The sequence below is a fragment of the Mastigoproctus giganteus genome, chromosome 7 (assembly GCF_048544385.1).
Source record: "Mastigoproctus giganteus isolate SK-2022 chromosome 7, ASM4854438v1, whole genome shotgun sequence".
Classification (NCBI taxonomy): Eukaryota; Metazoa; Arthropoda; class Arachnida; order Uropygi; family Thelyphonidae; genus Mastigoproctus; species Mastigoproctus giganteus.
In genome coordinates, this window is record NC_143581.1 from 35,600,841 (window position 1) to 36,177,556 (window position 576,716).

At 37.7% G+C, this 576,716-nt stretch overlaps 3 protein-coding genes across 4 annotated transcripts; 1 reads left to right on the forward strand and 2 right to left on the reverse strand.

Moving 5' to 3' along the window:
- Positions 1-64,627: 64,627 nt before the first annotated feature.
- LOC150082814 (coiled-coil domain-containing protein 22 homolog) lies at positions 64,628-66,724 on the reverse strand. The gene has a single exon (XM_090376835.1). It carries the CDS (start codon positions 66,618-66,620, stop codon positions 64,746-64,748), a length of 1,875 nt encoding a protein of 624 aa, XP_090232961.1. The 5' UTR covers positions 66,621-66,724; the 3' UTR covers positions 64,628-64,745.
- A 12,270-nt stretch (positions 66,725-78,994) lies between these two features.
- RanBPM (Ran-binding protein M) lies at positions 78,995-459,341 on the forward strand. Of its 2 annotated transcripts, none has more exons than XM_090377616.1 (11): positions 78,995-79,199; positions 108,908-109,025; positions 153,687-153,739; positions 162,172-162,362; positions 166,878-166,979; positions 181,758-181,840; positions 240,239-240,351; positions 272,356-273,000; positions 397,594-397,742; positions 424,953-425,064; positions 458,737-459,341. In XM_090377616.1, the coding sequence occupies exons 1-11, from the start codon at positions 79,007-79,009 to the stop codon at positions 458,865-458,867; spliced, it is 1,890 nt and encodes a 629-aa protein (XP_090233742.1). In that variant the 5' UTR covers positions 78,995-79,006; the 3' UTR covers positions 458,868-459,341. The 2 variants fall into 2 exon arrangements, with proteins under 2 accessions (XP_090233742.1, XP_090233743.1); XM_090377617.1 differs by having other exon boundaries at positions 108,908-109,019.
- A 94,401-nt stretch (positions 459,342-553,742) lies between these two features.
- Yip1d1 (Yip1 domain-containing 1) lies at positions 553,743-554,693 on the reverse strand. The gene has a single exon (XM_090376836.1). It carries the CDS (start codon positions 554,605-554,607, stop codon positions 553,822-553,824), a length of 786 nt encoding a protein of 261 aa, XP_090232962.1. The 5' UTR covers positions 554,608-554,693; the 3' UTR covers positions 553,743-553,821.
- Positions 554,694-576,716: the final 22,023 nt, after the last annotated feature.

Genomic DNA, 576,716 nt, shown 5'->3' on the forward strand with positions numbered 1-576,716 from the left:
GTGTGGTTAAAGCAAGAAATACAAATACTTCTTTTGTACTGCATTCCCTAAACTCTTTTCTAATCTGCCTTAGCCTACCTACCATCCTTTGTGACTTAATTATAGACTGATTTATATCTATGTTAGGCTTCTGTATCAGCTGATAATTTATATGCATCCCATGCATATAAACTTCTCTGCCACTTTCTCAATAGTTCATCTGACATGCGGCACTTCCGTAGCCAGGTGGGCAGGAGCAGCAGTGCATAGCACATGCTTCTTGATTAGACCGGGGTTCGAGCCCGTGACCACCAAATACGGAGAGGTCAGGGAATGACCACCACATATCCCTGGAGCAATATGGCCTTAGTTGCTAATGCTCCTAAAAACCAAATAACATCTGGCATGCATTAAGGTCTAACCCTTATATTAGCTATATGGAGAATATGACTTAGTATGTTAAAATATAAAGGTTAAACGTGTGGTTAAAGCAAGAAATACAAATACTTCTTTTGTACTGCATTCCCTAAACTCTTTTCAAAGTTTAGGAAGTACCAACAAAAAGTCAATACATGCTTGCCAAAACTATCTTCTGTACACTCTCAGCTATGAATATTTGAGAAGCATGCAAATTTTGAAAAACATGAAGAATACTAATGAAATATTGTATGAACTTCCTGAAGCATTTTTCTATCTCTTGCCACTTAGGAAACTTTGAATGAATGCTGAATTCCATATTAAATTTCAAATTTGAAAATAAACTAAATGTAAATCAAATATTATTAAAATTGGAGGGAGGTATGATAAAAAGGAGTGATGCAAGGAAGCAAAGCCTATTTAACATCTGCTTAAAAAAAAAAAAACCACTCTGCTGTTTCATAGTTTATTTACCCCTTCCAAGTATTTATTCGATCTCTCTAAAATCTACATAAGTTCTCTTACCTTATAAGACTTTGTGGTAACTTGTCCCAGTAACTGATTACTTATTCAATAAAGGCAAATTTTTTTACATCCAGTCTCCTTAATTTGAATTGACCTAGAAAGAAAAAAATAAGCCTACATCACCAGTCAGAGATCCTGGTAGATACCTAGTTTACAAACTTTGTAGCTTGCATAACTGGTGTCTTCCTATAAGAATATTGCTTTTGCTTCTACAATTATTTTTTCTTCCATCCTTTGAAACCTTTCAAGCAAGTCCCTCAATCATCCTCATCCCCCAAAGGGTTGGAGGGAAATGGTCTGAACAGTTGGTTCAGACTCATTGTTAAGAATCACAGGTGGCCCTGTTCATGAATCTTGTGGAGAGCAAATTTGTAGTTTACTGAGTGCTATCCATATTTTTCTGATCTTCAAGGGGATGTTGAAAAGTTTGTAGCTTCACATAAAGATAGTGACGATAAAACTGTGAATATAATCTTGTTTGGTTATTTGGTTCTTCATATGAACAAATAAAGAAATAAGTTCAAAATTTTGTTTTGCTTGAGAACCTACCAAATTAAGTGTTTTCTTTTTTTCAGATAATGAAAAAAATAAAACTTAAGGCTATGGAAAATTCCTGCTTGTCTCATAAACTCATTAATTCAAACATAACAGTGAGTGCAGCTTCTGTTTTGAGACCCTCTGGATGTGTAATGTAAAACAAATGCTTCTTGTATCATTGCATTGAAATGTAACTAATGTAAAATGTTATCACAAAAAATGCTTAAAAATAAAATAAATTTAAAAAATCATTCCATTACTAAAGAAAAAAATTTTAACCTAAATAAAACAAAAAAAAAAAACATCTGAAATTCAATCCCATTTGGACTCTTAAAATCTCCTTGTGTTGATTAAAACAAAAGGAACAAAGCCAATGAAACATTTCTTAGTAAACCTTATCTTAACCATTAAACCAAAGATGTCATCAATTGAAAAAGCTAGTGAACAGATGGAAAACTGACCTGAAGCATGATGAACACGTTTTGATAAACTTTTTCAAAGAGTAAAGAGAGATTCTCCATTGGGCATTCCATTATGTTACTTTAGCTGGGATGGGAATAATGGAGGGACTGAAGGCTAAATAGGTAAATAAAAAAAAAAAGAGGATAGGAGACTGTATTCACCAGATCTGGCCCCTTCTGACTCCTTTTTGTTTCCTGAACTTAAATTTCAGGTAAAATTATGTGGTTACATCAGCCACAAAAGCCCCTGGACTTGACAGATCATTCTACAAAAGTGAGATAACATTTCAGCATCACTGGAAAAAGTGTACAGGTGCAAGAAGACTATGTTGAAAAATAATAACCATGGTGTTATTCCATAATGAGGCTACAAACTTTTCGGTACCCCCTCATTAGACCGGGGTTCGAGCCCATGACCACCAAATACGGAAAGGTCAGGAAATGATCACCACATATCCCTGGAGCAATATGTCCTTAATTGCTAATGCTGTTAAAAACCAAATAAATAAATAAATACCCCCTCATAGACTGTAATTAATTCTCCCAATCTCTGAACTACTAGTAAATAATTTTTTGAAAAAATAACACTACACTGCATTATGTTTTTTTTGTGATTACTGCTTGAGGACCATATTGACCTGCCTGTGGAAGTGACAGAGCTTGGGCTTAGGAAATTCTTTACAGATAACTGTTTGTCAATGAAAAACACAAACAACCTGAAGTAACTAATATTGTTTTTAATCAAGTAACATTCTAGTAGGTGAATCTATTATTTGTTAAAAACTCAAAGGCATGTGTGGGACTATCTGATATTGTTTGATACTATCATCAGGCAACATCTAGCCTCAGTTAGCAACCTTATATCAAGTAGTGAATAAATATATTGAATTTAAACAAGCAGCCAGGCACTGTTCAGAAGAAAAACTTCCAACTGGAAACATAACTTTTGTTACATGTATAATAAAACTCCTATTAGTAGGCTGTGTTACCAATACAGCAATCAAGTAGACAAGCAGGGTACTGTTTCAGAACAGATATTAAAGCTGTTAGAGAATTAAACTCTAGTGTGTCTTTTTTCCCACAATTTTGAAGAATAGTATAAAAAAAAAACAAACTGTTCTGATATTGTTAAAAGCAAGACTAAACTTGTCTTGCTTTTTACTGAAATCTTTAAGGAGACACTGAAGATTCACCAGTATTTCAACTTTGGCTTCTTAGCTCTGACTGTCAAAAAGTTTTTCCAGTCACTACTCTACTGCCACAGTAAATTATCTTTTATTAACTGTGTACTATATATTAACAATTAAAATCAATATAAATAAAAATTTGTTTTTCATTTGTTTAGCTTTACTAATATATACACAGATAAAGTGACTGTTAAGTTGTTGAGGTATTATGTGTGGGTATGTGGGTATGAATGGCCTTGAAAAAAAAACTTTGACTTAATGGACATTTGGCAATATAGAACCACCCATCCCCATAATATTCCATCAAATTGAGGGTTTTACTATATGTATACAGTCAGATGAATGAATTTGTAAACTCTTCTGGCCTTGGCCATCTAGAGAATAAATCGGAATTTGTTTTTTATACATATTATCAAAAACTGATTTTGGTGTATTATAGCCTCAGTTGCTAATGCGCCAATAAAACCCAAAGCAAGCCAAACCAATTATCAAAAACAAAAAAATAGTAATAATAATAATAATAAATAAAAATTTATATATATATATATATATATATATACACTGTGCTGCCACTTTATTAGGTACACCCCTGCTGTCCACACAAATGGTTTATCCCACAACATTGCAAATCGCCTCTGTAGCCAGGTGGGAAGGAGCAGCAGTGCGTAGCACCTGCTTCTTGATTAGACTGGGGTTCGAGCCCATCACCACCAAATATGGAGGATGCGGAAAGGTCAGGGAATGGCCACTGCATATTCCCGGAGCAATATGGTCTTAGTTGCTAATGCTCCTAAAAACCAAATAACAAACAACATTGCAAGTCACATGACCACAGTTGTGGATATAAATGCAGCAGAACAACCTTTCTAGTATCAGTTAAGTGTACAAACCGTAGCAAGAATGGGGGAAAGGGGTGTCTAATGGATTTCGAACATGGCATGGTAGTAGGTGCAAGACGTGCTGGACAAAGCATCTCTGAAACAGCAGTTCTGAACTTTTAATGCACCACAGTTTCAAGGGTGTATCGAGCATGGTGCATGGTGTTGAGAGAATGTGCTCGATACATTCTCTCAACAGCACTCCTGTGGAAGAAAATCACTTGTTGATGAGAGAAGTCAGAGGAGGATGGCTAGAATTGTGCAAGCAAACAAATGGGCCACAATGTCGCACATCACATCAGAATACAACCTTGGTGTGCAGAACAAAATATCGCAACGGACCACTAGTCGCAATTTTGTCGCGAATGGACTACAATAGCCGTCGGCCACATCACATACCTTTGTTATCAATGAAGAACAAGAGAGCACAGTAACACCAGCACTGGATTATTGAGGATTGGAAAACAGTTTCTTGGTCTGATGAGTTGAAGTTCCTGGTGCATCATGTTGATAGAGGCTCAGAATTTGGTGAAAACAACATGAATCCATGGACCTATCGTGTCTGACGACTACTGTGCAGGATGGTGGGGGCAGTGTTATGGTGTGGGGAATGTTTTCTTGGCAAATGTTGGGTCATTGATACCCATAGATTCACATCTGAATGCCACATCATACCTAAACATCGTTGCTGACTAAATGCATCTGTTCATGTTGACACTTTATCCTCATCAGATGGTTACTTCCAGCAGGATAATGCACCTGTCCACAAAGCCCGAATCACTATGGAATGGGTCCAGGAACATGACAATGACTTTTCTTTGCTGCAATGGCCCACTCAATCTCCCGGATCTCAATCCTATTGAACATCTTTGGAATGAGCTGGAAAGGGCTGTTTGCTGCAGGATCCATCGAATCTCAAGGAACTGCGTGATACACTCATGTCTGCATGGTACTCCATTCCTGCACATTTTCAGTATCTTGTTCAATCCATGCCTAGATGAATTCAGGCTGTTTTGTTTTGAAGGAGGCTCAACGTGCTACTAGGTAGATGTACCTAATAAAGTGGCAGCACAGTGTATGTTGAATAGAACAACAAGAAAATGGAAATAAGAAGATGGAAAGATGAGAAAGTAGTCTATGCATATTATTACTACTGCTATTATGCATATTTTATTAATCTTCTATCATTCTCTATCTATCTCAATTTCCTTTCTTTTTTTTTTTTGCTTTATGTATATTAGGGCATGATTCTATTTAATTTTTGGGTTTGCACAAAGTAACAAAATAAAAAATTACACAAAGTAATTTTTTATTTTGTGTGGGAAGCATTACAAGCATTAAGGCCTATCAGACTATAGCAATTGGTGTGCCAGCAGTTGTCGGTTTGCTTATTGATCTATGTTGAAAAATTAATATGGAATAAAGTAAAGGAATATAAAAAGTAATTTTTAAAATGAATATAAAAGTTAGAAGAAATGGGAAAATTATTAAAGAATAAATATAAAGTTAGAGAAGTAGGAAGGGAAGTTAGAAATAAACTTAGGAAAAATTACATTCATTCACATGGCCATCTCTCTGCTATTTCTTCAGGGCCTTTAAGCAGACAGATAGCCATAATAAATGAATGTCTCATGCATACCCATTATGCATGAGACATTCATTTATTATTTTTATTTAATTTCTATTTTTATTCTTTATTATATATTTTTTTTATTTTTTAATAATTTTCCTATTTTTATCAAACTTTTATATTCATTTTAAAAATTACTTTTTATATTCCTTTATTCCATTTTAATTTTTCAACATAGATCAATAGGTAAACTGACAACTGCTAGCACACCAATTGCTAGACAATCTAGTAGGCTGTAATGCCTCGTATCCAAAATTAAAAATTACACCACAAAGGTAAACCCAAAAATTAAATAGAATCATGCCCTAATACTATTAATGTGCGTATAATGTTTAATTGATTATTATAATAGCATTAGTGCCACACAACTCTATAATAGCATTAGTGCCACATAACTATAACCACATTACAACTGAAAGTTTTTTTTTTTTTTTTTTTATGTGAACCCCAAACACGAGAGGTATTAGAACCTATAGTACTTAGTACCGTGCTTGGGTTGGAGGTTGAGAAGATGAAAGAAGATATATGTTGACATTGAAATTGAACTTCTGTAGATTGTAATTTTCAGGAAATACATATGAAGGAAGGTTGTTCCAGAAAACTGCAGTTGAATGAATAAATGAGGAAGATGAAAAGTTGGTTCTGTGGGTTTGAAGTTGGACAGTATATGGATGTTGGCTGGTGGCGGCACGTGTTCGGACTGTTTTGAAAGAGAGAGCAGGAATTATAGAAGCCAATTCAGAAGAACAGTGCCCATGGAAGTATCTGTAGAAGAGGCAGGCAGAAACAGTACGAAACAGCAGGCAGAAACAGAGACTCTGTTAGAGATCAATCATTAATTAACCTAACTGCCCTCTTCTGAATGGAATCAAGAAGTCTGAGAGAGGTTTTGGGGGCACCACCCCAAATGTGGGAACAATATTCCATGGCAGGGCGGATTTGCGATTTATACAGAGTGAGCAGCTGTTTGGAAGAAAAGTAACGTCGAGAGCGAAAGAGAAAACCAAGTTTTTTAGATGCAGAGGAAGCAATATTTGTAATGTGCTTGTGCCAAGACAGATTAGAAGTCAGGGTAATCCCCAAAAGAGATATATCATTTTGCCTAAAAATTGGAGTGTCACTAAAGATAAGCATAGGAGCAGAAGAATCCTTTTTGCGAGATATAAGGCAAGTTTGAGTTTTAGAAAGGTTGAAATCAACTAAGTTGTCTTTGCCCCACTGGAGAATTACCTGAAGATCGGCATTTAAGGAATTGGTAGCAGATTTTCGTGAAGTTGAAGCTGATTGAGCAGAACAAGGTTTCTCAAAATGGAAAGTAGAATGCAATGTGCTATCATCGGCAAAACTATGGATAGGATTTCCAGTTAATGGAAGAAGGTCATTAATGTACAAGAGGAAAAGAGTGGGGGAAAGAACTGAACCTTGGGGGACACAGGTGTTAATGGAGAAGTTGGAAGACAGAGAGCCATCTACCATCACCCTCAGTGAGCGATCAGAGAGAAAACTGGATAACCAATTACTAAAAATAGTTGGCAAACCATAAGTTGGAAGCTTGTTTAGAAGACCTTTATGCCAAACACGATCAAAGGCCTTTGAGATGTCAAGAGCAACTACTTGTGTTTCACCGAACCTTTCCATTGAATTAGTCCATAAATGGGTAACATAAGCCAGAATATCACCAGTGGATCGACACTGACGGTATCCATACTGGTGATCGTTGATCAGATGGAAGGTTTCTAGGTAGTTTAAGAGTTGATGGTTAATTGATTTCTCCATTACTTTAGAAAGAGTAGAAGTAATTGCAATGGGACGATAATTGGATGGGAGGGATTTGTCACCCTTTTTAGGAACTGGCTGGATATGAGCAAATTTCCAAGAAGGAAAAACACATTTGGAATAAGAAAGTGAAAAAAGGTGGCAAAGAATAGGAGTAAGTTCAGGAGCACAGGTTTTGAGAACAAGTGGAGAAATACCATCAGGACCTGGAGCTTTCTTAGCATCAAGATTCATTAAAATCCTTCTGATATCCTTTTGACGGAAGACCACAGGAGGCATTGAATGGAGCGTGTTGGGAATGGTGGGAGGTGTTTTACCAAGATCATTAATACATGAGCTGAAAGAAAAATGGGATGCTAGCAGGTCAGCTTTATCCTTGGCTGAAGTGACAACAGAACCATCTGGTTTCGACAGAGGTGGGAGCAGAGATGGGCAAAAGTTACGGCCAATAGCTTTGGCAAGAGACCAGAATGCTCAGCTACCATTAGGGCAAGAAGCAAGTTTTCTACTTTTAGCCCGTTCAAACTCTAGTTTGGACTGATTAATAACTGCTTTACAATTGTTGCGAGCTTTGGTGTAGGCAGAAAATGAAACTGAAGAATTAGAAACAAGCCAATTACGATATGCAACATTCTTCTCTTGAACAGCCTTAGCACATTTATTGGAAAACCAAGGTTTAGATAAAGGACGAGATTTTAAAGTGGAGTGTGGGATAAAGGATTCCATTCCTGCAAGAATAATTTCACTGACACGATCTGAACAAACGTTGACATCAGGAGTTTTGAAACAGTAATTCGACCAAGAAAAAGAAGTCTCGCAGGTCATCCCATTTTGCATTCTTGTAATGCCAAACAACACGAGGTTGGGAATAGCCATGAGATAAAGGTTCCATTGGAGAAGAGACAATCACCAAGTTGTGATCTGAAGTGCCTAAAGGACCTCTCACTTCAACCGTGTACTTAGAAGGGTTGTTTGTGAGAAAAAGATCAAGCGTATTGGCTGTATGATTAGGATTGTCCGGAATTCTTGTAGGTAAATGAGCAATCTGTGCTAGGTCATTAGTAATTGCAAAAGCCTCAGCATCTCGACCTGCTGGGTCGGTGTGACTAGAAAACGGAAGCCACCTGGAGTTGTGAACATTAAAATCACCAAGGAAAATTACCTCACTGTTAGGAAAGTTGGACTGGAGAAAGTCAAGTTGCAAAGAGAGGAAGTCAAAGAGCTCCAAGTGATTAGTGGAGTTGGGAGAACGGTAGAGACAACAGATGAATTTGGCACAATGAGGTAGAGAGATTTTAAGCCAGAGAAGATCAAAGAGAGGAGATTCCAAATTGCCAAGTCTCTGACAGGGAATATCAGAACGGACATATGCACAAGTACCACCTTTGAGGCGAAAGGAATCATACAGCGAATAATTTGGGCATCTGAGATGAGCAGTAGTTGAATCAACGGATAACTGAGATTCTGTCAGAAAAAGTACATGGGGTTTGGCAGACTGCAAGTGGAAATGGACATCATTGAGATTAGAATTGAGACCACGTATATTTGTGAAATGAATTAGGAAGTTTATTCATTATAGAGTATAAAACTTAAAATTAGTGATTATATATATACAGGGTGTCTCAGAAATATTGGTACAAACGTTTAGGGGAGATAGGTAACATCTAAAGGAATGTGAATCGCATAGGAACCCATAACCGGAAACGTCACAGGAAAGTAGTAGCAGAGGAACAAGAAGCAGAAATGACACAAGACAGTAATTAGTGGCAAACATTTATTTGACATAATATTAACAATGGAGTACGAGATGGGTGCATTTCATGATGTTACAACAGATGCTTGAAGGTTCCACCATGAGACACGATGCATGCGTGACACCGACGCAGCATGGATTGGCGGACACGGTCGAACACACCTGGAGTTTCTTTGACAGTAGCAGCAGTGCAGACGAATCTTGCCACGAGATCTATTTCCATCTCCACAGGCGATTCATACACGATAGATTTGAGGCCCCCCCCCACAGAAAGATGTTGTTGTTGTTGTTGTTTGGTTTTTAGGAGCATTAGCAACTAAGGCCATATTGCTCCGGTGCAGTGGTCATTCCCTGACCTTTCCGCATCCTCCGTATTTGGTGGTGACGGGCTCGAACCCCGGTCTAATCAAGAAGCGTGTGCTACGCACTGCTGCTCCTTCCCACCTGGCTACGGAGGCGCCTATCCCACAGAAAGAAATCAAGGCTCGATAAATCAGGTGAGCATGGGGGGCCAGGCAACGGGTTCACCACGGCCACTCCATCAACGCCCAAAATGCCTGTTCAAATGGTCGTGAACACACCTTCCATAATGGGCAGGCGCCCCGTCATGTTGAAACCAAACCATTTGCTGGAACATCGTCAAGTAACCCTGATAGAACTTGTTCAAGAAAAATCTGATATTTAGCGGAGTTCATGCGGGATGGTAACAGGTATATGGGCCGACTAAGCAGTCACCGACCATACCTGCCCACACATTTATTGCGAAGCGATGTGCCGCATGAGGTGCACACTCTGTGGGTTGTCGTGAGCCCACACGAGCATTGTGCTGATTGAAATAAGCCTCATCCGTGAACAAAACATAGGCTGGAAAATTCAAGTCTTGAACATTTTCTTGGAGAAACCACTGCACAAAAGCCACATGTGCAGGATGATCTTGGGGGAACAGTAACTGAACCCTTTGGAGATGAAAGGGGTGTAAGGAATCGTCGTGCCAGACATGCTGTACATTGCAACGAGACACTCCTAAGGCAGAGGTAACGGCACATGTGCTGGTAGCAGGATTATTCTGGACGGCATTCAACACACTTTTTTCCATGGCAGGAGTTCGCGTCGAACGTGGTCTGCCTGCACTACTCCTGTTACCTCTAAATGACCCATAATCGCACAAATTTTGATGCACACATGCAAACAAATGGTGGTCCGGTACATGTCTGTCTGGGAAGCGTTCTCCATAAATTCGTTGAGCGGCTCGTCCATTGTCCTCTGCTAATCCATACACTAGGTGCATGTCTGCCAGCTCACAGTTCGTATATCGATGCATGCTCTTCATGCGGTGACTACTGCTTGAATGAGTGAACCAGAAATTTTTCCTCTCACGATCTGATGAACAGCGCTGTCTACCGACTTACGGTGACGTTTCTGGTTATGGGTTCTTATGCAATTCACATTCCTTTAGATGTTACCTACCACCCCTAAACGTTTGTACCAATATTTTTGAGACACCCTGTGTGTGTATATATATATATATATATATATATATATATATATATATATACACACACACACGCACACAGGGTGTATTTAAATTGGTGTCAAATATTCTAGGGGCGTATTCCCATCGACCAAACATTAAAAAAAGTTCATATAAACATGGGTCTAGAAATGCTTAGTTTCTGAGGTAGGAGGAATTTTATTGTTTAACAATATCAAACAATAAGCAATCCAACAGAACAAGTAATGCAATTAAACAAGACAAAGTTTAAGAGAAACAAACAAAAACAAAGTAAACACAAGACAGAACATTTTGTTACAAAAATTGTTCAAAATGGTCTCCTGCTTCGATGCATCCTCTAAGCCTGTGTTTCATGCTTTGTCATACTCTGTTGAATACACCTGGAGTGTTACGTATTTGCTCACATCCATTTACAATACGCTCTCTTAAAATGTCAACATCAGGCACAAGAGTTGCATAAACAATGGACTTTAAATGTCCCCAGAGATCTATTGGGTTAAAATCTGTGATCGAGCAGGCCATTCAATGGATCCCCCACAACCAATCCATCTTTGAGGAAAATAGCTATCCAAATGCTAACGAACTCTCCGACTAAAGTGAGCCGGGGTGCCATCGTGCATGAACCACATTTGTCAGACGACGTTCAGAGGTACATCGTCCATTAAATGGTGCAATTCATTTTCAAGAAACTGCAGATAAATGTCTCCTGTCAGATGCGGAAGTAAAAAATAGGGTCCCTATCAAGTGATCATGCACAATTCCAACCCAAATGTTTAGACTGAACTTATGTTGATGTTTGTCCTGTCACACTGCATGAGGGTTGTCATCACTCCAGATGTGGTTGTTATGGTAGTTTAAAACCCCATCATGTGTAAAACCAGCCTCATCAGTGAACAAGATAAATGCCAAGAAATTCAGGACCATGGCACGCTTTTGTTGAATGCGTTGGCATAATGTTCTTCATGGCAGAAAGTCTGCTTCAGTAAGTCCTTGCACCCGTTGATAGGGGTACAGAAAGTTTTCATGGAGAATATTCCCAATAGTCATATGACTAACTCCTTCCCTTACTGCAATTCTTCTTGTACTATCTGATAGATTTCATCCACATTACAAGGAACTTGTTCCTCAAAGTCAGCATTTTGTACCTTCCTTGGTTTTCCAGTGTCAAATGAGCCCGTCTCTCTCAAATGTTGGTGGATTCATGTGAATATTCTTGGACAAGGTAAACGCCTGTCGGGGTACCTTTCTGAATAAAGTTCACATGAATCCACAACCAACTAACGTTTGTAAACAACAAAGCAAAAGGCAATCAGCAAAACAAAACTACTACCTGTTGCAGATATCTTTTCTGCTGAGCGGTGGAGTCTCTACTAGTATTGTGTTTACATGATTTGATAGAGGAAGAAACTAAGCATTTCTAGACCCATGTTTATATGAAGTTTTTTTAATGTTTGGTCGATGGGAATACGCCCCTAGAATATTTGACACCAATTTAAATACATCCTGTATATATATATTAACTTGTTTAATTAGATTTGCATTATTGATAAATGCATGAGTGAAACTACATGTGGCAAAAGATTACTGTACAAACAAAATCATGATGGTGTCTTCAGAATCCTCCTAGCGTTGTGACATGGAAGATAGAGGCTTTTAGTTAAGCAGTGGTATGCTGAGTTTTCTATGGCTAGTAACCCTCTGAGCATCTAGATAATTGGTTAACTGATCTGTGCTGTCTTTTTCTAGAGTTCCTGGTTGTCTAGTAAGTTTATCAAGTGGAAAAAATAATGCCTGACGGATATGACTCTAGAAAGATTACAGTACAATAGACTATAGCCCATTACATCTAGTGATAGCTTGTTTGAATATGTTCAGCAGTAGTTGTGGATTGTGGGGTTTCTCCTCCTGTATTTCTGCTGAACTGGTTATATAGTCAGTCTCTAGGATAAAGGCCTTCATGGATTCCTGCTTTTTAAGGTTTAAGTCCACTGCTAGGTTTATGGGTGTTATTAAGGTTGAAAGAATGGCCCTCATTAATAGCATAAAGCAATACATACTGGATGCCATGTCTCACCCACACCTGGTGTTGCCGTGCTCTTTCATTCTTTTATACAGGGTGTTTCAAAAGTGATGGTTAGTAATTTATTGGTGAACTGTACAGACTACAATATGCAAAAAAAAGCTTAGTAAACATGGGTTCTTAAGTGAATTGTTTCGAGATATTGCACATTTCTAGCTGGGATCCACCACTGACTTGTTTGTTTCAGTTAGGTTATGCTCATTCTCTCCCTTTCCCCTATCTCAGTGCTCTGAGATGTAGCAGGCGTACTAGTACTTGTCAAAGGATAGTCAACATGGAAAGAGGTTACGGCAACGAAGAGTATGCGGACATGCACTTCATGTATGGTAAAGCCAATGGCAGTGCACTCGAGGCTGCAAGTTTGTACCAAGAAGTATTTCCCCACCGAAGGCAGCTCAACAGGTGCACGTTCATCAGGGTACATCAATGCGTTAGAGAACGTAAGTGCTTCGCACATGGAGTACGAGCAGGTAGGCCCAGAAGCATAACACCTGATGTTGAGGAAAGGGTGTTAGAAAGAATATATTTTTTTTATTAAAACTGAAGGCGGCACCCAGAACATAAGTTCAAATCTGCCTAACAACTCTCAACTGAGTATCTTACATCTTTCATGAAATAAATACAACATTGTAAAAACATAAATATATAAATTAATTAAAAAAAACAACAACAATGCATAAAATTTACACTAGCAACTCATCCATATCTTAAACAATTGTGGCTATCAAGAACTCTAACATCCAAAACAGACTTAAACTCTAAGTATTGTCCAGATCTTCTTGGTGAAGAAAATCTTATTGTCCAATTTTATCTTCAGACTTGATTGATTTGGGGCAGAACTGGGTTCGCCCCCAGAATAAGCCTCTAACTTCAAGCAAAAGCTTTTGCAAAGGCCTGGAGTGCTGCAAGATTACTTGCTGTTTGAATTAGCTGTTCCACTGCAGTTGAAGAGAATCCCTGGATGTTATTCCTCAGCTTTTCTCTGGATTCATTATATATTGCACAGTGGAAGAGTATGTGGGACCAGTTCTCCTTTGCCCCACAGAAACAAAGCTCCGACTCTAAAAGTCTAAATTGAATTTCTCATTGAGGGCCTCATGTCCTGTGACTAGATAGGAGATTTCCATTGTGAGAGTAAACCATCCTGAAAGAGGCCTCTGAGGTCAGGAAAATTCATGTCTAGGAAATAAGTGGACTCATACACCAACCATTAAATGAATTTTACTGTAACTAAAATTTACAAATAAATATATGAAAAAACAAATTATATAGTTAACTATAATTTACAATAAACTGATGGCTGTATATTACGGAATACTAAAACTATAATAAAATCATTTACTATAAAATATGCTAAAATGTAAAAATTAAAAGCGCTAAAAAAACCTGAAGCTTTTGAGAGCATCAGCTCCCTTCTTCAACAGTAATAAGGCTTCCTGCAACATCTCCATTTCGTAATGAGTAAACCATTTCATAACAGATTTTGCCATTTCAAAGGTAACATCTGATATGAAGTTTTTCGTGACTAGTCCCTTCTTGGTTGTGTCCCATTGCATTGCCATATATGAACTAGCTCATTATAGCAGCGCAGCTTCTCTCTTTTCACGTCTGTCTAAGTTAAGGTGGATGCCTAGAATTGCTGTAAGAATCCTTCTACGTATTCTGTAGCATAGTTCCCTATAAACTACAAAGAGGTCCAGTGGAAGAACCCCTGCAATGACTTGTGTTGCTGCTCTGGAGACTGTTCTGCAGATCCGATGGGTGGCCAGGAGAAGTCCACCCTTTGGACAGAGTTCAGCTTCTCTTTAATTTTACACTTAATTGCCTGGTGAAACCATGCCCCTGCAGCGAACGTGACTATGGGGAGGAACACCGCCTTGTAGTAAAGGAGTATTGTCTGCTTGGAGAGCCCCCCAGTCACTCCTGGAGATTCTGACTATTGAGGCTGAGAAATTTCTTACTTTTATGTTGAGATTCTGAAGGTGAGGAAGAAAAGTAAGTCTATGGTCAATGATGACCCCTAGGACTTGGGTTTGGGTCACAAGAGGTAACTGTGTGCCTTGGATTTTAACTTGGGGAGGCCTTCGAAGGTCGAGTTTGGCTCCAATGATCATCATATTGGTTTTTGTTGGATTGATTCAGAGCTTATTGGTTTGAGTCCAATCGGCAAGGTCGCCAAGAACGTGGTTTGCAGTGGTCTCAAGAGCTCACCGAGAGTGGCCCAAGAAGATGATGCTGAGATCGTCTGTGAATGCAATGATCTTGGTACTGTCGAAGCTGCGGCAAAGCCAGTCCTGAAGAACCAGGTTCCAGATTAAGGGGGCCAATACAGAGCCCTGTAGGCATCCTCTGTAAATTGGTCATGTTAGTTGCCTATGTCAAGAGCTCTCACCATACCTGGTCAAAGTCTATAAAGATGGCCAGTTCGTATTTGGCCTTGGAGGTTTCCAGATGGAGTATTATTTCTGAGAGTGCATCCTCACAGGAGCGACCTTGTGAGAATTCATATTGCGAAGAAAGAATAGAACAAAATCCAGGAATTTCGACAAGGAGGGTTGCTCTGAAAGAGCGTGTACTGAGTCATAGCAGTGTGTGGTGAATTTTATATTGCCAATTACTGTACCCCTACCATATCCAGTGTGTACAAGGTCTCAGCAATATAGACTACCCTCCCAGAGTGCTCCCATAGTCAGTGGCAGATCTTAACAGAATATGTGCATTATCTCCAAAACCGTTCATTTGCGGCCTGATGTTCACTGGGACTTTTTTGCTTATTTTAGTTTGTACTTTTCACCTTTAAATTATTGACCATCATTTTTGAAATACCCTGTATAATCCCTGGTAAGAATGTCCTAAGTAGGATCTACTGCATTCACATCTTGGACTCAGGGGAGGTACCCATAGACTGGAAATGTGCAAATGTGACCCCAATTCACAAAGGAGGATCAAAGGCTGACACAAGTAATTATAGACCTGTGAGCTTAACTTCTGTTCCAGGAAAATTAATGGAGGCACTGGTTAAAGAAGCACTGCAGGATCATTTAGACAAGACTTCAGTTATAGCTCAGACACAGCATGGTTTTGTTAAGGGGAAGTCTTGCCTGACCAACTTGATTGGATACTATGATGCAGTCACAAAAGAACTGGATGCAGGGAATAACTTTGATATTATATACTTGGATCTTAGAAAGGCTTTTGATACTGTTGCACATGGAAGACTGCTACACAAATTGGAGCAGTGTGACATTGGAGGCAAATTGCTGCTATGGATAAAGGGGTGGTTGAGGGGGAGAAGACAGAGAGTGGTAATCAATGGACACTGCTCATCGTGGACTGATGTTATTAGTGGAGTCCCTCAGGGCTCAGTGTTGGGTCCATTATTGTTTTCTGTATTTATAAATGATATTGATGATGGTATATCGGGCTTAATGTCCAAGTTTGCAGACGATACAAAGGTTGGCAGGGTTGTCAAGGACACTACTGACACTATGCTGCTGCAACAGGATCTGGAAAGGTTGAGCAGATGGGCTGAGAGGTGGCAAATGAAGTTTAACATTGATAAATGTAAAGTACTACACATGGGAAACAGCAACCCCAGAGCAACGTATCAACTCTGTGGTACTACACTGACAGTGGTAGAGAATGAAAGGGACTTGGGGGTGGTTGTGCAGGCAGATATGAAGTTCTCTGAGCAGTGCAGCCGGGCTACAAGAGTAGCTCATGGAGTATTGTCAATGATATACAGGAATTTTTCCAGCAGGGATAAGGAGGTGATTATTCCATTGTATAAGGTGATGGTCAGGCCACACCTAGAGTACTGTATACAGGTCTGGAGACCTCATTTCAAGAAGGATGTAGAGCTGCTGGAACGAGTACAGAGAAGGGCAACAAGATTAGTGAATGGAACAAAGGGGTGCTCTTACGAAGAAAGGCTTAAGTTTTGCAAATTACAGTGTCTGGAGACTAGGCACCAGCGAGGTGATCTGATAGAGGTGTATAAAGCCTTGAATGGTTTAAGCATGCTCAATGCTGATGGGATTCTTCCTCTAGCTCAGAAAAATCACCTGAGAGGGCATAGATTCAAATTGGGGAAAGACAGATGTAGGATAGACGTGCGGAAATTTGCCTTTAGCCAGCGGGTGGTTGGTTGGTGGAACAGACTTCCATCCCTTGAATGAAGAGAGGGTTGAAGAGAGGGGTGAACTTCCATCACAGATTTTGAATGAACAGAGGGGTGAAGTGGAAGTGGGTTTTTTTTTTGGCTGATGCTGCATAAGCTTGCTTTCTTGCATCAAATGCCTCTACTAATGCTAATGCTAATGCTAATAATCAAATCAAAAATATTGCCTTCGTAAAATGTTGGTATAGAAGGCAGTTGACCAGCGAATCCAAAAACATTCCTGACCTTCTAGTCCACAATTTCCACTCATTATATGGAAAGTTAAAATTCCCCCGAAGGTAAGACATTCTGACTTGCCCACTCTATTTGTCTGCATAGTTGTTATTCTCTTCACAGTCATTTGGCCTAAAACACAATCTTACTCTCATTTTTATTTTTTCAATGTTTATGTAACACCAGACTGATTCAGTATTACAGTGATAACTTAAATTTATTACATGTACTGTTTTAGAATCTCTCTTAATCTTTCTGTACAGATTTTCCTCACTTACTTCAAATTCATCAAACATATTTACCGTTTGTAGCATTAGTGTATTAGCAAGTGTGTGCATGCCTATTTGTGCTCCTGGTAATGCTACCCAGAAGAACTTGTGGTAGGTCTTGTAATCCAACCCCTTGCTTTTTTAGGCTACTGCATATCCCAATAAAGGTAATGCAATAAATACAAGTTCTGCTTATGGCTGTTAAGCTGCTAACTTGCATAATCCCATCTCAAACTATCAGTTTTAGAAATCACATGCAAGGCAGTATTAACTGGTTTGAAAATGTATCTCATTTGGAAAAGTATGTCCCAGCTCTATAAAAACAAGCTCTTTTTTTAACAAATGCAGGCCATTCTGAGAAAAATTCTTCCCCATTAACCTAGCATAGACTCTCCAGAACTGAATTGATTAACAAACCTCTCATCATAAACTTCCTCCCTTGGCACAATTTCAAATGCTTAATTCATTTGTACTTAATATCATAGGCAACAATATTTTCTTCTGTGCTCCTATCAAACATATCAAATATACAACCTATCAAACATACAGGAATGGGATACACTTAAATAGAAAGGGTGCAAGAATGTTTGCTGATGCTATCGAGGCAGTGTTAGGTGGGTCGGAAAACTGCTAGATTGGGTGGATATAAGGACTAATAGATTAACAGTAGCCACTGGCAGAGGTGAAAGTGATTCTTGCACTGCTTCTATTGGAATGAGCAGCAGCTTGGAAAATAAGATGCAGGATATTTCAGAGACTGCTGGGAGTCATTGGAATACAAGTAAACACATGGGTTGTGTTAGGGTAGCTAAGAAAAAGAACAGGTGCATGTATACTTGCGTGTACACCAATGCTAGGAGATTGGTAAATAAATTTCATGAATTTGAGGTATTGCTCAAAGCATCAAAGGCAGATATTGTTGGGATATCAGAGACGTGGTGCCACACAGATATAAGTAATGCAGAACTGGAATTTGGGGAATACAATGTGTACAGAAAGGATAGATAGGATAGGAAGGGAGGAGGGGTTATGCTATTAGTTAAGAAACACATAAAATCCAAGGAAGTGAAGCCAGTCGACATCGCTGGACAGTGCAGTGTCGAGTCAGTTTGGTGTAACATAAGCATTGGGAGATCAAAATTAAGAGTAGCAGTATGCTATAGGCCTAATGAGTCTGATGAGTATAATAAGAAACTGTACAGGGAAATAGAGTGGGCCAGTAAATCAGAGAGTCTTATAATGGGGGATTTTAATTTCCCAGATATTGACTGGAATTTGTGGGTTGGTCACTCACACACTAGCAAGGCTTTTGTGGATTTATTGGATGATTGTTTTCTAAATCAGCATGTTCGGGAGGCAACTAGGGGGAGCAATACTCTTGATTTGATTATCAATAGTGATTCTTCATGCATTAAGAATCTGCAGATACAGGAACCACTAGGTGGCAGTGATCACAGTGTGCTGAAGTGGGATTTACTCAAGGATGTAACTACCATCATGGGAAAAGGGAAAGGTTATTGCTTTCGCAAAGGCGAATTTAAGTTCTATACAGTGGGACAAACTGATGATGTTACCAACAGCAAACTCAAAATGGGAAGCATTCAAAGAACTTATCTTGGAAGCTACTAGGCTTTACATACCAACTAAGAAATATTGTTCAAGGTTCAGGCCTAAATGGATATCAGATGAACTAATGAGACATATGGCAGAGAAGAAAAATGCATGGGATACATAAAAATTAACATGTGACACAGAAGCCTATGATAGATACAAGTTGATCTGTAACCAAGTTACAAAGGAGGTTAGGCAGGCGAAGGCAGATTACGAGAAATCTTTGGCAAGGGATGCAAAGAAAAACAGCAAGGAGTTCTTTACTTATGTAAACTCTAGAAGGAAGGAGGATCAATCAGATTGGTGCACTTGATATCGATGGTTCAACTGTTCATGATCCTGCTCAGGTAGCTAACGAACTAAATCAATATTTTGCATCTACATTCACACATGAGGAGTTATTCAGGAAGGGGAATGCCATAGATGAAGTAAACACTGGCAGTGAGCTAGATGATCTTGTAATAATTGAGAGTAAAGTGGAGGAGAAATTGTTGAAGATAAATACAAGAAAGGCACCTGGGGTGGATGGGATCTATCCAGTTATATTAAAGGAGGCAGCAAAGGAAGTAAGCAATAGGTTAGCCATAATTATGAGAGCTTCCTTGGACTCAGGGGAGGTACTCACAGACTGGAGATGTTCAGATGTAACCCCAATTCACAAAGGAGGATCAAAGGCTGACACAATTAATAATTATAGACCTGTGAGTTTAGCTTCTGTTCCAGGAAAATTAATGGAAGCACTGGTTAAAATAGCACTGCAGGATCATCTTGACAAGAATTCAGTTACAGCTCAGACACAGCATGGTTTTGTTAAGGGAAGGTCTTGCCTGACCAATTTGATTGGATACTATGATGTAGCCACAAAAGCATTGGATGCAGGGAATAACTTTGATATTATATATTTGGATCTTAGAAAGGCTTTTGATACTGTTGCACATGGAAGACTGCTGCACAAATTGGAGCAGTGTGGCATTGGTGGCAAATTGTTGCTATGGATAAAGGGATGGTTGAGTGTAAGAAGACAGAGAGTGGTAATTAATGGACACTGCTCATCATGGACTAATGTTATTAGTGGAGTCCCTCAGGGTTCAGTGTTGGGTCCATTGTTGTTTTCTGTATTTATAAATGATATTGATGATGGTATATCAGGCTTAATGTCCAAGTTTGCCGACGATACGAAGGTTGGCAGGGTTGTTAAGGACGCTACTGACGCTATGCTGCTGCAACAGGATCTGGAAAGGTTGAGCAGATGGGCTGAGAGGTGGCAAATGAAGTTTAACATTGACAAATGTAAAGTACTACATATGGGAAACAGCAACCCCACAACAACGTATCAACTCTGTGGTACTACACTGACAGTGGTAGAGAATGAAAAGGACCTGGGGGTAATTGTGCAGGCAGATATGAAGTTCTCTGAGCAGTGCAGAAGGGCTGCAAGAGTAGCTCATGGTGTCTTATCAATGATATACAGGAATTTTTCTAGCAGGGATAGGGAGGTGATTATTCTCTTGTATAAGACAATGGTCAGGTTGCACCTTGAATACTGTATACAGGTCTGGAGGCCTCATTTCAAGAAGGATGTAGAGCTGTTGGAACGAGTACAGAGAAGGGCAACAAGGTTAGTGATCGGAACGAAGGGTTGCTCTTACGAAGAAAAGCTTAAGTTTTGCAAATTACAGTGTCTGGAGACTAGGCACCGGCGAGGTGATCTCATAGAGGTATACAAAGCCTTGAATGGTTTGAGGATGCTCAATGCTGATGGGATACTGCCTCTTGCTCAGAATAATCACCCGAGAGGGCATAAATTCAAATTGAGGAAAGACAGATGTAGGATAGATGTGCGGAAATTTACCTTTAGCCAGCGGGTAGTTGGTTGGTGGAACAGACTTCCATCCCTTGTTGTGGAAGTTGATAGCCTAAATAAATTTAAGGCTCAGCTGGACAGGTATTTCGAACGAACAGAGGGGTGAAGTGGAAGTGGGTTTTTTTTTTTTTTTTTTGGCTGATGCTGCATAAGCTTGCTTTCTTGCATCATATGCTTCTACTAATGCTAATACCTGTTCTATTTCCCTTATCCTTATTGCATAAAATAATCCCTGTCTTCCCAAAAATGGTGTCCAAGAATAACTACCTCCTGTATAGGAATGGTGCCTTCTGCTACAGATGATTCCACTGCAGCCAGATGCATGAGGATAGGTTCTAGCTCTGATGTAACCAGCCAAATACTGGACGAATCCACTGATTTTATTCCTTCAAAGGTATTAATTTTTCAAATACATCAGAATGGAAAATTTCCATTAATTTCTTCAATCTATTTGCACCCAACACATAAAAAGACATTTGCTGTGGCACTTATGTTCAGCTGAAATCAACACTGCATACATACCATGAACAGCATTAGCATTAATGCTGTTCATGGTTCATTAATATAAGAAAGCAAGCATCAGCCAAAAAAAAAAAAAAAAAAAACCACTTCCCATTTCACCTATTCATTTCCTCCAACAGTTTGTTTAGTTCTTCCTTGAATTTAAACTATAAACTTCCACAACAATAGTTGGAAGTTTGTTCCAGCAATCAACCACTTGCTAGCTAAAGACAAACTTCCACACGTCTATTCTGCAACCATCCTAAGACTACCTTTGACAATTCACTTCTCCACCCCCCAATCTAAGGCATTCTCACACTGCTCTGAGCTGTATGGTTTGCTGCTCTTATCTGAGGCATAATATTGGTTAAAAAATTAAATGAAAACTACAGCACTATGCCTCATTACAATTATTAAAGCCACAAATTATCAGAGGCTGAAATGGAATATTTTGCAAAATGGAATGGCCATTAATAAAATATCTTATTTTTAATAGTTGAATATGTGCTGTCACAAATCATTCACTGGAATAGTGAATGGATTGTGTATTCTAGTCCATTCTGAGCCCCAAATGTTATACGCTGTTCAGCTGTTAGACTATTTTACTGTATTATTGTTAACTACAATACTGCAGTAAAATCTGAATAATTTGGACTTAATGTGGTCAGGGGTAGTCAGCATTTGTAAAAAAATCTAAATTACAGCACATGATGATATATAAATAATTTCAAGTCACAGTTTGGTTATAAAATCAACCAAATTTACTAACAATAGAAAAAGAATAACTAAAATGGTATTAAGACACAAATATGAGAAAAAGTATATAAATTTTATGAAAATGTTTATATTAGAGTTCAAATCAACATAACATGAATAATATGAATTTTTTAATCAATAAACTTTTTGTTAAATATTAATTAAAAATTTAATTAGATGTTAATGGTCACTATCATGTCTTTTTTTTGTATTAATCAGAAATTCTATGTTGAATTAAGGTCTGCCATATTATATTGTCATCTCTGAACTTCTTACCTGTTTTTTCATTTCTCTTAGGGCCATGCTACATGGGCATTCAAAATGCCACATGTAACATGCAGTGTCTTACTTGCTAGAATGTAACCAGCACATTTCTAGTAAGCAAGGGGTGGAAATCTCATGTTGGATGGCATTTTTGGCATGCATACATTATTATTATTATTATTATTATTATTATTATTATTAGCCATATGGTACAAGGAAGCCTGAGGCTTATGCTGCACCAGCCAAAAAAAAAAAAAAAAAAAAAAAAAAAAAATTCCCCGAGTTGCCCCCTGTGTGTGTGTGTGAGAGAGAGAGAGAGAAGTAGAAAGGCATCACCAAGAAAGAGAAGAATGATGATATCTAGCTCAGGACCCTGGGTTTGCCAAGCCCATACTCACCAGATGTGAGCCCCCGGGGTTAAATGGATAGAATGCTGACGTTCTGCCACACATGCTGGTACACATTTGAAACTGGATGGTCAACAAACTTTCCCAGACTATTAGAGTGCTGCTGTATCAACTGGTTTCAATATTTGATAATGAAAAATTCAAAAAATTTTAGTGTTTGCTTTTTTGCATGCAATTTATTTGATATTTCATCTAAATATTATTTTATGTTTAAAAATAAAAATACATAGAACTTAAAAATTTTGGTGAAAAGTGGCGAATCGTCAACGGATATTTATTGCATCAGAGGTTTTGAAACAGTAATCCAACCAAGGAAAAGGAAAAAAGAAATCTCGCAGGTCATCCCATTTTGCATTCTTGTAATGCCAAACAATATGAGTTTGGGAATAGCCATGAGATAAAGGCTCCATTGGAGAAGAGACAATCACCAAGTTGTGATCTGAGGTGCCTAAAGGACCACTCACTTCGACCATGTACTTAGAAGGGTTGTTTATGAGAAAAAAATCAAGCATGTTGGCTGTATGGTTAGGATTATCCAGTGTTCTTGTAGGTGAATGAACAATCTGTGCAAGGTCATTAGTGATTGCAAAAGCCTCAGCATCTAGACCAGCTGGGTCGGTGTGACTAGAAAACGCAAACCAGCTGGAGTTCTGAGCATTAAAATCAACAAAGAAAATTACCTCACTGTTAGAAAAGTTGGACTGGAGAAAGTCAAGTAGCAAAGAGAGGAAGCCAATGTCATTTATACATTAATACAATGATTTTATTCACTTAGAATAGCCAGATCTGAAATTGAAACTGAATGGCCAATACCAATACATGGGCGACGGCGGCGGTATTTATTTTTAGGACTAATACTTGATCTTAAACTGACTCTCACTGAACACATTAAACAGTTGAGGAGCAATAAACTTTGCCTTCACAATGACCATAAAGCAGTATATACGAGGTGTGACAATAAAGTTTTGAGAATAATTTTGTTTCCGTCAAAGTGGCCACACTGTAAACCGTTATGTCCTTCCGCTGTGTATCCTGAACACTCTTACTACAGTAATTGTACAAGTTGGTTCGTGTAAAGACGTGTTTCAGTTCTGTGTTATGTGAAAAATGGAACGCAATTTTGAGCAAAGAGTTGTGATAAAAATTTTGGTGAAAAATGGCAAATCGTCAATGGATATTTATTGACATCAGAGGTTTTGATACAGTAATCAGACCAAGGAAAAGAAGTCTCGCAGGTCATCCCATTTTGCATTCTTGTAATGCCAAACAATACAAGTTTGTGAATAGCCATGAGATAAAGGCTCCATTGGAGAAGAGACAATCACCAAGTTGTGATCTGAGGTGCCTAAAGGCCACTCACTTCGACCGTGTACTTAGAAGGGTTGTTTTTGAGAAAAAGATCAAGCGTGTTGGCTGTATGGTTAGGATTGTACAGTATTCTTGTAGGTGAATGAACAATCTGTGCAACGTCATTAGTAATTGCAAAAGCCTCAGCATCTCGTCCAGCTGGGTCACAACTCCAGCAAGCCACCTGGAGTTGTGAACATTAAAATCACCAAGAAAAATTACCTCACTGTTAGAAAAGTTGGACTGGAGAAAGTCAAGTTGCAAAGAGAGGAAGCCAAAGACCTCCAAGTGATTAGTGGAGTTGGGAGAACGGTAGAGACAACAGATGACACAATGAGGTAGAGAGATTTTAAGCCAGAGAAGATCGAAAAGGAGAGATTCCAAATTACCAAGTCTCTGACAGGGAATATTGGAAAGGACATATGCACAAGTACCACCTTTGAGGCAAAAGGAATCACACAGCGAATAATTTGGGCAATTGAGATGAGCAGTAGTTGACTCAACCAATAACTGAGATTCTGTCAGAAAAAGTACATGGGGTTTGGCAGGCTGCAAGTGGAAATGGACGTCATTGAGATTAGAATTGAGACCACGTATATTTGTGTTGTGAAATGAACTAGGAAGTGTTTGGGAGGTTTAGATATTTTTGCAGATAAGCTTACTCTATTAGTTTGACAATTCATGGTGTATTCAATAGTAAGAAAAAGTTGGGGGGGGGGGACATGCTGTATGAAGTAATGAAATTTTTGGATATGGCATACACATGGTAAGAATATACCTAGATCCTTGACATAATGTAGCCTTGACAATGCCCCCCCCCCACATACACACTACTCGGTCTCCCTCCAGTCACTATCTGGCAGAGTAGAGGTAGCAAAATCCACTAGCTGATCTGGAAGCCTCCTAAAGAGTTACCAATAGGTTTGGTCTGGTGTACTAACTAGCTGCCAACTTGCGAACACTGTTTTAGAGCTGTCCCCTCGAAATGTAAGGAAGATTGGATCTCGCCATACCAGTCATACTGGTATGTCATACCTCACCAGTCATACTGAATGATTGAAGAGATGGGGAAGAGTTGATCAGAACTTAGCTCTGGAGACTAAACATGGGTTCCACCACTTCAAGCTTCCAATAAGCGAAGTGGTGGTATTGCACTGGTTGATGAGAGTCATCTACCACCTAGTATTTCCTGGTAACACAAAGGAGCAGCATTCCTCCATGTGGTGTGGGTACCACACCTCGACCCCTGCTTATGTTGGTTCACACCTGGGTGGTCACCCACAATGTGCTTGTGCATGGAGGTTATACTCAGGTAATTATGGTAATTATGAAATATACGCAAATGGTAATTATGAACAGTTTTTCTGAATATTTTCTGTTCATTGAAATTTAAATGGGGAAAAAGTACTTAGAATATTGCTAAGCATTGGATAGATCTATAGATCTATCGAAGATGATTTCTCTTTTGCAGTTTTTATTTTTAAATAGATGTGCTGTTCTGACACACAGCTGATCTCAATGAAATCCATTTGAGACTGAAAAAAAACACCAGTGTAGCTTTGTACTTTGTATTACATGGCATGTTTCTGACTGTTTAGTTATTCACAATTCATATGAAATATGCAGTATATGTGCCATTTGGAATGCTTGTGTAGCATTCAAAATTCCCTCAGAGTTTGAAAATATTTTTCAAATTTCTTATCAGAATTAGCAAATTTTATTAATGAGAGTAACACAGCTGCTTCTTCCTTTGTGTAATTTAACCTTTTCTTTTCTTTACTCTTCTTCACTTCCTGCTTCACCTACAGATTTTTTCCCTTGAAATGTTACTATTTCTTTTTCCATCACTGTAATTCAGCCTCATCTTTAAGTTTTAGCCATATTTTTACATCCTTTAAATTTATATCCTTTTTTTTCCACTGTTGAACAACACATCCATCTAAACCAGTATTTCTCAAACTGTGAGACATGAACCCCTTCTAGGGAGTTGCAGGCATCTTATGGGGGGGGGTCACTGCAGGATATGGTTGAATGTGTAATGTATAAAAAATCATCTTTGTTTATAGTAAAAATGAGGGTTAAATCTAAGATAGGCTATAAACACACTTTGTTAACAAAATCCCAAGACCCTTTTCCCACTCACGTTATTTATGCTAATATGTTTTGTTTCTGCTTTTATTGTAGTGTTCGTAGATGTAGTTCTGGTAAAAAAATGTAAGGTTAATGAAGTTTTATGATGTCTGTTCATTAGTTACCCATATTTATATTTCTTACTACAGAATTCCAAATTTGATATTTTTTGTTTATTTCCAATAAAATATTAGCTATCAAAGTTATTGGGATATTTATTTATTGGCCCATTTTAACCTCAATGTAATCATTAGTTTTACTCATGGAGGTAGGGAGTGGGGGTCACACAAATTCATTTAGAATTTTAGAGGGTTGCAGTATCACAAAGTTTGAGAACCCCTGGGGTAAACCAATAAGAACATTGTTATCATTTAATAGTATTTTCCATACACTTACTATTCTGCTCTACTTTATTTCATTTCAACTTGAAGCCCAATTGTAAATTGCACTTTTTAATTTTATAATTTTTAACACTGCCCAGCATCTTTTCTCTTCTTGTATCCTGCTCATATATATAATGTTTTTTTTATCTATATAAATAGATATTTTTCATCTACATTCACACATGAGGAATTTTTTAGGGATGGGAATGCCAGAAGTGTATCAAACTCTGATAGGAAGCCAATGATTTTGTGATAATAGAGAGGAAAGTGGAAGAGACGTTTTTGAAGTAAAAATAAAAAAGGAACTCGGGATAGGTGGGATCTATCCAGTTATATTAAGGAAGGCAGCAAAAGAGGTGAAGAAACTTTTCACCATCATTATGAGAGAATCTTTGGATTCTGTAGAGGTCCTTATGTTCCTGAGATGTGCAAATGTATCCCCAATTTTGTTAAGGGATAATCTTAACAAATGCTCTTTGTGGACTAACGTATTGAGTGGAGCTCCACAGGTTTCAGCTCTTGGCCCTTACTGTTTCTAATATTCATTAATGATATTAATGCAGGTACTTCTAGTTTAATATCTAAGTTTGCTGATGATATAAAGGTGGACATGGTGGTTAATGATAACAGTTAGGCTATGCTACTTTAACAAGAGACTCTAGATAAATAATTTGGATAGGCTGAAAAGATATAACTGAGGTATACCACTGAAAAATGCAAGGTCTTATATCTGGATAGCAGTAATCCAACAGTTATTTACACTTGGGTGTCATCAAATTCAAGATGCTTGAAAATTAAAAGGACTAGTGGGTAACTATACATTCTGTTATAAAGTTCTCCAGACAGTATAGACAGCATAACAGCCCATTAGAGTTCTGTCAGTCATATATTAACTTTGCCAGGACAAACAAGAAGTGAAGCCACATCTTGAGCATTGCATACAGGTCTAGATGTCCCATTTTAGGAATGGTGTTTTGAGATATTTAAAACTAAAGCCTTAAAAACCTCAAAGCTGTTTGTTTAAGGTTGAGTAAACGAAACACTCTGGGTACATTATATTTAGTTCTGTGACATACACAAGAGGGGGGGGGCATAAATTTAAATTTAGCAGAGAAATAATTACAAGATTACATTCTCCCACTTAGTGTTGTCTAGTTTGCTAGTTTATATAAATGTAAGAAAGAAGTAGACAAATGCAATGAAAGCAGGTGACATTGGTTATACTCTATTTTTTTTTTTTTTTTTGGCTAGTGCAAGATAACATAAGTTTGCTTCCTTGCATCATTTTACCAATATTAATTTAATTTCAAATAACTCTTCTAAATGGATTTTAACTTCTACTCCAAACTCATGCTATGTTCACCTGTTTTAGTATTGGTAATATGATGCAAGGAAGCAAAGCTTATTCAGCACAAACAAAAAAAAAAAGTTTATTTGCTCATTCCATTCAATAATTTGTCCAACCTGGCCTTAAATTTATTCAAACTACCTATCTCCACACTAAACAGAAGTTTATTCCAGCAGTTGATCACTCTTTGGTTGAATGCAAGTTCAAGTTTCCACATGTCTATTCTGCAGTCATCCTTATCCAATTTGGATTTATGGCCCCTTTGTGTTTCACCTGAGAAAGAGTAAAGATGCCATCAGCATTTGGTTTACTTAACCCTTCTAAAGTCTAAACCACTTCAGTCACGTAAACAAGCAGATGGCTAGTTTCTAGTGACTGCAATTTATGGAACCTCCTTTCTTGGTAAGAATAATTTAAACTATTTGTAGTAACTAAAATAAAAGTTTATATTGCTGAGTAAACAAGAGCTACTTAATCCTCATTTAGTCTTCAAAAGCTGTTTCAGGGATTGTTTTTTCATATAGTTAACCTTAGGGCAGTGGAAGTAAAATTGTTGACTTGAGCCCTGCAATCCAGTTGAGAAAAAAATATTTTTTTTAGTTATTCAGCTTGTCAAATAGAAACCTGACCATGAAATATGCACAAAATAGTACAAGCTGGGATGGCTTACAGTACACTCAGTGTATTTCATTCATAGTTTAGTAAAGGAAATGCATTGTTACCATGGTCCATAAATTGTTGCTAATATGTGACTCCTAGAATTTTTCCTACTTTTCTCCTCACTGTAGAATTTAGGAAAGAAGGATTTCAAATTTAAAACATTTGGATGCAGTCGATGATGCTTCAAGAACAGGTTAACAACTTGACTATTTTGTCAAATGAAGATGGCCTTAACCAGTGAACTGGACAACAGTGAAATTTTAGATTTTGAATGAAGTAAAGCTTGCAAGATTTGTTTATAAGTTATTATAAACAAATATACAGTTTATAAGATATCAAATTAGAATATATACTATGCAGATTTTTATACCTTCCAATTTAAGTTTTAGATTATTGCTTAAAAGCTTTTGGGAATTAGTAATTCATTATTCTGCTGTGGCCCTTGGTTACTCCTAAAAATTAAATGTACTCACTCATTTTAAACCTTTTGTCAAAAAAAAAGTGAATAAACAGTCCTCCATTCTAATATTAAAAACAGCGAGGACCTCCACTTAAGCAATCCACTCCACCATCTGCTAGGCCAAGTGTCCTAGTGATGAAATCCAGAGGAGCCACTTCCCTGAAGACCACACATCCTGCAGAAATGAGATAAACCATACCTTTTGAGCCATTCTCAACTGCTACCCACAAAATGGCAATAGAATGTTGGTCCCTATGCTCTGGAGTAACGTGCTACTTGATGATGCCACTCAGCCAGGTGAGAGGGGAGGCAGGAGAAAAGGAAACCTGGTCCAGTCCCAGCTCCACATTCTCAAAAATTCCACAGGCGGTCCACAAGATAGATAAGTAGAAACAAAATAGTGCAGATAGATCGAGATTGCAACTTCCATATACAAACTATAAACTAGCTCACAAGTACAGTATATGTGATGTAGTTTTATAAACACCCCAATATATTCACAAAATTAATGTTACAGATGTTCTTCTGACTTTATTTTTAAAAAGGTACTGATAACCCTTTGTAAAATATCAATCATGCTTTTTTACTGAAGGAATAGTACTTTATACTTACATTTCATGAACTACCAAAAACCATCAGGAACAACTTCACATGTATTTCCTGAAAATTATAATCTACAGAAATTGAAGTCTAAAGTCAACAGGTATCTTCTTTCATCTTTTCAGCCCTCAAACCCATGCACATTACTAAGTACTACAGGGTTCTAATACCTCTCTCTAATGCTTGGAGTTTTCATTAAAAAAAAAATTTTAAAAATGGTAATGGTTTTTTAACATGAAATGTTTTTCATTCTTTTCATAAGTGCTTTTTTTTTTTTTTTTTTTGCCTTACTGTATTAAGCAGTTTCCATTTCTTATAAATAGTTATACAAATAAACTCATTTCACGTAATTTGTTTTTGTGTTTTGCTACCCCAATATACATGTGGCAATGAAGTTCTCAGACTGGTGCTGTTGCAGTCATGTTCAATGAGTTTAGAAATAAATTAAACTGGTATGTTATAGTTCAAACTTCCTCCAACAGATGGTGTTACAGAGATTGTCCAGTAGGCGGGCATGTTGCAAGTAACAACCAGTTTCATTAATAGCATTAACATTCCTCATTACAAGAGATAATTCAGTATAAGAGAAATGTATGAAATGTTAAAAACTGTTTGTAGTGGTGACATGTTAAGTCATACCAGTGTGTCTGAATGGTATAGGTGGTTCAAAGAGAGATTAGCATTAGTAGAGGCATATGATGCAAGAAAGCAAGCTTATACAGCATCAGCCAAAAAAAAAAAAAAAAAAAAAAAACCACTTCCATTTCATCCCTCCGTTCATTCGAAATACCTGTCCAGCTGAGCCTTAAATTTATTTAGGCTATCAGCTTTCACAACAAGGGATGGAAGTCTGTTCCACCAACCAACTACCCACTGGCTAAAGGCAAAAGATGTGAGGATGTTCATGATAACCCAAGGAATGGGTGTCCATCAGTTTCTGGAAATGAGGAGCGAGTTGCAAAATTTCAGGAAATTGAGGAAAGAGGTTATTGTTTGACCCTCGGAATAATGAGCAAAACTTATGGCTAATGCCTCACAGATAAGCAGAAGCAACAGAGTGTCATTATGCAAAAACTTCATCAAGACAATCCTAATTTCCTTGGCTGTATTTTCACTGGAGATGAGTGTTGGGTGTTTCAGTACAACCCAGCTGTGCATCAGAACATGCAGTGGACTTCAAAATCATCACTGAGGCCTGAAGAGTTTTGTTTACAGAAGAACAGGATCAAGATGATACTGATTGTGTTTTTCTTAACAGAGTGTGATTCCAAGAAATTTGTACCTGAAGGGAAGATAGTCAATGCTGCATTCTACGTACAAGTATTTCTAAGACTATTGAAGCCCAGATGAGGCTGCAATTTTGAGAGAAAGGCAACTGGTCCTTTTTACATGACTATTCCAGACTTGTTGTGAATATTTCTGTTAAAATATAGCACTGTATGAATCAACCATCCACCTGTACTCTCCCAGCCTAGCACCAGTGGACTTCTTCCTATTTCTGAAGGTGAAAACTGCCCTCAAAGGAAAGAGATTTCTGGATGTTGAGGACATCCAGGAAAAACATAACTGCCAAAATGAATATCATCTCTTTGGACACCTTCGCCTGACTCTTTTCATAAACTTTTAGAATGGTGTAATAAGTGTATGCTATCAGATGATGATTACTTTGAATAAAAATAAAATGGTTTTTGCAATCCTCTTTGTGTTCTTTTTATTGTACCAGTCCAGGAACTTTTTTTCCACACATCTTATTTGTCCTCCTTTGCAACTGTCTCCCTCCTGAAAAGGGCCAGCCCTTAAATCAAATAATTGGCAAATTTCCTATTTTACCTTAATTTATGCTACCCCAAGGGGTGGTTCCCAGGATTTTCTAAAGTGAGGGAGTAAGGCAGTGTTCAGAGGGAATCATTAACCTTTAATCATCAGGTAGCATTAAAAAGAAAAATGCACGGGACGCATATAAATTATCTTGTGATATAGGAGCATGTGGTAGATCTCAACTAGTCTGTAATAAGTTATACTGTAATAAAGAAGGTTAGGCAAGCTAAGGCAGATTACAAGAAGTCTCTGAAAAAGAATTCCAAGAAATTCAGCAAACATTTCTCTACTTATATTCACAGTAGAAGGAACGGCTTGAATCACATTGGTCCACTTGACTATGATAATTAAACTGTTGATGATCTTGTTAATTAAATGGAATTCTAGAAGTTCATCAGAATCTAACATGGAACTAAATGATTTTGAAAAATAACTGAGAGGAATTGTTGAAGCTCAACATAAAAAAGGCCCCTGAGGTGGATGGGATCTATTCAGTTATATTAAGGAAGGCAGCAAAGGTGGTAAGAAAACCTTTAGCCATAATTATGAGAGTATCTTTGGAGTCAGGAGAGGTTCCTAAGGACTGGAGATGTGTAAATGTATCCCCAATTCACAAAGGGGGGATCAAAGGGAGATGCAAGTAATTACAGACCTGTTAATTATAGACCCATTACAGACCTAATAATAGAGTCTCTGGTTAAAGAATTAACGCAGAACCATCTAGACAATAGTGTACTTATACTGCAATCACATCATGGATTTATTAATAGGCGATCTTGTTTAATTGATCTGATTGAATATTATAATCATTCCTGTTATATATCCCTATTATAATACATTCCTGTCTAGGATCATCTAGACAAGAATGCAATTATACTGCAATCAGAGCTAGGATTTGTTAAGGTGTAGTCTTGTCTGACCAATCATATTGGATACAATGAAGCAGTGATTGAGGAAATGGATGAAAAAATATAATTTTGATATCATATACTTGGATTTCAGGAAGGCCTTTGATACTGTTGTACATAAAAGACTGCTGTACCAACTGAACCAAAGTGGCATTAAGGGCAAGTTACTGCTCTGGATAAAGGGATGGTTAAATAGGAAAAGACAGAAGTAGTTATTAATGGACACTGCTCTTCATGGACTGATGTTATTAGTGTAGTCCCCCAGGTTTCAGTGCTGAGCCTACTGTTGTTTTCTGTATTTATTAATGATATTGATGGAAGTATATTAGGTTTAACGTCAAAGTTTGTAGATGTGCAAAGGTTGGCATGGTGATTAATGAGAGTTATCAGGGTGAGCTACTGCAACAAGATCCAGTAAATTTGACAAATGCAAGATACTGCATATGGAAAGCAGTAATTCCAGATTGAGGTACCAAACTCAGGGCAGTCAGTGAAGTTCTCTGAGTAATGCAGACAGGCCGCCAGGGCAGCTCGTGGGTTTTGTCAATGATATACAGGAATTTTGCTAGTAGGGATAAGGAGGTGATTATCCCTTTGTGTATTTGTACATCTTTGAGTACCACATATAGGTCTGGAGGTCTCATTTTAGGAAGGATGTAGATTTGCTGGAATGAGTGCAGAGAAGGGCATTGAGATTGGTGAAGTGAACAGAAGAGTGGTCTTTTACCAAGATAGGCTTTAGTTCTGCAAATTGTGGCATCTTGAGACCAGGCAACTGTGAGGTAATTTGATTAAGGCTTTCAATGCTGAAGGCATTCTTCCTCTGTGTAAGAGGAAGAATGCCTTCATGGTATAAGAATGCCTCTTATACCATGAAGGGGCATAAATTCAAATTGACGAAGGATGGTTACAGGATAGATGTAAGAAAGTTTGACTTCAGCTAGCAGGTGGTTGACTGTTGGAACAAACTTCCATCTGGTATTGTGAAGGTGGGCAAGTTTGAATAAATTCAAGGAAGCACTAGAGAAATTATTGGAGGGGTAGGCAAGTGAAGTAGGAGGTCCCCTCTTTTTGTTTTTTTTTGACTGATTCTTTATACACTTGCTTCCTTGCAGCATATGCCACTAATAATAATAATAAATCTGCATTGTTTTGATCATAATGGGAGGGTTACAGCCCCTTTAGCTACTAACTGGGACTGTCCCTGCCCACCCTCAATTTCTTGATGATGCCTATGGTGTGCATTATTTATGCAAACACTTAATTTCTTTTGAAAGGAAACCACTATTTCAGTAATGAATTATTCAAACAAGCCAACAAAGCTTTCTAAAATAGGTTATAATGCTCAACTAAACATTATGTTAAATACCATCAAAAGAACGTAGAGTGGCATGAGAGTAGCTGCTGAAGCGTTTAAAAGCATGGACCCATTTTTTAATTTAAATGTTCTTGTTTATACTCTGGCAAAACCACCAGTTCAGTGGTGTTTACAATAAATCATCAATATAAATGTTAATCGTATTTAGCAGTCAGGGGCTTGAACCCCAGTCCACTCAAAGAGTGTGTGTTACTACACTCACGCTCCAGACCACTCAACTACTAATTATTTATTTGTTACATCAATGTAGTCTGCAAAAACAGAAAAACTATTATAAACAAGCAAGTAATATTCCTCCATTTAGGAAAAGCACTACTGTTCTTGACTTTAGCTGTTATTTTAAGTAGAGCAAAGTTAATAATATATGGTAAAGCAGAAATTTCAACAATACAAAAATTATGGAAATTACCTTAGGGGATGAGAACTTCATGATATTTGTTACATTTAAATCAGAATCATGCAAAGTAGATATGGTTTTAACCATATTTGATGTGTATTCACTGTAAAAAGTTACAGAAAGCAACTGGAAACTTTATAAACTTTGGACCCCAACAAGAGATCCAAGAAAAAGAATGACAATAATAATATTGTACATTTTCAGTAAAGAAGCAAGATACATTTTCAACACAACTATTGAAATAGTTTGAGAAAATAAAGGAAACAGCAGTGGGGCAATAATTGAAAGGGATGAATTTGTCACTCTTTTTTGTAACTGGCTGAATGTGAGCAAATTTCCATGCTGAAAGAGAAATACAAGTAGAATAAGAAAGTAAAAAAAAAAAAAAAAATGTGAAAGAAAACAGGAGCACAACATATAAGAAATGCCATCGAGAGATGGCTTTCTTACTATCAAGATTGGTTGGAATTTTTCTCATAAACTATGGAAGGCATTGAATGGAAATATTTTCTTATGGTAAGAGATTATTTTCCAAGCTCAACAATGCAAGAGTTAGAAAAAAGCAGGATGCAATAAGTTAGATTTATTTTTGTCTGAAAATACAACAGAGATAGGAACAGAGGCAAAAGTATGGATTACAGCCAATAGATTCAGATAAAGACCAAAAGGATTGACTACATTTGGACAAGAAGCAAGTTTCCTGCTCTCAGCCTATTCAGAACCCAGTTTGGATTGGTTAATAACCTTTTTCTACAAGTATTGTGAAGCTATAACATAGGCAGAAAGTGAAAGTGAAGAAAATGAAGCTGAAAATTTGAATATAAGCCAATTGTGATATGCTATGTTCTTTTCTTGAATAGCCTTAGTACATTTATTGGAAAGCCAAGGTTTAAATAAAGGACACAATTTTAGAGCAAAATGAGAAATAAAAGATTTCATCTCCAAAAGAATAATTTCATTCACATGATCTTAAGCAAATATTGGGATTGAAAGATTTAAAACAGTAGTAGTAGTAGTGGCAAATTATAAAAGAAAGCAAGCTTATATAGCATGAGCAAAAAAAAAAAAAATCACCCATCCATACCCTCCAAGAATTTGTCTAGTTCTTCCTTGAATTTATTCAAACCACTCACTTCCACAACTGATGGAAGCCTGATCTAACAATCAACCACCTGCTGGCTGAAGGCAAACTGCCACACATCTATCCTAGAACCATTCTTCTTCAACTTGAATTTGTGCCCCCAGAGAGGTGTAGTCTCAGCAAGAGGAAGAATGCCATCAACATTTAGCTTACTCAATCCATTCAAGGCCTTAAATACCTAAATCAGATCTCCCTGAAAGTGCGCCTAGTTTTCAGACAATTTGCAGAGCTGAAGCTTTTTTTCATAAGAGCACTCTTTTGTTCCCTTCACCAATCCGGTTGCCCTTCTCTGTGCTCGTTCCAGCAGATCTACATCCTTCCTAAAGTGAGGTCTCCAGACTTGTATACGGTATTCAAGGTGTGGCCTAACCATGGCCTTGTACAAAGCAATAATCACCTCCTTATCTCAGATGCAAAGTTTCTATATATCATTGACAAAACTTCATGAGCTGTCGTGGCAGCCTGTCTGTGCTGTTCAGAGAATATCATATCAGGCCGCACAATTACCTCCCAAGGTCTTTTTCAGTTTCCACTACCCTGAGTGTAGTAAGTACCACATAGTTGATAAGCTATGGGAACACTGCTATCCATACCTTGCATTTGTCAATGTTAAACTTCGACTGCCATTTCTCAGCCCATTCACCTAATTTTTCTAGATCTTGTTGCAGTAGCTCACCCAAATTACTATCATTAACCACCCTGCCAACCTTTGTATCATCTGCAAACATCTTTCATCAATCTTGTTGCCTTCCTCTGCACATTTGTTCTGCACTTTCTCTACACAGATTTGTTACGTAGCAAAGTGGTTAGGAGCGAGAGTGCATAGCACACACCACTTTGAGTGAACCGGGGTTCAAGTGTCCCCACTGTAATAATATTCCATAGTAATAATAACACATTAATCAATACGATTAATGTTTGCATTGATGATTTATTGTAAACTCTACTGACCCTGGTGGTCGTGCCAGAGTATAAACAAGATTTTAAACCAGTCCAAATTTCATTTCAAAATTCAGACAAAATATAAATCTGGCAATTATTATATCTTCTTTAGTATGGAAAGGGTGCTTGGGGTGGATGGGATCTGTCCGGTTGTATTGGGGGGAGGCAGCTGGGGGGACCCCTTGGCCATAGCTTTGGGAGTTTCCTTGGACTCAGGGGGGGTGTCCTCGTGGGCTGGAGGTGTGCAAATGTATCACCGATTCACAAAGGGGGTTGAAGCAGGTAGCTGTATACATGTTGGTTCAGTTTGTGTTCCGGGGAAAGTGATGGAGTCGTTGGTTGGGGAGGCATTGCAGGGTAGTCTAGACAGGACTGCAGAGATGGTTAGGGCACAGCATGAGTTTGTTGGGGGAGGTCTTGTCTGGCAGTTTGATTGGGTACTGTGATGAGGTCGCAAAGGGGCCGAGTGCCGAGAATGGTTTTGATGTCATATGCTTGGATTTCAGGGGGGCTTTTTGATGCTGTTGCACATGGAGGACTGCTGTGCAGGTTGGAGGGGTGTGGCATTAGGGGTAGGTTGCTGCAATAGATGGGGGGATGACAGAGAGTGGCGATCGATGGACGCTGCTCTTCATGGATAGGTGTTACTGGTGGAGTTCCCCAGTGTTCGGTGTTGTGCATTTGTCAGTGGTGTTGATGAGGGTGTATCAGGTTTGGTGTCTGGGTTTGCAGATGATGCAGGGGTTGTTGACGACAGTGGGGACGGTGTGCTACTCCAACTGGATCTGGATGGGTTGGGCGGGTGGGCTGGGAGGTGGCAGCTGAGGTTTGGCATTGACAAGTGCGAAGTGCCGTGTATGGGTGGCGGTGGCCGGAGCGGAGCATGCCAGCTGTGTGGTGCTGCGCTGGGGGTTAGAGAGTGAGGGGGATCTGGGGATGGTTGTGCAGTCAAATGTGGGGTTTGTTGGATGGTGCAAACGGACTGCCGGGGCGGGTCATGAGGTCTTGTCGGTGATATGTGGGAGTTTTGCTGGTGGGGACAGGGAGGTGATTGTCCCGTTGTGTGTGGGAGTGGTCAGGCCGCCCCTGGAGTGCTGTGTGTGTGTGCAAGTCTGGAGGTCTTGTTTTGGGAGGGATGTGGGGTTGCTGGGGCAAGTGCAGGGAGGGGCAGCAGGGTTGGTGACAGGAACGAGGAGGGCTTGAGTTCTGCGGATTCCAGTGCCTGGGGAGTGGACACCTGCGAGGTGATCTGATTGAGGTATATAAAGCCTTGAATGGGTTGAGCGGGATGGATGCTGATGGGATTTCTGTTGCTCAGATTGGGAGCTTGAGGGGGCATGGATTCAGGTTGGGGAGGGACAGTTGTGGGGGTGGATGTGCGGAGGTTTGCTTTGGCCGGCGGGTGGTTAATTGGTGGAGCAGACTTCCGTCTTTTGTTGCGGGGGTTGATATTCGGATTAAATTTGGGGCTGATCTGAACAGGCATTTGGAGGGAATGGAGGGGTGGGTTGGGAGAATTTTTTGGCTGATGCTGCATAAGCTTGCTTTCTTGCATCATGTGCCTCTACTATGCTAAATGCTAAGTACATGTTCCAGCATATCTACATCTTATCTAATATGAGGCCTCAAGGCCTGTATGCAGTACTCAGTGCACTCAAACCATTGCCTTATATAATGGCATAATCACCTCCTTATCTCTGCTAATAAAGTTTCTGTATTCTCTATGGATACATCTCACATTCTCACATCAGCCATCCTAGCAGCTTGTCTGCATTTCTCAGAGAATTTCATATCCAGAACAATTACCCCCCAGGCATTTTCATTTTACACTACCCTGAATGTAATACCACACAGTTGGTATTTTAATCTGTAATTACTGCTACCCATAGGTGGCACCACACATTTCTCAATGCTAAACTTTAACTGCCATTTCTCAGCCCATCTATCCTAATTTTTTAGATCTTATTGCAGTAGCTTACTCTGATTACTGTCATTAACCACCCTGCCAATCTTTGTATCATCTACAAACTTTAAGCCTGATACACCTTCATCAATATCATTAATAAATATTGAAAACAACAATGGGCCCATCATCGAACCCTTGCACTCCACATCATTGTACTCCACTAATAACAGTCCCTGAAGAGCAGTGCCCATTGACAACCAGTCTCTGTCTTCTTCCACTTAACCATCCCTTTATCCATAGCAGTAACTTGCTCTTAATGCCACATTGCTCCTTTTTGTACAGGAGTCTTATGTGCAACAGTATCAAGAGCATTCTGAAATCTATGATATCAAAATTATTTTTTGCATCCAGTTCTTTGGTCACGTATCAGAGTAACCTAACAGAATGGTTAAACAAGACTGCCTTAACAATCCATGCTGTGACAGCAATATAATTGCATTCCTGTCTAGATGGTCCTGCATTACTTCTTTCACCAGTGACTCCATTATTTTCCCTGGAACAGGTGTTAAGCTAACAGATCTGCAATTACTTGTGTCATAATTTGATCCTCCTTTGTGATTTAGGGAAGCATTTACACATCTCCAGTCCATAGAGACCGTCCCTGAATCCAAGGATGCTCTCATAATTATGGCTAAGGGTTTTCTTACCTCCTTTGCTGCCTCCCTTAATATATAATCCCATCTACCCCAGGTGCCTTTTTTTATGTTAAACTGCAACAATTTCTCTTTCACTTTCTTCCTCTTGGTTAGCCAGTTGGGAAGGAGCAGCAGTGCGTAGCACACACTTCTTGATTGGACCGGGGTTCGAGCCCGTCACCACCAAATACGGAGGATGCGGAAAGGTCAGGGAGTGACCACCGCATATCCTGGAGCAATGTGGCCTTAGTTGCTAATGCTCCTAAAAAAAAAAAAAAAAAAAAAAACCCAAATAACCTCTCGGTTATCACAAAATCATTTAGCTTGCTGTTAGTGCTTGATAACCTTCTGGCATTCCCTTACAGAATTCCTCACATGTGAATGCAGATGAAATGCCTTTTCAGTTTGTCAACAACCTGAGCAGTCATCAATGGTTAAACCATTGACATCATGTGGTCCAAAGGGATTCAATCCCTTCCTTCTACTCTTAATATAATGAAAGAAGTCTTTACAGCTTTTCTTGGCATTCTTTGCTTGAGACTTCTAATAATCTGCTTTAGCTTGCCTAATATCCTTTGTCACTTGATTACAGACTAGTTTATATCTACCGTAGGCTTCTGTATCACCAGATAATTTAAATGCATTTTTTTTTCTTCTCTGCCGCACTCTCATCAGTTCATTTGACAGCCATTTAGGTCTATTAGCATTAGTAGAGGCATTTGATGCAAGAAAGCAAGCTTATGCAGCATCAGCCAAGAAAAAAAAAAATAATAATAATAATAAATAAATAAATAAAAAATAACCACTTCCACTTCACCCCTCTGTTTGTTCGAAATACCTGTCCAGCTGAGCCTTAAATTTATTTAGGCTATCAACTTCCACAACAAGGGATGGAAGTCTATTCCACCAACCAATCACCCGCTCGCTAGCTAGCTAAAGGCAAATTTCCTCACGTCTATCCTACATCTGTCTTTCCTCAAAAAATGCGCATTATAGCCTTAGTCGCTGATGCGCCAATAAAACTAAACTAAATCTTTCCTCAATTTGAATTTATGCCCTCTCAGGTGATTATTCTGAGCTAGAGGAAGAATCCCATCAGCATTGAGCATGCTCAAACCATTCAAGGCTTTACACATCTCTATCAGATCACCTCGCTGGTGCCTAGTCCCCAGACACTGTAATTTGCAAAACTTAAGCCTTTCTTCGTAAGAGCACCCCTTTATTCCATTCACTAATCTAGTTGCCCTTCTCTCTACTCGTTCCAGCAGCTCTACATCCTTCTTGAAATGAGGCCTCCAGACCTGTATACAGTACTCTAGGTGTGGCCTGACCATTGCCTTATACAAGGGAATAATCACCTCCTTATCCCTGCTAGAAAAATTCCTATATATCATCGACAATACACCATGAGCTACTCTTGCAACCCATCTGCACTGCTCAGAAAACTTCATATCTGCCTGCACAACCACCCCCAGGTCCCTTTCATTCTCTACCACTGTCAGTGTAGTACCACAGAGGTGATACATTGCTCTGGGGTTGCTGTTTCCCATATGCAGTACTTTACATTTGTCAATGTTAAACTTCATTTGCCACCTCTCAGCCCATCTGCTCAACCTTTCCAGATCCTGTTGCAGCAGCATAGTGTCAGTAGTGTCCTTGACAACCCTGCCAACCTTCGTATCGTCTGCAAACTTGGACATTAAGCTTGATATACCATCATCAATATCATTTATAAATACAGAAAAAAATAATGGACCCAATACTGAACCCTGAGGGACTCCACTAATAACATTAGTCCATGATGAGCAGTGTCCATTGATTACCACTCTCTGTCTTCTCCTCCTCAACCACCCCTTTATCCATAGCAGCAATTTGCCTCCAATGCCACACTGCTCCAATTTGTGCAGCAGTCTTCCATATGCAACAGTATCAAATGCCTTTCTAAGATCCAAGTATATAATATCAAAGTTATTCCCTGCATCCAGTTCTTTTGTGACTGCATCATAGTATCCAATCAAATTGGTCAGGCAAGACTCCCCCTTAACAAAACCATGCTGTGTCTGAGCTATAACTGAAGTCTTGTCTAGATGATCCTGCAGTGCTTCTTTAACCAGTGCCTCCATTAATTTTCCAGGAACAGAAGTTAAACTAACAGGTCTATAATTACTTGGTTGCCCTTTGATCCTCCTTTGTGAATTGGGGTCACATTTGCACATCTCCAGTCCATGGAGATGTGCAAATGTGAGTCCAAGGAAGCTCACATAATTATGGCTAAGGGTTTGCTTACTTCCTTTGCTGCCTCCTTTAATATAACTGGATAGATCCCATCCACCCCAGGTGCCTTTCTTGTATTTATCTTCAACAATTTCTCCTCCACTTTACTCTCAGTTATTACAAGATTCTCTAGCTTACTGCCAGAGTTGAATATACCTCTGGCATTCCCCTTGCTGAATAACTCCTCATGTGTGAATGTCGATGCAAAATATTCATTCAGTTTGTTAGCTACCTGAGCAGGATCATCAACAGTTGACCCATCGATATCATGTGGACCAATCTGATTCATCCCCTTCCTTCTACAGTTTACATAAGTAAAGAACTTTTTGCTGTTTTTCTTTGCATCCCTATGCTTGGAATGTTATTTCTTAGCCAGTATGAAAACTTAGATTACAAACGTAATATAATTAATAACATAACATAATTAATTATAATTAATTAATAAATTAATAGAATCATGACTCAGACCAGAGCAGCAAAGCAAAAGGCTCAAGCTAATGGAAGCGCTCTGGCTCAGAGCAGAACTGAGGGGGGCAGTTGTCCTCTGACTCACAGCCTTATAAAATGCACTGTTTGCAGAGCAATCGGGTACGGGACATGATACTGCCAAGGGGGATGTCTTTGTGTGTGCGCGATGCAAGGAGTGTATCGATATCAGGCAACAACTCGGCGTTCTTGTGGGCCTATATGAGAGCTTGAAGGACAGGGTGGATGCCCTCGAAGAAACTAAATTGAGGGGCCCATCAAGCTCTCAGCTGCCCACATCAACGCCAGAGCTTGCACTTGGGCATCGCGTGACACAAAGACAACCCCCAAGGCAGAATGCGCTGGTCCCGAAGGAACTAGTAGTTGTTGGTGACTCTATTGTCAGGGAAACGGGGGACATGCTTTGTAAAAAAGATAGGTGGAACAGGACCAGGGTATGTCTGCCAGGGGCAAAGGTTGATGACGTTGTAGAGCGAATATCATCTTTTAAGGGCACAAAAGGTGATATAGTTGTACACGTTGGCACTAATAATATTAAGAGTAGCAGACCGGCAGAATTACTTAACAAGTACAGGTCACTGTTGAACAAAAGCCGAGAATTAGGGTTGAATTTGAAAGTGTCTGCAATTCTGCCCAGACACGATAGGAGGGAGTATATGATGAGAGCCTTGTCGATCAATTCGGCCCTGGAAAGATTGTGCAAGGCTCAAGGGGTAGAATTTTTTTCAGCCTGGACTGTACTTGTTAACAGGAGAGATTGCTTCTACAGGGATGGGATACACTTAAATAGAAAGGGTGCAAGAATATTTGCTGATGCTATCGAGGCAGTGTTAGGTGGGTCGGAAAACTGCTAGCTTGGGGGGAGACAAAGACCAATAGATTGACAGTAGCCACTGGCAGAGGTGAAAGAGATTCTTGCACTGCTTCTATTAGAATGAGCAGAAGCCTGAAAAACAAGATGCATGGTATTTCAGCGACTGCTGGGAGCCATTGCGGTACAAATAAACACATGGGTTGTGTTAGGGTAGCTAAGAATAGAAACAGGTGCAAGTATACTTGCGTGTACACCAATGCTAGGAGTTTAGTAAATAAATTTGATGAATTTGAGGTATTGCTCAAAACATCAAAGGCAGATATTGTTGGGATATCAGAGACGTGGTGTCACACAGATATAAGGGATGCAGAACTGCAATTTGGGGAGTACAACGTCTACAGAAAGGATAGACAGGATAGGAAGGGGGGAGGGGTTATGCTATTAGTTAAGATACACATAAAAACCAAGGAAGTGAAGCCAGTCGACATCGCTGGACAGTGCAGTGTTGAGTCAGTTTGGTGTGACATAAGCATTGGGAGATCAAAATTGAGAGTAGGAGTGTGCTATAGGCCTAATGACTCTGATGAGTATAATAAGGAACTGTACAGGGAAATAGAGTGGGCTAGTAAATCAGAGAGTCTTATAATGGGAGATTTTAATTTCCCAGATATTGACTGGAATTTGGGGGCTGGTTACTCACACACTAGCAGGGCTTTTGTGGATTTATTGGATGATTGTTTTCTACATCAGCATGTTCAGGAGGCAACTAGAGGGAGTAATACTCTTGATTTGATTATCAGCAGTGATTCTTCATGCATTAAGAATCTGCAGATAAATGAACCACTAGGTGGCAGTGATCACAGTGTGCTGAAGTGGGATTTACTGAAAGAGGTAACTACCATTAGGGGTAAAGGGAAGGGTTATTGCTTCCGTAAAGGCGACTACGATGGACTGAGACAGTATTTAAATTCTATACAGTGGGACCAACTGATGATGTTACCAACAGCAAATTCAAAATGGGAAGCATTCAAAGAACATATCTTGGAAGCTACTAGGCTTTACATACCAACTAAGAAATATTGTTCAAGGTTTAGGCCAAAATGGATGTCAGATGAACTAATGAGGCATATGGCAGAGAAGAAAAATGCATGGGATACTTACAAATTAACACATGACACAGAAGCCTATGATAGATACAAGTTGATATGCAACCAAGTTACAAAGGAGGTTAGGCAGGCGAAGGCAGATTACGAGAAATCCTTGGCAAGGGATGCAAAGAAAAACAGCAAAGAGTTCTTTACTTATGTAAACTCTAGAAGGAAGGGGAAGAATCAGATTGGTCCACTTGATATTGATGGGTCAACTGTTGATGATCCTGCTCAGGTAGCTAACAAACTAAATGAATATTTTGCATCGACATTCACACATGAGGAGTTATTCAGCAAGGGGAATGCCAGAGGTGTATTCAACTCTAGCAGTAAGCTACAGAATCTTGAAATAACTGGGAGTAAAGTGGAGGAGAAACTGTTGAAGATAAACACAAGAAAGGCACCCGGGGTGGATGGGATCTATCCAGTTATATTAAAGGAGGCAGCAAAGGAAGTAAGCAAACCCTTAGCCATAATTATGAGAGCTTCCTTGGACTCAGGGGAGGTACCCATAGACTGGAAATGTGCAAATGTGACCCCAATTCACAAAGGAGGATCAAAGGCTGACACAAGTAATTATAGACCTGTGAGCTTAACTTCTGTTCCAGGAAAATTAATGGAGGCACTGGTTAAAGAAGCACTGCAGGATCATTTAGACAAGACTTCAGTTATAGCTCAGACACAGCATGGTTTTGTTAAGGGGAAGTCTTGCCTGACCAACTTGATTGTATACTATGATGCAGTCACAAAAGAACTGGATGCAGGGAATAACTTTGATATTATATACTTGGATCTTAGAAAGGCTTTTGATACTGTTGCACATGGAAGACTGCTACACAAATTGGAGCAGTGTGACATTGGAGGCAAATTGCTGCTATGGATAAAGGGGTGGTTGAGTGGGAGAAGACAGAGAGTGGTAATCAATGGACACTGCTCATCGTGGACTTATGTTATTAGTGGAGTCCCTCAGGGCTCAGTGTTGGGTCCATTATTGTTTTCTGTATTTATAAATGATATTGATGATGGTATATCAAGCTTAATGTCCAAGTTTGCAGATGATACAAAGGTTGGCAGGGTTGTCAAGGACACTACTGACACTACACTGCTGCAACAGGATCTGGAAAGGTTGAGCAGATGGGCTGAGAGGTGGCAAATGAAGTTTAACATTGACAAATGTAAAGTACTACACATGGGAAACAGCAACCCCAGAGCAACGTATCAACTCTGTGATACTACACTGACAGTGGTAGAGAATGAAAGGGACTTGGGGGTGATTGTGCAGGCAGATATGACGTTCTCTGAGCAGTGCAGACGGGCTGCAAGAGTAGCTCATGGAGTATTGTCAATGATATACAGGAATTTTTCCAGCAGGGATAAGGAGGTGATTATTCCATTGTACAAGGCAATGGTCAGGCCACACCTGGAGTACTGTATACAGGTCTGGAGGCCTCATTTCAAGAAGGATGTAGAGCTGCTGGAACGAGTACAGAGAAGGGCAACAAGATTAGTGAATGGAACAAAGGGGTGCTCTTACGAAGAAAGGCTTAAGTTTTGCAAATTACAGTGTCTGGAGACTAGGCACCAGCGAGGTGATCTGATAGAGGTGTATAAAGCCTTGAATGGTTTAAGCATGCTCAATGCTGATGGGATTCTTCCTCTAGCTCAGAAAAATCACCTGAGAGGGCATAAATTGAAATTGAGGAAAGACAGATGTAGGATAGACGTGCGGAAATTTGCCTTTAGCCAGCGGGTGGTTGGTTGGTGGAACAGACTGCCATCCCTTGTGGTGGAGGTTGATAGCCTAAATAAGTTTAAGGCTCAGCTGGACAGGTATTTTGAACGAACAGAGGGGTGAAGTGGAAGTGGGTTTTTTTTTTTTTTTTTTTTTTGGCTGATGCTGCATAAGCTTGCTTTCTTGCATCAAATGCCTCTACTAATGCTAAAATGCTAATGCTAATAGCCCAGTGGCTTCTACAATTACTTTCCTGAATGCTTCCCGTTTAGAATTTGCTGTTGGTAGCATCATCAGATGGGCCAACTGTATAGAATTATAATTGTCTGAGATCACTGTACTCGCCCTTATGATAGCAAAAGCCACTCCCTTTGCTCTTAACAGTAGTTATGTCTTTAAGTAAATACCACATTCTTCACACTGTGATCAGTGCCACTCAGAGGATCTTTTACCTGCAGGTTCTTAATGCATGAAGAATCACTGCTAATAATCATATCCTTAGTATTGCTTTCTGTTTTTGCCTCTCTAACTTGTGGCTGTAGATATGTCACGTGATAAATTTACAAAAGCCTTGCTAGTGTGTAGAAAGGGAGACAAAGTTAAATTGTTGAAAGAGAGATGATTTTGCCTGAGTAGTGATGCTTTGCTTCACTATTGGTTCATCTTTACCAGAGTCAATGCTATCCAAGAATTTGATTAAAATTATAAAATAATCTAAAAGGTCAAGTATATGATGAGGTCATAAGATCTGCAAAGAAAGTCTTTTCTTTCACAAAAACTTTAATCTTCTATTGCTTACTCATTTACTTTGATTTTTTTTTTTTTTAGTACAGTGGTTCCAAACTTTTTCCACTTCAAGTTAAAAGACACTATATTTATGGCACATCTGAAAAATTATTGAACTCGATGGAGCTTTCTTTAATCTTGTAGCACACAGTTTAGGTATCAATGTTTTAATGTATTACAGGTGCAAAAAAATTTTCTCTTAACTTGAGATTGATGTGCTTCTCTGGTCAGGTAACTCGCCAGTTTTCAACCTCATTGAGAATTTGTGATATTTCATGGGCAAAAAGTTTATGATAAAATAATTGAAAAAACAACAATATAAAACTCATTTCAGGGAAGCTGTTATATATATACTAAAGACTATTTATTGTTAAAACACCAAAGTAGACTGCAGTGATGGTAAAAGAAATTGCTACTACAAAATAATAATTGCAATTTTAAATTGATTTTTCACTGCTAAGGAACAGAAATCCTAAAGGTTTATTTAGGACTTGCACAGATGCGCACTTTATAGTTACACCAAGTATGAATTAGTATAAATGTCCTTAGATTTGGTAATCTGCATGAATTTCTAAATTGGCTACTTCCCTGCAAGTTGGTGAAAGAAAAACTATTAGCCTCAAAGAATACAATGACAAAATATCAGCAATGACAAAATATCAGTACCTGTTAATTGACAACATAAACTCAAACAACAGAAATCAGGTTGTCTGTATATTACTCAGCATTGTATTGGTTATGTTTTGTCAAAATTGAAGATATGCATATAATTCTGGGTGAAAATTAGGAAATTAAACTTCATCATAAAGGCTTCATGCCACTGGGCAATACATTTAGTTCAAGTGTGAATGGGTGACAGTCATCAGTGGATTTAAAAAAAATCTGAACAGGCAAAGCACAGATTTAAAAAAATAATAAAAACCTATAATGTAATATCTATGCTATGGTCTACAGGGTAATTCACTACCAGTGCGACAAACTTGCAGGTGGTGTAGGGGGCACAAAGACGAATCGGAATCACATAGCATTGCAGGGTTCGAAATGCCTTTGTCATGCGGTAGAGGACGTTGAATGGGAGGTCGCGTGAACAGCGATCCCACTGGAAGTCAGCATTTGCGAACCGTTTCTGTTGAAGAAACCAAGTAGCAAAAGTCCTCCGGAGTGGATAATCTGCAGGTTTCAATGATTGGACGCGTTGCAGATGGTATAAACTCATTTGGTTTGTTGACAGTATCCTCCATACAATGGATTGGAAAATACCCAACTGTTGACCTATCGCTCAAGTACTCATACTGCCTTCTGCAAGATGTAGGACATTCTCCTCATTGTTTGGCGTCCTCGTTGTTCGCTCTCGATTCATGGTACCTCTCGTGAAACAACCAGCCTCACGTAACCTTCTGTGCACACGTGCGAAAATCTTATGATGAGGAGCATGCCTGTGCAGGAAACGTTCCTGGTACAAGTGCAGAGCGGCGTGCCCATTACAGTCCACAGCTCCATATGCGAGGTGCATGTCAGCCAGTTCAACGTTTGAATACTCGTCCATCCTACTGCCTTAGGAACCGGTTTGCAAATGCTGACTTCCAGCAGGATCGCTGTTCACGCGACCTCACGTTCAACGTCCTCTACCGCATGACGAAGGCATTTCGGACCCTGCAATGCTATGTGATTCCGATTCGTCTTTGTGCCCCCTACACCTCCTGCAAGTTTGTCGCACTGGTAGTGAATCACCCTGTATACATTAGTGGGCAGAGGAGCTGGTACTAGCACACCTACTTAACTCCCAATACCGAACTCCCTATATGATTATTTTTGTTTGCTGAGACGGAAATGGAGCCACTTTAGGGCACTAAAAGCTGTCAGAGATCATTACAGCACTAAAAGCAATTGAAATGCACTGGAACACTTCCCTTGGAATGTACACATATGCACTGAAACATTGTTTCAATTCATCAAATGCATCAGTAATGTCATATATGTGTTAAATAAGTATCATATATATAACCGTGGCAAGCACAAGCAGACTATCAGATTTGGGGGGGGGGAGGACAAGGAGTACTATTATTCATGTGGGAACTAATGAAATTAAACACACACAAACTGATGATCTGTTAGATAAATATAGGACCATGCTGAAAAATGCCAGAAGATAAGTCAGGAAGTATGTGTTCAATTCTACCAAGGCATGACAGGGGAGACTACATACTAGAGACTATGAGTACAGGTGCACTACCAACCAGAAGATTGTGAAGAGTATAACAAGAGCCTCTACATGCAGATGGAATGTTCAATCAATTGTGAATGTCTTATTACTGTTCATTTCAATTTGTCCCTTATTGAATGGAGCAAATGGGAGGGAGACTTCACCAAGTGGGTCAAACTTTTTAAGTAAACTAGATGATTATTATTTCTAACAACATGTTAGAGAAAATACTAAGGTAAGAATATTCTAGACCTGGTTGTCATCCATGAACCAAATGATATAATAGAACTCACAGTATTGCAACCATTTTCTGAAGGTGATTACGCAATCCTTAGTTGAAAGATGAAGAAAGTAGTTAAAGGTAAAGGAATGTGAGTTAATTACCAGAATTACCGCTTTATTGACTTGTCATATTAATTTATTTTCTAGAAGTAGCTTATAGTATTAGTCATGCTCCTTAGTTTATTTTGAATTTCGATAGCGATTTTGTAAGTTAATACTTAGTGTGCGTAGAGCCTCCGTTCGTAACTTGCCACCATTGTATATCCGAACTTGATAGTGTAAAGTATAACGTAAAACTAGATAGCGTAAAACATAGCACTGTATTAGGAATCTGTTAGCTTAGTATAGTATTATCAATTATTCAATAAAATTTATTAATCTTATTAAATTTCTATGTTAATTAAATGGTACTTAAATGGAATCATGACCCAGACTGGAGCAGCAAAGCAATGGGCACAAAGTAGTGGGAGTGCTGTAGCTCAAGGGAGAACCGAAGGGGCGATTCCCTTCGGTTCTCCAGTGCATTACAGTCTAAAAAAATGTGAGAAATGTGAAATGTTTGCAGATCTTTCTGGAACAGGACATGATCTGGCTGAGGATGTCTTTGTGTGTGGTAGGTGCAGAGAGTGTGAAGAAATTATGTGCCAACTCTGCATTGTGATGGGCATCCACAAGAGTTTGCCTACCAAGGCAAACTCTCATGGATTCTTCATGCATTAAGAATCTGTAGATAAAGGAACCACTAGATGGCAGTGATCACAGTGTGCTGAAGTGGGATTTACTCAAAGAGGTAACTACCATCGGGGGTAAAGGGAAGGGTTTTTGCTTTTGTAAAGGGCGACTACGGTGGTCTGAGACAGTATTTAAATTCTATACAGTGGGACCAACTGATCATGTTACCAACAGCAAATTCAAAATGGGAAGCATTCAAAGAATCTTGGAAGCTACTTCTAGGATAAATCTAGGATAGATGTGTGGAAGTTTGCCTTTAGCCAGTGAGTAGTTAGTTGGTGGAACAGACTTCCATCCTTTGTTGTGGAAGTTGATAGCCTAAATAAATTTAAGGCTGGGCTGGACAGGTATTTGGAACGAATGGAGGGGTGAAATGGGAGAGTTTGTTTTTTTGGCTGATGCTGTATAAGCTTGCTTTCTTGCATCATGTGCCTCTACTAATGCTAATCTGTTGTCTGTTGCTGTGGAAGGTGATAGCTTAAAAGAATTTAAGGCTGAACTAGACAAAGATTTGGAGCGACCGGATGGGTAAAATGGGAAGGGGGTCTTTTTTTTTTTTTGGCTGATGCTGTATAAACTTGCTTTCTTGCATCATATGCCTCAAACAAGAAAGGCTAAAGTTCTGGAAGTTGCAGCATCTGGAGACTAGACACTTGTGAGGTGATTGAAGTGTATAAAGCCTTGAATGGTTTGAACCAACTCGATGCTGATGGGATTCTTCCACTTGCTCGGATTACAAATGTGAGGAGGCATAGATTCAAATTGAGGAAATACAGTTGCAGAATCGATTGCAGAATCGGTTGTGGAAATTTTCCTTTAGGAAAACTTCCGTACATATATTGATTCTGAAACTTCTGTGAAATTTATCACAGATTCTGTAATCTGTGATAAATTTAAGACTAAACTAGACAAAATTTTGGAGTGACCGGATGGGTGAAATGGGAAGGTTTTTTTTTTTTTTTTTTTTTTTTGCTGATGCTGTATAAACTTGCTTTCTTGCATCATATGCTAATGATCTCAGAAATACAGAAAACAACAGTATTTTGGGAAATCTCCCTGTAGAACAGTGAGTAATCGACTTACCTCAACCCTATGTTTGCAGATGATACAAAGATTGGAAGGTTGGTTAATGACAATAATGAGGGCAAGTTACTCTAACCATATCTAGGAAAATTAGGTTGATGGGATGAAAAATGGCAGTTGAAGTTTAACATTGACAAATGCAATGTACTGCATATGGATAGCAGTAATCCCAGATTAACATGCCAACTGTATGATACTACACTCAGGGAAGTGGAAAATGAAAATGACCTGGAAGTAACTGTGCAGTAAGATATGAAATTCTCTAAACAGTGCAGACATGCTGCCAGGACAGCTCATGGGGTCATTTTGTCAATGATATACAAAAACTTTTCTGGCTGGGATAAGGTGATTATCCTTTGGTACAAGGCTATGTTTAGGCTACATCTTGATTGCTGTGTATAGGTCTCAAGACCTCACTTTAGGAAGGATGTAGAACTGCTGGAACAGGTGCAGAGAAGGGTATCCAGATGGAGGAAACAAAATGGCACTCTTACCAAGGAAGGCTTCAGTTTGGCAAATTGCAGCATCTTGAGACCAAGCATCTGTGGAGATCTGATTGAGGTGTTTAAAGCCTTGAATGGATTGAGTAAGTTGAATGTTAATGATATTCTTTCACTTGCTGAGACTACACACATGGGGTGGGGGCATAAATTCAAGTTGAGGAAGGATGGTTGCAGGATAGATGTAAGTTTGCCTTCAGCCAATGGGTGGCTGATTGTTGGAACAGGCTTCAATCTGTTATTGTGGAAGTGGACGGGATAAATAAATTCAAGGAAGAGCTAAACAAATTCTTTTCTTGGATGGTATGGATAGATGAACTGTGTGGGATTTTTTTTTTGCTGATGCTATATAAGCTTGCTTTCTTGCATCATTACTACTACTACTACCTTCCATCAATTAGCATTACTAGAGGTACACGATGCAAGAAAGCATGCCTATGCAGCATCAGGCAAAAAAAAATGTCCCCATTTCACCCCTCCATTCATTCCAAATACCTGTCCAGCTCAGTCTTAAATTTATTTAGGCTATCAACTTCCACAACAAAAGATGGAAGTCTGTTCCACCAATCAACTACCCATTGGCTGAAGGCAAACTTCCACACATCTATCCTGCAACCATCCTTCCTCAACTTGAATTTATGCCATCTCAGGTGATTACTCAGAGCAAGAGGAAGAATCCCATCAGAAATGATTTGAGAATGCTCAAATCATTCAAGCCTTTATACACCTGATTCAGATCACCTCGCAGGTGCCTAGTCTCCAGACACTCTAATCTGCAAAACTTAAGTCTTTCTTCGTAAGAGCAACCCTTCGTTCCATTCACTAACCTTGTTGACCTTCTCTGTACTCATTCCAACAGCTCTACATCCTTCTAAATTAGGCTTCCAGACCTGTATACAGTACTCAAGGTGTGGGCTCCGACCATTGCCTTATAGAAAGGGATAATCACCTCCTTATCCCTGCTAGAAAAATTCCTGTATATCATTGACAAGACACCATGAGCTACTCTTGCAGACCGTCTGCACTGCTCAGAAAACTTCATATCTGCCTGCACAATTAAGCCCAGGTTCTCTTCATTCTCTACTGTCAGTGTAGTACCACAGAGTTGATACGTTACTCTGGGGTTGCTGTTTCCCATATGCAGTACTTTACATTTGTCAATGTTAAACTTCATTTGCCACCTCTCAGCCCATCTGCTCAACCTTTCCAGATCCTGTTGCAGCAGCATAGTGTCAGTAGTGTCCTTGACAACCCTGCTTACCTTTGTATCGTCTGCAAACTTCGACATTAAGCTTGATATACCATCATCAATATCATTTATAAATACAGAAAACAACAATGGACCCAACCCAGAACCCTGAGGGACTCCACTAATAACATTAGTCCACGAAGAGCAGTGTCCATTGATTACCACTCTGTCGTCTCCCACTCAACCATCCCTTTATTCATATCAGCAATTTGCCTCCAATACCACACTGTTCCAATTTGTGCAGCAGTCTTCCATGTGCAACAGTATCAAAAGCCTTTCTAAGATCCAGATATATGATATCAAAGTTATTCCCTGCATTCAGTTCCTTTGTGACCACATCATAGTATCCAATCAAATTGGTCAGACAAGACTTCCCCTTAACAAAACCATGCTGTGTTCGAGCCATAACTGAAGTCTTGTCTAGATGATCCTGCAGTGCTTCTTTTTACCAGTGCCTCCATGAATTTCCCTGGAACAGAAGTTAAAACTAACAGCAAGAGCAACACAAGTAATTACAGGTCTGTAATTACTTGTGTTGCTCTTTGGTCCTCCTTTGTGAATTGGGGTCACATTTGCACATCTCCAGTCCATGGGTACTTCCCCCGAGTCCAAGGAAGCTCTCATAATTATGGCTAAGGGTTTGCTTACTTCCTTTGCTGTCTCCTTTAATATAACTGGATAGATCCCATCCACTCCAGGTGCCTTTTTTATGGTTATCTTCAACAATTTCTCCTCCACTTTCCTCTCAGTTATTACACAGCTCTGCCTCACTGCCAGAGTTTAATTCACCTCTGGCATTCCCATCCCTGAATAGCTCCTCATGTGAATGTAGATGCAAAATACTCATTTAGTTTGTTAGCCACCTGAGCAGGATCATCAACAGTTGAACCATCAATATCTAACTTGATTACTAACTCGATCTCAAGGCCATTTGTTGTTTTGTCACTGTGGCCTATAATTTTAAATTTACTGTTGGTAAGGTATTACTCTTATTTTACATATCAGTATATTTTAGCAGTGGGTTTTTTTTTTTTTTTAAATTCAAGTTAGAGCTTATCAAGAAACTATGGCAGCAACAACTGACTAAAAAAACAGATTCAGCCTGAACTTCAAGTTAGCTAATGAAAATGCTCTGGGAGTTGAAGATCCACTTCTGACTTTTCCTGAAGCAGGCCAGCATTATCTGAATGAGTTTATGGCAATTGCAACAGTGGCAGAATTGCCATATATTCATTTGTGGAGGACATTAGCAATAAAACTGCCCAGAGTGTGAATTTTTAGGGTAATATATTTAATGATAACAATTAATACAATAACATGTATGTTGCATATTTTATATATAACATCAGATGAGATATGTTTTACTGAATAATAATATTAATATACACAAAATTTGTCTCTATACCATCAACATCAATATAAGAAGAACTCTTTATTGCATACAAAAGGCACACGCTGTACACAATTCCCTTCATGGCTATTAGCCAGGGGTTTACAGTAAAGGCTAATACAATGTAATAAACAAGGATGAGATAGGAGAAAAAAAACAATATTATTGCAATAAAATAACAATATTATTATCAAGTGTAGGTTTAATCACTGGAAAAAAATTGAAAAATTTACATATGAAAATATTTACACAACAGCATGTTATCAAGTTAAATTATTCTCCAGGGAGCAGTCCTTTTACAGTGCTGGAGTCATCTGAGCAGGTGCAGAAAGTTGGAACACTGTGGTGATGGATCCATTAACTGTGATGGACAGGTCCTTGGGAGCAGGTTCTAATGTCCTGTGATGCGGTGCTGAGAAGGAAGTCGATGGAGTAAGTTCTGCCTATATTTTTTATCCAATGCGAACTTATAGAGGTCGCCATCCAAGGAGTGTATGTACTGCAGCATTTGCGCAGGTAAGAACCGATCGGATAATTTAGTTATTGCTATCATTCTAGGATTAACTACTGTATATGGTTAGAAATTTGTAAAAAAATTTCTTTTAGAATTTAATAAACTATAATTTTACCATGTGGAAAAGTGCCTTTTTTAATTATATTTATAATTGTTGTACGTTTCAATACAATAATAAGGAATCACTTTTCTAATAGATGAACGCTATTTGAACTGAGAATTGTTTTCTGCATACCATGCATGTACTGCTCATTCATTCCTCCAATCAGTGTAGTGACATATAATGTACAACACTTTGGCTAATTATATACTGTTCAGTCAAAACATTATGCCTACCTAACAATGGGTATGCCTCCTGTTGTCAGTATTACCACCAAGCCATGGACTCTATAAGGCCTCTGAACATTACAGGAGGTATGTTGTATTATGTAACCAGGATTGCAACCCAGAGATATGTGATAGTCTATGGAGGAAGGTCCAAAAGCCAGATCTGTCAATCCACATAATCCCAGAGATGTTCTATGGGATTTATATCTGGTGAATTTGGCAGCCAAGGCAGCGCTTGGAAGTCAATTTCATATTTTGCAAACCACTCTTGAATACCAGAAACATGGCAGGACACTATTCTGCTGGAACATACCTGTGCCATCCAGAAAGACAGTCACCACAAAGGAGTGTACCTGGTCAACCACAAGGAATAAGTAGGTTATTTAGAGTGTAGTCAGATATGAGAGTTCCAAGAGATTCCTGCGAACTCATCCCCACAGCAAAACACTGATTTCAAGTGCCTGTTTCTCTTGGACCAGGCCATCACAATGATTCCAGCAGTTTGTCACCGTACCTTTCATCTAGCTTCCACATGGCATAATGGGAAACATGATTCATCGGAAGCCAACTATTTTCTAGTCACCAAAGACCCAATGATACCATTCAGATGCAAACTTTAGTTATCATTGGCAATGGATGGCCATAAGCATGGGTAGCTTAACTGGGCACTTACTCCAGAGACCCAACAGAGGGGGATTCTTGGATTGTGGTCTTGGAAATGACACTGGTCAAGTCCATGGTCAGCAGTTCCACTGCTTTCCATCTATTGGCCTACACAAGACAGACCATCCTATATCCACCACAACCATCGATTAGGTGGAAGTGCTAGCCATTGGCCTGGGGCCTGCTACTCTGTCCACTGTCCATCCACTCTTGTAACACCTTAACTACAGCACTCCATGAACAGTCCACAAGATTTGTAATTTCCATGATACTATCATGCCATCCTTCAGTCAGTACCTGACAATCACACCTTTTTCAAAGTCCATCAGATCAAAGCCCGTATCAATCAAGTACTTTGTATAGGCTGCACGTCACAAACCTGCAGTATCACATTTACTGATTCTTACAGTGAAACATGTGCTACCAGCGGGGGAGAAATAGCTGACTGCTAAAACACGTGGGGGGGAGGGGGTAATGGTTTAACTGGAGAGTGTACGTGTATAACCAAAATGTACATATGTACATGAAAAGAAAAAAAAATTGGATTTCTATCTGTCTGATTTTAATTAAATTTGGAATGTTTCAATGTTCTAAAAGAGCCAAATACAGTTGAGCTGCCATGCAGACAGACATCAGATGGATATTGTAAAACAGACAGATGATCTGCATATTTGAAAATGAAATAAAGAAAGATTAACAAACAAACTGAAAGCTTCATGTTTTGCAGCTCTCAACTAGGAGCTACTGACTACAGATACCAGCTACTGATGGCAGCTGGTATCTCCAAATAAACTCACTTTGAGCAGTAGGCACTCATAACATGCCCACTGCTCAAACTAAACAATCTATGGCATAACACAAGCTTCACAAATGATATGAAGAACTTCTAAACTGCAAGTTAGTTAATGCCAGTTGGATAGTGGGACAGGATAGTGGTTTCACCACGTCACTCACTTGAAGAAGTCTGAGTTCAAGTCCCACCCAGACATGTAGTAGTAATTTAACCAACTTGCATTTCAATAACTTAGAAGAATTTCTAAAGGACTCTTCAAGTGGATTTAATGGTAGATGGTGATTTCAGGCAGAGTGAGTTTGCCACACTGTGTGTCATTCCAGGTTTTACAACATGGAATAACATTCAGATCAGCCCATGAACTTGTACAGACATTATACACAGTAGCATAAATCTCTGTTACACATAAAACCCTATTTGCTGTACAATGATTCCAGCAGTTTGTCACCGTACCTTTCATCTAGCTTCCACATAGCATAATGGTACAATTCCTTTCACATCAAATGTGATACTTGTGCATACAAGGTGTGTCACTGGTGAAATAAAAAGAACACAAAGTGAAGGAGCTCAAAAACAGTTTTATTTTTATTCAAAGTAATCATCACCCTGATTGAATGCACTTATTACACCATTCTAAAAGTTTCTGAAGAGTCAGTGAAGGCATCCAAAGCGATGTTCAATTCGACAGTTGCATTTTTTTATAAAGTTCTCAACACCCTGAAATCTCTTTCCTTTGAGTGCAGTTTTAAACCTAAGGAAAGAGGAAGAAGTCCACTAGTGCTACATCGAGAGAATATGGTGGATGGTTGATCTGTACAATGCCATGTTCTGTCAGAGATGTCTTCACAAGTATAGAATGGGTGGGGCATTGTCATGGAACAAGCTGCCTTTCTCTAGAAATTGCAGCCTCACCCAGGAAATGCACTTCAATAGTCTTAGAAGCATCTGTACGTAGAATGCAACATGGACTCTCTCCTTTCAGGTATGAATTCCTTGTGAATCACACCCTGTTTATCAAGATTGTTTTGGACTTCTGTAAACAAAACCTTTTGGGCCATGGTGATGATTTTGACGCTTTGCCTTTGTAGCTTACCGAATCACCCAACACTCATCTCCAGTGACAATACAGTTGAGGAAATTAGGATTGTCTCGACAAACTTGGATGAAGCATTTGCATGATAAAACTCTTGCTTCCGCTCATCCACGAGGCTGTGCAACATAAATTTTTTAGACCTTCCTTGTCCCTAAATCTTCATGCAGAATTTGATGAATAGTCTCCTAATTCATATCCAACTTATAGGCCATCATTCAGAGGGTCAAATGACAATCTCTTGCCACAATCTCACAAATTTTTCCAACTCTATGCTCATTTCAAGAGGATGACAGATGCTTACTCCTTGGGTCATTATGAACATCCTCGCACCGTGTCTTTTGAACCACTTATACTATTCAAACACACTGGTACAACATAACATTTCATATGTTTCTGTTGCAGATTTTCCCTCTTTAAAGCAAAATTTGATATTCTATCTTTGTTCCACAACAAAATTGTGACACAGAACATTAACACTACTACTACTGCAATATCTTTATACCACCATCTGTATATGATTGTACTAGCACCAATGTGGGAACTTTACTGCCCCACCTCTTATGTCCAATCTGCTATTTCCCATCAAAGACTTACTAATTTGTAATCTCCAGTTTTTGACCTTCTCTAGTTTAAAATCTCTCAACCCCATTCTGTTAAACTCATCTGCTGCCTTTATTGTTATCTTAACTCCAATAATCATTTCCCATCTCTGACTTCATTTCTCTGAAACTACTTTTTCAAGTACAACTTTCTTATCAGTGAGGTAATTTAAAGGTTCATAACTACAGCTCGCTACAGTTTTATAGTCCAGTTGCACATGATGCTGAGGTTTTTGCAATTACTAAGAACTTCATACAGATTATTTATTTGCCTGCCAGAATACCAGATAATCTTAACCACACACACACCTAACATTCTTCGTCTTTGTCTGACAAACAACCCTTCAAAGTACACAGATAAGGTGAGTGGTTTTCTAGGCATCTGAGATTATTTCTTGATGATTGTCTGTTCTCCAATGGAGCCTTCCTCTTGTTGTCATTCTCAGACTCATGTTGTTTGGCATTACAAGAATGCAAAATGAGATGATCTGCAAGGTTTCTGTTCTTCTTTTCATTGGTTGGATTACTGTTTTAAATCTTCTGATGTCAATGTTTGCCAATTTCATGGGAAAACATTGACATGTTTGCCCATGAAATTACCTTGTAGGGATGAAATCGTTTAATTCTGCACTCCACCTTAAAATCTCATCCTTTATTTAAACCTTGGTTTCCTAATAACTGTGCTAAGGCTGTTCAAGGTACGAACGTCACATCCAAATCTCCAGGATCATTTTCTGCCTACACCAAAAGCTTGCAACAATTACAAACAACAGGCTAAAAGTAGAAAACTTGCTTCTTTGTCCAAATGATAGTTGAGCAGTTTTGCCAAAACTATTAGCCTCAACATTTGCCCATTTAAACTCCCACCTCTGTTAAAACTAACTGTTCTACTGCCTCATCAGCTAAAGATAAAGCCAACTTACTAGCATCCTACTTTTTTCCTAACTCTTGTATTAACAATCTTGATAAACCACCTCCTACTATTCCCTCAATGTCACTTGCAGTCTTCTTTCAAAAATATGGCAGAAGAATTTTGAACAATGCCAAGAAAGCTCCAGGTCCTGATGGCATTTCTCCACTTGTTCTCCAAACATGTCAAAAGAATGATTAAAACATCTATTTCTTTCTTAAATTACACATCTTTCTTATTCTATTTCCTGATAAACTGCACAACTATGCACTTTACACCAAAGAAATTTAATGCAAAATTTGTAGGAAACTACAGAAATAAAGTATAGCATGACAGTAAGAACTATCTTCAATCCCTTCCTTAGCGACAGAAATCAACTAAATCAATTTAACAGAGAAATTCACTGGACAATAACTTAATCTAAATTTACATCATACAGATATATACATTATTTATAGCCTATGCTAAAATTGTACTAGTGGGATGCTGATGACTGTCTGGGTCTGTGGCAAACATATGCAACTAAAAACAAAGCATTCCATGTTATCCAATACTAAGTTACCTGAAGTATTCTTAGTCAAGAACATTTCCTGAAATTATCTGAAGTATCCTCAGTCAAGAACATTTCCTGAAGTTACCTGAAGTATCCTCAGTCAAGAAAGGATGCAAAGAAAAACAGCAAAGAGTTCTTTACTTATGTAAACTCTAGAAGGAAGGAGGTGAATCAGATTGGTCCACTGGATATCGATGATTCAACTGTTGATGATCCTGCTCAGGTAGCTAACAAACTAAATAAGTATTTTGCATCTACATTCACACATGAGGAGTTATTCAGGAAGGGTAATGCCAGAGGTGAATTAAACTCTGGCAGAGAGCTAGATCATTTTGTAATAACTGAGAGGAAAATGGAGAAATTGAAGATAAACATAAGAAAGGCACCTGGGGTGGATGGGATCTATCCAGTTATATTAAAGGAGGCAGCAAAGGAAGTAAGCAAACCCTTAGCCATAATTATAAGAGCTTCCTTGGACCCAGGGGAGGTACCCATGGACTGGAGATGTGCAAATGTGACCCCAATTCACAAAGGAGGATCAAAGGGTGACACAAGTAATTACAGACCTCTTAGTTTAACTTCTGTTCCAGGGAAATTAATGGAGGCAAACTGGTTAAAGAAGCACTGCAGGATCATCTAGACAAGGCTTCACTTATAGCTCGGACACAGCATGGTTTTGTTAAGGGGAAGTCTTGTCTGACTAATTTCACTGGATACTATGATGTGGTCACAAAGCAACTGGATGCAGGGAATAACTTTGATATCATATATTTGGATCTTAGAAAGGCTTTTGATACTGTTGCATATGGAAGACTGCTACATAAATTGGAACAGTGTGGCATTGGAGGTAAATTGCTGCTATGGATAAAGGGATGGTTGAGTGGGAGAAGACAGAGTGGTAATCAATGGACACTGCTCTTCGTGGACTAATGTTACTAATGGAATTCCTCAGGGCAGTGTTGGGCCCATTGTTGTTTTCTGTATTTATTAATGACATTCATGATGGTATAACAGACTTAATGTCCAAGTTTGCAGACGATACGAAGGTTGGCAGGGTTGTTAATGACACTAATGACAGTACACTGCTGCAACAGGATCTAGAAAAGTTGAGTAGATGGGCTGAGAGAGAAACTGAAGTTTAACATTGACAATGTTAAACTAATGCTAGTTCACCTCAACGTGGTGCACCCTGGGTTATGCTAAATGAACTAGCGCTACTGGCAGCCAAAGTATCTATGATCTCCTGGCTTGGATTCTTGCTAAATCACTATCATACTGAGATGGATGTTTATTATAGGGAGATTGGACCAAAAATCCGTATCTGCCAGTTGAACATTGAAGGCATAAGCAGAGCAAAGTGCGCCAATGCCTATTAAAAATTTTAAAACAAAACGAAGTTGACTTGGTGCTTATCCAGGAAACCAGTGTTGCAGACAAGGAACAACTTACGATGAGATGTAAACTCCAAGGATGTAGTATAGTAGAGTGATTCTCCATAAGATGTATGGAATGATAACTTATTCAAGGGATAATACAGAGAATATATCCTTGATATCAACTAAGGAGAAAGGTGACGTTTACACTATTACTATAAAAATAAATGACATCACGATTGTAAATATTTATAAGCCTCCAAAAATCCAATGGTCAACGTATGTGCTATATGAACATCCAACAATTTATATGGGAGATTTCAATAGCTATCACAATGACTGGAAATATAAACAGAATGATTTAAATGGGGAAACCTTGACGAACTGGGCAGAAGATCAAAATAATTACCTCGTCTTTGATGCAAAGGACAGGGGTACATTTAAATCAGCACAATGGAAAAATGAATATAACCCAGACTTACGTTTTGTGACTAGGAGTAATAATGGCCAGCCTTTAATGGCTACACGAAAAGTACTTGAGGACTTTCCCCATAGTCAGCACAGTTCTGTTTTGCTGCAGATTGGGATGCAGGTCCCTTTGGTGACCTCATACCCGGTTCCTCGCTAGAACTTCAAGAAGTCAAAGTAGAAAGGTTTCTCTGATGACCTGGATAGGTGCATCAGATGGATCCCCCCCCCTGAGAGTGGGAGCTACAGGAGGTTTGTTGGTATGATGATTGCAATAGCAAAAAAGTATATACCAAAGGATACAGAAGGCAATATGTCCCAGGTTGGAGTGAAACAGTGAAAGACTATATCAAGAATTTTTAGAAAATAATAGTAAGGAAACAGCAGATGAATTGATAGACAGTTTAGATCAAAGTCGTAAAGAGAAATGGATGGAAACAGTGGAGAACTTGGATCTAAAACATTCTAGTAGAGCAGTGTGGTCACTGCTGAGGAAACTTGGTGGTGGTGCACCGATACTTAAGAGATAACTCCATGGTGACACCAAATAGAATAGCATCACACATTGTTTCAAAGTCACGTGCTCCAGGAGACAAGAAAAGTACTATTGATATTAGGAAGAGATATAAGATTCTGAAATTAAAAAAACTCCTAAAGACTCAGAATATTCATTCCCATTCACATTGGATGAGATTACAACTACAATATTTAGAATAAAGTGCAGGAAAGCTCCAGGATTCGATGGAATCCATCCAGAATTCTTGAGAAACTGTGGAATAAATATGTGAATGTGGCTCTCCAGATTTTTTTCTGATGATCTGAGAACGGGGGATTTCCCTCGAATTTTTAAACTTATGAAGGTCATTGCCTTATTAAAGCCAGGGGAGGCGGATGACAGACCATAGAACTACCAACCGATTGCCCTATTAAGTGTAAGCTATAAACTATTGGAACGTCTATTATTAAAAAGAATTGGCCAAAAGATTTTAGACCATATACCCGTTGAGCAAGCTGGATTCAGACCAGGTAGAGGCTGCACGGACCAAGTTCTCTCTTTAACAACTTATATAGAGGCTGGATTCCAGCGGAACCTTAAAACCTCGGTCGTGGTTATAGATCTCTCTGCAGCTTATGATACTGTGTGGCGAGAAGCAATAATTTACAAACTCTTACAAGTCATACTGTGTAGAACTGTTGCTCAGTTAATCAACAATATGCTGACTGATAGGCTGTTTAGAGTAGTTAGAGGAAGTTTAATCAGCAAATGGAGGAAGCTGAATAATGGTTTGCCTCAGGGCTCAGTACTGGCCCCTCTACTGTTTAGCTTATATATTGCAGATATGCCTATAACAAAGGTGAGAAAATTTGGATATGCTGATGACTGGGTCCTGCCTACGAGAATAACAAGATAAATCAAACAGAACAAATACTCACAGACAACTTGAAAATATTGAGTGAGTACTTTTGAAAATGGAGACTCCAACCTAATAAAAACAAGACTGAGGTGACTTGTTTTCACCTATGTAATAAAATAGTAACAACAAATATGAGTGTTCTTCGACAGAGTACTCCTAAAAAATAGTAAATACCCTAAATATTTGGGTGTTACTCTGGATAGAACCCTGTCATATAAACAGCATTTGGAAAAAACAGCAGCAAAGATAAGAACTCAGAATAACATTCTTCAGAAATTATGTGGTTTAACATGGGGATCCGGGGCAGAGACACTCTGCTGTACCGCAATAGGCTTAGTGTTCTCTGCTGCAGAATACTGCAGCCCTGTTTGGATAAACAGTTCACATGTCAAATCAATCGACACTCAATTAAACTATACTATGCGGCTGATTACTGGGATAATAAGATCGACCGACTTTTTGGCTACCAATTTTAAGCCACATACCTCCTCCACATCTACGAAGATCTGCAACTCTTCCCCGAGAATATAAAAGGATAATGGAGATCCCAAGTTTACCAATCCACAATGATTTTGCTGATACCATAATGGAAAGACTACCTTCTATGGAAAGGAAACCTTCAGTCAGAACAGCATTGATAAGTGCAAATTTTGATCTGATTACTGAATGGAAACAGGAATGGAATGCTTACCGATCACTAGATATGGCAGCCTTAATATGCATAACTAACTAACCTGATGGATTTGATCTCCCTAGAAGAATATGGTCAAAAGTGAATCAAATTAGGACTAAACATGGAAGATGTGCTGATGCATTGTATAAGTGGAAATGGATTGACGCCCCAGGATGTGATTGCGATGACGGAAGGCAGACCATCAAACAGGACTGCCTCCTTAGGGATTACCAAGGTGATTCAAGAGACTTCCTGGAATTAAAGCCCATGTAAATTGATTATATTAATAACTTGGACATAACTATAGTAGTCCATATATATTATATATAAATTTTGTACAAATGTTATACAGTTAATTTTTTAATAATTCTTTTAATACTATAAATATGACTAATTGTGAACTTAAACAGAATTGAGTAGATTCGTGTAGTTTGAGATGTGAGATATTATAATTTCTTCTTGATTGATGGAGTAATTGTGAGATGTAAGAATTGCCATACGATAAATAATAAACATTGACAAATGTAAGTACTGCATTTGGGAAGCAGTAACCCAGAGTAACGTATCAACTGTGTGGTAGAGAATGAAAAGGACCTGGGGGGGTAATTGTGCAGGCAGATATGAAGTTTTTTGAGCAGTGCAGATGGTCTGCAAGAGTAGCTCATAGTGTCTTGTCAATGATATACAGGAATTTTTCTAGCAGGGATAAAGAGGTGATTATCCCCTTGTATAATGGTCGGAGGCCACACCTTGAGTACTGTATACAGGTCTGGAGGCCTCATTTTAGGAAGGATGTAGAGCTGCTGGAACGAGTGCAGAGAAGGGCAACAAGATTAGTGAATGGAACAAAGGGTTGCTCTTCAAAGAAAGGCTTAAGTTTTGTAAATTACGGTGTCTGGAGACTATGCACCTGTGAGGTGATCTGATTGAGGTGTATAAAGCCTTGAATGGTTTGAGTATGCTCAATGCTGATAGGATTCTTCCTCTTGATCAGAATAATCGCCTGAGAGGGTTATAAATTCAAATTGAGGAAAGACAGTTGTAGGATAGATTGTTGGAACAAATTTCCATCTGTCATTGTAGAAGCTGATAGCTTAAATAGATTCAAGGCAGAACTAGATAAACATTTGGAGCAAGTGGATGGGTGAAATTAGAAGACTTGGGTTTTTTTTTTTTGCTGATGCTATATAAGCTTGCTTTCTTGCATCATGTGCCTTTACTAATGCTAATTTTGAATAAATAAGAAGCTTTATTCATATCATAATTTCCCTTGTGATTAGGTTGGGTCTTCCATTACAACTGCTTGCTTCCTTGCATCATTTTGCCAGAACTAATACTAGTTTTCATAGTAGTGATACAGTTGTCATCTTCTGCAGTAGCTTCTTCTTCTGCAGTAGCTTTTAAAGGAATGTGAAACTGTCTGTAAACTGAATGTGTATAGAAGTGTTTGCAGAGCAAAACAAAATAATAATAAGAAATAAAACTGAAATTAGTCTACCATAAAAAAAGCATTCATTGTATCATTTCAAGTTTTACATAATACTGTGAAAGTAAATAAACTGATTACAGATAACCAAATTTTTATTTTTAATGTACATATTAATTTTCATATCTTTTTTCTTTTTAATTAGCAGGGTCAGTGGCCTACAGCAGGCAGTTTAACATGTCAAAAATTAACATTATAAGAAATTACTTGTCAATATGAACAATGTCTTTTTTTTTTTGTTTTTTTACAATTATGCTACTTCTACAAAATAACCATATTTTTATATTATACTTTCAATTGAGCTATAAGAGTTGCATTTTCTTGTTGCATCTGCCTATAGTCAGATGTTATCCTTTCTAAAGTTGCAGCTACCTTCTTCTGGCTTTCTTGCTCAATCAGATCCTCAAGATCCCTAATTTCTCGCAATATAGTTCCAGTTTCTTCTACAGTATGTATCAACTGACTGCAGTTGTCATGTAGTGCAACAAGGTGTTTGTATGCTCGACGAACTGATTCATCTTTTTTGGCATCTTTAAAAATTAAGTTATCAGTGACATGAAATGTACGATCTAGTTTACCAAATAACAAGCCAATATCTTTCTGCACAACTCTAGTATCTAAAAGTACCTTTTCTATTTCTGCCTTCTGCTTTTTAATATTTCCTACAATTTCTAATATTCTACGTGTGTAAGCAGAATGGTTCACATCTTTAGTTAATCTTTCATACACTGCGATCAGCTGCTTATGAACTTCTTCTTTATTTCTAGCATCATCTCCAATTTCTCGAATCTTTTCCCTTAACCGTTTAATCTCTTCAAGTTTACATTGAGTTTCATTTAACCTCTGTGAACATGCTTCTTTTAACAATCGATATTCTTCTATAAGTGGTGATCGATGCTGTTCCCACTGATTCGCTAGGGACACTAAGCGTTGGGTACTTCCCTCAATTAAGGCATGCAATTTCTGAATATTATTTTCAGCATCAGGAAGCAAAGACAGTGTACATTTTTTAACTTTATATGTTTCATCTAATTCATTTATCTTTTTCTGTTCTTCTGAGAATAGTTCTTTCATTTGCTGAATTGAAGATGAAAGTTGTTTTGTTTGGATGTTCAGTTCTTCAAACTGATGTGAAACAGCACTAATTTTTGATTGCAAATCAATAAGCTCTTGTTCCCTCTTTGTTATTTCCTCCTGTGAATCTCCAGTTTTTCCTTGAGGCATTCCAGGAGGTATCAATACCTTGTCTTCTTCAGAAGTAAACTGCAATTGTCTCGTGTGGCAAAAGCGTGAACATTTCACACCTTTAGGTCCTAAAGAAACATTTTTTAAAATGTCAAAATCTGAAACCTTTATTAACCTTTCTAAATCTTTCTGGTGTAGTGCTTGAAGCAATTGTTCAGTAATTTTCTTTTGTATTTCACTTACTTTTTTAACTTTTCGCTCCTGATCACTCAATCTTGTTGTCAGGGTCTTTTGATTCCACTCATTTTCATGATAACGTGCTTCGGCAACAGCTAATGCATTAGTTTCAATGAGTGATGACACCATGTGACAATGATTTGTGGCTTGTTCTGTTATAGCTGGAAGCTGTGTATTATAATACCAATTAAGTTTCTGTTTAATATTAGGGTTATTCTGTTCATTATCTTCTGGTACCTTTAGTACATGTGTAGAAAATTGAAAACTATCACGATTAGAACGTGTCGGTTTATCAGAATTTGCACAATATACAGGAAGCCAGAAGGTATTCAAACATTCGGAAATCTTTTTACCAGAAGCTCTAAGTATTAATGCTACATTCCCTAACGGTTCGTCTAATGTCTTTTCACTCTCTTTCGGTAATTTCTCAATAAGAAAGATAAATACCTTTCTGATATCAGTTTCATTTGAATAAAGGAATGTCTGATACCCAATTTCACCAGCGTATCCCAATTCAACACATGAAGAAGCTAAAGCTGAACTCAAACGATAACGTGCTGACATACTCGGCGGTACATGATGAGGAAGTTCTAAAGTGGGCGAAATTAATCGAAGGCATCGAACTACTCCTTCTACGACTAATTCCGTTGAAAAGTTTCGCAAACTTGATATCTCTTCTTCTACTTCACACCCAAGCTGCCGTAGAGTATGGATCACAATCTGGTCTACTTCTTCCATCGAAACACCAATATTATATCATTAACTTAAAAACACATGACAACCAAGTGACAAAACATAGACTATAATACATCCTGTATACATCCGTAGGATACACCTCCTGGAAATCAGGCGATACTTGCGTCACCTAGTGTTACAAATATGACAATGAGGATATAAATAAATTGCATTCAGAGAAAATAGAACTGAGAGTACTGTACAGTAGTTTGAAAAAAAAAAAAAGGGGGGGAGAAGCTTGGACGCTGTTGGAGACAATAAGTGTATTATGTGCAAAAGCAACTAAAGCAATGAGGGGACTACATATTGTGATATGTAATTGCGTGTATGATTTGGGTTAGTTGCATTCCACCGTAGACCCATATTTCTGGCAGAAAAAACTAAGCAACCGTTGCTGAGCCTGATAACTCAGCTACGTTATGAAAAAGCCGATCAAAATTCCTTGCGTCATTGAGGAGATTCAATTTCAGGCTTTCACTGGGTGTGGAGAAGACATTATCACCACTGTCCACCAGCAGAGCTCATAGAGAAGAAAGAAAGTTATTTTTAGTAAATTTAACCCCAGCGGCTCACATCTGGTAAGTATGGGTTTGGCACACCCAGGGTACTGAGTTGAATATCATCATTCTTCTCTTTCTTGGCAACTCTCTCTTTCTCTCTCTCTCTTAGGTTATTTTTGGATTTTTTTTTTTTTTCTAACAGAAAAGATAATGAAATCACAACACATAGTACATTCCTCACTGCAAACAGAGATAGCACATTATCTGCATAGCAATTCTAATCTATTGTATCATTGAGTATCAAAAATTTTCTTATTAAGAATTTTAATTTGGAGCTAGAATAACTTCTCCTGAGCCTGAAATCTAAATTTAGCCAACAAGTTGTCTATTATATTCATTGTATGCCTATCTCCAAATCTATTTAATACCCTAGGGTGAGGCAAAACAATTGCTTTTGGGTTCCTTAAATTATGTGAGACATTTCTTTGCAGATTCAACTCTTCAAAAATAGTGTTAAGATTTTTCAAGATTAAATTTAACTTCAGTTTTTGAACTGGATAAAGTATTTTATATTTCAACAAAAATTGCCTTCTCTTATTCAGGTCATTCCAAAAGTTTGTCCCCATTAAAAGTCTCAAAATCCTGTTAATTAAGTTGTTTATTACCCTTATTTCAGTTATATTTGCTCGTGCCCATACATTTCCTAAATAATTGAGTTGGGAGTCCACTAATGCATAATATAAGGTAACTTTTGTTCTAAGATTTAACTTATTCTTAATTCTAAATAATAATAATAACAATAATAATACAATACAATTTATTTATCAAGAGAATAAATGAACTTGTTAAGAAAAGTGAATTTCTTGGCAACAAGTTGAAATTCTTCATTTACAACAGATTTGTATACAAATTCTTTTACTACCAGAAAAGACAACGAAGTCACTACTCATAGTACATTCCACACTGTAAACAGAAATAGTAATTTATCTGTATAGCAATTTTAATTAACTGTACCATTGAGTATCAAGAATTTTCTTATTAGGAATTTTAATTTGGAGATGGGATAACTTCTCCTGAGCCTGAACTCAACACTAGCCAGCAAGTTATTTATTATATTCATTGTGTGCCTATCTCCAAATCTATTTAGTACCCTAGGGTCAGCAAAGTAACTGCTTTGGGTTCATTAAATAATGTGTGCCATTTGCAGATTTGATTCTTCATAAATAGTGTTAAGATTTTTCAAGAATAAATTTAACTTTAGTTTTTGAACTGGATACAGTATTTTATATTTTAACAAAAATTGCCTTCTCTTATTCAGGTCATTCCAAGAGTCTGCCCCCATTAAAAGTTTCAAAATCCTGTTAATTAAGTTGTTTATTATCCTTATTTCTGTTACATTTGCTCGTGCCCATATATTTACTAAATAATTCAGTTGGGAGTCCACTAATGCATAATATAGGGTAACTTTTCTTCTAAGATTTAACTTATTCTTAATGTAGTAAAAAAAGTACACATAATATCTAATTTTTTTGTACAGATTTGTTATATGCATTGCCCAACTTAGACTGTAGTCAATCCATAACGCAAGGTAACAATGATTTGAAACTTCTTCCACAGTTAGACATTTGCAATTCTGGAAATCCTGATCATGTAGGCATTCATGTTTATGTAATTTAACAAGGGATGAATGTCCAAGGTTTGATGAGGAGGTCTAATTACCAAAAATTTTGTCCTTTCTAAGCTGAGTGCTAATTTATTATCATGCAACCAAGTTTGTAAATGTATTACATTCTGCTGTAAATCTTTTGCCATTTTTGTCAGGTTCTTTCCAATTGTATATAAGATTATATCATCTGCATAAATTTTTATAAAGGAATTCTTTATTACTTCGAATATGTCATTTATAAAGATGTTGAACATGATTGGCCCAGTATGAGTGCCCTGCGGTACTTCTCTCTTTATATTGTATGATTTTCCCTTTGTATTTTCTACTTCAACTGTTATTTTTCTATTGGTTAAATAACTTGCTAAGAGCTTCTTTTTTTTTCATGAAAACCCCAAACACGAAAGGTATCGAAACCTATAGTACTTAGTACCATGCATGGGTTGAAGGAGAAGTATGTGGGGGGGGGGGGGGGGGGATGCCGGAAACTTTGCTCTAGAGACTAAACATGGGTTTCACCACTTCAAGCCTCCAATAAGCAATTGATTGATTCTTCCCCTAATACCATATTTCTGTAATTTCTGTTGCAATATTGGGATATCAATTAAGTCATATGCTTTGGTCAAATCTAATCTATAAATAAAATCATTATGAAGTTATTGTTGTTTAAATGTAAGTTAAAAGAGTCTACTAAGTTCTCTAATAATGTCTCTGTGTTCTTGCCTTTCTAATATGAAAATAGAGAGTTGTTTAACAGCCGATATTGACGTAAGTTAATATGTGAAAATATATAATTTTCTATTATCTTGTTAATAACTGACTGTATTGTTATTGGTCTGTAATTGCAAAAGTCATCTAGTGGTCCCTTTTTATATATAGGAATTATCTTAAAAGAAAGTAAATTTATAGGATAGCTTCCCGACTCTAACATCCTGTATAAGCTCCACCAAGAGACAGAGAACTGCTCTTTGTTTCTCTTTACTTCGGCTACTGTAATATTGTCCAGTCCATAAGATGTCTTGTTTTTTAACTGTTCTGTTAATAATAATAATAATAATAATAATAATAATAATAATAATACACTGCACCAGGGAAAATTTGTTGTCCGAAACTACCAGCTGCTGGCTGGTAAAAAGATCGAAGCTATGACAGAAGGAGAGACCTACAAACACCTAGGGTTGAAGCAGGGTCAGCAGTTAGAACACAAGGAATTCAAGAAGTGCCTGACCGAAAAATATCATCAGAGACTCAGAAACCTGCTGAAATCGAAATAGAATGGAGGGAACACAGTTAAAGCCATAAACACCTGTGCAGCACCAGTATACACATTCATATACACATTCGTGGTCATATATTGGACAAACACCGAGCTAGAAGATATCATGCGAAAGACAAGGACAATAATGACCAAGAGTCGCCAACAACCCCCGAAGTCAGCAGTGGAGAGACTACCAATAACTCGGAAAGAGGGAGGAAGGGAATAATAGACCTGACAGAACAACAGAAAACAGCGATAGTTGATTCTCGAAGGAGTCCTACAGGATTACTTCGAGAACAACACAGTACCACTCCACCAGGCCATAAGGAAGATAGATAAGTGATATATCCCACTCAACCTAAATGAGGAACCTCCTCCTGCCCAGACGATACAAGAAACAAAATTAGAAATATGGGCAAAGAAGACACTCCACGACACACACTACAATGACCTCCATCAGATCACATCGATAACACTGCATTGGATGCATGGCTCACAAGCAGGACACTCTTCGCCGAGACTGAAGGATTCATGCTGGCCGTCCAAGACCAGGTAATCAACACCAGAAACTATAGAAAATACATCGCAAAGGAGCCCGGAATGCCAGATGACACATGTCGACGATGCGACCTAGCCTCAGAAACGGTCCAACACATCATCGCGGGTTGCAAGGTGATCACCCAGACTGAGTACACTCATAGACACGACCAGGTAGCCAGGATAATACTTCAGAAACTAGCGAGGAAATAGCAGTTGACCAAAGAAAGTGTACCATACTACAAGTACAAACCCCAGGCAGTACTAGAGACCCAAACCCACAAGATGTACTGGGACGTGCCATAATAACGAATAAGATCATCCCGCACAAGACACCGGACAAAACCCTTGTGGACAAGATGGAAAAGGCTACTTATCTGATTGAGACAGTGGTGCCCATCACTAGCAATGTCCAGAAAAGGCATGAGTTAAAAATTAAGAAGTACACGAACCTGAGACATGAAGTCAAGGAAATATGGCATATGCAAGAGGTCTCGACCATCCCGATCATCGTGTCAACAACCTGTATGGTGCTAAAGACTCTTCATAGCAGCCTAACAACAATAGGTCTCCCAGAGAACACCTAAAAGGAACTCCAGAAAGTTTCAATCCTGAACACCTGTAGGATAGTCAGAGATTTCCTCAACCAACAGTAACACCAGACATTACAACCACCCTGTGTACTTGGTAGCAGTACTCATCACGGAGTGGAATCCCGAATCAGGGAGAAATAATATAAGAGCAGCAATAATAATAATAATAATAATAATAATAATAATAATAATAATAATAATAATAAAACAGGTCCACCTCCAATAATGGATGATGTCGCAGAGAAATATTAATCATACTGCATCGTGTGTGTGGCGTAGGATAAAGGCACTTGCGTTCAGGAATTAGGCAGAGTGGTCGGTTCGAAAAATCAGAGACGCACTCCCGAGGAAGACAGTAGAGCGACTGACGCTGTCCCGCGTATGGCTGCCACAAGACAAGGGCAAGACCATCCAGACCCACCAACTGGAAGTGCTTCTTGCTCAACTGCGTTAGTGACCACCCAGGAAGGGAGAAAATGCCAACGCATGAAGTGGAGCATTGAAATGAATACGTACATCATCCAAGCATACGACGAAATAACAAAACTGGAGACCAATATGACAACTTACAGGGCGAGACTACATACCAAGTAGCTGGAACGATTCCCGGATATTCAGGTCACCGAACAGCGAATAGCGGACCAGAGAAGGACCATCGTCACGAAGAACCTAATAGCCCTTGCAATATTGGAAAAAATCAAGCAGGACGTGGGCGATCAATGGAACGTTTATCTCATGGCTATTCCCAACCTCATGCTGTTTGGCATTACAAGAATGCAAAATGGAATGACCTGCAAGACTTCTTTTCCTTGGTCGGATTTGTTCCACAGAGTTTTCCGTCATATTATGCGCTTGCCTATCAATGTACTCGTGAATCACTCGCTTCAGCAAGACCGCACAATATCATGTGAATCCAGAAAACCCTGGGTTTTAAATGATCTATTTAGCAGTTTAAATTAGGACAAAATCCTGCGCCCTCAAGTCTCACTCAACATGTCACAGTGAGCGAACTCCCAGCAACAAAATTGCGTTGTGTTCAAACTCAAAGGTTTTTTTGTGTATTGGCCTTTGAGCCCCCCATTTAATGGTTCTCCTACAAGTTTGTTCAGTGAATTGCATGTAATTAGAAAGAATGGTCATGAAGCAAAATACAACAAACAAACAAGATTTATTTAACATATATGTATACAAATGAGTACAATATAACTGGTACATAAGTTAGATTAATTGGTATGTAATTTTTAGATAAACTAACTGGATACAAGCAGTATCTTGCTTTAGCAATATTATAATTTTGTAATGTTCTTCATGGGCTTTTACATTAACTCTCTAGCAAGAACAAAATAATTTGTGTTCGTCATAACGTAACACTGTTCAAATACTAAAACAGGGAATTAAATTAACTTAATAGTTTAATTAGTATTTGACAATTAAATTAATAAGTCGCATTCTCTATTAAAACTGAATACTAAGAAAATAATACAATTGTCGGGGTATATTTATATATATGTGAGGAAAGATGTCTTATAAATGTATTAAAACGAATGCAGATGGTAGGTTCAGCTTTTGGGTAATTTAATACAGTTTGTTATTAAACAATAAGGGTTGACTCACCCGAAAATATTCTGCACCGCCTCGGTGTGTGTGTGTGGGGGGGGGGAAATCTGTATCACACATCAATATGGTTCTTTTCTCATCTTTTCCTAGTAATTATTATTTTACTTCTTCTTCACACAATGACAAAAATCGGCCAAAACTCTCACTGCTCTTCTCTTCCTGTCATGTTTCACTCATGAACTTCCTATCTTCCTTTCCCCTCTCCAATATATATATATACCTCTGCATCCCCTCTCTGAGCTCCCTAAGAATTGTTTTGTTCTCACGAGTCAACTACGGGGGGGGGGATTAAATGGATATTGTACCATGCACGGAGTGTCGAAGTGACAGCTAATATGTTTATAAAGGTCTCGTTACGCAAGACGTGCTGTGTCTTGTCCTGCTAATTTCTACTCATACATCAATCTACTCTGTTCTTAGGACCTTGCGTGATCAACTCTATTGTCCGCTCACAGGAGAACAGGTGACGACACTGTGGTGTCCTATTACCGCAACCGCACCCCTGGGGTGATTGAAAACGAAAGTAAAGGCTTAAGCTCCGTCAAGTGACGCTATCGCTATATCCTTTAGTTGTACAGGTCACAGAAAAATGTATTCGGCACTATGAGGCGAAATTACTTCTTGAAAGCAAGTAAAAGGGCTAAAAAAATGAAAATATTTGCCTTTTTACAGATTACTGTTTCAAAACTTCTGATGTCAACGTTTGCTCAGATCGTATCAGTGGATTTATTCTTGCAGGAATGGAATCCTTTATCCCACACTTCACTTTAAAATCTCGTCCTTTATCTAAACCTTGGTTTTCCAATAAATGTGCTAAGGCTGTTCAAGAGAAGAATGTTGCATATCGTAATCGGCTTGTTTCTAATTCTTCAGTGTCATTTTCTGCCTACACCAAAGCTCGCAACAATTGTAAAGCAGATATTAATCAGTCCAAACTAGAGTTTGAACAGGCTAAGGGTAGAAAACTTGCTTCTTGCCCTAATGGTAGCCGAGCATTCTGGTCTCTTGGCAAAGCTATTGGCCCCAACTTTTGCCCATCTCTGCTCCCACCTCTGTCCAAACCAGATGGTTCTGTTGTCACTTCAGCCAAGGATAAAGCTGACCTGCTAGCATCCCATTTTTATTCCAGCTCATGTATTAATGATCTTGGTAAAACACCTCCCACCATTCCGAACACACTCCATTCAATGCCTCCTGTGGTCTTCCATTAAAAGGATATCAAAAGGATTTTGATGAATCTTGATGCTAAGAAAACTCCAGGTCCTGATGGTATTTCTCCACTTGTTCTCAAAATCTGTGCTCCAGAACTTACTCCTATTCTTTGCCGCCTTTTTTCACTTTCTTATTCCAAAGGTGTTTTTCCTCTTGCTTGGAAATCTGTTCATATCCCGCCAGTTCCTAAAAAGGGTGACAAATCCCTCCCATCCAATTATCGTCCCATTACAATTACTTCTACTCTTTCTAAAGTAATGGAGAAATCAATTAACCGCCAACTCTTAAACTACCTAGAAACCTTCTGTCTGATCAACGATCGCCAGTATGGATACCGTCAGTGTCGATCCACTGGTGATAATCTGGCTTATGTTACCCATTTATGGACTAATTCAATGGAAAGGTTCAGTGAAACACAAATAGTTGCTCTTGACATCTCAAAGGCTTTTGATCGTGTTTGGCATAAAGGTCTTCTAAACAAGCTTCCATCTTATGGTTTGCCAACTGTTTTTAGTAATTGGTTATCCAGTTTTTTCTCTGATCGCTCACTGAGGGTGATGGTAGATGGCTCTCTGTCTTCTAAAGCAAGGCCTCCGTAGCCTAGTGGTCAGGAGTGCAGGTACATAAGTACATGTGCCTTGAGTGACCGGGGTTCAAGCCCGTGACTGCTGAATACGGTGCTGTTTCTTGTATTCTGTGTATCTTGTAAACTCCTCTGACCGTTTGGTCGTCCCGGAGTATAAACAGAAAATTTATTTTTTTTTTATAACTTCTCCATTAATGCCGGTGTTCCCCAAGGTTCAGTTCTTTCCCCCACTCTTTTCCTCTTGTATATTAATGACCTTCTACCATTGACTGGAAATCCTATCCATAGTTTTGCCGATGATAGATCATTGCATTCCACTTTCCATTTTGAGAAACCTTGTCCTGCTCAATCAGCTACAACTTCTCGAAAATCTGCTACCAATTCCTTAAATGCAGATCTTCAGGTATTCTCCAGTGGGGCAAAGACAATTTAGTTGATTTCAACCCTTCTAAAACTCAGTCTTGTCTTATATCTCGCAAAAAGGATTCTTCTGCTCCTATGCTTATCTTTAGTGACACACCGATTTCCAGGCAAAATGATATATCTCTTTTGGGGATTACTCTGACTTGTAATCTCTCTTGCCACAAGTACAATACAGATATTGCTTCCTCTGCATCTAAAAAACTTGGTTTTCTCTTTCGCTCTCGGCGTTACTTTTCTTCCAAACAGCTGCTTACTCTGTATAAATAGCAAATCCGCTCTGCCATGGAATATTGTTCCCACATCTGGGATGGTGCCTCCAAAGCCTCTCTCAGGCTGCTTCATTCCATTCAGAAGAGGGCAGTTAGGTTAATTAATGATTCATCTCTAACAGAGTCTCTGCACTCGTTTTTTCATAAACGTGCCGTTTCTTCTGCATGCCTCTTCTACAGATACTTCCGCGGGCACTGTTCTTCTGAATTGGCTTCTATAATTCCCGCTCTCGATCTTTCAAAAAAGTCCGAACACGTGCTGCCAACAACCAACATTCATTTACTGTCCAACTTCTAACCCACAGAACCAACTTTTCATCTTCCTCATTTATTCATTCAACTGCCGTTTTCTGGAACAACCTTCCTTCATACGTATTTCCTGAAAATAACAAACTACAGAAGTTCAAGCCCAATGTCAACAAATAACTTCTTTCGTCTTCTCAACCTCCAACCCAAGCACGGTACTAAGTACTATAGGTTCTAATACCTCTCGTGTTTGGGGTTCACATAAAAAAAGCAACTAAATAAACTCTTAGCCATAATTAGGAGAGCATCCTTGGACTCAGGGTAGGTCTCCACGGACTGGAGATGTGCAAATGTATCCCCAATTCACAAATGGGGATCGAAGGGTGCCACGAGTAATTACAGACCAGTTAGTTTAACATCTGTTCCGGGTAAAATAATGGAGTCACTGGTTAAAGATGCATTGCTAGTCATCTAGACAAGACTGCAGCAATAATTCAGATACAGCATGGATTTGTTAAGGGAAAGTCTTGTCTGACAAATTTGATAGGTTATTATGATGTGGTTACAAAGGAAGTGGATGCAAAAAATAATTTTGATATCATATATTTGGATTTCAGAAAAGCTTTTGACACTGTTTCTCTAATTAGAAGGCATTCATGGGTAGCACAGTTAGTATAATCACCGTCTTACTCACACCAGGTGTAAAAGACCTAAGTTGGAATCCTGCCAATGATTCGAGGAAATTTTATGGGCCTTTCTCACAACGTGGCTGAGTTGGTCGGTCTCAGTTGAGGGTGGCATAGTGTTTTCTCTAAGAAACTCAGATTTTTATTCAGCAAACTGACTACAGAACACAAAGAATTTACAGACATGTTATATACAGCACAATATGACCTCAATTGATGATGCACCTAAAATCCTACAACAACCAACCAACACCAACCCCAATCAGCAGTTTGCCTGTTCCTTTAAAGCTAATTTTCCATTCAAATTATCATTAGCCGTATGGTGCAAAGAAGCCTAAAGCGTTTGCTGCACCAGGCAAAAAAAAAAAAAAAAATTACAGTTACCTTGAGAGAGAGAGAGAGAGAGAGAGAGAGAGAGAGAGAGAGAGAGAGAGAGAGAGAGAGAGAGAGAGAGAGAGAGAGAGATAATCAAGAAAAGAAGAATGATGATGTTCAGCTCAGGACCCTGGGTGTGTCAAGCCCATACTCACCAAATGTGAGCCCCAAGGGTGGGCCAAATGAATTCTGTGTTCAGAAAACAAATTCCTTCTACTTTATGCAACATTTTTTCGATCTTATCTCGTCTGGTTAGAACATTTTCTCATCTGTTTTCATAACTTTGGAAATGAATTCTAAACGGTTAGAGCCGTTTTCCTAGATGTGTAAGATAGTCAAATTAAGCGTATGTACATGTTAGCATTAGCATTAGTAGAGGTACATGATGCAAGAAAGAAAGCTTATGCAGCATCAGCCAAAAAAAAAAAAAAAAAAACACGCTCCCATTTCACCCTTCCCTTCGTTCCAAGTACCTGTCCAGCTCAGCCTTAAATTTATTTAGGCTATCAACTTCCTCAACAAAGGATGGCAGTCTGTTCCACCGACCATCCATCCGCTGGCTAAAGGCAAATTTCCGCACATCTATCCTACATCTGTCTTTCCTGAATTTGAATTTATGCCCTCTCAAATGATTATTCTGAGCAAGAGGGAGAATTCCATCAGCATTGAGCTCTCAAGCCATTCAAGGTTTTATACACCTCAATGAGATCACTTCGCAGGTGCCTAGTCTCCAGACACTGTAATTTGCAAAATTAAAGCCTTTCTTCATAAGAGCAACCCTTTGTTCCATTCATTAGTCTTGTTGCCCTTCTCTGTACTCATTCCAACAGCTCTACATCCTTCTGAAAATGAGGCCTCCAGACCTGTATACAGTACTCAAGGTGTGGCCTAACCATTGCCTTATATGAGGGGATAATCACCACCTTATCCCTGCTAGAAACATTCCTGTATATCATTGACAAGACACTATGAGCTACTCATGCAGACCGTCTGCACTGCTCAGAAAACTTCATATCTGTCTTCACAATTACCCCCAGGTCCTTTTCGTTCTCTACCACTGTCAGTGTAGTACCACAGATTTGATGCGTCACTTTGGGGTTGCTGCTTCCCATATGTAGTACTTTACATTTGTCAATGTTAAACTTCATTTGCCTCCTCTCAGCCCATCTGCTCAACCTTTCCAGATCCTGTTGCAGCAGCATACTGTCATTAGTGTTCTTAACAACCCTGCCAACCTTCGTATCGTCTGAAAACTTGGACATTAAGCTTGATATACCATCATAAATATCATTTATAAATACAGAAAACAACAATGGACCCAACACTGAACCCTGAGGGACTTCACTAATAACATTAGTCCACGATGAGCAGTGTTCATTGATTGCCACACTCTGTCTTCTCCCACTCAACCATCCCTTTATCCATAGCAGCAATTTGCCTCCAATGCCACACTGCTCCAATTTGTGCAGCAGTCTTCCGTGTGCAACAGTATCAAAAGCCTTTCTAAGATCCAAATATATAATATCAAAGTTATTTCCTGCATCCTGTTCTTTTGTGACCACATCATAGTATCAAATCAAATTGATCAGGCAAAACTTTCCCTTAACAAAACTATGCTGTGTCCGAGCTATAATTGAAGTCTTGTCTAGATGATCCTGTAGTGCTTTTTTAACCAGTGTCTTCCTTAATTTTCCTGGAACAGAAGTTAAACTAACAGGTCTATAATTATTTGTGTTGCCCTTTGATCCTCCTTTGTGAATTGGGGTCACATTTGCACTTCTCCAGTCTATGAGTACCTCCCCCTGAGTCCATAGAAGCTCTCATAATTATGGCTAAGGGTTTGCTTACTTTCTTTGCTGTCTCCTTTAATATAACTGGATAGATCCCGTCCATCCCGGTGCCTTTTTTGTGTTTTGTATTTGTTCCTTAAAACAAATGAACGTTGAATTTTTTTTCAAACGTTTACATGAAGGGAAGTGTTATTTTTAACTTAAATTTTTGAAAAAACAAAAAACAAAAAACAAAAACCCAGTCCCTTTCCATTTTGTGTGACGGAGAAAGAGATTGAGAGTTGCGCTGTCGATTATAAAACTGACATAGGTTGTTTCGGAAGATTATATTTGTAATTAATCTGAGAAAATGGCCATGAAATGTTTTTTCTTTTTGTTTTTCCTTTAAATTTTTTAAAGTTTTTTTTTTTTTTTTTCAATTAAACTTTGCTATACTCTGTTAGCAAGTGGCATTATAACAAGAAAGCAGGACTTACGTTGTCACTCATTTTTATAGCCTTGGTTTAAGAATACAGTACTCATCGACTGTTTTTTTTTTTTTTTTTTTTCCTTAGTTGCTGTGGGTAGGTCAACGCGTCAGCTGTGACGCTTTTCCCTGTGTTCATTGGCATGACATCCGGGAAATTGAAGGCAAATGGCGACAATGGCTGAAGGCTCTGGATGGAATGATGCACAAAATTTCGTGAATTCTCAGCAAGTGGATCGTGTGAAATTACTTTATCCTATGGTAAATGAGAACGAGACACCTTTACCGAGATCCTGGAGTCCAAAAGATAAATTTACTTATATAGGTCTTTCTCAGACAAATCTTCGAGTTCACTACAAAGGTGAGTTTGATTACGGTATTCTTTCGTTTTGCTTCGGTGCAGTTGAACGTCTTGGAATAGTACTGAGGGTAAAGATTAAAGAATTTTGTGATCGTTGTATTTCTTGAGTGTATGACAGTCTCAGAATTTCTAAACACTGCCAAGAAACGTTGGATTCTGAATTTAAATAAACTGTGTCACACGCCAAACTGAATTAATAATCGGGAAAATGGAAGCTGTCAAATTACGCAAACGAAAATATTAATCAGATGGTTTCAAAATCCTTTGGTTAGATACTTTTGAAAGTATTTTCTGAAATTGAACTCGATCGTTTTTTGAGAACAAACAAACAAGAGAAGCAAGCGGCAGCGATCCAAGATGTTATTTAGATCTGACTGATTACATCTGTTAAATTTCATAATAATTAGCTTTGTTTCATATTTAAATTTTTGTAATGTAAACCTTAGAAGGGTTATGAAGGGTGCGATGATTTTTATAGAGTTGAAACTGGTTTAAACCATTAAGGTCAATTCTGTCATATCACACGAATAAATGTGTATTGAACCGAGATTATTAAAATTTTTTTTTGTCGAATAGTAGGTTGGCAATTAAATTAGTGGTATTGGTGAATCGAAATTGTGTGAGAAGAGTAAATTCAGAAATGCGATTCGAATGCAATTTCTGCTGTTACCATTTTGGCAGAATTTACCGTTGACATACTTTTGCTTCATGCATGATCCACAGCTGTCATAGAGTAAAAAATTTGTTTGTGCGTAAACGTTTTTTTTTTTTTTTTTTTTTTAATTAAAAATGTTTTCATGGAAATAAAGAATAAACAAAATCCATTTATTATTGTTATTCCTTTTTGTTATAAATTTCGGCCATAAATATTAAATGATTTATTTTAGATTTCGTTCACCCATCCACAGAAATTTTATATTTGCATAGCAAGAATATAGGGAATATAGAAGGATTAATAAAACAAATGAAGATGGAATTCTCACTGTTCTAAAGAATTCCAGAACTAGGGTTCATACATTCAAATTACAGGGCTTGAAGTTTAGATTAGATTGTAGGAAGTTTTCTTTTAACTAGTGAGTCGTTGATAGTGGGAACAAAATTTTCCTCGCAGGTAGTTGAGACTGACAGTGTAAATAAATTAAAAGGCCAACTGGATACTTACCTGTGTGAGGAGGAAAGCATATAATTTGTGTTTTCTTGTCTACTTGGTTTTTTTTTTTTTGCCACTATATGGCAAATACTATTACTATACGATCATTAGCAAGCTGATCTATTAAGACCTTTGCCCTTGTGCAAGCAGGAACTATGGGGGAGGGGTGAACTATAAACAGTGTCACCCAACTCATGTGCTTTGATGTGGTAATTTGCCCTAAAGTGAAGAATTATAGGTTCAAAAAATGAAATTTAGAGATACCTGCTCATGGAAGTTTTGGGATTAAAATTGAGAAATGGAGTCTGGTATATTGTTAGTAGTGTGTGAACTTTTTGTAAAGCTTTGAAAATGCAATCAAAACAAAAACAACATATTTTGTAACACATTAAAAATTGTTGTTTGCTTTGAATTGTGGACATTACTTATTTACAAAATTATAGATTTCTGATGGATGGTCCTCATCTCACGGAGGTTGCCACTATCTTAAGATTCTGCGTGAGGATTTGCACTTGAATATACGTGATTGTTTTAATTTATAGTTTCCTAAAATAGGTGGCACTAATTCCACTACCTAGAAAAAAAATTGTAATTTATTTGTTAGCTACATTTGGATTCATGTCTGAATCCTGTCTTTAGCCCAAGAAGTAGATGGTTAATTATTCAAAAATTAAAGGAAGTTTAATACATAATAACATTGAAAGACATTAATTTATACTCAAGAATAATTTTTTATTATTAAGTTTCTTTTTAATTTATGTTCAATATGACTAAGAAAAGTTTTGTGAAACTAATATATCTAGTATGATTTTGTTTTTGCCTTTTGCATTATCATGATTATTTATTACAATACTTTTCATCCTTTTACAATTTATTTTCTTAAATTAAATATATTGCAACAATGGGAAAATTTTTAGACACCTTTTATATTGGTTCTAAGAATAATGAATCCTAGAAGATACATACTAATAGTTGTGTTACTCTGCTCTCTGTAATATCTAACAGAATACTGAGAACAGTTTAACACAGACTGGAAGAAATGCTTAGTTTCTGTTCAGGCAGAAACCAAGCATTTCTTCCATTTAATGTTTAGACCTAAATGTATGTTAGATAAACTGATGAGATTAGTGGCACAGAAGAAAAATGCATGGGCTGATTATAAATTACTAGAGTACATAGAAGCTTACAGCAACTATAAATTAGTGTGAAATCAGTTACTATGGTGTTAAACCCGCTAAGGCTGATAGATTACAAGAGGTCTTTGGCTAAGAATGTGAAAAAAAAAAAGTAGCAAAATATTATATGTTAATACTAGTACTAGAAGGAGAGGAATGAATGGCATAGTGATTGATGATCCTGTTCAGGTTTCTGATGAACTGAATACATATCATACATCTACAGTGGTGGACAAAAAAACTGCTTCACGTATGAATTTTGCAAGTAATGTGTTTTCCGCTGCATTGTGGGTTGCAGAAATGTTCGAAATGCATTTGTTAGATGGGATATATGTCTGTGAATGAAATCAAATAAAAAGACTTTGTAGTAATGCAATAAAAATTCTTTGTAAAAAAAAAAATAATAAATAAATAAAACATTAACCTTTCAATGTTACTTTGCTTCAGCTCTTATTTGTATAAGCACCATACAGCTGCTGTGTAAACATTTCAGATTGAGTCTTTTTTTTTGATATCACAAAATTTGACGTTGGTATCACAAAATTTGACGAGTACATCTCACTGTTACGATGAGAAAAAACAGAATACAACACATCACTTTGCACACTAACATGAACTGTTACTGCCGGTCATCTGCCAACTTTTAAACATGTCTGAACTTACATACTACAGTGGCGGACAAAAACACAGCATCACTTGTGAATTTTGCAAATAATGTGTTTTGTGCTGCATTGTGAGTTGCAGAAATGTTTGAAATGCATTTTTAGATGGGATATATATCTCTGTGAATGAAATCCAATAAAAATACTCCACCTGATATATCTAACTGCCATAAATATCTTCCCAAAGGGTAAAATGCATAATTAATGGAAATATGAGAAATGGAAATATGCAAAGGTTAATAATGACAGAAACAAACATACATTTTATTGCGTTTACGTGTACAAACTGAAATGACAAGTTAACGTAATAGTATTATGTACTGTAAATCAACAAAATAAGTCCTCAATATTTTGTTGTTCCTCCTTGAGCTGCAATTATGGCCTTGCAATGATATGTGGCATAGAGTTAATCAACTTCTGCATATACGGTTGCCCAACTTCGTGGTACCATACACTTACAATGCTCTCCTGCAGCTGAATCTTACTTGTTGGCTTCATCTGAGCAATTTTAGACAACATTATGTGCCAACAATTTTCAATAGAGTTCAAATCTACACTGTTGCTGGTCCAGTCCAACACTGTAATGCCAACATTTCTGAGGTATGACTGCACCTTAAGGGAGAAAAGCCTTGTGAGACAAGAAGACAAACTCATCATTAAATCTCAATAGCATAAAACTTACCAATTTTGCTGTGTAGCAAGGTCCTGTTGAGTCCTGTTGAAAAATGCAGTTTTGGACATCTGGGTGTTGATCCCTAATAACTGGTTTCAGGCACTCCTCCAAGATAGTATTGTAGGTTTCTGCATTCACCGTTCCATTGATAAACTTAATTCACTACGTTACTTTTGCTTGTTATGCCTCCCCAGACTATCTGATCGGCGGGGAACTTTACAGTTGATATGCAGTCAGTATGCCTCCAATTTTTGTCTTCTGACATGTTGCTTCCCATCCGAGCCTTGAAGGTTGAATTTTGATTTGTCAGAAAAGATGACGGTGTCCCATTGCTCTTTTGTCCATGAAACATGCATTTTAGCCCAAGCAAGTCACTTCTTCCTAATTTGTTGGGTCAACAAAGGCTTCTTCTTGGGCTGATTGGCATGCAAATCACATTCCGAAAGCCATCTTTGGATAGTTCTTGCACTTGTTTTAACACCAGAGGCCATCTCAGTTTTAGATCAGAAGCACTAGCAGCATTCGTAGAAAGCCCTTCCTGGGACAGAGCAACAGTTACACTTTTTTTTCTTGGTGCAACTGAACATATGGAGCCATGCTTACACCTGTGCAAAACAGGATACTAATGAGCGTGTATACCCTTACAATGCCATATTTATAGAAATGGCTGATGCAATACCCTGCAATCACTGTCTGATGCAATATCCTGCAATTACTGTCTGATGCAATAACAGAATTATCTGACACAATACCTTTGCTTTGCAACAAACAAAATGATTGTAATCAACCAACTTATACATTTCACTACAAATGTTACTTTTTTTTAAGGTTATGCAGTTTTTTTTTGTCTACCACTGTGCATTCACACATGAAGTTTTCAGATTTGGGAATACCAGAAGAATACCTAATTCTAACTGGTAGAAAAATGATATCACAACAAAAGGAAGCCGAAAATAAGTTGTTGCACTTAAAAGTAAACAAAGCCCTTGGGTGCTGATTAAATATAAAGCAATTATATTAAAAAAAACAATAAAGAGCTAATGAAACATTTAGCTATGATAATGAGAGCATCCAGGGGTAGGCCTTATAGATTGGAAATGTGAAAATATTTTCTATTCACATTGGTGTAGTCACTGGGGACCTCTTAGCTTGGGAAAATTATAAGTCCATAGTTATAGAAGTAATGCAGGATTCCCTCAATAAGGAATGGGTTTATAAGGCAATCCAGCATGGATATGTTAAGGGAAAATAATACCTGACCAATCTGATTTACTGCTATAAGATAGCCACAAATGAACTGAATGCAAATAATAATTTTGATATCATATTCTCCATATGGACAATGCTGCACAAATTGGAGCAATGTGGCATTATGGATAAGGTATTGTTGCATATGTGGATAAAGGAATGGTTGATTGGCAGGACACAGAATGATTATTTGGCCATTGCAGTTCATGGTTTCACGTTATTTTATTTGAGACTTTCAGGGTGTGGTGTTGAACCTCTTACTGCTTTCATTATTTATTAACTATATTGAGGAAGGCTTCACAAGCTTAATGTCTGAGTTTGCTGATGACGCAAAGGTTAATAATGACAGAAATTAGTGTGTGCTACTCCAACATGACCTGGATAAATTAGGAAGTGGACTGAAAAGTGGCATTTGAGGTTTAATCTAGGTAAATTCAAGTTGCTGTATTTGGGTAGCAGTAATCCCACAATAACATACCAATTGGGTGTTACAACACAAAAGGTATTGGAGAATGAAGAAGACATAAAGGTAGTTGTAAATGCTGACATGAAGTTCTCTGACCACTGTAGACAGGCCACTAGGACAGCCCATGGTGTTCTATTGATAACAAAACAGAAACATGAAATAATTAATCTCTTGGAAGCATTATTGCACAAAATTTTTGATATTACTTCTGCACAACAAATTAATCCAATAATTATTAAAAAACTGAAATTAATTCCTTTCATTGAAAAAAAAATTTCTATTTACAAATGAAATGTGCCTGTGTATGTAATTATGAATCTTATAAACATGAAATAGTAGCATGAAATCATTCATATCCTTTTTCCCCAAGGTTCTTATGGCTCTTACTACATAAAAATTCTGCATGACTGAAATACAAAAATAGTGGCAATACAGGCAACCCCTGTATAACACAGTACTGGTACAACATGGTTTCGCTCTAACGCAAGTGATAAAGTGTGGAATCCTCACACAACACAGTATTTATATAACACAGTTTTGTTCTAACACAGTTAGAGAATTTTGGCAACCTCACATAACACTGTATTTTTGAGCTTTTGTGTGGGGAAAAACTGCTATTATGTTGGATGTAATTTTTCAATATTTCCATTCTTTTTTGTGAATCCCTGCTTTTGTTTCACTAATCATTATGCAAAAAAAAAAAAAATATTGGGAAATCCCCATGTTTGGATCTGTGCTATTGAACTTGTAGAAAAATCTAGATTTCAAAGTGTTATTACAATTGGATAGCGTGCTAGGCCATCCAAAAGAAATCATCCAAACGTTGAAGTAATGTTCCTACCACCTAGTACAACTTCTTTAATTAGATCAAGACATTATATCTACCTTTGAAACTCATTACATGGATTTGGGAAAACATTGATTCCGAATTGAATTGATGGGAAACTGAAGTGGTGGAGACATGGAAACATTTTTCAGTTGTGGACTGTATTGGAATCATAGTTTATCGCTCAAAGAAGTAAAACTGTCAACATTAAATGCGTGTTGGAAAAATGTATGGCCGGAGTCAGTTCATTCGGGAAATATGGTCGAACCGACAAAAAGGGAATCCATGAGGGAATAGAACTTGCTAAGTCAGTAGGAGGGGAAGGTTTTGATAATATGACTACTGAAGTCCTCGTGGGTAGCACAGTTGGTACAATCGCTGTCATTCCACCCAGGTGGAAAAGAGCTAAGTTCGAATCCTGTCGACGATGGGAGGAATTTTTATGGGTATTTTTTGCAACAGTTTTTACAACATAGCTGAGTTAGTTGACCTCAGGTGATGGTAGAATGTTTTTTCTCCAGGAAACTCGGGTTTTTGTCCAGAAAAGTAGAAAATCGACCTCAGAACACACACAATTTGAACAAAGAGTAACATAGCCTTAGTTGCTGATGCTCCTTAAAAAAAAATAAAATAAACAAATAAAAAAATTATTACTAAAGACATTCAAGAATTTCTGGTAGAAAAAGAGGCTGGTGAAGCAGATTTGGTGGAAATGGCATCGGAGGCAAATCAAATCAATTCAGAGGATGATGGCACAGATAAATTCTGAACTGCCAAATTTTACGCTAAAAAGTATAGGGAAAGGCAAAAAGTTAGCCGAGCAATTAGAATGCTATTTTTTGAATTCAGATTCTTCTATTGAAAGGAGCCCGAAGTTCAAAAGGGAGATTCAAAAATGCTTAGTTCCATATGATGAAATAACAAAGATCTATCAAGAAACAGACCCAAATTAATGATTTTTTAAAGCAAGCAGAAGATACATGAAATATAGAATGGTGGATTTTTGTTAGCTCTTGGAACATACCCCCCCCCCCCTTTTTGTACTTAGCATTAGCATTAGTAGAGGCATATGATGCAAGAAAGCAAGCTTATGCAGCATCAGCCAAAAAAAAAAAAAAAAAACCCACTTCCACTTCACCCCTCTGTTCGTTCGAAATACCTGTCCAGCTAAGCCTTAAATTTATTTAGGCTATCAACTTCCACAACAAGGGATGGAAGTCTGTTCCACCAACTAACTACCCGCTGGCTAAAGGGCAAATTTCCGCACATCTATCCTACATCTGTCTTTCCTCAATTTGAATTTATACTTAGTCCCGTAAAGCACTGATTCGCTCTACACGAGATTTTATAGGAACCTAACTACCATGTTATACGAAGGTTACCTGTACATCTCTTTGTATACCTATCTTTTATCATGATCATTTTTATTTTTCTTATGAATAGCCTTCTTTGCATGTTACTACCTTTATGCATGTTGTTTCTAAGAAATTTCACTTACAAATTTATGCTTGCTAAATTCATTAGGGAATTAAAAATCACAATAGACAAGCAAATATTAATTCAACTGATATTATACTTAGCACACAGCTTGTTCAACTATGTCAGTTCCCTTACCGTTTTGCAGATAATAATAATTTTAAACCTTTTGTAGAATTGCAAATTGTGACAATCATTGGAATTAACCTTCCATTATTTGCACCCTTAATTTAATAAAGGTGTAAGTGTGGCATTGTGAGACATCCATTTTTGTTTTAATTATAAAAAATTAATTTTTAGCCTTTTTGCTGAACTGAAAAAGGTAATACAATAATTCATCATCATCAGCAACTTTCCAGTTCCTTCTGTTTTGAGCACTGGCCATCCATTTACTACCCACAAACTCGTGAATTTCATCTAGCCATCTCCGCCTTTGTCTTCCAGGTTTTCTTTTAGCTCCTCTTGGATACCATTCTGTTATTTTCTTAGTCCATCTGTCATCATGTCTTCGAGCTATGTGTCCTGCCCAAAACCATTTTAGTTCTTTAGTTTTGATAAGAATGTCCTTTACTTGAGTTTGCTGCCTAATCCATGTGTTTGTCTTATCTAACAGTCTGATTCCCAATATGATTCGTTCCATTCTTCGCTGTGTAGTTCTCAGCTTCTCTTCCATTCTTTTGGTGAGTGCCCAAGTTTCACTTCCATAAGTCATGGTGGGGAGTATACATTGGTTCATTATTTTATGTTTCAGACAAACTGGGATATTGCTCTTCAGTATGTGACTATATTTCCTGAATGCTATCCATCCAAAATTTATTCTTCTCTTGACTTCCAGCCATTTATCATTATTACAGCTAATAACTTGTCCCAGATAAGTATACGACTCCACCTTTTCAATTACTGCTCCTTCAATCATTATTTCCCTTTCTGTGGCATACTTGTTCATCATTACTTTTGTTTTAGCCATATTCATCTTTAGTCCAAAATCCTTACTAGCTGTGCATAACTGATTAAGATTTTCCTCTAATTCTTTGGGATCGTGGCTTATGACCACAATGTCATCTGCAAATCGTAAATGGTTTAGGTACTCTCCGTTCACATTGACTCCTTTCTGCGACCAGTCTAATCTTTTGAAAGCTTCTTCAAGGGCAGCAGTAAACAGCTTCGGAGATATTGTGTCTCCTTTTCGAACTCATTTCTCAATTTTAAATTTCCTACTGTCTTTGTCTAGTCTAATAAAGGAGGTAGCACACTCATATATTTTCTTCAAAATCATAATATATGGGGTATCAAGGCCTTGTCTTTCCAGTGCCCGAAACATTGCCTTGTCTTTCCATTGCCCGAAACATTGCCTTATGCTGTATGGAGTCAAATGCCTTTTCATAATCCACAAATGCCAGGCATAATGGTATTTTATATTCATTTGCTTTCTCCATTAGCTGTGATATTACGTGAAGGTGATCCATAGTTGAGAATCCTGTCCTAAAGCCAGCTTGCTCTTTCAGTTGATTCTCATCAAGTATTCTTTCTAATCTGTTAGTAATGACCCTTGTGAACAACTTGTAGATGTGGGATAACAAGCTAATTAGTCTATAATTTCCAATTTCTGATTTATCTCCTTTCTTATGCAGCAAAACTATGATTGCATTATTCCACTTAGGCATCACACTTTTTCTAATGCACTTTGTGAAGAGCCTTGCCAGTTTTTGTGTTATGTCTCTTCCTCCCAATTTTAACAACTCTACAGTAACTTCATCTTCCCCCGGGGCTTTCTGATTCTTCATTTTCTTTGCATGTTCTACCTCATCAGGAAGAAAATCGGGTATGTCGTATGTGTTGCTACTTTGCAATCCATCTTCCCCACTGCTGGCATCATTCCCCTGCTCCTTGTATAATTCTCTATAGTAGTCTTCTGCTATTTGAATTATGCCTTCTCTGCTGTTTATAAGTACACCATCGCTATTCTTCAGTTTCAGTATCATTTGTCTTTCTGTATTACTGCTCATGGCTGCTGATTTAAATCCTTTGTTTTCCTTTAATGCTTGTTCTACTTTTCTTGTGTTAAATCTTATGTCCACTCTGAGTCTCTTTCTAATGGCTTTGCATAACTCAGTATACTCAGTTTTCTCCCTGTCAGTGTTTTTCTTGCTTTTCATTTGTCGTCTTCGGTTCATCACGACAAGTGTTTCTTGACTAATTTTTTCTTCTTTGGATTTCTTTTTCCCTATAGGTTTCTTGGGCTTTATCACTGTCAAAAAGTTGTAATATTCCTCATCAATATCTTGGTCCTGAGTAGTCTGCAGAAGCTCAAACTTGTTCTTAAGTTCCAGTACATACTGCTTTTTCTCCTCTTCTGTTATCTCAAAGACCTTTGTATTATTTACTCGAGTCAGTTTTTTCTTTTCCTTTCCTACATCTATATCAAGTGTACATCTTACCATTCTGTGATCACTTCCAAAATTTACCTTGTTCAGGACGGTAACATCATTCACAATATATCTTCTGTTAGTGAGGATGAAGTCGATTTCATTAGTAGTTAATCCATTCGGACTTTTCTGTGTCCACTTTCTGTTCACCCTTTTCTTGAAAAAAGTGTTCATTACTGACAGTCCTTGAGATTCTGCAAATTCCACAAGTCTTTCACCTCTTTCATTTCTTTCACCAATTCTAAAATTTCCAAAATTCCCCTTTCTGCGCTGTTTTGTCTTTTTCCAACCTTAGCATTGAAGTCTCCCATAACAATAGTGTAGTGGGTTTTCTGCTCATCTAGAAGACTCTCAATTTCGGTGTACATTTCTTCAACCTCTTTATCATCATGGCTCGATGTTGGTGCATAAATCATTATAATCCTTAGCTTGTACCTCTTAGAAATCTTGAGTATTAGTCTTGACACCCTTGGTGATGTACTTTTGAATTCCAAAATGTTGTTTTCAAAATCTTTATGGACCAGAAACCCAACTCCACCTTCTCCTTTCATTGTTTCCATTGGTGTACAGCAGATTTCCACTTGATAAACTTATAAGTGATTCATTCCTTCTTCTTGTTTCAGCCAAACCAATGATATTCCAATTAACATTTTCTAATTTCTTTTCCAGCTCTAATATCCTGTCTTCACCGATGAGTGATCTTACATTATAACAGGCCAGGTTCAGTTTCCGTGCATGGTAGCCTGGTCATACCCAGAGATTCTTAGCACCCTCTTCTTCCACTCTAATCCTCTCGCTGCCGTAAGAGGGAGAGTGAAAGCTGCTGGGGACTGAGGGCCATTTGTTTTGTCGTGCTGTCATATGCTGGAGGGTTTGGTCTTTTCCTCTTCAAGCTGACCAGGTGTCTTGAAGAGAACCGCTCTACACGCTCGTTGCCACGTAAGTGACGTAACGGGCGCCTCCGTAGCCAGGTGGGAAGGAGCAGCAGTGCGTAGCACACGCTTCTTGATTAGACCGGGGTTCGAGCCCGTCATCACCAAATATGGAGGATGCGGAAAGGTCAGGGAATGACCACCGCATATCCTGGAGCAATATGGCCTTAGTTGCTAATGCTCCTAAAAACCAAACAACAAACAAACAACAAGTGACGTAACAGGGCTTACTATCGAGAAGGTGTGCATGAGTGGATTTTAGGGAGGCAGGCCAACTGGACTTCTCCTAAATCTTCTGTAATAGAGAGATATTGGATCCATCAGTGTTTTAGGCTGAGTGTCTGATAACACACAGGATACCTGTTCCCCTCGCTGAGTGTCTGATAACACACAGGATACCTGTTCCCCTCTAATGATGTGTTAAACTCAGTTAAAAAATACTGAAAGAAATTTATGAGTGAATCCAAAAATAAAGTTTTTTCATATATTTTTAGAATTTATGGTCCCTCACTTCCCCCAACTGAAACCCGGGTGCAGGCATGGGAACTGGAACTAACTAGAAGAAAGATACATGCTTTTGCTCACCTGGAGTCTTTTAAAGCCCAAACAAAACTGATGCCTTGCAATTCATAGTATATTGAAATGAAAACAGAAAATACAGTATAATCAGTTAGGGAATATTGATGGGTCAGGGTACACAGAGGAATTTTATTTCATTTACAAATTAAAAAAAAAAAAACAACAGAAAAAGTTAAAAATGTGGTCTCAGTCTTATGCCATACTAGCAACAGAAAGTGGAATCTAACAGGAAATAATGCCAATTCCACAGGATATTAAAATTTTATTTTATTATTTCCTAAATTATGTGGTACAAATGATGGAAGGTTAATATCTTTTCCACAACACATTAGATCTAAGTACAGAAAATGCGACTGTTTGTGATGTGGCATATATACACGGAAGTGAAAGTAGAATAATTTCAGTGCTAATCTTTTGGTAATTTGATGCAGGGAAACAAAGATTATATAGCATCAGCCAAAAAAAACCCAAAAAAACTGCATTATTTTCTTGTTCCTTAGAATAATAATTCATCTCCAAACCTTCCTTAAATTAATTTAAACTATAGTCTCCACAATTTTAGGTGGAATTTTATTTCAATGATTGAGTACACTTCTGAATGCAAACATCTGTTCTGCAATCACCCTTTTGCAATTAAAATTGTCTTATACAATGGGATAATCACCTTTGTTCCTGCTGGCAAAGTTTCTATCTATCACTGAACCCCACGGGCTGTCCTACCATTTTGTATGATTTTATTGCATAATAAGTATTGTAAAAGAGCATTATTATTTATGGAGGCCGATGATATTAAATGCACATGAATTGATGATCTGTTAAGTAAATGGACCGTGCTGAAAAAAATTCCATGGTTTTGGTAAGAATGTATATTGGCTGCAATTCTACCCAGGCATGATGGTATGCACTGTATGCTAAAAGCCTTTTGGATTAACTTGATGTACTTTGCAGAGCTTTTAAGGATAAATTTTTATCAGTGGACAGCACTTGTAAGTAAAAGGAATTTGTTTTGTACAGACAAAATACATTTGAACAAAGGTGGTGAAAGGTTTTTTGCTAATATCATTGAGGCCACCTTAAAGGCTCAGTGAAACTTCTAGTTAGGAGGAAAGATAGAGATAATATAGATTACTTATTTATCTGATTGCACACATCTCAAAAGTTAATTTTTTGTTGCAGCAGCTGACATTTGTAAATTGTACCAAGGGTAGCAGTGTTTCAAACGAACTGGAAGCTAATGCTAGGCTAACAAGTTTAAATAACTTCAAAGAGTGTCAGCACAGTAAACTGTATAAGAACACTTAGTCTCAACTGTCCAGAGCAGTGGTTTTCAACCTTTTTTTTTAATAATGGCACCCCTAAGTGACTTATTTTATTTTACGGCACCCCTACTCAATTTTCTGCCTGTTAGATCTAATATAATATAATTATAAAAATTACATTTCATAATACAAATTATATGCAGTATATAATTTTATTCTTTATATAGAGGTAATAAGTAAACATCAATTATAGATCACCACAAAATTAAAAAGATACTGTACACCTTTTTATAATGAAATAAACATATAAATTAAAAATAATAATAAGTGTAAGTAACTTAAACCCAAATTACATGGCACCCCTGGAATGTTGTTGCGGCATCCTGGTTGAAAACCACTGGGCAAGTGTGTCGTCAATAACATGTAGGAATTACTGTAAAGATTCTAAGATGAATGCAGGGCAGAAGGCAGTGGGTTATTATTAATGGATATTCTTCAGATTGATGTAATGTCAGAAGATTCACCCCTCCCCCAAGGTCCAGTTCTTGTACTACAGTTGTTTCTGATTTTCATAAATGACATTCACAATGGGATAGAGAGGATGATGTTAAAATTTCCAGACAATGTAAAGATTGGTTGAGTTGTTAATCAGTGCAAAAAAAGTAGAGCTCCTTCAGGATGATTGAACAGGCTTCGAGAATGGTCAGAAAAGGCAGCTATGTTTGAATGCAACATAATTCAAGGTCTTACACTTACCAACTCCAAAATAACTTATACACATGGTGAAGTTTGAATTAAAAACTGTAGAGGAAGAAAGGGATCTTGGAGTTACAATACAGGCAGATGTGAAGTTCTCCTCAGAAAGTAAACAGGTAGCCAGAAAGGCCCATAGTTTCCTATCATTGATTTATTGAACTTGTTGAACCTGCAAATATAGATGGGTCATAATCCTTCATGCATTCGAAAATGATTATGAAGTATAAGGTAATTGTAAGATCACGATTGGAATACTGTGTCCAAGTATGGAGGATTCAGCTGAAAAAAAAAAAAAAAAGACATTGAGTTTCTTGAAAGAGTCCAAAGATAGGAAACCATATGAGGAATGACTTCGGTTATGTGGACTTACAGAGCTTGGCAACCAGCCACCTTAGTGGGGACCTAATTGAGGTATATAACTATGAGAGCAGTTAGTAAAATGAATGAAGGCAGAATTTTCACTTTTATATAGAATTTCAGAACTACGGGCCATAAATTGAAATTATAGGGAAACAGATTTAGACTAGATTGTGAGGAATTTTCATTTATCCAGCAAGTTGTTGATTGTTAGAAAAAGTTGTCCCCACAAAGCCTGTGGCTTCATTATACTATGTGGCTAATACAGGAACTCCCCTACTTTTGTAATACTTGACTTATGGAAATTTGACTTTACGTAAGTTTTTACCGGCCGGTGCAAAGTTGAAAAAATCGTGGAAGTGTATTTTGCATCCCGTAGGAATAAATGGAGGTATCGTGATAATATCGTAATGTGAACCCAGTAACACTTTTTTTTTTTTTTTTTTTTAATTTGTTCAAAGTCCTTGGAAGTTGAAAATTTCACTATATTACTAAGCTATTTATCTCTCTAAAAGGTCATATTTATAATGGAAATTGCACTACCCTTTCATCTTTATCATATGTTCTCGTTATAAGAATCAATTTTGAACCCCTTTGAGATGTTTTTCTAAAGCACGTTTCTAGAGGTCACGACCAAAAAACAATAAAAACAATTTGCACTTTTTCATGTGCACGTGCTTTAGAAAAACAAGATGTTTTTCTAAAGCACGTTTCTAGAGGTCGCGACCAAAAAACAATAAAAACAATTTGCACTTTCTGGTTTTTATTGGGCATTTTCTGTTAATGCAACCTTTTTATAAGCGGGTAGTAAACTCGATCTTATTGCATTTGTGAAAATTCTGATAATTGGAATTCTGTAGGTTTTTATGTTATGGTATTATGGTGAAATATGTTCCCCTTCACTGAAATCTTTAATCATATAAAAAACAAATTTTCAGAAACTTGTCTTCCCTCCTATTTACGTATTACTATGATGATGGGAAAGGGACCAATGGAAAGTGCAAGTGCTAGGAAACCAAAGAAAATTGATTTAGAAATGAAGATGAAAATGATTAAGAAGTACAAAGCAGGACAAAGTTTATCATCTATTGCAAGGCAATTAGGTCTCGCTGCTTCAACAGTGAATACTATTTTAAAGGATAGTGCACGTATAAAAGAACATGTCAAAGGATCAATGCACTTAAGATCAACAGTGATCACAAAACAGCATTCAGGTGCTATATCGAAGATGGAACATGTTAATAATGTGGATGAAATATCAGATTCAGAAGCGAGTGCCCCTGATTCTAATGACCATTCAAGCAAAAGCAACAAGTATTTATGAAGATATTAAGGATAAGTACGGTGAACCCCAAGCCAAGTTTGTGGCAAGCAATGGGTGGTTAAATAGGTTCAAGCATCGTGCTGGTTTCCACAATGTTATGTGGTGAAGTCGCCAGTGCCAATTCTGCAGCTGCAGAGAAATTTTGTGATGAATTGGAAAAAATTATTGATCAAGGCGGCTATTCAATGCAGCAAATTTTTAACGTTGACGAGACTGCTCTGTATTGGAAAAAAATGCCAGATTGAAGATACATTGCCAAAGAGGAAAAGACATTGCCAGGTTTCAAGGCTTCAAAAGATAGGGCAGTGTTCTTGCTTGGGGCTAATGCAGTGGGAGATTACAGATTAAAACCACTGCTTGTGTACCATTCTGGAAATTCTTGTTGCATTTAAGGGCATCAGTAAAGCCACCTTTACTTGCTGTGTCAATTGTTGTCAATATTCACAACAAGGGATAGGATTGAGTCTTTTCAATGTAAACTTGAATATTGGAAGAGGAAATGTAGAAAAAAGGCAGTATGAATCCAACTCTGAATGATTTTTGATAGAAACAGAATCTAGCCTGGAAGAAACTTTATAGTAGCATCATCCAATATTTAAATGGTTTGCAACAGGCATTCCAGAAATACTTCCCATCTTCTACTGATGACACTACCCAGATTTGAAAACCATTTTGTTTTTCAGAGAAACCGGATGGCATGTCTGTACAAAATTATGAGTGTTTGATAGATATTACACCTGATACTAGTTTGAAACAGAAATTCAGTGAGCTTTTTCTGGTTGAATTCTGATGCAGTTTTCAAGAATATCCACAAGTGTATAAATATGCAGAGATTAAACTTCTGTTTCCCACAACTTATATGTGCAAAGCTGGATTTTCAAGTTATATGGCAACAAAATCTAAATATTGTTACAGACTGGGTGTCACACCTGACACTCTAGAATTCAGTTGTCTATAATCACTCCCAACTTTAAAGGACTTTGTGTGACGAAGAAACAACACCATTCTTCATGCCAGTAGCCTATGAGGTATGATTGAATGTATACTTAAATAGTGGAAGTTTATTATAGGATTGTAGGGATTGGATTAACCGGGACATTTCAAGACTCCAAATTTAAAAAAAAAAAAAAAAAAACCCAGAAATCATAAAATTCAATTAATAACTAGAATTATTCAGTGATTTTTTTGTCAGTCTGAAAAGGTAGATTATAAACATATAATAAATCAGTTCTGAGATACAGTAAGACCCCCGTATCCGTGAGGGATACATTCCAAGACCTACTGTGGATGGCTGAAACCGCGGATTTAAGCGAACACCTGCCGACCCCATATGTAACATGATTTTCTTGTACATACGTATAATAAAGTTTAATCGATATACTAAACACACAGTAAGACATTACCAACATTAAATACGGTAATAATAAAGTACAGCAGACTCTTGGTTTACCGGGATTGGATTAACCGGGACATTTCAAGACTCCAAATTAAAAAAAAAAAAAAAACCACCAGAAATCATAAAATTCAAGTAATAACTAGAATAGGTATAAACAGATATTTTGCAAGTTGTAAATAAGCGACAAGAACCGGCGTTATAAGTCATCATTGGGGGATTAGTGTACCTATTATCTTGCAACCCCCCTGGTGTCTTCACACTTACCGCTCAAAACAAAAAAAAAGAGAGACCAAATGTTTAGTTTAATTTAGTGTGTTGCGTCGATTGTTGTGTTCCGTTGCACCACAAAAAGACAATTTTTATTTCGTTATTTATGTTAGGGATGTTGGAATTTTTTTTTTTTTGTTTAGAAATCGCGAAAATGATGGGCAAATGCAAGGGTTGTTCTTTCAAATTAAACAAAAACTTGAAATTATTAAAACGTTTGAAAACGGTACATCCGCTAAATCTCTAAAGAACCATTATAATGTTGGTGATCAAACAATATGCGACATTGTAAAAAATAAAGGGAAGCATCGTATTGGACATGCAAGTAGTATGTGTTAAGTTTTTCCATTTTTTTTCCATGGTTAACCGCGGGTAACTGAATCAGCGGATACGGGGCCACAACTGTATAAATTTTTAATTTTGGGTACCTATTATCTGGACACCCTCTATTTATGTGAACAACAGGGATATGTATTTATTTTTCAAAGCCAAAAGGGGATCCATCAGCAAAAAAAGTTTGGGAAACACCGAACTAGATGATTGTTATTTCCATCTAGACCTGTCATTACCGTCAAACTAGATGACATCATAGGGCATGGTACATCACCCATTAGTAAGAAGTGAACAGGCAATCGTCAGTTGGAACAGGAAGAAATAGATTGCAGTCGTTAAAGATGGGGGTTTAAATTCAGCAAAGGGTCTTATTAATTGGGCAGACAAAAGAGGGATGGTTAATATGTTAGAAGTATGGGACGCCCTTAAAGCCATAGTCATAGATGCCATGAGGTCATATATACTGTAAAAAATATAATGTGGGGAGGATGCCAAGATGGATGAATACAGAACTGTCAGTCTAATAGAGCGGAAAAAGAGGCATGCAACAGTTACAGCTTGATGAAAGGTGCTGAAGCCTGTGACAGCTACAAGTTGATCTGGAATAGGACCACAGGAAAAATGAGGTTGGCAATGGCTAAGTATAAGAAATCACTGTCTAAGTGAGCAAAGAATCGAGACAAGGAGGTTTTCATAAATGTGAATACAAAAAAGAAAACAACTCAATTGGCCTTTGCATAGTGGTATAGAAAAGTGTTAGGTAATCTGATATTGCTGATGAATTGAACAGTACTTCACATTGATCTTTTCAGACAAAAGACTTTTTATGAGTGAGGAGAGGTTGAGCAGTGTGAAACAAGCAATATTGAAATTTTAGATGATTGTTTATTAGAAAAAATTTTGATATATGCAATAAATTCCAGGGACCTTTCCTACCTAAAGGTGAGTAAGGTCCCCGGAGTTGATTGCATATATCCAGTAATCTTGCTGCAGGTGTATGAACCATTAGGATTAAGCATTAAGAAATCATTGTTATTGGGAGGGAGGGGAAGAATTACTTTCAACTGGCCCCTCGACTTGCACACCTGTACATGGTGAGGGTACCTCTCAGTGATGCTGCTGGTCCTCCAGATTAGCATCGGTGGGATCCAACATCCACAGCCTAGGTTCCATGATAACACCATAGGTGGTTGCTGTGTGCTGGGATCCAAGATCTCCCCTTATCCTGTAAACTTGGTAAGGGGTGGGGATCCTGGTTGTTTAGAGACCCAGCTTCAACACACCACTTTGGCTATTTGCTTCGACAAGGTGGGTGTCTAAGATCAGTCGGCTAGTGGGTTTGCCTGAAAGGGTCAATGCCATACCACTACCCTCATTGTCCGAGGGACAGGATTCTGGCTGGTGGCGGTGTGGGTATAGTATCTGGGTAGCTCTGACGTCCTGTTCCTGAGTGCATTTATTGCTTGCTGGGCAGTGGGCATTCCATTTGGGTTCAGTGGTGGTTGGGGAGCCCAGCACCGAACAAAAACAAAATACTTGTTAATTCTGATGAAGATATTTCTTCTGGGGTTCCAACATGGTCCCTATGTGAAAAATTTGAAGTTGACCCTGCTGATGTCACTTTAGCAAAATGACAGAAAACCGAAAGAATATCAGGTCCAACACCTCGTTACCTGATAATACACTCTACAAGTGAGAAAGCTATTAGAAAAATGTCACCCTTCTTTATCCAGAAGGGTTGGCAGGCCCTCCTAAATGGCTTCTTTCCTTAGGCGACATACTTAAAGAGACCAGAAGTGAGCGCCTCCGTAGCCAGGTGGGAAGGAGCAGCAGTGTGTAACACACACTTCTTGATTAGACCGGGGTTCGATCCCGTCACCACCAAATACATATGTCCCAAATCCGGAGGATGCGGAAAGGTCAGAGAATGACCACCGCATATTCCCGGAGCAATATGGCCTTAGTTGCTAATGCTCCTAAAAACCAAACAAACAAACAAACCAGAAGTGAAGACATTCAGAACAGCTCCAAGCTACATCTATTGGGAGAATGCTTATCACAGTTATCTCCACGAGACACTTTAACTCATCCCGTGCAATCATCGCTGAATGGAATCTTGAAGTGTCCAAAGAGGAAATCTGTTCTAAATTAAATCCTCACAAGTAGTGGCAGCTGGAAAATGAATATTCATGTGTAGGGATGGGAAACGTATTCCCACTAGAAACATCACCCTGATATTTAATTCATTGACGTCTCCTAATGAGATCAAAGCTGGTTATAGCAACTGTCTGGTGCATCCATATGTCCCAAATCCATTAAGGTGCTTTAAGTGCTAGAAATATGGACACTTGCAAATGGCCTGTCGTGGAGCCTTTGCATGCACTTTATGTGCTGCAAAGGACCACTAAACTACATCATGTTCGGCCACAAAACACACCTGTATTACAGTAAATCTCATTAATATACTCATTTTATACAAAGTATTTGTTTATATGAAGCACATATCATTCCTCTGTGAAAGGGTAGGCTTTTCTATGTAAATATATTCATTTATTACAAAATTCTGTTAATATGTATTACAGAGTTCTTTTTCATCCCGTGAGAAATAAATATTGTAATTTTTTTTTTTGTAAAATATAGAGATTGACTCATACCTTTTTATAGGAAGTTCTTTGGCCCGACGCTCACATCAAATTAATCTAATTAATATGTTATATAAAACTAAATTTATGACATGATATTATGGTTTAAAATTGTTAATATATAGGAGTTTCTTAAAAATAATCCTGTATTCAATTTCCATAATCTACTCACTGCCAAAAGGAAGGGCAAAGCAATGCCGATGCACATCAACCCACTAAAAACTAAACGACCCAGCAATAATGGACTGGAAATTGAAGACAATTGTCAAATTTACTAAAATATTGTAGACTAAACTTCTTAATAAGGGACAAAGTTATTTCGGGGTGGTCCATGCTCTTACAAATAGCGGATAAAGGGGACATTGTTGTCGTCTTAAATAGAAAGGATTATATTGAGAAATTAAATAATATATCCGATAACTCAACATATATCAACTGGTAAATAGAAGTACGTTTAACAAAATGAACTGATGCATGTTTTCTCGATAAACAATTCACACATTTAGCAGGAGAGTCCTTAGAAGGGCAATCCTTAAATTGATGGCCCATTACACCACAATGTCCACATAAAACAATACATTGACACTAACTGAATACAGGAAGAAAGACTATATTACAATGGCAACCCTAAAGAATCTAAAAGCTAGAACCAATAATGTACCTACCCTGTTTGGACAAATTAAGTTGCACAGAACGGGGTATCTGATTATACCTATTGTCTCCTTCAAAAATTCGGCCTTTGCATCTCTCGCATCATATTTATATGATATTATAAAACCTTTACGTCTTATTTTAAAATTCAGTATAAAAAATTCAGAGTCACTTTTTAATAAATTAAAAGACAAAAAGTTAGATAATGATGATAAATTGTTTTCCCTAGATGCTGTCTCATTATACACCAATGTAGATGTTAATTATTCACTTGATACACTATGGGATTTGATTTGATTCCATAATATTGAATAAAACCAAGTTACCAAAAACTGAAATATTTTATTTTATCAGATTTTTCATTCAAGCCAATTACATTGATTTTCAATCAAACATTTATAGACAAATTTTTGGACTCCTGATGGGACTTAACTTGATGAGTCACCTTGTCGAAGAAATTTACCTTAACAATATCGAACAATTACATTTAAATCCGTATATTTCAAGTTTACCATTTTATAGTAGATACCTTGACGATATCCTGGTCATTTCTCATAATTAATCATGATAATTTCTCATGATATTGTAATTTCTCATGATATTTTCTCATGATAATTTCTCATGATATTGTAATTAATCTTGTGGATTCATTTAACAAAATTCATACGAGACTTAAATTCACTTTAGAAGATGAAAAACGGGAGAGAAATCCATAAATTTTCTTAATTTTACGTTAACTATTGTCAACAATAACATATATTTTAAAATATGCCGCAAACCAACAAATACAGGAAAATTTTTACATTATTCAGGTTATCATCCTTTTATTTATAAAAGAAGTATCATTTTTAGCCAATTCTATAATGCTTACAGATATAGTTCTACACAGGAATCTCTTAATAATGAACTTAGGGAACTCTCTACAAGATTTTTGAACAAGGGAGAGAGTGCTGACTCTCTTTAAATATTACAGCTGTGAATTACAGGCTCCGAAAAAGTGATAAGTGTTTGCCTTTTTATTTACCTAATTGTTATTTTATAATGTACTGTATACGTAGTCTTATAGTTATAGTTACGCTGGTTATTTTTATTTTTAATTTAGATAAAGAGTTTTTGTAGATTACTACTTAATATACGTAAAACCGTTATTTCGTTTGAATCTTGCAGCCATTGTTTTTGTATAGAGTAGTAGGGAATTCAAAATTTTAATTGTGGTAACTAGATAGCTCTAACGTATAATTATATAGCGTAATACGCATCACTGCATTTAGGATTCTATTAGATAGTTTGCCGAACTCTCTGGAACAGAACATGATCTAGCCAAGGAGGATGTCTTTGTGTGTGCCAGGTGCAGAGAGTGTCTAGAAATTAGGCATCAACGCAGCGTTCTACTGGTCATCTATGAGAGCTTGAGGTGTACGGTAGATGCCCCCGAAGAAATTAATATGAGGACCCGTCACGCTCTCAGCTGCCCAACTCAACGCCAGAGCTCACTCCTGGGCATCAGGCAACACAGCGGCAATCTCCAAGGCAGACTGCATTGGTCCCAAAGGAACTAGTTATTGTTGGTGACTCTATTGTCAGGGAGACGGGGAATATATTGTGTAAAAAGGATAGATGGAACAGGACCAGGGTATGTCCACCAGGGGCAAAAGTTGATGACGTTGTAAAGCATATATCATCTTTTAAGGGCACGAAAGGTGATATTGTTGTACACGTTGGCACCAATGGCATTAAGGGTAGGAGATCTGCAGATTTACTTAACAAGTACAGGTTAATGTTGCAAAAGAGTCGTGAGTCAGGGTTAAATTTGAAAGTGTCTGCAATTCTGCCCAGACACAATAGGAGGGAGTACATAATAAGAGCCTTGTCAATCAATTCGGCCCTGGAGGGAATGTGCAAGGCTCAAGGGGTAGAATTTTTTTCAGCGTGGTCTGTGCTTGTTAACAGGAGAGACTGCTTCTACAGGGATGGGATTCACTTAAATAGAAAGGGCGCAAGAATATTTGTTGGTGCCATCGAGGCAGTGTTAGGTGGGTCGGAAAACTGCTAGCTTGGGGGGATTCACAGACTAAAAGGTTAAAAGTAGCTGCAGGCAGAGGTGAAGGTGATTCTTGCACAACTTCTATTAGAATAAGTACCGACATGGAGCGAGGGGTGCTGGGGGTTTCAGGGACTGATGGCAGTCATCGTGAAACAGGTGGGTATATGGGATGTGTCAGAGTAACTAGGAATAGGTGCATGTATGCCAGTGCTAGAAGTATAGTAAATAAATTTGATGAATTTGAAGTGTTGGTCAAGACATCAAAGGCGGATATTGTTGGGATATCAAAGATGTGGTGTAACACTGATATTAGGAATGCAGAATTGGAATTTGGGGAGTACAATGTGTATAGGAAGGGAGGAGGTGTCATGCTGTTAATTAAGAAAAACATAAAATCAAAAGAAGTGCATCCAGTTGATATAGATGAACAGTGTACTGTTGAGTCAGTCTGGTGTGACATAAGCACTGCGAAAGCAAAAATAAGTGTAGGAGTGTGTTATAGCCTAATGACTCGAATGAGTATAATGAACAATTGTAAAGAGAAATAGTGGGCTAATAAATCAGAATGTCTTATAATGGGGGATTTTAACTTCCCAGATATTGATTGGAACTTGTGGGTTGGTCATTCACACACTAGTAAGACTTTTGTGGATTTATTGGATACAACCAGAGAGGGTAATACTCTTGATCTGGTTATCAGCAGTGATCATTCGTGTATTAAGAATTTGCAGATAAAGGGACCACTAGGTGGCAGTGATCACAGTGTACTGATGTGGGAGTTACTTAAAGATATAATTACCATCAGGGGTAAAGGAAAGAGTTTTTGCTTCCGTAAAGATGAGTACAGTGGTCCCAGACAGTTTTTAAATTCTGTACAGTGGGATCAGCTGACAAAGTTACCAACAGTAAATTCTAAGTGGTAAGCATTCTAGGAATTAATCGTGGAAGCTACTAAAAGTTACTAATGAGACTCGTGACAGAGAAGAAAAATGCATGGGATGCATATAAATTATCAAGTGACTCAGACGCCTATGGCAGATATAAGCTAGTCTATAATCAGGTCACAAAGGAGGTTAGGCAGGTGAAGGCAGATTACGAGAAACCTTTGGCAAAGGATGCTAAGAAAAACAGCAAGGATTTCTTTACTTATATAAACTCTAAAAGGAAAGGGATGAATTTGATTGGTCCACTTGATATCGATGGTTCGACTGTTGATGATCCTGCTCAGATAGCAAACAAACTGAATGAGTACAGTAAACCCCCGCTATTCGCGGGGGTTACGTTCCTGAGAAATGCCGCGAATACTGAGTTATGGCTCCCATAGTAATAAAGGGGTTCCGTTCCAAAGTTTGAAATATATAAGAAAAACTAGTCTAAAATTTTGTCTGTGTAGGTATTATATGTACCTTCATAATATGACTATGTACATAGACAGTACGTAGTGAAATGCAAGCATATGGCATCGAAATGAAAATAAGAAATAATTTAATATTAAATGTAATATTTATTAGAAATTTCAAACAAATATTTCAAACCAGCGTCTTTGCTAGCTAAAAAACCTATCCCGCCAGTGCTATCACCAGTTTCGCTAAAGCGTTGATAAGGAGTTTTGCATTTTGAGTTTTCACGAATGATGAGTGAAGTTAACGGAATTTTATTTTGAGTTCGGTCTTCTACCCACAAATTTAAAGCCTTTTCCATTTTTTCTAATTTAACATCACGAGTTACAGAGCAAATTTTTGAAGCAATTAGCTCGTTTTCACGGACACTACGGTGGATTTTTTCTTCCGATTTCTTGATTGATCGTACCGTTGACTCATTGATTTTTATAATGTTTTGCCACTGAGGAGACACTTTCACCATTAGAAATTTTATCTAATAACTCAATTTTATTCGCTAATGTCATCACCTTCTTTGATATTTTCACATTTCTCTTGCTATTCGTAGTCATATTTTTGTAGGGGTTAGAAAGAACTTGTCCACAATAAAGTCACATTCTTCCGTTAACACACTCGAAAAAGTCTGTTTTACACTGCAAAACGGTAGATTTATTACTTTTGTAAGCATATCAATTTATAAATTTATTCAATCTATAAGCATATAAATTAAAAGCAAACGACGAAACCTTCCATAACAAGCGCATAACACATACTGAACAAGGATTAGCGAGAAACATTCACGCTCGCGATTTTGTCACCCCTCTTCCCCCACCCACTGAGCGCTGTTTTGACCGGGAAAGATAATTTTAGCCACGCCCATGTTTTTTTTTTTATGGCGCTTTAAAATCCACATTTTTTTTTTTTTTTTTTTAGGTTTCATTTTATATTAAATCGGCGATCGCGAATACGCGAAACCGCGAATACAGATACCGCGAATAGCGGGGGTTTACTGTATTTTGCATCTACACTCACACATGAGGAGTTAAAGTTTGAAAATAGCAGAAGGTTATCAAATTGTAGCAGGGTGCTTAATGATTTTGTAATAACTGAGAGCAATTTGTAATAACTGAGAACAAAGTGGAGGAGAAATTGTTGAAGTTAAGCATAGAAAGGCACCTGGGGTGGATGGGATCTATCCAGTTATATTAAAGGAGGCAGCCAAGGAAGTAAGCAAACCCATAATTATGAGAGCATCCTTAGACTTAGCGGAGGTCCTCACGGACTGGAGATGTGCAAATGTATCCCCAATTCACAAAGGGGGATCGAAGGGTTACAAGAGTAATTACAGACCAGTTAGTTTAACTTCCGTTCCGAGTAAAATAATGGAGTCACTGGTTAAAGATGCAATGCAGGATCATCTAGACAAGACTGCACACAGCATGGGTTAGTTAAGGGTAAGTCTTGTCTGACAAATTTGATAGGATATTATGATGTGGTTACAAAGGAACTGGATGCAAAAAATAATTTTGATATCACATATTTGGATTTCAGGAAAGCTTTTGACACTGTCGCGCATGGAAGACTATTGTACAAATTGGAGCAGAATGGTATTAAGGGTAAGTTGCTAGAATGGATAAAAGGATGGTTGAGTGGGAGAAGACAGAGGGTGGTAATCAGTTGGGTGCTGCTCTTCGTGGACTAATGTTATTAGTGGAGTCCCACAGGGTTTAGTGTTGGGTCCACTGTTGTTTTGTATATTTATCAATGATATTGGTGAAGGTATATCAGGCTTAGTGTCAAAGTTTGCAGATGATACAAAGGTTGGCAGGGTTGTTAATGACAGTGTGCTACTGCAACAGGATCTAGAAAATTTGGACAGATGGGCTAAGAAGTGGCAACTGAAGTTTAACCTTGACAAATGCAAAGTACTGCATATGGGTAGAAGTAACCCCAGAGAAACGTACCAACTGCGTGGTACTACACTTAAGGTGGTAGAAAATGAAAAAGACCTGGGAGTAATTGTGCAGTCAGATATGAAGTTTTCTGAGTAAAGCAGACAGGCTGCCAGGGCAATAAAACTTCATATCTGGGGTTTTGTCAATGATATAGGAATTTTGCTAGCAGGGAATAGGAAGTAATTGTATCTCTGTATAAGGCCACGCCTTGAGTAGTGGGTACAGGTCTGGAGGCCTCATTTTAGGAAGGATGTAGATTTGATTGAGCATACAGAGAAGGGACAACAAGATTGGTGAGGGGAATGAAGGGATCCTCTTACTAAGAGAGAGGCTTAAGTTCTGCAAATTGCAGTGGCTGGAGACTAGGCATCTGCACGGAGATCTGATTGAGGTGTATAAAGCCTTGAATGGGTTGAGCATGCTGAATTCTGATGGGATCATTCCACTTGTTCAGATTACGAACCTAAGGGGCATAAATTCAAATTAAGGAAAGACAGATGTAGAGTAGATGTGCGGAAATTTGCCTTTAGCCAGTGGGTGGTTAATTGCCGGAACAAACTTCCATGTGTCATTGTTGATAAGTTAAATTAATTTAAGGAGGAACTGGACAGGCATTTGAAGGGAATGGTTTGATTTTTTTTTTTTTTTTGGCTGATGCTGCATAAGCTCGTACACTTGCTTTCTTGCATCACATGCCACTACTACTACTGCATCAGGTACAATTGAGAATATTCAGCGACAGGCGAAACAAAAATCAGAATCTGTTTCACTTAATAATAAAAACATTACACAAAAATATTTTATTAACGTTCCATATGTACAACAATGGTAGAAACAATTCCTTAGTATTTTTAAAAATATGGAATTTAAAATTGTTGCGCAGCCCATAAGTAAACTCCACACAGTATTTGAAGATGAGGAAGAAAACTACGGTTGTTAATATGGAATGTACCAATGTAGTCTATAACATTGCATGTGGGGAAATGAACTCTTTTTATATTGGTTCTACCCAAAATTATCTTTCGATGCGAATACAACAACACCGGGCATCCGTGATGACAAAAAGTAGAAGTGTGTCTGAACTTTCCTTTCATGCCATCCATGAGACCCATATGTTTGTTTTGAATGAGGCAAGAGTAATTCATACACAATATGAATATACAAAACTCCTAATAGCCGAAACACTTGAAATTAAGTTAAACCCTAACACTATAAATGTACCTAGACCATACATGAGTTTGGACTCGTGGACCTTTACACACATGTGTAAATAACATTATTGTATTGGTTAATAAAAATAATCTTGTTGCGGTACTCTAAATTGAATCTTATTTTTAGTATAAAAGAGAGTGGAGATTAAGTGTCACTTTACTTCTTGTGAGCACGGACCACCCCGAAATAACTTTGTCTCTTATTAAGAAGTTTAGTCTATAATATTTTAGTAAATTTGAGCAGTGCAGACGGGCTACAAGAGTAGCTCATGGATTATTATTAATGATATATACAGGAATTTTTCTAGCAGGGATAAGGAGGTGATTATTCCCTTGTATAAGGCAATGGTCAGGCCACATCTAGAGTACTGTATACAGGTCTGGAGGCCTCATTTCAAGAAGGATGTAGAGCTGCTGGAACGAGTAGAGAGAAGGGCAACTAGATTAGTGAATGGAACAAAGGGGTGCTCTTACGAAGAAAGGCTTAAGTTTTGCATATTACAGTGTCTAGAGACTAGGCACCAGCGAGGTGATTGATAGAGGTGTATAAAGCCTTGAATGGTTTGAGCATGCTCAATGCTGATGGGATTCTTCCTCTTGCTCAGAATAATCACCTGAGAGGGCAAAAATTCAAATTGAGGAAAAAACAGATGTAGAATAGACGTGTGGAAATTTGCCTTTAGCCAGCGGGTAGTTGGTTGGTGGAACAGACTTCCACCCCCTTGTCGTGGAAGTTGATAGCCTAAATAAATTTAAGACTCAGCTGGACAGGCATTTCGAACGAACAGAGGGGTGAAGTGGAAGTGGTGTTTTTTTTTTTTTTTTTGGCTGATGCTGCATAAGCTTGCTTTCTTGCATCAAATGCCTCTACTAATGCTAAAATTTATTTACTAAACTCCCAGCATTGGTGTACATGCAAGTATACATGCACCTGTTCCTATTCTTAGCCACCCTAACACAACCCATGTGTTTACTTGTGCTGCAATGTCTCCCAGCAGTCGCTGAAGTACCCTGCATCTTGTTTTCCAGGCTGCTGCTCATTCCAATAGAAGCAGTGCAAGAATCACTTTCACCTCTGCCAGTGGCTACTGTTAATCTATTAGTTCTTGTATCCCCCCTCAAGCTAGCAGTTTCCAACCCACCTAACACTGCACTGCCTTGATAACATCAGCATTTATCACTTAATTTATCGCTAATAGTACCTTATTGGTATCTGTTCGGTGTAATGAATTTATCTTATGGACATTATTATTTCTCTATACATTAAAAAAAGTTTTCCTCCTAGTGATATTTATTTGAGCCAATGGGAGAAGAGGGCGAGGCAATTACATCACTACAAATGTCAATTAGTTATTGACAACTGCCTCCATAACGTTTACCAATCTCGTGCACGTGCTTTCCTGTCTAACATTTGATGTTCCTTTGTAATGTGTTTTGTATATTAATTAATATAGTATATTTGTAAATAGTTTAGTATTTTGTAATACAATTTAGATTTTAGCCAAAGACCTTTTTCAGTTAAATATTTTAGTCCAGCTCTTTTGGATGTAACAATATTCCTCATGCATTATGGAACCCGAAGCAAAAAGGCCTTTGCTAAAATTTATTATTTGGCTACCACTTCTCTCTGTGCAGTGGATGTGGTCATAGAATGTAGTGATTGCACAGTCGAGTTCAGTGGTTGGGTGATTATTGTGAATGCGTTTTGTTTCTGATTGTTTTGTGTTGTCGGGGGGGGGGTTGTTGTTGTTGTTATTTGGTTTTTAAGAGCATTAGCAACTAAGGCCATATTGCTCTGGGGATATGTGGTGGTCATTCCCTGACCTTTGCGCATCCTCCATATTTGGTGGTCACGGGCTCGAACCCCAGTCTAATCAAGAAGCGTGTGCTGCTCCTGCCCACCTGGCTACGGAGGCGCCGTCAGTGGGGGGGTTGCTTAGCTTAGGTAGGGTGTTTATCCCCTACATCCCGCTGTTTTAAAATCGGAAAACGAGTTCTTGATTTTAAAGTAGCTGCAAGGGGTGGGGATAACACCCTAGGCATGTCAACCAAGGAGGAAAGGGGCAGGTCTAAACAGTGAGTAGCACCTGGCACTCACTGCCTTCTTCCTGACTTTTAGTTGAAGTATGGAGTGGTACCCAAGATCTGAATTTGTACCAGGCCGTTTCCTAAATGACATATGTAAATGCAGGTAAATAATTACATTGTGATATTTATTTGACTTTGAGAATGCCGCTCACTACAAATGCATAGGTAAATAATTACATAGGTAATTTCCCGATTATAATCAATCAGTGCATTTCGACAGGTGTGTCTTTTACATAGAAAGAATTTGACTTGTGCCATCATGCCTCTGCATATTATGTAGAAAATTATGCACAGAGGTTGGCAAGCAAAGTGAGCAGGGGGAAGAGCCCTAGTTATTATTATTATAATAACTCAGTGACTGTATTAAGTTGTTTTAAAAAAAGTAGTTATTCATCATGCTGAATCATTTATAATGTCAATTAAATTCTTTTAGGAATTGGAAAAAACCACAAAGATGCCGCAAGTGTACGAGCTACTCATCCTATTCCTGCAGCATGTGGGCTATATTATTTTGAAGTAAAAATTATTAGCAAAGGAAGAGATGGGTATGTGTATGTATTTAAAAAAAAAAAAATAAAAATAATATATATATATATATATAATTTTTTTTTTAACCTGTTTCTTATTTTAAAGTAAAACTGTATTTTTCTTCTTTTTGTAAAATGAAAATAAATAATAATATAGAAATGTCTGCTAAACATATAGGTTGATATTGGGGAAAAAAAAATCAATAATTTAAAATTTTTTCAGTGTATTTTTACTCTGACTGCAGCTAAAAATTTTGGTTTTCCCTTCCCTTTATTAATTATTTTTTGATATTCATTGCAAAAATGAACATTAAATCTCTATTCAAAGCCTTTTAATGTTCTAAAACATTTAGAAGAAAAGTAGAGTGAAAGCGAGCCTAGTTTCTCAACTTCAGAGAGAGCGACCATTATTTGTGATATGTTTATGTCATGGAAAGGTTAAATTCAGGATTATTCTCAGTAAAGATACATGTACATGTTTAGAAATTAGAATGTTGTTGATGATTAGCATAAGAGAAGCAAACCTTTTTTTTATATGAGGAGAAAGACACATGCATGCACCCACACAGTAAGTAGTCAGAGGACACTAGCTTTATCAAGAGCAATTGCTGTTTCTCCAAACTTTTTCACAGAATTTGTCCACAGATGAGTAACATAAATCAAGATATCATTGATGGATTGGCACTAACAGAATCCATATTGGTGATTTCTAATTATTTAGAAGGGCTGTAATTAGTATAAAAGTTGGTGGTTGATGGATTCCTGTATTATTTTGGAAAGAGTTGAGTAGTATGATAATTGGAAAAAAGGCATTTGTCACTTATACTTTTTAGGAATTGGCTGGATGTATCCAAGTGGATCTAGATATATGCTCATATTCAAGCAGAAAGAGAAACCACTAGTGGAATATAAAAACTTTTAAATTGGCATAAAATAGGAGTTAACTCTGGAGCATTGGTTTTAAGAACAAATGGAGGCTTCTTGGCACCAGAATTATTCAGGATTCTTCTAATCCTTTTCTGTGAGAAAACCGAGGGAAGCATTTAGTGTTATGTATTTGGTATGGTACAAGGAGAGTTGCCAAAGTTGTCAGTGTTAGAATTGGAAAAATAAGATAGTAGTAAGTCACCTTTATTTTAAGATAAAAATAGCAGCTTCTGTTAATGGCTTTGGCAAGAGACCAGAAAGCTTGGCTACCATTTGGACAGAAGTTAGTTTCCTACTTTTGGACTTCTTAAAATCAAGTTTGACTTTACATTAAACCCTTGGTTTTATGGACCTTGATTTAATGGATATAAAAAATTTGACAGGCACTAGAATGTGTTCACGAAATCATGTGATCAGAAGGCACTGCAGTCGACAGCAGGCATCCTAGTCTGTTTATGGATATACTGCTGTCATGTCATTAAGTTCCCTGTTGTTTTGTTATTACCTTGCACACAATGTGCCTTCATGGCATCTAAGAAAACTGGTGAAAAGGGAAAGCATATTCATCTGAATGTTATGCAGAAATTAAAGCTGTTAGAGACATTAGGTTTTGGTATGTCTGTTTCCTGCATCTGCGAGAATATGGTGTGAAAAAGACAAACCATGTCAGGTGTTGGAAAAAGCAAGGCTGAGCTTAAGGAGTCTGACTCCGGAGACAACTATATCTTGACTTCTTCTTAGCTCCAACTCTGAATAAAGATTTCCCAGGAACTACTATATGGTCATGGTAAATTATCTTCTACTATGTGTCAACCAGCAAAGTCAAGGTAAATAAAAGTTTGTTTTTTATTGTTTTGCTTTATTTTAGTGTTTCTAATACATACATATAACTGTTTAAATATTGAATTATATTTGTTATAAATGGTCTGGAGGGAACACTTTCACTTAATGGACATTTTCCCCATTAGTCCATAAAATCAAAAATTTACTGTATTAATAATCCGTTTACAATTGTTGAGTGTCAGTATAGGCAGAAGAGAACCAATGATTTTTGATGCATGCCAATTGATATACTCTGAAAAACAGCATTGACACATTTCTGGAATACTCTAATTCAGATGAGGGCATTCCAACATCAGACTGCATTGTACCTTTGGTATCTACTTGCAGGCCATGTTATAAAGAATAATCATTAATTTATTTATTCCCTCCGATATACTGATGAAAATACCAGACAGCCACCATACAAGTATATCTGTTTAGAGCTGTGGAGCACAATCAAAGGTTAAAATGCAGCAAAATTTGTAAGGTATCTTCTGTGGGGGGAAAAGTATACAAAAACCAAAATTAGTTTTAAAAAACCACCAATCAGGGAAGGGTTGTGCTGTGAATAATTTAAATACTTCAGTCAACTTGCACATAAATGAGTGGAAGGCTTAACTTGTTGCAGATAAGGATGTTGTGTTAGGCATACATGTTTGTCATGTTACTAGAGCATGATTTGCATGAATGCCGAATATTCTGTATGTGACAGTATGGAAGTTAGTGTTGCATTCAGTTTTGTGGTTCTATCCATAACACCACCACAAGCACAGTTGCAAGTGGGCGATGCCCAAACTTAGCTGATATTTACCCTCAACTTTTTTTCACGGATGGATGTAGACCAAGCATGTTTTGGGAAATCCAAGACCATTTTGACTTGAATGGGACAGTGAACACCCAAAACTAGAACCATTGCCTGCATTGCACAGCACTACAGGAAATTCCTTTAAATGCACTTAAGATTACTATATGGTGTAGTTTCAAGGCTATCTCTTGATCTATTTTTTTTTTTTTGAAGAAAACTTTGAATTGATACAATTGCAGGTCCTGTGGAGCCTGTTATCTGCATGTACCTTAGATAGAGTGACGTTGTCATTCTATAACTGCAATAGCAAGGATGCCTGAAAACAACAGTTTGTATGCAAGACAGTACACCTTCACATATCAAGAAATTTGTACAGAAGCTGCTGCAACAGTATTTTAAAACTGAAAGGAAAAGGTAATAGTATTTGTTATATAGTACAAAGAAGCTACAGGCTATTGCTGCATTGGCAAAAAAAAAAAAAAAATCACAAGTAGATAAGAAAATGCAAATTATATGCTTCCCTCCACACACAGGTTCCTTTCCAGTTGACCTTGAATTTATTCAAACTGTCAGCTTTAACTACCTGCGAGGGCAGTATGTTCCAGTAATCAACAACTCACTAGCTAAAAGAAAAATTCCTACAATCTAATCTAAACCTCAAGCCCTGTAATTTGAATTTATGACCCCTAATTCTGGAATTCTTTATGTAAGTAAGAATTCCACCTTCATTCATCTTACTAAACCCTCTCAGAGCCTTATAAACCTCAATTAGGTCACCTCTGAGGTGCCTGGTTGCCAAGCTCTGTAGCACACGTAATCGGAGTCTTTCCTCATACCGATCTTTCTACCGATTTCACCATTTCAGTTACCTGTTTTGGACCCTTTCAAGAAGTTCAATGTCTTTTTAATGAGGTCTTCATACTTGAAAGTATTCCAAATGCAGTCTTACAATTGCTTTATATAGTGGAATTAAGATCTACCTATCTCTACATGATAATTCGATAAATCATTGATAGGACACCATGGTCTGTCTTGGCCCCCTCTTTACACTGTTCAGAAAACTTCATATCTGCCTGTATTGTAACTCTCAGATCCTTTTCCTCCTCCTCTGCTGTTTTTAATTCAACCCCACCAAATGTATAATTTATTTCTGGGTTGCTATTCCCCAAGTGTAAGACCTTGCATTTAGCAGCATTAAAACACAGCTGCCATTTCTCTGACCATCTTTGAAGTCTGTTCAAATCATCCTGAAGGAGCAGTGCTTGGCACTGATCATTAACAACTCTGTCAGTCTTTACGTCATCTGCAAATTTTGACATCACGCCTTCTGTCCCTTCATCGATGTCATTTATGAAAATGAGAAACAACTGTGGTCCAAGAACTGATCCTTGAGGGACTCCACTCCCGACATTACACCAATCTGAAGAACATCCATTAATTACAGCTCTCTGCCTTCTGCCCCACCCAGCAGTCTATCTTAGAATCTTACCAGTAATCCCAACCTGTTCAAGATTATATAGTAACCTCTCATGAGGGATCGAGTGTGACATCACACCCTCTATCCCTTCATTAAGTCATTAAGATTCAAACCAGTGATTGCTTCTATGGATTTGAATGCTGGCTTTGTGCTGTACATTACTTGGGGGGTGGAATGCTCTGATGATAAAGGTTTAGAACTTGGAGTTTCTGTCCTCCTTGGGCTGGAGAGTGTTTAATGATCCAGAGCAGCTGCTGACCTTTTCTTCTGTCCATGAGGAATTATATATTGATGTCACTATTGGCTCTGATATGGCAGTGTCACGTTTGAGTGACTTGTCACAAGGGTATCACATGATACCCTTGTGACAACTGACCACAGATGTATAACATATGAGCACTGTGTATAGAGACGACCTCGCATGTGGTTGGAGACCAGTAGATTCTCTGTAAAATCTGTTAATTGGGTATGTTTTGATGAAATTGTAGATCCTGTTTTGGCTGTTGTTGCGAATTGGGAACAATTAAGTGGAAATGATAGAGCTAGAGTACTTACTAAAATATTAAAGTCTACATGTTGATTAACTATAAGAAGAAAAACTGTAAATTGGTGGAACTCTGAGTTATCAACAATGAAACAACAAATAAAAGATTTCAAAGGTCCAGAATATTGAACTTCAGTGTTTTACAACATGATAACAGAATACATTGACCTCAGGAAGAGTTATTCATCAAAGATGAGATGATAAGAAATTGGAGATACATTAATCAGCAAGGAAATGTTGATCAAGGGATCTGTATATAGGGTTATAACAGATAAGATTTGTTTTGATAATGTATATACTGTTAATGACAGGAGCCAGTTAATGAGCCAGTTGATTCAGAAAGACAATCCTGACCTAATTAGTGACTTGTAGAATGTTATATTGGCTGAAAAATGAGGATTGTCTCTTCTGAGTTGGAGTCGCTCTTAAGAAGAGCTCAACTGTGCCATAAATCTTGTTAAAGGTGGCAGTGCTCCTGGGATTGATTTCTCAGAGACCCATGTTATCAAACACTTCTACTCTAGACATCCAGGTACATTGCTGAACATGTACATTTGTTTAGCTGAGGCTGTATTCCTTGTAGTTTGGAAGATGGTCATTCTGAGGATAATTCTAAAGTCTCCGGAGACCTTGAATGAGTCAATCTTACTGTTACCTTTCAAAAATACTTGGCAGAATTTTTGAAAGACTTGATCATTACTAGATTTAATGCAGTATAGTGTAGTTAGAATTAATGTGAAGTAAACAGTTTGAATTTAAAAAAGGAGGTTCAACTGAAGATGTGATTAAATATGTGACCAACATATGGTATGTGGACTTTAGAGGTCTATTTGATGCCCTGTGGTGGAGTAGAATCCTCTGCAGGGCTAGAATTTCCCTCTGTCCTGGAGACTTGTATAACATCTTGAAGGATTATTTCTTGGAGCAGAGAATTATGATATGGTCCAGCTTGATGGAGGAGGTCCAAGTAATCGAATGAGGATGTCTGCAGAGGTAATTTCTGTGGCGATACATATGGAGTATGGTCTTGGACAAGTTCCTTGAGCATTAAATGGAGATACTCAGGCTGTTGCATACACAGATGATTTGTTCTTTTTAATATGGGAAAATTCAAGAAAAGAATTTGAGGATAAGGCCAGTCTTATTTTAAAGGAATTGTTAGACTGGAATAGTCCATAAATTGCAAATACTAGAACAGAAGGTTGTTATTATGCTGATGAAAGGCAAGTTCAATCTGCTGAGACCACTGCTTGTTAAGCATGGGGATGTTTTTCTGAGTTGTGTGTAGATCAGGTACTTGGGCTTGTGCTTAGAACAGAGGCTTTTCTTCACTGAACATGTGAAGTGTTTGAAGCAAATGATTAAGATGTTGTCCAAGCTTCATAGAGTTTTACATGTTAGATGGGGAATAAAAGGTTGAATGTCATATGAATGCATTTTTATCCCCATCATTACTTATACTTCTGGAGCTTGGTTTACTAGAGCTAAAAATTCAATGATTAAAAAGCACTCATCAGCATTACCAGCAAATGGCAAGAGAGGTGGAACCATTCGGAGAAAGGGCGGGGGGGACTTTTGTCTTCTTGTCATTAGTTACTGCAGTTAATTTCAGAGCAAAGCCTTGGTTTCAGTTCTGTCTTAATGCTTGTTTCCTGCTGACTGGACATGGTCTAATGTCTAGGTTGAGCCAGTTTAACTTGGTAAGGTCAGGTTTATGTTTCTGTGGAGACTTTCCCTCCATGTCATGCTTGAGTGTCTTTATTATCTTAGTTTAAGATCTCACTTGAGAAGGAGATACTCTTTCTGGATTGGCATACTATTAAAAAACTATTTTATAATCAAAATTTTTTGTGAATCATTTCAAAACTTTTCAAAAGAAGGAATAGAGAGCTCCTAGATAGTTGTAGCCTGCCTCCTTATGGCAGGGATGGTAATTGAAGGCATTGAATGGCATAATGTGCCATTCCCTGCTGTGGGGCAAAGTGGAATAGCTCTCTTTGGTACTCACTTTTGAGTTAATGTTTATTAGTTTAATAATTTATTGTTGAAATTTACTTTTGGAAACATTAACCCCGAATAGTCAAAATTCAAATTTTGGATTTTAGTGCATATGGGTTTTGCCCCTGATGGCACTTCAGAAGTTCTCTTTCCTTGATATGAACATATCCCTTCATCAGTGTGATTAGAAAATCAGATACAACATTTATCTCAGAATTGAACTTTGGGGGACTTCTCTTCTAATGTTAGACAAATCTGAAAAGTAACCATTAATTACAAGCCTCTACCTTGTCCCCTGTAGCCATCTGTGATCCATCTTAGAATCTAGCCTATGATCCCATCATGTACCCAACTTCTCATGAAGGACTAAGTCAAATGCTTTGCTGAAATCAAAATAAAACAATGTCAAAATTTATTTATTTACATTCTTCTCACCCATGTGGCATGCAGATCCCTAAAACAGTGGTTCCCATACTAGGGGTCATACAAAAAATAATGTTTGTGTAGATGCTTGAGGATCACAGGATAGTCTTGGAGAAGAAATATTTTTGGTTAAAAATGGAAATCAGCAGTGAGTAGCAAGTAAAGTTGACTGGTCTATTATTCACCCACCTGAATTTGCCAAGTAAACTATATGGTGTGTTTATTCCTGATTTGTGAATAGTAAGTAAACTTTTCCATTAAACATGCCATTTAAAGAGGATAGTGGTTGGCGAGACCCTCTCCAATGTATGCACATTGTAGTCATTTGTCAGTTAGCTTTTTGTCATGTTTGTAATGTGTGCCATTAGTATTAGTCATGTAGTGCAAGGAAGCCACATGCTTTTGTTGCACTGGCCAAAAAAAAAAAAAAAAAGAGCAAAATGTAGATAAGAAAATACAAATTTTGCACTTCCTTCCTCGGGCAGGTAACTATCCAGTTGACCTTTGAATTTCTTCAAACTGTTAGTCTCAATTACCTGCAGAGCAACTTATTCCAGTAATTAGTAACTTTCTGGGTAAAAGAGAACTTCCTACAATCTAGTCTAAACCTTGACCCCCCCCCCAATAATTTGAATGGCCTCTTAGTTCTGAAATTCTGTATAACAGTGAAAATTCACTTACATTCATTTTACATACCCCTCTCAAAGTTTTATAATCCTCAATCAGGTCCCCTCTAAGGTGCCCAGTTTCCAAGCTCTATAGCCTACATAATTGAAGTCTTTCCTTGTACAAATGTCCTTTTGCCAAACTCACCATGTGAATTACCTGTCTTTTGAGATAACAGAAGAGGAGAAAAAGCAGTATGTACTGGAACTTAAGAACAAGTTTGAGCTTCCGCAGATGACTCAGGACAAAGTTATCGACGAGGATTATTACAAATTTCTGAAAGTGAAAAAGCCCAAGAAACCTATAGGTAAAAAGAAATCCAAAGAAGAAAAAATTAGTCAAGAAACACTTGTCATGATGAACCGAAGATGACAACTGAAGAGCAAGGATAAACATTGACAAGGACAAAATTGAGTATGCTGAGTTATGCAAAGCCATTAGAAAGAGACTCAGAGAGGACATAAGAAGATTTAAAACAAGAAAAGTAGAACAAGCATTAAGGGAAAACAAAGGACTTAAATCATCAGCCATGAGCAGTAATACAGAAAGACAAATGATACTGAAACAGAAGAATAGCGATGGCATACTTATAAATAGCAGAGAAGATATAATTCAAATAGCAGAAGACTACTATAGAGAATTATCCAAGAGCGAGGGAATGATGCCAGCAGTGGGGAAGATGGATCGCAAATTAGTAACACATACGACATACCTGATGAGGTAGAACATGCGTTGAAGAAAATGAAGAATCAGAAAGCTCCGGGGGAAGATGAAGTTACTGTAGAGTTGTCAAAATTGGGAGGAAGAGACATGACACAAAAACTGGCAAGACTCTTCACAAAATGCATTAAAAAAAGGTGTGATGCCTAAGAAGTGGAATAATGCAACCATAGTTTTGTTGCATAAGAAAGGAGATTAATCAGAAATTGGAAATTACCATAGTTTTGCTGCATAAGAAAGGAGATTAATCAGAAATTGGAAATTAAAGACCAATTAGCTTGTTATCCCACATCTACAATCTGTTCACAAGGATCATTACTAACAGATTAGAAAGAATACTTGATGAGAATCAACCGAAAGAGCAAGCTGGCTTTAGGACAGGATTATCAACTATGGATCACCTTCATGTAATGTCACAGCTAATGGAGAAAGCAAATGAATATAAAACACCATTATGCCTGTCCTTTGTGGATTATGAAAAGGCATTTGACTCCATACAGCATAAGGCAATGTTTCGAACACTGGAAAGACAAGACATAGATACCCCATGTATTATGATTTTGAAGAAAATATATGAGAACGCTACCTCCTTTATTAGACTAGACAAAGACAATAGCAAATTTAAAATTGAGAAAGGAGTTTAACAAGGAGACAAAATCTCCAAAGTTGTTTACTGCTGCCCTTGAGGAAGCTTTCAGAAGATTAGACTAGTCACAGAAATGAGTCAATGTGAATGGAGAGTACCTAAACCATTTATGATTTGCAGATGACATTGTGGTCATAAGCCACGATCCCAAAGAATTAGAGGAAAATCTTAATCAGTTATGCAGTGTTAGTAAGGATTTTGGACTAAAGATGAATATGGCTAAAATAAAAGTAATGATGAACAAGTATGCCAAAAGAAGGGATATAATAATTGAAGGAACAGTAATTGAAAAGGTGGAGTCATACTTATCTGGTACAAGTCATCAGCTGTAATAATGATAAATCGCTAGAAGTCAAGAGAAGAATAAATTTTGGATGGATAGCATTCAGGAAATATATTCACATACTGAGGAGCAATATCACAATTTGTCTGAAACATAAAATAATGAACCAATGTATACTACCCACCATTACTTATGGAAGTGAAACTTGGACACTTACCAAAAGAATGGAAGAGAAGCTGAAAACGACACAGCGAAGAATGGAACGAATTATATTGGGAATCAGACTGTTAGATAAGAAGAAAAACACATGGATTAGGCAGCAAATCAAGTAAAGAACATTCTTATCAAAACTAAAGAAGTAAAATGGTCTTGGACAGGACACATAGCTCAAAGACATGATGACAGATGGACTAAGAGAATAACAGAATGGTACCCAAAGAAGAAAACCTGGAAGACAACGACGGAGATGGACAGATGAAATTCATGAGTTTGTGTGTGGTAAATGGATGGCCATTGCACAAAATAGAAGGAACTGGAAAGTTGCTGGAGAGGCCTTCATCATGTAGTGGATTGATAATGGCTGATGATGATGATTCCCGAAGTGCGTAGTGTGCATAGTGATCGAGTCAGGTGCCATCAATGGTTTCCCACATCTGCACCATAAGTACTCCTTGTGAAGAATACAGTGCCAATGTAAAAGCCAGAAAAGTGTTGTGTGTAGCGTAGTGTTGGGTTCTGGATTTTAGCCACAGGGCCCCTGGTGGGGCCTCATTGCCTGCACACTGCTAGGAGGTAACCAGGCTGCCTATTATTTTGTGGTTGGTCTCCACCAGGGTTGCTTGAACTTCCTGAATGGAGACCAAGTTAAGAAAAAAGCAGACTGCAGAGGAAGTTCAGGGGTGTACACAAGAATAAGGTATAAGTAAGAGCGAGGGGATGTAAATGAAGGCAACCCCCAGTTATCAATGGAACATTAGTTCCACCAGGAGAAAAGGGCGAGGGTAACCTCGAGGAGGGAGAAGAAAGGACACCGAGCAAGGGTGTTGGGTGAGGTTGCCTGTCAATATTGGAGTGGTTTTAAGCCACTGAATCCTACCCAGTCCTAGGACTGGGTTAGCAAAACCGGTACAGTTTTGCAAACTGGTACCCAGGAAGTACCTGAATTTGCAGTCATCCTATTCATCATATGCAGGATGAGAGCCCCTACCTTGACAGGTGTCAGGGATTTCAATGCTACCCTGGGAGACCTAGGGTTAGCTGTGTTCAGTTGGTAATCCTACCCCACCATAGGTTAGATTAGCACGATTCTACCATCACGGGGAGTTAGCTGGTCATTCATGTGAGTTTTTTTGGTCAGATTAGAATCAGGTTTAGGTTGAGAGTCTTTAGTCAGGGCTGTCTGTTGTTGTTGAAGTCCAGGAAGTGAAATCAGGTGTAGGAAGTACTGTTATTTCCAGTGAGACAATCCAGGAAGAATAGTCTGTTCTAGTTTAGGACAGGTGCATGAAGTAGTAGAGATCTAAGTTGGGGGCATCAATATGTATGCCCAGGAAGGTCAGTGGAGAGAGCCTTTGAACTAGGATTCATTGGCTTCTAGTGACCCAGGACACAAGATTAGTGATCTTCTCCATATGAACAGACCCTGAGCAAATCATGAGAAGGCTTTGTAGTAGTTCTTGTTGTTTAAGAAGGGATGTTACTGCCTGCAGGGAATGTCCTGAATGGTGGTATACAGGATGGATCTTAGATCTTCATGCAAGGGACATTTATATGTGGTCCTAGTCCTCAATGTGACCTTACATTTCCTTATACAGTGGGATTATGACCTCCCTATATCTACCTGGCTGCGTGTTTACACTGCTCACAGAACTTCACGTCAGACTGTATCATAACTCCAAGGTCCCTTTCTTCCTTTAGCATTAGCATTAGTAGAGGCATATGATGCAAGAAAGCAAGCTTATTCAGCATCAGCCAAAAAAAAAAAAAAAAAACCCTCTCCCATTTCACCCCTCCGTTCGTTCGAAATACCTGTCCAGTTGAGCTTTAAATTTGTTTAGGCTATCAACTTCAACAACAAGTGATGGAAGTCGGTTCCACCAACCAACCACCCGCTGGCCAAAGGCAAATTTCCGCACATCTATCCGACATCCGTCCTTCCTCAATTTGAATTTATGCCCTCTGAGGTGATTATTCTGAGAAAGATGAAGAATCCCATTGGCATTGAGCATGCTCAAACCATTCAAAGCCTTATACACCTCTATCAGATCACCTCGCCGGTGCCTAGTCTCCAGACTCTGTAATTTGCAAAACTTAAGCCTTTCTTCGTAAGAGCAACCCTTTGTTCCATTTACTAATCTTGTTGCCCTTCTCTGTACCCGTTCCAGCAGCTCTACATCCTTCTTGAAATGAGGCCTCCAGACCTGTATACAGTACTCAAGATGTGGCCTAACCATTGCCTTATACAAGGGAATAATCACCTCCTTATCCCTGCTAGAAAAATTCCTGTATATCATTGACAAGACACCATGAGCTCCTCTTGCAGCTCGTCTGCACTGCTCAGAGAACTTCATATCTGCCTGCACAATTACCCCCAGGTCCTTTTCATTCTCCACCACTGTCAGTGTCTTTGTTTTTAATTTAGCACCACCAAGTATATAAGTTATTTTAGGGTTGCTATTTTCCAAGAGTAAGACCTAGATTTTACTGCATAAAAACATAGCTGCCACTTTTCTGACCATTCTTGAATCCTGTTCATGTCACTCTGAAGGGGGTGCTGCTTGACATTGATCATTGCCTTCTTTTTCCCAGTCTTTACATCATCTGCAAATCTGGACGTTGTACCCTCTGTCCCTTCACCAATGTTTTTCATGAAAATCAGAAACAACAATGATCCAAGAACTGATTCTTGGGGAACCTCACTCATGACCTTACACCAATCTACAGAATACATTAATCACAGCTCTCTGCCTTCTGCCCTGTGGTCAACCTGCAATCCATCTTAGAATCTTCCAGCATGTTCCAGCTTATATAGTAACTTCTCCAGTTTATATAGTAATCTCTCATGAGAGACAGTCAGATGCCTTGCTAAAATCCAAATAATTTTAAGTTGATGTCATTCCTTACATACAGCTCATGAGTAACTCCGTCAGAATAGCTCACCAGGTTAGTTAAACATGATTTCCCTTAACAAAACCATTGTATCTTCTTCAGATTGCCATTTCTATCTTAATCTTAATTATGCTCTTAATGATTGCCTCCAAGATTTTCCCTACCACTAAAGCTAGAGTAACCAGTCTGTGGTTACTGACTTCACTTTTAAAATTACCTTTATGTATTGCTGATATGTTGGCACCTCACCAATCCAAAGGAATGTCTCCAGAGTCCAGTGATGCCCTCATAACTAACCTCAGTGGCTCAATACACTCTCTTGCTGACTCCATCAAAATTACTGGGTATATGCATTGAATTCCAATATCCTTATTTGCTTTAGGCTCAAGTTTTTCTAATAAACAGTCATCTGTAATTTTGAAATCATTAATTTCACACGTCTCAGCCTCGGTCACATATCCTCTTTTCTTGAAGGGTATTTTATCAGTGAAGAATGATGTGAAGTACTTGTTCAATTCATCTGCAAAATCAGGTGGGTTATCAAAACTTTTCCACATCCATTATGTAGTGTTGCAATATAATTTGTTTTCTTAAGGTGGTAGTTGACTCTCATCAACCTGTGCAATACCACCAATTTGCTTATTAAAGGCTTGTGGTGAAACCCATGTTTAGTCTCGCAAAGCAAAGTTTTGACAATCCCCCCCCCCCTCTCTTCCATCCTGCAGTGTGATTGTTATCATTGGAGGTTATGATGGGCATCATGGTGAGATCCAATCTTCCTTACATTTTGAGGATATACAGATCTAAAATGTTCCTTGCACTCTGGCTGGTAGGTAGTTCACTGGGCTGAACCTCTTGATAACTGTCTAGGTGGCATCCAGATCAGCTGGTATATTGTCTCATAATCTCTACTCTGCCAGTTAGTGACTGGAGGAAATCTAAGCAGTGTGCATGTGGGAGGTATTGTTGGGGCTGCATTGTGTCAAGGAGCTGGGTATATCCTTGCCTTATGTATGACACATCCAAAAATTTCATTACTTCATGCAACATGTTCTGCCCACTTTTTCTTACTACTGAATATAACAGGAATAGTCAAACTAATAGAACACTTATCTGCAAGAAAGATGTAAACCTCCCAAACACTTCCTCCTTCATTTCTCAACTATACTTGGTCTCAATTCCAATCTCAGTAATATCCATTTCCACTTACAGTCTGCCAATCCCCACTTACTTTTTGACAGAATCTCAATTATCAGTTGGTTCAACCACTGCTCATCTGAGCTGTCTTAATATTCTGCGTATGAATCCTTTTGCTTCAAAGGTGGTATTTGTATATATGCCTGCTCTGATATTCTCTGTCAGAGATTTAGTAGCTTTGAATCTCCTCTTTTTGATCTTCTTTGGTTTAAAATATCTCCACTCCCATTCTATCAAATTTGTGCATTGCCTCTATTGATTTTACAATTCTACTAATCACTTAGAACTCTTTGACTTCCTTTCTTTGAAACTGCAATTTCTCCATTCAATTTTCCTAACAGTGAGATGATTTTCTCTGGCAATTTTAATGTCATAACTCCAGTTAGCTTCTGTTTTGTAGTCACACAGATCTAGCTGGTCAAGATGCTGAGGCTTTTGTAGTTACTAATGACCTCACTCAGATTGTTCATTTACCTACTAGACAATCCTAACCACATAGCCTGTACTCTTGATCTTTTTCTTATGAACAACTCTTCTAAGTACATTATCGAGGTGAGCGTTCCTCAAAGCACCTCAGATTACAGCTTGGTGATGGTCTCATCTCCGATGGAGTTTTTCTCTTGTGGTCATTCTCAGCTTTGTGTTGTTTGTTTTTTTCTTGGTGGTTGGATTACAGTTCTAACCATCATATGCCATTACTATTGCTAATGTTTTTTGGTCTCTTTTGGTTATGTTCAGAATTCTGTGATCCCCAGTCTGTGTAAAGCTTTGGCATTCAGTGTCCATATTTCACGAGAATATGTTAAGACAGGGAGGATACGTGATTAAAAATTTGTTGCTTGTGACAGAGTGGCAAGTTTGTTTCAAAGACTATATTAAGTTTTCTAAATGTTTACCATCCCAATTTTATGCACCATTCAATTACCATCTCTTGAAATTTCTTGTCTGAGGTAAACATACCCTTGTCCATTGGCCATGATTTTCTTTGGTCTGGTAAATTGTTGAACATAACCTGTGTTTTCTTGATATTCATCTTCAAACCAAACTTCTTGCTTTCATGCTGCAGTTCTTCTGGATCATTGGCAAAGAGAATGATATCATCTGCAAATTGTAAGTGCTACAGGTAATCTCTAATTATCTTGAGTTCTCAATGGTCCCAATTTAGCTTGGAAATAATTTTTTCTAAACAGGCAGAAAATAGTTTTGGAGAGACTGTCTCCCCTTGTCGGACACCTTTTTCTATTTTGTGCTGCTGTTTGGATGTGATCCATTGTACCAAAGCCACTTCTGAAACCTGCTGTTCTTTGGGGTGTGCTGCATCAAGTATTGTATTTATTCTTCTTGAAAGTATCTTTGTGAAAACCTTGTAGACAAGTGGCAGTGTAGTTATGCTGCCAGGACAGCTCATGGGGTTTTGAAAATGATATGCAGGTATTTTGCTAGCAGGGATAAGGAGATAATTATCCCATTGTATATTGCATCTTGAGGAAGATGTGGCCTGATCAGGATGTAAAGCTGTTGGAATGGATGCAGAGAAAATCAATGACTGTTGGGAGGAGAGAAAAGAAGTTCTCTTACCAAGAAAGGCTTCATATCTGGAAATTGTAGGATCTGGAGACTAGTCACCTGAAAGTTGATCTGATTGAAGTGTTTAAAGTTTTGAATAGCTTGAGCAAACTCAGTACTGATGGAATTCACCTCCTGCTCAGACCATTAGCATTACTACTGGTGCAGGATGCAAGAAAGCAAGTTTATATAGCAACAGCAAAAAAAAAAAAAAAAAACACACTTCCCATTTTACTTGTCCATTCACTTCAAAATTTTTTCCAGTTCATCCTTGAATTCATTTAAGCTGTCAAGAGATGGAAGTTTGTTCCAGCAAACAACCATTTGCTGGCTAAAGGCAAATTTCTGTACATCTATTCTGTAACTGCTTTCTTCAACTTGAATTTATGCCACTTGAAGTGCATAATCTGAGCAAGAGGACAGAACCTTATCAGCAGTGAGCTTGCTCAAACCATTCAAAGCCTTGTGCACCTCAATCAGTTTACCTCACAGCAGAATTCCTGTATGTTGTTGAAAAGACCCCTATGAGCTGCTATGGCAACCTCTCTGCACTGCTCAGAAAACTTCATATCTGACTGCACAGTTACCCCTGGTCTTTTTCATTCTCCACTGCCCTGAGTATAACACTAGCTGTTGGAATATTACTCTGGGGTTATTGCTACTCAAATGCAGTACTTTGCATTTATCAATGTTAAACTCCAGTTGCCACCTCTCAGTCCAACTGTTCTAGATCCTGTTGCAGTACTGTACTATCATTAACAACTTTGCCAACCTTTGTTATCATCTGCGATCTTAGACATTAAGCCTGGTGTGCCTTCATCAATATCATTGATAAATATAGGAAGCGACAATGGGCCTAACCGAACCCTGGGGGACTCCACTAAAAACATTAGTCAATGAAGAGCAGTCTCCTTTGATTACCACTTTCTTCATCCACTCAACCATCCCTTTATCTATAGTCGAACTAGCCCTTAATGCTATACTTCTCCAATTTATATAGCAGTCTTTCATGTGCAACAGCATTAGAGCTTTCCTGAAATCCAATATCAAAATTAATTTTTGCATCCAATTCCTTTGTGGCCATATTGTAGTATCCAATCAATTTGGTCAGACAAGACTTCCTCTTAACAGACGCCCATATTGTATCTGAACTATAACTCTGCAGTCTTAGATAGTCAATGCAGGATCTGGATGATCCTGCACTGATTACATCTGTAATCAGTCGTGTCAATCTTTGATCCCACCCTTTGTGAAATGGAGATATATTTTCACATCTCCAGTCCGTGGGGACTTTCCTTGAATCAAAAGATGCTCTCGTAATTATGGCTAAAGGCTTGTTTACTTCCTCTGCTGCATCCCTTAATATAATTGAATGGATCCCAGGTGCCTCTTTTATGTTTAGCTTCAACAATTGCTCTTCCACTTTACTGTCAGTTATTCCAAAATCATTTAGCTCCTTGTTAGAGTTTGATAAACTTCTGGCCTCTATGTCAGTACAGAATTTCTCGTTTGAATGTATATGCAAAATACTGATTCAGTTTGTCAGCTACCTGAGCAGAATCATCTACGGTCGAACCATCGATATCAAGTGGACCAAACTGATTCATTCCCTTCCTTCTAGAGTTTTACTTTAGTAAAGAAGTCTTTACTGTTTTTCTTTGCATCCTTTGCAAAAGAGTTCTTGTAATCTGCCTTTGCTTGCCTAAACTACTTTGTGATTTCATTACAGACTAACTTATATATACCATAGGCTTCTGTGCTGCCTGATAATATATATGGAAGAAAAATGCTACCTGCTGAAGGTAGCATTTTTCTCATCTGCCACGAGTCTCATTGGAATTCAAGATTAATTCCTTGAATTCTTCCCATTTAGAATTTGCAATTGGTAACATCATCAGTAAGTCTCACTGTATAGTAATATTAGTAGTAAGGGAGCATGTGATGCAAGAAAGCAAGCATATGAGCTTATGTGGCATCAGCCCAAAAAAAAAAAAAAAAAACAATTTCACACCTCCATTTCCTCTAAGAGTTTGTCCAGTTCCTACTTGAATTTATTTAAACTATTAACTTCCACAATGATATATGGAAGTTTGTTCCAGCAATTAACCACCTGCTGGCTAAAGGCAAATTTTTGTACATCTATTCTACAACTGTCTTTCCTCAATTTAAATTTGTGCCCTAAGGTTCATAATCTGAGCAAGCAATAGAATCCCATCAGAATTCAGCGTGCTGAACCCATTCCAGGCCTTATACTTATTCCAGGCCCTCTCAGGTGCCTAGTGTACAGCTGCTGCAGTTTGCAGAACTTAAGCCTTTCTTATCACCTGCAAGTTGATCAAGCAACTCTACATCCTACCTAAAATGAGGCCTCCAGACCTGTACACAGTATTCATGGTGTGGCTTGACCATTGCTTTATACAAAGGGATAATCACCTCCTTTTCCTACTAGCAAAATTCCTGTATATCATTGACAATACCCCATGACCTGTTCTAGCAGCCTGCCTGCACTGCTCAGAAAACTTCATTTCTGACTGCACAATTACTCCCAGATCTTTTTCATTTTCTATCACCCTAAGTGTAATACCACACAGTTGGTACATTTCTCTGGGGTTACTTCTATCCATATGCAGTACTTTGCATTTGTCAATGTTAAACTTCAGTTGCCACTTCTCCCCGAATTTTCTAGAACCTGTTGCAGTAGCACACTGCCATTTCTATCATTAACAACCCTGCCAACCTTTGTATCATCTGCAAACTTCGACATTAAGCCTGATATACCTTCATCAATATCATTGATAAATATACAAAAAAAAATGGTGGCCCAACGCCAAACCCTGGGGGACTCCATCAATAACATTAGTCTATGAAGAGCAGCATCTATTGATTACCACTCTGTCTTATCCCACTCAACCACCCTTTTATCCCTTGTAGCATCTTACCCTTAATACCATACTGCTTCAATTTGTACAGTAGTCTTCCATGCGCAACTGTCAAAAACTTTCCTGAAATCCAAAAAAAGTATCAAATTTATTTTTTGCATCCAGTTCTCTTGTAACTGGATCATAGCATCCAATCAAATTTGTCAGAAAAGACTTTCCCTCAACAAACCCATGCTGTGTCTGAATTATTACTGCTGTCTTGTCTAGATGATCCTGCAATTTAACCAGTGACTCCATTATTTGTCCTGGAACAGAAGTTAAACTAACTGGTCTGTAATTACTCGTGTCACTCTTAGATCCCCTTTTTGAATTAGGAATACAGTTGCACATCTCCAGTCCATGGGGATTTCCCCTGAGCCCAAGGATGCTCTCATAATTATGACTAATGGTTTGCCTACTTCCTTTGCTGCCTCCTTTAATATAACTGGATAGATCCCATTCACCCCAGGTGTCTTTCTTACGTTTAACTTCAAAACTTTCTCCTCCAGTCTGTTCTCAGTTATCATAAAATCATTAAGCACCCTATTAATGTTTGTAAAACATCTGGCATTTTCCTCCCTTAATGATTCCTCATGTGTGAATGTTGATGCAAACTTCAGATTATCAGCTTTTTTTGAGCAGGATCATCAACAGTCGAATCATCAATATCAAGTAGACCAATCTGATTCATCCCCTCCCTTTTAGAGTTTATATAAGTAAAGAAGTCCTTGCTGGTTTGCTTAGCATCCTTTGCCAAAGATTTCTCATGATCTGACTTCACTTGCCTAACCTCCTTTGTGACTTGATTACAGACTAGCTTATATTTTCCATAGGCTTCTGTGTCGCCTGATAATTTATATGCATTCCATGCATTTTTATTCTCTGCCACTAGTCTCATTAATTCATGTGACATCCATCTAGGCCTAAACCTTGAACAATATTTCTTAATTGCTATGAAATACCTAGCAGCTTCCATGATTAGTTCCTTGAATGCTTCTCACTTAGAATTTGCAGTTTGTGACATCATTAGTAGTAATTTAAAATTTAATTTAACAGAATTTAAAAACTGAGGCCCACTGTAGTCACTTTTATGGAAGCAAAAACCCTTCCCTTTACCCCTGATGGTAATTATATCTTTAAGTAAATCCAACATCAGTACACTGTGATTACAGTGTAATCACAGTGTACTGATGCAAATCAGTGTACTGATGCAAATTACATCTGCAAATTCTTTTACATGAATAATCACTGCTGATAACCAGATCATGAGTATTACTCCCTCTGGATGCCTCTCGAATATGCTGCTGTAGTAAACAATCATCCAATAAATGCACAAAATCTTGCTAGTGTGTGAGTGACCAAACCACAAGTTCCAGTCAGTATCTGGGAAGTTAAAATCCCCCATTATAACACAATCTGATTTACTGGCTCATTCTGTTTGTCTGTACAACTGTTCATTGTACTCATTAGAGTCATTAGGCCTATAACACACTCCTGCTCTTTTTTAGACGCTGTATTTTGACAGTCTGAGACCACCACCATAGTCACTTTTACAAAAGCAAAAACCCTTTCCTTTACCTCTGATGGTATTTACATCATTAAGTAAATTCCACATCAGTACACTGTGATCACTGCCACCTGGTGGTAACTTTATCTGCAGATTCTTAATGCACGAATAATTACTGTTTATAACACTGGTCTGCAAAAAAAATTGTTTTTCGCTCCCTGTTAAAATTTCAATGATTTTTGTAGATTTCATATTGCTGAATTCAAATATGGCAACCATATTGCTGTAACACCCACCAATTTTAAGGGAGAAGGCATTAAAGTCAAAATGATTCTAGTAAAAAAGATCTTGTGTATTTTAAGAATATGTTACATACAGTACTAACCTTATTCTGTTTACAAAAATGTAATTTTGTTATCAGAATAACCTTATTCTGATAACAAAATTTTTATTTTATTGTTGTTTTTTTTTGCCTATTATAATCTTCGATTTCTCTTTCCCATACAACATTACAACAGTAGTCTACCAACATAGTTGGACTTCATTTTCCTGGTATCTTTTTTTTTCATTTGAGAATTATCTTGATGAAACCTTTTGCTGTGTTCATCAAAGACACCCTCATGGGTAGCACAGTAGGTAGGATTGCTGTTTTCCCCACACCTGGTGGAAAAGACCCAAGTTAGAGTCCCATCGAAAATGGGAGGAATTTTTACTGGCCTTTTTGACAACATAGCTGAGTTATTTGGTCACAGTTGTTTTTTTCTCCTGGAAACTCTGTTTTGCGTCAAACTATATATATGGAGCCATATAGCCTTAGTTGCTCCTGAAACCAATTACAAGAACAACATCGGAGACCGCTTCCAAGTTTTCAGGAAAAAAGTCTAAATGGGAATGTAGGAAATGAAGTTTTAATGACAGGCATTGGTTTTTGGTCATTAACCTACGATATTTAAAAACTGATGGTGATGAGAACTTGTTGGTGTTGCCTTTTTGTTTTCTTTTATATTTTATGTATATTCATTTAATTATATATATTTTGATCACCTACTGTTATTTAGGTTAACTTTATATTACCTTGGGCCACTGACTGCTTGCAGGATCAGGTATCTAAATGTTAACTGGGTTAGAGTGATACAACATGATATTAGGCACATACATATTCAATAAGGTTTAATGAAACAAACAAAACATAAAATAGGTACATTGGCACTTGTGTTAAGTTAAATTTCCCTATTATAATTTATAGTTTACAAGGGAATAATTCAAGCAAACAGAACCATTACTAACATATTGTTATTACAAAAATTTTCCTCCTCAATATTTCTTATAACTCTTGCTATTGTCTCATTCAGCATTATTGTGAAATAATTTTCAATTGCAATTTTCCTTAAGCATTCCTAGTTTATAAGAATACATAGTGCCTCTTTTGAATTGAAGTTCTAAAGTTATTAATTTTGCTCCTCCGGGCCAAAATTTTGAGGGACTAAACTCAACAAAATCCTTTTTACAGGTTTTCACCAGGTGGGCCAGCTTATTCAATAAAAATGATACCTCCATTTCTTGACTTTATTTCAGGGTCCTTTCTCATTTTCAGCTTCCTCTGCTTTTGTTTGAATCTCCAACTTGGCACGTGTGCTAATAGCCTTCCATCAAAGGATGCCCTTCCTGTACACGTTGTACCCCCCAAATTGTTGTAACTTGGAGCATCTATGGATCACTGCTCGTTGAAATCAGTTTCCAACTTTTCTGTTCTGCACATTCTGGTCTTCTGCTAAACTATAGACTGAACCCTTTTTGGAACCTCTCCCGTCCGCCGACCTACATACACGTCACTACTACCTTACCTCCAGACACCACCAGAGCCTTACCCGAAAGAATGTCTTTTTTCCCACCTCTCAGCTCCCTTTTCTCCTCCCCTTATTTTTGTCTAATCCCTGATTATCTGGACAGCCCTTGGACCATCTAATGTTCTCACTTTACTATACCCTTAATGTCCTCTTCGCTTTACCTGGTTCAGGGAAGTTGAGCCTTGCCCTTCTCCATGGGTCAAAGGTTCTTTTTAGTGGGAGGTTGCTTTGTTCTTAACTGTAGTAATTTAACCCTGACCACTTTCTAGAAACATAAATTCCAATTTCTTGCGCCCCTTCCTTTTTTTTTTATATATATATATAATGTTTTCACAGTAAACTAAAGCTTACAAACTTTTTAAGCACATATCTGAGTTTTTGAACATATTTCCTACGAGAATCTGTCGAAATTATTTCAGGGAGAAAATTGATGCCCACCAGTGGAATCAGATCAAAAGTATTACTCCCTTTGGTTGCCTCTTGAACATGCTGCTGTAGAAAACAGTTATCCAATAAATCCACAAAAGTCTTGCTAGTGTACAAGTAACCAATCTGCAAGTTACAGTCAATATCTGGAAAGGTAAAATCTCCCATTATAAGACAATCTGCTTTACTGTCCCACTTTATTTGTCTGGTAGTTGTTTTACTTATCAGAGCCATTTGGCCTATAATACACTTCTACTTTCATTTTTGCTTTCCCAGTGCTTATGTCGCACCAAACTTCAACATTACACTAGCCACCCATATCAACCAGATGCACTGCCTTAGATATTGTGTGTTTTTTAACTAACAGCATAACCCCCCCCTTCCCATCCTGTCTGTTCTTTCTGTGCACTTTGTACTCCCCCAATTCAAATTCTGCGTTCCTTATATTTGTGTGACATTACATCTCTATCACGTTAGGGGACATAAATTCAAATTGAGGAAGAACTAGACAAACTATTGACAAACTATTGGTGGGGGATGAGTAAGTTTAAAAACTATTTTTTGTTTTTGCTGATGCTGTGCACGCTTGCTTTTTTTTGCATAATTTGCGGCTACTAATACTAATAGTAAAATGTATTTCTTCTACCTACAGATGTGGGCTACACTGATAAACATCTCCTTCCCCTCAAATCTTGAGAGTTAATCCACAAGGCTTTCAGCATATAGTCTTTCCTGTTGTTCCTGAGCAAAATTGTTGACACATGTCCATTCAAACCTAACTCTAGGCATTTTTCTTTGTTATGGTCCTATATTTTTTCAACAATTTGTCAGTTTGGATGTGTTTAATATCATGTCTCCACATGAATAATAATGCTCTTTACCCATGTTAAAATCTGACAATGTGTTGGTGACATTATCACTAGTTGCTCCTGGCAGACTCACCTGTTAAAAGCTTTAGAAGTCTAGATATATAGTGTCAAAATATGTACCTGCATCCAACTTTAATGACTGCATCATAGTAATTTACCAGATTGGTCAGGCTTGACATCCCCTTAAGAAATGTATTTTGGTATCTACTCAAAATACGATTCTTCTTAATGTGATTTTTACATACAACAAAAGTCAAACTGACCTCTTGTTGCACAATTCCTCTTCATCACTAGCTTTGTTAACTGGGACAGTTAACAAAGCATTAGTACTTCACCAATCCAAGGGGATCTTTCCAGAGTCTAATAATGCTCACTTTAAATTCCCATTGATTTGATACAGTCGTTTTCTACCCTTTAAATGATAACTGGATGTATACTATCCTTCCCTGGAATTTGTCCTCCTTTTATCTCAGTAACTTTTCTAACAAACACTTTTTTGTGATTATATTATTCATTTTAATAAAAATTTGGCTCTGTAGCATTCCCCATAGATTTGTGCTTGCTTTTGACTGTAAATATTATTGAGAAGTATCTGTTAAACTCATCTGACATTTCTGCTGGAATTCTGTGGGCCTTCCACTGCAACAAATTAAATGACCTATTTGATTATTTGCTTATCTCTCTCTCTCTTTTTTTTTTTTTTTTTTTGTATTCACATATGAGAAGAATTCTGTGTTATGTTAACTTAGTTATACTGAGCTTAAAAGTAAGTTTAATTTTAAGAGTTTTTAAAGTGTATCAGATTTCGATAGAACTAAACATTTTCTTTTTAGTATGATAAATGTAAGTTTAAGTTTCAGTTTAGCCTTAAACCTCAGCTTTTGGTTTGATGATTTGATCATGCAGATTATGAAGAAATATAGTCTATAACTATTTATTTAGCAAGTTATAGTACTAGATGTAACAATTAAACTTTTTAACCTAACAGTTCTGTCTTCATTTTTTCAGAAGTTATTAATATTCTATTTAATATCCCTTACTGAATATATCACATAAGATCAGATACTGGCATGGCACAGTTTGTTTGATATGTTAGTTAGAATTCCTTAGCTGAAAAGATTATCATTTTAGATTACAATATATGTAAGAACCAAAATATTATTTTACTGGATTGAATTTTAATTCTATTAAACAGCGATTCTAATTAGCAAAAATAGGAGGAATATTATACACAGGCTATAAAAGTAAAGATATATTAAGCACAAATTTACCCTTTATTACCTTACTAATTAAAAAATTAAATGATACGTGATAATCAGAGTAATTAATATGTACTGTAATATGTACACACTAACTAGTTGACATTTCTGTTTGCTGACATTTGTGGGTGGGGTTAAAATTTTAAACAATAAAAAGATAAGCAATCAATAACAAAGAACACAGTACACACAAATTGCAAGTAACATGATACACGCAAGTGAGAATGGAGTAACAAGTTACGAAGCTTTAAAAATAGCAATGAAGAGAAGATTCTGAAAGTTAATTTTTTTATATGATTGAAGATTCCATGGAAGTGTAAACACATTTCACCATAATAAACCCACAGAATTCTAGCTGTCGGTATTATCACAAATTCAGTAAGATCGAGTTTACTAACCATTTAAGATAACTTGCACTAACAGAAAAGCCCAATAAACAGGTTACTGCTAATTGTCTTTGTTTTATGAAATCCGACTAAACCACGTGGTACGGTCTGAGACAATCGTATTGTAATCTCTAGTGCTGCTGTCTCCTGGGCACCTCCGTAGCCAGGTGGGCAGGAGCAGTAGTGCATAGCACACGCTTCTTGATTAGACCGGGGTTTGAGCCCGTGACCACCAAATACGGTGGATGCGAAAGGTCAGGGAATGACCATTGCATATCCCCGGAGCAATATAGCCTTAGTTGCTAATGCTCCGAAAAACCAAAAATAACAACAATAACAAGTGGTCTCCTGCCCCGATTAAACGGCATGTCGTCCCAATTAAGTGATGTAAACCCTGGCTATTTTCTCGATTAGGTTCTGTTTTTCAAGATTTGCCCTGATTAACCGGTGGCCCAAATAACCAGAATCCATGTATAAAAAAAAAAAAAAAAAACCTTCCCATATCACCTGTCCATCCCCTATACTAATTTGACTAGTTCTTTCTTGAATTGATTCAAACTATTCACTGGCTGAAGACAAACTACACTTCTCTCATGTAACCATTCTTCCTGAGTTTGAATTCATGTCCCCTTGTGTAATCTTAGCAAGAGGAAGGATTCCATCAGTACTGAGCTCTTTTAAACCATTCAAGGTCACCTCAAACAGATTTCCTTCCAGGTGGCTAGTTTCCAGAAGTTGCAGTTTGCAAAACTGCAGCTTCTGGAGATTTTCCTGATAAGAGCACCCTTTTGTTCTCACTAATTATGTTGCTCTTCTCTGCACTTAGCATTAGTAGAGGCAAATGATGCAAGAAAGCAAGCTTATACAGCATCAGCCAAAAAAAAAAAAAAAAAAAAAAAACAAAAAACCCTTCCCACTTCACCGATCTGCTCACTCCAAACGTTTGTCCAGTTTTTCCTTGAATTTATTTAAGCTGTCAACTTTCACAACGACTGATGGAAGTTTGTTCCAGCAATCAACCACCTGCTGGCTAAAAGCAAATTTCAACTCATCTGTTCTATAACTGTCTTTCCTCAATTTGAATATGCTCCTCAGGTACGTAATCTGACCAAGAGAAAGAAATTCATCGGTATTCATCGGTATACACCTCAATCAGATCACCTAGCAGGTGCCTAGTCTCCAAACGCTGCAATTTACAGAACTTAAGCCTTTCTTGGTAGGAGCAATATTTTGTTTTCCTCACCCGTCTTGTTGCCTTTTCTGTACTTGTTCCAGCAACTCTATATCCTTCCTAAAATGAGATCTCCAGACCAGTATGCAGTAATCAAGGTGTGGCCTGACCACTGCAGCAAAGGAATAATGACCTCAACATCCTTGGTGCCTCCGTAGCCAGGTGGGAAGGAGCAGCAGTGCGTAGCACACACTTCTTGATTAGACCGGCGTTCGAGCTTGTCACCACCAAATACGGAGGATGTGGAAAGGTCAGGGAATGACCACCGCATACCCTGGAGCAATATGGCCTTAGTTGCTAATGCTTGTAAAAACCAAATAACAAACCTCCTCATCCCTACTAGCAATACTCATGTATATCATTCACAAGACCACTAGACCTGTCGGTGCCGCTCAGAAAACTTCATATCTTACTGCACAATTATCCCGGGTCTTTTTCATTCTTCACTTCCCTGAATGTAGTACTGGAAAGCTGCTCTGTAAGTTATTCTGGGGTTTACTGCTACCCATATGAATGTTAAACTTCAGTTGCCACCTCTCAGCCCATCTGTCCAACTTTTCTAGATCCTGTTACAGTAGCATACTGTCATTACTAACCCTGCCAGCCTTCGTATCGTCAGCAAACTTGGATATTAAGCCTATTATACCTTCATTGATATCATCGATAAATACAGAAAAAAGCAATGGGCTGAACACTGACCCTTGGGGGACTCCACTAATAACAGTCCATGAACAGCAATGTCCATTGATTACCACTGTGTTCTCCAACTCAACATCCCTTTATCTATAGGAGCAATTTGCCCTTAATGACACACTGCTCTAATTTGCATTTGTACAGTAGTCTATTATATGCAATGGTATCAAAGGTTTTCCTGAAATCCAGGTGATGATATCAATATTTATGATCACATCGTAGTATCCAATCAAATTGGTCAGACAAGATTTTCTCCCTTAACAAACCCGTGCTCTGTCTGAAGCATAACTGCAGTCTTGTCTAGATGTACCTGCAATGTTTCTTTAACCATTGACTCCACTATTTTCCCCAGAAGAGAAGTTAAACTACTGGGTCTGTAATTACCTGTCACCCTTTGAATCCCTTTTGTGAATTGGGGATACATTTGTATATCTCATCAGGCGAAGACCATGGGATCTTCGCTTGAAAACCAAAGATGCATTCATAATTATGGCTAAGGGTTTGATTACTTCCTTTTGCTGTCACCTTTAATATAGCTGGATTGATCCTATCCACCCTAGGTGCCTCTCTTATGTTTAACTTCAACTATTTCTCCACTTTACTCTCAGTTATTTCAAAATCATTTAGCTCGATGTTAGTGTTTGATAAACTTCTGGCCTCCATTTTCCTAGAGAATTCCTAATGTGTGAATGTAGATGCAAAATACTCATTCAGTTTGTCAGCTATCTAAGCAGGATCATTAACAGTGGACCCATCAATATCAAGTAGACCAATCTGATTCTTCCCCTTTCTTCTAGTTTACATGAGTAAAGAAGACTTCACTGTTTTTCTTTGCATCCTTTTCCAAAGATTTCTTGTAATCTAGCTTTGCTTGCTTAAACTCTTTATGGACTTGATTTCAGACTAACTTATATCTACTATAGGCGTCTGTGTTGCCTGATAATTTGCGTGCATCTTGTGTATTTTTCTTTTCTGCCACGAGTCTCATTAGTTTATCTGACATCCATTTAGGCCTGAACCTTGAGCAGTGTTTCTTATTTGGTATGAAAAGCCTAGTAGCTTCCAAGATTTAATTCCTTGAATGCTTCTCATTTAGAATTTGCTGTTGGTAACATCATCAGTTGATCCACTATATAGAATTTAAAGTGTCTGAGACTACTGTAGTCACCTTTATGAAAGCAAAAACCTTTCCCGTTTTGCCCCTGATAGCAATTACATCTTTAAGTAAATCCCATATCAATACATTGCCACCAAGTGGTTCCTTTATATGCAGATTCTTAGTGCGTGAATAATCACTGCTTATAATCAGATCAAGAGTATTGCTCCCTCTGGTTGCCTCTCTTACATGCTGCTTTAGAAAACAGTTCTCCAGTATATCCACAAAAGTCTTGCTAGTGTGCGAGTGACCAATGCACAAGTTCCAGTCAATATCTGAGAAGTTAAAATCACCAATTATAAGTAATTGTGATTCACTGGCCTACTCTATTTCTCTGTACAGTTGTACTCATCATTAAGCCTATTACATATTTCTGCCCTCTTTGCTTTCCCAGTGCTTATGTCACACCAAACTGACTCAATGTCCAACCCTGTCAACTGGATGCAATGCCTTAGATTTTGTGTGTTTTTTAACTAACAGCATAACTCTTCCTATTCTGTGTCCTTTCTGTACTTACCAAATTCCAATTCTGCATTCATTATGTGTGGTACCACATCTCTGATATCCCAACAATATCTGTGTTTGATGTCTTGACCAGCACTTCAAATTCATCAAATTTATTTACTGTACTCTTAGGATTGGTGCACATGCAAGTATGCATCCACCTGTTCTTACTCTTAGTTACCCTAACAGCCCATGTATTTACTTGTTTCATGTTGACTCCCAGCAGTTCTTGAAATCCTTAGTGGCTTGCTTTCAGGTTGCTGCACATTCCAAAAGAAGCAGTGCAAGAATCACTTGTTGGATTCGCAGGCTAATAGATTAGTGGTAGCCTGCAGCTACCATTAATTTATTAGTCTGTGAATCCCCCCCTCCAAGCTAGCAGTTTTCTGACCTCTGCCTCGATAGCATCAGCAAATATTTTTGCACCCTTTCTATTTAAGTGTGCATCATCCCTCTAGAAGCAGTTTTACCTGTTAAAAAGCACAGATCACACAGGGAAAAATTCTATCTCACGAGCCTTGCACAATCTGTTCATGGTTGAACTGATTGACAATGCTCTCATCGTGTCTGCACAGAATTGCCGACACTATCAATTTTAACCCTAACTCGTGACTTTTCTCATGACTTATTCCAATAGCTTTACATCCTTCTTGAACTGAGGCTTCTAGACCTGTATGCAGTAGTTAACATGTAGCCTAACCATTGCCTTGTTATGACAGGATAATAACCTCATCACTGGTGGCAAAATTCCTATATGTCATTGGCAAAAGCCATGAGCTGTTCTAGCAGCCTGTCTGTGCTGCTGAGAGAACTTGATACTTGGCTACACAATTACCCCAGGTCTTTTTCGTTCTCCATTACTTTGAATGTGCTACCACACAGTTGGTATGTCAATCTGAATTACTGTTACCTATATGCAGCACCTTGTGTTTGTCAGTGTTAAACTTTATTATCTGCTTTTTAGCCCATCTGCTTAAGATTTCTAAATCTTATGCTTACACCTAATAGCTTCTACAGTTACTTTTCTAAATGCTTTCCATTTCGGATTTCCTAGTGAACGTCATCAGTTGATCCCACTTTATATAATTTAAAAACCATCCGAAATCATTTTAGTCGCCTTTACAAAAGCAAAAGCCCTTCCCTTTTGCCCTTGACATTAGTTACATCTTTAAATAAATATCACATCAATACACTGTGATCATTGCCACCTAGGAGGTCTTTTCTCTGTAGAATCATAATGCACGGAGAGTGGCTTTTGATAATCACATCAAGGGTATTGCTTTTTCTCATTGCATCTCTAACGTGCTGGTGTAGAAAGCAGTCATTCATTAAATCCACACAAGCCTTGCTGCTGTGCAAGTTACTAGCACACTTTTTCCAATCTTCTTCCACGTTTATATGGGGTCGGTATTTCTGTCCTTCATTCTTTTCCTCCATTCCTCCCTATCCTGGGCTTCCTCTCTCTTAAATCCTCTGCCACCTTGTCCTTCGATCTCAGCTTCGGTCACCCCCTCTTCCTCTTTCCCATCACCTCCAACTTTTCACACCTCTTCCCCACATACTCCTCACTTCTTCGTTTCACATGTCCAAGCCACCTCAACCTAGATTCCTATATTTTTTTACTGAGGCCCACCTTAACCGTACCTCTGATGTAGTCATTTCTTATCCTGTCCTTCCTCGTCACACCACACATCCATCTTAGCATCCTCATCTCCACCACTTCCATCTTCTTCTCCTGGGCCCTTGTAATCGCCCATGTCTCAGCACCATACATCAGTGCTGGTCTAACCACAGTTTTATACACTCTTCCCTTCATTCTACAATTTACTTTCTTATTACACAGCACCCTGCTCATCTTTCTCCAGTTCAACCATCCACATTTCACTCTATGCGCACACAATAGTATGTGCATGCGCACATACTATTGTGGTCAAGTGTCCACCCACTTCCAGTTTGATGCTCATAATTCTATCACTCCTTCTGTTAACCTCACACACTCCATCTTTTAACTCCTTATCAACTACAATACCTACTCCATTTCTTCCTCTCTCATTCGCTCCCCTAAAGAACAACTTGTACCCTTCACCGAGCTCTTTTGCTTTATTTCCCTTCCACCTTGTCTCATGTAGGCATAGGATCTTCACTCTTCTTCTTTGCATCAAATCCACAATCTCTCTACTCTTTCCATTCATTGTCCCAATGTTCAATGTTCCCATTCTAACACTTTTAATCCTCTTCTTCTCTAGCTGGACTAACTTCTTTAACCGAACCCGTCCTTTGTTCGGTAGCCCTAACCCTTTTCTCACGGTTTCCGGGTGACGTGACTGCACGTCGCTTACGAGGTACGCCCTAGCCATTCCACATCTATTTTCCGTCATTCTATCATTTTCTTTTATTTTTTTCACACTTTTTCCAATCAATATCTGTAAATTTAACTTATCTTATTATAATACAATCCGAGTTATCTGTCCGTGTCACAGTCATTAGGCCTATTACAAGCATTGTGGTTTTCCCAGTGCTTATTTCACACAAAACTGTCTCAACATTGCACTGGCCACCAATGTCAACTGGATGCATTGCTAGATTTTGTGCTTCTTAACTAAGAGCACAACTCCTGTCCCCATCCTGTGCTGTCTATCCTTTCTGTGCACATTTTAGTCCCCATATTGAAACCTTCGACCCATTACACACTCACGCTATAGTTTTCCTAGTGCTTATGCCACACCAAACTGAGTCAACATTGCACTGGCCACCAATGTCAACTGAAAGCACTAGTGTAGATTTTGTGCTTCTTAACTAAAGCATAACTCCTCTCCCCATCCTGTGCTGTCTATCTTTTCTGTGCACATTATAGTTCCCATATTGAAATTCTGTATCCTGTGTGTTTGACTGACATTATGTCTCTATAATACCCAAAATATTCATATTTGTTGACTTAATCAATACTAATCAAATTTGTTTATTATGCTTCTATCATTGGTGCAGTTAACCAATGCAATATGCATTGGTTAAATGTATATTTGTGTATACACAAATATGCATTTAACTAACTTTACTCCTAGTGACCCTAACACAGCCCATCTATTTGCTTGTTCCATGAGGACACCCCCCCCCCATGAGTCCTTAAAATTCTTAAAATCCTTCTTTCCTGGCTGCTGCATGTTGCAATAGAAGCAGTGCAAGAATCACTTGCATGTTTGCTTGCAGCTACTGTCAAACTGTCCGTCTGTGTGTACCTTAAGCTAGCAGTTATCGAGACAGCAACATATATTCTGGCACCCGATCTATGTAAGTGTATCCCATTCCTGTGAAAAGTTTTTGACCGACAAGGCCATCATCGTGTGCTCCCTTCTTTACGTATGGACAGAATTGTTGACACACTCAATTTCAATACTAACTCAAGACTTTTTCTCAACCCTGTTCTTGTTGAGAAATCCTCAGGTCTATTTGAATATTATTAGTATCTAACAACCTGTACAACTTTATATCTTGTTTTGTGCTCTTAAAAGGAGATAGTGATTGTACAATAGCATCAACTTTTGTCCCAAGGAAATCTACCCTGGTCCTATCCCACCTAATTTTTCAAAGCATATTTCCTGTTTTTCTGGTAATTTATATGCATCAGTTAAGTCATTTACAATGGCTACCTCTTATAGCTGTTGTCAGATTTACAATGGCTACCTGCTATAGCTGTGCACTCTGCTGCGGTGGATGTCGTTGTGCCGTGTGTTGCACAAGTATACACTCCAACATTGACTGGGAAGCTGAGTTCTTTTATGGTCATTTTTTTAATTTCTTCAAGGGCATACACCCTGTTCCTCAAGCCCTTGTTTAAGCCCATAAGAACCTTGACGTAGCACCTAATATCCCCACATTCGCCGACAATGAAAGTGCACAAAGACAGCCCCACTTGGCTGTATCATGTTCTACTACAGAGCTGCAAAAAGGCTGTGACAAATAGCACGAGTGTAGCTATGACTCACAAGAGAACCACCATTAACGGTTTCTCTCGAGCCAAGCATTCCTAAAACTGAGCTTTTTTTTGCTTTGTTGCCCTTGTTTGAGGCATGATTCTTGCACAAAATTAATTCAACATTAAAAATTTCCCAATGAGCTAAGAAGTAGGAATATAACTACACATACCAGCTTATGTTACATATTACGTGCTATGCTATATATGATGTACAATTACTTTCGTAATGTTATTAACTTAGTTTATTGCCTTAGTAAAATCACTTCTAATAGTAATTACACTCCTGTGGAACTACAAAAAAGCTATATGGAATAGAATATGAAAATGAATACGAAATATTAATGTGATTAACACTGACAATAACAGCCATTTTTCTTACTTCGATTCTCATTTTTCAGCAAATGTGGAGACCATGTAAGAAACAGTTTCACCTACTTTATCAAATAAATATAAATAATAACTGCACTGTTAATTTTAAATAAGAAGATAAAAAGCAAATAAGATAGGCAAAAAAAAAGCAATTTTTAAATAAAATGTCTGCTTAGTGGAGCTCAAATAATGCCACCTAGTCCATATGTACCCTCAAACCAGAAATTCAAAATTAATGCTGAAGCCACATCAAAGAAGACAAAAACAATTTACACAAAGGTATGTCACTTGGATTTACTAAAAATTTATCACATCTCTTAGTCTCCAGGCTGAGTGAAAAAAATGTGTAGGCACTGAGCACTTCAATTGCTCAGCATAAGAGTATGAAAAAGAATTCGTCCTCTTCTGCTCCAAAGAGGAATCGCTTGTGTTCTGTACTTATTCAAAATAAAATTTAAAATTAGTCCTACTCTGCACTAAGAGCGTGTTACACCCGCTTCTCTGCACTTATTCTATACAGTAATACCCCGACTTACGCGAACTCGGAGTTACGCGGTTCTTGATTTTTTCGTTTGGCAACGCTGCCGCCCACTATCTTCAAGGTCGTTTTTCATATGTTATCGATATACGGTGCGACGGCGGAGAATGAGAGCGAAAGATGAACAAAATTCAACTTTGCTGCTTTTATGTGTTTTATATCATTGAAGGGGAAACACATTTCACCATAATAACGTAAAAACCAACACAATTCCAGCTATCGGTATAATCGCAAATGCAATTAGATAGAGTTTACTACCAGTTTATAACAGATTTCACTAGCAGAAACGCAACTGGATTTTTATTGTTTTATGGTAGTAACCCCTAGAAATGAGGTGTTAATAGTGTATCTCTGCCTTTATGGTGTTGTTTATTCAGTTGCTACATGCGCGCAGCTTTGTTTATGCGTATCAAGCGTGCCTCCTCGTTTTGTAATTGTGCTTTATTCCCTAAAAATGAGTAAAATACTTAATTAAAAGGTGTGAAAAGGAAGCGTCCTGGTGAAGACACTGCAGATTCAGAGAGAAAAAGGAAAGCAATTATCGATAAACAGAGGCGGACTGGATCAAAAATTCTTACCCGGAAAAATTTATAGTGGCCTCATACTATGGTTTATGGCCAAAACCACACTGGCCCACCGGGGTTTCCCCGGTAAGGCTTATGGCCAGTCCGCCTCTGTCGATAGAGAAAAAATATAAAATTGTGAAACGCTTTGAGCGAAATGAAAGACCATGTGATATTGCACGTGCTACAGGCCTAAACGAAGCAACGGCGAAAAGCACATGACAATTGCAAACTTGACAGGTTGAAAATTGAAAAGGGCTCAATTGTAAAGGGCTTAAAAATTTTAGAAAACATAGACTCCAACGAAGAACGCGTTATAGCTACAAAGCAAGAAATAAAAAAAATTATTAGCTTGCTACGAAGAAATTCTGCGTGAAAAAAAGAAGGCGCTGTGTCGTCAGACGAATTTGTTAGATTTTATGAAGCCATCGACATCGAAATAACTTTTTAACGTAAATCATTTGTTTTTTAATACATATTTTGTATTAATATGTATAAAGAACTGCAATTTTATTAATATTTTTCTTCTAAACTAGTGTTTTTGTTAGTCCTTGGTCCCAATTAAGCAAAATTTATATATATTTATATGCAAAGTTGTACCCCGACTTACGCGAATTCGACTTACGCTATTTTCGTCGGACCCACCTATCGCGTAACTTCGGGGTATTACTGTACACTTAAAGAAAAAATTTGATAGTCTAAATTCTTGTTGAATAAGGTAAAATATTATGATAATAAGTTGTTAACGTGTGATGATTTGTAAGTGCTACCCATCCTTTTTTTTTGGGCAACAGTTGGGTGCTACACAAAATTCCCTTGTTTTCTCTGTGAATGGCCCAGCCATAGCAAAAAAATAAAGGACAAAGGACTAATCTCATACCTGGAAGCTAAAAGTGTCATCAGTGAGCCACCTGTATACATATAAAAGTGGGTTTGTTGAATTTGACATCATTTCAAAATTTCTTGAGATAAGTGAGATTCTGTGCCAAAAATTGTTCAAAATAAGGAAGAACAGTTTTCAACACAAAATATCCCTGACTGTTCATCAGATCACTGCTGAATGTACAAAATACATATATATTTTGCTATACATTTTTTAATTTTTACAGTCTCACCACCCTCATGGGTGAGACTCATTATCATAATATTTTTACTTTATTCAACAAGAATTTAGACTATAAAAATTTTCCTTTAAGTGTATAGAATAAGTGCAGAGAAGCAGGTGTAACACGCTCTTAGTGCAGAGTAGGACTGCTTTTAAATTTTATTTTGAATCAGTACAGAACACGAACGATCCTCTTTGGAGCAGACGTGGATGAATTCTTTTTCATATACCTATGCCGGACAATGGCTTGAGTCATGACCTCATGGGTGAGACTCGTGATTATTTTTTACGCAAGACACCCAGTGTCTTGTGTAAAAAAACAATTATATTAGAGCAAAATCAATTCATATTTGTAATCAGCACCTAAAAGTTATACATCTATTTTCTTTAAAAAATGCAGGAAATTTAAAAAAACTTATCTACATTTTTTTAATGTAGTTTGCATACTCGAATGCAGTATTCTGCATTTGGAATAATGTATTGAAGTCTGGAAACTTCATCTGGAAAAAAAAAAGACGTTGAACTTCTGGAAAGGGTTTAGAGAAGAGCAACCAGATTGGTGATGAATGCACATATTGAAAACAGCTTTGAAGATGTGGACTGCAAAGTTTGACGAGAAATATAAGGGGAAATCTAATTGAGGTGTGTAAGACACTGAAGAGATTAAATGAATGAGGAAGATCTGTTTTCCTTTATGGGTGAGACAAACCAGAGGACAAATATAAAATGTAAAATCTTATGAAATAACAGAAGATTGGATCTCATGAATTTCACCTATGTGCAGAGGGTTGTCAAACATTGGAATAAGTTGCCTCCCAGTGTGTTCGGAGGCAGTGAATCTGACTAACATAGCTTAGTCATCAGAATCGAAAGTGTAGTAGCACATGCTCTTTGAGTGGACCATTGTTCAAGCCCATATGACTACTAAATACAATTTATAAATATTCATGATTTATTGTAAACTCCTCTGACCTGGTGGTTGTTCTGAAACTAGGAGATTTTTTAGCATAATTCAGCTTTACTGATACTAAAAAGATGTATATATACCACTGTTATTTGTTATTATTAATTTGGAAGAAACCTTCTGATGCATTCTGGATTGATGACTGATTTGCATTAAAAGTTTTCTGTTGGCAGGTATAGTTTTGAGGTGTGTCACCAATTGTTTCAAGTTGTGGGGAGAATGGGATGATGGTTAGTGGAAAAATCTCTTCTGGTTATTCTGGCAAGCTGATAGTTCATCTACTTTTTCTTGGCATATTAGCATTAGCATTAGTAGAGGCATTTGATGCAAGAAAGCAAGCTTATGCAGCATCAGCCAAAAAAAAAAAAAAAAAAAAACTCACTTCTACTTCACCCCTCTGTTCGTTCAAAATACCTGTCCAGCGGGTACGGGACATGATACTGCCAAGGGGGATGCAAGGAGTGTATCGATATCAGGCAACAACTCGGCGTTCTTGTGGGCCTATATGAGAGCTTGAAGGACAGGGTGGATGCCCTCGAAGAAACTAAATTGAGGGGCCCATCAAGCTCTTAGCTGCCCACATCAACGCCAGAGCTTGCACTTGGGCATCGCGTGACACAGAGACAACCCCCAAGGCAGAATGTGCTGGTCCCGAAGGAACTAGTAGTTGTTGGTGACTCTATTGTCAGGGAAACGGGGAACATGCTTTGTAAAAAAGATAGGTGGAACAGGACCAGGGTATGTCTGCCAGGGGCAAAGGTTGATGACGTTGTAGAGCGAATATCATCTTTTAAGGGCACAAAAGGTGATATAGTTGTACACGTTGGCACTAATAATATTAAGAGTAGGAGACCGGCAGAATTACTTAACAAGTACAGGTCACTGTTGAACAAAAGCCGAGAATTAGGGTTGAATTTGAAAGTGGCTGCAATTCTGCCCAGACACGATAGGAGGGAGTATGTGATGAGAGCCTTGCTGATCAATTCGGCCCTGGAAAGATTGTGCAAGGCTCAAGGGGTAGAATTTTTTTCAGCCTGGACTGTACTTGTTAACAGGAGAGATTGCTTCTACAGGGATGGGATACACTTAAATAGAAAGGGTGCAAGAATATTTGCTGATGCTATCGAGGCAGTATTAGGTGGGTCGGAAAACTGCTAGCTTGGAGGGAGACAAAGACCAATAGATTGACAGTAGCCACTGGCAGAGGTGAAAGAGATTCTTGCACTGCTTCTATTAGAATGAGCAGAAGCCTGAAAAACAAGATGCATTGTATTTCAGAGACTGCTGGGAGCCATTGTGGTACAAGTAAACACATGGGTTGTGTTAGGGTAGCTAAGAATAGAAACAGGTGCAGGTATACTTGCGTGTACACCAATGCTAGGAGTTTAGTAAATAAATTTGATGAATTTGAGGTATTGCTCAAAACATCAAAGGCAGATATTGTTGGGATATCAGAGAAGTGGTGTCACACAGATATAAGGGATGCAGAACTGCAATTTGGGGAGTACAACGTCTACAGAAAGGATAGATAGGATAGGAAGGGGGGAGGGGTTAAGCTATTAGTTAAGAAACATAAAAACCAAGGAAGTGAAGCCAGTCGACATCGCCGGACATTGCAGTGTTGAGTCAGTTTGGTGTGACATAAGCATTGGGAGATGAAAATTGAGAGTAGGAGTGTGCTATAGGCCTAATGACTCTGATGAGTATAATAAGGAACTGTACAGGGAAATAGAGTGGGCCAGTAAATCAGAGAGTCTTATAATGGGAGATTTTAATTTCCCAGATATTGACTGGAATTTGGGGGCTGGTTACTCACACACTAGCAGGGCTTTTGTGGATTTATTGAATGATTGTTTTCTACATCAGCATGTTCGGGAGGCAACTAGAGGGAGTAATACTCTTGATTTGATTATCAGCAGTGATTCTTCATGCATTAAGAATCTGCAGATAAATGAACCACTAGGTGGCAGTGATCACAGTGTGCTGAAGTGGGATTTACTGAAAGAGGTAACTACAATTAGGGGTAAAGGGAATGGTTATTGCTTCCGTAAAGGCGACTACGATGGACTGAGACAGTATTTAAATTCTATACAGTGGGACCAACTGATGATGTTACCAACAGCAAATTCAAAATGGGAAGCATTCAAAGAACTTATCTTGGAAGCTACTAGGCTTTACATACCAACTAAGAAATATTGTTCAAGGTTTAGGCCAAAATGGATGTCAGATGAACTAATGAGGCATATGGCAGAGAAGAAAAATGCATGGGATACTTACAAATTAACACATGACACAGAAGCCTATGATAGATACAAGTTGATATGCAACCAAGTTACAAAGGAGGTTAGGCAGGCGAAGGCAGATTACGAGAAATCCTTGGCAAGGGATGCAAAGAAAAACAGCAAAGAGTTCTTTACTTATGTAAACTCTAGAAGGAAGGCGATGAATCAGATTGGTCCACTTGATATTGATGGGTCAACTGTTGATGATCCTGCTCAGGTAGCTAACAAACTAAATGAATATTTTGCATCGACATTCACACATGAGGAGTTATTCAGCAAGGGGAATGCCAGAGGTGTATTCAACTCTAGCAGTAAGCTACAGAATCTTGAAATAACTGGGAGTAAAGTGGAGGAGAAACTGTTGAAGATAAACACAAGAAAGGCACCCGTGGTGGATGGGATCTATCCAGTTATATTAAAGGAGGCAGCAAAGGAAGTAAGCAAACCCTTAGCCATAATTATGAGAGCTTCCTTGGACTCAGGGGAGGTACCCATAGACTGGAAATGTGCAAATGTGACCCCAATTCACAAAGGAGGATCAAAGGCTGACACAAGTAATTATAGACCTGTGAGCTTAACTTCTGTTCCAGGAAAATTAATGGAGGCACTGGTTAAAGAAGCACTGCAGGATCATTTAGACAAGACTTCAGTTATAGCTTGGACACAGCATGGTTTTGTTAAGGGGAAGTCTTGCCTGACCAACTTGATTGGATACTATGATGCAGTCACAAAAGAACTGGATGCAGGGAATAACTTTGATATTATATACTTGGATCTTAGAAAGGCTTTTGATACTGTTGCACATGGAAGACTGCTACACAAATTGGAGCAGTGTGACATTGGAGGCAAATTGCTGCTATGGATAAAGGGGTGGTTGAGGGGGAGAAGACAGAGAGTGGTAATCAATGGACACTGCTCATCGTGGACTAATGTTATTAGTGGAGTCCCTCAGGGCCTCAGTGTTAGGTCCATTATTGTTTTCTGTATTTATAAATGATATTGATGATGGTATATCAAGCTTAATGTCCAAGTTTGCAGATGATACAAAGGTTGGCACGGTTGTCAAGGACACTACTGACACTATTCTGCTGCAACAGGATCTGGAAAGGTTGAGCAGATGGGCTGAGAGGTGGCAAATGAAGTTTAACATTGACAAATGTGAAGTACTACACATGGGAAACAGCAACCCCAGAGCAATGTATCAACTCTGTGGTACTACACTGACAGTGGTAGAGAATGAAAGGGACTTGGGGGGTGGTTGTGCAGGCAGATATGAAGTTCTCTGAGCAGTGCAGACGGGCTGCAAGAGTAGCTCATGGAGTATTGTCAATGATATACAGGAATTTTTCCAGCAGGGATAAGGAGGTGATTATTCCATTGTATAAGGCAATGGTCAGGCCACACCTAGAGTACTGTATACAGGTCTGGAGGCCTCATTTCAAGAAGGATGTAGAGCTGCTGGAACGAGTACAGAGAAGGGCAACAAGATTAGTGAATGGAACAAAGGGATGCTCTTACGAAGAAAGGCTTAAATTTTGCAAATTACAGTGTCTGGAGACTAGGCACCAGCGAGGTGATCTGATAGAGGTGTATAAAGCCTTGAATGGTTTAAGCATGCTCAATGCTGATGGGATTCTTCCTCTAGCCCAGAAAAATCACCTGAGAGGGCATAAATTCAAATTGAGGAAAGACAGATGTAGGATAGTCGTGCGGAAATTTGCCTTTAGCCAGCGGGTGGTTGGTTGGTGGAACAGACTTCCATCCCTTGTGGTGGAGGTTGATAGCCTAAATATATTGGATTCTTGTTGTAAATGACCATACTATAGACATAACCAAAATGATGCCAATTTAATTAATTAATTTAACTACTTTGGTAGATGGCTACATTAAAACGATGCTTTTGCAATAACCTATGTTAGTCATTTTACCTCGTAGCATGAGGCCTTTGCCCTTAAATATTTTATAGTCCATACTATAGATTAATTATGGAATGCCATTTGAGTAATAGTTGAAAATTAGTTTTAGTAAATAATTTTTGACCTAATTACACTAATTTTCATATATAAGTGACATTTCAAGACCCTTGCAGGAATCTACCATCAGATCCCTGAAAGAGCTAAAATAAAGTGGCAGTTACAATTTGTAACCCTCTTTAGCTCTTTTAGAGGGTCTGATGATAACTGGTTACAAGACCATTACCATATATTAAATTTAGTGTAATTTGGTCATAATTTTAAAATGAATTTGAACAATTTGTTCCCATGGTATGAGTGTTTATTATATAATCTATGGATATTCAGTATGTAACATCCTTCCCAAATTACATTTGGCCATACTATACCTCCTTTTGTCCTGGTTAGATGATTTGAGTAGTTGTTGGAGGACCTAATCCAATTTGTCTGTTTACTTCTTGCAGATAGAACTGTGGAGGATGTTATTTTACTTAGTGAATCTTATGAAGGAAACAGAGGGACTGGTCAATCTTTATTTCTATTTTAAACTTGAATATTGGGTTGTTGGCAGTTAAGATGGAAATCATTGAATGTTTGAAAACTGTTGTTCCAGATAACCAGGACATCATCAACATACGTGATCCACAGTTTGGATTTATGTGGAAAGTATCAATTGCTGGGGATTCTTAGTTGCAGATAATTTTTGCATGAAGATAAGATATGGTTCTGAATTGGTGGCTGAGTTGAGTTGAGGCATTTAAATTGGTTTGTCAATATCATTGCATGTGTTTTTGATTACTTATTAGTTAATTCTTGTAGGTTCACTTGAAATTCCTTTCCGCTTTGTTATTTTTTGATTGATGTATCATAATATCAAATTAATACTTTGTTAAAATTTGTTTCTTATGGCAGTACTGTATGCTGCTGCCCATGCTTGGTAGCATTCTGCAAGGCCACCGAATCTTAAATATGCCAGTATTGGCATGAAGTCATGGAACTACATGTTTACTGGAAATATTTGTATGCTGAAATTTTCTATTGAAAGTTCATTGTTCATGAATTATGTTAGTCAGTGAACCCAAAAATATAGTTCTGTTTTTTTTTTATTTTCTACAGATTACAAAGTTTGTCACTCCACATTCTTATAAAGTGACATTTCATTACTCAGGATGAATTGAATACACAGAATTAAAATTTTTTGGTGTTAAGTCTGGTTGTTCTCTTAAAGACAGTCTAATCATTATAAAAGACAAATAGCATAGAAGGATTCCATTTACAATTTGACATCAGTAAATGGAATCCTTCTTTCACTTCTACATGGACCTGTACTACTTTAGTAGATAACTGTCTTGGTAGTCTGAAGAGGATTAGCTGTGGATGGAGGATCCCAGTCCCAAGCCTTGGGGCTAATCCAATCCTTCAGGCCATTCCAAACTGGTTAAAGTTATCTGATCGGTTCTTACCCGTGCAAATGCTGCAGGACATATACTCCTTGGATGGCGAACTCTACAAGTTTTCAGTCGATAAGGAATATAGGCCGAAAGTACTCGGTAGACTTCCTTCCCAGGATCACGTTACAGGACATTAGAACCTGCTCTCGAGGACCTGTCCATCACTCCAGTGTTCAAACCTTTCTGGATTTATAATGCTGTTTTTTTTTTTTTCATCTTTGTTTATTATGTTGTGTAGTTTCTTTTATGTAAACCCCTGGCTTGTAGCTGTGAAGGGAGTTGTATACAGCAATGTGCCTTCTGTATGTAATAAAGAGTTCTTCTAAATACAGGTATGTAGGCCTCGATTTATGCCAGGGTTATGCTCCACCTTTCCAGGGTCATTAGCTGAAACAGTTTAAATCGAGGAAGAAATATAACATATTTAAATGAGATAGGTTTCTTCCCTGTGAAAATTGAACCATAAGAGTTAATATAAGTGGTTTTATATTAAATATTTAGGGTTATTTTATAATTATGAGATACAAATAATATTTGTAGATAAAATATAAGTAATAAAATTAAAATTTATCTTAATACAGTCCATTCCAGTTATTTGGGACACATCAGGACTAGTGCATTTTGGCCCGATTAAGCAGTTGACCCAATTATCTGAAGTTTCACGTAAATAGTTAAAAATACAATGTACCCCCCTTTACCATTAGGTCACTGTACAATCAAATTACGTTACGACGAACTCGCCATAGTAAAGTACCGCTCACTATATGATGTGTAGTAAGCGTCTGTCATTGTGATCATGTTTGTGAATTGAATTTTAATTCTGTTAAACAGCGATTCTAATTAGAGATAATAGGAGGAATATTATCCACAGGCTATAAAAGTAAAGTTATATTAAGCACAAATTTACCCTTTATTACCTTACCAATTAAAAAAATAAATGATACGTGAAAATCGGAATAATTAATACGTACTGTAATATGTACATACTAACTAGTTGATATTTCTGTTCACTGACATTTGTGGGTAGGGGTTAAAATTTAAAACAGTAAAAAGATAAGCAATCAATAACAAAGAACGCGGCACACACAAATTGCAAGTAACACGATACGCGCAAGTGAGAACGGAGTAACGAGTTACAAAGCTTTAAAAATAGGAATGAAGAGAAGATCTGAAAATTAATTTTTTTATGTGATCGACAGAATTCCAGCTGTTGGTATTATCGCGAATTCAGTAAGATCGAGTTTACTGTCCATTTATGATAGATTTCACTAACAGAAAAGCCCAATAAACAGGTGACTGCTAATTGTTTTTATTGTTTTATTATTTTATTATTTATTATTATTAGCCATATGGTACAAGGAAGCCTGAGGCTTATGCTGCACCAGCCAAAAAAAAAAAAAAATTCCCGAGTTACCCCCCCCCCCCCCGTGTGTGTGTGTGTGTGTGTGTGTAAGAGAGAGAGAGAGAGAGAGAGAGAGAGAGAGAGAGAGAGAGAGAGAGAGAGAGAGAGATAAGAGGCATCACCAAGAAAGAGAAGAATGATGATATCCAGCTCAGGACCCTGGGTTTGCCAAGCCCATACTCACCAGATGTGAGCCCCTTGTGACCTCCAGAATTTCGACCGAACCACGTGGTACCGTCGGAGATAATCGTAGGATAATCTCCAGTGCTGCGGTCTCCTGCCCGATTAAACGACATGCTGTCCCAATTAAGCGAAGTAAACCTTGTTTTCTGTTTTTTAAGATTTACCCCAAATAAATGGCTGCCCCGATTAACCAGTGGCCCAAATAACCGGAATCCACTGTACTTCATTCCCATAGAGCCATCTTTGGAGGTATGCAGTAATGCCACTATCTGCCCCCCCCCCCAAAAAAAAAAAAAAAAAAATTGATATTCTTTGATAATGGGGTGGCATTAATGTGGTGGGCCTGATGGAGGGTCACCCAGTTCTGCAGGTTCTTTGACCTTGTAAAAGAACTGCAGCAATGACATCTGTTCTCTCTTTCTCTCTCCCCCCCCCCAACATATTGTAGTAGGGCTTCAATATGTTAGTAACAGCTCTGGATGGAAGAGCTGCTTTCCCAGTCAGTCTGGGTCATTATCACATAGTTTCACAGCCTGTTTGTATTTGTGCCAAAGCTGATGAAGTGTCTTTGTGGTGATGGTCCTAATTGGCACAATCTCCTGCTCTTCCTCCTCCGAATCCTGTTTAGCCACTAGTGCAGCCAGCTCCTCTAAGTCCTCCTTTGAAAGAGGCTCACCATGGTTTTGCAGCAACTCACCGACATCATCAATGTCAACCTTGTCAAGCCAACATCCTCTGCCATTTGAGTGACATCTTCAGCCACTGCTGAAACTGACTCAAACTCAAGAAAGTAAGACACCATCAGGCCACAACTTCCTCCAAATGGCATTCATGCATGATTGCGACACTTCTTTCCAGGTTGCAGTATTGTTACTTAAGGATGTTGGACCTCCAGTAGCTCCTCACAGTCACTGATTTAGATTCCTGCACTGCCTTGACAATCCCTTTGAAGGTTGTACGTAAATAGCATGCCTTGAAGGTCATAATAACATCCTGGTCCATTGGCTGCAACAGTGAGGTGGTGTTGTGGCAAATAAACAATGTTCACACCAGAACATCGTTAGGGATATCGTCAAGGTTGGCTGGATGTCCTGGAGCATTGTTGAGGAATAAAACAACGTTTTTGGGCAACCTCTGGACAAAAGTATGGAGCGTGCCATTCACTTAAAAGGGTCTGGGTCACCCACTCCTTATTAGAGTGCCAGAAAATAGGAAGTCCAGTCTTCACAATGCCCTTCATAACACATGGATTCTCTGTAGGGAGTCCAGTCTTCACAATGCCCTTCATAACACGTGGATTCTCTGAATGGTATACCAACATTGACTTTTAACTTAAAAGTGCCTGATGCACCCAGAAATGTAAGTCGATCTTTTCCAGCCTTATAACCAGGGGCATACCTCTTTTCACAGACTATGTATGTCATCTTCTTCCAGTACAGCCCCATTTCATCAACATTAATGACCAAGTCTGGGGGTGTAGCAGCCTTCATCCATTAACTTTTGGATACATCATAGTTTACCCATAAGTTTAACTAAATACGTAGTGTAATGGCATCATTTAGATTTTATCTCATATTGTGGCTACCTTCAACAATAAGATACCAGGCGTTGCACTACTTCAAATAAATAACGCTTCTCTAGTAGAGGAGACTACTGTTATTTATTCTCAGTGGGCACCACCACCCAGACGCGTTTCGGAGCTTGTTGACTTGCTCATCGGCGGGCAGGTACCCTGGTGATGCAGACGTGCCATCATGGTTGCAAAGTTAATTCCACAATATGAAAGATGCCAGATGGCATGTCTACATTACCAGGGTACCTGCCCAGAAATTGTTACCAGATTTGTGCTTCTTGCATGGTTATTGCATGCAAAAATAGATATGCTGTTTTATATAAAATGACTGTTTTATTTATTTCTGTTTCAGCTACATGGGTGTTGGTCTTTCAGCTCAAGGTGTCAATATGAATAGGTTACCAGGTAAGAATTATTTGTTTCTCTTGACTTTGTTTAGTAATTTTGAATTTGGTAACTGGGAAATCAACGAGAAAATAAATGCTTCAACCTGCTTAAAGTGTATGTAATCTAGCTTTAATTTCTAAAATAGTTAGATTCCATAATTATGAGTGCTTCCTTGGACTCAGAGGAGGTACCTGGACTGAAGATGTGAAAATGTGACCCTAATCCACAAAGGAGATCAAAGGGAGACACAGATAATTAGAGACCTGTTAGTTTAACTTCTGTTCCAGGAAAATTAATGGAGGCACTGGTTAAAGAAGCATTGCAGGATCATCTAGACAAGACTTCAGTTATAGCTTGGACACAGCATGAGTTTGTTAAAGGGAAGTCTAGTCTGAACAAATTGATTGGGTACTATGATGTGGTCACAAAGGAACTGGATGCAAAGAATAATGTTGATATCATATATTTGGATCTTAGAAAGGCTTTTGATACTGTTGCACATGGAAGACTGCTGCACAAATTGGAGCAGTGTGGCATTGGAGGCAAATTGCTGCTATGGATAAAGGGGTGGTTGAGGGTTGAAAGTAGTAATCAATGGACAATGCTCTTCGTGGACTAATGTTATTAGTGGAGTCCCTCAGGGTTCAGTGTTTGGTCCATTGTTGTTTTCTGTATTTATTAATGATATTGATGATGGTATATCAGGCTTAATGTCCAGGTTTGCAGTACGTTGCTGCACAGGATCTAGAAATCATCCAGTATACAATTTAAATCGGAGAGAATATACCAAAAATCTTATATTGGACAAACTAGTAGAAGATTATTTAAAAGAATAAAAGAACACAAGTCAGATGTAGCTTGCTTTCAAATAACAAAATCCTGATTCTGGCTTCCACGCTTGAAGTGAGGAATACCTGTTTTAACCACTGATAGGTACTATAAATGCAGCTTTTATCATGTAGATAGATAACCTCATTATTATTTAACCGCAGGGGCTCACATCTGGTGAGTATGGGCTTGGCATACCCAGGGCTCGCTGGATATCATCATTCTTCTCTTTCTTGTTGATTCCTTTCTATTTCTGATTCTCTCTCTCTCTCTCTAACTCAAATTTTTTTTGGCTGGTGCAGCATAAGCCTCTGGCTTCCTTGTGCTATATGTCTAGCAATAATAATAATAATAATAATAACACACAGCAGCACTCCAGCAGGCCATAAGGAAGATAGACAAGCAGTGTATCCCACTCAACCTAAGCGAAGAGTCCCCTCCCAACCAGGAGGCACAAACGAAGCTAGAAAGATGGGCAGAGAGGACACTCCATGGCAGACACTACAATGATCTCCATCAAGATCACATAGATAAAATTGCTTCCAATGCATGGCTCACGAGTGGGACGCTCTTCCCTGAGACTGAAGGATTCATGTTCGCCATCCAAGCCCAGGTAATAAACACAGCAACTATAGAAAATACATCGCCAAGGAGTCCGGAGTGTCTGATGACACATGTCGACGATGCCACCTGGCCTCAAAAACAATCCAACACATCATTGCGGGATGCAAGGTGATCTCCCAGACTGAGTACACTCATAGACACGACCAGGTATCCAGGATAATACATCAGAAGCTAGCAAGGAAATGCCAGTTGATCAAAGAAAGTGTACCATATTACAAGTACGAACCCCAGGCAGTACTAGAGACCTGAACGTACATGCTGTACTGGGACCGCGCCATAATAACAGATAGGACAATCCTGCACAACAGACCGGACATAACCCTTTTGGACAAGAAGGAAAAGTCTACCTATCTGATTGATATCATCATCATCAGCCATTTTCAATCCACTGCAGGATGAAGGCCTCTCTAGCAACTTTCCAGTTCCTTTTTTTGTGCAATGGCCATCCATTTACTATCCACAAACTTATGAATTTCATCTGTCCATCTCTGTCATTGTCTTCCAGGTTTTCTTCTAGCTGATTGACACAGTGGTACCCAACACTGGTAACCTGCAGAAAACCCATGGGGAAAAAATCAGGAAGTACACGAACCTAAGACAGGAGATCAAAGAGATGTGGCATATGCAACAAGTAACGACCAACCATAGGTATGTTGCCAAAGATCCTACATAACAGCCTAGCAGCAATAGGTCTCCCAGCAAACACCTACAAGGAACTCCAGAAAGTCACAATCCCGAACACTTGTAGGATGGTCAGAGAGTTTCTCGACCAACAATAACACCAGACATAACAACCACCACCCTGCGTACTTGGTAGCAGTACCCATCATGAGGTGGAACCCTCAATCAGGGAGAAATAATATAAGAATAATAATATTTTTAAAAGTAGAGAATTAGAACAGATAAAAAGTAACAGTAATAAGTTCAAAAATAGCTATAACTCCCAACTCCTAGACAGAATCCCTCCCCTACTGCCTCTTCCAATGTAACTTTGACCCTCCCATATAAAACATTCACAAAGAATAGCCAGGCCGATGACTAATCTCTAATGTTACTCCAGAACCCAGCTTAAATGATATAATAGCAACACCTTTGAAACAAAGTTAATAACTAATTCCCTAGCTGCTACTTAATTTATTACGTTGTCCTCAGGGTAAATCTAATCTGTGATTTGCCCAGAAGACCTTTCTTGAATTTAATTTTTAAGTCACTTTAAAATTACCTCAGTTTGGAATTATTTTATCTTGTACATAAAAAGATAGCTAATTTGTTAACCAGTTTCTTGGTATGCGAGACTGATGGTGTAATAAAGACAACATTTCAGGCATATGAGTATCCATTGTTATTTGTTATTTATTTTAATTGTATTACTTTGTATTAAGTTTACCTTCCAAAGTGCAGTTGTTATTTAACTATTAGCACTGTCTATTATATTAAAATTCATATGTAAATAACAATGGGTAATTATTAAAGTAAAAGTCCAAATTCAGAAGTAGTAAAGAATCTTAAATATTGATAATAAAATTAAAAGCAAGAAATGTATCACTAAATTAAAAACTGTAATTAAATTACCACAGTTACTTGTTCTGCTGTTTTTACAGTCACTTAAGATTTTGCACAAAAAGTACCATGAAATGTCTGAGGATGATCTGCAACTGTTTAAGAAATTAAAGACAGAGTTTGCTCTAAGTAGTTTGAAGTGCTTATTTTCTCACTAATTTCCATTTACCTGTGATTTACCTGTGCACAATGCCATTAAAAAAGCATTTGATGACCTAACTCAAATTGAGTTAAGTCATCAAACATCAAAAGTTAGGTCATTTTGTTTCCATATTAATATAATAAACACAGAGAGAGAGAGAGAGAGAGAGAGAGAGAGCGAGAGAGCTTACATTAAGGAATCAAACAATTGCATATGCACATAACTGTAATCAGGTAGCGGGGAGAATTTAGTTAATTCATATGTGAATTATTAAAGAGTTACGAATTTTGTTTTGGCTGTGCCGAAAGACTGTCAACCTACTACAGTTAATAATAGTGTTAAAAATATTACAACTTTATAGAGTTTTTGAGGTTAAATCTTAATATTGGTGGTACATATTAAAATAAATCTTGCAGCCACAAATGAAATATAAGAAGTAAAACAGTTAAAATATGCTAAAAAAATGAAATACAGCATGACAAAATTGTTATAGAATAAGAGGATAGAAATAAGAATATACAGATAATAATAAAAGTACTAAGCAATAAACTAAGCAATAAAAACAAATTATAAACTAAGCAGCTTTTAGAGCACTGTGCTTTGTTATCAACTTTAAAGAAAAGTAGCATGGTATCTTGTATCACTATATCACTTGTATCTTGTATCACTATCACTGTACAGTATTGTATAAGACAGGAAAACATGTGACACATTGTGCTATCAACAATCAATGTAAATCATGGATGTGACCACTGCTGTAGTCATAAAATTGAGCAGAAAGTATACTCTGTGAATGTTGCTTATGCAGAGAGTATACTGTGCTTATTAATCGAATTCCAGAGGGTAATTAGAAAAGGCCAAAACTATGATATTCAATAACTAAAATTTTAGAATATGCCAATTAGTTAAAATTTAGTGGTGCGTGATGATAGCATCAGTTCCAAATTATGTGAAATATCACTATAAATGGAGACAATGACTGACTACAACACTTGACCAACAAAATAAAAATAAACAAATAAATAAAATAGACCAGTGGTTTCAACCTTTTTTTAATAACGGCACCCCTAAGTAATTTATTTTATTTTGTGGCACCCCTACTCAATTTTCTGTCTGTTACATCCGACTCTCTCTCTCTCTCTCTCTCTCTCTCTCTCTCTCTCTCTCTCTCTCTCTCTCTCTCTCTCTCTCTCTCTCCTCTCTCTCTCTCTCTCTCTCTCTCTCTGTGTGTAATTTTATTCTTATGTATAGTACTAAATAAACATCAATTATAGATTACCATAAAATTAAAAAGATACTGTACACCTTTTTATAATGAAATAAATATCTAAAATTTTTTTAAAAAATAAGTTTAAACAACTTAAACTCAAATTACGTGGAATCCCTGGAATGTTGTTGTGGCACCCCGGTTGGAAACCACTGAAATAGACAGACCGTTATGTCCCATCTCGACGGAGGACGACAAGGCAATAATGATCATGGAATTACTGCATTTCGAACATTAGACAAATCCATGCATCATTGAACCGATACACAGATTGGACCACAAGTGCAATGGGTTTGAATAATGGTGGCCCTTATGCAGTAAAAAATGATAATAAAACAGATCCTAGCACTCGCATGGCAACAGCACATACCACTGACAAAGTCCATTAGAATGTATATAGAAAAATTAGGCTATAGATGGCAGCATAAGTGCAACATTTGCTTATCTCAATACTAACCATGTAACATAGATTGAAAACTATGAATAAATATAAACTAAAAAGATGAAATAAAAAGTTAATACTGCAAACATGAGTGGCAGCATTTAATATGCACTATCTACCACATGCTGCTCAAAATAAATTAATTAATAAGGGTGTGTGTGTGTGTGTGTGTGAGAAAGATGTTAATTATACTAAAATAAGACACTAAGAAGGCTTTTATTACCTTGTTATTCTAGATTTTGAAACCAGTACCAACATACAAATTGTCCAGTGAACACAATTATATGGACATAATACAGTCAGTCCTCATATAGCACTATAGTTGTGTTCCTAGAAACCCTCGTGCAGTGCAAAATCGTGCAATATAAACAACAGGCCGTACGGGAAAAATAGGGTTAGGTGCCGACCACCCAAAATTGAACACACATTTGTAACCAAAACATTACCAAACACAATAAATAATCGTAATAAAATACGTAAGTATTTTACTACGACTATTATGTAATAAAATATTGCTAATGCTTTTGCTTCTATCGTAAGCAAACTTGTTTTTTGTTTGATTTTCTGTCCAAACAGATGACAGCTGTTCCATCTCTTCCAATTCTTTGTGCCTTAATCTAATGGATTTTAATTACACTTTGAGTTATTCCTGCTATGAAAGTTGTTTTTATTTTCTCTGCCTTCTTTGTAATTCTCGGCATTCCCTCATTTAGGTCTGTAGCATGTGCAATATCACATGGTCTTTCATTTTGCTCAAAGCGCTTCACAATCTCATATTTTTTCTCTATCGACAGAGGCGGACTGGCCATAAGCCTTACCGGGGAATTCCTGGAGGCCGGTGTGATTTTTGGCCATAAATGCTAGTGTGAGGCCACTATAAATTTTCCCGGGTAAGAATTTTTGATCCAGTCCGCCTCTGTTTATCGATATTGCTTTTCTTTTTCTCTCTGAATCTGCAGTGTCTTCACCAGGACGCTTCCTTTTCACACCTTTTAATTAAGTATTTTACTCATTTTTAGGGAATAAAGCACAATTACAAAACGAGGAGGCACGCTTGATACACATAAACAAAGCTGCGCACGTGTAGCAACTGAATAAACAACACCGTTAAGGCAGAGATACACTATTAACACTTCACATTTTACTAAAGTATTTCACATTTTCTAGGGGTTACTATCATAAAACAATAAAAACAATTTCCAGTTGCGTTTCTGCTAGTGGAATCGGTTATAAACTGGTAGTAAACTTGATCTAATTGCATTTGCGATTATACCGATTGCTGGAATTGTGTAGGTTTTTACGTTATTATGGTGAAATGTGTTTCCACTTCACTGATATAAAAAACGTAAATACATTTTCAGAATCTTCTCTTCGTTCCTATCGTGTTGCGTTTGGTTGGGGTGATTCTGCATTTGACTGCCATTTCTTGTAAACACAAAGGCGAATCATGCATAAGCGAATTCGGTTCGTGTTATAAAGATATCGTTCCCCTATTTATAAATCGTGTATGATCGAATTCCTGTAGTGTAAACACGTGTTATACGAGGACTGACTGTACATGATGAAGACTATACCAGTAAGGATACAATAGGAAATAATACACACTGTAATCTTTAGATTATAATGCACCAAAACAATCAACCAACTGCCCTTTGTGAGTCTTTGTCAAAAGATGGATGGGAGAGGTGGAGGAGTTTGTTAAATATTAAAATTGCACTTAATGTTAGGGCTCAAAATATTTAAAAATACAAGTGCATAAATATCAGTATACCAAGTGTAGGAAATCCAACCAGTAGAAATACTACTTTGACAAATATCTTTGTGCTTAAAGTATTTTTGTATTTTTTTTTTTTTGCCAGTGTAACCACAATTTTATAACACAATAAACTCCCCCCCCCCCTCACAGAGGGTTGTAAGAAGGGTTGCAGCACAGGTCCTCCCAGCTATCATCATCAGTGAACTTGGTCCGGCTTAAGTCTTTTAAGACCTGTTCCATTGTAGCTCTTTATCTCACCATCGTTGTCTTGGTCGACCCACATCTCTCTCTTGCCTGTAAGTTTGTAGTTAAAGGCTAATTTTGGGATCTGGTCTGGGTTCATTCTTTCTAGGTGGCTGATCCATTTTTTCTGATACCATTTTATGTTATCTAGTTTAATTTCTAGGCGCCTCCGTAGCCAGGTGGGAAGGAGCAGCAGTGCGTAGCACACGCTTCTTGATTAGACCGGGGTTCGAGCCCGTCACCACCAAATACGGAGGATGCGGAAAGGTCAGGGAATGACCACCGCATATCCCCGAGCAATATGGCCTTAGTTGCTAATGCTCCTAAAAACCAAATAACAAACAACATCTAAATTTCTTTGGTGGTCTAGTCTTGTAAAGCATAATAATGGTCTTAAAAATATATCATTTTTGCTGCTTCTAGTTTGTGTGCATCTTTCTTATTTATGACCCAAGTCTCACAGCTGTAGAAGAGGGCTGATTTTGAACTGATGTTGTGCAGTCGTAATTTTGTTTCAGTTGTCATTTGTTTTCCAAAGTGGCGTTTAATCGTTCCATTTATTTTATTATATTTTTGTATTTTAGTATAGATGTCTTTTCCTTCATTTGATATTAAATTTCTCAAATAGGTGAAGTCAGCTATTTGTTCTGTTATTTTGTCATCAATAACAATTTTGACTCTTTGTATGTTTTTTTCACATAATCCCATTGATTTTGTTTTTGAGGTGAAGATTTTCATCTCGTACTTTTTACCTATTTTATTCAGTTCATTTGCTGCTATCTGTAGTGCGTCTTCGGATTTTGAAATTATAACTTGATCATCAGCATATAATATAGTGGCGCCTCTGTAGCCAGGTGAGCAGGAGCAGCAGTGCGTAGCATGTGCTTCTTGATTAGACCCGGGGTTCGAGCCTGTGACCACCAAATACGGAGGATGCGGATAGGTCAGGGAATGACCACTGCATATCCCCGGAGCAATATGGTCTTAGTTGTTAATGCTCCTAAAAAACAACGTATAATATAGTTTCGATGGATCTTATTCCTGTTGTTCAACTGTATTCCGTTGTTAATTGTTTGTTTCCATTCTTTAATAATTTCATTGATGTAGATATTTAATAAATTTGGTGATAGTTGACATCCTTGTTTGACTCCTTTATTGGTGTTAATCGGGTCTGAGAGTTGACCATTAAAATATTTTATGCAGACTTAAGTTTTTATATAGGCTTTGCATCGCTTTCCAGTGTTTGGATATTTTCTTCACAGCTATTTCCTCCCAGCAATTTCATACAATATCTGCTTTTTCGTAGTATAAATAGCTTTCTAATTAAGTGAAGTGCTTTATTATTCCTTATCAAAATATTCATCTTTATGCACTCTTATCCCAATTGTTATTTACAAAATAATTTGAAAACTAAGAATGTTAAGTTTTTCCGAGTATAACTGTATATTTTCCAGATGGCAACATATCAGTATTATATGAAATTTTTGATTTTAGCGACGTTGAAACTATGTTATATACTCTAGTTAGTAAAATATATACCTAATTTTCTGTTTAAAAAAAATCATAATTTCTCTCTTTTTTTTAATAGGTTGGGACAAACATTCCTATGGTTATCATGGCGATGATGGCCACAGTTTTTGTTCCAGTGGTACTGGACAACCATATGGTCCAACATTTACTACTGGAGATGTCATAGGTTGTGGTGTAAACTTGATAGATAATACCTGCTTTTACACTAAAAATGGACACCATTTAGGAATAGCATTCACAGATGTCCCAGTAAGTGATCTGATTAAATTTTATGATGACTAATAAATATAGTGAGATAAAATTAGTTTTAGTAATCTTTTAGTATTTAATGGGATCTGATCTGGTGGATAAGTACACTGTAACTTTGCTCAGGTTAAGTGTGATAAAATCATTCAATTTAATGAAAATTGAATGATTTTATTCAGTTAAAATGAAACTACTTAAAAATTTAGGTTTATTGTAAAAATTGAATGATTGAACTTTGTATTTTAATTATTGGCTGAGAAACAGTGCAGTGCAGGAGGACCTCTATGGAAGTGATCACTATGAAGTTTTCACCCTGTGACTTCATTACTTAGTGGGAGACTGGATCTTCCTTTTAGGTTATTATGGTGACTGGAATACCTTCCAACTTCTGATAAAGTTTAACATCACTGCAGTTAGTCAGGAGCCCATTCATGATGCAGTATGGTACATCACAGAAAATGTCATTTGTGCATCTGCAATTACAGTTCCTAAAACATTTACCCTGGTTCTACCATTTCCCAAACCATAGTGGAATGCAGAATGTACAGCAGCAAAAAAAAAAAAAAAAAAAAAAGCCCATAACAAATCTGGGGGATATTTCAACATTATTTCATTTCACAGGGATTGGTATCTGTTTCACATCCTCTATTACCTAGTCCACTAGCCCTAAGGTGGATTGCAGATTCAACTGCAATAGCCACTGCTCTTCAGGAAACTTTTTTCTAGCATTTTTGTAAAATCATCCTAACCCCAGAGTTGCTTGTCCAAAAAGAGAAAAATGAAAAGCAGGGGCCTAATTTCAGATCATAGAATTTTCACTCTTACAATAGGCCATTTACTATAAGGAAGTTAAATATAGCTTGAACTTTTACCAAAGTAAGTACTGTTGGACCAGGTGATGTTCATTAAACATCTTTCACCAAAATGTATGGCTCACTCTGCTCTTCCCATATGGCAGAATCTTTCTTAAAGAACAGTTTCTGGATTCCTGGAGCAAGATGATCATCTTTGCTAAGCTAAGAAAGGATTCCAAAATTCGAACTATCATCCTATCACTCATTAATCATGGAAAGAATGATCAGTCTAATTTTATATGGTATTTAAAAGCAAATGATCTCCTCTCTAGCATTGTGTGGCTTCTGAAGGAACAAGTTCACTTTACCAATTTTTGGAAACATCCATTCAAGATGCTTTCCTAAAATGAGAACACCTGGTGTCTGTGTCCTTTAATATGGAAAAAGCATGACACATCTTGGAGATGTGGTCATTTTAAAAGGTCTTTATAGCATCGATCTTAGAAATCACCTCTCCATTTTCATTAAGAACTTTTTATCCGATAGGTCTTTCCAAGTTTGGCTAGGATCAGTTTTAAGTGTTATGCTTTTCACCATCCAAGTGAATGCCATTACAGAACAATTTACTTCATATGCAAACAGTGCTCTCTGTTGATGAGTTTAGCATATTTTCACAGTCCTGCAATGTGAGGACTATCGAAAGACAGTTGAAACATGTCATTGATTATCTCAACTCAAGTTCTTGCCACTAAAGACAATTTGCATACATAGTTGTTGCAAGTGTAATCTTCACCCAGAACTCGAATTTGGCTCGGACAAAATGCTGGTCCAGTAGTACCTGAAACCAGATTTTTCAGGCTTGTATTTAACAAAATGTTGACCTTTCAACAACATATTCATCAACGACGTACAAAGTGCACTAGAGACTTGACTATCCTCTTGCCATCTCCTCTACTTCTTGGGGTTTTGACCAGTGTACCTTGCTATGCCTCTGTTGTGCACTTGTGTAAAATAAGCTTGGTTATGGGTCCCAGGTACTTGTATCTGCTAGAGTCAGAAAACTGATGACTGTATCCTATCCACCATCAAGTAGTTTGTATTACTGTTGGAGCATTTCGAACATCAACTGTCCAGAGCCTATATTTCAAAGCAAATGAACCATTGTTATTGCTTTGTTGGAAACCACTGGCTACAATATTCCTTCAAAATGAAATCTTTGCCTGACCACCCTGTGTGGATGTCTGTTTTCAACCATGCTGGAAATTCTGTATGTCACTTGTCAGCTGCCAGCTATTTGCTTGGCATTTGTATCCAAGGGCTACTTGGAGATTTAGATATCACAGTAGATGAGGCTGCTCTTACCAAGGCAATCCATCCACCCTGGTATGTTTATGTTCCTGCCTGCAACTTCTCCCTTAACAACTGGGGGAAGGCTGACACTCCATCTTCTATCTGCAGCTTTACTCAGCACTCCAAGCTGAACATTCTGACATCTTGTCAGTCTACACAGATGGTTCAAAGTCAGAAGTATCTGTAGGATCTGCGACTGTCTTCCCTGACACCATATCTGAGATTCCCTCACCCAAATACAGCACTGCAGATTAAGTGCAGTTGAGCTAGCCTTGGATCACGTACACACACGCCACCATAGCAAATGCATTATGTACACAGATTCTCTAAGTTCATTAAGTGGCTGGTCATTGATGAGATACAACCCTCATTCAGTCCTGTCCTGGGTGTTGCAGAGACTTTGTTCAGATTGAACTCCATTAATTGTAGGACCCTGAAAGTAATGAAATATAGTTCTTAAATTAAAAAGTAATATTATTCTAAATTTTGGAAGCCTCTAAAGAAATAAAAGTAAGTAAAGAACATTAAGTTGTTTTTTTTTACAAGTGTATTTTATTTATTTATTTTAATTTTTTTTTTTTTTTTACAAATAACTTAAATCACCAAGGGGTTAGGAGGAAGTGCTGTGCAAATCATTGAGACATTATGTGGACTTTGCATGTTTATCATTATTTTTGTTGTTTCACTTCATCTGTTTTATTAACCAACCTAAGTTTTGTTTGAATCTCACCCTCTCTCTCTCAAAATTTGGCATATTTCTGTTGGCAGATGTTAATATTCATTGATGGAATATCTGTTCCAAAATTATACATGGTTATTACACATACAAGTCTGGATATGAACTTCTCCAGTGACAATTCTCTTCAGTTACTGGATGCCTGCTAATGCCTTCCTAAATTGTAGTAAAAATTGAAGCACTCCCATTAATATTAAATTTCTTCTGCATTTGATTTGGACATGTAATGTAAATTTGCAGTGGTATATAGATGTTGTACCAGCACCTATTTCGTATTAAAATTACCCATTCAGCTTCTGTATTACTTCCACTGATGATACTAGCAAGCAGCTTCTGAAAGCTCCACATTGATTTTTAAGACTTACATTTCACTTTTATTCATTATTTTAATCTGGTTTCCAGTTGATTTTAATTAAAGTTACACTATTTTATTTTATTTGTTCAACCTCTCTCTCTCTCTGTGTATTTGCTAGAGGAATAAGGGGTTTTTAGTGGACTGTATACCTGAATTCACAGGCCACCTTGATTTAAAAAAATAATAAAAAATAAATAACTGTAGAGTAGGATATACTTTCAAGGATATTCTATATAATTTAAAAGATATTTCTTGACTAAATGCCTAAGGGTATGGAAGGAGTTTACTTATGCATGGGTATTGTACACACATCATTTCTACTACCAAGGTTAAAATTATATCTCATATTGTGAATACCTTCACAACAAGTTGCCATGGTATTGCACTACCTTGAATAAGTAACGCTTCACCAATGGAGAAGACTATTGTTACTTATTCTCGGCAGATACCACCACCCAGACGGCACCATTTCAAAGCTTATTGGCTTCTCATCAGTGGGTGGGCAGGTACCAGTACTCTCTTGTTGCAATAGTGACAACCCAGTTATGAAGTATAGGTCCACAATATGAAAGATGCCTGATGGTGTGCATGGTTTAATCTAAAAGAAAAATCTTGGCTAAATGCCTAAGACTATGAAGGAGTTTACTTATGCATAGGTAATGCACACACATCATTTCTACTACCAAGGTAGTTTTAATGCATCCTTTTAATTATATCTCATACTGTGAATACCTTCACAATGAGTTGCCATGGTATTGCACTACCTTGAATAAGTAATGCTTCACCCACGAAGAAGACTAATAATACTTATTCTTGGCAGATACCACTACCCAGACGGCACCGTTTCAAAGCTTATTGGCTTCTCATCGATGGGTGAGCAGGTACCCTGTTGTTGCAATAGTGACAACCCAGTTATGAAGTATAACTGGGTTGTCACTAATTATGCCTGCCCACCAATGAGAAGCCATCAAGCTTTGAAACGGTGCTGTCTAGGTGGTAGTATCTGCCAAGAATAAGTATCCTTCATATTCTGTATAATTAATTGTGTAATCTAAACTTATTGACTTAAAGTTACATTAATTTTTTATTTATTTGCAACATTTCTAATTTTTTTATAATAATAAAAATTGTCAGTTGTGTTCTTAAAGTTTTGAAATGATTTCAAATCATTTGCACTTGTGGTCCCTGCTAAAGCAAGGAGCACATTTATAAATGTTGTCGATTGTATTTAATTATTTCTAAAAGCATTCTTTTTTTTTTTTTTCTTCTCTTCCATCTTGCAGCCCAATTTATATCCTACAGTTGGTCTTCAAACTCCAGGAGAAGTGGTAGATGCTAATTTTGGTCAAGCTCCATTTGTGTTTGATATTGAAGATATGATGAAGGTAGAAAAAAAATTTATTTGCATAGTTATTTAATATACACAACTACTTATAATTTTCAATAAAAATAGGTATAACATAGAAACAGAAAACACAATATTTAATACATATCTAAATATATTATGAAAATATATAGAAAGAATCATAATCTATTTAAATAACTAGAAATAATTGCCAATGAATGTGGTAAAACAGATCTGTTATTATTAGCTAATTAAACATTAACATTCAGCATTCACACTACAATGCTGCATGTTAATGTTTATATCTAATGCTCTTTTGCATTTTTCATCAAGTAGAATTATAATAATTACAAAAATTAGTTATGTAATGTAATATTGATAAAAAAAAAAAAAAAAAAAAAAAAAAATCAGAATGGTGTTTGATATGTCATTGTGTAAATATCATATATGAATGTTCTGTTAGAAAAAGATAAATCTCTTTTACCATGCAGAGCAAGAGCTCTCATTTATCTAAAATTTATTGTTAATTTTCTGTTTAAAGGTTACATCAGTGTGATCTAACTAGTTGTGCCTACATAGTTTAGGCACAACTAGTTAGAACTTGTGATATCAGAATGTAAAAATTTTCAACCATGTCACAATGATAGCATCCCAATTTGTCTTCTCTTTCCATTCCAGCCATAAATTGAAATGGTTTTGACACCTGCCTCTTTAAATGAGAGCTGCTTTAAATGGAACTAGAAGAAAGTTTAAACATACGATTTTCTCTGACCTGCTTATAGTGATTTTGAAAAACTGAACTTTTTACAGCTGTATTTTATAAATGTTATATATTTATTGCACACTATGTTAGATTATAAAATGTCCCTTAGTTGTCACACAACTCATGGACAGTATTATTAATCACAAGGAAAAATTGTTTGGAACAACTGCTCAGCATACACAGTGGAGATCACAATAGATTTTTTGGTTGGTCATAACGGATGAGTCATGTACACACCATCCAAATGCTCAGAGCAAACAGACACATTTGATTTACCATTGTAACCAAATAAGTAAACACTTCTTTATATTTTGTGCATGATAATCAGCTGTGCTAAACAGGCCTGTGGGATATTATGCAAGGTGTTTTATAATTATGTGATACAGTTAAGAGGACAATTCATCAGGCAGTAAAGGTTAAATTGGACATTTACATCTAATTGAGATACACCCACTTCAAATTTAGAATACAGCTATCAGTCAAAATGGTAAATTGACTGATAGATTGGAAAGTAAATAATTCTTATTTATGCTTTTAAATTTTAGAAATTGTCAAAGTGTCCTATCATCTTGAACTTTTTCTTTTGAGCAACATAATAATAATTACACCAGTCTGCATTTTAAGAAAAGTTCTCTGATATTTTTCGGTTAATAAGTAATCTGAACTTTTTTTTTTGATGGAAATTTTTATAAATTATTTGAAATTTGTTCTATCATATAGTTTTTAGAAATAAAAAAAAAAAAATGTAAATATTGGTGGAAGTTCTGGTTTATTTTGTATTTTAACGATTTACAAATAGGTATATTTTTATGTAAAATATTGGTAATACCGATTTGATGCATAGATTTCATAATGCATGTGCATAAATTATTTAAAAAAATATACAAGCGAGGCAAGAAATATTATAATAATAGTAATGGCCATACAGTGCAAGGAAGCCAGAGGCTTTTTCTGCACTGATTGGGGGGGGGGTGGACTTCTTCGCACAGGTAACTATCCAGTTGACCTTTGAATTTATTCCAACTGTCAGCCTCAACTACCTGTGAAAGCAACCCATTCCAGCGATCCATAGCTTGCTGACTAAAAGAAAACAAAGAAAATAAGATCAGTGTAGGAAACATAAAATTAAATGTGAAAGAAATTAAAGGAAGAATTAGAAAACTAACGAAAGGAAAAGTACTGCTATAGATAAAATAAATAATGAGTTCATAAAATATGGAGGAGAAAAGCTAACTAAAGATTTAATATAATTTAAACAGATTTTTAAAAGAAAAGAATGTATCGGATGATTGTCAGAAAAATATAACAATACCAATATATAAAAAAGGAGGTAAGGAATTGCCAAAAAATTATTATAAGAGTATAAATTTATTAAATGCTTCATTGAAACTGTTTACACAAGTAATATCAGAAAATGAAATGAAATTGTAGAATTCAATGAGGACCAGCAAGGATAAATAGATCATGCATAGATGCAATATTTATAATAAAACAGATAATGGAAAAATAATTAGAGAATAATAGACCAATTTATGTGGTGTGACCACCACAGCCGAACCATTGTTCAAGGAAAGTTTGATTTAGATATTGTATCACCAGACGGGTGTAATGTACAGGAGCTCCGTCATGCCGAAAATACATACCAATCTTTGCAGCCAAGGGAACATCCTCCAGTAGTAGTGGAAGTTTGTTTTGCAGAAATTCTAGGAAAATGGACCCTATAAGATGACTTTGTAACACAACAGGCCCACTCAACTGATTGTCAATGATATTGCACCACACGTTTACAGAGAAGCGATTGAAAATTTGTTTCTACAGTGGCATGTGGATTTTCATCTCACCACCTATGAGAGTTATGGTGTTGGAGGAGGAGTAGTAGTAGTAGTAGTAGTGGCATGTGATGCAAGAAAGCAAATGTATGAGCTTATGCAGCATCAGCCAACAAAAAAAAAAAAAAAAAAAAAATCACACCATTCTCTCCAAATGCCTGTCCAGCTCCTCCTTAAATTTATTCAACCTATCAACTTCCACAACGACAGATGGAAGTTTGTTCCAGCAATTAACCACCTGCTGGCTAAAGGCAAATTTCCGCACATCTATTCTACATCTGTCCTTCCTCAATTTGAATTTATGCCCCCCTTAGGTTCGTAATCTGAACAAGTGGAAGGATCCCATCAGAATTCAGCGTGCTCAACCCATTCAAGGCCTTATATACCTCAATCAGATCACCGCGCAGTTGCCTAGTCTCCAGCCACTGCAATTTGCAGAACTTAAGCCTCTCTTGGTAAGAGGATCCCTTCATTCCCCTCACCAATCTTGTTGCCCTTCTCTGTACACGCTCAAGTAAATCTACATCCTTCCTAAAATGAGGCCTCCAAACCTGTACGCAGTACTCAAGGCGTGGCCTGACCATTGCCTTATACAGAGGGATAATCACCTCCTTTTCCCTGCTAGCAAAATTCCTATATATCATTGACAAAACCCCATGACCTGCCCTGGCAGCCTGTCTGCATTGCTCAGAAAACTTCATATCTGCCTGCACAATTACTCCCAGGTCTTTTTCATTTTCTACCACCTTAAGTGTAGTACCACACAGTTGGTACGTTTCTCTGGGGTTACTTCTACCCATATGCAGTACTTTGCATTTGTCAATGTTAAACTTCAGTTGCCATTTCTTAGCCCATCTGCCCAAATTATCTAGATCTGTTGCAGTAGCACACTGCCATTACTGTCATTAACAACCCTGCCAACCTTTGTATCATCTGCAAACTTCGACACTAAGCCTGATATACCTTCATCAATATCATTGATAAATATACAAAACAACAGTGGACCCAACACCGAACCCTGTGGGACTCCACTAATAACATTAGTCCAAGAAGAGCGGCACCCATTGATTACCACCCTCTGTCTTCTCCCACTTAACCATCCTTTTATCCATTGTAGCAACTTACCCTTAATACCATTCTGCTCCAATTTGTACAATAGTCTTCCAAGCGCAACAGTGTCAAAAGCTTTCCTGAAATCCAAATATATGATATCAAAATAATTTTTTGCATCCAGTTCCTTTGTAACCACATCATAATATCCTATCAAATTTGTCAGACAAGACTTTCCCTTAACAAACCCATGCTGTGTCTGAATTATTGCTGCAGTCTTGTCTAGATGATCCTGCAATGCATCTTTAACCAGCGACTCCATTATTTTACCCTGAACAGAAGTTAAACTAACTGGTCTGTAATTACTCGTGTCACCCTTCGATCCCCTTTGTGAATTGGGGATACATTTGCACATCTCCAGTCCGTGGGAACCTCCCCTGAGTCCAAGGATACTCTCATAATTATGGCTAAGGGTTTGCTTAGTTGCTTTGCCGCCTCCTTTAATATAACTGGATAGAGCCCATCCACCCCAGGTGCTTTTCTTATGTTTAACTTCAACAATTTCTCTTCCACTTTGCTCTCAGTTATTACAAAATCATTAAATATCTTGCTACAATTTGATAACCATCTGCCATTTTCAAACCTTAATAATTCCTCACGTGTGAATGTAGATGCAAAAACTCATTCAGTTTGTTTGCTATCTGAGCAAGATCATCAACAGTCGAACCATCGATGTCAAGTGGACCAATCAGATTCATCCCCTTCCTTTTAGAGTTTATATAAGTAAAGAAATCCTTGCTGTTTTTCTTAGCATCTTTTGCCAAGGATTTCTCGTAATCTGCCTTCGCCTGCCGAACCTCTTTGTCACCTGATTACAGATTAACTTATACTTTGTATCTGCCATAGGCTTCTGAGTCGCTTGATTATTTATATGCATTCCATGCATTTTTCTTCTCTGTTACGAGTCTCATTAGTTCATTTGACAACCATTTAGGCCTAAACCTTGAACAGTATTTCTTAATAGGTATGAAACTTTTAGTCGCTTCCACGATTAATTCCTTGAATGCTTCCCACTTAGAATTTAATGTTGGTAACATCGTCAGTTGATCTCACTGTACAGAATTTAAAACTGTCGGAGAACACCGTACTCACCTTTACGGAAGCAAAAACCCTTTCCTTTACCCCTGATGGTAATTAAATCTTTAAGTAAATCCCACGTCAGTACACTGTGATCACTGCCACCTAGTGGTTCTTTTATCTGCAAATTCCTAATACATGAATGATCACTGCTGATAACCAGATCAAGAGTATTACTTTCTCTGGTTGCCTCTCGAACATGCTGCTGCAGAAAACAATCATCCAATAAATCCACAAAAGTCTGACTAGTGTGTGAGTGCCCAACCCACAGGTTTCAGTCAATATCTGGGAAGTTAAAATCCCCCATTATAAGAGATTCCGATTTACTAGCCTACTCTATTTCTCTGTACAATTGTTCATTGTACTCATTCAAGTCATTAGGCCTATAACACACTCCTACTCTTATTTTTGCTTTCACAGTGCTTATGTCTCACCAAACTGACTCAACAGTGCACTGTTCATCTATATCAACTGGATGCACTTCTTTTGATTTTATGTTACCATCATGGGTGAAAGTAGTTCCATCACTGAACAGTATTAATGGAATTAATTGGCAATTAGCATTTACTCACTGACGAAATTCCAATTGCTGGGCATCGTCTCCTGTTTGAAGGTGTTGCACCCATTGTATGTGAAATGGATACAAGCCGTGCTCACATAATGTTCACCCTACTGTTATCTGTAGAACACCAATGCGCGTAGAAATTCATGTGCTAATAGTAGGCTTACATTGTACCAACTGAAGAATGTGTTCTATTTCATCCACATTATGTTCATTTGCACGTTCAGAAGAAATATGAGCGCTGGTCATTTTTTTTTTTTTTTTTTTTTTTTTACATTCAAAGAATGGTTTACCAGCATGTTGTGCCATGTCATATGACTGTTACGGGGCCTTACTACAGAACTGCACTGCACACTTTACAGGTTCGCATAAGTCGCAAATGACCACAATTGCATGCAGGTGGGTGAACGCTGCATCACGACAATGCAAGATCTCACATTGCTCATACTGTTATCAAGTACTTAGCCAGCATTAATGTCAGATGTTTTCTTCATCTGCCCTGTAACCCTGGCCGATTCCCCCTCCCCACCTGCCCTAAAGTTAAGGAGCTTTAAGAAAAATGTTTTCAGTTATCAGAAGTTGAAAAGACATTGGAGGCTATTTTCAAATGCATGTCAAAAAATGGCTTCCACCATGTTTTTGAAGAATGGCAGAAACGTTGGAGTAAGTGTATTTCATTAAATGGGGACTGCTTTGAAAAGGACCATAAAATTATGGATGATTAATAAAGGTTTATTGTGGGAAAAAAAAAAAAAAACAATTATGATCACTCTTTATTGAACAGGCCTCCATGTGTTTGAACAAGTTTGCATGTCATTCACACAGGAAGTAGTACACATGTCACATATACATGGAATGTGTATATAATAACACAATTCTTACTGTTTTTATAAAAGCTGAACATAATGGATAAGAATGAGCTTGGATTTTTAGAATTAGCATTAAAAGTACACCCAAAAACAGCATGAATTTTGAAAACAGCAAAATCTATGAAGACAAGTGTTACCAAACTTGTTCAAAGATACTTGGAATAGCATGGATTGTGACAAAGACATTTGAACTCTCCTCCATAAACCTTTTTTGACAGTTTGCTTCTGCTGTTAAAAGTACTATATGCTGTTAACAATTTCACAATACACAACAGACCATCAGCACACTTTATAGACACTATTACACAGGTTTTGGAGTTGGATGGATTGTGTGTAGCAGACTGATGCAGTCAACTCATTCATTAGATCTAAACCCAATGAACTTTTACCTCTGATATGATTCAATGAGTAGCAATTTGGCAATGTTGTTCTGAGAAACTTTTAATTATGAAGTTGGCATAAGTCAAGTGAGAAGATAGCCATGAAGTGTTCACTTATTTCAATATACATTGATTGAGAAGAGCTGCAGGTGTTACACAGAAGAGGTGCAAATTCTCTTTCCATTTGTGCATGTTATAGATATTTTGGAATCCACTACTCATGAACACTTCATCTTAATGGCAGCCAGCTTATGGAATGAATCTTTTTTGAAAAAAAAACTGGTCTGTCTTTCTTGTCTTCACCAAGAAATATGCCCTCTTAATTGTCACATAATTATAGAACACCCACATGTTAATCTAATATCTTGTGCTGGTCGCTAGGGCAATAAAAATTGTTTTCTTTCTACATCAACAAAGTATACCAGGTTAAAATTTTTTTGACCTGCCCTTGCATTTTTAAAGAAGTCAGAACAATTTTTCAGAACACTGCAGTGTAACATGAAATAACCATAGATACTTTTCACGATAGTATTGTTTGGGATATAAATTTTTGAATACTAGAATATGACTGTTCCATTCTTAACAGTTATTCAAAATTATTCCAAGTTTTTGCATCTGTTTGGTAAAAAGTGTCTGTTAAATGTAAGTTCCATCATAGTGTTTGTCTTCCAAATTCTTTCACACCATCCCAAGCAAAGAAGTTCTACAACCAAATTTTATATTGTGTAATTGTCAAATTTTCCCTTTATTTCATAGACTGGGATATTATTAACTAGTTATTGCAAAACTGTGTTGTGATTTTTTGTACAAGATAATATTTTAAGTTTATTTAGTTATGTCTTTTCAAAAATATTTTTTATAATTATTGATTAGTATATGGTGAATCAATTATTGCCAAATATTTTCCTAAAATATTCGGAAAAGGTGAAATCAAGCAACCAGGTGTTTCATTGACTCATAGTCATAAAAAAGGTTTTAATTTTATTGAAACTTCAAACTAATAATTAAATGCTTTTTACTACTCTGTATTACTGATATGTCACTACTCTTTATTATTGATATGGTAACTGAAAAACTGATGAGAAAAATGATTTCTTAAAATGGATAATCTGTATCATAGATTATAATATATAAATATTTTACTTCTTGTCTAAATAATTCTAGACATTAAGCTTCCAGGCTATTAAATCTGGCTTAGAGGAAATTTGTGATTAGTTTGAAATTGGAATAAGAATATGAACAACCATGAAAATTCCTAGAAAAGAAAACCAAGAAAATTCTAGAGAAGAGATGCTCAAAGTTAAGATAACATATCTATAAAGCAGAAGTGTAGTCCCAGAACTGGGATCCCCATTTGGTACCAGATGTCCAAATGAAATCTTGGTAATTTTGGAGAATGGACCAGTTCCACTACCCACTGTTTTTTCCATCATCTAAGCAGTACAGACCATATATCTTTTTCAAATTGGAACTAGAAAATAATAACTAAATTCCTTTTCTACATATTTTAATCAAGTCAGTCAGCTTCTCTGAACTTTTAATTTATAAAAAGCCTTCAGATGCAGGCAAATTTTTACTTCTGTCTGTATTTAAGTTATTCACTATGAGAGCCCTCCAAATTTGTCATGCCCAAATTCTGAACTGCAGTATTTGTAAGGAAAGTTTTAGAAACTAATGCAGATTTCCCTGTCTCCACCCCCCCCCCCCAAGAAGAAGAAGAAGAAGAAGAAATGTCTATTGACATGATCAGAACTCCCAAATGAAACGTAATCTGTGTTTTTGCCAATTACAGGAGTCTGCATTATCACCTCAGAGAATAACAAGATGATTTAAATTATAGTAGAGTTAATGAATCAAAACCTCCATTATTTTTTGTAGAAAAGAAATTGAAGAATTATTTGTAATCTACACTCTTTCTAGTTTAGCCATGAATTTTAACCAGGTATCAGTATTTACCACACATGGAATATTACCACTTTTAAACATTAGAATGTTAAAATGTCTTGCACTCGTTTCCAAACTCTCCCTCTTGTGCACATACTAAAAGTTTTTTTTTATTAGTGTTACAGGCTTTTGCAGGCTTTGTTCTTAATACTAAGTGTCTAGCAATAATATCTACACAGTAAAAAATGTCAGGTCAGGATTAACCTTGTTCAGGAGCAGTTTCTATTCAGAATGGTAACAACAACAGTTATTTGAATATTCATTATCTCTGTTGCTTTCTTGGGGCTGTTTTCTGTTTTTTCTTGTGAACAGAGAGATGCCTTTTGAAATTTGTAGTTGATGCATTTATTCTAAAAATTGTATGCGATTTTCATACAGAAAACACAGTTAGTTAGTGACTTAACAACAATCTGATAGACTTCAAACCATTATTCCGTGACTGTTTTCCTGCACAAAAGTGGGTGAGACCAGTCTTGGAATAATAGGTATATGCTTATGTGTCTTTCATACAGAATTGAGAGATGAAATATATCCTTATCTATCTTTATTTCATCTTTCGTCTGCATTACATTAAGCTGTAACTTTAAAAAAAACAGTTTTCAATTGTGGTTTCTTTGGTTTTGTTTTTCAAGTATCCTTTTGATTATATTGAATTAACATTATAATGAAAACTTATGCCTGTTTTTTTTTTTTTTTTTTATATGTCATTTTATGACCATATGAAATTAAGTTAGTTTTCTTGTATTATTTATTTTTTTTAAAATCAGTTCTCTGACAATTGTTTTTTTCTGAGGCTGAGGAGGTACTCAATGAATGGCAGAATTGTTTTTTCTGCCATTCATTGAGTACCTCCTAGTAGTTTATATATATATATATATAAATTAACCAATTATAATGTTAAGAATACATATTAAGAAAATTAAATTAAAAAAGTAGGAATAACAAACATCAGGGCAGCGCTAAAGCCTAAACCACCGCATATTGCTTAAAATACAAAATAAAATAATTAACTCAATGCCAGTAGCATGGCAAACCAAATGAGTGAAAAAATAAACCTTATCATAAAATAACACAAAAGGGGGAGGAGAAAGGGTAATGCAGAAGGAAACGTTCCTAAAATAATTTAGAACAAACTGAATGTTACAGTAAAAAAAAAAAAAATGTTACAGTATTACGTACCAGTTATAATTTAGAATCCAATTGAAGATAATTTAATGGCGCCCCCAGATTGGCACCCTTTTCCGGATTATGTGAAATATCATTAAAAGACGAAACAAAAGCCAACTACAATACTAGACCAAATAAAATCATTAACAAAATGAAAGACTAACCATTATGCCCCATCTCGACAGAGGACCAAAAGGCCAATAATGGTCAGGGAATCACTGCATTTCGAACATTAGTCAAATCCGAGCATACATACATGATCCAATACACTGATTGACCCATGGATGCAATGGATTTGAATAATAGTGGCCCTTATGCAGTGAGAAATTATAATAGAAACAGAAAATAGCACTCACGTGGCTACCATACAACTGACACAGTAACTGTTGAACCGTAATATATAACAGAAATTAGAAGGCAGTATAGGCGTGCATTAACTAACCGACTCACTACTACCTTGTGAAATAAATTAACTAATTATAATGTTAAGAATATTTAGAAAATTAAATTAAAAAAGTAGGAATAGCAAACAACTGGGGCAGCATTAATACCTGAACATATTGCTTAAAATACAAAATGAATTAATTCAATGCCAGTAGCATGGCAAACCAAATGAGTAAAAAAATAAACCTTATCATAAAATAACAAAAGGTGGGGGGGAGGGTATTGCAGAAGGAAACATTCCTAAAATAATTTAGAACAAGCTGAATGTTGCAGTATTACTTAACCAATTATAATTTAGAATCTAATTGAAAATTTAGTGGTGCCCCCGGATTGGCACCCCCTTTTCCGAAATATGTGAAATAACGCTTAAAATGAAATGAAAGCCAACTACAATATTCGACCAAATGAAATCATTAACAAAATGAAAGACCTTTATGCCCCATCTCGACAGAGGACCACAAGGCCAATTGGATAAAGCCAATGAACAATGGTGGCCCCGATAATGATCAGTCTTTTATTTTGTTAATGATTTTATTTGGTCCAGTATTATAGTTGGGTTTCGTTTAATCTTTAGTGATATTTCACAGGTGTCACTTTAGTGAAATATCACTAAAGTGATATTTACAAATCACAAATTACAAATCACAAAAGTGATATTTAGTGAAATATCACTAAAGTGATATTTCACTTTAGTGATATTTCACACTTTAGTCGGAAAAGGGCGCCAATCTGGGGGTGCCATTAAATTATCTTCAATTGGATTCTAAATTATAATTGATTACAGTAATACTGTAACATTTGGCTTGTTGGCTTGTTCTAAATTATTTTATGAACGTTTCCTTCTGCACTATCCTTTCTCCCCCCCCCCCCCCCCCCCCCCCGTTGTTATTTTATTATAAGGTTAATTTTTTCGCTCATTTGGTTTACCATGCTACTGGCATTAAATTAATTATTTTTTATATATATATAAGTTTGTATTAATATATTGAATAAAGAATGCATAAATGGATGTGAAAGCTACACAAAGTGCCAGTAACTAGAAGGCTGAGGATAGTTGAAAAAGAAATGTAATAGATATGTGAAAGAATGTTATCCTAAAAGATATGATGAATTAAGAAAATTTTATTATTTTCTTATTTGATATTCAGTGCTTTAGGAGTGCCAATGTGGGAAACTGACAACATTGAAGTTAAAAGCATCTATTTTGTTATATATGTTAATTGCAGTTTTGAGGGCTGTTAATATTAATATCCATATCTAAGTAATTAACTGAATAGTCATTGTTATTAGTTCTCTCCAGAGTAAGTTCTGGAAGGTAAATACCAGCAAAGTCCTGTATAAATGTATGTAGTTGATTACTAACAAGTCATCTATATATCTGTAAATCTTTGTCTGAGGGTAGGGAAGTCTCAGACCAGTAAAGGTATAGGTTAGCTAAGACACAGCTAGCAGGGCTACCCATTGGGGTACCTTTAGTTTGCAAGTATAAAGTTTTGAGATCAAATGTTCTGTTTTATTACTACAACTTATTATTAATTGTATAATACAGTGGATTCCGGTTAATTGGGGCAGCCATTTATTTGGGGCAAATCTTAAAAAACAGAAACCAATCAAGAAAATAGCCAGGGTTTACTTCACTTAATTGGGACAGCATGCCATTTAATCGGGGCAGGAGACCGCAGCACTGGAGATTACCCTATGATTGTCTCCGATGGTACTACGTGGTTCGGTCGAAATTCTGGAGGTCACAACCATAAAATAATAAAAACAATTAGCAGCCACCTGTTTATTGGGCTTTTCTGTTAGTAAAATCTATCATAAATGGATAGTAAATTCGATCTTATTGAATTTGCGATAATACCGACAGCTGGAATTCTGTGGGTTATTATGATGAAATGTGTTTACACTTCCATGAAATCTTCAATCATATAAAAAAATTACTTTTCAAATCTTCTCTTCATTCCTATTTTTAAAGCTTTGTAACTCGTTACTCCGTTCTCACTTGCGCGTATTGTGTTACTTGCAATTTGTGTGCCGTGTTCTTTGTTATTGATTGCTTATTTTTTACTGTTTTAAATTTTAACCCCCCCCCCCCCGCCTACAAATGTCAGTGAACAGAAATGTCAACTAGTTCGTATGTACCTATTACAATACGTATTAATTATTCCATTTATCACGTATATTCTTCTGATTTTCACGTATAATTTAATTTTTTAATTGGTAAGGTAATAAAGGGTAAATTTGTGCTTAATATATCTTTGCTTTTATAGCTTGTGAATAATATTCCTCCTGTTTTTGCTAATTAGAATCGCTATTTAATAGAATTAAAATTTAATTCACAAACATGATCACAATGACTGGTTCTTACTGCACATCGTATAGTGAACGATACTTTACTATGTTGAGTTCGTCGTAACGTGATTTGATTGTATAGTGAACCAATTGTAAGGGGGGGGGTACATTGTATTTTTAACTATTTACGTGAAACTTTGGATAATTGGGGCAGCTGCTTAATCGGGCCAAAATGCACTAGTCCTGATGTGTCTCAAATAACTGGAATGGACTGTATATATAATTAATGTTGTTCTTGAATGAAATAAGGCAAATATATATTTGCCTTATTTCATTCATCTTTGTATTCTATTGGTAATGCCACTTCTAGTGAACAAATGATCTGATCTACACTTCCCTCATTTGTTAAAGTACATTTCATAGATGCTCCCAGAAATTAGCCAGTAGGATAGAACAGTTTCACAAATAAAGGTTTTCAACTAAAATTTTAGGACAGAAAGCCCAAAACTTATTTAGTGCACTTGCATCATAACTACATAGTTGAATTTTAAGACAAACTGAAGTCTACATCAGGCATCATTATTATAACATCTCGTATTGTGAAACCCTTCACAACAAGTTGCATCCCTCTTACACATGAATAAGTAATACTCCCATTAGAGAAGTCTGCTGTTACTTATTCTTAGTTGAATACTATTACCCAGATAGTGCCATTTCAAAGCAATTTGGCCTCGTCAGGAGGCAAGTGGTACCAAGAGGTATAAGGTCAATGACCCAATTGTGCTTTATTTGCACAATATGAGAGATGCTAAAAGGTGTACTTAGACTAATAAAATTTTAGGACAGAAAGCCTCAAACTATGTAAAATGCTTGTGTCAATTTAGTTCTTTATTAAATTTACAATTTTGATTTTTAGATGAAGGTATGTTGTGTGAATATATTGAAGATATGATGAAAAGAAAGTTTTTGCTTCCTAGGTCTGAAGGAATAATACTAGTCATTTATATTTGTTGTACATGGAATGATATCTTTATTATGTACACTGTACCCTCAGAAGTATTTGGATACTTTTCCAACATGAGTGATGTTGGTCTAAAGAGTTAGATGCCATATCAGTTAATTTATCATTGCATGTAATACAATCTACTTAAATCTTTCAAAGTCATTTTAACCAACATTGTGAAAAGATAAAAGAATAGTGATGTTACAAAAGTCAAGAAACATAGGACAAAAAGCTCTCAATAATTCCTGATGGGGGGGGGGAAGCATTATGTATCCCAACAGTTTTATCTTGCGAGGAGCAAGATCAGAAGTCCACACAAAAGGTGGTTTTAGTGCATGTTATCCGTAGGGAGTTGCATTGCCTTTGATAAACTAACACAAGACAGTCCGGTTTAAATAAACTTAATGTAATGTGAGATGTGTCTTGATATGATGAGTCACATTCAAAGGACACTTTTTTCTATAGTGTGCATTATCCCAACAGTGAAGTGGGAAGAGGTATGTTTGAGACAATTTTCATGGTTTAGACTGGGGATGTTGGTCATAGTGCTTACAGCCTTCTCACTTATGTTCTGTGTTGGCTTACTGGACAGTTCAGTACTGTCTACAACATTGCAGTTCTGTGAAAATGAATCATGCATATGCTAGCATAATAACATTCTGAGCCATAAAGCAAGATTTATAGGCACGCATTTTGAAAAGGATAATATTGCATAATTGGCATGGCCACCATGAGATTCCTGACCTCATTCTCTTCAGATGTATTTATCATTTCCAATCCAGCTTATCCTAAAGATGTCATCTCTTCAGAGCATCTTTAGGATAAGCTGGACTGGCAGATGAGGATATGGCTAGTATTCTAACATTAGCTTTAATGGAAGGTTGAAGGGAAATGTTACTTGTTTAGGACTGTAAATTTGGTGATATTTTTCCCAGAAGCATCTTGACTCATTGATATCAGAAGTGAGATCCACCTGTTGGTGTTCTAAATAAAATTACCAATGTTTTGGTAATTTTATTCATGAAATATGAATAAAAATAATAAAATTTGATTTTTTTATGCATCAGTAACCGATGCATTATCTACCTGAAAAAATCTTGTCTCCAAATACTTTAGAAAGTATAGTGTGTGTGTGTGTGTGTGTGTGTGTGTGTGTGTGTGTGTGTGTGTGTGTAGATAATGAATTTAAGACAAACTTTAATATTTGAACAATTTGCTATTTTCATACTTTTTTTTTAGATTTTATATACATATTATGAATAGGATTTTCCATATGTTTTCCAACGCAGTTTCAGCATAAACGTAATATAACATCAAAAATAAAATTTATGTAACTAAACAGTTTTCTCTTACTTTTGTTTCTGAAATGACATACCAGGAGCTCCGTATGCGCACAAGGCTAACAATTGAAAGGTTTCCAGTGAGTGATAGGCAAGGGGAATGGCAGACTACCTTACATAGGTACTAAATGGATAGCTTATTTTAAATATTCTTTGAAATTCTGATTTGATTTATGTTGAAACTATATTTATTTGATTGTGTACTGTGATTTTTTTTTTTTTTAATATACACTGCAAAATGAATCAGCAGCTGTAATCTCTTACTATATTTTTATATGCATGTATTTACAAGGCTTAATTCATGACTGAGAATTGGTGACCATGATTTTATGAGTGTTACTTGGAGACCACTGGCACACTATGGCCATAGTTGCCCATAGGCCTAATAAATCCCTAAACCCAACAACCTGTAGACCACAAGAATGATTGCAGTTTTTTGTTCAGCTATGACTTAATTGCTCAGTTCACATTGCAGATTTCATACTGCTCTAGATATCTAACCATTTCTGTTAACATTTTATATATAAAATACAATAATTTCAAAAATGTCTCATTCCACATAACTTATTATGGCTATGCTATATTTTCATAACTCACTCTTTAATAACTGAACACTAGTGGACAAAAGTTAAAGATGTAATCAGTTTTGCACATAGATCACATAATTGATGTAAATTAATACACCATTTTGATATGCAAAAATTGGGGGTTATAAAAAGTGCGATATGATTGTGCACTTCTCTAATCATACGTACCATGGAATGTGTGTCTGTTCTAAGATGCCATATACGGGATTTAAACATTACAAAATAAGTATCAATACCATGAATATACTGTTCTTAATCTATGAATCATGGCAATTTTTCAGTGATTATTCAGTGTTGCAGACTACATACTAGGAATGTCAACTGTGTCTTTACTTGAGTTACAGGTTCCACAGTGACTGGCGTCAGTCACAGATAGAAGTAGCAAGAGTCATCTGCCTGCATGTGATATTGTGGAGATAATTCCACAAAACAAACTGAGTATCCTTTAGAGCAATCTGTACAAGGATCACTACCAGCAGACAACGAATACCTGATCCTAAATATCAAATATGGAATTTTTGAGTGTTTTTTTTTAATTTCTGGGAAATAGTAATATATATTTTTTTAAAATCAACTAGCAAGTACATTGTATTCTAGCAACCAAAAATAATCTTAAACATTACAATGCCTGTTAAAATTACATGTGTATGAAATTTAATATTCCTCAAGTACTTTTGTTTAGAAAAGTAGATACTAAAAAATTCTTTAGTTTCCATCTTTCTGCAAAAAAAAAAAAAAAAAAAAAAAAAAAAAAAAGCACCTGCACTTTGTGTCAAATTTTCATGAAGTTTTGGTTTCTCTTTGATTTTGTCCACTTTGTTACCACTAAGATTTGGCTATAAGGTAGGTTTTTTAAATAATAAGACTGTTTCTAAAGTTATTATAGTGTCTCAGCACAAAGAATGAATTTTAGTGTCCCTTATTAAACTGTTCCTTTCTTCTTCCTTTTCCCCCCACCCTTCTAAAAATTGGTTGGCAAACAGTGTACATCAAACTGCCTGTTGCCATATCTTTTTTTGATGCATCTGCTAGACGATTAAATTTTCCTTGGACTGTCAATGTTTTTCTGGGACTCTGCCTTTCCATATTTTTTAAAATTTAAATTTTTTTCCTACTTAATGGGTGATTGTGAAAAACAAAAAAAAAAAAAAAAAGTATTCTGATATCATAATAACACATTTAATTCATTAAAATGAAACTTTCAGAAATAATTTTCGAAAAAAGAGTAATAGATCATTAGATTTGTTGCATAATGCTTTCTTTGTGTTTCACAAAATTGAAACCCATTAATTCTATCCTACACTGACAAAACTGCATTTAAAAAGGCTTTTTAATATTAATTGACAATTTACATAACTTGCATGAAAAAAATCAAATAAAGATAGTGTAATTAAAATTTTAAACAATTTTATAAATAAAATATATAAAATAAAAACTACAAACTCTGTACAGTTAGAAGAGTCATGTTATAGTAAGGATATAAACACAAAATATATGCACACGTTTCTTGGTTAGACCGGGGTTTGAGCCCGTGACCACCAAATACAGAGGTTGTGGAAAAGTCAGGGAATGACCACCGCATATCCCCGGAGCAATATGGCCGTAGTTGCTAATGCTCCTAAAAACCAAATAATAAAAAACAAGAAAATATATGGTAGCATTTGGCAGCCTGCTTAAATAATGTACCTTCATATTTCATACTGTGTTGTCAGTCATGTGCTCTCGTATATTTGCATGATCAGCATTCGAGTCATCATAATTTTCATGTTCTGATGTTGCATGTCCTCTTTGCCTTTGCCAGATGTGCTTGGCTACTTCCGAACTCTTGAGCCATATCCACATACCAGTCATTTTTCCCCTTGTCTAGGTTCTGATCAGGTATTTCAACTTCAGAAATCACATGTATGTAGTGCTCTCTCTCTCTCTCTCTCTCTCTCTCTCTCTCTCTCTCTCTCTCTCTCTCTCTCTCTCTCTCTCTCTCTCTCTCTCTGATATCATAGAAAATAGCTAGAATATTTAAGAAATACAATGTTCAGCATAGACAACTATTCCAATAACGTTATAGACTGTGTACAAATATAGTCTTTAACTTTATTAGAAAGTTATAGACTATTTTCCCTGATTAAATCACCCACATCAAAAATGTTCAGGAGGGTGCCATTTATAATATTAGCTATTTAGAATGAAATGAGTGCTACATCAGCTTAAGCGTTGTAGTCCTACAACAACAACAACAACTGTTACTTCTGATAAATGCCATCTTCAAAAAGGAATCTTTTTGAAGCTCCGTGAAGAACAAATTCAGCCACATTCATCATGGTTTCCTTATGGGCAGGTCAACAGTGACCAACCTATTTCCCTTAGAACATGATATCAAACATGGCCTTGATAATACATATATATCTGGACCTACAAAAATCCTTTGATTTGGTACCACACAATTTGATTTGCCTCAAATTAAATCACATAGGGATATTAAGTAATGCCTTATCACTAATGTTAAACTTCTTTTACAACAGGAAAAGCAGAGTTTGTTTTGATGGAAGCTACTCCTCCACTTTTCCTATCCAAAGGGGAGTCCCACAGGCTTCTCTTCTTGGTCCTCTATTATTTGCAATATACATTAATGACATACAAGACTGTATGCAACATGTATACATCAAAATGCTCTCATATGCAGATGACCTCAAAATATACAAAACCATTAAATCAATACAAGACTGTGAAATACTGGAAAAAGGATTAGCCATTATCACCGTGTGGATTAAAAATAATGGCCTAACACTGAACTTAAACAAATGCAGCACCATCTCTATTGCAGACTATCATAAAAAACCGCAAAATCAGTTATCCCTACAAAACTAATAATCACGAGATAAAGAGAGTACAAGAGGTTTCAGATTTGGGAGTATGGTTTTCTGCCAAGAGAAACTTCAATATCAATATCAGTAAGACCACAGTAAAGGCCTCCAAATCTCTTGGACTACTTAAAAGAATCTGCTTTAACTTTTCCAACATACAACTCATAAAAACAGCATGTGTAATGATCATCAACCCGATACTTGAATATACTTCACAGATCTGGAATCTTCACACCAAAATACTCGCAAAACAACTGGAACATATTCAGAAATATCCATAGTCAGATTTTTAATTTACAAGTCTAGGTTGGAAATGGAGACACATCTTATTATGAATGGTGCACTCACTTCAGGATGGTACCACTCTCCCAAAGGAGGACTGCAAATTCCTGATGCATCTCGTAACTGGAAAGCTGGATGCCCCTGAGCTCCTCTACCTAATCAATTTTAGCTGCCCTCTAAGAGCTTTGAGAAGACACAATCTGCTGGTACTAGAGCCATTTGGAACTGATAATCTAAAATTCAACTATTTCAATAGAACTGCAAGATTGCTAAATGAATCCAACATTGATATTTTAGCTGAAGATATCAGTATCAGAAAAGAGTTGCAAAGGTTCTATAATCAAGAAACTATAAAATGAAAATAATATTGATTAAATAAAAAAATAATAAAATAAAATAAAAAAAATATATACAGTCGATTCCGTTTATTTGGGACACATCGGGACTAGTGCATTTTGGCCCGATTAAGCGGCTGCCCCAATTATCCGAAGTTTCACGTAAATAGTTAAAAATACAATTTACCCCCCCCCCCTTTACAATTAGTTCACTGTACAATCAAATCACGTTACGACGAACTCAAAATAGTAAAGTACCGTTCACTATACGATGTGCACTAAGCGCCGGTCATTCTGATCACGTTTGTGAATTGAATTTTAATTCTATTAAACAGCGATTCTAATTAGCGAAAATAGGAGGAATATTATCCACAGGTTATAAAAGTAAAGATATATTAAGCACAAATTTACCCTTTATTACCTTACCAATTAAAAAATTAAATGATACGTGAAAATCTGAAGAATATACGTGATAATCGGAATAATTAATACGCACTGTAATATGTACATACTAACTAAACTAGTTGACATTTCTGTTCATTGACATTTGTTGGTGGGGGCTGAAATTTAAAACTAAAAAGATAAGCAATCAATAACAAAGAACAGGGCACACACAAATTGCAAGTGACACAACACGCGCAAGTGAGAACAGAGTAACAAATTAGGAAGCTTTAAAAATAGGAATGAAGAGAAGATTGTGAAAATTATTTTTTTTATATGATTGAAGATTCCATGGAAGTGTTAACACATTTTACCATAATAACCCACAGAATTCCAGCTGTCGGTATTATTGCAAATTCAATAAGATCGAGTTTACTGTCCATTTATGATAGATTGCACTAACAGAAAAGCCCAATAAACAGGTGACTGCTAATTGTTTTTATTGTTTTATGGTTGTGACCTCCAGAAATCCGACCGAACTAAGTGGTACGGTCAGAGACAATCGTAGGGTAATCTCCAGTGCTGAGGTCTCCTGCCCCGATTAAATGGCATTTTGTCCCAATTAAGCGAAGTAAACCCTGGTTATTTTCTCCATTGGTTTTTGTTTTTTAAGATTTGCCCCAAATAAACGGCTGCCCCGATTAACCGGTGGCCCAAATAACCGGAATCCACTGTATATATTAACTACAAATATTTCAATAAATAAATAAAATTAAATATATATACAATAATAATAAATAATACAATAAATTATCAAAAAAATGGATAACAATAATAATATAATATGCTAATCACTCAGAATAAACTGTAAATTATGATCAAACAAGAAAATATAATAACAAAGGTGTTGTTAGAAATGCACAAATCTCTGTCATCCCATTTTTGCCTAAATGAAAATCACCTGTAATATATGATATTCCATTGTATATGCAGTATTATATCCCATTTATTTATTGACTGTAAATAGATCTGTATTATTATTGTTATATTCCTCCTCTATAAGGCTTAGGCTGTTTAGAGTATTAAAAAAAACAAAAAAAAAAAAAAAAAAAAATTTGGAAATATGTACAGATGTTATTGGCAGTGCAGATTTCAGTTCAGCAGTAGCTGAACACCTTTGGCAAAGAGGACAACTTATAAATTCCCAATTATCATGAGATGTGAGAATGACTGGCAATGCTTGTTAGAAGCTGTGCATATACATGGGTTCTAATCAGCATGACAAGAAAAATATGCGATAGACAGAGGTATATGCATTTACCCCATCTTTGAATTGGTAATATTGAATTATGGCAAAAGCTGGTTGAAAGAGGAGAGGAATGGGGGATGGTAGTAGATACAATGGCAGAATATGAAAATGATGACGAAGACATGAATGTTAATTATGCAGATATATGAGATCAACAATGAATAATATTAAGGTATTCTCAAGAAGATTGTTACACTGGGTATGTACTGTTTCCAGTGAAAAAGCCAAAATCAGGGTGAGATAGTATTTCTGATAAATTCAAAACTACAGATCGACAAAATATACAATTGTTGTAGAGGAGGGGGGGGGGAATTTATATGCACCAGAAGCAAATAAATTTTGGAGAAGCTACAATTTCAGACTTCTGGATGTTGAAAGGGTCAAAAGAAGAGTCTAACATGAAAGACTTGAAAGATTATGTATTCAACTTTTGACTGTTCATAATTGATATTTCAAAATTAGCAAGTCACAGCAAAATAATTTAAAAGTGATATTAAATTTCAACTACAGTTTAAAATTTCAGTAGAAGTTTCTTGGATAGATTCAAACAAGATTATAAAATCACTTCAAGAAAGAAAACCAAATTTCAAGAAGGGATATAACCAGTGAAATTAATAAATTGCCTTCAGAAAAATTAGGTTGATGGAAAAATATTTGGAACACTGATCAATTATTTCAGTATGATGTGACTTCTGGAATAACTTAAGTTTTTATGGGGAAAAAAAGACATGTGAGCAATCGTTTTCAATCAGTCAGTGGTACAACTTATTTTTGTACAATGTAGGTTCATATTGCTTTGAAGAAACGGGAGGTAAATTTGCTCTGAAGATTATGAAGGAAATAGAAAAGAATATGCCACCTTTCCAAATGAAAATTCCTTGGTAAAATGCTATCAACTTATGCCAAAAACTGAACAGACTTGTTTATATCAATTTCATTCCTTCAGTAAAAAAAAAATTTAATTAAATGAATGGCTGAAAAAGTAAAGCCATACCTCTGAAACCATGTTTATTTACCAGTGCTAGATGGTGGCTTGCAGTGGGACAAAATTAACTTTTTAGTATTTTTTTTTTTTTTGGTTCTGATTCTTTGGATGGGCCTTTTACATATTCCAATTAATTCATTTCTGCTGCTTGCAGTTGTATTTATTGATGATCCAGTACTTTGAGATTTAAGTTTGCAATACATGCTAATAATTACCTGTTTTGTTTGATGTGATAGCTTAATTCCTTTACTGATAGCTCTGATTGAACTTTGAATTGCTATAGTTGCTATGTTAATATGGTCAAAAGCCTATTATGTCCAACCACATATGATAATTTTATTTATACTGAATTCAAAACTTTTAATTCAGTTCAATTTTGAATTGAATTGAATTCAAGTTTTATCATATAAATTATAATCTCATCAAAGTGCTAATTCACCTCAGCAGATGTAGAATTTATAATGCTTCATTTCACCTTGCCCATCGACTGTAGCAGTGCTTTAATCACTAATGCAAAATGTAGCCCTTCCATAAATATCATGACAGTATTTGAATAATGACATAAGAATGACAAATGAAAAATTTTATTGATATGGCTTAATCTTTCTTACATTATCAGTAACATGCTATCAGTTAAAATATTGTCCTCATTCTTTCACTTATGTGAATGAGCAGACAGCATGTCTAGCAGCACGTACAATACTCACAGGGAAGTTTTTAAGAAAGCATTGAAGCTGCTGAAAGTCTTGATGGGTGGGTCACCTGTTGCAGGCCATGCATTCTTCCAAATCCACCCTCAGTTGTTAATCAAATGAGTTCAAATTTTGGCCTGTCGATGGCCAGCTTGATATCTTGATGAACTTGGGAACGTTGTTTTCTAGTCACTATGACTGATTTTTACTTTTTAGGCAAAATCATGTTACTAATTCAGAGACATTTCTATCTTCTCAAAAATATGTTTTAGTATGATTTTGCATTTGGGAAAGATATTAATCTTTTTCACAGAAAAGGACAGCTCAGTAAGCTTGTCTTAGCTGATTTCTCCATGACATCCTACAAGGACTGATCTTGTTGATAACACCACCTTCTGCTTCTTTGGATGACTTGGACAGATTCCCAAGAGCTAGATGCATTCATTTGAGTTAAATTCTTTAGTACTGAAGATGTTTTCACTTCAGAAAAGATATTGCAGTACAAGTGAAATAGTTCCACTTTGTACCTCCAAATTTCCCTCAGGTATAGTAAGCACAATGGTCCATACTTCAGTTGTTGTTGTTATTTGATTTTTAGCAGCATTAGCAACTAAGGCCATATTGCTCTGGGGATATGCGGTGGTCATTCCCAGACCTTTCCTCATCCTCCGTATTTTGTGGTGACGGGCTCGAACCCCAGTCTAATCAAGAAGCGTGTGCTACGCACTGCTGCTCCTTTCCACCTGGCTACGGAGGCGCCCATACTTCAGTGAGCAGTCTTCATCCATGAGTTGATTTAATCAACTAAAGCATACTAATGATAAGATATCCTTCTCTCTTGCTTTATGGCCTATTTTTGAAGTGGAATTTTGAAGTGGAATCAGATAAGAAAATTATCTGATTCATGCACTGTTAATGCAGAATTAAGATGGATGGAGTTAATAATTTAGCCAATATGCATAAATTCACAATGTTTGATATTGTGGGCTCTACTTTGCCTTTCTTTGTTATTTAATTCAGTTAATTTAATTAAACATGAAATGAATTAAAACATATAGATTCAATAGCTGGTACCATGTGGCACTGATTGTTGGCTACCTGACTGGCTCATGGTTAGAAAGAAATGGCTGCATTTTCCAGAAGTCCTGAATTTTCACCTGCCATCTTGCAGCAAAAGCCTGGAGCTTCCTTGCGCTGTATGGCAAATGCTAATAAAGAAAAACCAGTTCCGACGTTGCAAGGACTTTGGATTTTCCTCTGCTACATGACACCTGGAGTCAGTCTGCCAGGTTGACTGCCCATATTTTTGCTAAATTTAGTATGCATATTGGATGGTAGAGACCAGACTGAAGTAACATTCCAGGAATATCAGGTTGGGGAGTGTGGCAGGAAGTCATATAGCATAACATAGTATAGCATTGAACCACTTTGTCCATCTACAGTTTTGCTGCATTCTTTCAGTAGACCTGATCAAAGTGAATGTTGAATCAGGAGGTCTGGAAGGATGTCAAACATCTCTAAGGTCCATCAATATCTTATATGTCAGCTTCATCTTCTTACAGTTCTCTCAGAGAATTCTTTCAACAATAGTAGACGTACGAGGGGTGTTTAAGAGGTTCGTGGCCTGAGTATGTGAAAGGGTGGTAGAGTATTAAAAATTTCCATACTTAATGTATAACACTTCAAATAGTAGTCCACCAGGTGTCATGCAGTTTCAATAACCTTTTTATTACTGGTCCTGAAGTCAACAGGGACCCTGGTGCCAAGCAAATCTTTGTGCAACTTATAAAGTGATCTCTTTCAAAGCGATGGTTCCTATTTAGTTTTTGAAGTTTTATTCTTGTTTTCACCAAATAAGTAGATTTGCTTTATGAACTGTAAGCAAGTCCTAGAAAGGGAAACCACATTTCTTTTTTCCCTTTAACTAACAGACTAATCTTACTGCTTGGTTACCCTAGTGGCACTGCTCCTGCGGTGGGGCTGGAAACCTGGGAGAAGAAATCCACTCTCCTAGGGCTGAAAAGAGCAAAGATGGATAACAGTATGTTTCCACCTTTAGAGCCATTGAGCTCAAGACCTATGACAAATGCCACCAGAAATGACTTTTTTCAACCCAGAAGTTCTAAATAACCCCTCAAGAAGAGATGAGGTACCCAGCTTTCCTCATTTTGCATTCTCTATCAGACCATTCACTGAGTAAACTATCTCCCTTTCTTGTGCAGAAATGCATTGAGTTTGCTGCATGTTCAGCAAACGCAATATGGCAATCATTTGGTAGAGACTACTCAATCCCAAAGCTATTAAAGCTGACAACCTTTGGCAGACACCGAATAAAAGTTGCTACTCCCCATGGCAATCTGAATCCCTCAAAGGGAGTAATAAAGAATGGGACTTATTAACTGTGTCAGAGTTGGAAATTGTCTACATGAACAAAGAGGCATCCAATCAAGGAGAATGATGACTCCAAAAGAAGGCAGTCTTGTTCTGACAAGGAGCATAATCCTCACTTTTAGCTCTCCTAACTTGCCAATATCTGTCAGAGCAGGCTATCTTCTTCATGCAACCTTACGTTCCTAACCCGACATCAGGTGCTTCAAGTGCCAAAAATTTGGGGACTCCCAAACCACATGTCGAGGTGAGGCAGTATGCCCTAATTGTGGATCAAAGGAACACAACCAATCTGATTGTACCATTAGCACTCCCCATTGCCCAAACCGTAAGGGTAACCACTGGTGTAATCCAAAATATGAAGTGTGGAAGCAAAAAAAAAATAAAATAAAAAAAATATATAATCCAAAAATATAAAGTGGAGAATAAAGTCACATACTCTGAGGCGAGAAGACAAATAATCAAAATAGAGTTAAAGCAAAGGTATGCCACAGCTGCTAAACATTTTCAATCAGTAGCTGTGCAGGCAGCTCCCCCAAATATTTCCATTGCTAATTGGGTGCATTCCTTACTCTTTACTTCTAAACAGTGTCCTTTACAACAAACAACTGAACAAGCCAGTAATACCCCAATTACCATTCCAGCCACTGAACCTCCAACAACAAAACCAAAAGTAACAGAAATGACCAACTGCAGCCATCAGTTTCAACCAGAATTGATATTGATGAACAGAATGATCCAGATGATGGAGTTTTAGAACTTCATGCAACCAGTGAGATGGACATAATGCACCCCTATTTTCCTAAGAAAGACAAAACAAATATAGATTGATACAAGCAACCTACAGCTAAAAAGCAGTCAGTATCAAAAACAAACCATATAACAGAAAGAATCCTTCAATGGAATTGTAGAGGATTTTGGAATACAAGGTCTCTTACAAGATCTCAGATCTTATCTGATTTGAACCAGCAGGCATATCCTTACAAAAAAAACTGACTTAACTCTACAAATGAGTCTTATCATTAAAAATTATACCGTATTTAGACGAGATAGGAGTATTGACTCGCCAGCCAATGCCAAAGTGGTGATTCTTGTTAAAAACAACGTTCCATCCAAACATGTTTCTTTTCAGACTCCTTTAGATGTAGTGGCAATATACATTGAAATTGGTATCACTCTTACAAAAGCTTCTATATGTCTTCCTCCTAATTTCTTGTTCTCCTCGATGACCTAGAAAGTCCAATAGATCAGCTTATCTCCATTCTGCTTACTCGGAGATTTCAATGCTCATCATTTGCTGCAGGGTTCTCCAACAATTGACAGGAGAAATAGGCTAATAGAATCCCTGCCTGATGCTTATCAGCTTACTCTGTTTAACACTGGTGTAACACCTACCTATATCTAACTCCTACCATATATGCTAATACAGAGTGATCAATTTTGGAGAACCCACTAAATAGTGATCATTTACTGATTATTTGCAAGCTCCAAAAATGGGTAAACTTGCCTCTTCTGTCTCATCCTACTTGTAAACTTTGTAGGACACACTGGAATGAATTTGCCTCTTATGTCCAGATTAATGGTGATATAGTCCAATCCCAGCATATAAATAATGTTACTGTAAATATATATCCAACCAAATTTTACAAGCTGCTACCTCTGCAATACCAAAATCTTTACCAGGAAAAAGTAAACACTGATTACTGGTGGAATCAGGAATGTACAGATGCTAAACAGCAAAAAAAGAGAGCTTGGAATTTTTTTTCCAAATTCCCTACAACTAATAACCTCCAACCTTAAAAGGCCCAAAGCCAATTTTTACCAAGTAAGAAGAAAAGCAAAGAAAGAGGCCCGGATTGTTCTTTGGCTATTAACAAGGACACAGACAGTACTCATCTGGAGGAAAATTCAAATATTGAATGGCAAATACAAGCAGTCCCCAACCTCAATACTAAACTGGAAAGGACAGGAGCTATTCCCACTGGCAGAAATAGCAAATACCTTAGCTGAATCATTTGCTAGTATATCGGCAGTATCCTCTTACAACCCAATCTTTCAACTCTTACAACCAGCCATTCACATCAACAGAACTTTTAGAAACTCTCAATAAAATATCCAGTAGTTTTGCTTGTTCAGATGGAATCTACTACATAATGTTAAAAGAACTAAACAACAAAGCAAAAAAGCTCCCTGTTAAATTTCTGCATCGAATATTTTTAGAAAATACTTCTCCAAACTTCTATCATCACTCAATAGTCTTAACCTTCCCGAAGCCAGGAAAGGATTGCACCTTTCCAAATAGTTACAGACTGATTTCACTGACTATATTCAAAAAGTCTTTGGTTACTGGTGTTCTTCAAGGTTTTATTATTAGCCATATGGTTCGAGGAAGCCTGAGGCTTATGCTGCACCAGCCAAAAAATATAAAATTTCTGGATTACCCTGAGAGAGAGGAGAACAAGAATCAGAAGTAGAAGGGAATCGCCAAGAAAGAGAAGAATGATGATATCCATCTCAGGACCGTGGGTGTGCCAAGCCCATACTCACCAGATATGAGCCTCTTTTGGTTTGAGACGGCCGTTACTCTAGTTTATACAAAGCTTCCTGTGCCACAGAACATTTCAGGTTTGTTATCTAAACAACTTATCCAGATCATTTGAACAAGAGGAGGGTGTACCACAGGGTTCTATCCTCAGTGCAACTTTATTTTTAATAAGAATTACAAACATGAACAGGATAATCCAAATGCAATTTAATCTTACATGTTCTGACAACCCCATCATTTCTTGTCAGTCACAAACTGAATACCATTGAGAGGCAGCTTCAACTTTCTAGAGTCAAAGCATGGGCATTATGGAATGGCTATTCCCAGCAGAAAAGATATCCACTGCAATTCATTTCTGAAAAAAAATATAAACTACATCTGGATCCAGAAATATATTTAAAAAATTATCTGATTTTCTTACCAGCAGCTTTCGTTTATTGGCCTTATATGTAGATCAGGGATGGGCAACCTTTTTAAATGGTGGAGACCAAATAAAATATCTCTGAGGTATGTGCGGGCCATGTAGATCAGGGATGGGCAACCTTTTTAAATGGTGGAGACCAAATAAAATATCTCTGAGGTATGTGCCGGTCATTCCCCCCCCCCCCCCCCCCAAAGCTTTCCATTTCAACATTTATAAGATTATATTTAGGATTATTAAAATGGTGTATAATGAAAAAATCGTCATTAACAATTTTGTTATTTATTGTAATATTTACATATACTTGTACATATAATTAATTTTATTAATAAGAAAAACAACAAATCAAAATAAAATTACAAAGATACAATTGTAGTATACAATTATAAAAAAAATTAAATTGAAAATTATTATTATAATTTTAAAGATTTTATAAAACCTTCATAAAAATAAAATGGCAAATCCTCTCCAAATTATTTACTTTTATCCATTGATTATTTGCTGACATTTGCCTTTTAAACACACAATACACTTGCACTGCAATCACATTCTGCAGAGCCGAGGGTCCAGGAATCACTACTGACTGCATGCATGTCTATGCCTCCTTAAGATTTGGCAACACTGCTGCTATATATGGCACAAATTCAAATGATTCATTAGATGTCTCGCAATAAAAATGTTAAAAACAATTTAATAACAGCAAATATAATAAAAATTACAATAAACCTAATTTCATGATATATATTCTTTGGCAGGCCAGATTATGCACGTTTGTGGGCCGGAGTTGGCCCACCGGCCAGAGGTTTCTCACCCCTGATGTAGATAATAAACTTAATTTTGCTACTCATATAGCTTGTCGAAAAAGATTGAACATCCTAAGAGCTGTCTCCACTGTGTCCCGTTCCCTCCTATGAGGTGGAGGGGAGTTAAAAAAATATTTGTATTCACTGAGAAGTAGTTGTGATAGAAGTTTGAAACAAACACCATGTATTACACTTTTTCAACATAGTCTCCAGACAAAATGACACTTGTCTGCCACCTCTCAATACACTTCCACAGGTCAATTTTGTAGATGGTCTCTGACTGTCCTCCAAACCATGACGCAGCAGCAAAATCATCATCAAGAGCAAAATGTTTTCCACAAGGAAAGGACTTCAGGGCAGGAAAGAGGAAGAAATCTGAGGGTGCAAGGTTGGGGAGATGAGTTGGATGTGGCAATATTTCAAACCTGCATTCATAGGCATACTTCATTGCAGCATGCAAGGAATACACAGGGTGATTATTGTGGAGCAGGCGCACAACCTTCGACAGCTTTCCCCGTTTTTTTTTTCTTTTATAGTAACATGTAACGGAATAGTACTTTGCTGTGACAGTAGAGCTATTTTCAAGGTAATCTCTTAGTATTATAACATGCTGATCTCAAAATAACTGACATCACTTTTGCCTTTGGGGGGGGTGATTCTGCACACTTCCATTGTTTTGACATTTGTTTAGTTTCAGGATCATAGTGATGGATCCAGGTTTCATCCATGGTGACTAGCCTTTAAAAAAATCTCTTGCTTTTCCTGGCACATCAACAACAATTCACTTACACATTGTGCCCTTTCCTTCTGATAAGAGGTCAGAAATCTGGGAACCCCATCTGGCACACTTTACTCATATGCAACTGTTGATGGATGATGTTCTCCACAGACTCTACACTAATTTGGAGCTCTCATCTAGTTTTTTTGATGCTAATCAGCAATATTCCATGATTAATGCCTCAATTTTTGCAGCACTCTTCTGTTATCGCAGTTGCTGGGCATCCTGGGGTTTCTTCACCATGCACTGATGTTCTTCCACATTTGAATTGTTTATGCCAATGTGCAACAACATGTAACTTGGGTAGTCTTCTCCATAAATAGCAACCATTTCTTCAACAATTGTTTTTGGCATTTTCCCTTACAGAAAGAGGAATCAAATCACAGATCTGCATTCCACTTCATCCATTGTGATTCAACACTGCAAAGAAAAAATTGTCAGATCAGAACCAAAATTTGTGTGGCTATAAAAATTTCAAGATATCAAACCAAAAAAAAAAAAAAAAAAAAAAAAAAATCATCCTTATCACAACTACTTCTGGGTCAATACAAATCTTTTTTGACCCCACCCCTCGTACATTTCTGTGGATTACCAGTCTAATGATCCAGCAGGGAAAATTTCCCTATTATGTCTGAATATCACCAGCATAATGCTATCAGGATCTGCGGGAGTTGTTAGAACATCTCTGCTCCACAGCCTGTATTATGAGGCAAATAAACCTCTGCAACTGAGGTGAAAATATTTATTATTAAACTATGGCAAAAATTAGAAATATTCTAGCTCGCCCTAGTTGGCAGAACCTGTTTGATCCTCAGTATGCCATGCTTTACCATAATGAACCTAATGAAAACTGCTGCAGGACTTCAATTGTAAGAGCTCATGTACAGTTTGGGACATTAACTTCCAACTTATCTTTCAAGATGTTGCTACTCCTGTACCTTCCTGCACTTCTTTATCATCTTTTTGTGACAATTGATGTTTGCTGTACAATGGGGAAAATGTTCCATAGCAAATATCAATTTTCAGCAGCTACGTGAAGCACACCTTGGAAAACTCAGAAAAACTTCATATGTGTACTGATGGCATTCAAAACAGATGCAGCTGTAAGTGATGCAGCAGTTTTTTTCACCTTCGTTAAGGTATCTACCTGAATGCAGTATTTATACTGCAGAATTGTATGCAATAAAAATAGTCCTAGGTAACATAAACAGTCAGCATTTAAAGCAAGCTCTGATATATACAGGCAGTTCTCGCTTTACAAGTTCCCAGGTTTACGAGTTTTTTTCCCAAAGAATCAAGTATCAACAAAATCGAAAATATGAACATTAATTGCAAAAAATGAATGTTAAACATTCATAAATACCACATTCCGAACCACGTGCGTAGCTATACAATAAGTGTACCCCGCGTTACGATATTAATCAGTTCCAGAGACACCATCGTATCGTTAAAATATCGTAATGTGAACCCAATAACACACTGTTTCTTGGTAATTCATTTCAAAATCTCGGAAGTTGAAATTTTCACTGTATAACTAAGCTATTTATCTCTCTAAAATGTCATTTTTAATGTCATGAGCGTGACCGTAAGGACATATAAAAGGTCGTGAGCGTGGTTTGTAAATTGTATTGGCTACCAATTCAAATCATTAAAATGCGCTACACTTTCATCATTATCATATGTTCCATTATAAGAATCAATTTTAAACAGCTTTGTGATATTTTTCTAAAGCACATTTCTGGAGGTCACGACCATAAAACAATAAAAACAATTTGCACTTTCCAGTTTATTGGGATTTTCTGTTAGTGCAAATCTGTTACAAATATGCATTTGTGAAAATACCAATAGCTGGAATTGTGCGGTTTTTTTACGTTATTATAGTGAAATGTGTTTCCCCTTTACTGAAATCTTCAATTGTATAAAAAACATAAATAAATTTTCAGAATCTTCTCTTCACTCCTTTCTTTTTAAGCTTAATAAACTTGTTACTCCACTCGAATCGTGTTAGTTGCAATTTGTGTGTGTCGTTAAAAAATGCTTATGCATGCAATCGTGAAATTTATAATTAAAATAGAAGATTACCTTGGAAACAAACGCCTCTTGAAACATTTCTGAAGAAGACGAATCTTTGTGCAATAAACCAACGAGTGCTGAGCCAATAATAAGTGATCAACGAGTGTGCATTTAATTGATGATGGTGAAGAATAAACATTCTTTAACGTTTGTAAGTCGTAAATAATTTCTCTATTAATGTAATTTGCTTGATTTTACAGGCTACGTTTTCATTTCTTTGGATAAATCAATCATTGTTTAAACAAACTAATTAAGTTCATTCTTGATAACATAACCCCTATTTTTAACCTTATGTCTATGTGAAATAAATTCCCGCTTTACAATTGCACGCTAGGAACGAATTAACTCATAATATACAGATTCCTTAAATGCAGTCACTGCCATTCAATCCACTCTTTATCCATTTCATCCTGAAACAGATCCAATCTAGGTTATGTCACTATCAAACATCCAATCAAATGGTCACCTTCTGCTGAATCCTTGGTCATGTCGAAATCCCAGGTAACGAATGTGCAGATCGTACTGCTAAACATCCTAACACCAGATCTTCTTGCCAGCCTAACGTGTCCTATGCCGGCTATAAATCCATTATTATAACAGCATCAAGGAATCACTGGTCTCAACTGTGGCAGGTTCAACTGAATAATGAACTCCTGCAGATGAAAAAAAAAAACTGCCACTGTGGACATCTAGTTTCAGGAGAAACAAATGTGAAGTGATTTTGACTAGACTCCACATCGGTCATTCTCATCCAACTCATCTGTATTTTCTTATAGGAGAGAACCCTCAATGTTCATTCTGCCGGTCCCAGGTGACAGTGAAGCATATCCTCAACAATTAATTATTTGGAAATCCAGCTCTATACAACTTGTAGGATCCATTAACTTTTCACAGATTGTTAGCAATAATGCAAATTTTGAAGAACAGTTTCAATATTTAAAATCCATAAATTTATGTAATCATCTCTGAATAATCATACAGTTTTTGCCTTCAAACCGTGTACAGAAACAATGTGGCCCAGGAGGCCCTTGTGCAAAAACTCAAAGCAAAAAACAGCATAGTCAACAAAGTCATGTGAATGAGGAAAGATGGGACAAAATCAGTCACCATGTAGTCATCCAATATTTGGGGGGGGGGGAAGTACTGACAACAAAGGCAGTTCATGAGGATATGGTTATGGTATTAGAGAAGGATGCCTCTTCATATTCCATGCATAAAAGAGCCTTAAAGATGATCCATGCTGTGAAAGGCTTGCTATATCCATCACTCCAGAAGTTGTTGAAAGTTTGGTACTTTGCCAGTGTCTTGGGCATCTCATCTGAACAGCTGTACTACATAATAACAGAGGTTCTTGCTATAAAAAAGGTGCCAACACAATTGGTTCCAGAGTTGTTTGGTGGTTAAAAAATGTACAAGATTTGTCAAGTCAATTGAACATTTGCATTGTTTCCAGGCAATCCAGCAAATTTCCTTGCAAGGTTTGTGGCTGTGGATAAGATGCGGATCAATCACTTTCAGACAGAGACAAAGGAGCAGTCCAAACAGAGGAAACATGGCTTATCCCCCCCCCCCCCCGGCTGGCATCCATGTTCCTACTGACAGTTATGTCATTGCTGCAGTGGATGCATCAGCCATGTTTAGTCTCTGAATGCAAAGTTTTGCATCCAGAGACTAAACATGGGTTTCACCACTTCAAGCCTCCAATAAGCAGAATGGTGGTATTACAGCAGTATTATTGGGGAGTCATCTACTAGTATTAGTATTATACTACTATTAAAGTATTATGTTGTTAGTTATATTATATTAGTATTAATAGTGGTACTGGTTAGTATTAGTACTAATAGTACTGTGCTTGTGTTGAAGGGGATGAGGTAAGGGATGTCAGAAAGTTTGTCACTGAGACTAAACGGGGTTCATTCAAGCCTCTAATAAAAAGTGATAGCATTGCACCAGTTGAAAGTCGTCTACCACCTAGTATTAGTATTATATTATAGTACAGTAAACCCCCACTATTCGTGGGGGTTACGTTCCTGAGAAATGCCGCGAATACTGAGTTATGGCTCCCATAGTAATAAAGGGGTTCCGTTCCAAAGTATGAAATGTATAAGAAAAAACTAGTCTAAAACTTTGTCTATGTATGTATTATATGACTATGTACATAGTGAAATGCAAGCATATGGCATCGAAATGAAAATAACAATTTAATATTAAATGTGATATTTATTAGAAATTTCAAATAAATCTTTCAAACCAGCACCTTTGCTAGCTAAAAAACTTATCCCGCCAGTGCTATCACCAGTTTTGCTAAAGTGTTGATAAAGGAGTTTTGCCTTTTCACGAATGATGAGTGAACTTAACGGAATTTTATTTTGAGTTTGGTCTTCTATCCACAGATTTAAAGCCTTTTCCATTTTTGCTATTTTAACATCATGAGTTACAGAGAAAATTTTTTAAGCAATTAGCGCGTTTTCACGAACACTACGGCTGATTTTTCCTTCTGATTTTTTGATTGACCGTACTGTTGACTGATTGATTTTATAATGTTTTGCCACTGAGGAGACACTTTCACCATTAGAAATTTTGTCTAATAACTCAATTTTATTCGCTAATGTCATCACCTTCTTTGATCTTTTCACATTTCCCTTATTCGTAGCCATATTTTTGTACGGGTTAGAAAGAACTTGACCACAATAAAGTCACTTTCTTCCGTTAACACACTCGAAAAAGTGTGTTTTACACTGCAAAACGGTAGATTTATCACTTTTGTAAGCATATCAATTTATAAATTTATTCAATTTATAAGCATATAAATTAAAAACAAACGACGAAACCTTCCATGACAAGCACATAACACATACTGAACAAGGATTAGCAAGAAACATCCACGCTCGCGATTTTGTCACCCCTCTCCCCCACCCACTGAGCGCTGTTTTGATCGGGAAAGATAATTTTAGCCATGTCCATGTTTTTTTATGGCGGAAAATGTTCACGGCGCTTTAAAATTCACATATTTTTATGTTTCATTTTATATTAAATCAGCGACCGCAAAACCACGAATACAGATACCGCGAATAGCGGGGGTTTACTGTATTGTATTATTAGTGTTATTTTATATTAGTGGAACTAATTATGTTATTTTATAGTAGTGGAACTAATTAGTATTAGTACTAGCAGTGCCCTGCATGGTTTGAACGAGATGGGGAGGGGTGCCGGAAATCCTGCTCCAGGTACCAGACCAAACATGGGCTTCACCACTTAAGCCTCCAAAAAAAAATTGATCAGTTGCAAAATTCACCGAATTTCTTTGAAATTTATCAATATATCATATATGTTTTGTAATAGCATTATCTTATTGCATCATCCATCTCTGGCGAGCCCTCTTAGATGATGTCACGTGCCATAGTGATTGCATTACCCTAGCAGCAGTATAAATACAGTGCATATGCCGTGGGGCCTCCATAGCCTGGTGGGCAGGAGCAGCAGTGCATAGCACATGCTTCTTGATTAGACCGGGGTTCGAGCCCGTGACCACCAAATACGGAGGATGCGGAAGGGTCAGGGAATGACCACTGCATATTCCTGGAACAGTATGGCCTTAGTTGCTAATGCTCCTAAAAACCAAATAAACAAACAAACAGTGCATATGCTATAAGCCCAGTATTCTGTGCTATTGCATTGGCTAAGTTTTCACGATTAACACCATGTAGGAAAAGTGTTGCTGCTGCATTGAATGCAGAGGGACATTCTACACGTGAAATAGCTAAAAGGATTCACTGTGATCAGTCAGTAATGGCACATGTATTACAGATATTATCAGAAACTGACAGTCTAAACAGAAATAAAGGAGGTCGATATCCATGAATATTTTCTGCAGCACAGGACAGGATTCTAGTCCATCTGTGTGTCTGAAACAAGATCCTCTCTGACATATCTTAAAATAGCATGGGAGGAGGATACAGGAGTAAAGGCAAGTACTACTACAGTATGTAGATGCCTTTACTCATCAGGATTAGTAGCACATCACCCAAGAAAAAAAAAAAAAACACTTTTGATGCAGAAAATGAAAGCCCAGCATCTAAAATGTGTTATTTTCTCTGATTAATCAAAATTCAGTTTGCATGGTTTGGACAGCCAACAGACTGTCAGACAAAGAAGAGAAGAATTTCATCCTGACTGTATTTTTGCCACAGTGAAACATTCTGCCTCTCAAAATTGGGCTGTATTTCAGATAGAGGAGTTTGTTGTCTTTAATTTGTGAAGGGTACAGTGAGTGCTGAGGCATACATAGACATCCTTGAGACAAAATACTCCCACAATTAGAGATAACTATGAGGATATTGTCAGTTGCATTTTTTGGGACATTTCTTTTCCATGTTGTAGACCCAAAACTGGAAGTACTACTTCATAAAATTAGCAAAAGTTTTAAATTTATGAATGTTGCACTCTTGCTTAAATAAATGTAATTTATTTCGCTATTTTTACTGTCCATAGGTGCAAAAATGGTTGAAAGAGAAATCGATTCATACAATAACGTGGTATGGGAGCATTCAAGACCTCAATCCAGTCGAAAATTGTTGGAACAAAATGGGTGTTTCAGTAATGCAAAAGAAACCAAAAACACTTAGAGAACTGAAGGAGATATTAATCTATCTTTTGTACCATAAGATTTTTCCAGGAATACATTACGACCTTATGCAGTCAATGCCACGATGATGTGTAGCAGTCATCAAAGCAAGGAGTGGGCCATTGAAATATTAGTATGCAATTTGGTGTGTTTTTTGATTATATAGCTGTCTATCACTCTGGTATGAGCAGAGTCCAGATCGGACCTTTACGTAAGGGAAAGGGGATAGTAATAAATACACCAGCTGCCGTTGCAGATGAACTCAACAGTTATTTTGCATCGATATTTACAAATGAAAAGCCTTTTGTGGCAATGGGAAATTGTGGGAGCAAAGTTAAAAAATATGTAATTAATGATATTGAAATTTCGCAAGATTATTTAATAAAAAAACTTTCGAGCCTACAGACCAGTAAGGCTCCTGGAGTTGATGGAATATACCCTATAATCTTAAGGGAGGCGGCAAGCGAGTGCATTGAACCATTGAAGCTAATTATGCGAGCATCACTAGACTCTGGGGAGATTCCCTTGGATTGGAAAAGTGAAAATGTATCTCCCATACATAAGGGTGGCTCTAAAAGTGAAGTTGGAAATTATCGACCTGTCAGTCTGACTTCAGTAGTAGGGAAAATCATGGAGGCAATGAGCAAGGGTGGAATTCAGGATCATTTGGATCGAATTGAAATTCTTAAGGATACTCATCATGGTTTTGTAAAGGGAAAATCTTGTTTAACAAATCTGGTTCCCTATTTCGAAAGGGTCACTCACGAGCTGGATTTAGGGAATAATTTTGACATTGTTTATTTAGATTTCAGCAAAGCTTTTGACTCAGTCCCACATTAGCGGTTGCTTTATGAGCTGGAACAGGTTGGAATCACTGGGAAAATCCTTAGATGGATAGAAGGATGGCTTCAGGGCAGGAGGCAGAGGGTTGTGATAAATGGCTATTCCTCAGATTGGGTTGATGTAAGAAGTGGGGTTCCCCAAGGATCAGTATTAGGACCACTGTTGTTTTTAATTTTCATAAACGACATTGATGAAGGGATAGAGGGCGTGATGTCTAAATTTGCAGATGATGTTAAAATTGGTAGAGTAGTTAATGATCACTGTCAAGCTGAGCTTCTTCAGAGAGACCTAGATAGACTTCAGGAATGGTCAGAAAAATGGCAGCTATGCTTTAATCCAACAAAGTGTAAGGTATTACACCTGGGAAACAGTAATCCCAAAAAAACTTATTCACTTGGTGGAGTTCAACTAAACCCAGTACTGGAGGAAAGGGACTTGGGTGTTATGATACGGTCAGACGTGAAATTCTCTGAGCATTGTAAACAGGTTGCAAGGAAGGCCCATGGTGTTCTATCGATGATCTATTGAACTTTTGCAAGTAGAGATAGGGACATGATAATCCCATTATATAAGGCTTACGTTAGACCACACTTGGAATACTGTGTTCAAGTATAGAGACCACACCTAAAGAAAGACATCGAGCTTCTTGAAAGGGTGCAAAGACGGGTAACTCGCCTGGTGAGATTGGCAAAAGGACATCCTTATGAAGAAAGACTTCGAATATGTGGGTTGCAGAGTTTGGAAACTAGACACCTTAGAGGAGATTTGATTGAGTTGTTTAAGGCTCTGAGAGGCATCAGTAAAATGAATTAGGACGAAATTTTCAAGATTATAAATGATGCTAGAACTAGGGGACATAAATTCAAGTTACGAGGGGAAATGTTTAGATTGGACTGCAGGAAGTTTTATTTTAGCCAGAGAGTTATAAATTACTGGAATAAGTTGCCTTCATGGGTGGTAGAGGCCGACAGTTTGGGGAAATTCAAAGGTCATCTGGATAGTACTTTCGGGTAAGGGAAGCGCATAGGATGATAGGGTTAATTTCCTTTTTTTTTTTTTTATTAATTATTATTATTTAGTTATTTATTTATTTTTTATTTATTATTATTTATTTATTTTTTTTATATTTATTTATTATTTTTTTATATTTATTTATTATTATTTTATTATTTATTTATTATTATTTTTTATTTATTATTTTTTTATATTTATTTATTTATATTTTTTATATTTATTTATTTATATTTTTTATATTAATTTTTTATTATTATTTTCTTTTTTTTGGCTGGTGCAGCATAAGCCATAGGCTTTGTTGCACCATGTGGCTGTTACTAATACTAATACTAAAGTAATAAAAAAAAATCACTGCATTCATAGAAGTTTTGTTATTATATGAACCATAAGTAACATGATGTTAATTTGGAGAAAAGTACTTATTTCATTGTACCCATAAGGCATAAAAGTAAAAATTTTTCTGCAATTAATAGTTTCATATGTGTTATTACTTATTTATGTTCTTTCAGCTATTTCTAAAAGATTAGCTAAAAGAACTAGATCTTAGATTGTTTGATCCTAAAAGATTAGGGACAAACAATCTAAAAATGAAGTGATGCAATTTTTTTTGAGCATCACCTTTATCTGTTTCCATATTTTTTAGTTTTGAATTTTTTTTATATATTTTTATATATATATTTATATATATTTTTTTATATATATTTATATTAAAACTACATAGCAATTTTTTAACCCTTTTTTGAGGGAGTTTGCTGAATGTGTATGGGGTTGGAGATAGTGCATTTCCTGCTGTTGCTGGCTCTGTGGAGCGAATTTTTTTTTGTGGAATTTTCAAAATTTAAAAAAAGTTAATTTTGTTTATAAATCGTTTTAAATATTAGTTTTTTCTTATTTTGTCTTGGTTGATCAACAGAATAAATTGTCAAAAAAAATTCAGAAGAGAATTTATTACGTTTTTTTGTTTATTATTATCCTCTATATATGCAGTGCAGCAAGAAAATAATGACTTAATTTAAAAAAAGATTGCTAGAGAAGCAGTTGTCAGTTTTGCTTACCAAAACCAGTTGGCCTTACTAACTTATTTTTTAGTTTGTGTGTGTGTGTTCTTTGTGCATCATTCCTGACATCACCATTAGAAACCAAAGAATCCAGTGGATCAACATCAGCTTATGTGTAAAAGAAAGAGGGTGAAAGTCCCACTTGAAATTGTTACAAACAGCTTATGGGGATGAGGCTCTGTCCCCAACACAAACATTTCAATGGCTTAACAGTTTTAAAGGGGCAGAGAGAATGTAGCTCTTTATTATTATTAATACAGCAGTAACTGTTTTTGTGCTGCTATGTATTGTAAACCGTGTCTAAAGTTGGAGATACAGATAAGAAATAGCAAAACATACTAATGTCAAGAAAATTCATACACAAACAGATACATTCGAAAAGTACTTGAAAAATGTGTGTGTCCCATATTTTTAGTTGTCTTATTTTGGACTCTTCTGCTTTTTAACATACTTTTGAAACCAACTATATAGTGCAGTTACAGGGAAGTAGATTATCTTTATCACCCTCCTATAACTTCACTGTTCAGTGCACAAAAGTTCAAATAGGCTACCCAGTGAACTCACATTCTGGACAGAAATCATGTCATTCCAAGAGTTTAAAATTTTGGGTTCAATACACTACTATTACTATTGAATACACTTTCTATTAATTATAGAAAATCTGTTTAAATAAATGAATCTGGACAGCACAAAAATCTTGTATGTTTGTATCATATACACTTCACTGTGTAAATGGACATATTTAATCACTTAACTTCATTAATGGATATATTGAACTTAGAATATGCTAATTTTAAAAATTTAGATACTATTACGTTACATATCCCTTATTAATATAGTCTACTTTCTACCTAGTATATAAAATCTACTTTCTCCCTAGCTGAATCCACTCACCCATATATAGTTTTTATGAAATTTATTATTATTATTAGCATATGGTGCAAGGAAGCCTGAGGCTTATGCTGCACCAGCTAAAAAAATAAATTTCTGAATTACCTTGAGAGAGAGAGAGAGAGAGAGAGAGAGAGAGAGAGAGAGAGAGAGAGAGAGAGAGAGAGAGAGAGAGAGAGAGAGAGAGAATCAGAAGGGAATCACCAAGAGAGAGAAGGATGATGATATCCAGCTCAGGACTCTGGGTGTGCCAAGCCCATACTCACCAGATGTGAGCCCCTGGGTTTATAACTCATTGCTAGGTGCATTGTGAGACAGTAGTGGCAGCTACGAGTTTTTATTTTATTATCTTCTTTTTTTATTTATTTATTATTATTTTTTTTTATGAATTAGGTTATTATTTATTCTCTGTTTCTCATTTAAGCACTGTTGCATAAAATTCAGAAAGTTCTTCAAATAGGTCTTGGAGATTGGATAAATAATCTAATGGTAACTGCAATAAACACACCAACCCGTATATATGGGTTGGTGTGTTTTTATCTATATATATGGCGCCTCCGTAGCCAGGTGGGAAGGAGCAGCAGTGCGCAGCACACGCTTCTTGATTAGACCGGGGTTCGAGCCTGTCACCACCAAATACGGAGGATGCGGAAAGGTCAGGGAATGACCACCGCATATCCCGGCGCAATATGGCCTTAGTTGCTAATGCTCCTAAAAACCAAATAACAACAATCTATATATATGAAAAGGACTTTAATAAAATAAAATTAAATTAAACACAAGATAAAGCTGTATATTTAATATAAAATAAAACAAAAGCCGAGAATTAGGGTTGAATTTGAAAGTGTCTGCAATTCTGCCCAGACACGATAGGAGGGAGTATGTGATGAGAGCCTTGCTGATCAATTCGGCCCTGGAAAGATTGTGCAAGGCTCAAGGGGTAGAATTTTTTTCAGCCTGGACTGTACTTGTTAACAGGAGAGATTGCTTCTACAGGGATGGGATACACTTAAATAGAAAGGGTGCAAGAATATTTGCTGATGCTATCGAGGCAGTATTAGGTGGGTCGGAAAACTGCTAGCTTGGAGGGAGACAAAGACCAATAGATTGACAGTAGCCACTGGCAGAGGTGAAAGAGATTCTTGCACTGCTTCTATTAGAATGAGCAGAAGCCTGAAAAACAAGATGCACGGTATTTCAGAGACTGCCGGGAGCCATTGCGGTACAAGTAAACAATGGGTTGTGTTAGGGTAGCTAAGAATAGAAACAGGTGCAGGTATGCTTGCGTGTACACCAATGCTAGGAGTTTAATAAATAAATTTGATGAATTTGAGGTATTGCTCAAAACATCAAAGGCAGATGTTGTTGGGATATCAGAGATGTGGCGTCACACAGATATAAGGGATGCAGAACTGCAATTTGGGGAGTACAACGTCTACAGAAAGGATAGGAAGGGGGGAGGGGTTATGCTATTAGTTAAGAAACACATAAAAACCAAGGAAGTGAAGCCAGTCGAAATCGCTGGACAGTGCAGTGTTGAGTCAGTTTGGTGTGACATAAGCATTGGGAGATCAAAATTGAGAGCAGGAGTGTGCTATAGGCCTATTGACTCTGATGAGTATAATAAGGAACTGTACAGGGAAATAGAGTGGGCCAGTAAATCAGAGAGTCTTATAATGGGGGATTTTAATTTCCCAGATATTGACTGGAATTTGGGGGCTGGTTACTCACACACTAGCAGGGCTTTTGTGGATTTATTGGATGATTGTTTTCTACATCAGCATGTTCGGGAGGCAACTAGAGGGAGCAATACTCTTGATTTGATTATCAGCAGTGATTCTTCATGCATTAAGAATCTGCAGATAAATGAACCCCTAGGTGGCAGTGATCACAGTGTGCTGAAGTGGGATTTACTCAAAGAGGTAACTACCATTAGGGGTAAAGGGAAGGGTTATTGCTTCCGTAAAGGAGACTACGATGGACTGAGACAGTATTTAAATTCTATACAGTGGGACCAACTGATGATGTTACCAACAGCAAATTCAAAATGGGAAGCATTCAAAGAACTTATCTTGGAAGCCACTAGGCTTTACATACCAACTAAGAAATATTGTTCAAGGTTTAGGCCAAAATGGATGTCAAATGAACTAATGAGACATATGGCAGAGAAGAAAAATGCATGGGATACTTACAAATTAACACGACACAGAAGCCTATGATAGATACAAGTTGATATGCAACCAAGTTACAAAGGAGGTTAGGCAGGCGAAGGCAGATTACGAGAAATCCTTGGCAAGGGATGCAAAGAAAAACAGCAAAGAGTTCTTTACTTATGTAAACTCTAGAAGGAAGGCGATGAATCAGATTGGTCCACTTGATATTGATGGGTCAACTGTTGATGATCCTGCTCAGGTAGCTAACAAACTAAATGAATATTTTGCATCAACATTCACACATGAGGAGTTATTCAGCAAGGGGAATGCCAGAGGTGTATTCAAATCTAGCAGTAAGCTACAGAATCTTGAAATAACTGGGAGTAAAGTGGAGGAGAAACTGTTGAAGATAAACACAAGAAAGGCACCCGGGGTGCATGGGATCTATCCAGTTGTATTGAGGGAGGCAGCAGGAGAAGTAAGCAAACCCTTAGCCATAATTATGAGAGCTTCCTTGGACTCAGGGGAGGTGCCCGTGGACTGGAAATGTGCAAATGTGACCCCAATTCACAAAGGAGGATCAAAGGTTGACACAAGTAATTATAGACCTGTGAGCTTAACTTCTGTTCCAGGAAAATTAAGGGAGGCACTGGTTAAAGAAGCACTGCAGGATCATTTAGACAAGACTTCAGTTATAGCTCAGACACAGCATGGTTTTGTTAAGGGGAAGTCTTGCCTGACCAATTTGATTAGATACTATGATGCAGTCACAAAGGAACTGGATGCAGGGAATAACTTTGATATTATATACTTGGATCTTAGAAAGGCTTTTGATACTGTTGCACATGGAAGGCTGCCACACAAATTGGAGCAGTGTGACATTGGAGGCAAATTGCTGCTATGGATAAAGGGGTGGTTGAGGGGGAGAAGACAGAGAGTGGTAATCAATGGACACTGCTCATCGTGGACTAATGTTATTAGTGGAGTCCCTCAGGGCTCAGTGTTGGGTCCATTATTGTTTTCTGTATTTATAAATGATATTGATGATGGTATATCAAGCTTAATGTCCAAGTTTGCAGATGATACAAAGGTTGGTAGGGTTGTCAAGGACACTACTGACACTATGCTGCTGCAACAGGATCTGGAAAGGTTGTGCAGATGGGCTGAGAGGTGGCAAATGAAGTTTAACATTGACAAATGTAAAGTACTACACATGGGAAACAGCAACCCCAGAGCAATGTATCAACTCTGTGGTACTACACTGACAGTGGTAGAGAATGAAAGGGACTTGGGGGTGGTTGTGCAGGCAGATATGAAGTTCTCTGAGCAGTGCAGACGGTCTGCAAGAGTAGCTCATGGAGTATTGTCAATGATATACAGGAATTTTTCCAGCAGGGATAAGGAGGTGATTATTTCATTGTATAAGGCAATGGTCAGGCCATACCTAGAGTACTGTATACAGGTCTGGAGGCCTCATTTCAAGAAGGATGTAGAGCTGCTGGAACGAGTACAGAGAAGGGCAACAAGATTAGTGAATGGAACAAAGGGGTGCTCTTACGAAGAAAGGCTTAAGTTTTGCAAATTACAGTGTCTGGAGACTAGGCACCGGCGAGGTGATCTGATAGAGGTGTATAAAGCCTTGAATGGTTTAAGCATGCTCAATGCTGATGGGATTCTTCCTCTAGCTCAGAAAAATCACCTGAGAGGGCATAAATTCAAATTGAGGAAAGACAGATGTAGGATAGACGTGCGGAAATTTGCCTTTAGCCAGCGGGTGGTTGGTTGGTGGAACAGACTTCCATCCCTTGTGGTGGAGGTTGATAGCCTAAATAAGTTTAAGGCTCAGCTGGACAGGTATTTTGAACGAACAGACGGGTGAAGTGGAAGTGGTTTTTTTTTTTTTTTTGGCTGATGCTGCATAAGCTTGCTTTCTTGCATCAAATACCTCTACTAATGCTAATGCTAATATTGAAAACTATGGAGCTAAAAGCGATAAAAATAATAAATAAATAGATAACTTGTAATATTCATATATTTAATTTTAAAAGCAGTAAAAACAACACTGAAGCTTTCAAAGGCAACTGTGGCCTTTATCAAAAGTGGAACAGGTGGGTACAGTGGTCTCAGACATCTTTTAAATTTTGTACATTGGGATCAACTGATGATGTTACCAACAGACTAAGTGGGAAGCATTCAAGGAATTAATCGTGGATGCTACTAAAAGTTTCATACCTATTAACAAATATTGTTCAAGGTTTATGCCTAAATGGTTATCAAATGAACTAATGAGACTCGTGACAGAGAAGAAAAATGCGTGGAATGCATATAAATTATCAAGCGACTCAGAAGCCTATGGCAGATATAAGCTAGTCTGTAATCAGGTGACAAAGGAGGTTCGGCAGGCGAAGGCAGATTATGAGAAATCTTTGGCAAAAAGATACTAAGAATAACAGCAAGGATTTCTTTACTTATATAAACTCTACAAGGAAGGGGATGAATCTGATTGGTCCACTTGATATCAATGGCTCGACTGTTGATGATCCTGCTCAGATAGCAAACAAACTGAATGAGTACTTTGCATCTACATTCACACATGAGGAGTTATTAAGGTTTGAAAATGGCAGAAGGTTATCAAATTGTAGCAGGGTGCTTAATGATTTTGCAATAACTGGGAGCAAGGTGGAGGAGAAATTGTTGAAGTTAAACATAAGAAAGGCACCTGGGGTGGATGGGATCTATCCAGTTAAATTAAAGGAAGCGGCAAAGAAACTAAGCAAATCCTTATCCATAATTATGAGAGCATCCTTGGACTCAGGGGAGGTCCACACGGACTGGAGATGTGCAAATGTATCCCCAATTCACAAAGGGGGATCGAAGGGTTACAAGAGTAATTACAGACCAGTTAGTTTAACTTCTGTTTCAGGTAAAATAATGGAGTCACTGGTTAAAGATGCATTGCAGGATCATCTAGACAAGGCTGCAGCAGTAATTCAGACACAGCATGGGTTTGTAAAGGGAAAGTCTTGTCTGACTATTTTTGATAAGATATTATGATGTGGTTACAAAGGAACTGGATGCAAAAAATAATTTTGATATCACATATTTGGATTTCAGGAAAGCTTTTGACACTGTCGCGCATGGAAGACTATTGTACAAATTGGAGCAGAATGGTATTAAGGGTAAGTTGCTACAATGGATAAAAGGATGGTTGAGTGGGAGAAGACAGAGGGTGGTAATCAATGCGTGCTGCTCTTCGTGGACTAATGTTTATTAGTGGAGTCCCACAGGGTTCGGTATTGGGTCCTCTGTTGTTTTGTATATTTATCAATGATATTGATGAAGGTATATCAGGCTTTTAGTGTCGAAGTTTGCAGATGATACAAAGGTTGGCAGGGTTGTTAATGACAGTAATGGCAGTGTGCTACTGCAACACGATCTAGATAATTTGGGCAGATGGGCTAAGAAGTGGCAACTGAAGTTTAACCTTGACAAATGCAAAGTACTGCATATGGGTAGAAGTAATCCCAGAGGAACATACCAACTGTATGGTACTACACTTAAGGTGGTAGAAAATGAAAAAGACCTGGGAGTAATTGTGCAGTTAGATATGAAGTTTTCTGAGCAATGCAGACAGGCTGCCAGGGCAGGTCATGGGGTTTTGTCAATGATATATAGGAATTTTGCTATCAGGGAAAGGGAGGTGATTGTCCCTCTGTATAAGGCAATGGTCAGGCCACGCCTTGAGTACTGCGTACAGGTCTGGAGGCCTCATTTTAGGAAGGATGTAGATTTGCTTGAGCGTGTACAGAGAAGGGCAACAAGATTGGTGAGGGAAATGAAGGGATCCTCTTACCAAGAGAGGCTTAAGTTCTGCAAATTGCAGTGGCTGGAGACTAGGCACAGCTGCGCGGTGATCTGATTGAGGTGTATAAGGCCTTGAATGGATTTAGCACCCTGAATTCTGATAGGATCCTTCCACTTGTTTAGATTATGAACCTAAGGGGGCATAAATTCAAATTAAGAAAAGACAGATGTAGAATAGATGTGTGGAAATTTGCCTTTAGCCAGCGGGCGGTTAATTGCTGGAACAAACTTCCATGCGTTGTGGAAGTTGATAGGTTAAATAAATTTAAGACGAACTGGACAGTCATTTGGAGTGAATGGTGTGATTTTTTTTTTTTTTTTTATTTTTGGCTGATGCTGCATAAGCTCATACATTTGCTTTCTTGCATCACTTGCCACGTTTGGAGTAGCCACGTTTTCAGAGATCTGCTGTGACTTATCTTATCTCCAATCTATCATCAGAGGTGCTGCAGTGGTCTCTATGCACATGTGAAGAATAATTCCTGAAGTTCTACTGTTGATAAAGGAGGCAGTCACCTTTGAAAGCTTCGCCATTTGTTTTTATCACTTTTAACTTATATTTTAATTTGATCTATTTATTAATTTTATCTCTTAATTCCATAGTTTTTCAATGTATTTCATTAAAGTCCATGTCATATATTTATTGAGTTATCATGAGTTGTAAAAAGAAAGTTAATATATTGGAGTTAAGATGATGGTCGTCAGTTTCCTTTCTCAACATATGTAGTGTAGAATTCATGCTGCACTAAATATCAGATAGTGTAAAAGTAACAGCTTTTACTTAAGGCTTAAAACTGGGATCAATGTAAAATCGACAAGAGAAATTAATAAGTGTACTGATCTGGTATATGCCACTTACATGTCATTTGGTAGAACTACAAAAATCTTTTCCCATATTGATCATGCAATTCGTCTGTTAACCAGCACAGTCCACATGCTGCACTTCTCTTTGGTTTTTATTTATCCTGAATGACAATTAATGCCAATCAAATTAATTGTTGTTGCTAAAAGTATTTACAGTAAAATCTTGTTAATATAAACTTGGTTTAAACAAAGTACTCGTTTGAAGCACATACCATTCCCTGCGAAAGGATAGGCTTTTCTATGTAAATATATTTGTTTATTACAAAATTCGGTTAATATGTATTACAAAGTTTTTTTTCACCCCATAAGAAATAAATATTGTCATTTTGTATGTTTAATACAAATCTTGGCAGAGTGTTCCGATTATTGCCACCTGGCTCCCTGCTTCCTGAAGGATGGCACTGACTTGTTAGAAATTAATTTTGTGTAAACAAAAGCAGTTTATGGTAGTTACAACGTCAAGTGCACTCTGAAGAGCATCATTCTGAAGAATGAGTTCTTAAATTAACAACTCATCACCAGTTGAAAGTCGAATAAAAAGGCGCCTCCGTAGCCAGGTGGGCAGGAGCAGCAGTGCGTAACACACACTTCTTGATTAGACTGGGGTTCGAGCCTGTGACCACCGCATATCCCCGAAACAATATGGCCTTAGTTGCTAATGCTCCTAAAAACCAAATAACAAGAACAACATCGAATAAAAAGAATGAAAAGTTTTTCTAAGTTGTTTATATGCACTCCCTCGCTCTCCACGGGAATAAGGTCAGTTGCAATTGTTATCCCAGTTCAAAGAGTCTTTTGCTATCATATACAGCAATCTATTTTTTGTGCCATTTTATCTGAGCTGATGTCTCTTTTGGAACTTGTCTTTAAATTAATTTAAAATTTGTTTATATTAAATATTATCTAACAGTGTTATGGTGACAAAATACTCTTGCAGCTCATCTGCACTGCTCAGAGAACTTCCTATCTGCATGCACAATTACCCCCAGGTCCTTTTCATTCTCCACCACTGTCAGTGTAGTACCGCAGAGTTGATACGTTGCTCTGGGGTTACTGTTTCCCATATGTAGTACTTTACATTTGTCAATGTTAAACTTCATTTGCTACCTCTCAGCCCATCTGTTCAACCTTTCCAGATCCTGTTGCAGCAGCATAGCGTCAGTGGTGTCCTTAACAACCCTGCCAACCTTTGTGTCATCTGCAAACTTGGACATTAAACTTGATATCCCATTATCAATATCATTCATAAACACCGAAAACAACAACGGACCCAACACTGAACCCTGAGGAACTCCACTACTAACATTAGTCCAAGTTGAGCAGTGTCCATTGATTACCACTCTCTGTCTTCTGCCACTCAACCATCCCGTTATCCATAGCAGCAATTTGCCTCCAATGCCACACTGCTCCAATTTGTGCAGCAGTCTTCCATGTGCAACAGTATCAAAAGCCTTTCTAAAATCCAAATATACAAATATCAAAGTTATTCCCTGCATCCAGTTCTTTTGTGACTACATCATGGTATCCAATCAAATTGGTCAGGCAAGACCTGCCCTTAACAAAACCATGCTGCGTCTGAGCTATAACTGAATTCTTGCCTAGATGATCCTGCAGTCCTTCTTTAACCAGTGCCTCCATTAATTTACCTGGAACAGAAGTTGAACTAACAGGTCTATAATTACTTGTGTCAGCCTTTGATTCTCCTTTGTGAATTGGGGTTACATCTGCACATCTCCAGTCTATGGGTATCTCCCCTGAGTCCAAAGAAGCTCTCATAATTATGGCTAGGGGTTTGCTTACTTCCTTTGCTGCCTCCTTTGATATAACTGGATAGATCCCATCCACCAAAGGTGCCTTTTTTATGTTTATCCTCAACAATCTTTCCTCCACTTTCCTCTCAGTTATTACAAAATCATCCAGCTCACTGCCAATGTTTACTTTACCTACATCATTCTCCTTCCTGAATAACTCCTCATGCGTGAATGTAGATGCAAAATACTCGTTTAGATTGTTAGCCACCTGAGCAGGATCCTCAACTGTTGAACCATCAATATCCAGTGGACCAATCTGATTCATCCCTTTCCTTCTTGAGTTTAAATAGGTAAAGAACTCTTTTCTGTTTTTCTTTGCATCCTTTGCCAAGGATTTTTCGTAATCTGCCTTTGCCTGCCTAATCTCCTTTGTGACTTTGTTACAGACTAACTTATATCTATCATAGGCTTTCATGTCACCCATTAATTTGTATGTATTCCATGCATTTTTCTTCTCTGCCACATGTCTCATTAGATCATCTGACAACCATTTAGGCCTAAACCTTGAACAATATTTCTTAGTTGGTATGTAAAGCCTGGTAGCCTCCAAGATTAGTTCCTTGAATGCTTCCCATTTTGAGTTTGCTGTTGGTAACATCATCAGTTGGTCCCACTGTATAGAATTTAAATACTGTCTCAGACCATCATAGTCGCCTTTACGAAAACAAAAACCCTTCCCTTTACCTCTGATGGTAGTTACCTCCTTGAGTATATCCCACTTCAACACACTGTGATCACTGCCACCTAGGGGTTCATTTATCTGCAGATTCTTAATGCATGAAGAATCACTACTGATAATCAGATCAAGAGTATTGCTCCCTCTTGTTGCTCACGAACATGCTGATTTAGAAAACAGTCATCCAATAAATCCACAAAAAGCCTTGCTAGTGTGCGAGTGACCAACCCACAAATTCCAGTCAATATCTGGGAAATTAAAATCCCCCATTATAAGACTCTCTGATTTACTGGCCCACTCTATTTCCCTGTACAGTTCCTTATTATACCCATCAGAGTCATTAGGCCTATAGCACACTCCTACTCTCAATTTTGATTTCCCTATGCTTATGTCACACCAAACTGACTCGACACTGCCCTGTCCATCGATGTCGACTGGCTTCACTTCCTTGGACTTTATGTGTTTCTTAACTAATAGCATAACCCCTCCTCCCCTCCTGTCCTGTCTATCCTTTCTATACACATTGTATTCCCCAAATTCCAGTTCCGCATTCCTTATATCTGTGTGACACCACGTCTCTGATATCCCAACAATATCTGCCTTTGATGTTTTGAGCAATACCTCAAATTCATAAAATTTATTTACCAAACTCCTAGCATTGGTGTACACGCAGGTATACATGCACCTGTTTCTATTCTTGGCTACCCTAACACAACCCATGTGTTTACTTGTACCGCAATGACTCCCAGCAGTCTCTGAAATATCCTGCATCTTGTTTTTCAGGCTTCTGCTCATTTCAATAGAAGTAGTGCAAGAATCACTTCCACCTCTGCCAGTGGCTACTGTTAATCTATTAGTCCTTGTAAACCCCCCTTCCCCCTGGCCGACCGGGCTTGCCGAGTGGGTAAAGTACCTGCCCGGCAACCCAAAGGTCACTGGTTCGATTCCCGCCTCGGGCTTGGATCAAAGTACTGCAAAAACCTTGGAGGTGCAATATGGCCACAGAAGCCGATGCGCCAACAACTACTACCAAATAAAAAAATAAAAAAAATAATCCCCCCCCCAACTAGCAGTTTTTCGACCCACCTAACTCTGCCTCGACAGCATCAGCAAAAATTCTTGCACCCTTTCTATTTAAGTGTATCCCATCCCTGTAGAAGCAATCTCTCCTGTTAACAAGTACAGTCCAGGCTGAAAAAAATTCTACCCCTTGAGCCTTGCACAATCCCTCCAGGGCCGAATTGATCGACAAGGCTCTCATCATATACTCCCTCCTATCGTGTCTGGGCAGAATTGCAGACACTTTCAAATTCAACGATAGTTCACGGCTTTTTTTCAACAGTGACCTGTACTTGCTAAGTAATTCCGCCGGTCTCCTACTCTTAATATCATTAGTGCCAACGTGTACAACTATATCACCTTTTGTGCCCTTAAAAGACGATATCCGATCTACAACGTCATCAACCTTTGCCCCTGGCAGACATACCCTGGTCCTATTCCACCTATCCTTTTTACAAAGCATGTTCCCCGCTTCCCTGACAATAGAGCCACCAACAACTACTAGTTCCTGTGGGACCAGCGCATTCTCCCTAGGGGGCTGCCTCTGTGTTGCCTGATGACCAAGTGCAAGCTCTGGCGTTGATGTGGGCGGCTGAGAGCTTGATGGGCCCCTCAATTTATTTCCTTCGAGGGCATCCACCCTGTCCTTCAAGCTCTCATAAAGGCCCATAACGCTGAATTGTCGCCTGATTTCCTTGCACTCCTTAGATCGTGCACACACACAAAGACATCCCCCTTGGCAGTATCATGTCCCATACCCGACTGCTCCGCAAACATCAAGCAAACAGTGCATTTTAAAAGACTGTGATTCAGAGGGCAACTGCCCCCCTCAGTTCTCCCCTGAACCACAGCACTCCCATTAGCTTGAGCCTTTTGCTTTGCTGCTCTGGTCTGAGTCATGATTCCGATTTAATTCAATAAAATTTCAAAACAAAATTAAATCCTTAAGTTATATCCCAAAACAGTTATAATGCTATATTTATTTTTTCGGTATCTAGTGTTTTCTACGAGTTCCCTTTATATAACTTCCGTATCATGTGTACCACTATAGTTATGTATTAATTATTTGTCACGATTAAGTCGTTATATATATATATATATATATATATATATATATATATATAGAGTTAAAAGTACAATTTAATTGACAATAAAGTTTATCAAGATTAATAGATTTACTGATTAATTGACAATATTATATTATGCACTATACTACACTAAGCTTATGCTATCGTGTAAAAATGGCGGGAATTCACGAACGGTACTTCTACGGACTCATAAGTATTGATTAGCTTCCAAATCTTGCTATCTCAATTTAGAATAAACTAAGGATCCTGACTAGGTCTATAATCTACTTATAGAAGATAATTTAATATAACAATTGGTTAATAAATGGACTAAATTTGGTTAAAAAAAAAGACCTCTCGTTCAATTTTTTAACACGTGGATTTGATACCGTTACCGATACTAAGTAATACCTACAAAATCTCTGTCTAAGTTAAACTTTAAACTAAGTATCGTAACTAGGAATATAAAGCTACTCTAGAAATAAGTTAATATGACAATTTAAGCTAATAAATCAGGAAAAACGTCTCTGTTCCAAGAGCGTCAAAGAGCTCCGGCCGCACAGGCTACTCTCGTACCCGAACTCTTCAATATATAACTGTCGGAGGGTGGCACCCAAACACACTTCTATCAATAATTTTGTATCCACATAGCACTACTTCAAATAGGCCTGCAGTATAATGTGTAATGTGTTGTTTATGTTGCCACCAGGGAGCAGACACCACATAGGTGTTGGCAACCCCTGGTGTTCATTCCTGGCACATGGAGCTGGATCTTGTTTTACTATTCTGTCTGTGATTATTGCCTTAAAAAACCATGCACCCACCAGCGATAGTGCAATACTGGTGGGTGCCCACATTTGCACTCCCAGACTGCCCACACCTGGAAGCACAAAAAAAAAAAATAATAAATCGGTCAACTACTGAGTGCTGGGCACTCAGGATGAAGGGTCTGAGGTCACGAATAGTCGTTAGTGTAGTATCTCAAATAGAGCTTTATAGTACCTGAAAAGGCGCCTCCGTAACCAGGTGGGAAGGAGCAGCAGCAGCAATGCATAGCACACGCTTCTTGATGAGACCGGGGTTCGAGCCCGTCACCACCAAATACTGAGGATGCGGAAAGGTCAGGGAATGACCGCCGCATATCCCCGGAGCAATGTGGTCTTAGTTGCTAATGCTCCTAAAAAAAATAAATAATAAATAATAATAATAATAATAATAGTAACTGAAAAAAAGTTTCTTGTACCTCGGCTTGGCCTAAAACTGAGGAACTAACAAAAATGTCTATGTGAGTCTTTCCAATTGTTGCGAATGGCAAGGGTGGGAGAAGCTACTCTGATTTCTTTCTGGAGAAATGATTAAAGTCTTGGGAGAGAAGCGACTAGCAGGTGAGGACCGAGAAGACTCCATGTAGGTGCCTCCCCACCACCGCCATCTCAACACTGGCTCTTTGCGTACCTTCTTGCTGGGACAACTCCAGCTTTGAAAATTGTTAAAAAATACTTCTCGTCGCAAAATTTATAAATGACCTTTATAGAATTATTAACCAACTATTTAGTAACCTTTTTGTCACCAAAAGGAGAGTTACTTAGTAAAAAGAAGCGTGCTATCGAAGTGCAATAAAAAATAGTTTTTTTAATTTTAACACAAAAAGTAAATGATAGATTTCAATTGGAATAATTTTCTCTTGATAAGCATCAAATAACACATAGTTAGTGTGATTTTTAAATATTTAGCTCCATTAGCGACGGAAATAGAGGGTGGGGACACAAAAGTTACTCACATTTTCCTGTTGGCCCACCATTTTTAATTTAAAAATATTTTTAAATTATATCTTAAGCCTACTCGTTGAGCTCTTTCCAACATTGTCGACAGCATTCCCTCCCATATTTACCCCCATTTCTCAGACTGTGACAGACTGACTGACAGACAGACAATCGAGTGACATTATAATCATATTTACCCCCATTTCTCCGACAAATTTTCAACAACGATCAATATGGCGTTATGTTGGCCCACATGATGTACAATTCCATGCAAAATTTCAAGTCAGTACATTGAGTGGTTCCAGAGATACAATGCTGTGACAGACTGACTGACAGACATACAACCGAGTGACATTATAAGGGTCCTTCGTTAGACTATGGACCCTAAAAACCAGCCACCAGAGATACACAGAATTGGCAGATGCTGTAATCCTGCTCCCTATCTGCTCTGATCAGGAGCCAGCAAACAAACACACAGAACCAAATCGTCTGCATAATCTACTTTATGACAAAAAGGAAATCCTTTTGGAGCCATTGGTTTAAGACCAAGTTCTAAAATATGGGTCCCAAGACTAACCCTTGTGGGCAGCCCCTATTAACATCACAACTCTAAGTAAGATGCTGTGATCTGACAATAAATCTTATACCAGTAAGGTAACTCTTAATAACTTTGTATAAAGGCGCCTCCGTAGCCAGGTGGGAAGGAGCAGTAGTGCATAGCATAAGCTTCTTGATTAGACCGGGGTTCGAGCCCGTCACCACCAAATATGGAGGATGCGGAAAGGTCAGGGAATGACCACCACATATCCCGGAGCAATATGGTCTCAGTTGCTAATTCTCCTAAAAATCAAACAACAGCAACTTTGTATAACAAGTCTGGGCATGACAAACTTCTTAAGGAGGAAAGGACACGGACACTTTGATACTACACAGTATCAAATGTCTCTTCGAAGTTGATGAATAAAACCATTACATATTTTTCAGCAGAATTCTACCTGTAACTAATCATTTATAGCGTCCTCTGTCAAACATTTCTTTTTAAAACCATATTGCTAATCAAATTCAACTGTCTATCACTAAACAACTTTTCCAGCCGTAATAAAAACAGCCTGTCAACAATCTTTCCTAGATTAGGCAATAATGATATCGGTCTATAAGCACGTGGATCAACCTTTGGTTTTCCATGTTTTTTGAATTAACTTGATCAAAGCAACCTTCCAAAGCCTCAGAAAAGTTATCTCAATTATACATTTATTAAACATATTTACCAAAATTTCAGGAAAAGACTCAACATTTTTTGATACAATTGTTCTCGAACAAATCAATTCCAGGGGTTTTGTTTATAATAATACTGCAACAAATTGATTTAACTTCATTAACGGTAAATAGCTCAAACTCAGAAGATCCAATATATTGACAATTCTGCCTTCTAATTACAGCCTGTTGCTCAGTATCGTCAAAACAACTATCAGTTAAGTATAATTTGTTAGTAATTGTAAGTGTGGAATACCAATCATTTGTTTCAATATTATCAGATATTACTGTACTAATTATTATTGACATTTAGCTTATTCCTAGTTATCTTAAGCAGTAGACCCCTGTGGGTCATTGTTACCAACAGTTAACATTAAATCATTCCACACCTTATACTTATCATAAATAGCCTTTTGATACTCCTCTCTTTTAATTTTATATAATTCCCTAAAAACTATAGCAGCAGTATTACCCTTCCCCTTAATCTTTGAAATACCTTCCTTAAATGAAAAACCTCCTTTCTCAATCTTTCCCTTAATCTTTGAAATACCTTCCTTAAATGAAAAACCTCCTTTCTCAATCTGCTCAACTGAATAGATCACCATGGAACATTATACATTGAAATTCGTTTTTCTTAGCAACACAGTTCAGAACATTATATCATCATCATCATCAGCCATTTTCAATCCACTGCAGGATGAAGGCCTCTCCAGCCACTTTCCAGTTCCTTCTGTTTTGAGCACTGGCCATCCATTTACTACCCACAAACTCCTGAATTTCATCTATCCATCTCCGCCTTTGTCTTCCAGGTTTTCTTCTAGCTCCTCTTGGATACCATTCTGTTATTTTCTTAGTCCATCTGTCATCATGTCTTCGAGCTATGTGTCCTGCCCAGGCCCATTTTAGTTCTTTAGTTTTGATAAGAATGTCCTTTACTTGAGTTTGTTGCCTAATCCATGTGTTTCTCTTCTTATCTAACAGTCTGATTCCCAATATGATTCGTTCCATTCTTCGCTGTGTAGTTCTCAGCTTCTCTTCCATTCTTTTGGTGAGTGCCCAAGTTTCACTTCCATAAGTCATGGTGGGGAGTATACATTGGTTCATTATTTTACGTTTCAGACAAACTGGGATATTGCTCTTCAGTATGTGACTATATTTCCTGAATGCTATCCATCCAAAATTTATTCTTCTCTTGACTTCCAGCCATTTATCATTATTACAGCTAATAACTTGTCCCAGATAAGTATACGACTCCACCTTTTCAATTACTGCTCCTTCAATCATTATTTCCCTTTCTGTGGCATACTTGTTCATCATTACTTTTGTTTTAGCCATATTCATCTTTAGTCCAAAATCCTTACTAGCTGTGCATAACTGATTAAGATTTTCCTCTAATTCGTTGGGATCGTGGCTAATGACCACAATGTCATCTGCAAATCGTAAATGGTTTAGGTACTCTCCGTTCACATTGACTCCTTTCTGCGACCAGTCTAATCTTCTGAAAGCTTCCTCAAGGGCAGCAGTAAACAGCTTCGGAGATATTGTGTCTCCTTGTCGAACTCCTTTCTCAATTTTAAATTTCCTACTGTCTTTATCTAGTCTAATAAAGGAGGTAGCACTCTCATATATTTTCTTCAAAATCATAATATATGGGGTATCAATGCCTTGTCTTTCCAGTGCCCGAAACATTGCCTTATGCTGTATGGAGTCAAATGCCTTTTCATAATCCACAAATGCCAGGCATAATGGTGTTTTATATTCATTTGCTTTCTCCATTAGCTGTGATATTACATGAAGGTGATCCATAGTTGAGAATCCTGTCCTAAAGCCAGCTTGCTCTTTCGGTTGATTCTCATCAAGTATTCTGTCTAATCTGTTAGTAATGACCCTTGTGAACAACTTGTAGATGTGGGATAGCAAGCTAATTGGTCTATAATTTCCAATTTCTGATTTATCTCCTTTCTTATGCAGCAAAACTATGATTGCATTATTCCACTGCTTAGGTGTCACACCTTTTCTAACACCTTTTCTAATTATATAAAGATGTCTAAATAAAGTAAGCATTTTCTAACGCATTCAAAGAGAACACTGTAATTTATGCTTCTTTTCAATAATTTTACACTGCCGACCGGGCTAGCCAGGTGGGTAAAGTGCCTGCCTGGCAACCCCAAGGTCGTGGGTTCGAATCCCGCCTCGGGCTTGGATCAAAGTACTGCAAAAACTTTGGGAGGTGCACTATGGCCACAGAAGCCGATGCGCCAACAACTACCAAAAGGAATAATTTTACAAAAGGAGATGATACTGTAATCAGAAATCTTTCATTGACTCTTGATTGGCTTTGGACACTAGAATTACATGATATAAAAGAAATTCAGTAGACACTTTTGGGTTAGTTGCCAAGTTAGATTTCAAATAAATATGTATGTATATCTTCCTGTATATATATGTATACATATACAGGAACTCCCCGACTTATGTAATACTTGACTTATGGAAATTCGACTTTTATGTTTTTGCTGGCCTGTGCAAACTGAAAAAAAAAAAAAAAAAGGGGAAACGTATTTTGCATCTGTAGGGATAAATGGAGGTATAGTGAAAATATCGTAATTTGAACCCAATAACATTTTTTTTTTTTTTTTTTTTTTTTGTGTCCTTGGAAGTAAAAAATTTAGCTATATTACTAAGCTATTTATCTCTCTAAAAGTCATATTTATAATGGAAATTGCACTACACTTTCATCATTATCATATGTTCCGTTATAAGAATCAATTTTGAATGCCCTTGTGATACTTTTCTAAAGCACGTTTCTGGAGGTCACGACCAAAAAAAACAATAAAAACAATCTGGTTTTTATTGTTTCTGGTTTATTGGGATTTTCTGTTAGCGTAAATCTGTTATAAACGGGTAGTAAACTCGATCTTATTGCATTTGTGATAATCCTGATAAGTGGAATTCTGTGGGTTTTTATGTTACAGTGTTATGGTGAAATGTGTTCCCCTTCACTGAAATCTTCAATCATAAAAAAACAAATTTTCTGAAACTGCTCTTCATTCCTATTTACGTATTACAATGATGAAGGGAAAGGGATCAACAGAAAGTGCAAGTGCTGGCAGTGCCAGGAAATGAAACAAAATTGATTTAGAAACGAAGATGAAAATGATTAAGAAGTACGAAACAGGACAAAGTTTGTTATCTATTGCAAGGGAATTAGGTCTCGCTGCTTCAACAGCGGATACTATTTTAAAGGACAGTGCTCGTATAAAAGATGTCAAAGGATCAATGCACTTAAGATCAGCAGTGATCACAAAACAGCGTTCAGGTGCTATATCGAAGATGGAACAGCTGTTAATAATATGGATGGAAAATCAGATTTGGAAGCAAGTGTCCCTGAGTCCAATGGCCATTCAAGCAAAAGCAACAAGTATTTATGAAGTTATTAGAGATAAGTATGGTGAAGCCCAAGCCAAGTTTGTGGCAAGCAACAGGTGGTTTAATAGGTTCAAGCATAGCGCTGGTTTCCAAAACATTAAAGTATGTGGTGAAGTTGCCAGTGCCGATTCTGCAGCTGCAGAGAAATTTTGTGATGTGTTGGAAAAAATTATCAATGATATTCAATGCAGCAAATTTTTAACATTGATGAGACTTCTCTGTATTGGGAAAAAAATGCCTCATCGAACATACATTGCCAAAGAGGAAAAGACAATGCCAAGTTTCAAGGCTTCAAAAGATAGGGCCACACTCTTGCTTGGGGCTAATGCAGCGGGAGATTACAGATTAAAACCACTACTTATGTAACATTCTGGAAATCCTCGTCATTTAAGGGCATCAATAAAACCACCCTACCCGTGCATTTCCAATCGAACCAGAGAGCATGGATAACAATATCTCTCTTTGAGGATTGGTTCAAATGCTGCTTCATTCGTGAGGTTGAAAAATATTGTAAAGACAACAGCGTTCCCTTCAAGATTTTGCTTCTATTAGATAATGCTCCTGGACATCCTATGCATCAAGATGATTTCAATTCGAACGTGAGAGTCATATTTTTACTGCGGAACATGGCTTCACTCATCCAACCTATGGATCAGGGTTTTATTTCAAATACTATTTATGCACAATATTTGCTCAGGCATTGTCTGCAGTAGACAGTGAGAAAAATTTTACATTAAGAGACTTGGAAATCTTACAATATTTACCATGCCATCTTAAACATTAATAAGGCTTAGGCAGAAATTACTAAAAGTTGTTTAAATGGAGCATGGAAGAAAATATGCCCACGGCATGTAAAAGGCTTTGAAGGGTTTGAAAAAGACAAATCATATGAAGAGGTTACAGATAAGATTGTAAAGGTTGCAGAGCTACTTCAGTTGGAGATTGATGCCAAAGACGTGGAGGAGTTAATAGAGGAAGAAGAGAAGGAATTATCTAATGAAGAACTTTATTGACTTGCAGGCATCGATAGTGAAAGAAGAAAATGCTGACGAAGCTCAAGATGAACCAAATGAGAAGCCGAGACGCTTCATCACCAGAGAGATGGCAGTGGCATTTCCTGAAATTGCTTCGGCAATGGCGAGGTTTGAGAAGATGGATCCTGACAGCAAACAATTCTTAAAAGTTAACAGAGGGGTGAATGATATGCTTGCTACAAAGAAATCTACAATGAAAAGAAAAAAGCCACCGTCCAGTCATTCATTAATATGTTCTTTCGTAAGGTCGAGCAGCCAACCTCTTCTAAATCTCTATAGCACTCAACCTCTGCAGCGCCTTACTTATTTATCAGCTGAAGACATCAGTTCTGGCAACTATGCTCAAGAAGTAAAACTTACTGACGGTTATGCCTGTCTCGTCTCTTTTTTTGTAATTTTATAATTTTGAATTTTTTTAAATTGCATGCTTTTGTAATTTTTCCTGTGCATGAGATAAAAATTGAATAAATACAATAAATAATTCTATTTACATGTTCGTCGAACATTTCTTTTTTGATTCAGTCAATTCAGCGAGCACAGTTGCGAGTGCTGCACAAGCATGGGGGAAATTCCGACTTATGTAAAATCTGACTTATGTAGAGTACCGCGAAACGCAACTCTTAAGTAAGTCGGGGAGTTCTTGTATAGGCTTGACACAACCAAGTGTTCAGGAGTGAGAGTTCAGTAGAACATTTTCATTGAGTGGACTGTGGTTCAAGCTCATAATTGCTAAATATGATTAATGATTGTATTCATGATTTATTGTAAAAACTCCTGTGACCCAGTGGTTATGCCAGAGTATTAAAAAAAAAAAAAAAAAAGCATAACTTGTGTCTAAAATGATTTATGCTGAGAATTATTGGAATTTACTTATATACTGTCAGTGCTGCTGTAATGCAGTACATGTATTCATAAAAATCTCCGAATTATGATATTTTGCAAATTAAAAATAACAGGACTAATGGGAAAAATAGGAATAGGGGTGGAACACCCAAAAAAAAAAATGTCTGTTAAAGTAAAACACTAAACCAAATTAGAAACCCAATAAAACTGCTAACAAAGATTTGAACATCTTAAATTTTTAAAAAATAAATAATATTACAGTAAATATAGTACTTTATCTTGACAAGATATGAAATTTGCTTTATTGATATTTTTGAATACTGACATTTTCTGTTTTTTGTTTTTTTTTATTGTAAAATTTAAAACAGTAAAATAGATATGCAATCAATAATAGTGAACACGGGCCTCACAAATTGCACAGCAGAGATATGGAGCAACCAAGCTTAAAAAATAGGAATGAAGAGAAGATTCTGAAAATTTATTTATGTTTATTTATATGACTGAAGATTTCAGTGAAGGTGAAACACATTTCACTATAATAATGTAAAAACCCACAATTTCAGCTATCGGTATTATCGCAAATGCAGTAAGATCGAGTTTACTACCCGTTTATAATTAGATTGCGCTAACTGAAAAGCCCAATAAACCGAGAACTGCAAATTGTTTTATTTTTTGTAGTAGCGACCTCCAGAAATGTGCTCCTCTGCTCACGTTTCCCCCCCTCACGAAATTTCTGTTTGAACAGAAAAATGTGAGGTCTTGAAAACGAGTCTGTCTATAATATCACGTGTTTTTATCTTGTGAATACAGTGAATGACAACATTGTCTCTCTGACCAATACAACTACAGTAAATAGGAAATATAGCTGTCATACATTTGTCGTTTGACATTTTTTAAGCTTCATAAACTTGTATATATTGCAATGCAGGTTGCTACGTTCAGTTTGGTGCCAGGTTTTGCGTTCACCCGGTGTTACTCACAGAAAATCACGTGAGCCAATGTGAAAATGCGCATTATAGCAGAACTGACTATATAATCAATTCCAGTTAAATGAAATTCACACACTTCACTGCATTTGATTTTGATCATGGAGATCTTTCTGTTACTGGAGATTGAGGTTGATTATTCAACCTCAAGGCTTCAGCTGCCTGTGTTGCCAATATTTATTAAGTTGTATAGCATTTTATACAACATCTATTCTTTCCTCAATTTGAATTTATGTCTCCTGCAATCTGAGCAAGCAGAAGAAACCCATCAGAATTCAGCCTGTTCAAGACCTTATACACCTCAATCAGATCACCTCACAGATGCCTAGTCTCCAAATGCTCCAATTTGCAGAACTTAAGTGTTTCTTGATAAGAGGACCACCTTCATTCCCCTCACCAATCTTGTTGCCTTGAATGAGTACAGAGTAACTCTGTACTCGTTCAAGCAACTCTATATTCTTTCTAAAATGAGGCCTCCAGACCTGTATGCAGTACTCAAGGTGTCTGACCATTGCCTTATACAAGAGAACAATCACCTCCTTATCCCTGCTAGCAAAATTCCTGTATATCATTGACAAGACACCGTAAGGTACTCTTGCGGCCTGTCTGCACTGCTTAGAAAACTTCATATCTGACTGCACAATTACTTCCAGGTCTTTTTCATTTTCTACCACCTTAAGTGTAGTACCACACAGTTGGTACATTTCTCTGGGGTTACTTCTACCCATATGCAGTACTTTGCATTTGTCAATGTTAAATTTCAGTTGAGACTTCTCAGCCCATCTGCCCAACTTTTCTAGATCCTCTCACAGTAGCACACTGTTATTACTGTCATTAACAACCCTGCGTACTTGGACATTAAGCCTATTATACCTTCATCAATATCATTGATAAATATACAAAACAGCAGTGGGCCCAACACCGAAACCTGAGGAACTCCACTAATAACATTAGTCCACGAAGAGCAGTATCCATTGATTACCACTCTGTCTTCTTCCACCCAACCATCCTTTTATCCATTGTAGCAACTTTCCCTTAATACAATATTGCTCCAATTTGTACAGTAGTTTTCCATGTGCAACATTATCAAAAGCTTTCCTGAAATCCAAGTATATGATAATAGAATTATTTTTTGTATCCAGTTCCTTTGTGACCACATCATAGTATCCAGTCAAATTTGTCAGACAAGACTTACCCTTAACAAACCCATGCTGCATCTGAATTATTACTGCAGTCTTGTCTAGATGATCCTGTAGTGCATCTTTAACCAGTGACTCCATTATTTTCCCCAGAATAGAAATTAAACTAACAGGTTTGTAATTACTCATGTCACCCTTTAATACCTCTTTGTGAATTGGGGATACATTTGCACATCTCATGTCGTGGGGGACTTCCCCTTAGTCCAAGGATGCTCTCATAATTATGGCCAAGGGTTTGCTTACTTCCTCTGATGCCTATTTTAATATAACTGGATAGATCCCATCCACCCCAGGTGCCTTTCTTATGTTAAGTTACAACAATTTCTCCTCCACTTTGCTCTCAGTTATTATAAAATCATTAAGTTCCCTGTTAAAGTTTAATAAACTTCTGTCCTCCACTTCCCTAAAGAATTCCTCATGTCTGAAAATAGGCTTAAAGTACAGAAGCCATTGTCAGAAGTGATCTTGCAAGATAAAGCAAGATGTTGCAGTAGTTAAAGATAAAGATAGGTATTAACTTCAGAAGACAGGACCTCAATGGTTTAAGGTGCTATATGGCATCTGTTAATTGGGCAGCCAAGGGATGGCGAATACATTAGAATTATGGAATACTTTTAAAGCAGAAATCACAGAAGCCATGACCACATATATACCTTTAAGAAAATATTGCAGGAGAAGGATGTTGAAATGGATGACTGTGGAGCTAGCTAGACAAACAGAGCAGAAAAGGATAGCAATGGACAGTTACAGAGCGATGAAAAATAGCGAAGCCAACAACAGCTACAAGTTGATCTGTAATAGTACCACAAATAAGGTCAGGGAGGTCAAGGCTGCTATGAGAAAACATTGGCTAAGAGAGAAAAGAATGGGAACAAGGAATTTTTCATGTATGTGAATACAACTAAGAAGAAAGCAATCAGATTGGACCCTTGTGCTTTGGGTGTATGAAAGTCTTAGATAACCTAACTGATGGTACAGGTGAAGTGAATAGGTACTTTGTATCGGTTTTTACTGATGAAAGACCCTTTCATGCTGAGAAGAGGCTGAGCCATATGAAATTAGTGGTCATAATTACAGATAACTGTTTATTAGAAAAACGTTGGGTATAATGGCAAGTAAGGCTCCTGAGGTCGATGACACATCCCCTGTAGTTTTGAGGTAGTGTATTGGGCCATTGAGGTTAATTATGAGGGCATCTTTGGATTTAGGGGAGTATCCTTTGGATTGGAGAAGTGCCAATGTATCGCCAATACATAAAAGCGGTTCTAAGAGTGAAGTTGGTAATTACAGACCGGTTAGTCTGACTTCAGTAGTAGGAAAAATCTTAGAGACAATGATTAAGAGTGCAATCCAGGGACATTTAGATAGATATGGCTTTTTTAAGGGAAAATCATGTTTAACTAACTTAGTAGACTATTTTGACACAGTTACTCATGAGCTGGATTTAAGAAACAATTTCAACATAGTTTATTTGGATTTTAGCAAAGCATTTGACTTAGTCCCTCATGCGAGCTTACTAATAAGCTTGAACAGGTTTAGATTACTGGGGAAATTCTAAGATCTGGTGGCTGCTGGGCAGAGTGGAGTCCCTCAACATCAGGAGTGGAGTCCCTCAAGGATCAGTTTTTGGACCACTGTTGTTTCTCATTCTCATAAATGACATTAATGAAAGGATTGAAGGCAATGATATAAAAATTTGCAGATGACATAAAGGTTGGCAGAATTGTTAAGGATTAGTGCCAAGCAGCACTCCTTCAGAATGACTTGAGCAGACTTCAGAGATGGTTAGAGAAGTGGCAGTTATGTTTCAATGCTGCTAAATGCAAGGTCTTACACTTGGAGAATAGCAACCCAAATATATTATACACTTGGTGGGGCTGAATTAAAAACAGCGGAGGAGGAAAGGGATCTGGGGGCGAGTTACAATACAGCAGTTGCGAAGTTTTCTGTACAGTGTAAACAGGCAGCCAGGAAAGCCCATGATGTCATATCAAACATTATCCTGTACAAATAGGGAGGTCATAATTCCACTGTATAAGGCAATTGTAAGACCACATATGGAATACTGTGTTCAAGTATGGAAACCTCATCAGAAAAAAGACATTGAGTTTCTTGAAATGGTCCAAAGACAGGCAACTTGAATGGTGAGATCGGCAGAAAGATGATTGTATGAGGAAAGACTCCGATTATGTGGGCTACAGAGCTCTGCAACCAGGCATCTCAGAGACGACCTGATTAAGGTTTATAAGGCTCTGAGAGGGATTAGTAAAATGAATGAAGATGAAATTTCACTGTTATAAAGAATTCCAGAACTAGGTGTCATAAATTCAAATTGCAGGAGTTGAGGTTTAGATTAGATTATAGGAATAGATTGTTTTCTTTTAGTCAGTGAGGCTATTGCTGGAACAATATATACCCTCGCAGGTAGTTGAGGCTGACAGTTTGAATAAATTCAAAGGTCAACTGGATGGTTACCTGTGTGAGGAATTTAATTTGAGGCATTCAATTTGTATTTTCTTATCTACTTGGTGGGTTTTTTTTTTGCCAGTGCAGTGGCTTCCTTACACTATAAGACTGTTACTATCTATGAGAGTGGTAATATTCTTATGAATCAACTACATTGAGTTCTAGATTCTTTATGCATTTTCTCTATTGACTGGTTACTGGTTTTGTCTTTTTGCTCTCTGCAGTTCTCTCATTGTTTTTAAACCCTCTTTCATGGTAACTCTAATTTCCCCAATGTGTGTGTGTTTTTCATGTTACTAATTTAACTCAATATTTTCAATTAACTTAAAATGCATTCAGTAGGTTTTTTTTTTTTTTTTTTTTTTGGTTTGTTTGTTTTTTTGCCAACCCTTGCACAGCTAGTAAGTTACCTTTGCTTTTGCTGCATTTAATTTTGCTTCTCTGATTGATTCTCTCTCCCTCTACTCCCAATAAGTTTTTGTTCAGTCTTTAGTTTTAATTTCTTGCAATTTCATGCCTAGTTAAAATTTTAAATAAATAGATTTTCTGGTTATACTCCAGGCCAACTACACAACCAGAAGAGTTCACAAGACAGAGAAAATACAAGAAATGGCACCATATTTATATAAAAGATAAGCAGGGAAAAAAGCTTGAGAGAAAATTACTGTACTTTGCACATGTTATTTACACATTGTATACGCTGATAGTTTTAAAATAATTGTCAGTGTTTTGCTGCCTGAAAGATGGTAATCTTCTTTTCCACTGTAAGCGTCTGCATCTTCTTAAAACACATCAAATGGCTCTCATTTGATGAGATTCTTGTGAATTGAAACATCTGTTAGTGATCTGAAGGATATTAAATGCTTTGCTGGCTGTTGGTTTCCATGATATATATATTCATCATAATGTTCCTCCATCATTTTGAATTCCTGTATGATTTGAATTACTATTTAATTGTGAATAGCTTTTTTCTCATCTATCAGAAAGTGACCCAGATTATTACAAAAACAACCTACAACTAACATGTAGTTAAGTTCATACTTTTTCTCTAGTTTTGTGCATTGCTGTTAAATGTCTAAAGAATTTATTTCAGAATGAACTGAACTGAACTGTGCAGAGAAAACCCTTCTTTATGGATAGGTAAATCAAAGAACTATACAAATAAATTTAAATAAAAGGACATATCAAAAAATTAAATTGGATGGGCCATTGAGAAAGGGCAAGCAAGCTGGATAGATTAATGATGGTAGTGGGTTCTGTTGAAATGAATGAAATTTTTTTTGTGGAATTTTGAGATTTTGTTAAAGTGAATGCTTTGTACATAACCTTTTGAATATTAATAGATTCTTATTTTGATTTACCAACAGTTTATTAGAGTGAAATTATTGTCAAAAATTAAATCAGAATTTAAAAACAAAAAGTGTGCAGAAATTTTAAAAAAGTTATGTAAAAATAAATACGCTGATTACTTTTTGTTTTTTGATGCAGTAATATCATCTTCATCTATTTATGCATTGTGATTCAGTTTCATCAACATATAAGATCACGATTCCAGGGAATTTATTCTGTTTCAGCTTTTTTATGTTCAGATTGGTAAAGTACTGCTAACAGGTATGAATTTTTCTTCCGATTTTCAAAGTTATTTTCTTACAGCCATTTATTACTGCCTGTACTTGGAAACATGGATATTGCAACACCTCTTTTATAATCTGGCATGTAAATGGGCATATTCTATAAAATAGATGTATGTACTCTCCACAGCCCACATGTGAAAAGCATATGTACATATTCACAAAAGGATAAAATTTGAATTTTTTAAAACAATTTAAACTTTAAATTTCATTTTTCATCTCTAGTAAACAAGTTGACTATCAGGGTGCCGGTCTACATTGCATAATAAATGTAGAACACTTGAAGCAGAGTACAATTTATATTCTATATTAAGATGCAAACAGGAACCATTTTTGTGATGGGAAACATTTGATGTAACATCATCCTTTAATAAGCTGCCAAGTTAATATAGTGTAATGTTTTAGAAGACATAAGATTTACTATACATTATAAAATCTGGAAAAGGTAACACATTTGCTTTGTATACTGTTTGTAGATGTGATTTTTCAATTTATGAACAAAACATTTATGAGCACATTATCATAAGAGCAACGTGCGGTGCATAAAATGAAAGAAATTTGCAAACAGACGTGGCATCTCAGAGCAAAGAAACACATTGTGGAATTTTGAGATTTTGTTAAAGTGAATGCTTTGTACATAACCTTTGAATATTATGAGATTCTTATTTTTATTTATCAACAGTTTATTAGAGTGAAATTATTTTCAAAACTCAAATCAGAATTTCAGTACTTTGATGGTGTGATATATGTGAATCTTTATTCAGAACATAGCCTTCCTTTAAGCTGCACTGATCATGTGAGTGCATTGTTCAGAAATATATTTTCTGATGATGAAAGGAAAAAATATGGATGTGGAAGAACAAAAAAGTATGTATTGTTTAATGCAATTGAACAAAGAGGGAAAGAAGAGGCAGTGATAATGATAAAAATTGTGCAGTTTTCAATTGCTACAAATGGCAGTGATCAAAATGATTCCTTTGTTGTGACTTTCCTAACAAAAACACAAACAAAAAAAAAAAAGTCAAATCAAATGCAACTTTCTCTTGGTGCCAGACTGTAAGGTGATTCTACAAGATATAGAAAACTGTTTGGCACTTAGCCTTGATAATGCCACTGTTACAGCAAGTCCAACACTGGATTAATGAGCTTGGTGGTAATATCCTGACCTTGGCACCTCATTAATTTGATTTCTGAAAAGGGAGACTGTGCTTTCCTCTGAAAGCGGATAAAGATTTGGTAGATATTTACTACATTTACAAAAAAAAAGTGCTGAAAGGGGAGACAGCTTGAAATGGTTTCAGTTAATGTATGCTACTGCAGTTAAAAAATTTGGAAGCTAGATGGTAGAACAGTGGCAATTTCTAATAAGTCTATTCAAAGAAGATGTTAGCAGTGATTAGAAAAGTCATATGTTCAGAGTTATCAAATTGAATAGTACAATAAGCAGTCACTAGTGGGTAGTATTGATTCATGTCCAAATCCAGTGTGATTCAAAAGAAGTTTTGAAAGAAGACAAATTAATAATCAAGAAAAAGAACTTCTGAATCACAAACTCGGGGTACAAGCAATCCCAAACAGTCCAGAAAAGCTGATAACATGTAGGCATGTTATCCTTACATGTATGGAAAGTCTATTCATGTTTCTCTCTTTTAACTTGATAAAGCAATTTGTTTGTTCTTTTTAAGTTATGCCAAGTGTGAAAATTTTAATACTGATTATCAAAGTAGACTAAATCAGAAGTATGATTCTAACTTATTCATAGGCAGTTCTAAAACCAAGGTTGTGGAAAGCCTGAAACGAGAGAAAATTCTGTTCTTTTGTTCAGTAGGAAAGGAGTCTGGGTGCATTTTTCACTCCTGCAACTAAGTTTCCCCTGTTTTCTCGGTTACTTATTAAACTTTTCTGTTAAGTAGCTCTACTTTCTTAAAAACATCAAAAAAAGAAACCAGAAGATGGAAAATCTTGTTCTTTAATTTTTAACTAGTTCTACTAACCATACTAACCTCATTACTTGGCCACCAAGTGGCACAGCTCCTACCTCCTCATGGTGATGGCTCATTTTTGGCCCCAGGACCAAAAATGAGCCCTCAAGCTCAATACCAGAACCTTATGATGATAATGACTCTATTCATCCTAAAAAGACTTCAGAAAGAAGCCCAGTACTGTGACCTACCAGACTTCTCGGCAATACATTCACTATCCACCCAACTTGTGGGCAAATTGTCACCATTCTTGATTCAGAAATATTTGTAATCTATCACCTGATTGCAAAAAATGGTGAAACAGCTGCAATCTGGAGACCTGATTGAAACAGCTATCTCAAAACATTCTGAGCAGCTGTTGAAGACAACATTTTGCAGGCTGCCAGTTTCCATTACTCCTTACAACACCTTAAATTCATCAAAAGATGTGATCAGTGAGTGTGCCCTACTTACTGTCACTGAAGAGGAACTACTTCAGGAATTCAGAAGCAAAAAAAGTAATCGATGTGAAACGGATCATGACTGAAAAAGATCAGTCTCTTGCCTGCGGAGGAGTAGCTGTTCTTGTTAACTCAAATATACCCTCCAAATATATTCAGTTACAACCTACTTTAGAAGCCATGGCAGCTATTATTTCAATTGGTATAACAATTACCCTAGTTTCCATTTTATATTCCTCCTCGCATTCCCCAATACTGAACTTGATGAACTTATTATGCATCTCTAATCTGTGTTTTTGGTGGTTTCAATGGCCACCTTCCATTATGGGGGTCGCTTACAGTAGACAAGAGGCAAATTGATTAACACATTCTTGAATCAATTATTCTAAGATCTAGATCTCACACCTATATACCTACCTACAGGAACTTTCTGCAGTAGACTTATCTATCTGCTCACCATTAAATTTTCCAAGTACAACATGGTTAGTGATAAATGACTCTCTACACAGTGATTACTTTCCATTAATTTGCTCATTACAGACAACGGCCAACTCTGTCTCTTGAGAAACGATCCACCTGGAAGTTTAACAAAGTGAACTGGTATGGCTACTCCATCCAAGTCCATTTAGACAGGAGTTATGTTCAAAAACCACCCATTGACAATATAACTATCTATATTATTAATCATATACTGACTACAGCTAAAGATTTCATTCCAAATCACGACCTTATGAGTGCTCCTGCCGAAACAACTGGTGGAATACAGATTTCTCTGGTGCCAAACATGAGAGAAACTGTGCTTGAACAGCTTCCGAAAATTTTCTACCATCAGTAATCTAACTGAATATAAAAGCCTTAAAGCCAAAGTAAGGAAAATTAGGTGGAAAGCCAAACGTGACTTAAAAGCCAAAGTAAGGAAAATTAGGTGGAAAGCCAAACGTGACTCCTGGATTGCATTTGCCTCAAATGTCACCAAAGACACCAGCCCACAGTTCATCCGGAGAAGAACCATGGGTCATTACTTGAGATGAATGGAAAATTCCTTCGACCACCATCTCCAGTACTCTGCTGAAGTGGGAAAGATCTGTCTGCACCTAAAGAAATTGCAAATACATTAGCAGAATCATTCTTTTCAGTATCTGCTTCTGCCTCCTACTCTGTCTCCTTTCAATGCATCAAAGCAGATGCAGAACATCACCAAGTCAACCTCTCCATACATCTTTCACTTCTGTATAATCAACCATTTACATTAACAGAACTTAAGGAATCTTCAAATAGTGCTGCCAGCCCAGGTGGCATTTCATTACATTTTGCTAAAACAATTACTGAAAAAGGACTTGTGTACCCTACTGATTTTCTATAATTGGATTTTCTCCAAAAATGTTTATCTTCTTTCCTGCCGTCATTTTTTTCATCCTTGCCCTACTAAAACCAAAGATCCTTCCTTGGTTCAAAATTATAGACCAATATTCCTTACAAGTTAATGGAAAAATTTTTGAGAGAATATTCATAAGAAGCTCACATGGATCCTGAAATCAGAGAACCCTTTATCAGATCATCAGTATGGCTTTCTCAAGAACAGATCCATTCTGGACATACTCTCATTGAATCTGAATCCCATCTTTACAATGCCTTTATCATGAAACTAAATCTTGTCATGGTCAGTGTAGATATTGAAAGGGCATTCAACACTACATGACGATATGATATTACAGTCAGTCCTCGTATAACACGTGTTTACACTACACGAATTCGATCATACATGATTTATAAATAGGGGAACGGTATCTTATATAACATGAACCGAATTCACTTATGCACGATTCGCCTTTGTGTTTACAAGAAATGGCAGTCAAATGCAGAATCACCCCAACCGAACGCAACAGGATTGGAATGAAGAGAAGATTCTGAAAATGTATTTATGTTTTTTATATCAGTGAAGGGGAAACACATTTCACCATAATAACGTAAAAAGCAACACAATTCCAGCAATCGATATAATCGCAAATGCAATTAGATCGAGTTTACTACCAGTTTATAACAGATTCCACTAGCAGAAACACAACTGGAAATTGTTTTATGGTAGTAACCCCCAGAAATGTGCTTTAGTAAAATGTGAGGTGTTAATACTGTATCTCAGCCTTTACGGTGTTGTTTATTCAGTTGCTACACACGTGCAGTTTTGTTTATGTGTATCAAGCGTGCCTCCTCGTTTTGTAATTGTGCTTTATTCCCTAAAAATGAGTGAAATACTTAAAAGGTGTGAAAAGGAAGCGTCCTGGTGAAGACACTGCAGATTCACAGAGAAAAACAAAAGCAATATCGATAAACAGAGGCGGACTGGGTCAAAAATTCTTACCCGGGAAAATTTATAGTGGCCTCATACTATGGTTTATGGCCAAAATCACACCGGCCTCCAGCCCACCGGGGTATCCCCAGTAAGGCTAATGGCCAGTCCGCCTCTGTCGATAGAGAAAAAATATGAAATTATGAAACGCTTTGAGCGAAATGAAAGACCATGTGATATTGCACGTGCTACAGACCTAAATGAGGCAACGCCGAGAATTACAAAGAATGCAGAGAAAATAAAAACAATTTTCATAGCAGGAACAACTCAAAGTGTAATTAAAATCCATTAGATTAAGACACAAAGAATTGGAAGAGATGGAACGGCTGTCATCTGTTTGGATAGAAAGTCAAACAAAAAACAAGTTTGCTTACGATAGAAGCAAAAGCATTAGCAATATTTTATTACGTAATAGTCGTAATAAAATACTTAAGTAATTAAAATGCTTATGTATTACGTATTTTATTACGTATAATAATAAATAATCGTAATAAAATATATATTTTATTACGATTATTTATCGTGTTTGGTAATGTTTTGGTTACAAATGTGTGTGTTCAATCTTGGGTGGTCGGCACCTAACCCTATTTTTCCCATAAGGCCCGTTGTTTATATGACACGATTTTGCATTGCATGAGGGTTTCTAGGAACACAACTATTGTGCTATACGAGGACTGACTGTATTATTGATCTTTACCATCCAGGGCTAAAGGGTCACTTCTCTGAGATAATTGAGAATTTCCTATTCCTACATTCTTTTTAGGTCTGTTTTCAAAATCTACTGTGTACAGCCCATATTCAGGAAGGAGTACCACAGGGATCTATACTCAGTGTAACCTTATTTGTAATTCCAGTCAACAACATGATATGAGATATTCCTAAAACAGTTGAAGCGTACATGTTTGAAGATAACCTCACCATTTCCTGCCAGTCCCTAAGCATGAATGCTATCGAACTTCAGCTCCAACTTGCCATAAACAAAATCTAATTCAGACCTCACACAATTGATATCAACTGGTAGAATGTAAATCTACCACCACTAACTTTTGCAAACAATGTACATGCTCTCCACCCTGATCCTGAATGGTTACTATAGTTAAACAATAGTCTGATACCACTAGCCAATATCATCAAGCTTCTGGGTCTGATAATGGATAGCAAGCTAAGTTTCCAAGCACATATCACTCATCAGTGAACTAATTGTCTAAAACAATTGAGCATACTTTGACTCTAATTCTGCCTTCATGACATAGGGAGCTGATCAGTATACCTTACTACACCTTTAAAGGCCTCTGATCCCTTCACGCTTAGATTATGGTTCTCTAGTATATGACTGTTTTAGGAGAAGCACATTAACATGGCTGAACATCATCCAGCACACTGTTCGAAGGACTGCCCTAGGAGCTTTCAGGATTTCCCCCATCCAAAGCCTCTATATTGAAGCATATGATCTCCCATTACACTTTCATAGAAAAACATTGCTGTCTCACTATGCTGCTAAGATCCAAAGTCTCCCCTTAATATCTGGTGGGATTCCTTTTATGATAGCAAGCCTGCATGAAAACTGACCTATGACTCTCAGACTTAAAAAAACTTCTTTAAACCTGGAATGTTGATCTAAGTAACATTTCTCGGGACAGCAAGTACAGTCTCTCCCTGTACCACCCTAGTTACATGCTTATGCTTCTTGTGGTGACCACTTTCTGATGTGGGAAGGATCTTTTCTCTTCCTCCAATATCAGACAGTTGCATGCAGCTAATAGTACCTTCAACTCCAATGCCTATGCAACACTGATTGATTGGAAACTGACAATGGAGTAGGTGCTGTATCAGTTTTTCTTTCATTTATAGTTGCAACTTCATTACCAGCTTATGTCTTACAGCTAGCACTTGACCAAATCGTTGAATGTTCCATTTCACCTGTCGTTATCTAAGTCTGACATCAACAAGTATCTTCTTTTATCATCTCAGCCTTCAACCTATGCATGGAACTAAGTACTATAGGTTTTAATACCTCTCATGCTTGGGGTTTTCATTAAAAATAAAAAAAAAATCAAGTGGTTTGTCTGTTAGGCACAATCATCTAGTGCAGTATTTCCTAACCTGTGGTCTGCAGTACAACTTTTAAGAGTCTTTTTGCAGATATAGTTATGCCTGTAATAACCTAATGCATGCTGTATATTCTGGAATATGCTGGCAGCTGGTTGTGGTTTGTTTGTTTGTTTGTTTGTTTGCAGAGGAGGTTGGGTTTTCTAGCCCTATAATAATTCAGATAATAAATCTGTGTTGTGGAAATACTGCATTGTAATCTATAATTAGTGGATGGTAATTAAATTATTGTCATGCATGATGGCTTTAAAACCAATACTTTTTCTAGTTTTGAGGATTTCTAGTGCACTGTGGCTCTGGAATTATGAAATAGGAATTGCACAACTATAAAATCATGATGTGAATCAGTGTATTTGCATCACTAGTAGCATATCTTTGATTCAGTTTATATGCAGATTTAAACCACTAGGCTTCATTAGTTAATTTTATTACATTATGGCAGGTTGAGCTAAAAGTGGCAGAATATTATGTTCTTTGAAATTGATACTTCTCATAGAATGGAGAGAATACACTATTATACATTGAAAAACTGTTTTTGTTAAATAAAAGATTTTATTAAAGTACATCATAAAATTCTCTTCTAGATTTTTAACGCTTTAATAAAAAAAATTAATTTTTTCCTTTATTCTTAATCACATTTTAAAATGATTTTTTTTTTTTTTTTTTAATTAGAATTGTGCAAACGTACCTGGTCCACCATGGATATTGTGCCACAGCTGAAGCATTTGCTCGTAGCACAGGACAAACCTTTGATGAAGATGTGAGATCTATTAAAAATAGACAAAGTAAGTGATTTTGTTTGTTAGGATAGAAATTCACTTTTAAGAGAACCAAAAAGATTCCTTATTTGTAGTTTAAATATACATGATGGCTATTGTAGCCAATTTTGAAAAGCCAGTTAAAAAAAAAAAAAAAAAAAAAAAATGAATTGCTAGATTTTCACCTGTTTTTTACAATTTAGTGTTTACATAAAAATAAGAATTTCGATTTGTCAGGAAAATTTAGCATTAGCATTAGTAGAGGCATTTGATGCAAGAAAGCAAGCTTATGCAGCATCATCCAAAAAAAAAAAAAAAAAACCCACTTCCACTTCACCCCTCTGTTCGTTCAAAATACCTGTCCAGCTGAGCCTTAAACTTATTTAGGCTATCAACCTCCACCACAAGGGATGGAAGTCTGTTCCACCAACCAACCACCCGCTGGCTAAAGGCAAATTTCCACACGTCTATCCTACATCTGTCTTTCCTCAATTTGAATTTATGCCCTCTCAGGTGATTTTTCTGAGCTAGAGGAAGAATCCCATCAGCATTGAGCATGCTTAAACCATTCAAGGCTTTATACACCTCTATCAGATCACCTCGCTGGTGCCTAGTCTCCAGACACTGTAATTTGCAAAACTTAAGCCTTTCTTCGTAAGAGCACCCCTTTGTTCCATTCACTAATCTTGTTGCCCTTCTCTGTACTCATTCCAGCAGCTCTACATCCTTCTTGAAATGAGGCCTCCAGACCTGTATACAGTACTCTAGGTGTGGCCTGACCATCGCCTTATACAATGGAATAATCACCGCCTTATCCCTGCTGGAAAAATTCCTGTATATCATTGACAATACTCCATGAGCTACTCTTGCAGCCCGTCTGCACTGCTCAGAGAACTTCATATCTGCCTGCACAACCACCCCCCAAGTCCCTTTCATTCTCTACCACTGTCAGTGTAGTACCACAGAGTTGATACGTTGCTCTGGGGTTGCTGTTTCCCATGTGTAGTACTTTACATTTGTCAATGTTAAACTTCATTTGCCACCTCTCAGCCCATCTGCTCAACCTTTCCAGATCCTGTTGCAGCAGCATAGTGTCAGTAGTGTCCTTGACAACCCTGCCAACCTTTGTATCGTCTGCAAACTTGGACATTAAGCCCGATATACCATCATCAATATCATTTATAAATACAGAAAACAATAATGGACCCAACACTGAGCCCTGAGGGACTCCACTAATAACATCAGTCCACGATGAGCAGTGTCCATTGATTACCACTCTCTGTCTTCTCCCCCTCAACCACCCCTTTATCCATAGCAGCAATTTGCCTCCAATGTCACACTGCTCCAATTTGTGTAGCAGTCTTCCATGTGCAACAGTATCAAAAGCCTTTCTAAGATCCAAGTATATAATATCAAAGTTATTCCCTGCATCCAGTTCTTTTGTGACTGCATCATAGTATCCAATCAAGTTGGTCAGGCAAGACTTCCCCTTAACAAAACCATGCTGTGTCTGAGCTATAACTGAAGTCTTGTCTAAATGATCCTGCAGTGCTTCTTTAACCAGTGCCTCCATTAATTTTCCTGGAACAGAAGTTAAGCTCACAGGTCTATAGTTACTTGTGTCAGCCTTTGATCCTCCTTTGTGAATTGGGGTCACATTTGCACATTTCCAGTCTATGGGTACCTCCCCTGAGTCCAAGGAAGCTCTCATAATTATGGCTAAGGGTTTGCTTACTTCCTTTGCTGCCTCCTTTAATATAACTGGATAGATCCCATCCACCCCGGGTGCCTTTCTTGTGTTTATCTTCAACAGTTTCTCCTCCACTTTACTCCCAGTTATTTCAAGATTCTGTAGCTTACTGCTAGAGTTGAATACACCTCTGGCATTCCCCTTGCTGAATAACTCCTCATGTGTGAATGTCGATGCAAAATATTCATTTAGTTTGTTAGCTACCTGAGCAGGATCATCAACAGTTGACCCATCAATATCAAGTGGACCAATCTGATTCATCCCCTTCCTTCTAGAGTTTACATAAGTAAAGAACTCTTTGCTGTTTTTCTTTGCATCCCTTGCCAAGGATTTCTCGTAATCTGCCTTCGCCTGCCTAACCTCCTTTGTAACTTGGTTGCATATCAACTTGTATCTATCATAGGCTTCTGTGTCGTGTTAATTTGTAAGTATCCCATGCATTTTTCTTCTCTGCCATATGCCTCATTAGTTCATCTGACATCCATTTTGGCCTAAACCTTGAACAATATTTCTTAGTTGGTATGTAAAGCCTAGTAGCTTCCAAGATACGTTCTTTGAATGCTTCCCATTTTGAATTTGCTGTTGGTAACATCATCAGTTGGTCCCACTGTATAGAATTTAAATACTGTCTCAATCCATCGTAGTCGCCTTTACGGAAGCAATAACCCTTCCCTTTACCCCTAATGGTAGTTACCTCTTTCAGTAAATCCCACTTTAGCACACTGTGATCACTGCCACCTAGTGGTTCATTTATCTGCAGATTCTTAATGCATGAAGAATCACTGCTGATAATCAAATCAAGAGTATTACTCCCTCTAGTTGCCTCCTGAACATGCTGATGTAGAAAACAATCATCCAATAAATCCACAAAAGCCCTGCTAGTGTGTGAGTAACCAGCCCCCAAATTCCAGTCAATATCTGGGAAATTAAAATCTCCCATTATAAGACTCTCTTATTTACTAGCCCACTCTATTTCCCTGTACAGTTCCTTATTATACTCATCAGAGTCATTAGGCCTATAGCACACTCCTACTCTCAATTTTGATCTCCCAATGCTTATGTCACACCAAACTGACTCAACACTGCACTGTCCAGCGATGTCGACTGGCTTCACTTCCTTGGTTTTTATGTGTTTCTTAACTAATTAGCATAACCCCTCCCCCCTTCCTATCCTGTCTATCCTTTCTGTAGACGTTGTACTCCCCAAATTGCAGTTCTGCATCCCTTATATCTGTGTGACACCACGTCTCTGATATCCCAACAATATCTGCCTTTGATGTTTTGAGCAATACCTCAAATTCATCAAATTTATTTACTAAACTCCTAGCATTGGTGTACACGCAAGTATACCTGCACCTGTTTCTATTCTTAGCTACCCTAACACAACCCATGTGTTTATTTGTACCGCAATGGCTCCCAGCAGTCTCTGAAATACCATGCATCTTGTTTTTCAGGCTTCTGCTCATTCTAATAGAAGCAGTGCAAGAATCTCTTTCACCTCTGCCAGTGGCTACTGTCCATCTATTGGTCTTTGTCTCCCCCCAAGCTAGCAGTTTTCCGACCCACCTAACACTGCCTCGATAGCATCAGCAAATATTCTTGCACCCTTTCTATTTAAGTGTATCCCATCCCTGTAGAAGCAATCTCTCCTGTTAACAAGTACAGTCCAGGCTGAAAAAAATTCTACCCCTTGAGCCTTGCACAATCTTTCCAGGGCCGAATTGATCGACAAGGCTCTCATGATATACTCCCTCCTATCGTGTCTGGGCAGAATTGCAGACACTTTCAAATTCAACCCTAATTCTCGGCTTTTGTTCAACAGTGACCTGTACTTGTTAAGTAATTCTGCCGGTTATATACAAAGACTACATAAAGAAGTCTTTGCTGTTTTTCTTTGCATCCTTTTTCAAAGATTACTTGTGATCTTCCTTGGATTGCCTAATTTTCTTTGTGACTTGATTACAGACTATTTTATATCTACTATAGGATTCTGTGCCACCTGCTAATGAATATGCATTTTTCTTCTCTGCCATGAGTCTCATTAGTTCGTCTGATATCCATTTTGGCCTGAACCTTGAACAGTATTTCTTAGTTGGCATGAACAGCCTAGTACAGTGATGGCGAACCTTTTTGAAGAGTGGGTCAATTATTTTTATTTCTTTTTGAAAATACTAGCCCGTGAGTCATAAGTTAGTGGTCTCAATTAGAAAGGGGGAAGGGTAAAAAGGATGCCAATTATTTGGAAACATCAAACAATTTGTTAAGAGATCAAGTTGATAGTTGAATCTTTTTGGTTCTCACTTTTGAAATAATCCAAAAAAGGTTTTAGTTTCCTTTTTGATTTATAACTTTTACTTTTGCAAGTGAAGAGCTAAAAAAAAAAAAGTAAATATCGAAGCTTGATTTGATACCTTGTACTGCACCAGGTGACATCATGACCAGTATTGCCTCTGCACAAAATATTTGAATGAGCAAGGAATAAAAGAAAATGCCTTTATTTTGAAATATTCTTCATTAATAATTAACATAATTACAGATACAGTATGTGTAATAAAGTTGATAAAAGTATATTTAATGCGAAATTTGTTGTTGCTTACTTTCAGACAGTTTCTTAATATTAGGTACATACTTCGTGTTCATTACTTTAATACATTTTGCAGTCAATTCATTTCCAAGTTTATTCCTGTTGGAAGATTTAACAAAATTCATTGAGGAAAACAATTTTTCACATGAATATGTGGACCCGAACGTTGTGAGAAGAGCATTAGCCAGTTTCCTCATACATGAAAAATTGTTCGGTAAAGAATACCATGCGTTTAATATAATATTTTCAACTTTTAGTGTGGGATCTTCATTAGGCCTAGCTGCATTACTTTCTGAAATTTTTCCTTCTACTTTGAAAATCAAGTTTTCAAATTTATTTTTCCACACTATGCTGCTTTGGAATTCAATTAATTCCATTTCTAAGTTAGTGATACCTAGCCACATAAAATCGTTTGGCTGCATTGTATCGTACTCTGCTTTATGTAGACATAAAATAAAGCGAAATGTATTTTCCAAAATTTTAAATTGATTATATCTCTCATGGAAAGCTTGTTTTATTTTTTGCAAAATGGTTAAATATATTTTAATTGCATTTTCTTGAATGTCAAGAATATTTTCAAAATCTTTAGTGTTTTGAAAATGTTTTTGTAATTGAGGAAAATATTTCATGGTGCTCATTTCCAAATCTTTAATAAAGATGTCAAGTTTTTTCATAAATATTTTGATATTTTCAAACATCATTAATGCAATTTGTCCATGTCCCTGAAGTTTTTTATTCAGTTCATTGAAATGCTGAGTGATATCACATAAGAACATTAAATCATTTAGCCAATTTATATTTGAAAATTCGTCATAACTATTATTTTTTTCATTCAAAAAGAGCTTTATTTCGTCTAATAAAATGACAAACCGATTAAGAACTTGGCTGCAACTGAGCCATCGAACATTGTTTTACGTCAAAATCCCAGAATATTGGCACTCAATTTCCTCTAATAATTGTGCAAATTCCCGCTTATTAAGACCATTTATAAAGTTAATAACTTTAATTACAACTATCATTACATTAGAAAATGTTTTTAAACCTTGCTTCGCACATACAACTTGCTGGTGTATTATACAACGAAATTCTATCAGAGAATGTCTCTAATATTTTGCTTAAGCTGCTGAATAAAACCAATGTTTTTTTCCCACCATATTGTGAGCACCGTGTGTTGTTCCAAAAACAATTTTTTGTAGGTCAATTTCCATTTTTTTAAAATTGCATTATCAAATTCTTTAAAAATATCAAGACCGGTACACCTTCCTTTCAATGTTATTAGTTTTATTAACTCTTCTTTCATTATATTGCCTGCATTATATCGAGCAAAAACTGCTGTTGCGCATAACCATTTACATCAGTACTCTTATCTAAAGCAATCGAATACATTTCTACAGACTTTAAGTCGTTATGTATTTGAGAAGAAATATTTCTTTCTAATTCTATTACTGGATCTTTAATAGTATTGCGACTTATTGGTAACTCATTTATACGCTTTATAATCGAGTCTTTTTCTTTAAAATCTGAAAACAGTAGAACTACATTCTAAAAATGCTTGTTTTACAAACTCCTGAAAGAGGTTTCCCATGCCGAGCAATGCAATGGGTTACTTGAAAACTAGCAGCTGTAATGTTATTTTTCGGAGTCAAAGTTTTTAAAACACTTGTTTGTGAATCATTCTGTTTATTTTTATTTATTTTTTTTTTTATAAATCTGACATTACATATTTATATTTTATAATTGTTTAATGTTTTCGATTATCTTTTCTCTCTGTTCTAATTAAAAAAAGTAGGCCAATATTACAATAAACGCGTGCGCGTGGGTTACTTACAAAGCCTTCGTGGGTCAGTATCTGACCCACGTGTCATAGGTTCGCCACCACTGGCCTAGTAGCTTCTATGATTAATTCCCTGAACTCTTCCCATTTAGAAGTTGCTAATGGTAACATCAGTTAGCTGCAATGTTTAGAATTTAAAAACTCTCAGACCACTAACTTTTATGAAAGCAAAAACCCTTCCCTTTACCCTTGATGGTAGTTACATCCTTAAGTAAATCCCTCATCATACACTATGATCACTGCCACCTAGTGATTATATTATCTGCATATTCTTAATACATGAATAATCTCTGCTGATAATCAGATCAAGAGTATTACTCCCTCTTGTTGCATCACTAACAAGCTTTTGTAGGAAACATCCATCCAATAAGTCTACAGATTTTTATACAGATATAATCCAATAAGTCTACAGATTTTTATACAGATATAATCCATTAAGTCTACAGATAATAAGTCTATCCACAAGTTTCTGTCAATATATGGAGAGTTGAAATCTCCCATTATAAGTTCTGATATTTACTGATTCTAGTTTACTGGCATGCACTATTTCTTTGTACAGTTATTCATTGTACTCCTCAGAGTCATTAAGCCTAACACAATCGTACTCTCATTTTTGCTTTCCCAGTGCTTTTGTCACTCCAAACTGACTCATTGTTGCACTGCCCACCCATGCCAACTGGATGCATTGCTTTGTATTTTACTTGCTTCTGAATTGAGATCATAATCTCCCCCTCCTATATTGTCTGTCCTTTCTGTACACATTGTACATTCCATATTGAAATTCGTCATCCCTTATGTCTGAGTGACACCACATCTCTGATATTCCAACAATGACCACATTTGATGCCTTGATGAGCACTTCAAATTCATCAGTTATTTGCTATGTTCCTAGCATTGGTGTATGTGCAAGTCTACATGCACCTATTCTTTCTCTTAGTTAATGTAACACAGCCCATGTATTTACTTTTTCCATGGTGGCTCCCAGCAATCCTTGAAATTCTTATCACCTTGTCTTCCAAGCTGCTACTCATTCTAGTAGAAGCAGCAAGAATCACTTTCACCTCTGCCTGCATCTATTTTTAATGTATTATTCTATGTATCCCCCTAAGCTAACAGTTTTCTGACTCGCCTAACATCGCTTCGATAGCATCTACAAATATTCTTGCTCCCTTTCTATTTAAGCATATTTCATCCCTGAGAAATTCTATCCCATGAGCCTTGCACAGTGTTTCCAGGGCAGAGCTGATTGTCAAGACTCTCATCACATACTCCCTTGTTTCATGTCTGGCAGAATTGCAGACATTTTCAAACGTAAGCCCAACTCATGATTTTTTTTTCAACATTAACCTGTACTTGTTAAGTAAGTCTGCAGATCTGTTCTTAATATTGTTAGTTCCAATGTAAACATCAAAATCATCTTTTGTGCCCCTAAAAGATTATATCTGCTGCTCTACAACTTATCAACATTTGTCCCTGGCAGACATACCCTGGTCCTATTCCAACTTATACTTTTTGCACAATATATTTTCTGTTTTCCTGACAGTGAGGTCATTGACAACAACTACCTCCTGTGAGGACCAGTGCATTCTGCCTTGTTGTTGTTGCTGCTGTGTTGTCTGATTCTCAAATACAAACTCTGATGTTGAGGAGGCAGCTGAGAGTTTGATGGGCTTCCAATTTAAATCCTTCAAGGGATCCACCCTGTTCTTCAAGCCCCCATAAAGTCCCATAACAACACTGAGTCAGCACTTAATATCCTCCTACTCTTTATATTGACGCAAAGATGTCCCCCTTGACAATATCATGTCCCGTTCTAGATAGATCCACAAACATTAAGCAAAGGGTAATTTCATAAGGCTCTGATTCAGGGGACAGCTGCCCTCCATCAGTTTTTGCCTGAGCCACTGCACTCCCATTACTTTGAACCCTTTTCTTTGCTACTCTGCTTGATAACATAATGATGCAATGTATGTATTATGTTATTGAGCTTACGGTGTACATATCCATATCTCTTATCACGTTTATATGTATTATGCTATACAGTTAACTGTATAGCATATTTAATTTTAATTTGATTGGCATCAGTTATAAATAATAAATTTATATAACTAATGCCAACCTATTTGAACCAAACTTTTGAACTACCTATTCACCACAATAAAAACACCAGAATTCCCTTATTACACACTCAACACTGTAAAAATGACAGCAAAAGTCAACTGTGGTTTCTTGAGCAATTATAAACAATAAATAACAAATGAATCCAAAACAACAAAAAAACTTATTAGCTAAAAAAAAAAAAAAAAAAAAAAATGCCTACCTGCATGATTAGAGCCTATTTGTTTACCACAGTTAAAAACCTACAATTCCACTGCTGTGCACTATACTACTAGTTATGCCATACTATATTTTCACCACATCAATGAGACAAAAAGCTCTATGAATATTAATGTTGTTCATTATTTAATACGTGATAAAATTAAGTTATTAAAACTTAATTTTATCACACTATAAATGTGTATTGCTAAAAATTCTAGTTTATAAGCCTCTTCTAATACTGATTACACTGCTACAACAATACTTAAACCTCCAAGTATCTCCTATATCAATACTAAAAGTATTGATATAGGAGATTTTTTAAGCAATTACAAGGGACAAGTAAAGAACAAATTCAATAAATTAATAAGGGAATTACAAATAAATACTACACAACTAATTTTAAATCAAAAGTTACAAAAAAAAACAATTTTAAATCAATAAATAAAGTTTCACTTAACAGCTCCCATAAAAGCATCTGGTCCAATAGCTGCATCAGCAGACCTTGTCAAGTAGATAAGAAAATAAAAATTATGTGCTTTCCTCCTCACATAGGTAACTATCCTTTGATCTTTGAATTTATTCAATACTGTCAGCCTCAGCTATCTACAAGGGCAACTTGTTCCAGCAGTCAATGACTTGCTGCCTAAATTAAATCTTCCTACAATATAATGTAAATCTCTTCTCTTACCCTGTAATTTGAATTTATGGCTCCTAGTTCTGAAATTCTTTATAACATTGAAAATTTACCTTCATTCATGCAATTAGATCACCTCTGAGGTGCCTGATTGCCAAGCCCTGTAGCCCACACAATTAGAGTACAGTCACACTTTTACCAATCTCGCCATGTGTCTTGCCTGTCTTTGGACCCTTTCAAGAAGCTCAATGTCTGTTTTTTTCAGATGTCTCCATGCTTGGACACAGTATTCCAAATGTGGTCTTACAATTGCCTCACACAGTGGGATTATGACCTTCTTATCTCTACAGTATAATATTTGATAAATCATTTATATGACATCACAGGTTTCCTGGTTGCCTGTTTACTCTGCTCAGAAAACTTCATATCTACCTGTATCATAACTCCCAGATCCTTTTCTTCCTCTACTGTTTTTAATTCAACCCACCAAGTTTATAATTTAATTTATTTTGGGGTTGCTATTCCATAAGTATGTAAGTCCTTGTATTTTGCTGCATTAAAACATAGCTGACCCATTGCTGACCATTTTTGAAGTCTGTTCAAGTCATCCTGAAGGGGTGCTGCTTGGCACTGATCATTAACGATTCTACTAATCTTTATGTCATGTGAAAATTTTGACATCAAGCCTTCTATCCTTTGTCGATGTTGTTTATGAAAATCAGAACCAACAGTGGTCCAAAAATCTATCCTTGGGGGAACTTCAAATCTGATATTACATCAATCTGAAGAATATCCATTAATCACAATCCTCTTACTTTTGTCCTGCAACCACCCAGCAATCCAGCGTATACTTTAGCCTCTCTTGTGGGACTAAGTCAAATTCTTTGCTAAAATCCAAATAAACTATGGCAAAATTGTTCTGTACATCGAGCTTATGAGTAACTTTGTCAGAATAGCCTACTAAATTAGTTAAACATGATTATCCCTTAATGAAACCATGTGTGTCCTTCAGAGTGCCATATCTAACCAAAATCCCTGGATTGGACTTGCTCATTTCCTTTAAGATTTTCCCTAACACTGAAGTGAGAAAAACTGGTCCATAGTTTTTTTTTTTTTGGCGATATATTGGTACTTTTCCAGTCCAAAGGAATCTCTCCTATACACTCTCTGGCATTAATTCAATTAGTTCAATACACTCTCTGGCATTAATCCTAAAGATTTTTGGGTATATGCCATCAACTCTGGAAGCCTTACTTGCCTTTATGCTCAAAAGATTTTCTAACAGTTGTGTAATTTCAAAATCACATTTCATGTGGCTCAGCCTCACTTGCAAAGCCTCTTCTCAGCATGAAAGGTCTTTCTTTGGTAAAGACAGATGCAAAGCACCTATTCAATTCATACATGATAACAACTCAGTTATCTAAAACTTTCCACACCCATTGCATAAGGGTTGAATCTGATTCACTTTCTTCTTCGTTGTATTCACATACATGAAAAATTCCTCCCCCCCCATTCTTTGCTCTCTTAGCCAGGGCGTTCTCATACCCAACCTTGCCCTCCCTAACCTTAATTGTGGTACAATTACAGATCAAGTTATACCTGTTGTACAATTGCAGATCAAGTTATACTCTTTGTTGCCCTATAACTATCCCATACTATCTTTTTATGCTGTTTGATCAGCCTGCTCTGCATTCATCCATTTCAGCATCCTCCACCTTCTCCTCCTGTATTATTTTCTTAATTATGTATGTGTTCATGGCTTCTATGATTTTTGCTTTAAAGGCATTCCATAATTCAAATATATTCATGCTTATTCTGAAATCTGTCCAATTAATAGATGCCATATAGTGCCTCTTCTGAAATTAAAACTGTGCCTTTACCTGTAATTACCACAACATATTTCTTCATCTTTCAACTGACAGTTGCATAATCACTCCTTATAATGGCTCCTGTTCTTTAAGCCCCGTGATGTCATCTGATTTGTAAGTAATGATGTCAAGAATATTTTCGTCCCTAGTATTTTCTCTAACATGCTGATACAAATAATAATTATCTAGTTTATTTTGAAAATTTTTTTCCCATGGTTAGTTTCCCTCCCACTTATTCCATTCACCTGGGGTGGATTAAAGTCATCCATAATAAGAGACTCATCAGACTCTTCAGTCTTCTGGTCTGTAGATTACTCCCACTCTCATTATACCTTTGCTTCCAGCTAACTCACCACACAGATTCTATGCTGGCTTCAGACTTAGCAAAAACTTTTCTCGCTCAGGCTGCCTTGGCGCCTCTGTAGCCAGGTGGGCAGGAGCAGCAGTGAGTGCACACGCTTCCTGATTAGACTGGGGTTCGAGCCCGTAACCATCAAATACGGAGGATGCGGAAAGGTCAGGGAATGACCACTGTATATCCCCGGAGCAATATGGCCTTAGTTGCTAATGCTCCTAAAAACCAAATAACAACAATAACAGGCTGCCTTTGATAAGAAGCATGACCCCATCATCCCTTCTGTCTTCCCTAAATACATTATACATAGTGTGATTAACAAATATACATTATTAGTGTAATTAAATTATACTAAGTCTAGTTACATTGTAGCTCGTCATTCCTGATTTCCAGGTGGCACCACGTTTCTGTTAGCCTTGTTATATTGTCAGCATTAGTTTTCCTAACAAGGAGTTCAAATTCAGCCTTTTATTGACAACACTCCTAACATTACTGTAGACCCAGTTAAGATGAAATATTCTTCTATAGTTTACTATACACCACTGACACACCCCCTGAAGTTATTTAGACTTGCTTCTCTAGCTTTATCTCTCTCTCTCTCTCTCTGCTTATTTGAAACATTATTATCATGAGAACACTTACCAACATCGACTGTTGCAGTAACAACAAGAATTCTCATGATGAATACAAGCATTACTTTTACCCATATCATCGATAAATGCAAATCTATATTACCCTTCTCTCCCCTAACTAGCAATTTTCCTGAACCCTTACGGTATCCCCAATGATACTGACAAAGCTCCTTGCACCACCTTTGTTCAAATGAATACCCTCTCTACAAAATAGATTCCTTCTACCTACAAGTGCAGGCCACACTGATAAAAATTTCCCCCCAGAGTCTTGCAGATTCTATTAAGTCTTGAGTTAATCCACAAGGCTTTCAACATGCAATTCCTCCTATCATGTCTGTGCAGAATTGCAGACATGCACATTCAGACCTAACTCATGCTATTTTCTCAGCATGGTTATATATTTATCCAACAAATGGTCAAGTTATTAACATTTAATATCATTAGTCCCCATATGAATAATAATGTTCTTTTTCTTTCCCTTAAAATCTGAAAATCTTTTGGTAACATCATCAGTTGTTGCTTCTGGCAAACACACTCTGGTCCACATATCTTTATTACAAAAAATGTTACCCATTTCCCTGACAGAAGTCTCCCAATAAAGTTAGATTACCTTCAACCAGAGCACTTGAGTATTCTTTTCTGGGTTCCAAATCAGGGGTGTATCACTTGGCAGGTCGTGAGATACTTGTGTCCTGTCGATCTCCCAGTTATGTTTGTTTCTAGGGCAAGCACTCTTTTCTTCAGTGACTCAATTTCTTCTTGTAATGCACCAAGTTCTAATTTGAGATTGCACACTCCTTACATCTGGTTCAATGAAAAAAATCGTCAGTTGAGCTAGGTTTGTCCACAAGACCAACCTTAGAATGCATACCACAGACTGTACAAATGACAAACTTTTGGCTCACACTGGAAATGCCTGCAGACATTTTTGTCTGAGTCATGATGTCCTTAGACTTTGTATTGTAAGTAGATCTTGTTCTGTTTTTTTAATTCAACTCCATCTAGTGCATGTTAATTTGGGGTTGCTATTCCAAATATCTTAAAACATAGCTGTTACCTCACAAACGATTCCTAAAACCAATATAAATTGTTCTGATGAAGCACTGCTTGGCACTAATCATTAACTCATCTCCCAACCTTGACACCGTGCCACAGTGGCGCCATTACCTCAATCCTTGGAGATTGCTACTTCTTAGTATTAGCTCATTCTGATGGTAATCTTTAATCATAAGCCTCTGCCTCCTACCCTACAGCCACTGTATGAACTATCTAAAGATTTTCCCTGTGGTCCCAGCTTATACATCGTGTGGGACTGAATCAAATAATTTTGCTAAAATACAAATAAAGAACATCAAAATTATTTCCTACATTCCATCTCTCAGTAAGTTTGTCAAATTAACATCTCTGGAATGTAATGCACTGTTTTACACTTTAGGGTCAAATGCAAATAACAATTCATGCTTTATAGTAAAAAAAGCAATGACTTTCATTCCTCTAATCAGCTCATAGCAACAAACATAACATTTGGTGCTTCCACTACAGTATTTGGTGTGTGACTTATTTGGTATCAAAGAAAAAAAAAATAATAATAATTGCTAGATTTTTATTGATTCTATTTTAATGAAATTTGGGAACGATTGGCAAATCTTTTTAAAAGAGCAAAATATAAAATTTCATGAAAATGCATCCACAGAGAGTTGAGTTATTACATCCAAATGGAGGGACAAAGAAATATTAATTGCCATGTTGATCCAGTTTTAATCAGATTTGTAATGGATCACCAAATCTTTTTAGAACAGCCAAATATAAAATTTTCTGAAAATCCATCCTTTAGGTTGAGCTGTTATGCAGATAACAGCTCACCCTAATGTTTCACCATGTCCATATGTTATATACAGATTAGTATCTGTATATAACATATGGATACAGAGCTACAATCCTCAGTAACTTTTATTATTATTATTAAAATCAGTTTATTTCCCAAGAAACCTTGGGTCACCCTGGGACGGCTCTGTGCCAGAAGGGTGTGAATATTTACAGACTAAGGTGCGAGGAACACAATGTACAATAAATAAGAGTACATGCATGCTCGACCCAAAACTTTTACAGGATTAAATATACAATAATGTACAAAATATACAGTGATATGCAAAATATATGATTGCATGAAGACAAAAAGGCTTTGTCATATACCAATAGACAAGTTAAAAAAAAAAAAAAAAAAAAAAAAACAACAGTCTGTCATGTCCAGGAGCAGGTGAGTATTATAAGTTCGTTATCTGGTAGCAGTTCTTGAGGATTCTCTTCCTGTAGGGCTTGTCTTCACAGAACCTATCAGGGTGTATCCTAAATTTATTGAAGATCCGAAGACAATTGGCTGGAAACATGTTCCTCAGGGAATCAGTGCTTGACAGCATAAGACGCAGAGGGAGACGGAAGTCGGGATGCTCCCCTCTTGCCCTCCTTGGGCCAGAGATTAATGTGGATACCGATGGAGCATCAATTCGCCTCGTTATAAGCCGTGTAAACGTGGGGATATTTTTTGTCATGATGATATGTCTCCAGGGAGTGGTGTCCAGATTTGCTTGTAGGATAGATCTGGAGATAGTTAGGGGGTGGCCTACTACCACCCTGTTCATCCATCTAAGCAACCAGTACTCTAAACTGAGATACTTCTGAAGGTATGAGGCAGGGGCAGATGACCAAATTTCTGAAGCATAGAGAGGAATTGGCGTAATACACCTCAGGATGTGCCGAACAAGCAGCGCTGGCTGATGCATACCAACGAGCTCTTGACGCACTGCCCAAAGAGCAGCGTACGTTTTTCTGCCTCATCCTGGCAAAGTGAGGCTAAAATGTGAGCCCAACATCCCAGGTGAGGCTAAGATCGGTATGAGAGGTCACCTTTTGCACTGGTTCCCCACTAACAAAGATTTGGATATCATTTTTGACTTTCTTCTTGGTTATCGTCAGTTGTGCTGATTTGGAAGGGCTCAGATGCAGCCCAATTGTGGCAAGATAACTTTTCAAGCTCAATATCTGCCTTAGAAGCTTGTTGGTTGATATCATGAATCTGATGATTATGATCTGAGCTCATGTAGAACTTCAGATCATCGGCATAAGAGACAAAGTTTGGATTCTGAGCAAGGAAAGGCTCCAAAACTGCTGCAAACAGGATAGCTGACAGTATGCTTCCTTGTGGGATGCCTCTTGAGACGTCAATAGTTACTTGAAAGTCATTGTGGGTCACAGACAGATATCCAGGGAGTAAAATAGACTTCAAAATTTGAAGTAAGGTATCTGCCAGGCCAAAGTAGTGTTTCAGAATGGTAAAAAGAGCTGGGAGGTGTATCCTGTCATAAACCAATTTTATGTCGAGGAATATGATATCAATCTGTGATTTGTTGTTGTTAAGGGTGTGCTGAATTCTGAAGAGGGTATCAAGAAGATTGGTAGTTGTCGATCTCCTTTGTAGAACGGTATGCAGGTACTCGGGCCTGTGTGAAAAGCAATGCTGGACAATTGTTGGTTGAATTACTTTTTAAAAAATTTTGAGTAAAGAACAACTGATGGATATTGGTCGCAGGTCTTTAGAAGATTTGGGTTTCGTGATCTTTGGAATGGGCTTGACGTGGTAGGTTTTCCAAATTGAAGGAACTATTCCAGATTGCAGGATTTGTTTGAAAAGGTGAAGGAGAAGGTCGACTATATATGGGCTGCAAATTTTGATAATAAAGAGTGGGAAACCATCTGGACCTACAGTGGCTTTGTTGGGTAGTTTATTGATGACATCAATTAGGCTCTTTCTAGTTATTTCTATTTCAGACAAGTGTGCCGTAGGTAACTAGTCCTCCTGCGAGAGAGAGGAATCAGAGTCAGGAAAATCTACCTGCAGTAAGCTGAACTGTGCCCATTCCTGGACAAGCTTTTTGTCAATGGCTAGATGATGATGATGCGAAAGGATCCTTCTACCACTCTTCAACCTATTGAGAACAGCTTTGTTAAGGGCCTTCCTTTTCTTTTTCAAGAAGCAAGCTCTTTCTTTCTTAAAGATGGAACGGTCTGAGGGAAGTTGAGTTTTCTGCCATTTCCGGTAGGCCTTCTGCTTCTTGATGAAAGCCATCTTAGTTTCCTTATTGAAACCCTGATTCGACCTGTTACCAATCCTGGTGATTCTGGCTGCACCATGTAGTGCAATTAACTTCAGTTGTTCCGACAAGAGCATAACGGCATCCTCCAATGGTTCAGATTAGAGACGCCCCCAGTCAAACCCAATCAAGCATTGGAGAATGATCTCTGGCTTAAGATATTTGGTAGAGAAGGCTATCCTATCCTAGGCAATTCAGCGGTGTACTCGTCAGGTAACCCAAGGGAATTGCTCTGTAAGGATAGTTTACATGCAGTTGGCGAGTGGTCAGATTGGAATCGAAAGTTGCTAGGTAGGAGTTTGATATCTTGTAAGTTGTGGAAGATTAGGTCCAGCGCTTGACACGCTCTAGTTGGTTGCGTCACTAACCGTGTAAGGTTAAAGGCCCGACGAGTGGCCTCAAGGGCATTCCCATGCCTGGGCAGTGGCAAGTTAAAATCACCTGCTACAACATTTGGAATTTTAGGCACTAAGTTGGTTGCTAACCACATGAGCAGCTCAGCTCTAGAGTCTTCATTGTGGTCTGGAGGAAGATAAACCAGGCAGCATTGGATTTGAAGAAGAGGACTCCTCAGCGTCAGGGAAACTGCCTCAAAGTTGTTTGACTGGCTCACTTGCATCCTTATTGGCTGGAATCGATCGTTGAACAGGATTTCAACAATTCTGCCTCGCCCGTTAATCCTGTGATTCCCAATGTGTTTGTAAGGAGTATTAAAATGGGTAAGATCAAGCTGTCTATCCGCCGTTAACCATGTTTCTGTAAGGCAGATGACATCAAACTCATTAAGCAATAGGAGAGTCTGGAGACAATGAAGCTTGTTTTTTAGGCTGTGTACATTCTGCATAAACCAAAGAATCTCTCCTTCGTGTGAACCTGGTAGCAAGTCATCCTTTTGTAGTTATGGCTCTTTATCTCACCTGGATCTGCTGTAAGCGATCGATCTGCTCCTCTCTTGGAACGGCTTTATAAGGGTGCCTACCAGCCAGCAACTAGAGTCCAAGACGATATGCTTTGCATTCGCAGGGCAGGAGATGATAAAGGAAGAATAGGTCGGGTGTCTAGTTTTGATAGCTTTTACGTCTAAGTTGATCCCATGTTCTTGGGCAAAGAGTGCCCTGATACTTTCCACTTTTGTTGCTGGTCCCAGGCTGGAAACAAAAATTCTCTCTCGGGTCTAGACAGCTGAAATATTATATCTCCTCAAGTCTCCGTGACAGAGGGACCGAGGTAGGTTCAGTAGGAACCGACATATTATGCTCCTCGCATGGAATTCTGTTACCTTGTGTTTTCACAGTCAAAACACTTTGAGCGCAAGCCATTTGTGGGTTATGCCTGGGAAATTGCGCATGATAGTTAAATTGATCAGAGAGACAGAAGGCATCTGCTTGAGCATTGATCCGCTTCTCCCTGTTCTGGCGTGGGGTTTCTCTCATCTCCATCCTGTTGTAACAGTGATGAGCCTGGCTCAGAACCTGGCCACCAGGCTTCTCCTGATGTCTTTTGCAAGGTTGGTGCAGATTAGATTCACCAGGAATCATACACTTGTCCTGGATAAAAGGGCTGTCAGCCTCGAAGGTCGGATCGCGCTGATGGAGAGCAGTGAGGGGGATGAGTACCCAAAGGGTTCAACATCACGGCCAGGGCTACGATCTGTTCAGTTGTTCTGTCTGCAAAAAGAGGCGAACTGTGCAGATTTTTGAGATCTCTTTTTCCTCGCTGGATGCGCTCAGTTTGAGTTGGAGGTCTTGTTAGTGCATCATCTGCTTCCTGTGAATGCTCCTGAGGTTCCAGATGGTCCATCACTGATGTCTGACTAGAGGGAAAACAGCATTCACTTATAAAGATTTTGAGATCCCTGAGTTGTTCATTCATTACGAGCACTTGGTCGAGAATTTCCGTATTTTTGGTTCTGAGTTTTCTATTTTCTCATTGAGGCAGGCAAGAGAGTCGATTATTGGGGACAGAATCTCCCCGAAAGTGATCTTAAATCTTTCAGGGAGGGCATTGGGTATGGACGTGTTGTCCCTTAGAGCGCTTTTAATTGACAAACTATCAAAGGGGCTATTAACTTGCAAGTCCTTTGCGGAGGCGGCAGGAGCGGTATCAAACTCCCTAACCGAAGAAGCAACGTCTTTCCCAAACCATAAGCTAGAATCTCCAGGTGTTCTCAATGCAGATAACACAATACTACCTTCAATTGAACTGTGCACATCAAGAAGGCCAGATGGGATTTCTTCTGCAAGAGTGATAGTGGATATCTCTTCCTTCGAGATGTCCGTGCTTTTTGGGTTACTTGCGCAAAGGTGGCAGATCCATTTTCTTCTCCGTTGTTTGTTCAACCTTTTAGCTTTAGGTGGCTGGCAATCACGACAGAAGATTCTACGACACGTCACACAAAGTAATACCGGAGCCTCGGGTTTGAACCCACATTCGGCACAGGACTTTTGCTGAACGCCCGTTCTATGTTGTAACAATATATTTAAAAGCGTAAGAGATTACCTCAATCTTTTGCATAGAATGCTTCCAATCAGTGCTCTCCAAATGTAAACATAAAATGATTTTAATTTTAATAAAATAGAGACATGACTGATCCAGTGCACAACAGAATCGAAAGCCAAGAGCCATAACCCGACCCCAAACACATCAAACCAACTCAGGAAAACCATGAGTGCAAGAAGACATTGTGTCAGAATAATTAAAGACTGAAAACCATTTACAAGAATAAATAATTAAAATCACAATTATAAAATTTGCATAAATCACATTGGATATAAAAATTAAATAGAAATTTACTGTATTTTCCTCCCTTAAGCAGACATCGCTTTTTGACTGTTCGTCTTGTTTACAGATTGGAAATAACGTGATATGTGTGTTAAGTTCTTAAATGGAGAGATTATTTGCATTGGCACATGTAAAAAAGACCAGAAATCCGAAATTAGATAAGGACGGCACACGTTGATAGAATTTGAGGGTAGCTTCATTTCAAGGGTTTCAGCAATCAATAATTTTATCTAATTATGTTGTATGTTTAAAATTTCCACTTCATTAAATAGGAGTATGTGACCTTCATTGACAGCACGAAATGCTAATTCTGATGCGGTTCACGCAGTGTGTGGACCAAAGCAGCGTGTTGTTTCACACATAAATCAAGAGTATACTGAGTCGACCCTTGATATGACAAATTGCACTGAATTGAATGAACAATCGCATTTTTCGATATACAGAATAGAAATAAAGTATTTTTTTATTGGTTTTATTAATAGGTATCGTATTTTCTGCTTGTAATCTTATTTTGATTAATAATAGAAAGCGGATAGTCCCTATTTAAAAACCTGTCGATTAGTATATCAATTTCTAAGTCTAAGGTGGGTTCAAAAGGAGAATATTTGTAAGCTTTGAGGAACTGGTTAAATATTATGGACCTTTTATAAGTAAACGGGTGATAACTTCTGTAGTGCAGGACCATCCCCATATTGGTGGGTTTTTCGGTAGATGTTAAATTGTATTTTTTGGATATCTCGTGTAAGAGTAAAATTTGAGAAATTTAGAGCTTTTGTTTATTTATGTTCTTCCTCCAATGTAAAATGTAGTCTCGTATGAATATTGTTAAATATCTGTAGAATGTTCTGAGTGGTGTCATAATCTGTTATAACGAGTACATCATCAAGATATCTCCCATAATAAAAAATGCAGGGGAGAAATGGTGTTAAATGTATGTGCTTGATGTTAGCAAGATAGATCTCCACTATTAGGCTGCTCAGGCTCAACCCCATAGGTTAATCCAAAAATCTGCTTGTATATTGTGTCTTTAAAAGCAAAACAATCAGCTTCAAGTAGAAGCTTGATTAAATGGAAAATTTGTTTTTTAGGTAATTTAATGTGATTAATCGCAATGGTATCATTGTTTAACAATTCCTAAACTACATCAGTAGCGTACTTCACATTACCATTAGTGTACAGGGAAGTGACATCTAACAAAAGTAACTTATCATTACTGTGAAGCTTGACATCTTTAAGACTGCTAAATAGAGTGTCATAGCCGAGTGGGCAGGAGCGGGAGTGCAGTAGCACACGCTCTTTGAGTAGACCGGGGTTCAAGCCCCTGACTGCTGAATACGGTCGATCTGCCAACCCGCACTGGACCAGCGTGGCAGATTATGGTCCATTTCCCTCAACATGAATTGTTGAGGAGGCTTCCATCCTGCAGTGGGTTGATAATGGCTGCACTTTACTTTTTTTTTTTTTTTTAGTTTTTTATACTGAATTTTATCATCTGTCTAAAAGGTTTTATGATATTATAATAGGTATTCCGCAACAATATATTTACAGACAACAGATCTCTTCTTGTGAGGAGAAACTATGCAAGTGAAGGTAGGAAGCAAATTGCATTTGAGAAGCATAAGAAGCATTTAGCAAATTGCAAAAGACTATTAGAAAAATTTTCAAGCCTAAAGGTGGTTAAGGATCCTGTAATTGATTGCACATACCAAGTAATTTTGAGGGAGGTGACAAAGGAGTAGACTGAACCATTATAATTAGAAGGTATCATAGAAGGAGAAATTCCTTTTGGTTAGATGTGCCAATATATCACCAATACAATAAGGCAGTTCTAAGGGACATATGGATAATACTAACCAGTCATTCTGACTACAGTGGGAGGGAAAATCATGGAGGCAATGATTAAGGATGCAACACAAGGTCATTTGAATAGGGCTGCCCATAACACAGTGTGAAAATGATGAATTTTTGTAGGATACAATTGGGTGTATGGGAAAATCGGGTTTATGAAGTTTAACTTGTTCGAATAGTACAGGAATATTACAAGTCCTAGCTTTCAGCTCTTTTAATTGAGCCATAGAAATAAAATCACTCTTACAGTATGAAGTTAGTGTTTTGTTATATTGATATACTAAATTCATAAATATAGACTTCTATCTCCCTGTAGGTTGAACTGTCTGATATAATAGAGTCCAATTTGTTAATATAGATTTATTCAGAATAACTACCGTGACCCCTTTATCTGCTCTTTGGATGACAATATCTTTGTTTCCCCTAAGGTTACATAATGCTATAACTTCATTCTTATTTAATCTGGGTAACTGAAGATTTTTGGGGTTATTAATTACTGTTTGTTTGAATTGTTTCTTAGGGAGTTTACATGGCGGTAAATTAAAATTCAGTCCCTTCGATAAGAGTGAGACCTGATCCTCTGATAATATGTGTGAAGATAGATTAGTAACTTGTTTGTATGTCGGCTCATTATACATATAATGTGAGGGAGAAGAACGTATGTAAGCTCGATTTGTGTTATGGGCAGCCCTATTCAAATGACCTTGTGTTGCATCCTTAATCATTGCCTCTGTGATTTTCCCTCCCACTATAGTCAGACTGACTGGTTAGTATTATCCATGTGTCCCTTAAAAAAAGTTAACTGCAGCCATTATCAACCCACTGCAGGTTGGAAGCCTCCTCAGCAATTCATGCCGAGGGAAATGGACCATAATCTGCCATGCTGGTCCAGTGCGGGTTGGCAGATCGACCGTAGTTAGCAGTCAGGGGCACGAACCCCGGTCTACTCAAAGAGCGTGTGCTACTCCACTCCAGCTCCTGACCACTCGGCTACAGAGGCCGCTCCATGTGTCCCTTAGAACTGCTTTATTGTATTGGTGATATATTGGCACATCTAACCAAAAGGAATTTCTCCTTCTATGATACCTTCATAATTATAATGGTTCAGTCTACTCCATTGTCACATCTCTCAAAATTACTTGGTATGTGCAATCAATTGCAGTATCGATGTGATCTTGATGGAGTGGAGATCATTGTAGTGTCTGCCATGGGGTGTCTTCTTTTCCCATCTTTATAACTTAATCACCTTTAGGCTTGAAAATTTTCTGATAGTCTTTTGCAATTTGCTAAATGCATGCTTCTTACCTTCACTTGCATAGTTTCTCCTCACCAGAAGAGATCTGTTGTCTGTAAATATATTGTTGCGGAATACCTATTTAATTTGTCTTCAACATCAGCTAGATTATGCAAGACTTAGTGCATTCCTTGCTCAAAGTCCTATCTGATTTGTTATTTCTTTTCTTTGTTTTCATACATGTGAAAACTCCTTTTCCTCATTCTTTGATCTCTTAGCCAGTGATTTCTCATAACCAACTTTTGCTAGCCTAACCTTTTTTGCAGTACTATTACAGACCTCTTTGTAGATATTATAAGCTTCAATGCTTTTCATTGCTCTGTGACTTTTGCTTGCTAACTTTTTTTCTCTGTTAAATGTTATTATTCATTCATCATGGCATCCTGCTTGTGCTGTATTTTCTTAATAGTATATATCAGGGGCAGCCAACTTAATTTGTGATGCGATCTACTTTTTCCCTTCAAAATGTGCTGCAATCTACCATCTCAAAAATTTCATTGCACATGGTTAAAAAAGTTAATCAACACATTGAAAAATGTTGTTTATAAATTTTAAAATTCAATACAATTCAGAATTCTTATTTTAAATTCATACATATTTAAAATTTCAATTTATGCGAAGTTTGTATCTTCTGTCATCTGCCAAGCTTTCAAAATCGGGAATATACTGTGATAAGGATAGACAGGACAGAAAGGGAGGAGGTGTTATGCTGTTAATTAAGAAAAACATAAAATCAAAAGAAGTGCATCCAGTTGATACAGATGGACAGTGCACTGTTGAGTCAGTTTGGTGTGACATAAGCACTGCAAAAGCAAAGATAAGAGTAGGAGTGTGTTATAGGCCTAATGACTCGAATGAGTGCAATGAACAATTGTACAGAGAAATAGAGTGGGCCAGTAAATCAGAATGGCTTATAATGGGGGATTTTAACTTCCCAGATATTGACTGGAACTTGTGGGTTGGTCACTCACACACTAGTCAGACTTTTGTGGATTTATTGGATGATTGTTTTCTGCAGCAGCATGTTCGAGAGGCAACCAGAGAAAGTAATACTCTTGATCTGGTTATCAGCAGTGATCATTCGTGTATTAAGAATTTGCAGATAAAGGAACCACTAGGTGGCAGTGATCACAGTGTGCTGAAGTGGGATTTACTCAAAGAGGTAACTACCGTCAGGGGTAAAGGAAAGGGTTTTTGCTTCCGTAAAGGGGAGTACAGTGGTCTCAGACAGTTTTTAAATTCTGTACAGTGGGATCGACTGACGATGTTACAAACAGTAAATTCTAAGTGGGAAGCATTCAAGGAATTAATCGTGGAAGCTACTAGACTTTTCATACCGATGAAGAAATATTGTTCAAGGTTTAGGCCTAAATGGTTATCAAATGAACTAATGAGACTCGTGACAGAGAAGAAAAATGCATAGGATGCATATAAATTATCAGGCGACGCAGAAGCCTGTAGCAGATATAAGCTAGTCTGTAATCAGGTCACAAAGGAGGTTCGGCAGGCAAAGGCGGATTACGAGAAATCTTTGGAAAAAGATGCTAAGAAAAACAGCAAGGATTTCTTTACTTATATAAACTCTAAAAGGAAGGGGCTGAATATGATTGGTCCACTTGACATCGATGGTTCGACTGTAGATGATCCTGCTCAGATAGCAAACAAACTGAATGAGTATTTTGCATCTACATTCACACGTGAGGAATCATTACAGTTTGAAAATGGAAGAAGGTTATCAAATTGTAGCAGTGTGCTTAATGATTTTGTAATAACTGAGAGCAAAGTGGAGGAGAAATTGTTGAAGTTAAACATAAGAAAGGCACCTGGGGCGGATGGGATCTATCCAGTTATATTAAAGGAGGCGGCAAAGCAACTAAGCAAACCCTTAGCCATAATTATGAGAGCATCCTTGGATTCTGGGGAGGTTCCCACGGACTGGAGATGTGCAAATGTATCCCCAATTCACAAAGGAGGTTCGAAGGGTGACACGAATAATTACAGACCAGTTAGTTTAACTTCTGTTCCGGGTAAAATAATGGAGTCACTGGTTAAAGATGCATTGCAGGATCATCTAGACAAGAATGCAGCAATAATTCAGACACAGCATGGGTTTGTTAAGGGAAAGTCTTGTCTGACAAATTTGATTGGTTATTATGATGTGGTCACAAAGGAACTGGATGCAAAAAATAATTTTGATATCATATACTTGGATTTCAGGAAAGCTTTTGACACTGTTGCGCATGGAAGACTACTGTACAAATTGGAGCAGAATGGTATTAAGGGTAAGTTGCTACAATGGATAAAAGGATGGTTAAGTGGGAGAAGACAGAGGGTGGTAATCAATGGGTGCTGCTCTTCGTGGACTAATGTTATTAGTGGAGTCCCACAGGGTTCGGTGTTGGGTCCACTGTTGTTTTGTATATTTATCAATGATATTGATGAAATTATATCAGGCTTAATGTCGAAGTTTGCAGATGACACGAAGGTTGGCAGGGTTGTTAATGACAGTAATGGCAGTGTGCTACTGCAACAGGATCTAGATAATTTGGGCAGATGGGCTAAGAAGTGGCAACTGAAGTTTAACCTTGACAAATGCAAAGTACTGCATATGGGTAGAAGTAACCCCAGAGAAACGTACCAACTGTGTGGTACTACACTTAAGGTGGTAGAAAATGAAAAAGACCTGGGAGTAATTGTGCAGTCAGATATGAAGTTTTCTGAGCAATGTAGACAGGCTGCTAGGGCAGGTCATGGGGTTTTGTCAATGATATATAGGAATTTTGCTAGCAGGGAAAAGGAGGTGATTGTCCCTCTGTATAAGGCAATGGTCAGGCCACGCCTTGAGTACTGCATACAGGTCTGGAGGCCTCATTTTAGGAAGGATGTAGATTTGCTTGAGCGTGTACAGAGAAGAGCAACACGATTGGTGAGGGGAATGAAGGGATCCTCTTACCAAGAGAGGCTTAAGTTCTGCAAATTGCAGTGGCTGGAGACTAGGCACCTGCGCGGTGATCTGATTGAGGTCTATAAGGCCTTGAATGGGTTGAGCACGCTGAATTCTGATGGGATCCTCCCACTTGTTCAGAATACGAACCTACGGGGACATAAGTTCAAATTAAGAAAGGATAGATGTAGAATAGATGTGCGGAAATTTGCCTTTAGCCAGTGGGTGGTTAATTGCTGGAACAAACTTCCATCTGTCGTTGTGGAAGTTGATAGGTTAAATAAATTTAAGGAGGAACTGGACAGGCAATTGGAGGGTATGGTGTGATTTTTTTTTTTTTTTTTTTTGGCTGATGCTGCATAAGCTCCTACATTTGCTTTCTTGCATCAAGTGCCACTACTACTACTACTACTACTATAAAGCCAACCATAAAGAATCTTCTGTATGCAAGTTCATAAGAGCACAGCGTTTCATCGTCTTTGTTTCAAATACGAAAAGGCCGATTCACGTAGATATGTGGACCAAAACAGGAATTTAAAAGTTCACTGCATTATTTACATTTGGGTACTTTTCTTGGAAAACATATTTCCAAAGCTCTTTTTCTGATGATCTTTTAGGAAAATATCATTTCGCAATGTAATAATTTCATTTTCAAGTAATATTTCCTCCATGTGAAAAATCGCAGCGATTTTTTTTCTGCAATTTGTTTCATATCTAAGTCGACATTAAATGGATAAGAAATATATTGAACAATGTCTTAAATTGTTTTAAAATCACCGAATCTGGTTTCAAAATTGACCACAACATTCTCAATTTCAGAAACATATTTCTCACTATTAAATTCAAAAACAGGATATTTTTGCAAATGATCTTGCATATTTGCAAAATGGTCGAATTTTTTTCCTTTGAGATCCTTAGCCATTGCCAAAAATTGATATTTTATATGCAGAAATATTACTGATCGTGTCACCCACATTTTTAATTTTTCTTTGTAATTCCAAGTTCGGATCACTTAATTTACTGGTAAAATCTGCCAAAAAGCCCGATTACACAACCACTCCATATCTTCGAACTGCTGATAATCATTTCCCCTTTGATCAAAAAAAAATTTTTAATTTCATTCAGCAAATTTCAAAATCTCTGCAGAAACTTAATCCAACTCAGCCAAATCACATCTATGTGTAATATTAGATCTGGTTCTTTTTCATAGAGTTGCATTCTGAAAAGTCTCCTTTGAAGAGATTGTCCTCTGATGGAATTCACTATTTCAAAAGCGATGTCCATAACACTTTTAGTATTTAATCTTTTTCTGGCTAATACTTGTTGGTGGATGATACAGTGGTAATTCCAAAAATCTGGGAATTCATCATCCTTTTGGCACAATGCGATGAATCCGATAAGATGCCCCATCATTGCTTTAGCTCCATCTCTTGTTATTGATTGATATTAAATAGTGGTAATTTAATATTTTCAATAAAATGTTTGAATGAGTTTTTTCTTTGAAAAATTTTTTTCCCGTGGTTAGTTTCCCTCCCACTTATTCCATAAACTAGAATTCTTTCTTTTAACGAAACCACACCCAGCAGTTCTTCTGCTGGATCTAGTGGCAGAATCATCGAAAACCATACGAATAAAAACGAGCAACTGAGCTGTATCACTGACATCTGTAGATTCATCCAACTGTAAAGAATAGAACACGCAATTAGCAATATGAGCATGCAATTGTTCGCTCACATTTTGACTCATTTTTTCGATGCGTCACATCACAGTATTTCGAGATAATTGCAGATCTTGAAGAGCACTTTTAATTTCATTTTTGTTCTTAAAATTTTCAAAAAGAGAATCTGTTTTTTCTAAAAATGAGTCTTTGATGAATTGACCATTAGAAAAAGGTTTGCATTTTTTTGCAATAAGATGACTCACTTTAAATGATGCTACAGTTACTGCTTTAGATTGTAAATTTCATGAAGAAATTTTGATGTGCGAATAATCTGAATTGAAGTTCTAATTTATTTTTTCTAAGATCACTATTAGGTGGAAAATCCGATTGATACTTATCATGGAGTGCATTGAAGTGCCTTTCTAAATTTCCTTTTTTGACTATAGCCATGGAAGCATTGCAATCAAACAGCAACATTTTTTTTTTTTTTTTTTTTTCACCATTACAAAAAAAGTATTCTAGTTCCCACTCTTGATGAAAATGATACGTTTTACCCTTTTTTGTAGTTTCATTTTTAATCAAAGGCTATTAATTTAATGTATAAGTACTGTCCAGTTATTCAAACAGCAAAAACAATGCTTACAGATTAAAACACTTTCAGTTGCATGAACCGGAAAATTATTCTGTTTGAACAGCTAACATAAGATAATTGATGAAGAGGATTCCCAAATGAGGAAGTAGTTTCCAAAATAACTAGACAAACACACCACCATTTATTGCTCTGTTTGGTTATATCCTTATAAGGATCAGTTTTGAATGCCTTTGTGATATTTCTCTAAAGCTATTTCTGGAGGTCATGACCATAAAACAATAAAAACAATTTGATTTGCACTTTCTGGTTTATTGGGCTTTTCTGTTAGTGTGCAATCTAATTTTAAATTCATTGTGATCAACCGAAATTAAAACCACGATCGACTCGTAGGCCACCCCTGGTATATATGCATTAATGACTACTGTGACTTGATTTGAAGATATTCTGTAATTCTAATGTATTTGCCCTTAGTGCTCTCTCTCTCTCTCTCTCTCTCTCTCTCTCTCTCTCTCTCTCTCTCTCTCTCTCTCTAAGGGGAAAATTGAAACCCTCAATAATAAGATATTTTTCTTTGCTTGCCAAAACCATTTGCCTGTATAGACTGTAAAGTCTTGACAATATTCTGTTCTGTAGACTAGCCTCACTCTCATTATACCATGGCTTCCAACTGGCTTCAATCACACAGATTCTATACCTAGTGTGTGTAACTTCTGAATCTGTAAAAATTTGTATTCCACTCAGGCTGCTTTTGATAGAACTCTGACCACACCACCCCTTTTGTCTACCCTACTTTTCCTAAATATGTTATTCATAGCATAGTGAAACTCATCATCCTTTATTTCTGGGTGACACCATGTTTTCATTAGCCCTGTTATGTCAGTGTTGTCCCAACTAGGAGTTTGAATTCATTTATTTTATTGACAACACTCCTGGCATTACTGTAAACAGACACAAGTTAAGGTTTGTCTATATAGTATTTGCTACCCTGAAACATCCCTTATAGTTTGTTGCCGAGGAGCAGCAGTGCATAGCACATGCTTCTTGATTAGACCGGGGTTCAGGCCCGTGACCACCAAATACAGAGGATGCAGAAAGGTCAGGGAATGACCACCGCATATTCCTGGAGCAATATGGCCTTAGTTGCTAATGCTCCTAAAAACCAAATAACAAACAACAAACAAACCATCTCAACAAAATAGCTTCCTTCTGCTTATTAGGGTAGGCCATACTGATAAAATCCCCCATCCCATAAAAATTCCTTGCAGATTTCCTTAAGTCTGGAGTTAATCTGCAAAGCTTTACATCTGAGAAGAATTGTAGACACTTACACATCCTGACTGACTTAACTTCTCCCCCCCCCCTTCTTCTTTATACGATAGTCTTATATTTGTTAAACAGATCATTAATTTGTGTGTGCTTAATATCACAATCACATGAATAATAATAATCTATTGGCTACATTATCAGTTGTTTTACCTGGCAGATGTGCCCTTGTTTTAGGCAACCTATCCTTATTTGAGAAACTGTTACCTAGTTTTCTGATATTGGAATCTCCAATAAAACTGAATCTTCTTAAACTGGAGTATTATGCACTTGACTGTTTGGTTTCTGTTCTTACACTTGAGTCAGCTTACTAAATACTTCGGTCCCAAACAAATCCCTGATTTTATTTGTCTCTAGCACACGACCTGTTTTTTCAGGGACTGAATTTCATCTAGTATTGCAATGGTGAACCCATTAAAGCACATTTCCCACTAATTGCTTGTTTGTCTAAAGTTGAAATTCCTTTGGAGCTTGGTGTAATTCTTAAATTTAGCTCTGCATTTTAGCCACTCTCAGACAAGTGAATAGTCCCAGCCCTAGATTTTTGGCCTGCAGAATATGTAGGTTTGAAAACACTTATAGATATAATACAAAGAATAAAAAGTTTAAAGATAATATCATAGGAGCAGGCACAATATGCTCAAAGTTGTCAGTGCATCCCAGTTCCTTTAATTTTTCAGTTAGTTCATCTTTCAGAAATATCCTTAGGGTTTTAATTTAACATTAGCATTAAAGTTCAGGCATACGATTGAAGAAAGCAAGCTTATACAGCATCAGCCAAAAAAAAAAAAAAAAAAAAAACCCTTCCTATTTCACCCATCTGGTCACTCCAAATGTTTGTCTAGTTCAGCCTTAAATTTATATAAGCTATCAACTTCCACAATGACAGATGGAAGTCTGTTCCAGCAATCAACTACCCACTGGCTAAAGGCAAACTTCTGTACATCTATTCTACAACTGTCTTTCCTCAGTTTCAATCTGTACCCCCTCAGGTTCTTAATCTGAGCAATCAGAAATATCCCGTCAGTATTGCGCCTGCTCAAACCATTCAAGGCCTTATACATCTCAATCAGATCACCGCACAGATGGCGCTTCCGTAGCCAGGTGGGAAGGAGCAACAGTGCGTAGCACACGCTTCTTGATTAGACCGGGGTTTGAGCCCGTGACCACCAAATACGGAGGATGTGGAAAGGTCAGGGAATGACCACTGCATATCCCCGGAGCAATATGGCTTTAGTTGCTAATGCTCCTAAAAAACCAAGTAACAAACAAACAACAAACATCGATTCCTACAACTTGTCCACTCTTCTGTCCAAATGCTCATTTTCTTATTTTCACATTTGAAAGCACCAAATTTCTCGATGTACAGTTGTGCTATTTTACTGTAATAGTTATGTTTTAATGCCATAACTGATGGACCTTTTGGCAACTTGCAACTTTTTGGCAAGTTTCTTAGGCAGTCCTTTGCCTAAGAAACTTGCCCTAATGAATTCACTCTTTGAGATTATGTTGATAGATAATCCATCTGCTTCTGCAATATTGCTTACCATTTTTTCTAAATCTTGTGGCTCGTGTCCTTTGACGTGGTGTAAAATTCTGCATTGTTTCTTAGAAGTAGTTGACATTGGCTCATCAGGATTATTTTCAGAGTTTTTTTGTCCTTTTCATGCCATGAATATGTTCGAGATGCCTATGAAGTCCACTAGTTGATGATGCTTTACATTGCAGTGATTTAAAATATATCTGACAACGAGCTGACTGATTCCTTTATCTTTCTTTCTTCCAACATTCTTCATACTCTTTACTCATTATTATGGATATTTAAAAAAAAAAAATTGATAAATAAGAAATGTTAAGTTTAGTTTATTTATAAAGAACTGTAGCCTATAGCGAATATTCAAACACTGGAAAACACCAGTGAACATTATTGGGAAGTATTTGAATAACTTAACATTCAAATTTGCTAGCAAGGTTTAGAATCATGTGTTGAAATTGCCAATTTAAGGACTTGTTTTGTTTCCAAAACTTGTTATTTCTTGGAACACCACTCATAGGATTTGTATAAAGTATACTCTGCGTATAAAATTTATTTTATTTGCAAGGAGGACCGACTGATTAAATCATGACCACTTCTCTCCTACGTGCTCCTATCTGATTCCCGGAAATGTCGACCATAACCAGGTTAAGGTCTACATTTCTGGAAGCCGGCCGGAAATGGAAGGCTAAGTTTACCTTTCGCTCCAGTTCCTTCTTCAAGTGGAAGGTTAAGTTACCCTTCCACTCCACGTATCAGTGTTTCCTGCTCTTGCTTTCGACTTGACGTCGGTGGATTCCTTCGAACCAGTAACATCTCTATGTTTTGATTGTTAAGCTTTAATTCTCACAGGAGAATTATAATACTCCCCGTTTTCCTAACTGATTTTTCTCGCGATTCGGAAAAACACAAATTTTTCCAAAAAATGCCGGGAAAAATACCGCATGAAAACACTAGTTGTACTCATCAGAGTTATTTGGCCTATAACACACTCCTATTCTCATTTTCCCTTTCCCATTGTTTATGTCACACCAAACAGACTCTAAAGTTGAACAGTCTCTGGTGAGTAATTCCAGTTTTAAACTGAGTGCAGGAGTTTTTTCACTTGTTGCCAGCAGGCATTTGGAAGGATCTGGGTTTGAATCCTGTCATAAGAAATTTTCTTTTTTTCTTATTTGTTTTTCCTAACAAACACTAATTTATCTCAGACACTCTTCTGACTGCTTGACATATCTACCAGTGCTCTTCAAGTATAAAATTTCAAGAAATTTTACTAAAAGTTTGCTTGTTTGTGTCAATGAGTAGAATATCTGAATTGAGTATTTGTCTTAACATCTTTCACTGCGTGCCTCAATATATTATAGTGTTATATGTGTGTGTGTGTGTGTGTGTGTGTGGTGGGGATCCTATTAATATAAAGACACTGCTACACCACATGCATATGTTAAGTAAGTTTATTGAAATGGATTCAAGAAAACTAAACTACCACAATAAAAGTATTTACCATTAAAGCAATGTTTCAGAACCGAACTGAGTAATGTCACGAAACTGAAGACTGCAACTGGTATGAAAGTAGCTGGGACAGTGTAAAACTTCACACTGTCTCAGTTACTGCTTTCCAAATCTGATGATATTACTCAGTTGAGTTTTTGAAACATCAAAGCCTTGATATTGAAGTACTTTGTATTTTGGTGATTATTTAGATTTCTTGTAAATGTTCCAATAAACTTAACATATACATGTGGTGTAATAGTGTCTTTCTTTGTACTAATATCATTTGCTATAACCACTATGAATGCTATTTCAAATAATTTTTTAAAAAATGCATTAAATTATACAAAACATGAATTTTAAAACATTTAGAATTGAAATCATTTATTACACATTCTTTTTTCTTTTTTTTTTTTCTTTTTTTTTCTCTTCCTTTTCAGGGATACAGAAATTAGTTTTAGCAGGTCGAATGGGGGAAGCAATAGAAACCACACAAAAGATTTATCCAGGACTTTTAGAAAGAAATCAAGATTTATTGTTTATGTTAAAGTGCCGTCAATTTATTGAGATGGTGAATGGTACTGACAGTGAAGTCCGTCCTTCCAAAAGTCCAAAATCCCAAAGCAGCTCCCCAAGTATGAGTCCTAATTACTCCACCCAGTATATCCAGAGGACACCACCAATTTCTAGTGTAGTAGTACTCTCTAATGTATCACCAACAAGAAGTCGTAGTCCTCACACTACCACAACTCAGATTATTACTCCCAAGCCTTTACCTTCGTCTGTAAGTGTTGAGAATAGTGTAAATAACAATGAAAATATAAATCTTTCATCTGTGGAAGAACTAAATGCAACAAATAGTGCGTTAAATGGAGAAATTATAAATGGCAATTCTGAACTAGAGCAGTCAGATTATCTACATCCTGATGCAGATATAGAAATGGAAAATATGGACTCTTCAGGTGATAATATTGATCATACTAGAACAATTACTTTTGCTACAAATGGCATAATTGCAGCTGAGGAAAGTTACCAGAATGGTGGGAGCCATGATGGTGACTTTGAAAGAACTGAAAATGAAATGGGTATGTATTTAATTTTGTATTATTTTATAAATTAATATTGCACAAGTGATAAATGGTTTTAGAGGTAAAAAACGGTATTGTAATAATGATATCTTACTGAGTGAAGCTATATTTAAATTTATAATATGATTTATTGTTTGTGTATTTATCTATTTCCTGTTTATTTAATTACTTTCTGGCGTAATTTGTAACTAGTTAAAATGGCTTTGAATTGTAAAGTTTAAAATTGGATGATTAATCAGTTTCTTACATTTATGATTAAATATTCTTTTTATAGTTTTCTTTTTATTTTTATACGAAAATATTTCATGTACTCATTTTAATTAATAACATGAATAGCATAATTAAAAGTAATAAGAATGAAATTTTTTGCTTAAAAAAAATTCATTATTCATTAAAGACAAAAGAACAGCAGAAAAAGGCACATACCAGAATAAACTGGAAATTCTCCTTTAGGGTGGAAAACTAGATACTAACTCATTCTAAGAAAGCAGAAAGATGTGGCTGTGATTCATTTTTAATGATTTAGGATTGGATTTGTCAATATAAACAACATTTTCATATAATTTTCACACTTTTTATGAAAATTTTGCAGTATGAAAATAGTGGTGTTGATAGTTATGTGGAAATTTTTGAAATGTTGCAAATGTGGTATTTAATAGTCTGGCCACTCCTTTTCAACTAACTTTCCAATTTCTTGTTTAACTACAAAGGGATCAAATTTTAAGTCTGGTTTCCTTATTCTTTAACACGTGCCACAGAAAATACTGATACATTGTGTTGCAGAATGATCAGTATTATATACAGGTAGTTCCCGACTTTACGAGTTAATTCGTAGCGCTCGCTCGTAAAGCTGGAATTTATTTCCCATAGACATAATGCTAAAAATAGGGGTTACGTTCTCAACAGTGAAATCAGTTAGCTGATTAGTTAGTTTAAACAATGATTGATTTATCCAAAGAAATGAAAACGTAGCCTATAAAATCAAGCAAATTATAATAATAGAGAAATTATATATGACTTACAAATTTTAAAGAATGCTTATTCTTCATCATCATTGACTAAATGCACACTCGTTGATCACTCATTATTGGCTCAGCACTCGGTTTGTTGCACAAGTTGTCTTTTTAAGAAATGCTTTGAGTCGTTTGTTTCCAAGATAATCTTCTCTTTTCTTTATAAATACGATTGAAGATTTCAGTGAAGGGGAACACATTTCACCATAATAACGTAAAAACCATACAATTCCAACTATCAGTATTTTCATAAATGCAATAACATCCAGTTTACTACCTGTTCATAATTGATTGCACTAACAGAAAAGCCCAATAAACTGGAAAGTGCAAATTGTTTTTATTGTTTTATGGTTGTGACCTCCAGAAATGTGCTTTAGAAAAATATTGTAAAGCCATTCAAAATTGGTTCTTATAACAGACATATGATAACGACGAAAGTGAAGTGCATTTTAATGATTTAATTTGGTAACTAATACAATTTACATTATTAAAAAAAAAACGACCTTTTAGAGAGTTATATACAAAAATACCCCGAAGTTACGCGATAGGTGAGTCCGACGAAAATCGCGTAAGTCGAATTTGCGTAAGTCGGGGTACAACTTTGCATATAAATACATATAAATTTTGCTTAATTGGGACCAAGGACTAACAAAAACACTAGTTTAGAAGAAAAATATTAATAAAATTGCAGTTCTTTATACATATTAATACAAAATATGTATTAAAAAACAAATGACTTACGTTAAAAAGTTATTTCGATGTCGATGGCTTCATAAAATCTAACAAATTTGTCTGACGACACAGCACGTTCTTTTTTTCACGCAGAATTTCTTTGTAGCAAGCTAATAATTTTTTTATTCCTTGCTTTGTAGTTATAACGCGTTCTTCGTTGGAGTCTATGTTTTCTAAAATTTTTAAGCCCTTTACAATTGAGCCCTTTTCAGTTTGCAGTTGTCATGTGCTTTTCGCCGTTGCTTCGTTTAGGCCTGTAGCATGTGCAATATCACATGGTCTTTCATTTCGCTCAAAGCGTTTCACAATTTTATATTTTTTCTCTATCGACAGAGGCGGACTGGCCATAAGCCTTACCGGGGAAACCCCGATGGGCCAGTGTGATTTTGGCCATAAACCATAGTATGAGGCCACTATAAATTTTTCCGGGTAAGAATTTTTGATCCAGTCCGCCTCTGTTTATCGATAATTGCTTTTCTTTTTCTCTCTGAATCTGCAGTGTCTTCACCAGGATGCTTCCTTTTCACACCTTTTAATTAAGTATTTTACTCATTTTTAGGGAATAAAGCACAATTACAAAACGAGGAGGCACGCTTGATACGCATAAACAAAGCTGCGCGCATGTAGCAACTGAATAAACAACACCATAAAGGCAGAGATACACTATTAATTTGCATTTCTGCTAGTGAAATCTGTTATAAACTGGTAGTAAACTCGATCTAATTGCATTTGCGATTATACCGATAGCTGGAATTGTGTTGGTTTTTATGTTATTATGGTGAAATGTGTTTCCCCTTCACTGATATAAAAACATAAAAGCAGCAAAGTTGAATTTTGTTCATCTTTCGCTCTCATTCTCCGCCGTCGCACCGTATATCGATAACATATGAAAAACGACCTTGAAGATAGTGGGCGGCAGCGTTGCCAAACGAAAAAATCAAGAACCGCGTAACTTCGAGTTTGCGTAAGTCGGGGTATTACTGTAGCAAAAATTTCAACTTCCGAGTTCGTGGAACGAATTACCAAAAAACAATTTGTTATTGGGTTCACATTACGATATTTTCACGATACAATGGTCTCTGGAACGGATTAATATCGTAAAGCGGGGTACACTGTATTGTAAAACTATATGCGTGGTTTGAAATGCGGTATTTATGATTGTTTAATATTCATTTTTTGCAATTAATGTTCATATTTTCAATTTTGTTGATACTTGAAAAAAAACTAAAAAAAAAAACTCGTAAACCCAGGAACTCTTAAAGTGGAAACTGCCTGTATATCATATTATAGATCCCTCCAATTATGTTATACTGCCTGTATAACATAATTGGAGGGATGGTCTACAACAGGCATGTCAAACTGAGGGTCCCCCGAGGGCCATATGGGTCACATTTGTGTTGTCATGAGGGCCGCACATGACAACTAATTGAAGTTATTTAATAAAAATTATTGCAGAATATTTTTATTACTTAAACTTAGAAATATACAGTGTGCATACAAATGGTTTAGTGGCTAGCCACATTAATAAATGCAAAGTAATAAAGTAGTTTAACAAAAGAGAAAAAAAAAAAAAGAAATTTTAAACAGCAACAAATACATTGTACAAAAATTACAACAGTTCAAAACGAACATTTATTTACGACTATTTTTAGTGTTTTGTCCTGAGGCTTGACATCATGTTTTAATGACAATTTTTGCTATGTCTGGCTGAAATGTCTGTGCAGTTCCGACTTTCATCAGAGATGAGAGGTGTTGATCAGTCAGTCCTGTTCCCTGAGAAGTTTTTGTTGATTTCACGAAGGAAAATAACTGTTCACACACATAGGTAGAACCGAACATTGCCATAATCCTTGTGGAAAACTTTCTGAAGTTTTTAAACTTTGCAGGAAGGTATGAAAAGAAACGAGGTATCCCCATTTCGAGATACTTTGCTCTGAGTGTAGAATCCGACTGCATTTCTAATAGTTCCATCTGCAGTCTTTCTTCTGCCTTGGCAACATCAAAGGTGAATGGTACTGAGAATAATGCAAAGTGGTGTTCAAAAGATGAGAAATCATGAAATCTTTACTGAAATTCTTTTGACAACAATTCCAGGTGACTGTCATACTTAAGCAAAGCTAGTACAGACTCAGTATTGGCAGTGTTTTTCAGCTCTTTGCACAGGAAAATGAACTAAATTTTCATTTGACAACTGTGACTTCCATAAGCTTAGTTTTGTAATGAAGCACTTGATGCCATCATACAACTGAGTGATCAGTTTGTTTTTACCTTGTAATTTCAAATTAAGATCAGTTAATTGTGCAGTAATGTCCACAGCAAAAGCCAGATCCTGGAGCCAACTTTCATCTTTTATTTCATCTGTTTTGACCTTTCATCTCCAAAACTGGGTGCGAGGTTAGCCTGTGCAGACATTGCTCCTTAAAGCTCTTCAAACAGAGAAGTTTTTCCTGATTTATTTTCTGCTTTATTAATTTAAATTGTCATATTAACTTATTTTCTAGAGTAGCTTTATATTCCTAGTTACGATACTTAGTTTAAAGTTTAACTTAGACAGAGATTTCGTAGATATTACTTAGTATCGGTAACGGTATCAAATCCACGTGTCACAAATTGAACGAGAGGTCTTTTAACCAAATTTAGTCGATTTATTAACCAATTGTTATATCAAATTATCTTCTATAAGTAGATTATAGACCTAGTCAGGATCCTTAGTTTATTCTAAATTGAGATAGCGAGATTTCGAAGCTAATCAATACTTACGAGTCCGTAGAAATACCATTCGTGAATTCCCGCCATTTTTACACGATAGCATAAGCTTAGTGTAGTATACTGCATAATATAATATTGTCAATTAATCAGTAAATCTATTAATCTTGATAAACTTTATTGTCAATTAAATTGTATTTTTAACTCTATAAATATATATAACGACTTAATCGTAACAAATAATTAATACATAACTATAGTGGTACACGTGATACGGAAGTTGTATAAAGTGAACACTAGATACCCAAAAAAAAAAAAAAATATATATATATATATATATATATATATATATATATATATAACATAACTGTTTTGGGATATAACTTAAGGATTTAATTTTTGTTTTAAATTTTATTGAATTAAATTGGAATCATGACTCTGACCAGAGCAGCAAAGCAAAAGGCTCAAGCTAATGGGAGTGCTGTGGTTCAGGGGAGAACTGGGGGGGGGGGGGGCAGTTGCCCTCTGAATCACAGTCTATTAAAATGCACTGTTTGCTTGATGTTTGCGGAGCAGTCGGGTACGGGACATGATACTGCCAAGGGGGATGTCTTTGTGTGTGCACGATGTAAGGAGTGCAAGGAAATCAGGCGACAACTCAGCGTTGTTATGGGCCTTTATGAGACCTTGAAGGACAGGGTGGATGCCCTCGAAGGAAATAAATTGAGGGGCCCATCAAGCTCTCAGCTGCCCACATCAACGCCAGAGCTTGCACTTGGTCATCAGGCAACACAGGGGCAGCCCCCTAGGCAGAATGCGCTGGTCCCACAGGAACTAGTAGTTGTTGGTGACTCTATTGTTAGGGAAACGGGGAACATGCTTTGTAAAAAGGATAGGTGGAATAGGACCAGGGTATGTCTGCCAGGGGCAAAGGTTGATGACGTTGTAGAGCGGATATCATCTTTTAAGGGCACAAAAGGTGATATAGTTGTACACGTTGGCACTAATGATATTAAGAGTAGGAGACCGGCGGAATTACTTAGCAAGTACAGGTCACTGTTAAAAAAAAGCCGTGAATTAGGGTTGAACTTGAAAGTGTCTGCAATTCTGCCCAGGCACGATAGGAGGGAGTATATGATGAGAGCCTTGTCGATCAATTCGGCCCTGGAGGGATTGTGCAAGGCTCAAGGGGTAGAATTTTTTTCAGCCTGGACTGTACTTGTTAACAGGAGAGATTGCTTCTACAGGGATGGGATACACTTAAATAGAAAGGGTGCAAGAATTTTTGCTGATGCTGTCGAGGCAGTGTTAGGTGGGTTGGAAAACTGCTAGTTGGGGGGGGATACAAGGACTAATAGATTAACAGTAGCCACTGGCAGAGGTGGAAGTGATTCTTGCACTGCTTCTATTCAAATGAGCAGAAGTCTGAAAAACAAGATGCAGGATATTTCAGAGACTGCTGGTAGTCATTGCGTTACAAGTAAACACATGGGTTGTGTTAGGGTAGCTAAGAATAGAAACAGGTGCATGTATACCTGCGTGTACACCAATGCTAGGAGTTTGGTAAATAAATTTTATGAATTTGAGGTATTGCTCAAAACATCAAAGGCAGATTTGTTGGGATATCAGAGACGTGGTGTCACACAGATATAAGTAATGCGGAACTGGAATTTGGGGAATACAATGTATATAGAAAGGATAGACAGGACAGGAGGGGAGGAGGGGTTATGCTATTAATTAAGAAACACATAAAGTCAAAGGAAGTGAAGCCAGTTGACATCGATGGACAGGGCAGTGTCGAGTCAGTCTGGTGTGACATAAGCATAGGGAAATCAAAATTGAGAGTAGGAGTGTGCTATAGGCCTAATGACTCTGATGAGTATAATAATATATTGTACAGGGAAATAGAGTGGGCCAGTAAATCAGAGAGTCTTATAATGGGGGATTTTAATTTCCCAGATATTGACTGGAATTTGTGGGTTGGTCACTCGCACACTAGCAAGGCTTTTGTGGATTTATTGGATGATTGTTTTCTACATCAGCATGTTCGTGAGGCAACAAGAGGGAGCAATACTCTTGATCTGATTATCAGTAGTGATTCTTCATGCATTAAGAACCTGCAGATAAATGAACCACTAGGTGGCAGTGATCACAGTGTGTTGAAGTGGGATTTACTCAAGGAGGTAACTACCATCAGAGGTAAAGGGAAGGGTTTTTGTTTTCGTAAAGGCGACTATGATGGTCTGAGACAGTATTTAAATTCTATACAGTGGGACCAACTGATGATGTTACCAACAGCAAACTCAAAATGAGAAGCATTCAAGGAACTAATCTTGGTGGCTACCAGGCTTTACATACCAACTAAGAAATATTGTTCAAGGTTTAGGCCTAAATGGTTGTCAGATGGACTAATGAGACATGTGGCAGAGAAGAAAAATGCATGGGATACATACAAATTAATGGGTGACATGGAAGCCTATGATAGATATAAGTTGGTCTGTAACCAAGTCACAAAGGAGATTAGGCAGGCAAAGGCAGACTATGAAAAATCCTTGGCAAAGGATGCAAAGAAAAACAGAAAGGAGTTCTTTACATACTTGAACTCGAGAAGGAAAGGGATGAATCAGATTGGTCCACTGGATATTGATGGTTCAACAGTTGAGGATCCTGCTCAGGTGGCTAACAATCTAAACGAGTATTTTGCATCTACATTCACGCATGAGGAGTTATTCAGGAAGGAGAATGATGTAGGTAAAGTAAACATTGGCAGTGAGCTGGATGATTTTGTAATAACTGAGAGGAAAGTGGAGGAGAGATTGTTGAGGATAAACATAAAAAAGGCACCTGGGGTGGATGGGATCTATCCAGTTATATTAAAGGAGGCAGCAAAGGAAGTATGCAAACCCCTAGCCATAATTATGAGAGCTTCTTTGGACTCAGGGGAGGTACCCATAGACTGGAGATGTGCAAATGTAACCCCAATTCACAAAGGAGGATCAAAGGCTGACACAAGTAATTATAGACCTGTTAGTTTAACTTCTGTTCCAGGTAAATTAATGGAGGCACTGGTTAAAGAAGCACTGCAGGATCATCTAGACAAGAATTCAGTTATAGCTCAGACGCAGCATGGTTTTGTTAAGGGCAGGTCTTGCCTGACCAATTTGATTGGATACTATGATGTAGTCACAAAAGAACTGGATGCAGGGAATAACTTTGATATTATATATTTGGATCTTAGAAAGGCTTTTGATACTGTTGCACATGGAAGACTGCTGCACAAATTGGAGCAGTGTGGCATTGGAGGCAAATTGCTGCTATGGATAAGGGGATGGTTGAGTGGCAGAAGACAGAGAGTGGTAATCAATGGACACTGCTCAACGTGGACTAATGTTATTAGTGGAGTTCCTCAAGGTTCAGTGTTGGGTCCATTGTTGTTTTCGGTGTTTATGAATGATATTGATGATGGGATATCAAGTTTAATGTCTAAGTTTGCAGATGATACAAAGGTTGGCAGGGTCGTTAAGGACACTACTGACGCTATGCTGCTGCAACAGGATCTGGAAAGGTTGAACAGATGGGCTGAGAGGTGGCAAATGAAGTTTAACATTGACAAATGTAAAGTACTACATATGGGTAACAGTAACCCCAGAGCAATGTATCAACTCTGCGGTACTACACTGACAGTGGTGGAGAATGAAAAGGACCTGGGGGTAATTGTGCAGGCAGATATGAAGTTCTCTGAGCAGTGCAGACGAGCTGCAAGAGTAGCTCATGGTGTCTTGTCAATGATATACAGGAATTTTTCTAGCAGGGATAAGGAGGTGATTATTCCCTTGTATAAGGCAATGGTTAGGCCACATCTTGAGTACTGTATACAGGTCTGGAGGCCTCATTTCAAGAAGGATGTAGAGCTGCTGGAACGGGTACAGAGAAGGGCAACAAGATTAGTAAATGGAACAAAGGGTTGCTCTTACGAAGAAAGGCTTAAGTTTTGCAAATTACAGAGTCTGGAGACTAGGCACCGGCGAGGTGATCTGATAGAGGTGTATAAGGCTTTGAATGGTTTGAGCATGCTCAATGCCAATGGGATTCTTCATCTTTCTCAGAATAATCAGCTCAGAGGGCATAAATTCAAATTGAGGAAGGACGGATGTCGGATAGATGTGCGGAAATTTGCCTTTGGCCAGCGGGTGGTTGGTTGGTGGAACCGACTTCCATCACTTGTTGTTGAAGTTGATAGCCTAAACAAATTTAAAGCTCAACTGGACAGGTATTTCGAACGAACGGAGGGGTGAAATGGGAGAGGGTTTTTTTTTTTTTTTTTTTGGCTGATGCTGAATAAGCTTGCTTTCTTGCATCATATGCCTCTACTAATGCTAATGCTAAAACAATTATTTCTTGTCTCAACAAATAAAATCTTTTCAGCACTCTGTGACATGACAACCAGTGGACTTCTGTGTAGAATGGAACATCCGTATCTTCCAACATCCATATCTTCCAACAACTGGCTGAATTGACGGTGGTTGAGAGTACGGCCTCTGATATAGTTCACTGTCTTTGTGACCAAACTAAGCACACAATCCAATTTTAAAATCTTTGAGCACAAATTTGCTGATGAATAATGCAGTGAAAATGTGCAAAAGATGAATCTGGATGCGAGTTTTCTATTTTTGTTCGTAACATGGCAGCAACACCATTATGTCTGCCAACCATATTCGCAGCACCCTCGGTAGATAAGCATGCAAGTTTACTCAAATCCAAACCATAGTCATGCAGAACCTGCTCGACTTTCTCAAAGATGTCCTGGCTTGTAGTGTCATGCATGGGGATCAGTTCAATCAGTTCTTCATAAATATTAAATTCACTGTCACAAGCCCTGATGAAAACCGCAAGCTGTGCTATTCCAGTGATGTCAACGGTCTCATCAAAAGCAATAGAAAAATGTTCAGATCTTGATGATGTGGCCTTCAACTGTTGTTTCAAATCACTTGACATTTCATCGATCTGTTTGGCAACAGTGTTCCTGGTTAATGAAATATCTTTGAATAAGTGGGCTTTCTCTGGACACACAATTTGAGCCGTTTTTACAAGGCATTGCTTTACGAAATCTCCTTCACTGTAAGATTTCCCACTTATGGTGATCATTCGGCTGAGTTCATAGCTTGCAGTAACGCAAGTGACATTCCCTTTCTCAATTTTCGTAAAACAAGTCTGTTGTTGTCTCTCGTTAGCCTTCAATTCCTTGAGTCTTGAGACACGCATTGGGCCTTCATATTTATCGTAAGATCGATGGTTCGTTTCATAATGTCTTTTCAAGTTGTACTCTTTTGGTGTGGCAATGCTTTTGTTGCAAATTAAACAAAGTATCTTTCCATTCACCGTTGTGCAAAAATATTGTAATTCCTATTTTTCTTGAAACACTCTCCCTTCTTCGTTCAGTTTCCTTTTTCTCTTAGCTGGAGAAGCACTAGCCATTTTTAAAGATGATGTGCAATCTGAAAAATAATAAAATTAAATTAAAAATAAAATCACCAGTTAAAAAACTGAAATGAAATTTAGGCCAGCTTATGTATTGTTATGAGCGAGATAAACGGGTTTTTACCTCATGCTCGTTGGTTCCACTCTCTCACTCAGGCTGAGCGGTTTACCTTAACGAGAGAGGAACCTTTTCCACTTGTGGGCCGTGGAATTTGGATCAGGACCAGGTACCTACACCAATAAATTGGCAAGAATGCTAGAATTCTTGTCGTAAGGCAGCTGCGCGTGATATTCAAAATTTTAAATTACCTAAATTACTTCAATTAACATATTTTCCGAGTCGCTACAGTATCCTTTGTGCGGGCCGCATGTTTGACATGCCTTGTCTACCACATACCAGACTTTAATGGTATGGATATGTAAATTTTGCATCTTTTAATATTTAGTAAAACATGCCTCAAAATAATCCTTTATTTGCAAAATATGCAATGTACATGTTATTGCATTAATTTTTATCATTAGCAAAAATATTAGCTGAAAAATTAACTCTGGGCAGAGGGGTTTGTGGTTTTTTTTTTTTTTGTTTTTTTTTTTTTGTGTGTGATGTGGAAATGGCCACATTAGGTACAGACTCAGTTCTCCAGTTCTTTTGTCACTTTATTCCAGACTTTCTTAATCATTTATGTCATTCTGGTTGTTCCCAACCCAAATGCCATTATCATAATTTTCATCAAAGACATTACAGATGCTTATTTTCTTAAATTTGATGTTCCTACTTTCATCAGTTATGCTTTTGAGCTCCTTACTAGCCATGTAAGGAGTTATATAGCAAGTTACTGATACATTTAGTAATGCAGCATGTTTATGTTTACATAGTTGTTTAAACAGAATTCTGTTTAAGAAACCATGTAAATTATGATTGCAGTTACACGTTTGCCTTCCATGAGATTTCAGTTGATACATTATATCTGCACTGTTTCATTGAATGTTTACATTTCTGGGAAAATTTCTTTGATGCAATGCAAAAACTAAGGACATGTTCAAAATCAGCATGCTCCAGATTCATAGAGATACATCAAGAAATATAGAACCTTTTTGAAAATTTGTTACATAATGTTATCTAGATTTTGACAGTTCTTTAAACATATATATGATAGTGTGATTACCGGACGGTCACTTTTTTTGCTAGTAGTTTCCATAGAGTTGGTAGGTTATTTTTAAAACTTTTGATGTTTTGGTAAAAGCAGAGTGGGGAATAATTTTTGCTAAGTGGAATCTTTCTTAAGAAAGAGAGAAATGGTCTACAACGTGGATTTGAGAACGAGAGTAGCCTGTGCAGACGTAGCTTATTGCCACTCCTGGAACAGAGAAGTTTTTTTCTGTTTTATTAGCTTAAATTGGCATATTAACTTATTTTCTAGAGTAGCTTTATATTCCTAGTTACGATACTTAGTTTAAAGTTTAACTTAGATAGAGATTTTCTAGGTATTACTTAGTATCGGTAAGGGTATCAAATTTACGTTACAAGTTGCAGCTCCGTTGAACGAGAGGTTTTTTTTTTTTAACCATATTTAGCCGATTTATTAACCAATTGTTATATCAAATTATTTTTTGTAAGTAGCTAGTCAGGATCCTTAGTTTATTCTGAATTGAGACAGTGAGATTTGGAAGTTAATCGATACTTAAGTGTCCGTAGATTTACCGTTCGTAAATTGCCGCCATTGTTACGCGATACAAAATATCTCGAACTAGATAGCATAAGCTTAGTATAGTATAGTACATAATATAATATTGTCAGTTAATCAGTAAATCTATTAATCTTGTTGAACTTCATTTACAATTAAATTATACTTTTAATTATATACATATAACGACTTAGATTACATAACATAAATAATTAGCAAAAATAAATAATTAATACTTAACTTGATACGGAAGTTATATAAAGGGATTTCGTAGATAACACTCGATACTGAAACATAAATATAGCGTTATAACTGTGTTGAGATACAAGTTTAGGGTTTCATTTTGTACTGAAATTGAAATTTTATCGAAATTAAATCAAAATTGACTCAGACCAGAGCAGCAAAGCAAAAGGCTCAAACTAATGGGAGTGCTGCGGCTAAGGGGAGAACTGAGGGGGGGCAGTTGCCCTCTGAATCACAGCCTTTTAAAATGCACTATTTGCTTGATGTTTGTGGAGCAGTCAGGTATGGGACATGATACTGCCATGGGGGATGTCTTTGTTTGTGCGCGATGCAAGGAGTGTAAGGAAATCAGGTGACAACTCAGCATTGTTATGGGCCTATATTGAGAGCTTGAAGGACAGGGTGGATGCCCTCGAAGGGTTAAAAGTGAGGGGTCCATCAAGCTCTCAGCTGCCCACACCAACGCCAGAGCTTGCACTTGGGCATCACGCAACACAGCGGCAACCCCCAAGGCAGAATGCGCTGGTCCCAAAGGAACTAGTAGTTGTTGACTCTATTGTCAGGGGAAACGGAAAACGTGCTTTGTAAAAAGGATAAGTGGAACAGGACCAGGATATGTCTGCCGGGGGCAAAGGTTGATGACGTTGTAGAGCGGATATCATCTTTTAAGGGCACAAAAGGTGATATAAGGGTTTTCCAATAGTAATGCTCGATGTTTGGCAACAGTGCATGACGAAGTCGACAGTCACACAGGTGGTATCTTTGGTAGCCGTATTCAGTTAGTCTCTGCATTTTATTATGGAGCGTTACACGACTGAGCAACGAGTCGAAATTGTAAAAAATTATTATCAAAACCAATGTTCTATTCGTTAAACGTTTTGTGCACTCCGTGCAGTTTATGGTGTCGACGAACGTCCTTCAGAATCCACAATTCGCCGTTTAATAAACAAATTCGAAGCAACTGGGTCTGTGGCAAATCTGAAAGTGCCTGTACGTCAGCGAAATGCAAGATCCGTTAAAAATATTGCTGCAGTCCGGGAAAGTGTGCGTGAGAATCCGCAACAGTCCATTCCGCGTCGGGCTCAAGAACTTGGCCTGTCTTCGACGACAACTTGGCGAATCCTGCCACTGGATTTTTTTCTCTGGGGCTTTCTAAAATCCAAAGTCTATGCTAACAAACCACGGACAGTTGCCGCCTTAAAGGCCAACATTAGGCGCGTTATTGCTGAAATTGAGCCACTTTTATGCGATAACGTCATCACCAATTGGGTATCCAGGATTAACCAAACCAGACAAAGCCGCGGCCGACATTTATCTGATATAATTTTTAAAACATAATGTTAACACATATACTTCATAATAAAAATAAAAATAGATCACTACCACTCTCACAATTTGTTTTATTGCGTTACAAAAATCGAGCGTTACTATTGGAAAGCCCTTTAGTTGTACACGTTGGCACTAATTATATTAAGAGTAGGAGACCTGCGGAATTACTTAACAAGTACAGGTCACTGTTGAAAAAAAGCCGTGAATTAGGCTTGAATTTGAAAGTGTCTGCGATTCTGTCCAGACACGATAGGAGGGAGTATATGATGAGAGCCCTGTCGATCAATTCGGCCCTAGAAAGATTGTGCAAGGCTCAAGGGGTAGAATTTTTTTCAGCCTGGTCTGTACTTGTTAACAGGAGAGACTGCTTCTACAGGAATGCGATACACTTAAATAGAAAGGGTGCAAGAATGTTTGCTGATGCTATCGAGGCAGTGTTAGGTGGGTCGGAAAACTGCTAGATTGGGGGGATACAAGGACTAATAGATTAACAGTAGCCACTGGCAGAGGTGAAAGTGATTCTTGCACTGCTTCTATTGGAATGAACAGCAGCTTGGAAAATAAGATGCAGGATATTTCAGAGACTGCTGGGAGTCATTGGGGTACAAGTAAACACATGGGTTGTGTTAGGGTAGCTAAGAAAAAGAACAGGTGCATGTATACTTGCGTGTACACCAATGATGGGAGTTTGGTAAATAAATTTGTTGAATTTGAGGTGTTGCTCAAAGTATCAAAGGCGGATATTGTTGGGATATCAGAGATGGAATTTGGGGCGTACAACGTGTACAGAAAGGATAGACAGGATTGGAAGGGAGGAGGGGTTATGCTGTTAGTTAAGAAACACATAAAACCCAAGTAAGTGAAGCCAGTCGACATCGCTGGACAGTGCAGTGTCGAGTCAGTTTGTTGTGACATAAGCATTGGGAGATCAAAATTGAGAGTAGGAGTGTGCTGTAGGCCTAATGACTCTGATGAGTATAATAAGAAACTGTACAGGGAAATAGAGTGGGCCAGTAAATCAGAGAGTCTTATAATGGGGGATCTTAATTTTCCAGATATTGACTGGAATTTGTTGGTTGGTCACTCACACACTGCAAGGCTTTTGTGGATTTATTGGATGATTGTTTTCTAAATCAGCATGTTCGGGAGGCAACTAGAGGGAGCAATACTCTTGATTTGATTATCAGTAGTGATTCTTCATGCATTAAGAATCTGCAGATAAATGAACCACTAGGTGGCAGTGATCACAGTGTTCTGAAGTGGGAGTTACTCAAGGAGGTAACTACCATTAGGGGTAAAGGGAAGGGGTATTGCTTTCGTAAAGGCGACTACGATGGACTGAGACAGTGTTTAAATTCTATACAGTGGGACCAACTAATGATGTTACCAACAGCAAACTCAAAATGGGAAGCATTCAAAGAACTTATCTTGGAAGCTAGGCTTTATATACCAACTAAGAAATATTATTCAAAGTTTAGGCCTAAATGGATGTCAGATAAACTAATGAGACATATGGCAGAGAAGAAAAATGCATGGGATACATATAAATTAACATGTGACACAGAAGCCTGTGATAGATATAAGTTGATCTGTAACCAAATTACAAAGGAGGTTAGGCAGGCAAAGGCAGATTACGAGAAATCTTTGGCAAGGGATGCAAAGAAAAACAGCAAGGAGTTCTCTACTTTTGTAAACTCTAGAAGGAAGGGGATGAATCAGATTGGTCCACTTGATATCGATGGTTCAACTGTTGATGATCCTGCTCAGGTAGCTAACAAACTAAATCAATATTTTGCATCTACATTCACAAAAGAGGAGTTATTCAGGAAGGGGAATGCCATAGATGAAGTAAACACTGGCAGTGAGCTAGATGATCTTGTAATAATTGAGAGTAAAGTGGAGGAGAAATTGTTGAAGATAAATACAAGAAAGGCAACTGGGGTGGATGGGCTCTATCCAGTTATATTAAAGGAGGCAGCAAAGGAAGTAAGCAATCCGTTAGCCATAATTATGAGAGCTTCCTTGGACTCAGAGGAGGTACCCACAGACTGGAGATGTACAAATGTAACCCCAATTCACAAAGGAGGATCAAAGGCTGACACAAGTAATTATAGACCTGTGAGTTTAACTTCTGTTCCAGGAAAATTAATGGAAGCACTGGTTAAAGAAGCACTCCAGGATCATCTTGACAAGAATTCAGTTATAGCTCAGACACAGCATGGTTTTGTTAAGGGAAGGTCTTGCCTGACCAATTTGATTGGATACTATGATGTAGTCACAAAAGAATTGGATGCAGGGAATAACTTTGATATTATATATTTGGATTTTAGTAAGGCTTTTGATACTGTTGCACATGGAAGACTGCTGCACAAATTGGAGCAGTATGGCATTGGCGGCAGATTGTTGCTATGGATAAAGGGATGGTTGAGTGTCAGAAGACAGAGAGTGGTAATTAATGGACACTGCTCATCATGGACTAATGTTATTAGTGGAGTCCCTCAGGGTTCAGTGTTGGGTCCATTGTTGTTTTCTGTATTTATAAATAATATTGGTGATGGTATATCAAATTTAATGTCCAAGATTGCAAACGATACAAAGTTTGGCAGAGTTGTTAAGGACGCTACTGACACTATGCTGCTGCTGCTGCTGCTGCTGCTGCTGCTGCTGCTGCTGCATCAGGATCTGGAAAGGTTGAGCAGATGGGCTGAGAGGTGGCAAATGAAGTTTATCATTGACAAATCTAAAGTACTGCATATGGGAAACAGCAACCCCAGAGCAACGTATCAATTCTGTGGTACTACACTGACAGTGGTAGAGAATGAAAAGGACCTAGGGGTAATTGTGCCGGCAGATATAAAGTTCTCTGAGCAGATGGGCTGCAAGAGTAGCTTATGGTGTCTTATCAATGATATACAGGAATTTTTCTAGCAGGGATAAGGAGGTGATTATTCCCTTGTATAAGGCAATGGTCAGGCCACACCTAGAGTACTGTATACAGGTCTGGAGGCCTCATTTCAAGAAGGATGTAGAGCTGCTGGAACGAGTACAGAGAAGGGCAACCAGGTTAGTGAACGGAATGAAGGGTTGCTCTTACGAAGAAAGGCTTAAGTTTTGCAAATTACAGTGTCTGGAGATTAGGCACCGGTGAGGTGATCTGATAGAGATGTACAAAGCCTTGAATGGTTGGAGCATGCTCAATGCTGATGGGATACTGCCTCTTGCTCAGAATAATCATCTAAGAGGACATAAATTCAAATTAAGGAAAGACAGATGTAGGATAGATGTGCGGAACTCCCGTCTCTAGAGAGGGAGTTCCTCCCTCTAGAGACGGGAGGGAAACCCTCTTTCTTTTTATCATTGAGCAGGTATCCAGCATGACTAGATAATTTTTTAACTGGAAAAACTAAGCCATAGAAAATCCATGGTATACATTACAAAATGCACTGTATACCCAATTCATGTGTAATTTTCATGTAGATTTTTGGTTTCTGTTTCAATTTCAATCACGCAATCTGAAGCTGTACATCAGAAGTAAAGCAATTTGGAAATATTTTTTTTTTTAGATACTGCCATTTTTAAAGATATTAGTTCTTATCATCAATGTAGTATGTGAATAAAGATCATTTTCAAGTACACTATTTAAATTATCTTTTGCCTTTTTTCCCAAAATTATATGCCACTATTGATCCTAGAACCCTTATAACAATTGCCATATATATTTAAATACATTATAATATCCATATTTAATAGTGTTTTCAACACTAAGAACAATTATAAAGGTTAAAAAATTGCCTCGTTTAATATAACGGATGAAATACAAATTAGGAGTAACTAAAAATAAATAAATAAATAAAAAAATACTCACTTCACTCGATATTGATGAAACTTACATGAAGTCTGAGCATGAAATAGTCACGATGACCCTGTGAATTCTTAGAAATGATAACCACATAGAGTTCCTGTGTTATAAGTAAGTTTGTGTTTTTTTTTTTTTTTAATCTGCAGTTCTATGCAAAATGTGCAGTTGTAAAAAAATATTTATAATCCAGCTTGCCAAGTGATCTCTCTCTCTCCCCCCCCCCCCCAAATATCATGTTTCCCTGCTTAAAGCTCCAACTGGCCTTTGAATATCCTCAGGCTGTCCAGCCTCAACTAGTTATGGAGGTAACTTAATCCAGTGATCATCAACTCACTGGCTAAAAGAGGACTTCTTTCTGCAATCCAGTATAAATCTTCTTCCCTGTAATTTGAAAATATGGGCCCTAGTTCTGGAATCGTAAGAGTGAAAAAAATTTCTTCATTCATTTTACTCTCCTCTTTCAGAGCTGTGTAGTCCTCAATTAGGTACTTTCTAAGGTGCCTGATTACCAAGCACTCTAACCCACATATTCCAGGGCATTCATACAGGTGCCTTTTTTGCAGCCCTCACCAAGCAGGCCACCCATCTTCAGACCCTTTCAAGAAGCTTGATGGGTTTTTTAGGTGTAATCTGATAGTTGCCTTATACAGTGGGATTACAACAGCTCTATCTCTGCGAGCAAATGTTATGCATGCTACTATTGAACATTTGCCTGTTCTAAGTTTTGGAAATCACCAATAGGATACCATTGGACTTCCTTGCTGCCTGAATACACTTTTCAGAAAACTTCATGTCCAACTAGAGCATAGTTCCCAAATCCCTTTCTTCCTCTACTGTTTTTAATTCAGTCCCACCAAGTGTAAGATCTTTGGGTTGGCAAGGTGCTTTTGCTGCCTTCAGCATCAAGATACCCCTTTAACTGGTCAACACATAAAATGTTATGAAAACGAAAATACCCAATCTTGATTAATTTCATACTGCTGAACACAAAAATCACATTAAAATTTGTTGATTGGCTCTTGTTTTCAAATTACAGTTGGAGTCTCATGTTATTGAGTTACTCTACATTATCAACTACACTCTCGGAAAAACGCATGGCAGCACTGCTGTTTCAGCACCACCATTCTTTTATCACTATTCAACTAAAGCCTATAGATAGTCACTGATTATATCAATCCCATCTTTTAGTTGCACCTAAATACTCAATTCCATTATCAAATCCCCCGGCCCAATGGCACTTTCAACCTGGTGGAACGGAGAGTGCACAAAAGTGAAGAAGGAAAAAAATAAAGCGTTTAATTTATTCCGTCGATATCCAACTACACTCAATCTAATTAGCTACAAGAAGCTAAAGGCAAAAGCGTGTTTCATCCAAAGGCAAGCCCAGAGAGATTCATGGACTCTGTTCACATCTACTATCAATAGAAATACCGACTCCAAATTAACGTGGAAGAAAATTAGGCAGCTTTCTAGGAAGTTTCCAACCATCCTTTCCCCATTTCTTTCCTGCAATGGACAAGAATTCTCTTCACCTCTAGATATTGCGAATTCCTTGGGAAAAACCTTTGCCCAAGTCTCAGCTGCTTGAAACTGCACTCTGGAATTCCAGAAAATTAAGACCACCACGAACAGAGAGCTATCAACTTTCGAACCTCAGTATCACTTCCATGTAATCAGTCTCTTCAATATTGCAAGCTTTTACAGGCCATCAAAACAACATGAAACAGTGCCACTGGGCCAGATGGCATATATTATATCATGCTGCAGCATCTCGATGACAAAATTTACAACTGCTGTTAGTCTTTTTTAACCGGATCTTCCTGGAAAATATTTATCCATCCTCTTGGCACCATGCTACAGTTTTAGCCTTTTTGAAACCTGGAAAAGATCCCTCCAGTCCTTATAGTTACAGGCCAATCTCTTTGTCAAGTTGCCTTGGTAAAATTCTCACAAACATGATCCACAGTTGACTCATTTGGATCATTGAAACTCACATCTACTGAGTAATTCTCAGCATGGCTTTTGCCAAAACATGTCATCTTTAGATCTGATGATCAAGGCTGTATCTGAAATTTGCAATGCCTTTGTGAAAAATGAATACCTAGTTATGGTCTCCATAGATATAGAGAAGACATTTGATACCATTTGGCAGTATGGCATTCTCAGTGACCTTCATACTTTTGGTCTATGAGACAACCTGCCTATATTTATTAGGAACTCCCTCCAGAGCCACACTTTCCAGGTTCAATATCAAAACTCCCTTTCTACAACATTCTTGCAGGAAGGAGGAGTACCACAAGGGTCAGTATTGAGTGCAACCCTATTTGCCCTTAGAATTGATTCCATTTCAAAAGAACTCCCAAGTACTGTGGAGGCTTATCTTTATGCTGATGATCTCTCTATTTCTTGCCCTTCTCAGAACATGAGATCTATCAAATGGCAAATGCAGATGGCCCTCAATAAAGTGCAAAAGTGTGCTGAGCTCAATGGATATAATCTTTCCCATTAGTAAACAGTTGCAATCCACTTTTGCGATCAATGCAAATCGCATATAGACCCTGAATCAAATTGCACTATTTCAATTGCCAATGATATCAGATTCTTGGTATCGATCCTTGACAGAGAGTTGAACTTCTATGAGCACATTAAATTAATACATACTACCTGCCTGAAAAAGTTGAACATGCTAAGAGCTTTATCTGCCCTGTCTTGGTGGGCAGATCATTACAACTTTGCTGCTCCTATATCGAGCATTGATTAGATCCCGTTAGGATTATGGTGCTCCAGTTTATGATTCTGCCCAAAGGAGTGTATTACGTTGGCTGGATCCTATACAACCCAATGCACTATGGATTGCTCTTGGTGCTTATAGGACATCTCCAACCTATAGTCTATACACTGAAGCTCAGGAGCCTCCAGAAGAATGTTATTACTTAAATATGCAGCCAAAATATAAAGTTGCTCTCTGCATCCTATTCAGCCATACCTCTTTAATAGACCATTTCACAATCTCTATAGCAATAAAACAAGTAAAATATGACCATCATTACTATGGCTCCTTGAAATAACACAGAATTGGAATGTTTCTCTCCAAAATAGGCAACGGGTAAAAAATTACTCTCGTCCACCATGGTGGACCCCCTTCCTCAATTGACATGTGATACATATTTTCTTCAATGTGGAAAGAACTGTCTACTGACTCTAAATGTGCAACAACTTCATGCTAGCCATATTCAAAACTATGCTGACTTCCTGCCGATATATACAGATGATTCCAAATCTCGTTCAGTTGTTGGAGCAGCAGCAGTGTTTCCTCTGCTATCATATCAGCTTCTCTTCCACCTGAGTACAGCAGCTTTTCAGCAGAACTATATGCAATACAATTAGCTCTAGAAAATTTGACTCTCCACCCCTTTGCAAAATGTTTAGTTTACACTGACTCTTTCAGCTCCATTAGATCAATGCAGAATCCCTCTCATAAGAATCACCCTGTTTTAAATCAGGAGTTTGCTTTTGAAAATTGAAAATCATCAGCAACGAGTGAACTTTTGCTGGATCCCAGCACATTCAGGCATTAAAGAGAATGAACTGGCTGATATTTCTGCTAAAAATCCATCAACTTTAGCCTTAACATGTCTTCATTCCAGCTTCTGATTATAGTATCATAATTCAAGCAGCATACCATGCACAGTGGACAGAGCTATGGCATAAACAAACAAATAATAAACTCTTTCAATTGAAACAAGACCCAAAATTTTGGTACTCAAGCATTCAGACAGTTCAGTGAGAAGTGGTACTCGCACAGATTAGAATAGGCCATGCTCATCTGACCCACATCCATCTGCTCACCGGCGATGACTCTCCTCGGTGTTCACACTGCTCAGAACATCTAACAGTAAAACATATTTTGATTGACTGTTCACATTATCAACATCGAACTTCAATATTTCTTTCTGTGGCAAATCTCCGAGAATCAATGACATTAAATCATATCATTGGAGAGGAGGCAAATATTAATGAACTTTACTGTTTTTTGAAACAAATTGGAATTTATGATTGAATATGAATAGTTTTTGAACTGAAATGAAATTGAGCTGGCTTTATATTAATTATTTTTTAACATTCCTATGAATAGGTGCACTATAGCCACAGCAGCTTGTGCACCATTACACACACACACACACACACACACACACACACCAATACAGAGAAGATTAAGGCATTCATTTTCACAAATAAGGCAATTCTTCAAAGATGAACAGTTCAAATGTGTCCATAGTGATAGCGAGAAATCAGCATGGAAAGTCTTTGAAAATGTTTCAACTGGTTTTCTAGGAAATGTTAAAGCCAGCAACTACAGGCAGCTATGGAAGCTCTCATTACTTCTTTAAAAAAACTGGGGTGCACTCACATCTGGATTTCCTCCTGCCAAACTGTGCCTCCGTCATCAACAAACATAGTGAGCACTTCCATCGAAGTGATGGAACAAAGATACAAAAGCAAATGGAGTGTCACCACGTTAGCCGATTATTGTTGGATGCTCCCGAAGCTGAATGCAAGCGAAGGGGTTCTGTGTTTAATATAGCTATGTTCGTAGCTACATCTTGCTGCCATATAAATAAAAAATACCTTGTATAAATGTAAAAAACTACTCTTTTTTTTTTTTTCAAAAACAAGAGCCAATCTGCCATTTTAAGCACTATTTCCGTGTTTAGCATCCCAAAACTTATAAAGTAAACTTACCTTCATGTCTGTAACAAGATATGACCCAAAATTTGTTGTTCAGTGTAATGAAATTAATGTCATAAAAATAATAATAAACTAAATTGATATCCTCCTCTAGGAGTGCAAATGCATGACCCCTTCTGAAGGAGAGAGATAACTTCACACTCACCAAAGGAAGAGTGCCATATCCACAATAACTGAAATAAAATAAAGACAGGGAGCCCACAAAAACATTTCTTCAGGTAATAATTATCCTTTGTGAATTCAATAGGGATCATATTTCAGTAGTTGAACTGCTGTCCAGAAAAACACCATAGTGCAGCGGTTCCCTGTGAGTTGCTGTGGCAACTCACAGGGGTGCCACGGGATATTTTACATTTTCGAGAGAAACACAGTGATATTCAACATCTGTCAGACACCGCACGAACTACTAGTTTGAAGTAGTTCACAGTTTCATCATTACTTATTAAGTTGTTTGGACCTAACTACTTAAGAAATGGAGCCGTTAGGTATTTCTTTTGGCTTAGGTGCGCCATGAAAATTACTGAGACATTAAGGGTGCCGTGAACCGAGAGAGTTTGAGAACCTCTGTCATAGTGTAATTGAACTAGCGGCACAAAGGCTTTTCCCCCAACTCCACAATTGGTACTCCTGGCGTGTACAGAACTCTGTAGAGGCTAGAATGTGTGATTTATTGGGTGTTTGTGAAGTGTTAGCTTAGGGTTGTGTTGTTGTTGCTGTTCATCTGGTCACTTAGCCCAAGGATGTGTGGAGGCCACAAACCGCTAGTTACCATCCTTCACTGGGTGGGAGATGGGCAGCATCAATAGGAAGAAATGGACTGGCAGAGCAAACGTTGAGGTTCCGTGAGTTTTCCAGAGAGGGCACAGAAAGAAAAAAAACAAGGGTTGGAAGGATAAAAATGGAAGTGGAAAAGGGGTGAGAGTTGAGACCCCATGAAACTGGATGATGATGTAGCTCAAGGGGGAGTATTAAAAGAGGGGTAGATTTGTCCACCAGGTGAGAAGGGGGAGGAAAAGTTATAGGGAAAGGGATCCCTAGAGTAGTGAAGGCTAGGGGCAAGAGTGAATAATAGGAAGTGGATGCAGGTGTAACATCCACCCAGAGAAAACATAGGGGTAGAGTGGAGAGGAGTGTAATGGGAGACTCCATCTACCTGTACCCCCAGGGGAAGGGGAGTAAAGTGGAATCTCGGCACCACTGGACACCGAGATCCTGCATCAAGACGGAAGATGTCTGCAGCATTCCAGACACAGGAAAAACTAGCATCCTGGTCATGGAGATGCATGGCCAACGGTGGAGTGAAGCTCCTGGCCATGGGTTGTAGAATATAAAGCTGGATCCCTATCATCATAGATGTATGCCAGCATAGTCCTGGAGGCTACTATAAGATTCACCCCAGGCTGATGCAAGCAGCTGATTTCCACTACTCCTTCCTCAGATAACCAGTGGTACTTGCTATTCACACCAGTCAGGTGAGGGGCACAGTAACTTGAAATAGATGGCTTTGACCCAGAAAAACATCCGTGGATATTTCTGTACAATACAGTTTTATAATGGAAAGTAAAATAAACAAGCTAAATTCAAAAATATAAACATAACACGGCCGTGGCCACTGCTCCCCAATAGTTTAAATAAACAAATGAAATGCAAAGTTCTACATTGACTCAACCAATCAGCAATAATGATACTAAACAGAGTTAACATAAATAAATAAGTCCATCAATTATAAGGTTTATTAAGGTAAATATTAAAATAAGACGATAAAATCATATAAAGGAAAATCCAAATGTGAAAGGTATTAAAACCCATAGTACTGTGATGGATTGTATTGTATGTTGAGAATACAGAAGATGCTTGCTGACATTAGACTTTAAATTTTGTAGATAGTAATTTTCAGGAAATACTTGTGAAGGAAGGTAATTCCAGAAAACAGAAGTAGAAGGAATAAATAAAAAAGAGGGAAAAAATGGTTCTGTAAGTTTGAAGTTAAACAGTGACTGGATGCTGAATGCTTGTGGCATGTGTTTTGGACTGGTTTGGAAGAAAGTATGGGAATTACACATACCAATTCAGAAGAATAATACTGGTCCTGTTTGATGGCCTTTGGTTTATTATTTCTTTTGTACAACATGTACTTGATATCGATGGTTCGACTGTTGATGATCCTGCTCAGATAACAAACAAACTGAATTTTTGCATCTACATTCACACATGAGGAGTTATTAAGGATTGAAAATGCCAGAAGGTCCAATTATCATCCCATTGCAGTTATTTCTACTCTTTCTAAAGAAATGGAGAAATCAATTAACCACCAACTCTTAAACTGCCTAGAAACCTTCCGTCTGATCAACAATCGCCAGTATGGATTCCGTCAGTGTCTATCCACTGGTGCTATTGTGGCTTATTTTACCCATTTATGGACAAATTAAAATGGAAAAGTTCGGTGAAACTCAAGCAGTTGCTCTTGACATCTCAAGGGCTTTCGATCGTGTTTGGCACAAAGATCTTCTAAACAAGCTTCCATCTTATGGTTTTCCAACTAATCTTTGTAATTGGTTATCCAATTTTCTCTCTGATCGCTCACTGAGGGTGAATGGTAGATGGCTGTGTCTTCTAACTTCTCCACTAATGCTGGCGTCCCACAAGGTTAATTTCTTTCCCCCACTCTTTTCCTCTTGTATATTAATGACCTTCCATTGACTGGAAATCCTATCCATAGTTTTGCCGATGATAGCACATTGCATTCCACTTTGAATTTTGAGAAACCTTGCCCTGCTCAATCAGCTTCAACTTCTCGAATATCCACTACCAATTCCTTAAATGCCGATCTCCAGGTAATTCTCCAGTGGGGTAAAGACAACTTAGTTGATTTCAATCCTTCTAAAACTCAGTCTTGTCTTATATCTCGCAAAAAGAATTCTTCTGCTCCTATGCTTATCTTTGGTGATACTCCGATTTCTAGGCAAAATGATATATCTCTTTTAGGGAATACCCTGACTTCTAATCTCTCTTGGCACAAGCACATTACAAATATTGCTTCCTCTGCATCTAAAAAACTTGGTTTTCTTTTTCGCTCTCGGTGTTACTTTTCTTCCGAACAGCTGTTCACTCTGTACAAATCACAAATCTGCCCTACCATGGAATATTGTTCCCACATCTGGGGCGGAGCCCCAAAACCTCTCTCTTTGGCTACTAGATTCAGAAGAGGACAGTTAGGTTAATTAATGACCCATCTCTAACAATCTCTCCACTTGCTGTCTCATAGATGTACTGTTTCTGCTGCATGCCTTTTCTACAGATACTTCCATGGGCACTGTTCTTCTGAATTGGCTTCTATAATTCCCCGCTATCTCTTTCAAAACAGTCCGAACACATGCTGCCACCAGCCAACATCCATTCACTGTCCAACTTAAAACTCAAATAACCAACTTTTCATCTTCCTCGTTTATTCATTCAACTGCCATTTTCTGGAACAACTTTCCTTCATATGTATTTCCTGAAAATTAGTCTACAGAAGTTCAAGTGTAATGTCAACAAATACAGTGGATTCCGGTTATTTGGGCCACCGGTTAATCGGGGCAACCGTTTATTTGGGGCAAATCTTAAAAAACAGAAACCAATCGAGAAAATATCTAGGGTTTACTTCACTTAATTGGGACAGCATGCCTTTTAATTGGGGCAGGAGACCGCAGCACTGGAGATTACCCTACGATTGTCTCCGACCGTACCACATGGTTTGGTCGAAATTCTGGAGGTCACAACCATAAAACAATAAAAACAATTAGCAGTCTCCTGTTTATTGGGCTTTTCTGTTAGTTGTTGTTGTTGTTTTGGTTTTTAGGAGCATTAGCAACTAAGGCCATATTGCTCCGGGGATATGCGGTGGTCATTCCCTGACCTTTCCGCATCCTCCGTATTTGGTGGCTCATGGGCTCGAACCCCGGTCTAATCAAGAAGCATGTGCTACGCACTGCTGCTCCTGCCCACCTGGCTACGGAGGCGCCTTTCTGTTAGTGAAATCTATCATAAACGGACAGTAAACTCGATCTTACTGAATTTGCGATAATACCGACAGCTGGAATTCTGTGGGTTATTGTGGTGAAATGTGTTTACACTTCCATGAAATCTTCAATCATATAAAAAAATTAATTTTCAGATCTTCTCTTCATTCCTATTTTTAAAGTTTTGTAACTCGTTACTCTGTTCTCACTTGTGCATATTTGTGTGTGCCGTGTTCTTTGTTATTGATTGCTTATCTTTTTACTGTTTTAAATTTTAATCCCCACTCCCACACCCACAAATGTCAGTGAACAGAAATGTCAACTAGTTAGTATGTACATAATACAGTACGTATTAATTGTTCTGATTATCACGTATATTATTCCGATTTTCACGTATTATTTAATTTTTTAATTGGTAAGGTAATAAAGGGTAAATTTGTGCTTAATATATCTTTACTTTTATAGCCTGTGGATATTTTCTAATTCCTCCTATTTTCGCTAATTAGAATCACTATTTAACAGAATTAAAATTCAATTCACAAACATGATGACAATGACTGGTGCTTACTGCACATTGTATAGTGAACGGTACTTTACTATGGTGAGTTCGTCGTAACGTGTTTTGATTATACAGTGAATCATTTGTAAAGGGGGGGGTGTATTTTTAACTATTTACGTGAAACTTCGGATAATTGGGGCAGCCACTTAATCGGGCCAAAATGCACTAGTTCCGATGTGTCCCAAATAACAGGAATGGACTGTATCTTCTTTAGTCTTCACAACCTCCAAACCAAGCACAGTACTCACTACTATAGGTTGTAATACCTCTCGTGTTTGGGGTTTTCATAAAGAAAATGAAAAAAAAAAAACAAATTCACAAAGGGGGGTTCAAAAGGTAACACAAGTAACTATAGACCTGTTAGTTTAACTTGTGGTCCGAAGAAAATAATGGAATTGGTTAAAGAAGCATTGCAGGATTATCTAGACAAGACTGCAGTAATAGATAAGACACAGCATGGATTTATTAAAGGGAAGTCTTGTCTGAACAATTTGATTGGATACTATGATGTGGTCACAAAGGAACCGAATGCCAAAAATAATTTTGATATCATATACTTGGATTTCAGGAAAGCTTTTGATACTGTTCCACTTGGAGCCTGCTGTATAAATTGGAGATGTATGGCATTAAAGGTAAGTTGCTGCAATGGATAAAGGGATGGTTGAGTGGGAGACGACAGAGAGTTGTAATCAATGGACACTGCTTTTCATGTAAAAATGTTATTAGTGGAGTTCCCCAGAGTTTGGTGCTGGGCTCATTGTTTTGTGTATTCATCAATGATATTGAAGGTATATCAGGATTAATGTCAAGTTTGCAGATGATACAAAGGTTGGAAGGGTTGTTAGCGACAGTAAAGACAGTATGCTATTCCAACTGGATCTAGACAAGTTGAGCAAATGGGCTGTGGAGTGGCAACTGAAGTTGCCACTTCTCAGCCCATTAACCGAAGAGAAATGTACCAACTGTGTGGTACTACACTCAGGGAAGTGAAAAGTGAAAAAGACTTGATGGTAATTTTGCAGTCAAATATGAAGTTTACTGAGCAGTGCCGATGGATTGCCAGGGCAGGAGTCATGGATTCTTGTCAATGATATATAGGAATTTTGCTGACAGGGATGTGATTATTCCATTATAAAAGGCAATGGTCAGGCCACACCTAGAGTACTGTGTACAGGTCTGGAGGCCTCATTTTAGGAAAAATGTTGAGTTGCTAGAACAAGTGCAAAGAAGGGGAACAAAGGGGTGCTCTTACAAGAAAGGCTTAAGTTCTGCAAATTGCAGCACCTGGAGAGTAGGCACCTGTGAGGTGTATAAGACCTTGAATGGGTTGAGCAAGCTGAATGCTGATGGGATGCTTCCTCTTGCTCAGATTAAGAACCTAAGGGGGCATAGATTCAAATTTGAAGAAAGGCAGATGTAGAATACATGTGCGCAAGTTTGCCTTTAGCCAGTGTGCGGTTGACTGATGGAATAGACTTCCATCTTTTGTTGTGGAAGTTGATAGCCTAAATAAATTTAAGGCTGAGCTGGACAGGCATTTGGAACGAATGGAGGGGTGAAATGGGAAGTTTTTTTTTTTTGCCTAATTCTGCATAAGCTTGCCTTCTTGCATCGTATGCCTCTACTAATGCTAATGCGAATTCCTTACCACTCCTAATGCTTGTGATCTTTTCACCATCAGTTCGTCAAAGTACACAGTGTCAGTTTTGCTTTAACTGACAAGTTGCAGATTGTCCCTTCTCCAATGGTATAGAGCCTTATTTCCATGGTTATTTTCAGTCATGTCATTTTGCATTATAACTGCCAAATGGGATAATCTGTATAATTTCTTTTCGTATTTTCCTATTTTTCACAGATCTTATAATTGAAATTATTTTGTATATTCTTTATTGACATTCTTTATTCCCATTCCAACCTAAATCCTTATTCTTTATTTAAAGTCTGAAAGTCTTAAAATGATGTTTTAAAACAATGTACTAAGGCTTTCCAGCTTAGTAGCATATTGAAGTTGACTTGTTTGCTAGTGCTTTTTTTTTTTTTTTTCCATTTTTTGGAAAGTTTACAATGGATGTAATCCCATTATTAACCTGGTAATTGTCTCATCCCAGTGTGTAATAAACATAAGAAGTGAGTTCAAGGTTTTAAGCAAATTTATTCTCCAAATTTATTTCTCACAAAGTATACAAGATTCAGAAGTGACACTTGTTTCAGTTTTCAACATAGTCTCCTAGAAACTGCACACATTTTTGACAGCTGTTCTTCTAAGGTGTGAGGCTGCTGCAAAACTTTCTTTGGGGGATGTTTCGCCCACTGGTAAATGACAGATGCAGCTGCTTGTCACAAGGTCAGGCAAATATGGAGAATGTGGTATAACCTCAGTGTTGTTTTCTTTAAAAAAAATTTTGCACATTTCTAGACCAATGGGTGAAGCATTGACCCGATGGAAACAAATGTGATTCAGTCTGTGTGGAAATTTTTTCTGAAGTGCTAAGAGGAACTTTTTCTTCAAATCTTCTTCATATGAGTTTCCTGTCACTGTTGTGCTCTTGGGTACACAATGTGTAAGGATTATTCCATCAATGTCCCAGAAAACAGCAACCATATTTTTTCTGTGCACTTGCAGCAACACCATTTTTCAGGTAGTGGTCAATCAGTGTACTTCCATTTGATAGACTTGATATTCCGTTTCTGGATTGAAGAGTGAAACCCATGTCTCATCCATCATGACAATTGAGGAAAGGAAAGGTCCATTCACTGCAGCATCTTGAGTGAGCATTGCTTCACACATCAATGCAATTGCCTTTTTGTCCCTGGGAGAGATGCCTTGAACCCGCCAAGCTGACACCTTGCTCATTCTGAGATCTTGGAGTATAGTGTGTATAGATACAACAGAAATGGCTGTAGCTGTTGCAATTTCATCCACTGTTGATCTTTTGTTACCCAGAACCATTTTCTCGATCCAGCAGATGTTGGCCTTAGAATGACTAGTTCGACATCTTGATTTACTTGCATTGTTCTTGGACTCTCATCCTTCACGAAACGTATTTACCCAGCTATAAACATTTTTAACATCCCTAAGACCTACAGTACACACTTCTGACATTTCTTAATGGATTTCAATTGCAGTTTTCCCAGTGAAATGCAAAAATACGATAAAACGTTCTTGATGAGTGAAGGATGCATTTTAAGTATTATAAACATAATATACTGTTCATGGTGTTGCAATCAATATGACATACTGCACTGTGCTGCCATCTTCTGAAAACATTCAAAACTAATTCAAGGGTTTATTGTCAGACGTTAACTACAAAATCATTTTGTAGTAAACGTTTTTGTAATTAACCAAGAAGCCATTTGACATTTTCTTGAGCTATAAGCACATTTACTGGAAATGTTCTTATAGCTTAAGCTAATTAGTAAACTTGTAAAAAATGTATACTTTTTTTTGTAAAGTACTAGAGAAATACATTTCTATGACATGATATGCATTGTTATTTGTATAAAGTTAAACTAAAATTGTCTCACCACAAAAATGCAATTTTGTAGTTAACATTGTCTGACACTACGTCCTCGAATTGGCAGTTAGACTAAAAGCAGTCCCACGTGTACACTTCAATTATTTTGTGAAAAATAAATTTGGGGTCATAACTTGAACACACCTCATAACTGGTGCCAAACTTTGTTTTTTTTTTTTTTTTTTTTTTTTTATTCTGCTTGTGGTATACTCTAGTATTTCTTCTTTTCCTAATGGATTGTGTTACTTATTGCAATGTTTTAATTATAAATAAAAAAATTCATGTTACTTTAAGAAAACAAAAATTATTAATTCTGCTGAAAATGAAGAAGCAAAGTTAGTTATGAAATGTAAACTTTTTTTGAAACTAATAGTCACTTCCATTTTGCAGTTCAGAGAACTGCTAAGAGCACAATTTAAAATGTGTATGAACACAGTCATATGTGTTTTGTAAAATGAAAAATAATGATAATAATTGAATCCTTTTTACATCAATAATGATAATTGATTAAAAAAACACATGTTGCGCAACAATTAATCAAAGAACAAGGAGGAGACCCCTTTCTACTTTCTCTACTAGCAGACATACCAATTTCAAATGTGTGAGCAGAGTGTTTTTTACAAGATGCTGAAAGTGAAATTACACATATAATCGACAAACATATTCAGTAGTTGCTCAGGACCCGACAGCTTCTGTGCTCATATAATTCCAAGTAAACAATTTTTAAATTTCAAAATGTCTCAAATAAAAGTTTTCCAGTTCAGATTTTTAATCATTAATTAATAGTTAGCACACAAACATTTTTGAAGGAGACCTGTCAGTTCCTGCATGACTGCCACTGGGTTAACAAATCTAAACTTAATTTCAAAGAGCCCAAAAAAACCAGGAGATGTGTCTCTTGTCAGAATTCAAAACTTCTCCCCATCCACACTTCCACCTCGGTTATGTACTGATGAGTGTATTTGTTTCAAGTACCATACAATTGCTGTCCCACTGACTAAAATATGCTTCCTGCTTAAGCAGCTATTAAACACGTAGGTGCTCAATATTGTTTCACTGAAATCTTTACTGTATTCACCAGTGCTTGGTTTTGACTTATCATCAATGGCACAGGTAAAAGTGTCACTGAACAGCAGTAAAGTTGCTTCAAAGTTTTATTTGTTCTCTGCATGTTTGAAGTTATTTTATATAGTTTAATATATATATATGTATTTTTTGAAAATTTTGATATCCACGATATATGCTGCATTTTAATCCCTTTAGAGGATGGCAGTCAATGTATCAACCATCTACCATTTTAACACTCATATCTCATGGTATAAGAAAATGGTAGTTACATTTCGATTTTTGAAACTTTCCGGTTTCCATAGAAAGTTTCAAAAATCATATGCTTCCAAAGTATATTAACACAGGTAAAATTATTGTTATGGTTTCCCTGCTGATTTTAAATATATTTTTCAGATTGTACACCTGCCCCTTTCTCTACCAAAGATCAGTAGTCTGTGTGCCTGTCTAGGAAAGGGAAATAAAATATTAAATGTAGGCCAGATATTATAAATAACATTAATAGCATCCTCATGGACTACTATCTTATTTGGCGAGGTGGTTTGAGTGCCCCAGTGACCCCAAGAGCATTGCTGGCAAGGGGCTTAACCTCCTGGTAGAGTCACCTTAGCCAGACAGGTCAAAGGATGGGGCAAAATGAAGTGTAAACCACCAATAAAGAAATGGGCTAGCAGCTCACCCTTTAAATGTAAAATTAAAATACTCAAAAGAAATTAAATGATAGGGAAGAAGATTGGCACAGGGAAGGACCTTAAGTGGCACTGAATGTGTTATGTAATTAAAGCCAAAAAAAAAAAAAAAATTTATAGTAATGTATATAGTGCACTTGGTATATTAATTTTTTGGTTTCAAGTTCAATTTTTGTAGCCTTCCTGTTGCTATGCATTGTAAGTGAGGTAGCAAGAAAAATTTTTTTGTTGGACAACAAGTTAGTTGTTGTTAGAAGTATTCATTTGCTTTATTAAATGTTATATTGTCAGAATAAAGAATAAAATCATAAAGTTCACCATGTTACAAAAAATGTTTGCTGTTTTTGAGCTCCTTCCTCCATGCTTGCTAGAAGATTAAACTTTCTTCAGGGTTTTTTCATGATAACTGCTTTTCAGAAGTAGAATTTGTATTTCCATGTGTTTCTTCCTAAACATTCAGAACATGTGCATCATTTCAGCAGTATCCATACATAGTTCAGCTCTTAAATCACCTTACTAATATTCCACATTTATCCTATCTACTTCTGTATTTCACAGCCTTCCTTATGTAGGTCTTCATAATTAATTACAAACATTTAGTTAAAAAACAGCTTTTAGAAAAAAATACATGTCATTCAAAGAATTTTATTGGCTTGCAAAGTTCAAAGAGAGCCACTTGTCCATAAAAGATGATCCTCGCTGTGGCTACCCTTCAACTTCAGAAACCAGTAATTCAGTTCCTTGTGTTCATGATCTGATGAGGAGTGATCAGTGTTTAACTATGCACAGAGTTACCAATGAAATTGGTTATTTCTTATGGGAGAAATGAAAACAATTTTAACAAAAGATTTGGGATGCATTAAAACCTTGTATCCTCACTGATGACGTCAGAGAATGGCAAGTTGTTGCATGTCAGGATTTTCTTCAGCATGCTGCTTTTGATGCACACTCTGTTCCATCATTACTGGTGACAAAACATGGATATATGACAATGGCCTGAAACAAAGGCACAGGCCACTCTTAGGAAGATTTGGTCTTCTCCAGTGCCTAAAAAATCGCAACAATTTTGGTTTAATTATAATTTGCATCACTATAGGCATACGATGCAAGAAAGCAAGCTTATGCAGCATCAGCCAACCCCCCCCCTCCCATTTCACCCCTCCATTCGTTTCAAATACCTGTCCAGCTCAGCCTTAAATTTCTTTAGGCTATCAGCTTCCACAAAAAAAGATGGAAGTCTGTTCCACCAATCAACCACCCGCGTCTAAAGGCAAACTTGCACACATCAATTCTATGTCTCTCTTTCTTCAATTTGAATCTATGCCCCCTTAGGTTCTTAATCTGAGCAAGAGGAAGAATCCCATCAGCATTCAGCTTGCTCAACCCATTCAAGGCCTTATACACCTCAATCAGATCACCTTGCAGGTGCCTACTCTCCAGGTGCTGCAATTTGCAGAACTTAAGCCTTTCTTGGTAAGAGCACCACTTTGTTCCCTTCACCAATCTTGTTGCCATTCTTTGCACTTGTTATAGCAACTCTACATTTTTCCTAAAATGAGGCCTCCAGACCTGTACACAGTACTGTAGGTGTGGCCTGACCATTGCCTTGTATAATTGGATAATCACATCCTGTCCCTGCTAGCAAAATTCCCATATATCATTGACAAGTGTCCATGACCCGCCCTGGCAGCCCATCTGCACTGCTCAGTAAACTTCATATTTGACTGCACAATTACCCCAAGGCCTTTTTCATGTTCCACTTCCCTGAGTGTAGTACCACACAGTTGATACGTTTTTCTTCAGTTATTGCTACCCATATGCAGTATTTTGCACTTGTCAATGTTAAACTTCATTTGCCACTTCTCAGCCCATTTGCCCAACTTGTCTAGATCCAGTTGGAGTAGCATACTGTCTTTACTGTCGCTAGCAACCCTTCCAACCTTTGTATCATCTGCAAACTTGACATTAATCCTGATATAACTTCAATATCATTGATGAATACACAAAACAACAATGAGCCCAGCACCCTGGGGAACTCCACTAATAACATTTTTCCATGAAGAGCAGTGTCCATTGATTACCACTCTCTGTTGTCCCCCACTCAACAGTTCCTTTATCCATTGTAGCAACTTACATTTAATGCCATACATCTCCAATTTGTACAGCAATCTTCCATGTATAACAGTACCAAAAGCTTTGCTTAAATCCAAGTATATGATATCAAAATTATTTTTGAAATTCAGTTCTTTTGTGATCACATCATAGTATCCAATCAAACTGCTTAGACAAGACCTCCCTTTAAAAAAACCCATGCTGTGTCTTAACTATTACTGCAGTCTTGTCTAGATGATCCCAATGCTTCTTTAACCAGTGACTCCATTATTTTCCCCGGAACAGAAGTTAAACTAACAGGTCTATAGTTACTTGTGTCACCTTTTGAATCCCCTTTGTGGATTGGGGTCACATTTGCACATCTCCAGTCTATGGGTACTTCCCGAGTCCAAGAAAGCTCTCATAATTATGGCTAAGGGTTTGCTTACTTCCTTTGCTACCTCCTTTAATATAGCTGGATAGATCCCATCCACTCCAGGTGCCTTCCTTATGTTTAATGTCAACAATTTCTCCTCCACTTTGCTCTCGGTAATTACAAAATCACTTTAGCTCCCTGTTAGAGTTGAATACACCTCTGGCATTCCCCTCATTGAATAACTCCTCATGTATGAATGCATATGGAAAATACTTATTCGGTTTATCAGCTACCTCAGCATTATCATCAATAGTCAACCCATCTATGTTAAGTGGTCAAATCTGATTCATCCCTTTCCTTCTAGAGTTTACATAAGTAAAGAACTCTTTGCTGTTTTTCTTTGCATGCTTTGCCAAAGATTTCTCGTAATCTTCCTTTGTCTGCCTAATCTCTTTTGTGACATGATTACAGACAAGCTTATCTGCCATAGGCTTCTGTGTTACCTGATAATTTATATGCATCCCATACATTTTTCTTTTGCTGCCACGAGTGTCATTAATTCATCTGACATCCATTTAGGCCTGAACCTTGAACAGTATTTCTTTGTCAGAATGAAAACCTTGTAACCTCTAAGATTAAGTCTCTGAAGGCTTCCCATTTAGAATTCAATGCTGGTAACATCATCAGTTGATTCCACTCTACAGAATTTAAAAACTGTCTGAGACCTCTGTAGTCATCTTTACGAAAGCAAAAGCCCTTCCCTTTAGCCTTGATGGTAGTTACATCTTTAAGTAATTCACATATCAGTACATTGTGATCACTGTCACCCAGTGGTTCCTTTATCTGCAAATTCTTAATGCATGAATAATCACTGCTGATAATCAGATCAAGAATATTACTCCCTCTGGTTGCAGGAGCAGCAGTGCGGAGAACACGTATCTCGATTAGACCGAGGTTCGAGCCCGTGACCACCAAATACGGATGATGTGGAAAGGGCAGGGAATCACCACCGCATATGCCCGGAGCAATATGGCCTTAGTTGCTAATGCTCCTAAAAACCAAATAACATAACAATAACAACCCTCTGGTTGCCTCTCGAACATGCTGCTTTAGAAAACAGTCATCCAATAAATCCAAAAAATTCTTGCTAGTGTGCGATTGGCTAACCCACAAGTTCCAGTCAATATCTGGAAAGTTAAAATCCCTCATTATCAGACATTCAGATTTACTGGCCCACTCTATTTCTCTGCACAATTGCTCATTATACTCATCAGATTCATTAGGCGTATAACACACACCCACTCATTTTTCCTTTTCCATTGCTTATGTCACACCAATCAGACCCAACATTGCATTGTTCACCGACATTAATTGGATGCACTTCCTTAGATTTCGTGTTTCTTAACTAACAGTATAACCACTCTTCCCTTCCTGTCGTGTCTATTGTTTCTGTACACATTGTACTCCCCAAATAGCAATTCTGCACTGCTTATATCTGTGTGACACCACATATCACCAGATATCTCTGATATCTCAACAATGTCTGCCTTTGATGTCTGGCACCTCCGTAGCCAGGTGGGCAGGAGCAGCAGTGCGTAGCACACGCTCTTTTAACTGGGGTTCGAGCCCGTGACCACCAAATACAGAGGATGCAGAAAGGTCAGGGAATGACCACTGCATATCCCCGGAGCAATGTGGCCTTAGTTGCTAATGCTCCTAAAAACCAAATAACAACAACTTTGATGTCTTGACTAGCATTTCAAACTCATCAAATTTATTAACTATACTTCTAGCATTGGTGTACATGCAAGTATACATGCACCTGTTTCTACTCTTAGTTACCCTAACACAACCCATGTATTTATCTGTTTCACTATGACTCCTGGAAATTTCCATTGCCTTGCATTCCACGCTGCTGCTTATTCCAATAGAAGCTGTGCAAGAATCACTTTTGCCTCTGCCTGCAGCCACTGTTAACCTTTTAGTCTGTGTATCCCCCCCCCCCAAGCTAGCAGTTTTCCGACCCATCTAACACTCCTTCGATAGCATCATCAAATCTTCATGCACCCTTTCTATTTAAGTGTACCCCATCCCTGTAGAAGCAGTCTCTCCTGTCAACAAGCACAGACCAGGCTGACAAAAATTCTACCCCTCGAGCCTTGCACAATCTCTCCTAGGCCGAATTGATCGACAAGGCTCTCATCGTTATACTCCCTCCTATCGTGTCTGGGCAGAATTGCAGATACTTTCACATTCAACCCTAACTCGCAACTTTTTTTCAACATTGACCTGTACTTGTTGAGTAAATCTGCAGATCTCTTAATCTTAATATCATTAGTTCCAACTTGTACAACAATATCACCTTTTGTGCCCTTAAAAGATGACATCTGCTCTACAATGTTATCAACTTTTTCCCCGTCTCCTTGACAATAGTCACCACAATAGCTAGTTCTTTTGTGATCTGCGCATTCTGCCTTGGAGATTGCCTCTGTGTTGCCTGATGCACAGGAGTCAGCTCTGCAGTTGAGCTGGGCAGGTGAGAGCTTGATGGGCCCCTCATTAATTTCTTTGAGGGCATTTACCCTACTCCTCAAGCTCTCATAGATGCCCATCAGAATGCTATGTTGGCATCTAATTTCTTGACATTCTAGGTATCTAGCACACACAAAGACATCCTCCTTGGCTAGATCATGTCCCATTTTAGAAAGTTCAGCAAACATTACACACTTCGCACAATTTTTGAGACTGTGATGCGTTGGAGAATCGCCCCTTCGTTTCTCCCTCGAGTCACAGCACTCTCTCTAGTCTGTGATCTTTGCTCCGCAGCTGTAGTCTGGGTCATGATTTCAGTTTTAAATACACTTTAATTAACAATAGAATTTAATATGATTAATAAATATTTTTGATTAATTGATAATACTATACTAAGCTAACAGATTCCTAATAAGGTGCTTCGTATTACGTTATGTAGTTTTACATTATACCTTACGCTATCAATTTGAGCTATATATGTTGCGCTATTTCTTATCGATTATAATATGCCGGCTAATTCAGCAATATTGGCACTAAAACCGGGAGTCATAACTTCCAAAAATCAATAGTTAAATTCAAAATAAGAAGCTAACGAATGCTACTAAACCTATTTAATATCTTTATAAAACACAATGTAGTATGTTAATTAACGAAGAATACAGTAAAAGTATCAAAATACTTATCCTTTACAGCAGCCAAAAATCCACAGACTGTTCTCTTTGATATGTTAAGGTTGTGCTTATCATATTTGTTTTGCTTATACAGGGAATTGTTTATTATGAATTTGTTCCATGTGGTCAAACAATGAACCAAAAAAAATAAATAAATAACTACAAAACATTTGTACAGTGATTGAATGATGCTGTTTGCAAAAAAATGGCTGGAAAAGCAGGTTTTAAGGAATTGGCAGCCTCGGAATGCATGACACTTTCCATTCAAGAATGCCTTGTAAGGTACTCCACTATGTCATACCTCAGCCATATTCACTGGATTTACCTGGCTGTTTTTTTTTTTTTTTTTGTTTCCCGAGCTTAGAGCTCCCTTGAAAGGTCATGGATTTTCAAAGACTGAGGAAATTATTCAGAATGTAACAAAGGAATTATTAGAAATTCCAAAAGTTTAAGAAATGTTTGAATTGGTAAACACTCCAAAAGAGATCCAACTAAATGGCTGGTAAGCTTCACATTTTCTAAATGATTGTACCTAATGTTGTATGTGCACGCACGCACGCGCGCGCACACACACACACACACTAATTTATTAAGATTCTATTGTTTTTAAGTACATTATTCTATTATGTCCAGTAAGAGCACTTTTTTTGTTGCCCTTCACTGCACCCATTCCAGCCGATCTACATCATTCCTAATATAGGGCCTCCAGATCTGTATGTGGTATTCAAGATGCAGTGTAACCATTGAAAAATCATTGACAAAACTCAAGAATCTGCCTGGCAGCCTGTCTGAACTGCTCAGAGACTGCACAATATTGTGCAGTCTCTGAGCAGGGGGGGGGGGGTATTGTGCAGTCATATCTGACTGCACAATACCCCCCCACCACTACCCTCAGTGATACCATGCAGCTGATATCACTTATCAGCCAATCTGCCTAATTTGTCTAGATCTTTTTACAGTAGAATATCCTGATTACTGTCTTTAACCACCCTACCAATCTTCATACCATCTACAAACTTAGACATTAAGCCTGATATGCCCTCATCGGTATCATTAATAAAATTTAGAAAACAACAGCAAGCCCAGCAATGAACTGGGGGGGGGGCCTCTGCTAATAACATTAGTTCAAGGAGAGCATTGCCCATAATAATCACTCTCCATCTTCTCCCACTCAACCACCCCTTTATACATAGCAGTAACTTGCCATATTGCTCTGATTTGTATAGCCGTCTTGATATGTGTAACATATCAAAAGCTTTTCTGATCTAAGTATATGAAGTCAAAATTATTTTTTCATCCAGTTCCTTTGCTACTATATCATAGTAACCGAATTGATCAGATCGTTGCTGCTTTACAAATCCATGCTGTTACTGCAGTATAATAACTGCATTCTTGTATAGATGGACCTGCATTACTTCTTTAACCAGTGACTCCATTATCTTCATTGGAACAGAAGTCAAGCTAACAGTTCTGTAATTATTCATCACCCTTTGATCCCACTTTGTGAATTTAGGATAAATTTGCAGTGATGTGCACAACCAGGCTACAATCACCTCCCCTAAATCCAAGAATGCTCTCATAATCATGGCTAATGGTTTGCTTTCCTCTTTGTACCTGGATAGATCCCTTCCACCTCAGGTGTCTTTTTTACGTTTAGCTTCAATTTCTCTTCGACTTTCTTGTCAGTTATCACAAAATCGTATAGCTCTCTACTAGGATTTGATAAACTTCTGGTATCCCTAAAAATTTTCATGTGTGGATGGAAGTGCAAAGAACCTGTTCAGTGTGTCAGCAGCCTGAACAGAATCATCAACAGTTCAACTATTCATATCTAGTGAACCAATGTGATTCATCCCCTTCCTTTCTAATCTTTACACAAGTAAAGATGCTTTTGCTGCTTTGCATTTTTTTCCAGAGACATTTTGTAATATGCCTTATATTCCTAACCTCCTTTGTGACTTGATTCCAGACTAGTTTATATCTACCATAGGCTACACTATCACCTGATAATTAATGTGCATCCCATGTATATTTTTTCTTCTCCACCATGAGTTTCGTTAGTTAATCTGATATTCATTTAGGTCTACTCCTTGAACAGTATCTCTTAGTTGGTATAAAAAAAACCTAGTAGTTCTATGATTGCAGCCTTGAATGACTAGTGGAACTTTATTGGTTGGTCCCACTGCATAGAAATTAAAATTCATCCAAGACCATTTTAGTCACCTTCACAAAAGCAAAAGCCCCTACCAGTAGTTACGTAAAGCTGTAACAGTAGTTACAGCTTTAAGTAAATCCCACATCAATACACTGTGATCATTGCCACCTTGTGGGTCTTTCATCTTCAGATTCTTAATGCAAGAAGGTTTGCTGCTGATAATTAGATGATTAAGAGTGTTTGTTTCTCTCTTTAGCATTATGCTGTAGAAAATAGTCATCCAATAAATCCACAAAAAGTCTTGCTACTGTGTGAGTGACCAAATCACAGGGTCCAGTCAATATCTGGAAAGCTAAATTCCCCCATTTTGAGATATTTTGATTTACTGGTATGTTTGTACAGTTCATTGTACTCAATACAATTCATTATGCCTATAACACACTCCTACTCATTTTTGTTTTCCCAGGGCTTATGTCACCCTAAACTGACTGAACGTTGCGTCAGCCATCTGTGTCTGTTGCCTTTGATTTCTTGTTCTTCTTGACTAAGACCATAACCTCTCCTCATTCTTCTGTCCTGTCAGTCCTTTCCACATTGTACTCCCCATGTTTAAATTCTGAGTCCCTTATATCTGAGTGATCCATGTCTCTTATAACTCCACATTGTCTGTATTAGTATTAGTAACGGCCGTATGGTGCAAGAAAGCCTATGGCTTATGCTGCACCAGCCAGGAAAAAAAAAAAAAAAAAAAAATCCGAACAAAACAATGATAAAAACAAAAATTAAATAAATAAATAATAATAATAATTAATAAATAAATAAAAATAATAAAATGAAATTAAAAATTAAATAAAAAGGAAATTAATCCTATCATCCTATGCGCTTCCCTTACCCGAAAGTACTATCCAGATGACCTTTGAATTTCCCCAAACTGTCGGCCTCTACCACCCATGAAGGCAACTTATTCCAGTAATTTATAACTCGCTGGCTAAAATAAAACTTCCTGCAGTCCAATCTAAACATTTCCCCGCGTAACTTGAATTTATGTCCCCTAGTTCTAGCATCATTTATAATCTTGAAAATTTTGTCCTCATTCATTTTACTGATGCCTCTCAGAGCCTTAAACACCTCAATCAAATCTCCTCTAAGGTGTCTAGTTTCCAAACTCTGCAGCCCACATATTCGAAGTCTTTCTTCATAAGGACGCCCTTTTGCCGATCTCACCAGGCGAGTTACCCTTCTTTGCACCCTTTCAAGAAGCTCGATGTCTTTCTTTAGGTGCGGTCTCCATACTTGAACACAGTATTCCAAGTGTGGTCTAACATAGGCCTTATATAATGGGATTATCACGTCCCTATCTCTACTTGCAAAAGTTCGATAGATCATCGATAGGACACCATGGGCCTTCCTTGCAACCTGTTTACAATGCTCAGAGAATTTCATGTCTGACCGTATCGTAACACCCAAGTCCCTTTCCTCCAGTACTGGGTTTAGTTGAACTCCACCAAGTGAATAAGTTTTTTTGGGATTACTGTTTCCCAGGTGTAATACCTTACACTTTGTTGGATTAAAGCACAGCTGCCATTTTTCTGACCATTCTTGAAGTCTATCTAGGTCTCTCTGAAGAAGCTCAGCTTGACAGTGATCATTAACTACTCTACCAATTTTAACATCATCTGCAAATTTAGACATCACGCCCTCTATCCCTTCATCAATGTCGTTTATGAAAATTAAAAACAACAGTGGTCCTAATACTGATCCTTGGGGAACCCCACTTCTTACATCAACCCAATCTGAGGAATAGCCATTTATCACAAACCTCTGCCTCCTGCCCTGAAGCCATCCTTCTATCCATCTAAGGATTTTCCCAGTGATTCCAACCTGTTCCAGCTTATAAAGCAACCGCTCATGTGGGACTGAGTCAAAAGCTTTGCTGAAATCTAAATAAACAATGTCGAAATTATTCCCTAAATCCAGCTCGTGAGTGACCCTTTCGAAATAGCGAACCAGATTTGTTAAACATGATTTTCCCTTTACAAAACCATGCTGAGTATCCTTGAGAATTTCAATTCGATCCAAATGATCCTGAATTCCACCCTTGATCAATGCCTCCATGATTTTCCCTACTACTGAAGTCAGACTGACAGGTCGATAATTTCCCACTTCACTTTTAGAGCCACCCTTATGTATGGGAGATACATTTGCACTTTTCCAATCCAAGGGAATCTCCCCAGAGTCTAGTGATGCTCGCATAACCAGCCTCAGTGGTTCAATGCACTCGCTTGCCGCCTCTCTCAAGATTATAGGGTATATTCCATCAACTCCAGGAGCCTTACTAGTCTGTAGGCTTGAAAGTTTTTTCATTAAATAATCTTGCGAAATTTCAATATCATTAATTACATATTTTTTAACTTCGCTCCCACAATTTCCCATTGCCACAAAAGGCTTTTCATTTGTAAATATCGATGCAAAATAACTGTTGAGTTCATCTGCAACGGCAGCTGGTGTATTTATTACTATCCCCTTTCCCTTACTTAAAGGTCCGATCTGGTTTGTCCTGCTCTTCTTGGCATTTATATATGTGAAGAATTCTTTATCCCCCCTCTTTGCTCTGTTTGCTAGTGATTTCTCATAAACTGCCTTTGCCTGTCGAACCTTTTCTGTGGCTCTATTACACATCACCTTGTAGCTGTTATAGGCTTCAGTACTTTTTATTGCTCTGTAACGTTTCCATGCCACCTTTTTTTGCTCAAGTAATGTGGCAACTTCACTATTCATCCAACTTGGAACCCTTCTCGTGGAGTATTTTTTTAATGGTATATACGCATTCAAGGCATCTGTGATTTGTCAAATGCATCTGTCTGCATTTGATGACTTGACTATCACTTTAAATTTGTCAAATTTATTTACTGTGTGCCTAGCATTAGTGTACAAGAAATTATTCTTATTTCATAAGTGCCCCGCAGTCCTTGAAATCCCCATCATTTCTTTCCAGGTTCCTGCGTATTCCAATAGAAGCAGTGCAAGAATCACTTTTCCCTCTGCCTGCGGCTACTCTATCTATTGGTCTGGTCTCCCCAAGGCTAGCAGTTTTCCAACTCACCTAACACTGGCTTGATAGCATCAGCAAATATTCTTACATCCCTTCTGTTTAAGTGTATCCCATCGCTGTAGAAACATTCTCTCCTGTTAACAAGTGCAGACCATATTTAGTTAAATTCTACCCCCCGAGGCCATGCAGTCTCTTCAGGACCGAGTTGGACAGGGCTGTCATCTTGTACACCCCTCCTGTCATGTTTGTTTGGGCAGAATTGCAAACACGTTCAATGTCAAATGTAACTGTAACTATCAACTTTTTCTCGATATTTCTCTTTACTTGTTAATTAAATTCTCAATATCATTACCAATGATATACACCAATATTTTTTTTTTTTTTTTTTTTTTTTTATGTGAGCCCCAAACACGAGAGGTATTAGAACCTATAGTACTTAGTACCGTGCTTGGGTTGGAGATTGAGAAGACGAAAGAAGATATTTGTTGACATTGGACTTGAACTTCTGTAGATTGTAATTTTCAGGAAATACGTATGAAGGAAGGTTGTTCCAGAAAACGGCAGTTGAATGAATAAATGAGGAAGATGAAAAGTTGGCTCTGTGAGTTTGAAGTTGGACAGTAACTGGATGTTGGCTGGTGGCGGCACATGTTCGGACTGTTTTGAAAGAGAGAGCGGGAATTATAGAAGCTAATTCAGGAGAACAGTGCCCATGGAAGTATCTGTAGAAGAGGCATGCAGCAGAAACAGTGCGTCTATGATACAGCGAGTGGAGAGACTCTGTTAGAGATGAATCATTAATTAACCTAACTGCCCTCTTCTGAATGGAATCAAGAATCCTGAGAGAGATTTTGGGGGCACCACCCCAGATGTGGGAACAATATTCCATGGCAGGCGGATTTGCGATTTATAAAGAGTGAGCAGCTGTTTGGAAGAAAAGTAACGCCGAGAGCAAAAGAGAAAACCAAGTTTTTTAGATGCAGAGGAAGCAATATTTGTAATGTGCTTGTGCCAAGAGAGATTAGAAGTCAGGGTAATCCCCAAAAGGGCCCCGAGTACCAAGCGAGTGACTAAAGTGATTCTTCAGTGATTTGAAAGCGATTTTCTTAAAAGAGTGATTGATTGTAGTTGAACGTTATTTTCTAATTTCCAAAGTTATATAATTTTGCTCTTCTAAAGTAAAGAAGTCAGCTTACTCAACAGAAAGGAAAGTCACCTTTCTTCTTGTATATAAGACTAATCTACTAACGCACTAACACTAACAACCTTATTGCTTGGTCACTGGTGGCACCGCTCCTGCCTCCACGTGGCGGGGCTTGAAGCCTGGGAGGAGAAATCCACTCTCCCGGGACTAAAAGGAGCAACTATGGACAACACAAAACAGTCCTACTATGGATCTCTTGATCCAGATTCAAGTAGACATGACGACCATGATAATTTGAATCAATCCTATGCTAAGAGACAAAAAAAAGAAGGGACAGATTTTTCTGCTCCTCTCTTCTTAATATTGCATTCCTCCACAGACCAACCATTGAGTAAGCTCTCCCCATTTTTGATTCAGAAATGTCTCGAAAATGTGGCTGGGCCTCCAAAAATGGTACGGTGACTAAGATCTGGAGACCTATTAGTGCAGATGAGTGAACACAGACATACTGAAAGACTCTTGAAAATATCTACCTTTGGTGGAATTCCCACAAAGGTTACCCCACATGCCACCTTGAACTCCTCTAAAGGGGTAATATCTGAATGGGATCTTCTAAATGTATCAGAGGATGAACTTGTCTCCGAATTAAGTAACCAAAATGTAGTCCAGGCAAAAAGAATTGTCATCAAAAAAGATGGAGAGCCTGTCCCTACGAACAGTCATATTGACATTTAAGTCACCAAATCTCCCCACAACTATAAAAGCTGGATATCTCAGATGCCAGGTTCGACCGTACATTCCCAACCCAGTTCGGTGCTTTAAGTGCCAAAAATTCGGTCATTCGCAAACTGTGTGCAGAGGTATAGTCACTTGTGCTTCTTGTGGTTCAAAAGAACACACACATACGGACTGTAATAATGAAACCCAAAACTGTCCTAACTGCCAGGGAAATCATTCTGCCTTCTCTAAGGACTGTATCCAATGGAGAAGAGAGAAGAACATTCAGAAATATAAAATAGAGAATGAAGTGTCATATCAAGAGGCAAAGAAACACTTTGCAATCCCTACTAAATCATCTACATACGCCTCAGTTACTCAACAGCTACGCACAATATCAACTCAGACTGACTGCTCCGTCCCTCCAAATATCTCTATATCTGGTTGGGCGAAATCATTACTTACTTCATTAAAAGATCTCCCTCCAAATATGCAACCCAAGAAGTAAATACTCCGGTAACAATACCTCCAGATAAGAATCCCAATCAGCAACCGAAAGTACAAACTAAGAGCTCTGAAAGAACTGATACGCACACATTCAGATCTGATACCATGGACACTGATGAAAAAGCGGATGAAGATGACACTTTTCTTGAAATTCATCCAGAAGGTGACATTGACACAAGCAGACCAGTCTTCTCAAAGAAGGATAAAGGAAAATAGACAGGCGTGAGCAAACTACCTCACGGAAGTTAGCAGACACTAGCTAAAACCAAACAATGGATACAGTTGTTCAATGGAATTGTTGTGGGCTCCGTGCTAACTTTGACGACTTTTACGATCTTCTATCTGAATACAAGCCTGTTGCAGTATGCATTCAAGAAACAAATCTCACAAATGCAATATCTATGACAATTAAGCATTACAATATGTATAGAAAAGATAGAAACTCATCTAATTTAGCTCATGGAGGAGTAGCACTCATAGTGAACTCTTCGGTACCCTCTAGACCTATCCCCCTGCAAACATCTTTAGAGGCTATTGCTGTCCGTGTCACCTTTGGAATCACAATAACATTAGTTTCATTGTATCTATCACCAAATCATACATACCCCTTTGCTGATTTAGATAATTTAGTAATGCAAATACCTGCTCCCTTTTGTATTATGGGTGACTGGAATGGCCATCACCCGCTATGGGGTTCTCAACATCTTGACTCCAGAGGACAGATAATTGAAAAAAATTTTAGATAAACATAACCTGACAATTTTAAACACAGGTGCTCACACATACGTGCATTTATTATCTGGCTCAACTTCTGCTATTGATCTTTCAATATGCTCTCCAGTGATATTTCCTCTCATAGACTGGACCGTTACTAATAACCCTCGCGGGAGCGATCACTTTCCTATCATCTGTACTTTCTGTATAAGTTCTACTCCTCAGAGTAACATTAGGACAACCTGGAAATTTGCTAAGGCTAACTGGATTAAATACCAAGAAATAGCTCACTTAGATACTGTCTTCATAGCAACCCACACAATTGACTCTGCAGTAAGCTACATTACAGATACAATAATGAAAGCATCCGAGACTGCTATACCAAAATCATCATCCAAAATCCGGCTTCATCCAAAAATGTGGTGGAACAAAGCATGCAACAGTGCTAAAAAAGAAAGGAACAAATATTGGAATATTTTTCGAAAACATCCAACCACAGCTAACCTCCTACAGTTTAAGAGAGTCAGAGCTAAAGCTCGTCATATAAGACGGGAGAGTAAAAAAGAAGCATGGGCGCATTATGCTTCCACCATAAACAGGTCCACGAATACTTCTACAATATGGAAAAAAATCAAAAGAATTAATGGTAAATACTCGCAGACAACTTCTCCTATACTACTTGTAAAAGGGAAAGAAATCTCTGAACCTACAGAAATTGCCAATGCCTTAGGTACTACGTTTGAAACGCTTTCAGCTGTTGCCCCATATGAACCTGCATTTCAACTGCTAAAATCCCAGACAGAAAAATACAAACTAAATTTTAATACTGTCATCCTTCATTCTTATAATCTGCCTCTGACCATGAATGAATTGCGTAATGCACTTGCACGAATGAAAAACAGTGCTCCAGGTCCCGACAGGATTTATAACACCATGATCTGTCATCTAAGTTAGGAATCATTAACTGTACTCTTACAATTGTATAACAGAATTTTCTTAGAGGAGTATTACCCCGCTAGCTGGTGCCATTCTCATGTGCTAGCCTTCCCGAAACCAGGGAAAGACCACACAGATCCCAAAAATTACCGTCCTATTTCTCTAACCAGTTGTCTGGGAAAAACATTGGAAAAAATAATTAACGCCAGACTGACATGGTTATTAGAGACTCAAAACATTTTAAGCCCAAGTCAGTATGGTTTCCGGAGAAAAAGATGTACGCTTGATCTCATTATCAAGGCCGAAACAAATATCCGGAATGCGTTCTTGAGAAATGAACACCTAGTTATGGTATGTGTTGACATCGAAAAGGCCTTCGATACAACTTGGCGATATGGGATTCTTCAGGACTTGCATAAATTTGGACTTCGAGGTCATCTCCCAAAATTTATTAAGAACTTTCTAGGCAATAGATCCTTTCAAGTCCGATTCCACTCTTCATTATCTCAAGCATATGTACAAGAAGAGGGAGTTCCCCAAGGATCAGTGTTGAGCGCCACACTCTTTGCCATTAGGATTGATTCTATTACCAAGTGCATACCTAACACAGTTGACGCATACTTGTACGCTGACGATCTTGCCATGTCATGTCATTTTCAAAATATGAGACTTATTGAAAGACAACTACAAGGCACCATTAACAAAATAGTCTCTTGGGCCAAAAATAATGGATATCGGCTTTCTAAACCAAAAACGACTGCTGTGCATTTCTGTCGCAAACGTTCTTTACATCCGGATCCAGACCTTCAGTTGGATTCTCATGGTATTACTTTCCAACCTAGTATAAGATTTCTTGGTGTAATATTTGATAAAAAATTAAACTTCCTGGAACATATAAAACATATTCGTACAAGTTGTCTTAGAAAACTAAATCTTCTCAGAGTAATTTCTTCTATGCCATGAGGTGCAGATCGTTACGTGCTGTTACATCTATACCGCTCACTGATCAGATCCCGGTTAGACTATGGGTCTCCTGCATATGACTCAGCCAGGCCAAGTGTATTGAAATGGCTTGACCCTGTACATCACAGTGCATTAAGAGTTGCACTGGGGGCTTTTCGCACATCACCAATCTTAAGCCTGTATACCGAAGCCTATGAACCACCGCTACACCTTAGGCGGGAAACGCTACTACTAAATTATGCAGCCAAAATCAGCAGTCTCCCACATCATCCCATGTGGCAATACCTCTTCAAGCCAAAATGGAGAGAAATCTATCAAACTAAACGGCGTTACAACAAACCATCTGGCATTAGCCTTGAAGCTTTGATCACAAGCTGGGGCCTGAAGTTTTCTAACACCCTCCAGGATACTATAATGGAAACGCAGCCATGGCTTTCCATGGCTCCAGTACATATTGATAGACATTTTCAGCAATGGGGAAAGAATAACTTCTCTGATATCAACATTAGACAAATACATATGGCTCACTCTACCGAGTTTAGCAGCTTCATTCAGCTATACACAGATGGATCCAAAACTGGTAATAAAGTTGGCACAGCTGTAGTACTACCAAATGCCACCATCTCCAGACAGCTCCCACCAGAATGCAGTACTTATACCTCAGAGTTATATGGTATTCTACTAGCCCTAGAGAATATAAAAGAAGCCTCGTACGCTAAATCCATCATTTATACGGACTCATTGAGTGCTGTTAATGCTCTACAGTGTAAATCCTTCCCTAGTCATCCTCTGATACAAAATATTTTAGCACAGTTATTAGCACTTCATGGACGTGGACAGCTCGTAATATTTTGCTGGATCCCTGGACACGTTGGAATCATAGGAAACGAGCAGGCAGATTTAGCTGCTAAATTTGTTACAAATGAGATACCATCAAATTTCAGGACTCCTTATAGTGATCATAAGTCCTTTATCAAACAGACATATAAAGAAGTGTGGACACGCTTGTGGAAAGATCAGAAAAATAATAAACTTTTTGAAATCAAGAGAGAACCTAAACTGTGGCAATCCAGCCTGAGACGAAACCGAAAGGAAGAAACTATTTTAGTCAGATTACGCATTGGTCATACTTTCCTCACTCATAGCTATCTACTAACAAACAGTGACCCTCCACAATGCAGTAATTGTTTATGCCCGCTAACAGTAAAGCATATCATCATAGAATGCCCGCAATATCGAAAAGAACGGAAAACAGCTTTTTCCTCTAATTTTCATAATTACAATCATTTAACACTGCAGTGTGTCCTAGGAGATCGAGAGAACATAGATGACATTTTTCTTTTTCTAAAATTTATTAATAAATATCACCTTATCTGAACTGCTATCTCCTGTAAGAAAAACGATGGAAATATCAGACAGTAATTAGTGCATTAGCCTAAGTTGCTGATGCACCAATAAATCTAACAAACAACAACAACAACAATCCCCAAAAGAGATATCTTTTTTGTGCCCTTAAAAGATAGCTGCTCTACAACATCATCAATCATCCCCCCCCCCCCCATTTGTAGATATATTTTGGTCCTATTTACACATGTTCCTTATTTTCCTGACAATTGAGTCACCCAAATATTGCTACTTCCCGTTAGACCAAGGATCTTTTGCTGCTAAGGATGGCATTTTGTTGTCTGATGCTGAGGCATGGTCTCAAGTTTTAGGATGGGTGGCTGAATGCTTGATGGATTCTTCTCTTTTAATCCTTCAAAGGCATCAACTCTAATTTTCAAGCACTCATATAATCCCATTAAAATGCCAATTTTCCCTTTATATACTCATGCTCTTTACAACAAACACACAGAAGCATCCCCTGTAGCTGTATAAAGTTCCTGCTAAAGATAGCTTTGCAAATAGGGCACAAGTAACACATATAATCTTGATTTGCAAGAGAACTGCCTTCAGAAGTCTTCTAAACCATATCATTCCCGCTACTTAAAAGAGCCCTCTGCTTTGCTACCCTACTCTGGGGCATGATTTTTGTCCAAGTTTAATTTAACAACAACTTGCAAAACTGAGAAATCGAAAAAAGAAAGCCCTACACTAATCCTGCTTATTTGCAGCAGTACAAAACTATGTTATTACAAACTAGTATTTTGAGATTAGTCTTCTTCTTCTTTGTCTTCGCCTTTTCCCACGTTATATGGGGTCGGCATTCAGTGTTCCCAATTCACACTTTACATCCTCTTCTTCTCCTCTAGTTGGATTAACTTCTTAACCAGAACACATCTATTGGTTTTGGCATAGTTTTTACGACCGGATGCCCTTCCTGACGTCAACCCTCACCATTTATCCGGGCTTGCGATTTAAGTTGCCAATCTACTAAACCTGCCGTAGCCATATAAATGGAGTAGCTCTTATTCAGTGATGAAGCTTCCTCGTGATGTCACAATTTAATAATTTTACGCAATTTATGCCGAATTTCTAGTCACCACTGAACAAACAGGTGGCATTGCTGTAGTTCTTTTATCTCCTGGAAACATCCAAATGGCTGACTCAGTAAAATTACTGTGACCTTGAAAATACCAATAATGTATAACTCAGCAACATGTGAGTATTTTTAAATACAATTTGGTATCCTGAAAACTTCTACATCAAAGCTATCAGGTAGCACAACTATTCTACTAAGAATTCCCAGTGACTGATTATAGTTCCTTCAAAATTTAATGACCTTGAAATTTCCTGTTTTCCTATGTTCGAACGTAATAATGATAGCCATTTTAAAAAAGTTCACAGTCTGAAAAATAAAACCACCTTTAGGTCCCAAATCTTAACTTATCACTTAACCACACTTATTTTATCTAGAATATAACTTCTTTTTGAGTAACACTCCCGAAAACTTTCTTTATTAATTCATTTTAATAGCGCACTAATTTAGCTGCATACAGCTAGTGCCACCAGTGCCGATAATTTTTAGATTACAGTATGTACTATGTAATGATAAAGTTACATTTTAAAAACCTTTATATTGCAATAAATTTATAGTTTACACTTTTGATACTGATTATATTGATATAATGGCCTCCGTAGCCGAGTGGTCAGGAGCGGGAGTGCAGTAGCACACGCTCTTTGAGTAGAACGGGGTTCAAGCCCCTGACTACTGAATACAGTCGATCTGCCAACCCGCACTGGAACAGCGTGGCAGATTATGGTCCATTTCCCTCAGCATGAATTGTTGAGGAGGCTTCCATCCTGCAGTGGGTTGATAATGGCTGCACCTTACCTTTACCTTTATATTGATATAGGTGCTACTTGGAGCACCTATATCAATACTGTGATAATGGCAGCAGAGTTCAAACATTTTATATTGATACCACACAGTCGTTGAAGTCGACTTTAGTTTTTTAAGCACCTTCAAAGACCAAGTAACAAAAAATTCAACCTTAATCAGAGAGACAATTAATCACCACACTACTAAATTTAAATGAAAAGTTACAAAAAACAGTCTTTAAACAATGAAGTTCCATTTAGTGGCTCCCAGTCAAGCTTTGCATAGGGAGTGTGTTCTAAAGATGTCAGCCAATACTCATTAGGGCATCTTGTGCTGCATGGACAACATCAGGTCTTGCTTTATCATACAAAAGAGATTAATAAAATTTCATCTAAGACCTCAGATATTTGCAAAACAATTGAAGTTTTTAGGTCATTTATATCCTTTTTTTTCTCCAGTTAAGTTCTGTTAGTTTGGCCATTCATGATGCATTCAGTAGGTAAGGTAAAAGTAGATGGGATATGTATGAATTAATGAAATACTTAGATATGGCAAACACATAGCAAGAATATACCCACCTACATGACAGAACAAGGTTTAATTTTTTTTGCATGTACACTACTCAGACTCTTTCTGTTCACTCACTGGCAGAGAGAGGCATCATGGTGAGATCCTATATTCCTTACATTTTGAGGGTACAGCTCTGAAGCATTTTTGCAGGATCATCAATTAGATAGTCCATCAGATCAACTAGTGTAGCTGCCTCTACTGTATGATGGAGGAGATGGGGGGTTGCTGGAGCTTCACTCAGGAGACCAAACATGGAGTTCACTACTTCAAGCTGCCAATACGCAAAACATTGGTATTTTACCATATGAGTCATCTACCACCTATCATTGCCTGGTGACACAAAGGGATGACATTCCTCTGTGTAATATAGAAACCACACTTCTACCCCTGCCTATGTTATTTCACACCTGAGTGGTTACCCCCAGTATATTAGGTGCAGTGTTTCAGACCATATATATATATGTGTGTGTGTGTGTTTTATTAGAACCTATAATACTTAGAAGCGTGCATGGTTTGGAGGTTGAGAAGCCGAAAGAAGATATTTGTTGACTTGAACTTCAATTATACTTGAACTTCTGTAGAGTGTAATTTTCAGGAAATACGTATGAAGGAAGGTGTTCCAGAAAACGGCAGTTGAATGAATAAACAAGGAAGATGAAAAGTTGCTTCTGTGAGTTTGAAGTTGGACAGTAAATGGATGTTGGCTGATGGCTGCACGTGTTCGGACTGTTTTGAAAGAGAGGGCGGGCGGGCATTATAGAAGCCAATTCAGAAGAACAGTGCCCATGGAAGTATCTGTAGAAAAAGCATACAGCAGAAACAGTATGTCTGTGAGACAGAGAGTGGAGAGACTCTGTTAGAAATGAGATATAATTAACCATTAATTAACATAGCTACCCTCTTCTGAATGGAATCTAGAAGTCTCAGAGAGGTTTTGGTGGCATCGCCCCAGATCTGGGAACAATATACCATGGTAGGGCGGATTTGTGACTTTACAGAGTGAACAGCTATTTGGAAGAAAAGTAACGCCGAGAGAGATAGAGAAAACCAAGTTTTTTAGATGCAGAGGAAGCAATATTTATAATATGCTTGTGCCAAGAGAGATTAGAAGTCAGGGTAAACCTCAAAAGAAATATATCATCTTGCCTAGAAATCTGTGTCGCCAAAATAAGCATAGGAGCAGAAGAATCCTTTTTCCGAGATATAGGACAAGACCGAGTTTTAAAAGGATTGAAATCAACTAAGTTGTCTTTGTCCTACTGGAGAATTACCTGGAGATCGGCATTTAAGGAATTGGGAGGAGATATTTGAGAAGTTGGAGCTGATTGAGAAGGCAGGTTTCTCAAACTGGAAAGTGAAATGGAATAAGTTATCATCAGCAAAACTATGGATAGGATTTCCAGTCAATGCAAGAAAGTCATTAATATACAAGATGAAAAGAGTGGGGGAAAGAATTGAACCTTGTGGGACACCAGCATTAGTGGAGAAGTTAGAAGACAGAGAGCCATCTACCATCACCCTCAGTGAGCAGCCAGATAGAAAACTGGATAATCAATTACAAAAAACAGTTGGAAGACCTTTATCCCAAACACAGTTGAAAGCCTTTGAGATGTCAAGAGCAACTGCTTGTGTTTCACCGAACTTTTCCATTGAATTTGGCCATAAATAGGTAACATAAGCCAGAATATCACCTGTGGATCGACACTGACGGAATCCATACTGGCGATCGTTGATCAGACAGAAGGTTTCTAGGTAGTTTAAGAGTTGGCGGTTAATTGATTTATCCATTACTTTAGAAAGAGTAGAAGCAATTGCAATGGGACGATAATTGGATGGAGGTATTTGTCACCCTTTTTAGGAACTGGCTGCATATAAGCAAATTTCCAAGCAGAATGAAAAACACATTACTCAAAACCTCTCTCAGGCTTCTAGATTCCATTCAGAAGAGGGCAGTTAGGTTAATTAATGATTCATCTCTAACAGAGTCTCTCCACTCGCTTTCTCATAGACGTACTGTTTCTGCTACATGCCTCTTGTACAGATACTTCCGTGGGCACTGTTCTTCTGAATTGGCTTCTATAATTCCCGCTCTCTCTTTCAAAACAGTCCGAACACGTGCCGCCACCAGCCAACATCCATTTACTGTCCAACTTCAAACCCACAGAACCAACTTTTCATCTTCCTCATTTATTCATTCAACTGCCGTTTTCTGGAACAACCTTCCTTTATATGTATTTCCTGAAAATTACAATCTACAGAAGTTCAAGTCCATTGTCAACAAATATCTTCTTTCGTCTTCTCGACCTCCAACCCAAGCATGGTACTAAGTACTATAGGTTCTAATACCTCTCGTGTTTGGGATTCACATAAAAAAAAAAAAAAATTGGAATAAGAAATTGTGAAACGGCGGCAAAGAACAGGAGTAAATTCAGTAGCACGGGTTTTGAGAACAATCGGAGAAATACCATCAGGACCTAGAGCTTTCTTAGCATCAAGGTTCATCAAAATCAATGAGTGGGTGCAAGAGTAGATGTGAGCAGGCAAAGTTTTTACGGCTCCAGCAAATAGAGAAGTTTTTGCTTTTTTATTGACTTAAATTGGCATATTAATTTATTTTTTAGAGTTGCTTTATATTCCTAGTAACAATACTTTAGTTTAAATTGAATTTAGATAGAGATTTTGTAGGTTATTACTTAATATCGGTAAGGGTATCAAATCCACGTGTGGACAGGTTTTGCAGCTCCCGCAAACAAAAAGTTTTTAATTATACTTAGCCGCTTTATTGACTTAATCGTTAGATTAAATTATTTTCTATAAGTAGCTTATAGACCTAGTTAAGCTGTGTGTTTTATTTTGAATTTAAATAGCACGATTTGGAAAGTAAATAATACCTCGTGTCCGCAGATTAACAGTTCATAACTTGCCGCCATTGTTATACGATACAACGTGCTAGCGTAAGGTTTAACGATAAAAATGAGGAAAACTAGATAGCGAGAATAGTAGTATCAGTTAATCAGTAAAATTTATTAATCTTATTAAATTTCATTGTCAATTGAATTGTACTTTTTTAACTAAATAAATATAGTGACCTAGTTATTACAAACGTAACATCAGAAATTAATACATATAATACAGGGGGATAAGAAAGTCATATAACGTAACTCTGAGATAATATTCAATACCGAAATATATATATAGTGATATGACTGCATTGGGATATAGGTTTAGGGTTATATTTTGTATTGTAATTTTATTGAACTTGAATAGAAATCATGACTCAAAGCAGCAAAGCAAAAGGCTCAAACTAGTGGATGTGCTGTGGCTCATCCACTAGTTTGGTATCAGGGGAGAACTGAGGGGGGGGGGCGGTTGTCCTCTGAATCACAGTCTATTGAAATGGACTGCTTGTTTGTTGTTTGTGGAGCAATCAGGAACGGTACCTGATATTGCCAAGGTGAATGTCTGTGTGTGCGCTTGCGATGTAAGGAGTGTAAGGAAATCGGGAGCTAACTCAGCATTGTTATGGGCTTATATGAGAGCTTGAAGGACAGGGTGGATGCCCTCGAAGGATTTAAATGGAGGGACACATCAAGTTCTCAGCTGCCTACATCAACGCCAGAGCTTGCACTTGATCATCACGCAACACAGCGGCAGCCCCAAGGCAGAATGCGCTAGTCCCAAAGGAACTAGTTGTTGTAGGTGACTATTATTAGGGAAACGGGGAACATATTGTGCAAAAAGTATAGATGGAACAGAACTAGGTATGTCTACCAGGGACAAAGGTTGGTGACGTTGTAGGGCAGATATCATCCTTTAAGGGCACTAATGATATTAAGAGTAGTAGACCGGCAGAATTACTTAACAAGTACAAGACAATGCTGAATAAAAGCCATGAGTTAGGGTTGAATTTGAAAGTGTCTGCAATTCTACCCAGACACGATAGGAGGGAGTATATGATGAGAGCCTTGTCGATCGATTCGGCCCAAGAAAGACTGTGCCAAGGCTCAAGGGATAGAATTTTTCTCAGTCTGATCTGTGCTTGTTAACAGGGGAGACTGATTCTACAGGGATGGGATACACTTAAATAGAAAGGGTGCAAGAATATTTGCTGATGCCATCGAGGCAGAGTTGGGTGGGGGATACACGGACTAATAGATTAACAGTAGCTGCTAGCAGAGGTAAAAGTGGTTCTTGCACTACTTCTATTGAAATGCAATTGAGCAGCAGCCTGGAAAGCAAGGCAATGGGAATTTCCAGGACTGCTGGTAGTCATAGTGGAACAAGTAAATACATGGGCTGTGTATGGGTAACTAAGAGTAGAAACAGGTGCGTGTATACTTGCATGTACACCAATGCTAGGAGTACAGTTAATAAATTCGATGAGCTTGAAGTGCTAGTCAAGACATCAAAGGCAGATATTGTTGGGCTATCAGAGACATGGTGTCACAGACATAAGCAGTGCAGAACTGGAATTTTGGGAGTACAATGTGTACAGAAAGGATAGACAGGACAGGAAGGGAGGAGGGGTTATGCTGATAGTTAAGACTCACATAAAATCAAAGGAAGTGGTTCCAATTGATGTTGGTGGACAATGCAATGTTCAGTCTGTTTGGTGTGACATAAGCACTGGAAAGGAAAAATGAGAGTAAGTGTGTGTTATAGGCCTAATGAATCTGAGGAGTATAATGAGCAATTGTGCAGAGAAATAGAGTGGACCAGTAAATTAGTGTCTTATAATGGGGGATTTTAATTTCCCTGATATTGACTGGAATTTGTGGGTTGGTCACTCACACACTAGCAAGGCTTTTGTGGATTTATTGGATGATTGTTTTCTACAGCAGCATGTTCAGGAGGCAAATAGAGGGAGTAATACTCTTGATCTGATTATCAGTAGTGATTCTTCATGCATCAAGAATCTGTAGATAAAGGAACCAATAGGTGTCTGTGATCACAGTGTGCTGACGTGGGATTTACTCAAAGAGGTAACTACCATCAAGGGTAAAGGGAAGGGTTTTTGCTTTCGTAAAGGTGACTATGGTGGTCTAAGACAGTATTTAAATTCTATATGGTGGAACCAACTGATGACGTTACCAACAGCAAATTCAAAAAATGGGAATCATTCAAAGAATTAATTTTCGAAACTACTACGCTTTTCATACCAACAAAGAAATATTGTTCAAGGTTAGGCCTAAATGGATATCAGATGAACTAATGAGACATGTGACAGAGAAGAAAAATGCATGGGATACATATAAATTAACATGTTTGGTCCTTGAGGTTGTCACAGTTATTTTCTCAGATATGCCAGACAAGCTGTGCTTGATACCTGGGAGTCTAAAACACTGGTGGAACTGATATTCGGGTGCCATTCAAGTCAAGTGGACCCAATTTCAGGGAAGTTTGGATGGTCTATGTCAGCCAGATCCTCTGCTTGCACCTCCACGATGGTGGGACTGTTTGTAATCCTGGGTATAACCTCCATGCAAAAGTAGTGACCACCCAGGTGTGAACCAACGTAACCAGGGGTTGAAGTGTGGCACCCACACCACATGGAGGAATGCTGCCCCCATCTGTGTTACCAGGCAGTACTAGGTGGTAGATGGCTCTCATCAACCGGTGCAATACCACCACTTTTCTTATTGAAGGCTTGAAGTGGTGGAACCCGTGTTTAGTCTCCAGAGCTAAGATGCGGTCAACCCATCTCCATCTCTTCCATCATGCAGTATGATTGATGACTTTTGAAATTATGATGAACATTGTGGCGAGATCCAATATTCCTTACATTTCGAGGGTACAGCTCTAAAACGGTGTTCGCAGGCTGGCCGCTAGTTAGTACTCCGGACTGAACCTATTGGTAACTCTCTAGGAGGCTTCCAGATCAGCTAGTGTATAATCTTGCTACCTCTACTCTGCCAGGTAGTGACTGGAGGGAGTCTGAATAGTGTGTCTGTGGGGGCATTGTCGAGGCCACGTTATGTCAAGGATCTGGGTATATTCTTACCATGTGTACGCCATATCCAAAAATTTCCTTACTTCATACAGCACATCCCCTCCCCACTTTTTATTACTATTGAATACACCATGAATTGCCAAACTAATACACCAAACTTATCTGCTAAAAGATCTAAACCTCCCAAACAAGATCTAAACCTCCTAAACCTTCCTAGTTAATTTCACAATTAACCGTCTTTCCTCAATTTGTCTATTTCCACTTACAGTCTGCCCAACCCTGTGTACTTTTTCTGACAGAATCTCAATTATCGGTTGATTCAACTATTGCTCATCTCAGTTGCCCAAATTACTCACTGTATGATTTCTTTCGCCTCAAAGGTGGTACCTGTGCGTACGTCGGTTCTGATATTCCCTGTCAAAGACTTGGTAATTTGGAATCTCCTCCTTTCAATCTTCTCTGGCTTATAATCTCTCTACCTCATTGTGTCAAATTCGTCTGTTGTCTCTACCGTTCTCCCAACTCCACTAATCACTTGGAGCTCTTTGACTTCCTCTCTTTGCAACTTGACTTTCTCTAGTCCAACTTTCCTAACCACAAGGCAATTTTTCTTGGTGATTTTAATGTTCACAACTCCAGCTGGCTTCCATTTTCTAGTCACACCAACCCATCTGGTCGAGATGCTGAGACTTTAGCAGTTACTAACGTCCTTTAGCATTAGCATTAGCATTAGTAGAGGCATTTGATGCAAGAAAGCAAGCTTATGCAGCATCAGTCAAAAAAAAAAAAAAAAAAAAACCACTTCCACTTCACCCCTCTGTTCGTTCAAATTACCTGTCCAGCCGAACCTTAAACTTATTTAGGCTATCAACCTCCACTACAAGGGATGGAAGTCTGTTCCACCAACCAACCATCCGCTGGCTAAAAGCAAATTTCCGCACGTCTATCCTACATCTGTCTTTCCTCAATTTGAATTTATGCCCTCTCAGGTGATTATTCTGAGCTAGAGGAAGAATCCCATCAGCATTGAGCATGCTCAAACCATTCAAGGCTTTATACACCTCTATCAGATCACCTCGCTGGTGCCTAGTCTCCAGACACTGTAATTTGCAAAACTTAACCAAGTCTCTGACAGGGAATATCAGAACAGACATATGCACAAATACCAACTTGGAGGCCCCTCGACGTGGGCACCTGTACATGGTGAGGGGACCTCCCAGTGACGCTTCTGGACTTCCAGACTAGCGTCACTGGGATCCAACGCCCACAGCCCAGGTTCCAGGCTTACATCAATGGAATCCGGCGTGTTTGCCGTGCGCTGAGACCCGTGGAAATTCGGAAAGGGGGATCCTGGTGGTTGAGGGGCCCAGCTTCAATACACCACTTTGGCCCCTGCTTCGACAAGACGGGTGGTCCTGGAAGGCCCGGCTAGGACCAATCGGCTAGTAGGCTCGCCTGCGAGGGTCAACCGTGTCAATGCCACACCCCTACCCTCATGGTCCGAGGGACAGGATTCAGGCTGGCGGTGGTGCGGGTATAGTGTCTGGGTAGCCCTGGCGTCCCACTCCCAAGCGCATTTATTGCATGCCGGGTAGTGGGTGTCCCTTTGGGCTCGGTGGTGGGTGGGGAGCCCGGGCACTGAACAAATAAAAAATCTCTATGAATCCTGATAAACTTACTCCTTCAGGGGCCCCAACCCGGTCCCTATCTGAAAATTAATTTAGACAGTGAAGCAGATAGCATTATTGCTAAAAAGAGGCAGCGAACCGAATTACCATCAGGGCCAGTCCCAAGGTTCTTAATCATGCATTCTACCAATGAGACACCGATTGGTAAAATGTTGCCCTTTTTTATTCAAAAAGGGTTAGATGGGTTAGCAGGTTCTCCCAAATCAGTTAAGAGGCTCCGTTCTGGAGACCTTTTAATTGAAACTAAAAATGACAGGAAATCTCAACATCTCCTCCGAACAACATCAATTGGAGGAATCCCTATAGCATTAGCATTAGTAGAGGCATTTGATGCAAGAAAGCAAGCTTATGCAGCATCAGCCAAAAAAAAAAAAAAAAAAAAAAAAAAAAAGTAACATAAATAAATAAAAATAACCACTTCCACTTCACCCCTCTGTTCGTTCGAAATACCTGTCCAGCTGAGCCTTAAACTTATTTAGGCTATCAACTTCCACGACAAGGGATGGAAGTCTGTTCCACCCACCAACCACCCGCTGGCTAAAGGCAAATTTCCGCACATCTATCCTACATCTCTCTTTCCTCAATTTGAATGTATGCCCTCTCAGGTGATTATTCTGAGCAAGAGGAAGAATCCCATCAGCATTGCGCATGCTCAAACCATTCAAGGCTTTGTACACCTCTATCAGATCACCTCGCTGGTGCCTAGTTTCCAGACACTGTAATTCGCAAAACTTAAGCCTTTCTTCGTAAGAGCACCCCTTTGTCCCATTCACCAATCTAGTTGCCCTTCTCTGTACTCGTTCCAGCAGCTCTATTTCGTTCTTGAAATGAGGCCTCCAGGCCTGTATACAGTACTCTAGGTGTGGCCTGACCATTGCCTTATACCAGGGAATAATCACCTCCTTATCCCTGCTAGAAAAATTCCTATATATCATTGACAATACACCATGAGCTACTCTTGCAGCCCGTCTGCACTGTTCAGAGAACATCATATCTGCCTGCACAACCACCCCCAGGTCCCTTTCATTCTCTACCACTGTCAGTGTAGTACCACAGAGTTGATACGTTGCTCTGGGGTTGCTGTTTTCCATATGTAGTACTTTACATTTGTCAATGTTAAACTTCATTTGCCACCTCTCAGCCCATCTGCTCAACCTTTCCAAATCCTGTTGCAGCAGCATAGTGTCAGTAGTGTCCTTGACAACCCTGCCAACCTTCGTATCGTCTGCAAACTTGGACATTAAGCCTGATATACCATCATCAATATCATTTATAAATACAGAAAACAATAAAGGACCCAATACTGAACCCTGAGGGACTCCACTAATAACATCAGTCCACGATGAGCAGTGTCCATTGATTACCACTCTCTGTCTTCTCCCCCTCAACCACCCCTTTATCCATAGCAGCAATTTGCCTCCAATGCCACACTGCTCCAATTTGTGCAGCAGTCTTCCATGTGCAACAGTATCAAAAGCCTTTCTAAGATCCAAGTATATAATATCAAAGTTATTCCCTGCATCCAGTTCTTTTGTGACTGCATCATAGTATCCAATCAAATTGGTCAGGCAAGACTTCCCCTTAACAAAACCATGCTGTGTCCTAGCTATAACTGAAGTCTTGTCTACATGATCCTGCAGTGCTTCTTTCACCAGTGCCTCCATTAATTTTCCGGGAACAGAAGTTAAACTCACAGGTCTATAATTACTTGTGTCAGCCTTTGATCCCCCTTTGTGAATTGGGGTCACATTTGCACATCTCCAGTCCATGGGTACCTCCCCTGAGTCCAAGGAAGCTCTCATAATTATGGCTAAGGGTTTGCTTACCTCCTTTGCTGCCTCCTTTAATATAACTGGATAGATCCCATCCACCCCAGGTGCCTTTCTTGTGTTTATCTTCAACAATTTCTCCTCCACTTTGCTCTTAGTTATTACAAGATTCTCTAGCTTACTGCTAGAGTTGAATACACCTCTGGCATTCCCCTCGCTGAATAACTCCTCACGTGTGAATGTCGATGCAAAATATTCATTTAGTTTGTTAGCTACCTGAGCAGGGTCATCAACAGTTGACCCATCGATCTCAAGTGGACCAATCTGATTCATCCCCTTCCTTCTAGAGTTTACATAAGTAAAGAACTCTTTGCTGTTTTTCTTCGCATCCCTTGCCAAGGATCTCTCGTAATCTGCCTTCGCCTGCCTAACATCCTTTGTAACTTGGTTACAGATCAACTTGTATCTATCATAGGTGTCTGTGTCACGTGTATGTATCCCATGCATTTTTCTTCTCTGCCATATGTCTCATTAGTTCATCTGACAACCATTTAGGCCTAAACCTTGAACAATATTTCTTAGTTGGTATGTAAAGCCTAGTAGCTTCCACGATAAGTTCTTTGAATGCTTCCCATTTTGAATTTGCTGTTGGCAATATCATCAGTTGATCCCACTGTATAGAATTTAAATACTGTCTCAGTCCATTGTAGTCGCCTTTACGAAAGCAATACCCCTTCCCTTTACCCCTAATGGTAGTTACCTCTTTGAGTAACTCCCACTTCAGCACACTGTGATCACTGCCACCAAGTGGTTCATTTATCTGCAGATTCTTAATGCATGAAGAATCACTGCTGATAATCAAATCAAGAGTATTTCTCCCTCTAGTTGCCTCCCGAACATGCTGATGTAGAAAACAATCATCCAATAAATCCACAAAAGCCTTGCTACTGTGTGAGTGACCAGCCCCCAAATTCCAGTCAATATCTGGGAAATTAAAATCCCCCATTATAAGACTCTCTGATTTACTGGCCCACTCTATTTCTCCGAACAGTTTCTTATTATACTCATCAGAGTCATTAGGCCTATAGCACACTCCTACTCTCAATTTTGATCTCCCAATGCTTATGTCACACCAAACTGACTCGACACTGCACTGTCCAGCGATGTCGACAGGCTTCACTTCCATGGATTTTATGTGTTTTTTAACTAATAGCATAACCCCTCCTCCCTTTCTATCCTGTCTATCCTTTCTGTAGACATTGTACTCCCCAAATTCCAGTTCTGCATTCCTTATATCTGTGTGACACCACGTCTCTGAAATCCCCACAATATCTGCCTTTGATGTTTTGAGCAATACCTCAAATTCATCAAATTTATTTACTAAACTCCTAGCATTGGTGTACACGCAAGTATACCTGCACCTGTTTCTATTCTTAGCTACCCTAACACAACCCATATGTTTACTTGTACCCCAATGATTCCCAGCAGTCTCTGAAATATCCTGCATCTTACTTTCCAGGCTGCGGCTCATTCCAATAGAAGCAGTGCAAGAATCACTTTCACCTCTGCCAGTGGCTACTGTTAATCTATTAGTCCTTGTATCCCCCCAATCTAGCAGTTTTCCGACCCACCTAACATTGCCTTGATAGCATCAGCAAACATTCTTGCACCCTTTCTATTTAAGTGTATCCCATCCCTGTAGAAGCAGTCTCTCCTGTTAACAAGTACAGACCAGGCTGGAAAAAATTCTACCCCTTGAGCCCTGCACAATCTTTCCAGGGCCGAATTGATTGACAGGGCTCTCATCATATACTCCCTCCTATCGTGTCTGGGCAGAATTGCAGACACTTTCAATTTCAACCCTAATTCACGGCTTTTTTTCATCAGTGACCTGTACTTGTCAAGTAATTCCGCCGGTCTCCTACTCTTAATGTCATTAGTGCCAACATGTACAACTATATCACCTTTTGTGCCCTTAAAAGATGATATCCGCTCTACAACGTCATCAACTTTTGCCCCTGGCAGACATACCCTGGTCCTGTTCCACCTATCCTTTTTACAAAGCATGTTTCCCGTTTCCCTGAGAATAGAGTCACCAACAACTACTAGTTCCTTTGGGACCAGCGCATTCTGCCTTGGAGGTTGCTGCTGTGTTGCGCGATGACCAAGTGCAAGCTCTGGCATTGGTGTGGGCAGCTGAGAGCTTGATGGGCCCCTCACTTGTAATCCTTCGAGGGCATCCACCCTGTCCTTCAAGCTCTCATATAGGCCCATAACAACGCTGAGTTGTCGCCTGATCTCCTTACACTCCTTGCATCGCACACACACACAAAGACATCCCCTATGGCAGTATCATGTCCCATACTTGACTGCTCCACAAACATCAAGCAAATAGTGCATCTTACAAGGCTGTGATTCAGAGGACAACTGCCCCCCTCAGTTCTCCCCTGGGCCACAGCATTCCCATTAGCTTGAGCCCTTTGCTTTGCTGCTCTGGTTTGAGTCATGATTTAGATTTACTTTAAATAAAATTTCAATTAAAATTAAATCCTAAACTTGTATCCAAACACAGTTATAACGCTATATTTATGTTTCAGTAACGAGTGTTATCTACGGAATATTTATGTTTCAGTAACGAGTGTTATCTACGAAATATTTACGTTTCAGTAACGAGTGTTATCTACGAAATCCCTTTATATAACTTTCGTATCAAGTTATGTATTAATTATTTGTTTTTACTAATTATTTATGTTACGTAACCTAAGTGGTTATATGTATAGTTAAAAGTACAATTTAATTGCCAATGAAGTTCGACAAGATTAATAGATTTTACTGATTAATTTTCCCGTAACAATGGCGGATATTACGAACGGTAAACATGTGTATTTGATACCCTTTCCGATACTAAGTAATACCTACAAAATCTCTATCTAAGTTACTTTAAACTTAAGTACCGTAATAGGAATATAAAGCTACTCTAGAAGATAAGTTAATATGTCAATTTAAACTAATAAAGTAGAAAATAAATCAGAAAAAACTTCTCTGTTCGAAGAGCAGCAGAAAGGCACGTCCGCACCGGCAACCTCGTTCTCGTGACAGTGTTCTCTATAACGTTCTCTATAACAGTGACACCACACAGAACACTCAATTCATCGAGAAGTGTCATTTCGGAGTGGGACCTTCTCGACGTAACCGAGGAGGAAATCTGCTCCGAATTAAAACCACAGGGAGTCATTGCCGTTAAGAGAATTACTGCGCGAAGGGATGGAAAAATTATTAAAACCAGGAGTGTTATCCTGACTTTTAACTCTCCTCAACCTCCTGACGAGATTAAAGATGAATACATCAACTGTTCGGTGTGTCCGTACGTTCCGAACCCTTTACGGTGTTTTAAATGCCAGAAGTATGGACATTCTCAAATGGCCTGTCGTGGAGTCCTTGCATGCGCTCAATGCGGTGCAAAGGACCACGAAACAACAGCATGTTCAGCCGCAAAACCAACCTGTATTAACTGTGAAGGCGAACACCCTGCCTATTCACGAGCATGCCAGAGGTAGAAAGAAGAAAAAGAAATTCAACGGCTGAAGGCAGAGCTAAATATATCATACCAGGAGGCAAGGAAATCGGTCAAACCCCTGAATATCAACAAACCTACCTACGCCCAGAAGGTAGCAGGGAGATGTTCCGTCGGAACTCAGACGGACATGACCATTCCTCCAAAGGAGTCTTTCACTCCCATCGCGCGATATCTTTTAAGTTCTCAAAAACCTGCACAGAAGGACCAATCAGCTGCCACTCCTATATCGGTACCTCTTAACGCTCCACAAATAACAAAGGTAACTATGAAAGAAAAGAATAAGAAAGGGGAAGTCCCCCCCTAGTACCCAAGATAAGATGGATGTTGAGCAGAAGGAGGTACCCGAAGATTCAGTCTTGGAACTCTTTGCGGAGGAAGAAATGGACACGGGACAGCGTCCGTTCTTCCCCAAAAAAGATAAATCCAAGACTGATAAAAGTAAGCCCTCAGCACCTCGGAAGCCGCCTGATGGACCCACCAAGCCAAAATAATGGCTAAATTCCTACAATGGAATTGTCGTGGATTCCGGCGAAATATTGATGATATCAAGGCCCTCCTGCAAAAGCACGAGCCAGTTTGCTTTTGCTTGCAGGAGACATATCTAGAGGCAAATGATGATCCCACCATGCACAACATCACATTTTTTCGAAAGGATAGAATTGCGGATGGCCCTGTGCATGGGGGAGTTGCTATCCTTGTGGGTAACCAGCCCCAGTGCAGCCTTTGCTAATTACAACCAGCATAGAGGCTGTTGCAATTCGCCTTTAAGTGGGATTTCTATTAACTGTGTGCTCCATTTATTTGCCACCTGGGACTGACATCTCCCAGGCAGACCTTGATGATCTTCTTACGCAGCTGCCACCCCCTTTCTTACTTCTCGGGGATTTTAACGGACATAACACCCTGTGGGGTAGTGCTAACATCAACGGAAGGGGACGAGTCATAGAGCGTATGCTCAATGACAAGGACCTTTCCCTTCTAAATACTGGAACAAACACCTTCTTCCACATGCCTACCCGTACTTTTTCTGCCATTGATCTCTCTATCTGCTCCCCTTCTCTACTCCCTTCACTCACTTGGGAAGTGGAGGAGAATCCATACGGAAGTGATCACTTCCCTGTGATAACCTCGTTACACAGTGGGAGACCATGTCTCCCCTTCAGGTTACCACGGTGGAAGATTGATCAGGCTGACTGGACTGCTTTCCAACATCAGGCAAATTTTGATCTTAGCACAGTCAGTCAAGAGCCTATCAATGATGCAGTTAAGTACATCACAGAAAATATTGTCCAAGCAGCTGCGAATGCTGTTCCAAAAACATCTGTCCGGTTTCCACCATTTCCCAAACCTTGGTGGAATTCACAATGCACAGCAGCAAAAAAGGCTCAAAACAAAGCGTGGGGGATATTCCGCCGATATCCTACCACGACCAACCTTATAGCCTTCAAACGTGCATGATACATCCGTCGTCAGAGTCAAAAGGAATCGTGGATCCGTTTTACATCATCTATTAACCAGTCTACCAACTCTAAGGTAGTCTGGGATAAAATCCGGAAAATGAAGGGGAAATATACATCCCACCCTTCTTCAATCCTAGATTATAATGGATGCAATATTGCAGATCCAACTGCAATAGCCAATGCTCTTGGGGAAACATTCTCTAACATCTCCGCAACGTCCTCGTACTCCCCAGAGTTCCTGGTCCTGAAACATAAACTGGAAAAACAAGCACTTAATTTTAAGTCCAAGGGCCCCTATCCCTACAACGGGGCGTTCACTATAGAGGAACTGAAAAGAGCCCTCACTCTCTCCAAAGCAAGTGCTGTTGGACCAGATGGCATCCATTATGAAATGATTAAACATCTTTCACCAAAATCAATGGATTGTCTGCTCCTTCTTTATAATAGAATCTTTACTGAAGGGCAGTTTCCGGACTCCTGGCGAAAGGCAATCCTTCTAGCCTTTCCTAAGCCAGGAAAGGATCCAAAAGTCACCGCCAATTATCGTCCTATTGCTCTGACTAGCTGTCTGTGCAAAATCCTGGAGAGAATGGTCAATTCTCATTTAATATGATATTTAGAATCAAATGACCTTCTCTCCGGCATCCAGTGCGGCTTCCGAAGGAACCGGTCCACTTTGGACCATCTTATTAGATTGGAAGCATCCGTCCGGGATGCTTTCCTAAAACGCAAACACTTGGTGTCGGTGTTCTTTGACATGGAGAAAGCGTATGACACAACTTGGAGATTTGGCATTTTAAAAGATTTACATAGCCTAGGCCTAAGAGGTCATCTGCCCCTTTTTATTCAAAACTTTTTAGCCAATCGATCGTTCCAAGTTCGTGTAGGATCCTCACTCTCTCGCTCCTTTAGCCAAGAGGAGGGAGTACCACAAGGATCAGTATTAAGTGTCACGCTTTTTGCCATCAAAATAAATTCCATCACAGAACAACTTCCTCCAACTGTAAACAGTGCCCTCTATGTTGATGACTTTAGCATTTTTTGCCAGTCGTGCAACATGAGGTTTATTGAAAGACAACTGCAGAAAGCCATTGATAGTCTGAATTCCTGGGCACTTGCTAATGGCTTCAGGTTCTCGCCGGAGAAGACCGTTTGCGTACACTTTTGTCGCAAGCGCAATCTTCATCCTGAACCTGAATTAAGGCTCGGACAAAATGCCATTCCAGTAGCAGCGAACACAAAATTCTTGGGACTCATATTCGATAAAAAATTAACGTTTTTGGATCATATTCGTCAACTCCGCACAAAGTGCACAAGAGCCCTTAATATGCTCCGTTCGCTTGCCTCCTTATCTTGGGATGCACCCTTCTACGGCTTTACCGTGCACTTGTGCGATCCAAATTATATTATGGGTCCCAAGTATATTCTTCAGCCAGAGACAGTGTACTTCGATGGCTGGATCCTGTCCATCATCAGGCTATACGTATCGCTACTGGAGCATTTCGAACATCTCCTGTCCAGAGTTTATACGTCGAAGCAAACGAACCACCGTTAACGTTTCGACGTAGGCAGTTGTCTTTAAAGTACGCTTTAAAACTGAAATCCCTGCCAGACCATCCTACATGGCCCTTCGTTTTTGAGCCACGATGGGAAAACTTGTACAATACCCGTAAGACTGCCAATCGTCCTTTTGGTATTCGTGTCCAAGAGCTACTCAATGAACTTAAAATCAAGGTAGACAAGGTTGCCCAAACATCAAAGCAACCCTTTCCACCATGGCATGCTCGTGTCCCGGCATGCGACTTGTCGCTTAGAAACTGGGGAAAGTCGGACACTCCATCATGTGTCTACCTGCAGCTTCATTCAGCACACCGAACTGAATATTCCGACTTCGCGCCAGTCTACACAGACGGTTCGAAGTCAGAATCATATGTGGGATCTGCTGCTGTCTTTACAGACAGCACTATATCAGAGCAGATTCCCTCTGAATGCAGCATATTTACTGCAGAACTGCACGCTGTAGAGTTAGCCTTGGATCATATTAGTAAATGCCAATACCAACGGTTCATTTTATATTCCGACTCTCTTAGCATGTTACAGGCTTTAATATCTGTGAGGTATAATCCTCATCCAGTTCTGTCTAGCATTCAGCAGAAGATTCACGTTCTCCATGAACGCGAATATGACATCCGCTTCTGCTGGATTCCCAGCCACATTGGGATTAGGGGAAATGATTTGGCTGACGCCGCAGCCAAATCAGCAATTCCCAATAATAACCGCTGCCTGTTAGTTCCTTATACAGACTACAGGCAAATAGTACACGAGAAGATTCACTCCCAATGGCAGGATTCGTGGAATAGACAGACTGCGAATAAATTATATCGTATAAAGCCTGTAATTGAACAGTGGCAGTCTAGTCTGCGCAGGAATCGTAAGGAGGAAGTTGTTCTAGCTCATCTCCGCATAGGACACGGTCATCTTACACATTCTTTTCTGCTGAGGGCAGATGACTGTCCTATGTGTGAGAACTGTGGCACAGTTTTATCCATGAGACACATTTTAATTGATTGTCCAGATTTTAGAAATATCCGTTTTACCGCTTTTAGTCATCTGACTGAGCTATATACACTCAGTCAGATTTTATCCGACAATGACAATGTGTCTGCTGTTTTTAGCTTTTTAAAATCAATAAATATTTTTAATCGACTATAAAGTTTACATTTTTCCTTTATATATTTGTTATCCCTTTGGACATAGTGACCTAACTAATTAGGTCACTGAAAGTTTAAACTTTTTTATAAATGACATGGTCTTGGCGCATTATAGCCTTAGTAGCTAATGCGCCAATAAAACCAAACCAACCAACCAACTTGGAGGCAAAAGGAATCATCCAGCGAATAATTTGTGTAACTGAGATGAGCAATAGTTGAATCAACCAATAACTGAGATTCTTTCAGAAAAGTACAACTGGGTTTGGCAGACTGTAAGTGGAAATGGACAAATTGAGGAAAGATGGTTCATTGTGAAATTAACTAGGAAGTGTTTGGGAGGTTTAGATCTTTTCGCAGATAAGTTTGCTGTATTAGTTTGGCAATTCATGGTGTATTTAATAGTAATAAAAAGTGGGGAGGGGATGTGCTGTATGAAGTAAGAAAATTTTTGGATATGGCGTACACATGGTAAGAACACAGCAGGCCCCCTTTATAACGCAGTGCACTTTACGCTGATTCGCTATAATGCTGTTCTTATATTATAACCTGTATCTGACTGTAACGCTGTCACAGATCACTATAACGCTCTTTTACAGATTGCATTTTTGGCATATTTAACGAAATTGTATCATTTGATGGAGTCGATAGCTTGAAAATGAATAGCAAAACAGCATTAAAACATTTTCCACGCCGACCTGAGAAATTTTCCTACGCTCAGTGAAATTTTCTCGCACACTGATTTAATTGCAGCACAGTGACTTGTTACGTATTTCCGAGATCATTTTAAAAAATGATCACGTATATTGCATGTAATATTTGCGTTATATGCATTTATCCGAAGTCTAATCATCACTCAGTACAGTATTAGACATAGTGCGTAATGTACAGTTTACTAGAACTGATTGTAATTAATGCAACCAACACAGTTACAGTTACATTTTCGAAGAGTTAATAATGGCCGATAAGAATGAAAAAGCAACTAATGTCTGGGCGCAGGACGAAGACTATAAATGTAAGAAAAAGACTGAATTTGAAAATTAAATTAGATGTTTTGAAGCGAATTGATTCCGGTCAACGACAAGCGGATGTGTGTCATAATTTAGGACTTGCAAGTTTAACTGTAAGAACAATTATAAAAAAATAAAGAATTAATTTTAGCAGCGGGAAAGATAGCTGTTCCACTGCAAGCAACTAAGGCTATGCCGGTTATTAGGATTGAAATGGAAAGCCTTTAACTAATTTTACTGAAGATAATATCCAATGCAGAATTCAGTTAAGTTAAATATTATAAAAAAAAAAGAGAGAGAGCCAATATGATGATCTGATGATCTGAAGAAAACTCGCCTAAAAAAAAAAAAAAAATGTTGAACCATTTAAAACTAGTAAGGGCTAGTTGAATAGATTTCAAATCCAGGGTGAAGCTGCAAGTGCAGATCACGGAGCCGAAACTTTCAAAAAAGAACTTGTTAAAATTATTGAATAAGGGATATTACATGTTATACTTCTCAACAAGTTTTTAACATAGATGAAGCAGGACTTTGTGGAAACGAATACATAAAAGAAGTTTCATATTGAAAGAAGGAAAAAAAACATGCCAGGTTTCAAAGTGGCGAAGGATCAGTTGACTTTATTGTTGGGTGGTAATGCTGCGGGGGATTTAAAATTAATACCCTTTTTACTTTATTTGGAAGAGAGCCAAAGTTCAACCCAAAATCGACACATTTTTCATGATTAAATTAATCAATTAAATTAAATCAATTTAGATCAATTAAATTCATGATTTTAATTGGAATTTTAAGTGTAATTTTGATACGTAAGTAGTTACCACATAATTATATATATATGTATGTAATGTAGAATATTTTATATGTACAAATATTTAAATATTAAATATTTTGACCGATATTTGTGCATCTTTTTACTAACGTTTGTTATTGATTAGGAAATATCCTATGGCACCAACTGAAATTCACAAATACATATGTTACCTTATGGGAATGCGGTGCTCACTTAGCACTCTGTTTTTCCGGAACAAATTAACAGCGTTAATCGGGGGTCACCTGTATACCCAGATCCGTGACATAATGTGGTCTCGACAATGTCCCCCCCATATACACTACTCGGACTCCCTCCAGTCACTATCTAGAGTAGAGGCAGCAAGATTATACGCTAGCTGATCGGGAAGCCTCCTAAAGAGTTACTGATGGGTTTGGTCCTGTATACTAACTAGCAGCTGGCCTCTGAACACCGTTTTAGAGCTGTACCCTCAAAATGTAAGGAAGTTTGGAACTCGCCATGGTGTTCATCATAGCCTCAAAAGACGTCAATCAAACTGCATGATGGAAGAGAGGGGGAAGGGTTGACCGGAACTTATTTCTGGTTTCCCCCAAGGTTCAGTTCTCTACCCCACTCTTTTCCTCTTGTATATTAATGACCTTCTTCCATTGACTGGAAATCCTATCCATAGTTTTGCTGATGATAGCACATTGCATTCCAGTTTGTGGAACCTGCCCTTCTTAATCAGCTTCAACTTCTTGAATATCTCTACCAATTCCTTAATTGCTGAACTCCAGGTAATTCTCAGTGGAGCAAAGTGGTGGTATTGCACCGGTTGATGAGAGCCATCTACCACCTAATATTGCCTGGTAACACAGTGGGGCAGTATTCTTCTGTGTAGCGTGGGTGCCACACCTCGATCCCTGCTTATGTTAGTTCACACCTGGATGGTTACCTACAGTGTGCATATGCATGGGTGTTATACCCAGGATTATTAACAGTACCACCATCGTGAAGGTGCAAGCAGAGGATTTGGCTGTCACAGACAATCTGGACTTCACTGAAATTGGGTCCACTTGATTTGAGCATCACCTGAATATTAGTTCCATCAGTGTTTTAGACTCCCTGAGCACTCTCAGTTATCAGAGCTTCCTTAGACTTGGTTGAGGTCCCCATGGACTAGAGGTGTGCAAATGTATCGCCAATTCACAAAGGGGATTCAAAAGGTGACACAAGTAACTGTAGACCTGTTAGTTTAACTTGTGTTCTGGGGAAAATATTGGAGTCACTGGTTAAAGAAGCATTGCAGGATCATCTAGACAAAACTGCAGTAATAGTTAAGAGACACAGCATGGGTTTGTTAAAGGGAGGTATTGTCTGACCAATTTGATTGGATACTATGATGTGGTCACAAAGGAACTGAATGCCAAAAATAATTTTGATATCATATATAGTAAAATCTTGTAAATGCAAACTCAGTTTATTCAAAGTACTCATTTATATGAAGCACGTACCATTCGTTTATTATAAACGAAATATATTCGTTTATTATAAAATTCGGTTAATATGTATTACAAATTTCTTTTTCACCCCATGAGAAATCAATATTGTCATTTAATGCAAATCTTGGCAGAGCAAACTGATTATTTCCCCCCCGCCACCTGGCTCCCCACTTCCCGAAGGATGGCACTGACTTGTTACAAATTATTTTTGTGTAAACAAAAGCAGTTTATGGTAGCTACAATGTCAAGTGCACTCTGAAAAACATCTTTCTGAAGAATGAGTTGTTAAATTAACAAAAGAATAAAAAGTTTTTCTACATTTTTTACATGCACTCCCTTGCTCTCCACTGGAATAAGTTCAGTTTAAGGTGGTAGATGACTTTCATCAACTGGTGAAATACCACCACTTTGCTTATTGGAGGCTTGAAGCGGTGAAACCCATGTTTAACCTCTAGAGCAAAGTTTCCGGCGTCCCCCTCCCCCCATACTTCTCCTTCAACCCATGCACGGTACTAAGTACTATAGGTTTGATACCTTCGTGTTTGGGGTTTTCATAAAAAAAAAAAAAAAAAAAAAGTTGCAGTTGTTACCCCGGTTCAAAGAGTCTTTTGCTACCATATGCAGCAATCTATTTTTTGTGCTATTTTATCTGAGCTGAAGTCTTTTTTGGAACTTGTGTCTTTAAATTAATTTAAAATTTGTTTATATTAAATATTATCTAGCAGTGTTAGGGTGACAAAACATAGAGGGAAAGAATTAAGCCTGGAAATTAAACTAAAAATTATACAAGAGGCTGATAGGATGGAAAGAAGCAAAACAGACATTTCAAAGGAATTCAACATCCCTTTACCTACTTTATCTACAATACTGAAAAAAACGAAAAAGACTTGAAGAAATGCATGACACTGGAGCAGCGATAAAAAACAGGAAACGAATTCATGGTGGAAAACACAAGGAGCTTTGAAACAAAACTTTTTGAGTTTTGTTTCAAGCTCTTTGTGTTTTCAAGCTTTGTACCAACAAATGCATGCATCTAATTTGCCAATATCAGGTCTGATTTTGCAAGAAAAGGCAAATTATCTAGCTCAGCAACATGGGATTAGTGACTTCAAATGCAGCAGTGGCTGGCTCCAAAGATATAAAAACAGGAATAACTTGGTTTTGCAAAATGTTTGTGGTGAGTCTGGATTAGTCAACAAAGAAACGGCTACAGAATGGTTGTGTTCTGTACGGTCCATCCTTGAAAAATATGAGGCAAAGGATATTTTTAATCTCTACGAGACAGGTTTATTTTATAATTTATTGCCAAACAAAACATTTGCTGTTCGAGGAAACTCTTGTCTTATTGGAAAATTAAGTAAACAAAGACTCACGTCTGTTATGCTGCAATTCAGATGGCAGTACAAAACTATGTCGACTTGTGATTGGTTAATTTTGCTAGCCAAGATGTTTTAAAGCAGTTAACCAACTTCCCTGTGATTATGAGGCCAACAGAAGTGCTTGGTTTACGGTCAAAATTTTTCAGTCTCGGCTATCAAAAGGAGGCAGAAGAATGGCTTCAGGAAAAATGAACATTTTGATGATTCTAGATTGTTGTACAGCACATTCTGCCGAGACACTTAAGTTGACAAATATACGGCAGTTGTTTTTACCCCCCAAATACCACCAGTTTAATGCAACCACTGGATCAAGGCATTAATTATAACCTCAAGAGAGTATATAGAGCCCGCCTGATACGGTACTTTTTCCGCAACATAGAAGGAGGGAACAGTTTGCAGCCAAATTGGAATGTCTCGGATGCTATCCGTAATCTTGTTATTGCTTGGGAAAGTATTACATCAAATGTAATAATTAACTGCTTCGGAAAGAGTGACTTTGGAGAGAATATTATCGAAAAACATAGTCCAGCAGACAAATGTGATAGCAACAGTGAGGAATGGAGGAATTTGAAGGAGCATATGAATTTTGTTGGTGAATTTGGAGAGTTTGTGAAAGTGGATGATAAAGTTGCTACCACTGCAACACCAGAAGAGCTTCTGGGTACCAAACAAAATGATGCTGTTTTTGTTACCAGCGAAAGTGAAGAAGCGTGCACACTGCTATCTAAAAAAGATACCTAAAATGCATTGAACATAATAAAGAAGGTCTTGGCCTGCAGTAACGTTGATAAAGAAACAACTATTGCATTTGGTGCCTCCGTAGCCAGGTGGGCAGGAGCAGCAGTGCATAGCATAAGTATCTTGATTAGACCGGGGTTCGAGCTTGTGACTACCAAATATGGAAGATGCGGAAAGGTCAGGGAATGGCCACCGCATATCCGCGGAGCAATATGGCCTTAGTTGCTAATGCTCCTAAAAACCAAATAACAACAACTATTGCATTTGATAATGTCTGTGCTGTAGTTAAAATGCATATAGGACAAAAACTGTGCAAACAACATTGGATTCTTTCTTTAAATTAGATTAATTAAAAAGTTAGTTTGTATGTCTCCTTTTATAATTATTGTAATTATTTTTACTGTGATACTAAAATATTGTATATATCAAAATATATACTGTACACTATTTTCATTCCCGTTAATATTGCTTTTCTCTGGTTTGTTATTCCTATTACTGCATTGTTAGACAAGCCATTTGTTTTTATTTTATTTTATTAATTTATTTTTGATATTATTATTCTTAGATATACAGTATATACCAAAAAAATAATAATAATAATAAATAACGGTAGAATTTTGACACTTGTTGGGGGACCTCGTTACTATAAACCTCATTATTACAAAATGTGAAAATTTAGGTCCTTTGAACTTTGTATTAACGAGATTCCACTGTACTTGGATTTCAGTAAGATTTTGATACTATTGCACATGGAAGACTGCTGTACAAATTGGAGAGGTATGACATTAAGGATAAGTTGCTACAATGGATGAAGGGGATGGTTGAGTGGGAGACGGTAGAGAGTGGTAATCAATGGACACTGCTCTTCGTGGACAAATGTTATTAGTGGAGTTCCCCAGGGTTCAGTGTTGGGCCCATTGTTGTTTTGTATATTTATCAATGATATTGATGAGGGTATATCAGATTTAATGTCCAAGTTTGCAGATAATATAAGGGTTGGCAGGGTTGTTAACGACAGTAAAGACAGTATGCTACTCCTACTGGATCTAGATAAGTTGGGCAAATAAGCTGAGAAGTGGCAACTGAAGTTTAACCTTGACAAATATTAAACAATTAAATTATTGACAAGTTGATAGTTTTAACATTGACAAATGCAAAATACTGCATATGGGTAGCAATAACCAAAGAGAAATGTACCAACTGTGTGGTACTACACTCAGGAAAGTGAAAAAGACCTGGGGGTGATTGTGCAGTCAAATATGAAGTTTACTGAGCAGTGCCGACGGACTGCCAGGACAGGGTCATGGAGTCTTGTCAATGATATATAGGAATTTTGCTAGCAGGGTTAGGGATGTGATTATACCAGGCAGTGGCCAGGCCACACCTAGAGTACTGTGTACAGGTCTGAAGGCCTCATTTTAGGAAAGATGTAGAGTTGCTAGAACGAGTACAAAGAAAGGGAACAAAGTGGTGCTCTTGCCAAGAAAGGCTAAAGTTCTAAAAATTGCAGTACCTGGAGAGTAGGCACCTGTGAGGTGATCTGATTGAGGTGTATAAGGTCTTGAATGGGTTAAGTAAGCTGAATGCTGATGGGATTCTTCCCCTTGCTCAGACTAAGAACCTGAGGGGGCACAATTTCAAATTGAGGAAAGACAGTTGTAGAATAGATGTGCAGAAATTTGCCTTTAGCCAGTGGGTAGTTGATTGGTGGAACAGACTTCCATCTTTTGTTGTGGAAGTTGATAGCCTAAATAAATTTAAGGCTGAGCTGGACAGGTATTTGGAACGAATGGAGTGGTGAAATGGGAGGGTTTTTTTTTTTTTTTTTTTGCTGCATAAGTTTGCTTTCTTGCATCTTATGCCTCTACTAATGCTATAACAATATAACTACACTATACATAAAATATATTTGTGGCCAGATATGATGCATATATATAATGCCAAATTTTACGTTTTGAATTACTGTAAAGAAATTAATCAGATTTCTCAAATATCTGCTAACTTTAATGAATGTTGACTATAACAGATTAATAATATGCAGTATAATATATTAAACCAGTCCATCATCAATATTTTTTAAATTTTGATTTTGTAACTTGAAAAATTTCTTTTGATAACTTTTTTTTACCATTTGAAGTTCAAATATGCATGCTGTTGGTGGAACTAGAGGGCAGTGCATTGTGGCCTATTTTTCATACAGGGTCCAAATTTGGATCAAAATTATTATTATTATTATTATTTTACCACTGTGAGGTTAACAGTTGCAGGCTGTTTTCATTTTGACCCTAGTCACTGTGGCCATAAGAAGCTGCAATGAAACAGTTATTTTACAAACTGTTATTACAATGATTTATTAGCAAAATAGTTAGCAGTGGACTGCTGTTTTTTATTTTTTTTGAAGGTATGTGTTTGATCCCTGCATGGATGTAAGCGGAAGACCACAGTGGATGTAAACGGAAGACCACAATCAATTCTAATGGATTAGGTTCAATTTCTCATTGCAAAAGTTAAAGGATATTTTTTATTAGAAACAGGAGAAGCCATTTCTTGGCTATTTTTGTTCCTTGGCTGAGTGAGTTGGATGCAGGCAACAAGTGCATTGTTCTTAAATGAGAAACTCTGACTTTTCTTATTTTGTTCAACAACAATTAAACTACAATCAAATACTTGTCACAGTATTTGGACAGCCTTACTTGCTGCAGGGCCTCTCTAATTTAAACTTGTTCTGTCCCTCTCTATATAAAGAGTAATTACTGAATTAAGAGGCGCCTCCGTAGCCAGGTGGGAAGGAGCAGCAGTGCGTAGCACACGCTTCTTGATTAGACCGGGGTTCGAGCCCGTCACCACCAAATACGGAGCATGCGGAAAGGTCAGGGAATGACCACCGCACCGGAGCAATATGGCCTTAGTTGCTAATGCTCCTAAAAACCAAATAACAACAACAACAACTGAATTAAGACCACCTACTTAATACCAAGTTGGGCCACCATTTGCATCGATGACAGCTGCTATTTGCCTAGGTATTGACTCCTAGATGTCTAGAAGGCATCCATAGGGATTTGTATCCATGCTGTGTGCAAGTTTTACCACAGTGTCAGAATAAATGACGGTTACCTATCCGTACACCTGACTTCCCGTTCCAAAACATCTCACAGGTTTTCAATTGGATTGAGGTCAGACCAGTTTGGAGGCCAATCAAGGTGGGTGATATTTGAACTGTGCACAGTTCGGGCCCAATGACATGGCACATTATCATCTTGGACGATCCTGTTTGTCTGTGAAAAATGGAACATGGCAGGGTGTACATGGTCTCCCAAGATCTGCCAGTATACCTCATCAATGAAACATTGGTCCATACACACCAGGGGTCCTAGTTTTTTCCAAAAAAATGTTCCCCATAATAAGCAACCACCACTGCCTGCCTGGATAGTGGGCACTATGCATGATGAGGTCCATGGACTCATTTTGTTTGTGTCACACACAAAGAAACATGGACTCATTTTGTTTGTGTCACACACAAAGACACATGGACTCATTTTGTTTGTGTCACACACAAAGGTGTCTGTCAGCATGTTTCTCCAGGTATTTGGATTCATCCGACCAGCACACTTATTTCCATTCCTCCAGTGTATTGTTGACACCGCAGCATTCACTGTTCACAGTGAGCAGCTGTGAGGAGATGGTGTCTCTTGGATTGTCTGCTGTGGAATCCCATATGTCTTGAGTGTGCAGCACATCGTCATTTGGGATATTGTTTTTGTATTTCCAATATTGTATTGCGATGTTAGCTCTCACACAGGGATCTGCCTTTGAGCCCATACAGTCCATGGCATCCTTTGCTTACTATGAACATCCACCTTGCATAATCCTTTATAGTTCTGTTGGTGGGAGGTGGTTTTACCCATTCAACACCATTCTTTGTACACCTTTACCACAGTGGGCTATAAGCGACCAACACAACATGCCATTTCTGATATGGAAGCACCCGACGCATGAGCTCCCACAAACATGCCCTTTTGACACTGTTATATCTTTACTACGTCCCATAACTGCAACTTTATCATTTTGATTTGAATGATCAGTTGCAAATCACCGCTGCTCTAACAAAAATCTGACTGCTTTTTATATTGCTATATAGCATAGTCCATACTGGTGGGGTGTCATAATTCAGTTATCACTGAGCATATATTTATATTATTCTTATAGTCATTTCACCTTGTACTACTGCTAAGTAGTTAATAAAATGACTGTTTAACATAACCAAAATACAATTAACAAGTGTAATCACAATAACTGGCAACTACATACTGCAATTCTAAAAAAAAATATATATCAGTATATTGTATCAAGGAATCCAGGTTTTTGCTAATGTTTACATTTAGCAGTGCTAATTTCTTAACAACTAAAATGCCAATTTCAGAAGTGATATCCATGTTCTAAATGAGAAAACACATTTTAGCTCCCATATGTGTTAAAATGAATTATGTCCTCTCATTTCCCTTTATTTACATAACTACTCTCACTACTGATATATAATTTTGAAAATGAACTAGTGGCATGAAAATCTATTTTAGATAACTGAGGGAAAAAAATGGAGTGATATATTTTTTTGAAATATGATTGCCATCCCTGACTCAGAGATGCTAACTAGAGGTCCTAATTAGTTTGTAAGAAATAGTCATGAATTCAGATATCTCAGGTACAACAACCGTGTGGTCAGGCAAATGATGATTTATGGGAATTCTGAATACATAAAGCAAATTATGTACCAAACAATAATTTATTATATCGATATACTATAATTAATACAGAAACACATTCGTATAAATTTTAAAACTTAATCTGAGGATTAAGTTTTAAAATTTAAGTCTTAATCTGAGGATTAAGTACTATCATCTAGCATGACAGATATTGATAGAAGTGCAAGACACAATGCAGGTCTAACACAGATATATGAAACAAATGCTTATACCCATGTAGAAGCATTTATTTCATATAACTGGATTTTATGCTAATTCCATAAACACTTCATAATTTTAGAGGATTATTAAATACACATTTTCCACATCTGTCAGCTCAGGCACAACAGGAGCATCACCGACATAACTGATCTGTTCTATAAGATATTTGGAGAGTTTCATTACCCTTCCCTCCTCCGTAAAAATGAAATATGATAAAATGCAAATGAGTAGGAAAGGGTAGCCTCTAAAAGTACTCATCTAGCATTTGTATATCTGTGCAGTTGAATTTTATGCAATAATTATGGAGTGACTGCACCAATTGTTATAACAGTGGCACCTGGTTCCCCTTTAAATTTCTGAAAAACATTTTTGATTATTTTGAATTCTGCTTGTTGCAATCCAGTGCTAGACATTTTACTAATGGACTGCAATACTTATTATATAATTTAATTTTTTAAATGAAAAATTTTAATTTAAAAGTGTTTTTTATGCCTGTCATTTACAACAAATGAAAATGAACTTTTATTCAGCTGAGAAAAAAAATTTCGTTGTAAACAAAATATAAACATGAAATTAAGTTTTCAAATAGATGAATAACTATAATAATAAAGCCATGAAACCATTTTATATGATAATTAAGCACAAAAACAAAGAGTATCTAATTTCTGCAGCAGTAGTGGCAATTGTCCAGTGAGAAACATTTGCTTACATTACACGGAAAGTAGCAAGACAGTGTGGAAGGCAAAAATAGTAAAAAAAAAATGTATTGATGAAAAATAATCGTTATCATTTTTCATCAGTAAAAGTAAGAAAAGTGTCTGTTTCCCCTCCACAGTTATCAGCTGACATTTGAAAATACCCAGGCTGTCAGCATCAGCTACCCACAGAGGTAACATATTCAAGTAATTAACAACTCTCTGTCTTGAATTTATCACCTCTAATTCTGGAATCATAACATTGAAAATTTTGCCTTTATTCCTATTAAGGGTTCCATTTCTTCTTAAGAGTTCCTCTCCTCAATCAGGTTTCCTGCTATTTTGGGCCTTTCAACAAGCTCTGTCTTTTTTTTTTTTTCTCTTTATCTCCCTTTTTTTCCTTCCTTCTTTAGGTGTAGAGTATTCCAAATGCAGTCTTACAATTAACTTATAAAGTAAAATGCCTCTATAATGAATGCCAGTGCAACAAATTAGTGTTCATAGTGACAAAAAAAAAAAAAAAAAAAAACAACCCACTTCTTACACATTACCCATCCCTTCTAGTAATATGTTTAGTTCTTCCTTAAATTTATTAATACACATTTTCACAAGTGAAAATGTGTATTGACTACTTGCTAATTGAAAGCAAATTATCACACATTTGTCCTGTAACCATCCTTCCCCAATTTGAATTTATATTTAACTTACCTCACCTGTGGAGTTGGCAAGGGGAAGAATTATGTCATTAAGATAACTCAATCCATTCAAAGTCTTAAACATATCAATCAGATCTTTTAGGTGTCTAGTCTCTAGATGCTGCACTGTTTCAACGATTGAAGCCTTTCCTTGTAAGAACATCTTTTAATTTTCCACACCAATCTCACAACTCTTCTCTGCACCTGTTCCAACAGATGCACATCCTTTCTAAAATGATATTTCCAGACCTGCATAACTCAAGAAATGGCCTAACCATTGCTTTATACAACAGAATAATCACTTCCTTATACTTGCTAGTAAAGTTCCTCTATATCATTGACAAACCCACGTGTACTTTTATTGAACAGGCCAAAATTTTTTCTATAATTGCAGTATCATCAATTCCTTACTGCCTAGCGTCATTCACACAGCCTCACTATGAAGGTCCTTCTTCTGTAAATACTGATATGAAATTCACATCAATATTTACAGAGAAAGTTCAGATCATCAGTATCATCAGCTGTAGTATCTAATACTTTTCCACATACACACAATGGTCCAATCTGATTTTGTTCCCGTTTTGTTTCTTAGCCAAGATTTCTTGTTGTCTGCCTTTGCTATCTTAACATTTTCTGTGGCTCTATTATAGATTAACTTGTAGTTATAGCTTTCAGTACTTTTAATCACCCTCTAACTGTCCCATGCCAAATTTTCTGCTGTATTAGAATCACCAATTCTGTATTCATTCATCTTGGCATTCTTGGTGCTGTATATTTTTTTAATGTTACAAATGGATTGTGGCATGTGTAAATAACTATTGCTCTAAAGATATTCCATAATTATAAAATGTTCAGTTTCCTTCTGCTGTCTGCCCAATTGATAGAAGATAAATGGCCCCTCCATAGCCAGGTGGGAAGGAGCAGCAGTGCATAGCACACGCTTCTTGATTAGACCGGGGTTCAAACCCGTCATCACCAAACACGGAGGATGCAGAAAGGTCAGGGAATGACCACCGCATATTAGCATTAGTAGAGGCATTTGATGCAAGAAAGCAAGCTTATGCAGCATCAGCCAAAAAAAAAAAAAAAAAAAACCACTTCCACTTCACCCCTCTGTTCAGTCCAGCTGAGCCTTAAACTTATTTAGGCTATCAACTTCCACGACAAGGGATGGAAGTCTGTTCCACCAACCAACCACCCGCTGGCTAAAGGCAAATTTCTGCACGTCTATCCTACATCTGTCTTTCCTCAATTTGAATTTATATGCCCTCTCAGGTGATTATTCTGAGCGAGGGGAAGAATCCCATCACCATTGAGCATGCTCAAACCATTCAAGGCTTTATACACCGCTATCAGATCACCTCGCTGGTGCCTAGTCTCCAGACACTGTAATTTGCAAAACTTAAGCCTTTCTTCGTAAGAGCACCCCTTTGTTCCATTCACTAATCTTGTTGCCCTTCTCTGTACTCGTTCCAGCAGCTCTACATCCTTCTTGAAATGAGGCCTCCAGACCTGTATACAGTACTCTAGGTGTGGCCTGACCATTGCCTTATACAAGGGAATAATCACCTCCTTATCCCTGTGCTAGAAAAATTCCTATATATCATTGACAATACACCATGAGCTACTCTTGCAGCCCATCTGCACTGCTCAGAGAACTTCATATCTGCCATCACAACTACCCCCAGGTCCCTTTCATTCTCTACCACTGTCAGTGTAGTACCACAGAGTTGATACGTTGCTCTGTGGTTGCTGTTTCCCATGTGTAGTACTTTACATTTGTCAATGTTAAACTTCATTTGCCACCTCTCAGCCCATCTGCTCAACCTTTCCAGATCCTGTTGCAGCAGCATAGTGTCAGTAGTGTCCTTGACAACCCTGCCTATCTTTGTATCGTCTGCAAACTTCGACATTAAGCTTGATATACCCTCATCAATATCATTTATGAATACATAAAACAATAATGGACCCAACACTGAGCCCTGAGGGACTCCACTAATAACATTAGTCCACGACGAGCAGTGTCCATTGATTACCACTCTCTGTCTTCTCCCCCTCAGCCACCCCTTTATCCACAGCAGCAATTTGCCTCCAATGCCACACTGCTCCAATTTGTGCAGCAGTCTTCCATGTGCAACAGTATCAAAAGCCTTTCTAAGATCCAAGTGTATAATATCAAAGTTATTCCCTGCATCCAGTTCCTTTGTGACTGCATCATAGTATCTAATCAAATTGGTCAGGCAAGACTTCCCCTTAACAAAACCATGCTGTGTCCGAGCTATAGCTGAAGTCTTCTCTAAATGATCCTGCAGTGCTTCTTTAACTAGTGCCTCCATTAATTTTCCTGGAATAGAAGTTAAACTCACAGGTCTATAATTACTTGTGTCAGCCTTTGATCCTCCTTTGTGAATTGAGGTGACATTTGCACATCTCCAGTCTGTGGGTACCTCCCCTGAGTCCAAGGAAGCTCTCATAATTATGGCTAAGAGTTTGCTTACTTCCTTTGCTGCCTCCTTTAATATAACTGGATAGATCCCATCCACCCCGGGTGCCTTTCTTGTGTTTATCTTCAACAATTTCTCCTCCACTTTACTCTCAGTTATTACAAGATTCTCTAGCTTACTGCCAGAGTTGAATACACCTCTGGCATTCCCCTCGCTGAATAACTCCTCGTGTGTAAATGTCGATGCAAAATATTCATTTAGTTTGTTAGCTACCTGAGCAGGATCATCAACAATTGAACCATCGATATCAAGTGAACCAATCTGATTCATCCCCCTCCTTCTAGAGTTTACATAAGTAAAGAGCTCTTTGCTCATTTTCTTTGCATCCCTTGCAAAAGATTTCTCGTAATCTGCCTTCGCCTGCCTAACCTCCTTTGTAACTTGGTTACAGATCAACTTGTATCTATCATAGGCTTCTGTGTCATGTGTTAATTTGTATGTATCCCATGCATGTTTATTCTCTGCCACATGCCTCATCAGTTCATCTGACATCCATTTAGGCCTAAACCTTGAACAATATTTCTTAGTTGGTATGTAAAGCCTAGTAGCTTCCAAGATAAGTTCTTTGAATGCTTCCCATTTTGCATTTGCTGATGGTACAATCATCAGTTGGTCATATTCCTGGAGCAATATGACCTCAGTTGCTAATGCTCCTAAAAACCAAATAACAACAACAACAGAAGATAAATGGCATCTTAAACTTTCATTGATCCCTTATTTGAAATTAAAAGACACACCTTTAAAATGCTTTAAAAACTGTGACCTCTGTCTTCATCATTCAACTAAGAACTGCACAGTTGTGCAGTCCTTAGTTGATTGTACTGTAAGCCCTATATTGTGTTCTGGTTTGTGGATATTAATCAGGTTTAGAATATTCTTACCTGTAGTATATTCTCTTACATGCTGATACAAATAATAATCATCTAGTTTATTAAATTCCTACTATTAGTTCACACTCCCCCTATATATATTTATATATCTTGTTCAAATTTCAATTGTTAATAAAATACTTTTTATTCATCCACTCAAGTTCAAATACATTTTTTTAAACTTGTAGTGAATGACACTTGATGTTAATACAGTTTTTTCAAATATTAATTCATTAATTAAATTTAATTAATTAATTTTAGTTTTATATGGGAGAAAAAAAAAATTTCTCTTATATAAGATATTTAGCAGGATATAAATTTAGGAATAAATACTGTCAGTGGCGAAGCGTGTAGATCGCTGGAAAAAAATTTCTTTTTCAGATTCTTTTTTCATTCTGGGTTCTAGTCTGAGTCAAGGAGGGAACAAAATGGAAAATGAAACATGTGAATAAAAATAATAGTCCAACACCATATATAGAAAGGAAAATGGAAAATTGCAAGGAAATTTGCTTTCTATTTTGCCACTTAATATTGTGATTCTGTCATATGTATATACATATTTATATTAATTGTAATTATTTAATAAAAAGTAACTAAAATAAAATTTTTCTTTGTTGACCTAAGTAGGAATTGACTTAAAAAAAAATTTTTTTTATATTACTTGTTTTAAAATTTTATACTCTGAATTGAACTTCCCTTTCATTTGCTCGAATTAGTAAGGGGCAAATTGAAATCACCCGTAATAAGACATTCACACTTGCTCATCCATTTCATCTGTCTGTCATACTCTTCTCAGTCTTCTAGTCTGTAGCATGCCTCCACTCTTGTTTCACATTTGGATCCAACTACTTCACACTACTCAGATTCTGTTCTGGTAGTTTATGTATAATCGTTTCAGTTTTAGAGATAAAAGCATGCCTGACTATATGGTAGATGAATTTCAGAAAAAGTGTACTATAAAAGACTTGCATCTGGGCTGTCACATGTGCATTGGGTTAAGCAGATAAGCCTTTTTTCCAGAATGTGCAACATAAATTCTGGCCATTTTCCATGTTAGTTACCTCAAGTACTACCTTTTCAAAGTATTGCTGCAAGGTAAACATATGTTTTTAAAGGGCTAGACTTTTTTCTGAAAGGTCATCATGCGTTACAGAATGTATTATGTTATGCAAAGTAAATCAACCATGTTTTAGCAAGTTAATGAATTGACAGAACATTGTACAGTTTGATCAGCAAGTTCTGCCACCTCCACAGAAATTTTGTGATAAACTTAGCTACTCTTAGTTGCCAGTGTTGTTTTTTTTGTAAATGTGTTATATATACAACCTTCTAGTGGTGGTTGTGGTCTATTCTTGCTATATAGGCATGAAAGCAATAGCTGATCAATCCACTTAAAATCTCACAACCCTCTTTGAGGACAAGAAGGCGTGATATAACAAAGTGGTCAGGAGTGAGATTGCAGTAGCACATGCTCTTTAAGTGGATCGTGGTTGAAGCTGCTGATAGGTAAATATGAATAATGATTGTATTCATGATATATTGTAAATTCTTCTGACCTGGTAGTTGTTCAGGAGTAGAAACAAGAACATTTGAGGACCTGGAACACAGTCTGCCATGTTATATGATTATTATTGTTATATTATTTCTCCCTGATTGGGGGATCCATCACATGATAGGAGCTAGTACCACGTGCACAGGGTGGTTATGTCCAATGTTATTGTTGGTTGAGGAACTCTCTGACTATCCTACAGGTGTTCAGGATTGTGACTTTCTGGAGTTCTTGTAGATGTTCTCTGGGAGACATTGTTGCTAGGCTCTTGTGTAGGGTCTTCGACTAGGGTTGTCTGGTCTGTTGTGCAGGAATGTCTTGTCCGTTATTAAGACACTGTCCCCAGTACGGCCTGGGGTTTGTCCTTGTGATTCAGTACACTTTCTTTGATCAACTGGTATTGCCTCACTCTCTAGCTTGTGATGTATTATTCTGAACAATCCAACATAGTGATATGTTGGATTGTTTCTGAGTCCAGGTGGCTTCGTCAACATGGGTCATCTGTCACTCTGTGCTCCTTGCCGGTGTATTTTCTATAGTTCCTGGTGTTGATTACTTGGTCTTGGATGGTGAGCATGAATCCTTCAGTCTTGTGGAAGAGCATCCCACTTGTGAGTCATGCATTGGAAACCATTTTATCTATTTGGTCTTGATGTGGAGGTCATGTAGTACCTGCCTTGGAGTTTCTTCTTTGCCCATCTTTCTAGCGTTGTTCTGTCTGGGTGGGAGGGGCTCTCATTACTTAGGTTGAGTCAGGTGTGCTGCTTGTCTATTTGTCTTCCTTATGACCTGGTAGAGTGGCATTGTGTTTTTTTTTTTTTTTTTGGAAGTAATCTTTCAGCCTTGCTGTTGCTTGAAAAGGTCTACCAAGCCCCTTCTTTTGTGCTATGGTCAATCTCTCCACATCCGACTTCGGGTGGTGTTGACGGTTCTTGTTCATCAATGTTCTTGTCTTTTTCATGATATCCTCTGATGGTATTTTTCAGTCAAGCGAGCCTTAATCTCCTTCTGCTCTAACTGCTGAGCTTGAATCATCCCTAGGTATTTGTAGACCTCTCCCGCTGTCATGGCTTTGATCGCTTTACCATTCTGCAGCTGACACTTTTGGCAGCCTAATTTTTCCTGATGCAATCTGTGGGTCTTGCATTGATTTAGTCCAAATTCCATCCTGATATAATTACTGAATTCTTCAGTGAACCGGAGTAGTTGCTGAAGTTGCTTTTTGGTTGCATTGTAGAGCCCGATGTCATCCATGTATATCAGGTGGGAGAAGGTGTGCAGGTTGTTCCTTCTTTGAGGGTATTTCCATACTTGCTGTTGTTGAGCATGATGGATAGTGGGTTGAATGCTAGACAGAACCACAGTGGGCTCGGGGCATTTCCCTGAAAGATTCCTCTCCTGATGGGGATCAGTCTGGTTGTGATGTTCTCCTTGATGGTGGTACTGCGTTTTGCCCTAGTTGCTTCTAGGAAATTTGTCACTGTTAGATTGACTTTGTAGATCTTCAGCATCTCTGTTAGCCAGCTATGAGATGCCGAGTCAAAAGCCTAGTGGTATTTGATGTAGGCCATATACAGGTTGTGATACTGCTTGTAGGCTTGCTCTATAACTGTGGCATCAATGGTTAATTGCTCCTTGCATCCTTTGCTCATCTGCTTGCATCCCTTCTGCTGTTCAGCCATGTTCTGGGGGGTGCCTCTGTAGCCAAGTGGGAAGGAGCAGCAGTGCGTAGCACACGCCTCTTGATTAGACCGGGGTTCAAGCTCGTCACCACCAAATACGGAGGATGCGGAAAGGTCAGGGAATGACCGCCGCATATCCCAGAGCAATATGGCCTTAGTTGCTAATGCTCCTAAAAACCAAATAACAAACAAGCCATGTTCTGGCTCTCCAAGTGATCTGATATCTTCTTAGTTATCCAGCTGGTCAGGATCTTGTATATCATTGGGAGACAGGTGATCAGCCTGTATTTCACCGGGTTTCTTGTATCTTGGTCCTTAGCCTTCAGGTATGCGATTCCTTGAGTAAGAAACTCTGGGATTGTCTCTGGATGACTTATCTTCCAGGTGAACTGCTCTGCTAGGTACTTGTGTGCGCAAGTGAGTTTCTTGTACCAATAGTTGTGAATTTTATCTATTCCTGCCGGCTGTAGGACTTCCTGATCGACCATTGTACTTCCTTCTCCTGAATCTCCCATTCTGTCATCTACTGGATATTCTTGGTTTTCTTCCATTCTAGTTCTGTCCGGTGGGGGGAACCATGTGTTGCCCCAGAACTCCTCGATCATATTCTGCTTGGGTGATCCATTGTCATCTTTCCCATCTTGTCTGATACTCCTGTAGAAGGCTCTTTGTATCCACATAGTTCTGCTGAGTGCAAGGAGGTTCTGCTTTAGTGTGTCTAAGTATTCTTCTATTTTCTGATTTTAGTCGTGTTTGCTGTGGACGCTCTCTCTCTCTCTCTCTCTCTCTCTCTCTCTCTCTCTCTCTCTCTCTCGGGTGTTCCTCACTTTTCCAGTCAACTTCTTATTCCTATTACCCTGATGATACTTAGTCAATTGGCCTATTGTGACTCTTAATTCTTCTATCTTCTGCTGAAGCCTTCTGTTCCCAAGTGGGCAATTCCTTGTTTTTTTTTTTTTCCATTGACCCTAGTGACTGTTACAGCTGTGTGGATTGTTGTTTGTTATTTGATTTTTAGGAGCATTAGCAACTAAGGCCATATTGCTCCGGGGATATGCGGTGGTAATTCCCTGACCTTTCCGCATCCTCCGTTTTTGGTGGTTACGGGCTTGAACTCCGGTCTAATCACGAAGCGTGTGCTAAGCACTGCTGCTCCTGCCCACCTGGCTACGGAGGCACCCCCACAGCTGTGTGGATGGCCTCGAGCGTTGCACCTTTGTTGTCGAGGAGGTAATGTGGTATTATTTGCTGCTTAAGGTTGACTGTGACTTGCCACAGGATTCTGTTTGGTCTCTGCTTCCGTATGGTGTGGGTCTTTGTAGGGTCCATGCTCACAAAGGCACAAATTATACTATGGCCTTCCTCCACTCTTCTTCTATTCTGGATATCACAATTTGTCTGTTTCCACTTCAGCAGCTCTCAGTTGTAGTTCCTGTACTTAGTGTTTCTCTTCTAGTGTTCTGGTTCAATTATACTCATATTCTTTGTTCTTTTTAGTTGGTCGGTCATATCCTGCTTGATTTTTTTCCAAAACTGCAGGAACTGTCAGGTTCTTCATGATGATGGTCTATCTCTGGTCTGCTATTTGCTGTTTGGTGACCTTAATTGTGCAGGAATTCCTTAAAAAGGTATTCCAAAACAAGTAGATTGGCTCCCAAATTTGCCTACCAATTTAATGTCCCCTCTTCACTTGCCATTTATCATATGATTATATTGTGAGAGTTCAACTCTGCAGTAGTGGCACCAAGTCTGAAAGACCCCATCTGCTTTGTGAAATGTCTATTACACATTAATTGCCAGCTCAAGATTAATTGATGTCACTTCCCCCATCTCTCTCTCTCTCTCTTACAGCTTTCCTAAACATACATGCAATCTTCATATAGTCGAAAATTACATGTTATTGCTTACACAGAGTATTTACTACCGTTTGTATTACCATTTTGGCCTTTCCATGCTGTCTTTATACTTTTAGTGAAATGTGAACAATCTAACATTGACAAATGCAAGGTACTGCATTTGGGTAGCTGTAATCCCAGATTAACATACCAACCATGTTTTGTATTACACTCATCATACTGGAAAATAAAAAAGACATGAGAGTAATAGTTCATTCACTTCCACAATAACAGATGGAAGTTTATTGGAACCGAGTAGAAGTGGGTAGTAAAATAAAAAAATTAAAAAAAAACCACATTTTTAATTAAAATTTTTCATTAAAAAAATTAATTATATTTAATAAGTATTGCATTCCATTAGTAAAAGCCAGACATTGGTATGCAACAAGCAGAATTAAGCTAAAAAACAAAAATGTTTTTCAGAAATTTGAAAAGGGATTGGGTCTGCCAATCCCAGTGCCACCATTGTAACAATTGATAAATTACAAGAAGTCTCTGATGATGAATGCAAACAAAGGCAGCAATGACTTATTTACTTATGTAGGAAAGAGATGAATCACATTGGTTTACTAGATATGAATGGTTTAAATATTGGTGGTCTGCTCAGGTTGCTGACAGGCTGAATAGGAACTTTGCATCTACATTTACACATGAGGAATATTTTAGGGATGGGGATGCCAGAAGTTTCTCCGATTCTAGCAGAGCTCTAAATGATTTTGTGATAAATGACAGGAAAGTTTGAGAGAATTGGTGAAGCTAAATGTTGAAAAGACACCTGGAGTGAGTTGATGGGATCTATCCATCAACTATCCATGATTATGAGAGCATCCTTGGATTCAGTGGAAGTTGCTGTGGGCTGAAAATGTGCAAAGCTATCCCCAATTCACAAAAGAAGATCGAAGGATGATATAACTAATTAAAGACCTGTTTGATTGACTTCTGTTTCAGAAAAAATAACAGTCACCAAGTAATGCATATACCTAGACAGGAATGCAGTTAAGCTGAAGTCATATCATGGATTTTTTAAGGAGCAATCTTTTCTAACTGATCTGATTGGATACTGTGATATAGCAACAAAGGAACTGGATGCAGTAAATAAATAAAAAAAAAATTATACTGTTGCATATAAAAGACTGCTATACAAAGTTTAGCATTGTAGCATTTAGGGCAAGTTACCTCTATGGATAAAGGGGTGGTTGACTGGGAGAAGATGGAGAGTGGTTATCAGTTGGCACTGATCTTGGACTAACGTTATCAGAGCCCTCCAGGGTTCAGTACAGTGCCCATTGTTGTTTTCTTTGTTTATTAATGATATTGATGAAAGCATATAAGGCTTAATGTGTAAGTTTCCAGATTATATAAAGGTTAGTAGAGTGTTAATCATATGCTACTGCAACAAGATCTAGACACATTTGGCAGATAGGCCAAGAAATAGCAATTTAAGTTTAATATTGGCAAATGCTAGATATTTCATATGAAGAATAGTGATGACAGATTAACGTACCAACTGTGTGATGGTGGTACCAGTCAGGGTAGTGGAGAATGAAAGAGACCTGGCTGCCAGGACAGCTCATAGATTTTTGTCTATGATATACCTTCAAGAATAAGGAGATGATTATCCCACTGTGTGCATATGAATGGATATAAATTCGAATTGATGAAGGATGGTTGCATAGGTAGATGTACAGAAATTTGTCTTCAGCCAGCTGGTGGTGAATTCGAACAAACACTATTCTGGTGTTGCAAAGGTGGGTAGTCTACCTGGATACCTTTGCTGTACCAGAAAGATGAAATTAAAAGAATCATAAATAATAATAATAATAGTAATAAAAAAAAACCTCTTACATATTTGACTCATCACATAAGTACTGATTCAGCTACTCTTGGAGGATGACTTATTCCAGTGATTTACAACTCATTGACATACAGAAAACTTCCTAGAAACCAATCTATGCCATTTACCCCTTATTTTGAATTGAGAGTTCCATGTAAGTGTTCTATGGGAGGCCCATTGCTGCTAAGTTCTTATGGAGACTCTTTGACACAACGATCAGGTTAGTTATAACTTGTTCCATATGCCACATTTCTTTGACTTCCTATCTTAGATTTCTGTAATTCCTGGTCTTTTCTTCATATGTTTTCTGGTGGTTGCTGGTGTTGGGCACTGCTATGTCAATCAGATATGTAGCCACATCTTTCTTATCAATGAGTGTTGTCTTGTCTGTTGTATGGGATCATCTTGTTTGTTATTATGGCAACGTCTCAGTATAGTTTGTGAATAGAGGTCTCTAGTATGGCCTGAGGTTCATACTTGTAATAGGTACACTTTGATCAACTGTTATTTTTGCACTAGCTTCTGATGTATTATCTTGGCCATCTAGTTGTATCTGTGAACGTACTCCATCTGGTCGATCACTCTCTACTCTGTGGTTAATATGCTTGATTGTTTTTTGGGGCCAAGTGGTATCGTAAATGTGTATTATATCTCTCCAGGGTCATTGGCAATGTATTCCCTGTAGTTCCTGGTGTCGATTACCTGGTCTTGGGTGGCAAGCACAAATCTTTCAGTCTCTGGAAAGAGACCCTCCTCCCATTCGTTAGTCATGCATTGAAGCCCTCTTATCTGTGTAGTCTTGATGGAGGTCACTGTAGTGTCTGCCATGGAGTGACTTCTTTTGCCCATATTTCTGTCTTTGTTTCTTCTGTCTGTGTAAGTGGGGGTGTCCTGGTTGAGTGTTGTGTGCCATTCGTTTTTCTTATAGCTTGGTAGATTGGTGGTGTGTTTTCCCTGGAAGTAATCCTGCAGGCTCTTAATCATTCTCATTCAATAAGATCAATCACCCCCCCCCCCTTTTGTGCTCTGGTCTCTCTCTCTCTCTCTCTCTCTCTCTCTCTCTCTCTCTTAGGGTGATGATGGTGGCTCTTGGCCATCATTATCCTGGTCGATCTCATCTCATTATCTCCTCCAGCTTGGTGTTGGTCCAATCTATGAACCTGAAGGAGTACATTAGTAGTGAAAATGCATATGTGTTTGTAACCTTATTCCTGCATTCAGTTTAGATTTTAGCAGGCTTCTAAGTCTCTGATGGTATTCCTCAGTCAAACAGTCCTTAATCTCCTTGTGTGCCAACTGTGGTGGGCCTGCATCATTCCCAAATATTTGTGGGTTTCTCCCGCTATCATGGCTTTGATCTCTTTATTAGTCTTCAACTGGTAGTTTTGGCCAACTTGATATCCTTGATGCAATCCATGGGTCTTGCATTTGTATAGGCCAAATTGCATCGTGATATCAGTGCTGAGCTAAACTCTTCGGTGATTCGGAGTAGCTGTTGGAATTGATTCTTGGTTGCATCATATGTCATCCATGTACATCAGATGAAAGAGAGGGTGTGCAGGTTAATCCTCTCTTCTTTTAGCATATATCTATACTTGCTGTTGTTGAGCACAGTGCATAGTGAGTGGACTTAGAGAGAACCATAGTGGGCTCAGGGCATTTCCCTGGAAGATTTTTCTTCTGATGGGGATTGGTCTGGTCATGATGCTCTCAAGGTCCATTTCACTATGCTTGCTTCTAGGATGTGTCAGTGTTGGATTAATTTTGTATATGCACACAGTCAGAGGCCTTGTGTTAGCCAATTTAGGTCGTATACAGGTTTCGGTGCTTCTTGTAGGTTTGCTTCATAACTGCTGCATCAGTGGTAAACTGCTCCTTGTACATCCTTTGCTCATCTACTTCTATCCCTTCTACTGCTCAGCCACGATGTTCTGGCTCTCTAAGTGTTCTTTTTAGTTATGCAGCTGGTCAGGATCTTGTTAACTGTTGGGGGACAGGTGATCAGTCTGTACTGTACAAGGTTTGTGCTATCTTTGTCCTTAGCTCTCATGTAGGTGATTCCTTGAGCCAAGAACTCTGGGACTGTCAGAGTGTCTTATCATATGGGTGAACTGCTCCACTATGTGCTTGTGTGTGTATGCAGCTGAATTTATTGTACCAATAGTTATGGTTTTTATCTATTCCTGGGGTTCACCAGTTATAGGACTTCTTGATCGATTGTTATACTTCTTCCTCTCAAATCTCCCATTCTGTCATCTCTTGTATGTCTTTGGTTTTTTCTTCCATTCTAGGTCTATCCAAGGAGGCATGGCTGTTATGGCTAATTTTGCTGCTCCACGGGCTACCCCAGTACTTGTCAAGTGTCTTCCCTTTGGGGGGGGGGTCTGTTCTCCTCCTCCTCCTGCTGTCCAGTGTTCCTGTAGAAGGCCTGCTCTGTGGTTTTCTTCAAATATTCAATTGTCTGTTTTATTATTATTATTGGTTTTTCTTGTTTATTTTATTTTATTTTTTTTTTCTGTATTTTGTAATTGAGTCTGGTAGATCATAATTGAACACCATTTTGATATCATTTTAAGTTAGAAATTAATTTTTTATAATTAAAACAAAAGAAGGTATTAGTTACATTTAGGAGTGCAAGCAGCAAATGGTTAAATATATTCCTAGTGAAACAAAGTTAAGGAAATTAAGTGCTTAGTCAATTTCTATAAAAATAAATTTCTCTTACTCTCCTGATATATAGAAGTTAAGTATGTGTCCTCAAAAGTATTAGGTCAACCTCTAGTTATGATAAAATTTTAGCCCTGATAGACTTTTACCTTCCTCAGATATTAAAATTTCAAATAAACGATTATTTAAATCATATTTATTTTTTACCAGACCAACTGAAGCTATAAATCACTAAAACAGTACTATGCAAAAAAAAAAAAGTAAACCACAATAGTAGGTGATGTATCATATTGGCATATATGTCCTAAAAACACTAGGCAAAAACTTTCATTAAAATTGCATAGCACTATTAGGGAACAGAATTAAATTATTCATTAGATGTTTTCTGGTCTCTCCTTAGGGTTTTTCAGTTTCCACAACATGCAAATTGGCCTAGGAGCACATACAGACAATTCACAATGGTGCAATATGACCTAAGGTACTGAAGCCCCTAAAAACCACTAATAACAACAATCCCTCTTGGGAGTAGTCTACCATGACAGTATAGTGGTTTCATCACTAGTTTGGAGAGGTGGGTTTGATTCCTGTCAGTGACTGGAGGAATTTCAAAAACCCTGTTTAATCAAGCTGTAGTTAGCCATTCTTAGGCAGAGGGAGCATAGGTTTCTCCATAAGTTATTCCAGGTTTTTCAACCACATAACATTCAAATTGTCCTCTGAACACACTAATAATACACATTTGTGCAATATGGTCTAAGTTGCTGATGCACCTAAACAGAACCCAACAACAATACAGAACCTTGGGAATAATAAGTACAGAAGATTGAATATAACTGTCTATAGAAAGGTAATTATTAATTTTATTTTGAATTGTACTTAGTGTATATTCAGGAATATAAGCATATAATTTGACCTCTAAAACACTAAAAATCATCTAAAAATTTTTGGAGGTTATACTTATACATCGTATAAAAAATCTTAAGCTCAAATTTAAAGGCTTGTGCTCAGAGTTAGAAAGATGCAAATTAATACTAATATATTTACAATTTATTACTTAAATAGTTTACACAAATATGCTTTGTTTCTCACCTTTTCTTCATCAGATAAAAAAACACTTCGTGGAATTCATAAGGAATTGTTTTGGGTTTCAAAAAGTAAACACTTTTCGGATTGTTAATTTCTTATAGTAAATGCACTTATATATTAAAGCATTGTTTACAAAGAAACCAATTTGCAGTACAGTACTAAACAGGCAACAGGAAATGACTAGTCTCTTTTAGTACCAGATACACAAGTACATGACCTATACCACATGTGGCCTGCTAATTTTTTAATTTGTATTTTTACTTAATGTGCAAAATTGAGGAACCAGTTAGGTATTTCAAATAAAAAAGTAATGCTTATCATGCACAAGGCCAACCTCAAGATTAAGCGTTGTCTGCCACTGATTTTCAGTTTGCACCCCTGATATACGTACAGCATCAATAAAAGTAATGTCACGTAATCATCACATATACTGTATATACATATCTAGATTTCTGTTTTGTGACCTTGTATATATGATAGTACTGTATTATGCATATGACCTTTATTTACAATTTATTGTGCTGTGATAATGTGCTCCTTTGTAAACTTTTAACCCTCCTCTGCTAATATGGCACTTTTAAAATTTTTCTGTTAATTTTTTTTTAATTTGGAAATGAGACCAGATCCTCCTGTGTACCTTTCCCCACCAATGTTTTCTGAATGATTATACAGTATTTTCAGTTTTCATTTTGATATATTTTTATTATGAGAAATCAATTTTTTGCTTGGCATTTAACGGACACAGAGTGAGCAGTAGCATCTATCATGTACTCAACTCCCATTCTCATATGGTGTCTATGAGATTCAATGAGAGATAGCTAGTCTTATTGTAGACTGGCTAAACATGAACAGCTGACAGAATTGCAGCTATTCATGTGGCATCTGCCAGACATCAGGTGAGCATTTGTTTTAGTTCGTGGGATGAGTGACTTTGAAAATTCTAAGAAATATGATAAAAACATTCTTTATTATTATTGGTTTTTCTGTTTTATTTTCGTTTTATATTTTGTAATTAGGGTTAATAAATCATAACTAATAGAATACGATTTTCAGTTCAGTAAACAGCTAAAAAAAACAAAAAAAATGTTTTATAGATGGCATGTGGTCATATTTGTTCCATTTAGGGTGGAAGTGATGTCAGATAAAGGGGACCAACTTATAAAACCAAAATATACAGTAAACTTGTTTATAGGGATTTTTAGGCATGGTTGCATGTGCCTAAAGTGCTTGAACTTCATGTCTGTCCACACGTCAAGACTCAACTCTAAATAGACAGATTTTCATGAAATTTTGCATTGAGCTCATTTTGAGAGATTTAATGACCCATCCCAGATTTCATTAAAATCAGAGAAATGAGAATCCAGCAATTGTGCTCCCCCTAAATATCACATAGGCAGTCTGTGTACTATATGGGAACGACTGGATAATATGTTTGTTGATGTCTGCTTATTGGAGGAATAAATGGGCAATAAGGAAAGTACTTAGAAAAGAAAAAGATCTCAGTTTAAATACTGCTTGTGTGACCATCATTGCTTTTTGAAGAGCTTGTTATTTTGTTATTAATTTACTAAATATATAAATAATGAAATAACACTATTTATTTTATTAATCATTTCAGATTGTTGTATTTCAATTGAATGTTGTATTTCAGTTGTGATTACAATACAGAAGGAAATAAATAGAAGTACAATATAAAACAATGTTGCCCGCATACTTGATATGAAGTATGTGTTGCTGTTTGTGTATTATATTGTCATACAAGACCCTTGTAATAGGTTCACAAAGGTTTTCAGTGTTTGGCAGGATGGTTAACGACATTAATCAAGGTATACTACTGCAACAAGAAAAATATTTCTTTCTGGAAGAATTAGGCAAATAAGCTAAGAAATAGCAGTTGAAGTTTAACATTGAAAAATGCATGGTACTGCATATGAGCAGCAATAATGCCAGATTAATGTACCGTCTGTGTGGTACTACAGTACCACACAGACACTGTTGGAGAAAATTAAAAAGATCTGAGGGGGTATAATTCTGCAGTCAGATATGAAGTTCTCGGAACAGTGCAGACAGTGAAGACCCCACGAGCTGCAAGGAGAGCTCATGGGGTTTTGTTAATGATATACAGGAATTTTGCTAGCAGAGATAAGGAGATGATTATCTAATTGTATAAGGCAGTGGTTAGGCTGCATCTTGAGCACTGCATACAGGTCTACAGGCCCCATTTTAAGGAGGATGTGGATCTGCTGGTATGCTGAGGGGAACAAAAAGGTGCTCATACCAAGAAAGGCTTCATTTCTGAAAATTGCAGCATTTGGAGACTATCACCTGCAAAGTGATCTGGTTGAGGTGTTTAAGGTTTTGAAGAATGAGATGCTGATGGCATTAGTCCTCTTGCTCAAACTACACACATGAGGGATCATAAATTCAAATTGAGGAAGGATGGTTGCAGGATAGATAAGTGGAAGTTTGCCTTCAGCTGGGTGGTAGCTGATTGTTAGAACAACCTTCCATCTGTTGTTATGGAATTAGGTAGTTTGAATGAGTTAAAGGAAGAACTAGACAAACTATTAGAGGGATGGACAGATGATATTGGAAGGTGTTTTTTTTTTTTTTTTTATTGGCTGATGCATATAAGCTTGCTTTCTTGGATCATTTCCCATTATCAATACTGTGTTGCATTTCAGTTTTTATTAAAAATCTGGGGTGAATTAAGTATTACAAAACACTGAGTGAATATATTTACACTGTGAGGTATGTGCAGCAAAATGAAAACAATTATCTTTATGTATTATTAGTTACTGTAGTTAATTTAACTGTAGTTAAATGAGGCAAAGGCCTCATGCAAATATTTAAGGGCCTTTGCCCTTAAATATTTTATAGTCTATATCACTGCACACCATCAGTCATCTCTCATACGTGAAGTTATGCTTCATAACTGGGTTGTCACTATTGCAACACCAGTGTTACCTGTGCACTCACCGAGGAGAAGCCAACAAGCTTTGAAACGGTGCCGTCTGGGTGGTAGTATCAACTGAGAATAAGTAACAGTAGTCTTCTCCACTGGTGAAGTGTTACTTATTCGAGGTAGTACAATACCATGGCAACTCGTTGTGAAGGCATTCACAATATGAGATATAACCAAAACTATGCCAATTTAATTAATTAAACTACTTTGGTAGATGGCTACGTTAAAATGCTGCTTTTGCACTAACCTATACATTAGTCATTCTACCTTGTAGAATGAGGCCTTTGCCCTTAAATATTTTATATTCTTACTTCTGTTAATCACAGGAAAATTAAAAAATACAGTTGAGTCATAAAAATCGATTGCATCTGAAATGTAAACACATTTCATTTGCGAAAATGTATTTTGTCTTTGTTGTTTGTTATTATATACATATTATGTAGCTATTTTCCTTTTAATATTTAAACCAAATGTAACATTATTCTATGTATAAAAGTTAGTGTTATGAAAATTCCAACATGTAAATCCTTATGACCTTTTGGTGACATCCAGGGCAAGTAAGATTGGAGATACTTCTGTGTATATATGTATTTTCACTTACAATAAATATAAATTTATTTTTCTGTCTTGATTATATAAATATTTGTATGAACAATGCAAAATATATAGTGATTTTACCCCTCTCACTCATATAAAAAGGTCTGGATTTGAATTGTCACTGACTTCATTGGAGGAGATTAAAAGAGATTAAAAAATCTCTTTAAAGAGATTATAACTTACCGCTGTAGTTAACCAGTCTCAAGCAGTGGGAATAAGGTTTTCCATGAGTTACAACAGGTTTTTCAGCTCACACAGCATGTGAAATGCACAATGGACATACACTTGTACTAATGTAATATGTAATAATGACCATATCAGCTTGCATATTATCACTAAATTATTTGATGAGTCAGGAATCTCCTAAGAAAGCATGCAAAAAACAAGTATACTACGAAAGATATTTTTTTTGTATTTATATTTAGGGTTATTCATAAATATCCTATCACACTTTGAGATCATATTGTTGTAATAATAAAAACATTAACATGAACATGGATCCCAAAACCCCTTGTTACCAGGTTAAAGCTTTAACATAGCTATGCCAATTATCAGGTGCATGCAACTTCCAGTGCACCAATCTTGTGAACTTTTAGACATCACTCTGTTAGAACGATTTGTGGAGTCTTCCCAAATTTCATTAAAATCAAACTAATAGAAATCTGGCAATTATTATCTTTTTTTCCCCATACATATCACATAGGCTATCCATATACTGTATATTGTAGCCGAAGCACTGGATATATGTTTGTTGCGGTGTGCTGGTTAGAGGAATGAATGGGTAGATGTATAGATATGAAGTGTTTTCAGTTCATGCATAAAAGTCATTGCTTTTTATATTATATAAAAATCACTTGTCGTTTTATTAGTAATAGTAGTGGCAAGTGATGGAAGAATGCTTATACAGCATCAGCCAAACAAAAAAAAAAAAAAACAAAAAAACATGCTACCCATCTCTTCTAATAATGTGTATAATTCTTCCCTCCTATTGCCATCCTGTTTTCAATTTAAGTCCCTTGTGTGTGTGTGTGTGTGTGTGTGTGTTCCTAGATAGAGTAAGAATATCATCATCATTAAATTTACTCAGTCCATTTAGAGCCTTAAACACTTCAACTAATCTGGTTTCTCTTCTCTTCACCCATTCAAAGAGATCCACATAATTTTCTTAACATGAGCTTCCAGGTCTGTATGCAGTAGGATAATCTCACCTCCTTGTCCCTTCTGGCAAAGTTTTTGTATATAATTGACTCATGAGTTGTTCTTTCAGCCTATTACTATTTGCTAACACACTGCATACATTAACTTACTTGTTATATTTTTTGTTTTCATTTATTCACTAAATAATGCAGTCAAAACTGTTTATAGTGACCGTCTTTTTAACATCCCAACACGTTATAATGTCCTATGTGGTTGGTCCTGGCCAATTTCTCATTAGCCTAGTGTATTTTTCATTCAGTATAATGACCTTGAAAATAAATGATTTCTCTATAACCACCATAAATTTCTACCTCTTAATCTGAATTTTACTTTTTTTATTACAATATTCTTGTTTAAAATGACAGAATGCTTCAAATATATATTGAAATAATTGCTGGCTGACCATGAGAAATCATTTGTTAAGATTTCCCACGCTCTTTTCTCACAGTACGGTAATAAAATGAACATCGGCTAGAAGTTTATTTCGTTAGTTTGAGTATATGTTTATTGGTATGGTTCCAAGAAAGCAGATAGCTTCACCAATCACTGATAAAAATAGGATTTTGCAAGCTATAGATAATGGTGTACATTCCAAGACTGACATGTGGAGCAGTTCTGCATTCCTAAGTGTACTCTGTTCACTATTCTATAAGGTCGGAAAAAGATTAAGTTTAGAGAAATCTGCTGCACCGGGTAGGATTTGAGCACAAAAGGCGACGTGCCCATTTGCCTTTCGTGCTCAAATCGGATCTTGAAAATGTACTTTTGGAATAGCTAAGGTTGAATTGTTTGCATATCAATAGATATTGATGGATGGTTCCAGAAATCCAAGACTTGTCATGGCTTGTCTTTCAAAAAAGTGTAGCGAAAATGCAGCCAAGGACATTGACGTTACAAACGAATGGAAGGAAAATCATATAGGAAAAACTATCAAAGAATACAAAATTGTACTGTCTTGTGAGAAAAAATCAATGCAAAATTGTCATCCTGCAGGCAATGTATTTGTGTGTTTCAGCATGTAATGAAGTTGATGAAAAAGTGATCGCCAACTGCTTCAAACATGCTGGATTTTATCACCTTGAATGATGAAGTGCGTGAAGTTTAGCACAATTCTTCCTCTCTTAATTGTGAATAACAATTCGATAATAGGGAAAAATATATTTGAGCATATGCATCATCATCACCTAAACTTACAGGAAAACTTAAGTTTCAAAGATTCCGCAGAAGTGGATGTAGACAACGAATGAAGAGGAACTCATTGCAGACATAATCTTCTGAAATTTGTAGTGACGAAGATGAGGAACCTACTGTGGTTGAACAAGACGTTTTAGTGAAAGATGCTCATCAAGGATTGAACTTGTATGTTGATTTTTTTCAAGTGCAGCCTAACTGCAAAAGTGAAATAACCGCTATCACGCACCTTCATGCTCTACCATTGAACCTGCATGTTTTGACAGATTATTTTAAAGTATGAAACAATTATCTTGTTAGATCTTGATAGGTATGTAGTGAAATTTGCAATTTAATTGTAACCTTACTACACTCTACAACAATGCAGAATTTACAGTCGTAATTTTCTTGTTTAATACTGTAGAACATTTTATAAATAAGATTATACTATATTGTATTAGTATAATTACATTAAATGTTCAAGCTTTTATTGTTTTGTTGCTAATTTTATGAAGAATCGATATAACATCCTTCCGATATAATGACTTTTCTCATTCCCCTATGGGGTCATTATATAGAGCAGTGGTCTCCAAAGTGGGCTCCACACTCCCCTAGGAGTGCACGAGATGATCCATGGGGTGATCTGTGGATATGGGGTAATTTAGTAAAAACATCGAGTTATGCAATCCTTCCATTTGGATCAATGTACCTATGTGAGGTGACCTTCTCTGCAATATATATTATTTAAACCACATTTAGAAATAAACCTAACTTGGAACCAGATCTTCAGGTAGCCGTGTCTCAAAATATGAAATCAAGATATAGCGCAATAATGAAAAATATTCAAGCACATTGTTCCCACTAAAAAATGCTGTTGATTTGATTTATACCACTCTGTACTTTAATTTCAATTTCGTTTTGTTTTGTATTTTTGTACCGAATTAGATTGTGATCTTTTCAAATTATATGTGATTCTAGATATAATGCATACCATGTAAATTATTTAGAAATAAAACAAACAGTATTACATTACATTTGTTACATTAATGATTTCATATAATTTAGTTTTGTATTTTTTTATTTGTGATCTTTTAAAATTATATGTGATTTTATAAATGTGATTTCAGATATGCCTTCCCTATAAATGATTTTTAAATAAAAAAAATATATTAAACTTATATGTTTAATTTTTTATTCTGGGGTGCACGCTAGTCCTTTTAAGTAAAATAAGGGTGCGCAACCAAAAAAGTTTGGAGACCACTGATATAGAGCTTCGACTGTAATAGTACCTGATATCAAAAAACCTGTTCCCATCCTGTAGCATTGGGTTAACACTCAACTTATCCCACCAGCCATATTCCAAATGTTCTACATGTTATTGCTAGAGTAATTTACTCAGCCCACAATCAAAGAATTGGTTAACATGTAGCAAACAATAATAGTATCATTGCATATTGAAAGATCACAATCTTTTTACATTCAACTTGTTCACATTCTCAAACCTAGTGACATGGTACTTATTTACATTTTTGTTTGCTGTCTCTTTCTGACATCCATGTTTTAGATGTGAAAATGTATAGTTCATAAGGAATGGGATAGATAATTTACATACAACCAGTGCCCGGAAAAATTCTCAGTTCATTCATCAAACCATATTCCAGCAGCAGTTTTTCGGTATTAACTTTTCGATTGGTATGGTGGGTACCCACCTTTTGACTCAATATGCATATAAGATTGATTTAAGCTAACATATATGCTGAGTCATATATGTTAGCTTAATTTACTATTAATTATTAATTTGTTAATTTACTACTATTATTAGTAGTAAATCAATGGTTGCCCTCCATATATGACATATATAGAAGGCAACCAGAAAATAAGTGAAAAGAATTTCCTTCAGTGGTGGCTTAGTGTTTATGAACCTCTCCACTCACCTGACCTTAATCCATTAAATTTTTACACCTGGTTATATTTAATAACTAGTATATAAGAGTGGAGTGGCAGCTTAGACAAGTTATTTTGGTATCTTCAACATGCCTGAATGTACCACCATTTGCACCACTTTTGGCATCACTTGTCTATGTCAGGTATGAATCCAAATTGAATTTGAACATTTCAAGCTTTAACCCAGAAAAAGACATTTCTCAGACCTGTTTTTTCCAGAAGTCTATCTTTATTTTCAATTGTCGAAACATATAACTGATATCAAGAGAACTTTATGTATATAAATATGTATAAAAAGAGTAGTTTGTTCTTCTGGCAACCTCTCTCTCGCTAGAACTAGGGGACATAAATTCAAGTCACGGGGGGAAATGTTTAGATTGGACTGTAGGAAGTTTTATTTTAGCCAGCGAGTTATAAATTACTGGAATAAGTTGCCTTCATGTTTTGAAGGCAACTTATTCACAATGATTTAGTGAAATAAAGTCCGTGACTATTCCACTTGTTTTAACTGCTTAATTCCCTAATTTAAGACTGTGTCTTGTGTTTTTATAGCCCCGTATGCTCTGTGTGGGATTTAAATGTGATAACTTGTCTGGCTGATTCAGATATCTTACCATTCCCTCATGTTCCTGAAACTACTTTTAAACAGTAGACACCATATTAACCAGACATTTGTCAGTCTGGCATACAGGTGTATTAATATCACGAGTGTTCCCCCATATGTTCAGCAAAAGGCCCAACCTAATCATGTAGAACAGTCTTTCTCAACCTTTTTTTAATTATTGCCTCCCATGAAATTTTAAACAAGAAAATATTTTATACAGGTAGTCGTCGACTTACGACCTATGCGCTTTACAACTGATTGACTTACGACTGCTACTGCATCTCGCACCACATTTCAGTCTGAACTGAGCATACATACAAGATTGTTGCTAGGAAGAATGCTATACGCACGTCAACCCTCTCTTAATGCAGTGCTCTCAGATTTTTCTACTACACTCACATGCCCTATCCGTGTGGTTCCCGAAGCCTAATGGGAACAGTTGTGCGTGTAGCGTCAGCCCACTGCCCAGTAACGTGTGTTTGGCGCAAATAAGCTAGTCTTAATCCGTTTAGTCAGCTTTAGACATACATACCGATGTATGTATGTCGTGATTCATGCGTCTCAATCTCTGTTTGCATACATTACGTTCACTATTGTTGGTTCAGTTATATTTGTGTTACAATTAGCATTTTTTTTAAAACCCCTAAACATGTCAACCAAGAGGAAAGTGCCTTTGTCTACTCCTAGACCTGTCAAGAAAAAAAGAAAGGCCAAAAGATAGACACAAAATTGAAAGTGATCAAGCAGCATGAAGAAGGAAAGAAGGTGAACGCGATCGCATGTGATTTTAAGTTATCTCATTCTACAGTGTCAATGATTTTGAAAGACAAAGAAAGGATTCGTGAAGTTGTTAAAGGTTCAGCACCCATGCGAGCAACAGTGATAACGAAACAACGTACAGGGCCCATCCATGAAATGGAAAAATTGTTTCTTTGGATGGAAGATCAGATACAGAAGCGAACACCCTTAAGCCCTCTTACAGTGCAGTCGAAGGCTAGAAGTCTCTTTCAGACGCTGAAGAAACGTGCCGGAAAAGATTACACTCAGACATTTATAGCAAGTACAGGATGGTTCAAAAGAAGATTCAACCTTCATGGGGTTCGAGTCACTGGAGAATCAGCAAGTGCGGATGTGGAAGGAGCTCAAGAGTTTGTTAAAAGTCTGGATGAAATAATTATGGAAGGAGGGTATCAACCAGAGCAGCTTTTCAACGTGGATGAGACTGGATTGTTGTGGAAAAGGATGCCAGAACGCACTTACATTCACAAAGAAGCCAAAAGCATGCCTGGTTTTAAGGCACTTAAAGATACGCTGACTTGCTCCTTGGCGGGAACATCGCAGGTTTTAAACTGAAGTCTTTTTTAATTTATCATTCTGAAAATCCCCATGCATTTAAGAATGTAAACAAGCCCACTCTGCCTGTATACTTCCGTTCAAACCGAAAAGCCTGGATGACTCAAACATTGTTGGAAGACTGGTTTCTAAATTGTTTTGTGCCTCAAGTTCGTGAATATTGCTTCGAGAAAGAAATTCCTTTCAAAATTGTATTAATCTTAGATAATGCACCTGGCCATCCACCTCGCCTAGACCACCTCCATCCAGATGTAAAAGTTGTTTATTTGCCACCAAATACAACTCCACTCATTCAGCCTATGGACCAAGGGGTGATTTCCACATTTAAGGCCACTATCTTCGAACCATTTTCGCCCAAGCTATAGCCGCAACAGACGCTGACCCAGAACTATCTTTGCGAGCATTTTGGAAACAGTACGATATATATAAATGCATCAAAAATATTGCGGCCGCATGAGAGGCTGTGACAAAGAAATGCATGAATGGAATCTGGAAAAACTGCGTCCAGCGTTTTGTTAATACTATTGATGAATTTGATAGTGAACATGAACTTGAAATGGTTATGGAAAATATTGTAACACTGGCAAATGGACTTTCTTTAGAGATTGAAGTGGAAGATGTTGAGGAGCTGCTAGAGCAAGAATCTGAAGAACTTATCGCTTTGGAAGAAGAAAGGATGGAAGAAGAGAAAAATGAAGGTGAAGAACCAGAAAGAAAATTCACCACTAGAGGGTTATCTGAAGGTTTTTTCTCTACTAAATAAACTTCTTACACATTTTAAGGAAATGGACCCAAAGATCGAACGATTTGCAGGGATTGAACAAATGGTTTCAGACAAAAATCAACATATTTATGAGAAAAACAACTCCCACTACATCAAGTGGCGGCATTGATGACCCGCAGCCAAGCACGAGTGGTCAGTAAAATATTTCTTATCTATTTTCTACATATGGTTTGTTTAGTTCTTTAAGATAAAATATTTTTTAGGTTTTATACAGTATTTGATATCTTTTTAATATTTTTTATTTTTGTAAATAGTAAACCAATTGTGTTGTACACAGTGTCTGATTTACCTAAACTGGTCTGACTTATGTCCAGATCGCTTTACAACTGGTCGGTCAGAACCTAACATGGTCGTAAGTCAACGGCTACCTGTACTTACTCCTTTTATTCAGTAGGATCCTTGAGCTCGATGCTTCTTAGCTAAAAGTTCAGTGTTTGGTATGACATTAGTAAGTTTAATTCTAATGTCTCCTCTTGAAGATATATCAATTCTGTTTCTTTCCTTTGTTAATATTTTATTTACTGAACTAAAACCACTTTCAACCATATAAGACGTTGGAAAACAAAGAAGTACTTTGGCCATTTCAGACCACATTGTTGGATAAAGTTTAGTTGTTTTTGATCTCCACAACTCATTCATTCATTCCACCTTTTTCGAATTTATATTTTAATTCTTCGTTACATTTTAATTCATCGAGTTCTTGAATTTCTTCACTAGAAGACTTGGCATTGCATCTACTTGGATCTAATCCTCACTTTTAAAAGAAAATTAATCTGAAAATATGTTTTTCTTTTCACCTTTTAAAGAACACAAATGATCTGAATAATTCTTAAGGTCATTCTCGGTGAGAGATTCATTAATTCAGCTAACTCTTGCATACCATGAAATTGTTTTCTCATTAAATTGCTTTCAAATATTTCCAATTTTTCAGTGAAGGCTTTTAATAAGCATTTGCAGTCTATCACCATAATTAATTTCCCTTGAAGTCAGTGGCATGTTATTCTATAGGCAAAAAATATATCTGCCTAGGGCTCTGATCAGTGGGGCTCCAAAACACTTTGCTGTTTTTTACTCTATCCCTTCTATAGGGATCTCCCACTTTCCCTGCTCAATCTCGCCTGGGGGTATCCTTCCACTCTGTTTACCCCTGCTTCCTTCCCCTTTCTTATCTTTTATATCCAATTCGCTCTGTTCCTCTAACTTAGCCTCTTCTCTTCTCTCGCTTTGCAAGTGTGTAGAGAGCCCGTCAGGCATTCCTTCTGCCTTCCTGGCTCAGCTCCTCGTGCCGGTGGACAGATGCTGAAAGCTGTTTCCATGGTGATCGAGCCTCCTAGTAACTAAGAGGCCAGTTGAACAACACAAACAACACACTACTCACACATAACCCTCACCGACTGGTCTTGAAATGTTGTGCATACTCAATGTGGATTTATGGGGAACCACAGGAACCGCTTGACAAAAACTGTTTAGGCTGTTTTTTACTAATATTTTTTAAATGATATTTATTGGAAACTGAACTTTCCACATGCCAAGGTCAATGAACTGTAGTTGAAGATTAATTTGAAAATTAGTTTTTTTTTTTTTTTTTTTTTTTTTTCAAAATGGTTATACCGATTTTTAATGAAATTTTATATTTAGTTCTTATGTCATATAATTTGTTTGTTTGTTTGTTTTCACAATAAAATGAAATTGAAAATGTTCTTTATTAGTTTTTTTATATAGATGGGGCCCCAAAATTCCATTTTGCCTTGGGCCCCATGAAGGTATAATGCGCCGCTACTTGAAGTGATGCTTCATTAAGTTTTTGAAAAATCGAAGCCATATAGTATATTTTGTGTTTGCTGACCTCTTTTGCTAAATCTGTCTCCTTCGCTTTCTAAAAAACTAATTATCCTATCAAAAGGTTTACAAATCTTGTTAGACAGTTTCCTTTCGAAAACCATCTGACTTCTGTATGTAAAAGAAACCACACATACTGTTCTTCATTATCAACACAAAATTTTCTGAAAAGGCAATTATATTTGCTATGTGACTTTATTTTATTGATGGTTTTAATAACTATACTGAGAGATTGATAAAGAACTGGACTAATATTTTTCGCAACCAGATGATGTCAGTGCACAGTGCAGTCTATTGCAAGAACTTTGGGACAAATGATGTCGGTGCACAGTGCAGTGTATTGCAAGAACTTCGGGACATACTTCCTTTAGGTGGGCTATAAAACGTTTGTCTTTCAACCATGGAGGTAGCACCATCGGTGGCACAGGAAACCAAATTTTCCAATGGTACTGTTTTTTATCAAACTGTGTTTTTACAGGAGCAAAAGTGGATACTCCAGTACAGTCAATTTCTACAGATTTTACAAGGCAACTTGCAATTTACAATCCTCATCGAAATAACGAACGTGTGTCATTAGAAGGGCCTTATTGTCAGTAAGTGTGATTCATCAACCTGAATTGAAAATTTTCTCATTTTTAGTTTGTCAATTAGCTGCTCTTCAATGTTATCTGACGTCTCATCAATTCGTCTTTGAATTGAATCGTTGCTCAATGGCAATGCTTTTAAAATACTGTATCACTGTCTAAATTACAGTCTCTAATGCAGCTCGTATTTTTCAAAAGCAAAGGTTTTTTTGAATTAAATCATACCCACTATCTTCCTTTTATTAAAATTTCTCAGCTCCTTATCCATGCTCACTCCTATTATAATATACCTATATGTTAAATCAGTTGTCCCAGGGGAAAAGAAAACCCAATGAGAGAAATTGAATATTAAGGAATAAGATGTCGTTGGGTAGGGTTGAACTTTGGCGGACCACAAGCCATTGTAATACCTCAGGGCCTGAGTATGCAGTACTCAGGCCACGCCTTGACCACGCCCAGACCTGTACGCAGTACTCAGGCCACGCCTTGAGTACTGCGTACAGGTCTGGAGGCCTCATTTTAGGAAGGATGTAGATTTGCTTGAGCGTGTGCAGAGAAGGGCAACAAGATTGGTGAGGGGAATAAAGGGATCCTCATACCAAGAGAGGCTTAAGTTCTGCAAATTGCAGCAGCTGGAGACTAGGCACCTGCACGGTGATCTGATTGAGGTGTATAAGGCCTTGAATGGATTGAGCATGCTGAATTCTGATGGGATCCTTCCACTTGTTCAGATTATGAACCTGAGGGAGCATAAATTCAAATTAAGAAAAGACAGATGTAGAATAGATGTGCGGAAATTTGCTTTTAGCCAGTGGGTGGTTAATTTCTGGAACAAACATCCATCTGTCGTGGAAGTTGATAGGTTAAATAAATTTAAGGAGGAACTGGACAGGCATTTGGAGGGAATGGTGTGATTTTTTTTTGGCTGGTGCTGCATAAGCTTATACACTTGCTTTCTTGCATCACATGCCACTACTACTACCTATGATTTTTGCCCCCCCCCCCAAAACCCATTCAGGATATGTTCCTAGAAAATGGAGTTAAACAAAACAGTGCTGTATGAGGTCATTCTAACATTAAATAAATGGAGATGCATTCCTAATAACTAAAAGAAACATGCAACACTTGCAGTAATTTAATAAGCTAATTTTCATTATTATTGACATATTAGGTCTTTTAAACTATGTGCAGTTCTCAGGTATATCTTGTACTTTCATATGTTTCTGAACATCCAGCAGGATTTAAATTGCCTAGTTAATGCAGTAGTCTTAATGTGCATAGCAGAATTAACTTAGCCTACACAATGAGTTGTCCGAATCTTGCACTACTTTTAAACAAGTAACATTGCCAAAATATTTCTGCCATTTATTTAAGAGAAACCACCTGTTTAAGTATAGTGCAGTATAAGCATTTGAAAGAAAAAGGCAAATAAGAAAATACAAATTATCTACTTCTCTCCTCACATAGGGAACCAACCAGTTGACCTTTGAATATCTTTAAACTGTCAGCCTCAACCACCTGTGGACACAACTTGCTCCAGTCATCAACAACAACTTACTGGCTATAACCCCCTCGACGTGGGCACCTGTACGTGGTGAGGGCACCTCCCAGTGATGCTGCTGGCCTTCCAGATTAGCATCACTGGGATCTAATGCCCATACCTTGGTTCCAGGGTTACATTGTTGGAATCCGGCGTGTGCAGCCATGTGCCGCGACCCGTGGAAACTCAGAAAGGGGGATCCTGGTGGGTGAGGGGGCCCAGCTCTGATATACCACTTTGGCCCCTGCTTCAACAAGACGGGTGGTCCCGGACCGGCCCAACTGGGATCAATCAGCGGGTGGTTTTTTACTGCTAGGGTCAACTGCGTTCCAATAAGTCTCCCTCCCTTTGGTCCTGGGATGGGATCAAGATTTATTGGTAACATGGATATGGTGCTCCTAAGCGAACTTGGCGTCCCATTCTTGTATGCAGTATCTGCTAGCTCATGAGTGGGCATCCCCTCGTTGGGCTCCATGGTGGGTGAGGTACTTAAGGCATCAAAAACTTTCTCTTTACTCCTATGAGTAATTTCAACCTTTCAAACCTCTCTGGGGCGTCTACGAGGTCCCTACCTGAAACTGATGAAGAGAATATAATATCAAAAAAGAAATACCAAACAGAAGCTGCACCACCTCATGTACCTCGATTCCTTATTGTACATTCTACCGGTGAAAAGGAAATAGGCAAAATGTCGCCCTTCTTCATTCAGAAGGGTCTTGAAGGGCTGGCAGGGTCCCCGAAGTCGGTAAAACAACTTAGATCGGGTGACCTTTTAGTTTCAGTGCGGCATTCAGAATTGCTTCTCCAAGCAACATCTCTTGGGGGCATTCCAATTAAGATATCACCACAGGACATTGAATACATCGCGTGGCGTAATTGCCGAGTGGGATCTCCTTGCAACATCTGAAGAGGAGATATGCACCGAACTGAGAGATCAAGGAGTAACAGCCTTCCAGAGGATATTTATGCATAAGGAGGGAAAACTAGTTCCAACTAGAGTTCTTATCCTTACATTTAACACTCCTAAACCGCCTACTTCCATCAAGGCTGGTTATCTGAACTGTCCTGTAAGCCTGTACATTCCGAACCCGTTGCGATGTTTCAGATGCCAAAAATATGGCACTCTCAGATGTCATGTCGTGGATCACCTGCTTGTGCCCACTGTGGAGCAGAAGAACATGACACAAAGGAATGTTCTGCCTTGAAACCGGCACGAATTGTGGCGGTGAACACTGCATATTCAAGAGCATGCCAAAGATGGAAAGACGAAAAACAAATTCAAAAAATCAAGACGGAACAGAACATCCCATATGTGGAAGCAAAGAAAGAGATAATATCAGTAAACAGTGGAAAATCTTATGCACAAGCAGTTTTGAGGAAGGTTTCAATTTCAACGCAAACTGATATTTCAGTCTCGCCACGTGATTCTTTTACACCCCAAGCCCGATATTTGTTGACACAAGCACAGCAAGATAAAGCAGTCGCTACTCCCATTTCAATACCAACCAAGGAAGTAGCACCTAAAGAAAAATCACCTCTAAAACCCCGCCTGTTATTAATGAGGTACAGGAGAAAATGGAGGTAAATGAAGAAGCTGAAAGTGTGGAAGAATCTATTCTGGATCTTCATCCGGAGGAAGAAATGGATATTGGGCACCCTCAATTTCCCAAAAGCAGAATAAAACCCAAGGCGGGCCAATCAAAACCCGCATCACTTCGGAAGCCAGCCAACGGTTCCACTAATTCCAAGTAATGATGGCTAAATTACTGCAATGGAATTGTCGTGGATTCCGATGAAATATGGAGGATGTCAAAATGCTAATGCGCAAACACGAACCTGTTTGCTTTTGTTTGCAAGAAACGTACCTAAAAGCAAATGATGACCCCATTTTGCGAAATTTTACTGCTGTTCATAAAGACAGAACGGGGATGGCCCCACCCATGGAGGAGTCGCAATCCTTGTGGGCAACCATACCCCTTTCTCACAAGTTCAATTGAACACTAACTTAGAAGCAGTAGCCATTCGCTTAGGAATAGGGTCTTTTCTTACAATATGTTCTATATATTTGCCTCCTGGGACACACATTTCCCAGGTAGATCTCGACAATCTTATTACGCAATTGCCCTCTCCTTTTTTACGTCTTGGAAACTTTAATGGACATAGTACCCTGTGGGGTAGTGCAGAAACTAATGAACGAGGTCGTATTGTTGAACGTGTGCTCGACAATAACTGCCTTTCATTACTAAATATGGGAATAAACACCTATTTCCATATGCCTACCCGTACTTTCTCTACTAAATATTTATTTAGTTTCATTACTAAATATAGGAATAAACCTATATTTAGTAATGAATACCTGTACTTTCTCTGCCATCGATCTTTCCATCTGCTCGTCTTCTCTGCTACCTGTGCTTTCCTGGGAAGTGAAACAGAATCCTTTTGGAAGCAATCACTTCCCCGTAATATCTACCATAGTGGATGGACAACCTTGTCATTCATTTAGGAACTCCACTTTCGAAGTATGATCAAGCAGACTGGAGTAAATTTTCACGGATTACTGAATTTGATCCTGTACAAATTCAACAGGAGTCAATTGATGAAGCAGTGAAGTATATCACAGAGTGTATTATCCATGCAGCGGCAATTGCAATTCCAAAAACATCCTCCTGATTTCTACGTTTTCCAAAGCCATGGTGGAACCAAGATTGTAAAGAAGCAAGAAAGTTACAAAATCGGGCATGGGGAAAATTCCGACGTTACCCCACCACCGCAAATCTTATAGCCTTTAAACGTGCCTGTGCCAAAGCATGATTTATATGCCGACAGAGCCAAAAGGAATGCTGAGTCAAGTTTACATCCTCAGTTAACCAGATGACTAGTGCCAAAGTCGTCTGGGATAAAATTCGGAAGATGATGGGTAAATACACATCAGTTCCCTCATCTATGTTACAACATAATGGTTGTACATTAGCAGACCCAACTGCTATTGCCAACACTCTAGGAGAAGTATTCTCCACTATATCTGCTGAAACTTCATACTCTGCTGAGTTTCTAGTTTTAAAGAAAAAATTACAGAAACAAAGACTCAACTTCCCTTCAAGCAAAGCCGAATCTTATAACCTGCCTTTTAGTGAAGTGGAATTAACCTTTGCACTTGCTACCGCGAAAGTGAGTGCCATAGGGCCAGATGAAATTCAATATGAAATGATAAAACATCTTCCATCTCACTCTCTAGAGCTGTTGCTACATCTCTACAACCAAATTTATTTGGAGGATCAATTTCCCGTTTCTTGGCAAAGGCAACCGTTCTCGCTTTCCCAAAGCCAGGAAAAGACCCCAAAATTCCTAGCAACTATCATCCAATTGCTCTGACCAGTTGCTTGTGTAAGGTTTTGAAAAAAAATGGTGAATGCCCACCTTATATATTACCTTGAGGCAAACGACCATTTGAACAATATTCAGTGCAACTTCCGAAGGAATCGGTCCACTTTTGACCATTTAATCCGACTGGAAACAGCTATTCGCGATGCATTTATAAAGCATGAGCACTTGGTATCAGTTTTCTTTGACATGGAAAAAGCTTATGACACAACCTGGAGGTATGGTGTTTTAAAAGACCTCTATTCTTTTGGTCAGAGAGGCCACCTTCCTATTTTTATCAGAAATTTTTTATCTAAACGACTCTTCCAGGTTCATGTTAAATCCAGTGTGTCCCACCTTTTTTGTCAAGAGGAAGGAGTTCCCCAAGGATCTGTCCTCAGTGTTACGCTGTTTGTAGTCAAAGTTAACTCCATTACAAAACAGCTTCCTCCTTCAGTAAATAGTGCCTTGTTGATGATTTTAGTATTTTTTCTCTCCTGTAGCATGAGAGTTATTGAACGACAATTGCAACAAGCAGTCAATCACCTTAGTTCCTGGGTTTTAACCAATGGGTTTAGGTTTTCTGCCCAAAAGATCATTTGTGTGCACTTTTGCCGCAAATGGAATCTACATCCTGACCCAGAACTCCGACTTGGACAAAATCCAATTCCTGTGATAGCAGAAACAAAATTTTTGGGACTTATCTTTGATTAAAAAAAACTGACATTCCTACACCATATCCGTCAGCTTAGAGCAAAATACACGAGGGGTTTGAACATGCTCAGTGCTATCTCCTCCAACTTTTGGGAAGCAGATAAAAGCACATTATTGCATCTATACCGAGCACTCGTTCGCTCTAAACTTGACTATGGTTCCCAAGCTTATTCTTCTGCTAGAAATTCTGTACTCCGATGGCTTGACCCAATCCACCATAAAGCCATTCGGATTGCCACTGGGGTATTCCGTACTTTGCCTGTCCAAAGTCTATACGTTGAAGCCAATGAACCACCATTGATGCTTCAATGTCAGCAATTGTCGTTACAATATGCTATAAAAATAAAATCCCTGCCTAACCATCCTACGTGGACATCTGTCTATATGCCACGGTGGAAAAAATTGTGGGATCTGCTTATGTCTTTCCAAGCAAAACAATCTGCAGTCGTATTCCAAGTGAATATAGCATATACACTGCAGAGCTACATGCAATAGAACCTTGGATCATATAAAAACCCACCAGTACCAAAGGTGCATTTTATATACCGACTCCCTAAGTGCATTACAGGCCTTATCCAATGTGAGAAGCACTCACCCAGTATTATGTCGAGTGCAGCAAATATTATACTCCCTTTCAGAGTTAAACTTTGATATTCACTTTTGCTGGATCCCTAGCCATGTTAGTATCAGAGGCAATAACTTGGCTGATGCAGCAGCAAAATCAGCAATGCCACAAAGTCGCATCCGCTTGTCAGTCTCCTATACAGACTGCAAGCAACTGATCTACAAAAAATTATGTGCGTGTTGGCAAGAATCTTGGAATGGGTGCCCTACCAACAAGCTGAATGAAATTAAGCCTGTAATAATGCATTAGCATTAGTAGAGGCATTTGATGCAAGAAAGCAAGCTTATGCAGCATCAGCCAAAAAAAAAAATCAATAAATAAAAAATAACCACTTCCACTTCACCCCTCTGTTCGTTCGAAATACCTGTCCAGCTGAGCCTTAAACTTATTTAGGCTATCAACTTCCACGACAAGGGATGAAAGTCGGTTCCACCAACCAACCACCTGCTGGCTAAAGGCAAATTTCCTCACGTCTATCCTACATCTGTCTTTCCTCAATTTGAATTTATGCCCTCTCAGGTGATTATTCTGAGCAAGAGAAAGAATCCCATCAGCATGCTTTGGCATTCTAGTCAGCGCAGGGTTCGACGGGAGGAAGTAATTCTTGCTCGGCTACGGATAGGACATTCTCACCTGATGCATTCGTATTTGTTGAGGGCTGATGATAATCCTGTGTGTAGACATTGTAAAGCAAATTTAACTATCTGTCATATTTTAGTCAAATGTACATATTTTAATAATGAACGCCGTTTATGTTTTAACCATCTGTCTGAGCCTTATACACTCAGGTAGATTTTATCTGACAATGACAATGTATCAGATGTAATCAGGTTTTTACAACTGATTAATCTACATAGTTTTATTTAGATTGCTCTCTTTAATATATTATAAATGTTTTATGCCCTATTTTTGTTTATAATATATTAACTAGATATGTTATTTTATATTATTACATATTTATATTTTATTACCTTAGACTTGGTGCACAATAGCCTTAGATGCTGATGCGCCATTAAACTCCCAATAACCAACCAACTGGCTAAAACAAAATTTCCTACAATCTAGTAGGAAACTGGCTAGTCCTTCAAGAAGAAATAGACAGTTCTTCCTTGAATTTATTCACACTATCCACTTCCACAACAACAGATGGAAGCTTGCCTCAATTTGAATATATGCCCCATCACGTGCATAGTCTGAGCAAAAGGAAGAATCCCATCAACATAAAAGAGTTTTCTCGAGTCATTCAAAGCCTTAAACATCTCGATCAGATCACCTTTTGGCGATCTGATCGAGATGTTTAGTAAGAGCACCCCTTTGTTCTCCCTCACCAATCTCATTGCCCTTCTCTGTACCCATTCCAACAGCTCTACACCCTTCCTAAAATGAGACCTCCAGACCTGTAATAAGTACTTAAGATGTGGCCTGACCACTGAATTATACAATGGGATAATCACCTCCTTATCCATGCTAGCAAAATTCCTGTATATCATTGACAAAACCCCATGGGCTGTCCTGACAGCCTATCTGCACTGTTCAGAGGACTTCATATCAGCGTGTGCAATTACTCCCAGAGCCTTTTCATTTTCCACTACCCTGAGTGAAGTACTACACATTTGATTACTCTGGGGTTATTGCTATATTTAGATCTTGTTGCAGCAGCTTACCCTGATTACTATTATTGACCACCCTTCCAAATGTATCATCTGCAAACTTAGATATTAAGCCTGATATACATTCACCAATATCATTAATAAATGGGGTGCATTTATTTATATTAAAATAAAACAACATAGTGCACCCAGTACTGAACCCTGGGAAACTCCACTAATAACATTAGTCTGCAAAGAGCAATGCCCATTGATAACTACTGTCTTTTTACACCTAACCATCCCTTTATCCATAGCAGTAACTTTCCCCACACTGCTCCAATTTGTACAGCAGTCTTTTTATATCTTTGTACTGCTTTGTACAGCAGTACACAGATATAAAAATATCCTTATTGAAAGCTTTATTGAAATCCAAGTATAGGATGTCAAAATTATATTTTGCATCCAGTTCCTTTGTCACTGCATCATAGTATCCAAAAAATTGTTCAGACAAGAACTCCTCTTAACACATCCATGCTATGACTGAGGTGTAACTGCCATCCTGTCTAGATTATTATGATTACTTCTTTAACCAGTGACTCCATTATTTTTCCTGGAACAGATGTTCAGCTAAGAGGTCTCTAATTATTCATGTCACCCTTTGATCCACATTTGTGAATGTGGATACATTTGCACATTTCCAGTCCACAGACTTCCCCTGAATCCAGAGACACCCTCATAATTTTAGCTAAGGGTTTGTTTACCTCTGTCTCCTTTAATATAATTGGATATATCCCATCCACCCCAGGTGCTTGTTTTATATTTAACTTCAACAATTTTTCTTCAACTTTCCTAACATTTATTATAAAATCATTCAGCACCCTGTTAGAGTTTGATAAACTTCTGGCATCTCCTTCCCTAAAGAATTCTTAATGTGTGAATGTATATGCAAAATACCTATTCAGCCTAGTAGCAACCTGAGCAGGACCATCAACACTCAGGGAACAAGAAAATGCTTTTCTTGGAATTCCTTGCCAGAAACTTTCTGTTATCTGCCTTAGCTTGTCTAAACTCCTTTGCGACTTTATTTCAGACTAGTTTATATCTACCATAGGCTCCTGTATCACCCAGTAATTTATATGCACCTCTTTGCATTTTTCTTCTCTGCCGCATGTCTCAATAGTTCATCTGACATCCGTTTAGGTTTACTCTGTGAGTGACCAGTCCACAAGTTCCAGTCAATATCTGGAAAGTTAAAATCGTCCATTATAACACATTCTGATGTATTGGCCCCACTTTTTCTTGTACAGTTGTTTGCTATACTCATCACAGTCATATAGTCTATAATGCACTCCTAATCTCATTTTTGTTTTCTCAGTGCTTATGCCATACTAAACTGATTCAACATTGCACTGGCCATCCATGTCAACTGGATGCACTGCCTCAGATTTTATGTGCTTCTGAACTAAGAGCATAACCCCTCTGAATCACTTATATCTGAGTGACACCATGTCTTTGATATCCCCCATAATGTCTGCATTTAATGACTTGACTAGCACTCCAATTTAATCAAATTCATTTATCGTTTTCCTAACATCTGTGTTCATGCAAGTATACATGTACTCCATTCCTACTCTTAGTTGCCCTAACACAGTCCACATATTGCCTTGTTCCGAGGTGACCTTCAGCAAACCTTAAAATCTCTGGTACCTTGCTTTCCAAGCTATTGCATGTTCCAATAGAAGCAGTGCAAGAATCACTTTTACTTCTGCCTGCAGTTATTGTTAATCTGTTAGTCTGTGTATCTCCCAAAGAAGCGGTTTTCCTACCCACCTAACACTGCCTCGATACATCAGCAAATATTCTTTCATCTTTTTTCATCCCTGCAGAAGAGGTTTCTCCTGTTAACAAGCACAAACCATCCTGAGAAAAATTCAAATTCTTTATAACGGTGAATGTTCTGCCTTCATTTATTTTAACCCCTCATTGAGTCTTATAAATTTTCAGCACATAGTCAGGTCCTCTAAGGTGCTTGGTTGCCAAGCTCTGTAGCCCATAATTGAAGTCTTACCTTGTACAGTTGCCCTTTTGTCAATCTAATGTGAGAAGAACCAGTAAGTCCTGAAATTGGCTGTCATATTTTAAGTGAATAATAGATTGACCTCTTGGCAGTTCCATTTCTTTGAAAGTAGTGCAATACCAAGGAAGTGTATTGTGAAGGCAAAGTTTGTTCTGCAGTAAATAATAAAATTGCTTCTTTGCCTGAGCAGTTTATATTTTGGCAGACAAAAACACATGAAATATAAAATAAATAGCATACAGGAAAGAATGCACCAAATGTTTTTGGTTGCTAACAGACTTCAGAAAGAAAATTTGAGTACTGTCATGAATTTATTTCAATATGTTGAAACAAATATTTTTGAGTATTATGGCAAGCATTTCTTGTATTTTGACTTGTGATTTTCATCAAAGACCACATGCTGTATGTGTGGAGGAGACCAGCAAAGGTTATAGCATTAGTAGAGGCATATGATGCAAGAAAGCAAGCTTATGCAGCATCAGCCAAAAAAAACCGTTCCCATTTCACCCCTCTGTTCATTCCAAATACCTGTCCAGCTCAGCCTTAAGTTTATTTAGGCTATCAACTTCCACAACAAGGGATGGAAGTCTGTTCCACCAACCAACTACCCGCTGGCTAAAGGCAAGCTTCCGCACATCCATACTACATCTGTCTTTCCTCAGTTGGAATTTATGTCATCCCAGGTGATTATTCTGAGCAAAAGGAAGAATCCCGTCACCATTGAGCATGCTCAAACCATTCAAGGCTTTATACACCTCAATCAGATCACCTCGCAGGTGCCTAGTCTCCAGACTGTAATTTGCAAAATTTAAGCCTTTCTTCGCAAGAGCAACACTTTGTTCCATTCACTAATCTTATTGCCATTCTCTGTACTTGTTCCAACAGCTCTACATCCTTCTTAAAATGAAGTCTCCAGACCTGTATACAGTACTCAAGGTGTGGCCTGACCATTGCCTTATACAAGGGGATAATCACCTCTTTATCCCTGCTAGACAAGACAAGACACTGTGAGCTACTCTTCTAGACCATCTGCACTGATCAGAAAATTTCATATCTGCATGAACAATTACCCCTAGGTCCTTTTTGTTCTCTACCACTGTCAGTGTAGTACCACAGAGTTGATATGTCACTGGGGTTACTGCTTCCCATATGTAGTACTTTACATTTGTCAATGTTAAACTTCATTTGCCACCTCTCAGCCCATCTGCTCAACCTTTCCAGATCCTGTTGCAGCAGCATAGCATCAGTAGTGTCCTTAACAACCCTGCCAACCTTCGTAACATCTGCAAACTTGGACATTAAGTTTGATGTATCAATATCATTTATAAATACAGAAATCAACAATGGACCAAAAACTGAACCCTGAGGGACTCCACTAATAACATTAGTCCACGATGAGCTGTGTCCATTGATTACCATTCTCTGTCCTCTCCCCCTCAACCACCCCTTTATCCATAGCAGCAATTTGCCTCCAATGCGACACTGCTCCAATTTCTGTAGCAGTCTTCCATGTGCAACAGTATCAAAAGCCTTTCTAAGATCCAAGTGTATAATATCAAAGTTATTACGTGCATCCAGTTCCTTTGTGACCACATCATAGTATCCACTCAAATTGGTCAGGCAAGACTTTCCCTTAACAAAACCATGCTGTGTCCGAGCTGTAACTGAAGTCTTGTCTAGATGATCCTGCAGTGCTTCTTTAACCAGTGCCTCCATTAATTTTCCTGTAACAGAAGTTAAACTAACAGGTTTATAATTACTTGTGTTGCCCTTTGATCCTCCTTTGTGAATTGGGGTCACATTTGCACTTCTCCAGTCTATGGGTACCTCCCCCTGAGTCCATAGAAGCTCTCATAATTATAGCTAAAGGTTTGCTTACTTCCTTTGCTGCCTCCTTTAATATAACTGGATAGATCCTGTCCACCCCAGGTGCCTTTTTTATGTTTATCTTCAACAATTTCTCCTCCCCTTTCCTCTCAGTTATTACAAAATCATCTACCTCAATTCCAGAGTTTAACTAACCTCTGGCTTTCCCATCCCTGAATAACTCCTCATTGGTGAATGTAGATGCAAAATACTTATTTAGTTTTTTAGTCACCTGAGCAGGATCATCAACAGTTGAACCACCAATATCCAGTGGACCAATCTGATTCATCCCTTTCCTCCTAGAGTTTACATAGGTAAAGAACTCTTTGTTGTTTTTCTTTGCATCCTTTGCCAAGGATTTCTCATAATCTCCTGTGTGACTTGGTTACAGACCAGCTTATATCTATCATAGGCTTCCATGTCACCCATTAATTTATATGTATCCCATGCATTTTTCTTCTCTGCCATATGTCTCATTAGTTCATCTGACATCCATTTAGGCCTAACCTTGAACAATATTTCTTAGTTGGTATGTAAAGCCTAGTAGCTTCCAAGATAAATTCTTTAAATGCTTCCCATTTTGAATTTGCTGTTGGTAACATCATCAGTTGGTCCCACTGTATAGAATTTAAATACTGTTTCAGACCACTATAGTCACCTTTACGAAAGCAAAAACCATTCCCTTTACCCCAGATGGTAGTTACCTATTTGAGTAAATCCCACTTCAGCACACTGTGATCACTACCATCTAGTGGTTCCTTTATCTGCAGATTCTTAATGCATGAAGAATCACTACTGATAATCAGATCAAGAGTATTACTCCCTCTAGTTGCCTTCCGAAGATGCTGATGTAGAAAATAATCATCCAATAAATCCACAAAAGCCTTGCTGGTGTGTGAGTGACCAAAAAGATTTTCAGTACTTTTCGAATCTGCGGCAATTAGAAGTAAAAGATGAAGACTTAGAGATATATATACACAAAACATCTTCAAAATTTGAGCGATGATTTTAAATTGTGCTTTGCAGATTTTGAAAACATGCACATTCCAGGTTGGATTATCACGCCATTTTCTGCAGGTATTGAAAATATCGAATGTAACTTACAAGATGAACTTATTGAATTGTCAGTTGATCCTGAAGCTAAGATGCTTTTTAAAAATAGGACTTTAAGTTACTTTTGAACGAATATAAATGTTGTAGAAAAATATCCAAAACCTTCTGAAGTGGTACTCCCTTTTTGCTTGCATTTCCAAGCTCGTACGTGGTTGAAGTTGGTTTCAGCTATGTTAATTCCATTTTAACAAAACAAAGAAATAAGCTAGATATAGAATTCTGTGGCGATTTAAGACTGAAACTTGTTAATTTTGAACCCAACATTGCTAATCTTGTCAAGAGTCACGAAGCACACCCTTCACATTGACAACGTTAGTAAATTGTATACTAAGTTAATAAAAGTCTTATTTTCATATATATAAGGAAGATTGTATTATTGTTATCTAAATTAAATTTTATATTTTATATATTATTTATCCCTCCTATCAAATATGTAATGTTAAGAAGGACGTCAAAAACAAAAACGTATCCCTTTGATGTTAAGCCAATATAATAATATATACTATATTATACATACAATAAACACTGTAACTATAGAATAAACAATCTAAAAACTCACAGAAGCGTTTTTTTTTTTTTTTTTTTTGCATGTCCTATTATAATTGCATAATAGTAAAATAGAGGGGGGGGTCGATAAAAAGTTAAGAAACTCTTGAAGGGGTCGACGGTCAAAGAAGTTTGGCGACCCCTGGCCTAGTATCTTCCAAGATTAATTCCTTGAATGCTTCCCATTTTGAATTCACTGTTTTAAACCTCATCAGTTGATCCCACTGTATAGAATTTAAAACTGTCTGAGTCCATTGTAGTCACCTTTACGAAAACAAAAACCCTTCCCTTTACCCTTGATGGTAGTTACATCTTTAAGTAAATCTCACATCAGTACACTGTGATCACTGTCACCTAGTGGTTGCTTTATCTGCAAATCCTTAATGCATGAATAATCACCGCTGATAATCAGATCAAGAGTATTACTCCATATGGTTGCCCCTCAAACATGTTACTGTTGAAAACAATCCTCCAATAAATCTACAAAAGTCTTGCTAGCATGTGAATGACCAACCCACAAGTTCCAGTCAATATCTGGAAAGTTAAAATACCTCATTACAAGACATTCTGGTTTACTGGTGCACTATTTCTCTTCACAATTGTTTGTTGTACTCATCAGAGTTATTAGACCTATAACACACTCCTACGGTCATTTTCCCTTTCCCACTGCTTATGTCACACCAAACTAACTCAATATTGCACTGTCCACCCATATCAACTGAACTGGATGCACTTCCTTAGATTTTATTTGTTTCTTAACTAAAAGTATAACCCCCTCCTCCCTGTCTATCCTTTCTGTACACATTGTACTCCTCAAATTTCAATTCTGCACTGCTGATATCTGTGTGACACCATGATATCTCAACAATATCTGCCTATGATGTCTTGATCAACATTTCAAATTCATCAGATTTATTTACTATACTTCTGGCATTGGTGTACATGCACCCGTTCTTACTCTTAGTTAACCTAACACAACCCATGTATTTACTTGTTCCATGATCACTCCCAGCTGCTGTTGATGAAATCACTAGCAACCTGCTCTCTAGGCTGCTGCTTATTACAATAGAAGCAGTACAAGCACTTTTGCCTCTGTCTTTGGCTACTGTTAATCTACTACTACTTGGGGGAGAGTCCGTGACTCTCCCCCAAGCTAGCAGTTTTCCGACCTACCTTACACTGCCTCAGTAGCATCAACAAATATTCTTGCACCCTTTCTATTTAAGTGTTTCCCATCCGTGTAGAAGCAGTCTCTCCTGTTAGCAATGTTCTCATAACCCTCAATTTTTTTGTGTTCTTATGTGCGTGTGCCTCAACGTACATGAATGTTGCATTCTTGCTAAAATAAGCCTGGTAGCTTTTTTTGCGACAGTTGCCGAGAAGTGGTATTAAAATCTCAGCGGAAGTCACTCTCACAACCTGTGAGAAAAGACTATGAACTCTATTTTGGATGTAAGGTTGGAGATAAAATAAGGGCTCTAAAGATTTCCTGTTGCTTTCGTTCAAGGACATTAAAAGGGCTGGCTTAGAGGTAGTCATAAATCAATGCCTTTTGCTGTTCTGGTGATATGGCAAGAACCTTGAGACCACCTAAACAATTGTTACTTTTGTATGACCATATAATTTTTGTGTTTTTGGAAATCCAAGCATTGGCCATGATATAGCCAAGCGGTCAGGAGTGTGAGGGCAGTAGCATGCACTCTTTGAGTGGACCAGGGTTCAAGCCCATGACTGCTAAATACAATTAACATTTGCATTGATGATTTATTGTGAACTCCACCAACCTGGTGGTCATGGTGGATTATAAACAAGAACTTTTTTTAAGTAGAGTATTCCATCATACCTTCTGCTCTAAGGCCGGTTCCTCACAGTGATACAGTGCCAAAGTCACCAGAAACTTATTGACTTGACTCTGATTCAGGATCGCAAGAGGAGTCTCTAGAAGCTGCAGAACCCAGAACGAGTACAGATCCAGACTTTTCAACTCTTGATACTGCAAGGCTGCATCTAATCATTCAAGCAGAATTGAACGATTTGGTCAGAGATTTGGACCTCTCCAAAACCATGTTTCTAGAATCATGGCTTCAGCAGTGGAATCTTCTTGAAAAGGATGTCAAGGTATCTTTTTATAAAAAGATGCAATCTAACATAACCTATTACTCCACGGATTGGTTTATTGTAACGATGTCCAGGAACTGAAGAAACAGTTACATCTGAAGCACATCCCTGAGCAGTTGAGGCTTTTTGTTGATTCATCCAATGTCAGTTTGAAAACAGTTTTACTCCATAATGGAAATAAGTATCCATCTGTATCGTTGACCCATATAGTTCACATGAGTACACACTAGTACCTACAGGTTCTTTTGCAAAAAATATGCTACAGAATATCTGTGCTGACCTGAAAGTGGTAGCTTTGCTGACTGGATTGCAAGATGGATATGCTAAATACTGCTGCTTTTTATGCGAGTGGGACAGCCGAGCGAAGGATTGCCACTACGGGGCAAAAAAATGGCAGGCCATTCAGAAAGTACACTAGGCCAGAAAAATGTGGCACCTCCTCCTTTGGTGGATAAGTCAAAAATCTATTTACCTCCATTATACATCAAGCCAGGTTTGATAAAAATATTTGTGAAAGCAATGGACAAAAAAGGAGACAGATTGTTCCGTTTGAGCAAAAGTTTTCTTGAATCAGTGAAGCTTGGATAAAAGAGGGAATTTCTGTGTAGAAAGGAATCACCAAGAAAGAGAAGAATGGAATATCCGGCTCAGGATTTGCCAAGCCTGTACTCACCAAATGTGAACCCCTCTTAGGGAGACACCAATGGAAGATTATAACAAGCAAAAAACAACAAAATAACTGTTTTGTTATCAGATAAACTTCCTGTAAATAGGATAAGGTTAGTAGACCTATTGTTTAATATTTAGTACTCTATGTAACATTTTCTTAAAATATATGAAATCTTTTTTTTACTAGAAACTTAGTTTTCGATTTTAATCCCTTCTCCCTTAAAATTGGTGGGTGTTACAGCAATATGGTTGCCATATTTGAATTCAGCCACATTAAATCAACAAGAATCACCCTGAATTTTAACAAGGAGCAAAAAAAAAAATTTATTTATTTTTTTTTTTTCCCCCAGCCAGTGTTATTGATAACTATTATTTGATGTGGGGGTATAACTCGAGTACTGTGGCAGTAATGACAGTTATTTATTAGGAGGATGTCCGAATAGAGGGAAGTCTTGAAACCTCTGTCATTAGTTAATGAATATAAGAAACTGTTGGAAATGTGTAAAACTGGTAGCAAAATGGTGAATTGCTACTTCTTGTTATAAGTAACAAGGGTTATCGTTTGACTGGTTGATAATTCATTATTTACACAATTCTCTTTCTGTTTTCACCCTTGCTCACATATGGACACAGCTTTTTTCTTTGTAAGTTTTTTGCAGGACTTCTGCAAGTAATTTCAGCAAAACTTTGAGAGAGAGAGAGAGAGAGAGAGAGAGAGAGAGAGAGAGAGAGAGAGAGAGAGAGAGATGGATGAAATTTCAGGTAGGTTTTTCCCTTCAGTTGTATGTTTCACTAAGAATTTGGTCTTCAAGTGAAAAAAAGATGGGGATAGAGTGAATTTATGAAGTTATTTTTAATATGTAGGAATAATTTTTAAAGTAGAAGCCTTAAATGAGGTACTGAATATGGTAACGTTTTGACTCTGAGGTGTAAATTTGGTTTTTAATTATGTCTTTTTAAACATTTAAGGTAGTTAAATTGCAGGTCTGTAATAACACTGAATTTTTTTTTTCTTTTGTTACTCTTGTTTCTTTAGAAATAGATAACCCATATGGAAGGAAAGTATGTGGTGGAAGCCATGCAGCTATAGAGAGGATGCTTCAGTTTGGTAGAGAGCTACATACAATGAGTGTACAGCTAAAGAGAGATTATGGAACAAATGAAATAAACAAAAAAATGCTTCAGGTTAGAAATGTTTTGATGTTTTATTTTAATAAACGAACTGATCATTTAATACAGAAATTACATTAAACTGAAAGTAAAAGTAGATGTTCATTAATTAATGTGCAAATAATTTGCTAATTACTTTCTACCTGATAGTCTAAAACACTGATGGAACTGATATTCGAGTGACATTCAAGTCAAGTAGACCCAATTTCGGTGAAGTCCGGACGGTCTGTGACAGCCAGATCTTCTGCTTGCACTTTCACGATAGTGGGACTGTTAGTAATCATGGGTATAATCTCCATGCACAAGCACACTGGGTGACCACCCAGGTATGAACCAATGTAAGTATCAGAACAGTTAATGGGCCATACTCAATATGGCTTTCGTCAAAACAGGTCATGCTTGGACCTTATGGTCTGAATTTGCTATTCGTAATGCCTTTCCTAAAGGCCGACACCTAGTAATAGTTTCAATAGATATAGAGAAGGCTTTTGACACACCTCTCGGCATGGCATACTTAGAGATCTTTACTCTCTTGGTCTACGAGGCAACCTTCCTATATTTGTGAAGAATTTTCTACATACAGGTCATTTCAAGTTCGATACCAGCATGTGCTTTCTACAACGTTTATTCAAGAAGAAGGTGTTCCTCGGGGATCAGTACTGTGTGCTACTCTTTTCACTCTTAGAATAGATTCCATCACTAAACTTCCAAATACAGTAGAAACTTACCTTTATGCAGATGACCTTTCTATCTCCTGCCATTCCCAAAACACAAGATCTATTGAAAGACAGCTTCAAATATCTCTTAATAAAATACAGCAATGGGCCAACCTAAATGGCTATCAACTCTCACAGCAGAAAATAGTTGCTATCCATTTCTGTAGACAACGCAAGTTTCACCTGGATCCTGAACTTCAAATCTCTAATATATCCATCCCAGTCACTAATAACATCCGATTTCTAGGTTTAATCCTAGACAATAAATTAAACTTCTTAGAGCATATTAAAAATATACGTACTTGCTGTCTAAAAAAGTTGAACATACTCAAAGCTATAGCTGCCCAAACATGAGGTGCAGATCGTACCTCCCTGCTTCGTCTATACAGGGTTTTAATCAGATCACATCTGGATTATGGAGCTGCCATCTACGATTCTGCCAGAGCGAGTGCATTGCATTTGGCTTGACCCAGTGCAACACAGTGCTTTGAGAATTGCACTTGGTGCATTCAGAACATCGCCAGCACACAGTCTCTACATTGATGCTCATGAGCCCCCACTAAGTTTACGTATTAGGAAAGCACTGTTACTGAAGTATGCTGTTAAGATACAAAGTTGTGCATCACATCCCATTGAGTCATGCCTATTCAATTCACCGTTAGAAAACCTTTACAGAAATAAACCTAGCATAGTGAAGCCAGCTGGTCTTTGCCTTCTTGAACTGATGCAGGATTGGAATGTTTCCACCCATTCCATACAACAGATAGAAACTTGCTTTCAACCACCTTGGGATCCTCCTCTTATACAGCTCTGTGACACTCTGCCAATGGGGAAAAAGTGTTTTACCATCCACTATCAAACAACTTCATGCAGTTCACACCCAACGATATACTGATTTTTCCTCAATTTATACAGATGTGTCTAAATCAAATTCAAACGTTGGAGCAGCCGCAGTGTTTCTGAATACCATTATTTCAGCGTCACTCCCATCTGAATTCAGTATATTCTCAGCGGAATTAAATGCAATTAAACTAGCCTTAGAAAATCTTTCTTCTGACTGTTCTTTAAAAGCTGTTATTTATAGTGATTCTCTCAGCTCAATCAAGGCATTTTGTTTTTCCTCATATAAAGTTCACCACGTTCTAAATGAAATTAGAAGATTATTACTGCAGATTGAAGAATGTCATCAACGGTTAATTTTCTGTTGGATTCCGGCACATTCTGGTATTTTGGGCAATGAACTGGCTGATTAAGCTGCAAAAAATCCATCCACCCTTGATTTAACCAATATCCGTGTTCCAGCATAAGCCTATACTTTGATCATTAATGCTGCATGCCTATCAGAATGGACAGCCCTCTGGCACTCTCAGACTAATAATAAACTCTTTCAGTTCAAACAGGAAACAAAAATTTGCCGCTCCAGTGTCTGTACATCAAGAAGAGAAGTAGTAGTCCTTTCAAGGGCAAGAATAAGTCACGCCCATCTGACCCACCTACATTTGTTCACTGGAGATGATCCACCATAGTGTCCACATTGTTCTATAACTCTAACTGTGAAACATATATAGTCTCCGGAGCAATATGGCCTTAGTTGCTAATGCTCCTAAAAACCGAACAAACAAACGTGAAACATATTCTCATTGACTGCCCCTACTATACACAAGACAGAACTTCAACCTTGCTATCACTGGTCAATCTTCGTAAACCAATAACTCTTGAAAATTTCATTGGTGATAAGGCATATATTTCTGAATTTTTTAACTTCCTCAGGCAAACCCAACTTTTTAATTAGTTCTGATTTCAGAATTTTTTCTGACTTTATGGAAATTTCTCATCTCTTTATACAATAAATGAATAGGCACATTATAGCTGTAGCAGCTTATGTGCCATTAGATCTCCATAACAACAACGTGTGGCACCCACATCACATGGATGAATGCTGCCCCTTTGTGTTACCAGGCAATACTAGGTGGTAGATGACTCTCATCAACCAGTGCAATACCACTACTTTGCTTATTGGAGGCTTGAAGTGGTGGAACCCATGTTTAGTCTCCAGAGCTAAGTTCTGGTCAACCCTTCCCCATCTCTTCCATCATGCAGTATGACTGATGACTTTTGAGGTTATGATGAACATCATGGCGAGATCCAATCTTCCTTACATTTCGAGGGTACAGCTCTAAAATGGTGTTCGCAGGCTGGCTGCTAGTTAGTACACCGGACCGGACCGAACCTCTTTAGGAGGCTTCTGGATCAGCTAGTGTATAATCTTGCTGCCTCTACTCTACTCTACTCTGCCAGATAGTGACTGGAGGGAGTCCGAGTAGTGTGTATGCGGGTGGCATTGTTGAGGCCATGTTATGTCAAGGATCTGGGTATATTCTTACCATGTGTATGCCATATCCAAAAAATTGCATTACTTCATTCAGCATGTCCCCCCCCCCACCACTTTTCCTTACTATTAAATACACCGTGAATTGTCAAACTAATAGAGTTAGCTTATCTGCGAAAAGATCTAAACCTCCCAAACACTTCCTAGTTCATTTTACAAATATACGTGGTCTCAATACTAATCTCAATCATGTCCATTTCCACTTACAGTCTGCCAAACCCCATGTACTTTTTCTGGCAGAATCAGTTATCGGTTGATTCAACTACTGCTCCTCTCAGTCGCTGTATGATTCCTTTCCCCTTAAAGTTGGTATTTGTGCATATGTCTGTTCCGATATTCCCTGTCAGAGACTTGGTAATTTTGGAATCTCCTCTTTTCAATCTTCTCTGGCTTAAAATCTCTCTACCTCATTCTGTGAAATTCATCTGTTGTCTCTACTGTTCTCCCAACTCCACTAATCACTTGGAGCTCTTTGACTTTCTCTCTTTGCAACTTGACTCTCTCCAGTCCAACTTTCCTAACAGTGAGGTGATTTTACTTGGTGATTTTAATGTTCACAACACCAGCTGGCTTCCATTTTCTAGTCACATTGAGCCAGCTGGTCAAGATGCTGAGGCTTTTGTAATTTCTAATGACCCTGCACAAATTGTTAATTAACCTACAAGAATACCAGACAATCCCAAGCATACAGCCAACATGCTTGATCTTTTTCTCACAAACAACCCTTCTAAGTACACGGTCAAAGTGAGTGGTTGGTAATAGCCATGAGCCTTTATCTCATGGCTATTCCCAACCTCATGTTGTTTGGCATTACAAGAATGCAAAATGGGATGACCTGCGAGATTTCTTTTCCTTGGTCAGACTAATGTTTCAAAACTTCTAATATCAACGTTTGCTCAAATCATGTCAGCGAAATTATTCTTGTAGGAATGAAATCCTTTATCCCACACTCCACTTTAAAATCTCGTACCTTTATCTAAACCTTGGTTTTCCAATAAATGTACTAAGGCTGTTCAAGAGAAGAATGTTGCATATGGTAATTAGCTTGTTTCCAATTCTTCAGTTTCTTTTTTGCCTACACCAAAGCACGCAACAATTGTAAAACAGTTATTAGTCAGTCCAAACTAGATTTTGAACAGGCAAAGAGTAGAAAATTTGCTTCTTTGCCCTAATAGTAGCTGAGAATTCTGGTCTGTTGCTAAAACTATTGGCCCCAACTTTTGCCCATCTCTGCTACCGCCTCTGTCAAAACCAGATAGTTCTATTGTTGCTTCAGCCAAGAATAAAGCTGACCTGCTAGCATCCCATTTTTCTTCCAACTCATGTATTAATGATCTTGGTAAAACACCTCCCACCATTCCCAACATACTCTTTTCAATGCCTCCTGTGGTCTTCCGTCAAAAGATTTTCGTAAGGATTTTGATGAGTCTTGATGCTAAGAAAGCTCCAGGTTCTGATGGTATTTCTCCAATTGTTCTCAAAACCTGTGCTCCCGAACTTGATCTTGTGTTGTTGTTTGTTTGTTATTTGGTTTTTAGGAGCATTAGCAACTAAGGCCATATTGCTCCGTGGATATGCGGTGGTCATTCCCTGACCTTTCCGCATCCTCCGTATTTGGTGGTCACGGGCTCGAACCCCGGTCTAATCAAGAAGCGTGTGCTACGCACTGCTGCTCTTGCTCCTGTTCTTTGCCATCTTTTTTCACTTTCTTATTGCAAAGATTTTTCCTTTTGCTTGGAAATATGCTCATATCCAGCCAGTTCCTAAAAAAGAGTGACAAATCCCTCCCATCCAATTATCGTCCCATTGCAATTACTTTTATTCTTTCTAAAGTAATGGAGAAATCAATTAACCACCAACTCTTAAACTACCTAGAAACTTTCTGTCTGATCAATGATTGCCAGTATGGATTCCATCAGTGTCGACCCACTGATGATGTACTGGCTTATGGTACCCATATATGGATAAATTCAATGGAAAAGTTTGATGAAACACAAGCCGTTGCTCTTGACATCTCAAAGGCTTTCGATCATGTTTGGCATACAGGTCTTCTAAACAAGCTTCCATCTTATGGTTTGCCAACTGTTTTTTGTAATTGGTTATCCAGTTTTTTTCTCTGATTGCTCACTGAGGGTGATGATAGTTGGCTGTCTTCTAACTTCTCCACTAATGCTGGTGTCCCCCAAGGTTCAGTTCTTTCCTCCACTCTTTTCCTCTTGTATATTAATGACCTTCTGTTGACCGGAAATCCTATCCATAGTTTTGCCGATGATAGTACATTGCATTCCACTTTCCATTTTGAAAAACCTTGCCCTGTTCAATCAGCTTCAACTTCTTGAATATCCACTACCAATCCACTACACAGTGAAAATATTGTCATAGGGAGTTAGATATACCCATGGTGAAAACACTAAGGTAATACGGCGTTAATTATACGTTACCTTACCCTGTTGGTAGTGTTTTCATGATGGGTATATCTAACTCCCTATGACCTTAACATTTTCACTATGAATATTGCCTATTTGGCATTTAGGAATTTATATTAGGAATTAGCCATTCCGGTATTCCACTTTTCGATATCTTTTCGTTATATATTACCATTTTTTATCGGCTCTTCTTTGCTGATATTATCTTACTATACCAGGATCCCTTTCTTATGGGGTCAGGAAGTTACGCTCCCGGTACCATCCTATGTACAATCATATAAACACTTTTCCTTCACTTTTTACTTTTAACTATCTTATTCTTATTTTTCATACCTCATGAACTATTAGAGCAATTCGAGGGGGATTGAGGTACTATTACTTTAACTAGCCTTCTCTCCGTTCTACTTTTGTTAGCTAATTTAGCTTATTATGTTTAGCAGATTATTTGGTTTTCAGCATTGCTTATTTACTATTTTGTTACAGCTATCGGTCGGGCTAAATATCATCCAGCCTGTCTTCTGCAAAATTACTATTAATAAGCTAATTAATTTATTATTTTATTTTATTACCTAACTTATCGTGTCCATTTCGACATCTTTCGGTCCTAGTTTTACAGGCAGATGAAAACAGAAACTGATGGCTCTGCAAGCCATGGGTTATGTATTTTATAGGGGTTTAGCCCTCGACAAAGTCCCTTGCAAAGTATGTTTTCCCATGGTTGGCTAATTATGTATAGTTTTTATTGAATTTAATATTTATGTTTAACCATTGTTGCCTAGGGTCCGGTTTGTTCTTGGATTGCTTCGGGTATTTAAAACTACGGGATGGCTTCTACAGTTTTACAATTTAACATTATTTCATTCCTGCATATATATATATATATATATTCAAGAATAATGATATAGAGAAGCTATATGATATGGGGGTGGGGAATTCAGTTTGAAATTAGATAAGTCTGAATTACAATAACATAACTTATCTAGGAGCCGCTAGCATACCTACACATAAATATACTGGTAACCCGCCAAATCAGTCTTTTGTTCAGTTCGGCTAGTAATGGTAAGTCCCGGTCTTACGGTATATACTGATTTTCCTTACTTTTGGCTTTACGTTTTTCATTTTCTTAGCGTTTCACTTACTTCTGTAAGGTCATCCATGATCTGTATGCAACACTTTTATTAGCACACTACATAAATTCAAATTTAGTAAAATTATATTCAAAATTTGTAAAAATTTTAAATTTTAAATTTAAATTGTAAATTACCACGTGGCTTTTCACATGTGTACCTATGCATACAGAACATGTCGGAAACAGAAGTAAGAGCATTGCTGTCTTTTTCATGATTTTGGTGGATGACCTCTGATGATAACACAAAAATTATGAAAGACACTGCAATGTTATTTCCACCTGGTCGGTTTTTTCAAAATTTTTTCAAAAATTTTTTTTTGGTATTGTTTCAATCTGTGTAAATCTTATTGTTTTATTTTCCGGTTCATTTCCCCCCCCCCCTTCCTTTCACAACATATATCGCTCCAAGGGGTATATGGTATATTCATTAGTTTTAATTTTATACATAAAGCTCGTTAACATGTTCTACATACAATATTTTATACTTAAAATATTTTATATATATATATATATATATATATATAACCAATTTCTCTAACACACTAACCACTAATCTCTTATTGCTTGGTCACTGGTGGCACTGCTCCTACCTCCACGTGGCGGGGCTGGTAATCTGAGTATAATTCAATACTCGGCGAAAAGGAGCAATTATGGATCCATTAATGTCACCGACTGTAGAGCCTATGTGCTCGCATGAACTTGAGTCATCTCAAGCAAAAAAGAATCAAAAAAGATGATTCTTTACATGATCTACCTGCTTTTTTAATTTTACACTCGTTATTAACGAAACCTCTTAGTAGCTTATCGCCATTTCTTGTGCAGAAAAGCATAGAGGCTGTAGCAGGTACTCCCAAAATTGTCAAACGGCTTCGCTCAGGAGATCTTCTTATAGAGACTTCCAATCCCAGTCATTCTAGACAACTCCTGAAGCAAACGACCTTCGGAGGCCTTCCCATTTCAGTAACCCCACACAGAACTTCATCACCTCAAAGGGAGTCATTTCGGAATGGGACCTCCTTAATGTTCCCGAGGAAGAAATTTCTGAAGAACTTAAGGCACAACGTGTTGTCGGTGCTAAGAGAATTATGACCAAACAAGATGGTGTCCTTACACCCACAAGAAATGTTATCCTTACCTTCAGTGGTCCGAATCTCCCAGAATCAGTAAAAGCTGGCTACCTTTCCTGTAAAATCCGACCATATATACCAAAACCACTTAGATACTTTAAATGCCAGAAGTATGGTCATTCTCAAACAGCATGCCAAGGTAAGGCAATCTGTCCCCTGTGTGGCTCATCAGACCACTCCCAAACTGAATGTACAGCAGCAACGCCAAAGTGTCCCAATTGCCAGGGTACTCACCCCACATATTCTAGAACTTGCGAATCATGGAAAATGGGAAAGAAAATAATGAAGTACAAGGTAGAGAAAAATGTATCATACCAAGAGGCACGTAAACAGATATTAAATGTGATGCCTGCCAAAACATATTCCAATGCAGTCAAAAACACTAAAGAATTTTCAACACAGACTTATATTACTATTCCTCCTAAATTATCTCTTGCTCAATGGGCTAGATCCATCCTTGTGGATGGTGAGACACTGACAGCAACAAAGACAAAGAATCCATCAAATTTTACTAATACAAAGCCATCCAAGCCACAACAAGACGTTCCCAACTCAGGCTCAAAGGAGAAAGATGCTCATCATACACAAAATAAACCAACTGAACGAACTATGGAAATCGATGAGAAGTTAGATGGATATTACTCGCCCAGTCTTTTCAAATCGAGAGAAATATAAACGAGGGAAAAACAAACTATCAGACCAATCCAGCTAACATAAACCCAAGTAATGCAGAAAATTATTCAATGGAATTGTAGAGAACTAAGAAGCAATCTTGACAAATTAAAATACTTAATCTACCAGCATGATCCTGCATGTATTTGTCTGCAGGAAACTTATTTATCATCAAATTATACCCCATACTTCTCATGGTATACGCTATATAGACGTGACAGATGTTCTGAGTCTCTGGCAAGAGGTGGAGTAGCAGTATTAGTTCATAGTAATGTACCATCAAAACCTGTTCGGCTTTCCACTAATCTAGTAGCAGTAGCCATTCGTATTGTTCTTGCAATTAATCTCACTCTTATCTCCATTTGTATTCCATCAAACGTTTCATGTTCCATTGCAGAACTTGACAATTTACTTAATCAACTGCCCCAACCGGTATGCTTTCTAGGTGATCTAAATGCTCATCATCCATTGTGGGGTTCCCCCGAACATAGATCATAGAGGGAGGATGATCGAAACTGTACTTGATAACCATCACTTAACACTATTGAATACCGGTGTGCATATTTATATCCACTTACCTACTGGTTCAAGCTCTGCTCTGGATCTGTCCATATGTTCCTCGTCCATTTTATCCTAGCTTTGATTGGACAGTATTAACTGACCTTCACAATAGTGATCACTTTCCTATAATTTGCAAAATACAGACGGATACAAACTATACATCTAACCAAAGAATTACGTGGAATTTTCACTTTCGAAAACAGTGCAATTTGACAACCATTTGATTCTTACTGCATCTATTAATAATGCCACTAGACATATAGTAGAACTACTTGGAGCTGCTGCCAGTGCAATACTGAAAGTAAACCGTACAAAACAAAGATATAATTGTTGGTGGACAAGCGATTGCTTTCTTGCTAAAAGAAAACAAAACAAAGCTTGAAACATTTTTTGCTGAAATGCTACAATGGAGAACCTTATAAACTATAAATGGCTGAAAGCTGAAGCACACTGAATTCGTAGAAAAGCGAAACAGTTCAGTTCGATTCAGTTCTACCATCTGCAAAAACACTGACCCCAGAATAATTTGGAGAAAGATCCGTATCCTCAGTGGAAAGTGTCAACAAACCAAAGCCCCAGTCCCATCCTGGAAGAAAGGAATAGATATTTCTTCTCCAACTGATATTGCAGAGGCATTAGCAGAAACATTTGCAGTCACTTCATCATCTCAATCTTACGAAGACTCGTTTAGACGCAAAAAAATGTCCGTGGAAAAATATAAAATTAACTTTGTTACAAACCAACGTTATTCTTATAACCTTCCGTTCACTATGAATGAACTCAACGAAGCTCTCCATAATTCTAGAAATAGTTCTGCTGGACCAGATGGCATTTTCTACATAATGCTTCGCCACCTCATCTCAAAATCTATACTACTGAAATTTTACAATAGAATCTTTGAGGAGAATGTTTACCCTGATACATGGCATCAGTCAGTTGTGGTAGCCATAGTGAAACCTGGGAAAGATGCTGCCTCCCCCAATAGTTATCATCCTATATCTTTGACCAGCTGTTTAGGAAAGATACTGGAAAGGATGGTTCACAGGAGACTTGCCTGGATTGTTGAAGATCAAGATGCTATAACATGCCATCAATTTGGTTTCTGCCGTAGCATTCGATACAACCTGGAGATGTGGAATCCTCCAAGACTTATACAAACTTGGACTGAGAGGTAACCTGCCTAGACTCATTCAGAATTTTCTTCACCTCAGGACCCTTCAAGTAAGATTCCAGAATGAGCTGTCCAAAATTCACACGCAAGAAGGAGTACCTCAAGGATCGATTTTAAGTGCCATACTCTTTGCGTTATGTACCAATAGCATTATAAGAGACATCCCAGCCACGGTAGAAGTTTATATGTATGCAGACAAGCTTGCTATTTCCTGTCAATCATCGAACATGGCTACCATTGAAAGACAACTACAGATAGCAATAAACAAAATTGAAACTTGGACAGAAAGCAATGGCTGTCAATTAACTGAGGGGAAAACTGCAGCAATACACTTCTGTAAATTACGATCGCTTCATCCAGAACCCGTAGTAGTAGTAGTAGCAGTGGAATTTGATGCAAGAAAGCAAGTGTATGAGCTTATGCAGCATCAGCCAAAAAAAAAAAAATCACACCATTCCCTCCAAATGCCTGTCCAGTTCCTCCTTAAATTTATTCAACCTATCAACTTCCACGACAGATGGAAGTTTGTTCCAGCAATTAACCACCCGCTGGCTAAAGGCAAATTTCCGCACATCTAATCTACATCTGTCTTTTCTTAATTTGAATTTATGTCCCCTTAGGTTCGTAATCTGAACAAGTGGAAGGATCCCACCAGAATTCAGCGTGCTCAACCCATTCAAGGCCTTATATACCTCAATCAGATCACCGCGCAGGTGCCTAGTCTCCAGCCACTGCAATTTGCAGAACTTAAGCCTCTCTCTTAGTAAGAGGATCCCTTCATTTCCCTCACCAATCTTGTTGCCCTTCTCTGTAGACACTCAAGTAAATCCACATCCTTCCTAAAATGAGGCCTCCAGACCTGTACGCAGTACTCAAGGCGTGGCCTGAACATTGCCTTATACAGAGGGATAATCACCTCCTTCTCCCTGCTAGTAAAATTCCTATATATTATTGACAAAACCCCATGACCTGCCCTGGCAGCCTGTCTGCATTGCTCAGAGAACTTCATATCTGACTGCACAATTACTCCCAGGTCTTTTTCATTTTCTACCACCTTAAGTTTAGTACCACACAGTTGGTACGTTTCTCTGGAATATATATGATATATAATATATATATGATATCAAAATTATTTTTTGCATCCAGTTCCTTTGTAACCACATCATAATATCCTATCAAATTTGTCAGACAAGACTTTCCCTTAACAAACCAATGCTGTGTCTGAATTATTGCTGCAGTCTTGTCTAGATGATCCTGCAATGCATCTTTAACCAGTGCTCCATTATTTTACCCGGAACAGAAGTTAAACTAACTGGTCTGTAATTAAATATTAAAACTGAAAGGCAGAGAAATACCGATGACAGACTCCATAAGATTATTGGGTCTGAATTTAGACACCAAATTAAATTTTCGTAAACATGTAACCTATCTACGAACTACGTGCCTCCAGAAACTAAACATCCTTCGTGCAGTATCCTCAACATCTTTGGGTGCTGACAGACAGTCATTGCTGAATTTATATCGTGCTCTAATCCAGTTATGATTAGACTATGGAGCTATAGTATATGCATCAGCTAAAAACAGCATCTTACGGTCTGTGAACACCATTCAACACAGTGCCCTTCGATCAGCACTAGGTGCCTACAGAACCTCGCCAGTGCAGAGCTTGTATATAGAAGCACACAACCCTCTGCTTTATCTTAGAAGACAACGCCTACTCTGCCAATACGCTGCCAAAATAAGAACTCACCCCTGTTGGGTATACCTCAACCAACCTTTATGGCCAACACTTTATAAATCCAAGCCTAATGAACCCAGACCTGCTGGGATTCGTCTTCAATAAGTAATACAAAAGTAGAAAATCAATCTCAGTAAAATTGCAGAAAGTGCAAATATGCCTTTACCTCCGTGGAATAGACATGATATAAACATTGATCTTTACTTCGCTCAGTGGCCAAAAAATACCATTCCATCACTTAACATCCAACAGTTACATGCCAACTATACTTCTAATAATCTATAAACTCATAATCTATATAGATGGCTCTAAGTCCCATTCACATGTAGGTGCAGCAGCCGTGTTCTCTTCACATGTAATTTCAAAATCCCTTCCAGTTGGCGCCTCCGTAGCCGGGTGGGCAGGAGCAGCAGTGCGTAGCACACACTTCTTGATTAGACTGGGATTCGAGCCCGTGACCACCAAATACGGAGAATGCGGAAAGGTCAGGGAATGACCACCGCTTATCCCCTGAGCAATATGGCCTTAGTTGCTAATGCTCCTAAAAAAAAAAAAAACCAAACAAACAAACAAACCCTTCCAGTTGAGTGCAGCATACTATCTGCAGAACTGTATGCTATACAGCTTGCATTAATTGAAATATGTCAACAGTCGTCCCTCTCTGTCTTAATATATACCGATTTGCTCAGTGCTATCTCAGCCATACAGGATATACAACATTCTCACCATCCCCTTCTACAAGAAATTAGCTTTCTTATCTACCGATGTCAAGAAAAAACACTCTGAAATAACTCTTTGCTGGATTCCAGGACATTCTGGAATAGAAGGCAATGAAAAAGCAGACAATACAGCCAAGTCAGCATCAGAACTATCAAACGAAACAATGATAGTACCATACACTGATTTCAGACCAATTATTATTAGAGCAAGTGAAAATGAATGGACTCAAATATGGGGAAATCAAACTAATAATAAACTCCAAGAAATAAAACCGAATCCAGAAATATGGAAATCAAGCATCAGAAAAAGTCGCAAAGAAGAAGTAATGCTTGCGAGACTACGAATTGGTCACACTCACCTTACGCATTATCATCTACTAGCTAATGAGAATCCCCCTCTCTGTTTTCAATGCCAAGTTCAGCTTAGTGTCAAACACATCCTATTAGTATGCCTGTGCTTCAGAAATTCCAGACTACTTTGCTTCTCAAGTCTATGTAATAACCAGAATCCACCTACCCTACAACAGATATTAGATAACTCTGCAAATCTAGAGGAACTGTTTAATTTCATTCGAAAAATCCGATTTGACAAACGAATCTGAAAATAGTTACACAAAAAAAAAAAAAAAAAAAAACAACCTGGAAAGACACATCTTGGCCTTGATGCCCTTGTGTCTTAAAACCCTTAATCAACAACAACTCTGTCTCATAGACATACTGTTTCTGCTGCATGCCTTTTCTACAGATACTTCCATGGGCACTTCTTCTGAATTGGCTTCTATAATTCCCGCTCTCTCATTCAAAACAGTCCGAACATGTGCTGCCACCAGCCAACATCCATTTACTGTCCAACTTCAAACTTACAGAACCAACTTTTCATCTTCCTCGTTTATTCATTCAACTGCCATTTTCTGGAACAACCTTCCTTCACACGTATTTCCTGAAAATTACAGTCTACACAAGTTCAAGTCTAATGTCAACAATTATCTTCTTTCATCTTCTCAACCTCCAACCCAAGCATGGTACTAAGTACTATAGGTTCTAATACGTCTCGTGTTTGGGGGTTTCATAAAAAAAAAAAAAAAAAAAAAATTTGCTAATTTTACATGAACTTGTAAATGAACAAGTCAAGACACCAGTGCATAGTTACAGATGCTGAGTTTCCCCAGCATCTCTGGTGTTTCTTAACCTGTTCTGTCTCAATAATTTTATTAACAACTAGGCTAAGAATATATCAAGTAGAGTATAACACTATACTGTTTATTTCAGTAATTTTGTTATTCATTTCAAATTAAGGAAGTTTTCTTGTTATTATGACAGAAACAATTTTTCTTCTTACTTTTTATAAGTTTCCTTTCATATTTGCGATTGGCTTTTATATAATTCACATTATCCTTGTGTATTATTTCTACTTTTTTTGACTGTAACTCTTGTTTAGCATTCTGACAACTACCTTCTCTTGCAAGTGCATGGATTTACTTTGTACTGTGCTGAATTTAAAGAATTTGTGTTTATCAAACTTGTTTAATAATCATTTGACAAATGCTTCATATATTTCACTGAACTTGGCTCGGGTAGCAGATCCCTTCAATATTTTTATTAATTTTCAATTTAGATGGTAGTTTAAAAACAACCGACTAAATGAGCCAATGAGTGAGTCATGGATGGAAGATACAAATTATGTAATTAAACAGTTATATGTTCATAGTTATTCATTTATCAGCGAATATAAAATACAGGTGACCCCCGCTTAACGCTGATCATTCGTTCCGGAAAAACAGAGCGCTAAGTGAATCTGCGCTAAGCGAGCGCCGCTTTCCCATAAGGTAACATATGTATTTGTGAGCTGCGGTCGGTGCCATAGGATATTTCCTAATCAATAATAAACGGTAATGAAAAGATGCACAAATGTCGGTCAAAATATTTAATATTAAAATATTTGCACATATAAAATATTCTGCATTACATACGTATAATTATGTGGTAACTACTTGCGTATCAAAAGTAAACTTAAAATTCCAATTAAAATCATGAATGTAATTGATTTAATTTAATGGATGAATTTAATCATCAAAAATGTGTGGATTTTGAGTTGAACTTTGGCCCTCTTCCAAATAAACTAAAAGGGGTATTAATTTTAAATGGCCCGCAGCGTTACCACCCAACAATAACGTCAACTGATCCTTCGCCGCTTTGAAACTTGGCATGTTTTTTCTTCTTTCAATATGAAACTTCTTTTAGGCATTCGTTTCCACAAAAGTCCTGCTTCATCTATGTTAAAAACTTGTTGAGAAGTATAACACATAATACCCCTCTTCAATAATTTTAACAAGTTCTTTTTTGAAAGTTTCGGCTCCTTGATCTGCATTCTAAATCTATTCTACCAGCCCTTACCAGTTTTAAATGGTTCCACATTTTTTTTAGGCGAGTTTTCTTCAGATCGATCTCGATCTCCCTCTCTCTCTCTCTCTCTCTCTCTCTCTCTCTCTCTCTCTCTCAATATTTAACTTAACTGAATTCTGCATTGGACATTATCTTCAATAAAATTAAAGTCTTTCCATTTCAATCCTAATAGCCGGCCTAATCCTAGTTGCTTGCAGTGGAACAGCTACCTTTCCCGCTGCAAAAATTAATTCTTTATTTTTTTATAATTGTTCTTACAGTTAAAGTTGGAAGTCCTAAATTATGGCACACATCCGCTTGTCGTTGACCGGAATCGATTCGCTTCAAAACGTCTAATTTTCAAATTCAGTCTTTTTCTTACATTTATAGTCTTCGTACTGTGCTCAGACGTTGTTGATTTTTCATTCTTTTTTCATTCTTCGAAAATGTAACTGCGTTGGTTGCATTAATTATGATACAATGTTCGAGTAAACTGTCCGTTTCGCACGTTGTCTAATACGGTACTGAGTGATGACTAGACTTCGGATAAATGCATATAACGCAAATATTACAAGCAATATACTTCGTAATTTTTTAAAATGTTGATCTAGGAACTACGTAACAAGCCACTGTACTGAAATTAAATTAGCGTGCGAGAAAATTTCACTGAGCGTGGGAAAATTTCTCAAGTCGGCGTGGGAAACGTTTTAATGCTGTTTTGCTATTCATTTTCAAGCTATCGACTCCATCAAATGAAACGATTTCGTTAAATATGTCAAAAATGTAATCTGTAAAAGAGCGTTATAGTGATCTGTGACAGCGTTATAATCAGACACGGGTTATAATATAATAACAGCGTTATAGCGAATCAGCGTATAGCGAACCGCGTTATAACGGGGGCCTGCTGTATTCAAAAATTGTCCATTGAATAAAAATTCAAAATGCAGTTTTTGTAATCGATGTTTATGATTTTTACGATGTTTGACTGTTCTGATTATTTTAGGTCATGTATATTATGTTTTTGTGTATGCATACGAGGTATGGCTATTACATAATGAAATTGTGCATGTAGCCACTGCACACCAAGCACTACCTGTAAAACAAAGGCAGAGCATTTGACCTTGAACCTTTCCCTAGTTGTCTGGCAATCACGTTCCGACACACTTATTTGCTTTGCGGTGAGCCAGGTTTTCATTATCTCGTGTTTTAGCAGTGTGCTAGAAAAATGATAGACAAGAGAATTCAACAACTAATCAACCTCAAATTTTTTTATAACAAAACTGAAGAAAACACTAGCTGAAAGATATGAATTGTTACATCAAGTTTATGAAGAAGATACTATGTCAAAGGCTTGCATGTGTTGAATGGCATGAAAGATTTTTAGAAGGAATAGAAAATGTAGAAGACAATGAACAACCAGGCCTTCTGGCATCCATGAAAACCGATGAAGATTTGGGCCATGTAAGAACACTGATTAGAAGTGATTGTCATTTAAGCATTTAGAATGGTTGCATCAGAACTCAGTATGGACAAAAACTGTTTGACAAATTTTAACTGAAAATTTAGTAATGAGAAAAGTGTGCCAAGATGTGCCAAAATATTAGAATGAAGATCCAAATCAGACTTTCAATCAAACATATTACATTGAAGTTATGACAACACTGCATGAAAAAATTCAAAGGAAGCGACCTGAATTGTGGAAGGATGGTTGGATTCTCCATCAAGGCAGTGCTCCACAATGTGCTTTCTGTTCATCAATTCCGGGCCAAAAAACAAATTCCTTGGTGTGAGCATGCACCCTACTTGCCAGATCTAGCCCCTAGTGACTTTTCTCTTCCCTAAACTGAAAAGTGTATTTTAGGGAACTCATTTGCAGTCTGTTGAAGACATTCAGAAAAAAAAATTACCGATGCGTTAAAAGGGCTTACAGAAGATGACTTCGGGAAATGTTTCTGTGCTTGGAAAAAACGTATGGAACAGTGTATGCAAGCCAAAGTTAAATATTTTGAAGGGGATAACTTGTAAGGTATGAAATACAGGTGACCTCCGCTTAACGCTGATAATCCGTTCTGGAAAAACAGAGCGCTAAGTGAATCCGTACTAAGCGAGCACTGCTTTTCCATAAGGTAACATATGTATTTGTAAGTTGCGGTCGGTGCCATAAGATATTTCCTAATCAATAATAAACAGTAGTGAAAAGATGCACAAATGTCGGTCAAAATATGTAATATTCAAATATTTGTACATATAAAATATTCTGCATTACATACGTATATAATTATGTGGTAACTACTTACGCATCAAAATTAAACTTAAAATTCCAATTAAAATCATGAACTTAATTGATTTTAATTGATTTAATTTAATTGATGAAAATTAAAACTGTGTCGATTTTGGGTTGAACTTTGGCCCTCTTCCAAATAAACTAAAAGGGGTATTAATTTTAAATCCTCCGCAGCGTTTACCACCCAACAATAAAGTCACCGATCCTTCGCAGCTTTGAAAACCTGGCATGTTTTTTTCTTCTTTCAATATGAAACTTCTTTTAGGCATTCGTTTCCACAAAAGTCCTGCTTCATCTATGTTATAAACTTGTTGAGAAGTATAACACGTAATACCCCTCTTCAATAATTTTAACAAGTTCTTTTTTGAGTTTTGGTCCTTGATCTGCACCTGTGGCTTCTCCCTAGATTTTAAATCTATTCAACCAGCCCTTACCAGTTTTAAATGGTTGCACTTTTTTCTTTTCTTCTGAGTTTTCTTCAGATCATCATATAGGCTAATCTCTCTCTCTCTTTTATTATTTATAATATTTAACTTAATTGAATTCTGCATTGGATATTATCTTCAATTAAATTAGTTAGTCTTTCCATTTCGATCCTAATAGCCGGCCTAGCCCTAGTTGCTTGCAGTGGAACAGCTATTTTTCCTGCTGCTAAAATTAATTCTTTATTTTTTTTATAATTGTTCTTACAGTTAAGCTTGCAAGTCCTAAATTATGGCACACATCTGGTTGTTGTTGTTGACTGGAATTGATTCGCTTAAAAACGTTAAATTTTTAATTTTCAAATTTAGTCTTTTTCTTACATTTATAGTCTTCGTGCTGTTTCCAGACATTATTGCTTTTTCATTCTTATCGGCCATTATTAACTCTTTGAAAATGTAACTGCGTTGGTTGCATTAATTAGGATACAATGTTACAACGCAAATATTATAAGCAATATACTTGATCATTTTTTAAAATGTTGATCTCAGAACTACGTAACAAGTCACTGTACTGCAATTAAATTAGCGTGCGAGAAAATTTCAAAGCGTGGTAAAATTTCTCAAGTCGGCATGGGAAACGTTTTAATGCTGTTTTGCTATTCATTTTCAAGCTATCGACTCCATCAAATGAAACAATTTTGTTAAATATGCCAAAAATGCGATCTGTAAAAGAGCGTTATAGTCAGATACGGGTTATAATATAAGAACAGCGTTATAGTGAATCAGCGTAAAGCGAACCGTGTTATAACGGGGGGCCTGCTGTATTTGATTATATTTATTTTATTGCAACGGTCTGTATCGTTATTTAATAGCCACACCTTGTATATTGTAATGTTTATGTATGTACAGGGTATTCAAAAAGTACCTGGAATTTTACCATAAAATTTATTGAATGAACAGTTGAGCTTACTAACGTAATAAAATTCAAAATGCCTTCCTGCTGAACATACATGCACACTTGCCCCATCGGTCTTCCCAAGCTTGCCACCTCCGTAGCCAGGTGGGCAGGAGCAGCAGTGAATAGCACACGCTTCTTGATTAGACCGGGGTTCGAGCCCGTGACCACTAAATACTGAGGATGCAGAAAGGTCAGGGAATGACCACTGCATATCCCCAGAGCAATATGGCCTTAGTTGCTAATGCTCCTAAAATCCAAATGACAACAACTTCCCAACCTTTAAAACATTCTTTAAAATCATGTTTTTTTAGTGCACGTAGGGCAACTTCAGAGCTATCTTTGATGTCATGCACTCTAGTGAAACAACAACACTGAAGCCCCATTTTCAGTTTAGGGAACAGTCAGAATTCAGATGATACAAGATCACAGGAGTAAGGGGGGGGGGATGCCGCATGATTGTAATTTTTTTTGCAGCCAAGAACTGCTGAATGGACTGTCATCGTGTGACTGGGCACATTGTCATGGTGCAGAATCCAGCCATCCTTCCATTTTTGAGGTGGTCTTCACATTCTCGTGAGGTGCCTCCGTAGCCAGGTGGGAAGGAGCAGCAGTACGTAGCACACGCTTCTTGATTAGACCGGGGTTCGAGCCTGTCACCACCAAATACGGAGGATGCGGAAAGGTCAGGGAATGACCATCGCATATCCTGGAGCAATATGGCCTTAGTCACTAATGCTACTAAAAACCAAATAACAACAACAACACATTCTTATGCAGATGTGTCAAGACTTCAATGTATTAAGTAGCAGTAATGCTTCTCTTTCCCTCTCAGTCATAAATTCATGGTACGCTATGCCCTCATAAAAAAAAAAAAAAAACCCAATGGCATGACTTTAACATTGGATTTTGTGGCACAAGACTTCTTGAGCCTTGGGGACAGTTTTTGTGTGCTATTCAGATGTTCCACCCTGGTCTCAGGTCATAGGTGAACACCCAACTCTCCATTGACCATTCTTAGGAATCTTGGCTCCTGCTTAGATTTTTAGAACAAATTGCCTGCAATGGTTTTCTGCAGTCCACTTGATCATCCTACAGCAAGCAGAACAAACTTTGCAAGCGTGCAATGCATCCCCAAATCTTGCATTTGACTTGTGTGTACTGAGCCTGCAGACAGTCCAACTTCATGAGCAATATCAATAACAGTAATTTGCCTGTTATTTTGCACAAATTTCTTCATTTTGTGACATTGAAGGGCATCCACTGCAAGGTTCATCGTCCAGTGTTTCCTGTCTGTTTTTACCAATTAAACCACTAGTAAATTGCTGTTTTCTTCAAAGCATCATCTCCCTAAACTTACTGTAATGCTTACAGTAAGTAGTACAGCATCTATGTAATACTTTTCCCAAGTTTAAAAAACTTTATGTTAGCAGACTATTCAAACTGCGATATTCCGCAATCACCCAGCTGTGACACACAAGTGAAGTGGTCAAGCCAGTTGCCACTTGGTACCATGCACACCAAGGTCAATGTCAATATAGATTGCTGTTTTCTTCAAAATATCATCTTCATAAACTATCTGTAATGCTTGCAGCACCTCTGTAGCACTTTTCCCAAGTTTAAAGAAGCATACTGTTCAAACTGCAATATTCTGCAATTAGTCAGCTGTGACACACAAGTGAAGTGGTCAAGCCAGTTGCTACTTGGCATGCATGCGCACCAAGGTCAACACCCCACAAATCCTTACAGCCATGGCACAAACATTTAAACCAGCATGTGATTCTGCGAACTTCTTGAATGTACTATGTATATATATATATGTGTGTGTGTGTGCGCGCGCGCACGCACGCACACACACACACACACACACACACACACACACACACACACACACACACACACAGCTTTGCAATAGTAATGCCCCTTGTGTAGGAATGGTCTGGTCTGTGATGCTGATGAAGGCTTGTCAGGAATGACTGATATAATATTGTAGTTTGCACATGTGGCAATCAGTTTTTGAGTGTCTTCAAGGAAGGATGGCTCAGTGTTGATCTTTCAGACTTCGACCATGGAATGATTGTGGGGGCAAGATGTGCAGGTGCCAGTGTCTTGACAACAGCCAACAAGGTTAAGTGCTCCATTCTGTGTTGCCACAATCTACTAGTGATCTAACAACCAATTGAAGGTTACATGTGGGATAGCTACATGTGGTCAACACCCATAGCAAGCATCACATGTCTCATCTCATGGCACAACAGTGATGCAGCACAATGGCCCAGCTAACCACCCAGTGTAGGAATAGCAAGACCAACATCCGTGTGGATTATACACTGGACATTAGCTCATATATAGGGTATGACAGTTGTTGGCCATCATGGGTACCCATGCTCACTGTGAGACACAAGGAACTGTATGTTGCCTGGTCTAACAAATTCCGTTTCCAACTCTCTTGTGTTGGTGGGTGTATCCACATTTGGATGAAGTCGTGGCACCTGGATGCACTTTTAGTGTTTTGCAAGCCGCAGGTGTTGGTTTTATGGTTTGAGGACTGTTTTCATGGCATGCTCTGGGTCCTCTGATCATTGTTAATCAACAGCTTGATGAGAATGCCTACCTTTGTATTGTTGCCAAGCGAGTACACCTGACCGTGATGAGAGGGTATCCACACAACTCTGGCATCTATCAATAAGCTATTCCACAAGGCCTGGCAAGTTCAGAAATCTAAAAGTAAATTATCCCTCCCATGGCTGCCCAGCTCACTTGATCTCAGTCTAATTGAGTGTATTTGGGATCTACTGGAAAAGAACATCAATGCTACGACCATTCATCTGACAATGTACAGTAATCCTTCAATTAGTGTGCTTAATGCATCTCGCAAAAGTTATTTGTTGTTATTTGGTTTTTAGCAGCATTAGCAACTACGGGGATATGCGGTGGTCATTCCCTGACTTTTCTGCATCCTCCGTATTTGGTGGTCACAGGCTCGAACCCCGGTCTAATCAAGAAGCGTGCACTACACACTGCCGCTCCTGCCCACCTGGCTATGGAGGTGTCGTTAAAGTACAATAAAAATTAAATAACAGAAAATATTCTACTGTTTTTTTTTTTTTTTTTTAATTTAATAAGTGTAGTTTTGATGTATTCTTCTTTCTCTTATCGTATATCTGTCGATAAGGAATTAAAGTTTCTTCCATTTTTTTGACAAATTTGACTGCTGCATTCTACATAAAAAAAAAAACTTCAATAGTGCAAAAATCTCATCAAAATCCTTTCGAGTGACCTCTTTCTTGTGAGTAGGAGTTGCATCATTTTGACAATTATTGGCAGCTTCATACACTCATTAGGTATCCAAATTTAGAAGATCACTATTGCTCAGTTCTTCGGAATGGTATTAAATTAATTCTTGAACATTTTGGTTGTCTAACTCAGCAGTTCCCAATCTACTGAGATTTACGGACACTTTCAAAAATCAAAACATGTTTGCGGATCCCTATATATATATATATATATATATATATCTGCATGCGTGGGTGGGTGTACATATATATTTATGTATGAACACTGGGTTTTCTGAAAAAAAAATTCATTATGTTTGAAACAACTCAACTTTATTCTTATTTTTATACCAATATAGAATAATATTGTTTATCATCAATCTGCTAGACATAGAACGAGTAATTTGAAATATGTATATAATTATATGAAATAATCATATCGAAAGTAAGTACTTTTCTATAACGAAAATTTGCACAGTGAGGAAGAAGATGCTTCCACATGGCTCTCATATTTCTTGATGTAAATTCAAGCCATGACTGATGAATGTTTTCAATGACATCTTTGATGCTATACTTTTTCCAGAATTCCATCAGTGAAATTTCATTCTCTCCAGATGTTGCTTGAATTGCCTCTTTAAAAGTCCTTCGCGGATAGTAAGTTTTAAAAGTTGCAATAGGTCCTTGATCCATTGGTTACAGCAAGGAAGTTATTAGGTGGCAAAAATATCACTTTGATATTTTCACACAAGGAATCAAGAGCAATGGGATGACCAGGAGCATTGTCCAAAATTAATAAAGCTTTAAAATCAAGATTATTTTTTCTGCAATAATTTTCAACTGTTGGGCAAAAATAGAGTTGTCCACACTTTCTTGTTATATCAACAAATTATGAGGAGTGATCCATGATTTAAGCCTTTAAGAGCCCTAGGATTCTGTGTGCGATAAACAAGCATGGGCTTTAATTTTAAATCTCCCTCAGCATTACTCCCTAATAAAAGTGTAAGACTACCTTTGGCAACTTTATAACCAGGTTGTAATTTTTCTGTTTTAGCCAAGAAAGTTTTAGAAGGCATTCGCTTCCAGAAAAATTCGGTTTCATCAACGATAAATATTTGTTTATCGCTATAACCTCCTTCTTCCACAATTTCTTTCAAAGTGTCTGGATATTTTTGAGCTGCCTCTTTATCTGCTTTTGCAGTTTCACCTGTCATTCGAACATTATGCAAGCTGGTTCTTTTTTTAAACCTCTCAAACCATCCAGAAGTAGCACCGAATTCTTCATTGTCCCCTTTTTCATCTTCTGTGGGCTTTTCCTTCAAAGACGAGAAGAGACTTAATGCTTTTGATTTAATAATATCGGTACTTAGCAGGATTTGTTTTTGGTTACAATCTTCAATCCATTTAGAAACAGTCGCTCCATTTCAATTATTGTAAGGCTTCTATTTCAAGTTGTTTGCATACATTCGGAACTTGACGCAATCTTACCTTTTTCTTTGTACTCATCTGCTTTACTCAAAATTGCTCATATTGTTGATTCACCCATCCCATGGTCCTGTCTTATTTTTACTCTACTATCACCATGTTCACGCTTTTTGTTATTTCTAGTTTTTTTTTTCTAATGAAATAACTTTTTGACTCTTCTTTATATGATCTATTTTCACTTCACTGTTTCTTTTTGCTCATAGCTGAGCGTAAATTACCTATTAGCTAAACTTTATGGAAAAAAAAAAAATGTGTACATGTACTGTTAGCAGTTGATATGGTTGTCTGGCATCTGCTAAATTAAGTTAGCAGACAACCATCCATACTTACATAAGAAAACTCAGTTTACAAAGAAAATATTTTCTTTCAGATTTCAGTTACATGAAAGCGGATGGTGACTATATAAACGCTCGAAAAATATGGACTCACATTGATGGAATTTTTGTGCCTCACTAATTGACTTTTGGTCAAAAAATTTAGCGCATTAATCAAGGGATTACTGTATATGCATCATCAGACATATTTTACAATAAATGGATAGCCCTACCAGAGGACACCCTGCAATACCTTGTAGGACTCTTGTCAAGACATGTATACAGGCTGTATTTATTATGGGCAAAAGATGGCCCGCAAGGCATTTTGTTTCTTCTTCTGGAAAACCAACTCTGTGTGTGCATGCATTATGTTGGTTTGGTGTGTAGTACATTATGGACAGAGATATGGACATTGAGAATAGAGGTTATCCAAAGATTGAAAAGTTTTGAGAGTGGGTATGGAGCAGATAGCATGCGTTGGTAATGTGAGAAATGAAGAGATACTGAGAGGGGGGGATGAAAAGAGATGTTTGACTAATCAGAAGTCAGAAAAGAAATTGGATTGAACATGTGTTGTGAGGTGAAGGATTGATGAAGGATGTGATGAAGAGAAAGAAGTCCAGAAGGAGATAAAGGAAAACAGATTGATGAATTGAGAGGAGACAATGGATATTGGGGGATGAAGAAGAGAGCTGAGGAATAAAGAGATATCAATTTGGGTATGCATGGAAATGCCCTTGACTGAACACCAATAATAATAAAAGAATGGGGAAGAGACTTTTCTAAGGTTGAATTTCTTTAAGAGAATTCCATGGTTTTTTATAATTTATATCTTTTATGGAACTACAATGCTTATATTATGCTTGTTATGTACTATGCTAGCATCACATATTACAGTGGTTTTCAACCAAGAAGCCACGCCACCTTAGTGTGCCACAAAAACATTCCAGGGGTGCCACGTAATTTGGGTTTAAGAAACTTATTTTTTTAAAAATTTATATATTTATTTCATTATAAAGATGTGCACGGTATCCATTGTACGGTATCTTTTTAATTTTTTGATGATCTATAATTGATGTATTTAGTAAGTGATGTAATTTGATGTAATTTGCATTTAGTACCTTTATATAAAGAATAAAATTATTATTTAAGTACAGTAAACCCTCGCTATTCGCTGTATCTGTATTCGCGGTCGCTGATTTAACATAAAATGAAACCTAAAAAAATGTGAATTTTAAAGCGCCGTGAACATTTTCCGCCATAAAAAAACATGGGTGTGGCTAAAATTATCTTTCCCGATCAAAACAGTGCTCAGTGGGTGGGGGGGGAGGGGTGACAAAATCACGAGCGTGGATGTTTCTCGCTAATCCTTGTTCAGTATGTGTTATACGCTTGTCATGGGAGGTTTCGTCGTTTGCTTTTAATTTATATGCTTATAAATTGAATAAATTTATTAATTTATAAATTGATATGCTTACAAAAGTGATAAATCTACCGTTTTGCAGTGTAAAACACACTTTTTCGAGTGTGTTAACGGAAGAAAGTGACTTTATTGTGGTCAAGTTCTTTCTAACCCGTATTCGTAGCCATAAAAATATGGCTACGAATAACAAGGGAAATATGAAAAGATCAAAGAAGATGATGACATTAGCAAATAAAATTGAGTTATTGGACAAAATTTCTAATAGTGAAAGTGTCTTCTCAGTGGCAAAACATTATAAAATCAATGAGTCAACGGTACGATCAATCAAGAAATCGGAAGGAAATATCTGCCATAGTGTCTGTGAAAACACGCTAATTGCTTCAAAAATTTGCTCTGTAACTCGTGATGTTAAATTAGAAAAAATGGAAAAGGCTTTAAATCTGTGGATAGAAGACCGAACTCAAAATAAAATTCCGTTAAGTTCACTCAACATTCGTGAAAAGGCAAAACTCCTTTATCAACACTTTAGCAAAACTGGTGATAACGCTGGCGGGATAAGTTTTAGCTAGCAAAGGCACTGGTTTGAAAGATTTGTTTGAAATTTCTAATAAATATTACATTTAATATTAAATTGTTTCTTATTTTCATTTCGATGCCATATGCTTGCATTTCACTATGTACTGTATGTACATAGTCATATTATGAAGGTACATATAATACATACATAGACAAAATTTTAGACTAGTTTTTATATATTTCATACTTTGGAACGGAACCCCTTTATTACTATGAGAGCCATAACTCAGTATTCGCGGCATTTCTCAGGAACGTAACCCTCGCGAATAGTGGGGGTTAATTGTATATATAATTTGCATTATGAATTGTAATTTTATTTATAATTATATCATTATAATAACTATCATAACATATTTTTTTAATATTAAATATATATATACAGAAAGTGAATTGGATCTAACAGGCAGAAATTGAGTAGGCATGCTGCAAAATAAAAGGTTGAAAACCACCGATTTTTTGGTTTCCTCTCATGGTTAATTTAAATCTATTCATAACTGATTTAGTATTATTAGTTACAAATGATGTAAGGAAGCAAACTTATACCAGTCAAAAGAGAGAGAAAAAAAAGAAGACCATCTGTCCATCCAGTTTGTTCCAATGATCAGTTACTCTGATGGCTGAAAGCAAATTTTTGCACATATCTCTTTCAAGTACAGTATCCCTTTTCAATTTAAATTTATGTTTCATTATAACAAGGAAGTGGTAGGATTTGTTTAAAAGATAACTTGAAAACAAAGAAACATAATTAGTAATGATCTGAAATAATAATACTGATTTTTTTAAAACTAATGATTGTAGGGCAGAGGTTCCCAAAGTTTCTCAGTTCATAGCATCCTTAGTGTCCCAGTAATTTTTTTATGGTGCCCCTAGGCCAAAAGAAATACTTAACACAGTGGTTTTCGACCATTTAATAATCTGATTCCCTGTGTGTGTGTGCGTGTATATATATATAAAATATTAAAAATTATATATGTTACATGCTAGTTATTATAATAATATAATTATAAACAAAATTACAATTCATAATACAAATTATATATACTTATATAATAATTTTATTCTTTATATAGAGGTACTAAATAAACATCAATTATAGATCACCACAAAATTAAAAAGATATGGTAAAGTGGATACCACACACCTTTTTATAATGAAATAAATATATAAATTTAAAAAAGAATAATAAGTTTAAGTAACTTAATCCCAAATTACATGGCACCCCTGGAATGTTGATGCGGCACCCTAGTTGAAAACTACTGTTATTGGGCAGGAGGACTGGACATACATTTATTTTTATGTCATCCAGTGTACTACATTATTTTTACTATGTATTCATCCTAATAATTATATCCATATTGTTAGGAATTTAGGCAATTATTGAAATAACTGCCATATTTCTTTCATATAAAAGTAAATTTTAGAATATATTTAATTGAATGCCATCTTCATATTTTGGATGCTAAGGATGCCTTTAGTCTTCTGGCATATGCTGATCCATGGACAAGTCCTGTAGGTTTCCAATTAGATCCTGTACAGAGGGAACCTGTATGTGCTGCCCTTAATAGTGCCATCCTAGGTAAGTAGTTTTATACTATTTATTTTATTTTATACTATTTATTATTTATTTATTTTTATTTATTATTTTTTTAAAATTTTTATTTCACTGTGTTTATTCTTTTAATAGTCGAATATGCCGTACTCATAGTTGCCAGTGCTACCTAGTTAAGCATAAGAATCCAGGTTTCTGGCTCTTTCTCCTACCACCAAGTCCATTTTTCTGTTGCTTTTTTCTTTAAGAACTTAAAATTATAGTAGTCGCGAAATCCCATTTAAAAAAAAAAAAAAAAACACTATATATATATTTATTACCAATGGCTAGTAAGCAATTCTGAAACTTTGAAGAACTCTTGAAATTTGAAACCTCATTTATGATTTTTATTGAATGATATTTTTGTACATCTAATTATTAATAAAGCAATTTGAAAATGTTACAAAATAACATAATTTATGAGGGCTGTTCAATAAAGAATGATCATAATTTTTCATGAACGACCATACTGCTTGCTGTTTCTAGCTGAGCTGTACAATTTATGACAAAACTAAGCTGCATCACATAGCAACTGTGTGGTTGTTTCATGTGCACGGTGTGACCTTAGTGGTCAGTCAGGTTTATGCCTGTTCAGTTTTGCATACATAACAATGGACATGATATACGAGGAAGAGTATGGTGCTCTCATATTTTATTTCTGTCTCCAGAAACCATCAGCTGAAGCATATGAAATGAATCTACACTTCCATATAGCAGAGCTCACAGTTGATTTAGAATGTTTAAAGATGGATGTGATTCAATCATAAAAATCAGCAATCCTGGAGCTCCAACCACTGCTTTCACCACAGAAGCCATAAACACTGCTTCTGTAACAGTGAGAGAAGATCATGATGTAACTGTAAGGCAACTGGTAGAAATGTTGAGAATATCAGTAGGAAGCATGCACGGTATTTTCCATGACCGTTTGTATATGACCCATGTTTGTGCACGATGGGTTCTGGGCAACAGCAAGTTTGCTTGGAGGTTTGTTGGGAGCTGCACCAGACAATTACTGAAGGTGCTGGGATTCTGCACAAGTTGATAATGGTGGATAAGACATGGCTTCATCATTTTGACCCAGAGAGTAAGCAACAAAGTTCTGTTTGGAAGTCTAAATCATCACCAACACTGAAAAAGCAAAAAGTTGTGGCTTCTGCATTAAAGGTGGAAAGGTTATAGTATCTCTTTTTTTGACATTCAAGGAATGGTTTACCAGTATTTTGTGCCACAGCCGTAAAGAACCGTACTGCAGAACTGTACTGTACACTTTGTGGGATCATATTCATTTTAAACACCACAACTGCACACTGGTGGGTGGATGCTGCATCAAGACAAAGTGAGACCTTACGTTGCTAATACTGTCATTGAGTACTTAATCTGCATTAATGTCAGATGTGTTCCTCATCCACTCTACAGCCCTGACCCTGCAATCTTATTTAAATATATATATTTTTTATTATTATTTCCAAAGTTAAAGAAGGGGAGCTGCAAGGAAAATATTTCCAGTTATCAGAAGTTGTAGAAACATCAGCAGCAATTTTCAAATGCAGGTCAAAAAATGGCTTCCACCATGTTTTTGAAGAATGGTAGAAATGTTGGAATAAGTGCATTTTATCAAATGGGGACTACTTTAAAAAGGACCCTCAAAATATGGATGATTAATAAAGGTATGTTGTAAAAAAAAATTATGATCATTCTTTATTGAACAGTCCTTTTCATGAAAATATTATTAAGTTGATTGCAAAAGTTATTCGTAACTAACTACTTGTTTTCAGTTCATAGCCACTTGGTGAAATAGCAAAAACTTTCATTAAATTAAACTTTTTTTTTTTTTTTTAATCACTTAACCTGCTATTGGATATGTATGAGTTGTGGGTATGGTTCCAGTTAGATTTGGCCATTTTCAGTACTTTTGTATTCTGCAACCACCATATCCGTGCAACTGAAGGATAAGATGTTTTCTTTAATTTTTTTAATACCGTAACTTTTAGCAAGGTAGTATTCTGCATTCTGGCTGATAAAAGCATCAGAAAAATTTTGCAATATAAATTTCATAAAACATTATTTTGAAAATGTGATGTGTACAGAATTATTATTTAAAAAGCATTAAAAGTTTTTGGTTTAGTACACAATGTGAAAAATTATCTTTTGAGTTTCTCCACAACATGAGCACTTCCTGTTTCAAATGTAGCTAATTTGCTACATCATTTGTTTGCTTTGTTTTCTAGTTATTTTCTTTTTAGGTGCATTAGCATATATGCACAAAGCACCTGTCTTTTTCACCATGTCTATCCAACTACATGAAATAGCTCAACTCCCAGGGGATGAATTTTCATGAATTTTTTTATTTGGCTCTTTTAGAAAGATTTGTTGGGCCATCCCAAATTTCATTAAAATTAGGCTAGTAGAAATCCAGAAATTATTATTCCTTTCCCCCCATATGTACCATATAGGTTATCCATATATTGTAGCTGTAGCACTGAATATTATACTTTTGCCATGTGCTGATTAGAGGAATGAATGGGTAATGTGGTGAAGGATGTGCAGAAACAATGTTTCTAGTTTATTCATAAAAGTCATTGGTTTTTTTGCTCGTTATTTTTTTTATTGTTTATAAAATACATAATTCATGAATTATTACTCATATGAACTTGCTCAATATATAAACCACAGCAGAAAGATTAAATATGTGTGATATTTTTCAGTTGTTATTTACTAAATCACGATGCCTGAAATACATGTTGCATTTCACACACTGTTGATTATAAAGTATTACAAAACATGAAGTGAATGTTACATTAGGGGTAATTGTAATAAAATGAAAACAATTAATTTATATATTATTAGTTAATCAACTAGTAATTAAGTAACAAGGTAATTGGTTATTTACCTTTAACTGCTATTAATCACAGTAAAAGAAAAATTCAATTAATTTAAAAAATAAAAATATTAAACATTTGCAATGTAATGCATTGTGTACATTAATTCATTTGTTTTTCTGGTTGTGTAAAGATGGATTTTCATTTCCTTGAACATTCTGGTGAGTTCTCCAACCTTCCACAGCATCCAAACTAATCTAATCTAAGCCCATTTGAACATGTGGAATGTGCAATTTAGTATATGGATTGAGTACAGTTGAATACCAGGCATTGGGGGGTGCAGTGGTTAGCATGGATTACCGTAACTGTAGACACCGTCCATTACCTTGGAGTCTATGCCATGGCATGTTCAAGTCATGTTGCACAATAAAGGTGATGGAGATAGGTATTAGGTGAGTGTTCCCAGTGCAAAGCTGTCTCTCTCTGTCTGTCTGTGTGTTTGTGTGTGTGTGTGTGTGTGTGTGTGTGCGCGCGTGCATGCATGCACTCACACATACACACACTCTCATGAACATGTGTGTGAATGTACACACAAGGTAGTTATACTTAAAGTCAACATAAAAGATGTGCCTCTCATCCTGTATGTTGACCAGGGCCAAGCCTTCTTTGAGCCAAGAACCAAATCAGCAAAAATTGAACAGAAAAGTTGTGTGTGTGTGTGGGTGTGCAACATATACAGGATTTTCCAAAAGGAATTAAACATATCAAACACAATAGAAGATAACTGGTATCTTATATCTTAATTGAGGCAAAATATCAAAAATCAAATATTTTTGATTTTAGTCAATATACAAGATGAGGGCCAGTTTTGTTTACTCGGAACTGCAAGTTCCCATATCAAAATAAAAGTTTCAAAAAGTTATGCCAGGATATGTTTACTGATGCATGCAGCCATAGCACAGTATAGGAAGGAAGATATAGGTTAAGAAGATAAAATTGCTCAATAAGAAATAGCCATTATTTTGCAAATGTGCTGGAAGTATAGTACTGCATGATCAAATGTTACCCAAAGAATATCATCAGGAATGTTGGTAACATGCCTTGTAAAGGTTTGTTTATACTTATGAATTTTTGTCCAGAACTAATAAAATGTTCTGAATATTGTTGAGGACAATCACCCACTTAGTGAAAACAAAACTATGTCCTTGTTGACATACATACAATCTATCTTTCAGTCAACAGCCATACTGTCCCACAGACCTGTGCCCCATAGCTATATATATATGTGTACATCTGAAGCCAATAAATCCATCAGCTTTAGCTATGCGCATATAGGATAGATAGGTATGCATATCAAGTGTGGGTGACCATCTCCTACCCACATTATCTGGACAGTACAACTTTTTATCTTTTACTGGCTGTTTTACCGTTATATGAAATTGATGGCATATTGGGTGATGGTAATATATCTATTTGAAATCAGTGCAGGTAAAGAAGACAGAAAAAATAAGAGCAGTTAGAAGATTCTTTTGTCAACTATGCAGATCATCCATTGCTCAAGTGTAGCAGATCCAAAAATGTGCCCCTGAAGCCATAAGTCTGAGAGAGAGTAGTTGCATATTGTGTCAACTGACTGGTCACCTTGATTTTGTATGTTTCATTTGATATTAAGTTTTACCTTTTCTTATTTCAGTTTTTGTTCTGTCAAAAGGATACCACAAACATGTTTGCACTTCTAGTTCTTCAGTTTTTATGTTGTCTCATAACCATTCCATGAAGTTAATGTCAAAGTGAACAAAAACCGAATGAAATCAAGGTGCATAGTCAGCTGATACAATATGTAACTTTTCCTCAGACGTATGTCTCTGGAGTAGTGGCAGAACTAGGATGGAGCCTTGGTGGGGGGATAGACAAAAGGTGCAGGAATGAGGAATAGAAAAAGCCATCATGATAAAATCATTATCATTATTATTATTTTTTATCATATTGAGATTAACAGCTACAAGCTATTTTTTTTCATCCTGGCTATTGTCCAGAGGAAGCTGTATAAAACAGTTATAATTTTTAATTGCAACCAATTTTGTAGTAGCATTATCCATATAATGCCAGGATGCTACAGAATTTTACTGCACTGGGGAAAAAAATAATAAAATAACTAAATTAAAAAACAATAATAATTATATATATATATATATATATATATATAATAAAATTAATAATAAGAACAAATATATGAAAATTAAAAATTTTAAATTTTTTCAATAGGCAATCTGTTTCACTCCTCTTAGAGATAGCTATCCAGCTTGTCTTTGAAAACCCCAAGTTGTCAGCCTGACCTACTTGCAGGGATAACTTATTCCATTAATTAATAACTCACTGGATAGAAGAAAACTTCTTGCAATCCAGTCTAAATCTCTCCCCCCCCACCCAGTACTTTTAATTTATGACCTCTAGTTCTGGAATCAAATATAACAGTGAAAATTTTGCTTCATTCATTTTATTGTTCCCTCTCCTTACAGATTTCATTCGGGTTCCCACTAAGGTGCCTGTTTACCCAACTCTGTAGCCCACATCTTTGAAGTCTTTCCTCATGTGGGTTGCCCATCTCTGGGCCCTTTCAAGCAGCTCTGTCTTCTTTTTAGTTGCGGCTGCCTTACTTGGGTGCAGTATTCTAAGTGTGATCTTATAATTACCTTATATAGTGAGATTATGACCTTCCTATCTTTACAAGCAAATGTTTGATAAATTATTGTTTTTACTACATACCAGTACAATAGTGACACACACACTCTGTGTGTGTGTGTGTGTGTGTGTGTGTGTGTGTGTGTGTGTGTGTGTGTGTGTGTGTGTGTGTGTGTGTGAGAGAGAGAGAGAGAGAGAGAGAGAGAGAGAGAGAGAGAGTGTGAGTGAGTGAGTGAGTGAGTGAGTGAAGGTATAGACTTGATCTCGTGCAAACCCTAGCATCTATGCATTTAGCCCAAGACCTCAATCAACAGTGATGGGCAAAATTCGATTCCTTGCTGGTGAAAGTTGGGAGATGTACAGGGTGTCCCAAAAAGGTGTAACCAATTTTAAATGTTTGTAACAAATGTAATTTTAATGATAGAAACACAAAACCTGTGCTAAATGTGAGAAAAACAGTTGAAGATTTTACTGACAATCAACATGTGCACCACTTGTCACACTAACAAAAAGGTGTAACCAATTTTAAATAAGCAATACAAACAATAGGAAACTAATAATTCTTTCAAGAAGTGACTGTGAGAGCGGATAATTACCAGGACATGCTTGAGCTTTATATGTATCCTCAATTGGATGAACTGCCAAATGGGGTTATTTTCCAACAGGATGGAGTGCCACCACATTGGGCTTTGAGTGTGAGGAGATCACTTGATGAAGTTTCCTGGCCATTGGATTGGGCGTGATGGTCCCATTGTGTGACCACCACATTCCCCAGATTTATTCTCTTGTGATTTCTTCTTATGGGGATTCATCAAAGACTCATATAAGAGCCCTGTTGCAGACATCACAGACTTAAAGCGCAGGATTACAAATGCAATTACCATGATTAAGCGTGACATCCTTGAAAAAACATGGGACGAACTTTATTACCAATTAGATATTGTTCGTGTGACAAGTGGTGCACATGTTGAATGTCAGTAAAATCTTCAACTGTTTTTCTCACATTTAGCACAGGTTTTTTGTTTCTATTATTAAAATTACATTTGTTACAAACATTTAAAATTGGTTACACCTTTTTGGAACACCCTGTATTGTTCATTGGGAATGGGAAAAGCATTTATGGGTTATTTTTCCTCTTACTCAGCGAGTTGTCATGGATGATGGGCGCATGATATTTTAACTCCGAAACTCAGCCTTTTCATATATTGTCTGGCAACAATTAAATCACTGTAAAATGTACTTATTGCATACAAACAACCTTTTTGTTCCACAGCCTGTCTATTGTTGTTCTGCCCCTACTCTCAAAAGCACATTTTGCCATACTTCAACTTGGGATAATCTGGTATAGTAGAGCAGAAGAATCTCCTTATTATTTCTGCCTGTTTTGTTAATTACATTACTCATACTTGTTTCAAATAGATATATTACCATCAATCAGCTTACCACTGATTCCTTATAATGTTAAAAGAGCTAGTAAAAATTAAAAAGTTGTGTATGTATATTAGTGGGAAAACGTGAGGAATTTCATATGCAAAAGGGCACTATATAAATATATGAGAAAATAAATTTTCTGTTTATATTTTGGGATGGCTGCATATGGTCATAGGAGTTTATCAGATAGCATGCAAAAACATTTCCATATTTAGCAATTACATTGGCTAGAACCATGGGCAGCTGAAATGTGTGTGTGTGTGCACTACTGTGCCTCTGCATTTGACCACTAGAATGTACATACTTGACCGCCCTATATACGTGTACATCTGTGTAAACTTGTCTCCTGCAGATATGCTAATATATACTGCAGGACACAAATAAATCAGTAATGAAACACTTTCACAACCAAACAAAAACATCATTTTAGTAGCCAAAGTCAACATTATATTCTGGAAAGTGAATTATAATTGTCACTTCATCAACCATGTACTTTGTGTTGTTGTAGGACTTTAGTCGCATCAGTGATTTAGACCATATTGCATCATTGTGTATCACTTGTACATGTTTAAGGTGTGTGTGTGTGTGTGTGTGTGTGTGTGTGTGTGTGTGTGTGTGTGTGTGTGTGTGTGTGTGTGTGTGTGTGTGTGTGTGTGTGTGTGTGTCGTGGCCTGAGTTGCATGTTATAAACAGTCTGAAAAACTAGGAATAACCTGTGGGAGGGGAACCCTACTTCCTCTCCCTGAGATTGGCTAACTGCAACCTTGATTGAAGAGGACTTGAACAATTTCTCCACTCTGTGATGGGACTTGAATCTATATTTCTCAACATAAGTGACAAGTAGCAAAACTACTATACTGTAACAGAGGACTGTACTTTGTGTACAATTTATCAAGTGTTTATTTATCAAAATGCCACAAGTGAAGTTTATAAGCAAAGGGATGGCTGTAAATTAAACCTGTTTATTTTCATTTGGATTATTAAATTTGGGCCTTTTATAATATAAATTAGAATTGACAAAGAATTTATATTAGCAAATGTAGCCAAATTCAAGATTGCAGATATACATCAGTATTTAAAAACATCATAATATAATAAATTACAGTAGTATATTAATTAGTGAAATTTCAAATCAGTGCACTATCTGCATAGCCAAGTCAGCACAGTGGTATGGTATACATGTTTTTACAAATGCCATGGTTTGAACCACTTTGATTGCTAAATCCCAGAATATAAACAGAAAATTATCTATTTACCATGTTTTAGACTAGTGGATTTAGAATTAGAACTTCATTATTAAATTTCAACCTTCTTATCAGTCAGATTATAGATATACAAGAAATAATAGTAGATTTATTCCTGTAAAAACAGGAATTGAATATAATTTCATTATATTGCATATTTTCTGGATCAAAATTAACAAAATTCCAGTTATATTCATGAAATTTGGGGAAGTGTCCATAATTCAATGATGTTGGGTAATATATATTTCATTTCCTGGAACACGGCGCAGCACCTCTTTGCAACTAATATGCTGTTGCCATTGTTGTAATTTCTGTTAAAAAGTATGTAAAGTTGATGCATGCCATCAATGTCAGTTTGGCAGCACAAGACAAAAAACAGCATCCTTCTGTATGGACATGAAAATCATTATTTTCATAATAATTTGCAACTAACAAAGGAAAATAAAGTGCAATTCACCATGCAGGTGTATTTAAAATTCACCCACAACATTAAAATTCACCAATCATGCACATTTTCAGATGTATAACCCCCCCCCCCCCCCAAAAAAATTTAAATTAGGCTTATATTCAGTTTTGTAATTCAACATCATGTTAATCAAGTGCCGAAATACTAACTAGAACTGAGAATTTTTTTTTTTTTTTTTTTTTACTTTTAGGAATAAGTTTCAAAATTACATTACCACTTTTCCTTTTATTGACATTGACAGCATGTACCAGCTTTGTGGGTGTTTGTGTATATTAGATAAAGTATGCATAGATGGATGACTTATAAAGTGACTTATAAAGGTAAGGATAGTGGAAAAAGAAGTATGGTAGATATGTAATAGGTGAAAGAATGTTAATATCCTAAAAGTCATGATGAATTAAGGAAAGTATGGGCTGAATTACAAAGCCAATAGGAGTTAAGTGAACTGTAAAGGAAAATTATTAATAATAAGGTAAAATATGATACAAAATAAAATAACAAAAAATAGTATAGCTGTTATCAGATATGGGGGGGGGACATATTTAGATAAAAGTCAAATACAGGCAAGGCAGATATGCAGAATTTGATGTCAGCTAAAGTAAATATTGATACATGATCAGGTATTTCATTAGGGGACTACACCTGACCATGTATTAGGAACTGTATTTCTATACTTGTCCATAGTAATAGAAGAAAGGTGATAGGCCAAAAAGCAAAAAAAAAAAAAAAAAAATGAAATTAGCACTTTCTTACAGTATGGACAAGGTAAAAATAAAGATGAAGTTAGAATAAAACATAGTTGAGTGTTTTCAGAAGTGAAAAGTGTTCTTAATAAAAAATATGTAGTTTTGTGTAGGATTTAGAATTAAATAATTTGGAACAAGCACATGGTATAAGGTGAGGTATTAAATTGAAAATGTAGGAAGGGAAAAAGGAGTAGTTAAGTAAATAAAGATGAAAATAGTGATAGAAGGAGGATATTAGGAATGTTCGTATCGCCCTCGTATACACTAATAGTTTTACAAAAGGGAAGAAAGGTAAAAATAAATAGTAGAAAGATAAAAAGCAAAAAAAAGTTATTAAATCACACTGAGTTAGCTGGGGATGTGAAGCCCAACCGTATAGTAAGGGCTCTGGCTTTGTAAGCATTAGTATAAAAGGGAGCTTACAGCAAATGCTTGTAATTGCGAGGAAAAAACAGGTGCAAAAATATGCTAAGAAACGAACCGAAAGTATAATAAGAATGTGAGCAATACCTGGAGTTTAAGTAATATGTAGCAGAAGTAAACTGGTGGGGAAATAATACGTAGCTGAAGAAAAAAGGCGGAGAAATACAGCACACATATTTAGTAGAGTAGATGAATGTATGTCAACCATAACCACATTAGTAACATAGCTACATAATGAAGCAATTTATAGCAGCATAACAGACTTGATAGAGAGTGTTTTTTTTTTTAACCAAAAAATGCATTGAGATACGATTAGCATTGGAAAAAAGAAATGTGGTTGCAATAATAGAACTTTACCATAATAAAGTTGTTGTTATTTGGTATTTAGGAGCATTAGCAACTAAGGCCATATTGCTCCGGGGATATGTGGTGGTCATTCCCTGACCTTTCCACATACTCCGTATTTGGTGGTCACGGGCTCGAACCCCGGTCTAATCAAGAAGCGTGTGCTACACACTGCTGCTCCTGCCCACCTGGCAACTTAGGCTCCAATAAAGTCATAAGATATACTAAAATAAACATATAACAGTTCATAGATAAATAAAAAGTATTGAACAAAGCAGTGATAAAAAGAATGCATATCAAAAGTGATAGACGTTAGACCAAGTGATATGGCTACAATATATTAAGTTGACAATTGAAGTTGTATAATCTCATATAAATTGAAAAATTACCAATTAGGGGAGTAAATGCTTACATATCTAAGCATAGAAAGAAGTAAATATGTGAAGAATCACATAATGTTTTGAGATAGAGAAAAGTTAGATTAATAATTGTAATCTGTAGTCCAAAATGGAGTGAACCAATATTGAAGTGATATCAGTAATCATTACTGTAATTAAATGAATTGTAGGATTCCTTGAAGTACTAATTTAATTGACTTAATAAATGGTAGCAATAGCTTAATTTTTTTATTACTTACCTTAATATAAACTGCAGTTGGATTTAGAATGAGTGGAGTGGGAATTAGCTAAATTGATAGCCTTTTTACAAAATTTAATTATTTTCACGATAGATTAAAATATACGCTTGAATTAGAAGAAAGCGGACAATTAAATTTTCTTAACCTAACTATATATAAAACCAATACTAATCTCAGAACTAAGATCTTCAGAAAAAATACCCACACTGGGAAATACTTACATTATGAATCACATCAGCGTCTTAATACCAAAAAAGCGGTCTTATACAATCAAATATAGTTCCACGCAGAATGACCTATTTAATGAATTACATCATCTCACAGAAAAATTTACATCCAGGAAATACCCCTTACAGTTTATTCAAAAAACAATTTCTAATGTTCAAAATAATATCAATAAACCACCCAAATATAACATACACAACAACACACGCGTAGTTCTTCCTTATCATAGTGACCTTGCTAGACAGTTCCATCGAATTTTTAAAAATACTGATATCACACTCACATTTTCTTCTTACAATAAATTAGGATCCATGTTCAACTCTTATAAAGAAATCTACAAATACCAAATCAGTGATATGAACAATATAGTATATTTAATAAAATGCCAACCAAAAATGTAATGCATGTTATATCGGAAGCACTACTTCAAAATACGGCTCTACAAAAACATCAAACACACGAGCATACTAATAGTTTCAGAACCTGACAATCAAACACAGAACTCACGTTACATGCACAATCCCATAATCACACCCCTTTAGTAGATTCAGCAATTCTCATTATTAAATTAAAATCCAGTTTCAGAATTTACCAGTATGAAGCCCTAATCATAGAATGGTTCCAACATCATTCTAAATTTAATGTATTAAACGCAAAACTACCATATAATCTCTCCCTGGCCTGGAATCTCACGCACCTGAGATTCCTGCATGCATCACGGGAACTTAGAGTTCCTTATATTCACGCGCGCGCTCTCTCTCTCTCTCTCCCCCCCCCCCTTCACTATTACCAACTGAAGACGTTAATAACGAAAGCCAGTCGTTACGGCTATTGGTCTCTGTGATTACATTCTCAAGTTCCAATTTTTTCAATTTATTTCATGACAACCAATAATGAAGATGTGCATCTCTATTTCCTTGAGCACATTTTAATTCTGTTCAAAACAATTAAGCTTACCCGTATTAACCCCAATTTTAGCTAATTCCCACTCCACTCATTCTAAATCCAACTGCAGTTTATATTAAGGTGAGTACTAAAAAAATTAAGCTATTGCTACCATTTATTAAGTCATTACTGTAATTGATAGAATGTCTTAAATCCAAAGGTAAGTCAGTCCAAGGATATAAATAACTGGGTGCCTTTAGACCCAATGGTGGTGTAGTTAAGAATCCAATGATGAAAGAACAGGCTCTTCCATAGCCAGATGGGCAAGAGCAGCAGCAGTGTGTAGCACACGCTTCTTGATTAGACCAGGGTTTGAGCCCGTGCCCACCAAATACAGAGGGTGCGGAAAGGTCAGGGAATGACCACCGCATATCCTCGGAGCAATATGGCCTTAGTTGCTAATGCTCCTAAAAAAAAAAACAATGATGAAAGAATTGGAAATAAGTCCTAGGATACAGAACTAGCTTACATCCGAAGATGGAAGAACATGAAATAATTCCAAGGAAAATAGATGTCTTTAGACCCAATAGTGGTGTAGTTAGGATACTGTAGAAAGTAATTTGTACTAAATTAATAGCAATATCAAGTCACTAAAATCCAGAGGTGGATATTCAAAGGTAGAGTAGTAAGTTACCATATCTTGTGTGTACATTAAAGTAACTTTAATACTTGAAAGATCCAAGACCCAACAGAATTTTTGCATTTATCTACATATATTATAATCGGTATCTGAAAACAAAATAGGAAATGTCAACAAAGACTCAACATGGGAAGTGTATTTTAAGTAATTTCATGAAGGATTGTTAAAACATATCAAATGAATACATGAGAAAAGTAAAAACTGAACAGTAGAAACTTAGTGAGTAAAGAATACCTTGTCCATACTGTATAAGAAAGTGCTAATTTCACTTTTTTTTTGCTTTTTGACCTATCACCTTTCTTCAATTACTATGGACAAGTACAGAAATGCAGTTCCTGATAAATGGTCAGGTGTTGTCCCCTGATGAAATACATGACCATGTATCAACTTTAGCTGAAATACGATTCTGCATATCAGCCTTGCCTGTATTCGATTTTTATCTAAATATGTCCCCCCATATCTAATGATAGCTATACCATTTTTTATTTTATTTGTATTATATTTTACCTTATTATTAATAATTTTACTTTACAGTTCATTTAACTCCTATTGGCTTTGTAATTCAGCCCATAATTTTCTTAATTCATCATAACTTTTAGGATATTAACATTCTTTCACCTATTACATATCTACTATACTTCTTTTTCCACTCTCCTCTTACCCTTCTAGTCACTGGCACTTTGTGTAATTTTCACTTCCATCTATGCATACTTTATCTAATATATCTGTTCATATACTTCTTTTTCCACTCTCCTCTTACGCTTCTAGTCACTGGCACTTTGTGTAATTTTCACTTCCATCTTTGCATACTTTATCTAATATATCTGTTCATACATACTTATCCTTTAATGCTGCTTTGCGCTTTTAAGTGCATCTGTCATACCCGACTTATTAATTTTTCTTCAACTGAAACTTCTATCTTAAAATTACATTTAATATGTATATATATATATTTTTTTTTTATTTGATTTATTTTACCAAATAAAACATTACAATAAATAATTATATATGCAGCCCATTAATTATAAATTATTTCTAATCAATGAGCTGTCATACATGTATTTCATCTGGATATTAAATTATGATGTTCAATTTTGATATATCAGTATGATGATTTTATTATTAATATTTAGTGTAATCTTGAATTTTGTCATATATGTTAACATAAATTTTTGTGGATCCTGATTTGTATATTAATAGACTCAAATTTAATAAGAAAATTGAAAATAAATAGGTTTAATATATCATTTTGACAACATTCTATTTGTTGTGAATATGTGCATACAGCTGTTTTGGATAAAAAGCCATAAGTGCAAATAACTTTATACAGAAGTAAATTTTGTATAAAATTTATACAAAAATAAATTTTACATGACCTTGAGGCTTGCCACCTGAATGTTGGTCATGCAGTTACAGCTCATTTGAATGACCAAGATTCCGGTGGCAAGCCTCAAATCAGAAAAACTGACTTTTGTAAAGTTGTTTACACTTATGGCTTTTTTGTCCTTGTTGCAGATTTTTTCCCAAATATCCAGGATAAAAATCTGCAACCAGTTTGTCAGTTGGTTTTAGGTATAAATGCTGCCTAATTCTTATCTTTGTGTTGGCTGGAGACTAAACATTGCCATGATAAATCTTGTCCTTTGAGATATTCCCATAACTAGAAGTCATAGGGATTAATGTTCTTTTTTTAAGTAAGGTAAGGTGGCCAAGCATTGGCAAAATGCTAGAAAATGTTATGGTGATCCTCAGTTGTGTCACAAACAATTTTACAGACTAAGCTTTGTGACGGAGCTCTCCTCCTGCATTAAACAGTTGTCCAATCATCCTCTCTGCTGAAGAGCAAGAAATGTAGTGTCAGAGGTCACAATGCATTTTTTTTTTTTTTTTTTTTTTTATGAAACCCCAAATACAAAAGGTATCAGAACCTATAGTACTTAATACTGTGCGTGGGCTGAAGGTTGAGAAGATGAAAGAAGGTACTTGTTGACATTAGACTTGAATTTCTCTAAATTGTAATTTTCAGAAAATACATATGAAGGAAGGTTGTTCCAAAAAACTGAAGTTGAATGAATAAATGAGGAAGATGAAAAGTTTGTTCTGTGAGTTTGAAATTGGACTGTAAAAGGATGTTGACTAGTTGCGGCACATGTTCAGACTGCTTTAGGAGAGAGAGAGAGAGAGAGAGCGAGCGAGCAGGAAGCCGATTCAGAAGAACAGTGTATGGAACTATCTATAGAAAAGGCATGCAGCAGAAACAGAACATCTATGAGACAGAGAGTGGAGAGATCCTGTTAAAGATAAGTCATTAATTAACCTAACTGCCCTCTTTTCAATGGAATCTAGAAGCCTGAGAGAGGGTTTGGGGGAACTGCCCCAGATTTGTAAACAGTATTCCATGGTAGGCAGATTTGCAATTTGTACAGAGTGAACAGCTGTTTGGAAGAAAACTAAACACCAAGAGCAAAACAGAAAACCTGGTTTTTAAGATACAGGGGAAACAATATTTGTAATGTGCTTATGCCAAGAGAGATCAGAAGTCAGGGTAATCCCCACTAGATATATGATCTTGCCTAGCAATGTGTCATCAAAGATAAGCATAGGAATATAAAAATCCTTTTTTGCAAGATATAAAACAGGACTGAATTTTAGAGAGATTGAAATCAACAGAATTATCTTTGCCTCACTCGAGAATTACCTGGAGATTAGCATTTAGAGATTTTATTTCCAATAGAACTTGTGTGCTAATCTGCTGTATTAAAGCATTATACGAAATGAAATTTTTTTTTTTTTTTTTTGTTTCCTCCCCTTTTTAAGGAACTGGTCATAGCTTCTTAAATGCATAACATTTTCCAATCTCCATGAAGTCTTAAATTGCCAGCCCCTTACTGAACTGTCTTGGTAATTCTAATTATTTTCCCAGTAAGCGTTTTGATTTTCTGAACTAAGCATTTTACATGGTGAATAAAACTAAACTTATTGGTTGGTACTGGATATTTGAGAAATAGAAGCTGTTTGTTAGGGCAAGGTTTCTGAAATTGGAAGACACATGCAATGTGGTATCACCGGAAAAACTATTAATAGGATTTCCAGTCAATGGAAGAAGGTAATTAATATACAAGAGGAAAAGATTGGGAGAAAGAACTGAATCTTGGGGGGGGGGGCACCAACATTAGTGTAAAAATTAGAAGACAGAGAGCCATTTACCATCAACTGCAGTGTGGTAAGAGGGAAAACTAGATACTCAATTACAAAAAAGCAGTTGCCAAACCATAAGATGGAATCTTATTTAGAAGACTTTTATGCCATACATGGTGAAATGTCAAGAGCAACTGTTTGAGGTTCATCAAACTTTTCCATTAAATTTGTCCATAGATGGATACCATAAGCCAGAACATCACCAGTGGATCGAAACTGGTGGATTCCATACTGGCGATCATTAGTCAGATGGAAGGTTTCAAGATAGTTTTAGTTGGCAGTTAATTGATTTCGCCATTACTTTAGAAAGAGTAGAAGTATTTGCAATGGCACAATAATTGGATAGGAGGGATTTGTTAACATTTTTTCAGAACAAACTGGCTGGATGTGAGCAAATTTCCAAGCAGAAAGAAAAACACACAGCTTTTGAGAACGAGTGGAGAAATACCATCAGGACCTGGAGTTGTCTTAGCATCAAGATCGTTCAAAATCCTCCTGACATCCTTTTGATGAAAGACCACAGAAGGCATTGAATGGAGTACTAGGAATTTAGCAAGCTCATCAATACATGAGTTGGAAGAATAGTAGGTTGCTTAGCAGGTCAGCTTTATCTTTGGCTGAAGTGGCAGTAGAACCATCTGTTCTTGACAGAGATAGGCAAAAGTTGTAGTCAATAGCTTTGGCAAGAAACCAGAATGCCTGCCTATAATTTGGACAAGAAGCAAGTTTTCTACTCTTTGCCTGTTTGAAATCTAGTTTGGACCGATTAATAACTGCTTTACAATTGTTACATGTTTAGTGTAGGCAGAAAATTAACCTGGAGATTTGGACAATCCAATTGCGATATCCAACTTTCTTGAACAGATTTAGCCCATTTGTTGGAAAACCAATTTTTAGATAAAGGACAAAATTTTAAGGTGGAGTTTGGAATAAAGGATTTCATTCCTACAAGAATAATTTCACTGACTCAATCTGAGCAAATGTTGACATAGAAATATTTGAAACAGTAATCCAATCAAGGAAAAGAAGAAAAGAAATCTTGCAGAGCATCCCATTTTGTATTCTTGTAATGCCAAACAGCACAAGGTTGAGAATATTCATGAGAGAAAGACTCACTTGGAGAAGAGTCCATCACCAAGTTGTGATCTGAGGTCAAAGATCACAGCTTGTGATAGTCTTTGATCACAGCTTGTGATCAAAGAGTTTCAAGTGATTAGTGAAGTTGAGAGAACGATTGTAGCAACAGATGTGTAGTAGAGAGATTTTAAGCCAGAGAAGATCGAAAAGCAGAAATTTAAAATTACTGAGTCTCTGATAGGGAATATCAGAATGATATTCCCTTGATACCTTGATTTTATTGGACAGGAATTGATTGTAAATACAGTGCAACCTTGACATAATGCGAGTGTCAGGCAACAACTTTAATACCCACATTATATCTGGAAAAAATTTTACATTTGCCATTTTTTTCCTTTTTTTTTTTTTTTTTTTTTTTAAACATAAATACACTTTACTTAGTAAAGAAATACTTATGAGTATACAGACTAAAAGACAAAGTATTAAAGGTTATATCATTCCCTTTGCATTCTACTAATGCAGCTGTTATGGACTTACATTTTATGCATCCATTCTGGAATAGTTATGTAATTTAGTTTTCCAGAACTGACGACAGCATTTTATCAGTATGTAATTCTTAATAGTGGTCACATGCAATAAATGAAGATGTTTGCTATCACTTTGATGTTCTAGCCATGCCATTACTTCCTTAATGTTTTCAAGCACGTTGTTAATTTCTGGACCTTTTTCCTTACACTAGACCACTATTTCTTACTCTCTCAGGTAATGCACAACTGGAACTTCTGCTTCCACTAATTCAATCCAAGCAGCCAGGTTATTTGCTTCAAGACTGCCAAGTACGTTACAAGCAGCCATTGCTTCTTGTTCTGAAAATTGAAAATGCTGATAATTCAAGGCTATTATTAGTGATCTTGTCTTTTTCGATACATTTTTTCCAACAGTTTTCAATTGCTGTTGAGCTTACTTTCTCCCATGCTAATCCAATATTGTATGCAATGTCTTTCAGTGTTAACATTTTCAGAAATTCTAGAGCTTGAATTTCTGAGTTCACAATGCCATCAAGTAGCTCACCACAATAGTAGGCTTTGAAGGCTCAAATAATGCCCTGGTCCTTGGGCTGAATTAGTGCAGTTGTGTTTCTTGGCAGAAACACAACTCTGATCTTGCCATCTTTTGATTTCAGGACATCAGCCAAAGGATGAGCTGGGCAGTAATCCAACAATAACAGTCTTTTCTTCAATTTTTTTGGGAAAGCAGGTGGTACAAACTCACTTTCAAACTCTGAAGCAAAAATATCACTCATCATCCAAGCATTGCAGCTACTTTTATAAATCACAGGTAGAGATTTTATCTTGACTTGCTTAAAAATCTGGAGACTTTGACTTTTACTGATGCACAATGGATTTAGCTTGTGATTTACAGTCTTGTTTGTGCACAGTAACACAGAATTCTCTCTTTAGTTTTCATGTCCGCTTTGTTGGGAAGAAGTTTATAGTTCAATGCTGTTTTGTCACAGTTTTACAACTGTTCATCTGTGAATTCTCATCTTGAATCACACTATGTAGAAATTCAGGAAATGCTTCTGCTACTGTAAGTTACTAAATGCAGATTCGCCTACAAGACTCTACTGGGATATCCCATGATGAGCCTTCCATCTCCAGGGCTACCCTTCAGAAGCTTTAAATATGTCATCATCTCCACCAATTATCTTATGAAATTTAAGTTATTTTGCTTTCAAAATTATCCCATTTATTGGTACTCCTTTACTATGCTTCTGTAAAAATCACTTGTATAGGCATTGGTCCACATCACTGTTTTCACAAAGCCAATTTGTTTTTTCTTTGGAGACCTACATCATCTTCTATGGAGTCTACAAATGAATGCAATTTTTTTGTCCTCTTTTTTCCAACCACAAATCATTGCTTCTGGAATCCCACACTTTCAAAATATACTGCATTTCGTTTCACCACTTTTAACTCTTTTGATAATCTCTAACTGTATAATTTTTTCTTTTGTTTGCCATTACTTCAGTCCTACTGATTTACTAATTTTTCTGTGTATTTATTTCTGATTCCCTAAAATTTACCATGTTTTGAGAAAACTAAATCAAAACCAAACTGTTTAGCATGCATAGTGAAGTAACGTGATTTCTCCATAAATCACCTGTCAATTTGTGTGTATTTTTGTCTAGTTTAGCTCTTAGCAGTATTTGCTATCCTAAGTATAATTTCTAGTCGAGGAAAGAATGTTATGTTATGTCGTTTACAAAATTTTACTTTGTAACTAATATAATGCACTTGACAAATGGTAGCTGTATTCCCTGCCCAAAGTAGTTGTTTGTAATTAGCATTCCACTGATATACTCTTTTATTTCATCTCTAGCTGAGTGGAGAAATTGAGTGTCTTCAGTTTCAGTAACAGTAATTAAAACTTGTTTACAAAAGTTACTCTCTAACTGAATACTGAGAATGTATTGAAGCAAGTATACAGCCAATTTTTAGCTAATTTCCCCTTTTGGAAATACAGTAGTAGGATGTAGAGTAGATACAAGTATATACAATATTCACTTTTTCCAGTTTCCAATGTGAAATTGCTAGTTCTTTGAACACTACTTTTCTTTTTTCATAATTCATTTTGGAGGGAGCATGATTGTACCTGCAGTATATCCAAAACTTCATCATCATCATCACTAACACCTACGCTACTTGTATAATGCACTACCCGAACAACAGCTCATCTATGCTTAAAACCTTTAATCTGTAATTTTATCCTTAATTTGATCCTTTGCCGTGCCCCCTACCTGACAAGTCAAGTTCTGGGGGCACGTCACTGCCACTGTCCCGGGGAAGCTGATTTCTACCATCTGTCAGTAAACTCTTGTTTAATGGCAAACATAAAAGCATTTAACTACAAATGATTGTGATTCTTGTTAGCAAACACAACTAAAAATATTTTTGTATTTTATAATTCTTTCATAATTTTCTTTTTGTTTCTTCTTCTTTTCCTTCCCCCTTTTTTATTTCCTTTTTCCTTCCTTACAAACTGTAAACGCACATAAAACTTTAAACTTCCAACTCAGCAATAGCTAATATAATTAAAACTCATCAGTGCAAAATAGCTCAAAATATAAATAGAGACTCATCAGTACAAATTAAACTCTTAAAAATCAATTTATATATGTATATATTTACTCTATATACAATCCATTAATTTCGCAATCTTATATTTCTTATTTCATTAATTCCCTTAGAATAATCCAAAAAAGCTTCATACCAAACCCTATTCTTAAATAAGTCCCTGCGGGTATATGAGTCAGAGCCAATCTTAGAGAAAAATATTTCTCTCTATTCTGTGTACTTTGTACAGTTTTTCAACACATGATCCATATCTTCGATTATCCACATACACACCTCGGATCATTTTCTACTCCCAGCTCCACCATCCTTTTCCTCATTCCATGCCCATTTACTATCATTGTAGCCATCAGACCCAAGCCTGGCCATCCATCCATCCATTTCTCTTACTACCTTCACTCCAGTCAAAAGGGAAACTTGACACGGTCCTTGTCAGAACAGTTCCACCTTTCTTGTAGATTGTAATCTACAAGAAAGGTGGAATTGGAATCTACAAGAAATAGATTGTAACAAGAAATAAATTGTATTTTCTTGTTACAATCGTTTTCTCTCTCTCTCTTTAAATCTTGCTTCCCATATATCTTATTTTCCTCAATACAAGATTTAATTCCCAATATTTTTATCCTCTTATTTTTCTTGATTGCATATTCTATTACTTGTTTAATCACAACCAAATCAATTGGTTTTTTTCATGATACTATTTGTATTGCATCATTTGAAACCTTTCTACACGATCACGTGACAGCCAAAGGGGCAAATCTCTGAGCAGAAATTATGCCCCTTTTTATGTGACTATTAGTCACCTTATGCTCCCATAAGTCACGATGAGCACAAAGATAAACTTATAGAGGAGAGCCAGGGATTTTCCTTTCACTCCCCATTCTACTCTACTAATCTTCCTTATTTCAGAGTATATAACCCCCACTTGTTCTTTCAATTGCACATGAGGCAAAAGGACAGTTTCTCGTCCATATGTACTCCAAGGTATTTGACTAAGGGGCACATGTTACAGGTGTTCCTAATATCTTCAAAGTGGGCCTTCCTCTGAGCAGCATCATTTTAGTCTTATCAGTAGATATCTCCATCTTATGCATTATTACCCATCTTTCTAATTGCCCCACAGCTTTCTTCGACCTATCCTCTATTTCTCTTCTTGAATTACCTCTCACCATTATTAATAGGTCGCCCACATAAGCCACCAGCTCACATCCTTCCTAAATTTATCTATCTAAAACTGCATTGTGAAGAGGCATGTTATATCAAGGTTACACTGTATTTGTATGCTGTGATTTCATTCTTGTGAGAAAAAATGGTTTATTGCCATTAGCCATAAATTATTCACTGATTTTACTAGAATAGTCATATTTAATAGCAGGTTATTCAAATGTTATTCAAATGCAGTTATTCAAACTGCTGCCCTTGAGGAAGCTTTCAGAAGATTAGACTGGTCGCAGAAAGGAGTCAATGTGAATGGAGAGTACCTAAACCATTTACGATTTGCAGATGACATTGTGGTCATAAGCCACGATCCCAAAGAATTAGAGGAAAATCTTAATCAGTTATGCACAGTTAGTAAGGATTTTGGACTAAAGATGAATATGGCTAAAACAAAAGTAATGATGAACAAGTATGCCACAGAAAGGGAAATAATGATTGAAGGAGCAGTAATTGAAAAGTTGGAGTCATATACTTATCTGGGACAAGTTATTAGCTGTAATAATGATAAATGGCTGGAAGTCAAAAGAAGAATAAATTTTGGATGGATAGCATTCAGGAAATATAGTCACATACTGAAGAGCAATATCCCAGTCTGTCTGAAACGTAAAATAATGAATCAATGTATACTCCCCACCATGACTTATGGAAGTGAAACTTGGGCACTCACCAAAAGAATGGAAGAGAAGCTAAGAACTACACAGCGAAGAATGGAACGAATTATATTGGGAATTAGAATGTTAGATAAGAAGAGAAACACATGGATTAGGCAGCAAACTCAAGTAAAGGACATTCTTATCAAAACTAAAGAACTAAAATGGTCTTGGGCAGGACACATAGCTCGAAGACATGATGACAGATGGACTAAGAAAATAACAGAATGGTACCCAAGAGGAGCTAGAAGAAAACCTGGAAGACAAAGGCTGAGATGGATAGATGAAATTCATGAGTTTTTGAGTAGTAAATGGATGGCCCGTGCTCAAAACAGAAGGAACTGGAAAGTTGCTGGAGAGGCCTTCATCCTGCAGTGGATTGAAAATGGCTGATGATGATATTCAAATAAAAAATTTGCTAACCTATCTTGTTCATTCCCTTCAGGAATGAATAAGACAAATACATTGCAAAGCTCAGGAAATTGTATGTTATTTTTAAAATTCAAAAGCATTTCTTTACAGATTTCCCTTTTTAAATGCACCAATATCTGAAGTAGTGTATGTCTATATATGAGTGTGAATCGACCTTGTTCAATAATCTTTAGATAAACTATAATAATATTGATTAATTTCCAATCTCCTTATATATGGATTTAATTTCATAAACCGTAACTACATTCCTTAGTAACATTAATCAACATTTATGAATGTTCACTTTGTCTGTATTTAATGAAATGTCATACCTGTGCTGCTAGCATTATTTATAATATTCATCCTAGATTTTGTTAACCATATGCTAGCTATTTCCCATTTTCCTATGGCTGATATATCACTAATCAACCTATAAAGGTTTAAAATACAATAAATGCTACATTCCAAATCAAATTTTACCATGCTTACCAGAATGCATAATTGTATCTGTGACACATCACTGATATAAATATGGAAAACCTTTGATGTAGCTCTATCGAGTTGCAAATTTTAAAAAATCCCAAACTACAGTTTTTTTTTTTTTTTTTTTAATTTGTGTTAAATAGTACATATTGTAGCAGTTAACTAGAATTCTAGTTAATTTTCAATTTCTCTATCTATATGATTAATGCAACCTGAATGTCAGACAGAAAAATTGTTCGAAATATTGGGGAAGGTGTTTTTTTTTTTTTTTATTTATTTATTTATTTTTTTTAACTTTTGGCTGATGCTTTGTCTATAAGCTTGCTTTCTTGCATCATTTGCCACTACTAATACTGATACTAGAACTTAGGCTAAAGCCTAAATTACATTTCTCTTAAGATTCACTTTTAATGGTTTCTTCTGGCTGGAAGCTGATCTGTATTAAAAATTTTTCAGTTTCCAATTTGAAAGAAAAATTTTCTCTTGGCCAAAAGATAAATTTTTGAAGGTTTGAAAGCCACATCTTAAATAATGTAATAATAGCCAATGAGTGTACTATGCAAATTGTTTATTATTGCATACTTTTTTATTCTAATTATCACAATTTATTTCATTATTGTTAATTGACAGTTGGTAAAATCGGTTTAATGAAGGAAAACTTAATATATATCCACCACAAGGACATGGTTAAAGAGCAACAAAATAGTGTTTGGTTGCTCTTTGATTTTTTGTTCACCTAACAGTGATTGGAATATTTAGTATTAAGCTATTGTGTTTATTATGTCACAGAAATCATCACTGCTGCTTTTCTGATTTCAAATATTTTTAAAAATTTAAGTATTAATCTTTTCAGACAGAAAAGAAGTGATTTCACATAACTTATAGTTCTGTAGGCTTCACAAAAGAATGTCTCTTGATTTGGCCATCACTGAAGTAAATCACATTTATAGTTTCTTCAGTATCTCTGAAATCAAATTTTTCTCAATATTTTCTCAGCATTATTTTCATCTTGAACAACTATTAATGCTATACGGATCCTGAATCCTCCCTGTCACTGACTGTATTGTTTGCCCTCTATTTGATCTACAGAAGCCTATGAATAGGAAAATTTAAACTGGATATTGGTAGCTGTAGGATATGGAAATTTAAATGAAAGGAGCAACATGAAATCAGTGCAAATTCATATGTAATTGATTTTAGAAGGGAATACCACTTTGAGATTAGTTAAATGTATCCCTTTTTGTGTAAATTCCTATTTAAGACAATTGTTGCTTACTACTTACTGCTTGTGTTTTTTTTTTTTCTCCCTCTCCTATTCAGATTTATCTTTTTTATTTAATCAGTTAAAAAATAAATAAGAGGTTTACCTCAAATCTCTCATCTTTAAATTCTGTTCAACATACCGTTTTGTACTAACCTGTGAGCATGACCTTTTGTCGAAAAGCTTCATCCGCTTAGGATAGTTATTGTATTTGTTTTTTATCAATTTTAATGATGCTAATGTATTTTTTCATTCGTAAGTAGTGCTTGATGATTTACCGTATTCCTGTGTGTCAGGTTTAGCGCTCTTAAACTACTGATACCAGATATTTTGGATCATCAATTTGTCTTTCGTATGTAAAAATACATTTAAGTAATTTTGCTAAATTCATCATATCTAATTTGTATAATAGAGAGTGTTGATATTGAAGCATTTTACAAGAAATTACTGAAGTAAACCTGTTATTTATTTTTTAACTGAGTAATTTATAACGTAAAACATTGAACCTCTTTGTTCTTATATTTATTAATTTGAATGCCTTTTTTATTTAAAGAAAAATAAAATTAATGCATAAAAGTTAGATACTTTCGTTAATTATATATAACAAAACACAACTAGGTCATGATTAATGCGAATTTGAATAACGCAATGTTCGATTTAGTGCAAATATCACATTATTGGTGGTTTCGAAAAAAAAAACTGCTATAGAAGAAATAACAAATATTGGAAGAGAACTTGATTTGGTGAACTAGGAAATGACGATGTTCGGGAACTGCTCAATTCACACTTGGAAGAATGGACTGATGATAATCTCCTAATTTTAGATCAACAAAGAGCATTTGAAGAAGCTGACACCAGGTCACGTTTAATGCAAACCAAAATTCAGTTAATGTGAGGCTATCTGCTCTTGTTTATCTTTGCATGTGCTACTGCCTGTCATAATATACGTTAGTTTTCTTGATTTGTTTTAATTATTTTAAGAAGTGCCCTTAACAAAATGGACAAAAGGAAGATTCCTTCAGATAAAAACACTACAAATGCAAAAAAGAAACTCGTTATTAGATTAGAGAAAAAAATTGATGTGATTTAATGACTTGAACGTGTCATAGCAACTCTAAAATAGGACGAGATATTGGAATGCCTGAATCTACGGTAAAAGTAAAAAAAGTAAAAGTGCAGCCATTATAAACCCACTGCAGGATGGAAGCCTCCTCAACAATTCATGCTGAGGGAAATGGACCATAATCTGCCACGCTGGTCCAGTGCGGGTTGGCAGATCGACCGTATTCAGCAGTCAGGGGCTTGAACCCCGGTCTACTCAAAGAGCGTGTGCTACTGCACTCCCGCTCCTGCCCACTCGGCTACGGAGAATCTACGGTATGGAATATTATAAAACACACAAGGGAAATAAAAGAAAAGTGTAAAGTTGCATCAGCTTTTTGTGGTTTGCAAACATCTACAAGGAATAGAAGTATTACTGTGATAGAAATGGAGCATCTTTTTACTGAGGATTGCAATCAAAAATGCATTCCCCTTAGCAGAGCAGCCATTCAGACAAAAGCTTTAACTTTGTTTAAGAGAGTGAAAGAAAAAAATAACGAAGTAGAAAAAATGTTTAGTGTGAGTGTTGGTTTGATCGATTTAAAAATCGAGTTCAGCTGCATAATATTAAAATTACCAGTGAGGTAGCCAGTGCAGATGAGGATGCAGCATCTAAATATCCTGATGTTTTAAAAAAAAAATAATCGAAGATGGTGGATACACTGATCAACAAATATTTAATGTGGATGAAACCGGTTTATTCTGGAAAAAGGATGCCTTCCAGAACTTATTTCTAAGAAAGAAAAAACTCAATCTGGATTTAAAGTGTCTAAAGATTGCCTAACACTTTTATTGGGAGGCAATGCTCAAGACGATTTTAAATTGAAACCGATGCTTGTTTATCAGTCTCCAAGTCCTCGTGCTCTAAAAGGCTACAACCATAGATTATTTCCAGTTATTTGGCGATCAAATAAGAAAGCACTGATGATGCAAGCTGTATTTACTGACTGGTTTTCAAGCTATTTTTGCCTGGCTGTTGAAACATATTGCAAGGAAAGCAACATCGCATTTAAAGTACTACTAATTTTAGATAATGCTCCAGGTCATCCAACTACACTTGGTTCATTATTGGACAACGTAAAAATCATTTTTTGGCCACCAAACAATATCTTTGAAGAAAAACATTTGAACAGGGAAATGCTAAAACTACAGGAGACGATGCAATTTCCTTAACAGAGGTCTGGAAAAATTATGACATCAGACATGCAGTAGAAAATATTCAGCATGCTTGGCAACAAATAACTGCAAACAACGTGTGTGGACTGTGGAAGCGCATTTTGCCTTATTGTGCAAACAGTAATGGTTTCGAAGAAAAAAACTTATAGAAAAAAATAACAAATATTGGAAGAGAACTTGGATTTGATGAACTAGAAAATGACGATGTTCGAGAACTGCTCGATTTACACTCGGAAGAATTGACTGATGATGAACTCCTACTTTTAGATCAACAAAGGAGCATTTGAAGAAGCTGACAATGATTTCGAAGGTATCTTTCAAGCTGTAGAAGTTGTGAAGCAAAAATTATGGATGCTGACCCTAACCTCGATCGAACTATGCAAATTCATCGAGATGTGGATAAAGATTTAAAGAAAGAGAAAACAGTTCGGTCTACACTGATAAAATATTTCGAAAGCAATAAAGATGTTTTTTTCAGTGTAAGCTTACCTTTAGAAATGATATTTAGAATTTTTTTGTTTTTATTTTGCTTTCTATAATTACAGTACTCTGCGACTTTGTTAATAATAAATTTAAATTGTAAGTATATTTTTTTTATCCTTTACCGTAATATTTTGTTAATAAACATGTTTAAATTCTTATGTTTAAAATTTTTCATTACCTATTTCCGTCGAGCTCGAACCAGTTACCATATTTTACACTTGGTTATAACTTTTAATAGTGCAAATTCGAATAATGTGACTACTTCATGGGATTCATTATTCACACTAATCATGACCTAGCTGTACTCCTATTTTGAGTAGCAGTTAAGTAATGCTTTTCAGGTTAAGCCAAACCAAAGCTTTTACAGACATGTTTTTTTCCATTATGACCAACTTCTATATATACAGTCGAACTTGGTTATAACGAGCACAGAAATAACAAGATCACAGCTGTAACAAGCACAAAGCCATAATGATTTTAATTTGCATGTATACTTATACAATCATTCACTGTTATAATAAGCATACTATGTAAATATGTAAACATACTATGGTAACTATGTAAACATTCTTAATTGCTCAGGTAGTTGAAAAAACTCAATTCCTGGAATAGACAAAAATGAAAAGGGCGACTCAGCTTTATGACTACCTGCAATGACCTTGTCCTTTCAAGAACAGGGGGGCTATAAAATAGTACATTGGCATTCCACTTGTCGCATTACCATATTTACAGATTGTCTTGTATTCACTGAACCATAAATTTATTTCGAGACTTCTAAGAACTTTGTATGCATTTCGGGACTTTTAAGAATGTTTGTATGCAGATCACTTTATCCTTCTTAAAGTAAAATCAGTTAGAAACGAACCCTTCCTTCGAAAACATGTCTACTAACAAAAGAAAGTCTCTCTCGATTCGTGAAAAAGTGGAAATTATTTGTGAGTTCGAATGTGGGGCAGAAAATGTTGAAGTGTGAAAAAAGTTTTCTTTGTCCTCTTCAAGTGTATCAACATTGTGGAAGAATAAAGATGTTTACATATTGTCACTGGGAAAAAAAATTTAGAAAGTGCAAGTTTACAGACATCGATGAAGCATTGTTTCAATGGTTCGCTACACAAAGAAGTGCTGGATTTTCAATAGACAGTCCGATCTTGAAGGCTCAAGTGGAAAAATTTGCTAAACAATTTGGACACGAGGATTTTGTATGTAACAACTGTTGGCCGGATCAATTTAAAAACTGACATAACGTCATTTATGCAAAAATTAGTGGATAAACTCGACCTGCAGGTCCAATAATGGTAAATGAATGGATTGACCATGTTTGGGCAGAAATCAGGAAATATTTCAATGAAGAAGACATCTACAATGCCGAAGAAACAGGACTTTTTTATAATTTGACACCTGACAATACATTTAAATTCAAAGGGGGAAAATTGTGTTGATGGGAAAAAAAACAAAGGCTCACTTGACGGTGCTCGTATGCGCAAATATGACAGGAACTGATTAAAAAAAACTGTTTGTTATCAGAAAATTGTTAAAACCTCAGTGTTTTAAAAATGGAAGGAAACTTCCTGTGGGTTACACTGTGAACAAGAAAGCTTGGATGACTTCGGATATTTTTCGGCAATACGTAAATGATTGGAATAAGGAGCTATTCAAAAAGAAGAAAAATATTTTATTGTTAGTTGATAACTGTCCTGCACATCCCCAGATTCAATATTTGTTGAACATTAAGCTAGTGTTTCTGCCTCCCAATGCAGCATCAGTTTTACAACCAATGGACATAGGTGTAATCAAGAGTTTGAAAGGATTTTATAAAAGATTTCTAATTCTACATCTGATCCGTCAAAAAGAACAGAAACGTACCCAGTCAATATCGGTATTGGATGCTATTAATTTATTGAATTTTGCATGGAACAACGTTACTTCAACAACCATATCAAATTGTTTCAAGAAATCGAAATTAAATTCAGATGAAATTTCACTTGTAGATGAAGATGATGTTAACGATGAAAATAACTTACCATTATTTGAATGGTTGCTACTTAACAATGTTAAGTTTTAATACAGATAACATCGCTGAATTTTGTACGAGTCGATGACAACTTAACTAGTGGTCTTCCTACAGTTGAGCACAGCATCTACATTGTAGATGCTGTGCTCAACAATAGTGACAATGATTGTGATGATGATGATATGAAGAGTCATATCATCATCACAAGAGAATCAAAATTAGTGCCAGCAATCTCACATGCTCAAGGTACAATAGACAGTCAATTTTTTTGAAGGAACTGATGCAAGTAATGAGACTTAACGCATTGAGTGTTTTAAGGGAAACGTTAGAAATATCAAAGTGAAATCTTTAAAACAAACATCAGTTTTAAGATACATAAATAAAGACTAATTTAAATCGTGTTTATTATTAAATAGTATTGTGTTTAATTACGGAGAAATAAATTGTGTTTATTATTAAATAGTATTGTTTTTAATTACGGAGAAATAAATTTGTTTAGTATTATGTGTATGGTTTTAAAATTGCAGCGAAATCAGTGGTGTTTAGTATTATTTGTATGGTTTTAAAATTGCAGCGAAATCAATTGTATTTAATATTAAGTGTATTGTAATTTATACAAGCATATTAATACAAATAATATGTTGGTATATACTTATTATTTTTTTTCTCTCTAATATTTCTTTTGTTTTTTAAATCTATCTTTTTATCAAGTTATTGAGAATCTAAAAAAAAATTAGGATGTAGCTTTAACTTATCACTGATATAAAGTGTTCATTGTCTAATGGCACCAGGGGTTTCCCCATCTCCGCTATCACTGATATAGTGAGTAATTGTTATAAAAAGGAAATTTTGTCTGTCCCTTGATGCTCGTTATAACCAAGTTCGACTGTATTACTTTTTTCTCCAAACAAAAATCACAAGTTTGCTGTTTTTTTGTGATATTGGAATAATTTCTTCAATGATTAGCATTAGCATTAGTAGAGGCATTTGATGCAAGAAAGCAAGCTTATGCAGCATCAGCCAAAAAAAAAAAAAAAAAAACCACTTCCACTTCACCCCTCTGTTCGTTCAAAATACCTGTCCAGCTGAGCCTTAAACTTATTTAGGCTATCAACTTCCACGATAAGGGATGGAAGTCTGTTCCACCAACCAACCACCCGCTGGCTAAAGGCAAATTTCCGCACGTCTATCCTACATCTGTCTTTCCTCAATTTGAATTTATGCCCTCTTAGGTGATTATTCTGAGCAAGAGGAAGAATCCCATCAGCATTGAGCAAGCTCAAGCCATTCAAGGCTTTATATACCTCTATCAGATCGCCTCGCCAGTGCCTAGTCTCCAGACACTGTAATTTGCAAAACTTAAGCCTTTCTTCGTAAGAGCAACCCTTTGTTCCATTCACTAATCTTGTTGCCCTTCTCTATACTCATTCCAACAGCTCTATATCCTTCTTAAAATGAGGCCTCCAGACCTGTATACAGTACTCAAGGTGTGGCCTGACCATTGCCTTATACAAGGGAATAATCACCTCCTTATCCCTGCTAGAAAAATTCCTGTATATCATTGACAAGACACCATGAGCTACTCTTGCAGCTCATCTGCACTGCTCAGAGAACTTCATATCTGCCTGCACAATTACCCCCAGGTCCTTTTCATTCTCCACCACTCTCAGTCTAGTAACACAGAGTTGATACGTTGCTCTGGGGTTGCTGTTTCCCATATGTAGTACTTTACATTTGTCAATGTTAAACTTCATTTGCCACCTCTCAGCCCATCTGCTCAACCTTTCCAGATTCTGTTACAGCAGCATAGCATCAGTAGTGTCCTTAACAACCCTGCCAACCTTTGTATCGTCTGCAAACTTGGACATTAAGCTCGATATACCATCATCAATGTTATTTATAAATACAGAAAACAATAATGGACCCAACACTGATCCCTGAGGGACTCCACTAATAACATAAGTCCACGATGAGCAGTGTCCATTGATTATCACTCTCTCACTTCTCCCCCCCCCAACCACCCCTTTATCCATAGCAGCAATTTGCCTCCAATGCCACACTGCTCAAATTTCTGTAGCAGTCTTCCATGTGCAACAGTATCAAAAGCCTTTCTAAGATCCAAGTATATAATATCAAAGTTATTCCCTGCATCCAGTTCTTTTGTGACTGCATCATAGTATCCAATCAGATTGGTCAGGCAAGACTTCCCCTTAATAAAACCATGCTGTGTCTGAGCTATAACTGCAGTCTTGTCTAGATGATCCTGCAGTGCTTCTTTAACCAGTGCCTCCATTAATTTTCCTGAAACAGAAGTTGAACTGACAGGTCTATAATTACTTGTGTCAGCCTTTGATCCTCCTTTGTGAATTGGGGTCACATTTGCACATCTCCAGTCTATGGGTACCTCCCCTGAGTCCAAGGAAGCTCTCATAATTATGGCTAAGAGTTTGCTTACTTCCTTTGCTGCCTCCTTTAATATAACTGGATAGATCCCATCCACCTCAGGTGCCTTTCTTATGTTTATCTTCAACAATTTCTCCTCCACTTTACTCTCAGTTATTATAAGATTATCTAGCTTACTGCAAGAGTTGAATACACCTCTGGCATACCCTTTGCTGAATAACTCCTCATGTGTGAATGTCGATGCATAATATTCATTAATTGTTTTAGCTACCTGAGCAGGATCATCAACAGTTGAACCATCGATATCAATTGGACCAATCTGATTCATCCCCTTTCTTCAAGAGTTTACATAAGTAAAGAACTCTGCTGTTTTTCTTGCAACATATTATCATGTATTTACCTGGTTTTTCTGTGCCTCAAATATGAAAATTGCCCATGTGGATATAACCATTAATGTGAAAACAATACACTAGATTAGGTTGTTTTCATCATTATGACTTCATTTGTGATTTCTTGCATCAGTTGATAGCAGTAAGGCTTCAGCTGCTAAACTTTCTGACACTTTCCAAACAGTTGGTTTTGGCCGATCCAGTTTGTGACTTGCACATGTTTGTTTTCTAAGATTTCTAAGAAACATGCTTCTCACTGCATGAGTCATACCTCATCAGATATTCACACAATTTCTGCTCATAGTGTTCTTTGTAAAATGAGAGTAAAATCATCTCTGAAACTGTTTTTTGCTGACTTTGTTTCCTAAAATCAAAAGATGCACGTGCACACACACACACACACACACACACACACACACACACACACACACACACACACACACACACACACACTGCTTTTTCCGTACCAGTGAAATCCACTATTTTGTTGATTCTACTGCAGTGTCTCTGGTGAGGACAGACACAACTACTAATTGTTAAAAAAACATAATAATAATAATAAAAAAATGATTATTGTGGCTATCTTTCTACACCACTGTACACCAATTAATTTTATCTACAACACTGCTATCAGAATATAAAGTTGTTAAACTACTTTGTAATAACCTTGTATATTTCTTAAAGATTCACAAATGTGAAATACTGTATGTTTTTACTTTTGCAATATATAAATTTTTAAATTTCAAAAATACTGTTTTAAACTTCTGATTTTATTCCCGTTTTTCTTTTAATTTTATACTCTGTCACTACTTGCTCTCTGTAGATAATTTTATAGGTACAGTGAAATCCCTATTTAATAAATTTCTGGAAAAATAAGTTTTCTTATGCTAAATAGAGATTTTCACTAAGTGGGTTTTGCAAAATAGCATCACAAAACTGTTTTTAGCACAAATAAATAATATTACATAATTCCTAAAATCTAAGAGAGCTGGTCTTATATAAGAAAATACTTGGTATTTTCTTATATAAGACCGTGCTTATTAAACCTGTCTAACCATCTGTTTGAAGCTTTAACATCATCAATCCATAATTTCAGATTCCTTTCATTCTGATTATTGCTCTAACAATTTCTCCAGTTCATGTGGAGGTTGGTTTAAGTTTGTTCTTTTATTTCCTTCACCTCTGCTTTTCACTTTTACACTTGGAAAATACTATTTTTTTCATTACGTAGCATGAAGATAATGATGCACTGTCAAATTTTTTAACCATCTTTGTTGATAATATGTTTGGATTTTTTCCACTCTGTTGATAAAATAAGTTTTCTTATGCTAAACTTTCCATCATGACCATCACTTTCTTTTCATAGCCATAATGAACAAAGGATTTTAAAAATATAAATATAAACTAGTGATTAAATTTATTATCATGCACAAAGTACAATTATTTCAGTAGAGAATCAACAGATCCAACAAACAGTGTGGCTTCAGTGTATGTTCAGAATAAAAGGGAAGGGATTATGATATTTTTTCTTTTCTTTCTTTCTTTTTTTTTTTTTTTTTTGCACTCTTCTCAAGTTAATTGCGTGGGTTTTCATAAAAAAAAAAACAGGAAAACCAACCATGGAATCCACAATTTGAAGCAGAATACAAAATTCATTGACATCTTCATAGATTTATAGTATATTTAGCAAACATTTTTAAAAAATAAAAAAGCATACTCAAATGTAATATCACTCACCAAAGATTATGGTTGTGTAATAAAAATTTCCAGCAGAAAGAAAACACGAATGCCAGTTGTGGTTTCAACCCCAGTCACACTCGATCAGGCTATGACTTTCAGGTGGTTGAAAATTTCTTAAAATAATGCTGAAAAATAATATGTGTTGCTTACATTACACTTTGACTAAGACTAAAAAAAAAGTTTGCCAAATGTGGGAATGCTAAATTGGGATTTCACTATGTGTGTAAGAGAGAGACAGAGAGAGAGAGAGAGAGAGAGCAAGCAAATAAAAAGTTGTGTGTGTGACCAAATAATATCTCTGATGTTGCATTTTGTTTTATAGAATCTCAGAATTTACCACGACAACCACCTCTAGAAGTAGCTCTAGCTCACACCCAAGAGTTGATTAAGTTGATGTCCAGAGTTGGTCTAGGCTCCTGTGCTTTTGCCAACATCAAGGACCTACTTCAGTGATCTCATCATGTCTTTTTCCCTTAAGAACATTGCCAGTGGTGACCTGATATTGTGAATCTTGTGTTTGACTTATGATTCTCTGCCTAAACATCTACAACAGACTTTGTTGAGACAGAGATTAGGAAAGTGGACAAGAACTGATCCTAACATCAGTGCTGTGTGTGTGTGTGTGTTTGCAGCAGTTTGTTTTAATTGCACTTGTACTTGATTCTGATATACTCCCGGTTGGATACAAGTTTCTAGAAACCTTGACGGGATCCATGTAATTAGTTGTGGTGATTGAATAAATCTGCTCTTAATGATACTGTTTCTGGCACTTATTGAGCAACTTATTGGGGAGGGGGGAAAAGTGCTGTATTCTTTTTTTAATAAGTAGAATAGTTTACTGAATTCTACTTGAGAGCACCAAAGTTATTTGAATGTTTAAGGGAAGTTAATATTTAATGAAATATTTATTGACATCCGATAATAATACTTGCCTACAAAATAATTTCATTTAGAAGTTTTTAGTGTTTACTCTTTTTTTTTTTATAATTTAAACCATATGTAATTGGCTCTTGAATATTTTTGATACTCTTAAAGTAATGTTTAAAAGTGTGATGTTTTAATAAGTCTTAAGTAATTACTAGAGACTGAAAGCAATCATGTATTGTGTTTAAGTTATAAGAATAAATTTTGAGGATACTTTGCCTCTTCATTTTTATCTCATAAGCTCCGAGAGATAGTGAAGTAAATACAGTTCACCGTCTACACAAGTAGCCTAATTTCAATGTCTAAAAATTGAGAACATTGAAATTTATGGTAACTGGTAAACATTCATGTATTTGTTGCAAAGTGCCAATAAAATGTTTAATGTAAGATGCCGTGATCTGATACACGGTAATCATTTATCTTAACACAATGTATATAGCTACTTTTTTTGAAATAAAATAGTTATATTATTATTATGTTACTGTATAAGGTGTATTTCACTTAATATTTACATATAATAGGTAAAACCAAAATATTATGTAAACTGTATGACACATAAGTAACTAATTTTGATAGCAAAAATGAAATGCCTTTAATAAGATTGAGTAATTTGCTCTTTTCACATTAGTGCAAAGTACCAATGAGTTAACTCTTCATTACTACAATAATGAAAGGTAGTACTAGTTTACCAAATGTTAAACTATTACTGATCTTGTAAATTTTCAAAAGTATGTAAACTTTAGATGATTTGGTTTTCTTTTGGAGTTATTGAATATGGTTCTATATTATTGTCCTTTTAGAGACACAGTTAACTGGTTTTAACTACAACAGAACCTTTTAAGAACAAAATTTAATCAACCAGATAATTAGAAATGGCAGACAGTTTCAACCATTCATAAAAATAAGAAATATTAAAGTATAAAAGGATGGAAAAAAAAAACTGCTCTACAACTAAAGAGCAAGATCCGGTAGAGTATTTATGAAAAATGAATTGAGCACCTTAAATGGGGTATGAGAATTACTATTCAGATGCTCAGCTCATTTTTCTTGGTAGCAATTGATGAGAATTGTGTATAGAACCTGTTTATCGCACTTTTCCTTTTATTAAATAAAAATAGAATAGAACTTGTTAAAGTGACCACCTCTGCACATACTAACCACCTGTCTAAAGTGATCAAAATTCAATAGTCTCATCAGAAAAGGTAGAAATCATTATATGTACTAATGTAATATGGAATGATCACTTTGAATGGGTTATTTTGGTTTCTTCAACTTTCTTTAGTTGGAAGTAGAGAACTGAAACAAAGGCATCCCCTGCATAAAGCCATTGAGCAGGGCAGGTTTTTCAATAAAAAATAATTAATTTCTTTAAATATAAACTAGGTACACAAATTATGTAATGATAATGCAATAAAATTACTTAAAATATTTAATTTATTTCATTATTTTATTTATGTATTAAATAAAATAATAAAATAAAATATATGAGGGGTAGTCGATAAATTATCTAAGAGATTTCCCATAGTTATATATCCATGATTTATCGTGTTCTTACACATCTCAACTTGAATAATACTAAATTTATCCCACTATGCTTTTAGGTTGTATTGCTGCTGTAACAGAAAGAAAGAAAAAAGATACCTGTATCAGATTATGGATTTGCTAAAATTGGAGCATTGTTCAGTCATCAAGTTTCTCACCAAAGAAGAAAATGAGCCAAAGGCCATTCATGAAAGGATGGTGGCTGTGTTTGGCAACAAACAGTTCATCTTCAAGAGTACCAGTGAAATTCTGGTCAAAACAATTCAGTGGGGTAGAGAGTCCATCAAAGATGATCCACGTCCAGGAAGGCCTGTGACGGCAACCACTCGAAATGTGCCAAGCTGTGGAAACCCTTGTGCTTAATGACAGACCTTTGAAGGTGTCTCAAATCTCGAGGGAATGTGACATTTTAGCATTAGCATTAGTAGAGGCATTTGATGCAAGAAAGCAAGCTTATGCAGCATCAGCCAAAAAAAAAAAAAAAAAAAGTAAAATAAATAAATAAAAAATAACCACTTCCACTTCACCCCTCTGTTCGTTCGAAATACCTGTCCAGCTGAGCCTTAAACTTATTTAGGCTATCAACTTCCATGACAACCACCCGCTGGCTAAAGGCAAATTTCTGCACATCTATCCTACATCTGTCTTTCCTCAATTTGAATTTATGCCCTCTCAGGTGATTATTCTGAGCAAGAGGAAGAATCCCATCAGCATTGAGCATGCTCAAATCATTCAAGGCTTTGTACACCTCCATCAGATCACCTCGCTGGTGCCTAGTCTCCAGACACTGTAATTCGCAAAACTTAAGCCTTTCTTCGTAAGAGCACCCCTTTGTTCCATTCACTAATCTTGTTGCCCTTCTCTGTACTCGTTCCAGCAGCTCTACATCCTTCTAGAACCCCTCGACGTGGGCACCTGTATGTGGTGAGGGGACCTCCTAGTGACGTTGCTGGACTTCCAGGCTAGCATCACTGGGATCCAACGCCCACAGCCCAGGTTCCAGGCTTACATCAATGGAATCCGGCGTGTTTGCTGTGCGCTGCGACTCGTGGAAATTCGGAAAGGGGGATCCTGGTGGTTGAGGGGCCCAGCTTCAATACATCACTTTGGCCCCTGCTTCGACAAGATGGGTGGTCCTGGAAGGCCTGGCTAGGATCAATCGGCTAGTAGGCTCGCCTGCGAGGGTCAGCCGTGTCAATGCCATGCTCCTACCCTCATGGTCCGAGGGACAGGATTCAGGCTGGCGGTGGTGCGGGTATAGTGTCTGGGTAGCCCTGGCGTTCCACTCCCGAGCGCATTTATTGCATGCCGAGTAGTGGGCGTCCCTTTGGGCTCCGTGGTGGGTGGTGAGCCCGGGCACTGAACAATTCAAAAACTATATGAATCCTGATAAATATATTTCTTCAGGGGCCCCAACCCGGTCCCTATCTGCAAACAGAGACGAAGACGCAGATAGTATTATTAGCACAAAGAGGCAACGAACTGAAGTACCATCGGGGCCTATTCCAAGGTTCCTAATTATACACTCCACCGGTGAAAAACCGATTGGTAAAATGTCGCCCTTTTTTTATCCAAAAAGGGTTAGATGGGTTAACAGGTTCACCCAAATCAGTTAAGAGGCTTCGTTCTGGAGACCTTTTAATTGAAACAAAAAATGACAGGCAATCAGAACATCTCCTCCGAGTTACATCAATCGAGGAATACCTATAACAGTGACACCACACAGAACACTCAATTCATCGAGAGGTGTCATTTCGGAGTGGGACCTTCTCGACATAACCAAGGAGGAAATCTGCTCCGAACTAAAACCACAGGGAGTTATTGCCGTCAAGAGAATTACTGCACGAAGGGGTGGAAAAATTGTTAAAACCAGGAGCGTTATCCTGACTTTTAACTCTCCTAAACCTCCTGACGAGATTAAAGCTGCATACATCAATTGTTCAGTGCGTCCATACGTTCCGAACCCTTTACGGTGTTTTAAATGCCAGAAGTATGGACATTCTCAAATGGCCTGTCGTGGAGTCCTTGCACCAAGACTGATAAAAGTAAGCCCTCAGCACCTCGGAAGCCGCCTGACGGACCCATCAAGCCAAAATAATGGCTAAATTCCTACAATGGAATTGTCGTGGATTCCGGCAAAATACTGATGACATCAAGGCCCTCCTGCAAAAGCACGAGCCAGTTTGCTTTTGCTTGCAGGAGACTTACCTAAAGGCAAATGATGATCCCACAATGCATAACACCACAATTTTTCGTAAGGATAGAATTGCGGATGGTCCTGCTCATGGAGGAGTGGCTATCCTTGTGGGCAACCAGACCCCAGTTCAGCCTCTGCTAATTACAACTAGCATAGAAGCTGTTGCAATTCGCCTTATTGTGGGATTTTTATTAACGGTCTGCTCTATTTATTTGCCACCTGGGACTGACATCTCCCAGGAAGACCTTTATGATCTTCTTACGCAATTGCCTCCCCCTTTCTTACTTCTTGGGGATTTTAATGGACATAACACCCTGTGGGGTAGTGCTAACATCAACGGAAGGGGACGAGTCATAGAGCGTATGCTCAATGACAATGACCTCTCCCTTTTAAATACTGGAACAAACACCTTCTTCCACATGCCTACCCGTACTTTTTCTGCCATTGATCTCTCTCTATCTGCTCCCCTTCTCTACTCCCTTCACTCACTTGGGAAGTGGAGGAGAATCCATACGGAAGTGATCACTTCCCTGTGATAACCTCGTTACACAGTGGGAGCCCATGTCTTCCTTTTAGGTTACCACGGTAGAAGTTTGATCACGGTGACTGGAATGCCTTCCAACATCAGGCAAATTTCGACCTCAGTACAGTCATCGGGAGCCGATCAATGACGCAGTAAAGTACATCACAGATATCATCGTCCAAGCAGCTGCTAATGTTGTCCCAAAAACATCTGCCCGGTTTCCACCATTTTCCAAACCTTGGTGGAATTCACAATGCACAGCAGCAAAAAAAAAAAGCGTGGGGGATATTTCGCCGATATCCTACCACAAACAACCTTATAGCCTTCAAACGTGCACGCGCCAAAGCACGCTACATCCGTTGTCAGAGTCAAAAGGAATCGTGGATCCGTTTTACATCATCTATTAACCAGTCTACCAACTCTAAGGTAGTCTGGGATAATATCCGGAAAATGAAGGGGAAATATACATCCCACCCTTCTTCAATCTTAGATTATAATGGATGCAATATTGCAGATCCAACTGCAATAGCCAATGCTCTTGGGGAAACATTCTCTAACATCTCCGCAACATCCTCGTACTCCCCAGAGTTTCTGGTCCTGAAACATAAACTGGAAAAACAAGCACTTAATTTTAAGTCCAAGGGCCTCTATCCCTACAATGGGGAGTTCACTATAGAGGAACTGAAAAGAGCCCTCACTCTTTCCAAAGCAAGTGCTGTTGGACCAAATGGCATCCATTATGAAATGATTAAACATCTTTCACCAAAATCTATGGATTGTCTGCTCCTTCTGTATAACAGAATCTTTATTGAAGGGCAGTTTCCGCACTCCTGGCGAAAGGCAATCGTTCTTGCCTTTCCTAAGCCAGGAAAGGATCCAAAAGTCACCGCCAATTATCGTCCTATTGCTCTGACTAGCTGTCTGTGCAAAATCCTGGAGAGAATGGTTAATTCTCATTTAATATGGTATTTAGAATCAAATGACCTTCTCTCCAGCATCCAGTGCGGCTTCCGAAGGAACCGGTCCACTTTGGACCATGTTATTAGATTCGAAGCATCCATCCAGGATGCTTTCCTAAAACGCGAACACTTGGTGTCGGTGTTCTTTGACATGGAAAAAGCATATGACACAACTTGGAGATTTGGCATTTTAAAAGATTTACATAGCCTAGGCCTTAGAGGGCATCTCCTCTTTTTTATTCAAAACTTTTTAGCCAATCGATCGTTCCAAGTTCGTGTGGGATCCTCACTCTCTCGCTCCTTTAGTAAAGAGTAGGGAGTATCACAAGGATCAGTTTTAAGTGTCATGCTTTTTGCCATCAAAATAAATTCCATCACAGAACAACTTCCTCCAACTGTAAACAGTGCCCTCTTATGTTGATGACTTTAGCATTTTTTGTCAGTCGTGCAACATGAGGGTTATTGAAAGACAACTGCAGAAAGCCATTGATAGTCTGAATTCCTGGGCACTTGCTAATGGCTTCAGGTTCTCGCCGGAGAAGACCTTTTGCGTACACTTTTGTCGCAAGCGTAATCTTCATCCTGAACCTGAATTAAGGCTCGGACAAAATGCCATTCCAGTAGCAGCGAACACAAAATTCTTGGGACTCATATTCGATAAAAAATTAACGTTTTTGGTCATATTCGTCAACTCCGCACAAAGTGCACAAGAGCCCTTAATATGCTCCGTTCGCTTGCCTCCTTATCTTGGGATGCACCCTTCTACGGCTTTACCGTGCACTTGTGCGATCCAAATTAGATTATGGGTCCCAAGTATATTCTTCAGCCAGAGACAGTGTACTTCGATGGCTGGATCCTGTCCATCATCAGGCTATACGTATCGCTACTGGAGCATTTCGAACATCTCCTGTCCAGAGTGTATACGTCGAAGCAAACGAAAGCAACCCTTTCCACCCTGGCATGCTCGTGTCCCGGCATGCGACTTGTCGCTTAGAAACTGGGGAAAGTCGGACACTCCATCATGTGTCTACCTGCAGCTTCATTCAGCACACCGAACTGAATATTCCGACTTCGCGCCAGTCTACACAGACGGTTCGAAGTCAGAATCATATGTGGGATCTGCTGCTGTCTTTACAGACAGCACTATATCAGAGCAGATTCCCTCTAAATGCAGCATATTTACTGCAGAAATGCACGCTGTAGAGTTAGCCTTGGATCATATTAGTAAATGCCAATACCAACGGTTCATTTTATATTCCGACTCTCTTAGCATGTTACAGGCTTTAATATCTGTGAGGTATAATCCTCATCCAGTTCTGTCTAGCATTCAGCAGAAGATTCACGTTCTCCCTGAACGCGAATATGACATCCGCTTCTGCTGGATTCCCAGCCACATTGGGATTAGGGGAAATGATTTGGCTGACGCCGCAGCCAAATCAGCAATTCCCAATAATAACCGCTGCCTGTCAGCCCCCTATACAGACTACAGGCAAATAATACACCAAAACATACACTCCCAATGGCAGGAGTCGTGGAATAGACAGACTGGAAATAAACTATATTGTATAAAGCCTGTAATTGAACCGTGGCAGTCTAGTCTGCGCAGGAATCGAAAGGAGGAAGTTGTTCTTGCCTGGACCCGCATAGGACACAGTCATTTAACTCATTCGTTTTTGCTGAGGGCTGATGACCCTCTTATGTGTGTGTCCTGTGGCACAATTTTAACTATGAGACACATTTTAATTGATTGTCCAGATTTTAGTAATATCCGTTTCACTGCTTTTAATCATCTGACTGAGCCGTATACACTCAGTCAGATTTTATCCGACAATGACAATGTGTCTGCTATTTTTAGATTTTTTAAAATCAATAAATATTTTTACTCGTTTATCAAGTTTACCTTTTTCTTATACTTCTTGACATAGTGACCTAAATAATTAGGTCACTGAAAGTTTAAATTTTTTTATCAATGACATGGTCTTGGCGCATTATAGCCTTAGTAGTTAATGCGCCAATAAAACCAAAACAAAACAAACAAAACAATCCTTCTTGAAATGAGGCCTCCAGACCTGTATACAGTACTCTAGGTGTGGCCTGACCATTGCCTTATACAAGGGAATAATCACCTCCTTATCCCTGCTAGAAAAATTCCTATATATCATTGACAATACACCATGAGCTACTCTTGCAGCCCGTCTGCACTGCTCAGAGAACTTCATATCTGCCTGCACAACCACCCCCAGGTCCCTTTCATTCTCTACCACTGTCAGTGTAGTACCACAGAGTTGATACGTTGCTCTGGGGTTGCTGTTTCCCATATGTAGTACTTTACATTTGTCAATGTTAAACTTCATTTGCCACCTCTCAGCCCATCTGCTCAACCTTTCCCGATCCTGTTGCAGCAGCATAGTGTCAGTAGTGTCCTTGACAACCCTGCCAACCTTCGTATCGCCTGAAAGCTTGGACATTAAGCTTGATATACCATCATCAATATCATTTATAAATACAGAAAACAATAAAGGACCCAATACTGAACCCCGAGGGACTCCACTAATAACATTAGTCCATGATGAGCAGTGTCCATTAATTACCACTCTCTGTCTTCTCCCCCTCAACCACCCCTTTATCCATAGCAGCAATTTGCCTCCAATGCCACACTACTCCAATTTGTGCAGCAGTCTTCCATGTGCAACAGTATCAAAAGCCTTTCTAAGATCCAAGTATATAATATCAAAGTTATTCCCTGCATCCAGTTCTTTTGTAACTGCATCATAGTATCCAATCAAATTGGTCAGGCAAGACTTCCCCTTAACAAAACCATGCTGTGTCCAAGCTATAACTGAAGTCTTGTCTAGATGATCCTGCAGTGCTTCTTTAACCAGTGCCTCCATTAATTTTCCAGGAACAGAAGTTAAACTCACAGGTCTATAATTACTTGTGTCAGCCTTTGATCCTCCCTTGTGAATTGGGGTCACATTTGCACATCTCCATTCCATGGGTACCTCCCCTGAGTCCAAGGAAGCTCTCATAATTATGGCTAAGGGTTTGCTTACTTCCTTTGCTGCCTCCTTTAATATAACTGGATAGATCCCATCCACCCCAGGTGCCTTTCTTGTGTTTATCTTCAACAATTTCTCCTCCACTTTACTCTCAGTTATTACAAGATTCTTTAGCTTACTGCTAGAGTTGAGTACACCTCTGGCATTCCCCTCGCTGAATAACTCCTCATGTGTGAATGTCGATGCAAAATATTCATTTAGTTTGTTAACTACCTGAGCAGGGTCATCAACAGTTGACCCATCGATATCAAGTGGACCAATCTGATTCATCCCCTTCCTTCTAGAGTTTACATAAGTAAAGAACTCTTTGCTGTTTTTCTTTGCATCCTTTGCCAAGGATTTCTCATCTGCCTTCGCCTGCCTAACCTCCTTTGTAACTTGGTTACAGATCAACTTGTATCTATCATAGGCTTCTGTGTCACGTGTTAATTTGTATGTATCCCATGCATTTTTCTTCTCTGCCATATGCCTCATTAGTTCATCTGACATCCATTTAGGCCTAGACCTTGAACAATATTTCTCAGTTGGTATGTAAAGCCTAGTAGCTTCCAAGATAAGTTCTTTGAATGCTTCCCATTTTGAATTTGCTGTTGGTAACATCATCAGTTGGTCCCACTTTATAGAATTTAAATACTGTCTCAGTCCATCGTAGTCACCTTTACGAAAGCAATACCCCTTCCCTTTACCCCTAATGGTAGTTACCTCCTTGAGTAACTCCCACTTCAGAACACTGTGATCACTGCCACCTAGTGGTTCATTTATCTGCAGATTCTTAATGCATGAAGAATCACTACTGATAATCAAATCAAGAGTATTACTCCCTCTAGTTGCCTCCCGAACATGCTGATGTAGAAAACAATCATCCAATAAATCCACAAAAGCCCTGCTAGTGTGTGAGTGACCAGCCCCCAAATTCCAATCAATATCTGGGAAATTAAAATCCCCCATTATAAGACTCTCTGATTTACTGGCCCACACTATTTCTCTGTACAGTTTCTTATTATACTCATCAGAGTCATTAGGCCTATAGCACACTCCTACTCTCAATTTTGATCTCCCAATGCTTATGTCACACCAAACTGACTCGACACTGCACTGTCCAGCGATGTCGACTGGCTTCACTTCCTTGGATTTTATGTGTTTCTTAACTAGTAACATAACCCCTCCTCCCTTCCTATCCTGTCTATCCTTTCTGTAGACATTGTACTCCCCAAATTCCAGTTCTGCATTCCTTATATCTGTGTGACACCACGTCTCTGAAATCCCAACAATATCTGCCTTTGATGTTTTGAGCAATACCTCAAATTCATCAAATTTATTTACTAAACTCCTAGCATTGGTGTACATGCAAGTATACATGCACCTGCTCTTCCTCTTAGCCACCCTAACACAACCCATGTGTTCACTTGTACCCCCATGATTCCCAGCAGAGTCTGAAATATCCTGCATCTTATTTTCCAGGCTGCTGCTCATTCCAATAGAAGGAGTGCAAGAATCACTTTCTCCTCTGCCAGTGGCTACTGTTAATCTATTAGTCCTTGTATCCCCCCAATCTAGCAGTTTTCTGACCCACCTAACACTGCCTCGATAGCATCAGCAAACATTCTTGCACCCTTTCTATTTAAGTGTATCCCATCCCTGTAGAAGCAGTCTCTCCTGTTAACAAGTACAGACCAGGCTGAAAAAAATTCTACCCCTTGAGCCCTGCACAATCTTTCGAGGGACGAATTGATCGACAAGGCCCTCATTACATACTCCCTCCTATCATGCCTGGGCAGAATTGCAGACACTTTCAAATTCAACCCTAATTCACGGCTTTTTTTCATCAGTGACCTGTACTTGTTAAGTAATTCCGCCGGTCTCCTACTCTTAATATGATTAGTGCCAACGTTTACAACTATATCACCTTTTGTGCCCTTAAAAGATGATATCAGCTCTACAACGTTATCAACCTTTGCCCCTGGCAGACATACCCTGGTCCTGTTCCACCTATCCTTTTTACAAAGCATGTTTCCCGTTTCCCTGACAATAGAGTCACCAACAACTACTAGTTCCTTTGGGACCAGTGCATTCTGCCTTGGGGGGTTGCCGCTATGTTTCACGATGACCAAATGCAAGCTCTGGCATTGGTGTGGGCAGCTGAGAGCTTGATGGGCCCTCACTTGTAATACTTCGAGGGCATCCACCCTGTCCTTCAAGCTCTCATATAGGCCTATAACAATGCTGAGTTGTCGCCTGATTTTCTTACACTCCTTGCATCGCGCACATACAGAGACATCCCCCCCTGGCAGTAACATGTCCCATACCTGACTCCTCCGCAAACATCAAGCAAATAGTGCATCTTAAAAGGCTGTGATTCAGAGGGAAACTGCCCCCCCTCAGTTCTCCCCTGAGCCACAGCATTCCCATTAGCTTGAGCCTTTTGCTTTGCTGCTCTAGTTTGAGTCATGATTTCAATTTACTTTCAATAAAATTTCAATTTCAATACAAAATTAAATCCTAAACTTGTATCCCAACACAGTTAAAACGCTATATTTATGTTTCAGTAACGAGTGTTATCTACGAAATATTTATGTTTCAGTAACGAGTGTTATCTACTTCTAATGGAACAGTTATAACCATCCTACAGGAACATCTGGGAATGTAAGGTCAGTACAAGATGTCTTCAAACAGGCCTATGGGGCTGGGAAATTCCATACCGCAATAATTAAAGTCAAACACCAGCCAAGGAATTAAAATTTTACTATAAAAATAAAATCAAAATATACAGAAATAAAATATTACAATAAATTATGAGAAAATAAACTACGATAAAACAATTAAAAGCAAGGCTAAAATAGTTAAAAATATACCGAAGCTTTCGGAGACTGCTGTGTCCTTCTTCAACAGTGTACTATTACTGCAATGACACATCCTTAAGTAGCGGGCCCATAGCACTCGTGCACGTGATCCATCAGACACATGGTTGGCATTCCCCAAGCGTGCATCAGAAACAAAAGTGGCTCAGGAACGTGTCAAACAGAACCGATCATCCCGTCTGAGGACAACTGCCTCAAACAGGGGGTATAAACATATCCCCAATCCCTGTTAATAGTATTACGACTGGATGAACTGATTCGCAAGCTCTCGAGCCACTTGCGTTCCCAAACTTCATGGGCACAATCCGTGATGACTGCGTCTTCAGGGGAGATCTGATGCTGCTTCTCCCAGAAATGCTCTGCAATGGCAGACCTCGCATAATTAGCAGTCTTAATAGCGTTCATGTGCTCCCCCAAACAATCTTTTAAACGTCACCCTGTCTCCCCCACATAACACTCCTTTCAATCCGGGCACTTGATCCCATAGACCACACTACTAGTATAGTCTTGGGCTACGGGATCTTTAACTTGAGACACCACTGTGTGCAACCTCCATCCCGGAAGTTGCACACAGCGGGTCTGACACTCCCGCAGTGCCTGTACAATGCATTCTGAAAGGCCCGGATAGTAAGGAATGTATGCGGTAGCACAGGGGGAGGTGACTCCCTACGATTGGACTCTACCCTATAAATATATTTGTCCAAGACTTTCTGGGGGTACCCACACTTCCTGAGGTCTGCCGTGACTCTGCAAATTTCCATTTCCTTATCCTCGGGGGTACTACAGTGAGTTCCCACCCTAATTAACAACGCCGCTACACTATTCTTATGATGATAAGCCTGTGCCGAGCTGAAATGAACATACAGTAATACCCCGAAGTTACGCGATAGGTGGGTCCGACGAAAATCGCGTAAGTCGGGGTACAACTTTGCATATAAATACATATAAATTTTGCTTAATTGGGACCAAGGACTAACAAAAACACTAGTTTAGAAGAAAAATATTAATAAAATTGCAGTTCTTTATACATATTAATACAAAATATGTATTAAAAAAACAAATGACTTACGTTAAAAAGTTATTTCGATGTCGATGGCTTCATAAAATCTAACAAATTCGTCTGGCGACACAGCGCGTTCTTTTTTTCACGCAGAATTTCTTCGTAGCAAGCTAATAATTTTTTTATTCCTTGCTTTGTAGCTATAATGCGTTCTTCGTTGGAGTCTATGTTTTCTAAAATTTTTAAGCCCTTTACAATTGAGCCCTTTTCAATTTTCAACCTGTCAAGTTTGCAATTGTCATGTGCTTTCGCCGTTGCTTCATTTAGGCCTGTAGCACGTGCAATATCACGTGGTCTTTCATTTCGCTCAAAGCGTTTAACAATTTCATATTTTTTCTCTATTGACAGAGGCGGACTGGCCATAAGCCTTACCGGGGCCAGTGTAACCCTGGCGGGCCAGTGTGATTTTGGCCATAAACCATAGTATGAGGCCACTATAAATTTTCCCGGGTAAGAATTTTTGACTCAGTCCACCTCTGTTTATCGATAATTGCTTTTCTTTTTCTCTCTGAATCTGCAGTGTCTTCACCAGGACGCTTCCTTTTCACACCTTTTAATTAAGTATTTTACTCATTTTTAGGGAATAAAGCCCAATTACAAAACGAGGAGGCACGCTTGATACGCTTAAACAAAGCTGCGGGCATGTAGCAACTGTATCTCTGCCTTTATGGTGTTGTTTATTCAGTTGCTACATGCCTGCAGCTTTGTTTATGCGTATCAAGCGTGCCTCCTCACATAACACCTCACATTTCTAGGGGTTACTACCATAAAACAATAAAAATCCAGTTGCGTTTCTGCTAGTGAAATCTGTTATAAACTGGTAGTAAACTCGATCTAATTGCATTTGCGATTATACCGATAGCTGGAATTGTGTTGGTTTTTACGTTATTATGGTGAAATGTGTTTTTCCCTTCACTGATATAAAAAACATAAAAGCAGCAAAGTTGAATTTTGTTCATCTTTCGCTCTCATTCTCCGCCGTCGCACCGTATATCGATAACATATGAAAAACGACCTTGAATATAGTGGGCGGCAGCGTTGCCAAATGAAAAAAATCAAGAACCGCGTAACTCCGAGTTCGCGTAAGTCGGGGTATTACTGTACTAGCCATGGCACATAGGCTTTCTATAAATCATTGTCTTTATTCTAGACCCATCTCTACTAACCAGGACATCCAGAAACGGGAAGGACCCAGCTTTTTCCACCTCCGAGGTGAATTGTATAAATGGGGAGAAGCTGTTAAGTAAATTGAGCACTTCATCTTCCTTCCCCTTTTTTAAAATGGTGGATGTATCGTCCACATATCTCCTCCACTCGCACATGGGGAAATCCAACTGATGAAACACCCTGGTTTCCAGTACCTCCATAGTGAAATTGGCCACAATGGCACTAATGGGGGAACCCATGGCCGTGCCATGGACCTGCTTGTACATAAGTTTTTGAAAGATCATGGTAGGCCTAGCGAGGAAAAACTCAACGCTTTTAGAAATATCATCGATGCTTAATAAACATCTAGCACTTATGGCATCATCCTGTTTCAAGGCCAATCTTACACAATGCACCCCATGTCGAATGGGGATACATGTGAACAAAAATACAACGTAAAACGAGATCATAAGTTCATCTTCACTGGCTTCTTATAAAGTTTACAAATTCCTTGCTATCTTTAACTACTAAACTGGAGCGTCCCACTATAGGAGAAATAATTCTAGCTAAAAATCCTGATAAGGCATAGGTGGGACTACCCACAAACAATACTATTGGTCTCAATGGAATGCCCACCTTGTGCGTCTTTGGGAGGTCATAGAACTGGGGTAATTGACATCCTGAGGCATGAAGAGTCCAATAAACTTCTTTAGTTATTTTACCAGCATTATGCCAGCCCTGTATGATGTCATTAACTTGTCTCTCCAAACCGGCTAACGGATTTCGATGGGTAACTTTATATACATTGGTATCCTGTAAAAGATCCAGAGCTTTTGTACAATAATTTTCTTTGTTCAGTATAACTGTGGATCTGCCTTTATCCTCATCTTTTCTAAGTTGTCTTAATGCTCTTTCATGATGGCTGAGATTAGAATGTGCCGTCCTGGCCTGACTTAAAATATCCGCAACCCTAACCAGTATCTCATCAGCTTGGGTCACGAGTAGTTTGTTGATAGCTTTTTCCACTCCCATAGCTATCTCTATAATGGGAGGCCTAGCAGGTACTAGAGCAAACTTTGGACCCAGGCTCAATACTTCCTCCTGTTCTTTAGTAAGCTGTTTGCCGCTAAGGTTATGAATAAAGTTACCAATATCCCTATTACGTACCACCACAGATTCTTCTAGAAACCTATTGAATTTGTTGGTTTGCCTGCGGTTGTAAATGTCCGCAACCCTGGTTGCTTTATCTGCCACTACCCTCAGGATCAACGCACATTGAACCGGGGTTAAATTGGTACTAATGTATTCCAACATCAATCCAACATGTCTTCTAATATCTCTCAGATCATTATGTAATTTGGAAATCCAAATATCAAAACTTTTCTTTGATAGAGTTTGGTAACTCTCTCCAGATAGTCATCATTAAATGGCATTCTAACCCGAAAGCCACGTGACACCAACTCATGTGTTTTGCACCTATAGGCGAATCTCAGATGTTGCCGCTGTTTAGCTTCAGCTATGCTAATTTTTTGGTACTCGTGGATGTGTCGGCACAGAGCTAAACAGAGAGAACAGCTGAGATTTGCCCATAGCTGCAAAACATGAGTTTGTATTGAGGAAGTATTGAGCCTGGGTCCAAAGTTTGCTCTAGTACCTGCTAGGCCTCCCATTATAGAGATAGCTATGGGAGTGGAAAAAGCTATCAACAAACTACTCGTGACCCAAGCTGATGAGATACTGGTTAGGGTTGCGGATATTTTAAGTCAGGCCAGGACGGCACATTCTAATCTCAGCCATCATGAAAGAGCATTAAGACAACTTAGAAAGGATGAGGATAAAGGCAGATCCACAGTTATACTGAACAAAGAAAATTATTGTACAAAAGCTCTGGATCTTTAACAGGATACCAACGTATATAAAGTTACCCATCGAAATCCGTTAGCCGGTTTGGAGAGACAAGTTAATGACATCATACAGGGCTGGCATAATGCTGGTAAAATAACTAAAGAAGTTTATTGGACTCTTCATGCCTCAGGATGTCAATTACCCCGGTTCTATGACCTCCCAAAGACGCACAAGGTGGGCATTCCATTGAGACCAATAGTATTGTTTGTGGGTAGTCCCACCTACGCCTTATCGGGATTTTTAGCTAGAATTATTTCTCCTATAGTGGGACACTCCAGTTTAGTAGTTAAAGATAGCAAGGAATTTGTAAACTTTATAAGAAGCCGGTCTATAGGTGAAGATGAACTTATGATCTCGTTTGACATTGTATCTTTGTTCACATGTATCCCCATTGGACATGGGGTGCATTGTGTAAGATTGGGCTTGGAACAGGATGATGCCTTAAGTGCTAGATGCTTATTAAGTATCGATGATATTTGTAAAGGCATTGAGTTTTTCCTCGCTAGCACTACCATGATCTTTCAAAAAGTTATGTACAAGCAGGTCCATGGCACGGCCATGGTTCCCACATTAGTGCCATTGTGGCCAATTTGGCTATGGAGGAACTGGAAACCAGGGTGTTTCATCAGTTGGATTTCCCCATGCGCGAGTGGAGGAGATATGTGGAAGATGAAGTGCTCAATTTACTTAACAGCTTCTCTCCATTTATACAATTCACCTCAGAGGTGGAAAAAGCTGGGTCCCTCCCGTTTCTGGATGTCCTGGTTAGTAGAGATGGGTCTAGAATAAAGACAACGATTTATAGAAAGCCTATGTGCCGTGGCCAGTATGTTCATTACAGCTCGGCACAGGCTTATCATCAAAGAATAGTGTAGCCAGGGCGTTGTTGAATAGGGTGTGGACCCACTGTCTTACCCCTGAGGATAAGGAAATGGAAATTTGCAGAGTCACGGCAGACCTCAGGAAGTGTGGGTACCCTCAGAGGGTCTTGGACAAATATATTTATAGGGTAGAGCCAATCGTAGGGAGTCGCCTGCCCCTGTGGCTACCGCATACATTCCTTACTATCCAGGCCTTTCAGAACGCATTGTATGGGCACTGAGGGAGTGTCAGACCTGCTGTGTGCAACTTCCGGGACGAAGGTTGCACACAGTGGTGTCTCAAGTTAAAGAACCCGTAGCCCAAGGCTATACTAGTAGTGTGGTCTATGAGATCAAGTGCCCGGATTGTGAGGAGTGTTATGTGGGGGAGACGGGGTGACGTTTAAAAGACCGTCTGGGGGAGCACATGACCGCTATTAAGACTGCTAATTATGAGAGATCTGCTGTGGCAGAGCATTTCTGGGAGAAGCAGCATCGGATCTCCCCCGAAGACACGGTCATCATGGACTGTGCCCATGGATTTTGGGAACGCAATGGCTCGAGAGCTTGTGAATCGGTTCATCCAGTCGTAATACTATTAACCGGGACAGGGGGATACATTTACACCCCCTGTTTGAGGCAGTTGTCCTCAGACTGGATGACCGGTTCTGTTTGACATGCTCCCGAGCCACTTTTGTTTCCGATGCACATGTGGGGTATGCCGACCATGTGTCTGATGGATCACGTGCATGAATGCCATGGGCCTGCTACTTAAGGATGTGTCATTGCAGTACTGTTGAAGGAGACAGCAGTCTCCGAAAGCTTCGGTATATTTTTAACAATTTTATCGTAATTTATTGTAATATTTTAGTCTTCCGATAGTGTATCATAGTATTTTAATATATTATATCATATTTTATTTAGTTTATAGTTTATAGTAAAATTTTAATTCCTTGGCTGGTGTTTGACTTTAATTATTGCAGTACAGTATAGTGAGGAAAATTTAGAGCTTTATGGAAGGGATCCTGAAACTTTCATCTCCAGAATTGTTGTGTGTGATAAAACATGGTTTCATCACTGGGATCCTGAGACCAAGCAAGAATCAATGTTCGGGGGTTCTTGAGACACAACCTTCAGCTACCATTTTTTGGGATGCTGAGAGAATTTTATACATTCACAATTTGCAACACAAGCATACTGTGGAGTCGTATGCATCCCTACTGTACAACATAAGGGATATTACTTTGCTGATGATAATGAACTGAAGTCTGCTGTTTCTGCATTCTTTGATGGACAGGACAAAGAATTTTATTTGTCTGGTATTTCCTCATTGCCAACAAAATGGAACAAGTGTATTGAAGTTCAGGTGAGTTACATTGAAAACTAAAAACAGATTTTTGCCTCTATCTCATTTCCTTCATAGGTAGATAGATAATTTATTGAATGCCCCTCACATGATTAAAGTAAATTTTTATATATTTTTACTTTCTTGTATTTTAATTGTATAATAATATATTTTATTTCATTACTTTATAATATTTTATATATAAATAAATTTATATATAAAGTTTATAAAGTATTTTATTATACTTTATAATAAATAAATAATTAATTAAAATACAGAGGGTTCCCAGTATCCGAGTGTTCATTAACCAAGTCCCCGCAATTATGAGGTTGCAAGATTACGATGTGGAGAATGCAATGAAAATAACATGGACGATTTTTGGAAGTGTTTTAATATTCTGCACAGTATAAAAATGATTGGAGAAGCATGGAAAGAAATTTCGTGTAGATTAAGGAATAGATCATGGAAAAAGTTGTACCCTGATTCCTTTCGTGAATATGAAGAATGCAGTAGACAGGGTTACAAAATGAAATTGTTGGTTGTTGTTTGGTTTTAGGAGCATTGTCGCCTTAGGCCATGTAGCTCTGTATTGTCTGCAAATTGCATGTGTTCTGAGGGTGATTTTCTGTCCAGCAAGGATGAAAAACCCCGAGTTTTCAGGAGAAAAACTATGCTACCCTCACCTGAGACCGACTAACTCAGCCACATTGTGAAAAAGACCCATAAAAATTCCTCCTGTAATCGATGGGATTCGAACTCGGGGTCTTTTCCACCTGGTGTGGGGGGGATGGCGATTCTGCCCATGGTGCTACCCACTAGGGCAAATGAAATTGTCTTGCAAAAGAAGTGGGATTCCACAAAGTTAATGATTGGGATATTGCAGAATTGCTTGAGTCAAGTGCAAAACCACTTACGAATGAAGAGCTAGCAGAATTAGACCAACTACCCACAGAAGAAGAGGAAGTCGAAAATTATGACCACCACAGGTTACAGATTTGAAAATTAAAGAATTCCCTTGAGAAAATTGACCAAGCACTTGAATATTTTTGTGAGAACTATCCTCTTCATGATCGTGCAGCAAAAGTTAAGCGCGAAGTTAAAGACACAACTGAATGCTAAGACAATTTTATCTGAAAAAATATGGCAAAAAAAAAGTTTATTGAAGTTAACACTTTTTTTTTACTTAGCCTTACATTCTTCAACATATTATAATAAAAAATGTCTAATAAAATAATATCGCTTTTTTTTTTTTTTTTTTTTTTTACTATGTACAAGTAAATAATACACATTACAAAAATTGGTCCTCATTTTAAGTGGATTTGTTTTATGTGGAATTTTCTGAAACCAATTATCCTTTGATAACAAGGACCCCCCTGTAAAATTTTATATATTTTTTAACCGTACGGTATTTATGTTTATTAATAAAACTTATATAACCATTGATTAAGTGTCATCAAAGGAAGTAAGTACTGAGTGGGTACTTACTCCCTTTCCCATAACACTGCCAGGTGGGAGGATGTATGAAGTGTGTATTTTTGTAGTGTACAAGAAAAGGAGTATGTAACTATAGCCTTTTAGATCTGTGGACACAGGAAACTTGTGCAGTTCAAACAGATACAGAAAATTAACACAGAGATGCAAATTACTTGTAAACACAAAATATAACTTTTTGCCTCAATAAATAGACAGTTTTCCAAGTTTCTCCTTGTCATAAACTGGAAATGCTTGGTAATGTTTCCGTTTTGGCCAGCAATTCAACTATTTACTCATTAATTTCGTTACTGGTTAAAAGTCAGTTTTCTGAAATCAAAGAAAGCACTGCTCTGAAGGCATGCACTGTGAACTGTTGATTGGAAAATCAAATTAAAGGACATGATGGATAACTTTTCCTGTGGTGTTTAGAGTGAATAGCTTTATTCAGGGGAAACAGCACTATAGCAAGCAGGTGCCAAGTGACCCTCACAGTTGCAGGGAACAGTTGAACATATGTATATATATATCAGTATATACTTTAAATAAATTAAAATAATAATAACCAATAATTATGTTTGCACAAAAATCAACATGGAATCTTTGAGTTGGGAATAAAAATACAGTAAAAGAAAACTAATGCAGTGGATTCTGGTTAATCGGGGCAACCATTTATTTTGGGACAAAATTTTAAAGAACAGAACCCAATTGAGAAAATGCAAGAGACAAAATTGAAAAACCCAAAAGGAAGAGACTGCAGCACTCGAAATTACCCTATGATTGTCTCCGACCATACCACGTGGTTCTGTCAGATTTCTAGAGATCACAACCATAAAACAATTAGCAGTCGCCTGTTTATTGGGCTTTTCTGTTAGTGCAGTCTATTATAAATGGATAGTAAACTCGACCTTATTGAATTTACGATAATACCAATAGCTGGAATTCTGTGGGTTTTCACGTTATGATGAAATGTGTTTCCCCTTCCATGAAATCTTCAATCATATAAAAAACAAATTTTCAGAATCTTCTCTTCATTCCTATTTTTTAAGCTTCGTAACTTGTTACTCCATTCTCACTTGCGAATATCATATTACTTGCGATTTGTGTGTGTGCCATGTTCTTTGTTATTGATTGCTTATCTTTTATACTGTTTCAATTTTAACCCTCACCCACAAATGTTAGTGAACAGAAATGTCAACTAGTTAGTATGTATATATTACAGTACGTATTCATTAAGCTATGCACGTAAGCATAAATTAATTTTAATTTGCTAACCTGTGAAAAATATTCTTTCGATTTTCACGTATCATTTAATTTTTTAACTGGTAAGGTAATAAAGTATAAATTTGTGCTTGATATATCTTTACTTTAATAGCCTGTGGGTAATTTTCCTCCTATTTTTGCTAATTAGAATTGCTGTTTAATAGAATTAAAATTCAATTCACAAACATGATCACAATGACCAGCATTTACTACATATCATATAGTGAAAGGTACTTTACTATGGTAAGTCCATCGTAACGTGATTTGATCGCACAGAAAATCGTAACTATTAACGTGAAACTTTGCATAATTGGAGCAGCCGCTTAATTAGGCCAAAATGCACTAGTCCTGATGTGTTCAAAATAGCCGGAATCAACTGTATAATAGGAAATGCCATTGTTCCTAAATGTGCATGTACGTTTTGAAATTCTGCTGTTCATGGGCTTCTCTATTGTTTGTCTTGGCAGCTAGTAGATCAATAACTGCAGATATGTAAGTAAATGTGTTTGGGCAATGAGTTGCTTCTCTATTAAAACAAATTTCCTGTTATTGTGTCTTTACATGTTCTGCTTCCTCTCCCAGCCCTTAACGCTTCTGTATATAGCTTAGTCTTCATTCAGGTACACTTTGTTTAAAAATTGTGTTTTACTAGTAATCAAGATGCCTTGAAAGAATCAATGCTTGGAAAGGGATTATAAGAGAAAAATTTTAAAAAATAAATAAACTATAGTGAAAGAAAGAAAAGTTGGAATAAGCAAAACATAATGTTATTAAGAACTAATGTATAACTTGTTATACAATGGGGAGAAAAATTAGTGTCTAAATCCGTCCTACGATAGACTTCTTTCATAGATTATTTTTTTTTTATTTCTGTATATCTATCTTAAAAATTATTCTGATGTTATATGTCTGTCTTGGAGTGTAACCAGAAATTCAATTTTTTAAGGTTTTTTTTTTTTTTTTTTTTGTACTGTTTTTAAGGAGGCAGCTCCAAATTCCATAAGTATTTCCTTTGACTTTCCTTATGGATAGATATTCTGTTATATTTATCCATAAGGAATGGAATATGTAAAACCCAGTGATGAAATACACTGGTATTTCATCACTGGGTAGGCCCACCTATTGCCCAGATAAGGGCAGTCGCATGGTGAGGCATTGAGTCCACCAGTTCACAAAAGCATTCCGCAGGTATTTCCATCCATCCATGCTTGCTGCACCGCTATCCATAATACCATCGCATTCCTGGGTGGAGGATCCAAAGCTCGAATGGACCTTTCCAGAGCATCCCAAAGATGCTCCATGGGGTTCATCTCCAGTTGAACGGGGAGGCCATTCCATGGTGGTAAAATCTGCAGAATGCTCTTCGAACCATGTTCTAGTCACCACGGCTCTGTGGGAAGGTGCATTGCCCTGTAGGTGCATGATGACCATGAATGGATGCAGATGTCTGCAAGGATAGACATGTAAGCTGGACTATTCAGAGATGCATCTAGTTATACCAGAGGTCCCAACTGTCCACCTGCCCGAACAGTTCCTTATTGACATGATGGGTGCATAGCTTCGTGCAGTTTCTGCCAGATATGCACCCTCCCATCCGCTCAAAATAACTGGAAACAGAACTCATCAGACCAAGAGACCAGTCTCCAGTCATCCAAGGTCCAGTGCAGATGTTCTGTTGCCCAGTTGAGGTGTAGAGTCCTGTGTTGTGGTGTTAGCAATAGGACTCTGGTGGGTTGACGGCTCCCATAACCTATTGCGGCTAATGATCGCATGATGGCCTTGGTGGAGATGTTTCTGGCACCTACCTCATTGAAGTCGGCAGTGATTTTTGCCACCATCGCTCTCCAATTGGCTGAAACAATGAGAGAGACGTCGACAGCCACATTCATTCACCACCTTTCTCTGCCCACAGCACTGTCCACGGTGTGATGTTATTCCGGAAATGGCATAGTCCCAATACATTCTTGGTACTGTTGAACAGGGACAGTGCAATTTCTGTACCGCATCCGCTATAAAGTGACCCATGCATCGGGCACCCACTACATCCCTCTTTCAAAGTCGGTTAACTCAAAACATTTATCCATACTGACATCGGATTACTGTCTACATGAATGCAGTGATGAAGCATATCTATATACCTGCCAAGCAATGGGTTCGTCCACTAGCAAGAGTGGTGACAGCGTTGCATTGCCCAGGAATTCTGAATTCTGTCTTTTCAGTGTAATATAAGTTACAAATTATGTTTTCTCTGAAATTTTTGTCTAGAATTTCCAGCTTCTCATCTTATGTATTCCGGAGATTCATCACTCTTGTCCATCTCAAATATTTTAAAATATTTGAGATTGAAAAAAATGGCCTTAATCACCTTATGCTTTGAGATCATATAATCATATGAAATTGCATTGGGGAAAAAAAATTGCTTAACTAAACTATAGTAATATGCTGAAGAATGCCTGAATGCATGCTATAAGCAAGTTCTTCACATAACGTGTAGCACTCTTCAGATATGTAAGTAAATGTGTGTGTGCAATACCATGATGTGACTCACATTTATTTTGTGACAGGCCAATGTCAGAGCATTATCCAAGTTCTTCTTGCAAACATTTGACAGGTTAACTTCACAGCACGATACGTAGGAATACTTTTTTTTGATATTAATGAGTAAGTTGAATAGAAACAAGAAAGCCAATCTGGAATACTGACCGACTTGAACAGAGACATAGAAAAGTGATATTTTGATAACATGATCACTTTTATAAGCTTGCCTTCTTGCATCATATGCCATTACTAATACTAATATGAATTAATGAAGCAACTCTACCTCTGTTCTACGAAGTGGGAGTATTAAAAGCCTACATTTCAGGTCCTTTAATTCAAGAAGCAGCCCTCTTATTTGCAAAACAATTTCAAATATATAGTTTTTTGGGATCAGTTTGAAGATTTGGATGGCTTTAGGATGAGAAATTTTATATTCTAAAACATATAAATAAATTTCCATTTTATTCTCGAAGTGGTTCAGCCTAAAGATCTGCATGGTCACTGTGTACGTATCAAATTAAGGGCAGGCAGATTTTCAGCACCACAGTTCAGTGGGCCATGTATTTTTAATGGCAGCAGTATGGGTTCAGACCAACATTCACCTTGCTTTCAGCCATGTGTACTAACCGTGATGAGCTTATTGTGTTTTAAATCTAATGAAGTGTTGCAAGATATGATGAACTCCTTCAAAAAAAAAACTTACTGAAATGATTTTGAATTTTCGAGAAAAGACATTAACAGAGATGAGGGTGGACTCCTGTTTCTAGTGGTGTTTGATAAGACATACTGTTTTGCATAATGAGCAATTCTCCAGCTCACTGAAATTTGATTGATTACATGTTCTGTGAAAGGCATTACATGGAATTTAATAATTAAATTTCAAATGATAAAAACTGTGCATGTGTATTTTGTAAAAATGGGTTATTGAGTGACACTGAGAGATGGAAAACAAATTTTATAGCCTGTCTCAGAAGAGTTGAACCATCTCTACAGCAACTTGTCTTAAACGTAATCCCAAAATAAATCCAAAAAACTCACATCGATTGCAATTTTATTTAACTAATTGAATATGCTTTTGTGTAGGAAATCTTTTTCACCTCTGGGTATAACTCAGTAAACTATTTAATTTGCAAATATATGCAAAGTATTGCTCATGCATGGGATAAAGTTGGCAAAGGAACAATAATTATATTTTTTGCTGAAATAGGTTTCCTACTTAAAGATTAATCTGTGCAAGACAAATATTTAAATATTACATGTAAATATTAATTCTCTGTTATATCTCCACTGCCTTTCAGCATCACTTTCAGGAAACTCTTTGACATTGTTATTCCATTACTTGGAAGTCTGAATGAAAAAGACTTAATACAAAAAGTATTAGATGATTTGAACAAGGAAAACACACACACTGGGCCAAGAGAGTGCACTATAACAAAGCATAATGTGTTTGGATATTTCTAATCCTCCATGCAGTAAGCTGCTCATTTGCTTACAGAAGACGTCTGTTATTGCCAGTTGATAGCATGCATGTTTTGGCTTCTTCTCATATTTTAAAAATGTCAAAATGCAGTGAACAGTGTGTGTGTTAAATTTTGCTGTAAAATTGGAAAAGTTGCAAGAGAAAAAAAAAATCTTGAAACAGTATATGGAGACTGAAATGGGCAACTCACAATTCACAAATTTTTGACTGGAACTTTTATTTCAAAGAGGGTAGGGAGTCTATTGAAAGTGAAGTTCAGCAGATTATGTCCCAAGTGCAGAGTTTGGTACGATATTACCAAAAATTAATTGTTCATGAAAGTGCCGAAGGAAAGCTTCATCAGATTGTGTCATTCCATTTGAACAAAAACTGAACATGAGGTGCAGTTCCACAAAGTCTTAATAATAAGAGAGGAATGCATTTCTGGCTCAATATTGTTTTTTCTTTTTTTTTTTACCCTAGATTAATATAAAACCTGGAAGGGCATCAATTTGATGTTGTACAGACAATAAAGAGGAATGCAAATAAAAAGAAACACTGCCAGTAAGTCACTTCCCAATTCAACTAATGACAAGACATTTTTGAAATGTATCATAACTGAAGATGAAACAGGGGTTTATGGGCATGACCCCAAAACCAAACAGGAATCAACCCAGTGGAGAACCACAAAAAAAGTGTGACAAGTGCACAGCAAACCAAAAGCAATATTGCTATTATTTTTTTACTCTGAGGGGGTTGACCACAACAAATTTGCTCCAGAGGGACAAACGATAAAGAGTTATATGTTGAAGGTACTGAAATGTCTTCATGATGTGGTTCAAAGTACAACTGGAACTACATGCTTCACCATAGTAATGCACTGTCACGTTTGTTGCTACTTGTACAGGTGTTTTGTGGTTCAAAGTACAACTGGAACTACATGCTTCACCATAGTAATGCACTGTCACGTTTGTACAGGTGTTTTTTTTTTTTTTTTTTTTGGGAGTGACTCAAGCCCATCAACCCCCGCTTGTGGCTCAGTACTGACTTTTTTTTTTTTTTTTTTCTAAACCCTAGATTAACAAAAAAAAACCTGGAAGGGCATCAGTTTGACATTGCACAGACAATAAAGAGAAATGCAATTTCAAAATTAGCTTTAAAAAAAGTGCTTCAAAGAGTGAGAAAATCATTGGACTAAGTACGTCATCTCAGACGGGGAAACTATTTTGAAGGGGGATTAAGTCACCCGTCCCATAAGTAGGTGATAGATACTTTTTGAACAGACCACAGTTTAGTGTGTGTGGTGTAGTTTTTTACCCAAAATATTTAAATGTTTAGTATAGTTCTTCCATATATTTTTTCTCAATAACTTTTCTTAATGTACTAGGACTTAGAAAATTTGTTCATGATAGGTGCTAGATTAAAACACACACACTTCTAATACAGCCATTCCACAGAAAACTCTTCCCAAATCTTTGGGTGAATATTAGTACTGCATTTCTTGAAATATTCCATACACTTTTTTTATCCAAAAAAAAAAAAAAAAAGGAACCATTGTTCACAAATTTAATCTGAAATTTGAGATTTCTCCTAAGGCTATGGCCACGTGAGCAAATTTTTTTTCTCCTTTTTCATTTTACAAATTGAGTTCATGGGTTATTTCAGAAAATGTGGTATTAATATTGGCCATATGGTTCAAGGAAGCTTTTGCTGTGCCAATCCAAAAAAAACGTAATGTGTTTCACTCTTCATATAGGTGCTGGTCCAGCTGATCTTTGAATTTCCCTAGGCTGCTAACCTCAAGTTACCTATGGAGGCTTATTCCATTAATTTACAACTCATTGGCTAAAAGAAAACTGTCTACAATCCAATCCTCCTTCCCTCATAATTTGAATTTCATTTGTAGCTGTGAAAATTCCATCTTCATTCATTTTTGATTCCATCTTCATTCCCTCTCAAAACTTTATTCTTGAAATATCTGAATCTTGAGATTTCTCCTAAGGCTACAGCCAGACAACGAAATAAAAATGGTTTTTATTAATTTCAGCTTTAATTAAATTACTAAATTAGTGTTTTTACTAATATGTTTTTTTATTAACTTCATTTTTATTTGTCCATCTGGCCATATCCCAAAAGAAGTATTTTTTTTTTATTACCAATATTAACTGAGTTCTCAGTCAGTACCCCTTTGAAGTGTTGTAGCTACTAAGCTGTGTAAGCCACATATTCAAAGTCAAGTCTTTCCTCATGTGGGCACTCCTTTTGCTGAGTTCACAAAGTGCATTTCCCATACTTGGACAAGAGATTATGACCTCTCCATCTCTACAAGAGAATATTCGATAAACTGTATTTGCCTTGATTGTTACTATTAAATTCACATAATGCTGATCTCCCCAAGCAGTATATTTGCCAATATCACTCAGACTCTCACTATGACATTACTGAATGGTTTGTTGAAAGTCAAACTCTGTGATGGTGTCTATAATAATGGACCTGCATCCATATTTTATAGAACAGGCATAAAAAAGACAATCTTATTTAGAGCCATTGGTCTATCAAATTATGAGACAATCATGATGGGTTTTCTGTGTATTGCACTACTAAGAAGTAATACTTCTCAAGGAGAGAAGCATATGATGTTACTTATTAGGTGGTTAGCAGCATCCCGACAATAACATGGAATGCTAAATACCTCATTGGTGCAGCATCTAACAACCCAGTGATGATTTGACTCACAAGCTGAGAGATGCCAAAGGGTGTGAAAACATGTTTGTTTCAAAATTGTGAGCTAATGAATACTCTAAGCATTGATAGTAACATACTAATTTGAGAGAGAGCAGTGCCTGTATGTGAGACTTGTTTTTCTGCCTGTTCCATAAAATATAGACAAGTCCTATTAATAGACGTATAGCATTTTTACTAGCAGGCTTGGAACATTCATTTGCTCATATTTTTAAACTGCGTGGTGTGTTTCATGTATGGAAATAATACCAAACTTAATTATACTAACATATGTAAATACTTGGTGCTGTGTATCCTTATCCCCCCCCCCTTTCATGCTGCCAAATTTCAGAGCTCTGATTCTGACAGAATCAACGTGTAGCAAATGCAGTGTATAAATTTCATGTTGTGATAGAGTTGGCATCTTCATAATTTCCATCATGAGTTTTCATAAGCAGAGAAAGGGGAGGTGCCTCCCATTGCTTTTTGATAGTAGAACAGAGGATACCTACATTTATAAATTGTCAGAATTTTAATTATGCTACTAGATGTGGAATATCATCCCTTGCTTATTGACCAAAACTGTGATGACCATTGCCCCCATTCCTACAGGGAGGTTTTTTTTTGAAGACTGCTTACAACATGAGTGGAGTGGTGACCCTTTTATTGCTACAGAAAACTTTGTCATAAATCTCACGCAGTTGGTCATGTGACATAGCCGTGTTAATTCTCATTGGCATTCACTAATGATTGACAGCTGGGTGTCTCCTATTCACATACCCCCAACTCTTCAAATTTAGTTGGAAGCTTTCTAATAATTGAATGTGATATGCAGTTTTCCAATAAATTTAATTTTATTTGGATTTTTGGTGTAATGTCTATTATTCTTTAGATTTTTTCCCCTCAATTACAGACTTATTGAATTTAGCAAAACACTTAAAAGCCAAGTGATTTTAAATGTGGTTTAGGTGGCTCTTCTCATGTTTAGCATAAGTACAAGTATAGTGATCACGTGCTGGTATGTGTTATGTTTTGAATGACGTGATACTCTGAATATTCAGTTATTTACCTGAGAATAAAAAAAAACTCCTCATTTTAATTTGTGGAGACAGTAGTTATTTATTTTATTTGCCTGTAGAATGCTGCTGGAGTGCATTGTGCTAAAATTTAAGTTAGGAGTAGATGGGGTTGTAGTAAAGCAGTTTCTCATGGTATAGCCTAGGATCTTTGGTGGTTGTGCTTGGAACTGTTAGCATTATTGAAATTGGCAGATAGCTTAAAAGGCTTTGTGAACCAGAAATGTTCCACCACCTTTCCATCCATTCTACATATGTCTTTGACTAATACACTTTTATCTATATTGTGCTAAAATTCTGATAATAGCATGTTGTTCACTAATGGTTCAATTGGAAAGCAGAGCCAACATGATTATGCCTTGACTGTATAAAAAAGACTAAGTGCAAGAAATTTACACTGAAAGGACAGAATTTGTGGGATACCTGGTCAATGCAACACTGTCATCCTTCTTGCTAGTGGACGAACCCACCACTTGGCAGTACACTACATCACTGCATTCATGTAGATGGTAATTCAATGTCAGTATGGATAAACATCGTGGGTCAACGGACTTCGAAAGAGGGGTGATAGTTGGTGCCCGGCGCATGGGTCACTATCCTGGAGGTGGTACAGAAATTGCACTATCCCCGTTCGACAGTATCAAGAGTGTATCAGGAATACACTCTTGATACTGTCGAGAGTGTATCAGGAATACAACATTTCTGGAATGACATCTCATTGTGGACAGCACTGTGGGTGGAGAAAGGTGGTGGATGTCTGTCTGTCTCACATTGTTTCGGCCAACCAAAGAGCGACAGTGCCACAAATCACCGCCGACTTCAATGAGGGAGGTGCCAGAAACATCTCCACCAAGACCATCAGGCGATCATTAGCCACAATAGGTTATGGGAGTGCCGACCCACCAGATTCCCATTACTAATGCCACGACACAGGATTACGCCTCAACGGAACAAAATATCATCGGCACTGGACCTTGGATGATTGGAGATAGATCTCCTGGTCCGATGAGTCTCGTTTCCAGTTATTTCAAGTGGACTGGACGGTGCATTTCTGGCGGAAACCGCACGAAGCTATGCACCTGTCATGTCAACAAACAACTGTTCAGGCAGGCAGGTGGATGGTCGGCAATGGTCTGGAGCATGTTAAACTGGCACACACTCTACTGCTGGTATGCCTAGATGCATCTCTAAATGGTCCAGGTTGTGTGTCCATCCTTACAGCCCATCTGCATCACTTCTGCACCCACAGGGCAATGGAGTCTTCCAGCAGGAAAATGCTCTTCCCCACAGAGCCATGGTGAGTAGAACATGGTTTGAAGAGCATTCTGCAGATTTTACCACCATGGAATGGCCTCCCCCATTCACCTCACATGAACCCTGTGGGGCATCTTTGGGATGCTGCGGAAAGGTCCATTCGAGCTTTGGATATCCTCCACCCAGGAATGCAATGGAATTATGTACAACGGTGCAGCAAGCATTGATGAAAATACTTGCAGAACGCTTTTCTGAACTAGTGAACTCAATGACTCGCCATGTGACTTTATCTGGGCGAAAGGTGGGCCTGCCCATTAGGTATCCCATGATTTCTGACCACTTAGTGTACAGTGCATTCTACCTCATCAGGAAGAATATTGGGTATGTCGTATGTGTTGCTACTTTGCAATCCATCTTCCCCACTGCTGGTATCATTCCCTCGCTCCTTGTATAACATATGAGTAGATATAATCTTGGGAGTTTGTCCTGACATGGGGTATTAGTTTTACCTACAAATTGCCTTTACTTTTTGATTTATCTGTATAATTTAAAACTAATTTTATATTTTCTAGGTGGCACTCATCAGAGAGATTTTAGCTACTGCACTATATCTATGCCACTGTTTAACTAATATGATGTAGTGGTGGTGTCAGTGAGCTTTACATGTGGTAGTCACATCTTAGTCCATTTGCTGTAATTGTGAAATTCATTGGTGGGAAAAAACACAACCCTAGCATTATCAACTAGACCACCAAATTAACTAGATATTCATAGGCATTATCCAAGATGAATACAGCTTTATTCTAGTTTTTTCTTAACATGGAGAAATAAAGTTAACCAGGGTTTTTAACTTCAATCCACACTCTTAAACAGTTTTTCCATATTGTCCATAGCTTTTATAGTTCTAGAACTGCTTGATGATGCTGTGCCAGGGCACAAAAAGGTGATATTGTTGTACACGTTGGCACTATTGATATTAAGAGTAGGAGACCTGCAGAATTATTTTACAAGTACAGGTAAATGTTGAAAAAAAGCCATGAGTTTAAGGGTTGAATTTAAAATGTCTGCAATTCTGCCCAGACATGATAGGAGGGAGTATATGATGAGAGCCTTGTTGATCAATTCGACCCTGGAGAGATTGTGCAAGGCTCAAGCGGTAGAATTTTTCTCAGCTTGGTCTGTACTTGTTAACAGGAGAGACTGCATCTGTAGGGATGGGATAGACTTAAATAAAGTGCAAGAATATTTGCTGATGCTATCAAGGCAGTGTTAGGTGGGTCGGAAAACAGCTAGCTTGGGAAAATACACAGACTAATAGATGAACAGCAGCCGCTGGCAGAGGTGAAAATGATTCTTGCAATGCATCTATTGGAATGAGCAGCAGCCTGGAAAATAAGGTGCAGGGGATTTCAGAGACTGCTGGGAGTCATTGCGGAACAAGTAAATACATGGACTGTGTTAGGATAGCTAAGAATAGAAACAGGTGCAGGTATACTTGCGCATACACCAATGCTAGGAGTTTGGTAAATAAATTTGATGAATTTGAGGTATCGGTCAAATCATCAAAGGTGGATATTGTTGGGATATCAGAGACGTGGTGTCACACAGAGATAAGGAATGCAGAAATGAAATTTGGGGAGTACAACGTGGATAGGAAGGGAGGAGGGGTTATGCTATTAGTTAAGAAACACATAAAATCCAAGGAAGTACAGCCAGTTGACATGGATGGACAGAGCAGTGTCGAGTCAGTCTTGTGTGACATAAGCACTGGGAAAGCAAAATTGGAGTCATCATCAGCCATTTTCAATCCACTGCAGGATGAAGGCCTCTCCAGCAACTTTCCAGTTCCTTCTGTTTTGAGCACTGGCCATCCATTTACTACTCAAAAACTCATGAATTTCATCAATCCATCTCCGCCTTTGTCTTCCAGGTTTTCTTCTAGCTCCTCTTGGGTACCATTCTGTTATTTTCATGGTCCATCTGTCATCATGTCTTCGAGCTGTGTGTCCTGCCCAAGACCATTTTAGTTCTTTAGTTTTGATAAGAATGTCCTTTACTTGAGTTTGCTACCTAATCCATGTGTTTCTCTTCTTATCTAACAGTCTGATTCCCAATATAATTTGTTCCATTCTTCGCTGTGTAGTTCTTAGCTTCTCTTCCATTCTTTTGGTGAGTGCCCAAGTTTCACTTCCATAAGTCATGGTGGGGAGTATACATTGATTCATTATTTTACGTTTCAGACAGACTGGGATATTGCTCTTCAGTATGTGACTATATTTCCTGAATGCTATCCATCCAAAATTTATTCTTCTCTTGACTTCCAGCCATTTATCATTATTACAGCTAATAACTTGTCCCAGATAAGTATATGACTCCAACTTTTCAATTACTGCTCCTTCAATCATTATTTCCCTTTCTGTGGCATACTTGTTCATCATTACTTTTGTTTTAGCCATATTCATCTTTAGTCCAAAATCCTTACTAACTGTGCATAACTGATTAAGATTTTCCTCTAATTCTTTGGGATCGTGGCTTATGACCACAATGTCATCTGCAAATCGTAAATGGTTTAGGTACTCTCCGTTCACATTGACTCCTTTCTGCGACCAGTCTAATCTTCTGAAAGCTTCCTCAAGGGCAGCAGTAAACAGCTTCGGAGATATTGTGTCTCCTTGTCGAACTCCTTTCTCGATTTTAAATTTGCTACTGTCTTTGTCTAGTCTAATAAAGGATGTAGCACTCTCATATATTTTCTTCAAAATCATAATATATGGAATATCTATGCCTTGTCTTTCCAGTGCCCGAAACATTGCCTTATGCTGTATGGAGTCAAACGCCTTTTCATAATCCACAAATGCCAGGCATAATGGTGTTTTATATTCATTTGCTTTCTCCATTAGCTGTGATATTACGTGAAGGTGATCCATAGTTGAGAATCCTGTCCTAAAGCCAGCTTGCTCTTTCGGTTGATTCTCATCAAGTATTCTTTCTAATCTGTTAGTAATGACCCTTGTGAACAACTTGTGGGATAACAAGCTAATTGGTCTATAATTTCCAATTTCTGATTTATCTCCTTTCTTATGCAGCAAAACTATGATTGCATTATTCCACTGCTTAGGCATTGCACCTTTTCTAATGCACTTTGTGAAGGGCCTTGCCAGTTTTTGTGTTATGTCTCTTCCTCCCAATTTTAACAACTCTAGAGTAACTTCATCTTCCCCCGGGGCTTTCTGATTCTTCATTTTCTTCAATGCATGTTCTACCTCATCAGGAAGAATATTGGGTATGTCGTATGTGTTGCTACTTTGCAATCCATCTTCCCCACTGCTGGTATCATTCCCTCGCTCCTTGTATAATTCTCTATAGTAGTCTTCTGCTATTTGATTTATGCCTTTTCTGCTGTTTATAAGTACACCATCGCTATTCTTCAGTTTCAGTATCATTTGTCTTTCTGTATTACTGCTCATGGCTGCTGATTTAAATCCTTTGTTTTCCCTTAATGCTTGTTCTACTTTTCTTGTGTTAAATCTTCTTATGTCCTCTCTGAGTCTCTTTCTAATGGCTTTGCATAACTCAGTATACTCAATTTTCTCCCTGTCAGTGTTTTTCTTGCTCTTCATTTGTCGTCTTTGGTTCATCATGACAAGTGTTTCTTGACTAATTTTTTCTTCTTTGGATTTCTGTTTCCCTATAGGTTTCTTGGGCTTTATCACTTTCAGAAAGTTGGAATATTCCTCGTCGATATCTTGGTCCTGAGCAGTCTGCAGAAGCTCAAACTTGTTCTTAAGTTCCAGTACATACTGCTTTTTCTCCTCCTCTGTTATTTCAAAGACCTTTGTATTATTTACTCGAGTCAGTTTTTTCCTTTCTTTTCCTACATCTATATCAAGTGTACATCTTCCATTTTGTGATGTAGGAGTGTGCTATAGGCCTAATGACTCTGCTGAGTATAATAAACAACTGTACAGAGAAATAGAGTGGACCAGTAAATCAGATTGTCTTATAATGGTGGATTTTAATTTCTCAGATATTGACTAGAATTTGTGGGTTGGTCACACACACACACTAGCAAGGCTTTTGTGGATTTATTGGATGATTGTTTTCTACAGCATGTTCAGTAGGCAACTAGAGAGAGAGAGAGTACTACTCTTGATCTGATTATCAGTTGTGATTCTTCGTGCATTAAAAATCTGTGGATAAAGGAACCACTAGGTGGCAGTGATCACAGTATGCTGAAGTGGGATTTACTCAAAGAGATAATTACCATCAGGGGTCAAGGGGGATTTTCTTTTCGTAAAGGTGACTACAGTGGTCTGAGACAGTTTTTAAATTCTATACGGTGGGACCAACTGATGGTGTTACTAACAGCAAATTCAAAATGGGAAGCATTCAAAGAATTAATCTTGGAAGCTCCTAGGCTTTTCATACCAACTAAGAAATATTGTGAATGTCAGATGAACTAATGAGACATGTGGCAGAGAAGAAAAATGCATGGGATACATATAAAATAACAAGTGACACAGAACCCTATGATAGATATAAGCTGGTCTGTAACCAAGTCACAAAGGAGGTTAGGCAGATTGCAAGAAATATTCGGCAAAAGATGCAAAGAAAAACAGTAGAGTTCTTTACTTATATAAATTCTAGAAGGAAGGGGATGAATCAGATTGGTCCCTCTTGATATCGATGGTTCAACCGTCGATGATCCTGCTCGGGTAGCCAACAAACTAAATAAGTATTTTGCATCTACGTTCACACATAAGTTATTCAGGAAGGGGAATGCCAGAGGTGTATTAATTTCTGGCAGTGAGCTAGATGATTTTGTAACTGAGAGCAAAGTGAAGGAGAAATTGTTGAAGATAAACATAAGAAAGACACTTAGAGTGGATGGGATCTATCGAGTTATATTAAAGGAGGCAGCAAAGGAAGTAAGTTTGCTTACTTGGACTTGGACAATGTACCCGTGGCCTGGAGATGTGCAAATGTGACCCCAATTCACAAAGAGCAGCATAAGTAATTACAGACCTCTTAGTTTACTTCTGTTCCAAAGGAAATTAATGGAGGCACTGTTTAAAGCAGCACTGCAGGATCATCTAGACAAGACTTCAGTTATAGCTCGACACAGAATGGATTTGTTAAGGGGAAGTATTGTCTGACCAATCTAATTGGATACTATGATGTGGTCACAAAGGAACTGGATGCAAAGAATAATTTTGATATCATATATTTGGATCTTAGACAGGCTTTTGATACTGTTGAACATGAAAGACTGCTGGACAAATTGGAGCAGTGTGGCATTGGAGGAAAATTGCTAGTATGGATAAAGGGATGGTTGAGTGAGAAAACAGAGAGTGGTAATCAATGGACACTGCTCTTCGTGGACTAATGTTATTAGTGGAGATCCCCCAGGATTCAGTGTTGGGTCCATTGTTTTTTGTATTTATTAATGATATTGTTGATGGTATATCAATCAGGCGTAATGTCTAAGTTTGCAGACGATACGAAGGTTGACAGGGTTGTTAATGACACTAATGACAGTACGCTACTGCAACAGGATCTAGAAATGTTGAGCAGATGGGCTGAGAGGTGGCAACTAAGTTTAACATTGACAAATGTAAAGTACTGCATATGGGAAGCAGTAACTCCAGAGTAACATCAACTGTGTGGTGCTACACTGACGGTGGTAGAGAATGAAAAGGACCTGGGGGTAATTGTGCAGTCAGACATGAAGTTTTCTGAGCAGTGCAGACGGTCTGCAAGAGTAGCTCGTGGTGTCTTGTCATTGATATACAGGAATTTTTCTATCAGGAGTAAGGAGGTGATTACCCCCTTTTATAAGGCAATGGTCGTTATTGTTGTTGTTGTTATTTGGTTTTTAGGAGCATTAGCAACTAAGGCCATATTGCTCCGGGATATGCGGTGGTCATTCCCTGACCTTTCCGCATCCTCCGTATTTGGTGGTGATGGGCTCGAACCACAGTCTAATCAAGAAGCGTGTGCTACGCACTGCTGCTCCTTCCCACCTGGCTACGGAGGCGCCAAGGCAATGGTCAGGGCACACCTTGAGTACTGTATACAGGTCTGGAGGCCTCATTTTAAGAAGGATGTAGATCTGCTGGAATGAGTACAGAGAAGGGCGACAAGATTAGTGAATGGAACAAAGGGTTGCTCTTACGAAGAAAGACTTAAGTTTTGCAAATTGCAGTGTCTGGAGACTAGCATATAAGGGCTTGAATGGTTTGAGCATGCTCAATGCTGATGGGATTCTTCCTCTTGCTCAGAATAATCGCCTGAGAGGGCATAAATTCAAATTGAGGAGAGACAGTTGTACGATAAATGTGCAGAAGTTTGCCTTTAGCCAGCAGGTGGTTGATTGCTGGAACAAACTTCCATTTGTCTTTGTAGAAGTTGATAGCTTAAATAGGTTCAAGGCAGAACTAGACAAAGATTTGGAGCAGTGAGTGGGTGGGTGAAATGGGAAGGGTTTTTTTTTTTTTTTGGCTGATACTGTATAAGCTTGCTTTCTTGCATCATATGCCTGTATTAATGCTAAAGACCTGTTCCTCTTTTAAGTTTGTCAGCATTGAATTGTTATCACAATGGCTCATTTTTTTGTTTGTTGTTTGGTTTTTAGGAGCATTAGCAACTAAGGCCATATTGCTCCGGGATATGCGGTGGTCATTCCCTGACCTTTCCACATCATCTGTGTTTGGTGGTGACGGGCTCGAGCCCCAGTCTAATCAAGAAGCATGTGCTACGCACTGCTGCTCCTTCCCACCTGGCTACGGAGGTGCCGTTATCATTTGTAATGGCTCACTGTAAGTTAAGTGTCAAACCTATATCTATCTTGTGTTTCCTGCACCCAATTGTTTTAGCACTTCTAATTTTGCTCTAATGAGAGTGCTTTCCATAACTTTTGCACTATATGCAACAAAACCTTCTGGCCATTTTTCCATACATACCTCCAAGGTTTGTAACAATTTGGAGTTAGGTTTGGATAGAATTTACTCACTGATACTATCACAGTGACAAACTGACAAAGAATAATCATGAATAATGCAGATCACACGAATAATACAGATAATACATCATCACGAATAATACAGATAACATTTTTAAGGGGGAAATTTCCCATCTCCCCACTCCATAACTCCTCTACCTCTTCAGCTTTGTATAGCCAATAATTATCATCAGTTATCTCCACAACCAGCAATGTACAACAGACTGGCCCTGCTATCTCTTCTATTCAGCTGTTCCTCACCTGCATGCTCACGTGCTGATTCGCATGGTTTGAGGAGGTCAGTTATCATTGCCCTTTGTAGGAACACAACAACCAAGAGGAGTATGTGTGTATCACACATATGACACCGAGTCTCAAGTGCCTGCATCTCTTTATGTAGCAGTAGTTTGCTGTGGACGGTGGGACTTTCTGCCTTTCTCAATTTGATATGTAAATTTATTTAATTCTTATTGCACTGAAGGGGTCCACAGAGCTAGACCATAATATACAGCCATGTGCAACACTTCTAAATTAAATTACCTTTTCTCTACCTCACATAGTGCAGTCTGTTTACTTTAACTATCTTCCTGCATTATACCAGTAATCACTTCCTACTGATCACTAGAATCAGCTACTTTATAGAATCAAATTATTTCAAACACCAATCCAAACCATTAAAATGCATTGACTTTCACTGTTCCTGGTCCTGGAGGGGGCGCCTCCATATCCAGGTAGGCAGGAGCAGCAGCAGTGCATAGCACACGCTTCTTGATTAGACTGGGGTTCGAGCCCGTGACCACCAAATATGGAGGATGCAGAGAGGTGAGGGAATGACCACCGCATATCCCCAGAGCAATATGGCCTTAGTTGCTAATGCTCCTAAAACCAAATAACAACAACAACAATATTGTCCTGGAAACTCTGGTTTTCATTCATCAAACAGAAAATTGACCAGAGAACATGCACAATTTACAGACAGTACACAGCAATATAGCCTTAGTCATTGATGCTCCTAAAAAAACCTTACTTCAACAACTCCAACACACTTTATTGCTATGTTTGATTATAAGAATCACTTTTAAATGCCTTCGTGATATTTTTCTAAAACACATTTCTGGAGGTCACGACCATAAAACAATAAAAACAATTTGCAGTTTCTGGGGTTTTCTGTTAGTGCGATCTATTATAAATGAGTAGTAAACTTGATCTTTTTTGCATTTGTGTTAATACCGATAGCTGGAATTCTGTGGGTTTTTACATTATTATGGTAAAATGTGTTCTCCCTTCCATGAAATTTTCAATCATAAAAAACATAAATAAATTTTCAGAATCTTCTCTTCATTCCTACTTTTTAAGCTTCATAAACTTATTACTCCATATCTCATTTGCCCATATGGTGTTAGTTGCAATTTGTGCACGTAATTGATTACTTATCTTTTTTACTGTTTTAAATTTTACAGCCAAAAAAAAACTTGTTTATTTTTGTTATTGTATCTTTATATGCTATACTGTTTACAGGTATTTGAATAAATACTGTACTCTACATTATTCATTGTGTGTTTTTTTCAGCATCCACATTTAACTTAGTTTCAAATCGTAAAATGCGTTAAACAATAGCCGCCTCCGTAGCCAGGTGGGAAGGAGCAGCAGTGCATAGTACACGCTTCTTGATTAGACTGGGGTTCGAGCCCATCACCACCAAATATGGAGGATGCGGAAAGGTCAGGGAATGACCACCGCATATCCCGGAGCAATATGGCCTTAGTTGCTAATGCTCCTAAAAAAACAAATAACAAACAAACAAGCGTTAAACAATACTGTACATGCGGCCTGGTGAAGTTTGTTAGGGAGGGGCGTTATAATCTTAGTGAGTTTTACTGTAGTAAGTACTATACAAACACTCCTAGACTTACATACTTAATTAGTTTTTTTTTTTTTTTTCATATACTTAAGTCCAACTTAGGTATTTAGTATCTATAAGACTTAAGTATGTGAAAAAACCAATTAAGTATGTAAGTCGAGGGGTGTCTGTAATGCTCTTTATATGGGTTGTCTTGGTGGTGGTTGCTACAACTTCATCACTAAGAGACTAACACACATCACCAATGCAGCACCCAACAATTTAGTGACAATTTAACTCGCTGATGTTTCTTAAATTTATTTATTTTTTTTAACCTTTTTGCATCTCTCATCACCTTAATTTAATTTGGTTTTGGTTCCACACTTATGGTGTATGGCCTCCTATTGCTAAAAAGAAACTTTAGTGTTTGCCTGTGGTAACTGAGTTTCTAACTGCCTGTGGTAATTGGTTTTAACTGAGACATTCTTGCATTTTAGTTTTCACATTACCAAAGAATAATTTGGTAATGTTAAGACAGTTGGTAGTAATAGCCCTACAACATGAAAGATTATTGCTATTTGAAAAGACTGTGTACATTATATAAGAAGACTTTTATGTTGTCTGGTTTTAATATTTGCAAATCAAATTTGTTTGGTTTGCAAATATTAAAAAATGTATTCTGGTCTTTGAATTTAATTAACTTTATCACAGACAGCCAAAAACAGCTATAAATCTAATTTTATTATTATTATTATTAGCCATATGGTGCAAGGAAGCCTGAAACTTATGCTGCATCGGCCAAAAAAAAAAAATTTCCCTATTACCCTGAGAGAGAGAGAGAGAGAGAGAGAGAGAGAGAGAGAGAGAGAGAGAGAGAGAGAGAGAGAGAGAAGTAGAAAGGAATCACCAAGAAAGGGAAGAATGATGATATCCAGCTCAGGACCCTGGGTGTGCCAAGCTCATACTCGCCAGATGTGAGTCCCTGGGGGTAATTCTTAAAAATGTGACAAGATATATACAAATGCTGGTTTTAAAAATATGATATTCTAGAAAGCACAACAAATTAATTTTATTCTTTCTCCCATCTCTGATAAAACTTCAGCTTATCATACTTTTTACTCATTCATGTTTTGATGTGAAAGAATCATTTAATTTTGGACATGGGTAGTTGATCAGTATCAGTAGTGTATGACAGGAGATACACACATATATATATATTTGTAATAATTATGAACTGTTCTTGTATTTCAACAGAATGAATTGTTATTCGCTGAAATGTGAGAATGACTTGGTTCTACCTGAGACATTCTTTCATTTTAGTTTTCATATTAAAAAAAAAAAAAAAAAGATAAAGTGCAGCCATTATCAACCCACTGCAGGATGGAAGCCTCCTCAACAATTCATGCTGAGGGAAATGGACCATAATCTGCCACGCTGGTCCAGTGCGGGTTGGCAGATCGACCGTATTCAGCAGTCAGGGGCTTGAACCCCGGTCTACTCAAAGAGCGTGTGCTACTGCACTCCCGCTCCTGACCACCCGGCTACGGAGGCCTTATATTACCAAAGAATAATTTGGTAATACTAGCTGTGGCTGCAAGAGAACTGAAGTAGTGATGGGCATAATTGAGAGACCATAATGATTATTTTGATTATAGCAAATCATATACCCCCAGGAAGGGCTCACATTTGGTGAGTATGGGCTTGGAACACCCAGAGTCCTAATATCATCTTTCTTCTCTTTCTTGGTGATTCCCTTCTATTTCTGACTCTCTCTCTCTCTCTCTCTCCCCCTCTGATTCTCTCTCTCTCTCTCTCTCTCTCTCTCTCTCTCTCTCTCTCTCTCTCTCTGATTCTCTCTCTCTCTCTCTGATTCTCTCTCTCTCAGGGGTAACTCAAACTTTTTTTTTTTAGCTGGTGCAGCAAAAACCTCAGGCTTCCTTGCACCATATGGCTAATAATAATAATATGATTATGCCCATCACTAAACTGAAGTGTTTCCAAATATACTGTTTATATAACATCATGATTTCCCAACCAGGAGTGTTTTTTTTTTTTTTTTTTTAAATACAGTTGTGTCCCCTGTATCAGCTGATTCAGTTACCCGCCGTTAAACAAAAAAAAAAAAAAAAACAACTTAATATGTACTACAGTACTCGCGTGTCCAATACATGCTTCCCTTTATTTTTTACAATGTCGCGTATGGTTTGGTCACCAATATTATAATGGTTCATTAGCAATTTAACAGATGCGCCATTTTCAAACTTTTGAATAATTTCAAGAGTTTGTTTAATTTGAAAGCACAACTCTTGCGTTTGTCTATCATTTTCGCGATTTCTAAACAAAAACAACAACAAAAAAAATCCGACATCCCTGACATAAATAACGAAACAAAATTTTTCTTTTTGAGGTACGACGGAACACAGCAATCGATGCGACGCACTAAATCAAACTAACATTTGGTCTCTTTTTTTTGTTTTGAGCAGTAGGTGTGAAGACAGCGTGGGTTGCAAGACAATAGGTACACTAATCTCCCAATGATGACTTATACGCCGGTTCTGTCGCTTATTTACGACTTGCAAAATGTCTGTTTATACCTATTCTAGTTATTACTTGAATTTTAAGATTTCTGGGTGATTTTTTTTATTTTTTATTTGGAATCTTGAAGTGTCCTGTAAATTGAGTCTGCTGTACTTTATTTATTATTACTGTATTTAATATTGGTAAAGTCTTACTGTATGTTTAATTTATCAATTAAACTTTATTATATGTATGTATGTACAAGAAAATCATGTTATATATGGGTCAGCAGGTGTTTGCCTATATCTGTGGTTTCGGCCATCCACGGTAGGTCTTGGAACGTATCCCCTGCGGATATGGGGGTTTTACTGTAATGTAATAACTGTAGTCTAAAGCAACTGCTTACAAGGCAACAGTAGCAGAGTAGTCAGACGTGAGGGTGCATAAACACATTTGCTTTGAGTGACCGGGATTCAAGCCCATGACTGTTAAATATATTGCTGTTCCTTGAATTCTCTCACCTTTTGAACTCCTCTGACCGATGTGGTCATCCAGAAGCATAAACAGAAAATTGATCTATTTATTATATGACTACTTTCAAATAAATTGGTTAATGCTACAGAACCTGTGCCAGGAATTATCATGGGCCCCTAAAATAAATAGGACCCGTGATAATGGTCTGTTATTAACCACTTTGTTTTTTACTTTCTATCATCCTTTCACCCAAAGCAGCAACTGCTGCAAATTATCATATTGTTCCAATTTATACAAAAGGAATTTGTGTGGGGATGTCAGAGACCTTATTAAAGTTTAAATTAATCTTTGCATTCATTTCTGTTATGAAAACCTCACAGTATCTTGTCACAACACTTCCCAAACTTTTGTCTTAATTCTCTTAAATTAAATGACTACTTTCTGTGCATCCCCCTTGTTTATGGATGTACATAAAAAATCATTTCATAAAATTGTTATTCATGATAGCATATTTAAATGTAAAATACTTTAATGAACAAGCAGTCCGATATTCCTGATAACAGTTTAATACACCATCTTGAGTAGGTTACCGATACGTTCTTGAAACATCCAGCGAATCTTTGCATATATGCAAAAACAAATGGTGAAGCTTTTTAGAACGATTACTGGTTGCTACTGCATACTTGATGTTAAACAGTCAGCAGTCTGATATTTAATTATGGTGCTCTTCAAAAGTGATGAAAAAAGTGATAAACTTTTTTTTGCAAAATTATTTATAATTTTTGGCATTGATGTTTTAAAACTAAGTTTTCATGCCTGCTATTTTAAGTGATTATAAATGAAACCAAATCTGCAAAATTTGAAGTTGCATTATGGCCTAAGTTGCCCTTGCACCAGAAAACACCACAACAACAGCAAAAGTTTAGCAATACTAGGCCAGCTCATCCCACTTATTAATTTAAAATGCAATATTTCTGACAACCTTACAGTATCTTGTCACCCTCAATTATTGGTAGAGATGTAAAGTGTAAAATTTTGTTATAGTTTAATGATCTTTACATATTACTTGGAATTGAGAAAGATTTAATATTTTATTTGTGTTTCACTTAAAAAAAGTTTGTAATAAAAAAGTACAATTAACAAAAATGTTTTTATTTCTTTTATTCTTCTGTTTTATCCTAACATTTCAATCCCTTCTAAATAATTGCTTGTGCTCTACCTTATGAGATTGGTTACACACTTCCCCCTTAACAGATCCATAATGTGATTCCTTATAATTCCATTTTTGTAAGGATCTTTATTACACCTTAGCTATGACTTCATGAAACTAGTTGAAGAGATGAAATATGCATGAGACAATTATAAATTTTCAGGGAACACAGAAATCTACAGTAAGTACAACTAGCCTGCAATCAAGTCACTATGGGGGAATGAAAAGAAAAGTAACAAAGAATTCTTAGGAGCTTATTTTAACACTAGAACAAAAGGAAATGAACAACATTCACCGACTACATATGAATTTTATGTCTCATAATCCTGTTCAGATTGCTTAAAAACTGCATAAATATTTTGCATCTACATTCACACATTAAGTATTTAGGGAGGGAAATACCAGAAGTATACCAAATTATAACTAGGCACTAAATGATTTTGTGATAACTCAAAAGAAAGTGGGACCAGTTATATTTAAAGAAGGAGCAGAAAGCAAACCTTGAGCCATAATTATGAGAACATTCTTGCATTTAGGGAAGATTCTTATGGATCGGAGATGCAACTGTCTCCCCAAGTTCGCAAAGGGAATGGGTCGAAGGATGAAGTGAGTAATTACAGACCTTAATTAGAACTTAACTTATTTTCCAGAGACAATAATGGAGTCAGTGATAAAAGAAGTACTGCAGGTTCATCTTGAAACAAATGCTGTTATATGACAAACACACACAGATTCATTAAAGAAAGATCTTTTCTGATCAAATACTATGACACAGTAACAAAGCAACTTGAAGTTAAAAAAATAATTCTGACATCATATACTTAGATTTCAGTAAAGCTTTTTACACATGAAGGACTGCTGCAAAGTGGAGCAGTGTGGCATTGGGATAACTGTTACAGACAAAGGGTGGGTTGCGTGGCAGATTCTTGCAAAGAGAGAGGAGAAATTTCTAATTTTGTTCCGGAGGCAGTTTATATGGGGGGGGGGGGGTGAAGGATAAATTTCTGTCTAGAATGACACCAAGGTGCTTCATTTCTGTTGTGAGCTTAATAGTGGTCCCATTTACTTTAATTTGGGGAGGTCTCCTGACATCCAAGGGTCCCCCGGAGTAGAATCGAGCTTGTTTTTGCTGAACATATTGCTAGATTGTTTCTATCTGTCCATTGTTGTAGGGTGGCAAGTGCCCAGTTTGCTGTATTTTCCAAATTTACTCTGCTCTCCTCGGCCAGCATCAGAATGAGGTCATCTGCGTAGGCTTGGGATGTGACATTTCCGAGATTGAGATTTAGAAATCCGTCCAGGAACACATTCCAAAGAAGTGGGCCCAGAACGGAGCCTTGTGGGCATCCTCTGTAAATTGATCTTGTTACTGTGCAGTACGGAGCAGTGACTTTGACAGATTTGTGGATAGATATGTACTTATGCACTTAAATAAGTTGATTGGCCTCCTGGAGCCTGCTGAGGACGCTTGGCCACCAGAGGGGTGTCAAACACCCCGGCGAAGTCGATTGCAATGACGAGGAAGTATTTCTGATCTGTTGTTGTGGCAGCATTGACAATGTTTTGCAGGGCATCGGTGGTGGAGTGTCCTTTCCGGAAGCCGAACTGATTCGAGGACTCTAGACCTGTATTTGAATAGTGGTTTCCTGTCCTATTTCTTAGCAGGTGTTCCAGCAGTTTGCTGAGTGCTATGGGTCAGTAGGACCCCGGGAGGTCCTGCTGCTTTGGTGGATTTTTTAGGATTAGTCGTAGCGTTGCCACCCTCCAAGCGTGGGGAAAGTATCCTTCTTTTAGGCATTTGTTGTATAGTTTTAATATTTCCTCTGGAATGGTCTCAACTGTCTTCTTAATGATCTCTGGTTCTAAGAGATCTTCCCCTGGGGACTTCTTGCTCCTCAGCTTGGCAGCTGCAATCTCCAGCTGGTGAAGGGTTCCTCTTCCTGTGTAGGAGGTATTTTGTTGGCAAACCTGTGTTTGCTCCAGGGTGGATGAATCCAGATGTTCTGGAAACATGGCATCTAGGATGTTAATTGATTCTTGCCAAGTCTTTGTATATTCTTGCGGTTTCCTAGTTGCAGGATGACTTCTCCTCTTGGTAGTTTGTTAGTGGTCACCCGATAGACCACTCCCCAGGGGTCTTCATTTCCTGCCGTGGAGACTAGATGCTCCCACGTGCATTTTTTTCTTTCTAGAATTTTGGCTGTGTATCGATTTCTTGCTGTACAATATTGCTGTCATAGCACTTTGACTTTTGTAGCTGGCCAGCTACGTCTGGCGCGTTGGAAATTTTTCCATCATGCGTTTGCTGTCTATCTTAGTAGTTGCAGCTCCAGACTCCACCAGGATACTGCTCCTGGAGACGGTTTCTTCCTTTTTATGGATTTGTCTGCAGCCGCTGTGATGAGTTTCACCAGTTCAGCTTGGTGTTGGTCTGGGCTTGATTCTTCCATTTTGAGTGTATGTGCAGTCATCTGTAAGGTTTTCTGGAATAGGGGCCAATCGGCCTTTTCAATAGCATACCTGTGCTCCATTTGTCTAGGTATTGTGTTTCTGACTATTGATCGTTTCAGCTGGAAAGTAATTGTTCTGTGGTTGGATGTAGTCCAGTTTTCAGTGACAGTCCAAGAGTTGATATGGTCCACAATAGATCTGGTGGCCAGAGTGATGTCTATCGTGGTCTCCCCCATCGTACTAGAGAACGTCGGGAGATTGTTTGGCTGGTTTAGTATTGAGTAGGAACTATTTGCAAGATACTCCTCAAGGCGCTGTCCGTTCTCTGCACCGTGCCGTTCCTTGGTTTCACTATACTATGCCAGTGAACGGCAGTTAACATCAGCACCTATGATGATTCTTGCATTTGGAAATTTTGAATGGATGGTCTGCAGGTACGTTATGGCCGGGAGGATGTCAGCTCCAGGCCGACTGTGGAGTGAGACTGCATAAAATTCTCCTAATGCCGTAATTATGTGGGCACATGTAGCCCAAGGGAGACAGTAGTTTGGAAGCTTAGTTACTGTGTAATCAGGGTTTCTTATCAGGATAGCTGCCCATGGGATTTCGCCATCAGTCTGAACTATTTTGTACTTCAGGGGGCATCCCCTGACAGCCTTGCTGTGAGTATATGGCTCCTGTATAAGCATGATATTGATGCTTTCTTCTTTGGCTTTCTTCACTAGTTGTGCAGCAACTGCCTTAGATCTTTGTGCATTTAGTTGGGTGAATTTTATCTTACTTTTGTTAAACTGTTTACGGTGTACTTCCATAATCAAGCCATAGTTGGTATGCTCCCTTTGCTTTGATGTATACCGGGCACTTGTCCCTGTTTGAGTGATCAGCTTGCATTTTTTGTGCTTTACAATTTGCGCATGTTGGTGGATCTCCTTTCTTGGGCATGCCTTGAATTCATGGCCTATCAGCACAGTGCCCGCATGTCGGCTGAGTTTGGGCACACTTGTGAGTGGTGTGTCCAAAACAGCCACACTGGAAACACTTGGGGACAGTCACGTGCTCGTTGTAGTGATGGCTGCCCCAGTTTATAAAAACTCTGTTGTGTTGATTGATGGTCCTCCAGGCAGCTGGCGACAGCTCTACAACCCAGTTGGTGGTACTGCCTGTTCGGTTGATTGATGTTGTGTTGATTGATGGTCCTCCAGGCAGCTGGCGACAGCTCTACAACCCAGTTGGTGGTACTGCCTGTTCGGCATTTGGTTTGGTATCGTGGGATTATTAGTGTTGTTGGGTCTGCATCTGGGTGTTCCTGCTGGAGATTTCTTGCATATAACTCATCTCATAGCGTGGTTGGTGTCAGGTCAACAGGTCATTTTCCGTGTTATATATAATTATGCTGGGTCCTCTTTTTTGGGGAGGTGCCGCTTTCAGACCAAGGGTTTGCATTGTTTGGTTTGCGATTATTTTTTGGGCATATTCCTGTGTTAGGGTTTCAATTATTACGCATGTGTTGTGTGTTTTCTGGACAGATTTAATTTTGGTCGTTTTGAGGTCCTCTGCTAGTTTCATTATGACTGTTTTTTACCGCTTCACTGGTGGCTTGTCCTTCTGTGGAGGTTGATCGGAGGATGACCAAGTGTGAAGTTGGCAGTAGTGTCTTTCATTTGGGTATAGTTTGCATTTTCATTGTTGGAGGTCCCTGTGTTTTGGTCCTCAGCGCTTGGGCATATGTAGGTGCATGCTGTGGCATTTGAGTTGCCCCACATTCCATGTATGCTTGGAGCTGTGTAGTGGCTCTTTCACTCTCTAAATAGGTATCCACAAGAATGGTCTCCATTATGTTAAATATAGTTACTATCTGGGCTCTGAGTCCAGCAGAAATTCTGTTCTGGTGTTCTTTGAAAATATTTTCCAGGGCCATTTTGAGGAAGAGACTTCTCATATACAGTGCCCTGTGGTAGTGTAGGATCCAGGGGCGGGTCTTGCTGTTCCTTTACTGCTGGTGTGTTTATCTCTTGTAGCTACCTCTCCTCAGTCTGAGAACGGGTTTCCCATTCCAACATGACAACCATCAGCGGCTTTCAGTTCTTTCGTTTGGTCAAGAGGGCTGCGGACTGGGTGTCTTCCAGGTCATTCAGTTGGTCCGTTAAGATCTGAATGTCTTCGGTTTGTTTTGATTGCTGGGAACCCTTGATTTTTTTCCATTTTCCTCTCCATTCCGTTACAGATCAGATTAGCAAGACTGTTCGAATGAGCGAGAAATTATTGATAGGATTGGCTGGGGTTTATAAAATACTGGCAAATAATGCCCGCCACAAGTTCGTGGGTGTATTTGGTGGTCACTGGTGTGCGTTTGAAGATATGAGCTAAACCCCCTCTATCACTTTGGGGGGGGGGGGGAACAGCCAGGTGCTGAAATGCCCTTAGAGCTGTAGAGCTAGTTCCCTATGGGCTTTCTGAGGGTTGCAGAGGTGATGATGACATGAAAATTATTGTAAAATGCACCAGAAAGAAGTTTGGATGACACTATGGAAAGTTTATAATGGAGGGAGAGGGGAATCACTAAGTTCATATTTCACAGCATTAGAATCGCAGTTTTGATCACAGGGGTTGGAGCAGTTGTCTATTTGGTTTACACAGATGGGGGCACCCTCCCCAGTCAAGGGCCAGATCCTAGCGCAGCAGCCGCGTTATCTCGGAGCGCTTCTCTATTTTTCCCCCGCGAGCTATATGGTGACCATGCAGTCTCACAAACAAAGGAGAGCAGAAAATAACGCTAGTATCTGGTGTAAATTCCAATGATTAACTAAAAGTTACTCACCACTGGACTCTTGCAGTTGATATATTCTTATAGGAGCACTTTTTGAAACTTAGACCATAATATAAACACATCTTATTAGGCAATATTTACGGAGCTATGTTTCACGTGTCCAACTATAACGGCGGACATAATGCAATCTTCACGTCAAGTAGTGGCGTCGTTGGCGTTGAGTAATTAATGCATTGAAACACACACTAATAGACCCAGAAATCGAGAGACAAACCTCACTATGTTGTTCTTTTTCCTTAAAAGCCTTGTTATGTAGAAAATCCAAGCTGTAGCACAGGTTAAAATCACTAATTTATATAGAAATTAACAGAGCGTAAATTAGCATGTGTATAACTCCTCTTATTATTTTACTAAGATATATACTGTGTGTTGTGACACATTACTCCTGTCACCAGCATTCCAATTACCAGTGAAAAAGTCACTCTTTTGTTGCCACATACCATCCGGGAGAGCCTTTGATCACCTCAAGCACATCGATGACCGTGGTCGTCTAACACCTCGCTGGCAGTTCGTGGGTCCCCCCCCCCAAACCACTTTCGGTAGGTACTAATCATGGCTGACCGTGAGCACCCCACCAGCCGTGCCATTTCGGATATGCTCTGGCCCAGTTGTCTGCTCATTACAATTTGGCCTTTGTCAAATTTGCTTAAGTTCACTGCCTTTCCCATCTGAAGAACAAGTGTAACACTGATTAGCAGAGCTCAGTACCGGGTGTTTTTTATACCGTGTCCCGACCTGCACAGCCGTAGTTTACCTACAGTTGCTTTGATTTTCATAACGACTCGCTTGTCTTAGTGTTTTGGCTCATTCGTGTGTATACAGGGTGTTTCAAAAGTGACGGTCAGTAATTTAACGGTGAACTGTACAGACTACAATATGCAAAAAAAAGAGCCTAGTAAACATGGGTCCTTAAGTGAATAGTTTTCGAGATATTGCACATTTCTAGTTTGGGATCCACCACTGACTTGTTTGTTTAGGTTAGATTATGCTCATTCTCTCCCTTTCCCCCCTCTCTCAATGCTCTGAGACGTAGCAGGCATACTAATACTTGTCAATGGATAGTCAACATGGAAAGAAGTTACAGAAACGAAGAGTATGCGGACATGCACTTCATGTATGGTAAAGCCAATGGCAGTGCACTCGAGGCTGCACATTTGCATCAAGAAACATTTCCCTGCCAAAGGCAACCCAACGGCACATCATAAGGGTACATCAATGTCTTCGAGAACATGGGCACTTCACACATGGAGTACGAACAGGTAGGCCCAGAACCATAACGCCTGATGTTGAGGAAAAGGTGTTAGAAAGAATAGAAAAAACTCCAGGAATTCTGACAAGGAAGGTTGCTCTGTAAGAGCATGTACTGAGTCATAGCAGTGAGTGGCAAATTTTATATCGCCAATTACTGTACCCCTACCATATCCAATGTGTACAAGGTCTCAGCAATACATACTATACATACATATAGTTTTCGAGATATTGCACATTTCTAGTTTGGGATCCACCACTGACTTGTTTGTTTAGGTTAGATTATGCTCATTCTCTCCCTTTCCCCCCTCTCTCAATGCTCTGAGACGTAGCAGGCATACTAATACTTGTCAATGGATAGTCAACATGGAAAGAAGTTACAGAAACGAAGAGTATGCGGACATGCACTTCATGTATGGTAAAGCCAATGGCAGTGCACTCGAGGCTGCACATTTGCATCAAGAAACATTTCCCTGCCAAAGGCAACCCAACGGCACATCATAAGGGTACATCAATGTCTTCGAGAACATGGGCACTTCACACATGGAGTACGAACAGGTAGGCCCAGAACCATAACGCCTGATGTTGAGGAAAAGGTGTTAGAAAGAATAGAAAAAACTCCAGGAATTCTGACAAGGAAGGTTGCTCTGTAAGAGCATGTACTGAGTCATAGCAGTGAGTGGCAAATTTTATATCGCCAATTACTGTACCCCTACCATATCCAATGTGTACAAGGTCTCAGCAATACATACTACCCTCCCAGAGTGATCTTCTGCCAGTGGATGCAACAACAGTGTGTCCTGAACCCCCAATTTTTAAACATTTTGTTCACTGACGAAGCTGGGTTTTACTCATGACGGTATTTTTAATTTTCATAACTGTCACGTTTGGTCTGACAAAAATCCTAATGCAATTCATGAGTCACGACATCAGGAAAGTTTCTCGTTGAATGTCTTGGCAAGACTACTAGGAGACCCTCTAATTGGACCACACTTTCTGCCAAACAGGCTAACAGGTGAGCTGTACCTTCAGTTCCTGCAGAATGTTCTTCCTCCTTGATGATAATGTTCCACTTCAGCAAAGCCAGAACATGTGGTTTATGCATGACGGTGCACCGGCACATTTTGCTTGAGTTGTGACTTGGTATCTAACTAGAAGGTATGGTAGATAGGTAGAGATGGCCTGTAATGTGGCCTTCCAGATCACCAGAGTCAAATCCTGTGGATTTTTGTATCTGGAATCATGTAAAACATTTTGGTGCACACTTCTGACATTAACACAGTTTAGGAATTGCAGCGTCAGGTTGAAGGAGCCTTTCGGCAAATCAGAAATGACCCAGGAATGCCTGAGAGGATTCGCAACTCAATGCAGAGAAGACTACAAAGCTGGGTACGGATGCAAGGACAGCATTTTGCACACCTTTTGTAACATCTGTAAAATTCTGTGGTGTTGAAACCAAAAATTAAAAATGTATTATCTTGTGTTTAATAAAACCACCTTTAGCAAAGGATTCACAGCTTTTTGCTAAACTAGTGCTCCCATAGTCAGTGGCGGATCTTAACAGAAAATGTGCATTATCTCGAAAACGGTTCATTTGTGTCCCGATGTTCACTGGGACTTTTTTTGCTTATTTTAGTTTCTACTTTTCACCTTTAAATTATTGACTATCATTTTTGAAACACCCTGTGTATATACATATATATATCTATATAGTAGTAATTTACAACTGTTAAGAAGCAAAATAAGCAGAAAAAGGAAATAACAAAAGTTATCGTATGTCCAAAACATGCAGTGCAGCAGTAAAGGAAGCAAAAGGATATAAGTAATGTGTGGTTTGTAAAATAGATAAAGTGTCTGTGAAAATGGAAATTAAAAGTACACACAGTGCCTGAACTAAGAGAAGTTTAAGGGATAGTCAAAAGTGGAAGTGAAGTAGTGGTTAAACAATGGGATAGTCAAAAGTGGAAGTTGAAGTAGTGGTGAAAGAATTTGAAAAACCTAGCACAAAAATGAACTGGGACTGAGGAAGCAAACAAAAAAAAAAAAAAAAAAAAAAAAAAAAAGAAAGTGAAAAATAATAAATAACAGAAATAAATAAGTAAATAACACTATATTCAGATATGGAAGAGGTCAAATCAGAGTATGACAAATATGCAAAATCTGAATATAGTAGATGAAAATATGATACATAATCAGGAAATTCATCAGGGGAATTCCTGGCCATGTATCAGGCACTGCATTTTCCCCATAATTTGTTCGTTTTGCATCCTGGCTGTGTATGTCTCTCCTCCGCTCTACTTAATGACTCATTGGAATTAGAATGAACCGAAACCAAACTTTTAGTTTTGGTTTCGATTCATTTGAAACCATTTGGTTTCCCTACAAGCCTATGGTATTAACACCCATTTTAACTAATGCTTGCTTATACCAGAACCCTTTCTTTAAGGTTGGGCCTTACACACCCAGTCCAGTATTTTTAATGACTTTTTCTACACTTTATCTTTATACTGTCTTTTTCTAATTTTTTTTCCTGTTCGTAGAGCTATTAGGGTAATACAAGGGTGATATGAACGTCTATCCTCAGTCCTATCACTATTTTCGCCTTCTTTTGATCATCTTTTTCTTCCCTTCCCGAGAATTTTACCATTCCCTATACCATTTGCTTGTGCACACTTTTTCGATCAAATTTCTCTGCTTTATATTTGAATTTTATTTCAACTACGTGAATTTAATTACCTTTCATCCCTTCTGCACTTTACATTTGTATTATATTTCACATTACACTTTTGTAAATTTGTATTTATTTTAATTTACATTTTTAACTTTATTTTTACACTGCGTAGGGACTACCTTGTCTACTAGTATTACGATAAAGGCTGCATATTTGCTTTGCCCCCTTTTTCTAATACTGCAGACAAGTTTGGATACGTAGTGCCTGATACATGGTCAGGAGTAGTCCCCTGATGAATTTCCTAAGTATCATATTTTCATCTACTATATTCAGATTTTGCATATTTGCCATCCCCTAATTCGACCTCTTGCTAAAATTGCCCTCCCATATTTATTTATTTATTTTTTATTTATTTCTTTCTTATTTACTTCTTTTTCTACTTATTTATTTCTTTGTTATTTACTATTTTTCACTTTTTTTTCTTTTTTTTGTTTGCTTCCTCAGTCCCAGTTCATTTTTGTACTAGGTTTTTCAAATTCTTTCACCTGTTTAACCACTACTTCACTTCCATTTTCACAGACACTTTATCTATTTTACAAACCACACATTTTTCTGTTAGTGCATCTAATTATAAACGGGTAGTAAACTCGATCTTATTGCATTTGCAATAATCCCAATAACTGGAATTGTGTGGGTTTTTACGTTATTATAGTGAAATGTATTCCCCCTTCACTGAACTCTTCAATCATATAAAAAACAAATTTTCAGAATCTTCTCTTCATTCCTATTTACTTATTACAATGATGAAGGGAAAACGACCAACAGAAAGTGCAAATGCTGGCAGTGCTAGGAAACAAAACAAAATTGATTTATATATATATATATATATATATATATATATACTTATACCTATATTTGAAATAATTGAAAACTGAATCTTTCATAATAAAAATAAAAAGTTGAAACAAACATCAGAGGCAGCAAAAAGAATATTCCTCTACATGATGCCTAAAATATAAAAGTAAATTAGAATGATAATTAAAAAATAAAAGTAATGCCAGTAGGACGGCAGGACAGAAGAGTGAAAATAGTCAAAATCTCTTCCCTTCCTGTTGGTTTGATCGCTATGTTTAATTTTGACTATTTTCGCTCTTCTGTCTTGCCATGTTACTGGAATTATTATTATTTTTTTAATTATCATTCTAATTTACTTTTATATATATATAGAAATTCAACTTTACGTAAGTTTTTGCCAGCCAGTGCAAACTTTAAAAAATCGTGGAAGTGCATTTTGCATCCTGTAGGAATAAATGGAGGTATCATGAAAATATCATAATGTTGAACCCAATAACACATTGTGTTTTTTTTTTTTTTTGGTAATTCATTCCAAGACCTCAGAAGTTGAAAATTTCGCTATATAACTAAGCTTTTTATCTCTCTAAAAGGTCATTTTTTGTAATGGAAATTGCACTACACTTTCATCATTATCATATGTTCCGTTATAAGAATCAGTTTTGAACACCTTTTTGATATTTTTATAAAACACATTTCTGGAGGTCACTACCATAAAACAATAAAGACAGTTTGCACTTTCCGGTTTATTGGGCTTTCCTGTTAGTGCATCTAATTATAAATGGGTAGTAAACTCGATCTTATTGCATTTGCAATAATCCCGATAAATGGAATTGTGTAGGCTTTTACGTTATTATGGTGAAATGTGTTACCCGTCACTGAAATCTTTAATCATATAAAAAACAAATAAATTTTCAGGATCTTCTCTTCATTTCTATTTACTTATTATAATCACAAAGGGAAAACGATCAATGGAAAGTGCAAGTGCTGGCAGTGCTAGGAAACGAAACAAAATTGATTTAGAAATGAATCTATTAATTAAGAAGTACAAAGTCTGTCATCTATTGCACGGAATTAGGTCTCACTGCTTCAACAGTGAATACTGTTGAAGCAGTGTAGGTAAATGAACAATCTGTGCTAGGTCATTAGTAATTGCAAAAGCCTCAGCATCTCGACCTGCTGGGTCGGTGTGACTAGAAAACGGAAGCCAGCTGGAATTGTGAACGTTAAAATCACCAAGGAAAATTACCTCACTGTTAGGAAAGTTGGACTGGAGAAAGTCAAGTTGCAAAGAGAGGAAGTCAAAGAGCTCCAAGTGATTAGTGGAGTTGGGAGAACGGTAGAGACAACAGATGAATTTTACACAATGAGGTAGAGAGATTTTAAGCCAGAGAAGATCAAAGAGAGGAGATTCCAAATTGCCAAGTCTCTGACAGGGAATATCAGAACGGACATATGCACAAGTACCACCTTTGAGGTGAAAGGAATCATACAGCAAATAATTTGGACATCTGAGATGAGCAGTAGTTGAATCAACTGATAACTGAGATTCAGTCAGAAAAAGTACATGGGGTTTGGAAGACTGCAAGTGGAAATGGACATCGTTGAGATTAGAATTGAGACCACGTATATTTGTGAAATGAATGAAATGAATTAGGAAGTCCTTGGGAGGTTTAGATCTTTTTGCAGATAAGCTTGCTCTATTATTTTGACAATTCATGGTGTATTGAATAGTAAGAAAAAGTGGGTGGGACATGCTGTATGAAGTAATGAAATTTTTGGATATGGCGTACATGTGGTAAGAATATACCCAGATCCTTGACATAACGTGGCCTCGACAATGCTCCCCGCATACACACTACTCGGACTCCCTCCAGTCACTATCTGGCAGAGTAGAGGTAGCAAGATTATACACTAGCTGATCCGGAAGCTTCCTAGAGAGTTACCAATAGGTTCAGTCCGGTGTACTAACTAGCGGCCGGCCTGCGAACACCGTTTTAGAGCTGTACCCTCGAAATGTAAGGAATATTGGATCTAGCCACGACATTCATCATAACCTCAAAAATCATCAATCATACTGCATGATGGAAGAGATAGGGAAGGGTTGGCCGGAACTTAGCTCTAGAGACTAAACATGGGTTCCACCACTTCAAGCCTCCAATAAGCAAAGTGGTGGTATTTCACCGGTTGATGAGAGTATGCAGTGAAGTCACCAGTGCCGATTCTGCAGCTGCAGAGAAATTGTGTGATGTGTTGGAAAAAACCCCTTCTAAATCTCCACAGCCCTCAACTTCCATATCAGTGTGTTTATCAGTCAAAGAGTTAATTCTGGCAACAATGCTCGAAAGGTAAAACTTGCTGACGTTATGCCTGTCTCCTCTCTCTTTTTGTAATTTTATAATTTTGAAATTTTTGTAATTTTTCCTGAGCATGGGATAAAAAAATTTAATAATTCTATTTGCATGTTCGTCGAACATTTCTTTTTTGCTTCTATCAAATTGCATAGTTTAGAATTCAGAATTTCCCTAAATGCTTATTTAGGGAAATTCCAACATGTAGCGTTCCACAGAATGCAACCCTTAATCAGGGAGTGACTGTATATGTATAATTAGCCACATCTGAAACATACTTTCATCTATATATATATATATCTATGAATATTAAATGTAACCCCTTAAAGCTAATGTTTAAAAAGTTACATAGGACAAAAAGGTATTCAGTTGATGAAATGGTTTCAGTAAAAGAGAGATTAATGAGTCAGGTATGACAGATGCACCTAAAAGCGCAAAGCAGCATTAAAGGATGCAAGAGTATATATAAGTTTGCATTAATATATTGAATAAAGTGTGCATAAATGGATGTGAAAGTTACACAAAGTGCCAGTTGTTGTTGTTGTTGTTATTTTGGTTTTTAGGAGCATTAGCAACTAAGGCCATATTGCTCCGGGATATGCGGTGGTCATTCCCTGGCCTTTCCGCATCCTCCATATTTGGTGGTGACGGGCTCGAACCCCGGTCTAATCAAGAAGAGTGTGCTATGCACTGCTGCTCCTTCCCACCTGGCTACGGAGGCGCCTAAAGTGCCAGTAACTAGAAGGGTGAGGATAAATATAATAGTTAAAAAAGAAGTGTAGTAGATATGTGAAAGAATGTTAATATCCTAAAAGTTATGATGAATTAAGAAAATTATGGGCTAAATTACTAAGCCAATAGAAGGTTGGAGAACTGTAAAGAAAAATTAGTATGGCAAAATACCAAAAAAACAAAAATAAAGATAAAAAATAATGATAATAGAAATAAAAATAGAAAGTGGTACAGCTGTCATCAGATATGGGGGGAACATATTTAGGTAATGGTCGAATATACGTATGGCAAAAGTGCCTGCATTTCTATACTTGTCCTATGGACAAGTATAGAAACGCATTTCCTGATACATGGTCAGGTGTAGCCCCCTGATGAAATACCTCATCATGTATTAATATTTGTTGCAGCTGACATCAGATCAGGCACTTTTGATTACCTATATTCGACCATTACCTAAATATGTTCCCCCCCCCATATCTGATGACAGCTGTACCACTTTCTATTTTTATTTTTGTTTTATTGGTATTTTGCTGTACTAATTTTTCTTTACAGTTCTCCAACTTTCTATTGGCTTAGTAATTTAGGCCATAATTTTCTTAATTCATTATAAATAACTTTTAGGATATTAACATTCTTTCACATATCTACCACACTTCTTTTCCAACTATCCTCACCCTTCTAGTTACTGGCACTTTGTGTAACTTTCACATCCATTTATGCACACTTTATTCAATATATTAATACAAACTTATATATATATACATATATGAAAGTAAGTTTCAGATATTTAGGCATTACTTGAAAAGGATAAGTCAGATCTGTTATGTGAAAGATGTGGCTAAGCAATATCATTAAATAGATAGATGAAGTACATTAACTCTCTTAGTATGGCTAATTAAGTTTATGGAACCTTAAAGTAAAATAAATTGCACCTAGGGAAGGCCCTAAACCAGGGGTCAGCAACCTTTTTGAGTGAAGAACCATTTTTGATCTAATTTTTTTAAAAAATAATCTGAAGAGCTGTACCTAAGGTCAAGCTGTGTGGAGAGGGGGGGGGGATTTTTTAGAAATGGAATACAGTGGGAAGATGTTTTATTAAAAAAATATATTTTTTGAAATATTATTTATTAATACTGAAAAAACATAACAAACATCCAATTAGGTATGAATTAATGTGACGTTTTGCTGCTGAACTTGAGTGAGTCTTTCAACATCAGGCGAGTATGCCATAAATTTTCATCTTTAAACATGCTGAGAGACTCAATTTGTTCAGACGGTTTCTTGATTTCTTTTTAGTATAGTTCATGCTCAAAAATATTTGCTTGCAGAAATATGTTGCTTGTCGTACATTTAGGCTAAAAGTTAAAGAGCCACAGGTTGCCGACCCCCTGCCCTAAACCAAATCAATGAATACTATATATACAGATAGTTAACATCTTGGGACCACTTTGAGTAGGATTTTAAAAACAAAGGAAGCTGGTAGCACCAGGACCAGTAATATATACTGTAGAGTATATATTAGCAGTCCTGGTATAAAGTCTGATGCTATGCAATTGTATAATCCTTGTGATAATATTAGTTCCTGTGGGCTCTTTGATAAGGACTGGTGAAACCTATGTAGCATTTGCCTGAGCTTCCCCAGTCTCTTTCTGTTAATTTCTTCAGTCTACCTGAATATTTCTGTCTGTAGTAGCATCATTATGTATACATTTGGTGGCAACATCAGCCACCATCGATCTATATTCTGTTCACTTCGAGTTTAAACCTGACATAAGCGATTATACATAATCAAGTAAAGCTCTCATTGGTCGGTTGCCAAAGTACCAGTGTATTATTGCGAAACTGACCAATGAGAGCATTACTCACTGATATATATTTGTTTATATCACAATTAAATTTAGAGTGGACAAAATATAGGGTGTTGCTGTTTTTTCACCCTAAATGACCTTCCCATCAGAAATCACTATGCTCAGTACCTTGACCCATCTACTGTATTTTGTTGACCTACTTACTTCTAGTGTGAACATAATATTGCTTTTATACCTATTCCTGATACATGAATGATCGGTATGTTTCATTTCATTTTTAGCATTAGCAAGGGCACATGATGCAAGAAAGCAAGTTTATATAGTATCAGCCAAAAAAAAAAACACCCCTTCTCATTTCACCCATCCACTCGATCCAAATGTTTGTCTAGTTCTGCTTTGAATCTGTTTAAGCTATCAACTTCTACAACGACAGATGAAAGTTTGTTAAAGCAATAAACCACCCGCTGGCTAAAGGCAAACTTCTGCACATCTATCCTACAACTGTCTTTCCTCAATTTGAATTTATGCCCTTTCAGACGATTATTCTGAGCAAGAGGAAGAATCCCATCAGCATTGAGCATGTTCAAACCATTCAAGGCTTTATACACCTCAATCAGATCACCCCGCAGGTACGTAGTCTCCAGACACTGTAATTTGCAAAACTTAAGCCTTTCTTCATAAAAGCAACCCTTTGTTCCATTCACTAATCTTGTTGACCTTCTCTGTACTTGTTCCAACAGCTCTACATCCTTCTTAAAATGAGGCCTCCAGACCTGTATACAGTACTCAAGGTGTGGCCTGACCATTGCCTTATACAAGGCTAAAAATTCCTGTATATCATTGACAAGACACCATGAGCTACTCTTGCAGATCATCTGCACTGCTCAGAAAACTTCATATCTGCCTGCACAATTACCCCCAGGTCCTTTTCACTCTCTACCACTGTCAGTGTAGTACCATACAGTTGATACGTTACTCTGGGGTTACTGCTTCCCAGTGGCATAGCTACCATGTAGGCAGGCAAGGCAATTGCCTCCGGGCCCTTTAGGGGCGTCTTTGCCTGTCTCCTGTTTTAGCAATTTTCATTAATTAAGTAGGGGCCCAAACATGTTAGCATTAGCATTAGCATTAGTAGAGGCATATGATGCAAGAAAGCAAGCTTATTCAGCATCAGCCAAAAAAAAAAAAAAAAAAACACACACCACTCCCATTTCACCCCTCCGTTCGTTCGAAATACCTGTCCAGTTGAGCTTTAAATTTGTTTAGGCTATCAACTTCAACAACAAGTGATGGAAGTCGGTTCCACCAACCAACCACCCGCTGGCCAAAGGCAAATTTCCGCACATCTATCCGACATCCGTCCTTCCTCAATTTGAATTTATGCCCTCTGAGCTGATTATTCTGAGCAAGATGAAGAATCCCATTGGCATTGAGCATGCTCAAACCATTCAAAGCCTTATACACCTCTATCAGATCACCTCTCCGGTGCCTAGTCTCCAGACTCTGTAATTTGCAAAACTTAAGCCTTTCTTCGTAAGAGCAACCCTTTGTTCCATTCACTAATCTTGTTGCCCTTCTCTGTACCCGTTCCAGCAGCTCCACATCCTTCCTGAAATGAGGCCTCCAGACCTGTATACAGTACTCAAGATGTGGCCTAACCATTGCCTTATACAAGGGAATAATCACCTCCTTATCCCTGCTAGAAAAATTCCTCTTTATCATTGACAAGACACCATGAGCTACTCTTGCAGCTCGTCTGCACTGCTCAGAGAACTTCATATCTGCCTGCACAATTATCCCCAGGTCCTTTTCATTCTCCACCACTGTCAGTGTAGTACCGCAGAGTTGATACGTTGCTCTGGGGTTACTGTTTCCCATATGTAGTACTTTACATTTGTCAATGTTAAACTTCATTTGCCACCTCTCAGCCCATCTGTTCAACCTTTCCAGATCCTGTTGCAGCAGCATAGCGTCAGTAGTGTCCTTAACAACCCTGCCAACCTTTGTATCATCTGCAAACTTGAACATTAAACTTGATATCCCATCATCAATATCATTCATAAACACCGAAAACAACAACGGACCCAACACTGAACCCTGAGGAACTCCACTAATAACATTAGTCCACATTGAGCAGTGTCCATTGATTACCACTCTCTGTCTTCTGCCACTCAACCATCCCCTTATCCATAGCAGCAATTTGCCTCCAATGCCACACTGCTCCAATTTGTGCAGCAGTCTTCCATGTGCAACAGTATCAAAAGCCTTTCTAAGATCCAAATATATAATATCAAAGTTATTCCCTGCAACCAGTTCTTTTGTGACTACATCATAGTATCCAATCAAATTGGTCAGGCAAGACCTGCCCTTAACAAAACCATGCTGCGTCTGAGCTATAACTGAATTCTTGTCTAGATGATCCTGCAGTGCTTCTTTAACCAGTGCCTCCATTAATTTACCTGGAACAGAAGTTAAACTAACAGGTCTATAATTACTTGTGTCAGCCTTTGATCCTCCTTTGTGAATTGGGGTTACATTTGCACATCTCCAGTCTATGGGTACCTCCCCTGAGTCCAAAGAAGCTCTCATAATTATGGCTAGGGGCTTGCTTACTTCCTTTGCTGCCTCCTTTAATATAACTGGATAGATCCCATCCACCCCCAGGTGCCTTTTTTATGTTTATCCTCAACAAACTATATCCTCCACTTTCCTCTCAGTTATTACAAAATCATCCAGCTCACTGCCAATGTTTACTTTACCTACATCATTCTCCTTCCTGAATAACTCCTCATGCGTGAATGTAGATGCAAAATACTCGTTTAAATTGTTAGCCACCTGAGCAGGATCCTCAACTGTTGAACCATCAATATCCAGTGGACCAATCTGATTCATCCCTTTCCTTCTTGAGTTTAAATATGTAAAGAACTCTTTTCTGTTTTTCTTTGCATCCTTTGCCAAGGATTTTTCGTAGTCTGCCTTTGCCTGCCTAATCTCCTTTGTGACTTGGTTACAGACCAACTTATATCTATCATAGGCTTCCATGTCACCCATTAATTTGTATGTATCCCATGCATTTTTCTTCTCTGCCACATGTCTCATTAGTTCATCTGACAACCATTTAGGCCTAAACCTTGAACAATATTTCTTAGTTGGTATGTAAAGCCTGGTAGCCTCCAAGATTAGTTCCTTGAATGCCTCCCATTTTAAGTTTGCTGTTGGTAACATCATCAGTTGGTCCCACTGTATAGAATTTAAATACTGTCTCAGACCATCATAGTCGCCTTTACGAAAACAAAAACCCTTCCCTTTACCTCTGATGGTAGTTACCTCCTTGAGTAAATCCCACTTCAACATACTGTGATCACTGCCACCTAGTGGTTCATTTACCTGCAGATTCTTAATGCATGAAGAATCACTACTGATAATCAGATCAAGAGTATTGCTCCCTCTTGTTGCCTCACGAACATGCTGATGTAGAAAACAATCATCCAATAAATCCACAAAAGCCTTGCTAGTGTGCGAGTGACCAACCCACAAATTCCAGTCAATATCTGGGAAATTAAAATCCCCCATTATAAGACTCTCTGATTTACTGGCCCACTCTATTTCCTTGTACAATATCTTATTATACTCATCAGAGTCATTAGGCCTATAGCACACTCCTACTCTCAATTTTGATTTCCCTATGCTTATGTCACACCAAACTGACTCGACACTGCCCTGTCCATCGATGTCAACTGGCTTCACTTCCTTTGACTTTATGTGTTTCTTAATTAATAGCATAACCCCTCCTCCCCTCCTGTCCTGTCTATCCTTTCTATACACATTGTATTCCCCAAATTCCAGTTCCGCATTACTTATATCTGTGTGACACCACGTCTCTGATATCCCAACAATATCTGCCTTTGATGTTTTGAGCAATACCTCAAATTCATCAAATTTATTTACCAAACTCCTAGCATTGGTGTACACGCAGGTATACATGCACCTGTTTCTATTCTTAGCTACCCTAACACAACCCATGTGTTTACTTGTACCGCAATGACTCCCAGCAGTCTCTGAAATATCCTGCATCTTGTTTTTCAGGCTTCTGCTCATTTCAATAGAAGCAGTGCAAGAATCACTTCCACCTCTGCCAGTGGCTACTGTTAATCTATTAGTCCTTGTATCCCCCCAACTAGCAGTTTTCCGACCCACCTAACACTGCCTCGACAGCATCAGCTAAAATTCTTGCACCCTTTCTATTTAAGTATATCCCATCCCTGTAGAAGCAATCTCTCCTGTTAACAAGTACAGTCCAGGCTGAAAAAAATTCTACCCCTTGAGCCTTGCACAATCCCTCCAGGGCCGAATTGATCGACAAGGCTCTCATCATATACTCCCTCCTATCGTGTCTGGGCAGAATTGCAGACACTTTCAAATTCAACCCTAATTCACGGCTTTTTTTCAACAGTGACCTGTACTTGCTAAGTAATTCCGCCGGTCTCCTACTCTTAATATCATTAGTGCCAACGTGTACAACTATATCACCTTTTGTGCCCTTAAAAGATGATATCCGCTCTACAACGTCATCAACCTTTGCCCCTGGCAGACATACCCTGGTCCTATTCCACCTATCCTTTTTACAAAGCATGTTCCCCGTTTCCCTGACAATAGAGTCACCAACAACTACTAGTTCCTTTGGGACCAGCGCATTCTGCCTAGGGGGCTGCCTCTGTGTTGCCTGATGACCAAGTGCAAGCTCTGGCGTTGATGTGGGCAGCTGAGAGCTTGATGGGCCCCTCAATTTATTTCCTTTGAGATCATGCACCCTGTCCTTCAAGCTCTCATAAAGGCCCATAACAACGCTGAGTTGTCGCCTGATTTCCTTACACTCCTTACATCGTGCACACACAAAGACATCCCCCTTGGCAGTATCATGTCCCGTACCCGACTGCTCCGCAAACATCAAGCAAACAGTGCATTTTAAAAGACTGTGATTCAGAGGGCAACTGCCCCCCTCAGTTCTCCCCTGAACCACAGCACTCCCATTAGCTTGAGCCTTTTGCTTTGCTGCTCTGGTCAGAGTCATGATTCCGATTTAATTCAATAAAATTTCAAAACAAAAATTAAATCCTTAAGTTATATCCCAAAACAGTTATGTTATATATATATATTTTTTTTTTTTTTTTTTTTGGTATCTAGTGTTTTCTACGAGTTCCCTTTATACAACTTCCGTATCACGTGTACCACTATAGTTATGTATTAATTATTTGTTACGATTAAGTCGTTATATATATATAGAGTTAAAAATACAATTTAATTGACAATAAAGTTTATCAAGATTAATAGATTTACTGATTAATTGACAATATTATAATATGCACTATACTACACTAAGCTTATGCTATCGTGTAAAAATGGCGGGAATTCTCGAACGGTACTTCTACGGACTCGTAAGTATTGATTTGCTTCCAAATCTCGCTATCTCAATTTAGAATAAACTAAAGATCCTGACTAGGTCTATAATCTACTTATAGAAGATAATTTGATATAACAATTGGTTAATAAATCGACTAAATTTGGTTAAAAAAAAAAGACCTCTTGTTCAATTTGCAACACGTGGATTTGATACCGTTACCGATACTAAGTAATACCTACAAAATCTCTGTCTAAGTTAAACTTTAAACTAAGTATCGTAACTAGGAATATAAAGCTACTCTAGAAAATAAATTAATTTGACAATTTAAGCTAATAAATCAGAAAATAAATCAGGAAAAACTTCTCCGTTCCAAGAGCTTCAAGGAGCTTCGTCCGCACAGGCTAACCTCGAACCCAGACGCCACTAATAACATTATTCCACGAAGAGCAGTGTCCATTGATTACCACTCTCTGCCTTCTCCCACTCAACCATCCCTTTGTCCATAGCAGCAATTTGCCTCCAATACCACACTGCTCCAATTTAGCATTAGCATCAGTAGAGGCATATGATGCAAGAAAGCAAGCTTATTCAGCATCAGCCAAAAAAAAAAAAAAACACAACCACTACTCCCATTTCACCCCTCCGTTCGTTCAAAATACCTGTCCAGCTGAGCCTTAAATTTGTTTAGTCTATCAACTTCAACAACAAGTGATGGAAGTCTATTCCACAAACCAACTGCCCGCTGGCTAAAGGCAAATTTCCGCACATCTATCCGACATCCGTCCTTCCTCAATTTGAATTTATGCCCTCTCAGGTGATTATTCTGAGCAAGAGGAAGACTCCCATCGGCACTGAGCATGCTCAAGCCATTCAAAGCCTTATACACCTCTATCAGATCACCTCGCCGATGCCTAGTCTCCAGACTCTGTAATTTGCAAAACTTAAGCCTTTCTTCGTAAGAGCAACCCTTTGTTCCATTCACTAATCTTGTTGCCCTTCTCTGTACTCATTCCAGCAGCTCTACATCCTTCTTGAAATGAGGCCTCCAGATCTGTATACAGTACTCAAGGTGTGGCCTGACCAATGCCTTATACAAGGGAATAATCACATCCCTATCCCTGCTAGAAAAATTCCTGTATATCATTGACAAGACACCATGAGCTACTCTTGCAACTCGTCTGCACTGCTCAGAGAACTTCATATCTGCCTGCACAATTACCCACAGGTCCTTTTCATTCTCTACCACTGTCAGCGTAGTACCACAGAGTTGATACGTTGATGCAGCTATCTTCCATGTGCAACAGTATCAAAAGCCTTTCTAAGATCCAAATATATGATATCAAAATTATTCTTTGCATCCTGGTCCTTTGTGACTACATCATAGTATCCAATCAAATTGGTCAGACAAGACTTCCCCTTAACAAACCCATGTTGTGTCTGAGCTATAACTGAAGTCTTGTCTAAAATGATCCTGCAATGCTTTTTTAACCAGTGCATCCATTCATTTCCCTGGAACAGAAGTTAAACTAACAGGTCTGTAATTACCTGTGTCTCCCTTTGATCCTCCTTTGTGGATTGGGGTCACATTTACACATCTCCAGTCTATGGGTACTTCCCGAGTCCAAGAAAGGTCTCATAATTATGGCTAAGGGTTTGCTTACTTCCTTTGCTGCCTCCTTTAATATAACTGGATAGATTCCATCCACCCCAGGTGCCTTTCTTATGTTTATCTTCAACAATTTCTTTTCCACTTTACTCTCAGTTATTACAAGATTATCTAGCTTACTGCCAGAGTTTAATACACCTCTGCCATTCCCCTCCCTGAATAACTCCTCATGTGTGAATGTAGATGCAAAATATTCATTTAGTTTGTTAGCCATGTGAGCAGGATCATCAACAGTTAAACCATCGATATCAAGTATATATCTAAGGTATTTTCCCATATATCTAAGGTGTCTGGATACGTTTGACAAGATAGTGTATATTCCATAATTAACAAATAATGAAAAGTAAATTACCACACAGTGCAATGTAATACAGTGGTCCAACCCTTTACATAATCATGTGGGATTTAGAAACATCAACCACACATAAAAAGCCACGACTAATTAAACTCTCGTGGATCAACAATCTTATCATGTTTTCTATATACAATACTTACAAACCATACATCTATATCACTCCTTATCTTTCACCACCTTCATAGTCACATTTATATAGAAAGCCATGAACTTGCTTAACTAGGTTAAGGTTGATGCACTGGATTAGCTCTTAAACATATAACTGGGATTTACCAACTAACCAGTTCCCACAATGTGCATATTGTCATTATCCCAGACTAGTTGAGTGAAAGATACTTCACAGTCACACTATCATGGGCTCTTGACAGAGAGTAGAACTTCATTCTGTAGTTTAACCATCCATTTTAGGATCCAAAACCATCCCAGTTACCAATTTGGTATGACAAATAGTGATAAAAGCCCAGATATTAAAGGAGACAGCAAAGGAAGTATGCAAACCCCTAGCCATAATTATGAGAGCTTCTTTGGACTCAGGGGAGGTACCCATAGACTGGAGATGTGCAAATGTAACCCCAATTCACAAAGGAGGATCAAAGGCTGACACAAGTAATTATAGACCTGTTAGTTTAACTTCTGTTCCAGGTAAATTAATGGAGGCACTGGTTAAAGAAGCACTGCAGGATCATCTAGACAAGAATTCAGTTATAGCTCAGACGCAGCATGGTTTTGTTAAGGGCAGGTCTTGCCTGACCAATTTGATTGGATACTATGATGTAGTCACAAAAGAACTGGATGCAGGGAATAACTTTGATATTATATATTTGGATCTTAGAAAGGCTTTTGATACTGTTGCACATGGAAGACTGCTGCACAAATTGGAGCAGTGTGGCATTGGAGGCAAATTGCTGCTATGGATAAGGGGATGGTTGAGTGGCAGAAGACAGAGAGTGGTAATCAATGGACACTGCTCAACGTGGACTAATGTTATTAGTGGAGTTCCTCAAGGTTCAGTGTTGGGTCCGTTGTTGTTTTCGGTGTTTATGAATGATATTGATGATGGGATATCAAGTTTAATGTCCAAGTTTGCAGATGATACAAAGGTTGGCAGGGTCGTCAAGGACACTACTGACGCTATGCTGCTGCAACAGGATCTGGAAAGGTTGAACAGATGGGCTGAGAGGTGGCAAATGAAGTTTAACATTGACAAATGTAAAGTACTGCATATGGGAAACAGTAACCCCAGAGCAACGTATCAACTCTGCGGTACCACACTGACAGTGGTGGAGAATGAAAAGGACCTGGGGGTAATTGTGCAGGGAGATATGAAGTTCTCTGAGCAGTGCAGACGAGCTGCAAGAGTAGCTCATGGTGTCTTGTCAATGATATACAGGAATTTTTCTAGCAGGGATAAGGAGGTGATTATTCCCTTGTATAAGGCAATGGTTAGGCCACATCTTGAGTACTGTATACAGGTCTGGAGGCCTCATTTCAAGAAGGATGTAGAGCTGCTGGAACGGGTACAGAGAAGGGCAACAAGATTAGTAAATGGAACAAAGGGTTGCTCTTACGAAGAAAGGCTTAAGTTTTGCAAATTACAGAGTCTGGAGACTAGGCACCGGCGAGGTGATCTGATAGAGGTGTATAAGGCCTTGAATGGTTTGAGCATGCTCAATGCCAATGGGATTCTTCATCTTTCTCAGAATAATCACCTAAGAGGGCATAAATTCAAATTGAGGAAGGACGGATGTCGGATAGATGTGCGGAAATTTGCCTTTGGCCAGCGGGTGGTTGGTTGGTGGAACCGACTTCCATCACTTGTTGTTGAAGTTGATAGCCTAAACAAATTTAAAGCTCAACTGGACAGGTATTTCGAACGAACGGAGGGGTGAAATGGGAGAGGGTTTTTTTTTTTTTTTTTTTGGGCTGATGCTGAATAAGCTTGCTTTCTTGCATCGTATGCCTCTACTAATGCTAATGCTAATGCTAGATTATATACTAATTCGATATACAAATGACAAACAACATTTTGGAAAATGTTTGGAATCAATAATAATCCCAAGAAACTTCATCGATAGGGATTGTCATACAGGTGTGTTATTTATGATAATATCAAGTAGCCAAGATTTAGACCAACTAAAATTAAAATACTTTGTGTTTTCAGGATTGACTGTGAGGCCAAAAATTAATAAATATTCTATTACTGCTATTTCCATATTCATAACTGCTGAATGAGAATAATTCAAACAAGAACATTTAGCAGAAAACCTAAATGATATTACAATCATCAGTTTAGGCAAAAAATGTACTGTGCACCATAAAAAATGGCTGAAATTAGTTTCAACCATTTTTTATGGTGCATAGTAAGTGCACAGAATTTCCTTGTGGAATTTCTGCCATAATTGGACTTGTACACACAATTTGGGTTCATTTGAAAAATCAAAAACTCTGTTCAATAAAATAGCTTTTAAGATACTCAAAACTGCTTCTGCACTGCAAAAGTAATTTTTCAGCAAAAGAGTAGTTAGTTGTACGGCATCAAAAGCTGAACTAATGCTATAGAATAAATAAAAAGCTGAACTAATGTCAAAGAATACAAAATGAATATCATTCCTACATTACATGTTGATAAATACTGCAACTAACTAATTCAAGCATGTATTGATAGACCTTGGAAAACAAGACCTGAAGTGCCAGGGGTAGACATATCGAAAAATATTTCGGCTAAGGTAAAGAAAGCCAACACAAGAAGCACGGAAAACTTACAAGACAAACTGGTTTGCTGCTACCGCAGTTACTGATTTCTTTGTATGTTTTTAAGGTTAGGTTATGAAAAAAGGACAACGTTTACCTGTCCAAGGTTTCCTTATTTTTCATTATATTTCCTAACCTAACTTTAAATGCTATGTTAGGAAATAATAGGGAAAAGTTTCCCTACCTAACTTTAAAGGTTAGGTTAGGAAATAATAGGAAAAGAAAGAAAGGTTCTTTATATATGTGTATCATAATGTCAATTAATCACTTAACTCTATGATGTTATCATCTGTTGTGTTCACACACCATCAGTACATTGTCACGCCTACATGTCAGTCAATATATTGTTCTTGACTTCTACTGTCGCTACTGATTACACGCACTGTCTTTTTACCAAGAATGCAGGGAGAAACTGCAGTGACGTGGTTCTCGTGTTGGCTTTCTTTACCTTCGCCAATATTTCATAATCTGACACTGACAAATAAATAAACAAAAGAAGTTTATTAAAATAAATTAATACAAATAAAAATGAATACTTAAAATAGACTATTATACAAGAAAGCAATAAAATATATAATTGAATATAAGCGATAAATAAATAAATATACACAAGGTAAGTAGCTTTCAAGGTAATGTGCCTCATTGTCAACTTAATGATGTTCATGACAGCAGGTCAAAATACAGTGCAAAAGTGTAGCCCTGCACATACACTGTGACTAACTAGTTGTGGATTGCAGTCAACGAAAAAGGTAGAGAGGGAGTAGGAGAATAGGAAGAGGCCATCAACTGGCTGATTCTGTGTTATTGTTGTTTGGTTTTTAGGCGCATTAGCAACTAAGGCCATATTGCTCCGGGATATGCGGTGGTCATTCCCTGACCTTTCCGCATCCTCCGTATTTGGTGGTGACGGGCTCGAACCACAGTCTAGTTATTGTTGCAACAAATATCAAACATATTAGAATAGCCAAGATTTAATTAGCATACTAAAATTAAAATACTTTGACTTCCTATGATGTAGAGTGTGTTATCACCAGTTGTTGGCAAAATGGAACATACAGTCGGTAGTAGTGCTGACTTCTTGAGAATCATTAGGGATTTTAATATTTTGGAGAGTGAGGCCATCGTTTCCTTTGATGTGGTTTCCCTGTTCATGTATATTCCAATACAGCAATGAATGAATTCACCAGGTGACTGCTGGACAGGATTCACTCATATTTGTTTTTCTGGTTGTGCGATTCCTCGTATAAACAGATTTGGGGTACTGCTATGGGCCCTTATTTAGTGTTATCTGAGTCAACATTACACTATGGAGGTTCTGGAAGAGGATATCTATTTATGAATTTACCTGTTCCTGTCAGACTATGGTAGAGATGTTTTTTCAGTTAATGTCAAAGGAGTATCAATTCTTTGTCATCATTCATTTCATTTGCCATAGAAATGGAGGTGAACAATATCCTTACTTTTTGAGATGTTTTAGTCTGTCATATTAGACTTCACTTAGTATACAAGAAAACCATTTGTCGGGTCAGCACATACCAATTATAAGTCCCATTCATTGCTTCAATGAGCACATTGCCATAGACAGTGTCCAGCACTTCAACTATAATACACAGTATATGATAATCTATATAATATGTATGGAAAAAAAAAAAAAAAAGAAATAACTTTTGAATTACTATTTATACAATTTTTATGAAATTTAGGATAGTGTGACAAATCTTTCTAAAAGCCAAATATGAAATTTTGTGAAAGTCCAGCCACTGGGATTAAGTTATTTCAAACATGGAGATATATGGTGAAGATGGTGGGTACTTTAGCACATTTGCAAATGCACATAATAATGCATTAGAAGGGTAAATCAGTAGAACTAAAAGATATATCACAAACCATTGATACTTTAACTGGAGAACAACAAACTTAAGTCAGCACAAGGTGCTTTATCTATGATGTACAGGAATTTTGCTAGTTGGGACAAAGAATTAAATATTCCATTATATAAAGTCCTGGTTAGAATGCCTTAATAGAATGCCTTTATATACAGATTTGGAGACCCCATTTCAGAAAGAATGTGGATCTGTTAGAAAAGGTGCAGTGAAGCAGCAAGGTTAGGTATTGGTATAAAGGAGAGAGAGAGGTCTTAAAATCAGAGGTCTGCATAGTGGGTTTATCAAGGTACTTGTACTTAAGGCTTTGAAAGGTCTAAATAAATTAAATAATGGGAATATCTTTGTTCCTTTTAGAGAGCACAAACTAGGGAAAGAGTAATTAATTAAACAAGGATAGCTGTACACTGGATATTAGAAAATTGTCTTTTAGCTAAGGGGGGGGGGGGTTATTAACTGTGAACTACAGCAAGATTTGACATTGTTTAATTGTATATGGCTTGCACTTCATCTAATGTTAAGAATATATAATTGTATATGTCTTGGGAAAATGATTGAACACTAACATATTTATAGTATTTACAGTACTAAAAATAAGTCATAAATAGCAGGAATATTTTAGTTAATATTTTTAAGGGTCCTGCAAACCATTTTTTGCCTGCCAAACCATCCAGTCTAGGCTATAACAACTTAACTTATTAAATTTTTTTTTCTGTTGTTTTGTTGTTTCTGGCTTCCTTTCATCAATTTGTCTTTATTAATAATAATCATAATAAGGACTATGGTCATAAGTTGTGTCTTCTGTTAGGTGACTCCTGAACATTAGTTCAACTCATCATGGTACACTTAATGTTACATAACTGCAAAATGGCAAGGAGTATAGTGATTTGTTTGTGTAGTGTGAGTCTTGTTGTTGTTTAGTCATTTCTGGACACTTTACTACCAGGAAGGCTGCTTATAATACCCATCCATGCCACTAGGAGGTGGGCTGCAATTATATTTGTGCTGTTTCAGTGGACTAAATCCTGTACTCATAGGTAATAGTGCAAGTCCCTATGAGTGCCAGCATTCCCTTACCATAAAAAAAAAAATCTGCAATACCAGAAGAGAAATCTCTTCCAGTAGAGGCAGCAAAATTCCATGCCACCAGGAGACCAAACTGATAATATCAGCAATCCTGCCCTAGAAACTTTTTAAGGCCTTAGTTTCTAGCCTGCAAAAAAAAAAAAAAGTACAAACCTTAAATACCAATGCAAATGCAAAAACTTAATCAATAAACAATAAAATTAAAAATAATATATATATATATATTTAGTACTAACAAAGAATATTCTATGCATAGAATTCATATCAAAACACATTGATGAGTTTTGGCATATGAATAGTTTGATAAACTTTTTTGTGTCCAATATGGAATTTGTATAAATCAGAGAGTGTAGTAAGTCTTTTGTATTGGAACCAAACAAAGCACAGTATCAAAAGTCTAGTACATAATTCATTTAAAAACTGAGCTTATATAAATTATAAAGGTTTAATCACAAGTCGAGTTCATGTAAACTATAATTTGTGTTATCCGAAAGCCCAGAAACATTTGGAATGAATGGATCAGTGAATGGGAAGGGCTTTTTGTTTTTTTTTTTTGGCTGATGCTGTATAAGCTTGCTTTCTTGCATCATGTGCCTCTACTAATGCTAATAAACAAGATATACAATATACCAAAGGTACAAATGTATTGGCTGAAGGGATAATGATGTACTAATGATAATCTGGAGAGATAGGTTCTATAGAATATACACTGTCCTACAGAGGTGTATTACTAAAAAAAATTGTATCGGAATGCTTGTTCTCCAGAAGACTATATGATCACGCCACATCAACTGTACAGTAACTGAATCAGACTTCAGACTCACGGTTCATAGAACAACCAGTTCTAGCATTCAGCTCATGGCGAATCACAATGCAGCGTTTGCACGCATCACAGTATATCTTATTCATTGGATCTCTTTATCTAACACATTGTACTTTAGTAAGAAACGTTCAAGTTTCATTGCGAAATTTATATTTTAGTTTTTAAATAAATTTTTAAAGAAATCTATTAATTTTAAAGATTACTATTAATATATATATTTTAGTAGAAATGGGTAAAATAGATATTTCTCCCTCCCCTTTGATTATGCCATTGTTTCATAATATTTGATGTATAAATTTAATGATTTTCTATTATGACATTTAGAAAAAAGTACCGTTCCGGCCCGAATACACCACTGCAGTCCTACCATTAATAACCAGACACCTGCATAGCTACAAATAATCTTTATTTATGGGAACGCTAATAACGTGTACTAAAACCTCAGGCCTTTATGATATCCTGTAGTCTTCAAGAACACTCTCCACCAGTTTTTTTGTAAATGTCCTCTGACATTTTCCACCATTCAGCCTTCAAAGGAGCAACCAAATCAGCAGTGTTTATGTGAGCAGTCTCTCCTCACATGCATCTGACAATTCAGTTCATCCCAGAGACTCTCTATAGGATTGAGCTATAGGGTAACGATTGAGCAGCTTATCAATGCCGATGACCCCAAACCAGTCTGTTACAATGCAAGTAGTATGACATGAAACATTCCCATACTGTTAGAGGTATGAGCTTTCCCAACATGCTACCACAGTGTATATAATGCATTACTGTCCAGGATGTCTAGATAGGCCTCAGTGTTCATTGTTTTATCTAAAACAACTAATGATCCCAGGTAAAATCATGAAAAACTGCCTCAGACCGTTAAACTTCTTCTGCCAAACTTTGTCAAGATAATGTGGTCCAGCAAATAGCTTTTATGGGCATTCGATACACCCAGGCATGACCATCAGACTAGTAGACCATATACAGTGACAAAGTACAGCTTTCCAATAGTCTAAGATCCAAAAGCAGCAGGCCTTACACCAAGTTAGATGACATCTGCTATTAGGCAGGGTGATTAGTGGCTTGTGGACAGCTGCACAAGTCATGGAGTATGATAGTGTGAATTTGTTATAAACTGTAGCACTGTTGAAATGAGTACGAGGCCGAAGGGGATTCTATATGCTGTTGCCTTCAAATTGAAGGTGTTAAAATTATGTCAAAGAGCATTTAAGCAGAAAACACGTGGAATACATTTCAATTCTCCACGAACTGAAAAAATAATACCTTTACTTGGGAATTTCTATTTCAAATATGGGCAACTAATTTTTTTGGAAAATTCTCCTTCTAAAATCTTATTGTCCAGCAAATATGGCGGTTTTCAATGGAGAAATCAAAGAAAACACTTTTGTTAACAGCTGTTGGGAGTGTCAGCCATGTGGACAGAGTAGAAGAAGAGAACGACATCACTGAAATTGTGCAGGATGCCTGTGACCCTGCATGCTCCACTTTGGATCAGTCATACTAATAATGCAAAAGTCATGAATTTAATCCCTCACTTGAGAAGGGTTTTTTTTTTTTGTTTGTTTGTTTTTTTTTCTTCCTTTATATCAGCAGTGCCTCTGACTGAGCACAGCATGTCGTTTACTTATACAGATTTCCAAAAGTTATACAGATAAATTCAAAGGTGGGATGGATGGGTACTTATGTGAAGAGTGAAACTTTTTTTGGCTATTATGGACATTTGTTACACCCAGGTACAACCACCAGACTAGTAAACACTATAGAGTGACAAAGCACAGCTTTCCAATGGTCTAGGATCCAGAAACATTGGGCATTAACACCAAGTTAGATGGCATCTGGCATTAGGGTGATTAGTGACTTGTGGATATGATTGCAAAAACTTGGAGCATCCATGTATTAGTATTAATTAGTATAGTATTAGTAAGAAAAAGAAAATAAAGCAGAACAATGTTCTGCTTTATTTTCTTTTTTTTAATTGTTTAAATAAGGCTCTGATAATCTTTAACATTTAGCACTCATATTAATGATTAAACATGTCTAAGGATCCATACAAAAAAGATGACATTTCTCTGATTGCAAGATCTTGCACGAGTATCTTGTCCTTTAATCTGTTTTTGTGGCCAGCAAGATTTAAGCTGCATAGATAATGGTCTGAATTCTCACAGCAGAATGAATTTGCCTGTAACAAGTTATCTTAGTGTTGCACTACTTTCAATTGGTTGATTTTTTTAAAATATTTTGGCCTTGCCAAATGGTTAATTGTTTAAAAGATGAGACAAATAGTTTCTAGTGACAAAACAGTTGTAAAGAAGTTGTTCAATGTGAACCAGTACATGAAATCAGTTTTCAAAGTTGTAATTTAACTAAAGCTGTCTGTTTTTTCTGAGTGTTGTCACTAGGAATCACTTGCTATCTGATGAAGGGGCAGTTAGTTCTAAAAGAGGCTGTCATAACAGTATCAGACTTTAAACAAACAGCCTTTAAGCTTTTGGTGAGGACATCTGTTTGAAAAAAGTGCAATAGGGCAACTTGGTACAAAGGCAAATTCGTTCTGTTGTGAGAATTAAGATTTAAATGGCATTATCTGTGCCATTTAAATCCTGATGGCCACAAAAATAGATAAAAGGGCAAGATAGTGCTGCAAATATGTTATAATTTCTCTGAAACTATATAACTTTAGCTATATTATAACTCTCTTGTAGTGCTATCTCTTATCCAGTAAACTTTGTACCTTAACGTGAATCGCTCTTGTAATTTACAGCTATGTGGCTGGTGATTCAGTGCTTGCATAAGCTGGTGACCAGTTTGACATTGATTTAAATCAACTAAAAGCAAAGAGGGATAGAAAATTACCAATGAGGGTACAGCTGGAAAAAATTTATGCTTATTTTTGTGATTAAATCTATGGTTAATCTCTTCCATAAGTAGTGGATCTCTTCCATAAATACTTACTTATGCGCACTAACAGTAGATTAAATTCCACACAACCAAAGTTTCTGCTGCCTTTATAACTAGTCACACAACTCGTATACCTGACTACAGTAAGCAAGACAACAACAAACAGCTAAAAGTCACTTGCTTGGCTCCCCACTCCATACTAATGATATGAAAGAGGAGGCATAGTAACTGATCTTGAGCTGCTTGTTGGTTTTGACTCTGTTGTTGTTATAATGGGAGGGGGGGAACGAAACATAATGATCTTATCGCCTGTTGGTGTAGTGATCTTATTGTCTGCTGTAGTTATAATGCAGGAAAAAAGAAACACTGATCTTTTAAGAGATAATTACAATTTTTAAAAAACTGGAACGCCGTGATAATTACCTGTATAAAGACCATCACATTCCAGGACCTATACCAATCTCTTGATTATATGAACAACTGCTCTCTGTGGTCAAAATATCCAAGCAAGTAAGAAAAGGGAGAAGGCATCATAAGAGAGCAACTGACTCCCAAATGGTCAATGAAAGAGACTGAGAAAACCCTATCCTACCTTTAAAGATAAGTTCTAACTTTGTTTATTATCATTTTTTTACATCTAGCAAACTGAAAGTTATTTACATTTGTAACTACTAGCATAACCTTTTAGTCACAAATGTTTACAGATGAAAATAAGTTCAATTGCAAATGCTTAATATTCATTGAAATATGCTTCTTCAAAACTACTCAGCCCCTAAGAATACCTTTTTAAAATACAGGATCTCTCAATTCCTGAGGGTGTCGGATTTTAGAGTTCACCGTATTAGTATTAGCAAATAATGCAAAGAAGACAGCTTATACACCATTAGCAAAAGTGTCCACCTCACCTGTCCAACCCCCCCACCTTTAATAATATACCTAGTTCTTCCTTGAATTTGTTCAAACAATCATTTACGATCTGGCTGAAAATAAATTTCTGCACAACTATCCTGAAACCATCCCTTCTCAACATAAATTTATGTCCTCTTATGTACATCATCCAAGCAAGAGTTGGGATGCTATCAGCATTGATTTGCTCTTTACATTTAAAGTCTTAAACACTTTAATCAGGTCTCCTCGCATATGGCCAGTTTCCACACATTGAAATTTGCAGTGTAACGAAAATTCTCTCTTGGCTAGGGTACCCTTTTCTGTCCCTAACTAACCTTGTTGCTCTTCTCAGCATCCATTACAACAGATATACATACTTCATAAGGGGCTCACATCTGGTGAGCATGGGCTTGGCACACCCAGGGTCCTGGGCTGGATATCATCATTCTTCTCTTTCTTGGTGATGCCCTTCTACTTCTGACTCTTGTTCTCTCTCTCTCTCTCTCTCTCTCTCTCTCTCTCTCTCTCTCAGGGTAATTCAGAATTTTTTTTTTCGGCTGGTGCAACATAAGCCTCAGGTTTCATTGCACCTTATGGCTAATAAAGTTTGCTAATAATAATAAGTAGGCTTTCAGACCTCAGTGCAGTACTCAATAGGTAGCCTAACCATTGCCTAACACTAGTCTTTCCCAAAGTGTGGTATGTGTACCCCCAGGGGCAAGAAAAAGGGTTTTAAAGGGTACATGGCAGAATTTTTTTATTTTACTTTATCATAGTTTCTTTAGCTACAGAAAACAATTCATTAAAATTTAATACAGTGGGTTGCACTTATATAAATCACTAGTTAATTGACTCAGCCAATTTATTGAATCAAAACTTGAAAACCCGAAACCTTTATATGTTTCAGCATGTAAAACTTCTCTTATTAGAATTACAATTTCAATTTATTGGATCATAAAAAAATAATAGAGCTATCAGGTTTCTTTTCTTCTTCTTTTTTCCTTTCATCTAATTTTATCGGTCTACAATCTTAAGTGATCTCGTATATGCGAATTAGCTCACTGTGTGTGTGTATGTGTGCGTGTGCGTGTGTGTGTTTCATGCCCTGATTTGTGTTGTAGTAACCCATGCAACATTTTGCCAGACATCTGCATAAGTAATCACTTCCTAATTATGCCATTTGTTTACTACTTGTTGTCTCTGCTTTCTACAAATGAACTCTACTGTGTTGTATGTATGAACAGTAATTGGGTTATTTTAAAATGCCAGTGACAGTAGCCTTTCAGAAAGTACGCTTTGTTAAATTTTGACTAATCCTTTATTTCTCAATGAATGTCGTAACTTGTCATGTAAAAAATAAAAAAAAGAGTGCTTGGTAAGTAACAATTTAAACTTCATTTAAATTTCTACATTTTACAGACATTTACATGAAAAAAGTTTTAAGTGTTGAAGAAAAAACAATTTAGGATTTAGCTGTGGTAAAAAAATGATTCATCATTGACCCAGCCTTGTTCTCAACAAGAATCTTCCATGAAGTTGGGCATAGCATGAATTACATTATGATCATTAAAACATAATTCATTCAACTTTAAATAGCATTAGTAGACATATGATGCTAGAAAAAAGCTTATATAACACAGCCAAAAAAAACAAAAAAAACCTTCCTATTTCACTCCAAATGTTTGTCTAGTTCTGCCTTCAACTTATTTAAATTGTTGACCTCCAGTACAACAACATATGGAAATTTGTTCCAACTATCACCCACCTGCTGGCTAAAAGGAAATTTCTGCACATCTATTATACAATTGTCTTTCTTCAATTTGAATTTATATCCCCCTCAGATGAGTAATCCGAGCAATAGAAAAAATCCCATCAGCATTGAGCTTGCTCAAACTATTCAAGGCCTTATACACCTCAATAAGATCACCTCAGGTCCCTAGTCCCCAAATGCAGCAATTTGCAGAACTTAAGAATTTCTTGATAACAGCCACCCATTGTTCCACTCACCAATCTTATTGCCCTTCTCTGTACTCATTCCAGCAGCTCTACATCTTACCTAAAATGAGGCCTAAAGACTTGTATGCAGTGCTCAAGGTGCCTAACCATTGCCTTATACAAGAGGACAATCACCTCTTATCCCTGCTAGCAAAATTTCTGTATATCATTCACAAGACACCATGAGCTAATCTTGCAGCCTGTCTGCACTGCTCAGAAAACTTCATATCTGACTGAACAATTACCCCAGATCCTTTTCATTCTCCACTACCCTGAGTGTAGTACCACCTAGTTGGTAGGTTACTGCTACCCATATTTACTTGTTCCATGATGACTCCCAGCAGTCCTTGAAATTCACAGTACTTTTCTTTCCAGGCTGCTGCTCATTCCAATAGAAGCAGTGCAAGGATCACTTTCACCTCTGCCTGTGGCTACTGTTAATCTATAAGTCCATGAATCCTCCCCCAAGCTAATTGTTTTCCGACCCACCTAACACTGCCTCAATAGCATCAGCAAATATTCTTGCACCCTTTCTATTTAAGTGTATTCCATCCCTGTAGAAACAATTTCTCCTGTTAACAAGCACAGACCACGCTGGGAAAAAATTCTATCCGATAAGCCTTGCGCAATCTCACCAGAGCCAAAATGATTGACAAGGATCTTATCATCATCAAGGCTCTCAGCACTCCCTCGTATTGTGTCTGGGCAGAATAGCTCCTTGGTTAGTCTTCTGTTTTTATTCTACTACTTCTTTTCAACATTACATTATATGTTACAATTTTATAAATTTCTGTTTGGTTTTAGGCACTTCAACAACTTGGACTATATTGCTATATTGCACTATACATACTATGTACAAGACACTACATATTTCTTTATAATTTTTTTTTTATTTTTATTACATATTTAATATATGCACTTGTTTTCAGTATTTTCTAATTAATATACTGAATGCAATTTATAAAATTTATAATTATTCTACTGAAAACAAAAAGTTTTCTTTGAACATTATGTTTACAAAAAAATAATAAAATAAACTCAATTAATTAAATCACTTTTCAGTTTCCCAATGTGATTCTAATAAATGGAACCCACTGTGTATGAAAAGTGTATGGTATAAATATGCACATTTACATTATCAGTAATTTATACAATAACTCGTTCAGGTTTATTTGTTTACATTGTCAGTGCAGAGACAGAGAAGTGAGCAACACGTTCCATTAGCATTAGCAAAGGCATATGATGCAAGAAAGCAAGCTTATATAGCATCAGCCAAAAAAAAAAAAAAAACCCTTATTTCACCCATCCACTCACTCACATGTTTGTCAAGTTCTGCTTTGAATCTATTTAAGCTATCATCTTCTACTACGACAGATGGAAGTTAGTTCCAGCAATCAACCACCTGCTGGCTAAAGGCAAACTTCCGCACACCTATCCTACATCTGTCTTTCCTCAATTTGAATTTATGCCCTCTCAGGCGATTATTCTGAGCAAGAGGAAGAATCCCATCAGCACTGGGCATGCTCAAACCATTCAAAGCTTTATATACCTCAATCAGATCACCTGGCAGGTGCCAAGTCTCCATACACTGTAATTTGCAAAACTTAAGCCTTTCTTCGTAAGAGCAACCCTTTGTTCCATTCACTAATCTTGTTGCCCTTCTCTGTACTCATTCCAACAGCTCTATATCCTTCTTAAAATGAGGCCTCCAGACCTGTATACAGTACTCAAGGTGTGGCCTGACCATTGCCTTATACAAGGGGATAATCACCTCCTTATCCCTGCTATAAAAATTCCTGTATACCACTGACAAGACACCATGAGCTACTCTTGTAGACTGTCTGCACTGCTCAGAAAACTTCATATCAGCATGCACAATTACCCCCAGGTCCTTTTCATTCTCTACCACTGTCAGTGTAGTACCACACAGTTGATACGTTTCTTTGGGGTTACTGCTTCCCATATGTAGTACTTTACATTTGTCAATGTTAAACTTCATTTGCCACCTCTCAGTCCATCTGCTCAACTTTTCTAGATCCTGTTGCAGCAGCATACTGTCATTAGTGTCATTAACAACCCTGCCAACCTTTGTATCGTCTGCAAACTTGGACATTAAGCCTGATATACCATCATCAATATCGTTTATAAATACAGAAAACAACAATGGACCCAACACTGTACTCTGAGGGTCTCCTTATTCTTTGCATCCAGTTCCTTTGTGACTACATCATAGTATCCAATCAAATTGGATACTCCTGGATTCCTGCAGTATGATCGACACAATTACCTTTATAGCAGATATGCAACAATTATACTCACAGTTACTGGTAAATCTTGAAGTGCAATGTATTAATTAATAAAATTTCTCTTTTGTTTTTGTTACATCCTTTAATATGGATCACTGGCTAAAAATAGAATGTTTGAAACATAGAAAAAAAAATAATGAAGGAAATGCAAGTGCTAGTGATAACTGTGAGGAAAAACACAGTGATATATCTGCATCACACATCTGTGATGCAAAATTAAATGAAGAATATGAATCATCTGTAAGTTTAATAAACTTACAGATGAATCATCTGTAAGTTTATTAAAAGTAGGGTTACCATCCCTGGATCATAAGAAAAGATTACAGTACATATCAGGGAACGAGCAGGGGAGGGGTGTAATTTCAAATAAAAAATATAGAACATAATTTTTATTAGCAAAATGTGTCTAGGTGAGGTGTTGCTACAGTGGCAGCGCCATTGCGTAATTCAAATCAAACAAGTAACGGCGAAAGGCAAAACTGGGTACGCACAGTTATTACTAGTTATATTTGCTGCTGCTTGCAATTTGTTCTGTGGAATGTGCATGCTATGTAATATGTAATATATGTGGTTGAAGAGAAGCATTACATAATCTGATTTTTTTATTTTATAATTTTCAAAAAGTTTCAAAAAGAGTACATTCGGCTTCAATAAAGTGAAAAGTAAGAATACGCAGTTTTACCACCCAAAAAAGAGTACGGATGGTAACCCTAATTAAAAGTATTAACTGCAAAGAAAATGAAAAAAAAATCCACAAATATGATAAAGGTTATCGTAAACTGGGATTTTCATTTAAACAATCCCAGTCTATCCTTGAAAGGTAAACTCATATATATTCCACGTTCAAGACAAAGTGAGTGCCATGATCACAAAATTGTAACTGTTGCATAAACTCTTAGTCGTGGTGAATTATATTCATTGCCATCTCTGCATGACTTAGTAATAAAGTCAGTAACGAACTTGATGTAATGTGTTGCAAACTAAAAAGCATACATTAGCATTAGCAGAGGCATACGATGCAAGAAAGCAAGCTTATACAGAGTCAGTCAAAAAAAAAAAAAAATCTTTCCCATTTCACCCATCCATTCGTTCCAAATGTTTGTATAGTTCTACCTTCAATTTATTTAGGCTATCAACTTCTACAACGACAGATGGAAGTTTGTTCCAGCCATCAACTAACCGCTGGCTAAAGGAAAATTTCCGCACATCTATTTGACAACTGTCTTTCTTCAATTTCAGTTTATGGCCCCTCAACTTTGTAATCTGAGCAAAAGAAAGAATCGCATCAGCATTGAGCCTGCTCAATCCATTCAAGGCCTTATACACCTCAATCAGATCGCCTCACAGGTGCCAGTCTCCAGATGCTGCAATTTGCAGAACTTAAGAGCACCCCTCTGTTCTCCTCACCAGTCTTGTTGCCCTTCTCTGTACTCGTTCTAGCAAAACCTGTATACAGTACTTGAAGTGTGGCCTGACCACTGCCTTATAAAAGGGGGTAATCATCTCCTTATCCCTGCTTGCAAAATTCCTGTATATCATTGACAAGACACCATGACCTACTCTGACAGCCTGTCTGCACTGCTCAGAAATCATATCTGACTGCACAATTACACCCAGGTTTCTTTCACCCAGTTGGTACATTTCTCAGGGGGTTACTGCTAGCCATATGCAGTACTTTGCATTTGTCAATGTTAAACTTCAGTTGCCACTTCTCAGCCCATCTGCCCAACTTTTCCACATCCTGTTGCAGCATCATACTGACATTACTGTTATTAACAACCTTCCCAACCTTGTATCATCTTAGGAAAGTTTGCTGAAAGATCTTTGTATTTCCCACAATTGGACAGCACCTTCGAATGGATAAGGAACCCTTTCATTATCAGTGTTCAGACATTGCCAAATAACCTCTCAGATTCAGAAGAACAGCTCTAGGAGATGGCTTTCTGAAAACAGAATTTGAGCAAAAAAAAAAAAACTGATATCATTTTGATTGGACATTAGTTTGGAATGTCTAACTGTATCAAACAAAGCTGTTAGGTATCTTCTGCCCTCCCCCACTTCATATTTTTGCAAAGTTGGATTCTGTGCTGGTTTGGCATCAAAACAAAAAAATGCAATAGTCTTACTGACAAAGAGCCCCATCTTCATCGGAAAGTCATAAACATCATCATCATCAGCCATTTTCAATCCAATGCAGGATGAAGGCCTCTCCAGCAACTTTCCAGTTCCTTCAGTTTTGTGCAATGGCCATTCATTTACTACCCACAAACTCATGAATTTCATCCATCCATCTCTGTTGTTGTCTTCCAGGTTTTCTTCTAGCTCCTCTTGGGTACCATTTGGTTATTTTATTAGTCCATCTGTCATCATGGCTTCGTGCTATGTGTCCTGCCCAAGACCATTTTAGTTCTTTAGTTTTGATAAGAATGTCCTTTACTTGAGTTTGCTGCCTAATCCATGTATTTCTCTTTTTATCTAACAGTCTGATTCCCAATATAATTCGTTCCATTCTTCGCTGTGTAGTTCTCAGCTTCTCTTCCATTCTTTTGGTGAGTGCCCAAGTTTCACTTCCATAAATCATGGTGGGGAGTATACATTGGTTCATTATTTTACGTTTCAGACAAACTGGGATATTGCTCTTCAGTATGTGACTATATTTCCTGAATGCTATCCATCCAAAATTTATTCTTCTCTTGACTTCCAGCCATTTATCATTATTACAGCTAATAACTCGTCCCAGATAAGTATATGACTCCACCATTTCAATTACTGCTCCTTCAATCATTATTTCCCTTTCTGTAGCATACTTGTTCATCACTAGTCCAAAATCCTTACTAACTCTGCAAAACTGATTAAGATTTTCCTCTAATTCTTTGGGATCATGGCTTATGACCACAATGTCATCTGCAAATCGTATGCAATGTCAGCTGCAAAATGGAACTGTTGTGGGCCTACAGCTAGACTGCCCCTGTTATGCAGGAAAATGATTGTAATTGTTCTGAATAACAGTGCATTACCACGCACACACACACACACAATCTACACAGCTGATTGGCTGGAACAAATGTGCAACTTGTGAAATGTTTGCAGAACTTTCTGGAACAGGACATGATCTAGTCAAGGAGGATGTCTGTGTGTGCTAGGTGCAAAGAGTGTCAAGAATGTCATAAGGGCCTATCAGAATGCCAATTCGGCATTCTGATAGGCGCTTATGAGAGTTTGAAGAGTCGGGTAGATGCCCTTGAAGGTATTAAAATGGGGATCCATCAAGCTCTCAACTGCCCAACTCAACACCAGAGCTCACTTTTGTGCATCAAACAACACAGCGGCATCTCCAAGGCAGAATGTGCTGGGCCCACAGGAGTTAGTGACTATCGCCAGAGAGACGAATAATATATTGTGTAAAAAGGATAGGGACAAGGTATTTTTGTATTGATTGCGGCCTCCAGGGTTACCCCTATATACCGCTGTAGCATCTGTAGGTTATTTATAGCCGGCAAGTGTGTGTAAGTATATATGTGTGTTATGATGGTTGTTGTTTGCCGGCCCTGGAGTCAGCAGCCGGGAGGCAGGGAGCAAGCTACCTGCGTCCCGACTCCCGTCCCTAGCCACGTGGAGGTGCTCCAGGAACTATCTAAATTACACTAAGTGGGATTCCAACAAGTGGAATCCCGGTTATAATAAATAAGGAATAGGGAGGATAAAGCACGAGAAAAGAAAGTAGAAGAAGAAAAGTGAGCGAAACACTCTCTCAGGAAAAGAAGAAATAGGAAAGAGGAAAACACTAGTTGGAAAATCTAACAAGCGAGAGAGCTTGAAGAGGTAAAATTCTGAAGCCTGACGGCTTGTAATTTTGAAAGAAAGATTCTCCTGGCCATGAAGGAAGCCCAACCTGCACCGACAAGGGGAAAAAGATAAGTCTCTAGGAAAGAACATAGGTAATGTACAAGTGGCTATTAGATAGCCACTTAAAAGAATAAATTAAGTTAAATAATAAATACTTATGTCACCGATATGAAACATAGCAGTAAACATATTAACAAATTACACTGCATAAGCAGAGAGTAAAATATACAATATTTACAAAATAAGTAATTAAAATCTTAGCTGAAAACTAGTCAACCAAGAAATTAACAGAAAAAAGGATAGGTGGAATAAGATCGGAGTATGTCTGTCAGGGGCAAAAGTTAATGAAGTTGTAGAGCAAACAGTATTGTAGCTAGAGCTTTTACCGCCAGGGTGGTCCCTGATTTTTTCAAACCCCTCTCAATACACACCAAAAATACTACAAAAAGTCAAAACAATGTATAGGGAAATAAATTAAAACATTATGTTTATTTTTGAATTAAAACTTTAATTCCAACATTCTAAAATGTTATTTTTCTTGCTTTTCTGTTAGCAAAATCGTCAATGACATTGTCGAAGTCTATTTCATCACTCAGTTGCTGTTCTATAGACAGTATGGAAAGATTTCTTAACGCAAGGTACTCATTTTAGATCTTAGGTAATTCTTAATCAATTTTAATTTAGAAAAACTCCTCTCACAACTAACAACACTTACATAAATAAAAGAATTGTCAAAAAATAAAGTTGTGTCTCACATGAAAAGTGCCGTCCGGGACGGACTGCCCCCTCCCATAGCTATGCCACTGAGAGAAGATATCTTTTAAGGTCACAAAGGGTGATATTATTGTACACATTGGCACTGATGCCTCCGTAGCCAGGTGGGCAGGAGCAGCAGTGCGTAGCACACGTTTCTTGAATAGACCGGGGTTTGAGTCTGTGACCACCAAATACGGAGGATGCGGAAAGGTCAGGGAATGACCACTGCATATCCTCGGAGCAATATGGCCTTAGTTGCTAATACTCCTAAAAACCAAATAACAACAACATTGGACTAATTATTATTATTATTTGCTATATGGTGCAAGGAAGCCCGAGGCTTATGCTGTGCCAGCCAAAAAAAATTTCAGAATTACCCTGTGAAAGAGAGAGAGAAAGAGAGAGAGAGAGAGAGAGAGAAAGAAAACACCAAGAAAGAGAAGAATGATGATATCCAGCTCAGGACCCTGGGTGTGCCAAGCCCATACTCACCAGATGTGAGTACCTGGGGTTAAGAGTAGGAGATCTGCAGATTTCCTTAACAAGTCAGGTCAATGCTGAAAAAAAATCGTTAGTTAGGGTTAAATTTGAGAGTGTCTGCAATTCTGTACAGACACAATAGGAGGGAGTACACGATGAGAGCTTTGTCAATCCATTCGACCCTTTCATTTCGATCCATTTGATTTGTGGGGTAGAATTTTTTTTTTTTTCAGCGAGGTCTGTGCTTGCTAACAGGAGAGACTGCTTCTACAGGGATGGGATACACTTAAATAGAAAGGGTGCAAGAATATTTGCTGATGCTATCGAGGCAGTGTTAGGTAGGTTGGTAAACTGTTAGCTTGGGGGGGGGATTCACAGACTAAAAGGTTAAAAGTAGCCGCAGGCAAAGGTGAAAGTGATTCTTGCACTGCTTCTATTAGAGTGAGCAGCAGCCTGGAGAGCGGGGTGCTGGGAGTTTCAGGGACTAGTGGGAGTCATCGTGAAACAAATAAATACATGGGCTGTGTTAGGGTAACTAAGAATAAGAATAGGTGCAAGTATACCTGCATGAACACCAATGCTAGGAGTATAGTAAATAAATTTGATGAATTTGAACTGCTGGTCAAGACATCAAAGGCATTGGGATATCAGAGACGTGGTGTCGCACGATATAAGGAATGCAGAACTGGAATTTCGGGAGTACAATGTGTACATAAAGCATACAGGACAGGATGGGAGGAGGGATTATGCTGTTAATTAAAAAAACACATAAAATCAAAGGAAATACACCCAGTTGACAAAGATGGACAGTACATTGTTGAGTTAGTTTGGTGTGACATAAGCACCAGAAAAGCAATAATGAGAGTAGGAGTGTGTTATAGCTTAATAACTCTAATCAGTACAATGAACAATTGTACAGAGAAATAGAATGGGCCAGAAAATCACTGTATTCTAATGGGGGATTTTAACTTATTAACTGGAACTTGTGGATTGGTCACTCGTACATTAGCAGGACTTTTGTGGATTTAATGAACGATTGTTTCCTGCAGCAGCATATTCAAGAGGCAACCATAGAGGGTAATACTCTTGATCTTGTTATCAGCAGTGATTATTCGTGCATTAAAAATTTGCAGATAAAGGAACCACTAGGTGGCAGTGATTACAATATACTGATGTGGGATTTACTTAAATTTATTACTACCATCAGGGGTAAAGGGAAGGGTTTTTGCTTTCGTAAAGGTGACTACAGTGGTCTGACAGTTTTTAAATCTTGTACAGTGGGACCAACTGATGATGTTACCAACAGCAAATTCCAAATGAGAAGCATTCAAAGAATTAATCATGGAAACTACAAGGTTTTTCATACCGATTAAGAAATACTGTTCAAGGTTTAGATCTAAATGGATATCAGATGAACTAATAAAACTCGTGGCAGAGAACAATAATGCATGGGATGCATATAAATTATCGGGTGACACAGAAGTCTATGGCTAATATAAGCTAGAGTGTAATCAAGTCACAAAGTAGATTAGGCAAGCGAAGGCAGATTACGAGAAGTCTTCGGCAAGGGATGCAAAGAAAAACAGCAAAGAGTTCTTTACTTATGTAAACTCTAGAAGGAAGGGGATGAATCAGATTGGTCCACTTGATATCAATGGGTCAACTGTTGATGACCCTGCTCAGGTAGCTAACAAACTAAATGAATATTTTGCATCGACATTCACACATGAGGAGTTATTCAGCGAGGGGAATGCCAGAGGTGTATTCAACTCTGGCAGTAAGCTAGATAATCTTGTAATAACTGAAATTAAAAGTGGAGGAGAAATTGTTGAAGATAAACACAAGAAAGGCACCTGGGGTGGATCGGATCTATCCAGTTATATTAAAGGAGGCAGCAAAGGAAGTCAGCAAACTCTTAGCCATAATTATGAGAGCTTCCTTGGACTCAGGGGAGGTACCCACAGACTGGAGATGTGCAAATGTGACCCCACAGACTGGAGATGTCTCCAGTCAAATGTGACCCCAATTCACAAAGGAGGATCAAAGGTTGACACAAGTAATTATAGACCTGTGAGTTTAACTTCTGTTCCAGGAAAATTAATGGAGGCACTGGTTAAAGAAGCACTGCAGGATCATCTAGACAAGACTTCGGTTATAGCTCAGACACAGCATGGTTTTGTTAAGGGGAAGTCTTGCCTGACCAATTTGATTGGATACTATGATGCAGTCACAAAAGAACTGGATGCAGGCAATAACTTTGATATTATATACTTGGATCTTAGAAAGGCTTTTGATACTGTCGCACATGGAAGACTGCTGCACAAATTGGAGCAATGTGGCATTGGAGGCAAATTGCTGCTATGGATAAAGGGGTGGTTGAGGGGGAGAAGACAGAGAGTGGTAATCAATGGACACTGCTCATTGTGGACTAATGTTATTAGTGGAGTCCCTCAGGGTTCAGTGTTGGGTCCATTATTGTTTTCTGTATTTATAAATGATACTGATGATGGTATATAAAGCTTAATGTCCAAGTTTGCAGACGATACGAAGGTTGGCAGGGTTGTCAAGGACACTACTGACACTATGCTGCTGCAACAGGATCTGGAACAATTGAGCAGATGGGCTGAGAGGTGGCAAATGAAGTTTAACATTGACAAATGTAAAGTACTACATATGGGAAACAGGAATCCCGGAGCAACGTATCAACTCTGTGGTACTACACTGACAGTGGTAGAGAATGAAAGGGACCTGGGGGTGGTTGTGCAGGCAGATATGAAGTTTTCTGAGCAGTGCAGATGGGCTGCAAGAGTAGCTCATGGTGTATTGTCAATGATATATAGGAATTTTTCTAGCAGGGATAAGGAGGTGATTTTTCCCTTGTATAAGGCAATGGTGAGGCCACACCTGGAGTAGTGTATACAGGTCTGGAGGCCTCATTTCAAGAAGGATGTAGAGCTGCTGGAACGAGTACAGAGAAGGGCAACAAGATTAGTGAATGGAATAAGGGGGTGCTCTTACAAAAAAAGGCTTAAGTTTTGCAAATTACAGTGTCTGGAGACTAGGCACCAGCGAGGTGATCTGACAGAGGTGTATAAAGTCTTGAATGGTTTGAGCATGCTCAATGCTGATGGGATTCTTCCTCTTGCTCAGAATAATCACCTGAGAGGGCATAAATTCAAATTGAGGAACGACAGATGTAGGATAGACATGCAGAAATTTGCCTTTAGCCAGCGGGTGGTTGGTTGGTGGAACAGACTTCCATCCCTTGTGGTGGAGGTTGATAGCCTAAATAAGTTTAAGGCTCAGCTGGACAGGTATTTCGAACGAACAGAGGGGTGAAGTGGAAGTGGGTTTTTTTTTTTTTTTTTGGCTGCCAGTGGCTACTGTCAATCTATTGGTCTTTGTCTCCCCCCAAGCTAGCAGTTTTCCGACCCACCTAACACTGCCTCGATAGCATCAGCAAATATTCTTGCACCCTTTCTATTTAAGTGTATCCCATCCCTGTAGAAGCAATCTCTCCTGTTAACAAGTACAGTCCAGGCTGAAAAAAATTCTACCCCTTGAGCCTTGCACAATCTTTCCAGGGCCGAATTGATCGACAAGGCTCTCATCATATACTCTCTCCTATCGTGTCTGGGCAGAATTGCAGACACTTTCAAATTCAACCCTAATTCTCGGCTTTTGTTCAACAGTGACCTGTACTTGTTAAGTAATTCTGCCGGTCTCCTACTCTTAATATTATTAGTGCCAACGTGTACAACTATATCACCTTTTGTGCCCTTAAAAGATTATATTCGCTCTACAACGTCATCAACCTTTGCCCCTGGCAGACATACCCTGGTCCTGTTCCACCTATCTTTTTTACAAAGCATGTTCCCCGTTTCCCTGACAATAGAGTCACCAACAACTAGTTCCTTCGGGACCAGTGCATTCTGCCTTAGGGGTTGTCTCTGTGTCACGCGATGCCCAAGTGCAAGCTCTGGCGTTGATGTGGGCAGCTGAGAGCTTGATGGGCCCCTCAATTTAGTTTCTTCGAGGGCATCCACCCTGTCCTTCAAGCTCTCATATAGGCCCACAAGAACGCCGAGTTGTTGCCTGATATCGATACACTCCTTGCATCGCGCACACACAAAGACATCCCCCTTGGCAGTATCATGTCCCGTACCCGATTGCTCTGCAAACATCAAGCAAACAGTGCATTTTATAAGGCTGTGAGTCAGAGGACAACTGCCCCCCTCAGTTCTGCTCTGAGCCACAGCACTTCCATTAGCTTGAGTCTTTTGCTTTGCTGCTCTGGTCTGAGTCATGATTCTATTAATTTATTAATTAATTATGTTGTGTTATTAATTATATTACGTTTATAATCTAAGTCGTTATATGTATTTATTTAAACGTACAATTTAACTGCTAACGAAGTTCAACTAACGCTATCTAGTACGGTATCACAATGGCGGGAAAGTTACTAACGGTAACGGTAGTTACGAACACGTGGAAACCCTTACCGATACTTTTACAAGGTCGAGTAAAGAATAAATACACCAAATTAATCAAAAAATCACAAAATAATGTTATACTACTAAATTTAAATCAAAAGTTTTAGAAAAACAATAATTTCAAATCAATAAATAAGAAAAATCCACTTAGCGGCTTTGAACACGACCGTCACTAGTAGCCTCGTCCTGAGATGTCCTGAGAAATGCCTCTACTAATGCTAATGCTAAGAAAATGAATATAAAATGCCATTATGCCTGGTATTTGTAGATTATGAAAAGGCATTTAACTCTATACAGCATAAGGCAATGTTTTGGGCACTGGAAAGACAAGGCATAAACATCCCATACATTAGGATTTTGAAGAAGATATATGAGAACACTACCTCCTTCATTAGACTAGACAAAGACAATAGTAAATTTAAAATTGAGAAAGCAGTTCGACCACAATATCTCCGAAGTTCTTTACTGCTGTCCTTGAAGAAGCGTTCACAAGATTGGAATAGTTGCAGAAAGGAGTCAATGTGAATGGACAGTACCTAAACCATTTACGATTTGCAGGTGACATTCTGATCATAAGCAATGATCCCGAAGAATTAGACAGGAAAATCTTAATCAGTTATGCAGAGTTAGTAAGGATTTCGGACAAAAGATGAATATGGTTGAAACAAAAGTAATGATGAACAAGTATGCCACAGGAAGGGATATAATCATTAAGGGAGCAGAAATTGAAAAGGTGGATTCATTTATTTATCTTGGACAAGTCATTAGCTGTAATAATGATGAATGGCTGGAAGTCAAGAGAAGAATAAATTTCGGATGGATAGCATTCAGAAAATAGTCACACACTGAGGAGCAATATCCCAGTTTGTCTGAAACGTAAAATAATGAACCAATATACGTCCCACTATGACTTATGGAAGTGAAACTTGGACACTCACCAAAAGAATGGAAGAGAAGCTGAAAACTACACAGCGAAGAATGTAACAAATTATATTAGGAATCAGACTGTTGGATAAGAAAAAAACACATGGATTAGGCAGCAAACTCAAGTAAAGGACATTATTATCAAAACTAAAGGACTGAAATGGACTTGGGCAGGACACATAGTTCGAAGACATGATGACAGATGGACTAAGAAAATCACAGAATGGTACTCATGAGGAGCTAAAAGAAAACCTGGAAGACAACAACGGAGATGGACAGATGAAAACTCTCTGGCTAAAAGAAAATTTCCTACAGTACAGTCTAAACTGCTTTCCTCATAATTTGAAGTTATGGCATCTAGTTTGGAATCAGTTAAAAATTCATCTTCATTTATTTTACTATCCCAACAGGTCCCTTCTAAGATGCCTGATTGCTAAGCTGTGTGGCCCACATATTCAAAGTCTTTCCTCAATATGGTTACCCTTTTTCAGATCACACCAAGCAGGTTGCCTGCCTTGTACTCTTTCAAGAAGCTTCATATCTGGTGAAAACCAGTTGGAAGGATGGATCAGTGAACTTTTGAGCATGACATTTTGCAATGCGGCTCGTATAGCACATGACTGATACAGTTGGAGGCCACAACAGCTCCTCAGGGAACTATGTGCCAAGTAGCCTTACAATTGCATTATTCTCTCTCTCTACAAGTAATAAAAATCATCAAGACCACACTATGGACCTTCCTTGCCACCTGTCCACACTGTTCAAGAAGTTACAATGTCCAACTCGTATCATAATTCCAAATCCCTTTCTACCTATGTTGTTTTTAATTCATCACCACCAAAGCACATAAATTATTTTGGGGTTATTATTCTCAAAGTGTGACCTTGCATTTTGCTGCATTAAAACATAACTGCCACTTTTCTTACCATCCTTTATGCCTATTCAAGTCATCCTGAAGAAATACTGCTGGGCAAATGATCATTACCCGATTTTCACACATCTGCAAAATTTAACATAAATGCCCTCTATTAATGTTATTTATAAAAATCAATCAGAAAAAACAGCAGTCCCTGAACCAATGGGTCATCTGCATCTGACATTAGAACAATCTTGAGAGTAACCATTAATCACAACACACTCCATTCTATCCTGCTGTCTACATTAGGAATCTTTCCCATGGTCCAGCTTATATAATAAGCTGTCATTATTATTATTATCATTAGCTATATGGTGCAAGGAAGCCTGAGGCATTTGCTGCACCAGTCAAAAAAAAAAAAAAAATTCCTCAGTTACCAAGAGAGGAAGAGTCAGAGATAAAAGGGAATCGCCAAGAAAGAGAAGAATGGTGATATCCAGCTCAGGACCCTGGGTGTGTCAAGCCCATACTCACCAGATATGATCCCCTGGGGTTATCATGATGAGACTGAGAAAAATGTTTTGCTAAAATCTAAATAAACAATGTCAAAATTATTTCCTACATCCAGCTAAGAAGTAACTGTGTTAAAAATAGCTAACCAAGTTAGTTAAATATGATGTTTCCCTTAACGAACCATATTGCATATCCTTCAGAATTCCATTTCTATCTAAACCTCCCTATACTGCATTTCTATCTAAATTTTTATTTTCTTAACGGTATTTTCATTCATTGTTTCCGTGACCATTTATTTAATGTTATTCCATAATTTTAATGTATTCAGTTTCCCTCTGTCATCTGCCCTGCTGATAAAGACCATGAAGCAGGGATATTTAGATAGAAATGCAGTACTTTATTTTTATGAGCAAAGTTACACACTTTGCTGTCAGAACTGCCTTTATATATCAGTGACACGTTAGCACATCTCCAATGCAAAGGAATCTTTCTCAAGTCCAATTACACCTATATAATTAACCTTAATGGTTCAATGCACTCACTCACCACCTTCATCAAAATCACTAGGTATACAGCATCACTGCAGGAGCCTTACCTGCCTTTAGGTTCTAAAGTTTTTTTTTAATAAACAATCATGTGTAGTTCAGTATCACTGATTTCATAATTCTCAGCTTCATTCATATTGCCTCTCACTACAAAGGGTCTTATATCTGTAAATATCAATGCAAAATACCTGTTCAATTTATCAACAACTGGATTATCTAAGTCTTTTCCACATCCATTATGCAGGGTTCCAATCTAATTCATTTTCTTCTTTGTATTCACACACTTGAAATGCTTGTCCCCATTTCTGCTCTTTTAAGAACTGATTTCTAATACACAGTCTTTACCTACCTAACTTTTTATATGATACTATTATAGGTCAACTTTGCAGCTGTTATAGCCACACTTTTCATTGCTCTGCAACTCTCCCATGCTATCTTTTTCTGCTCTATTAGCCATTGGCCAGCTCTCATGGTGAGATATATGTTTTGTAATAGCATTACCCTATTGCATCATCCACCTCTAGCAACCTCTCTTAGATGATGTATTCATCCTTCTCGGCATTCTCCTTCGGATATATTTTCTTAATGGTATATTCATTCATGGTTTCTGTGACTATCGATTTAATGTTATTCCATAATTTTAATGTATTCAGCTTCCCTTTGTTATTTGCCCTGCTGATAAAGGTGCCATGAAGCACCTAAAACTGTCAGTCCTCTTTGCTGAAATTAAAACCCTTCCTTCATCTTCCAACTAATGATTGAATGATCATTTCCTGCTACTGTAAATCCTATGATATCATATGACTTATGAGTAATGATTGAGTCTAGAATACTCTTACTCCTAGCGTATTCTCCTAACATGGCGATACAAATAATGATCACCCGGTTTATTTAAAAACTGGCTCTCATGGTGAGTTTTCCCGCCCACTAGTTCCAGTCAATAAAAGACAAATTGAAATTACCGATATTAAAACATTCAGACTTCCTTGCCCATTCCATCTGCATGTAGAGGTCCTCATCATTCCCTTCACATTTTTCTGATACACCCCCTACCATACTCATTATACCTTTGCATCTGACCAACTACACCACACACATTCTATGCTGACATGGGAAAGCCTTTACTGTGCTGAGGCTTCTGATAAGTAGCCTCAGCACAGTAAAAACTGTATTGTTTTTAATTCTACATTTTGAAAATAAAAATGGGGGAAAAAAAAGTCTTTTATTAAAAACAAAATTTCACACATTTTTGTTATGGGGGGAAAGATTACTTCCCCCCATAAGATAAGTGTCCCAGTTTTGTGTTCTTCCAAAATGGATACCCTACCTGCAGCCATCCTTCTTCAATTTACATATCATTTGGTGTATGTTGTCAAAGAAAGAATAAAAGTACCATCATTTAGTATACTCAATCCATTTTATGCTTTAAACACTTCAGTCATATCTTCTAACAATGCCTAGCTTCTAAGCTGTAATTTGAAATGAAGTCTTTCATTGTTAGAGTCCCTTTTTTGTGCACCTGAATAATCTTACTGCACTTCTCTGCACATTTGAGCAGATCCATATCCTTAAAATGACTCTTTCAGAAAGGCAATACAGGCAAAATCACTGTATCCCATGAGCTGTCCTAATATTATTGTGTAGTTTGGCAAATTTCTCTATTAGTGCAGACAAGCTACTACGATAGCCCACAGTGGTTCTGTATATCAATAATGTACAGAAATTTTGGCATCAGGAACGAAGTGATTATCCCATTGCATAAGGCAGTGATTAGGACACATCATGAGTATTCCATACATGTCTGAAAGCCTATTTTAAGAAGGATGTGGATCTGTTGGAACATGTGCAGAGAGAAGAGCAATGATTTTAGCCAAGGGCATAAGTTTTCTTACCACAAGACATTTCAGTTCTGCAAATTATTGTGGCTGTTTGTTTGTTATTTGGTTTTTAGGAGCATTAGCTATTGTTATTCGGTTTTTAGGAGCATTAGAAACTAAGGCCATATTGCTCCGGGGATATGCAGTGGTCATTCCCTGACCTTTCTGCATCCTCCGTATTTGGTGGTCATGGGCTCGAACCCCAGTCTAATCAAGAAGCATGTACTACGCACTGCTACTCCTGCCCACCTGGCTACGGAGGCGCCAAATTATTGTGGCACTTGTAAACTTGCAAGGAGACCTGACTAAAGTGTTTAGGGCTTTAAATAGATTTATTAAACTAAATTCTGGCAGCATCTTTCTCCTCAGCCAACATACATAATGGGACACAAATAGCCAGGGAGTACATTGCTAGAGGGGATTGTACAGATTTTATTTTATTTTATTTATTATTTTTTTTTTTTGCTGATAAATTACCTTGCTTCCTCCTCTGTGATTACTATTAATAGTGGCAAGTGATGCCACTATTAATAGTAATCACATACTGACCCTCCATGTGTGTGTGTTTATAAAAAGGTATGCAAAACTAAAATCATCAGAAAATGAAAACATCATATTCTAACTTCTTTTATTTTTAAGGTAAATTTCGGAGCAGTTTATACTGCAACCATTTTTTTTTTAATATTCACAAACAGTGGTACAATTTATTAAATATTCATATAAGATGTTTATTTTTTATTATTTTTATATCATATGCATTTTTCATCATATTAATTTACACTTCATTCATCTTAGTTCATAATAGAACACTCGAATATAGATTACATATTAAACAGATAAGTTATCTCATAATTTTTCTGAAATATAAATGCTTTCCCTTGTATCACTTACACAATTAAACAAAATTGTTTAAAAATCAGAAAATAGTTAAAAGTGCAAATACACCATACAACAAAGCACATGGATATGCTACTAATGGCTGTTGATGATCCATTGTCAAAGCTGTTACAAATAGTTTTGAAGCAGATAAAGAACACCACAAAACTACAAGTATGGCAACAACTGTCCCCAAAGTACCTTTAAGAGACAAAAGTATTGAGACTCCTGAAAGAACCACCATAGGAAGCAGGCAGTAACCTAAAACACTAATAGTGCAGCCAACTGATACTCCAGAACCACTCATTAAATTTAGCAATGCATACATTGCTATACAACCCAAAACACCAATACCATAAATATATCCAAAGTGCACTTTTCCACTTAACAAAAGAAAACTTCCAAACGTCAAACATAACACGAGGGGTCCAGCTAAATCAGTTTCTTGAAGTATTTCAGCATTGGGTTCCTTAAAAGGATTCAATACTGCAAAAGTTTTTTGTAGTATGTGGTCAAAATTAATGCCCAGCTCTTCTAATAATGGAGGTTCGTCTTCAAAGTCATCACTAGTGCCATTGAATGGAGAAGCTGTATCTGGCGTGAGAATACTACCAGAATATGTTGAAGATGGCGATGCGAAATAAGGACTTGGAGCGGCAGCGTATCCACTGGTATTTTGAGATGACGTGTTATAGTCAAATGTACCAAATTGGGGATCAGCACCAAATTCTGAAGAACCAAAATCATAGCTATATCCACCTGTATTCTGATTGTCCCATGCGTAATTGGCACCATAATAGCCTTGGTTATTAAGGTTTTGCGTCATGATTATGTCAAATTAAAATTAAAATTCCTATTGAACTTTATATACAAACGAATACATCATAACCACATCATCAACTTACCCACCATGATAATTCATGGAATGGAAAAGAGAGGGCGCCCTGAGAAATATGGTTAACTATCTTATGAAGAATATTATATAAAAGAATATTACAACAGTACTGGTTATCATCAGGCGATTTGTGATGTTTGACAACATGATATTCAATTTACCCTTTCGTCGTATACATTATATTCCAAAAATGTATGGACACTAGGAGTAAATACAAAAACAGTTGCAAATAACATTTTAATAATGTGTAGGATCGGGTTTCATTTAGCCTTCGCCCTCGTGGGTAGCACAGTTGGTAGAATCGACTTCCTTTCCACACCGGGTGAAAAACCTGGGTTCGAATCCCATCGAAGACGGGAGGAATTTTTAGGGATATTTTTCACAACGCGGCTGAGTTAATCAGTCTCAGGCGATGTTATAATGGTTTTTCTACTGGGAACTCGGGTTTTTCATCCAGCAAACAGAAATCGACGTCAGAACACGTAATTTACAGACAGTATACATGGGACAACATGGCCTTAGTCGCTGACGCTCCTAAAATTCAATAACAACAACAACAACTTTTAGCCTTTAACACATGCGAATAATTTCCAATAATTTATTTCTCCGTTACTACAGCAGCGCAATTTAACTAGGAAATTAATACCAGCCTTCATGGACAAGCCCTCTCAAGTGTGTCCAATAATAATGTTTTATTTAAATCAAATTTGGCTCTGCGATGAAGATCAATCACCGTCACTGTTAGCTCTCCAAGCCTTTAAAGCAGTGACTCGGTTTTTGCTTGTTTTAATGAGAGATAAGAATGTGATGGAAGGAAATGATGAGGTGAAGAGGCCCAGAGAGAGAGAGAGAGCGGAGTGGTGAATTAAGAGAAATAAAGGGGAGGGCTGAGAATTGGGAGGCATGCTGAAGTGATTGTTGAGTCGTGTCCTTGGACCTGCTCTGGGAAAAACACTGATGATGATGATCATGATGATATAATAAGTCAGTAAGTAAGTCACAATCAAATGCAGATTTATAAATACTAAAGAAACAATCGCGTGTTTTTAGAAAAACATTCCATAGTAGTAGAAAGCACTGTTTTTTTTTTTCTATTATTTTTTTATCATTATTTTTTTTATTTATTTTTTTTGTATTTTTATTTTTTTTGTATTATTATTATTATTATTTTATTTATTATTATTATCATTATTTTATTTATTTATTTTTTTTTGTATTTTTATTTTTTTTGTATTATTATTATTATTATTATTATTATTATTATTATTTATTATTATTATCATTATTTTATTTATTTATTTTTTTTGTATTTTTATTTTTTTTGTATTATTATTATTATTATTATTATTATTATTATTATTTTATTTATTATTATTATCATTATTTTATTTATTTATTTTTTTTTTGCTATTATCAGTTAATGGATAAATGCCATACAGTGGCAGTATACCTTCATGAGGCCCAAGGCAAAATGGAATTTGGGGGCCTGATCGATAGAAAAGACTAATAAAGAAGATTTTCAATTTCATTTTATTGTGACAACAAAACAAGCAAATTATATGACATAAGATTATAAAATTTCATCAAAATCGGTAAAACCATTTTTGAAATAAAAAAAAAAGCGCAATTTTAAAGTAAAGTTCATTGACCTTGGCAGGTAGAAAGTTCAGTTTCCAATAAAAATCACTTAAAAAATATTAATAAAAAAAACTATAATATTAGGCCACCGGAATAATTAAATTCATATGCCATGCTGTGTGTCTTATGTCTGTTAACTGCGTGTGTTCTATGGTCGATTTGTCTGTTTTGCGGAACGAAATATCCAAGTTTCTGGGGGGGGGGACCTTGCTTTCTACGCCTAAGACCGAAAAACTCACCGACGGTGTGAAAAAAGCCCATTAAAGTTCCTCACGTCATCAACGGGATTCGAACCCTGGCCTTTTCCACCCAGTGTGGGGAGGAAGGTGACAATACCACTCTTTCATTCACACACGCAGACTTAGTGAAAAAAACAAAATTCAAATTATTATATTAGGGCCACCCGTAATTTCTGACATATACCTGTTCACATATATCTATAAATTGCGTGTGTTCTCTGGTCGATTTGCCTGTTTTGCTAGACTCAAAAAAAAAAACCCAGTTTCTGGGGTAAAAACCTTGCTATCTACGCCTGAGACCGACTAACTCAGCCACGGAGCGAAAAAAGCCCATTAAAGTTCCTCGCGTAATCGACAGGATTCGGTCCCTGGCCTTTTCCACCCGGTGTGGAGAGGACGGTCACGATACCACTGTGCCATGCACAGACTTTGTAAAAAAAACAGCAATGAGTTTTTGAAACAGTGATTTCGGGGTCTCCCTCTGATCGGAGCCCTAGGCAGATTTTTTTTCGTCAATAATATAACGGGCCACAGCTGTCATGCTGAAAATACAGACTGCATTGAAGAAATGTACAATTGAAGAACAGCGCGCCATTGCACATCGCACATCTTTTGTGCACAAAAGAAAAACAACTGCACACTAAAGATATTCACAAAGAAATTATTCCAGTGCATGGCAAGAAATGAATGTATTCTAGAGAGAATTTTAACTTGATAGATATTGATTGGAACTTGTGATCGGTTACTCATATTGTAACAAGACTTTGGATTTATTGAAGTATGCTTTTCGAAACCTGCATCTTACAGAACCAACAAGAAAAGTAATATTCTTTACCACATTATCAGCAGTGACTCTTCATGCATCAACAATCTCCAAGTACCGCACTAGTCTTTTCGTTGATACTGCTGCAAGTAACAACAAAAACACTAAGTGGTAGTAGTAGTAGTGCCATGAAATGCAAGAAAGCAAGTGTATGAGCTTATGCAGCATCAGCAAAAAAAAAAAAAAAAAAAAATCGCACCATTCCCTCCAAATGCATGTCGAGTTCCTGCTTAAATTTATTTAACCTATCAACTTTTCAATGGCAGATGGAACATTGTTCCAGCAATTAACCAGCCGTTGGCTAAAGGCAAATTTCCGCACATCTATTCTACATCTGTCTTTTCTTAATTTCAATTTATGCCCCCTTATGTTCGTAATTAGATCCTTCCACTTGTTCGTTCTGAACAAGTGGAAGGATCCCATCAGAATTCAGCGTGCTCAACCCATTCAAGGCCTTATACACCTCAATCAGATCACCGCACAGGTGCCTAGTCTCCAGCCACTTTTTTGCGGAAAGTTGCATTTCAGCAATTTGCAGAACTTAAGCCTCTCTTGGTAAGAGGATCCTTTCATTCCTCTCATCAATCTTGTTGCCTTTCTCTACACGCTCAAGCATATCTACATCCTTCCTAAAATGAGGCCTCCAGACCTGTACGCAGTGCTCAAGGCGTAGCCTGACCATTGCCTTATACAGAGGAACAATCAACTCCTTTTCCCTGCTAGCAAAATTCCTATATATCGTTGACAACACCCCATGACCTGCCCTGACAGCCTGGCTGCATTGCTTAGAAAATTTCATATCTAAATGCACAATTACTCCCAGGTCTTTTTCATTTTCTACCACCTTAAGTATAGTACCACACAGTTGGTACGTTTCTGTGGGGTTACTTCTACCCATATGCAGTACTTTGCGTTTGTCAAAGTTAAACTTCAGTTGCCACTTTTTAGCCCATCTTCCCAAATTATCTAGATCCTGTTGCAGGCACACTGCCATTACTGTCATTAACAACCCTGCTAACCTTTGTATCATCTGCAAACTTCGACACTAAGCCTCATATACCTTCATCAATATCATTGATAAATATACAAAACAACAGAGGATCCAACACCGAACCCTGTGGGACTCCACTAATAACATTAGTCCACGAAGAGCAGCACCCATTGATTACCACCCTCTGTCTTCTCCCACTGAACCATCCTTTTATCCATTGTAGAAACTTACCCTTAATACCATTCTGCTCCAATTTGTACAATAGTTTCCATACGCAATAGTGTCAAAAGCTTTCTTGAAATCCAAATATATGATATCAAAATTATTTTTTGCATCAGGTTCCTTTGTAACCATATCATAATATCCTATCAAATTTGTCAGACAAGACTTTCCCTTAACGAACCCATACTGTGTCTGAATTATTGCTGCAGTCTTGTCTAGATGATCCTGCAATGCATCTTTAACCAGTGACTCCATTATTTTACCAGGAACAGACGTTAAACTAACTGGAACGTAATTACTCCTGTCACTCTTCGATCCCCTTTATGAATTGGGGATACATTTGTACATCTCCAGTCCGTGGGGACTTACCCTGAGTCCAAGGATGTTCTCATAATTATGGCTAAGGGTTTGCTTAGTTTCTTTGCCGCCTCCATTAATATAACTGGATAGATCCCATCCACCCCAGCTGCCTTTCTTATGTTTAACTTCAACAATTTCTCCTCACTTTGCTCTCATTTATTACAAAATCATTAAGCACCCTGCTACAATTTGATAACCTTCTGCCATTTTCAAACCTTAATAATTCCTCACGTGTTTATGTAGATGCAAAATACTCATTCAGTTTGTTTGCTATCTGAGCAGGATCATCAACAGTTGAACCATCGATATCAAGTATACCAATCAGATCCAACACCTTCCTTTTTACAGTTTATATAAGGTGTGTGTGTGTGTGTGTGTGTGTGTGTGTGTGTGTGTGTGTGTGTGTGTGTGTGTGTGTGTGTGTGTGAAGTGTTCAATGGCTAACCTAATGGCCCCAGGGGTTTCCCCCCCATATCCGCGTTGCGTACTCTGTTTGTAGCACAGAACTCTGTGAAGGCCTGTTAGCATTCTGTAGTGTCATGTTATGTTGTTCTTCGGACCATTTAGCAGTTCGGCTCCTAGTGACACCCCCCCCCGTCGTCGACACAGCCCCGAGGAGGCATGTCAGGCAATAGAGGGATCGCTTAAGTACTCTGGCAATGCCTGCCACCTAATTTCCGAAGATTTACGTGGCAAGGGGCAAAAAAAAAAAAAAGAATTTATAATAATAAATAAAAAATAAAAAAATAAAAAAAAGTGACAAGTTAGAGTACGGGTAGAGTCTGAAGGAGGGGGGGGACAGGTAGAAACATGAGGATGAGCGGGGAGACAACCGCAAACTGCTCAGTGGGGACAAATCCCACCAGGAGAAAAGCGGGGACCAGGGGAGTGTAAAGTAAAGTATGTTTAGGCTCAAACGGCACCAGGGATTTCCCCCATCTCTGTCCGGAAAACACGCAGGAGTAATAATTGAAACCCTAACACTGGAAGGTGCCCAAAAAATAATCGGAAACCCAAGAATGCAAACCCTTGATCTGGAAACTGCACCCCCCCCCCAAAAAAAAGAGAGTTATATGCAAGAACCTCCAACAGGAACACCCAGATGCAGACCCAACAACACTAATAATCCCAAGATACCAAACCAAATGCCGAACAGGCAGTACCACCAACTGGGTTGTAGAGCTGTCGCCAGCTGCCTGGAGGACCATCAATCAACCCAACAGGGTTTTTATAAAGTGGGGCAGCTATTGCTACAACGAGCATGTGACTGTCCCTAAATGTTTACGGTGTGGCCGTTTACACCACTCACACGTGTGCCCAAACTCAGCCAACTGCAGGCACTGTATAGGACCGTGAATTCAAGGCATGACCCAAGAAAGAAGATCCACCAACTTGCGCAAATTATAAAGCGCAAAAAATGCAAGCTGATCATTCAAATAGGGACAACAAGTGTCCGTTATACATCAAAGCAAAGGGAGCATACCAACTACGGCTTCATTATGGAAGTACACCCTAAACAGTTTAAGAAAAGTGTGGTAAAATTCGCCCAACAATAATCGCACAAAGATCTAAGGCAATTGCTGCACAACTAGTGAAGAAAGCCAAAGAAGAAAACATTGATATCATGTTTATACAGGAGCCATATACTCACAGCAAGGAGGTCAGGGGATACCCACTGAAGTAGAAGATAGTTCAGAGTGATGGCAAAATCCAATGGGCAGCCAACCTGATAACAAACCTTGATTACACAGTAACTATGCTTCCAAACTACTGCCGCCCTTGGGCTGCATGTGCCCACATAATTACAGCGTTAGAAGAATTTTATGCAGTCTCACTCTACAGTCGGCCGGCAGCTGACAACCTCCCGACCATAACCTACCTGCAGACCATCCGTACAGAATTTCCAAATGCAAGAATCATCATAGGCTCTGATGTTAACTGCCGCTCACCGGCATGGTATAGTGAAACCCCAGAACGACGCGGTGCGGGGAAAGGATAGAGTCTTCAGGGGTATCTTGCAAATAGCACCTACTCAGTAGAGTGTGTTTATTGTCAAACGGCACCGTGGTTTCCCCCATCTCCGAATAGTATACATTGTGGGTGTGAAACAGAACACTGTCAATACTAGAGGTTTAAAAGTGTATGGATTATGTATATGTGTAGTGTCGTGTACCGTTGTTCCTCTGGTCATTTAGCTGCTGAGCCCCTAATGGGACCTCAATGTTGTCCATACTCTGCCCCATGGAGGCAGACCAGGTACCCAGTAGTTTAGATGTTATTTACTCTGGCAGGTCCTGCCACCTAGTTTTCTGATATTTCAGTGGCTAGTACCTTAAAAATATTAATAATAATAAATAAATAAAATAAATAAATAATAATAAAATAAAATAAAAAATAAAAATATAAAATAAAAAGGGGGAAAACGCTAGAATTGGTGGCCAAAAGTCATGCGAGGTTCAATTTTGATGTTTAGGGCGTACTCTGGTGTATAGATAGAGTGGGGGAGGGAGACTGAAGACTAGGGGGAGAAAAGACAGAAGAATGGGGACGATAGAGAAGACGACCCCAGTGTTCAGTTGGGCCTGCCCAGAGGAAAGGAGGGTTGGCAGGGAGGGGAGGAGACGGAGAACCGTCTCCTCCCCTCCACAGAGGTCCTCCAGTGTTATCCGTCTAGGCTCCACAGAGGCCTGATCAGGTATGTGTCGTTCATGAGATTCAGGTCCCGTCCATTCTGTCTTGATTGTAGTCTTTGCAAGTGGTAGTCAAGTCCAGTGTTTGTCACGTTTTCATCACTTTCTTCAGGTAAGTGGAGTTTATTCGCCGGATCTGTTGGTCATTCAGTAGTCCTGTTTCAGTTAGTCACATTTCATGATGATTTGTCGTGGAAGTGGAGATCTCACCAGGCTTTATTGCATTCTGTAGTCAGTCTCCGCCGTATTTGAATCACATCGGGGATGGGTGTCTTAATCTTGTTTGCTCTGATTTTCGTGAGGGCGTCATCCTATCCTATTGTGGTCAAGTGCCTCTGTACAGGCAACGAATCATTGCTGCATGGGTTGGTTGCACTGTAGTTTTCATGGTAGCGGGTTGCTGTCTAGTCAATTGGGTTTGGTGGTTCCGGCAGGGTCGGCCTTCTTATGAAGAGACTTTGGGCATATTTGGACAATGCTGTGTAAGTGATGTCACTCTCTAGCACCTACTCAATACTAAACCAACCAACCAATTTCCCGACATTCTCTAGTACGATGGGGGAGACCACGATAGACATCACTCTGGCCACCAGATCTATTGCGGACCATATCACCTCTTGGACTGTCACTGAAAATTGTACTACATCCGACCTCAGAACAATTACTTTCCAGCTAAATCGATCATAATCAGAAACACAATACCTAGAAAAATGGAGCACAGTTATGCTATTGAAACGGCCGATTGGCCCCTATTCCAGGAAAACTTACAGATAACTGCACACACACACACTCAAAATGGAGGAATGAAGCCCAGACCAACACCAAGCTGAACTGGTGAAGCTCATCACAGGGGCTGCAGACAAATCCATAAAAAGGAAGAAACAGTCTCCAGGAGCTATATCCTGATGGAGTCCCGAGCTGCAACTACTAAAACAGACAAAACACGCCTGCTGGAAAAATTTCCAACGCGCCAGACGTAGCTGGCCCGCTGCAAAAGTCGAAGCGCTACGAGAGCAATATCGTACAGCAAGGAATCGATACACAGCCAAAATTCGAAAAAGAAAAAAAACGCACGTGGGAGCATCTAATCTCCAAATCAGAAAATGAAGACCCCTGGGGAGTGGTCTGTCCGGTGACCACTAACAAACTCCCAAGAGATCACGTCATTTCCACAACCATGAAACCGCAAGGAGAATATACAAAGACATGGCAAGAATCAATTAACAATATCCTAGACGCCATATTTCCAGAACATCTGGATCCATCCAACCTGGAGCAAACACAGCTTTGCCAACAAAATATCTCCTACACAACAACACATTAAGAGGAACCCATCACCAGGATTGAACTGGAGATTGTGGCTGCCAAGCAGAGGAACAAGAAATCCCCAGGGGAAGATCTCTTAGAACCAGAGATTCTTAAGAAGACAGTTGAGACCATTCCGGAGGAAATATTAAAACTATAAAACAAATGCCTAAAAGAAGGATACTTCCCCTGCGCTTGGAGGGTGGCAACGCTCCGACTAATCCTAAAAAATCCAACAAAGCGGCAGGACCTCCAGGGGTTCTACCGACCCATAGCACTCCTGACAATACTCAGCAAACTGCTGGAACACCTGCTAAGAAATAGGATAGAAAAAGATTATTCAAATACAGGTCTAGATTCCTCGAATCAGTTCAGCTTCCGGAAAGGACATAGTGTTTTTTTGACAAGCGGCATCGGTGCTTTCGCACAACTCCGCATTTGAATTTCTTGTGAAGTAAGACAATACTGTCAATGCGGTCGCTACTGTTCATTCCCTGTGTTGCAACGATGTTTAGAGTGTTCCTATAAAATACGGATTCTACTTTGGTTTATCAATTCTCTGGACTGTGAAGACCATTTCATTAGATGCAGCATCGCTTCCTCTACCTGCAGGTAAAATTTTATCATTTTATTTGATGTGGGAAGGCCATTTTACAAGCAAGTGAATATATCGTCGTAACTTCCCTATGGAAACCCAGGTGGTCGCCGTAGCGATGGTGTCACTGAGGCAGTGAAACCTGTAAACTGTGAAACTGACTGGGAGCGGAGTTCTCCCAGGACACTTTTAAACCTGTCACCTCACATACAACGTCTTTATTTTATATCCTAGCAGTTTATTTTACCTTTTACCATGTTTATCGCCAGTCTCCTTTGTTCGCCACCATATTGTTTCACTTAGCGAACCTACATTTTTCGAGTTCGCATTAAGAAGCTTCCTGCTAATTGGCTATAAATTCTAGCTGTTTTGAACAACTTCAAAAAAAATAATAAATAAATAATAATAAATAAAATAGTAATAATAAACAACAATAAAATTAAATAAAATATGTCAAAAATTGAATCTCAAACGGGAAACAGTACTCCCGTTGTTGTGCTATTGCGCCCTTCATGCAGAGAACGGCACACCTCGAGAAACGAGGAATTACTTGAAAACACCTGCCCAAACTCAGCTCTGATTAAACGGCTCAACAACAAACCAGCTAAGTTAGGCACTGATGTTTCTACGCAAAGGGATCCAAATAATAGTAATATTATTGTTGATGAGGAGGTCGCGAGTTTGGACACCAAGATGAACAACTCCACCCCTCCAGCTGAGCGAAAACGGCTAAACCCCCCCCCCAAAAAAGTCAAGAAATCCACATTAAAACCTGTTCTCCTTCAGCTGCTCACTGGGAGAACCTAGGAGAACTGAACTCCATGCAGTCTTCACTAGATAAGGATTGCTCTCACTTGGAGAAAATTATGATTCTCAGGTCCATGATGGAATGCTGCCTTAGCTTTGAAGGAAGTAGAGTAACCAAGCCAGCTTCCCAAAAAGTTACAGGCTGCTGGGGTACCCTCGAGAAAACGTTACATGACTTAATACTACAGCATGAACAACTAAGGGCAATCAATGAACAACTGAGGGAAACAAATTATACTCTGACAAAGGCCTTCAGCAGCCCAGCTTGGACCAGCCATAGCACTGAGAACTCTTTCCTTCCAGATCTGACAGCACAATCAAACCACCACGCTCGGCCAGCACTTCTCCCTACACCTATCTCAGAATAAACTTATGCTGCTATGGTACAGCGGTCAAATATTAATGCCCATCCTCCCAATCACACTGCCTTACCACCAGCCAGTATTGGCTGCCACCTTATGGACAGTGCACCGAATATCACGTTTAATGATTATCACCAGACCAAGAACCGGGAACCAAGTGAAATGCCACAGCGCCCCTGGTCCTATTCAGATGAGCTGAGGATCCAACCAATGGCAGATATGCTATTTGCCCTCCCAATACCAGACAAAATAGAGAAAAAAACCTAGTCATCCTTCGCGCGACCCAGGAAGGTTGCTTCACTTCAAGCGAGGTTGTCAAGGAGGTTGTTACTACCAACTTGAAACATCAAATGAAAACCATCAAAATTAAAAGCCTCAGAAAAATCCGTAATTCTGGGATCATCATGGGAGACTGCTTCCAAAAAAGATGCAGAAAACATTATCCAGATCTTGGTCTTAGAACTGAGATACCCAAACCAAAAGGCCCATCCATTGGAATCTTCGCTGTCGAAAAAGGAATTTTCAAAGATGACCTCCTTGAAGAAATATATGACAGGAACCTTGCTGATCATATTACTAGACATGAAATTCAAAGTGAACTTAAAGTCAAGTACTCCACCAAATCCAGATCGGGTACTTGTTGCAACTGGGTAGTCGAACTCTCCCCAGAAAAGATATGGAAAATATTATCCCAACAACAACGAATATTTATTGGCTGGAGCTCTTGCCGGTTTAAGGAGCACATACCTACCAGCAAGTGCTTTAAATGCCTCCGATTCGGACACACACCTGTGCCCGACAAAACTTCACCTGTGGCCACTGCTGCGAACGCGGGCACACCTACAACAATTGTCCAAACAAAAATCGAGCCCCTAACTGTGTCAACTGCAAAGCAGCAAAAATGGATCCCAATCACTTCTTCCGTGATGTCAAATGTCCAATCTATTTAAGGGTATTGAGAACCATCCAGAACAAAACCGACTATGGCTGTACACCATAATCGCCATTCCACCAACATCCTCAAGATTCTCCAACTGAATAAATGCCCAAAGAGCCAGAAATGTGGTCGAACAAATTAGAATGAAAATGGATGAAGAAGAAATTGATATCTTCTGTGCCCAAGAGCCCTACACCCAGAAGGGACGGGTACAGGGCTACCCCCGAGCATATAGGATCATTGAGACAACCACAGATACTACATGGGCAGCCATCATTATTAGGAATACTACAATTACAGTCGCAAAGATCGACTCCTTATGCACCCCTTTTGATGTTTGTGCACACATTATCTGCCAAGGCTCTCTGCACTTAGTCTCGTTGTATTGCGGACCACGAACTGATATTGCAACATATAATGAATATCTCCAATCAGTCATAACTCTCTTACCTTCCAGCAAAATCCTAGTAACGATGGATGCCAATTGTACATCTCGCTTGTGGCATAGCCGGTTTTCATTTTATGGTTTTCATTTGATGGCCACGTAGTTTCCCAGAATGGACAGCGATTAGTAGATTTCCTTTCATCTTCTCCATTTGAGGTCCTTAACCAACCACATCACCTTTGTACCTTCAGCAATACCCTGTGGGAAAGCAACATTGACGTTACCCTCGCCACCCGGTCCATAGCACAAAGGTTCTCATCATGGATGGTTCATGAGGCCTGGACCACCTGAGACCACAGGTCCATCTCCTTCCATCTATCTAGACAACTTGATAGTACTCCTCCCATATACCACGATATCATCAGATACTCCACCAAAACAGCTGATTGGAATGCCTTCAAGGACAATATAAAATCAAAGCTACAAATGGATACATCCCAACTAAACTATCTTGATCCACAGGATCACCTCTCCCTCTTAACAACCACAATCCAACAAGCATGTGAGAGAACTATGAAAAAACGTCAGAAGCACCTAAAAGCAGTATCTTGGTGGTGCAGGGAACTAGAAAACCTAAGGCGCCAATCCACACTGCCCCAAAAGCCTTCTAGAGAGTGAGGCACTCCTGGCCTCCTGCTGAGGTCCAGGCTCTACGGGAAGTATATAGAAGATATCGTAACGGCTACACAAGCCTCATTCAGCAGAAAAAGAAAGTGTCTTGGCAGAACCTTGTGACAACTACTGGTAACTTGGGAGGTCGTTTGTCCCATTATTATGAACAAGCTGCCCAGGAGATGTTAAATGCAACCCTGACTCCCGATGGCAATCCAACACACACATAGGCTGAATCCATCAATAATATTCTGAATGCCCTACTTCAGACTGATGAGAGTCCCGTCAATGATGAACAAAATCAAATTAAACAAGACAACCAGGCCTTCTCCAACAATAAAATAGAACCTCCTTTCACCTCTGAGGAAATGAACAAAGCACTTGACAGAACAAAAATAAATAAATGCACTGGTCATGATAATATTGAGGCTTTGGTCATCAAGAAAGCAGCAACACATCTCCCGAACTACCTATTAGCACTGTTCAACAAATGCCTTGCAAAAGGAATTTTCCCTGATTCTTGGAAACAGGCGGTGCTTTGACTCATCCTAAAAGGTCCAGATAAAGATCCTACTCTACCCAAATCTTACCGCCCCATTGCTCTTCTCCCGGTCTTGGGCAAGGTAATGGAGTGGCTGCTTCAATCCAGATTATCCACCTACTACCAGACAGCCAACTTAGACTCTCCAAAGCAGTATGGCTTTAAGCCAGGATGCTCCACTGAAGACGCTATGAACAATCTCCTCAACACAACAAACTCAACCACAGAAAAATATCTACTGGCTATCTCCATTGGCTTTGCTGGTGCCTTCGATTCCATCTGGTGGCCCAGCATTGTCAGGAGATTACGTCAACTCAATATTCCAATCAACCTCTACCGCTGTCTCCAGAACTACCTCTTCAACTGCTCAGTAACAGTTGAAACAAATTTTGAGAAAACCTCCCGACCAGTTGTTAGAGGGTGTCCACAGGGCTCAGTTCTTGGCCCTACTTCTGGAACTTAATACTAGATGAACTTCTTCTTATGGATCTAGGTCCTGTGGACTGCATGGCCTATGCAGATGACCTCATCCTCCTTATCAAATCTGAATCTAGAACTCAGCTTGAGCAAATTGCCTCCCCTGCCTTAACGATCGTCCAAAATTGGGCAAACAACCACAAGTTACTCATCTCTGGGGAAAAAACGAAGGCTATCCTCCTCAAAGGATCCTTGGACTTAAGAAGGCCGCCCCAAATTAAAATCTCTGGGCAGAAATTGCAACTCAAAACAGAACTAAAATATCTAGGAGTAACCTTTGACTCCCGATTAACATTCTTACCTCATCTTAATTACCTCTCCAACAAAATACGTCGTTATACTGCCATGATCGTAAGAATTAGCAGAGCAGACTGAGGTTTGAAGAGGAGGACTCTCATGCTACTTTACAAAACCATCTTATTAGCTGTGTGCTATGGTGCAGCCATATGGTTCCCTCGTGCCATCATTGCAAAGTAATAAAGCAAAGCTACATACAATTCAACGCAATATCCTTCACCGTGACTAGAGCTTGCCGCACAGTCAGTAATCCTGCCCTGCAGGTCTTAGCAGGTACTCTTCCTCTGGACCTGGAAGTTATTCGTCGCGGCCTTGCATACCGCATAAAGAGAGGAATTCCCACCATCATTCTGGATATAACACTCGATCTAGCTAATGATCCAAAAAACGAAATGAAACAGACTTACTCTAAGCTCTACCAGCATTGGCAAAGATCTTGAGAGCAAACAGCCAAAGGTGAAACAACTAAAAGATTTCTTCCACAAGTTATGATAACTGCACCGAAACCTCCTCCGTGGTACTCACCAGGCCTTCACGTCTCGTTCTTCCTCACTGGTCATGGATCGTTTCGGGCCAAGCTGCATGGCCTGGGTTTCACCGATTCTCCTCTCTGCACATGCGGTGACAATGAAGACTGGATTCACCCCATGTATAATTGCCCTCTTTATGATTTACCCAGAAGTCTCCTAATTACCAGAACTGGAAATATACCCAGTGGGCAGGAACATCTCTACATCTCTTGAAACCAACTACAAAGCCTTCACTACTTTTGCCCAGACTGTATTTGAAATGCGTCAAATTCACCTACAGCAAACTGTTCAGCGCACCCCCATCTTATAATGAACTCAAAACTCAATTCACAGAACATATCCTGAATGGAATCAAAGAAAACACCAACAGGATATTGATCTTTATCCTGACCTAACAGGAATCTCTCGACGTTCACAAAGGAAGCTATCTTACAAACCCACCAACCCAAAGAGGACTTTTCTACAATAGACACAAGAAGTCCAAGCAATCCTTGTGCTTCATGAATCCATGTACCTCCTCTCATCCCCTAAGAGAAGATTATCCAAGTCCTCTACCCAGTGTGGGACACTGCTCATTGCCTACAAGTCACACTTGGCTGAAGAAGATTAAATTGCTGACACTGGGCCCTTGCCCAATGTGGGACCCACTCACTTGCTGGCACCTCTTCTCTTCGAGGTGTAGGGCAATATCTGATTTTCCTACTTGTGTTGGAACTCACATAAACACTCCTCTGGGAATGGGACTGGCATTTGACCTTTCAAATGCACTGTCATGCTTAGGCAATCTGACTTTGTGTGTCACTTGACTTCACAATCTTTTCTCTTCTTCCTGAGGTAGGGTGGGCTCCCCCCTTTCTGGGGGAGCCCACCCTACCTCGCCCTCTTTCTTCTGCTTACCTTCTTTCTTCTCCTCAATCTCTCACCCCTTCTATTTCAAAAAAGAAATTTTTTTGGCCCTCCCTGGGAAGCTTAGGCTAACCCCAGGGTTTGCCAGCCAGAGTTCTCTTCCCACTTACCTGGTCTGGCTACCAGTGCCAGTGACGGTAACTAGCAGTCTGTGGTGTTCCACAGTCCCTAGGCTAAGCAGCCAGATGAACAACAGAACCCGCACTAAGCAAACATGAACATACACTAACATATGCTATCTGGCCTTGACAGTACTGTCTTACTTCACAAGATATTCAAATGCGGAGTTGTGCGAAAGGACCAGTGGCGCTTTTTAAAAAAAACACTATTTCACTAGTGCTGTCAAGGCCAGATAGCATATGTTAGTGTATGTTCATGTTTCTCTCGTGTTCCAAAACTGCATATGGACGGGTCTAGGAAAAGTGTTGACCCTAAGACACTGAGGGGTAAAACTATATGTCCTAGCTCAGCTGGAGCTAGTGCTAATTCTCAAAATACTGCTTTAGTGATTAATAATGGTACTCACAGTTGTAGGCAAGTTGGAGGAAATGAAATAAGTAAAGTTGCGGATCAACCCACTGAGGCTTCACAAAAGGACGGAGTAAGTTCAAGTAAGGAAATAGAGCTTTCGAGTAGTAAAAATATTTTACCAGAGGAACTTGTTATGTGTGAGCAGGGTGCACAGGTGGAGAATATTGGTATAGAAAATTCACCATTTCTCCTCACATGTGGAGGTGATGATCTCGCATTGGATATGGACAGTTTCTTTGAGGGGTGTGGAAGGAAAAGTACTGGGACAAAAGTGAGGGAATCTGATATTATTGTAAGCAGTACACACAAGCAGCGTGAAAGATATGGAGACGTCTCCACCATTTATGAGTTACCAGATTGAAGAAGCAAGTAGTGGATTATACTACTCATGAGGTTAATAAAGTGACAAAAAGTAAAAAAATCCTTAGTTAAATATTCAAAAACGTGAAAGAAAAAAAAAATCGGGGCAGAAGGGAATATTTAACCCCGGGGGCTCACATCTGGTGAGTATGGGCTTGGCACACCCAGGGCCTGAGCCGGATATCATCATTCTTCCTTCTCTTGGTGATTCCTTTCTACTGCTGACTCTTGTTTTCTCTCTCTCAGGGTAATTTTTTTTTTTTTTGGCTGATGCAGCATAAGCCTCAGGCTTCCTTGCACCATATGGCTAGTAATAATAATAATAATAATTTTTAATTTTAATGAAAATCTTTGCCGAGGGATCCCATCGTCGATTTCATGTTTAGTAATGCAGTTCAACTCTACAAAATATATGTGTATGTATTTATTAAAGTTATTTCAAATACTATTTATGCTGAAAATGACGTAAGTTGATGTGATATTTTACAATGGGTTAAATCTTATGGTATTTTTTTAAAAAGAAACATTTACGAGCAGGATAGCAAACGCTGTCACAAGTACACGTACAGGATCTAGATAATTTGGGCAGATGGGCTAAGAAGTGGCAACTGAAATTCAACCTTGACAAATGCAAAGTACTGCATATGGGTAGAAGTAACCCCAGAGAAACGTACCAACTGTGTGGTACTACACTTAAGGTGGTAGAAAATGAAAAAGACCTGGGAGTAATTGTGCAGTCAGATATGAAGTTTTCTGAGCAGTGCAGACAGGCTGCTAGGGCGGGTCATGGGGTTTTGTCAATGATATATAGGAATTTTGCTAGCAGGGAAAAGGAGGTGATTGTCCCTCTGTATAAGGCAATGGTCAGGCCACGCCTTGAGTACTGCGTACAGGTCTGGAGGCCTCATTTTAGGAAGGATGTAGATTTGCTTGAGCGTGTACAGAGAAGAGCAACACGATTGGTGAGGGGAATGAAGGGATTCTCTTACCAAGAGAGGCTTAAGTTCTGCAAATTGCAGTGGCTGGAGACTAGGCACCTGCGTGGTGATCTGATTGAGGTCTATAAGGCCTTGAATGGGTTGAGCACGCTGAATTCTGATGGGATCCTTCCACTTGTTCAGATTACCAACCTACGGGGACATAAGTTCAAATTAAGAAAGGACAGATGTAGAATAGATGTGCGGAAATTTGCCTTTAGCCAGCGGGTGGTTAATTGCTGGAACAAACTTCCATCTGTCGTTGTAGAAGTTGATAGGTTAAATAAATTTAAGGAGGAACTGGACAGGCATTTGGAGGGAATGGTGTGATTTTTTTTTTTTTTTTTGGCTGATGCTGCATAAGCTCCTACACTTGCTTTGTTGCATCATGTGCCACTACTACTACTACTACACCTAGTTAATGGATTAAGCCGCATAGGTTTATAACAAAAAAAAAAAAAAAAAACACGCGATTGGCGGCCATTGTTAATTTACTGAATTGATATATCAGCTGCAATAGAACTGTCACAATGCACAAATAAATTCTTCTAGTCACTGGTTTCGAATATAAATAGAAACTTATTTATATCCAGAGATTACTCTGTGGAAGAAACCCCTTCAGTAACAAGTAGGTAAAGGTGACCACATCTGTTCGCTAACTTTTACGGATGGTAAATCAGTAAAATCCGTTTGTATCCCAACTTCATCGTAATTGCTTTCTTGCAGCTAGCATACCAGTAAACCTAGCAGCATGCATACTATTTCACCTTTGGTTCCTTTTTTGTGTAATATTAAAATAACTTAAAATTCACATTAACATGATTTTAAGTTATTTTATTATAAGGGTAAGGATTAATTTATTTTATTCAATTTATTTATTCTTTTAAGTGGAAAAGCTATGTTGGCGTAGAAAATGCACTACGCGTATTTTTCTATAATTGCTCAAATTCAAATGTATTTTTAATTTCGTGTCATTTTTGACATGAAACTTTAGGTCAGTGCCTCTCAAGGAAAGTTAAATTAAAAATTCAAAACCTCAAATTAAAGCTTATTTCTATTCCGTCTTTGACTTTGGCACAAGTAGCAGTATGTTAATATAGATTGGCAAACTTTGAATGAAAAGCAAAAACTTGCTTTTCAATCTCTTAATTTGTAAAGTTACACATTGTGATAGTGTTTTACCTTAGTTAATTTACATTTCTAGTAATTGTAGTGCTATTTGTAATGTGTAGCCCTTCCTACTCTCCAGGTAGCTATTACAGTGGTTACTGTAACCTTGTTGTGGTGGAAATTAGGGTTTCCCGATATCTGACTTTAATCTGGACAGTCCAGCTTTTGGAACAGGTGTCCTTCAGATGTCACTTGTTCAGCTTTCCAAGTTAATATAAAATAAGCAATTCAAGTGAACAGGTTTTTACAGTAATTTTGTGATTCATCTATTTTCCATCATCTAGTTTATTTTGGAGTATATAATGACTAACAATTTGATGCCCACGTGTACAGAGTGTAGTCTTCTTTCTGTGTGAATCGCAGCAGCTTCTCACTGTCATGTGTATTGACAATTAGTCATTGTCATGGTACTGGTTAAAGTATTTTTTTTTTTTTTTTTTTTTTTTTGTGTGCCCATATTAAAAATGCCAAGACGATCAAGTATTACACTTAGAACTTTTGCATAAAAAAAAAAAAGAGTAAGGGACGGTCAAGGTTAGACTTTTTGTTTATTGTATATATGTGATATCTAAGTATCAAATAAAGGAAAGGTGACTAAAATATACTGTAACCGAAAAGCTTTTGAAATGCATCAAGTTTGCATAACATAAACCTGTTTTTGGTTATTTATAAAATACATGTTTGAAAAAAAGTTTTTTTTATGATTATTATGTTATATATCCCAAATCCACATTTCATTTTAAAAAACTTGGTGTCGTTTTTGGATTTCAAAATGTGGCACCCTAGTTGGATGGTCAGGCACTAAAACCATGAATCAAACTAAAGTAAAAATCAGTGTACAGTGTTATTTTTTGCCCTGGAGGAAATTCCACCCCCCCACACACACACACACCAACTCAGGTGAGTTAAGTGGTGACTGACTTTTTAGTAATGGCTAATGAATACTCGTGGATAAAATGAGATTTCCATTGAAAGAGGGAAGTGAAAATAAAAAACTCGTGTAAAAATGTTTCCAAAAGGAGTATCTAATAAAACTAAAACATGATATAATGAAGAACCACTGAAGATAAGAAATTTCAGGATCTCACCTGTTTTCCATAAATAAAGAACATGTTTGATCTTAATCTTGAGGAAATTGATAGATGTGTTATTTGTACTTTGTGCAGTAAAAATATTACTGAACATTGAGTGGCACTACCAATCATCACGTCACTAAGTAAAATAGCAGCAGAAGGAAATGTGTCGAATTATGAAAAATTAAACTAAATAATAGACATCATAATTCTATGAGAGCAAGCATCTCTTTGTAAATATAAAAAGCCCATTATAAATGGTGAATTTTTTAAGCAAACTTTTATAAATGATACACGTGCTTAACCATTTTATGATTTTAAAAAATAATGATATAGTGCATAATTTATATACATCATAATAATTATAATTAGTATTAGTAGTGACAATTGATGAAAGGAATAAGCTTACACAGAATCAGCCAGCATCTGTCTAATTCTTCCTTAAATGTATTCAAACTCCCCACTTATGCAATATGATGATAGTTTATTCCAGTAATTGGTTGCTCTCTCCTTAAAAGTGAATTTTTTCACATCTGTCCTGAAACCATCTTCCTTGCATGTGTCCGGTTTACAGATGCTGCAATTTCAGGAACTGAAAACTTTCTTGGCTTCCAGACATGCATGAAGTATTCAAGTTGGCCTAATCATTGCCATAAATATCTCATAATCTCCTTCTCCCTGTTGGCCTAGCAACCTGTCCTCACTTCTCAAAGAATCTCATATTTGGATTGTACAATTGCTCCTAGGTCTTCTCTGCTACCTGGAGTATGGTATTTCCCAAATTGTATGTTATTTTGGGATTGTTGCTACCTGTATGCAATACCTGCATTTTTAAAAACCTCAGTTAAACCTCACTTCCCACTTATCAGCCTAATTTCAAAATAAATGTCAATATTTTTTGAAATTAAGGGTTATGCTCTTAGTTAAGCATATTAAAATTAAGGCAGTGCATCCAGTAGGCATAACAGACCAATGCAATATTGAATCAGTTTGGTGTGACATAGGCACTGGGAGAATGAGAGGAGGAGTAGAAATAGTGGGCCAGGTATCAAGTTAAAAGTTGGCAGGCTTGGAGCTCAAAATACTGCTGTCACCACAGAAAACATGAACACTTCTTCTGTAATCACGAGAAAAGATTTTTGTATAACAGTAAGGAAACTGGCACAGATGTTGAAAATATCAGTAGGAAGCATGCACAGTATTTTCCATGACTGTTTGCATATGACACGTGGTTTTGCACGCTGGGTTCCAAGACTACTCACACCCGAACAACAGCAAGTTTGCAAGATTGTCAGGAGCTGCAGTGGATGGTTACTTGAAGATGGTGAGGTTCTCCACAAGGTTATAATGGCGAATGAGACATGACTTCATCATTTTGACCCAGAGAGTAAGCAACAAAGCTCTCTCTGGAAGTCTACATCATTGCCAACACTGAAAAGTGAAAAACTGTGGCTTCTTCGGGAAAGGCTATGGTCATCTCTTTTTTTGACATTCAAAAAATAGTTTACCAGCATATTGTGCTACATTATATGACTGTTACGGAACCTTACTACAGAACTGTACTGCACACTTTCTGGGACCACATTTTTTGCAAATGACAACAACTGCATGCAAAGAATCTCATATTTGTGGGTGGATGCTGCATCACAATAATGCAAGGCCACATTGCTTGTGCTGGCATCGGATACTTAGCCAGCATTAATGTCAGATGTTTACTCATCCGACCTACTGCCCTGACCTTGCACTCTGCAGTTTTTTATTTCCAAAGTTAAACAAGGAGTTGCAAGGAAAACGTTTCTAGTGGTTGGTGGAAGTTGTAAAGACATCGGAGGCAGTTCTCAGATACGTCAAAAAAAGATGGCTTCCACCATGTTTTGGAAGAATGGTAGAAACATTGGAGTAAGTGCATTTCATCAAATTAGGGACTTGAAAAGGACCATCAAAATATGGTTAATTAATAAAGTATGTTGTGAAAAAAAATTATGATCATTGTTTATTGAACAGCCCTCATATTAACATAGACTGGTTGAATCATGTTGGACCACTTGATGTCAGTAGTTCAACTGTTGATAACCCTGCTCATTCTGCTGACACAGCAGATTTTGCAGCTAAGGCAGCATCAGAACTGCCAAACAGAACAACGATAGTCCCACACACCGATTTTAGTCCAATCATTATTAGAGAAAGTGAAAATGAATGAGCTCAGATATGGAAAAAATGAAGTCAACAATAAACTACAGGAAATAAAACCTAATCCACAAATATGGAACTCCAGCATCAGAGAGAGTTGCAGAGAAGTAGTAATGCTTGCCAGACTGAGAATTGGCCATACTCATCTTACTCATTTTCATCTATTAGCAAATAAAAATCCCCCCCCCCCCACTCTGTGTTCAATGCCAGATTCAGCTTTCAGTAAAACACATTTTTAAGACACAAGGGCATCTTGACCATTGATGCCCTTGTGTCTTAAAACCCTTGAACAACAACAGCTGCTGACACAATGAATAGATATTTTGCATTTACATTCATGCGCAAGGAATTCTTTAGGGAAGGGGATGCCAGAAGTTTATCAAATTCTAATAGTGAGCTAAATGATTTTGTGATAACTGAAAGGAAAGTGGAAGATAAATTGTTGAAGCTAAACATACAAAAAGTGCCTGGGATAGACGGAATTTATTCATTATATTACGGGAGGCCATAAAGGAGGTAAGCAAACCCTTTGCCATAATTTGTTCTTGAGGCAGTCACAGACATTCTCTCAGGTATGACAAGCTGGGCTTGGTATCCTTAGTGTTCTAAAATACGGATGGAACTGATATTCGAGTGACACTCAAGTCAAGTGGACCTAATTTGGCCAACTCCGGTTGGTCTGTGACAGCCAAATCCTCTGTCTTCACCTTCATAATGGAGAGACTGTTACTAACCTTGGGTATAAACCCACGTGTGAGTCCTGAAATGTGGAAATTAGCATACTGTAGGTGATCTCCCAGATCTGAACCAACGTAAGCAGGGGCCGAGGTGTGGTGCCAATACCACATGGAGGAATGCTGCCCCTCTGTGTTAGCAGGCAATACAAGGTGGTAGATGACTCTCATCAACTGGTGCAATATCACCACTTTGCTTATTGGAGGCTTGGAACCGCTTCAAGCTAT

What these genes read in the sequence shown, in the direction of transcription:
- LOC150082814 (XM_090376835.1), bottom strand. Translation starts at nt 66,620, where the DNA reads ATGGAAGAAGTAGACCAGATTGTGATCCATACTCTACGGCAGCTTGGG.
- RanBPM (XM_090377616.1), top strand. Translation starts at nt 79,007, where the DNA reads ATGGCGACAATGGCTGAAGGCTCTGGATGGAATGATGCACAAAATTTC. An exon ending in TCTTCGAGTTCACTACAAAG is followed by an intron (nt 79,200 to 108,907) that starts GTGAGTTTGATT and finishes AAATTCTTTTAG; the next exon opens with GAATTGGAAAAAACCACAAA. An exon ending in CAATATGAATAGGTTACCAG is followed by an intron (nt 153,740 to 162,171) that starts GTAAGAATTATT and finishes TTTTTTTAATAG; the next exon opens with GTTGGGACAAACATTCCTAT.
- Yip1d1 (XM_090376836.1), bottom strand. Translation starts at nt 554,607, where the DNA reads ATGACGCAAAACCTTAATAACCAAGGCTATTATGGTGCCAATTACGCA.